The following is a 560303-nucleotide window of genomic DNA, read 5'->3' on the forward strand; positions in this document are numbered from 1 at the left end:
ATGGGACATGGTTTTCTGCACCCAAAGCCACCACGTTGACAGAAGTGGGGTCCCTTCTCACCCCTACCACTACTGGCCGGCCTCCTCTCCCAGGGCCTGTAGTGGCCAGGCCCCACTGGGGGCTGGAGATACTGCTGTACTGCAGACCTGTTGGTGTTGAGTGCTGGGGTCTGAGTTCTCTCAGCCAAGCTCACAAGCCTGGGGCTCTCCTTTCACCAGCATCCTCCCTCCCTTCCCTGAACCCCTGCTGGTGCGGGTGCCAGTGGGGGCGCCTGCTCAGCATTGGCCCAGCCTTGCTCTGGTGGGAGGAACAGACACTATTTCACACACTCTCAGGGAAGGGCAAGGCTGTCCTGAAGGTCGGCACTCAGAACCCCAAGCTTCCCCCACGCCAGCAAAGCCACAGCCCATGCCTCCACACTTCCACCCAGACACCACCTTGCCAGCGGCCTGAGCGGATGTGGGGCAGCCTGGGGCAGCTGGCTGTCATCCTTATTAAAATTCTTCTTCAAACACTCCCGTGAGTGGCCTGCTGAAGATAAACTACCAGGAGAAAAGCCTTCAAAGAAAATGCTTTAAAGATGCAATTATCTTCAATCAACTCAGAACATCTTTATTACATTAGAAAGGGGCAATCCATCTTGGAATACAGAAAGAGCTGATCCAGCCAGACACCAAGCCTGGCCCTGGGGCGGGTCTCAGGGCCCCTTCAGCGATGCTTCTAAATTTGCATGGAGAGAAAACTTTCTAATTGAATTTCTCTGGCTGAGCTGGACAGTAAACTGTCCCCCAAAGCTGGATTTTATTAAAACAACTTTGGTATTTCAAAAAATAAATATAAACCGATTGAGGTTGCTGTTTCTGTGTTCTGGGATATTAGTAGAACATTGAGTCTTACCGGCAAACCAATCTCATGATTTATTCTAAAACACAGGGAGAGACTGCAGAGCGGCCCCTTGTCTGCAGGACCCAAAAAGGTTTTAAACCAAAGACTGGTCCAGTTTTGGAAAAAGGACCCGAGTGAGCGCAGCTCTCTGTCGGCCTCAGCTCCTCCTCCGAGTTCTGGGAGCGCAGGGCGCCTCCGGGAGCAGCCCCGTCTGCCCCGTTCTGTCGGAAGCCCTGCGCTGCCCAGGCCCTCCCGGCAGTGCTTTTCCCAGGTCCCCGGTCCCACGACGATTTGCGGAACAAGTGCGGAGCGGGAGAGACACGGTGAACCCAACACCTAGCGACAGACTCCGCACTCCTGACCAGGAGCCATCCAAGGCGCCCCGCCTGTGTCCCAAGCCCTGCGTCGAAGGCGGGTAGGAGGTCCGTTCCGGTCGCCATCCCCGTGGCCCCGCCGCTAGCCAGGCACCAGGCCGTAGGATGTCCGGGTAGCGCGAGGGGCAGCCCCTGCCCTGGATGACACTCGGCAGCTACAAGTGCCTGAAAAGCCACCCGGGGCCAAGGGCACTGGGGACCCACTTCAAGGCGATAGAAGCCGAGTAGCCAGTCCAGGTACGGGGTCCGCCAAATGCGGCCCCCAGGGTTCGGAGAGAGTAGAGTCTGCGCCAAAGCAGGCACGCGCAGAGGGTTCCAGCTCAGGGCTGGGGCGCAGCGAAAGAGCAGCGGGCGAGCGACAGAGGGGCGACAGACACTGCTAGAAGCGCCGGCGCCACGCATTTGATCGCGCCAAGCTCTGCGCAGCGAAGGATCCGCGCACGGTCGAGGGCGGGCGGTCTGACCACGACTCTACCAGACCATGCCCGCCGTTGGCTTCTCCAGGTGGTGAGGCTGGGGGCAGCTCCGCGTGCTTCCGGGGTACCCCAGCAGCCTCCCGGACCAGAGGAGAGCGGGCCAGGCTCGAAGCGGTCTGGAGAGGCAGGCGGGCGGGCGCACTCTGGGAGCCGGACAGGGGCGCGCCAGAGGGCCCGGGCCAGGGGTGCAGGGTGCCTGGCAGCGGCCCCGCCCCTCCCTATCCGTTTCGCCCCCGCACCCTCCACCCCAGCAGCAAAGCCAATGGATGCCTAGGTCCCTAATGCAGCGAACGCGGCGATTGGACAGCGGCTCATGAAAGGGGCGACGCCTTTTTATAGGGCACAAAGGGCGGGGTCGCCGCCAAAGTCCCCAGCAGTCACACGACTCGCTGCGACACTTTGCATCTGCCGGGCCCCGCCAGCCCCGTGCCCGCCGGCCCGCGCATGGCTCCGGCGTCGCTCGTCATGAACCTCTCTGGGCTCAGGACGTGTGACCGGGACCACGCGGGGCCCGGCCGGCTGCCATTCAGTGTAGAGTCGCTGCTGGAGGCGCAGCGCGAGCTGGCCGCGGAGCCCGCGGAACCCTGGGAGGAGAGGCCGCGGGACCCTGCGGAGCCCCGGGCCAGGTTCCTTCCTGCCGCCCGCTCGTCCTCCCCACGTAAGTGTCCTGTCGCACGGGCCTGGGCCGCGAGAGAGCCCGCCTGGCTCAGGCTCGAAGGACCAGGGCGGGAGGGGCGCTATCGCTCGTAAGTTCGGAAAGTAGCTACTAACCGCCCGGCCTGAGAGCGAAGAAAGAAGACCCACCTGAGGTCACCCGAAACCTTGGGTGAGCGCAAGCCCTGCAGCTGCTTCGCGAGCAACCATGCTTCCACCCTATTCTGGGGGCAGTCGGCACCCTACGGCCTCGCGGCTTCTTGGGGCCCCTCTCCCGGGGTTCGTCTCTGCGATGGTGAACTTCCGCTCCGCGGAGCCCTAGCCGCCGCGCTCACCGCTCAGTTCTGGCGGCGGCCTCCAGCCCAAGCTTCCCGCTTCTCCAAGTGGGCCGAGTTCCCTCCTCCCTGGAATTCTCCTCCCCCATACCCGCGCCGTCTTCCCGGTGCCTTGCTTCTCTTACTCCTGGGGCGTCTGGGGTCTCCTCTCCTCGGAGGGCCGCGGTCACAGAGCCGCGAGGGGGATCCGGGAGTGTCGGAAAGGGGAGCGCGCTGCCATCATCTGAGCGCAAGCTTTGTGCTTCCCTTTCCTTCCAGGCGCCCCCAGCCCTCCACCCTGCACCCTCCGAAAACACAAGAACAACCGCAAGCCCCGGACGCCCTTCACCACCGCGCAGCTCCTGGCATTGGAGCGCAAGTTCCGCCAGAAGCAGTACCTGTCCATCGCCGAGCGCGCCGAGTTCTCCAGCAGCCTGAGCCTCACTGAGACGCAGGTCAAGATCTGGTTTCAAAACCGCCGGGCCAAGGCCAAGCGGCTGCAGGAGGCCGAGCTGGAGAAGCTGAAGCTGGCGGCCAAGCCGCTGCTGCCCGCGTTCGCCCTGCCCTTCCCCGTGGGCACCCACCTGCACTGCTCCCCGGACGCTTACGGCGGCGCTGCGGGCACCCTGCCGCAGGTGCCAGGACTCCTCGCCCGGCCGGTCACCGCCTATGGTGTGTATTACCTCTCCTAGGGCGGCCTGGACACACGCCAGCGACCCGGCGGTGGCCTGGGGTCCGCCGGGAGGGCGGGCGCAGGGCGGGGAGATGGGCCCCGCTGGGGAGCTACGTCCTGGCCGCGCCTCGGTCCTCGCGGAATCTGCCGCGTCTCCTCGGTTTTTTTGTTTTGTTTTGTTTTCCAGAGTTTTTTGTTTTTGTTTTTGTTGATACAATGTTGTCATTGATGCCTAGATCCTATTTGTGGGTGTCTTACAAATATTTAAAAACTTTTAAAATCATGTTCGTACTAGACAAACTTTCCTTAAAGACTGAGAACGTAGTTTCATACAGTACCTGTGGAACGGGCCGAGGTAGAGCTTCGTGTTTTGTGCAAAGCTGCCGATAAAGCGTTTTGGAGCATACTGTGCGGATCGCCTGGAACTCCCTTCCCGCCTGTAACTACCGGCTCTGAGAACTCCCGGAATTGTTTGGGACAAAGCAGTGAGAAAGACCGTTTGGTGCCAGGACGCCTAAGTGAAACGCGCGGAATGCTTTCACTAAGCTTGTCACCGTCGTGGCAGAAAGGGAACTTATACGTTTATTTTAGGGAATCTTTTCCGTGTTTATTTATTTTTTATTTACTAGAGAACATGGGGGAGCCTGAGGCGAGATGCTGTCTGTGGGAGCACGTGTCAAGTGCAGTGTGTGTGAGTGTGTATGGAGCGTCTCTGAGTGTGTGTGGGGTTTGTAAGTGTGAGTGTGGGGGGTGTCCACGCAGGGAGGCCGGCGGCAGAGGCGCGGACTGGGGGTGGAGCGCGACCGCTTAGCTCCGCGGGCCGCAGACCCCGAGAGACGCCGCGGGCTGGCGGGCTGGGGAGCAGTTGCCGGCTTGGTCCTGAGGGCCTCGCGCTGCCTTGGCTGTTTCCTGGGCGCCGAATGAGGAAAACGGCGGTCTACCTTTCCGGAGGTTCCGCCGGCCGACCCCAGCCCTCCTACTCAGGACTGGGACAGTCAAGGTCCCAAAGGAAGGATGGGACCTGCACGCGTTTCCCCTCCCAGCCGGGATGGATCCGATGGATCGCAAGGCTTCAGACCCTGCTCCCGCCCGCACCCGCGTCGGAGCTGCAGCGAGGAAGGGGACTCGCAGCTTTTCTCTCCCTGCAGGGGCCGCAGGTCCCTGGCGCTGGGCTGAGTCCGGCAGCCCCGAGGGGAAGGCTGAGGGGCTGCCCCACAGGAAACCGCTCAGAGAAGTCCCTAAGTCAAGGTCTTGTTGTACTAACTGGCCTGTTAGTAGCCATCCTTCTCCCTGTGTTTCCTGGAAAAATGAACATTCAGTGGTGTTTACAGGGACACTGATCCAGTTCTTGAAGTGCGAGCTGCGGAAAGTGAAGGCTGGTGATGAGCAGGGCCCAGGGGGCAGCAGCTGCCCGTCCTCCCCAGGTGTGCAGGCATATCCCAAAGCACTGCTGTTTAAACTCAGAGCCCAACTCCAGTCACAATCATCACCGGGACAGAGCCACCCTGAACACATGGCCAGAGAGGGCGGGCAGGGCCGAGGGGATCGCAGAGCCACAAACCACCACCAGCCGGCCATCATCTGCACCTGGCAGACCTTGTCTGTTGCTTTTTAAAGCCACACAATACTTTGATCTAGTTCTCACACCTGAGGTTCCTGAGAGATGCCCACTGGGAAAGTCAGGATCAACTTGTACAGCCAGGACAATGCTCCCTTTGCAAATAGTCTGAGGACTGCTGATCTCCATTTCTGACCAAGACACCTGTCTGGGGAGGCTCCCCCCCACGTCCCCCACTGGCTGAGCTGGTCGGCCACCCGAGGGTGAGTGAGGCCTGTGGGGGCCCCTGACGTGTGACAGCCCCCCAGCTGAGCACTCTTGTGGTTGGGCTGGGCTGAAGTAAACTTGTCTAGACGAGGCCTCTCCCGCACTTCCAGCCCCCTTCTTCCTGCACGGTTGCTGCCTGTCCTCCTCTGATTGGGTGCCTGAACGCCTTGGGCCAGACTCCACACTCTGCCCACCTGCCAGCCATCTCCTTCAGCCAGTGTGCTTCCGAATGGAAGGTCTCCAAAGCCCCGAGGCTGCCGGGAGCCACCAGAGCCATTCACACACCACGACCCTCGTTGGAGGACAGACACCCCGAACTCCAGAGTCCTGCCCCCCTCCAGGCCCTTTCATCTGCTCCTAGTGGACTTGGAGACCCCAGCCCTGTCCCTGGGAAACCACCTGGACCAGGGGGACAGGAGAGCAGTTCAGGGCAGACCACAGCTCTTTGGGGGTGCAGGGGCCAGTTGGTCTGGAAAGGATTAGGACGGCGTTGTGCAATGGGGTCCCTGGGTGACCCCTGGTAGGACCAAAGTGGGGAGAGTGGGACGGTGGAGGACCCCAGACAGACGACACGTGCCAATTGGGTTTCTCATCAGTCTCATTAAATGAGTCACATAACAAGTAGGCCTTGCTGGTGTGGGTGACCAGAACCCTACCTGAGCCCTGGAACACAACCCTGGGCTCCTATGTCAGTGTCATGTTGGAAAAGGGAGCAGGGCTAGGCTTGGTCAGGCTCATTCACTTGGTTCCTGGGCCCCTAGGGTCCCTTCCTGGCACATCGTCAGCCCTCACTAGCCGTGGTACCTCCCGTACCAGCCTTGCCTCCGGTCCGGGGTGTTATCTTAGCCCACCCCAGGTGTGGACCTCAGGCCATAGGTCCTGGGCCTGTGGACCACTCAGAGTGGGGGGGCCAGCTCAGTCTCGGTCAGTATTTCTGGAGGAAGGACAGACTCCCAAGATCTGACTAGAGTTCAGTTGGTCATAAAGAAGCAGTTGTCTGGAGGCAGGGGAATTCCTTGTGTGACTTCTAAAAATGTGACACTGGGGGCTTCTTAAGCTGGGTGTTGGGGCTGCGGTGCCTACTGTCCCCACCAGGAGATGTGGTTTTGCAGACGCTTTTGTATGCATGAAGTATTTCATGACAAGCATGCACTACGGGGCAGAGCTTCATCCCCATTGACTAAAGGCCATTTCTGCGTCACTAGCTCTCAGCTGGGCTCTTCGGCCCCAGTGCCTCCCTGTCCTAAATCTGAGTGTCCTCAGGAAGTGCTTCTGTACAACGGGGCCACACTGTGCCTTCCTGCTGTGATGATACATAACGCTATCCAGATGGTCTACAGTTGTGGTACTTTCATCTTAACTTTTAAAGCATTGTCCCTTTTACCTCAACATACACTGTTTTTGCTATTTCTGATATTCTGTACTGTAGGCTGTATTTCCAATTAGACCATTAAGAAAAATAACCATGGGGCTGGTCCAGTGGCTCAGGTGGTTGGAGCGCTGTGCTCCTAACACCGAGGTCACCGGTTCGATTCCCACATGGGCCAGTGAGCTGCGCCCTCTACAGCTAGGATTGTGAACAACAGCTCTCCCTGGAGCTGGGCTGCCTGAGAAACTGGAGGTTGGCGTGTGCTGCTGTGTGCTGCCATGGGCTACCATGAGTGGCCGGTGGCCAGCGTGAGTGGCCAGCAGCCGGGGAGAGCTGCCGTGAGCCGCTGTGAGCGGCCAACTGACGACTGGCAACCGACTGCCTCAGCCAGGGGAGCGCAAGGCTCATAATACCAGCATGGGCCAGGGAGCTGGTTCTAAAGAAAAAGAACTATGTGGCATAAGCTGACATGGCCAGTGGTGCCAACATTCAGAGGCTGTTTTTTTCCAGGTTGTACTTGAAATTTTGTGCAATGAGGAACCACATATTCACCCCTGCCCCAGTGAGCCTATTTTCATGTGGGTTGGTGAAAGCTGCAGGGGTGTGTGGGGGTGCCAGAGCCCTAGGACCTGCAGGAGGCAGGGGAGGCCTCACCTTTTTCTTACCTCGGTGAGCAGTCCTTTGGGTTTTCTGTTAAATGGAGCCAAAACTGAACAGTGACACACACTTATCTCTCGTTCTCGTCTTCACTGCCTGCAAACCTGGAAGTGGGAGGGAGGACGCCCCATGGGGCAACAGTCCGTGAGCCTTGTCCTCTCCGTCTTGGGTGGACACTTGAGGCACGTCCTACAAGGCTCCTCACCGGTTTCCAGGACGGACGGAGCCGCACCTGCCCACAGAGGGGCCACTCGAACTATGTACCCCTGGGTACACCGCCTTCCTTCTTTCACTCTCCCCAACTCCTCACGCCTATTACTTAGGATCAGTTCTCAGAACAAACCACCTTCGTGAAGCCCTAAGCTCGGGCTCAGCTTTTGCAGGGAGTCTGCTGAGTCAATCAGACCAGCCTCAGTACCTGGCTGTGGGCACACTTCCGTCAGGAAATGCCCAGCGCCTGGGTCACTCTTTTGCCATCAGCACTTGCTTTGACACCACCACTCAGTTACCACTCCAACAGTTCTTGCAGGAAAAGTAGGAGAAATTCTTTATTTTTTTTGATCTCCCAGTTTTAATATGATATCTGTTCCTGATATCCTCCCAAAGGTAGACAATGAGGTTTTAGCTTTTTTTTTTTTTTAAGGGGAACAGGACTTTATTGGGGAACAGTGTGTGCTTCCAGGATTTTTTTCCAAGTCAAGTTGTTGTCCTTTCAGTCTTAGTTGTGGAGGGCACAGCTCAGCTCCAGGTCCAGTTGCTGTTGTTAGTTGCAGGGGGCGCATCCCACCATCCCTTGGAAGGCGTCGAAAAGGCAACCTTGTGGTTGAGAGCCCACTGGCCCATGTGGGAATCGAACTGGCAGCCTTCGGCATTAGGAGCACGGAGCTCCAACCACTTGAGCCACCAGGCCTGCCCCTGAGGTTTTAGTTTTAAAAGAATCATTACGAGCTCATGGATTTAAACATATTTGACATTTCGTTCGAGTGTAGTTATTATTCTTAATGCTCCAGCTGTGTGGCCGTTGGCCAGGAACCTCCTGACAATGGCTCCCAAGTTCGCCTGGAGCATTCTTCACTAACATCCTGATTTCTGAAGTCTAACCCAGGCTTTCAGTAGAGCGATTGATTTAGCAAATGTGGAATACGCATTATGACTTCATAGCAACACTTCTAATTCAAATTTAGGACTACAGGGTTTTTTTATTCGCTTCATGGATCTTAAATCTACATCTTTTTACCATGCCAAAGAATGCCAGTCTCAACAGTACTCGGCTGTCCTGGGATTTGGGTCATCTGAGTGGTTTTCAGTCTTTAGCTATTAAACATGTTACTGAATAAACTACCTTTTGAGTAGGTCTTTTGAATTTTCACCACAGCATGTTCAGGACACATCCCTAGAAGCAAGGCTGCTGGGTCAGGGTGAGTGCAGAAATGACTTTGTTGGCTTTGTGACACTCCCCTCGGGCTGCAGCATTCAGCCTCCCGACTGACAGTGGATGGCATGCAGTCTCCCCACAGCCGAGACGACAGAGTGCCATCAAACCTAGGATTTTTGTCAACTGGATGTATAAGAAAGGGTGTCTCGGTGCATTTTCTATTTCTCTTGCTGTGAGTGAAAGAAGGGGTCTGTTTCTATCACTCAGATGTTCTGCTTTGGCTAAATGTTGTGTTAAGGCAACACATTATGGATCAAATGGGTTGGTAGTGAAAACTTACAACTAGTAATTTATTTTAAAGTGGTTGTAGGTTGGGAGCACCTCCAGTGACAAGTCAGAAGCCAATACTAGTATTTTTGGGAAGAACCCAGAAGTGACAGGAAATTCCAGAGGTAAAGTTCCAAGACATATAAACTCATAGCCAAAAATCATAAATTCACTAGGAAACAAGGCACCATGAGTGAGTCAGCAGAAAAAACAGACAGAAGAATCCAACCCACTGTCTTCAGATACTGATATTATTAATCAGACACTATAAGTTTAATATGCTTAAAAAATAAAATGGATTGAAAATGTAATGAAAGTAAGCTATAAAAATCCAGCAAATTAGGGGCGGCCGGTTAGCTCAGTTGGTTAGAGCACAGTACTCTTAACAACAAGGTTGCTGATTCAATCCCCACATGGGCCACTGTGAATTGCGCCCTCCACAACTAGGTTGAAACAATTACTTGACTTGGAGCTGATGGGTCCTGGGAAAACACGCTTAAAAAAAAAAATCCAGCAAATTAAAAAAAGCAACATAGAACTTATGTAATTGAAAATCATAATTATAGTAATTAAATGTTATAATTATAGTAATTAAACTTCGACAGCGCATTTGATACAGCTGATAAGAAAATCAGTTAACTGAAAAGTAGATCTGAAGAAATTATCCAAAATGTAGCAAAGACACATAAGGAATGGAAAATACAAAAGAGCTAATAAGAAACACAGAAGACAGAGTGAGAATGGCTAACGTAGAGTTAGTTGTTCTGGAAGGAGAAGGAACAGAGGATGGGTACAGGCAACATCTGAAGAGATAAAAACCTAGATAAAAAGCCGGTGAAGAGCGACCAGGGTGGCCAGGTGCCCCACCACGGCAGAAAGACAAACCGTCTGCTCAAGAACGAGACTGACGGCTGAGTTCTCGCAGCTGCGATGGAAGCCGGAGGCAGTGGGATGACACCAGTCCATGCTTGGGGACAACACTGCGGCCAATCCTGCATCTTTCAAGAACAAGACCGTAAAACACTTTCAGGCAAACAGAATTGAGAACATTTGTTACTCCTGATTGTCACTATAGGAAATTCTAAAGATACCTGGTAGGCAGAGGAAAGTGTTCCCACATGGAGGGTCCCAGAGGCCAGAAGACATGACCGGCAAAGGACGTGCTGACACGGGTAGAGCTACATAACACTGACCGCAGGGAAACACAGCACTGATGTCTTGTGGGGTCAAGGACAGAGTCTAGGGGACAATGCACGACTCTCAGAGTGCATGTGCCACGCGAGGTGGGGGCTGAGAGTCCATGGTCGTTGTCCCATTTGGGGGAGGAAAGGTGTTGATGGATCTTAGACCCCAACACGTTAAGTATTCCCATTACAATTTCGCGATGACTACTGAAATAGTAACTAGAGGAAGCCTAAATTCCCAAATAACGGAATGAGAAGAGCAGCGCAGCCATCTGAGATCAGGCACAAGGGGACAGAGGGAGAAGGCCTGACAGGGCACGGAGCGTTTGCAGCCCGGACTTCAGAGGACACACAGGGACGCGGACTCCAGGTCCAAGGGAGACTGAGGAACTCAGCACGTGCTGGTGGGACCCGCGGTCACTGTGTGAAAGGTGACACCGACATCCTGCCGTTCCCACTCCCGGTCCCGCGGGGACCGGGCACTGCTCACACCAGCTGGAGAACCTGGGTCACCCCGACAGGTCCTGGTCTCCACATAAGAAGTGGGGAGTTTCACATAACCCTAAGGGTGGTGAGCATGCATCCCAAGGTGAGCAGACCAGCGCCAACTTAGTAACCTCAAGTGCTGCGAGCACGTGCCGGCCAGCCCTGCAGTGTGACCCATGCCCTGCAGACCAGCTCTTGTCTCCGTCCTCAGAGTCCCCAACACTGTGACACGTAAACCAGGCCCAGGTTTTGCAGCAGAAACATAGGCACCTCCTCAGAACTGGTGTTTCATCGCTAACATTCTTCACACTGAAGTTTTCCATTCCTTGCTTTTCAGAATAACGGAAACATTAAACAAGTAGCTTCCTAGGTAGGGGTGACGCTACCATTGAGCCCAGGACTAACAGTGGAACAGCCTGCGAGGTGGTGAGCACGCGTGTGGACAGCGGAACTCGAGCGGCATGTGCTGCCATAAAAGGAGCCTGCAGTGTGCAGGAGGGGGTGCCGGGGACACGAGCGAGGTCTCCGAGGGGACATGCACAGAGGAGCAGTGTTCCAAACATCAGCGTTCTTCTCAAGCACCAGAGACGGGACCCAGGCAGCCGAGGCTGGTCCTTGCGCACCCTAGAAAGTCCTCCAGGTTGTCCCCCTCAGTACCAGGACCTCGACTGAAGATCTGGGCTGTTTCCTCGAGCACCTGGTAACCCCGAGAGTCGAGTGCGTAAAGCTGCTGGTGTGATGAGCACCGCCCTCCACACTTGCTCCCTCCGCATCTGCATCTCGGTGGGCTCTGGATGTGGCTCAGCACTGGGGCAGCAGCCTTTGTGCCCGGACACACCAATGAGCCACACCCAGAGCCCAGAACAGCAGTGGGTGGTGACATGGGAGGGGGGCCATACTCCTGCTGGCTGAGCCGGAGCCCTCAGGCTGGCACAGCTGGCAGGGAAGCACCCCAGGCGCACGCCTGCTAGGGACGAGGCCTTTGGAGGGAGAACCTGCCGGGGGTCCCCACTCCATCAGGCCTGGCCCCGAGCGCTCTTACTTTAGCAAAACAGCCGGTCCCGCCATTTCTGCCTTCCCCGCCATGGCTCTGTGTGTCTCTGGCGGTATGCTCTCTCTAGCTACCCTGTGATCATCGATGAGGGGACCGCACAACTCAGAATGCTGCTGTTCCTGCCAGCCAGGCACCCTAGCTCTGGTGCGGGCCCCCTTCCTGGGGCAGGGGCACGGGGACACCCCAGCTGGCATTCCTCTTTCCAGCACTGAGTGTCCTGGCTGAGGCTCTGGGAGGCAGCCTTCTCAGGCTCTCACTGCCCCCAGTTGGGGTTCTGTGTGGGGAAGGGTGACCTGGAATCTCTCCAAAAGCCATGAGCTCTCAATGCGGTATCCGGCATCCTGCCCAGCCACCCCACCAGAGGCACCACAACTTCATCAATCGTGCTGAAAATGTGCAGCCACTGCTCATTTCCCTGTCTAGTCCAACGACACAGAAATGACGAGAAAGAGACCATGAATGAAAAACCTTTGCTTTACATGCTTAGAAATGACACTCGTAGGGTGGTTTCTGCAAAGGGAGCTGGGCCGGTCTGCACATCTCAGCCACCAGAGCATGAGTCAGCGTCGTCAGGAACCCGTGTCTCTCACTGCTGACAGTGGCTATCGGCATCATCGGCCATCCCCAGGGGACTGAGACACAGACAACTGCAGAGGCCTCGTCTTCACGTGGCCACAGCAGACGGTGAGAAGCAGAGCTCGCCACTGACACCATGTCCACAAAAGGGCTGCTCTCAGGCCTGCGGGTTTGTGTCTCGGTCGTCACTGCTGTTTATTTCTTTTCTTGGTGCTTTTAAATCCTCGTGCTGCACCTTGCCCAAAACAGACGGTCGAAGGGATCCTGAAATGGAGAAAACCGTCGTACTAAAGTGGATCATGCCTGTGTGATAAGCAGCCAATTCGTCAGCAGCCTGCGCGTTCCCTTCTTGCTCCCTCTCTCTGTGGAACATTCCGGGCAGTAGCCCTTCCTCTGTGCAGACTCTGCTCCCTTCTGCAGCTGGCGGGCTGCCTCTGACCTGCGTCCTGTGGGAGACTGGCTGGGACGGCATCACTCAGAGAACGTGGTGTGGAGGCTGGCTCTAGCCAAGCTCCCAGCACTGACGTCCTGTCGCCATCTATGTGGTGACACCCTATCAGATCACGAGCATCTGTACTCACTCGCTGGCCAAAGTCCAGGCAGCTGAGGACATAAGTCCATCTTCCTGTCGGTTTGGATGCATTAGCAATTTTTTTCGTTTGACCAATATTTTTCCCCAAATTAGATTTGAAATCAAGTTTATCCCAATAAGAGCAGAGTTAAGACCAGAAAGACAGACTCGCAGGTTGTAACTGGAGCTGTTACAACTGAGATTCTCTCTATCCCAATTTAGGCGAAAGGGGGCCGTGCTTTGCATGCCTGAGCTGTGGGTGTCAGAAAGCAGTCTGCAGGTGCAACTGCCACAGACAACAGGGAAAGTCAGGCTGCTCACACCCTGGGCAGGGTCGTGTCTCCTGGGAGCACACCGGCCGCTCACATCCAGAATTCTCCCCGTAAAGCAAACGTGCAGACCTGGCTTCAGAGACACCAGCTACTGACCTGTGGCCGTGGGTCCGCCTCTCACCCCTGGGTTCTGCGGGGGGCGCCGTGTGTTCAGAGCAGACTTCCATGTCTTCCCCTTCCAAAGGCAAGCCGCCCTCCCCCAAGGCTCCTGCCGGCTCCTGCAGGGCAGCGGGTGGGCCTGGGCTACGGGAGGTAGAGGGTGAGCGGTGGCCACGCCTGTCCCCAGAAATGAACTTACCAGGAAGAAACTATTTTTTCTTGCAAAGGTATTTCAAAACTATTTTGGCATAGTGTAATTTTTAGGCTATCAGGACGAGAACAAAGGTTATAGCAACATCGTAAGTGAATGTTTATATGACAAATGCCACACTTTGTCAGTTTAAGTAGAACAATTACACTTTGCTTTTTAGAAATAGTATTTTTACGGTGCCATGTGGCAAATACCAACAAAAGGCGCCAAGTATCTTTTCATAACAATCAGTGAGAAATTTTCTAAAATTAACTACAATAGTGCGAGTCCCCTCCCTACTATGAGTGTCTCGACCCAGCATTACTCGGTGTTTCTTCTTAAAATGACCCCTCAGAAAGGAGTGCATTCCCTTGTACTCAAGACCTTATAACAATCTCTCACATTGCAGAGGGTTCTCGCAATTACTTTACTTTAAACAACAAAGTCCAGTTTGTGGAAAACAAGTTAGTCTGAAAAGACTTCAATTAATGTAATTTTAGATAGTTATGAAAGTTGACCTGAAAAAAATCAGTTTAAAACAGAGGCAAAGAAATGTAACACAAATTTAAGAATTATTCCTGGAGGCATTTCCACACAGTGCTGAACAGTAAAGAGTAACAAATAGCTTTGTTGTCACGTTAGTCAACATACCAACAGGACAAATGAAACACCAGAGGGCCTCACAATGGTGGGGGGCGGGGGAGAGGGGTGCTGGGACAAATTGCCACAGGCCCACATCAGCATGTGATGTGGGAGCAGAGCTGATGTGTGGGTGCAACTGAGGTACCACCTCATGCAGTGAGTGCAGACAAACAGCAATGCCTCTAACCGTCCCAGGGAAGACACTGTGATGCGCCCATCACGCCCAGTACAGAGCCCAGTGAACCAGGCTCTCCCCTTTCTGTCCTCCCTCGAGCAGGGGTGGCCATCCAAAACCTGCCTCTATTTGTTTAACCCATATTGATTAACAACTTGTCAGGGTTTTCGTTACCTGTAGCCAAACATGATATTAAAATGACCCTGATGCTGAACTAAGGCATCTCTTCCTTGAAGTCTATACACTCAGAAAGCTCTTCTGAACTCAGTGGTGGCCACACGTACCCCCTGCTTTTCTTTGGTTTATCAAAGCGGAAGTCTGCAGGGTAGAGGTGACGTCTCACCAGGTGATCCTTCCTGTCTTTGCTGGTCTTGAACTTCTCTGTGCAGCCTTCCACCAAGCACTGATACTAAAACAGAAATGGTGTCACCTCCATCCTGTCCCCCGGCACCCTCCCCCCACACCTGGAAGGGCACAGGGCTGGGGGCCACGGGAGGGGAAGGTGCCCCCGGCCTTGCCCCCGACACGGTGAGCTGGGAGCTCTGACCCAGCCAGGCAGACAGCTTCAGTCCAAGCCCCTGGGATGACCGCCTCACCCACCATGTCCTGCCTCTCGGCCAGGATCTGGAACAAGGAGTCATGCCACTCCAGGATGTGGATGTCCAGCAGGTGTCCCGAGGGGAAGGCCCGCTTGCAAAAGGAGCACACATTTCTGTGCAGAGCATGGTAGTGGTGCTCGTAGGCCTCCAGGACGTCGAACACCTGGCAGCAGCCCGCCACCTGACAGGTGAACTCGGGCACCCTGGCAAAGGAGACTGCTGCTGACAAAGAACGTTAGGCTTCCTGTCCACAACTTCCCTTTAAGTGGCCTTATAAAGGCTGGATGTTTCTCATGCAACCTCATATCTTACTTTTTTAAGAATTAAAATTTCACAGGCCAGCTAGGAGGTGGGGAGACCAACCAAGCGGGGCTTGGACGGTGGTCCAGGCGGAGGGCGCGGTGGCAAGTCACCAGGGAAGGGCAGGCTTGAGGGACGGGTGGCCCGGCCCAGAAAGGGGTGAGGTGGGGGGCGAAGTGGGGCGGCGCTGCCCAGAGCCGCTCACCTGGGCCTCTCAGGGGGCCCCGCCACCTGCGTGAGCACGTCCTGGAGGTAGAGGTGTCGCTGCACGTCCCCGTCCTGTAGAACAGACGTGTCAGGGACCCACAACTACAGGCCCCGCGCACCCAGACCCCGCCTCCCTCCACCTTAGCCCCGCCCCCACAGCCATAGGCCTCCGCCTGAAGCCTTAGCCCCGCCCAGTACCCGCCCCCACGGCTGTATGCCCCGCCCCTCGACCACTGCCCTCTGCTTCCTCGGCCTACGCACCTCGAAGAACTCGTGCTCCCGCGGGAAGCGCACCTGACGCGCCGCAAAGCGGAAGGGGGCGGCCCCGGCCGAGGGGTCCCGCTCCACGGGAAGCGGCTCAGTTGCCCCGGGTCCCGCCAAGAGGCGGGCGTGCAGCGCGGGCGGCAGCTGCATCTCTACGCGCCGGCGAAGCCACGGTCGGCCTGCCCCGGTCCGCGAGGCGGTCGGGGCGGAACCGGACATGACGCAGCCCCACTTCCGCTGCCGCCCGGGCTGCGCTGCGGCTTTCGGCGGGCTCGGCTGAGGCGGTTGTGGTGAGTCGGGGCTGGGGGTCCGCGGGCCTGGGGGGTGCGGCCTTTCCTCCGACCCCGACGCCCGGCCTGCGCGGGGCAGAACCCGCGCTCCGGGGCAGCGCTGGGCTGTGCGTTGTGCCGCCGCGGCTCAGGTCCCAAAGCGGGACCTCGGGGTTCTTCCCAAATCCTGACAGTGCGGCTTCCTCCTGGGGAAGGCTCGCGCGCTCCCTGCCGTCCGCGCTGCTGTCACCCTGAGCTGCGCGGCCTTTGTTTCCCGGACGGCGGCCTCTGGATCGTTCTTGTCTCCAGACCAGTCACCAGCTGGAGCCAGGTGGCCTTCGGAAAACTCGCGTTTTGGTTAACCCTTGGCTTAAAGCCGTTTGGTGGCCTCCCCTGGCCTTAGTCCAGCGGCCCTCGCCCTGCGTGTTCCGCCTGTCCACGGTGCACGGCGACGAAACCGGGAGGTCGCTGCCAGCCGGAGCCTGCAGCCTGGCGGGAGAGAGCGGTCGCCTGGCGAAACAGTTACCTAACTCCAGTGGTGACGTGGGCACAGAGGGAGCCCAGGGTGCCTGAGACTCGCTGTGGAGGGTGAGCCCCGAGCTCGGAGCCCCGCCCTGCACCCTGCCCCAGGGCGCCCTGCACTGAGCGGGGCTGGCTCCCATACATGCGATGGCAAGGACAAGGGGGCGCTGTTTCTTTAAGAAATTAAAATACAGTCAAAAATAAAAGAAGTAAAAACTTTTGATCGCTTCATTCTGGAAGTGGAGGATGTTTGTGGCTGCATCTCCACCCAGTTACTTTCGTGCTCAGGAGGAGGTCTGCACAGATCCACACACTGTGTTCATCTCTTTACTTTTCTGTCTCTGAAAAAGCCTTCGAGCTCTTGACATTTTTCACAAGTTTTAAAATGTTTTTCAAGCCAATTAGTGCAATTAGCTTTGAGCTCTCAATGAAGACTCTTTGTCACTTCCCTCTGTGTGCTCCACTCAGGCACAGGGAAATGTGACGTAGGTGTGATTGCCCCCCGCCCCCCACCCCCAGCTCACGCTCGGTGTGGGGAGAGGTGAGTTCTGCTCAGGCAGAGTCTGTATTGGTCCATTTGTGGTGACTGATAGGATCGAGGAAACGGTCTTCCAAGTTGTTTTGAGTGGGAATGCTGTTGGCATTTTGGGCAGCACACTTTGTTGGTGTTTGACTTCCCTGGCCTTCTGCCCACTGACTTCCAGGGCCCCACTTCCAGGCAGGCGTGACAACCAGAAGAAGTTCCTGGTGCTCGTTTCCTGAGGCCCCCGAGCGGGGCACGGCCTGCCGGTGAGAGCCACAGCTCTTGCAGGCAGCGGTCCCGAATCCACAGGGGACAGCAGGCCCTTGTGGTGTTACTTGTGATGTGGGTGTCTCTGCTTTTCTACGACAAATGTAAAGTTTCATGAAGATAGTTTTTAAATAAACATTCACTACGTGATCTGTCTTCAGAAGGGCTCTCTCCACCCACTCGTATCTGGGGGAGGGGTGTTTTCTTTTGGAGGTAAATGCAGTGTCTTTGCCACTTGTGTGACTGAGTGGTCCTCTGTTCAGTCGTTGCAGGACAACCTGCAGTCCTTGGGAAACCTCCTAGGATGTGGGAAAAACTGGTTGGTTGCCCTTGGATTCAAAGGGGCTGTCAGTGGGGAAGTCCTGTGTTGTCTTTGTGTTTTGCTGGCAGTTTACACAGCCTCGTTCAGGGCCCTCTTGTGACTGTGGCTTAGGATGCTGTCGTGAGTCAGATCATTTTCCTTCTGTAAGGGCAGCATTTCTCAGGTAACAACGGACCAGGTGGTTGGTCTTTTGTAGCAACAGCAGCAACTCCTGACCTGCTTTTCTAGTAACAGTAGCGCAGCAACGTTCTGTGTGCAGGCTTTGTAAGAATGGTGGTGTTTACTCTCCGCAGCAGCTCTGTGGTAGGACTTACTACTACTCACCCCTCTTCGGGGAGCGTAGGGAGGACCAGCCCCCTGGACCCTGCTGCACCTCACCCCGTAACTGCAGTTGCCGTCAGCACCTCCTGTGAAAACTAACGTGTGCTCGAGACGCACACGGGCTCGTGCCTACCGCTCTGCCTTCTGTGTGAAGACGCCCTGCGTCTGGCCAGTATGTGGCGGTTCTGTGCCATGCACTGTGATGCTTATGTTCAGAGAATTTGTTTTCCACTCACAGGATTGTGGGGTGTGTGCTGCGTCTTCTCCACGTGACGTGGCTCGTCTTCACTGGAGCTGTTAGCATAGCGGTTCATTGCCTTTTTTGGGTCCCAGAGCCTTTGAGAATCGGTTGAAAGACCCTCAGGAAATTCACAAATTATTTTGCTTATGGTTCCACGGGTTCTTTTGTTATTCGTGGATCCCACATTAATAACCGTGTGTAGATACGTTGAAACGTGTGTGTGAAGCATGTGCAGTTTGCTTATGTTTATTTTTTGACTGGCTAATTGCCCGTGTGTGTCTGGCTACTCCCCTTTTATCGGAGCTGTTGATGATAATGGCTAACTGGCCCAGTCACCAGTGGGAGAGCAGAAGCCTGTGCAGGCCACTGTCCCCTTGGGGACATCGGTGTGGAAGTCCCCATGCAGTCTGCTGCTGTCCGCTTGCTGGGATCTCAGTGGTGGCTTTGACTCCACAGGGTTATGTATGTAATGGTGAGACCTAGGGCGTCTGTCTGGTCAGCAGGGCAGACTGAGCTGAAGTGGAACCCCACCCAACTCAAATGCACAGGAAACGTATAGCGATTTTACCAAAAGCATCTGCATATAGAGCCAACCTTAGGCAAGAAAAGGAAATGTGCTAGGTACCAGTGTGCAGAGAGGACGCAAAACCAGAGGTGCAGGGACCTGCAGCGGAATAGCAGGCTCTGAGAACCAGGTGTGGGCCTGATGGGCTGGAGCTGGGGTCTTAATATCCATGCTCGGATGGGGACAGTGGCTTAGGCTGTGCAGAGCTCCCTGCATAGATCAGGACCCTGAAGGGCCAGGACCACTGTGTCTGCATAGCTGGGACTAGAAAGCTCTGTCTCCCAGCCAAGGGGAGCGCCTCCCCGCTGGCCCGTCGCCCAGGATGAGGTGGGCCCAGGCCTGCGAGTCCACACTCTCTGCCTCCGCAGGCTCCCCGAGCTGAGGCGTGGGCCTGGAAACTGGCCGGAGCGAGGGAAACCAAGGGTCCCAAAGGGAGCATGCCACTGAAGACTGTTCCCAGTAAGAAATGTCAGACCACACCAGTGTGCGCCACCTGGAGGGAACAAGCCCTCCCAGGAGACTGTCGGCCAGAGGCCCTGACCGCGGCATGGTGTCCAGGAGGCGGGGTCCTGCGGCCCGCGGGATGACCTGGTTTCTCAAAGACCTGACATGGGCCAACTTGGATTCCTTTAAACATTTTTTATTTATAGGGTTTAGTTTTTATAAACGGCTTTCCTCTGACCTTTAGGAGAACACAGTGTGATGCTGTCTCACAGCCACGAAGATGAGTGAGTTTCGCATTCACCACGATGTCAACGAGCTGCTCAGCCTCCTCCGTGTCCATGGAGGGGATGGGGCCGAGGTTTACATCGACCTGCTGCAGAAGAACAGGACCCCGTACGTCACCACCACCGTGTCAGCACACAGTGCCAAGGTGAGGGCCCCTGCCCGGTGGTGCGCTCCACCCACAGCTCCCCTGCCTGAGCGGTGGCCACGGCGGCGCCCGTGATGGTGTCGACCGGACAGCATTTGCCGGATGCTCCCAGAGGGCTGTGTGTTCCGCTCAACACAGTGGTTTTGGCTCCTCTTCGTCCCTGTCGTCCGTCAGCCTCATACCCCGAGTGGACGGGGCTCGGGAGCCCTGCTGTCTGGCCTACCTCATTGCCCAGACTCGGCACCTCATTTCTCTGACAGCTGTTCACATCGTGACACAGACGTCCCTTTGGATGAGAAAGGAAACTCCTGGATTAACCGCACTAATCCCTTTAAAGTGGATTTTTTCTTTATTTAAAACATATGTAATTCAAAATTACAAATATACAATAAAAGCTAGTTTTAGAACCTATTTTAAAACACATTGTGAAGTTTCATTTATTTGAACAGCCTCGCAATGGCACGAGCATGATTAGAAAAATTCACTGAGCGGAATAGAGTTTAGGACACAAAGTTGTATTTAATTTATTGTAATGGGGGGTATTATAAATCGGCAAGACAACACAGCCCTTGAACCTGTACATACTAATAAATGCCAGAGGGAGCAGGGTGAAATAAATGTGTAAATTACTAGGAAAAATAAAAGTGATTATCACGTGACCTACAGCTTAGGAAGTGCGGACTGAGAGAAAGCATGTGGTTTACGTGTATTGGGAGGAAAAACGTGTCTGATGAGTCTTCTCTGTCTCGTCTCAGAGATAGATGCTTGTTTACCCTCCCGGATTTCACTCTTGGTTTTTGTGTTTAATTTTCTGGGATATGTTTTTAAAGTTCTATGCTATTGTCACTAAATCACTTGTGTTTGTGCTTTTGAGGTTAAAATAGCAGAATTTTCTCGTACTCCAGAAGACTTCCTAAAGAAATACGATGAACTGAAATCTAAAAACACACGGAACCTTGACCCGCTAGTGTACCTGTTGTCGAAGCTGACGGAAGACAAAGAGGTGGGTTCTCGCGCTTGATGTCGGGGGCTTCCTTGCAGTTGTTCTGACAGGTGTGGCACAGGTGAGGGGCACCTCCAGGTTGGCTGTCACTGGTGCCACTTCCTGGCCCTGCCACGTCCACTCTTGGGGATGCGTTCCCTGCCTCGCACCAGCATGTAGGCTGGCACCTAGGGATGTATTTACGGTGCGTCAGCGTGAGACTAACTCATGGTGACAAATACGAGAAGTACTGACGGTATTCACGAGGGCGCTGCACTTTTTGTTGGCTCATGTTGTGCTTTTTGTCTGTCTTAAGCTGTGTACGTGGTACGTGTGACACTGAGGAAAGCAGGTGTGGGTCTGGAGGAGCCGGGGCCCCTGGGAGCGTCCAGGAACGTGTCAGGTCCTCCCGCTTCCCGAGCCCAGAGTCTGTTCAGGATGAAGGCGCGAGTAGGCACATGTTGGCTGCCAGCACCGGGGACAGACAAAAGGGACCAATCACGTGTAGAGAAAAGGCAGTGCCCTTGGGAACAGAGTTTGGGAATTGATGTTAGGACAGCCATAGGGTTTCCCACCTTGCAAGTGGGGGCCATGGCCTCTCGTGGCAGGAAGTGCTGGGGGACCAGACTGCCGCTCGAGGACTGACTCACCCTGGGGGTGGGGGAAAGGAGTGGGTGGCCGTGGCTGGCCCAGTGCACCAGCACACAGCCTAGGGTGACGCAGCGTTTTGTGTGTTCAGACTCTGCAGTATTTACAGCAGAATGCCAAAGAAAGAGCCGACCTCGCCGCCGCCGCTGCAGCCAGCAGCACCCCCAGCTTCAGCGCCCCGGCCACGGCCTCCAAGATCTCCATGCAGGAGCTTGAGGAGCTGAGGAAGCAGCTTGGCAGTGTGGCCACGGGCCCCACGGTGCAGCAGGTATCACGCCCCGCTGTCCACGGGCCCCACAGGGCAGTGGGTGCCAGTGGAAGGTGCGTGTCTCGTGGTTGTGTGTTAAAGATGAGTGTGAACGTGGAGACGCTGATCAGGATTAGCTGCATGTGGTAAGGACCCTAGACATGGGGTGGACAAACAGGGAGGTTCTGAGCCGCTCAGGGCAGTCTAGTGAGTTCAGCCAACGCAACCGTGACTCCCCATTTTCCTCCATTAGTTTTTGACCGTTTTGTCTTTTTACGACTATGCGTTAGAGATAATTTTCCCTAGGTCATTTTCTTTTTCCTGTTTGTACTGCTTTTTCTTGGTTTTGATTTCTCGTCCTGTCCTCTTCTCTGGATGCACGTCTGCCTTCTCACGGCACGGTCTCTGTGGCCTTCCAGCCCCCACACAGCTGTGTCCTCGTGAGGGTCTGAGCTTAGCTTGTGCTTTTCGAGCGCAGCAGCTCTGACAAGGACCACAGCCAGCGCTAGTTGGGCGTGTCCTGTGTCCCGCACCTCACGCAGTCCTCACACCGCTCCCCTCCCTCCCCATGTGATGGACGAAAGCACGTTTGCATCTGCCTCTCTCACCACTCCTGAGCTGGTGCTTCTGAAGGCCAGGCTGCCCTGATGGCCCCAGGCGGCCTCTGACGGCCAGTCCCTCGGGGACCCCTGCTCCATGCATGTGCCCAGGGCCGGCCTTTCTCGCTGCCGTTCTCTCCATCTGTCCCTTGTCCCCCTAGGGGCACCCCCTTCTCCAATGTCTGTCACTGGGGCCGTGTCTTCACCCAGCAGGTCATGCCTAGATTTCAAGCCACCAGGAAAAAGCAGTTGAGACTCCAGGTGTCCCCAAGGAGCGGCCTATTCTGGCCAGGTGCAGCCTGTTGCTGTTCCTGATGTACTGTGGACCCCACACACAGAGAACCTGTCGAGGGACAGTCCCCATCTCTGTTGTCCCGTCCTTTGCATATGCTGGGCATGGAGATGTTCGTTTCGACACGTCTTTATTGAACCTCACTGTGTGCTCAGGGACAGACCTTTCCAATGCCATTATTGTTAGTCTCACGTACTTATACTAAAAGTGTATCTTTCTTTCTTTATTTTTTAAATATTCTCACCAGTCTCTGGAACTTACAAGAAAGATGCTTCGAGACAAGCAGAACAAAAAAAACTCAGGCCAGCTCCTCCCCATCTTCCCGACATGGGTGTACGAGCGGCCCACGCTGGTCGGGGATTTCCTGACTGGCTCAGGCGTGAGCACGGACACAGCTGTGCCCATAGGTATGCAGAGCGTTTAGTTCTGACTGCCTGCGTGGTGACGCCAGGGACAGATGGCCCTGTGCTCAGAGCCCGTCCTGCGTCAGCAGGCAGATGTGTGAATGTGGGGGGGGTGCTACCAGCAGCGTTTTGCAAATGCAAAGTGTGTGGTGCAGAGTCAGCCCGCAATGCCAGGCCTCGATGTCGGGGTGCCCTGGGCTGAGCCAGGGGCCCCGCAAGGCGGGGCTGGGGGGCCGTTTCTCGGAGACACCTTTCTCTTGTGCTGCATCCCCACGGCTCCCCATGCACCGCCATCTGTCCCAGTGGGTGTTGGGAGGACAGCGAGTGTCAGTCTAGGACTGGTTGCTGCCTGGGCCAGGAAGCCTTTGGTGGCAGCCCTGCTCAGTGGCCCGTGACTGTCCTCAGGTCCATTGGGTGGTCATAAGGGAACCACTTCACACTGTGTTTATGATAGAAATTGTCTGCATTTTAAAGTTGTGAAAGGAAACCATTGTATCCCAGAGCCACCCAGCCTCACAAGTTGTAGCAAACGCTCCCAAACTACGACTCCCATTGGAAGTGTCTTTGGATCCTGACTGTATCCTGTCGGTGTCAGGCATCCCCTTGCGTGCAGTGGGCGTCTTGTGCTCTATGGCTCTGATGAGCTGGTCCAGGCCCCGCCTGGCCTGCCGGCGTCAGCACCTTTCCTCCTGGTAGCTTTAGAATCCGAGCCTTTGGTGCCCCGATGGGGTCGATCAAGGCCACATGAATGATTTAGTTTTATGTCCACACGTGTTTGCATAAGTTCCATGGAGCCAGTGAGTGAGTGGGAGTTTCAGCGGGTAGTAGATTACGTCAGGAGAAAGGCCGCGGGAATGCGCAGCTCCGGCCAGGCGAGTGCCCCCCCCAGCTGGTGTCTGCATCCCACAGGCTCGCTGCCCCTGACCTCCCAGGAGTCGGCCGTCGTGGAGGACCTGCTGTACGTGCTGGTGGGTGTGGACGGCAGGTACATCACCGCCCAGCCCCTCGCCGGGAGGCAGAGTCGAACCTTCTTCGTGGACCCCAGCCTGGACCTGTCCATCAGGGAGCTGGTGAACAGGGTCCTCCCAGTGGCTGCCAGCTATTCCACCGTGACCAGGTGGGCACTGCTCACAGGCACCACAGATGCACTTGGCCCCTGGAGCCTGTTGTGACCCAGCTTCAGTGGATGCTGTTAAAGGCCTGGGCTAGAGCATGAGTGGGCATTTGCTCTCCTTGGAGGACCGGCTCGCAGTGTCTCCCATTCTCAGGCCCAGCCCCTCCCTCCCTCCCTTGCAGGTTCATTGAAGAGAAGTCTTCCTTCGAGTATGGACAGGTGAACCACGCGCTGGCGGCCGCCATGCGGACCCTGGTGAAGGAGCACCTGGTGCTGGTGACGCAGCTGGAGCAGCTGCAGAGGCAGGGCCTGCTGTCGCTGCAGAAGCTCTGGTTCTACATCCAGCCAGCCACACGCACCATGGACGTCCTGGCCTCCCTCGGTACGTGCCCGGCCACGAAGTCCGTGTGGCCCAGCCCTGGGCTGTGAGCGTGAGACTCGGTGGGTCTTGTAGGTGGGAGGGACCTCCCAGGCCAGGGTGCCAGTTGTTCGTGTCTTACTTTTGTCACCAGGGTGGTGAGGCCAAGGCCTGTGCTGCTTCACATTTTACTGATTTGGGGAGGAAATGTCGAGGCTCTGGTGGCAGACCTGAGCAAGGTCCTTGGCGTGACAGTTGGAGGTGGGACACGGCTCTGCCAGGGCTCCCCTTGTCGGCACTGAGCGGCTCCTCCTTACAGCCAGCTCGGTGGACAAAGGAGAGTGTGTCGGGGGGTCCACCCTGAGCCTTCTCCATGACCGGAGTGTCAACTACACGGGGGACAGCCAGGCGCAGGAGCTGTGCCTATACCTCACCAAGGCCGCCAGTGTGCCCTACTTTGAGATCCTGGAGAAGTGGATCTACAGAGGGACAATCAACGACCCGTACAGGTAGGGCTGGGGGCCCACCGGGGCAGGCGTGGGATATGGGAGCAGGGCCGGCGGCTCCATCAGCTTTTTCCATTTTGTGGGGGTAAGATGTCCTGAGTGGGGCTCTCAGCCCCTGAGCGTGGGCTCTCGTGTCGTGTGTGAGCACCCAAAGTGCCCTGTCACATTCAGGTTCATCTGTCGGTGTTTCAGAATGAATCTGGGGGCCAACAGAGTGCTTCCCAGTGACCGGGCACCAGGGTGCAGTGTGGTGGGTGTGGGGGGCACATTTAGTCACGGGGCTTGGAGGTGAGAGTGGAGACACGACGTGAAGATGGGCACACGTTCCCACATGCGTTGTTCCGTTGCCCGCTCCCATAAGGGGATGAAAATAGAGACCCAGTTTCCCTCCAGCTCTGTGGCCCGAGTTCTCTCTGAGACTCGGGTACACCCCTGCCCTGAGGGAGGGGGCAGGGACGTGGCAGCAGCTCAGCCGGCAGAAGGTGCTGGCTGCTGGCGGCCTGAGCAGCACCCATGCTTCTCAGTGAGTTCATGGTCGAGGAGCATGAGCTGCGCAAGGAGAAGATCCAGGAGGACTACAACGACAAGTACTGGGACCAGCGTTACACCGTAGTCCAGCGGCACATCCCGTCCTTCCTGCAGAAGATGGCGGGCAAGGTCCTCAGCACAGGTGACGCGCGGCCGACCCCGCCCGCCAGCTGTGCGTGCACGTCGTCCTCCTCTTCCTGGCGCCGGGCAGGTGCCAGTGTTGTGCCGTCTGCTTCCTGGATGCTCTGCTTTCCTGGCCCTTGTCTCACAGGGGCCTTTCCTTCCTCTTTAATGTTTAATTTCTAGAACTCTTGCTACTTAAAGGAAAACTGTTCTCTGCTCCCAGTACGTGTGGCGCCAGATGTGTGGGTTTTCCACACCAGCACCCCGCTGTCCGGCTGTCTGTGACACCAGCTGGTGGCCCACAGCCCCCCTCAGCCCTGACACCGGCTGCCCGAGGTAGCACAGGCCCCACGGGGAGGGAAGGGGCTCGGCTCCCCCAGACGGCCACCACCGCACACTCCACTCACGAGTCCTGGCCAGCCAGCTATAAATCGGGGGTTCCCACACCCCGCTCAGGTTCGATCATGTGCTGTAACGGCTCACAGAACTCAGGAAACTCACCTACTAGATGATTGGTTTATTGCAAAGGACACAGGTGAGCGGCCAGATGACGAGGCCTGCGGGACGAGGTCTGGGAGGGTCCCAAATGTAGGGGCTTCTGTCCCGGTGGAGCGGGGGGCGCCCCCTCCCGCTGTGGGGTGTCCACCAAGCCAGAAGCCCCAAACCCTTCCTGTGGGGCGCGTGTGGAGGCCCCATCAGGTAGGTGTGGCTGAAGGAGTCCTTGGCCGCTGGTGATGAGTCCACCCCCAGCGCCTCCCCTCCCCTGGCCTTGTCGGGGGTCAGCTGGAAGTTCCACCCCTCTGGTCTCCTGGCTGGTTCCTCTGACCTCCAGCCCCCCCCCCCATGCAAGAGTCACCTCATTAGCATAAACTCAGGTGTGCTTGGCAGGGACTTAGGAAAAACAAAATTACCAGGGTGTTAGGGGCTGGGTGCCAGGAACGGGACGAAGATCAAATTCATGTTTCTCGTTACGTCACAGGATCACACACACCACGAGGGCAAAACTATCAAGGACACAGGCCCCACTGGGCTGACACTGTGATTGCAGCCACTGTGGGAAGTTATTCGAAGACAGGCTGCCAGCCAGGGTGTGGCAGTTTGGCTCTGAGAGACCAGCTTTGTGGGACAGGGTCTCAGGATGGCTTAGAATCTGGTGCTCACAAGGCCTCTTGAAATTGTTTGTGCGCCCTTGACTAGGAAAGTCCTGTGCAGAGTTGCACTGCTTCCGTCGTCTGTAGGTGGTGGTTGTGTTCCTGTGTGTGGGGAGAGCGGTTTCCAGAACTGGCTGCAGTCTTCTGCCTGCAGTCCTCCAGCCGTGTTGGGGCCACGACGTCTGAGCCTCAGGCCTGTGATTTGCTCTGTTTGTAACACATTTTAATCTGCCCTCCATCCCTCTTCAGGAAAATACCTAAATGTGGTCAGAGAGTGTGGTCACGATGTCACCTGCCCCGTGGCCAAAGAGGTCATCTACACGTTGAAGGAGCGGGCGTACGTGGAGCAGATCGAGAAGGCCTTCAGCTATGCCAGCAAGGTGCTGCTGGACTTCCTGATGGAGGGGCAGGAGCTCCTGGCCCACCTGAGGTGAGGTGCGGTGCGCACACGCGAGACCCACGCTCCCTGTGGCCCCGGCTCCTGCCTCACCGCCCCGCCCCCGCCCCACCCCGCCGCTGCACTGGCTCCTCTTGGCAGCGCGTCGCGCCTCAGCATGGCACGGAGGACCTGTGCCCCTGCCAAACAGAGCTGCTCGTCTGGGCTCAGGTTCAGCTGGCCACTGGTCGCCTCTTTGAAAGGCAGCTCTTGGCACCGGGCCCCATCCACAGCGCCGCTGGCCGAGCCTTTGCGAGCCCGGCGCTTTTGTCCTCCAGCGTCCGGCAGCCTCGCCCATGCGTGCCCTTCTCCCGCAGGTCCATCAAGCGCTACTTCCTGATGGACCAGGGAGACTTCTTCGTGCACTTCATGGACCTCACGGAGGAGGAGCTGAAGAAGCCGGTGGACGACATCGCGCCGCCCCGCCTGGAGGCACTGCTGGAGCTGGCCCTGCGCATGAGCACTGCCAACACCGACCCCTTCAAGGACGACCTCAAGGTGGGCGGCCGGGCGGCGCCCTGCACGCTGGCGGGCGGGCGGGCGGCGTGCGCTGGGCATGCCGGGGGTCTCGGCGAGATACCGCGGTGCTTTCCTTCGTGGGGCGTTAGGTATTGAGCAGCCTGGGGCCGTGCTGTGTGACCGTTTTCACGAGCTGCTGGAGGCCGTGTGCTGCCTTCTGAGGGCTTCCCTGTCGCTGTTCCTCGGGAATGCTGGCCTGCCCTTCTCTGGGGTGTCTGGCTTCCGTTCTGGCTATTACTGGCCTTGTCAGGATTGGTGTTAATTCTTTAAAGGTTTGGTGCAATCCATAGTGAAGTCTGGTCACGGGATTTTCTTTCTTGGGAGGTTTTCGATGATTTCTTCAGTGTCCGTACTAGTGACAGGTCTGCTGATTTCCTGTGTCGTCTGAGTCAGTTTGGTGGTTTGTGTGCATGGAGGCATGCGTTGGAACCGGTCGTCCTAATCCTTGTCACTCTGTAAGGCCGGCAGGAATGCCCCTGCTTTCACTCCTAAGTTTAGTATTTGAGTTTTCGCTCTCCTTTTTGTAGTCAATGTAGCTAAAATTTGTCAATTTTGTTGATCTTTCAAAGAACCGACTTTTGGTTTCACTGATTTTCTCTGTTTTTTGTTCTCTATTTATCTCTGCTCTTACGTTTACTGTTTCCTTCTTTCTGCTACCTTGGGTTTAGTTTCTTCTGTTTCCGGTTCCTTAAGTTGTAGAGTTAGGGTGTAGATTTGGCAGTCTCATCGTTTTAACGCAGGCGCTTACAGCTGTAATTGCCCTCTGCACACTGCGTTCACTGTGTCCCATCGTTTGTTGTGTTTCCGTCTCCACTTGTCTCAAGGTGTTCCCTAATCTCCTTTGTGATTTCTTCTTTGACCCGTTTGTTTTAAGTTGAATTTTCACGTGTGTGAGTTTCTGATTTTCCTTCTATGCTGATTTCTGCCCTCACCCCACTGTGGTCAGAGAACAAACACTCTGTGTGATCTCGGTTTTGTGAACTTGACCAAGGCTCATTGTTTGGTGGCCTCACGTGTGGTCCAGCCTGGAGGGTCCTGGTGCTGTTTGGGGACATGCTCTGTGGATGTCTCATGGGTCTCATCTTCTGTCCGCTTGTTCACCATTATTGAAAGGAGAGTGTGAAGTCTCCCACTATTACTATAGGACTGTCTCCTTTTACGTCTGTCAGTTTTTGCTTCCTATGTGTTGGGGTCTGTTGTTAGGTGCGAGAGTACTTTGGTAGGATAAATTCCTGGAAGTGCAATTTCTAGAAAATATCTGGTCCTTGTGCAACTAGACTGCCCTCAGGAGCATCTGTCTGAGGGCCTGGGCCACACAAGGAGAGGCTGTCGTCTCACATTTGCCACCTGATGGCAGGAAACAGCTGCTACATCCAATCTGTGGGCGTTCTCATCTCTTTATTAACTGCGGTGTCCTTTATTCTTTGTCCTTCATGGAGGTCGTTGTCCTTTACATTCCATCACATTCCTTTTACCAGTTTATAGGAACTCTGTCACACTGTCCCCGGCATGTAGTTGGCACTTAATAAATATTTGAATAAATGTGTGTTGTGAACTGTATTACTTGCCTGTAACGATTATTGTATCTTTCACCAAGTGTGCTTTCCCTCTTGGCCTGGGCCTGGTGCTCATTGTGGTAAAAGGCTTAAATCATAAGGAATTCAGGTTTATCTGACTTGCCCTCAAGGTTTCTCATTTATGCCATCAGGATATTTTTAAAATAATTCCTCTGTGATTTTCTTTTTCTGTTTTCATGGGAAGTGGTTTAATTTTAGAATTAGGATTTATCAGATGGTTGGGTTTTCCCAAGCCAGCCCCCGAGATTTAGCATCTGCATTTAGAGGAACTTACCTCAGCCCTGTGTTTGTTTCTCTAGCTCATGACACAGGGTGTGGTGGGGGTCAGGGCTTGATGCCTTTTTTCTTTAATGATACATTTTAAATTTAAAAAAATGAGAAACGTTCAGTGACAGTTGACATACAGCATTGTGTTAGTTCCAGGAGTACGATGCAGTGTATCCATTCATCCACCTCACCAGGTGGCCATACTTGGTGCTTTTTGTTTCTCTTTCCCCCAGATCGAGCTCATGCCTCATGACCTGATCACGCAGCTCCTGCGGGTCCTGGCCATTGAGACCAAGCAGGAGAAGGCGATGGTCCACGCCGACCCCACCGAGCTGGCCCTTAGTGGCCTGGAAGCCTTCTCCTTTGACTACGTCGTCAAGTGGCCCCTGTCGCTGATTATCAACAGGTGAGTGCGGGTCCCTCTGGCACCACCTCAGTCAGTCGTTAACTCAGGTTTGTCGGGGAGGGAGGTGACTCCTCTGGCAGCTGCCTTCTCCGCATCTCCTCGTGCCCGGCGGGCTCCCCGACTGCCTGGAGTGCCATGGCTACCGGGCTGGGCCACTGCCCGTGCCCTGAGCCTCCCTGACAATGGCTGGTGTTGTGCTTCCCCTGCAGGAAAGCCCTGACCCGCTACCAGATGCTCTTCCGGCACCTCTTCTACTGTAAGCACGTGGAGCGGCGGCTGTGCGGCGTGTGGCTCAGCAACAAGGCCGCCAAGCAGCACTCCCCGCACAGTGCCCAGGGGTACGTCTGCGCTCGTCCCTTAGTGCGGCTCGGGCACACACATGGCCGTGCAGGGCCGTCACCGGCCACAGGGGACGCTGGCTCAGGCCCGCAGGCGGCCAGGTCTGAGCGAGAGCCCTTGGAGGACCTCAGGTGGCTCCTGGGCTTGTGTGCATGGAGCTGCGGCCGTGGCCGACCCCCGTGTGCGCCGCAGCACTCTGCATGGTGGGCCTGTGTCTGAGCCGCTGGGGCCGCTCGGGCTCCCGGGGCAGCTCTGCCGCCTTCGCCCCGCCCAGGTTCGCCGGCGCCTTCACGCTGCGGCAGCGGATGCTGAACTTTGTGCAGAACATCCAGTGCTACATGATGTTCGAGGTGCTGGAGCCCACCTGGCACGTGCTCGAGAAGAACCTGAAATCCGTGAGTTTTAACCGGATGTGCCATCCAGGACGTGTTTCGGAGGGGACGTGGGGGCCAGGTGACAGGGCGTGACTGCCAGGACGAATCCTCTTGCAGAGGTGGCTTACAGCCTCCTTAGGAGGAAGCCACACCTTCTGCAGAGGCTTGATGAGGGGGTGTGGGTGTCAGCGTGGGTGAGCGTGGGTGGGAGTGTGAGCGTGTGATGGAGGGTATGGGGGCTGCTCCTACCCACCGCCCGAGCACCCGGCTGTGGGAACAGCGCAGTGCCTGGCCTTCTGATGGAGCTCCAAGCCCCTCAGAGCTGGGGGGTGGCTGGCGCCCCCTCCTCCCCAGCACATTTTGGGTCTCTGGGGCCTTTCAGCCAGAAATCCCAACCGGACCAAGTTTCGGAAGCAGGAAGTACCCAGTAGCAGTGTTTGTTTCCTTCCTGCTTCCTGTTTGTCAGACTCAAAACCTTGGACTTTGGGGGCCTGCTCAGTATTACTGTCACTGGCACTGTGCAGTTTCCCCCCAAAGGCCACAGGGCATGGAAGCAGGAAACGCCAGACTGTGTGAGGCGGGTAGGGCTGCCTCCGCTGGCAGCATGAGGAAGGTGGTGCCCTGTCCCCAGGCCTCCAACATTGACGACGTGCTGGGGCACCACACCAGCTTCCTGGACACCTGCCTAAAGGACTGCATGCTGACCAACCCTGAGCTGCTCAAGGTCTTCTCCAAGCTCATGTCCGTATGCGTCATGTTCACCAACTGCATGCAGGTGCGTGTCCACCAAGCCCGCCAGCCGCGGGCTGGTCAGGGACCACCGGCTGCACGGTCTGTCCCGGCCATTCTCTGAACACCTTGCATCCTTTTTGTCAACTTGAGTTACTTGATTCAATTTTTATTGGTCACCTGTCACAAGCAGTTGCCCAAAAGCTATGGTACAGGAAATCAGTGTCAGGCAGCAGGAAGGGTGACGTGGGGGCTCGCCAGGGCTCAGGGCACTGTGCGCTTGTGGCCTGGTGGCTGGTGACGGGAGGAGTATGTGAACCCGATTCCTTAGACATTTCGGAGCCATACTGCATTGCAGATGGGAACACCAGGAAAAGAATCTTGAGAAAAGTCAGTCCGTAAGCCCTGGATGGCAGACTGGAAATGGTGTCGGCCCATCCATAGCCCTCTGCCCGGGAGTCGCACACGTGCTATGGGAAGCGTTTAGCTGGGGGCGACTTGGTTTTAATGAAAACGTTTCTTCCTGCCCCAAGAGGTTTACACAAAGCATGAAATTGGACAGTGAGCTGAGCCGTCTGGCGCTGGAGCATGGCACAATGCTGGGGCCGCCCACCGAGGTCGAGCGGGCTGAGGAACGTGTCCGGAAGGAGCGGGCCAGGAAGGTGCGTGGCCCGGCGGCTGGGGCACAGACCCTCTGTTTTCCTGGGAGAGCTGACAGTGCCAGGATTCCAACACTTAAAACCAAACCTGCTAACCTGCATTTCCACCTTCCCTTTGATTAAAAAACAACCATCTTAAAATTAGGTTCCAACAACAAGCCACAGAAATCTCCTTCCCATCTCACCCGAACCTCAGCCCGACTGTGCTCCAGGGCGAGGCCACTCTTACATGCAGAACAGGTGTTGTGTTCAGGGGTGCGCGAGGGGACATGCGCCATGGGCCCTGGTTACAGTCCATCCTTAACTGGACAGTCACGCTCGGTGGGTGCCGGCGTGTGAGGGGTCAAGGAAGGGCGGGCACCAGCTGAAAAGCGCAAGCGCGTCTGTTCTGTGATCTCGGGGGTTTTTATGCTCTAACTTTATACCTTGTGTCACTTGAAGACTTCCTAAAACCCATTCACCTATTTAAAAAAGAAAAAGGAAGGGAAAGTCAAGTTAGGCTGCTAGAGGGGAGGGCCGGGCCCAGCGTCCTGGCCGGGCTCATGGTGCCCGACTGTGCCTTCCAGCACCTGGCCGAGCACGTGGACACACCTCAGCTGGCCTCCAGCTTCGAGGCCACCATCAGTAAGTTCGATAAGAACTTCTCAGCCCATCTGCTTGACCTTCTGGCCCGCCTGAGCATCTACAGCACCAGTGACTGTGAGCACGGCATGGCCAGCGTCATCTCCAGGTGGGTGTGGCAGCTGTCCCGTCACGTGTCCCTGTCCCCTCGTGCCTGTGAGGCCCAGGCTGTCCCCCGCCGGCTCCCTTCCCTGCTGCCTTCTCTCAGCTTCAGCCCCGTGAGGCTGGGTCTGCTGAGGTGCCAGGGCACCTGCTGAAGCCTCCTTATGCCAGTCACTCATCTCTTCCTGAAGAGACAGCGCACGTGTGTCCCCTGGTGTGTGTTCACTGGCGTGTACCTTCACCAGTGCATGGTAGGCCTCCCTGCAGCGGCCCCCACCGTTGGTCCCTGTCCGTGGGCCAGGCCTGGGTCAGCCCTCACTCACGCTGTGCTCCGAGCCAGGACCCTGGTAGAGCACCCTCCGGCTCCCCCGCTCTGGGCGTGCATAGCAGCAGCGTCACCCCCATTTTCAAATGAGCAGTCAGGAGCCAGCTGGGGGAGGATGGGGCCCAGGGTGCTGCCGCGCCTCCTGCTGCTGCCTGGGCGAGGGCGGCGGGCCAGGAAGGCCTGGGAGCAGTGCCGTGGAGGCAGCGCTTACTAAACCTGCAGGGTGTGGACTCTTGGGTCTGGCAGCACCACCTGTCACCACACTCGTGGGTATGACAGTGCACTCCTGGGGTGCCTGCCCCCTGACTAGTGGCCAGTGTGTGGGTCCCATGGGCAAGTGGGAGTTGACAGAGTCCAGGGGCTTGTGGGGAGCTACTGCACAGAAGCGGGGAGGACAGACCTGCATGGTGGCCACCAGGCAGTTGGGCCAGTGGGTGGGGTGGTGGTTCTGGGGCTGGCAGGTTCCCGTAGTGTCCTGGACACCTGGCTCCTCCGAGGGGAAGCAGTGGGTCTGCCAGGCCCAGCTTTTCACAAGGAAGGGCTGTCCTCACCCCCTGGGAAGGTGCCACCACAGGCGTCTGGATGTCCTGGGCACTGGGGTTCAGAGGTACCCCCAGCCTGTGCCACCCTTGGGCCCCTGCTGCTGAGCATGGCTGGGTGACCGGAGAGCCCAGCATCTGGGGCTGGGAGAGGGGAGACCAGTGCTCTGGGCATGGTTCCCCTTAACCATCTAGTTAAAGGTCTCAGTTGTCTTGTTTTCAGTTTCGTGGGTGTTTTTATTCCAATGGCAGTATTGCTTGAACCAGTGAAGGCTGTAGGACCAGAGGCTTGTTTGTGCTGTGCGCACTTATGTGTGCACATGTGTGTGCATGTGCTGGTGGCTCAAGTGCCCATTGCACCAAGTGCAGAGCTCCCGACGGGTTGGGAGTGGGGTCCCAGCATGACCTCCCCCAGAGACAGCACCCCTGCAGGAGGAACCACAGCCCCGCCCCCACCCTGCAGGCTGGACTTCAACGGCTTCTACGCAGAGCGCCTGGAACGCCTGTCTGCAGAGAGGAGCCAGAAGGCGGCCCCCCAACTACCGGCCCCGCGCGGAATCCCTGCACCAGCACCCAGGGTCGCTGTCACGGCCCAGTGAGGCCCTCGGGCCTGGTACCTGCCACAAAGGAGGAAAGGAAGTGCTGGGTGCTGCAGACAGCTGAGTTCCAGGTTCTCAGACGTCCCTGAAATGCGTGTGCTGTGTGAGCGTTCGTCAAGTCTGAACAGTGCTTGCTCGGCTCCCCTTTGTCGGCTGGTTTCTCCTTGTAGTGGCCATCTGGACCACACCACATCTCCACAGGGAGCTGACCTGTGAGCTCTCTTAAATGGAGCAGGAGTGCTTTTTTGGCTTTTGTTTTTTGGCTTCAAATAAAGACAAAGTGAAAACAGCATTCGCACAACAGGAAGGTAACTGCCAAGATGCCGAGGGGGCATCAGACCCCGCCTGTTCTGCACGTCCACACCTAGTCCTGGCTGCGGGCTGGGCGTTGCTCCTGGCACTAGGGGGCAGCAGTTCCCCATCCTGCACAGGCGGAGGGTAGAGGTCCTGAGACACGCCCAGGAAGGGCCTCAGGCTGGCTGAGGCTGCTGGCCCAGATAGGATAGGGCGCCCTGCTCCACAGGTGTGGCTTCCCCCTCAGGCAGCAAGTGGCACGCCAGCCCTAGGTGGGACGCTGTCACGAGCACCTCCATGCCAGTTTGCTGGTGTTCCCAGCCAAGCTGCCCCTTCCTGCTGGATTTCATGTGTGTCATTTTCAAAATGTAGTTCCCATCACCTGCTCCAAGTGGCCTTGGCAGATGAGAACCAGAAGAAGCCGGGTGCACAAATAGGGTCCCCTGGGGCCTGGGTGTCAGCCTGGCTGCTGCCTTGCGGCACTGGGCAAATCACAGACGGAGTGCTCCCCCTTCTGATCTGCAGTGTGTGCAGCTTGGATCTGTGCACTTACCTGCCAACCCAAGTTGCCAGTCACGGTGTTTGTTCTGCAGGTGGGGCCTGAGCAGAGGAAGCCACTGACTGTCAGTGGGGGGGGGCCTCCTGCACGGCCCCGAGGCCAGAAACCCTGTCCCTGTTCTGGGCTCAGGGCAGCAGACTTTCGCCCACACCTCCAGTCTTCGGGTGGTGATAGGTGGGGGTGGTGTCCAGCAGCGCCTGTGGGAGGGGGGTTGCTCGGGATGAGTTGGGTGTGTTCTGTGTGCTACCTGGGGGTTCCTGCATTATAGCAGGGGCTCTGGGTCCATGTTGGTCCTGGCTGCTAATGGGGTCCTGGTCGATGAGCTGCAAATGGGTCTGGTCAGCTCTCTGGAGCCGCCTGTTCACAGCAGCTTGTTTTTGCCTGTACAGGACACACTGCCTTTGAACTTTTGCTGTCAAGCGACTTGGTCACAGGACTAAGGAACAGAAGTAAAACTGCCAGGGGTGTTTTGGGTTCGCATGGCACTTTTTTGATACCAAGCCATGCACTGGCTCGGACAGGAGCCCTCACGGGGCAGGATCAGCCCTCCCCAGGACCCCCACCGTGGACCCAGGCCCAGCTGCTGCACCCACACTACTGGGTGCAGCCAGGGTTTGGGGTGCTGCCTGTCACCGCAGAATCCCTGCCTTTTGTTTCTTTTTATGCCATTTACTTTGGGGGAAATCATGTTCACTGAACTTTGACCTCTGGTCTGGAACCACCTGTGGTGTCCACCACACCCTCTCACCTTCGGCCATCCCTGGGGCGGGGGATGTCAGGAACGTGACTCAGGCCCCACAGGCCGCGCAGGGCAAGCCCACTTGGTTCCACCATAGGACGCCTGGCTCCCCAGGTGGAGAAGGCTGATGTCAGGCCATGGAGGGCAGAAAGCAGGGAGAGGTACCGGAGGGGAATTGCAGACCGTGGGCCCTGGGAGGTGCCCCTCTGCACACGGTAGGGTCTGTGGCCAGTTCCCTGCCACACAACCCCCAGGCCTAAGGAGCCTGGTGGAGCGCCCCCCACAGGGCTGGTCCTGTGCTGCAGGAGCTTTCTGTTCCCCAGGAAATCGCACCCCACCCTCCACAGCATTTCACAAGTCACTTCCCCTCCAAGGCACGCCTGGCCAGCCACCTCCCCACTGCGGGCCCAGCCTCGTCTTCTCACCTGCGCAGAGGGGAGGGCTGAAATATAGGGAGGGGTTCAAGTTAGGCCGTTCGCTTCCCTCTCTGTTCATTCGGCCCACATGTATGAAGCTTTGCCATGTGTTGGACAGCGCACACGATCCAGGAGATCCCTGGGCACCAGAAGTAGCCACAGGAACACGGAGGAGCGACCCGACGGGGGGGAAGGGGGGGAAGGGGGGAGGGATGCAAGGGAAGGGCGGGGCGCGCACCCCCAGGTGTCCCAGGCCCCGCCCCTCCCCGCGTCCCGGGCCAATTGGCGGTGTGCATATGGGGGGTGGCTGGTGGCCTGGGCGGGGCGCCAGGACTAGACGGAGCGCACAGAGCCGTGTTCCCACACTGCGCCTTGGGACCCAGACTCCCGTATCCTCCACCGAATCCCCAGACTGCGAATCCCCGACCCACATCCGCGCCCCCGGACTCCAGGTTCTCGGATCGCTGTCCGTGCCCCCAAACTCCGAACCCCAGATTCTCATCGCGCTCCCGGACCCCAGACGACCGGATCCCCGACCGCGCCCCCAGACTCGGAACTGTGGCCCCCATCCGCTCCTGGCAATGCGCCGTCTCAGGCTCTGGCTGCTGGGCGCGCTGTGGCTGCAGGGTGAGTGCTGGGCGTGGGGCTCTGGCCGAGACCAGCCCGGGGACAGCTGGTCAGCTGGCCTGCATCCGCGCTGTGCTCTGGGCTGGTCCCTGGAGGTCACTCAGCGTGGAGGCCCCCCGCTTTGGACAGACTGACCTTCAAAAGGGAGCTGAGTGAAAACCGTGCCTGGGGCGTTCCCTTGACTCCTACTTGAAATGGGCTGGGACAGCAGGGCTCCCCACCCCTCCCCAGGCAGGCAGGGAAGGGAGGGCTGACGAGCTGGGGCCTGGAGTTGAGGGCTAGTAGTCTAGCCACAGGGGGGTCCCACCTCCCTCCTGAGGAGGACCGAACTCCACTCTGCCCTCCCCCACCTCTGGTGGGTCCCTGTTGTCTTGGAACCAAGGGTGCTTTGAGATCCCAGATGAGTGCACCACCGGCCGCCCAGGCAGTTCCCCAGTTAGATGCAGTTCTGTGATTAGTTGAGATGGAAAGTGCTGGCCAGTCAACCCCTTCCCCAGCGCCCCGCCTCAGGGCATGTGTGGTCCGGGGTCCCAGGAGGGGAAGGGACCATCTGGGAGCAGGTTGTGGGCTCCTGGAAGGGCTGGCTTGGGGCAGAGTCTGCTGGCCCCACACGGGGCGAGTGTCCTGTGGTCCTAATGCCAGATCTCAGAATCTGGTCCCCACACCGTCCTACCAGGGCCCCCCCAGGGCATGAGGGGGGGTGCCCTGCATACTTGCTGATCCCCTCCCTCCTGCAGTGGTCACCTCCAGTGCCCCCCTGCCCCACGTGGAGCAGTACGAGGTGGTGTGGCCCCAGCGCCTGCCAGGACCCCGTACCCGCCGAGCCCTGCCCTCTCACTTGGTAAGTCTGGTCTGGAAGCTGGCTTTGGGGGCCCCAATCTGGCCCCTCAGAGCTGGTTTGTTAAAGGATTGTACCTCCTCTGTGTCCAGCCAGTTGTGAAGAGCCATCGTTGGGGCTGAGGCCCAGGTGGGCTTCTGGGCTTCCGAGTAGATCAGGGGGTTTCTCTGCTCCTGGAGGGCTTCCTCCTTTCCTCCTCTCTTCCCACCTCCTCCCTCCCTCCTCTGCCCCCTCACCTTCCTGCCTCCTGCCCCGCCCTGTGGGCAGGGCCACCGGCTATCCTGCCCTCTGAGGGCCTGGCCTCCGCTGAGGGTGGGCTCCTCCCTGTCTCCGTTCCTGGAGCCCTGCGGGTACCGGCCACTCCCTAGTCTCACTCAAATTCCTCCCTTGACTAGAGAGCGAGATGGCTCACCGGGAGCCTGTTGCGTTTCGTGTTTGCTGTGACACACCTTTCTTGGGATTTAGGGCCTGGGCTGGGATTCCCCACAGCTGCCTGGGGGCAGTTCTGGAACCCACGTGGGTGCATGTGTGCCTATGTGTTGGGGAAGAGCCCTGCTGGGCCCTCACCTCACCCTGCTGTTAAGGTGCTTACTATCCCCGGGGTCAGCAGGGCAGGGAGGGGCAGGGCCTCAGGGGGGAGGGCACCTGGCACTGGAGTGGCTGCCCCACACCCACTCCTTTGCTGCCTGTTGGGTTATGTGCCCTCTCCTTGCTTTCTGGGGAAGGAATGTCATCATCGTCCCTGTGTGGACAGATGGGGAAACTGAGGCCTGCCCAGGACCCTTTAGTACATCCCGGCATCCTTCACTAGCCTGATGCTGAGCAAACCCCAGGTCCTCTGAGAGCCTTTCAGGCTGGGGTTCCCTGGCCTTGGGCTGCACCCCTGCCCAGCCGAGCTCCCCTTCACCTCCAGGTTTGAGGTGGGTGTGGCCTGGGCCAGAGCCCCTCACCCTGGACCCCTCCGTTTTCCTGGCTCAGGGCCTGTACCCAGAGAGTGTGAGTTATGTCCTGGAGGCCCAAGGGCACACCTTCACCCTGCACCTGCGAAAGAACAGGTAAGCAGGGGCCTGGGCCCGCCCCCAGCACACTGTGTCCTGGGCATCCAGCTCTCTGGCCCAACCTCTTCTCCATGCCAGACACGGCCTCTGGGGGTGGGGGAGGCAGGCGGGGCCCAGGGTGCAACAGTGGTTCAAAATTTTCCAGGGACCTGGTGGGCTCGGGCTACACAGAGACCTACACGGCCGCTAATGGCTCTCAGGTGACAGAGCAGCTGCAGAGTCAGGTAGGGACCTGGATGGCCCTCCCCAGGGTGGCTGGGCACCAGGAGTGGGCCTGCAGAGCTGTCATGCCATCTCCCACAGGACCACTGCTTCTACCAGGGCCATGTGGCAGGCCACCCGCAGTCTACCGCCAGCCTCAGCACCTGTGACGGCCTCAGGTGGGTGCTACAGATCCGGGAAGGGCACCCCTCACCTTCCAGAGAAGTGAACGGAGGCTGAGAAGAAAGGGCCACACCTGGGGACCCCTTTCTGCACCTGGGTGTCTGGGCTCCTCTTAGAAGTGACAGGTTCCTGGACCTGCGAGGCGCCCACTGGGCAGGGGGCACTGTCCCCCGCACATCCCACTGCAGAGCGAGCCGCATACCTTCCCGTGCTTCCTCCCCACGGGGAAGGGCGGGGAGGGTGCACTGATTCCGAGCCACCTGCTCCCGTCTACCCTCAGGGGCTTCTTCCGGGCGGGCGCGGCCATCCGCCTGATTGAGCCCCTGGACGGAGGCAGTGAGCGGGGGCAGCACGCGCTCTACGAGGCACAGCACCTGCGGCAGAAGGCGTGGACCTGCGGGGTCAGCAACACCAGCCTGGAGAGCATCCTGGGCCCCCGGACCTCAGCAGCCTTCAGGCCCCGGGTGAGGGGTCCCCACCCAGCTTCATCCCTGCCCCCCAGACTCCCCATGTATTCAGGGCCAGTGGGTCTGGCTCTGCCCAGCAGCTGCTGAGACAGCTTCTTATTCTGTACTGGTGCCTCCTGGACAGGCCCCCCCAACACTGAGCTGCCGGGCCGGGCGCCAGCTCTTGGGCCCTGAAAGAGGGTCAGTGTGTGGAGACTGGGCCGAGGCTAGGAGGTCTGTGGCTGGGGGCACCAACTAGCTTCTTATCGCTGCGTTACAGAACTTGCCGCTGTCCCAGGAGACCCGCTACGTGGAGCTGTATGTGGTCACCGACAGCAGATTGGTGCGGAGATCGGCGGAGGCGTGGCCGAGGGGCTGGGGCGGGGCCGAGGGGTGGGGCGGGGCCGCGGGCGGGGCCAAGGCCCGGGCCTCCCAGAGGCTGCAGGCTGAGCGTCCGCTGTCCTCCAGTTCCAGCAGCTGCGGAGCAGAGAGGCAGTGCGCAAGCGGGTGCTGGAGGTGGTGAACCACGTGGACAAGGTGGGGGCCGCTCCCACCCTGGGGGGCCCCTACGGGCTGCCAGGACCCTTGGCTCACAGGTCCCTTCCAGACCAGGCATCACCCAGTTGGATATAGAAACCCTGATTGAGGAGGTGGGGTGGGGGCACATGGAGAGGGGGTGTCAGCAGGTGAGGAGGGAGCTGGGACTCCCCCAAGGGTGTGTCCGCTCTGGGATGGGCTCCTGCCCTCACTGTCCGGAGCCAGACCAGCGAGATCTCTGTCTTCTCGCAGCTTTATCAGGAACTCAAGTTCCGCGTGGTCCTAGTGGGCCTGGACATCTGGAACCGGGAGGACAAGATCCACATCAGCTCCGAGGCCAGTGTCACACTGCACAACTTACTGGCCTGGCGGGCGCAGCACCTGGTGGGACGACACCCTCACGATAACGTGCAGCTCATCACGTGAGTGGCGGCCGGCACACAGCATGGCCATCACTAGGGAGGGCTGCGTGGGGTCGAGGCGGCTTCCGGGGTGCCACCTGCAGACACTGCTCTTGTTTCCAGCGGGGTTGACTTCACCGGGAATACCGTGGGACTCGCCGGGATATCCACCATGTGCTCCGGAGACTCGGGGGCTGTGAACCAGGTACGGGGGCATCGGCCTGCTTTGCCGCACTGGCTGGAGGTGCGGCCAGGGGAGAGCCAGACTTGGAGCTGAGCTGGACGCGTGAGGGGGTGACCACGGGACTCCAGTCCACCTGCTGGTCCCCAGGCTGTCCCCATGAACACCCGAATGGCTGCTTCCTTGGGAGGATGCTTTGATGCTTTTGTGTTTTAAGAAATGGTGCTGCAGGAAGGCCTTGCCTGGGGAGGTGAGGGCCGAGGGCAGCAGGAGGGCGGCACTGGCCACACAGCCTCTCCCTGCAGGACCACAGCCCCAACCCCGTTGGCGTGGCATGTACCATGGCCCACGAGATGGGCCACAACCTGGGCATGGACCATGACGACAAAGACGTCCAGGGCTGCTACTGCCCCATGTCTCGTGATAGCGGTGGCTGCATCATGGCGGCCACATTTGGGTGAGGCTTATCCCAGTTCAGCCTGACTGAGGGCCACCAGCAGAGCAGGGTGTCCTGCGGGACAAGGGGCCTGCACACCCGCCCTCCTCCTTATAGGCACACCCCCCCGCCCCAGCTCTGTATTCCCCAGGAGGTTCAGTCATTGCAGCCGGGCCAACCTTGAGACGTTTGTGGAAAAGCCCTATATAACCTGCCTGGCGAATGCCCCAGACCTCGACCGCCTGGTGGGCGGCCCCGTGTGTGGAAATGGCTTTGTGGAGCGCGGGGAGCAGTGTGACTGCGGCCAGCCCCAGGTACAGGGCCCGGCACCTGCCGCCACCCTCGGTCTTTTAACAACATAGGGGTGCCGCGGGTCTCTGTCCTGCAGGTTAGGACGTCCATTCCTGACCCTGCATACCCTGCATACCCACCTGTCCTCTGACACCTGCAACGAGCCATAGGGGACCTGAGGGAGGGAGCAACAAAGGCCTGCTCGTGGGAAGGCCCCAGCCCAAGCGAGGGCTGGTCGTGGAGGGTGTGGGGCCCCGGGGTCGGCTCTGGAGCCTGGTGCTGGCCCAGCATGCAGCCCCCTGGGACCCTCCCCATTGCCCCCTGCTCCCAGGACTGTCAGAACCACTGCTGCAACGCTACCACCTGCCGGCTGGTGGAGGGGGCCGAGTGTGCCCATGGCACCTGTTGTCATGAATGCAGGGTGAGCACGGGGCCCCCAGGCACCCCTCAGGCCTCCAACCCTCCTGTGCCCCACAGTCGGTGGGAAGGGGCCCCGGGAGGACCGGTGACAAAGCAGCAGCTGTGGGTCTGCCTGGGCGCCTGCTGTTCCCTTGGTGAGCTTCACTGTGCTGGGCCAGGTGAAGCCGGCTGGCACGCTGTGCCGTGCCGCCAAGAGTGTGTGTGACCTGGAGGACTACTGTGATGGCCGGCAGCCCGCGTGCCCAGAGGACGCCTTCCAGGAGAATGGCACACCTTGCCTGGGGGGCTACTGCTACAACGGCGCCTGCCCTACGCTGGCCCAGAGATGTCAGGATTTGTGGGGACCAGGTAAGGTGGGCATGAGCCTGGCAGGAGACCCACAGGCCTGCAGGGTGGTTTCGGGTCCCAAGCCAGACGACTGACTGCTCCTGGCCCACAGGCACACGGGCTGCTGTGGAGACATGCTATAGCTACAGCCTCTCATCAGACTGCAAGGGCCAGGTGCCCCTTGGCTCCCGCAGGTGAGCATCCGTCCATGGCCCGACTGCCCTGGCTCCAGGGCACAAGGTGTCCCTATAGGCAGGGCTGCCCAAGAGAGTCCTCTGCGCAGAGGAGTTGGGGGCTCAGGCATCTCTCCGGGGGCCCATCCTGCTTTCCAGGACTCCCAGGCCTGAATGTGTTGCCCACTGCGGCTGGGGTTGTGGACGTCCCGTTGTAGACCCCACAGCCTGTCCAAGTGTCCTGGGACTTGTCTCCTGGCCACTCCCTGGGTCCCCCCTGAGCACGGTCAGTGTGCAAGGAACAGGAAACCTGGTTGAGCTGGCACCACAGCAAGTCCCTCTGTCCACAGAGTCAACAGGTGTGGTGTCCTGTTCTGCGAGGGCGGGCAGAAGCCCCCAGAGCAACGCTCCTGCACCCTGACCTCCTTCTCAGCTACTTGCCAGGCTCTTGTCCTGAGTGGCGGTCCTGGGTACGAGCCAGTGCCCGAAGGCACCAGGTGCGGCGAGAAGAGGGTGAGTGACCACAGCATCTGCCGTGCATGCATGTCGGCCAGTTGCAGCTCTTGGGCTCCTGAGGGCCGTGGTCAGACACGAGCCTGGACCTGCCCCTGAGGCAGTCAGTCTGCTGGACCCCCAGGTCCCGGATGAGCGTCCCACATGGTGAGCAGGGCAGTGCGGGTGGACCCCTGTGTTCTCAGCAGAAACTCAGAGGTGCAGGGGCAGGCGCCAGGAAAGCCCGCTCTCAGCGCACGTGATCCAGGGACCTCTCCATTCTGCAAGTCCCCACAGGGGACAGCTGAGGCCGGTTCTTTGTGGCCCTGGTGGCAGTGGTGGGCTGGGTGGCCACCGCCTGCCCCCTTGAAGCTCACCCTGCACGTTTTGGGTCGGCTTCGGCTGATACACAAGAGGGGGCAGCGGTGCAGGCAGCTGCCTAAAGAGACCCCCCTGCCCGCCAGGTTTGCTGGAAAGGACTCTGCGAGGACTTCCAAGTTTACAGAGACGTGAACTGCTCCTCCAGGTGCAACGGGCATGGGGTACGTGGCCTTGGGATGATGGAGACTTGTGGGACAAGCTCCAGGGGACAGGGCAGCGGCCTGTGCCCCGGGGACGCACCCCGCATGTGACCTGCGACCCAGGTGTGCTGCGGCTGCCCTGAGCTGGGCTGCGCTCAGCTCTTAGTGGCGTGTCAGTGACTAGGGACCATTAGGTCACTGAGAGCTTGAAACAAAGGGGCTGGAGCAGCCCTCCTGAGCCCTGTTTCGGGGACAAGGTGTGTGCTCCCAGGACAGACCACCACGGAGCTTAGAAAGCCCTTGTGTTCGGTCAGCACCCTCCTTTGGGCCCCAGGTGAGGGTCTGCTGCTGTCTGTGTGACGGAGCCCTGCACACCTGGCTTGGGGATGAGTCCAACCTGTCCCGGTCAGGGGGTCACAGCAGAACCCCTCACAGGCCTGAGGCTGGGCCTGGTAACTGCTGTGCAGGTGACACCTGGTTGTTACCCAGGTGTGCAACCACAAGAGGCAGTGCCACTGCCAACCGGGCTGGGCCCCACCCTACTGCACAGAGCTGGTGGCTGACATACGTACAGGTAGGGCCCGCGAGCCCCCAAACCATCGGGGTGTTGTTAAAGATTCAGGCTTGGAGTCCCTGGGCATCCTGACCCTACAGGTCTAGGGCAGGGCCCACGATTCCATGTCCCCACCTCAGCCCCACATGAGAAGGGAGGTCCTGTCCTGGGGGGAGGGGCATGGGAGGTGTCGGGTCCCCAGCCCCTCCTGGGCCACCCACCCCCAAATGTGTGTGGCTGTGCACAGCACTACAGCCTCTGGGGCCTGGCCAGGCCACGCCTCAGTCACTGTGGGCCTGAGGCCATCATCACCGAAAGCCTGGACCACTGGTGTGACGTCCTGGGTCTCTGTGCCAAGCGTCCTCAGGCAGGCCCTTGGCTGCAAGGAAGGGCGCAGGGGTCGCAGGAAGGCACCAGTGCCAGGTGCCAGGTCCCAGGCAGTGTCTGTCGCCCGCGGGCCCTCCCAACCCCTGCTGCCCGTTGACGCCTGGCCTCGTGTGCCCCACAGCATCCGAGAGCCTCCCGATGGGCGTGCTGGTGCCTGTGTTGCTCTTGGGGGTGCTGGTGCTCGCCGTGGCAGGCGTGGTCATCTACCGCAAGGCCAGGAGGCCCCCCTGGTGGAGGTGAGGGTGCACTAGGTGCAAGACGTGTGCAGCAGGCACGGCCGCCCTCGCACTGCTGGGAAACGGCCGCTGTCACTCCAGGAGAAAGGGAGCCCCCAGTTCATGTAGCATGTCCGGGGGCCTTTGCTGCAGGCACTCAGCCTCTCACTGAGGTGGGATAGGTGACAATTTGGTGACAGGTTGGTGACGTGGTGGCCCAGAGAGAGGTCAGCACTGGGATGACATGGGCTCGGGGAAGCTGCCCCACCTGGCCTGATCACCAGCCACCTGCCCTCAGTGGTGACCTTGACCCCTGTGCCAGCTGCAGCACGACACACTTGCCCTGCGGCCTCAGACCTCCCGCCTGGACAGCTGGATCCCAGAGCCGATGGGGCCTGGGACACATGAGGCCATCTCTCCTGTTTTGCCTGTTTATGATTGATGAGCCATGTGGGGGGTGGCGAGGCATTGCAGCTGAGGGGTCCCCTGGCATGCCCAGCAGCCCCCAAGTCCCTGGGTCAGACCCTGAGGCCAGGATGCCCGGAACTGCCTTACTTTCTCCGCAGGAACGTGGTCCCCAAGGCCGCCATGGGACGCTCCAACCCCCTGTTCCATGAGGGGAACAGTGTGCCAGCTACGGGCAGGACTCCAGCATACACCGTGGGCCCCCCAGAGCCGGTCCCTACCATGCATGCCATCCACCCCAGCCAGCCCCCCAGGTCCACAGCTGCCGCAGTGACCCCTAAACGGCCACCCCCTGCTGTAAGCACCAGCCGGTTCCCCAGGTCTCGGGGCCGCCACTGTGATCACGCTGCATAGAGGCGGGAACGGGTCAGGCTGCAGGTCTGAGCACCTGTGGGAACAGGTGATAGAATTGGAGTTTCCACTTGAATCTGAGTCTTGGGGCCTCACAGGGTCTTTCTGAGGATGGTTTGAGGCCCAGACACCCACCACTGCAGCCCCACACGCTTAGGGAAGGGAAGGTGGGGGTCACATTTGGGCTTAGGGCCCTGCCAGGTGGTGGGACAGAGTCCCCATGCACACACGTGGGAGGGCAGGAACCTCGGGTCCTGAGTTGGGGGGCAGCTCCTGGAGGTAGCCACCAGGTGAGGTCCAGGCTCACGGCCCCGTTTCCTGCAGCCTCCGGTCGCCATGTCCAGCCCACCCTTCCCGGTTCCTATGTACACCCAGCAGGCACCAGCCCAGGTGAGCAGCAGTGGGGGCTGTAGCCAGGTGGTGTCGGTGGTGAAAACCGGGTCCCGGGAGGCGGAGCCCAGGGGCTGGATTTGGAGGGCTAGGGAGCCCAGGGTGCACTTTCCAAAGGCTGATCACCCAGGCCAGTGAGGACATTAGCTGATCCCAGGGCCCAGGGTCCTGACTGCACTTTCTCCTTCCAGCTCCGACCTGCTCCTCCCACCAAGCCCCTCCCAGAGCTGAAGCCCAGGCAGGTGAGAGCACATGGCCACTCGGCCACTCAGAACACTCCCCTGGCTGTGTCTGTGCCCTTCCTCCCCCTCCGTCCAGACCACCAGCCTCCCCCACAACCCAAACCCCACAGAAGGGTGGGGGGCTCACCTGCAGGCCTGCCCCCTTTGGGCTTACCCTGGAGTTCCTTTGCGGGTCACAAGGTCTGGCCCTGGCAGCACTGCTGCAGGGCCTGCCGACTGGCCACCTCGGCCCTTGACAAACACTGGCCCCCGCAGGCAGTTGCCTCAGCTGCTTCTGGCAAACGGGGGACAGCAGGAAGGGCCAGGCTTTCTCAACAAGCTGGGGTCCCTCCTGCGACAGGCTCCACCCACCTGATGTCAACCTGTGTGTCACCAGTGTTGTTGACTCGTGCCAACCCCTCCCTGTAGAGTCCTGGTTTCCCTTTGTACTCGTGTCTGAGAGATGGGACCCCTGCCACTCCTTAAACAGTCACCCACATGGGTTTTCCTGCAACAAACATTTACTGCGGTGCTCTTTTAACAGACGTTCTCTATTTCTTTTTAACTTTTTATTTCGAACTAATTTTAGACCTACAGAAAAGCTGTAAAACTGGTCATAGGGGGGTCTGACCAGCCAGATGGGGGAGGGTGGGCGGGCAGAGAGCTTTCTGCCCCAGGAAGTGGTGGCAGGCTGGCCAAGGCTGCAGGGGAATCATGCTGGAGGCCCGCGGCTGCTCACAAGGGTCCTTCTGGGGTGTCGAAAACGACACCTACCAGGCCCCAGCCAGGCATCCTGGGCCAGGGCCGAGCATGGCTGGTCGAGGCCGGGACAGCCTCCACCTCTATCCTGGCTTCTCCCTGAGAAAGCGGAAATGAAAACAATGGCAAATTCCCATAGTGACTTCTTGGCTTTTGAACTTCCAAGACCCACATTCTGGCAATTGAAGAGCTTTCCATGGGCTAGGTTGGGATGGTGTGGGGGCATTGGGTTGAGGGTGACGGGTGCCTAGGGTAGCACTTCTCATTAGAGATCTCAGCAGAAAATCCTGCAGGCTGGTCAGAGCACAGCAGAGCACTTATGAAGATGGTTGGGGACGATTAGGTGGTACCCCTGTCACTGTGTCTGCCTCCTCCCAGGTGGTCAAGCCAAGCTCTGCGCCTCCAATACCACCGGTTAAGCCCAAGGCTGGAATGGCCAACCCTGGACCCACTCAGGTGAGCCCCTTACCCAGGGCTGTGTCCACCTGCAAGGGTGGTGGAGTGATCTCTTTCCCCAGCAGGCCGGCTGGGCCACTGCCCTGAGAGGGCTGCGTTCTCGCAGGAAGGAGAAATGTCAGCTGCAGGTTAGTTTTATCATCTGGTTGATACTCTGGCAGAGGGCTTTTCAATGACTGCCCCTTCCACTGGCTGTTAGGTTGTCTTCACCTACTCATGTAAGTACGAAAGTCTGCGTTTGCGTTTATATGGGTGTTAGCTGTGGGTATTGTGGCCGTCACAACTGCCATTCACTGTGTGCACAGGGCCATCGTATTGTGGGACAAAGGAAAAATCTACATTTTACAAAATGTAGAAGGAACACTCAGCTGTGTTCCTCTTTGCAGCTGCTGCCAACATCAGTTTGTTTTTCCTCCTCCAAGGGAGCTGCTGGCCCAAAGGTTGCGCTGAAACCCCCCATGCAGAGGACGTGATGGGCCACTCACAGCGCCCTGGGGCACTGGCACACCTGCCTGGAAGTTGCCTGTCGTTCAGGTTGAAAGAGCCACGTGAGCCTCGCGCCAGCCAACACACACCTCTGCCCAGGCCCTTGGTGCCCCCTGACGGGCTGGGTCCACTGTGAGACGTCCTAGCTGAAGAGCCAGCTTCTCGCAGCCAAGGTCGCACTCAGCATGGCAGGGTCACAGCCCGGCCTCCGGGCTCAGGGCTCCTGGGCTGGACCCTCTGTCGCTGTGCTGAGCCCTCACCCACATTGACCACACTTAGCTCAGTGTGTCTGCAGTCGCCAGGCTGCGGGTGCGTGCTCAGCTCCTTGTGGCATGTGTGTGCGTGTGTCCCGACGGCCGCTGGCCGCCCTCACCATGTTGAGGCCAGGATCTCACTCCACCAGCTCGCAGGCCTGCCGCACTCCTGGCTGCTGCACGCCCCGTCCAGGCAGGACGGCCCTGTGTGTGCCCCGCCCCCAGCGTCAGCTTGGCACAGGGCTGCAGCCGGTGGATTGCATCTATATCCAGACGGCAAGCCCCTCAATTTTCGGAGCCTGTTTCCCTGCGATTTAAGAAAGCAAGCTTGTTTTTACTATTAAATTATTGATCAAGTTCTGACTGACTGGATGAATTGAAAATGGCGCATGCTAAGTGATGTGGAATTCACCTTAATGATTTAAGGGTCCAAAGCTTCTTAAAATCTATACTGTACATGGACGTCAACTTTTAACCTTATTTTCTGCCTAGATTTTATCATAGACCCTCCCCGCCGCCCCAATTAAGCCGTCCCAGTCCACCGGCTGGAGACGCGCGGGTCGAGCCCCACACCCCAGCTCGCACCTGGAAAACGCCCGCGGCTCTCGGGGCAACGGCCCCAGCAAGCCGCCCCGCCCCTTCCGGTCCCCCTCACCCTCCCCGTCGGCCCCCGAAGCCTTTCCGGCTCTGTCTCCGTCTCCCGGCAACGGCCCAACAGCCAGCCCCGCCGCCATGCAGGGTGCAGCCAGACCGAGCCCCCCGGCCCCGCCGCTGCTTCCCGGCGTGCTCCGCGGCCTCTACGCCTGGCTGGACCGGCTCCCGCTCAGCCGCCCCAAGCGCCGCCTGGCCCGGGACTTCAGCGACGGCGGTGAGGGCGGGCGAGGGCCCCGAGGCGGAGATGGATATGGCCGGCCAGGCGGATGGCCAGGGAAGGGCCAGTGTCTCGGGAAGGGACCCAGGTCCCCGGGCTCCCTGCGAAGTGCTGAAGATCCCGGAGCAGGCGTGAGGGGCGCTCTGGAAGGGATGGCAGGACGGGAGAAAGGAGACCAGACAAAGATGGGGGCACTGACGGCCCCGGAAGGAGGAATGTGGCCGGGAAGGGGGGCCGCGCGCCGCATTCAGTCCCGTTCCTGGGGAATTCCCCACCCCAGCATTCCCTGGGGAGGACGAGGCAGACTCGGGGTTCCTTCCAGCACCGCCTCTGACCCCAGCCGGGCTCCTACAGCCTTCTCCCCTGGGGCAACCACACCCTGGGCCCAGCGGTCGCTCCCCCAGGACTCCTCTGGCCTCATCCACCTCCGGGGCCATGGGAGACTGAGGATGTCAGGGAAACGGGTACTCAGCTTCCCGAGCAGCTCACCTTGCTCCCCTGCACGCCCCCCCCCCCAGTGATGCTGGCGGAGATCGTGAAGCACTTCCACCCCCAGCTCGTGGACCTGCACAACTATGTGCCCACCTGCAACACTGACCAGAAGCTCAGCAACTGGAGCGTGCTCAACAGGCAGGCGCCGGGCAGGCTGCTCAGACCAGCGCCACCCTGCAGGCTCCCCTCCCTGCCCTTATTGGAGCCCCCCCCCCCAACCTCCATCTCTGAGGGCCCTCCCTCCACAGTGGGTCTGGGTGGGCCGCCTCTTCCCAGCCCCTCCTGGTCTCTGGGACATGTTCTCAGGCTGTTTCCTTGCTCTGGGTTTCCCCACCCCCTCCTCAGTGTCTCTGTTCCTGTCCCCTGGGATCTGGGTTTCCCCCACCCCCTCCTCAGTGTCTGTTCCTGTCCCCTGGGATCTCACCATCAATCTGGGGGTTCCCTGTCAAGAGGACAACACTGGTCACCCTGCAACCCACTCGCTGTGTGTCTAGCCCACGCCAACCACACCTCTCACTCGCTCACTCAACAGTAATTCTGGTGCCAGGCTGTGCTCCAGGTGCAGCAGACAGCAGCCCCTGCCTTTGTGGGACTGAGAGTCTCCAGGGATGATGTAAATAGGAGAGGTGTCGAGTGTGATGAGTTCCATGAAGGACAAGGCAGGGTCCCTGAATGAAGTGGGGTGACCTGTGGGTGCAAAAGGAGGCATGGGGGGAGGGGGAGCAGAATGCAGAGTCCCCGAGTCCCTCTGGGGGAGCTGGGGGGAGGGGCCTTTAGAGCCACCAAGGGTCCCTGGAGGCCATGCTGAGAACCAGGCTCCTTGCCTGGGCAGGTTCTGACAGCACTTGTTTCAGAGGGCCGTGAGGGGAGGCGAAGGCCAGGGGACGGGGAGGCCAGGGGAGGGGGCTGCCCTAACCCCCAGGGGCGACAGGGTGGCGGTGGCAGGCCGATGTGGGGTGTAGGGACAATAAGACGTCAGATTCTGGGTGCTGGAGCAAAGCGTGGCTCAGGCAGGACGATGGGTTCTATCACAGAGAGCCCTGCCACACTTACTGAGGAGATGGTGGCCCCGGCTGGGACATGCTGGGCCTGAGCGCACAGGGCAGTGCCTGTCACCGTGATGAGGTGGCTGGGAACAAGATGGCCGCTAGGCCTCCACCAGTGCAGGGACAAGAAGGGGCCCCCGTGCCAGCCTCCCCCTCTGAGGAAAGCTTGGCTCACCGCCTGGCCCCACCAGACTAACTGCTGAAGGCTGCACACCCCCACCCCCTGCTTCCTTCACAGGAAAGTCTTTCACAAGCTGCATTTCTGTGTCTCAGAGGCGGATATCCGAAAGGTGGTGGCCAACGTGCCTGGGGCCATCGAGCCCATCTTGTGTGCGCTTCGGGAAAAGGTGGTGGATTGCAGCACTGGCCCAGAGGACCCACCCAGCACAGCCGTAAGTGCTGGTGCGATCACGTGGGCCAGGTCCCCTTCCCTGCCAATGAGAGGGAAACCGGGACATCGGTGGTGATGAGGCCCTGGTCCCCGGTCCTGGGCCGTGCAAATTCCACAATGGCTCCTTCCCAGGCTGCACCCTCTCCCCTGACCCCTGCAGTCTGTGACTGGGAAAGGCAGGGGGGCCGGTGCCTGACGAGGTGGGGAGGAAGGCCCTGCTGGCCACATCTCACGGTACAACCTCCGAAATCTGCAGGACCCAGGAGTCTCCAGGGCCGATGTTGACGGACCGTGCGTGGGGCTCACCACCCCTCCACACGCTGGTAGTATCTGAACGTCCGAGGGGGGAAACGTAAGGGGCAGCACCAGAGCACAGGCATGTGGGGCTCTCAAGTTCACAAGTGCAAGGGAGGGCAGGTGTGCCCACGGGACAAAGGTCCCCAGTGGGGCTGGTGGGCCACCGAGGGGACTGAGAGGGGAGCCCACGCCGCTGTTAGGGGCCACGCAAGGTGGCTGTTGTTCAGTGGACATCTCCAAATGGGGGACCGTTTGGCGGCATCTAGGGCTGCACCCACGCGTCAATGTCAGCCAGGCTGTGCCCACATGGTACTTACTGCCTGTGTGGGCTGTGCCCCCACCCCCACGTGCTGTTGCCAGGCCAGGCTCCTCTCAAGGCAGGTACCTTGAGCTGACATGCCCACTTGTCTTGCAGGCCTGCTGAGCCCCCCAGTACCCTCCAGCGTGAAGACCCTCCTGAGTCAGAGGGCTCCGGAGAAGATGGGCCCCTGTGTTTGCAGAGGGTGGGCCCGTCTCCCAGCCCTCTGCTGTCCCCCTGGCCACCCTCCCCCACCAGCCTGCAGGGTTTAAGGCCAGGTGTTTGCCTTTCAGTCGGGGCCCAGCTGGTGGGCCCTGGGAGCACCTGGAGCCTGGAGTGCAGCAGAGGCTGGAGGAAAAGGAGCAGGCACTGGCCATTCTGCAGGAGACGGTCCAGGTACCGTTCCCGGGGCACCCTCAATTCCTGCTCACCCCGGGAAGCAAGCGGAGGGGCTGGCTATAGGTGTCAGGGGAGGCTCAGACCTAGTGTGGGGTGTGGCAGTGGGTGGGGCAGGCAGGGTCCTTGACCAGGGAGAACCACATCTAGTTTGGTTATTTAAAAAACAATTTAACTATGGAATATTCCAAACACACCCAGAAACAGAACTCACCAGCTAGCCTCACCAGTTACCAAACCCCGGGGCCCATGTCCCAGAGGCTACAGTCACAGGCGTCACCACCCAGATGTGCTGGACAACAGGCCCAGGGTTGTGGGAGCCAAGTCACGGAGCGGAGACACCCCCAAGGTGCCTGCCCCTCAACTCCTTCACCAAGGGTCTGCAGCGGTCCAGAGTTCAGGAAGAGCTCAGGCCCCTCACTGCCATAGCAAATGACCATCCTGTGCCCCCCACACCCTGTGGGCGCACTGGCTGCAGCTTCAGACCCCAGATGGGGGTTGCGGGCTGCGGCTGCACAGTGGGACTCAGGGTCAAAGGCGTTGGCGGGAACGTGATGACGGTGGTTCCCGGGTGGGTGCCCTGGTCCTGGTGAGCTGTTTTCTTGAGGAAGCAGCAAAGTGATATCATCGTGTGGTTTGCGTTTGCTGGAGGAGAGCAGACGGAAGCGATGAGGCGGCTCAAAGCTGCTGTCTCAGCGAGGGCTCTGGTAGCCCCTTGCACCCACACCTATGCTCTCCGTGCGCTAACCAAGTGAACCTTAACTGTTGTGTTTTATGAAACCCGGAGGGGAAAGCAGCTCCACCTGGTGTCCGGTGATTGTCACTGATGTGGGTGGGGACTGGGCAGGGGTGACCAGCCGCCCAGGGACCGTGGGGAAATTCCTCGGTTTTGTCGAGGAACCCAGAGTGCAGGGACAGGCGCCTTCTGTGTTGGCCGAAATAGGAAGTGCAGCACTCAGTGTACCCTTCGCAGCTTGTTACTGAGGAGTGGGCATGGGGAGGGGCGTGGCCAGGACGGCCCCCTGTGGCGAGCTGACTCATGCCACCCAGGGTTCAGGAGAGGATCTGTGTGCTGACGCCTGCCTGCCTCGGCCAGCTGGTTTGGAGGGGTCTGTCGTCAGCTGGCGTCGGCTGTCACACTGTGGCTTCACTGTGGACATAGTGTTTGGGGCATGTGAGACTTCAAATCCCACTCCTACACTTTTCTTGCCTGCTGGAGTGTGGCGGGGTCTCTGCCTCCAGTAAGGGACAGTCTGTGACACGGCCGGCTGTCCTCGACGCAGAAGGTGAGGGTGAGGAGCTGGGCGGCCCCTGCTGCACCATCATTTTTCAGGACAGCGTTTTCTTGGCAATTAACTTTTAGAAGTGAACTTGGCACATACTGTCCAGCCACAGTGATTGCATTCCATCACCATTAACACGCAGGTGCTGAGCAGGCTGCAGAGGGGCCCAGGGGAGCCGGCCCTCCAATGACCTTCCCTCTCTGACCATCATGCTGGTCCCCAGGACCTTTCCTGAGGGCCCCGAGTCCACCTCTCCCCACGGTGTCCCAGTCGAGGGCCTGGGGTCTGACCGCCGGCCATCCGGCCTTGCTGTGGGCTGGCTGTAATTGGCCAGTGCTGGCAGATGGACAGGGCGTCAGGGTGCCTGCTGTCGGTCAGAGATGTGTGTTTTCCTGAAGATTTTGCAGATGAAGGTGGTGAGGCTGGAGCACCTGGTCAGGCTGAAGGACCAGCGGATTGCGGAGCTGACGAGACGCTGGGATGAGCTGATGAATGAGGCCGCAGAGAAAGGCTCCTCCGAGAGGGTGGCCACCCTGCCCGAGTCAGCCAGACCCTGAACTAACTACTTGAACGCATGTGGGACTCCCCCGGACTAGGGCTTCCAGATGTGGCCACACACTGTCCAGCAGTCTCGGAGGGGACACTGCAAAGGGCTGGGGGTCGGGGCTCAGTGTGTGGCGTTCACGGGCGTCCTGGCAGCTCCCAGCCGGTGTCTCCTGAGCTTTATCCCCACTGACCAGTCTGGACGTGAAGACCTGGGTCTGGTTCCCTTGCGCCTGGAGTCTTGTCGTCCTTTTCTGTGTGTTGCTTATAGGACCCACCCTTGCTGACCAGCCGGCAGTGTCCTGTGTCAATCCTGTGGGAAAAATGGCTCCCTGGGATGTCGATCCCGAGATGGACAGGTCACTCCACTTTGTGCAGCTGGGACCAAGGGAAGGGTCCCTCCCAGTCCACAGGGGTCCCTGGCCCTGGGGAGGAGCCTTGCCTCGGGCCCTGCCCGGAGGGTGGGCAGGAAGGCCCCAGGCAGGCAACCTCTGGCCCTGGGTTGGGGGCTTCAGGGGTGGTGTGCTGGTGTGGCCGGGACGCCCCCAGACACTGGGTGGCTGTAGGGACAGGCAGGGGCTGTGGCCTGCTGGCTCCTGTGTCCTGGCACCCAGCCTCCCCTGCTCCCAAGTCCATGGGGGCTGGAGGACTCCCCGAGCCCTGGTTCTATTCCCACTCCCGTTGCCTCCTGGGCTGAGGGGGTGGGGGGAGCGTCTCAGGAAGCAGTGTCACAGCCACAAACTCAGTCAGGGTTTCAGCCTGAGTCAGACAGCCCATGTGCTCCCTGAGTCAGACAGCATGTCCGGTGGCCCCCCAGCAGCACAGGATGGTCTGAGGCCCATGTTGAGAGAACTGGGGTTCCAGCCCCAATAGGCACCATGGAGCCAGGTGACCTGCTGGTCAGCTTGGGCTCTGGGGCAGGAAGGCTCCTGTGGGCCTGGGGGGGGGGGCGGTCCAGACCCGCTGGTGTGGGAACTGGGGCCATAAGCAGCACACACCTGGCCCTGTGTGGGGAGCGGGAAGATCTGCCCAGAGATGGGGGCTCCTGGCAGCTGGGGGAGGGGCAGGAAATAGCTGGGAAGGGCCTGGCTCAGAAGCTGAGTCAGGACAGGCCTGGGCAGCTTCAGACAGCCTGGGTGGGGCTGCAGGAACCAGGATTCGGTGGGGGTGGTCTTCATGGTACAGCAAGGGGGCTGCCGCTCTGCTCTGGGGCCCAAACACACACAGACACACATGCACACGTGTGTGGAAGCAGGAGGGCTCACCCCTGGCCACACTGGGCCCGATGCTGAGCAGAGGCTGCTTCGTGCATGCGTGTGCGTGCTTTCACTTTGGGGTGGAGACAGGATGGAGTTTGGGAATTGGCCAGGGTGACAGTGCCACCCGGCAGGGACAGGGAGCAGGTGCTGATTATCAGGTGCCTGGAGGCCGGGACTGCCCCAGGTGAGGAGCGCCACACCTGGCGGGCTGTGTGTGTGTGTGTGTGTGAGGTCCCCAGCCACAGCCCCGCCTACCCCGCCAGCCAGCTCGAGGGCCCAGGCCTGGCCTTGCTCCAGACAGGATCCTGTCTGAGCAGCAGGACTCAGCCCTGACGCAGATGCCCTGTTTAACGTCATGCTGTGAGTCACACCAGCCAGCTGTTCCCCTTGTCACTGTCACCATTGGAAGAACTTGGACTTAAGGTTAAATTTAGGACAAAACCTGAAGCCAGGCCAGTCCCCTCCTGTGATGGGAAGCGAAGGCGCTCCCAGCTCAGCTAGCTCGGTGCAGCTCAGCGTTGACTTTCTGTTGAGGCAGAGAAGTGGCCGGCTCGGTGCTCAGGGGCCCACGCCACCCCCGCTATTCGTGCTCCGTGATGTCGGTAGCACAGAAAATGCTAGAACCAAGTGACTGTCACAAAAGTGACCCATGGTGACAAGTACCTTTGTCCCTGTGTCCAAAGGTGAAGGCAGAGCGAAGGGGGCAAAGACGGGTCTGAGTAGGGTGTCGAGGGTCCTTCCTCGGTTAGAGTCACGTGGATGGGCCCTGGGAGAACGGGAGGCAGACCCCGTCACTCTGCTCAGACCCACTCTTCTGGCCATGGGCTCCACTATCATCTGCTTGTAGATTCAGGTCACCCCGCACTCTGCTGCTGTACCTGCACCGAGCAGACAGACAGCCTCCCCACCCTCCCAACACAGACCAGAACCTTAGGGCGTTCGTGAAGCTGGGAGGTGGGTGCTAAATATTTCATAATAATATAAAAAAACTTTTTAGGGGGAACATTAGGATGCATAGGGGTGTAAATGTGAAGGGCAATTAGAAACCCACTTTTTGGGCAGACGATGTCACCATACCTCAGGCCCGCCCACCCTGGTCAGTGAAATCCGGAGCAAGGCTGGGTTTCTGGAACCCACTTCCTCATTTGTGAAATGGGGAAGCGAAGGTGCCCGCCCACCCGCAGGGCGGCAAGTACTATGCTGCTGCGCTGGGCCTGGAAAGCACCACACCATCTGGGAGCCCCGGTGGGCTGCCCAAGGGTGACCCCGCGTGGCCAGTGTGGAAATCACACCTTCCCATCCCTTCCTTAAAAATTGGCAGCACGCTGTGACAGAGGTTTGCAAATCCCTGGACCAGCAGACCTACTGTCATGCAGGGTGTCATGTGGGGTCTCAGCTTCCGCTCCCCACATAAGAACACAGGATATGATGAGGCCAAAAAGGAACATCCACGGAGCCATGGATAGGGGAGTCATACCACTATAGTCTCTCTGGTGGCTGGGTTGGAGACACAGGAAGCAGGAGCCACACGATCCACAATCTGCCGTCTGCTTCTCTGCCTACCAACCAACCTCATTTGCTAATTGCAATCCGCGCTTCCTAGCTCAGCCACCATCAGTCCTTTTGGGCACAGCCAGACTTCCTGGGCTTCAATCTGCCATGCTAACTGCCATGGCAGTTATATTAGTGGCCAATGGCTCACAGGTTGCAGCTGACGGCCGACTAGCCACAGCTGATGGCCATTTACTACCTGAGCCAGCACCTTTCCACGTGAGGCCGAGAACCTAGAAACTGCACTCCTGGCTCTGTCCCCATACTCCACACCTCCAGGGTCTCGCCTCACAATCTACGCGACAAGCGTCTTCCGCGAGGGGCCCTGTGCGAGGATCCTGGAGGTGAATGCAATATCCTGGACACAGCCAGTCTCTCTGGGCACAGCCAGGGTTTCTCAGGGCACCACCAGTCCTTCTGTCTCCCTGGGCACAGCCGGGGCCTCTCAGGGTACCACCACTGTTTCTAGGCACAGCCAGACTTCCTGGGCAAGACCCAGACTTCCTGGTCACAGCCAGGGTTTCTCAGGGCACAGCCAGGGTTCTCAGGGTACCACTAGTCTTTCTGGGCACAGCCAGACTTCTTAGGGTACCACCAGTCTCCCCGGGCACAGCCAGAGTTTCTCAGGGCACCGTGCTGAAATAATAATGGCTCACAGCCAAGGTGCTTACATATTCTCGATGGCGGCCGGTCAAGACACAGGAAGCAAACATCCACCGGTTCCACTACATGGTGGTACGTTCCCAAGTAAACAGTCAAGCGGTCCATCAAATCAGGGATGGAAGGCAATTCCCCATAGTCCACAGTCATTTGCCAGGGCTGTGCACCGACCCCATAACGTGTGCCCTCTCTGCAGGGCGAGGGCTCCAAGTCCTCCACAACCCCGGGTGTGAGGGATGACCTTGCCCTCACCCTCAGCTCCCATGGAGGACTCAGCAAGCCATTCCTCCTGGGACTACAAGTCCCGCATCTGGACGGCCCCAGCAAGCACTTCCCAGCCCACAGGGCCGTAACAACCTTTGCTTTCTCCGGCCTATGTTGGTTGGGGAACCGTCCACGTCTTCCCACCTCTCCACAGGGGTCCAGCTCTCCAGCAGCTGCTCCTCCTGGTCTTCCTGAGACTGAGTGTTCATATGCACAAACTGCTCCACTGTCCTCCAGAGAGCTTGGGCCGGCGCCGTACCCTGCTCGCTGAGCCATGTGTCATGCAGGGTGTCATGCGGGGACTCAGCTCCTGCTCCCCGCATAAGAACACAGGACATGGTGAGGCCAAACAGGAACACCCACGGAGCCTTAGATGGGGAGTCATACCACTATATTCTCACTGGTGGCTGGGTTGGAGACACAGGAAGCAGGAGCCACACTATCCTCAACCCGCTGTCCGCTTTTCTGCAGTTTGCAACTCCACCGTGCTAACTGCAATCCATGCTTGCCAGCCACCATCTGTTTGCTAGCCCCATTTTCTGCTAGCGTAGTCACGGCAGTTATATTAGTGGCCAATGGCTCACTGGTTACAGCTGATGGCCAACTAGCCACAGCTGATGGCCATCCAATCACAGTTGATGGCCATTTACTACTTGAGCCAGCACCTTTCCGCGTGAGGCCGAGAGCCTGGAAACTGCACTCCTGGCTCTGTCCCCACACCTGGCCTCCTTGCCTCTGCAGGAAACGACCTGGAACCCACTCAGCCAGAAACCTGTGAGGCCGCAGCAGCCTGAATGAGGGTGATGGGATGGCCCCGTGTGGGCAGATGAACACGGGAAACCCTGACCCCCACGGTCCCCATGCGCCCAATGCCCCCCATCCCTCCCAGCTCCTGGGTTTGCACGTTTCCGTGAATTTGGGAAGACTGGATTTGACTTTTTAGTAATCTGGCATCCAACTAGTCGTCGCCAGACGTGTACTTGAGCGAGCAGGGGCTGGGAAGTGCTGGCCAGGCCGGGCAGACAGCGCTGCTACGGACACACCTCCAGGGACCCCAGGCTGAGGCTGGTCCCAGGGCTCCCAAAGGCTTCAGTGCAAATGGGACCCAGCAAAGAGATGGGCCTGTCCCTGCCACCTCTGCTCCAGCAGCACCCGCCGAAACGGGCATGGCCGCTGTGTGCTCAAGTGCAGGCCCTCCAGTGGCCGAGAGTGGGAAGAGCAAGATGGCGGAGTGAAAAGTGAAGCATGATGGGGAATAGTGAGTGGGGAGTGGAGGGAAATGAGTGGAGCCTGACATTCTAGAACGGGTGGCCAGGTGTGCGCAGAGCCCCAGAGAGCAGTTTCCAGGCTCTCGGCCTCACATGGAAAGGTGCTGGCTCGGGTAGTAGACGGCCATCAGCTGTGACTAGTTAGCCATTGGCCACTGATATAACTGCCATGGCTGAGCTAGCAGGTGCACATTGCAGTCAGCAAGTGAGGCTGGTTGTTGGTAGGTTGGCAGAGAAGTGGACGGCAGGTTGCAGATCGTGTGGCTCCTGCTTCCTGTGTCTCCAACCCAGCCGCCAGTGAGACTATAGTGGTATAAACCCCTATCTATGACTCCGTGGGTGTTCCTTTTCGGCCTCACCATATCCTGCATTCTTGTGTGGGGAGTGGGAGCTGAGACCCCGCATGACACCAGGGAAAGCCACCAAGACTGGCTTTTGAGGAAATATGTGAAGAAAATGAGGGGCTGGTTGTTCAGACTGAGGAGCAGTGGGGGCAGAAGGCCTGGGACGGAGAGCCAGGGGTGAGGATCACAAGGGAGAAGGCTTGCCCCGAGGAAGGTGGGGGCGCGGGGGGGCGCCGGGCAGGCAGAGGCTCCTCATTCCAGCAGGGAGGTCCTTGCCACAGTGTAGAGGGGCCTGGGTGCAGGGAGACAACCGGAAGCGCATGTGCACGGGCAGGACACGCGCTGCGGGCAGTTGGCAAAATGATGCCGGGAACAGGCTCTCAGAACCTAAGGGGCTCACAGGACGGCCGTGAGCGGCTAAATGGCCACTTCTTTTCTGGACTCTTCCAGTGCCCATCACAGCCGCACACTGTTCTGTGATGGGAGAAACGAGCGTCTGTGGTTCCTGGGGGCCGGCTGTTCCCCATGGGTCTGATCCATTTTCAGCTGTCCTGCCGCAGAGACTCTGAAAAGGACACACGTTCTAAAAAGAGAAAAATGCTCAGATGTCCATCGAACCTGGTGGCCAAGTGTGGACTGAGCACCTCAGGGCATCCTGCTGCATTGGCCTCGACCCCCAGGAGAAATGAAACCCCTGGCCCAGCAGCCCTGGCAGGGTGGCTTGACTCCAGGGGAGTGGGGACCCCAGGCTCAGACCCCTCTGCTAGCCCCCCCATGTCCTCAGGGGTCTTTGTCCCCTTCCCCTCGCCCTCCACAGTGTAACGGGCCGAACGGTGTGATAGAGTAGTACCTGCTCTCTGTGATCTCACTCTATCCCTCAAGCCAGTCAATAGCTGCCCAGGCAGAGGGCAGGCCCGGATGTCAAGGAGGGGGGCTGCAAGCTGGGATGGGGGTGAGGGGAGGACTGAGTGTGGGCAGGATGTGCACCCTGGACACCCCACGGAGGCAGTCACCTGGATAAGCAGGCCACACCTACACCCCTGCCCTGGGTGGCACTATGCATGCAGACCATGCCAGGCAGGTGGCCGGTGGATGTCAAGCTCTGTCTGGGGTCCCAGAGGAAAGCCCAGCCTCTCAGGGATGGTTTGACTCTCCCCACACCTGCCCCAAGCTGCGTTCCTCCCTGGCCCCTCGTGGGGGGGCCCCCCAGTGGCCCCAGCCCCGCCTGGGCGGGCCCTCCTCACCCCTCACCAATTCCTCATGCCCCCTGCCCCTCCATTCTGCCCCTGAGCCCCCTCTCCTGCCTTGACGTGTGTCAACACCGCCCAGCATGACCCAGCCCCACCTCCTGTGGGGGACGGAGGAGGAAGCTCTGCTCGCCCACATTTCCAGGCCCAGCGGCCTCTGAGCCCATCCTCAGGTCCCCCACGCCCTGCATCACTGCACCCCACTCAGACCCAGGTCCAAGTCCACCTCCCAAACCCACGGGTTCTCACACACATCACCATAAGTGCACACACATGCACGTGCACACACACAGCCCCCAGATCCCTTCCTCACCTGCCCCCCCCCATGTCCCTGCTCTGACCCTCCATGCTGGGCCGGCAGTGGCCCTGCCTGACATATTTTCTGTGACCCGGAACTGCCTAAGGCAGAGGGTCCTGGGTCCATTTGGACTTCCCAGCCCCCACCATGGTCGGGGCAGCAAGTCTGCCCAAGCCACTGGCCGGGACTCCCTGGAGAGATGCACCCCATGGCTCCCACCGGTCCTACCAGACAAGGGAAGTGGGAAGGAGACACCTTGAGCTGGCTGTTGGTTCTGACCCTGGCTGGCCCTTGTCCCCGGAAGACAGGCTCACCCTGCTGATCTGGGCCTCGGATCCTCTTCAGCAAAGGGGGGTGGTCTCAGGCTATGACCCCTGTGTTCCTGATCCCGAACTGACCCCCCCCCAGGCCACTGCCAAGGGGCCTGCCACACCTGTGGAGACTCTGGGGTCCTGAGGACCTGCAGGGATGGTGGGCAGTGCTGTGAAGGCAGTGGCTGCTCCTGGGAGTAGCCTGACGGTGACAGATCCCTCCTCAAATCTGGGAGAGAGACCCTCCGGGTCCCTGGGACATGGACAGTAGTGACCGGCTGGGGCTAAGGCTGGTGCCTGGACCCAGGGGGAGCAGGCAGGAGAGGGGTGAGCTGAGCATTGTGTGCACGCCCGTGTGACCCTGCAGCGGCCCAGGCTCTGGGCCAGGTGCTCAGAGGGGCTCCCTGCGGGCCGGGCTCGGTACCGGGGCTGCCAGGTCAGCAGTTTGGACGAAGAGGCCACAGTTCTTGCTCAGGATGGGGGCTCCTGGACAGGGTCATCTGCACTGTGGCCTTGGAGGGCAGGGAAAGTTCCCATGGCTGGGTGAGTGTTCCTGATATGCGGGGAGAGAGAAAGAAAATATCAAGAAGCCACAATTATCTCCCCAGGAGGGAGTCACACAGACCAGCCTTGAAACCCTGACACAGAGGCAGGGGCCTCCCAGGGCCCAGGCTTAACCCTTCGCCTCCCTCCCACCGCTCCCTGGGGCCCATCTCAGGCCCCTGCCCGACCAACACCCTGCACAGCCCGGCCTGGAGCACAGGTTGTGGGGACCCAGGCACCCAGGAGCCTGAGACAGCCCAGCCCAGGCTGCTGCTCGGGAAACCCCATGCCCATGCCTCAGAACCGTGGGCATCTCCGCCTGCCACCTCTCCTTTCCCCCAGCACACAGGTGCCCTTTCGAGGCCCAGACCTGGTGTCCCATCACCCCAGCTCTCTGAGCCCACACCGTTTCCATAAACGGGGTGTAGGGGTGACAGAGTTAGCAAATAAATGTTCAGGACCCAATTAGATTCCAATTTCAGAGCAACGATCATTTTTGAGGTGAACATGTCCTCTGTTGCTGGGTGGTGCTCAGTGCAGGGACCCACCAGCCAGGTGGGTTGCTGCCTGTCCCGCTGAGAGTGGGCCTTCGGGAGCTGTCTGCTCTGAGGACACCCTTGTAGGTCTGTTCAGAGCCCGTGCTTCTGTTCCTCTGGGGGACACCTGAGAGTGAGATTACCAAGTCACGGGGCAGACACACACTTAACCTTATGGCTCCAAAAGCATTGGCCATTGTCAGCTCTGCCTGACAGGTGGGGAAACTGAGGCCAGGAGAGGCCTGCACAACACAGCTGTGGCGAGCTGTGATCTGGGCCTCAGCCACTGACCCTGCCTGGCCTGCCACTTGGGGCAGGGAGAACAGCAGGGGACAGTTACTCGGGGAATTGCAATGACACCAAGGGGATGCAGGGCAGGCTGGGAGCCAGTGCAGACACCGAGGTCCCTGTGTCCCATAGTCCAGCGGGCCACACTGGGAACTGGTCTGGAGAGTCCACCAAGGGTTAATGACAGGCTACCTTTGGGGGCTGGCAGCTGAGGCCTGAGCTCAGAAGACAGCTGTGGGAGCCCCACCCCCACCGGAATGGAGCAGCGGGAGGGAGAACCGAGCTCTGAAGGCCACCCCTTATCGTCCGTCCGTCCACTCCAACTCACTGCCAAACACGTCCTCCCAGGGCCCACAAAGATACTCTGTCTTGTAGCAAAGGGAGGGCTGGGCCTGGCATGTTTGGTGTTGCAGGGGCCACTCTGGGGGTCCACAGTGCCCAGGTTTTGGCTGGCCCCAGCAGGGAGCCCTGTGCCAGGTGACAGGGACCAGGACACAGTGCCCAGGACCTGCATGCCCTCTGAGGAAGGCTTTCTGGGGGTGAAGTGCTGGCCGGAGGCCCCAGGAGTGGTGGGCAAGACCCCACGTGAGCTGGAGCCCTGCCGCTCGCTTGTCTGGCCTCCTAGAATCCAGCCCAGCAGGACCGTCCTCCCCTCCACTTTGCTCCTGCAAAACTCTGGCCTGGGTCCCCTGCCAGGTAGAGCAGGGCTGTGTGGCCCAGTGTTGGGTCTCAGTGGAAGCACTGAGTTTGGAGCCTGGCGGGCGTGTGGGTGCTCCTGTCAGGCAGCCAGTGGCCCCAGCGTCTGTCTACCTGCTGGGTGGGGCCTCCTGGCCTCAGCTCTCTTGCTGAGTCCCTTCCATCACCTCCTGCATCTGCAAAACAGGCATGGGGTGGGGGCTGAGACCCTGGGGGTCAGGGCTCTCCAGGGGCCACAGCCAGGTCTGCGCCTGTCCCACATCTGCCTCCTCCCTCTGACCAGCTCCACACGGCAGCCAGAGGGAGGCTTTTGGACCCAGAATCTACTGTATCACCCACTGTCATCACCTGGCTCCCCATGGCCTTCTGGACACACAGGGAGTGCGTCCAGCCTTCTCCTCCACTGACCTCCCATCCAAGCCCTGCAGGCTCCAGCTGTGGGAGACCAGGATGCAGGACAAGCCCTTTGGCCCCTCAACTTCAAAGGGAAAGGCAGGGGCAGGGGTCCCTAGAGGGTGGGTTGGAGGCCATATGTTGAGACTGGGGTTGGGAAGGGCCAGAAACACTTGGATTGCATCCCTCAGTGGCGTGGGGTCCCTACCTGCCACTGCCGCCATCACTTTTTACACCCCTGTGGATTTTAAAAGTGATTTATAACAGTGCACATCGATTTCATAATCAGGAAAAGAAGTTTAAGAAAACGAAAAGCTCGGCGGAGCCCTAGGACAGCCCAGGGCCTCTCCCCACCCCTGCTGCCCTCTCTGTCTCCATCTGTTTCTTGCCTCCTTCCTGCCATAGGCTCCTGGACCCAGGAGCCCAAGGTCAAGGGCAACAGAGCTCTGCCAGGAGCCCTGGGAAGCAACTGAGGGGACAATTTCTTGGGGGAGGGGAGGGTCAGGACAGGGTGGGAAGGGGGAGGCCCTGCGCAGGGGCGGGGGTGGTGGTGTGAGCCTCAGTGTCAGCCCAAAGGTTAGTAGGCAGCTCTCCTCTAGGGCCTCAGTGAGCATGGGTGAGTGAGCCTGTCTGAGCTTTAGAACAGGCCCCTCCATCAAGGCCTGCCCTGCCCCTCTCCAGCGGAGGACAGGATCCAACGCCCCTTTAGCCCCCTGCAGCCCCAGGAGGCTCCTGCCCTGCTGACCCCCTGGTCTCTCTACTCCTCTGCCCCCTCGCACAGAGTGGTGGTCGAAGTCCTGGTCAGCGTCTGGTGGGGCTGCATACAAGCCCCTGGTACAGGCAGCTTAGTGGTCCATTGTCCCGCCCCGCCCAGGCTCTGCAGCTTCTCAGTCATACCCCTGGGCCCAAACAGGGGTCCTGGCCATTGTGTGGGGGGGAGGGGTATCAGGAGGGTCTGAGCCAGGCCGGCAGGGGCCCAGGCATGTCCAAGACACATGGATGGTCACACTCTCTCACCTGGTTTCCCTCACCTGTCCACCTGTCTTTGCCCACCTAGGAGCCACCACTTGGTTAGAGATATAGATGCAACCGCCTGACAAGCCCTCACCACACGGGGGGTGGGTAAGAGCCAAGGGGCTGCTGCAGATGTTACACACACGGACACACATGGACACACACAGACATATGGACACATGGACACACATACATGGACGCAAGGACACACACGGATTCAGACCTCAGGGCAGTAGGGCAGGGAAGGTGCTGGCAGAGCAGCCTCTGGAGGAAGGACAGGAAAGGCAGAGCTGACCACCACAGGCCACGGGGAGGGCAGCGGGCTGTGGGTGCCAGTGGCAGGACTACCCCAGGACCCCGGAGACAAGTGTGGTAGCTGAAGGCCACTCACTTTCAGACTCAGGCCACCACTTCTGCCACTCCCCACAAGCCAGGAATTCCTGTGAACAGTGGCGGACAGTCACCCACGTGGACCCAGCCACCCCCTAACTCCAGTGTGCACACAGGGCACCTACTTCTACACACACAGGAGCTGAGCTGCCCTGCCTGGGCCCCTCAGCCTGGGGGCACCTGCCTGGGAGACGGTGGTGTGTGTGTGGTCTCTGTGTGGGCAGCTGTGGGCCTTGCTGTCCCCTAGGTGCTGTCTCCCTCTCTTTTCTCTGCATTTTTACCACCAAGACTGCAGGGCCCCTGCCCTTCTCCTGACACACTCAGGGGCTCTGGGAGCAGAGCTGATGCATGTCAGGTGTGTGGCCCGAGAGCTCTCCCCCTGATCATCTGGGCAGACTGGTGGGGGTGGTGGGGTTTCTGGGGCTCTGTGTCCCAGGCAGTGGGGCGGGAGGCTGGAGATGCTGCTGCCCACAGCTGGGAGCTGGGACGGAGGGGAGGGACGCCCCGTGTGCATTTTCGGGCCCTGACGCAAGCAGTTGCACGTGGGGTGATAAGTGCTGGCCAGGGCTGGCCCTGTCCCAGGGCCCTGCCAGCAGCCCCCAGCCCCGTGGGCCTTGCCGCCCGCCCGCCGGTGGGGTGCAAATCAGCGCTCAGCTCAGAGCAGGTCTTTGTGCCCCGATCTCGCAGGCGCGGGGGTGGACAGGGCCTTGGCCGGCGCAGCCTGCAACCACACGTGACAGCTGCTGCCCTGTGTGCTGGGCGCCAAGGTCTCTGCCGCGCATAAAGGGGGCGTGTGGGCCGGAAGCGGCAGAGCCCGGCACTCAGCAGACGGCTCTCCTCCGTGCTCTCAGGCTCCGCTCGCCTCACCGGCCGCCCAGGACCTGAACGGGAGGCAGGACCAGGTAAGGGAGAGGCTCACGGCCACGGGACCCCCACCTCTCTTTTGCAGACTCTCCTGCTGGCCTCGCAGGAGCCTCGCAGGAGCCTCGCAGGACGGCCGCCCGGGCCCAGCCGCCGCCTCCACCGCGTCTCGTGGTTCCTTTTTCCTATGCATATACTTCTTTGAGGGTCTGGCCTAAAGAGGTGTAGCGCATGGGAAAATGGGGTGACGAGGTCCTCCTCCAACCGCACCTGCATCCTGACCTGCCTCCACTTTCCTGAGACCTACAGGCTTCCTTGCCCGCCTTCGGGCGGGGTGGGTCGCATATTGGAGGACGCGATTGGGAACCTTTGCTGTTGAGGGTGTGCCCAGGAGGTGTCAAGACGATGTGGTCCAGGTCCCACCCCCATCTTCGCCCCCCAGGAGCCCCTGTGACAAATCTCTCCGGGGATGCCCTGAAGAGAACCCGGGTCAGCAGTCTGAGGCCATTGTCCCGGGCTGGGTCTGGGGCCACATGGGTGACCAGGCCATGCTGTGGAGACTGGAGTGTGTGGCACAAATGCCAGCAGAGGTCGTCGCGGGTTATTTCTGCTTCTTCATGCTTTTGTAATAATGCCCAATTGACGTCCTGAACATAAAAATGTCAATAAAGCCAACTTCCTGTGAACTTGAGTGTGAGGTTTGACATGAGTTTAAAACCAAGCTGCTGCCTTGGGCCCTCGTTTCCTTTCGTTGGAGCTGGTGGGTCACATTAGTAAGTGGTCTTGGGAGAAAAGAAACCAAAAACACTCAAGAGGGGAATGAAATGACTCCCGGGCCCATGGCTCGGGGGAGTGTTCCTCATGACCTTCTGATAACACAGGTCACCAGAGACAGGACACCCCCAGGGTGCCTGGTGACTGATGGTGGTGACGGGCGGGCCAGGAATGCCAGGGCCTGACCACTAGGGCACAGTGTGCCCCCAGCACAGACGTCTCGGCTCGCTGGGAGTCTGGTCTTAACTTCCAGGTGAGGAAAAATGGACACGGGCTCCTATGAATTGTCGACCATCATTGCTAACCAGTCCAGCAAATAGGGCAATTAGCTGGTTACAGGCACCCCTTTATCAGCGGCCCCACCCAGAATGGCCTCTCCCCTCATCTGTGCTGGGAGTCAGCTCCTCCCTCAGAGGCCAGCCTCCAGTGGGAGGGGGGAGTGGGCACAGCAGGGGCTGCAGCACCAGCAGACCCTCCCACTGACAGCCCCGCCCCTCCCATCCGTCCTTCCTCACCAAGACTGGGGGTGGGTTGTGCTGAACCCCGTGAAGCTGCCCGCGGGACCTGGCAGTAGGGCAGGGAAGCACGTATTGCACCACCTCCAGTGCATAAGCCCCAGCTGCAGAGGCCGAAGCCCATGTCCCTGAAGGGCGAGCCCTGGTTGCTGGCATGGCGGAGCAGGAGCCAGGGAGCCAAAGGCTCTGCCTCACTCTCCATTCTTATCCTGACAGCAGCTGCATGGCACGGCCCTCGGAGTCACTGCAGTGGGGGCAGCATGCACCCCCCCACACCCCATCCCTAACTGGCCTTGTAGGTCACACGCTTCCCCCCAGCCCGGGGGGGAGTTACTGGTTGACAGCTCCCTGTACAGGGAGAAAAGCACGGGGTCCCCCCGCCAGGCAGTCAGTGTCCTGGAGAGCTCTAGTTTAAAAATCACTGTAGCAGGGGGTGTAGTCACCCCAAACGCCCGAGGGACCGGCAGGGGCTGAATCTGTTCAGCAAGCTCACCATGTCCACTCTGATTGTGGGGTTTGTGGGGGTGTCCGGGAGGGGCTGCTATGACACCCCTTCTGGGCCCCCCACCCCTTGGATCACAGCCTGGGCACCAAAAACTGGGGGACTCAGGGTGGGGGTGTGTGCCTTGGGAGAATGGTCTACCTTGGTTTTTTCTAACTAGAAAACTAGTTTTTCCGACACCTTCTATTGAATAAATTATCCTTTTATCACATGCTAAAAGCCCAGCACAGAACAAGTCCACTTCTGGCTTTCGACTTCCTGAATGAAGCCTCTGGTAGCTTTCAGTGAAGGAGCGGCTTTAAAACATCTTCAGCTGTAAACCTTCAGAATCTTAATGCAGGTCAGGGTCCCGGGTCCCACCTGTGGATGGGCACAAGGCCCCCACAAGGATGTCAGTGTGACATCAGTATAAATGGGGAATGTCTGTCTGGCCAGGTAGAGGCCAGGCATGTGTGCGACGGCCTAGCACGTGACACTAGTTGCAGGCTTCTGGGCTGCCATGCTTCCTCAAAAGGCACTCCCGGTCTCTGGCAGGACACACAGGCCCCAAGGCCCCCTGGACAAGGCCGGGCCCAGTGTGTGCACCTGGCTCCCAGGGTCTGGGAGGCAGCAGAGCAGAGGCTGCCTGCCGCTTGGGGCCCACGCTGAGGCCACGGAGGCATGCTCCACTTGGCAGGGGCCCCAGAGAGAGCCAGGAGGCTGTGCCAGCACTGAGGGCCCAGGCAGGGGTGCCCAAGGGTACAGCAGCTGCAGGCCGCTGCCCAGAACAGGGGATGGTGGGCAGAAAGCCAGGGGAGTGTAGAGAGCTCCAGGGAGAGGGGCGTTCGGCTGCGAGTCCTGAAGTTGGCGTTTGTGTTTCATCCGGCGATTCTGAAACCAGGTTTTTATCTGTGGGGTAAACAAGATCAGCGTGAGGGGGACAACAGACCATTGCCCTACCCCAGCGTGGCCCGTATGGCCCAGGGGCCTCACCTGCGCCTCGGACAGCTGCATCTTCTGGGCCAGCCTCCGGCGCTCCAGGGGGCCCAGGTAGCGCTGGTGCTGGAAGGAGCTCTCCAAGGTGCTGACCTGCTGGGCCGTGAAGGCTGTCCGGACACGCGGGGGCCGCGTGCTGTCCGCCTCCTTGCTCAACCCTGGGAGAGGACAGAAGGGCGCTGAATCCATTTGGCTACCGGTGCGGCCCACATGACCCGTGGCCCTCACTTGGCAGGTGCCAGAGCTCTGTGACTGCAGATGGCAGGCACAGAGATAAGAAATATGACTGGGGTGTCAGGAAGAGCAGACCGCCTTCCCTTGCCTCATTTTTAGAAACAGCCTCCACTGCTCTACAGTCCCACTAGGTGTTGGCACAACTGTCAGTCAAGGTGATAGCCCCACCTCCCAGACAAGTGTGGAATCTGGTCCGGAGACGTGGTTCAGGACACTGGCAGGGACGTCGCTATTGCAGAAGGATGACAGGGATGGAACAGCAGTTCTGGCACAGACCCTTCACCCGCTGCCCCAGAGCACCTGGTCCCTTCCTGAAGGGTGACCTCCACCAGCCCCACATCCACCCAGAAAGCAGTTTCTTTTGCCTGCAGACAAGGAACTCCCTTCACTCACCAGGTGAGGGCTGGGTGGCAGTGAGGTGGAACCCATTCGATGCAAAGGCCTGAGGGGCTGGGAAAGCAGCCTTGGTCACCATGAACCAGGCTGTCACGATCTACTGTGTGTCTGGTAAGTCTGCTTTTGAAATAGGAAGGCAGCTTCCTAGTGTTGAGTTAGTCAGAAAGGTCAGCTGCTGGAGCCGGGTGTTTCACAAATGTCGGCCCTCAGGTACCACCTGGGGGCCACCGATGGGCACGGAGCCTTGGCAGGCAAGCCATAAAGATCCGCATTAGCAGCAACAAGGGACTGTCCCTTTCACGGCACATGCGCAGTAAGGTCAACCATATCCCTAAAGTGACCTTTCCCTAATTTAAATATTAAAAATCACGCCCAGGTGTGGAAATTTACGATGCTAAAGAGAGGCACGCAGGCAGCGTGTAGCCGCACTGCGCAGGCGCCAAGAAACCCCGCCTCCACAGGCCTGTACACAGCCTTACCCCGCCCAGCTCCCTTCAGCCCGGCCCCAACTTCTCTCCGAGAGCCGCCGGAACCTTCCCTTTCTCGGTATTGGTTCCCTTGTGCACAAACTTAATAAACCTTTGCCTCTTGCCTGAAATTTCTTGTGGTAATCTCTCTGATTTCCATCCTGGGAAATCGCAAGAACCCCGGGCGCCGGTAACACTTTCTAATTTCTAAATGAGGAGATGAGGGATGGCACTAAGCACCCCCACGTGGTAAGGTCAGCCGGCGTGATGTCTTCACTTAACACAAGTCTGACCAAGATGCCTTCGGTTGTTTTAGGGGCAGCAGGTTTTACAATATTAGTTTTAACACTTACCTGGAAGTGTTCACCAGACAAGAGGCGCACACACTGCCTAAGGACGAGGGGCCGGGGTGCTGGAGCCTAAGCGGTCAGCATCAAGGGCTCTGATGCAGGGTGATTGGGTTTTGGAGGGGGCTACTGGTTGCAGAGAATAAATTTAAAAATTCACCTCATCAAAGTACAAAATTACTCCATAAAGATTATTTAAACTTTTTTAAAAATGAAAACTTAGATAACATCAACCCCCACTTCAACCATGCCTGTCTTTAAACCTAAACCAATGATTAAGTCACAAAGAGTAAAAAACAAACCGAGAAAGTGCCATCAGCAAACGACAAAGGGTCAGATAAGGCTTAGGAGCCACAGAGACTCCCAGAGATGAACGGGCCGAAGCCGGAGAAATTCACAAATTCACACATGCAGAAACGCAGAGGCTGTGGCTTCAGGCAGAGTCCTGGCTGCCCCTGAACCAAACCTGCAGGACTGCAGGCGGACTGTGGACTGGCCAAAGTCTAGATGCCAAACTGAGGTGCCAGCTTTGTGGGGGGGACCACAACCACCCCCATGACCTGGGCAGATGTCACAAGCTTTAAGGCATACTTATCTGCGACCTTGTGACACTTGTAGAAATGGGTCCAGGACTATTATGGACGCAAAAACCAAGCAAACAAAGGTGCTAACGTCAGTGTCCCCGTGGGGACCCAGGCGGCAGGCCTGGGTGGGGGCAGGGGGCCAGCCCCTCTAGGAGGAGGCTGGAGGAGCCCCAAGAGTGAGGAGGGAAACCCATTGTGGCTTGTGCTTCCGAGGGGAAGCTCACTTGCCAGAGGGTAAGGCGGGACCCCAACCCCGGCCCTTGGGTCCCTTGTCCCGCCCAAGCACACGGGATGTGGCAGGGGCATGTTCCCTTCTCTCCAACTTCCATCCCAATCTGGGAAGGAAGGGACCCCCCCACACTCCCAGACCTACCAGCTGTGGACATCCCTGGCACAGACGCTTCTGAGGACTTCAGCTCCTCCACGCCCACGGTCTGAGGGGCCTCCCAACTGCTGGACACCCTGGCTGGGACAGAGAGGTCCCCCCAGGAAACGTCACCAGGTCTGGAAGTGTGCAAGCGGCCCACATGGCTACTCTGGGAGAGCCAGTCCACACAGCCAAAGCTCGAGGTCTGCTTTCGGCTACCGGGCAGTGTGGAGGAAGGATGCATGACTGGATGGTGGGGGCCAGGCGTGGGGTCTGCTGTGGGTTGGGTGGCAGGCGGGGCGGGCTGAGCACTGGATCCGCCTCAGGTTTAGCAGGGCAGGGCTGCATTTATAAGCTCCAGAGAAGCGGGTGGGAGGTGGGTTTGCGTAGATGGCTCAAATCCCCCCAGATAAGTAGCATCTAATTGCCTTCAATTCAGAGGCACAAAGGAGGCCATTCACACCTCCCCCGGCTCCAAGATGTCTGGGGGAGGGGCGGGGCTGCGGTCAATGGTTAAGGGAGCTGTGGTGGCTGGGGACTTGTTACATCCTTTCATCTCTCCCCACCCCCACCAGGACTGGCCTAGGCAGCAGGAAGGTGAGGATGGCCCCCTCCCACCTCTGCTCCCAAGCTGGGGCCTTGTCCTGTGGGGTGCCAGACCATCTTCTCTCCCCTAGTTGGTTCTCCCACCTGCCCTGTGGGTCTGCAGTGCTGAGGTGACAACTGTGCAACTGAGAGAGAGGTCGCTTCAACTTGGGGGAGTCGGCATCCTGCTCTCAGGATGGGGTGGGTTCGACCAGTGTCTGCTGTGTCCAGGCTGCCTGGCTGGGCCGGAATGTAAGGCAGACATTCCTGGTAGGTGACTGCTACAAGCCAGGCATGGCAGGGAGGGTCTGCTCCAGGCTCCCACAGGCCCTTCTGTCTCGTCACTCCCAGCCCCTCTTCTGGGTTTCGTCCCGGTGCCACAAGTTGCCTCCAGATTTGGGTGACACAAAGGAGGAGGGAGGAGGAGGTCTGCTGGCTCAGGGCTGGGCCACCTCCCTGCGCTGTTCCCAGGAGGAATCCAGCAGGAAGGCCAACAGACTCACCACCTCTGGGACAGACTGTAACTCAGTTGCCACTTTTGTGACAGGGCACTATGGAGCCTGAGCTTCAGGGGAGTGCCTGGAGGTCACCCTGTCCCTGTGGCTGCTTCTCTCCTGAACTGGCCAGGTCCCGTCCAGGGCCCGGTACTCTGGGGGAGGCAGCAGGCTCAGCCGGGTGGACACCGTGCGGTGGTTGCCCCTCTAACCAGGCTGGTCCAGCCTCCTCTGGACCTCTATGCCAACCTTGGCCGACCACATCTGTCTCCTGGACAAGACCAGCACAAGCATACCGGGTGCAGTCGAGGCAAAAACCCACCGCCCGGATCTGAGCACCCCTAGAATGCCAGCTAGGAGTTCGCGTGCGTCCCCGGGGCCGGAGTCAGGTGCAGGCGCTGGTCCAGCCCCTGAGCCTATGCCGAGGCTTTGGTGCAGACGGTTGGGTCAGCAGCTTGGGCTCCTGGGGCGCCAGCGCCAGTCTGGGCCCAGCACCGACGACCACCCCCGCGCCCCCAGCCTGTGGAATCAAAGGGCCCGCGGGCCTCGCCCTGGGATTAACACCCCAGCCCCGCCTCCCCAGCCTCTCGGAAGGGACGGGCCAGGGATGTGGGAGCCGGACTACCACCGGCACAGCGGGAACCGGCCCGTGTTGGCCCGTGGTCTAGGTGAAAGGTCGGGGACTGACCGCAACGCCTCTGACTCTGACTGGGGTGTTCCTCCGGCCTCTGCACCGACCGCATTCGGTCACTGGACTCCGCGGGATGAAGCTAGGGATTTGAATCACTCGCCACGTGTCTCGCGGAGTGTGTGGTAAGAGCTGCAGCTTGCGATTAGCGGGGCGCCCCCCCTCACTGCGCGGGGCCCCGGACGCGGGTGTGGCAGGCTTCTGGCGCCAACACGACATGGACGTTCTGCTACCTGGGGACAGAGGCCCGTCCGGTGGGGGCCTGCGCAGAGCTCCTCCGGGGACAGACAGGTTGGGGGTGCCTCACAAACCTGGCAGAAGGAAGTATCCCCCAGGACAGCTCCACGTGCTCAGAACAGGCCTCTAGATAAAGAGCCACATTTCCTGGGATTGCCCAGCTATGCGCCCAAAGCTGTCATTTAGGAAATGTCGGCGTTCATGCGCACCGCTTCTGCACTTGGCATCTTTCCATTTCTAGTCTTTAGGGCCGGGCCTTTGGCCTCTCGACCACATACCCACACCTCCCGCAGCAACCCAATTGTGCTGCGCGACTTCCTGTCTAATCCCGGACTCTCTAGCGGCCCTCCGCCTTCACTTTCCCAGATTCCCGGCCCCCCCCACACACCTGAACACCTCTCCTGAGTCCAAAGGTGACGGCGCCTCTGCAGGTCAGATAGCCCCCCTCCTTCCGGAGTCCTCCCCTCCAGCTCCAGGCTGCTGGCCCCCTTCCTGCCCAGTGGTCCCTCCCTCATTCCCTTCAGCCCTGCCACGGGCTCCGGCACGCTGTCCTCTCACCTGACTGGCTCCCGTCCAGTGGGGTCTCCCGTCCCCTTCTGTAGTCTGGGTCCCTCCCTCTAACCCGGCTGTTCGAGACAGTGACAGCTGTCACCCATGCCCGGCCTCAGCTTCCTCAATGGGCTTAGGATCAGCTTTTGGGGCTGCCGGGACCTTGCCCTTCCCCTGGCTCTGGGACCCGCACTCCGGGTTTACTACTCCGCAGCAGCCCCTAGGCCGTCTTCCTGGGAGACCCCGTGATAGCATGCGGGCGTGGCCTGTGCTCTCGGCCGCGGGCCTCTATGTCGGGGCGACATACTCCCAAACCCTGCGCCTGCAGGCGACGGAGTCCCCTCCCACCTGTACCTGCGGGTGGCGGGGCCTAGAGTTGAACGGTGGACGCGCTCCCCACGCTCTCAGTGCCGTCTGTCACTCGGAGGCCCAGCAGTCCCGCCCCAACACGCTTCCAAGCTCACTCCTCCCACCACGGGATTTCCGGCGTCCCGCACCTGGCCCTGGGCGCCTGCAGTCTCCGGCCGTCCCATTCTCGCCGGCGCTCACTCCGTCCGCCAACCCCACCTCCACCGCGGATCACTCACGGGATCGGCTCCTCCCCCTCCGCTACGGCCACGCCCCTCCCTGCCGCCTTGCCCTTCACAGTCCCCTTGGACCCCTCCTCCTTGGGTCTCCCAACTGTTTGTTTGTGGAAAGATCCTAGGTGTGAGTGTGGGGGCAAGGTGGGCATGACCCCACCCTAGCTGGGTGAGTCTCAGGAGAGAGCACCTAGTGGGTGGAGGTGCGGGTGTCGAATTACTAAGGCTGCAGGTGTGATTAGGTAGATCCCCTCCCCCCAATCTGTAAAGGGTTGCCCCTGGGGACGGGCTCACTTCCGTCTACCTGTCGGCGTCTCCCTGTCCGTTGCGTGGGCGCCTCTCCCACGTCCCTCCTTTCTTATGGCGCCCAGGTCCCTCTCCCCAGGGTAGAGCCTCTTTGCCTGCTGCCGCCACAGGACACGTGGAGAGTGGGCCCTGCCCCCCTCTGCCCACCTCCATCCCGCCCTTGGAAGGATGGACTGGCAGCGGCAGGTGGGCGATGGGAAGGGCCTCACCACTCCCACAGGCGAGGCAAGGCGCCGGAGGCCAAACATGCTGTGGGAAGTGGGGGTTCCAGAGCTCTAGCAGAGGGACAAACGAGACGAGGAAGAAGTGCTGTTGGGGGGCGACCCATGGCAGGTCCCCCTAAGCCAGCTGCCAGCTTCCGGCTTAGGCCGGTGCTGCCAGCATAGTGCGTTGGAGCCACCCACTCAGGCCAGTGCTGGCTCTGCCCCGGAAAACACGCTCCTCTGAAGGAAAGGAGTGCGGAAGCGGAAGCGAACACACGTCTTTAAGGACCAGCTATGCTGGACGCCGTTTAAAGGCACAGTAATGGAATGTGTTCTTTTTAAAAAGGATGAACAGATAGACATGAGACCTGCCTGTACAACTGTGACGACAGCGACATCAGGCCTGAATCGCCTCAGGTCACTACTGGAAGGTCTCAGACTTTGGTGAAAGGAATGGGATTTGGCCATCGAATTAAATGTAAATTTAAAGGCAATATTCTGAAGATAGGACCTTAAACCAATGACAACACTAGAATAGAATAGAATTTTACGTAAGGACTAAATGTGGAATCAGGTCCATTGTATCTCTAACTGTCTTACAGACTGCTGACTGGTCCTAAATGATGTGTGTTCATAAGCTGATTTAAATTAATCTAGGTTTAAAAACCAGTTTCTCAGTCGCACTGGCCACGTTTCGAGCTCAATGACCACACGTGGCTGTGGCAATGGACAGTGCTGCTCCCGAATGGGTCTGTCCCAGGGTCTGCTGCAGTGTGCTGCTCCAGACACAAAGCATGCGTGTGCCCGGTGTTATCAGAATCAGCAGTGAACCAGACACCTCAGAAGACAGGAGACACTCGTGAAAACACATCTGCTCTGGTACCAGCCCTGAAGGGAACGGATGTGGGTGGGAGGCCCAAAGCCCCGGGTGCTTTGGGAGGGGGAAGGGAGAGGGGAGCTGGGCTCCAGCCCACTGGCTGCCCACACAGAAGCAAAGTGACCCCAGAGCGTGCTACTGCCACAGCCCCTCTCGATGGGACAAATGGTGACAAGAACCCAGGTGCGGTCTTGGTGTGGGCCTGACTGTCCTGAACACACAGTGGTGTGGCACAGAAAGGACACGGGATAAAGGGGAAAAACCAAGCCAGCCCATGTCTCTGAAGCTGCACCATGGTCACTGCTGGTCATCGAGCTGGTGAGGGACATCAGTGATGTGCACACTTCATGGGCCTCCACGCAGCACAGAAGAGAGTAAGGTTGTTGGTCACCAGGAATTAACACCAGGAAGTGAGAACCTGCTATAAAGATGAGCTAGATGGATCCACCAAACAACTGGATGGTGGGTGTCCAGTCATCAAGGGGGCAGCGAGCACTGTAACTGTACATGCCGTAAGACAGCCACCGAAGGGTGCCAGCGTCACCCACTAGGACAGCCACTGTCAAAAAGACAGAAAATACAGGCTGGGGAAACGTGGAGAGGTGGGCACCCTGTGCACTGTGGGCGGGATGTGAAACGGGGCAGCCGCGGGAAGGCAGTGTGGGGGCCTCAGAAAACCCAACACAGAGCTGCCAGGTGACCAGCACCCCCCTTCGGGGTGTTTGTCCAAGGCAACTGAGAGCAGGGCCTGGACAGGTACTTGCACCCACATTCACAGCAGCACGAGTTACATGGCCAAGAGGTGGGAGCTCTCCCTCCCCCTTACCTCCTCTCCGAAGCGCCAGGGGCCTTGGGCCTCCCACCGACATCCATTCCCTTCAGGGCTGGTACCAGAGCAGATGTGTTTTCATGTGTGTCTCCTGTCTTCTGAGTTGTCTGCTAATGGAAACATTACACAGCCTTCAAGAGGAATGACGTTCCGACAGGCCACCACAGAGGGACCCGGGGACATTGTGCACAGTGCAATAAGCCAGTCACCAAACGACAAGCACAGTGTGATTCCACTTAGGAGGATCTTAGGAGTCACATTCAGACAGGAAGTGGCGTGCGGATTCCCAGGGGGAGGGGCAGTGAGTGTCTAATGGAGACAGTTTCAGTGTGGGAAGATGGAGGTCTGGGATGATGGTGGTGACAGCTGCACATCACTGTGTGCTTGATGCACTTGAAAATGGGTAAGGCAGTGAACTGTATGTTGTGTATTTTACCACAATAAGAGAGAAAGGTATGAACCTGACCAGTGTCCCTTAGTGAGACGGAAGAGGCTTCTAATCTGAACACTGAAGAGTGGTCCCAGGAGGCCCTCCTGGAAACATTGCCCAGCACTCCTGGTCAGGCACAGGGAGATGTGTCAGAGCCAGGGACAACAGTGCCACCACGGTGTGTTCACCTCACGTGCTGAGACACGCCTATGGTGTCCAGTATGACAGAGCAGGACTGGGACACACCTTGCCCCACAGATGAGAGCTGCAGGCACAGGGAGTCTCTGGTAGGGCCAGTGAGAAGCAATTGGGGCTTCGCACAGCATCAGGAAGGGAAGTGGTAAAAATGGTAGAGAAACTTGCCGCGGCGCTGGGGCTGGGGCTGGGGCTGGGGCTGCGGCGGGCGTAGGGCACTGCACAGCCCCCATCTCTCCCCTGCAGACCTGTAGCTGTCCAGGAAGGAGTGTGCGGATTCATTACCCCAATGGGGCGCCCCAGGAAGAAGCCGGGGACACAGCCCCTAGTCGACGTGGCAGGAAGGCAGATGGATTTTCTTTGGTGTCCTCAGATACCTCACACTTGATGCCTTAGGTGGTTTCTTTCCGTCCTCAAAACAGCCCTTTTGAGGGCCAAGGGTTCCCGGTGACGTGATGGGCACACCAATGCCAGTCCCCACCCCTGGGGATTGCGGGTTTGCTGGGATGAGGTCTGCTGTCTCAGACCCCCGACCTGCGGCTCTGACATTCCAGGTTGTGTGGGGGGTGGGGAGATGTTTGTAAACTGGCTTTGGGCAGCTCTGAGATACACGGGACTTCAGCAGACAGCCTCAGTGTGTCGTAAGAGGTGACACTTGGAGTCAGTTTTTTGGGTTTGGTCTCTCCCAGAGCCCTCAGGTCCTGCCATCAACACACAGCTGAAGGGCAGGCTCAGCTAGGTCTGGAGAGAGCGCCCTGGCCCCCATGGGGGACTTTGCAGGCAGAGGGTCCAACTGGGGTCGCTTCACCCACAGATCCCGAAAAGGGCCTGGGGGAGGGGCTGCAACCCACTGGCTGCTGAGGCCTCAGGAAGGTTGGAACCAGAGGGCCAGGGAGGGAGGGCCCATCCCTTACTGAGCCCATGGCCCAGGGCAATCACTTAAGTCCCTCTGAATGAGCCCCTAGTTGGTGAAATGGGCCCCTCCCACTCGACCCCGGCTTGTATTGTTATGCTGGTGAGGCGCCTCAGGCTACTTCCTCCCTCCACCTGGGGAGGGGTCCCACAAGCCCCACCCAGTTCCCTCTCAGCCAGACCCACAGGTCGGGGTGGGGCCCTCAATTACGATTTGAAAAATGCTACCCGAGTGATTTTGGTAGTCTTAAAATTACAGGGGCCCTGGCCTCAGCCAAAGTCTAAAGTCTCAGACGCCCAAGCCCCTAACACCCTGGCCCATCCAGGTCAGTCACCTCCCTGGGGACAGAACCAGCCCCTTCCCTACGTGCGCCTTAGCTCTCCTGCCTGTGTGTTCCAGACCTCTGAGTCCCGTTGCCCAGACTCAGCTCAGGACAGCGGCCGGGAGTTGGTCTGGCCAAGGTGAGACTTTGGGAACACCCTACCTGCGCAGCGCTGGGCGCCTATGGTGGGGGCCAGAGACAGCTCACACCTCCCCCATAGAATTAGGCAGACCTGGGCCACCCATTCCCAGCCCCCCATTCTGCTGGTGGAGCCCAGCGCTCCCTTGTACCACTCAGCAGGGCTGCGTGAAAGGGTGGAGTTAGTGCTTGCCTGCCCCGCCCCCGTGGCTGGTCTGTGTTGGCCGGCGAGTTTGGTAAGATCTGGAAGACCCCAATATCTCAGGTTCCAGGGGCCAAGAGGCTCCTCCCCCTGGAGACTGGTCTCCTTGGGAAAGCCCTGGTTACCATCCCACCCGGACAACAGGCCACCCGGTACTCTCAGCCCCACCTTAGGAACCCAGGCCATTTTAACCGGCTCCGACCTCTGCGGGCCTTACCTGCAGGGGGATGTTCTTACCTAAGGGGCCCTGCACACATTCACCGGATTAAATCGCGAAAAACAACCTTTTTATTGAACGTACCTAGGTGTGGGGGAGGGCAGCGGGACGGGGTCAGGGCCGAGGGGGGCGTGGCGCTACGGAAGGGACAGGCCTCACTCACGCCGGTCCGCCAGGACGCCCCGCTCAGCGGCGGCGCTGCCCAGGATGAAGCCCACCGCCAGGGACACGGTCTGGTCGAAGGAGCCGCGCAGCTGCTCCACGTGCTGGTTCAGGGTCAGCAACTGGTCGCGCAGCGGGCCCAGGATGGCCACGATGTCGCCCAGGTGCCCCAGGGTTTGCAGGAGGGCGGCGTTCAGCGACGGGGGCGCGGACTGTGGAGGCGCTTGATTCTCTGGGCGGCCAGGCGGCGAGTCGGAGTCTTCCCAGGCGGCGTCGGAGAGCGGCGGCGGCGGCGGGGAGTCGGGGCCGTGGGAAGGCGCGTGATCCTCTGGGCGACCGGGAGCGGGGGTAAAGGTGGGGAGCGTCGTCGGGGAGCTGGGGGCGCGGGAGGCATCCGCAGACTTGGCCGGAGACGAGCTGAACCTGAGCGTCCAGGCTGGGTCTGCGTCGGGGTCGCGCTCAGCTAGTAGCGGCGGGGCGTCTGGAACGCGGAGCGGGTGGTGGGGTCCGGCACCCGGGGCACGCCAGCTGCTCCCCCACCCCCATCCCCCACCCCTCCTACCTGGCTCCGCGGGCATGCTGGGGGCTGGTCGGCGGCCGCGCTGAAGGCGCCCGGGCCCGGGGGAGCGGCGGCGGCCGCGTCTGCGCCCGGTGTCGCCGAGCAGTCCCATGAGCTCGCGGATCTGCGCGTCGAAGGGCCCCGGCGGCTGGTCGTGCGCGTCGCGGAGCTTGTCCTTGAGGAACTTGTAGCGGCGGCGGCACTGCGCGGGCGTGCGCCGCACTTGCTGGCGAGCCAGCGCGGCCGACACGCGCCGGTAGATGGGCAGCGCCCGGCGGCGGTCCAGTAGCAGCGCGCGCCACACGGCCGGCTGCAACAGCGTGCCCAGCAGAAGCTCCGTCTCGTGCGCGCTCCAGGGCGTGCGCTGCGCCGAGCCCGGGGACACGGGCGAGCCAGGGGACGCGGGCGCCGCCGGCGCGCCCGGCGAGGCGGGCCGTCCGGGCGTCGTCCCCGGGGCGTCCCCCGCCAGCCGTGGCTCTGGATCCGGACTGGCCGGCGCCAGCGGCTCGGGGAGCGCCGGCGGAGGTGGGCGCCGGGGCCGCAGCAGCATGTCGGGGCGGGGAGTCGCGCTGGGGTCCGGGCCTTGGCCCGTGAGGCCGCCCACACGCGCTCTGAGGACCCCGAGGGCGTCCGCCTTCCGTCCAAGCCGGAGCCGGGCCGGGTCTACACGACCCTCCCACCGCCCCGCCCCGCCCCGCCCCCTCCGCGCGCCAAGTTCAACGCGGGCTGTGGTGGCGCCTAGGTTTCCCCGCTAGCCTTCCGGCCCCTAGGCCGTGAGTACACAGCAAAGCTCCGCCCCTTGCCCGACGGGCAGACCCTGCCGAACAACGGGGTTGTACTTTTTAAATTGTTTAATTGAGGTGCAAGATAACGGAGACGTGATTAAGCGCAAAGTTCAACTCGTGTTTACGCATGTGCCATGCCCTCTCACCACTGCGCCGAAAGTTCTAGCTTTGGAAGGCTACCTCGCGCCCCCTCCGTGTTGCCGTTGGTGCGCCCTAGGATGTTGTTTGCCAGTACGTTTCTGCGCTGGCTCTGCCCCCCTCCCCTTCTTGTGCGGTTTTAGTCTGTGAACAGAAGGCGGCGTTCATTACTGCCTGCGGGCAGCTTAGGGCTGTGTCTGATAAGGAGCTGGGACCAGTGAACAAGATTAAGGTCAATTCACACACACACACACTTCACAGAAAGAAACCTGCGGCAGACATTATGGTTAATATAGAGTATTGAGCACTACGTCCTGAGATTAGGAATAAAAAGGATGTCCAACGTGACCGCTTCTGTTCAACGTTCTTCTAGAAGTCCTAGCCAGAGCAATAAGACAAGAAAAACCAGTGAGATGTATACAGATTGAAAGAAAGAAGTAAAACCGTCATTATTTGCCGATGATATGATTGTATACATGTAAAGTACAAAACCCACAAGCACATTATTAGAATTAATAAACTAATTTAGCAAGGTCATTGAATGAACAATAAACAAAAATCAATTTTATTCCTGTATTCTGGCTACAATAGTGTTTACAGCTTTGTAGTTTGGGGTAACTGGATCTACAGTCGTGCTGCAAACACAGCAAGAGTCCCTTTGCTTCCCTGCCATGCACCCCTTACATGGCCGTGGTAGGCTCATCAGAGCTAAGAAATTAGTGTCACTATGACACTGTTCCCTGAGCCACAGACTTTATTTGGGTTGTACTGAGTGTCCCTTTTCTGTCCCAGGGGTCCCATCCAGGGACCTGCCTTTAGTCTTACGTGTCCTTGGTGTCCTGTGGGGCTTGGCAGTCTCTCCGTCTTGTTTTCTTGTCACTGACACTTCCAGGACACTGGTCAGTATGTTGTGGACTCTTGGTGTGGGCTTGTCTGGTGTCTTCTCGTGACTCGACTGGGGTTATGGGTGTTGGAGAAGACTACAGAGGTTCTGTGCCCGTCGTATCCCGTCACGTCAGGGTGTGACAGCGGCAGGACTGATGCTTACCCCAATCTCCCTGAAGGTGGTGCCTGAGTGCGTCCCCTGTCAGGCCACCCTCCTCCCGTCCCTGCCCTGCTGTGGGGGTCAGTCACCAGGTCCCCCCCCACTCGGGGTGACCAAGCTGCACCGCCAGGGGCATCTGAGTGTTAGAGATTCTTCGGTAACTCTCCCCACTTATTTATTCACTACATTGTCCATCTCTGTCAGTGTGGACTCTGGACGTTCATGTCACTCGTGGGCTACAGTCCGACCCTGTGTAGTGCTGTGCTCCCCGGCTCAGGTCCTGGGAGTCCCTCAGAGCTCTTCTCTTTCCCGCCTGTCCTCTGTCCTTTGACATGCTCTGTCCCCCACTTCCTTATTTTAACCCTTTGTTGCTCCTGACACTCCGAGATGCTCCTGACCACCTGGTGCCTGCCCCACTCCAGCCCTAGAATCAGCTGATCAGTGATTCTTCCAAAACTCTCTGGTGCCCTTTTGGAGAGTGGCATCTGGAAACTGAGATCTGGGTACAGCATTGCTGGCTGCTACTGCGGTGTCAGTAGCCAGTGGTTCTGGGGGGATTCCCCCCAGGGGACACTTGGCGATGGCTGGAGACACTGTTGGTTGTCACAACTTGGGGGGTGCTGCTGGCCTGTGGTGGGTAGAGACCAGAGATACTGTGGAAGCTACAGTGCACGGGTGGCCCTACAGCAGGGTGGTCCACCTGAACATCGGCAGTCAGTGACGGAGGAGCCCTGTGGCAACCCGGAGCCCACATGTAACGCGTCCCTGTAGTACTTCTGTACCCGACCCCCTTGCCCTGCACTGCAGGGTTGGTCCTGGCTCCCATAGCTACGGCTTGTCATTGTCCTGCCCCTGTGGGCATGGAGCACAGCCTCAGAATTGCTAACCTCAACGCTGAGAGTAGGTCTGGACACGTGCGGTCTTCATGCGTGTCTCTTTCATCTCAGGCTTGACCGGTTCCCTCAAAACGCCTTTTCCCACGGTTCCTTAGGTCAGCGCCTGTAGGGGCGAGAGGCAGATGAAGATGGGGGCTGGAGGAGTGGCATCTCCTGGCCCAGCGCCCCAGGAGGACTCCCACTTCTTTGCAATAGGCTTCAAACAGGACACAGCAGGACATGCCCCTGGTCTGCAGAGTGACCAGTGGGCTAGCTGCCAGAGTCCTCTGTCGCCAAATGGAACCACGGGTCTGGGGGCTGGTCGGCGGCCTTGCAGTGTACAACCACACTTTAGTTACTGACTGCAGTGTGACAGGCCACTCCAAGCAGTGGTGAGGGCTGTGCCAGTTCATTATGTTGGTGATTCTGTGGTCAGAGCTGGGGTGCGGACCAGGTGGCTGGGCAGGCTGGGTTGGCCTCTGCCCGGCCAGCTCGGGCACTATTTTCCGGGCTATGGCCTAGCTGTGTGGGGCCCCACAGGCCTTCTCCACGTGGCATGTGCTGGTGCCTTGGCTCCTGGGCTGGGCTGGATGGTTGGGCGTCTCTCCACCTCCATGCAGTGCCCCCAGGGCTATGTCGGGCTGCTTACAGCCTGCTGGCCTCTCTCGGGTAGTCAGACCTCATACAGGTGGGGGCTTTCTCGTGAGCTTCGGTGCACTGGGCTGGAGGGACCTATGAGGCGGGAGCCTGGGGAGCGTGGCTTTCACTTCTCGTTGATTTGATTAGACTGGTGCTGTGAAGGGAGGACTGTGTCCTGACACTGTCCTTGTGTCTCGGGAAGGAAGAGGTGCCAGGTTCACTGGTTTCCAAGTGGTGAGGACCCAAGCCAACCACCCCACATCTCGGACCCCGGCACCACCTAACCACGGCAGCAGCTGTCCTCAGTCACATGGGTTCACTGCTTCGTTGTCTTGGTTATAAAACTTGACTCTTCCAGACTCTCCTGCTGGACTGAGAGCTTTGTTGTTCATGTGGGAACATCCCCACACGTCTGTCATCTCTTCACGGAGCACACTGGTCCTAAACGCTCCAGCAGGAGCCTGCCCGGTGGTGACCAGCCCCTCGTCCTGGCCCGGTCGTGCCAGCCATTGTCCTGCCCACAGGCTCAGCTGTGGCCTGGGTATGTGTGTGCACAGGGGCTGTGCCCAGCGGGAGCTGGGCAGGGTGACGCAGCAGCCTTGGGCCGTGGCCCCAGGAGGCTTTGGGTCAGCCATTCTGGGTGGTTTGCAGCACTGTCCTCCAGAGGCAAGTGTTTCCTGCAGAGCGACTTTGCTGTTCACAGGTCTGCGAGTTATGGGGTCTCAGTGCTGGGACCTGGATGAGGGATGAATCGGCGGACCGGGCCTTCTCTGCGACCGGCCCAGCACTTCTTGTCCCCTCGCCTTCCAAGAGCAGCACCCTGACTGTCCTCTGGCCACAGAGGAGGCCACCCTGACCCACGAAGCAGCAAGACGAACCACAGGGAAGCTGTCTTGGTAGAAATGATTTTATTTAGAAATTTGTACCATGGGACACGAGGGTGCCATGCAAACAGTCGTGCTTAAGCCCAGAGCCCAGTCACTTCCCCGAAGAAACTGTCGCAAGTGGAATGTGTATTTGTGCTGGACACTAAGTCTGCTTCAGCTTTGTGACACTATCTTTGTTAAATTCAAAATCTGAAGACGGGAGTTCATTGGCAGAATGTAACTTTCATATAAAAGCCTAAAAAAACATGAAGCACATTTGCACGGCCAGGACTGCCGAGCTCCCTGTATGGCCCTTTGGAGCAGGACCTGGTTGTCTCAGACAGGTTTGTGGGAAACACATTGACATTGGAACTGCAGCCTTTTATCACAAGTAGCAGTTTTTCTAGAAGTACCGCTAGCCGGTTGCTCTAAATCAGTAATTCTAAAGCTCAAAAGAGTGATCATGGCTCTTGCAGCGATTTGCAACTGACCACATAGGTGCTGGGATGGTCCCGGGGGCCTGGCCTCCTGCTGTGGGGAGAGGGCCCTGTCCGAGGGCGTCCCCCACCCACTGGGCCATGCTCAGCACTAGCCATGTGGAGACAGGCCTGGGGTAGAGTTGGGCACCATCGAGGCAGCAAACTTCATTTCCTCGTAGGTGCCAAAGCGCTAGTAAGGACGGGGAGTGGGAGCCCAGGCACGGCCTGTACACATCATGCATGGCTGCTGAGGGCGGGTCCACAGCCCTGGGGCCCCTAGGCCACCAGACAGGCAGAGGGACACTCTCAGGGCCCGAGGCCGCCTCTCTGCCGTGGAGCTGCTATGTCCTGTGTGCTTTGCTGGGAAGCAGAACCCTGGCCAGGCCGCAGGGGCCCCACCAGGGGCTATTGTGGGGGGGTGGGGTGGGGGAGCCGGCGCCTTGGGTGCTGCCAGTGCGGAGCTGTGAGGCTCAGGCAAAGGCAGGCGGGCTGGGAGGGATGGGGGAAGGTGGGAAGGCTCTGTCATCCCCGTGGGACTGGGACTCCCGGGAGCTAGATCATCAGGACTGGCGGGGGTCGTGAGGGACGGAATATAAGCCAGGTTGGGGCTTGGCTGGCAGGAAGCCCTAGTGGAAGGGGTTAGAACCCCCGGGAATCTGCAGCTGGCATGGAGGTGGTCAGGTCAGCCTTGGTCCTCTGTGTCTGGGAAGACAGGCCAGAACCATGAAAAGTGCTCAGAAAGCAACTAAACATCTGTGGGGTGGCCTGGGGAGTGGGCTGGGCTGGGTCACTGGGGCAGTGGCAGCGCCCTGTCTCCCAGATGTGTGATCTGTGTGTGGGTACGGCTGAGCTGACTTCCTCTTATTTTCACTCAACTTAAGATGTAGGTTGTAAATATTCTCGCAGAAACACCCCCCCCTCCACTGACACCCATCCTCTCTCCGGGGCTCCTGGCGCGCTGTAGAGGCAGCGGGCTGTGTGGGCAGCAGGCAGGCGGCTTTGTGTCGGGCGGGCCTCGTGTGGACCCCACGCCCACACCACATCCTCCGTCACTGGAAGGTGGACTTCATTCTGCGTAGCTTGTCCTGAATCCTCCGAGAGTGCTTCTCGCTGGCCGTCTGGTGGAAGCTGGTCCTGGTATCTGCCGCTAAGACGGAGACGTCGGCCCCGCTGAAGCGGACGATCCTTTGCTTGAGGCACGACTGCAGCTTGGGGTCGGCGGTGAAGGTGTAGGGGTTCTCCTGGAACGCATGCACCTGGCTTGCCACCCTGGCTATGTTTCTGGTCAGGGGAGGAAGGACACGTCAGTCTGCAGGATGCCACACTTCCTGTCATTGCTCAGGCCCACCTGCTCGTCGCCCGCTCACTGCTGGCACCAGTGTCAGCTGCTGGGCGCACAGGAGCGCTGGGGACGTAGACAGCTAAGGGGTGTTGTCAGCGTGTGCTGGGCACAGCTCTCCCCAGCACCGTGCTCAGCGACGTCAGCACAGCGGTGGGAGAGCCACCACTGTGCGAGTGTCTGCACCCGTGAACCGGCCAACGCTGCAAAACACGGCTTTCCCCGAGAGCCAGAGGTTAAGCTGTGAGCAGCAACCCCCGGGTGTCATCCAAGAAAACGGGTGACTCAGAGGAGAAGTCCTCACCTGCGCCCAGAGGTGTGGACCCTCAGGATATTCCTGTCCCCAGTCTGGGTGAACAGTGTGTCCAGTGTGAATCACAGGACAGCCAGGTGTGCCCGTGTCTGTACACTGGTCTCAGCCCACCCAGTCTGCATCCGGGCATCCAGGTCAATTTTCAATCCCTATTCTGCTGATGTGGGTTTTCTGACGTCATACAGCGTGTGCCCTGTGGTGTCTCTTAAATGCTGTTTACAGTTGGGTGACTGAGAGGGGCCTTGCACAGAGAGGCTGGAACCAGTGGGTTCCAGGTCCCCAGGCCGTGTCCTGACCAGCTCCCACCTGCCTCCTGTGTGGACGACGAGAGGAGAAACAGGGAGAGCAGGACAGGGTGGAAAGTGAGGTGAGGACCCCCTGGAATGGTCTGGCCCAGGGTGGCATCAGACATAGACCTGGGGCTCCAGGGGGGGAGGGGGCTTCTGAGGGCACGGCTGTGCCAGGCGAGGCAGAAAGGAGCAATGTCCTCTTCAGCTGGGGTCATGGCGGTGGTTTTTACAAACAGACCCCCAATCTGCGCCTCCCAGGTGGGCCCCCAGGTGTGCTGGGCTCCCAGGTTTGCGGGCACGGCAGGAACAGGATGAGGGCTAACCATGTGTCCTACACAGACAGCTCTAGGGATTGGCCTGAGGGGGACAGTGGAGGCAGAGAGGGGAGATGTGACAGCTGGGGGTCATGAAGAGCAGTCACATGCCACTTGAGATGGGGCCTGGATCTCCCAACAGGAAGGTCACAGCAACCTTGGGGCAATGTTTTGGAAGCACATGCGCCCAAACTGTGGGAAATGCTGGCATCAAGTCTGCAGAGAAGGAGGTGGCTGCAGTCACTGGGGCAGAGGGTGGGAGGCCTGGGCCGTGGGGAGGGCTGAGTGGGGGGCCCAGGCCTCAGGAGCGGAGGGGTGAGGGAGGCCCCACCTGAGCTTGCTCCACCTGTGCGCCCCGTTGGTCATGGTGAAGCCCCCGGTCTCCAGCTGCTGGATGTGCATGGCCAAGAGCCGGGCTGCCGGCAGGGTGGGCTGGGCCCTGAAGCGCCGTCCTTCCATCAGACACAGGCTGTCACTCTTCAGGAAGACCTGGTGTCCAGCCAGGGGTGAGGGGGGGGAGGGACAGGCCAGAGGTCAGGCTTGGGACTCAGCTGGGACCCACTCAGCGCAGCCGACCCCAGGTGGCGCCCCATTCCCAGAGTGGCAATAGCCAACAGCCCACCCGAGACGCACCCTGGATTGTGGATTGGGGACTGAAAGTTGAGGTGTCTTATGCTTGCGGACACCCAGGAGCACTGACACTAATCAGAGAGCTGCACACCTGCCATTACTGAAATGGCAAATTCCCTTCCTGGCTTATTTTCCCATGGGCTCTAGAAAGGAGCCGGGTGACCAAGTCCCAAACGAGACAGAGACCCAGGCTGGCCAGCTGCAGGGACGCCAGTGTCTGGTGTCCACCAAGGACACACAGTCCTCCCGCCTGCAGGAGCTGTGTCCAGTGTGGGGCTGCCTGGGTGCCTGCTGCCTGTTTGAGGGACATGCCCGTCATTACAAGTGGTGTTTCCTCACTCAGGATCTCACGAAATGGACTTTGCATGTTGCCAGTCAGCCAAGCTCGGATGCCCTGGGCACCTGTGCCCTGTGCCACTGGCCCGGCAGGTGGGCTCCTGGAGCTCCGAGCTCCCAGCTGCCTTTGCCAGCTGAGCAGCAGAGGCCCCGGGCGGGGGGGGAGGGGGGACGGGCAAGGCAGGCTGCTCCCTGCATGACCCCGAGAGGACCGTGTGGACTGGGGGCCGTGATGCAGGTTTGGCTGGGCCGGACCCTCAGGTGTGCAGAGTGTGTCACTGAGGAGGGACCCAGTTGGACACAGCTGCCAGAAGCTCACACAACGCAGCCGTACCTCCACGGCTTTCAGCTCCTCCATGATCTCTGCTACCTTTGCGGGTAAAATTCTCCATGCCTAGAATGAAAGCACAGGTGAGGCGGGCAGCGTGCGGGTGCCCCCACCTCGCCTCTTCCCCCCTCACCCCCCTCCCCCCACCGCGCCCTGCAAGGCCTTCAGGCGGACTCACGGGGGACTGCCTCACGGCGACATGCTCCAGGCCACCCAGGATCTGCATGGCTGTCGCAAAGTTCCTGTGCTCATAGCACGATTTCGCAATCAGCAAAAATTTGGACAGCAGAGTCACCTGCAGCTGAAACAGGAAAATGGAGCGTTCAGTGTCTTGCAGCTACGACGGATGGATGGAGGACATTTTAGGGCGTGTGGGAAGAACCCAGTGCCAGGGCCCAAGGAAGCGTGTGCCCCACCGAGTGTGCAAGGACAGACCGGTGGGCTCAGGTCTGGGCAGGAGGGTGGGCATTAAACACAAACAAAAAGCAAATGCCCAGTTAAGTGTACAGATGTGCAGCGAACTCAACGTCACGTCTCAGGTGCAGCCACTCCCGGGACAAACCACTGTGCTGAGTGGGACAGATGGGGGCAGCACAGCTGCAGGACCGGGAGGGTGGCCCCCCCAGGAAGATGCAGCCGACGCGTCCAGAAGCCAACAGCACAGACGGCAGCTCCTCACTGCCCGCTGGGCCGGCGTCCGCGGCGGGACGTGGCTCAGTGTCTGACTGGGAGGTGGTCGCATGCGGTCTCACCGCTACCTCGGTGGGTAGCTCGCGGGATTTGACGGGAAGCCCCTGGTGAACAGCTCCTGCTCAAAGGGCTCTCATTCTTAATGGCCGCACCACTCCACACCAGACCGAGGGCCCACGGGTAGCACTCAGCATGCACACAATTCCAGACTTCCGGAAAGTTCTGAATTCAGCGGAACCCCCCTTTCAGAGCTGCCTGAGCCTGCAGACGGTCGCTGGGGCAGGGCCATCCTTCATGTGGGCACAGTGCCTGTGAGTCCCAACCCTGACGCCTGTCCACTGGGCCTGACCCCAGTCTGTGGTCACACAGACGACCCTGGAGGTTGTTCGCCATGCACGCTCCCAGCCAGCTGACTTGTGCTGAGGGGTCTTGAAAACCATTTTCCCACTCATACTCTTTAAGTTGACATCTCATGTGTTTCTTCATGTTTAAGTAGAAAAATGTGCAATTTCAGATACATTCAGATAACTGTTCCATCGCCTTTTGGTTTTCTTAAAAAAATTTTGTGGTAATAAAAATATAAAATTTGAGCACTTAGCCATTTTTCACAGTCTAATAGTGTTAACCATGTCCACCGGCTCATGTCACATCGCCAGCATACCTGGTCTTGTCAGACTGAAACAGTCCCCACTGCACGGCACCCACCCCCCAGCCCCGCCCCCACCTACTTCCTGTCCCTGAGTGTCACTACTGCAGGTCCCTCCTATGGTGGCATCAACTGTACTTGTCTTTTTGTGACGGGCTCATTTCACTCAGAGCAATGTCCCCACGGTCCATCCACGTGGAGTCGGTGCCGCAATCTTCCTCCTTTTTCAGGCTGAGCAGCAGTGCACCACGTGGCCAGACGACATCTGTCCACCCACTGATGGTCACCTGGGTTGCTTCTTCCTCTTGGCTACTGTGTTACATCACTTTTAAACTTATCTGAGGAAATAAAAATCCTGTTTTGCCTTCAAACTCACCATTTTTCATCCAAGAAAAGACAAGCTTTTCTTTAAGGTGAGAAACTTTGCACTGTTTCTTTTTCTTCTTGAACTTGGATTTCCACCCCATTGCTCCGGGATGTCAAGTGAACAGAATGTACTGTTATGTAGTATTGACCACCCGGCCCAAAGTTTGAATTCTAACAATTTTCTGTGATCAGTTTATGCCCGTCAGAGTTAGCCTTCTGGCCTGTCCTGAAGGACGTCACAGTAACACACAATGCGTGAGACGGCAGGTGCTGCAGACGTGGTGAGCACACGGGCTGAAGGCCCATGTGCACTTTCTCAGAAACGTGTCCCCTGGCGGCATGCACTGGGCTCTTGTTGCCACCGGCTCCTGCTTTGTGGGTGAGTACTGCTCGTGGGTCTGTGCTGTTTTGCTTACAGGCACGTGGGAGCCCGTTCACATCCATGGATTACTGTCACAGTGACACCCGCAGTCTCTCTGCCCTTCCAGGCCAGGCGCTGACACCCTGGCTGTGTCTGATGGCTCCGTCATGCTGACGGCACAGCATGGGACCACGGCAGACAGTGGCACTCAGGACGGGAGCCTACCTCTCAGGCTGCGAGGGTACTGTCTCTCGGGGCTCAGGTTCAGCAAAGCTTCCAGAAGGCCGAGGCCTGTGCAGTGACTGTCCCCTGGAAGGTCCTCGTGAAGCCCAGCTACACAGGCTCCTGTGTGACACCCTGATACAGGCAAGCTACATTCGATGTCACTCACGACATTTGAAATACTATGGATTAGAACCACCAGTCCCTGTTCCCACACCCTGGCAGAGGGAGGATGGGTCAATCTGTCGGCTAATAAACCCCTAAGCTCGAAAGTTCACCCCAAAGCGGGAAAGGAGTAGAAAACTCTACAGTCATTAACGGGACTTGGGGTTGCCTGGCGGGGCTTGGAGAAGGGGACATGAAGGACTACTGCCAAAGGGAAAACAAGTTGCAGAGGCTGTCAGTACCAGGAAGGCACATATCTTGGCTTCACTGTCTGATGGGGAGGAGGTGGTCCTGGTGTTTCCTGCGGCAGCTCCTGGGGCCCTGAGGCAGGTGACTGCCCTCCACGGCCTGCCCAGTGCCCTGCTTGAAGCAGCTGGCTCAGTTCAGACTGACATACCTGCAGTCCAGCCCAAGCCCCATGGGCCCTAGACGAGGCTGGGCCTGGTCCCCGGTGGGTGGGGGATCGGCCTTACTGGATCGCAGACCTGTGTCACTTGTTCTACAAATTGGCTCAGGACACACAATGTGCTGCCTACAGGGGATGTGACAGTGACCAAGCTGATCCCCACGGCCAAGGAGTGCAGGATGGTGGGACAGTCTGGAGTCACCGTTCCTAGCCCAGGGACACCGCTCAGGCAGGAGTGTGGCAGGGGCCCCAGGGGTGTACCCTGGACCTCGAGTGTGGGACGTGTGAGTGTGTGGCTGTGTGAGGGCCTGTGTGACGAGTGTGTGACAGTTACTGCAAGTGAGACTGTACGTACAGAGTGTATGTATGTGTGAAACACATACGTGTGTCTGAGTGGCATATGTGTGGGGACTCCAGGGAGGACCGAGGCTTGTACAGAGTGTATGCATGTGTGAAACACATACGTGTGTCTGAGTGGCATATGTGTGAGGACTCCAGGGAGGACCGAGGCGTGTCATGGTGGCCCAGAGCCAACGTGCGTCCCCACGACAGTGATGAACCTTATAGGCTGGGGTGTGACAGGTGGTATGTGTTGGATGGCTTTACCCTTGGCCGGGCGGCTCTGTGAACCCCCTGCCCTTGGAGCTGTAATGACCAGGGTACCACAGGAGGTGTGGTCGGACCCCACACCCGGCTCTGAGATCATAGCTCGGTAGGTGCCAACCTTGGAGGTGTGGCTGGTCACAATCTCGGCGGCCACCCAGGTGCTGACGTCATCTGCACTTCTCAAAAGGTGTAACAGGTACTTGTCCTGGACGTAATTGGGCAGAAATAAGCTGCTGGTTTTGGCCAACAGAGACTCGGAGCTGGCTCTGGAAAAGACAGAGAGGCCGGCTGTGCGGAAGGCCCGGCTCGGACCGTCTGCGACACCAGCATCTCCTTTTGGCCAAGAGTGTCCATGAGACTCTTAGGTGAAGCCCCCCCACCGCCAGCCCCTCCTGCCAGCCATCTGTCCCAGGACACTGGGGCCGACACCACAGATGGACACTCACTTGGGAATGGCCACACTTTTGTCCGTGACACCCAGGGCCCGTGAGTTTAGGAAGTGGACGGGATGGCACTTTTGAAACAACTCCTGCCAGAAACAAGGACACAGAGGGTCAGGGCACCTTCCCTCAGGACCTCGTGGTCAAGCCTGGGGGTGACGGGGGCATCTCTGCAGTCACAGGCTCAGTACCCGCCCAGTGTGCTGCAAGGCCCAGCCCTGGCGGCTCTGGTGTCTGCCCAGCTGTGATCGTGCTGGGTCTCGGTCACCGCTGTCATCTGTGAGGATGGTGGGGCCCAGGATGGTGGAGGGCCATGCAGGGGATGCCTGGGGGCGGGGCTCCAGAAAAGGGGTGAAGGAGCCTGGAGATGCCTGAGCCCTGCAGAGGAGGGGCCCAAAGGGCCACCATCCGTCCGCCCAGCTACAGGACGTGAGACCGTTGTCCCACTGCAGCCTGCAGGGCGCCCTCTCGTGCTCTGGAGATGGGAGTGTGGGGGACGTAGGCGCTGGTAGGCGGTGGGCCCCATGTGCCCTTTGTGGGCCCAGAGCCAATGCCCCTCCTGAGCCCCCCTTAGGTGGCGGCTGCCAGTGGCCCGTGCATCTGGCAGTTGCCCCCATCACATATGTGTGTAGCCCTCCAGCAAACATCTGTGGGGCCCGCGCCCTCCACCCAGCCTGGCTGGACCTCACCTGCTGTAGCAGCGTCAGCTGGGTGAAGAGCTGCTGGGTGCTGTACTCTGTCAGGAAGTAGGGCCCCTTGGCGCTGGCCTTGGTGTAGGGGCCGCAGAAGTCCTCGAAGAAGCAGGGCTTGGGCAGGGCGGACGCAATGGTGTACTGGTGCTCCTTGTGGTGGGGCAGCGCCAGCCCGTTGCCCCGAGACAGCCTCCAGGGGAAACTCTGCGGGACCAGCAGGGTCAGAGGGCGGGCAGGGCACCAGGCCGGCTCTAGGCCCAGGACCCTTCAGACGGGCTCAGCTACAGCCAGTCCATGGGTCTCCTGCCCACGGACACCTGCCCTGGTCATTTCAGCAGGTCCCCCATGGACGGAGCCGCTGAGGTTCGGGGCTGTCCCTATATGTTATGGAAAGGTTCCCTCAGACCCTGCCCCAACCCAGGCCATTTCCTGACAGTGGTTTCTCCACCTGGATCTCTGGCCCCAGGGTCAGAAAGGGGACGTCATCTGAGTGCCTGACCCTGCCCAGGGTGAGCGGACAGGACGTGTAACCCCACAGGGCTGGTCCCAGGCCTGGCAGCATGGGAGCGTGTGTGCACGTACAGGGCGTGTGTATGCTCAGTGCACGTGGATGCACTGTGTGTATGTGCTGCACACGCATGTGAGGTGCCGCGGGCTGCGGAAGGCCCCACCTTGCGGGAGGTGCCGTCTTCGGAGAACCTCTTACAGATGGCATTGAGAGGTCTGCTGTCCTCCTCGGCGTCCTTGGGGTCCTCCAGGCCTGTGCCGCGGGGGCCGCCCTCGGCCCACCGGTCTGCACCCACCTCCAGGAGGCCGAGCAGGTGCTCCGCGGAGCCATCCAGGGGCAGGACCTGGACAGAAGCCCAGGGGTCACTGCTGCTTCCCAGACAGGCAGGGGTTCCTACTTGCAGAGCGCTGCCTACAGGCCATTCTGGCCATTGGCCTGCCTAGCGGTCACCTTGGAGGAGATGAAGTCCTCGAGCCTCCCCAGCAGCCCGGCGTTGCCCATGAAGTCCACGGCGTAGCAATCCTCCACCCAGGCCTGCAGGAGGCAGAAGCTCCTCTTGTAGATCCTGGTGAAGGTCGATGTGGGGTCTTGCTGGGCTCTGGAGGCAGATGGAGGAGGCCTGAGCCGCCCAGGGTCCCCTGCCAACACCGTGGGACCTGTCCTGCCTGGGTCACCCCGCCAAACAAGGGGGTGAATATGGGGTCTGAATGCAGGTCTGCCTTCAAGGGGGCATTTCAGCCCTGACCCTGCCTGCCCAGGCGCGGCAGACAGCAGGCAGCCCACAACGGGGGCCCAGGGCTCAGCGTCTGGGGCAGGTCCAGTGCCTCTCCTGTACCTGCCACCCCCACAGCCAGTGCACAGGACACCAGAGGGCAGGAAGCCACGGGAGGGTGCTCCCAAAAGGCTGGGGGGAGCCTGGCTGCACACGTGGAGAGTCGGGGTAGGGGGCCTCCCGTGAGCCCCTCCTCCATAAGGAGAAAGCAAATGCCGATGGCCCCAGGCTCCCAGCCTGCTAAGAGGGTACACAGTGGTGTGGGGTGGGGGCTGACAAGCCAGCTCAGAGCGGCCGGAACGGTCTACCTACCACCCTCCACCCCAGCTGGTCGGCTGTGGGGATGCTGCAGGTGGCGGCTGGTAGCTTGTAGGGTCTCCTCCCCCTCAGTGTCCTGGTACTGCCCACCCTTCCCCTTCCCCATGGGGGTCAGCAGCCTCTTCTGGCTGGGACACCTTCATCCCCTCCTGCCACTGCCTGCTCCCTTGCCTCCTCCTTTTCCTGCCGCCGGGCTCTGCCCTCATCCCTCGTCAGGGTCACCAGGGACCACGTCTGTCACCTGCCCTTCACAGCCAGCAAACGAGGTGCTGGGTGCCGTGCGGCTCGCGTACCTGGCCAGGGAGCTGCTGATGCGGTCGAGTAGGAAGTGCAGGAAGTCGTGCGGCGTGCAGAAGTAGCGGAAGGTGTAGAGGAACTGCTGCACGTAGCCCTCCAGGAAGGCGCCACTGCGGGTGGGGGTGGGCGTCAGACCGGAGGACCTACCTGTGCGGTGCGGGGGCTGCCGCAGCCTTCACTGGGGTGCTGGGATCTGTGCATGGGAGCGTCAGCGAGTGTGTGAGTGCTGTGTGAGCATGAACGAGTTCTGTGTGAGTGTGGAGCTGAAAGGCCCACCCAGGACGCAGGGCTGTCTGTGGCCATGGTGGGCAGAGCAGTGGAGGGGTGGGGTGGGGGTGCTGGGGTGGCCCAGGGTTCCCGTGTCACTGGGTGTCAGTGGACGGCACACCTGCACTCATCAGGGAGCCTCATGAATCCAGTCAGTGCTCACGCCCAGAGGCGGCAGCTGCAGAAATGCCAGCATCCCTGGGAGCCAGACAATTGTGGGGTGTTTTGACTCAGGGAAATGGATGGGATCCAGGCGTGTCCCTGAGGTGCCTGTGTGTGTGTGAGAAGCCCACTGGGTAAGTTAATCATGCTGAGACCCCTGGGCCCAGGCCCACAGATTTGTGTGTGGTGGGGCCTGTGGCTCTGAGTTCACTCAGGCCAGGAGTCTGGCAAAGGGGGCACGTGGCAGCTAACACATCAGCTTAAACCTCTGGTGAAAATCTTTGCTACATAAAAACGTGCGGCCGTCTCAGAGACGCAGGCCGAGGCTTTCCCCATCTCTCCCGCCTCCTGTGGGCCCATCTCTCTGTTCCCCTTCCCTTCTGCTCGCAGGAGCCGAGGCCCATGCCCGCTGGGGCACCAGGGGCTGCACCTGGAGTAGAGGTACGCCATGAGCCCCAGCGGGGTGCCGGCCTGCAGGACGCGGGCCTTCCCGTGGTGGCTGCTGCGCGGGTGCTTGCTGACGTTGTAGAAAATGAGGGACGAACACTCGTCCAGGGGGCTGAAGTCCAGTGTGTCACAGGGGGCGGACGCGACGTTCACCACCACCGGCAAGGTGCAGGGCTCCAGGCCCCACCACTCCGCATACGTGACCTGGGAGGGGAGGGTGGGTCACCAATGTCGGCTGACCCGCTGCCACCAGGTGTGTGCGGGACAAGGGTGCCCAGTCACCCCACCACAGACCCCAGGGGCTGGCGCAACTTATGGTCCCTCAAAAATCAGGTTGGTTTTTTTTTAACGACTGATTTTCAAGGTTTTAACAGTAGGAAACCCACACGAGGGAGGGAACAGAGATGGAGAACTCGCCTGTAGGTACTTCTTCACCAGCCCGAGGAACTGCACCTTGGACTTCATTTCCTCCAGCTGGCCCTTCAGCTTGGACAGCATGGTCTTGACCTCGGAGCCTGGGGGCAGCGCAGAGTCAGCCACCATGGCTGTGGCCCCTGGCCACCTGTGCAGGCCGGGTGCACACGTTCCTACCTTTACTCCGCTTCTCCTTCTGTAAGAGCTTCTGGTAGAACTTCAGAGTCTTCCGGTAGTTCCTTTTCTCCATCATGAGCTGCTGCTCCAGCTCCTGCGGGGGAAAGCTGGTGAGTCCCCGGCAGCCACCCTCCCTCTAGGTCTCTGTGGCCTTGGGCAGCACTCAGAAGTACTTGCCTCTGCTGGCCCGGAGTCACTTTTCCGCAGGGCCCACGCAGGACGAAAACATGTTAGCATGTGGGGACACACGGGGACACAGGGCTCATGAGGATGTCTTCAGGGGAGTGCCAGCTTGCAGTGAGGGAACGTGTCCGTGTGCAAGTGGGGGTCAGAGCCCTGCTATGGGTGGCCCAGGGTAGACACAGGAGGCGAGGCACACAGGCGAGTCTCTCAGTCAACTCATGCTTGCAAAGTGGATTTGACTGACCCACTTAAAAAAGTGTGGCCAAAAAAAGTGAGGCAACTGGCATTCTATCACCCTTTACTAACTGTCCCCGAGAACTCCAGGTCCTCACAGGCCCCCAGGACGAAAATGCGGGCAGAGGAGGGTAGAGGTCTGCGTCCAATGCTGGGACCTCCTGGGATGTGGCTCTGCTTCTCCGGGCCTACGCTTCTGGAGAGTTCTCCAGACATCACATTAGTCAGGAGACTGGGCACCTGGGACCACGCCTCCTTCAGGCCTCCCGGTCTGGGGGTCAGTCACGGGGTGGCAGCTGTCACCACCAGGCACGTGTGGTCCCAGCCTCTGTCGGCCGCTCCTCGGCCACAGGCGCGCCCACCAAGGCCCCACCCCACATTCTGGGGCCCCTTGTCTCAGCAAATCTGCCCTTGTGGAACAACCCCAACCCTTCGCCTTCTGCCGGCTGCCTCTCCTTGGACCATGGAGGCTGCAGCTGCCAGAGGCCTGGGCCAACCTCCCCAGGACACATCCTGCGCTGCTCTGGCAGCACTTGTAACAGGATGCCCCAGGACACATGAGGGGTCAGACCCCAGCGATGAGCCCCTGCTGCCAGCCTATGTGGGACTTCTGCCCAGAGAGCTGAGGACAGCGGAGGCTTCAGCCAGGTCACATCCCCATGAGGGAAGCAGCCCCAAGACCCCCAGGCTGCAGAGGAGCCGGGCCCCCAGCTCTGCTTCATGTCCCAGCAGCACTGGGCCCCGCTCCTTCCTGGAGAACTTCTGTCTCCAGGAAGAAGCTGCCACGTCCTCCCAGGAAGAGCCACAGGCTTGCCTGGCCGTGGCTGCCCCACCCCTGCTGTTGCCCACAGTCCTGTGGACACAGCCTGGTCCCCACCACACAAAGGATGGGCAGGGAAGCCCGAGGACAGGCTGGCTCAGGTCAACAAATGGTAGCAATGACCAGGGTCCAGACAGGACCCATCCTTTTGTGGGGAGGACAGCCTGTGTGCCCACCTGCCTCCGGGCTCCCAGCTCAGGGCTGAGGGGTAGGTGGTCCTGGGCTCCCACTGAGTGGGGCCTCAAGTTCCAGGGGGGCTTTGGCTGGGCTGTGAGGTCAGTTTTTCCTGCAGGAACAGCATGGGTGTGGAGGGGCCACGGTGAGGGCCGGGGCAGGGGGCAGAGGCCCAGGGACCCTGAGGCCCTGGAGAAACTGCGCCCTGGTAGCTGGGCAGGGGGCCCAGGCCCCAAGCACCACATGGACAGGGGTGTTCACCTGAAAGCAGATGCACCCATGTGCTCATTTGGGGAAACTGAATCAGCTCAAATGCAAACAAGATTCCCCGATCTCATCATCCTGCGACAGTGGCCTCTGCTTTGTTGACGCATTTGTTGCTGAACAATTCTGCAAAATGAAAAGCGCAGGACGTGTTTCTATTTAAACACTTGAATGCCCTCTATCTGCTGGTTCTACAGAGAACGTGGTCCCGCGGCTGAGTCCTTCCAGGAGCTGGTATGTTGACTGCAGGGCAGTAGATGGTTGGCACCACCTGGCCAGGGCTGCAGGCAGGTGGTGCAGACTGAGCACAGCACAGCCCTCTGCCTGGTCTCCAGGTCCCCAGGGACCTCCGGGCTTGGCCGTGTGCAAACTGCAGGGGAGGCCGGCACCTGGGAAGGGCTGCAGTGATCTCCACAGAAACACGTGAGGCACCACTCTCGACGAGGCTGCTGAGTGTCGCTACAAGCTGCCCCAAACTGGTGGAGCCTTCGTTTCCCTGGGACAGTGTTTCAGAGAGCCCGGGCTCTGACGTCACACTGCTTGGCTCCCCCATTTGATACCTGGCCGCCCCTCGGCACTGTCGCCGGGGTGGGGAGAGAGCACCAAGGGCCGCGTGCAGAACCTGTGCCTCCAACGTGGGGCCACCAGCCACAGGTGGCGTCTCTAGTACTGAATGAAAGGAAAATGCCAATGCCTCCATCATGGGACCACACTTCAAGTGCTCAGAAGTCACACACCGCCCGTGGCCACCCTGCAGACCATGCAAATCTGGAACATTCATGGAGGGAAGTCCTGTTGATGGCACCAGTTGACACATGGCAGCAAGTGCTGGTGGTCCCGAGGAGCTGTGTTCACAGTAGGACTCGCCTCTCCTGTCTGGACGTCCGGTCTGAGTGAGGCCTGAGGGCCCCGCAGCGCCTTGCATGCAAGCTTCTCTGTGATCCTTTCTGAGGACAGTGGCGGTGAAACTGGCTGACATTCCCACAGCCTAAGAGGGCAGGATGGCTGGAGCCCTGCATCCTAGAGCTCTCCTCCTTCCAGGGCGGCTCAGGGGGTCCCCTGCATAAGGCTGCGTGAAGCCCCACGACCTCTTTGTCCTCTTATCCAGATGCTGATGTGGACCAATCCCCCAGAGCGGGTCTGAGGGCAGAGGCCACAGGACGCGCTGCGGTCTGCTCCTGTATCCGGGAGTGTCTCGGGAACCTCAGTTTATGAAGTTAGGTGTGAAGCTCGTCAACTTCACACGCTACTGAACGGCAGCCCAATTCTTCAAAAAGGGCTGTTTTAACTGATTTTAAAGATAAACCTACATGGATTAAAATTCAAAACAGCACCAAGGATGACGGAGAAGGAAACATTCGAGCGGGGTGTCACCTAACAGTGACACTCTGGCAGAAGCACAAGAAACTTGACCGCAGGCTGACTTGGACCAGCTGGGTCCAAATAAAACATTTAGGTGCTTTGTGAATTTACGTGTCTTCCTGGCCTGACCCAACTGAAGGCTTTTTCATACAGTTAAGAGCATTAGTTCATTGGAGACAGAACTGTGAATGCGTGAGGCAGAACCCAGGCACATTGGCTACTGGGTTTTAACGAACCTGAAGGCGACCGAACATCGGGGCGCAGACAAACCACAGAGGGAGCTGGAAAAGCCAGGAATTGTAGACAGAGAAAAAGAGATGAACTGAAACCAGAGCCAATACTGAAAACAACGGCTGCTAGCAGCAGGAAGGAAGTCAGAGCCCCAGAAGTGTTGCAGTGCTGGGCACACGAGAACACGGGCATACACACGCAACACGGCCCACAGCCACACACATGTACACGGGCCCGTGGCCCATGCTGGCAGGTACACAGGTGCACGTCAGCCCGTGCTGGTGGACGGCTGCTGCCATGTGGGTCCGTGCCCTCAGCTGCCTGGGCCTGTTGCACACACGCTCTTTCTTTGGGTAGCAAACGTGAAATGTGTCCGTGCCTGTCGTTTTTGTTTTAAAACAGACACAGTGGGTTCTCAAAGAGAAATGGGAAACTACAGCCATGGGCTGGTCTCCTCCAACCCAGCCATGATGCAGAGAAGGGCCCAGGAAACTCACCTGCCTGCATTCAGGTTCCAGGACAGCCGTCTTCCCAGGTGAGCAGGAAAAAAGGGAAACAAAGTCATTCCTCGTTGCCTGCCCCACGGCGTCTCCCCAAACCACCTCGCCTCCTCCAGACTGTCCCCCACAGGAGCCACCTGCATAGTGACAGCGGAGCCAAGCAGGGTTCCCAGGAGTGGCTGCTCCTGGATTGGTGTTTCAGAGACGGGAGGCCCAGGGAAACCTGCTTGTCCCAACCACACGCCACGACCACACAGGAACGGATGCCGGCACCCAGCAGAGTCTTTGACCCAAGCTGGTCTGAGAGCCCACTTTCAAGAACAATCTAAGTGAGATGCAGGGGTGACCCAGGCTCGCCAGGGGGGTGTCTCCCTGCAAGGGGCCGCCACTCTGAGAACATGGCTTGAGGAAAGGTCCCCGTCAGCCTAGACCAGGCACCCCCACAGGGAACCCTTGGGGCACCAGACAAGCTTGCTTGTGGAACTGCCACCCCCTACCTCCTGCCCACAGCTGTCACAAGGACGTGACTGCTGTCAGCAAGTGTGACCTGTGCATCAGAAGGTGGCCTATGACGTCAGAGGGTGACCTGTGACATCAAAGGACATGATCTATGGCATTACAGGACAAGTTGGACTCTTGGGGTGAAGCTGTTGGGAGAGTCCACATGGATCCAGGGAGCTGCCTCTGAAAGGGTCACGTGTGCCTTCAGGCTGGGGGTCGCAGGCACCCCCGCCTCCCACACTCACTGGCCCCAGCAGCAGTGACAGGACCGTGCAGATGATGGACGCTGTGGACGCCGGGGCTCCGAGATGAGGGGAGGGCAGAGGAAGCCACCAGGGACGCGGCTGGCCCCGCCCCCATCTCGGCTAAGATTCAATGGAAATGCGCCTGCAAGCCTCCTTTCAATCCTCAAGTCCCCAAGGCCAAAGCTGATCTCTCCCCCACTTTTTCTGTTCTTTGACTCATTTCAAAAACTTTTATTGTGAAAACTTCCACTGTGACAAGATATACATAAAATTTACCATTTTAACCCTTTTTCATCATGCAGTTCAGGGGTATTAAGCACATTTACACAGTTGTGCAGCCGTCGCCACCCTCACCCCCAAACCTCTCCATCTTCCCGACAGACTGACCCCCTCAGACACTAAGCCCTGGCCCCGGCCCCACCATTCTGCGTCTGTGTCTATGATTGTGACGACTCTAGGGACGTGCTGTGCTCTAAGTGGGATCACACAGTGCTGCCCCCGTGTGACGGCTTGTTCCACTCAGCGTGACGTCCTCCAGGTCCGTCCAGGAGCAGGTGCCAGGTGTCCTCCTGCTTGTCTGAAGACTAAACAACACCCGTCTGACGGAACACGTGCGCTTATCCTCCATCTGTCCATGGACACTTGGCCGCGTCCACCTCCCAGCCACCTGAGTCACGCCGCTGTGAAGGAGGCGTGCACACACCTGCTTCCCATCATTGGGTGCACAGCACAGCCGTGGAGTTGCCAGGGCACAGGGTAGTCCCACCATTAATTTTGTGTTTTATTGTTTATTTATTTTGTCAGTTTCAAGTGATTAGGCAGTTATACACCTCACAAAGAGATCACCCTAAAAAGTCTGTTTCACATCTGACACTGCACATACTCATCACAGTATTATTGCCGATGTTCCCCAATCTGTGCTTTATATCCCCGGGACTGTTTGTTTAAATTACAGTTGATGTTCTACTGTTAATTTCTGAGCCGTCGTACTGTCTTCCGCAGCGAGTTTTCCATTTTCCTCTCCTGCACTATTTTCCATTTTCACCAACAGTGCTCAGGTTTTCGTTTCTCCACATCATGCCAACACGTGTAGTTTTCTTTTTTAAATTAAAAAGTATTATAATAGCCACCTAGTGGGTGTGAGGTGGTGTCTCACTGTGGTTTTAACTTGCTTTTTCCTGATGACTAAGGACGTTGAGTATCCTTTCATGGGCTTTTCGGCCATTTGTGTATTTCCTTTGGAGAAATGCCTACCTAAGTCCTTTGCTCACTTTTTCACTGGGTTGTCTGTTTTTTGTTGAGTTTTGGAGTGCTTAGTATATTCTGTATTAAACTCTTATCAAATACATGACTTGCAAACATTTTCTTCCCTTCTGTGGGTGTCTTTTGTTGATAGTTTCTTTTGATGCACAAAAGCTTTTAATTTTAATGAAGTGCAATTCAGTTATTTTTACTTTTGTTGCCTTTGCTTTTGGTGTTATATCCAAGAAATCATTGACCAACCCAAAGTCGTGAACTGTTCCCTGTTTTCTTCTAAAGGTTTTTATATTTTTAGCTCTTATATTTAGGTCTTTGATTTTTTAGTTAATTTTTGCATCTGGTCTAAGGTACAGCTCCAGCTTCATTCTTTTACATGTGGATGTTCCAGCACCGTTGGTTGCAAGGACTGTCTTTTCCCCTTTGAATGGTCTTGGCACCCTTGTCAAAACGCATGTGAGCATGTCAGTGATGGCTCCTTTCTGGGCGCTCTGCTCTGTCCCACGGTAGGTCTGTCCTTACGCCAGGACACACTGGTTTGGTCACAGCAGCTTTGTGGTGTTGAAATCAGGATGCAGGCGCCCCCACCTTCATTCTTCTTGTTCATAGTTGTTTAGGTGACCTGGGTCCCTTGAGAGTCCGTATGAATTTTAGGATGGGTTTTCCTCGTCTGTCAAAAACGTCCCTTTTAAATTCAGCCATCTGTATCATTTGCGTGTGGGGATATTTCATACTTTGTTAGAATGCAGTCCTGCTGGTCAGACTGCCCCAGCATGGACCACGGGAGCTTTTCAGCTGGTTTCTGTGACCTGACACGCCCGTCACTGTGGTTTTGACCATTTCTTCACTTTCTGGCTCAGCTTGCATTTTTGTGCCCTGGTCCCAGGGACAGCCCTCCTCCAGGGAGCCCTGGTCCCTGTGACTGGAGGACGGTGTCAGAGACAGACCCAGGTCTGGGCACTGGCTGCTGGGCTGCTGTGCTTCTTGGCCCTGTCAGCGGACAGGTGGGGACACGTGTGCGTGTGCAGTTAGGGAAACTGTTTTGTCCTCCACCCCCGTCATCACCTCCCAGCAAACTTCACTGTCCACAGGCTGCTCATGGTCCTCCAACATCGGGACGGCCGTCTTAGGAGGACCCGTTCCACACTCGGTCACCAGGCCGGGGTTGTCATGAGTGGAGGCCCCGTCACTGGTGCCCCCTGACCTCGCCCCGGCTGTGCAAACCCAGTACCCTCCGCTCCCCTGACGTAGGAAGATGAAGTATCACGCTGCTGCTCAGAGTTGGTTTGTTTTATGTTCCTAGGAAAGGCCACCGCAGGTAGGGACCGAGTGCTGCTGGAGACGAGGACAATTCTGAGCGGGCTTCCCTGTGCACAGTGCGTACCAGTCAGGAGTGGGAGAAGGCCCTGTGTCTGGGCCGAGCGCCAGGCTCTAACCTGTGGCATCCAGCTTCCACGTGGTCTCAGGTACTCTGTACCCTGGGTCCTGTACACGTGGGCCAGGACCCCCTCCTCACCAGGGCTCGATGGGAGGCCCCAGTCGCCCCCATGCACGGCCTGAGGTCTGGGCTCCCGTGATCACACACGCAGGGCCCCCGGCCTTCAATGCAATCCGGAGGAAACGGCGTGATTCCCTAGAGCATGGCCCCGTCCCTACGTGTGCCAGCACCGCTGCAGGTGCCGGACTCTTTCTGGCTTGGGACGGAGTCATAAAGCGAAGCTCAGACGGTGGCGGGCAGTGAACAAGAGAAGCACCAAGAAAGGCCTAGATAGTGCCAGAAGGGCTGGGGAGACACGGCTTTCCTGAGTCCCGTGGCTTGGAGGCCAGAGGCGAAACGGGGCCGGTGGGGGGGTGGGGGAGTGCCTGCTGCCTGGGCCGCCCGCCACCGACGCCCCCACCGAGTTGCCTGCCATGGGCAGGTGCTTGTGGGGTCTCCTCTCATCTCACATGATGCTGCCCCAGGGCAGGGACAGGAGCCTGGAGCGCTGACTGGGCAGAGGGTGCGGCACCTGTTGCCACCGCCACCTGACCGAGCCTGCGGGGCAGGCGACCTCCCCACCAAATGCTCCGCCAGTAAGGAGACAAGCCACTTCCTGCCCCAGCATGGGGAGGACAGGTGCAGACAAGCACCCCTCCCATCCATGGATGTGTGCGGTGGGTGCCCAGACCCGCGGGCAGGTCACTGGGGTGGGGGTGGGGGACAGAGGGAGAGACTGTCACCTGAGTGACCTGGAATGCCTGTGTGAACGTGGGCCTTGCTCCCCCGACCCCACAGCAGTGGGCGGAGGCCCAGCACTCACCGGACTCGAGGTGTCGGGGGCCCCGCCGGCCCTGCACAGCCCCAGCTCCTGCACGTAGCTATGGACGTCGGCACCGAAGCAGTTGGCCTCGTAGAAGGCGCTGCTCCAGCCCGGGCTGCAGGTCTGGATCTCGGCTGGGCCGCCCTCCTCGGGCCTGGGCAGCTGGGCCACTTCTTCCGAGCCGGAGGCCCTTCTGGCTGGTTCCCGGCCCCCCACCTGCTGCCCGTCCTCTCCTGCTTCCGGCCGCGGTTCACTCTCGGCTTTTTCTGACTTCTGAGGCCGAAACCCCACTTCCAAGTTTCCCCGGGAGAGCTCATCGGGGTCCACGCTGGCCAGCACGGGGGCGGGGCAGGGCACTCTGCTGTGAGCGGCAGGCTTCTCCTTCCCTGGACAGGAGGGCAGGTGGTTAGGGCGCATGGAGCCGTCACCAACCGTGACCGAGAGGCTGCCTGCACCCCGGCAGGGATGCTAGGCCCTCGGGATGCCAGGGTGGGTCCCCTCCCAAACCCGGCTGTCAAGTGGGGTGGATGTGAGAGTGGAGATTCGAGGGAACTCTGAGCTGTTTGCAGACAGATGGACACAAAAAGCAGCGAGTCCGTCTGTGGAGGAAGGGCCAGCACAGGTGACGTACGTATCGTCCTCAGGAGTTTCCACTTGGCGGTGAGTGGGGATGAGGGCCCTGACCTCGCCCCAACAGGCCCACATGTGTGACCGTGGTCATGCAGACTGGTCCCGAAAGCCACGTGCCCCCACCCCGTCACTGAGCTGCTGGCCAGCGAGTCCAGGAAGCAGAAGGTGCCCCCCCAACAACCCATCAGCTTCCTCAACCCTCCCCCCAAGATCATCTGCTTGTCACCCACCTGCTGGCCTGGGGAGAACGCCCCCCTCACAGCACAGACCCCCGCCCTGTCCTGGGGACCCTGGGGCACCCCAGGATAAAGGGACGCTTTTCCAGCTACACCAGGAAGGTCAAGATGAACCCGCATGGAGCCCCATCTCTCACCTGCTCTGAGCGGCGAGGGCCGTTTGCTGGACGGTGAGCAACCAGTCGGTGCGCAGGGCTCCTGCTGGGACGCAGCCTCCTCAGAAGCGCTGGCATCAGAATGGAGGACACTGCAGCCCATCCCCGCCTGCCCCTCCCCACAGCCCCACAGCCCCACAGCCCCAGCTCCCTTGGCACTGCCTCCCCCAGCGCCTACCTGTAAGCACTGGGTCTGAACTGGGAGCCCCTCAGCACCGGCCCCCAGCCCTGCCCGCCACCTGCCCGCTCAGTACAGGCCCCTGGTGGGCAGCTCCCCCCGCGCCCACACTTCCCCGTGACCTGTCAGTCCTGGAGCACCCTCCTCCCAGGCAATGAGGAGCCTTGGCACAGGCTCCCTGTGTGTTCATTTCTTGGGGTCCCCAGACGCCCGCCCATCCCAGTGCTATGGAAACGCGTGGCCTGGCGGGACGCAGAGCAGAATGCGTTCTCCTCACTGAGTGTGCGGGACCAGGAGGGCCGGGCAGAGACAGGTGCTGGGGTGTGTGCTGACTGTCCACACAGGCCGCGGGTGCCCCACGGCTCCCACGCAGAAGCCCAGCTGCCACCTGTCTTACCACCCGGTATGGTAAGGGCAGGGAGGCTGCATGTCAGGGCATCGGGGTGCTCCAGGCACAGGCTGCCCAGGGGTCCCCCCACTGCCCTCTGCAGCCCTGGGGGGTGGGCCAAGCCCTGGTATCAAGCAGTACCAGGTGCTGCCTGTGAGGGGGGCGCAGGGGCTGGGGGAAGGGGAGGCAGAGGGAAGCTGCCTGTCCTGCAGCTGCCACCCCACCTTCCAACATTAGGAGGGGAGCTGGCACCCAGCCCTGGCCTGGACAGAGGGGGAGGGCGGACGCTGTTTCCTGTGGGGGGACCGTCCGGCTGGTCCCTTGGCAGGGGCCTCCTGGCGCCGTGACCTCACAGGTCCCCCTTTCCTCCCTAAGGGGCCCAGAGCCAGAAGGGAAAGCGGCGGGAGCAGAGTGGGCTCTGGGCCATAAGAGGGTCCCAGTGGGCGGCCGCTCTGGGGAGCTGTTGAGCTGGACTCCAGGAGCCAGAGGGCTGTGAACACAGGGGGGTCTGCAGAGGCGCTGTCCTGCAGAGGGCTCTCCCTGGGGACGCGGGTGGGACACTCACTTCTTGGAGGGCGAGGTCCTCTCGTTCACCACTTTGAAAAGGTTCTGCAGCAGCTTCTCCCCCCAGTAGAGGTCACAAAACTTCTCCGATATGGCCCCACAGAAAGTGGCGTAGGTCAGGTCTTTCAGAGCGTAAATATATTCCCCTGGTTTTGCAAAAACGATCATAGAAAGTTAAAATGTGGGTACTTTTCTCGGTTCCCACACTCTATAAACCAGCGAGGTTAGTCTCAGGAGCTGGGGGCAGGGAGGGCAGCTGGGCTGAGGCCAGATGAGCCTTGGGGACCCAGCTCTGCGCACCGGCTCCTTGTGCAGATATAAGTGGGGCCCCTTTGTGGTGGCCTGAGTCCCCGTTCACACTGAGCACCCCCCCCCGTCCTGGGGTGTCTCCAGGGCCTGTGGCCCCCTGGTACCCATGATCAGAGCCTCCAGCCTGTTCTCCAGGTAGCCATCGAAGGCAAACTCCTCCTGGATGAGGCGTGTGGCCTCCTGCAGCGATGGGCAGGCCGTCCTTTCCGGGAGGGGTGAGGCGTCCACACTGGATGGACACAGCTTGCGGTCTGCTGGCCGGGGCCGCTCAGAGTGACTGTCTGGGGCCCGGTCATCCTGCTCCCTGACGGGCGGGCTCCTGGGGCTGCTGGCACTCGCACCGACCAGGGAGTGGGTGTGTGGGGCCGAGGGGGGGCCCTCGGTAGCCTTGCTCCTGGGCGGCTTGGCCGGGCGCCAAGGGCCATCGCGGGCTGTGGTGGGGCCTGGGGGATGGGGCCCGAGGCCTCCAGAAGAGGCTCCAGGTGGGACCTGCTCCTCTGGCCCTTGCTCCTGCGGTGACTCTTGTGCCTGCAGGGACGGGGCTGGGGCAGAAGACTGGGGCGTCGCCGATGAGGTGGGAGCTGGGGGGCAGAATCTCTCAGCACCCTGGGCTGAATCTCTCAGCACCAACTCTCTGGGGGGTTCTGGGGCTGTGTGCTGTGGTCCGGGCCCAGGTGCAGGCTGGTCAGGCATCTCCAGGCTGGTGGCCACTGTGTGGGCCTCAGGGGCCTTCTTTCCATCGACGTCCCCGGCCAGCCAGCCTCTCCTCTCCTGTGGCATCTCGGCCGTTTCCGAAGGCAGGGCAAGCATGTCCCTGCGAGCAGGGGGAAGGACAGGCACTCAGGAGGTTTCTCACAGCCCTGCCCCCAGCCTCACCCCGGCTCTGGCCACACCTACCACTCACCTGGCTGCACCAGGTGCGGGGGTGAGGACCACGGGCTTGAAGTGCGTGGCCGTGGAGGTGAACGCCACTGGCAGCTTCAAGGCGCCCTCGCAGCAGGAGGGTTGGCTAGGCACAGGCCCCTCCATGGCTACAAGCCTGGTGTCCCCGCTGACCTGCACAAAGCCTGGGGACCAACGTGGGGTGAGTGTGGGCGGGGGGCCACTCCCCACCATGTGGAGGCTGACGTTGCTCCTCCAGCCCAGAGCGGGAGCTGTGTTCCCTCCCACAGGTCCCCAAGGGCCCGGAAGCCCTGGAGACACTGGGACCTCCGAACAAAAGGTGAGAGGCCTGAGCCCAGGGCAGCTGGAGCTGGGAGGGAGGCCGGCCGGGGTGATGGGAAACCCAGGACAGAGGTGGGTGCCCGAGATGGGACACCGTGGGCTCTGTGGAGGGGACAGGGAGCAGGACGAGAACAAGGGATGTGGAAGGTACGGCAGCGCAGGGGTGGGAGCCGTCCACTCTGGCGGCTGAGATGGGAGGGAATTCGGGAGGCAGAGAGGGAGGAGCAAGGCTGGCAAGGGGTAGGTCCAGCAATGTCCAGATGTGTGTCCACTCTGACAGCACTCCTGGGGGCACACTCTGCTGGGACAGCAGCAGAGGCCTGTGGGGCAGGGAGGCTGGTCCCGGGGGACCCACCTGAGCGGGGCACAGGAGCAGGCACTGCGCTGGGGTCCAGTTCACCCACCGAGAAAGCATTTTGGAGACTGATGGTCTCTTCTTCTTGGTAAACCTGGGTAGCAGGACATGATGGTCCCCAGTCAGGATGACATGGGGCCAGAGTGGCCATTTGCAGCTCCCGCCCATGCCCACTCAGAGCTGGGTCTGTTGCTCTTTGGAACCGGAGCCTTTGGGATAGTTTGTTTCCCAAGTCAACAAGGATTTGGTAGGTTTTTGGGTGTGGGAAGATTACGTCCTGTCTGAGACTCTGGGGGGCGGTGTGTGCCCGTCTGCTGTCAGAGGGACCTGTCACTGGCCTGATGTGGTCCCCCTGGGCAGCCGCTCAGGAAGCCGACAAGCACGTTTGTAAATGATGTGGCTACTTGAAGGTCAATGTGCAGGCCACCGTGACGTCCCCCTGCCCCCCGCACTGGGTGAAAAACACTCACACATGCCCGGCAGTCAGCAGAGGCCAGGGCGTGGGGCTGCCGTTCAGGACAGTGGGGAAAGCAGAGAACGCTATGTCAGTCACCTGTCTTTCCTAAACTCCACACACCTGTACAATCAGCAGTGAAAACAAGGGTGCTCCTGTTCCCGGGGCCCCGGGCAGACACAGGCCTGCAGCTGTGCCCTGGGATCCTGACGTACCTTACAGGTGGACGCCCTCAGGTGCGCTAAGATCTTTCTGCTGTCCATGCCGCGCTGAAGGAGGTAAGTACTGCACACCTGAAATCAAGGACACAGGCCACACGTCTTAACATGCGGAGATGCAGGCAGCTGGACGCCGGCCCCACTTCACGCCAGGCTGGACAGGAACCGTCGGAGCCACGAACGACCCCGCAGGCGGCCCATGAGGATATGCAGGGTCCACGCACCGCGTAGCTGTCCTCCTGGGCTGTCTTCTGCTGGGAATAAAAACTGGACAGAAATGGCCACGGCCTCCCCACCCTGCCTTGCTGCCAGCCACTTGCTGGAGGGGTGGGCTGCAGGCTGCCGGGCCCCGGAGCTGGAGACAGACACAAGGACACATGGCCTTCCTGGCTCGTCCCTCTGAGGACTACAGGAAAGGGTGACGTTACAGAACCATGGCAGAATTAGGGCAGAATCAATCAGCGTGTGCTCTCTCTCACTCACACACCTCCCAGACTGCAACCTAAAACATGAGAAAAATCCCGTGACCATCACAACGAATGGGATGTGTGACCTTGACACTGAGGCAGTGGTCACCTGCAGGATAAATGCAGATGTGGCCTCGAGCCCCCGCCAGGGGCTTAAGCCAGCGTTTGTCACTTGATCCTGCCTTTGCCGGAAGAGATTCTGGCTGCCCTCAGGCGGTGCGGGACACTGAAAATGCAGCCAGCCCCTAGGCGCTGGCTGTCACAGGCTCAAGTACCTCATACTGGGGACAAAACATCACCTAAGAGATGTTCTGCTTTTCACTGGGCTGCAGACAGCACTGAATGCGAGGACAAAGATTCCTTTTCTTAAGCCACCGTTTGAGGGACACACAAATACTGTCATTTGTGACAGTATAACGGAGCCCAATGCCAACGAGAACCACGAAAGAACTGGCGAGAACGACCCATCCGGCTTTGGGCTCCTGTCTGGAAAAGCTCGGGGCTGCGAGAATTCACCCTTTATTCCTTCCAGTAGCCGGCACAGGCCTGGCCCTCCCTTTCTTGGAGCATCTGCTAACAGGCTGACTGCCACGTACCCTCCCTCGTCATCTTGGTGACGTGTATGCGTGTCCTACAACCCAGGGATTGTGCCTTTGAAACCGTCGTCAGGACGGGGCTCCGCGGGCGATGGGTGTGCTCCCGTGGCTGCCAGCCGCAGACACAGCTGGCTCACACTCCCTGCATTTCCACCTGAGCCCTGAAGCTCTCCCCCATGTCAGTAGTTACCGAACAAGATCCATTTCCACCTCTGACCCCAGATCTCATCCTCACCTGACGGAGCACCCAGGCCTCCCACCCAAAGCTTCTCCTTCACCCGCCTACACACGGCCTCTCCTTTTAGAAGGACCCACAGCCGCCCGATCACTGAACCAACAGTGGGCCCTGCCCTTGTCCAGCCCTAGTCAGCACACACGGTCACAGGCCACCTGGGAGGAGAGTTAGGACCCAGTCCCGCTGGCCCCAGCCCAGAGAGACCAGATGGGGAGGGGAGGCGGTCTGGGGGGGTGCTCTGCTCCTCTCTGGCAGGGCCCAAGGGCAGGGGGCGGGGCTGACCCCAGGACAACCTGTGCCCACTCTCTGGCCAGAGAGGGAATGCTGGGGTGGTGGCCAGCAAAGGCCCCATGCCACTGTCCACAACTGAACCACTCAATGCTGGCTTTCCCTGGAAACAAGAAGCCCCATGTGGCTGCCCTCCCCTGTGGGCACGGCCCAGGCCCTGGATGCAGCCTGGTTACCTTGATGGCCTCAGCTGCGGACGGCCGCTCCTGGGCACTGCGTCTGGCCATGTGCAGGAGGAGGGTTTTGAGCCGGCGTGGCAGGGCCAGCTTGTGGTCTCGGGGGATGCTGAACTTGGCTGCCATCCACAGGACCGCGGCCACACAGTACACCGAGGCCTGGAGGGGAGAGAAGCCGGTTGTGCTCAGCAGACCTGCCGGGACCCCAGATGGTGTTGAACACGTGCCTGCAGGTCTCAAACACTTAAGGGCCAATCGCCACGACCAAGGACTCGGCCGGACTTGCCACCTTTCCTCTCCTCACGAAGGTGAAGGCAGTAACTCGGGCGGCTGAGGAGTTTCCTGAACCAGGGCTGTGCTGCTAAATGGTTAACAAACAGGCTCTCTGAACAAAAGTGCCTGTTGGACACACGTAAGTTTGTTCTAAGTCTTACTGATGTCAGGAGTGCATAGCACACAGTTTAAAAGAAAGGTAAAAAAAAATACATAAAAAATAAATAAGAGAGAGGGATGATTCTTTTTTGTAAGCTCCATAGAGCCAACTGATTCTCACTGAACGCTTTGATTTCCACCGAACTCTGTACACAGCAGGCGATTCCAACCTGCGTGTTGGCCTGTTTTCGTTCATCTCAATAAGGAACATGAAATGGAAACAAGAAACGCAGCTGGAGCCTCGCTGGTTCTGAGCAGCGTCTTCCTGTATCGGAGCAGGTGTTGAATAAAGAAGATGCTCCTCAGGCTTTAGAGCAGCTACAGCCAGCACACCTGTGAGTCCAACTGCGTCATTAATGCTTCCTCTGTCACCTCCGTTAAGTCCAGACATCTGACAAAACGCCAGTGGAGCCCTGAGTGTAGTATTTGCTGAAGTCCACGGTGTAAGTCCCCACGCGGCCAGGTGGTGCTGTGAGTGCGGCCAGGTGGTGCTGTGAGTGCGGCCAGGGGACGCTGTGAGTGCGGCCAGGTGGTGCTGTCAGTGTGGCCAGGGGACGCTGTGAGTGCGGCCAGGTGGTGCTGTCAGTGCGGCCAGGGGACGCTGTGAGTGTAGCGTGGCCATGACCTGCAGAGATGCCTCCTGTGCAGTGCTGCTGCCACCGCAGCAGCAGAAAACAGTAAAACGAGCAGGAAATTATTCGTTTTGAGTATTTATCAACCTTTAAAAAAAATAAAGCTTTTATTTTGAGATAACTGTAGATCCACATACAGTTGTAGAAACAACACAGACGCCCCTGTGCCCTCACCACAATGGTGGCATCTTGGGAAACCTGCACACTGCAATCAGGACGTGGTCGCTGGACATAGGACACGTCCATCTTCAGGATCAGGTGTGCCCCTGCCCCAAGCCACATGTCCTTGCCTTCCCCTTTAGTCCCTGGCAGCTACTCATCTGTTTCCATTTCAGTGGTTTTGTCACTTCATATATGGAATTACACAGCACGTAGCCTTTGGGGATCAGCATAACTGCCTAGAGAACCATCCAGGTTGTCGCAAGTTCTCCATTCTTTCTGCTGCTGTGTAGCATCTGCGATGTGGCTGTACCACTGTGTTTAACCACTTACCTACCGACAGACAGACCTCCGGTTGTTTCCAGTGCGGGGCTATTACAAATAAAGCTGCTATAAGTATCCACGGAGAGGATGTTGTGTGAACATTTCTCTAGGATAAATGTCTGGAAGTGCCACCTCTGGCTTGTATGGTAGTTGCATGTTTAGTTTTGTAAGAAACTGCCTTTGAAGTGGCTGTGCCCTTTGCGTGAGCCCAGCCGTGATGAGGGTGTGACGCTCAGTGCTTGGGGTTTCAGTCATTCTAACAGGTGTGGAGTGGCACCTTGTTGTTTTGACTTGCATTTCCTAAATGCCACGTAAGTTCAGCATCTCTTCACATGTTTGTTTGCCATGATGGCTTCTGTGGTGAGGTGCCTGTTCAGATCTTTCGCCCCCTTTTTAATCGCGTTGTTTGTTTTCTTATTGCTGACTTTTAAGGGTTCTTTGTGTATTTGGGATACAAGCACTTTATCTGAAGTGTTTTGCAAATATTTCCCCCTAGCCTGTGGCTTGTCGTCTCATTCTCTTAACAGTATCTTTTGCAGAGCAGAAGTTTTTAATGAAGTCTAACATCATTTTTTTCTTTCATGGATGATGCTTTGCCTAGATTTTCTATGTCATTTTCTGGAAGTTTTATGGCTTTGCCTTTTACACTTAGGTCTCTGATCAATTTTGAGTTAATTTTTGTGAAAGGCATAAGGTCTGTGTCAAGATTTTTTTTTTTGCATGGGGATGTCCAGTTGTTCCAGCTCCATTTGTGGAAAAGACTGTCCTTTCTCCATTGAATTGTCTCTGCTCCTTTGTCTAAGACCAGTTGACTATATTTGAGTGGGTTTATTTCTGGGCTGTTTTGTGCCATCTAATTATTTGTTTATTCTTTTGCCAATAATACACTGTCTTGATTACTGTTGCTTTACAGTAAGTTTTAAAATCGGGTGGTGTTAGGCCTCTGACTTGGTTCTCCTTCAATACTGTGTTGGCTACTTGGGTCTTTTGCCTCCAAAGAAACTTCAGAACCAGTTTGTCGATATCCACAAAAAAGTAAGTTGCTGGGATTTTGAATGGAATTACAATGAACCTATACATCAAATTGGGAAGAACTGACACGTTGACAATATTGCATCTTCCTATTCATGAATATGGGATCTCTCGCCATTTATTTATTTATTTTTGTTTCTTTCCTCAGAGTTTTGTCCTGTTCCTCACATTGATTTTATATACAATTTGTTACATTTGACCACAGCACCGTTTCTGGGTGCTAATGTAAATGGTATTGCGTTTTTAATTTCAAATTCCAATTGTTCATTGCTGGTAAACAGAAAAGCAACTGACTTTTGTACGTTAACCTTCTATCCTGTGACCTTGGTATAACTGCTTATTAGTTCCAGGAGATTTCTGTTGATTCTTTAAGATTTTCTACAGAGGCAATCATGTCATCTGCAAACAAAGACAGTTTCATTTCTTCCTTTCAATCTGTAAGCCTTTTATTCCTTTTTCTTGTTTTATTCCATTAGCTGGACTTCTAGTAGGCCGCTGAATAGTTGTGGTGAGAGAAGTCATCCTTGTCTTTTCCCCAATTTTAGGGAAAACATTTATTTTCTCATCATTAATTCTGTTACCAGTAGGTTTTTGGTAGATGTTATCAAGTTGAGAAAGTTCTCCCCATTCCCATTTTGCTGAGAGTTTTTGTTGTGAACAGGTATTGGATTTTGTCAAAAACTTAGGCATCTATTGATATGATCATATAATTTTTGTTCTTTGGTCTATTGATGTGATGGAGTACATTAATAGATTTTCAATTAATGTATGAAAGCTGAGTCTACCTTTCATACATGGAATATATCCCACTTGGTCAGTTTTTAATTTTGATGAAGTTCAATTTAACCATTTTTTCCTTTTCTGGAAAAATTTGTTTAGTGATTTTGGTGTGAAGTTTAAGGCCTCTTTGCCTAGCCCGCCGCCACAAAGATTTTATTTGATTTCTTTCGTCAGCATTTTGCAGTTTTCATATATGTCCTGTACATGCTTTGTTAGATTTACATCTAAGTATTTCATTTTTTTGAGTGATATTAAATGTAACCATTTTAAATTTTGGTGTTCCCACGTTCATTGCAGTTATATAGAAATAAAATTTAATTTTGAATGTTTTTATCTTATATCTTGTGACCTTTCAGAACTCACTTAAAAATTCTAGGAGTCTTTTGATAGAGTCCTTGGAATTTTCTATGTAGAAAATTGTGATCTGCAAATAGCATTATTTCTTCCTTCTTGGCCTTTATGCTTTCTACTTGCTTTTCTTGCATTATCATTGTGGCTAGAACTTCCAGCACTATGGTGAGCAGGAGAGGTGACAGTGGACGTCGTCGCCTTGTTCCCAGTCTTGGGGGAAACATCTAGTCTCCTACCATTAAGTATGATGTTAGCTATAGGGTTTTTTTTTTTTTTTTTAAGATGCTCTTTTATTAAGTTGAGGAAGTTTCTTCTTTCTACTTTTCTGAGTTTCTGAAAATCAGGAACGAGCATTGAATTTTATCAAGTGCTTTTCCTGCACCAATTAATGAGAACATAGGACTTTCTCTTTAGTTGGTTAATATGTTAGACTACAAGGACTGGTGTTCAAATATTGAACCAGGCTTGGAATAACACCCACTCTGTCATGGTGCATAACTGTTTTTACATATTGCTGAATTCTATTTGCATATATTTTGTCAAGGATTTTTGCCTTTATATTCGTGGAGGGATATTGGCCTATATATACATGTTTTGTACTGTTCTTGTTTGGTTTTGTCATCAGGGTAATATTAGTTTCATAAAATAGATTGGGATGTGTTCTCTCCTCTTCTGTTTTGTGGAAAAGATTGTGTAGAATTGGTGTAAATTCTTTAAACACTGAGTATAACTCTCCAGTGAAACCATTTGGGCCTACATTTTTTTCTGAGTTTTAAAGTTACAATTTCCTTAATAGTTACAGGGCTGTTTCATACTGGATGAGTTGCGGTAGTTTATGTTTCTGAAGAGTGGGTCCGTTTCATCTACGTGTTCGAGTCTGTGTGTGCTACTCATCGTTATTCTTTTGATGTCTGCAGTGTCTGCAGGGGTGCTCGTGCCATTCCTGATGTTGCTAAGTATGTCTCCTTTTGCTGTCAGTTTTGCTAAAAGTTTGTTCACTTTGTTGGTCTTTCCCAAGAACCAGCTCTCCTGTCACTGGTTTCCTTTATTGTCTCTGTGTTCATTTCATGGATTTCCACTCTCATCTATTATTTCCTTCCATCTGCTCTGGAGCTATCTTGCTCTCTTTTTCTAGGTTTGAGGTGGAGCTTAGGTAACTGACTTGAGACTTTACTTCTTTTCTTATACATGCATTTAGTGCTAGGAATTTCCCTCTTGGTGCTGCATTAGCTGTGAACCACAAGTGTCAGGGTTGGCACCTACTAACTGCCTTTTTTCACTCAGTATGAGACCTTCCTGGTTCTGGGGACGGCAGATGATTTTTGATAGAAACCTGGGCCTTTTCATGTTACAACTCTGGCCCTTATCTGGTCTGTTTTAGCTGGTGTTCTCTGGCACCACTCTGGCAGGAAGAGGGGGCACCACCTCAGTACTGCCAAGAGGGGAGAGAAGTCCAGGTTCCCCATTTGGCCCCCAGTGATACGCAAGAAGGGGGCCTGCAGGATGGGGTGGGACTTCCAGCTCCCCAGCTGCTTCCATTCACACAATGGGGTGAGGGTGGATTCATGAGTGCTGAGCAATGGACCTCCAGGTCTCCTCCAACCGCACCCCAGCTGGGGGGGGTGCTCCTCATTACTGATGGGTAGGGGTGGGTCCAGCCCCCCACTGGCATTTTCTGGCCTGCTCCCTCCTCTGGTTGAGAGCTCGGGCTCCTGCTGGTGTTTTTGCTGGTGCTTTCCAGGTGAGGCTTCTTTCGTGCCATGTCCCCATCTCCACCTTCGAGGCAGGATAAAAATGCAGGGCACCCCTGCTGTGCCATCCTGGGGAGGCCCCTGGTCAGGCTGCCTTGGGTTCTCCACCCCTCAGTCTTATCGTGGGGGTTTCCAGGTATGCTTTGAGGGGAAATTACATCTCTTCCACCTTCCTGGTGCGGATGCTTGACCTTGGTTCTGAACATAATTTATTTAATTATAAGTTGTGCAACTTAACCAGTGCCTTGCAAATATTCATGAAAGTTCAGCTGTGGGTGCTGGAAAGCCAGCACTCCCTGCCTGGAGCTGTGCACACAGAAGTCCCATCTCAGGGTGACACTGCCAGAGCCACTGCGTGCCAGTGAGGCACATGTGGGGATGCTGCCCAGGCCAGGCAAAGCCAGGGGTCTGGTCGTAGCTGCTGCATTTGGGGTCCACCCTGACTCCCCCTGAGCCCCTGTCCCTCCTGCCATTCCCCCGCAGGATCTCTGGACAGGAGGGGGTGGCACCACTGAGGGTGGGGGATCGTCAGGGGGCCACAGGAAAGGATGGGGCGGCAGATACCTTTTCAGTCACCAGCTTTTGCTCTGCAACCTCGGGAGCCAGGAAGAAGGAGCTGTAAGTGCCTAAGAGAGAAAAGCGCAAAGCCCAGCTGAGCTCTCCTCTCTGCCGACCATCTGGCAGTGCTGGAACGCAGCCCCAAGGGTAAGCCCAAGCCGCATACCCACCGTTGACAGGGGGCAGTCCGAAGAGCACAGTCCCGTCTTCAGCCACCAGCACAGAGTCCGGACACAAGTAGGCTGCAACAGGAGGTGAGGTCAGGGAGGCCAGGCTCACTGCCGGGACCCTGCTCTCCCAGTGGCCTGCAGCATGTGGTCAGGTGGGGCAGACCACCCATGGCCCCCGGGTCACCCAGGGGATGCCAGGACACAGTACAGGGGCCAGGGCACTGGCTCAGCCTCCTCGCTTTCCCAGAGGCCCCAGGCCGACAGCCCAGGGGGACAAGGCACGGGAGACCCCCTGAGATGCCCCCATCAACCCAGAGCTGCCTTGCAGCTGCTGGGGACACACTAAGCAGGAGACAAAAAGGAGCTGAAAGAAGAGGAGGGGCAGGGAGGACATGGTCCCCATGCTGTGGCCCTGGGGAGGGGCCTGCAGGGGGCTGGGGCCGGCACGACTACCCCAAGGCCTGCAGGTCACGGGGCCTGAGGGCAGGCAGACGGCACCGTTTCTCCTCACCCCTCCCCATGACGTGCTAATACCACAGAGGGACCACGGATTTGTCACACCGCCAGGTAGGGATGAGCTTTGGGGGGCCACAAAGCCGTGTGCTGTCTAAGGTCCCCTCAGCCAATTTTCACTTCCTTGGGGACAATGTCGCCCCCAATGAGGGGTCAGGAGGGTCACCTGCTTACGCCCACATTTTAAGCCTCTGGCCCCCCTGCTGCCCCATCACCCCTTGTCCTGAGTCCAAAGCAGACGCTCCCCCAGGGTGACCCCGGTTCACAGTGTAGACACTACCTCCCACACGGGCAGAACAAGGAAGCACAGAACAAAGCGTCACCTGGGTGCTGGCGGTGCATGCGCAGGGTGCTGAGGCAGGCGTGCGACAGAGCCCAGAGCTCATACTCCTTGAAGGGCCGGCGCAGCTTCAACAAGAGGTCCTGCAGGGAGACGCCCTGCGGAGGGGCCACCAAGCAGTGAGGAGGGGAGGGTTCCCAGGGGTAGGTGACAGGCAGGGGGCTGTGCGTCCCCCGCTACACACTCCTGACAGAACGGCTGGGACATGGGCCCACGTCGAGCAGCGCGTGCTGGGGGCACGTGCAGAGGCGGGCACCCTGTGCACTGTGGCGGGATGTGAAACGGGGCAGCCGCGGGAAGGCAGTGTGGGGGCCTCAGAAAACCCAACACAGAGCTGCCAGGTGACCAGCACCCCCCTTCGGGGTGTTTGTCCAAGGCAACTGAGAGCAGGGCCTGGACAGGTACTTGCACCCACATTCACAGCAGCACGAGTCACATGGCCAAGAGGTGGGAGCAAGGGTCCTTGGAGTGGTTGTTCACCCCATAACAGAAACGTGGAGCATTACGCAGCCTTCAAAAGGAAGGACGTTCTGACAGGCCACCACACGAGGGACCCTGGGGACATGGCGCTCAGAGAGACGATCCAAACACAAAGGCTGTGATGGGAAGGAGAGTGAGCCCAGGGCTCGGTGTACGATGTCTTCCTGCCTTGGTACCTGGGCCTCCCTGGACACCGGCCGGTGGGGACAGTGCAGGCTGACACGCGTGTCTATGCACCCAGTACATCAGCACGCCATGGTCTGCGGGATGGACTTTGGTTTTACAGTTACCACATTTTCACGTAAATTACCCTGAGGTGCTTGTCAGGATGTGAATTAAAGGTGAATCACAGAGTGTACCCCAGTCCTTGGGTTAACAAAGCTTCCTGGGAAATGAGGGGCCTGCTGCCACACCGTCGGCCGTGGTGCTGGGCCTGACACTGCCCCTAGACACACCGTGTGACTCACGGGGTCACAGCGCCGCCGGCAGTGACTTGCTGGGAGCAAACAAGAGGACGTGCTCAGCCAGCTGGGTCCAGGGCTCTCAGCCCACGCAAGGGCCTCTTACAGCCCACGGGGACACTAAGTACACCCCAAAGTCCCAGAACATGGTTCCAACAGTCTTCTGTCCCTCACTGCCAGCCCTAGAAGAGCCCGTCCTGGCCGGGGGAGACCCCACCCTGGCCCCAGGTAGACTCCTTTCTGGCCACACGGCCATGCAGAACACGCGGTCACTGACCTGCTCCGTGGCTGCACTTCCCGGTTCCCTAGCTCCTTCTGGAATCTGCTCTTCAGCCCCGAAGCTCCCAGGGTCTTGGCCTGCATCTTGAGGGTCTTCAGAACGGAGCTGGGGGCTTCCCTCCACAGGGCCCTGGCTGGGCACCCCAGTGGCCTCGTCCCCACTGAGGCCCACATTTCGAGCCCCTTCCTGCTGGAGCTCAGGCTCTGGCTCCCGCCACAGCCTGGACTTGGGCTGGGCCTTGAAGCTGGAAATGCCATTTTTCCCCTCAGGAAAGGCCTTCCTGGGCTCTGGCGGGAAGAATTTGGATGTAGGCAACTGGTTTTTCACGGTAGTCAGTGACAGGCAGAGGGTGCCGGTCTCAGGGCCCTCAGGCAGGAGCCTGGGGACCGTCTGCACTTTCCTCAGGCGGCCCCTCTCTATGGGGCGTGGGGCATCCAGGATGAGGCTGGCCAGCCCCTCCAGGCTGGGGCTCTCGCCGTTTTTCACAGGGGCTGACAGCAGAGACTTGGAGGGTGGGATCCTGGGGTACTCTGGGCTCTTGGGGGTGGGAGGGGCCTCTGCGTTGTGGTCCTCAGGCTGCCTCTTCGGCTCCACACTTCTTGCAGCAAGTCTCCCCCTCCAGGTGCTCTCACTGACATCTGGGCAAAAGCAGGAGGCCATCACTGCTACTGGCCGCTGGGAACCCAGCCCAGGATGGCCACTTTTGCAACAGCCCACCGCCCCCAACCCCGCCAGGCCACGCTGAACCCGGTTCCTGCAGGCCTCCTGGCCCCATGGCCCCCACCCTCAGGTCCTGGGAAGACCTGAGCACAGCGCCTCCCAGGATGGGGGCCCCTCTTCTGGGCTCCCAGGCTTCCTCTTCCCTCAGTATCAGCCCAGAAACATCCTCTCTCGCCTCGTTAATCACATAATCCCGGCTAATTAACAGAGGCTGCCAGGTCCCTTGGGGCCAAGCCTTGCTTCCCACAGGGGCCCTCAGGCCCGTCTAATTATCTCATCCAAAAAGCACATCGTTTTGTGTTATGAGGACACAAGTGAGGCTCCCCACAGGACGAAATTAAATCTGACAGCAGCTTCCACACGGTCTCATGGGACCTGCTCCTGACACCTCCCGCAGGGCCTCTGTCCGGCTGTTCTCAGAGCCACTCCCACGGTCTGCCGCCTGCTGCTGCAGTGTCACACACACTGCCGCCACCTGCAGGATCCCACATGCCCCCTCCTGAGGCTCCTCCAGACACAGTGCAAGCAGACCTGGCATTTGTTCAAAATGCCATCTGAGACTATGCCAGAGTCTCCTGTGAGCTGTGGAAACCGACGCGACAGCAACAGCTTGCACGGTGGGGAAGCGCCCGCCAGGCGTGGCATGGGCTTGGCGGAAATGGCCCGCAAGGTGTTACGCTGTGTGTGTGCCGAAATGCTCACCAAGACAGACGCCTAGCCCCAATCTCAGTTGTTTCTCAACATGACCTTGGATCTCACCTCTAACTGCACGGGGGTCTGCAAAGCACGACAGCCTATGTGTGTGCTATGTGTGTGCTATGTGTGTGCTAGTGTGTGCACGGGCGCAATGGAAATTCGTGTTTGCATGTGTATGCATGTTTGGTGTGTGTGAGTGGGTGTGCGCTTGCTGTGAGTTGTAGTATAAATAGGTGCATATGAGTCTATACACGTGTATGTGTGTGATTGTGGGGGCACACGTGTGATCTGTTTGAATATACATGTGAGTGGGTTTTTACACGGTATGTGAGTGCACTGGTGAGTATATGTATGTAATCAGTGTTAATATTTGTGCACATTCATGTGTGCACGTGAGTGGGTGCGAGTGCGTGAACGTGTGTGCTAGCTCACCTTGGAAGGTTCCGAAGGACTCGATGGACAGCACCCTCCTCCCGACGGCCGAGAGGCTGCGGCACAGGCGGCAGGAGGACGTGACGGGCAGCTTCTCCTCGCACAGTGCGATGACGCTCTGCACGCACGTGCAGGCCCTCAGACGTGAGCGCGCCCCACCCCAGAGCCCGCCCGCCGGCCCTCCCTCCCGCCATGCCCATTTCAAGTTCTTATTTAAACAAAATGCAATGCCACCAAGCCGCAGGCAAGGAGCCTGTGTGCGGGGGACAGGAGGGTCTGCATGCGTGCGTGTGCGCGGCTCCAGGGAGGGTCTCGGGTGTCAGCCTCCCCGGGGACGCCCGCCATTACCTCGAGGTCTGGCCGGTTCCGCGGATCTTCCGCCTGCATCTGGCGCAGCAGCAGCTCCAGGTCTTGGCTCAGCCTGGGTTCTGGCTCAGCCACGTACTCAAGCGCTGCCTTCAGCGTGGCCCCCAGAGAGTAGATGTGAGCCTGTGGCACCAAAGAGCCCGTTAGTGCCCTGGGGCACGCATGTTCCCGTCCCCCCACGACCAGCACTCGTCGTTCGGAACATGCGCTTTTGGGGACCATACCTGGTCTTTACGAAAGCTGGTGCCAGCACAGCCAAGGCAGCACCTCCCCCGCTGCGCTGTCCTGGCACCGAGCCCGCCGCCCAGTCTCTCTGGTCGGGGGTCCGCACTGGCCCAGGCGCATCAACCAGCGCGCCCGGAGCCCCTCCGCGGTTCCCGCTCGTCCCAGCCCCACCCGAGCACCGAGCCTCTGTGCTGCGCAGACGCCTGGACGTCCTCCCACGGACGCTGCGCCTCTGAGGGCGGGGCCTTTTCAAAAACTGGATATGGACGGGAGAAAAGACGCGGTTTTCTTCCAGTGTGAAAGTCAGTTTTCCTATCTGCATACGGGAGGGTGTGGGCTGTTCAGACCGCGCACGTTGGGCCAGGCCACATGGGAGGCTTGGGCCCGCGGGTCCCGGAGGGTCTGACAGTCGCCGCTGTGGCTTCCCGTGGCTGGGCGTGGCCTGACACCATTCTGTGTTTCTGCTTCGTCCCACAACGATGCATGTGGGGGCTTTATCGTGCCCATTTTATCGACAGGAAACAGAGTCCAGAGAGGTTCAGAAACTTGCCTGGGGCCACACAGCCAGGCCCTGGAGGAGCTGGCAAGGGCCCTGGGCCTCGTGGCTCCAAAGAAGCAGGTGACACAGCACACAGGGGAGGCCCAAGCCCTGACCTAAGGCCAGCTCCCTGCCTTCCTGTCCTGGGGTTCCCTTCCGCAGGCCAGTCCCCCACTCCAGACCCGTGGTGCCCACTCTGGTCAACACCCCATCCAGGACCAGATCCCCGCATGACTGAGTGGCGAGGTCCTGGCGGGTGTGGCTCTTGCTCTGCGTGGTCTCAGACCCCTCCTTTCCAATCTGTTCTCAGATCTAGGATGACCAGTCCTCTCAGGTATCGCACAACTGTCTGGTTTTCGCTGGTCACTTGGCTGAGACCCCCCCTCACTTCGGACCCATCTCTCCATCTCAGCTGCAGGGCACGTGGGGGACCACCCGCTCCACGCGCCCTCCCCACTCAGAGTGTTCCCATGTTTTGCTGGGTGTCCTCATGAAGAGGTCCTTATGCACCCATGTCATGTTCCAACAGCAGGATCACCAGATCCCGGGTTCCATCCGTTGACAATCGTGACAGCTGCTGACAAATTTCTTCTGAAATGACCAGTGGATTTAAACCTGCGTTTCTATGATTATGATTGAGACTGACTATCTGTTCATCTTGACTCGTTTTAAGTTTTTCCTCTTTGTGGACTTTGCTAATTTCTCCACTGGGTTATGCCTTTTTGGGGTTCACTCTTGGCACATCCGGGGACTGGCCCCTGTACTGTGTCACACATGTTCTCTCCGTCACTTGTCTTTTAATTTTGTTCATGTGTCTTTTGGCATTCAGAAATTCTAATGTTTAATTTGGGAAATTGGATTTGTTTTTCCTTTAGCAGCTTCTTAGGAGGACCTTCCCTACCCTGAGATGATAAAAAACAGCTTTCTTATAATATTTTCATAATGCAAACACCTGGCTCTAATCCATTTGAAAACTGTCTGCATGCTGGGACACTCCAGGCACCTGGGTTTGTTTTCCTCCTACTGGAGAGCAACCTCCCAGGACTAACGAAGACGCCCCCTGCTGCCCCCCTAAACCGCCTGCACTGCTCTCAGATCCCAGGGACCGGGCATAGGTCAGCCTCTCCTGCTACACTGGTCTATGTGTCTGTCCCTCTGTCCAGACTGTGCTATTTTAATTGTAGCTTCAGAGTATATCTTCACATCTGGAGGATAAGTCAACCTTCATTTTTCTTTTCAAAAAGTTTTTTACATTTGCCAGGTTGTTGTTTTTTTTTTTAAGGAGGGTGCAGCTCACAGTGGCCCATACGGGGATCGAAGCGGCAACCTTGGTGCTACCAGCACCACACTCTAACCAACTGAGCTAACTGGCCACCCCAACATTTTCAGGTTTAAAATAACAAATATATATTCCCCAATTTTCATTAAAAAACAAAAACAAAAATGGTTGGGATTTTAGTGTATCTGCACTGATGTTGCAGAATTTACGAAGGACCAATGCCTTACAAAATAAAATACTTTAGATGTCAGCAAGATGGCTGAATCGGACTTCCCAGACAGCACCCCCTTTCACAACAATTTGGCAACTGTCCACGGACAAAAGTACCCTTGTGGTTGCTGTGGCATCTAGCACCATACACCAAGGGACCTGGCAGGAGTCTTACCCACCTGTGCGTCAGGTAATAGGCAGACATACCTCAGTCCTGGCTGTGGGCCCTTTAGCCCGACTAGGGAGAAAAGAGGACACAAATAAAATCAGAAATGAAAGAGGAGACATTACAACCAACACCACAGAAATACAAAGGCTCATGAGAGACTATTATGAACAGTTATACGGCTGCAAACTTGACAATCTAGAAAAAATAGATAAATTCCTAGAAACATACAAGATTGAATCACAAAGAAACAGAAAATCTGAATAGACCATTACTAGTAAGCAAATTAAATCAGTAATCAAAAACCTCCCAACAACAACAACAAAAGTGGCTAGGACCAGATGGCTTCACTGGTGAATTTTACCAAACACTTAAAGAAGAATTAATACCAATCCTTCTTAAATTCTTCCTAAAAATTGAAGAGAAGGAAATACTTCCAAACTCATTTTATGAGGTCAGCATCATGCCAGATTAGGACATCACAACGAAGGAAACTACAGACCAATATCCCCAATGACTATAAATGTAAAAATTCTCAACAAAATATTAGCAAACTGAGTTCAAGAGTACATTAAAAGGGATGCAAGGATGATTCAACATCCACAAATCAATCAACTTGATATATCACATTAACAGAACAAAGGATAAAAATCATATGATCATCTCAGTTGATGCAGAAAAGCACCTGACAACATTCGACATCCTTTCACAATAAAAACTCTCACAAATTGAGTACAGATGGAATGTACCTCAACATAACAAAGGTCACAGATGAGAAACCCACAGCACACATTGTCCTCAATGGGGAAAGGTTGACAGCTTTTCCTTTACGATCAGGAACAAGACAGGGAGGTCCACCCTCCCCACTCCTAAACAGTACTGGAAGTCCTGGTCACAGCAGTCTTTTTCTTATTCAAGAAAAAGAAATAAAAGGCACCCAAATTATAAGGGAAGAAGTAAAATTGTCTCTATTTGCAGACAATATGGCCTTATATATAGAAAAACATAGACTCTACCAAAAACCTGTTAGAACTAATTGATGGACTTAGTAAAACTTCAGGATACAAAATCAGCATACAGAAGAAATCCATTGCATTTCTATACACTAATAACAAATATCAGAAAGAGAAATTAAGAAAACAATCTTATTTACTTATTTATAATTGCATCAGAACAATAAAATCCCTAGGAATCAATTTAACCAAGGGGGTGAAAGACCTGTACACTGAAAAGTATAAGACTTTGAGGAAAGAAATTGAAGATGACACAAACAAATAGAAAGATATTGTGTTCATGGATCAGAAGAATATTGGTAAAATGTCCATTCTACCCAAGACACCTATAGATTGAATGCAATTGCTATCAAAATTCCTGTGGCATTTTTCATAGAAACAGAAAAAAAACTAAAATTCATATGGAACCAGAAAAGACCCCAAATAGTCAAAGCAATCCTGAGTGAGCTGGAGGCACTACACCTCCTTATTTCCAACGACATGGCAAAGCTATAGCAATCAAAACAGTGTGGTACTGGCATAGAAACAAACACAGATGAGTGGAACAGAATTGAGAGCCAAGAAATAAGGTCATATTTCATATGACCTTACATATAAGGTCAACTAATTTTTGACACTCGAGTGAATAACACTCAATGGGAAAAGGATGGTCTCTTCAATAAATGGTGCTGGGGACACTGGACAATCACATGTAGAAGAATGAAATTAGACCCTAATCTTACACCACTCACAAAAATGAACTCAAAATGGATTAAAGACTTAAATATAAGACCTGAAACTGTAAAACTTCTAGAAGAAGACAAAGGGAAAAGCTCCTTGTCATGGGTCTTTGGCAGCGATTCTTTGGATAAGACACCAAAAGCACAAGCAAAAAAGAAAAAACAAGTGAGACTACACCAAACTAAAAAGCCTCTGCACAGCAAAAGAAACAACAAAATGTAAAGACAACCTACAGAATGGGAGGAAATAGCTGCAAACCATCTATCTCATAGGGGGTTAATATTCCCAAAATACAAGGGATTTACACAACTCAATAGCAAAAAAAAAAAAAGATCTGATTAAAATGGGCAGAGGAGTGGAACAGACATTTTTCCAAAGAAGACATACCAATAGTCGACAGTTACACAAAAAGATGCTCAACGTCACTAATCATCAAGGAGATGCAAGTTAAAACCACAATGAGCTACCACACCTGTAAGAATGGCCATCATCACGAAGACAAACAATAACGAGTCTGGGTGAGGATGTGGAGGAAAGGGAACCCTTGTGCACTGCTGGTGGGATGTTAATTGGTGCAGCCAGTGTGGAAACCAGTATGGAGGGTCCTCAAAAAATTAAGACTAGAGCTACCTTAGGACCGAGCCGTCCCACTTCTGGGCATTTATCCAGAGGAAATGAAATCATCATCTCCAAGAGATGTCTGCACTCCCGTGTTCACTGCATTAGTCATAGTAGCCAAGACATGGAAACAACCCAAGTGTCTGTCTTCGGATGAATGGATAAAGAAATATGGTGTAGAGACACAGTGGAATATTATTTAGCCTCAAGGAAGAAGGAGGGCCCTGGAGGGCATTATGTCAGTGAGATAAGTCAGACACAGAAAGACAAATACCGTAGGATTTCACTTACATGTGGAATCTGAAAAAGCCAAACTCACAGAAACAAAGAGTAGGACGGGGAGGAGGAAATGGAGAGACATGGGTCAAAGGGTCCTCACTCCCAGCTGTCAGATGAGTAAGTCCCTGGCATGTCATACACAGGATGGTGACAGCCATGAATGATACTGTACTATCAACTTTGAAGTCAGCGGGAGGCAGATCTGAAATGTTCTCACAGTCGAGAATGGTGAGTAGGTGATGGAGCCACCAACCCTCCTACTAGGGGAAATCATTTCACAGTAAACGTTGTCAGACCATCGGGCTGTAGACCTTAAACTTACACAATGTTACGTGTCAGTTATGTCTCAATAAAGCTGGAAAAACACTGCAGTGTGGGGACAGGGTCTGTCGCCTCATTTTGTCATCTTGAGCAAGCAGCTCACTCCACATTTCCAACCTTTCTGCTGCACTGTCTCCCGGGCTTTCCACGTTGTTGCGATTACACATGGAACAGTCTCCATTTCATCTCTCGCTGGGAATTACTAACCCAAAGAAGAGCTGTTTCTTTTCTGAGGTGCATCTTGTTTGCAGCCGGGCCCTGAAGTCTTTTCTTCTGTCATTTCTCATGGAAACCTCTTCGATTCCAGGTCCACAAACCCATCACCTGCAGACGATGCGATCGTGCCCCCACTGCACACTGCTCAGTGTTGGTGTCCTGCTCGGGCCCCATGACAGGGTGAGCCGCACCGACGGTCCCTGAGGTGCTGCCCTACCTCTCACAGAAGACACGGGAACCCCCAACCTCGTCCCCACACGGAGGGCAACCTGCTCTCCACACGTCTCATCCACTGACCATGTCTGTCACACCCAGAGTTCCCTGCTTGGGTCCCCACACAGCCAGCGTCCAGGGCTTCCTGAAGGGGCCAAATTTAAGTCAAGCTGCTGCAGATGCCTAGTTCTGGGGGCCCTACTGGGGGTGGGAGAGAAGGCAGACCCCAAGAGCCCCCACCTACAGGACCTGACAGGCCCAGGCCCCCGCCATGAGTACCAAGGTGAGGACCCCAGCATTTCACGGCCCTGAATAAAATCTGTCTCTGTACCACCGCCAGCAGGCCAGGGTCTGCCCATGTCCCCACCCCTCCCTCTTATGTCCCTCCAGGCACACTGGCACCCATCCACCCATCCATCCATCCATCCATCCATCCATCCATCCACACTTCCTTCCTTCCACACGTGTCCGTCGCTCTCTATGCACATTCTTCCCCCCTCCCTTCTTCTCCTTCTAGTTTTGTATGTATCTGTATTTCTGTGTATCTATCTCTGTCCGTCTCCACCCATCCATCCACTCATCCATGCACCCATCTCTTAGTCTGAAAATAACTCAGCGAAATACTTCTTACTGTGTGTTGGATGGATGCCAGTATCCGCGTCTGTGCCACTCAGGCCATCACACATTCCATCCCATCTGTCTCGGAAGCCACCGGCCTCGATTCAGTCAACCCTACTCCACTTTGGGTCTCAAGACAAACCTCACTTTCTAGAACTGGCTCCAGGGCCTTTCGATCCCAACGAGGACCCTGCAGTTTCCTTACAAGGTGCCACCCCCTAGGCCCAGCCCACTGCCAACATCAAGGCGGTTCCCCCATGTGGACCGTGACCCCCCGAGGCAGGACGCCACCTGCTCTGGCACTGTGAGCCCGGCACTGAGCTCACGGGTGTTTGGGGATAAGTGATGAGCCAGCAGTACAGTGGGTGATGGGCGCCAAGGTCGTCCTGGCTGGGCCCCACGGAAGCCCACACATGGTCAGGGTGACAGGTCAGAGAGAAGCCCTGTGGGGTGGGCTGTGGCTGGGGCCAGCCTGGAATGTTGGTGATGGGCCACATTTTTAGCTCTAGGAAAGTAGGCCACTGCTGGCATTTCCTGAGCAAGGAGTAAGGTGTGCAGGGGACAGTCCCAGGAGGACCATCTGCTGTGTGCCTGGGGATGTGGGAGCCCAAGGCATCATCTCCGCGGGGGAGGGGAGGTAGGAAGGACTGGGCCCAGGAGGGCGGCTCCATGGTGCCTGAGCACACGGAGCGTTCAGCGTGGGACATGGAGGGCTTGGGAGACCCTGTTGTCCTCTCCATGGGAGGATGTAGACACCAGGTCAGGTTGGCAGGGAGGTGGCTGGGGTGTGGCTGCATGAGTGCCAGTCACTAGTGGTTAGGAGGACGCGCAGGTGGGCAGAGGGGTGAGCTCAGCCTGGCCCAACAACCACAGCCTAACCGCCTGGAGCAGCAGTCGCCCCGAGAAGCACATTTGCCGCTGGGTTCCTGAGTCACAGGCAGGAAAGGGCCCTGAGCAGGTGTGATAGGCCCACGGGAGACGTGGGGTCTCCGCAATGTAGCCGTCACTGGTCAGCACACGAGGCCCAGCGATGCTTCGCCACTGTCCTGTCAGTGAGCGTGCAGCGGGGTCTGCACTGAGATGGGTCTGCCCCACCATGTGGCCGTGTCGGCCCTGGGTGCAGCCCAGCGGGAGCTTTTGTCCAGACCCGCCAGGGGCCTGCAGGGCGGCTCTGAGCCCGTCAGGACCCTGGGCGCCTCGGCTCCCCCAGGGGGCAGGTTAACTATTGTTTTGCCCAGGGCCATGCAGGTGAATCCAGCAAAACGTATGAAAGGAAGTTCCAGAACATCCCGCGCAGCATGACACTCTTCAGAAAGTTAAAAACAGCACAAAGGAAATCATGTTGCTTTTAGGGATCCGTAAGCGTGAGATGGGGACAAAAGAACACAGAGGGGTGCCGGTCACCAGGGACAGGGAGCAGCAGTGGTGGGAGGGGCTGGTTCTCAAGGCCGTGCCAAGCGAGCGGGCAGAGGTCAGAAGGGCCCGCCCAGGCAGGAGAATGGCCGCGCTAGGACCATGAGGACGGTTGTGGACCCTGCAGTCCAGGACCATGAGGACGGTTGTGGACCCTGCAGTCCAGGACCATGAGGACGGTTGTGGACCCTGCAGTCCAGGACCATGAGGACGGTTCTGGACCCTGCAGTCCAGGACCATGAGGACGGTTGTGGACCCTGCAGTCCAGGACCATGAGGACGGTTGTGGACCCTGCAGTCCAGGACCATGAGGACGGTTCTGGACCCTGCAGTCCAGGACCATGAGGACGGTTGTGGACCCTGCAGTCCAGGACCATGAGGACGGTTCTGGACCCTGCAGTCCAGGACCATGAGGACGGTTGTGGACTCTGCAGTCCAGGACCATGAGGACGGTTGTGGACCCCTGCAGTCCAGGACCATGAGGACGGTTCTGGACCTCTGCAGTCCAGGACCATGAGGACGGTTGTGGACCCTGCAGTCCAGGACCATGAGGACGGTTGTGGACCCTGCAGTCCAGGACCATGAGGACGGTTGTGGACCCTGCAGTCCAGGACCATGAGGACGGTTGTGGACCCCTGCAGTCCAGGACCATGAGGACGGTTCTGGACCTCTGCAGTCCAGGACCATGAGGACGGTTCTGGACCCTGCAGTCCAGGACCATGAGGACGGTTGTGGACCCTGCAGTCCAGGACCATGAGGACGGTTGTGGACCCTGCAGTCCAGGACCATGAGGACGGTTGTGGACTCTGCAGTCCAGGACCATGAGGACGGTTGTGGACCCCTGCAGTCCAGGACCATGAGGACGGTTCTGGACCTCTGCAGTCCAGGACCATGAGGACGGTTCTGGACCCTGCAGTCCAGGACCATGAGGACGGTTGTGGACCCTGCAGTCCAGGAACATGAGGACGGTTGTGGACCCTGCAGTCCAGGACCATGAGGACGGTTCTGGACCCTGCAGTCCAGGACCATGAGGACGGTTCTGGACCCTGCAGTCCAGGACCATGAGGACGGTTGTGGACCCTGCAGTCCAGGACCATGAGGACGGTTGTGGACCCTGCAGTCCAGAACCACATAAAACCCAGTGGAGGCCCAGTGGCATCGCAAGGCCCACCCTGCGCTCCACAGCTGACCCAGACTCACAGGGCAGTGAGCCCGAGCCCAGCTGATTTTAAAGTAAGATGAAGCCTAGGAGGGGCCCATCCTCTACTCATTCTGAGGTAAAAATTTAACCTCGTGTTGCTAAGCTAATGAATGGGCCTTTACTGGGAAGAGTTTTGAGTTGGTAATTACTTGTTTATTTACTAACGATGGGTTTACTTTTCTCCATCTTAGGGGACTGTGGGTGCCACAAAGATAGAAACCATGAATGGACCATGGCCCACTGTGTGCCAGAGCCCAGCTGGCCCGCAGTGGACGGACAAATGGGCCTGTGCAGGGACACCCATCCCTGCTCACGTCCTTGGCCATGCTGGCACTGTCGCTCTGGCACCTCGTCAGCCTGTGTGTGGCTGTCGCTCACATGCCCGAACCACTGTCCAGAGGTCACGTGTCACCTCACAGGTGTGGCCCATCTGCCAATCCTCAGAGAGGGACAATTCCCACCAGCCACCAGTGGTAGGTCACGTGAGGCAGTTTTAATGTTAAATGTACTAGATTCACACTCTAGAGACGCATTTACTACTGTGATGACAACCATGCGTTCAAAAGCGAGCTGTCACCGGGGCCCCAGCTGCCCATGAGGGACCTCGCGTCTGACAGGTGGGTGTGCAGCCACGGCAGCCGGCTCGGCCGCCAACAATCTGGGATGCCCACGTAGTGCCCGTGTTAATGGCACACCACCTGCTACCACTCACCTCAAAGGTGTTCCCGGTCACATCAAACTCCGGGGGGACGAAGGCTCCCTCAGGGTCATCTGGGGAAGGACAGAGAAGCCACTCTGATCACAGGCCTTGAACTCTCCAGGGGCCAGCGTCTGCCTCCCGCCCTCCCCGTCCCTGCGTCCCTGAGGTTAGAAAGGGAAGACGGCAGCTCCAATGGGAAGGAGGAGAGCATGCCGCCTGGCTTCCAGGGGAGGAGAGCTTCAGGCACCCAGCCTGGGCGACAGGCCAGGCCAGAGCTCGGCCCTCCCTGGTCCTAAAGGGCTGCTCCCACCTCATCCTCCCTCAGTGATGCCTGGGGCTGGAGATCCCATCAGGTGACCAAGGAAGCCAGGCTCCGTGTCACCCGCCTGCCACCCCACAGGCATTGTCCCGGCCCCAGCCATGCCCTGGTCCTTACCGCTGAGCTGCTCCATGAAGCACACGTTCCCGCTGGTGTTGAAAGCCAGGGTGTCTGGCGTGATGCAGAGCGTGTGGAAGATGGCCGAGTGGGCGACACTGCGCATGGACAGGCTGCACTCCAGGCACACCGCCCAGGCCTCCTGCTCGCTGAGGCCGCTGTCCCGCAGGGAAAGGATGTCGGCCAGGGACACGTTCTCCTGCCAGCACAGGCCTCGCTGATGGACCGGTCTGCGGACAGGCCCTGTTGCCCACAGGCCCCTCCCCGGAAGGCCCAGCCCCAAATGGCTGGACCAATTCTCAGCCGCAGACATGTGACAGCGTTTTACTTTCTGTCAGGAACGAGGCTCTGGGCAAGGCCTTCTTAAAAAAGCACCAGCGAGCCATCCCGCTGTTTCCCGGGTATCAGAGCCATACGGCATCTAGGGAGGTGTGCACGCCTGCAGCCGCGACCTGGGCCCATCCCGTGGCCCCTGCAAGCTGGGACACCCCCACCGCAGGCTCACACATGGCTCGCACATGGGGAGCTGCTTGGTGTGGGCTGTGCGGACGGAGTCCACCCCAGGACAGTGCAGGTGTGTGCAGGGAGCTGCGGATGCAGCTGACGGCGTGAGCAGGCACACGGTAATACACACATGGACACTCGCCGCACACACTTCATACAGAGACCATCACGTGGCTGCTGCACAGCCACCCCTCACGGTGCCCCGTGCAGGCCACCCTCCAGATCTGCCTCTGTGAGAGCGTGGCTGTGCTTGTGTCACCAACACTCACATGTCACACAACACACCTCACACGCACACCGACATATACCAACATGCACTCACACACACGTTTACTCACACAGATTGCACGCACACACATGCTCACACACACACTCCTGGCCCACAGCATGGCTCCCCCGCGCTCCCCTAGGCCACCACACCTATTCCTGGTGGGAGCACCTAAACAGGGACATTTTCTCTGTGTGATTTTATGGGGTGACTTCCATGGGTCCTGAGTCACAGCTTCTGTGTGATGAGGCCTCCACTTACAGCCAGACGGTCTCAGTCTCCCCAAACCCTGCTGTTGCAACGAGGAGGCGGGATTCAGCCGAAAAGTGGACAGAGCAGAAGGACGCTGCTGCTCCCGACGGGAAGTCTCGCTGCACGCTGAGGGTCGCAAACCCTGGGCCCATGGTCACCGGCCCTCTGGGACCTGCTTTGCTCCTGCCTGCTCCAGCCCAGGTGGGAGGAATCACCCTCCCTTGCCCAAGTCCACAGCCCGAGCAGGGCAGGCGGGAGGATGGCCGTCCTTGACTAATGGGCTAGAGACAAGGACAGAGACAGGCCGGGCTGCAGGGGTGAGCCGCCCACGGCCCCCACCAGAATCCCAGTGGATGCCCCTCACGACCCCCTGACAGACAGGCCGTGAGGGTCCTGCACCACAAAGCTCAGTCCCTGCCGATGTTTACTGAGCATCCCCAGGCCTGTGAGAGGTCTCTCCAGCCGCCAAACCGCAGGCCTGGGAGGCTTTGCACTGCGCCCTGTTGGGGGTCTGTGTGCTTGCCCAAAACAGTCCCCAATTCGTAACTATCACCCCCTGAAACTCTTCTTGGGTCTGCAGTTGCCTGCTGCTCTGAGCTCGTTTTGGTACAGACGTCACATGAACCCTATAGGGCACAGTGGGAACTTCCCTCCTTCATAGGCTGCCCCCGGCCATGGGCTCCTGTAGGCAGGGACAAGGTCCCCATCCATGTTTGAGTCCCCAAGCCCAGCCCAGCACTCGTCCTACAGCTGCTGGATGACTCCGGAGGGACAGACTGCTCCTTACCCCTTAGCGGGGTCAGGGACCGGGAGAAGCCCTGCCCGGTGCCCAAACCTGGCACCTGGCATCTTCCTGTCCAAGCCTGCCCTGTCCTCGCCCCCGCAGGCCCTTGCCTCCCGATGGCCTGGCATCTTCCTCTTGTGCGGCCATGGTCCTGTCTTGAAACCGTGCCCTTTGCTGGCACGGTGCAGCAGTGCCATCTGCAGGTGACCAGGGCCGGCTGGCCACAACCACCTGGCCTTGCTGGGTGGGGTCGGCCCACTCACCACGTGCACCAGGGTTCCAGCAGAGTCCTCACGTATTGGCGCCCAAGGGCCAGGTGTCCCTGGGGCACATGCCAGAGTGAAGCTGCCAGGACACAGATTGTGGCATCATCCACGTCACACTGGCCACCAAGTTGTTTTCCAAAGGCTGTTCCCCAGCAGCGTGGGGCACCTCCTGGCCATCCCAGCCCACTCCAGCTGCCGTGTAGCTTTTTGGTTCTTGCCAAACTGGGTTCCTGGAAAGATGTTCACAGCGGGTGTGTTTTGCATTATAATGAAGTCAAAGATCTTCTCATGTGCTCACGGCCTATTTGGATTTTCTCGGGTGACACCGTGGAGGGACATTCCAGGGGCTCCTTGGGGACCTGTAGTTCTATTTCTTGATCTCACTGTACAGTCAGTTGTTGCAACTGGCGAGCTCCTATGTGTCCTGCAGTTTGTACGTGTCCTGGGTCTGGCGCCCGCCATGCCTCCCTGGGCCCTGTCCTGGCTCTGGCGGGGGCTCCTTCTCACGGCCTACGCAGGTGACACAGCAGCTTCGCTCCTCCCTTACCTTACACAGGTGGCTTTCAGGGTGCGACTTGACCCCAGACTGCTGGAGCAGGTAGAGTCACGTAGATTTAAAACCTTCTACCCCGACCTGGTGCCGTGTGTGCGGGAAGCAGAAAGCCGCACCTGGTATGTTCTCAGGGGCAGGACATGGCCTGCTCCGGGGCTCTGGCCTCGGGCACCGGCCTCCTGCGTTATGAGAGCACACCCACAGGCAGTGCCTGTCTCTCCAGAGAGGACGTGAGAAGTTGGAAGAGCCCCTGAATGGTCCTGCTGGATGCTGTGACAACGGTGGTCCCACTTCACCTGGATGCCCTGGTCACAGGACAGAGCCCCGACCCCCTGCATTGTGCACAGCTTGGGGGGAGGTGGCACCACGGGCAGCTCCCAAGACAGGGGTCAGGGTGGCAGCTTTGCGTCCAATCCTGGCTCTTGCTGACTATTTGGCACCAGTCCCTGCTTGGTGCCGGCACAGCGGAAGGCACAGCGGAAACGGGCTGAGTGTGGGGCAGCTCCATGCGCTGGGGGGAAGGGGGGAAGGGGAGCGAGGAGGTGAGTCTTCTCACAGATTGCCTGGAATGTGTCCCCTGGAGAGTTTTGAAGGCTGCGTGGTCCATCTTTCTTCTTCCATCAAAGCCGCGGAGAAATCCAAAGGTCGATTTATTCCCTCGCCTCTCTTCTCTGCAGATTTTTTCTTGCCGAGTCCAGGCCACCATAGGGGAAGGGGGCAGTGCCGACCCTGGGCACTGTCTCAGCGGCCCTTCCTGCCTGGCCGTGGCTTCCTGAGACAGACCTGCTGCTCAGAAGGAAGGGCTGAGCTCCTCAGGCAGGAGCTCCTGGGGAAGTGGGCTGGGGCGGGAGAAGGCGGGAGGCCCTGGGGACTGCTGCTGCGGTTGCAAGGAAGCCCCTTCTCTACTCAAGGAGGCGTGGCTAGGTCTGACTCGCTGTTAGTGGGCTTGCCCAGATAGGCATGTGAAGGGTCTTCAGTGCCAGCCGTTCAGAGTGAAGCCGTCTGGCAACGGCTGCATGACACCTCGGCAGTGAGCACCGGGAGCCCAGAGATCCAGGCACTTGCCTGCTGGTAAGCGTGGAAGGCCCTGTGCCCAGGCCCCACAGCCTGGGAGAGGAGAGGGTTTTCCTGGGAGCGGCTGCATCCTCTGGCGGGTCACCTCTCACACAGAAGGGCCTGGCTTGTTCACCATCACGGAGTTTATTCACTTGCCCCAAACCCACAGCCAGTGGGGCACGATGGCGAAGCCAGAGCTACAGGGTCAAACCCTGGCCAGGTGGGGATTGGCCTCTCTGCCAGTCACACACAACCTGGCTCTGTGGGCACAAACCCCACGTGACAGAGACTCCTGGCCCCTGTTCACTTTGGGTGGGGGACAACCTGAGTGAGGGTGGGGTTCTCTGTGAGCAGGAAGTAGCCCTTCGTCCCGTGCCTCCCCCTTCCCACCCCTCAATGGTCTGACCTGATTGGGCTCAGCTGGCGGCACCTCCCGCTGACCTCCAGGGGCCGATGACTGGAGGAAAACAGCTCTGCCCCCCAGCCTCTACCCAAGCCCATAATGAGGAGCCAACCCCTGCTGAGCGCCAACTTCAGTGACAGCCCACCCACGACTGTCCCAATTTAAGGCCGGTGGGGGGCGGTGAGAGCAGCTGCGGGATCCCTGCTGCCACGACCTGGCCCACAGGGAGTGGGGGCGGGAGGCACCCTGCCCGGAAACTCTTGCGGACCCCTCCGCCAGGGAAGGTTAGTGGGGGGTCCCACCTTGGGGTGGGGGCTCACCTCGTCCTCGGGCAGAGTGGGGAGACGCTCAAAGTCGTAGAAATCTAGATCCTTGCCGTCCTCCTCGTAAAAATCCGCGGCGGCAGGGTCCATGGCCTGCATCCTGCGAGCGTGGCAACGGCGCCGCGCACTCGGTCCCCGCCGGCCTCCGCGTTCCGCGCCGAGCAGGAGTCTCCTGGCGGCCTCGCCTCGGCCCTTCCGCGGCCTCTGCGCCAGGGCCGGCCAGGCTGGCTCCGCGGGCCGGGTCTGGCTACGCGCGCCCGAGCGCCATGGCAACGCGCCCCGTGCCGTCCGGCGCGGCCCCCGCCTGCCTCGCCCTCGGCGCGCCCCGCCCGCGCGCCTGCCGCAGTGTCACCCGAGCCGGGGAAGGGGGGACACTTGGGGCGGAACTGGGGGATGCGGGCGCTCGCAAGGCTGCGCTTACTTTGGCTGGCGCTTGGGTCCCTCGGGGACGTGGGCCGCTTTCTGGGCGGGGGGCGGGGAATGGCTAGCTCGGGAGGGGCTGGCGCCGTTTGGGGGCGGGGCCAAGCCTGTGTCCCGTGTTCTAAGAGGTGCCGCAGGTTGCTGCCCGAGGCTGCGCCCACTTGGGCACACGCAGGGTCCAGGGCCGGGGCCTACCTCCCAGGAGAGCGGTGGGCGGGTCATCGACCCTCCACCGTGTCCCTGCTCCTTCCCTCGCTGGCCTTGGGACGGGGCTGCCGCAGTCCCCGCAGGGGGTGGTGGCTGCGGAGGCGCCCAGGCCGCTGCGCTGGGCTGGCAGGCGCGGGGCTGGCAGAGGCCAACGCAGGGACCGGTCTGAGACGCTGGAGCTTGGCCTGTCCCCTTGCTGGAGTTAGAGTCCCATGGACGATATGTGGAGACCAACAATTACAGCTTTACCCGCACCTTGCCAGCCAGCCTTCTGCGTATGAAACAGAAACCGGAAGACCAGACAACCTCTCCTATTTTGGCAGCTGGCTAGCCATTCAGCCCTTCACTTCCCCATTGGGGTCCGTTAGCTGGGCTTCTGTCAGCACCAGTGTGAGCCTTGCCCCAAGCTGGCGCCTGTGGTTGGGCAAAGAGCCAGGATCCAACCCCCAGGGTAATTTACCAATGGGTGGATAGTAATCTCACCACACTGGGTGCGCATGGGTGCCCTCCACTCCAACCCCTCAGAGAGCAGGTGTGGCAGCCCTGTCCCCACAGCCTAGCCTGGCCAGGCACACAGCAGGCATTCCATCACTGCTGCTGTGTGGTGAGGCAGAGCTTGGGGCAGGCGCTTTAAAGTCCCAGGTGCAGGGGGCAGGTGCACTAGTTCTTAACGTTCTGTCCTTGGGTCAAGTCTCTGTGGCCTCTGGTCTGGGGATGTGACACCCAAGGATGTGAGGGCCTCCCATGTCAATGGAGAAACAGACGGGCAGTGAGGCCCTCAGGATGGCGGCCGGGTGGGTGCTGGGCAGCCTTCCCTTGGGCCCACCCAACTCAACTGAAGAAGAAATCCGGGGAGCCTCCCCCACCCTGGGGCATTTGGAAGCTGGGAGCAGCAGACGGGGTGGGTAGGCTGGCGTGGGTGGGTGGGGGCAGCAGGAGCTGCAGAAAAGGCATCTCGCAGCAGTGTGACTTGGGCCCTGAGCGCTCTCTGTGCACACCACACAGGGACTCAGAAGGAGAGGTTCCAGCACTCGGTGCAGACCCTGTGTCTGCATGGCCACTTCTGCCTGCTCTGTAGCTCCTGGCCTGAGCTGCCTCCCTGACCTACCCCCATTCAGTGCCCAGGACAGGGGGCCCCCAATGGCCACATTCTCCCGCAAAGTCTGCACCCTGCTGGTCTCTGGCCCTTGTCACACTCAGACACTGTCAGGACTTGGTCTTGTGCTTCTGAGCCCCGACTCTCCGCCAGATGGGGCTCCCTCCAGTCCCAGGGCACGCAGGGCGCTGAGCTGGGCCAGGCGCGTGCGTGGCGGCTGGAGAGGGTCTCCAAGCCTTGGCTGGCATGTTCCCTGGAAGAATTTTGAAAAGCTGTCAAACCACTTGCACATTGTGAAGTCGACATCTACATTACAAAATAAACATAAAAATGTAAATAATTGCAATGAGTGTCCTATCTGGTGTGGTGTAAATATTGACATTTTGAAATAAAGTTGTCAATCACTCTTGTAAATGCTCCCCATGAGCCGTTACAGAAAAATCAACATGTTTTTCTGTAACAGTCAGAAACCTTCACTGTGACATTTGTTCACTAAACTCATTATAGTCGTCAAATTTTGCCCAGAACTTTACTGGGACATATTTTTGTGCTTTAAAGTTTCTATAGGTTCCCCACCACACTTTTTGGCAACAAGTACACATGTAAGTTTTAATAAATTGAATATTTAATAAATACATTTTTTGACCATTAGACTCATTTGATGTTATCAAAGCCTTTGGGCAAAGTAAGTGACCATGTTTCTCTGAGAGATGGGGACAAATGCACACGGACAGCAGACCCCTGACCTGCTGCTGGGAGCGGAGCTACCTTGTCACTCTGTGGCTGTCACTTTGTTCTACATACCCTGACTTGTCCCTGTCCTGCCTGGCTCTCTGTGGGGGGTGCTGGAGAGTAGGGGGAGTCCCCTCGCCCCTGTTCTTCTCTGGGTGGGGGCCGGCAGTTGGGTCTGTTTCCAGCCTCTCTCTGAGAACCAGCCTCAGGACCCCAGCCCCAGTGCGGCCACCCCCACTCCTCAGAGGTCTGGGCCTTGGGTTCTCACAGCCCCATACCTTTGCCTTCCCGCCCCTCGGGGTGGGGGGAGCTGCCTTTGCAGTCACTGTGATCAGGGAGCCTCATGCTGTCTGCCTTCCAGCCTTCCGGGTCTGAGCACACAGCTCCCAGCACGGCCGTCCTCTCCATGCAAGTAACTGGTGTGGCTTCCGTGTTCCCACTGGGTCCAGGCCTGCATAGCCCATCAGGAGGTCGTGTTGATCTGCCACCTGCTTCTTGTTGCAGTCACACAAATGTGCACCCGAGTGACAGAATTGGGGTGTGAGCAAGCAAGCGTGTGGTTCCCAGAGGTGACATGCAGGGGCCAGGGACTTGCATCTCAGCTCACAGTGCCCCAGGCCTCCTGCTCACTTTGCCTTCTTGGGGACTCACTCTGGACATGTGCTTCTGCACAGGGCTTGGGACGCACGGGGTCACTGTGGACATGGGTTCCCGTCCCACTGCCCTGCTCGTCACATGCCTGGATTGGGGACGCTCAAATACTCAAATGTGACTTCTCACACTGGAGAGCTGGAGAGAGACGGGGGTTTGCCACTTCATGAGAGAGTGTTGATGAGGGACCTGGGCCGGGCCTGTGGGAGGAGGCAGAGCCGGGAAGGGCCAGCCCCGCATGAGCTGGGGTCTGATCAGGAAGCTGCATCTCTAACACCCCAGTGTGAGGACTGTCCCTCGGGCGGGCGGCATGTCTGTCCTCACACATGTCTGTGTGTCCACGGCCTCCAGGAGACCCCTCCCTCCTGGCCCACAGGAGCCAGCTCGGTGGAGTTACCCTGTCCCCGACCCCCATGCCTGCAGGCTGACTGTCTCACTGTGAGATGGACGCTCCTCTCCCAGGAGTGGTGACTGCAGGTCACGTCTGGACAAACTCTCTCTAATGCCCCTTCCTGTTCCTCCCGCCCTCCCAAATGGCCATCACTAAGATTTGACCCTTGACCCCGGCCTTCCCAGGGCCCCATCCTCCACCCTGGCCCCTGTGTCCTCACGGGGTTCTTACTCTGTCCCTCTGTCCCCAGCCTCTGGGCACACGGACCCCCGCAGAGGCAGGACTGGCCTCCATTAGGGCCGCTAGTCACCCTTCCTGACTTTTGGGCTGGGGAACATGCTTTGATCTTGGATCCAACAGACAGCACTATGTGTGAAGATGACACCTAGGCCAAAGGCCCGAGAGCACCTGCTTCTCCACCCCAAGAAACGCCGAGGCCATGGGGCAGGTGGCGGGACGCAGGCGCAATGTGGGCACCGAGTAGGGACACATGGTGCCCCCTGCAGCCACCATCTCTGTGTGGCCTGTTCGCCACGTGGCTGGCACTCACCTGCCCAAACCTTGAGTGCCCAGCGCGTGGAGCTCTTCTCAGCGTCTCTGGCCTAGGGGGACAGGCTTCTGGCAGCTGCGTCATTGCAGCCACCAATGCAGTGTGGCACAGAGCCTGGCATGGAGCGGGAGCCCCCAGGACAGCTGCCTTGTAGGCAGGATCCCGGGCCCTCGCCCCCGACAGCCTGGGGCTCATGTCCTCTGAGCTGACCTCTGTCCCGAGGTGGGGCTCCAGGGACCAGGGCTCCCTTGACTGCATCTCCTCGAGTCCTGGCCAGGCAGGCAGGATGTGGTGCGACACAGCGAGGGGCAGGCCCACGCCCTCATAGACAAGGCAGATGGGAGGGGCTTTTCGCTGTAGGAAGCCCAAGGGGGGATGGGCCAGAGATGGGTCAATGGGCTTCTGGGAGGAATAGTGTCTGGCAGACAAGCCCTTCATCTGACTAACGAGCAGCAGGGTTGCCTGACCGTGCTGCGGACGACGCTGAGCCCTGGGTCACAGGCTCTCTGAGGCCCTGCTGGCCAGACGCCATAATGGCCCTCAGGAATGACTGTGAAGTTCCCTGGGCTAGAAGTTTCCCTGAGCCCTTTAGGCTGATTAAAGCGGTCACTGCGTCCTGGTATGACCACAGCGTCCCTGTGTGACCAGCAGGTCTCCACCCAGTGAGTTAGACAGGAGCACACAGGAGGCTGTGGCAGAGTGGACGTTCTCTATGAAGAGCACGCATGCACACACATTCTCACATACACACACTCGTGCATACACACAAACTTACTGCACACACACAATACAACCCACACTGAGCCTCTACACTCACACTCACTCTAATGCACACTCACGCATGCACACAGCCACACAACCCACATACAATGTACGGACATGCAGCACACATGAGCACATTCATGCACGAATACACCTGTCACAAACACACATGCACGCTCATCTTTATACACTTACTCTTATGCATGCTCACATAAATACTGTGTACACTCACACTCACACAGCTCACACAGTACTTATGCAAACATGTGTTCACACACATGCACACTCATGCATGCCCTCACACACTTACACACCCAAAGCACTCTAACAGCACACCACCCACACAGAGCCTCACATGCACAAAGGAAGCGACATAAAATGTCAGGCCACAGACAACCTTGGCTCTGACCCCCCATGGTGCACCCTTCCGAAAGCTCGCTCCTGCACTGCAGTCATGCTGTGGGTTTTGTACTCTGGAAACATTACATGCCAATGGACATGTCACCACACTATTCCCAGGTGGACTCAGGAGGCGGAATTGACATTGAAACACGCGGTTTAATATTTAGTGTGAACTTTCTTTGGTTTGAATAATGAGGTGAGCTCTGTGTTCTGCCAGGGTCACCGACGGTAAGAAGGACCGTGGGGCCACATGCGGAGGTGGGCTGCCCTCCTGCAGGGCGAGAGACACACACGGACGCCATTAACCAGCCTCACAAAGGGCAAACAATGCAAAACACTGTATTTCGCCTGACGGTTCTGCATCTACAGTGCACACAGCATGGTGTCAGCTCTCTGGTCCGTGTCAGCTACAGAAGCAGGTGAAGAGGCAGGTGACGGAGACAGGAACCACTGGCGGTCATTGGGTGCCCGTCTGGTTGACCTGTGAGGACACACGGGGTTTGCAGCAGGTACAGAAACTGCGTAAGTTACAACGTCACCATCAGGTTTACACGACTCCCGGGAGGTCTGAGCATGGGCCCCTGAGAGCCCGACACCCGCCCCTCTCCTCCCCTCCCGGTGTATAAGGAAGCGTCTGCTCCTGGTGGCGTCCCCCACCCAGACGGCATGGCACACAGGCACGTCCCAGGGAGGACAGCTGTGCGGAGCACTGGGCACCTGGCCCTCAGGTGCTGGGAAACACGCTGCTTGGCTCGGCATATGCGTAATGTGCCGTGTGCACGTGACGTGGTGACGTCACCACGTGTGTGTGTGCATGTGTGCATGTGCGTGCACACACACAGGTATGCACATGTGGAGGTGATGTGTCACTGCATGTGTGCACACGTGGGCACGTGTGCTGTTGCATTGTGCACGTGCGGGTGAGAATGTGTGATGCACATGTGTGCACGTGCATGTCTGCACAAGTCTCAGCTGCAGGAGGAGGACGGGAGGGTGGGAGGGAGGGAGGGCCACGCACGGTCTCACACGCACGTCACATCCCTCTGGGTGTCCGGGGTTCTGCCGCCATGGGGACCAGTGACCCCCACCCGTGGGAGGGGTCACCTCTGTCCTCTGAGTCAGGGCTTTGTGCCCAGATGTTCGTGGAAATGCAAGCCCTTCCTCTTTTCCCCCGAATGCCCCCGATCTCGTTGGGGCGAGATCCAGTCCTGACAGCGGCTGGCTTTGGAAGTCAAATCTCCATTAAAGGACATCTGGGCATCTGCAAAGCACCCCCTGCAAGACCCCAGCCAGCTCTCTGAAGGCGACAGTCAGGCTGTGGCCCCAGCGTCTGTGAGGCTCTGAGGCCTGGGGATCAGGGACTGAAGGTGGAGACGGTGCCAGGCCGAGGGCTGAGCGGTCCCTTCCCGTGAGGCGCACACAGGAAATCACAGTGGCCAGAGGTGACTGCCCTGGTCCACAGCACACTGGACTGACGGGCAGGCTGCCCCCCTTGAAACAGAACTGAACGCACACAGTGAACACAAAATATTGGGGGTGCCTCCAGCGTGGCCAGGCCCACCGCGGGCGGGCGCTGAGGGTGGCTCCTCCGGTCGTGCCCTGCCCGGGGCTGGGTGCTGACGGTGGAGAGTGGCGCCCGCGGACGTGGACGGCTCGTCTGACCTGGAGATTAACGGTGGTGATACGGCCCAAACTGTCGTCCCAGCCGAGTTCTTCACAGCAAGGGGGTCAGCGGGGGTGCCAGCCGCTTCTGAGAGGTTCTGTCACTTGGTGACTCCCGAACTCACGTGGCAGAGGGGCTCCACTCTGCTCCAAAGCTCGTCCAGGGGCAGGTGGTGGGTGGCCGGCTACACGGTCGTCTCGTTCTTCCAGGGCCCGGTCCGGATGTTGCGTGCGCCGTCGGCACCGTAAGGCGTGGCTTCGCGCACGTCGCCCTTGAGCAGCCCGTTCTGGCCGCCGAAGGGCAGGGACTGTGTCCTCCGCACCATCTCGAAGTGGGCAGGGCCGCGGGCCGCCTCCCTGCCGGGCCGCAGAGGGCAGCCGTAGAGCGTGGGGCTGGCGCTGCCGCGCTCGGGCTGGCTGACCAAGGGGAAGGGCTCGTCCTGGGCGCAGCAGGCCAGCGCGTGCACCCCTGCCGGGCCCTCAAGCGAGCTGGTGGGGCTGTCCGTGCGCGAGCTGTGGGGGCTGCCGTCCAGGCTGGACGGGATGTGGTAGGCGTACCCCTGCTCGGCCGTGGCTGCCCGGAGCAGGCCGAAGTGGTGAGGCTTAGTTCTGCTCTGCAGGCAGCTGTGCAGGGCTGGGCCGTGCCCAAAGGGGTCCTCCTCGTGCATGTGGACGTGGGCCGCGTCCTCTGCCAGCTGCTCACAGTGCATTTGGGCGCAGCAGGGCGTGGCCGGTGACAGGCAGCTGACGTGGCTCTGGGTGGCCTGCAGGTTGGTCATCTTGCAGTGGCCGGCCGGTGGTTGGCCAAAGCCCCTCTGCTTGCTAGGACACGGTGAGTCCTGCAGGTAGGTCGCAGGCCCCAGTGCGTCCCCATTGGCATCGAGTGCGGGGTGGGCGTCCCCGCGGGAAGGGCAGCAGGACCACCAGCAGTGCCACACGTCGTCACGCTTGGCACAGTGATGGATGAGCACAAAGAGCCCCAGCGTCACGCAGAAGGCGCCGTACAGGCAGCTGAAGACCATGTCCAGGAAGTGGCCCTGGGACACGGCCAGGGCCCCGAAGGTCCACGTGGCTGTGAACAGGAAGAGTGTGAAGGCAGCAGCCCGCAGCTGGGCCTGGAATGGGTGCTCGTTCTGCAGCAGACAGGTGGCCAGGGCGTCACAGCTGGGCAGCATGCCCGGAGGGGCCCTGGGGCCGGCCTCCGGCCCTGCCAGCCGCTGCTGCTCCTCCGTCCGCTCCCTGAGCTCATACCTGCGCTCTGGGTGACGCCTCAGCTGGACGTGGGTGCCCAGGAAGTACACGCAGGTGACCAGGGCGATGAAAGCTGCCGGCCCGTAGAACGCTCCCAGGCTGGGCTCCCAGGCCATCCAGCAGCTGCAGGAGGAGAGTGGGTCAGCGCTTGTCACCCTGGCACAGCACCCAGCCGAACGAGGGTCACTGTCTCCAGAGCTCATCGGGAGGAACACATTTTCCAGTGACGGAGTTCACTTGTATGACAAGGACAGACGAAACTCGAGTGGGGGGGAGTTTGGGGAGCACCGGTGGGACCAGGCCCATGGTCCCTGTCTGCCTGCCTCTCTGTGCTGCTTTTCTCAGGCCCCTGGTGCCTTTCACCTTCCTCAGTGGGACTAGGTGCCCTGGACAGGACAGGGCCAGTGTATCCTGTGGGCTTGGGCTTTTGGAGGGACAGAGGGAGGAAAGGGAGCTGGTGAGGGCTGGGATGTGACCTGAGCCCAGCACGGCACTGGTGTGAGCGTGGGGGCCGGACTGGTCTCTGCTGCAAAGGGCAGGTGGGGTCGAATGTGGCGGGAGAACCCAGTGGGGACTGTGCCTGCCCTGGCCCCGGGTGTAGCCAGCAGGTGGCCTTATGGTCAGGTGTGGCCTGGGAAGACCATCGAGGCAGACTCAGTCCATGGCCAGCCTGCCAGCCTGCCAGGGGAAGGCCTGAGGTACTCAGGCTGCTCTGGACCAGCGCTCATAGGGGGCTCGGGGGGTTTGTCCCGGGGCACTGGGAGTGGGCATCCTGTGGGGGCAGTGAGAGTGAAAAGGGCAGTGAGGTCCCCGGGCATGGACAGGGTGGGGAGGGTCTGCTGGGTCTGACGCGGCTCCTCGTGTGGCTGGGTCCACACTCTGCTGGCCTCAGCAGTGCTGCCCAGGGGTTACTGGTCCCCCAGGCAGCTCTCATCTTCCGAAAACCAGCCCATGGTGCTCAGGGAAAGAGGTTGGGGGAAACTGAGTCTGTCAGGGAGGACCGCAGTGACTGCATGGTCTCAGCTGGGCGTTGCCTCATTTCAGGGCATTTCAGCCTGTCATCCACCAGCAGCTGTGACGAGTGAAGGTGGTACCACTGGTCCCGGGAGGACCCTGGCAGGAGCCTTGCCGACGGCTGTCCCCACCCCCTCAACGCGTATACTCACTATGCGGAGTCCTCGTCTTCTGTCCCATAGTTCCTGATGTTCGTGGCGGCTGTGACTCCACAGATAATGAAAGGAACCCCTCCACTGATGAGGTAGAACCTGCCGGCAAAAGGGAGGCCGCTCGCTGCACTTTAAGCCCAACTGGGTCCCCCAAGGACAGTGCGGCATTTAGGGCAAAGGTGGGAGTGATGGCCCGGGGGTCCTGGCCAAGTAGTCATCAGTCAGAGACAGCACCAGCCTCTGACCAGAGAGCCACTGCCAGGGCCTGGCCTCTCCTCTCCTCCTCTCCTCCCCCCTTCTCTTGGCCTTGCGTCCCCTGCTCTCCCTGCACGTCCTCCTCTTGCCCTCCCCTCACTCCCAGTTCGCTGGCTGTTGTACTCCTGCAGAGACGGCCCAGGCCAGGCCCCAGTGCCACGTCCCCAGTGAGAGGAATGACATGGGTCTCAGGTCTTTGGGTGGGAGCAGGGTGATTCTGCCTACTGTCACTTTCCATGACCCCTGGGGACTCTGCCTCCCAGAATTCTACACCCAGAGAACACATCCTTCCTTCAGAATAAAGAGAAATAAAGACATGTTCTAACAAAAATAAAACTCAGAGAATTGCCATCAGCTGACCTGAACTTCAAGAAATGCTAAGTGGGGTCCTTCATGCTAACAGACAGTTGGAGGAAGGGAAGGAAGGACACTGGAAAGCTGAACATTAGGGTAAATATAAAGGTGTTTCCTCTTCTTTAAAATACATATGACTGTTTAAAGAAAGAGTATTAACTCTGCCTTGTGAAGTTTATCGTACATGCAGGGGTTCATATATATGGCATGTGTCACATACGGGTGGCGGGAGGGGAGATGGTCCCATACAGTGGCAAGGTTTCTAATATATTTTACATGAAACAGTAGAATGTTCCCACTAAACAGACTATGAAAATGCTCTGGATTTTAATCTAAAGCAACCACAAAAAAATAATAGGCAAAAGCTAATAAATTAAAATGAAATTTAAAAAATATATTAAAATAACCCAAAGAAGGAAATAAAAGAGAACAGGAGGAAGAGAAGAAAAAAAGAAGTAAAAACAGAAAACAAATAGTGAAATGGAGACCTAAATCCAATGAAATCAAAATTCCATTAAATTTTAATGAACTAAACACTCCAAAGTCAGAGACCACCCATTGATTAACAACAAAGAACAAGTCACAGACTACCTACAATAGAAGCATTTAAAATATAGAGAGGGCCGGCCCGGAGGCTCACGCGGTTGGAGCTCTGTGCTACTAACACTGAAGGCTGCCGGTTCGATTCCCACATGGGCCAGTGGGCTCTCAACCACAAGGTTGCCTGTTCGACTCCTCGACTCCCGCAAGGGATGGTGGGCTCCGCCCCCTGCAACTAAGATTGAACACGGTACCTTGAGATGAGCTGCCGCTGAGCTCCCAGATGGCTCAGTTGGTTGGAGCGCGTCCTCTCAACCACAAGGTTGCCGTTCGACTCCCATAAGGGATGGTGGGCTGTGCCCCATACAACTAACAACGGCAACTGGACCTGGAGCTGAGCTGCGCCCTCCACAACTATGATTGAAAGGACAACAACTTGACTTAAAAATCCTGGAAGTACACACTGTTCCCCAATAAAGTCCTGTTCCCCTTCCCCAATAAAATCTTATATATATATATATATATGATGAAAGTTAATGGATAGAAAAAGCAACCCATACAAACAGGGGGCCCAAGCAGGAGTATCTACATTAACAGCAGATAAAATAGGCCTTAAGAGAAAAAGACAAAGAGGGACATTTCATAATGATGTCAGTGTTAATTCACAGAAAGACACTGCGAGCGAGAATGTGTGTGTGCCCAAGAAAAGATTCAAAAATGGGAAGCAAAATGGACAAAGTTAAACAGATAAATAGAGAATCCCAAAATCGTAGTTGGTGGTTTTAACTATCCTCCTATAGCAACTGATAGAACAAGTAGTCAAAAAAGTCAGTAAATAAATAGAACAACATTAATTATTTGGCCCTAATTGTTCTTCCTAGAACATCACAACCAACAGTTGCATAGCAGTCATTCTTTTCAAGCACATGTGGTCTGTTCACCATGACAGATGATGTGGTGCTCCATAAAACAAGTCTCAATAAATTTAAAAGCACGAAAATCACACAGAGTGTATTCTCTGACCACAATTAAATTAAATCAGAAATTAATAACAATACAGCTGGGAAAACCACAAATATCTGGAAATAAAATAACACACTTCTAAATAATTCATGGATCAAAGAAGAAATCACAAGGGAATTAAGAAAACATTTAAAATAGAATAGGGAGGAAAATAGAACATAAGATTTCTGGGATGCAGCTAAAGCAGGGCTCAGAGGGACATTCATAGCTGTGAATGTGTCTGTGGGGAAAAAGGAAGGTCTAAAGTTCAGTGAGGTAAGATTCTACTTCAACAGAGCAGAAAAATAAAAGATCGGAAAGGAGCCAGGAAGGAGATAATAAAGATAGGAGCAGAAATAAAGAAAAAAGAAAAAACAAGTCCTGAGGATGTAATCTACAGCATGGTGATTACAGTGAATGACACTGTGTTGCATATTTGAAAGTTGCTAAGAGAGTAGACCTTCAAAGTCCTCATCACAAGTAAAAAGTGGTAACTATGTGGGTGACGGACGTTAACTAGATTTATTGTGGTGATCATTTCATAATATATACAAATATGGAATCATTATGTTTTCCACCTGAAACAAATAGAGGTTTATGTCAGTTATACCTCAGTTAAAAAAAAAAGATAAAAAATAGTGAAAATTACCAAGGCAGAAGTTGATTTCCTGAAAAAAAACAACAAAACCACATACCCCTAGTAGGCTGATCAAGAAAGGACAGAGGGCTGGCCCGGTGGCTCAGGCGGTTAGGGCTCCGTGCTCCTAACTCTGAAGGCTGCCGGTTCGAATCCCACATGGGCCAGTGGGCTCTCAACCAAAAGGTTGCTATTCAATTCCTCCACTCCCGCAAGGGATGGTGGGCAGCGCCCCCTGCAACTAGCAACGGCAACCGGACCTGGAACTGAGCTGCGCCCTCCACAACTAAGACTGAAAGGACAACAACTTGAAGCTGAACTAAGATTGAAAGGACAACAAATTGACTTGGGAAAAAAAAAAAATCCTGGAAGTACACACTGTTCCCCAATAAAGTCCTGTTCTCCTTCCCCAATAAAATCTTTAAAAAAAAAAAAAAAAAAAAAAAAAAAAAAAAAAAAAAAAGAAAGGACAGAGAATACAAATTGCCAGGATCAAAGATGCTTATCATCGCCCATCCCACAGATGGAAGGAGTAAGAGTACAGACGACGGTCCCAACTTAGCATAGTTTGACTTGTGATTTTTCAACTTTGCGATGGTGTGAAAGCGATTTGCATCCATTAGAAACCGTGCTCTGAATTCCGAGTTTTGATCTTTCCCAGGCGAGCAACACTTAATTCGATGCTCGGGCGGTGCTGGGCGGTGGGGTGATCCTGGGGGCACAGCCGTACGTCGCAGTGCAGTGTGTGCCGGTGTTTTCAGATATTGTGTTCTGAGCACGTTTAAGGGGGGCTCAGCTAAGCTATGATGTTCGGTAGGTTAGGTGTAGTAAATGCGTTTTTAACCTACAAGTTTTTCAACTTACGATGGGTTTATCAGGATGAAACCCCATCATAAGCCGAAGAGTATCTGTATATTATGTACAAGCATACGAGGTCTGACAATGAAGTTCGTGAACTCATCCTAAAAAAAGTGCTACACACCTCATTGCTGAATATCACTATGGTTCCCTTCGAAGTGCTCCCCTTGGGAAGCTCTGCACCGACGCCAGTGCCTAGTCCACCCTTTAAAGCAGTTTTGGAACTCTTTTTCTGGAATGGCCATCAGAGTTGTGATTGTATTACCCTTGATGTCCTGAATGTCATCTAAATGTCTTCCTTTCAATGTTTCCTTTGTCTTCAAGTAAAGAAAGAAGTCATTGGGGGCCAGATCAGATGAGTAGGGAGGGTGTTCCAGTACAGTTGTTTGTTTACTGGCTAAAAACTCCCTGACAGACAGTGCCGTGTGAGCTGGTGCATTGTCGTGATGCAAGGGCCATGAATTGTTGGCGAAAAATTCAGGTCGTCTCACTTCTTCATGCAGCCTTTTCAGCACTTCCAAATAGTAAACCTGATTAACTGTTCAGTTGGTACAAATTCATAATGAATAATCCCTCTGATATCAAAAAAGGTTAGCAACATTGTTGTAACAAGTTCCTGACCTCCTATGTTAACAATTCAGCAACTCACATGAAATGGGTATGTTTTTGGGAAAAAACCCAACAAATTACCAATATTAAAACATGAATAATTAGGAAGTCTGGATACTCTGTATCTAGTAAGAACATTGATTCAATGTCCACAAACATCTAACTGAGAGACTCCAGATCCCGGGAGCGTCACCAGTGAATCTGATCACACGTCTAAGGAAGAGACGATACTGTTATGATTTAGGTTCTTCCAGAAGCAGAGGAGGGGGTGCCCTCTGATGCAGTTTGAGGACAGCATAAGCTGGTACCAAAACCAGAGGAGGACACAGAAAGAAGTGAATTGCCTGGCAACCTCCCTTGGGGACACAGGCACAACATCTGTGACAGTGTATTATCAAATGAAATCTAGGACTTCATGAAGAGGATGAAACATCAAACCCGTAAGATCGTCATAGAAACGAGCAGTGTGTTGTTCTTAAGTCAGTCACTTCATCATAGAAACGCAATAAGGAGAAGCCACGTGATTGTCTCACAGATGCAGGGAAAGCCTCTGAACACACGGCCATCCATGCCGAGAGCTCAGCAAACCAGGACACGGGTCTCCTCCATCGGCTGAGGCCTCTGTGAGACCCGTCAGCCAGGTCCTACCTGACGAGGAGGTACTGAATGTTCCCCGAACGTCAGGAACAATATAAGGCTGTCCCCGTCCCACTCCTATGAAACACTGTCCAGGAGATCCCAGCACTGTGATAAGGCAGCCAAGGAAAAAGGCTCCCTGAGTGAGGAGGAAGTACTTAGTTTGTGTTGCAGGGGACTAATCACCTGAGAAATGCAGTGGGATGCACGGAGGGGGAGGGCAAAGGAGGGGAGGGGAGGAAATTAATTAGGAAGGTTGTAAAGCGAATACACAAAAATCAGTGCTACTTTGTATAGAAGCAGGAAACACCTGGAAAACAAAACAGCTGTTTACAATGACATAAAACCATAATCTCAGCAGACTCTTTAAGTTGACAAATTTGTTCTAAATTTTATACAGATATGTAAAGGACCTAGGCTGTCTAAAGCCATCATGAAAAAGACACAAAAAGATGGAGGATTCACATGATCTGACTTCAAGATTGAGCATGAAGCCACAGGAATCAGAGAAAAGACTGACAAGCCGATGAAAGACTCTTCGCTCCAGCCCTGCCCAGGTGGGCGCTGGGCCCTGGTGGGGAGAACTGCTGAGCGCTGCCTGCTCTGCCGGGGCCCACTTGACCAGGAAGCACCCAAACCGAAATCTGTTTGGGCGGCACTTCCAGCCTAATGACAAGCAGTGACTGGTGACGAAGCCCTTCCAAGTGCCTGCTTGGTCCAGACTTTAGTCCCTTCACCCGAAGCCTGTCCAGGTCCAGCCCCCAGCCCCTGTGCTGGCTCTGCCTGGGCGCCCTCTGCCTGGACCCCCGCCCAGTGCTTCTCAGGGCTCTGTCCATCGGCTGCTCCAGGCTCCGCTCTCACTTCCCGAGACAGTGCTGCATGCCTGTGTCACCACGTTTTGTTCCCTACATACCTGAGGTCACCCCGCTGTGACTCGGGCCAGACCATGCCTTGTGAGCCTTATTGGGCCACACGTCCTTCAGCCAGGCCCTCTGGTGCCTCTTCTGTCATGAGGAGCTGCTGCTGCTTTTCCCTGAACTGTTCCAGCTACAAGTCACCAGAGCCCTTGGGCACGGTGGCTCCTGGACGTGGTGGAGACTTGGTCAGCAGAGGGCACTGGAGGCCGCTGCAGGTGCCCCGGGCAGCTGTTCTGGTGGTGGCCCCTGGGTGGTCAGCGGCGCGGAGCCCGGGCCAGACCCACCTTCTCCTGCCCCGAGTCTGGCCCTCTGCACCCACCTCAGCTGCACAGCATCTGGGGGCCCCTCGGCCGCTACTCCAGTCGCCCCTCTCCAGTGTGGCCTGAACCAGCCTCGAGGGCTCCAGGGGTGTCCATCCCGGGACCCTTCCAGGTCTCAGCCACTCCTGTCACCGTACACAACATTGGATCCCGTTTGGATCACGGTGACGGTTCCGTCTTGGGGCTGTTCCCCCTGACACAGCCCCTAGTAGACCCCGGACCCGTTTAGGACCATGTGCTCCCTGCACTATCGTCCACCCACAGCCTGCCCAGATGGTCCACTGGACGGGTGGGCACTCACCCAACTCTGGGGTCAGACCAGCCTCTTCCTTTAGGTGAAACTTTCTAGCAAGAACGGGCAAACCCGAATCTTGCTGAACCCAAACTGCTGCCCCATGACACTGGGAACCAGACACACACACGGGAGAGGACATGCAGGCACTTTGGAGAAGACTGGGGACCTGCCCGCTTGGCTGTGGGGCTTCCCGAGGGGCAGGGCAAGAGGCACGGCTGGCTGAGGGGCGGCCTGGGCACAAGGACACTTGATGTAGGGGAAGGGATCTGACCAGTAAGTGAAGGGGGATAAATGACATTCATGTGCCAGAATGGGAAATTGGTCCCTGTACAGGCTGAGTGACGGCCCCAAGGACGTCCACATCCCCAGAACCTGTGAATATGCTGCCCTACGTGGCAAAAGGGATGTGCAATGGCACATGGCAACAATTTCATAAGCCTACACAGATGCTTTAGGCTTTTCTGGGGAGATGTTCCATTTCTCAAAAAACAAACAAACCACAAATAAATAAATAAATAAATAAAAGCCAAATAAAAAAATAAAAAAAGGGACCAAACCTTTCCCGGGGCCTGTGGTGTAGGTAGACCTTGGCTTGGGGGGGCTCCAGCACCCTGACCTCTGCCACCCCCCCCCCGCCCTCCTCTGTCCTCTGTCCTCTGTGAGGGGCCTGGGGCTGTCCCCAGACTCACACACTCGCCTTGCTGCTGATGGGAACTCATGGTCCAGGTGGAACAAACCAACCTCGGGACCCAGAGAAGCTGGATGGGGGCGTAGGGCCCAGGTCAAGGGTGGTATCCTAGCTGGGGCTCGCGACTTCCAGGAGATGACACTTGTGCTTCTACGCAGCGCTCTGTGGTCACAGCCTGACCAGAGAGCCAAGGCAAAGGGCAGGGCTGGAGCCGGCTCCCAGGTGAGGGCCTTTGCCAGGAGCTGTGGGCCTGTGCCCGGCACACGCAGGGGGTCCCTGTATATGTCACCTTGTCTCAGCATCTGCTCCTCTGGGGACAAGAGGCCGTGGACAGCAGGTGGATCAGGGCCTCTCTGTGGCCCACCATTTCCATTAGAAAGAGGGACGGGACCCAGGATGAAATGGTAGGAGGAGAAGTGGTTGGTTTGGCCAGCAGACAGAAGTGCCAGCGTCTCAGCATCTCATCTCCAGCACTGCACTGCTGGCCACCACCAAGATTTGGTGTCCGTGATTATCTAGCTGACAATGAACTCAGGCCAGTTAGGGTTTCTGAGTTTCAGTGCCACAGGTCTTTTCTAAGCCGGTTTAATGTCTTAAATAGAGCATTTGTTTGAGTCCCTCTGTATGTGTTTACAGCTAGTAATTAGCAAGCCCTCTAGAGCGATCTGGAAAATTTAACTTTGAAACCCAAGCGCCTGCCTCCCACAGCACTAGGCTGCCCACATCCTGCCTTTTCTGATGCATTAACTGTGCTCTGGGATGCAGCTTTCCAGGTCAGGCTCGGCCAGGCGTCTGAGGCACCAAAAGAGAGAGTGGGGACAGCAGAGTGGGTCAGTTTCTCCCTCTTCTGCAGGGTTTGCACTGTGGCCTGAGAAGGCTTCCTGCAGAAAGAGCCCAGGAGCCGTCCTGCCGCTGAGCAGGGTCCCCAGAGTTGGCACGCGCTGCAGGCTGGACGGAGGGACGGGCAAGTGCCCTCCACCCCTCCTGTCATCCAGGTGTAAGTGCATCGGTGCTGATGCATTTTTCAAGAAGAGAAACCAGCAGCAGACCTCAAATAATAGGAAAGTACTTAGTGCGCTTATCCGAAAGGGCAGGACAGATTGCAGTTAGGGTGTGATTACATGCAGCTGAATGGGAAATTGGCCTCTGAGCTTGAACAAAGCCACAGCAAGAAGGTCCGTTTGACTCTGAAGTAGCTTCCCTTTGGCTGACTGCTATGGCCTAAATGTGTGTCTCTCAATTCCTATAGTGGAGCTCTAACCCCAAGGCGATGATGGGAGGTGAGCAGGTCTGAGGGAGAGCCCCAGGCTGGGGTCAGTGCCCCTGGGAGCCCCCCTTCTGCCAGGTGAGGACAGGGAGTGTCCTTCCCTGGCCACGCAGGTGTCTGATCTCAGACCTCCAGCCTCTGGAACTGGAGAAAGAAATGTCTGTTGTTTACAAGGCCCCAGTCTGTGGTGTCTGTTTTTTTTTTTTTAATTTTATTGGGAAATACTGGGGAATAGCGTGCTTCTCCAGGGCCCATCAGCTCCAAGTCGTTGTCCTTCAATCTAGTTGTGGAGAGTGCAGCTCAGCTCCAAGTCCAGTTGCTGTTTTCAATCTTTAGTTGCAGGGGGCACAGCCCACAATCCCATGTGGGAATCAAACCAGAAACCTTGTTGTTGAGAGCTCCTTATCTAACCGACTGAGCCATCTAGCTGCCCTGTGGGGTCTGTTTTAACAGTCCAAACTAAGACTTTAACGGAGGGAGGGGAAGATGTGGAAAGGTCTGTCTACTCAGACACCCTCCCCGAAGGGGGCTGACTGGTGGGGTTCGGAGGGGACGCCCCACAGTGTGCAGCCCGGCCCACCCGAAACGGCGGCTGTGCACGTGCAATACTACCCCAGCCACGTCGGCAAGTGCCCACAGAGCGGCTGTGCTGGGGGACCCGGCTCACTCAGTTATACGGTGGTATCTCCCACGGTGATAAGATGGCAGGCAAACTGGAGCCGTGGGGAGAGCGGTTTGAGTGGAAGCTAAAGAGAATTCAGGGCACAAAGTCCTGAGCATGTTCACCATCTTTCGGGAGTTGTGCTCCTGTCTTGTGGAGAGGGGTCAGCTCAGAGTACGTGACATTCGGCCCTCTTCCTTCTCCTTCAGTATTTCTCAACCAATCTCTTTCTCCCACTATCTTCTCTCTTCTGTCACCCACAGCTGGAGTGAGCAGAGCCTGCAGACTCGCTGGGAAAAGGCTGCTTGGCCGTGCAGGAGACAGGGAGCCTGGGGCCTGTCTACTCTCTGGTGGCCTGTGACTGGCGTCCGGGAACCTGGCTCTGGAGCGTCCTCACGTGGCTGACGGATAGGCTGTTGTGTGTGCTGGGCCCACAGCAGGATGTGGGACACCTGCTTTCCTTTGGGGATCTGAGGGTCAGCAGCTGTGGTGGCTGAGCTGGCAGGGCTGCTTGTGTGGCCAGTCCCACTAAAGCCCTGTCCAAGCAATCAGCCACGTCCCTGGGCGGAAGCCCTGTGTGTGTCTTCCTTCTGGAGGGAGGGGCCAGCTGTGCATGGGTCCTCCATGTGGGGGCGTTGACACTCGTGTGGCTGTTCCAGTGGTGCCCCAGGCCCCGCCCCACAAAGACCCTGCCGGCAAACCCAGCACCTGGCCTCCACTTGCTCCAGCCGGCTTGGTCTGCTTTCAAACTCAGTGAAGTGACCCTCGCCTTTACCCTGGTCGTGCCCTGTATGGCCCTTCGTGGCACGTGATGACACCCTCCCACCAGTATAATAAACCTCTTCCTTTGAAACCTCGGTTTCATTTCCTCCGTGGCCTGCCCCGGTGTGACTGCCGCAGGACCTTCCCGGCTAGGGGACAGCATTGGGGAGTCTTGCTGGAATCTTCCAGACCCAGTCCTGTGAGTGAGTCGGGCGGCATGAGGCCCTCGGACGGCCCACAGTGGTGGTCAAGCCTGCTGGCCACTCACACTCAATCAGGTGCTGTCCTCCCACATCCAGCTTAAGTTCCGCTCTGACGCTGTTCATTCGAGGACAGTTTAGAAAATATTTACCAAATTTCTGTCATTTCTCCATTCACAGTTTCAACACTTAATGCGTAGGAGCTGTGTGTCCAGCTCTGAGATACAGAGAGAGAAACAGCTTTTCCCTTCCACCCATGGGGACAGAGCAAAGATCTGCAGTGACACATTCTTGGACAGGTGCCAACCACAAGCCATGGGGTCAGGAGGACGGCTGGTGGTGCTTGAGAGTCTGGTGGGCTGTCCAGCAGAGTAGGCTGGCCCAGGGACTCAGGCTGGCATTCTGGACAGAGGAAGTCACTTTGAGGCTGGGGAGCAGGTGTCCGTCCCCACAGCAGAGTGCCAGGGACGAGGGCTGTGGCCAGACCTCAGGGGCCAATGGGGGGCCCTGCATGCATTCGGAGGTGGAGACACAGTCAGGCTTCCACGTTAGGTGGAAATTCTGGAGGAGGAGTGGCGGCCAGACGGAAGGGTGCCGAGCATGGAGCTGGAAGCCAGCGGGGGAGGGTAAGTCCTCGCCAGGGCAATTAGGCAAGAAAAAGAAATATAAGCCATCCAGATTGGAAAGGAAGAAGTAAAGCTATCCGTATGTGCACATGACACGATCTTAAAGAGGCTGCAAGAAAGCCCCTACAGCTGATACATTCAGCAAAGCTGCAGGACCGATCAACCCGCGAAAACCACTCGTATGACTAGGCATAAACAACAAACAATCTGAAAAGGAAACTAAGGAGGCAGTCCATTCACAATCGCACCAAAAGTACTTAGGAAACAACTGAACCGAGGAAGTGGGGCTTGTGCCCTGAAAACCATAAAAGTTTGCTGAAATAACTGAAGACCTAAACTAACCCCTGTCACAGGTTGGATTCTGTTAGTGCTACAATGTAAGTGCTTCTGAAAGTGCTCAGTCAATGCAGCTCATCAAAGTCCCAGCGGCCGTGAGTGGCTGTTTGCAGAAGTGGAAAAGCTGACCCTAATATTCACATGGACCCTGATTTGCCAAAACCACTGTGAAAGAGAAGACCCATCTGCCTCGCTGCTCCTTGACCCGAGGGAACTATGCCGGATGCCCCAGGTCGGGGGGCTCAGTGGGGCGGCCTCTGCGCCAAGACAGGACTCACCCAACGCTGGCCCGGCCACATCAACCCCGTGCTCATACAGAAAGGAGCCACACCTGAAATGTTCAGCCACCCCGGGCCATGCGGACTTTCGTGGCCACAGTTCCCTTGAACTCTCTGGAATGGGCTTCGTTTTCCCCAAAGCTGAGAAGAGGGGCCTCTTGAGAGACCCCAGCACGGCACTTCCAGGAAAGGGAGGGCTCTCAAAGTCCCACAGGCTGACTCCTCCAGGAGCAGCCCCCTCAGTGGCTGCAAAGGTGGCAAGTGTCATCTGTGTGGCCAACTGGTCGCCAGGGTCAATGTGAGAAATTAGATAATCGGCCACTGGTTTCTCGAAGCATTGAGTGCTCCGAGTTCACAGCTGCTTGCTTCTCATTTCTCATCAGAAAACTAAGTGCAGAGCTGGGCCAGGAGGACACGGCTCCTTCCAGCACAGACACGAGCTCCGGTCGAGGCCCCACCGGCTTGAGGCCTGTTGGTGCTGGTGAAGCACCAGGCAGCTTCCCAGTCTTGGGGTCAGTGTCACGGACGCAGACAAAAGGGTGCCTGTTGTGGGGCCAGAGGGAAGAGCCATCTCTGAATAGGGATGCCTCTGGGTCAAGCTGGAGGAGGAGCTGCTGGGCCCGCGATGTGGATAGCCGACCCTGAGCCCCAGGGGTCTGGGAGAAAAGGCTTGGGCCCCTGACCCGCTCGCCCAGCCTTTGGGGTGGTCACTGCAGCTTCTGGTCTCCTTGGGGAAGGCCCAGCATGTGGGCCGCCAAACCCAGGCCAGACCGGGTACACAGAGGCAGAGGGGAGGCCCATGGCTGAGACCTGAGTGGACACCCCCCATGTCTGCACCCACGGAGAGTGTGTACACAGAGCTGGGCCCCCCAACTCTGCACCCACAGAGGGTGCGTACACGGAGCTGGACGTGCTGGTGGTCGCGGAAGCTACTGGAGTCACAGCACCATGTGTCCCCACATCCAGGGTTTTTAGTATAAAAGGAGGGGGACTCAGAGGGAGGGGGTGGTAGAGGGATCTCTAGGCAGCCCAAGAGGAACCGCAAGTTCCAGAGCGACCTGTGGGTGTGGCCCAGGCCTGCGCCCCCAGAGCCAGCAGCACCTGGGCGTGTGGTTTGGTCGCCCACATTTTGAAGCCACCAGAGAGAGAAGAGCCACCGCCTCCATTTCCTTCTTCAAAAAACCCGGCAACTCGCTGCTCGATGAATCGGTCACAGAGCAGGAGGTGCATTTTGAGAGCGACTTTTAAACCGGTGACGGGGGCTCCCTGGTAGGAGACATGAGATAACGAGACCCTGCCCCCGGCCGTGTGGGTGGCATAAGCACCACAGCCTGGTTCCACATAGCAACATCTGCTCAGATCTGAAAACCCAACAGTGCTGGGAAAGCTCGGGTAGAGGGCACCTTGGTCACCCAAACAACGCAGGGCATTGTTTCATCTGCCTCCAAAATACTTCTCACAACTTCTAGGCACCGGACGTGTTGCCAGATGGCCCTTTCTATTAGGAGCTAGACGGAGCTCAGTCTGAGTGCTGGACATCCACGGTCCCCTTTGCATGGGCCACAACCTCATAGGGACCCCCAACCACCCTTCACAGGACCACCTGCCCCCCTGAAGCCTCTCGTCCTGAGGAAGTCACAGGACGACTGGCTGGAACGGGGGTGTCACGCGGGGTCTCTCCTCCTGCTCCCCACACAAGAACGCAGGACATGGTGAGGCCAAAAAGGAACACCCACGGAGCCATAGAAAGGGGAATCACACCACTATTCTCGCTGGCAGCTGGGTTGGAGACACAGGAAGCAGGAGCCACACAATCTGCAGCCTGCCGTCCGCTTCCCTGCCAACCCACCTCACTTGCTAACTGCAATCCGCGCCTCTCTGCAGCCTGCACTCCACAATCCGCCCTTGCTGGCTCAGCCACAGCAGTTATATCAGTGGCCAATGGCTAACCCGTAACAGCTGATGGCCAACTAGTCACAGCTGATGGCCCTCTACTGCCCAAGCCAGCACCTTTCCACGTGAGGCCGAGAGCCTGGAAACTGCACTCCTGGCTCTGTCCCCACAGGGGGCCGTTTTCCAAACCCACAGGCAACCCCAGACCGAAGGCCCACCCACAGTCACCTTGAATCAGCAACAGAACTACCTTGGTTTCCCAGCTAAGCAGCAGGTGCCTTAGATCAGAGACCAGTGAACAACAACCCACACCTGGGTCTTGCTGACCCCCACGGGAGCCATCTCCACCATAGCCCACCATCGCCTGGAGCTCAGCAGCACTGGAGGGATACTCTGGCTCCCTCAGACTGCAGGCCAGCTGCAGCCCCCAGCACCCTCCCTCAGCACCCTTCCCCCTGCACCCTCCTTCTGCACCCCCCTTTACCCCTCCCCCTGCACCCTCCCCCTGCACCCCTTTCCCCAGCATCCTGCCCCACGCCTGGCCACCCGTGTGGATTGCATCATCCTTGGGCCCCAAGTTTCCCTGTGAGCCACTTTGCGGAGCCGGCTGCAGGTGAAAGGCTGGGGCTTTCACAGCTGGGGGGGGGGGGAGCTTGGGTACCTGAGCAGGGGCTGCTGGGCGTAGGGCTGCTGGTCAGCGCCAGGGCAGGGCGGGGTCTTCTTGGTCACCTGCTTGTAGATGTTCCGGGCAGTGACTGCGATCCACAGCATGGTGGACAGCGTGGAGTAGTGCAGCACGATTCCCACCTGGGGGGAGAGGCCCGTCAGCCCCCGCCCTCCCAACCACTCACCCCCAGAGCCAGTCTACGCCCTCCCACACCTGCTCATCCTCAGGGGACAGCTCAGCAGTGACAGGAAACGAGGCTCCAGGAGGCACTGGGCTTCTTGGGTCAGGCAGACGCCACACGCACAGGGGCCTCGGAGCTCAAGGGAGTCGCCTGGGCTGCAAAGAGCCTGGAAGCTTTGCTCTCCTGCAGAGGGGTGGGGGCGGGGAGCCCGACGCCTATTCCAGAGGCGTCCCTGGGCGTGGCCTCTGGGGCTGGCTACATACGTGGCCCTGAGTGGCTTGCACACTGTCCCACACGTGGGCCCATGTGCACACGTGCCTGTGGTTGGACCCTAGAGCTCCAGGGAGCTCGTCTACTGGACCCTCCCCACACAGGTGCCACCAAGTGCACGGAGGGCAGCAGGGGCCTGCCAGGTGCCAGTATTTGCCTGTGAGATAAAGCACCTTCTGGATCACATAGTCAAGTCCGCTCCCTGAGAGTCAGGGCTGCTCCCAGCTACGGAGAGAGCGTGAGTCTGTCCCATTGCACGTACTTCCTACATCGCTAGTCAGCGTTCCAGTTCCACCCGCTCTGTAAACGAGGTTACCTTTGAAGTAATAACCTGACATTTTGTAAGGACAAGGAAAACATGGCTGTAATTGGAAAGGATATAAATGTTGAAAGAACACAGCTTCTCTGAATAAAGCTAGCATTACAGTGACTTATCAAATCCACAGCTCAGTTCCTACTGCTGAGAAAGCTCCACAGTAACTGAGGAGAACTTGGCAGGGTGGGGGGAAGGCCCGGCGCTGCGTGTAGGGCTCCCCGCGTGGACATGGCCAGTCCAGCCTTTGCCTCACTTGGCCTGGGCTTCCCTTGTGTCACCAAGCACACGGCCTCACCCACCTGGCCGACAGGAGGCAGCACTGGGAACTGAGGGGACGAACTCTGTCAGAAGAGGAGGCGGCAGGGGGATCGTGTTGCTGGCCCTCAATGGAAGGATGGTCTTTCTTTTCAGGGGACAGCAGGGTGGCTGTCGTCAGGTATTAATAGAAATAGTCAGAGACGCATCCTCATAAGGAGCCTGACCCGAGGCCTCGTCTTGGGAGCTGACCAGAAGAGGGGAGCGCCATGCAGGGGCAGGTCTGAGCCTCTCCCAGACAGCACGTTTGGGGGTTTTGAGAAGGTGAAAGCAGTAGAACTCTGTCTTCCAAACACTGCCTTACGCTGCACATGTGGAGAGGTCACAGGGACAGTGCCCTGGCTTTCAGACAGGCCTCTGCCGCCATCCCAGGCTTCCAGGCCCGGGCTGCACTGCTGCCTGTTATTCCGTGAGGACAACGTAGCCGTGTGTATGTCCGTGACCACTTAGTCGTTAATGAGGCACGCGGTCAGTTTTGTTGCCATAACAACATCTGTTCTCTCCAGCATCAGGACTTTGGACCACGTCTCGTACATTGTTTCACCGTAAGGTGGAGTGGTACTTGGACAGGGGAGGTTGGCCCGAGTCCTGTGTCCAGCACCAGGGCGGTGCTGGGTGTCACTCGTCAAGGCGGGTGAGTTGGCACAGGCAGTTATGGAGACCGAGGAGCCCAGACCTGCAGTCGGCAAAGTGAAGACCCAGGCGACCGGTAGCGTAGTTCTCGCTGTGTCCAAGTCCAACGGCAGGAGACTGATGTCAGAGCCGAGACAGGCAGGCACAGAGTTCATCCTCACTCAGCCTTTTGTTCTATTTGGATGCCCAGAGGATTGGGCGAGGCCACCATTGCCAGGGAGAGCCGTCTGCTTCCCTCGTCATCCCAAACAACCTCACAGAACACTCAGAATCACGTTTGACCCGTCACATGGACACACAAAGTAGCCACCACCCTTCCTGCGCCTCCTGGCCTCTCGTGCACCAAGGGGAGGAAAGACCAGAGCTGGGCAGCCTGGCTGACACTCGGCCACAGCGACCAACGCCTCTACTGACGCCTGCAGAGCACAGGCCGGCTTTAGATAACCGTCACGGGAGAATGTCACATTGAGGGAGGCTCGCTGAGGTCGCCAGTGCTGCACTCCCACCCCCTGTACCCAGCTTCACCTGCACTCTGTGGGCTCATTCCCCTGGGTGCACTGCCCGTGCCTCCCCACTGGCAGGTGGCTCTGCACAGCGGAGGAAGGCAGTGTGAGCTTGTTCTCAGCTGCGCCACAGCACCCACAGGCCCTGATGCATTTTGGGGAATGAACGAGTGGACAAATGAATGATGCCCCGGCTACCTTCTGGAAACACCGTTGGAAGATCAGGACGACATGCCCTCCAGAGCTCAGGGCTGGCTGCCTCCAACAGTGTTCTGAGGTTGTCACCACGAGACCTGATCTCTGCAGATTTTGCCTCTCCAGACAATTCCAGGCCTTCACCAGCTCATACCCACCTCAGATCCTGGCTGCCCACCCCAGCTGAACTGGCCAGGGCTTGGGCGCCATGAAGACACCTGGCAGACACAGGACGTCTTCCAGGTTTTCGGAAGGGTGTGGGCCCCCCAGTGCTACGACCTCTGTGTGGAGGGGGGAAGCTGGCTGCACTGCCTGCGACACCCACAGGCTCTTTCCTCCCTGCTGGGCCCCGGCTCATGGGTGCTCGGGCGGAGAAGTATGGACAGAGACAGCAATCCGTCAGACACCCTGCTTCACAGCAGTGCTTACGGGCAGAGTGTACCTGGAGGTCCTGGGTGCTGGTGTCGGTTGTTCCCACACCTAGTGAAAGGTGAAAGGACGTGGGTCTGCGTCTCAGCGTGGTTTTCAGGGATGTGCTGGGCCCAGGATGGGCTTCCCGAGGGGGTGGGTGGCCCTGAACATGCACTTTCAGTAAAGTGACGTCTCCTCTATGTACAGGAGTCTGGGGAGGGTGGGCCCAGGGCACCAGGGTTCTGGAGTAGGGCGCTGTCTCACGGGGGTGGTACCTCACTTGTGGGCGGGCAGGTGTGGGGACAGGAGCTCCCAGCTGATTGACCCCCAAGGCACCCCTGCAGGAACAACCTCATGCCCCCCGGTCCCCAGGGTGAGTCACCATCCACTGCCATCTGTGCAGGTGGACAGGTTGTCTCGTGTGGGCAGATGGCCGCTGAGGTCAGAGCCAGTACACACGGGGCTTAGGGGATTGGGATGCAATAGCCCCACGGCCTTCAGTTAAAGCCTGTTGAATTCACAGCAAGCAAGGATGCAAGGAGAGCAATATGACCTCCTGGGGGTCGGCTGCCAGTGTCCCCGCCACATGGCCTAGGGAGACGTGCCCACAAAATGACAGAAACCAAACGCAAGAGTCCTTGGTGAGATGCTCCATGGTCTGTGGGGCAGCCCTCACCTGGCCCCTACCTGTGTGTTGGAGGACACTGTCCACCTGGAGGTGACTGCCCACCTGGGTGACTGTCCACCTGGGCTGACTGTCCACCTGGAGGTGACTGCCCACCTGGGGTGACTGTCCACCTGGGGTGACTGCCCACCTGGGGTGACTGTCCACCTGGAGGTAACTGCCCACCTGGGTGACTGTCCACCTGGGCTGACTGTCCACCTGGAGGTGACTGCCCACCTGGGTGACTGTCCACCTGGGGTGACTGTCCACCTGGAGGTGACTGCCCACCTGGGGTGACTGTCCACCTGGGGTGACTGCCCACCTGGGGTGACTGTCCACCTGGAGGTAACTGCCCACCTGGGTGACTGTCCACCTGGGGTGACTGTCCACCTGGAGGTGACTGCCCACGTGGCTGATTGTCCACCTGGGGTGACTATCCACCTTGGGTGACTGCCCACCTGGGGTGACTGTCCACCTTGGGTGACTGCCCACCTGGGGTGACTGTCCACCTGGAGGTGACTGCCCACGTGGCTGATTGTCCACCTGGGGTGACTATCCACCTTGGGTGACTGCCCACCTGGGGTGACTGTCCACCTGGAGGTGACTGCCCACGTGGGAGACTGTCCACCTGGGGTGACTGTCCACCTTGGGTGACTGCCCACCTGGGGTGACTGTCTACCTGGAGGTGACTGCCCACCTGGGTGACTGTCCACCTGGGGTGACTGCCCACCTGGGGTGACTGTCTACCTGGAGATGAGCCAGGGACATGAGCAGATGGGCTGGGCAAGAGGCTGGACAGAGGGGAGTAGGGAGGGGCCTCGGGAGTGGCTGCAATGGCCGAGCTCCTCTCCTCACTCCAGTTTGTGGAAGGGCGTCTTCTGAGTTCTGAGTGGCTGCCTGGCAGTGCTCCGGTGATAGCATCTGCTGCCTGATCAGGAGTCTCAGCCTCAGTGTCCATGGACGGTTACCTGGACAGGGGTAGCAGGTGGCCCCATCCTCCCCCTGCCTTGGAGCCAGCTGGTGCAATTGAAAAGTAACTTGTTTACATGATGGAGTGCTGGGCAAAGCCACAGACTCACCGGGTCTGCAGCAGACGTGCTGGCCTTTTAACCACCGCCCTCGAGACACAGCTGAGCTCACACTCGAGTGTGATTTCATGGCAGTTACCACACGTGTTCCCTTAGGGAGGAGCGTGGAGGGCCCTTCACTTGTGTACAAAGTGATGCCGTGTGCAGCACTCACCGCCTGGCACAGTGTCCGGTACTTGGTGCGGTTGATGCCGCCGGCGAACGCCGTGAAGGTCAGGGCCGCGTGCAGGCAGAGGTTCAGGAGCGTGTGCCGGCCCTTCCTGCTGATGCGGATGGCGCTGCGGGAAACATGGTTTCCGTCAGGACAGGCACCTCAGCCAGGGGACACCCAAGGACAGGGTCACGGGAAGGCGGACAGACCGCCGAGTACACACTCTCGCGGGGCTGTGGGTGGTTTGGCGTGAAGTCGCCCTGGGACACTCGGCTGTAAGGGGTTTGGGGAGAGCTCAAACACGCTGGTCACTGACAGTGGGGACACGTGAGGCCTGTCCAGTCACAGAGACAGAGGGGCGGAAACTCCGGCTCATGCCTCCGGCTCCCCAGGACAGGCTCTCTCTGCCTTCTCTGAGCAGGAGTCTAACACCTTGAGAGGAGGTGTGACTGTGACCCATAAGATGACCCCTAGCGCCACACCTGTCCCTGGACTCAGACGTGGCCAATGGCTGTGACCACACCGTGACCCTGCCTAGCTCCTGGCTGCAGCCACAGTGCCCCAGCTGTGACGGTGGCCGTGCGTGCACAAGCCTCTTCCTCTGACTGTGGTCTAGGCGTTGCCCAGGACTTATACTGGGGGTTTGTCCCTGAGTGTGGCCAGGACCCCTCCCCACATTTCCCAGAGCATCTTCAAGTGAGGGGGACACTCCCAGGTCATCTCCCCTCTCCAAGGCAGAGGTGGCCAGGAACCAGCTCAGTAGAAAACCAACTAGACTTCCTTTTCTAGGAAAAAAGGCGCAATGCACAGGTGAGTTAGGGTCTGCTTGCTGCTTTAACTTCCTTGGACGTGGGCTCCCAGGCACCCGAACTCACTCTACGTCGTTGGGGGAAGAACTCTCACCCACTTGGTAGGAACATAGAGGCCGGAATGAGGGCCACGGCTGTCCCTGACACTCAGGCCGCCTCCAGGGCCACCCGGGTGCTGGGCGGGCTCAAGCTGGCTTGTGTGAAGGACCTTCCAGGTACTTCCTGCTACATGGTAGGAGACCCCACTTCAGGGCTTGCCTGTGCCGGTGAGAGCAGGAAGCCTCAGGGCAGAGCGGGGCCTCACCTCCGGTGCACGAGGTAGGTGATGACGGAGGCGAGCACGCACAGCAGCATGACCGCCGTGCAGGCGTACACCACCGGGTGCAGGAACTCCCCTGGGTGCTGGGGCAGAGATAGCACGGTCTTCAAATCCTGGAGGGAACACAGAGCGGGGCATGTGAGAAACGTGGCCGAAAGTCTGTGCGTGGCAGAGCTGGGGCGTCTCCCGGAGGCCCCGCCACGCCCGTGCGAGTCGTTCAGGACATTTTCTGAATCGAGGGGTTTGCTAGGTCTCAGCGAAGCAGACAACCTGCCATGGTGAGTGCTCAGGCAGGGGGAGCGCCGGCCTCGTGGGCTCCCCACCTGGGACTCTACGTTCAGTGGGTGCCCCGTGAGGTGTCTTTACGGGGCTCTGACAGCCCTTGGCCATTTCCCTCATGACTGGGTCCCATCAGTTGCTGCCGTGACAGCAGAGAGACCTCCGCATGAAAGTCCCTGGATGCCAAGGGGACCCCTCATAGTCTGATCCCCAAGGGACCTGGCCGACCATGAGGCCAGAAATAGCAGCCGGGGCTGGAACAAGCAGATGACGGGATGCGACCAAGGGAGGCCGCTGTGGTGCTGGCAGACAGCAGGGGACACCACGGCACTTCAGTCCTGACTGTCCACGGTTCGGGGTCTGCAGGGCTGGCGCGGAGGTGCGCAGAGCAGCCAACTCCTACCTGGACCACAAGCTTCGGCAGGATGCACACGCACGTGCACCCAATTCCCACTAAGCTGTGAGCTCAGGGGAAAGACGGCCATCAGATGGCACTGCCAGGTGACAGGGACCCCGGGGCTGCAGTGCCCACACAGGAGACCTAGTGGCCCTGCCTGTACCAGCCGACCAGGACGGCCATGCCTGCTGGTCCCTGAGGGAGTGTCTGTGGCCCAGGCTTGTGCAGGAAGCCGTCCTGGCCTTACAGCCGCACACAACAGCGGGCAGGGCAGCACCAGCTGTGCCCTCCATCCTGCAACAAAGACCCTTCACCTGTGAGGGATGCATTTCTGTGACAAAGGACGGAACTGCCTATTGGTGAAGAGCAGTGAAGTCACTGAATGCCATCGTTTGGGGGACATTAGCCGCTGACGTCGTAGGCTGCTAGAAGCACTCACACACCCTAACTCTGGGGCATCTGCCATCAAGCGAGGGCGGAAAGGGGATCCTGGTGGCCCCAGAGAGTTCTAAGGTTCTCCTACATTTGTCACGCTTCCTGCCAAACGCGAAACTGCGAAAGTCACTTTTCTTGGTCAAATCCTGACATTCAAATTATCTTTTCACTTGCCGTTTCTTCCACAAGTGTGTTGTGGGCAGGAGGAGAACTCCTGGGCACCAGACATGTCGCCAGGCGATTCCTGCTGGGGGTGGGGTGTTTCCCTCCCACGGCATCCACCCAGGGTCTATAACAGCCTCACTGTTCACGTACAGCCCCGCTGGCCAGAGCATGGGGGTCACGTCTGGACATGCGGTCCCCTGTGTCCAGCCCCTCCCTACTTGTCAGGGCCAGTGCTCTGGTCCTCTGCCGAAGGGTGGGGTGGGTTCCACACCTCTGGGGCCTTGCCTCCCTTCATGGACTTTCACGGTGGTGCTGTCACTGTGGTGTGAATGCCCGGGGACCTGCACTGCCCCCCAAACACCCCTGATTCTTGGTGGGGAGGGGCGTGGGGGCAGGGATGATGGCAGAGAGCAGAGCTGACGTCCTGACGGCCTGTCCGTGCGATGTGTCACAGCACATCTGTCCCCAGGATTGCGGAAGCGTCTGGCACCCAGGATCCACATCCGAGTTTACGTTGAAAAGCATCTTATCTGTCGGTTCTTATTCACGTACGCAAACCCCCTTTCTGTTAGATGAGTCACGCAGAAGCCAGATGGGTTTTCCTGCAAACACCTTGGAGCGTCCTTTCACAACACAGGCTTTCCCTGCCGCCCGCCGGTCAGCGTTCTCGTGCTGGGACGTCACCGGCCTTCAACTCTCCCTTCTCCTCCGAGGGCCCAGTTTCGAGCCTTCCGTGGAGGGCAGGCAGCCGAGGGGCCCCCGAACCCTGAGTCCTGAGAAGCTGCACCCACAGTGTATGTTTTATAAGAAACATTCGACTCCCTTTGGCCTCCTATTTTTTTCTTTCTCCAAATCAGTTATCAGCAGTGCCTTTCTACATTTTTAGAGGTGACATTTAAAATTCAAAGTAGGTAATGCAGAATGGAGATATATTTTCTATTTTAAAGTTCACACATGTACAAGCTCCTGTTGGGAGAAGGTACTTTGCAAGCTTTCCATGAGAAAATCCTCACGGTGGTGGGGTGTGTGGCCCTCAAAGCTGACTGACTGCTCCAGACATGTCCCCAGAGGCCACGGACCCAGCAGCACCCTGTGAACCAGGGCCAGTGGTCGGAGCTGGGGCCTCACGGAAGAAAGACTGGGGGGCAGGAGGGGAGGACGTGGGACGCCAGCCTTCTCGCCTCCACAGGGTCTTGGCCAGGCCTGCGGGTGGCTAGGGCACACCGGATGTCCTTCCTCCCGGCTCTGAACCAACCAAGACTGATTTCATTACAGGCTGATGTCCCTTGTCGCCTTTTCAATGATAATTGCATCTTATTGACCTGTCAACCTTCCATCAAAGTGTTCCCCCAGGAAAGGCAGAGGCAAAAGATAAGTAATTTATTCATTCGCAGCACAAATTACCCTAATTGGATGTTACATTTACATAGTTTGTTACAGTTGCCTTTGGACAGGCGTGTGGGCTGGTCGGATTCTGAAGAGCTTTGTACAGAAACACGGTGAGAAGGATCAGAGGGACGTTCCTTGTAGACCGGGGGTTACTTGCTCAAAATTGTTCATGGTAAGGGGACTGGTTAGATGGGTGACACTCCATTTGTGGGATGAAGGTAGGTTTTATAAGTGTTTAGAAATTTAAATCTCGGACTGAGTTAAAAGCAACAAACAAAAGTCACTGAAGTTCTGAAGCGTTGGCAGGATCGAGGGCCATCCTCCAGGTGCCAGCAGGGGCCCCGGCAGGTGGCTTTGGGCCCGGTTCCGACTCGGCTCAGACCACCCGCAGTCCCACCCTCTCGGCCCCTCTGCCCCCCACCTGGCACTGCCCTGAGCCAGCTCTCCCGGCTCGCCTACAGCACCAGCTTCCTTGGTCTTCATGACGCTTCCCCCCTGCACTTTGGGGGTTTCAATTCCCTTGTTCCTTTTTTCGAATGTGGGGTGCTTCTGTGCAGAAAAGGGCTGTCCTGGGCACGTGTGTCTCGGCTCCAGGCACGGCTGGGACAGGCCTGGCCTCTCACCCTGTCCTGGCTTTGTGCCCCTGGAGGACGTGGCCAAGGATACCGTGACACCATGCTCAGCCCTGCCCTTGGCATGTGGGGCTCTGCCAGGGTCGCCATGAGAGCCCCAGCCTGCTGTCTCTGGCACCTCTAGGGCCTAGGGCACCCCCGATGCGAAGCCACCGAGTGGCCTTTGTGTCACTAGAGATTGGAGCACCCCTCATCGCGACCTGGTGCTGCGACTGTGAGCGACTGTGAGCAGCAGAGGCCGCCACCCCAGGGGCCACTCACTGAAGTCACCTCAGGCCGTAAGACTGGCTGGGAGAGCAGCGCCCCCCCGTGAGGCCAGGGCTGCCTCCCTCCCACCGGCCTCAGTCAGACCTCAGTCAGACCTCGGACTATCTGAAAGGAAACAGGAAGTGCGACGGTTTGGACAGTGCCTGCTTCCAGAGCCTGGAGACAGCTCGTTGCCCCTGGGGAGTGTGAAGGACCCAGGAGATCACAGGCCACACTCCAAGGGGCACCCTGGACCTGCCGCATTTGGGCCCCAGCCGCACAGCACAGAGACACAGCGAGACAAGCCAGCCACGTCTGCTGGGTTTCCTGACAGCTGTGATGACGAGAAGGGGATCTGCTGGCCTGGGCTTCAGATGCTGGAGTCTGGGCTGCCGCGTGGCCACAGGCCTCCGAGACCCTGCCCAGCGCCGGAGGCAGACAGAAGCACAGGCCTGCCTGGGACTCAGCACAATTCAGCTTCCGCATGTGGCCGCAGATGCCACTTTCCCCAAAGGATCTAAAAGGTGGCTTGCTGACCTCAGGTGGCAGGCACCCCATGGCTGGGGCTCCAGGCTTCCCTCCCACACCCCCCGCGACCCTGCGGTGAACTTGCCTGCACGTCAACACCACACGTCTTGTCTACACAGGAGACTCAGACACACATAGCAAAGTGCTCGCACCAGAGTTGCCACCCAGCACATGAGGCTGGCACTCCACTCCTTCCAGAAACGCGGCCCAGTGCACCGTCATTTAGGAAGGACAAAACCCCAACACACTGCTGAAACCAGGCTCTCCGGGCAGTGCTCGCCTGGCTGGTTTTCGGTCTTGGGCCGGCCAGCACAGCGTGCAGACCTGTTGGCCTCAAACAGAGCGGGGCGTGTACAGAACGAGCACAGCGCAGACAGAAGGCATGTTCTCAGCTTCAGGGAGACCGTGCAGTTGGCGTGGAAGGGCTGACGAGTCAGGGTGGGGCGGCACAGAAGGGGCAGCTGGCCGCCTGCGAGGCCTGAGGGGCGGGCCCGGCCCCACCTTCTGTGGCACCTCTCAGCTCGCCCTTCCTCTGCCAGTGGGACCTGTCATGTTCCACTGCAAATGGGGATCTAGATTTGAGGATGAGAAGCTTTGAGTGCTGCCACCCTGGAGGTTGTGGCCATGCTGGGTGTGGCATCTGTGGGCAACAAGTGCTCTGTTGAGCTGGGGGGCCGGGCCAGCTGCCGTCCTCTCTGAGGAATGGCCTGTGCCCAGGACACGCAGCCTCTCGGACGTCTTAGAGGCAGGTTGCTGCCATCCTTCCAGCCTCCAAGACCCTAGTGGAGCAGCTTTGCGAATGATGCTGGTTTTTGGCAAAAAGCATCTCTCCTGTTTGGACATTTCCAACCAAGAAGAAAATGAACCAGGGACTCAGATGGACTAGTCCTTACGAAGCAGACAACCGGGTCTGCATGAGGACACATTGTCGGCATCTGTGCCATGGCCACTGCCGGCCACACTGTCCTATGGCCATCAGCAGTCCCTGCACGCGCCCTGCCACTGTCCCTTACAAACACACACAATGCATTATTCACTCAGCCGTCAACCCTCCGGAGTCCCAATCGGCAGCAGCCACCATGAGGAGCCCGCACAGCCCCCTTTTCCAGTGAGACACACTCCCCGTTTGCTGCACGTGCTGCCGAAGCCCACCATGGCGCCCTCCTGTTCTGCCAACTTTCTGAGGGGAAGGGCTTCCAGGGAACAGCCGTCTGCCAGGCGCAGGACAGAGTGGAAGGGACCCCAGCCCAAGGCCATGGATCCGCCTGAGATGGGGGCACAGGGCAGACTCTGCTCTGCTGATGAAGTGATTCAACATTGCGGCAGCTGTCAGCTAATTAGTGTGAGCCACATGAGCAAGCAGGAGACGGCGGCCGGCAGTCGGAGACCCGCCTCCCTCCAGCCCCGCCGCCGCCCCACAGGACCCCTGCCCCCAAAGGCGAGCATGTGCCCACTGCCTGCTAACTGCCCAGGAGACAACTCGCTTTTCCTGCCTGGAACCTCGGTGACTGGGTGGCCGCCCTTGGCGTGGCCCCTGCTGGGCCCCAAGCTGTGTGTCAGGTGTGGACTCACCATGAGCGCTGCGAAGTTGTGGGAGGGTCAGTGCTGGGTGGGTGACGGGGGGTCGCTGGCCACCGCCTACGTGGCGCCTTTCTCCCTGCCAGCCTCCATGGAGGTCCAGAGGTCAAGGTCCCAAACAGCAGCCAGAGTCCAGCCCCAGACCACGGGCCTCGAGGCTGCACCCACCTGTGAAGACAGGGCTGGTCAGGGCAGGGGTCCGCCCGCTGCCTGCAGCCCCCTGCAACTCTGAGAACTCTGTTCTCAGCCCAGCTGCCTGTGGGACTGTCTGGCTCGGGCCTGTGCTCTGCCGGGGACGACCGGGACTTGGGGAGCCTCCATGGCCCTGGTGGAGGCAGAGACAGCCAGACTGCCCTCCGGGGAGCTCTTCCTTCTCCATATTTAAAAACCAACCTCTGCGTGTCATCCAGGCACAGGAAACTGAAGTCGACCGTTTCGGCTGCCTGTCATTTTAAGTCAAGAGAATCAAATAAACCTTGAATTAACCTCCCAGAGAACAGCCAGCCCTGGGCAGGCGGAACCTTCCGCTGTCTGGATGCGGCCGACCTCGGGCAGCCGTTTTCCCCACAGACAAGGATTTCGGCGGGGGCTCCGTGCCCTCGGCTTGACCCAAAGTTGATCAGAACCTGCATTTCCAAGAGCGGGATTCACCTCAGCCTGTTGGCACTGACGTCCGCCAAATGGCAGTGAATGGACGCTGCGGCCAGACGTTGCAACCTGGCCTCCCCCGTCCTCCTGCTTCCCCACCTGGGCCACCCCCGCCCCAGACCCCACTGAAACGCTGCCCAACTTCTCACCTATTTTGGCAGAAACAGCTGGAGTGGCAACAGTGCTGTGCTTCCCCTTGCCGGCGGGATGTGGCGAGCTCTCTGTGCCGGGCAGAAGTCCCCCATCCCGGGAGCCGTGGCTGGGGCTTGCAAGTGGAGTTGTCAACAGATTGCAAGCCTGCAGCCGGGTGAGTCACAGCCAGCGCCTGCAGACATGCAATGCAATTCTCAGCAGGCAGCTTTCAGAACTCGGCGACGGCTGCCAGCCGCCTCTGCGCCTGCTTCCGAGGGCGAGGGCGACAGCCAGGACCACGGCCGGCGGGAAGCAGGAGCCGTAACCATGGGGATGGGGGAGGCCGCCGGTGCGGGGCCGCTCCCTGCGGCAGGCTGGGAATGGTTCTTCCCGCGCCCATCACACTGCAGAGCGATTTAAAGAGACAACCGGCCAGGTTTTGCCTTCGCTTCCAGCCGAGTAGGACAACTCACGTTAACACATCTCTGTGAGAGGAGGCAGGGGGAGGACTGGTGATTTTATTTTTAAAGGAAACCCCTGTCGGTTGAGGGCTCTAAGCACAGAAATGTGAACACGGAAATTGATTTTGGAGGAATTTTCATAGTGCTGGCGTGAAAAGAAAACATCACGGACCCAAATGTGTCCACGGAACTGAACCCACAATGCGTCCCTTCCAGCATGAGTCAGCAGGCTGGTCCTGCAGGTGTGGACTGAGGGGCCAGGCAGGAGGACACCCATCCAGGTCTCAGCCCCCAGCCCCGCACAGAGGAGGGGAGGGCGTGGGGAGGCGGGGGGCGGAGCCCCGTCTGTGCGTCCAGCTCAGTTCTCCAGGGCATGTGCAGGTGGGGGTCTGGGCTCAGCTCCCCTGAACCTGGGGGGACCCCACTGCTCTTCCCTTTAGTCTCGAAGGCTGTGACGCTGGCACCTAGGGTCCCCAGGTCCCTGCTGTCCCCAGATTTTGAGGGGCCTGAGCCTGTACTACGGGGGGGGGGTGCCATTAAGAAGAAAGGAACTAGATAGAGGGCTCTGCAGCTCTGGCTTCGTTGGTTTCATGGCACCTTGTCTCTGAGTGGCGTGTTCCCGGTGCTCCTCTGTGGGACACTGCGATGAGCTTAGATCTCAGATGAGAGCACCAACCCCGAAGGGTGAAGTGACTTTCCAGGAGCAGAGGGAGTAGTTCTCAGAGCTGGTCCAGACCCACCTGGTCCCCCAGGATTGCTCCCCAGGCCTGGAGGGAGGCTTCGGAGCTCCCTGGCAGCCTGGGCCAGTGGTCCTGGGCTGGAGGGACAAGGACAGAGGTGGAAAGACCGAGGGGGGGTCCTGCCCAGACTCCCCCAGGCTGGGGTGGTCTCCACAGCACTTGTGCCCTGATGTCCTGCCCACCCGCAGCTCTTCCCACCAAGACTGTCCAGCTACGGGTGCAGAGTGTACTCTGGTCAACCCCTGGCTGTCCTCATGGGCTCCCAGCCCAGACAGACAGAAAGACAGGTGTGAACAGTACGTCCAGGCCCCGGATCCCCAGGGCAGTGGGAGGGGCTTGGAGGAGGAGGTCTCTGGCGGCCTCTGCAGTCTGCGTGCAGCCTAGTGTGCTGTCCCCGTGCCCTCTCCCAGAAAGCCGGCGATACGTCCTGGCCTCAGAGCAGGGGCCGGGACCAGAACCCAGCTTTCCAAACCCTGCAGAGGCGGCTCTGGGACAACAGAAGATGCTGCTGAGAGGGGGGCCAGCCTGGCCCGGGCAGCCCTGGAGAAGCCCCTCCCAGCCCGGCTCTGTCCCACCTGTGTGCACTGGGCTGGGCCCATAGTCTCAAAAGGAAAAGGCTGATCAAGTCTCAGGCTCACCTGGGGTTCGGTGGGGTGCATGGAGGGTCCTGAGTGTTTGAGGGGACCCTAGAGTCCAGATGGGTCACATGCAGGGTTCTTTGAGCAATGCAGGGCCCTCTGGAGTCTGAGTGGGGTACAGGGAGAGTTCTTGGATCTTTGGGGGACTCTGGTGGGCCCTTTGGGCAGACGGCCTGGCTGGCTGCTAACATCCCGACTGTGCACTCCATGGGCTGGACCCGGCGGCGAGCTGGGTGAAGGTGGGGTGTCCCTCGGGAAGAGCTGGCTGTGTTGCTGTATGTTGGTGGCCACCCCAGGAACCACACCTGTGGGCCTCTGGCTCTGGGAGGGGTTGAGGTGCTGGCAGGGCGGCCCATGCCCACTTACAGCTGTGAGACCCTCCTGGGTCTTGGCTCCCGGGCACCCAGCACTTGGAGCTGCCACGGAGGCGTCTGCTCCAGACCTGGTCTTAGGCGGGCAGTAGGGACCAGGCTGTAGCAATCCCTTCGCACAACCCCACGTGGCTGGTGGCGCTGTGCACTCAACACAGAGCAGCACACCTGTGAGATGGGGAAACCGAGGCAGAGAGCTCAGATGTTGTGCTAGTCGCCTGGTCAGAGTGGCACGGACCACTCTGGGGCCCACTCTGCCCTTTGTTGCTGCCGGTGCGGCCGCTGCCCTCAGAACGACCGCCATGGCAGCAAGCCCCCAGTCTCTTTCCTCACAAGACAACAGGCTCAGCTCAGAGAACTCAGAGGGACCACGTTCGACGTGACTGCATTTTGGAAGTCGCTGTGCTTTGTGATGGGGACGTGCCCTGTCTGGGCCAGCCTCAGGCGCCTTCTGCCCGTGCCCTGCCGTGGAAACACTCTCAGCATCCTCCTTGCCCGCCCTGAGCTCCGATGCACAGACTCGTCTTCTGAGGAAGCATCCGTCAGACACTGGCCTCCCCGTGGCGCCGAGAACCCCTCCTGAAACTTACCGTGTCTGCAGTTTAAGCCGAATGAAGGAGTTACATTATCCCAGGAAAACTGTCTCCTGTGGGCTCTCGGTCCTGCTCACTGCACTGGGTCTCCATTTCCCTCCGGAAAGGTCAGCTTTCTGGCACGTTCTATGAGCTCAAGACTGCCCCTGAAATTTGCGTCCATAGGATGAGCAACCCCGGTCTCTGGTGGGACGTCAGAGCCCTGACTCCATCCACTCAGTAGCCTCCAACTCTTCCCTTCAAGCCAAGTCCTTTCCTCCTGTCAGGGGAGCCACAGCAACGTGGGCGGGCGGTGGCCGACTGCTTTGTGGCACAGGCTGGCTGGCGCCTGCTCGGGCTCAGCACGGGGCTGGCAGCTGTGGGCCCCACCTCATCAGGGAGGGGAGCCCACGGGGTGAGCCCACCCCTACTGGGACAAAGCAGGCCGGCTGCCCCTGCACGGCCAGAGGGCCGGGGTCCTAGGGTCCCACGCCTGGCATACGCTGGGAACCCGGTTTCTCTCTGCACCCCTGGCTGCTGGCACCTGGAGGTTGTTTGTGGGAGAGCAGGAGATGTTGGAGTGGGTGCTGTGGCTGCCTCAAGACAGGCGTCTGGGTGGACGGAAGCAAAGGTCGGGCGGAGGGTGTGGGGCGGTCAACACAGTCACTGGGCTGTCCCAGCACCGCTCCCCTCTCTACCAGGTAAGTGTCCGGCCCCACCCCTCGCACAAAGGCGGTTGCTAAAAACGCAACACTGCTGGAAGAGCGTGGCTGCTGACATCTCAGCCGGACTTGCTTCTTTTCAAACATTTTAGAGAGCTGTGGAGTCGCCCCACTTTCAGCCACGTGTGGGTTTCTGAGGACGTGAAGTGGGGAGAAGGCCTGAGATGTTGGAGGTGGTGTGTCCTGCGTGTGCAGCCTGGCTCATGGAGTGGAATTAAAGCCGGCTCTCGCGTTGCCGTGGAAACCAGCCGTCTCCCCCCGCAGCGTCAGCTTGAATTTGTGCAGTCCTTTTCTACAAAGACTTATGCCAACGAATTCAACCAGCCCTGAGGTGAAGCCTAGTTTGAGAACCAGATAATAACATCAACCAACTTAGAACGGTCCCAGTGACGCCCTTCCTTTCGTACAGCGCCCATCCAAGAACCCAGGAGACCCCAGGACACAGTCCTCATCTAGGCGCATGGGTCGGGGGCACAGGCCCCGTTGGCCTGGCTGAGCAAGCCCACCCCAGGCTGGCCATGGGGTGCACTGAGTCCAGTGGACCCATCTTTGTCTCTGAGTGCCCAATGCCCGCCCAGCCTGCTGCCCTGCTGGGACTCTCAGGCCTGGCCCATCCCCTGCACCCTTTTGGGCCCATCAGAAGGGTGACTCCGAGAAGATACTGGAATGTTTAGAATGTACCCATTTCTCCTTTGTCCTTTCTGGCCATTCCTAAGTGGTTATCCCATTTTTATTTCCTCCGTCTGGCAAGTCACATTTTCTCTTCTCCTTCTTACTCCTTAGACTTTCACGGACCCCAGGCCCTGGGCCCCTCTGTCCTGGGGCTACAGGCATGGAGAACCGAGGTTCCACTCAGTGGGGCTCAGGCAGAGAGTGGGGGGAGGGCCCTGGCCTCCTTGGGGGCACCTGGAGGGCAAACAGCTGCAGTGCTATTTGGGACCAGGTGGGGGGCCTGGCACCTGAGGGACCCTTGCTGGCTCTGGAGGTACTGAGGTCCTGTCATGTCCAGAGCTCCGTGGATGGACTCTGGGCCTGACCTCATAGAGTCTGGTCAGGGAAGGCGGTGAGTGAAATGTTTATAGTTGTGACATTAGGCTTTTTTGATTAGTTGTGGTCAGTTGGTTTGCTCTGCTGCTTGCCTACATTACAAAGTGGGGAAGGAAAAATCACTAAAATAAATTATAAACCCAAAATCAAGAAACAAGAAAAAAGCAAATATTTTGATAAACAGAAACAAAAGAAGGAAAAAACCTTAAATTCTGAAAAAGGATCACAACCTGTGACTGTAAGTAGACATTTTCAAAGTCCCCGGACTCAAACTCGGTCCTATACAGACCAGCGGGTGGATGACCCTGGGTCACACGCGTGTCTGGGGGCCAGCCTGGGGGCGGCGCATGTCCCCCGTGGGGATGTGGTGACGACAAGCCTGGGCTTCAGAATCACTCCTGTGGCGGGCGCAGGAACAGGTGTGTCTGCGGGGAACACAGACCGTGGGGCTGTGGGCAGGGCTGCGGCACCGTCCCCGGAGGCTTCTCGGGGCCATGGTGTCAGGGAGGTTGCCAGGGAGAGTGAAGGGCAGAGGACAGAGTGAACGCCCAGACCCCAGGACACTCCGGTCAGAACCAGGCGCCCCAGCTCTACCCACTCCAGGCGACGAGCAGGGAAGCCGACTTCACACAAAATTTAAGTCCCTCTGTCCCCGGTCGGCATGTTTATCCAGGAGTTGACGGAATCTCAGATCCCCATTAATTTCACAATACGGTTCAGACTCCAAATATTTGACCAGTGCACCCATATGTCCCGAGCTTCCTCAGTGAGGCAGAGGGGAGCTTTGGGGAAGCACAGGAAGGGGGTGGACAGATGCAGGAAGCCAGGGGACACGTGGCCTCCCCTGTGCTGCTAGGGCACCTGTGGGTGGGGCGAGGTGTGCAGGGAGCCCCAGGGGCAGAGAGCCCAGCCCATGTCTACTGCAGGAGGGCCCTGCTCCACCCCGGGAGCCCTTAGTGCCCTGGCCAACACCCCAGCACGGCCACCATCCTGGTCCAGCTTGTCCCCCGGTGGTGCGTGGGCGGCTGGGAGCGGGAGACGAAGCCCCCCACCTCCTTCCAGGGCCTTGGCAGCCTGTGTTCCTTCTTCCCTCCTGGGGACACTGAGGTCTGACCCAGCGCCCAGTGTCCTCCCCTCACTCTAAAATCCCTCTCCCAAGCCAGGGCCCACACATCTGACTGCATCTCTTCCCCTCACCTGTCACACTCTTCCCACGCTTACTGGGGCTTCCCCACCTCTGACAATCAGCCTCAACCTGCTCCAGCCCCAGACCCATCGCCTGTCACCATGAGCCCTGGGCTCCCCACCCGCAGTGCCCCGAGGGGCTCAAACTTCCTCTGCCAGCCCAGCCTCCTCAGTGCTGCCCTGAGACCTGGAGGGGGGACCCGGTGGGTATCACTGATGACCAGGCTGCCATCAGCTCTGCTCAGTCCATTTTTTTTCAGGCTGGTGGGTCGTCCACATCACAGGGCCCAGCCAGACCCACGGTTCACTCTGCTTAGACGTAGAGAGCCGGGCGTCCCAGGCCTGCACACCCAGACTGGCCTGGAGTTGGGACACCTGAGGTTGTGGGGACAGAGTGCAAGAGAGGGGGCCTTGGCTTGGGGATAGGTGGCAGTAATGGAACCCAGGAACCAAGATGGGGGACGGGCCCCGGGTCCCAGCAGTCGGGAATGGTGTGACCCTGCCTCCTGTCCTCCAGTTACTAACACAGCATAATGATGGTCAAGTACAGGCTCGGACTGAGGGTGGGGATGTCCTCACGGGTGCCGAGCCACACCTGACCCGGAAGGGAATCACGACCTGGGGCCCCGGTGCCCCTGCAGGACTCGAGGGACCAGTTTCACAAAGAGTCTCTTTCCTACTTCAAATGCCTGCAGCAAATGTGCTGTTTAATCCTGAGTCACTTGTCACCTAGATAAGACGAGCCTCCCTAATCGTTGGTTTAATACGAGACTCCTGATTGAGCAGTTCTCTCCAAGAGCAGCTGGGACACAGCAGGATCTGTCAGGTCCGGCCTTCAACTCCACGTTCAGACGTTCCTCAAATGTCCACTCACCCTTCCATTCCTGAACATCAGTGGGTCCCAGGGCCGATGTGAGCTCACAGGTGCTTCCCACCCTCGAGGGGCTCAGGACCCGGAATCGGGGTGCCTCCCAGACCTTGCCCGTGGGAGCCACCGCGGCTCCTGCTCCAGACCCTGCGGGCACCTCCCAGGTTGTGGCTCCAGGATTGGACTTCGTGCTGCTGTGGGCCTGAGGCCAGTCCTGTGACAGAACCCGGACTCGCCCGCGTGGCCTGCAGGGGGCACCTCTGGGCCGCACGCCAGGTACCTGCGCTGATGGAGGCTGCAGGCTCCCTGGCACTCAGACTGAGCCGATCGTTTTACACCTGGAGTGCTGGCTTCCAGGGACCACAGACAGGTGACAGTGTCGTGGGGTCGGGGGGCGGGGCGTGCGTGGGCCCATATAAGACAGGTGACACTGACTGTTCCCAGAACTACGTCCCCAGGCACGTGGGCGGCCCCTGGTGACCTGTGCCCAGGGAAGTCAGGAAAATGAAGGCACCCTGCTTTCTGATCAGTCGCTCGGCAGGTGGCCTCACCTGGGGTTAGTAAGCCCTGGTCCCAAGGCCCCAGGTGCTCCATGCGCGCCCTGCTGGGGGTCCCGGAACTCTCCAGAACTTCCCAGACTGTGTTCCAGGGAAGCACTTTACACAGACAACATTAAATTGGAAATGAAATGTGCAAATGTGCAAATTCTGTAAATGAGACACTTGTGGTTCTTAAATTTCCAACGAGGTGTAATAAGCACATGTAAATTTGACATTTTGCATCGAAACCAGTGATGAGGCTCCTGTGACGACAGCAAACGGTGGCCCCATGTCCTTGGCCTGTCAGCGTCGGTGGGGACAGAGCCAGGGGTGCAGGTTCCAGGCTCTCGGCCTCATGTGCTGGCTCAGGTAGTAAATGGCCGTCAGCTGTGATTGGATGGCCGTCAGCTGTAACCAGTGAGCCATTGGCCACGAATATAACTGCCGTGGCTACGCTAGCAGCAAATGGGGGCTGGCAAGGGCGGGTTGTGGATTGGGGATTGCAGAGAGGTGGGTGCTGCCAGTGAGAATATAGTGGTGTGACTCCCCCATTTATGGCTCCGTGGGTGTTCCTGTTTGGCCTCACCATGTCCTGCGTTCTCATGTGGGGAGCGGGAGCGGAGACCCCGCATGAGTCCCCGTAGGATGTGACAATGTCCACCAGCAAGCAAACTCTGTGACCCCTCTTTCGACCTCTGTGCGCTGAGAATTTGTCCCCAGCCTCCCCTGGAAGGGCCTCACAGTCGGGTCCCACACTCGTCCCATCTGAGGCCTAACCCACCTCACTTGCTGCCCCTCCTGACGCCTGACCTGCCTCGACCGGACAACCTTGCTTCAGGCAGCTGTTCTCCCAGGAGGGGGCGGCCCAGACACCTCTGGGGCAGGAACCAACCCAGGCTTGGGGATTGGGAGTATGTCACTTGTCAAGACGAGGGCTGCGTGTCTGCTCGGCCCTCTCCCACCGTCCTCCACCAGCTGCTCTGGCCCGGTGTCAGCACACACAGCCTCGTCAGCCCGGTGAGCTCCGGGTCTAACCTGGCAGACACTGGGTTTGGCGGCTGGTTTTGATTCTCACACAAACCATGTTAGCACTGACCCTCCCTCCTGGCCCCTGACCTTGGGGTCCACTCTCCCAGGTTCCTGTTTTGCTGGCCGCTTGTCCCTTCTGACAGCTGACCCCTCTCCTCTTGCAGGGGCCGTGGCGGTCAGCCCCCAGGACGCTACCCTCTCTCCATTTCTACTGTGGCTGGAATAGCACTCCTGTCCTGTGACTCCCAGTGTCACGCCCAGGCTGGACCCAGGGGACACACACAAGGGACCTATGTCACAACAGGTGGAGAGATGGATAGAGGGAGGGAGCGAGGACTCACCCCTGGCTGGGCTGGTGAGGCCTCCTGGGGAGGGGAAGGCTCTTGCTGAGAAGCCGGCGGCCTGCTCACAGGGTCTCAGAAAGTGCTCTGGGAGAACTGAGGTTGCTGCCCTTGGGGGGCCCTCACGAGGGGACTCCATTTGCTCTGTCCCCAGTACCCCCAGCTTTCCAGATGACCATCGGGTGACAAGCCCTCGGTGAGAGGAACTCAGGTATGATTGGTCAGCTTAGAGGTAATGGATGCCCCCAAACAAACATCTGGATGCCACAAACATCTGGAATCCATGGTGATGCATTCAGGTGGGCAGGTGCCCCCCTGGTGGGGACAGAGCCCCAGAGAGCAGTTTCCAGGCTCTCGGCCTCACGTGGAGAGGTATTGGCTCGGGTAGTAGACGGCCGTCAGCTGTGGCTGGGTGGCCATCACTGTTCCCAGTTAGCCATTGGCCACTGATATAACTGCCGTGCCTAAGCTAGTAGGGTTGGTTGGTTGGCAGAGAAGCAGACGGCGGATTGCAGATCGTGTGGCTCCTGCTTCTTGTGTCTCCAACCCAGTCGCCAGTGAGACTATAGTGGTGTGAACCCCCTATCTCTGGCTCCGTTGGTTTTCCTTTTTGCCTCGCCATATCCTGCGTTCTTATGAGCAGAGCAGGAGTTGAGACTGCATGAAACCCTCTTTGTGCAGACTGGGGGTGGGGCAGTCTCTGCTTGGGTCCAGAGAGCACAGAGCAAACGGAGAAACCGAATTGCTCCACAGTCGCTGCGAGGGCTGGCACGGTGGTCACGATGGAGCTAGGCTCCTCCAGCACCTTCCAGAACATGCGAATCCCACGGGGGACGTCCCTGCCGGAGGGTAGTGTGCTGCCTCTGGGAAAGAGGTTGGTGTAAGGGCTGCATTGAAGGCGTGGTGGGACAGGAGCGAGACGGGGGCAAAGGGCCGTCCACTCTTAAGGGGAGGAGCAGGCAGGCAGGTTTCCTGGAGGAGGCAGGAAGCACCTAAGAGAAATAGGAGCCCACAGAATGGGGACGGACCGTGAGGTGGCCGGGCAGGGATCAGGTGGGGCTGGTGTGTTTGCAGAACGAGCCGGCCATGACCGATGACATGGCAGAGAGGTTCAGGCCTGCTCGCCAGACACCTCCAAAGTCAGTGAGGAGGGAATCCCTCGAGTGCACCAGGAAGCTGCTGTGGCCTCAGGCAGAGGAGTGTTAGTCAGGTGAGCTGGTGGGGGCAGCGAGGCTTGCGAGGCCAGGGGTGGTCAGATGGGCTGCGTGAGGACGGCGTGGCTTTAGGTCGCTGAGTGTGGGACAAGGAGGGGGCCCCCAGATTCCAGCAGCCCTTGCCTCTCCCCAGAATAATACAGGCTCCAGACCTCTCCTCAGGGGCCAGACTGTCCCCCACCCTCAGCTCCCTCCTCAGATGCGCCCCAACTAGCAGCAGCACACCAGTGAGGCAGCTGCTGCCAGGGCCATGCCGGCCCTTTGGCACATGGGGTCCAATTGGAGCCCACGCAGCCATCCTGCCAGGCTGGGAGCATTGACTGTTGGCCTTTCTAGAAGGTGTTCCTGGGCGGGGCCTGTGCGCAGGCCTCCTCAGTCACCCCTGCCTGCTCCTGGTGCTGCACTCCGAAGGCCAGGACACAGGTGCCGGGACCACGAACGCCCACCTGCCCCGGCTGCACAGTGGGCAGGGCGGGGGAGGGGTAGAGCTCGAGTTCTCTGCCTCTGCATCCCCAGCTGCTCGTCCTCAACACCTAAACCGCTGGGGGCAGATTCTCTCACTGCGCGGCTGGTTTAAATGCCCTTTGGCACAAGCAACTGAAATCGTTAAGTGCCTTTCTCACTGTTCTAAGGAAGACGGCAGACGCTTGTCCAGCCTTCCTTCCTGGTTCAGCAAACGTCTGCTCAGGGTGCACGTGGTAGGCGGTGGGCTAGTTGCGGCTTGGTGTGGGCACGTCAGAGTCCCTGCTCAGACCCCCTGGACAGCCCCCCGGCCGGCCTCACCGCCCCACATCCCAGCTGCGGGTCCCAGGCCCGAGCGCTGTCATGTCTTCTCTGCCAGGTGGGGCCGGTGGGGCCGGTTGGAATCCCAGAAGATCGCCTGGGTCAGGACTGTGCTGGAATCACTTCGACATAAATGAACGTGTTTATTGGTTTTGGTTGGAAACAGATGAGTAGGCACTGAAGGGTTTTGCAATAATTAAAAACCAGCCATGCTGGCTGCAGGTGCCGTTTGGGATGCAGCTCCAGTGGTGAGACATTCTCTCCTGTCTCCCAACGGGGCCCAAACTGGGTTTTGGAAAAGTGACAGGGAGGTTATAGTCACCGGGCGTTAATGAAAAGAATAACGAGCCTCGAAACCTGGGGCCTCAGAAAACCCAGGGAAATGGCTCCGGGCTCAGGTCTGCACTGACCTCATGGATGGGTCTGTATAGATGAACCTGTGTGGGAGCAGCACTGATGGACCTGAGTGGACGGGACTCACGCACAGGGCACACACCAAGAGGAAGAGGTTCTCTGAGCATCTGACCTTGCTGGGCACTGCCCATTGGGGTTGGTCTGAAGCACCAGGTCACCAAGGTCAGGATGGCAGGGCCCAGGACCCAGCCCCAGATAGTGTCCTGTTCCTGAGGCCACCTGCACCTTCTGAGGTGGGGGTTGGCGAGGGCCTGCGGGGACCAAACTGCAACCTCTGTGGCCTCAGTCCATGCTTGGTGGCCACCCTCACATGAACTGGGACAAAAATCTCCGCCAGGTCATTCCCAGAGGACAGTGAAAGCTGACAGCCTCAGACTGGGGTGGAAGTCGGGCTATTCTTCCCTTTTGGGCCAGGGAGGTCTGCTGCCTCGTACCCCAGCGCCGGCTGGTGTCTTAGCCAAATTCCAAGGAGGCCTTGGCTGCAGCAGCAGGAGACCCTGGGGCTTTGGGTACAGCCCCCCCCAAACAGAAGGCAGCCTTGCCTGGGTTTGGGGTCAGGAATGCACATCTCCAAAGAGACCATGAGGTTCGGCTCACACAGCTGGGCATTCAGACCTGCCTCCTGCTGGTGCCCCACCTCCTGCTCCCCACACCAGCTCAGGGGAGAAGGATTTCCTGCAGCCTGTCCAGCCTGTGGAGTTCAGACTTGCCTGACCAGTTCTGCCCCCACCCCCACCCCCCCATCACGCCTGCTGGGTCTCCCTCCGCTGTGTCTGAGGGTGGGGCCATTCGGAGATGAGCTGGAGCAGGAGCTCTTTCTGCCATGACCCATGGTCCCGTGTGCAGCCCCCCGCACCAGAGGCCCCGCCCGAGGGATCTGCTTGGCGTGCGGACTGCATGGAGGGCTGGCCTCGAGGGGTGTCAGTCGGAGGTGCCCCTTTATCTTGGCCTCAGTCTCCAGGTGATGCGTGCAGGGAAGGAAAGTTATTTTGGACAAGGTTTGGACAAGGTCGGTATCATTCATTTTATTCCTGTAAACGAGCTCTCTCAGTTGAAAGCCTTTGCAAGGTCACCCGGGACTCTGACGGGATTGATGTGCTCATACATCACCCCCACTGCCGCTGCCACCCCTGCAGCCGCCCTCATCTGCCTGGTGGCCTGTGCTTGGCATGACGGGCCCACCTGCGCCTGCACCACACACCCGCTCCCACTTGTCCACCGTGAATCCCAAGCACCCCCACGACGGGGCGGCAGCGCAATGCTACATTCAGGGCCCACAGCAGCCACCCTGGTGACTCTCCCGGGACCGATGGCACAAACCGTGGGCCACACGCCTGCCAGCGGCCTCGCAGCCAAAACACACAGGGCTCCTGGGAGGAGCTGCTCATGGTTTCCTTCGGGGTTGGCGGGGGGGTGGTATTTCCACAGCCAGCCCGGGAGAGGAAGGCAGCTGCTCAGGAGGCCTGTCCTGCCTCACTCACGTGTGACAGAACCACAACACACACAGGCTGAGCAGGCACCCATCCACTTGCGCCGGGAACTGTGGTGCAGACAGTGGTTTCTGAAGGACGTGGAATAGTCTTGCTGTAATTTAGCGCGTGCTCTTATGCTGGCAACTTTTTAAGAGGAAATGACTTGGTTCCCATCCAAAATCTGCATTTTAGTGACAGTGTAACTCAGTTTACCTTCAGTCAGCGCATCCCGGCGTCGCCGAGGTCGATTTGGCAGGAGGCAAGTCAGCCGGCCCAGCCCCCAGGACGCACATGAGAATGGATGTTGGGCTTGTCTTTCCCACAAGGTGTAAAAGGACAGGTGTTCCGGCACCCAGAATGGGCACGGATGCCCCCACCACGCCCACAGAGCCACGGAGCTCAGGCCAGAGGCAGTGGAGTCTGTGGGGCCGCCCTGCCCTCCCACTACCTTCCAGGAGCACATCTGCTGGAGGCTCCAGCTTTCACGGTGGGACAGCCCTTCTGCCACCCGCCCCGCCAGTCCGACACTCTGGCCCCGCCCCACGGGCGGCCATCTCTCAAAATTTCAGTTAATCAAATCTTTATTCTTCGGGGACTAAGGCTAAATTTAGATGGAACGCCAGTCACCCTTCCTGGTCCATCCATAAGTCACAGCTGCCAGCTGGAGGAGTTTTTGTCAATTTGTAAAGACAGTGCTTTCTGATGTAACCTGGTGGGGCCGACGGGCAGTGAGCTGGAACCAGTCACCCTCGTGACTGACCCACCCCAGGGCCGTGGCGCCTGGAGTCCAGCGTTAGAATGAGGCGCACTCGCGGCCGCTCAGCGGGTCTCAGCTCCGCCTGCCCTTCCTCCTCCTCTTCCTCCCTCAGGCGGCACCTGTTCTCCATGGCTCACGGGCGGCTCGCCACAGGATTTTGTGGCTGAGGACACCAGCGAGACGTGGGGACGGTTCCTGTCTGTTGTTGGGGCCTGTGCAGCTGAGCCCCCACAGGGAGGTTTTGAGGGGCAGTCTGTGGTGGGTTCTGACAGGGTCCTGGCGGCGCGAGTGGAGCAGGAGTGAGGCTGCGGAAAGCCGGGGTCAGGCCCAGCAGGGCCCGTGTCGCAGGCCTGCCCTTCCCAGCAGAGTTGTCCCCGTTTCTGTGGGAGCCTGGCTTCTGCACAGCAGCTCCGCCGCCCCAGGGCTCCTGGGAGCAGGTTCTGCAGGACCCCAGACCCCGGCCTTAGCCTCGGACGCCCAGGGAGGGGCTGGCTCTGGTCTCGTGGCTCAGGAAGAGTCCTGGCTCTCGGCATTCTGAACGGAGACCACGTTAGAGAATGATGAAAGGACAAATACTTTCCAGGGTAGCTGGTGTGGAGAAGGGGACACTGACAGCAGAGCCATTTGCATGATTAGACACATCCACACGTAACCAGAGACGAGGTCGGGGACAAAGCAACACTGGCTGCAGTGGAGCCCTGTGTGTTTGTGGGCCCAGCACCCCCTCGCAGGCCCACCTGTTCCCCCCACTTCCTGCAGCGGTCATGCTCTGAGAGGCAGAGCTGGGCCTGGGACTGCACTTCAACCTGGAGGCCAGGAACCCTGGAGGCTGCCCTCCCATAACTGGCCCTATAACAGGGGTGCAGGGTGCTGGGGGTAGTGGGGCTCTGAGAAGCTGCCCAGAGCACCTTTTAACTGAGAGGCGTCTGTGCTCCGAGCCTGAGTCACAGAGTAGGGAGACGTGTCACTGCTGTGCGGAAGCGGGAACACAAGTTGCCGGTGTGGGATCCATTTACAGAATTTACAAAGGAAAGGCCCAGCTCCGACCTGAGTGACATTCCTTTCTCTCTCCTGTCCATATTCACCCAGTGGCTTCCAGATCGTTCACCTGAAATTAGAAAAACGTGGATGGAGCAGGGGCTTTTGGGTGGTCTTGCCAGCAGATGGAGCCCCAGGGACCGGCGGAGGCTGTCCCGCCCGCTGGGAGCAGCCGACTGCCTGCAAACTGCAATGAAGTTGCTGATAAACGGCTCTGCCAATAAATACCAATAGAATTATCACAATATCTCTAAAATGCTTTTTCACATTCACACAGACAAGCGATAAATCAAGATATATTAGAGAGAGATGCTTGCACCGGGGAGCCTCTGAAATACAAACAGTCAAAAAGGTGCCAAAAGGACCAAGAAAGCGCGATGATGATGTGACTGAGGATGACTGGGGATCGTCTCACTGAGGGTTGGAGGGAGAGCCCGTGGAAGCGGCCACAGACGAGCAGGTTTGCCTGTGAAGAAGTGATTTTGGACACTTCGAGGCAATGTGTAGGCTGTGCATAAAGTAAGTAATTAAATGAACGCATCACACAGAAGTGCTGTGGGTCCCTGCTGTCCTCTGCATGGGGTGCAACCCCACCCCCACTGGGGAGCCGTGTTTCCACAGGGTGGGCTCTCCCGTGTGGCCCCTGCAGCGCCCAGGGGGCGGTCAGCCAGAGGGCATATGGCCACAGCTCTCAGACTGCAGCGATGTGTCATGGAGGAGATTCCTGAGAGGCTGAGTGCTCCAAGCCAGAGGGAACCCGTGGGGGAGCTGTGCTCCTGGGTTGGGGGGACCTGCTGCTCCCCAAGAACTGCCCGGTTGTGCCAGCGGGCTCCGGCCAAAGGAGAAGCCACCTGTGTGCTTTTGACACGGAGCTGTTGGGTCTCTGTCAAAACTGTCTCCTTGATCCAAGCCAGCCCCACTGCCCGTCCCCCCGCTGGGTCTCCGAGCACGCTGGCCCCGGGACCAGCCTGTCTGTGGCTCAACCCGTGGTCTTGGCCACGTGGCTGCAAATCCCATTAGTCTGGGTATTCAATGATAATACACAGCAGATTTAAAAAAAATTAATTTCAAGTTTTCTTCCTCGATTTGGACTTAATTTGCTAAAACCATTTTCATTGGAAGATGCTCTCTTATCATCAAAAAAAAAAACAAAAGAGAAAACAGGCAAAATTTGTGTATGTGACATGAATACATTTGTGAAGAGGCCAGTGCGTCCCAGCAGTGGGAAGGGGGGTGGTGGGGGTCCCTAGCTGGCGGTTGCGTCACACCGAGCGAGGTCTCAGAGCATCTTGTTTGCGTCCATGACACGTGTAACTAGCATTTCACGGCTCCTCACAGGGTGGTCAGCATCCCATGAAGGGGTGTTTCCTTCTGCCAAGGTCCAGGGCCACCGGACGGAAGGCTGGGCTGGGGTGTCCGCTGTGCCGGTGGAAGGGTCCTCGTAGGCTTACCCAGGCGCTCTGGGCGATCCATGCACGCCCTCCAGCAGCAGAGCGAGAACGCGCGGGCGGGGGCCGTGGGGTGCACCGACAGGCCCAGCCTGGCAGCAGCCAGGGCTCACACACTTCCCCACGACTATACCAGCCTTCGGGCTCCCTAGGTGCTGACGGCACCCGCCCCCAGCGGCTTTTGTAGGCCCAGTGTTCCACAGGAGGCACTTCATCTAAATGTTAATGTCAAAACTTGGGGTGAAAGTTCAACGGAAATGGCTGATTCCCAGCCGAGAGAGGTGCCACCTGGAGCCTCAGGCACAGGGTTGCCCAGACAGGGCCTAGCTGATTATTACTGACACCGTGATGTGCCATTCCACGAGGGGACCAGTCATACTCCCTCCTGGGCATCCTGCGGCCACCGCTGAGCCTGCTTGTGGAGACCTGGGGTGGCCCCACACTCCTGGACCACTGTGACAGTCGGGGAGCACAGATAGGCTCCCCAGCTCAGGAAACACGCCAACGTGCCTGAGACCCCAGTGCCCTGTCCCACCCTAGCATGGCTGGGTTCAACATTTCTGGCACGATTCACTTGGTCACACCTTCATTTATTTGGAATTCAGTTTGAACCTGAGGATTTGAGATGTTTCTTGGGAAAAGAAAATGCTGCTTCTTATTTTGAGTCACTTCAAGTTTTTCTACTGACTTTGCCAGTTCTGGAGTGGGGTGTACAGATTAAATTCCATAAAGTGAAATCTTTTTATACTAAATATAACTTTAAATGTCACATATTGGCAGAAATGGAAGTTTTATTACAAAAGGTTTTCCTAAAATACTCAGAAACTGCATTTACTTGAGGCTAAATTGATTAAAAATGTATTAGCTTTTCTTTGAAATGCTTATATTTAAATCTCTCTTAGATGGGGCAAAAGATCGTCCTTCCTCCTCTACAGGTATTTTAAACATTAATGTGTTTCTTAAAACAATAACTTTTGTCTACAAAACAAAACTACGTTTAGTCTTTTAAAAATGTACGTCCTAAAAAACTTAAAACCTCTTTCCTGGATGTCCCTTCTTCCCCACCAACTTCTAGGTTTGTTGAATTAACGTATTCATTTCATGCTCGTTGAGTGGTTGCCACTGAGAGGCCATGAATATCTGGTCTGTGAATCTTTTACAAATATCATCTCATTTAAGCTAAAAAATAAATAAAATTAAAGGGGAGGGCAAGGCAGGAGTCACGAAGCATCCCCTGTAGGAGGAGGAAAGGGGCCCAGGGTGGTAAAGTGAGGCCTCACCCCGTCTCCCCCACCCAGGGGCTCCAGATCCCGGGCTCGCCACCCAGGTTTAACTGTAGTCCACTCTCTCTGCTTTTACTTGATCAGGCCATTCCATGGTATTTTTGATAGTAAAGGCTGAATGGGTTTTGTAAAATATGACACATGCTCCTTATGAAGAAAAGTTCAAGCTACACTGAAAACCACCAAAAAAGGAAAAAACCCAAAATCCAACCACTCAATGCAGATACCTTTTTGCACATATTTATAGCTAGAAAGAAGGCAATCATTTTTGAAAACTGGGACAACATATACATGATATTTTATTAAAACACACCCAATTTTATTTGAAATTAACTAAAAGTCAGTTGAAATGAAGCTGATGGAACAGAACATCAAATAAACCTTCCTTTCCTGTGAGAGGTATTTGCATGATCCCTGACTGCTGGCACCTCCAGCTATACGCAGAACCTGGAGAACCATGAGGCCAGAGCCGAGCCCGAGACCCCTTCAGTGGTCGGAGGTGTAGTTGCCATCAGAGGCTTTAAAAGTTCCCCAAGAGCCTTAAGGACCAGCAAGGCTGAGGCCAACTGCCCTGAAGACAAAAATACAATAGTACCTTGGTTTTTGAACATCTCTGTTGACGAACATTTTGGTTTATGAACACCATAAACCGGAAGTAAATGCTTCGGTTTTCGAACACGACTCAGAAGTCGAATATGTCACTCAGCTTCCCTGAGTGCAAGATCCTGAGGCCGAGCTGTCGGCTGTTTTCCAATGTTTCAGAGCTCGTGGATTACGTTCGAGAACTGAGGTACCACTGTACTATGAATTGCTGTGTGGTTAGAAGGACCAAGGTTTTAAGGCCTCTGCATCTCATTTACTACTGTCTTGCTCAGCCTGCAGTTCACACATTGTTGTTTTTACACACACGCTGTCCAGTCTCAGTCTTACAGTGGGCGTCTCCCCATGTTCAGCCTCACTCAACACGGGAGGAGCTGAAGCACCCACTGTACTTGTTTTGTGATGCTCCCCCACCCCCCAACTGGGGGCTTCATTCTGGTCTGGCTTGGTTCAATTCTGTCACTAGAGGGTTTTTGAGAGAAGTTCATGGTGCCACTTCCCTCAGGTTCTCCCTGAGAGGCTCATCAGCTGTCTTTCTGCTGCCCACAGATTCATCCTGGGTCACACTTTCCTAACCTAGAATTTAGCTTTGGGTCCACAGCCTTGGGTCCTGAGTGCTCCTAAGGGAAGGCCATGGATGACCAGAATTTTCTCTACATTTATGTGACTTGAGTTTTCTGCTGGAATATTCGAATGATTCTTTATTCTTGGAATCTGATAATGGCACTTGGTGGTTTGGTTGATCATTCTGTATCATTTTTCCTGGACATTTAAGGGCAGTTTTCACCATTTACTGCCTGTCCCGTTTGCTCTCTTCCTCGGCAAGGACTCCATGTGTGGACTGCCTTGTGAAATTGTTTTTACGTGGTGGTTCATTTCCATTGTCCTGTGTGGTTGCTTCAGGCCAGTGGTCGCACCCCTGACTTTGGTTTTGATCACATAGCAGCTTCCACTGTGACTTTCTTCTGTGGAACAGATTTATGTTTCTCTTGCGTTGCTTCCCCTAGCTTGGTCCCTACCAGCCACCTCCCCGTGTTTCTGCGTTGGTCCTGTCTTTGGATCCTGTCTCTTTCTAGACAGCTTTGTAATGGGAGGTTTGCCTGCAGTATGTTTGACTCCCTGCAGGGCTCCCAAGTGTCCTCACATTCTTCCGTTGATTGCTCTTGGGACGAGTGTCCTCCCCCGGCCCTCTGCCGCCTCTTCTCCCCACCCAGTCTTCTCCCCGGAGCAGCAGTTGTTTCATAGGTGGCTCTGGGTCACTCCCCTCGGAGCCCTGCTGGCTTCCAGGTGTGGGGAGGCCATTCTCAGAGGAGCTGGGAGGAGTCCTGTGGCCGCCTCACCTTCTGGGTGATGTCCCTCAGCACATTGTCCACTCCTTTCCTCCCCTGAGGCTGGAGGGGCCCCGCTTGCTCTGGATGGCTCTCTTGGCTGACAGGTTTGCGTCCAGCACCCGCGGCTCCTTCCAGCCTCTACTGTGTGCGGTCCTGAGGAGATGTGGGTTCTCAGGGGGATTCTTCTCCACCAGGGCCTGTCTAGACCCTTGGGCCAAAATTCTGATCTATGGAGGGGTGTCCTTGGCATTCGGACATGCAGCCTGGTGTGGACATACCAGTGTCTGGCCTGGATCTGGGGCAGCCAAGGTTCTGAGCTCACAAGCTCCCCTCTGCTGTGCTGACCCTGAACCGCAGGGCCCAGCTGGCCGCCGTGTGTCCTGGAGACGCATCCCACAGAGCAGAGCCTCCCGCGTCCTGCAGCCCGCCAGGCCCTCCCAGTAGGTGTATGCCAGAAGGAAACGCACCCTCATCCCTGCCTTCACCAACCTGACACCCTGGAGAGCAGCATGCAGGCTCCAAGTGATGAGAGCTAATGGTCACTTATACAAGCGGGCCCGTGGGGCACTGCCACTGTGTCTCAGTTGGGGACACCGTGCTCACCTTCTCACACCCCTCCCCCTCAGCAGATGCCAGGGACAGCCACTCAGCCAGTGCTCAGGGGCACAGCTGGGAAGGCAGGTCAGAGAAAGGAGCGTGTGGGGACGCAGACCTGGTAATGTCCCCCACTGTCCCTAACAGGCTCCACCTGGGCCGGTTTCCCACCTGCCTCGCACACCCAGCGGCCTTGTGGCTGCTCGTCTGCCCCCTGTCATGAGAGTGGACCTCCCAGTCCCCACGGCTGGACCGGCCACAGAGCGCCCTCAAAGGCCCGTCCCAGAGCTGGCTTCCGGGGAGGACCCAGCGTGGTCTGAGGACGGCTCTGATTCTGAACACAGAGCCTTCAAATGCCGGAAGATTAGCGGGCTTTTGATACGTGGCCAAAAATAAAATGGCATGATCAGCAGAGAGCCGCGTCCCCCTTTCCTCTGGGTCGCCACACAATGAGAGGACGCCCTTGGCTTTCGTTAGAAAGTGCAGGAGTTTTTAACAAGCCTTTGTGTTAGGGAAGGAGCAGTGGGACTGCACCTGCTCCCAGAGCTCCTGGGGCTTCTGGGCGAGAGGGGCGTTACGTGCTCCCACGCCAGCTCAGATGATGTGCTTTTTAAGTTTATTTTTAACGGGAACATTGGCCTGTGATTGGGGCCTCGACAGGGAGGCAGGGTCTGACCCGGGAGACACTTGCTGTTGAAATGACAGGTCTCAGCGCCTGGCTGTCAGCTGCCTTCGCCCAAACCAGCCAGGGCTCAGACTCCTACAGATACCCAGTGGCTGGGCTGCAACAGGGGCTCTGGTCACTGGGACGGCCACGTGCCAGGCTGGCCGGCAGCATCAAAGGTTCTGCAACAAGACAGGTGTCAAAGGCCACAGGTGTGACACGCACAGCCCTGGACGAGGGACTGTGGTGTCATGTGTGAGCACCCAGCCACAGTGACCCGGCCCGGCCGCACTGTGGGCAGGGGCACCGGTGCATGTCCAGGAGAAAGATGGCAAGTCCCTCATCCCACCTCCCTGCACGTGGTCAGGGCACAACCGTCTCTCCTGGGACATGGAGCAACTCAGGTTCAGAAGTGGCTGGTATGTGGCCTCTGGGTCACAGGCCAGGTGAGGCTGGTGGCTTAATTTCCATGTGTTGTGTGGCCCCGGGAACTGGCCATGCGGTGCTCGGGTTACAGACAGCTCGCTGCTCTCATGCAGCTTCCACTGCAGGAAGGAGGCCAGCCTGGTTGGCTGGCTCATCTGTACTTTGTCATGTGTCACTTAGGCAACTCAGTTACTTACTGGGGCCCTGGACAGCCAGTACTGGGAGCTGTGCAGCCCAGCCCACTGGGGACAAGGGCTCCAGCAGGCACTTCCGCACCCCCTACCCCCTCACTCAGATGCCCCACCACAGCAGGAAAGGCAGCAGCTTCATCTGCTGGTTACTTGTTCAGAAACACAGGTGTTTTCTCTCCTGAGCGGAGGCTCAGGATTCCAGCCTAAGAGAAGACTTGGGGCGGTGGGCAGGCTGCCAAGGCCCCTGCTGGTGTTTGAGGAGGTGGGCGGCCTCCGGATTCCTGCGAGGATGTGGGGCCTTGCCCGGGGGCTCCCCCGAGGGGGGTGGAGGGTGGCCATGCAGCCCAGCCCTGTGGACACGGGCACTGGTACTCCCCACACCCTGGGCCCCCACACCTCTGCTGGCCTGTCCTATACACCGTGGGGACCAAGTGTGGGACCTGCCCCTGGGTCCTCACTCCTGGAGGCCAAGGGCTTCTCCCCAGCAGAGGGAGAGACAGACCCGGAGCCATCGCGTCCCTGGGGGACACAGGAGCCGGGGTTCCTTGGAGAAATCCAGCCTTCGTCCCTCACACGAGCACATACCTGCTGTCTGTCCCGTGCAGAACTCACCCAGCCCTGCAGCTGTGACCTGGGACCCTGGGTAATGACCAGCTGAGTGGACACCTAGGGCGGAGAGACTGGGGTGACCACAGTGGTTCTCACTTGCGTGTCGCTCTTCCCCAGGTTAAGCACTGCTGAGAGCTCCCTGGTGCCAGGGCGCCCACCATTGTGCCAACCAGACAGCACTGGGATGCACAGCTCTGAAGCAATCAGACGGCCAGCCTAGAATCAGGTACCTTCACATCTTGCCTATTTCCACACTTGGTTCTACAGAAACGAGGAGCCGAATGTGTGAGTCCCTGGGGTCCTCAGAGATGGGTCAGTCCTGTCACACCCACAGCCTGTCCCCAGCAGCTCTGTCACGGCGCCAGTGGCTGAGTTGTGGGCAGAGCTGAGCCCCCTCCCCTCCGAAGTGTTGCTCTGGAACTTCTCAGGGTCTCAGCAAACGAGTTCTGGAAACAATACTGCAGACACAGACTGATGTCGTACACCCGTTAGGGCAGTGAGCCCGGCTGTGGGTTGGCTCCTCTTCCGGGGCCTCTCAGCCTGATTTCATCGTCAGATACAGCGTGTGTGACCTGCACCCCCCACGCGGCAAGGGCCCTGTGCTGTCTGCAGGAGAGGAGGGAGCCGAGGCTGAGCCTCCGGCACGTACACTGGGACTCAGAGCAGCTGTGACGCTGGGCGACGACTTCAAGGACGAACGCACTCCTGAGAAGCAAAGGAGCTGCCGCGGGTTATCAGAGACATGAAGTGTTTAATTCACCGAGGAAAACATCAACAGCTTAACAGGATGAGGCCAACACCACGCTGCCCGCCCGAACCCCGGGAAAGTGACCTCCTCTCAGGAATGTTTGCAGAAGGTGCTGCCCCGGCACCAGCTGGCCCTGGACACAGGGACCCCCAGACGCGGAGCAAAAGTGACTCCTGTTGCACCCCTCCCCCTGCAAAGCCCAGAATCCAGAGACCACCAAACAGCCCCCAGAAAGCCTTGGCCTGGGAGAGATCTCATTTTTTTCAAGGGGACTATGTTCCCGGCTTTATGTCGCCCACGTAAGAGACCCGGCTAGTCGGAGGCCTTGTGTTGGCTGTGGTCACTGTTGCTGTGGTCACGTCAGTCTTAACGTGGTTTCTTGTCTGGTAAGGAGATGCCTCGGACGGCCCTGCTGGTCCACAGGGCTTTTGCGCAGTCGCGTTCAGGCCCTGATAGACTCAGTGGTGGACGCGAGCCTGACGCCGGACCAAGGCGGGGCCAGCTGCCAGGGTGGCTGTTTTCGGAGGCGCTCCTGGCCCCTGCCTTTGAGGTCCACGAGGTCACACATCCTTTAGGAAGTGCCTGATTGAGGGGGAGAGAAGTTACAGGCAGACAGGCCCGTATGGACGGCGAAGGAGGATTTCCAGACATGTTCTGAAATCTCCATGTGGCCCCGGAGGTGACAGGCGCAAAAGTTCATCTTCTTCCCAAATAAAGGGATGCCCCGAGGGCTGCGGGAGGCTAATCTTCTGAGGTCTGGTTATCGGGGCGTTGGAAGCAGAGGCACCCCCACCCCGTGCCCAGAGCTAACGCAGCTAATGGATTGTTCAGCCAAAATCATCTGTCAAGTTTATACTCGTAGTTCAGATATTTTTAGCGGCCAGAGAGCAAGGTCACCCGAGTGACAACTGAATATCTGGGTTTACTACTAATGCTCCGAGCCTTCATTCTGTAGGAACTGGAGAGTCGGCTTTTGTCCTGAGCTCTGGCACCATGGCTGTAGGTTAGAGCCGAGCCCTGAGGAGGCGCTGACACCCGGGCCGCAGCTTGCTCAGCACTCAGGCTCCAGAACCTTCAGAACCACTGAACCCACCTTCTGAGAGCCCCAGAGTGACATGTGTGGGCAAAGCGGCCAAGTGTCACCCCTGCAGTTCTGAAGCCAGAGCGGGCAGCATCCCTGCGTCCTGCTGCCAGGCACAGAGCAGGCCCAGGATCCAAGCCTGCCCCAGGGTCCTGCTCGTCACCCAGGCTGCTGAGGCGGGGGCTTCATAGGACCAGAGACTGCGCTCTGCACAGTGGGGCTTGGAGAAGAAAGGCGCTTCCTGGGGGGCTCAGGCCAGCGCCAGCCACGCCGAGGGCCTCTGGCCAGTCTAGAGCCGACACACCCCACAGGTTGCCTGGTCACTCAGTAGAGAGGACGCCTGTCCCCATTCTAGGACAGCCGTGCAGAGCTGACACCCAGAAGCACTGTAGCCTGAGACCAAGCTCGGTCACCCCACCCGGGCATTTGGTCAGAGACCTTGGATGCTTCTGAGCACGATGAGGTGCCAGTGTGGACATGTCAGAAGGTAACTGTGACCCTCAGGCCACACGGTGCTCTGAAGCATGGGGGAGGAGGACAGGCGCTGGCAGTGAACCCCGCCTGTGGTCGGGGCGAAGCAGCGTCGTATGTGGGGAATCCAGTTCTGGCTTCCTCACCTGCTGTGTGTGTCGGACACCGCTCTGCTCATGGCGGCCGTGTCCTGTGCCAGACCAGCTCACTTCGTGTTTCTGGCCTGAGCAGGCACCCACAGGTGCTGGCCGCCATCCCCTCACCTACTGTGTGGCAGGGGGCACAGAGCCGGTGGCCAGCGCCATCGGGGCCTCCATCAGCTACATGAACACCAGGGTGGACATCACGGGCAAACACACCCTGGCCGGGGCCTGGCAACCCGTCTCCAGAGATTCTGATCCCGGGATGTGGGAGCAGCGCACATGGGGCTGCCGGGGGGGTGGGGGGCTCCCTCTCGAGTCCATCCCTCCAGGCTGTGCAGTGTGAGCTGGGTGTATGGGCAGCCGGAAGCCCTGGGCCTTGGCTGTCCAGTTCCTGCAACGGTGCTGACGCTGGATTCCTGAGCCCAGGACACAGAAGGACAGCACAGGGGCTACAAACCAGCCTTCCTTGCGGGGGACCTCACTCAGCATGGAAGATGCTGGAAGGGACCCCTGTGTGTGGCACTTTTATGCCACACCAAAAAGAAAGCACTGCAAACTCAAACCACCTTCACTTCCTACCTAAATCTGTAAAACTTGTTTCCTGTGTTCAGAAAGAGCGTCTCGTCTCGCTGGGGCAGCCTTGATTGTCATTAGACACTAAACTGTTAGGGTGAGGCTCCAGCCTCAGCTCAATAAACCACAGTGGACAGAAAGGGACTCATAGGGGCTCTTTTATAAAAGAAAAACATTTTTCAGGGTGGAAAACTCCCTTTTTTTGGTTAAAAACCACTCGGCATGAAATCATAGCGTTAGAAATCAGATCAACAGTCTGGGTTTAGTGTGGGGAAGTGTCCAGCAGGCCAAAGAAGTGTGTTCTCCCCGAACAGCCCAGCAGTGAGAGTCCTGGGGGCACTCCTGGCGGCCCCACGCAGGGCCACCTCCTTCTGCTCTGGTTCTGCCCAGTGCGTGGTGGACAGACGCCAGGATGACTGCCCCGGATCAGCAGAAACTTCCATTTGCAGGGCTGGTGCTGGCAGCACGGGGCTTCGGTCGACCCCTAGGGATGGTGTGCATGTGTGTGCACGAGTGTGCACGTGTGCTTGTGTGCAGACATGTGCACTATTGTGTCTGCTTGTGCACATGTGCATGTGTGTGGATGAATGTGTGTGCTGTGTGCATGTGCACGTGTGCCACGCCCTGAATGTGTGGGAGTCCCTGGGACATCTGTCTGCAACATTTGGGGCAGGTTCCCCTGTGGACTCTGGGCCTCCCCTGGTTGAGTTCATCAACACCTGCAGCTGAGCCCCAGGTGACAGGGCCGAGAGCCACACCAGGCTGCAGAGGCACCCAGCCCTGTGCCCAGCCCTGCCCTTCTGCCCAAGGGCCCTGTGCGCATTTGATCCGGTGCTTGCAGAGGGGTAGCCGCGCGGCCACCCAGCACCCAGCTCAGAGCGGCAGCCCCTCGGCCTCACCTGGGCTTGGCTGGCGGTGGCTTGTCATGGCCACGCGGTGGTCCGTGGCCTGCCCTGGCTTCACTGGCTTTGGGGACCTCTCACACGTGGCTGGGCCTCTGAGGCCTGGCAACTCCAGCTAAAATTGTGCAAAATGGGTTCCAAAGAAAGTCAGCTGCTTCATCAGTGTCCTGTGAAAGTGTGGACGACTCCAGTGCTGCTTCAGACACACCTGCTTCTATTTTGTAGTCTCTGGAAGAAAAGGACCATGACGTTCACCCTCAGCTGGTCCTGGGGACACACGTGACCAAGGGAGGTGCCGTGTGGGGGACAGTGACCCACCCACCTGTGACCAGAGTCAGGGTGTCAGGCCTCTCGGAGCCTCCCTCACACCAGGAGCGGCTTGAAGGAGCGGGCACAGCTACAGAGCAGCAGCCTCTTTGGCTATTTTCAGCTCTTTCCTATTATCTCCGTCCAACGCCTTGATTGCAGAGAATCCGTAAGATCGGCAGCCGGGCCTCTCAGCCTCACTGATCACAGCCTCACAGAAGCCACCACGCGGGCACTGTCAGCAGGAAGTTGCCAGGACACAGGGCTCAACCTGCCCCGGGCTCCTCCTGGAACACAGCTTCTGCGTGCCGCCAGTGGGTAGCCTTTCCTTCAGGGACTGTGCAAGGTGCCCCCAGGTCAGTGGCAGCCCTCCTGGAGGGCGGGCCCAGCAGCTCAGCACAGCTGTCACTGGCTGTGTGTGAGGACGGCGGGGTCACGGCTGACAAGCCGGCTTAGGGACCAGATGGGTGTAGATTGTAAAGTTTCCTGTTTGCATCCAATCACTGCATCCTGACTGACCTTGTTGGGAAGCAGCTGCCTGCTGTGAGACGGTGCTGGGAGAAGAATAGGAAATGCCTGTTAAATGGGAAATGCAGGAGAAGGTTAGCGGGGAAGAAGGGTGTGGCCTCCTGAGCGGGACGGCTAAAAATACCCACCAGCGCCCAGTGCAGAGCTGTGGGGCCAGTAGGTGGAGGCGCTTTTTTCCCCAAACACAAGCTCTGCAGACACCGTGTTGAATTCTGATGCTTAAAGCGATGACGAGCCACACAGGCGCCCTCTGACGCCGGGAGCCCTGTTGTCAGGGCCCAGGAGGCATCTCAGAGGTCTGGGCACCACTCCCTGAGCACCGCCACACCCAGGCCCTGGGCCCCCTGCCGCAGACACTGTCTCTAAGCCTCCGCTCCCAGACACCACTCCCAGATACCAGCAGGGTCCCTGAGGTGGATGGAGAATCTCTGGGTTTGGTTCCAGAGCCTAGGCCCCCGCCACCACCGTGCAGTGACCCTTAGGCCTGCCACATGAATGCTGCCTGTAGAATGAATGGAGGCAAACTCGTCTCCTGGGATGGCAGGAGGTGACCAGGCCGTCGGGCTGGGGAGATGGCACAGGAGTCCTGGCAGCACCAGAGCCCTGGGCCTGCCCGTTCCCTCCCCTCAGCCCACGAGCACTGGCCTGCTCACGTGGCAGGTGGGCTCTCTGACCGGCATGGTTCCCTGGGACCTGCCCCAGCTGCGGGCCCCAGCCACCTGGCTCTGAGGTCAGCTGTGGGCAGCCTTCCTTTGCCCGCCATCCTGCTCCTCGGGCAGCTCCTCTTCAGAGGTGTGGGGACAGAGCCCCAGAGAGCAGTTTCTAGGCTCTCGGCCTCACGTAGAAAGGTGTTGGCTCGGGTAGTAGATGGCCATCAGCTGTGGCGAGTTGGCCGTCAGCTGTAGCCTGTTAGCCATTGGCCACTGATATAACTGCCGCGGCTGTGGTGGAGAGAGAGAGAGTCGGTCAGTTTGCAGAAAAGCGGACGGCAGGTCGCACGCTGTGTGAGTCCAGCCTCCAGTGAGACTATAGTGGTGTGACTCCCTTACCTATGGCTCCGTGGGTGTTCCTTTTTGGACTCACCATATCCTGTGTTCTTGTGTGGGGAGTGGGAGCTGAGACCCCACAGGCCGCCATGCACGACAAGAGGCCTCTGCACGTAACGCCTGACGCCCTCTCACTCCACAGTTGTGTTCACTGCCCACCTGCTGCTCGCCGGGGGGGGGGGGGGCCGTGTGCACTGAGCAGTGGTGCTGTCACTGGGCAGGTGGGCGGGGTGCAGGGAGAACAGGGCCCGTCTTACCTGGGGGGGCTGGTCCCCCGCTTGCCCCACACCCACCCCAGCCTTTGGCTTTCGCTGCTGCCTGTGTGTTCCCTCTGGGCAGACTCCCTGTGGCAGGCGGACCGTGGGCCCTCCAGCCTGTAGGCCTGGCCTGGGCCAGCCCCGCCTCATGGCCTCCACGCCTTCCCTTTGCTCTTTCCCACCTGTCACACCCACACACTTCTGAACCACCACGGGTGGGGGCAGTCAGTGCTGGCCACAGTCGCTTAATAGACAGCACGGCGGTTCTGGAGTAGTGTGGAGCCAGGGTCCCTGTGAAAGGTGAGCCTCCCTCCTCTTGCCGCCCTTGGCAGTGCCTCCTCCCTGGGGAATCTTCTGGATTCCTGTGATGACTCGACTTCCTCACTGGACCAGGGTGGGAGGCAGACGGGGGAGCTGCTGCTTGGGGCCTTCAATGGGTGTGTGTGTGTGTTTCCCCCGGGGCAGGGGAGTCGGGTAGAGGTTGTGGAGTGGGGCTCTGGGGCTCGGCGAGGGGTGCATTTGCGATTTCCACGGGGACTCCCAAACTGCCCTCTGTGGACGGCGTCGGACCTGGTTTCCCTCCCACCAAAAGCATGTGATTTTCCCTTTTTCACATTGTTCCCAACCAACGTCTTGTCAAACTTTTGTATCTTTTCTGAAACCGATAGGTGAGAATTCTGTCCTGTTCCTCACATTGTCGTCTCTCTTCACTATAAGCTGATTACGCTCAAACACACGTCTCTTGTTTGAGCAGCGTTGGACTCTTGCCCACGCTTTTATTGAGTGGGGTGTCGATTCCTTACAGGTTTGTAAGGGTCGGCCTGGAAGTCGGCCCTCTCTCTGGACTCCGTGTTGCAAACGTATTCCCTCAGCCCTTGTGTGCCTTGGACTTGCTTACGGTGAGATTTCTATCCTTTAGAAGTTTTCATGTGTATTTATCAGTCTTTATTGTCTAGTCTTGGGTTCTGTGTCATGCTTTGCCATTCCCAGACCGAGGATTTTTATAAGCCTCTTGCTTTCTTTGGGAATTTGTTGGTTTCATTTTACACCCTTTTAGTGCTGATTCCTTGAGAGCTTGTTTCAGTGTGGGAGTGAGGTAGGGTTGCAGGTTAATCTTGGTTGTTTGTGGGGCATTCATCACAGCTGCTGTATGACCTCTCTGGTCAGCAGGGGGGCCTCTGGGGGTTCCTCCCTTGGCTGTGCCAGGATCTGTTCACGCCCAGGAGCCACCCTAATCACTGGCCTTGATGACATGGTCTCCTACCCAATAGGACTGCTCTAACCTCCCTTTTGCTGCAGAATTCTTTGAGTTTGTGGCATTTGTTCCTCAAACGTACACAGACTTCCCTCCGTGTTGTATTGTTATTATTACTGGAATCACCTGTACTTCACAGTGCACTTTATAGGTTGACTTAGGGGGAATTCACACCTTGTACATGGCAGTTCTCGCTGTTTTTCCTGTCTTTTTTTCTGATCTCCAGCCACATTTCCAGTTTTCTTTGGGAATACCTTGCCTGTTTCTTGCCAGGTTTATTCTTGGGCATTTTACCTCCCCTATGGTTGTGACTGGTTACAGTAACAGGGGTGCTTTCTCACCTTTCTTCTAACTGCCATTGCTTTGCAGGAAGTCTGTGGGTTGCTGCAGCCACTTTGGCAGCTGGTCTATGGGGTCTCCCTGTTTGTAATCGTGCCCCTGGGTGCCTGGGTCCAGGTATGCATCCAGAAATGAGGGTAATATACCTCTTTCCTTATGGTTGTCCTCTGATCTTAAGTTGTGTTAAGATCAAACAGCTTTGTCTTGTTTCTGACTTAATGGGAATGACTGTTAAGCAGGATCTTGGAAAATGCTCATTTCTTCCTAATTTATTTAGGGCTTTTAATCGAGAATGGATGCTGGATTTTGTGAAATGCCCTTTGGGCACTTATGGAAATAGTCATATGTTTCTTCTGGTTAAGCTTGTAACATGCTGACTGAGAAGAATCGATTTGCTGGTGTTAAACTGTCATTGAGTCCCAAAGGGTGATGCCACCTGGGCACGACACAGCGTTCTCGTCTATGTTCTGCTATATTCCACAGACTAATATTTATCTAAGGTTTTTACAATGATTTTCATAGCGAGATTGGTTTGTAGAGTTCACTTGTGTGCTACCTTTGTCAAAATTGATTGTCAGTGTCATTCTGCCTTCATAAATATAATTTGGCTGTTGTCTTCCTTTTTCTATGCATTAAATAGCGTTCATTATTAATCTGTTTAAAGGAGTTAATACTGTAATGTTGAGCTTTTCTATCCAAGAATATGTCAGTTCCTTCTTTCTTTCCCAGTCTTCTGGAAAGCGCAATGGAGTCATCTTTTCCTTAAAGATTTTGTGCCTTGTCCCTGTGCAAAGGTCTGGCCTCTTTTCGGGGCAGGTAGTTCTTCAACAGCTTTTCTGATTTCTTCTGTGGCACTTGGGTCATTCGGAGGTTTTCTCTCTTCTGGAGGAGAGTTCATATTTTACATTTTCCTAGAAAAGCATTAATGAAAGCAAAGTACCCTCTTAGGATTTTTAATTTTAAATCTGTGCGATTTCTCCTTATTCTTTTGGGTATTTGTGCTTTCCCATTTTTCTTTATTAGCAAGAGGCTAACCAGGTGTTGGGTTTATTTATTAGTGCTTTAGTTCTGCTTTCTAATTATCTTCTGTTACTATCTTTTTAATTCCTTCCTTGTGCTTTTCTTAGGTTAATGCCATTCTTTTCTGAAACTCGAGTTGGATGGTGATATTATGTTTGGTTTATAATCACAGGTATTTCTTTTTCCTCCGAGCGCTGCCCTTGACAGTGATGTGTGTGACTTTCCTCCCTTGATTATTTTTAAAATACACTATTTAATAAATTTAAGTCTTCATTTCTTCTTGAACCTAAGAGTTAAGATAGGTATTTTTTTGTTGTCAGCAGGGCTGTTTCATTTCTAGTTGTGTTTTAATGTCTAATTTTGCTGTCTTATGATTGGACACTTTTGTCTGTACTGTTCCTAGTTTGGGGACTCTATTGAAGGATTTTTGGTAACCTAAAAAGGGAAAACAATAAAATAGAAAAGCCATTAGCTAACCTAAACAAGAGAAACAGGGGCACACAAGAAGGAAATAGCAATAATAGCCACAGATACAGATGAAATGAAAACCAACCGCAAGACTACTTTGTCAAGTCTGGATGGTCAATGCTTTTCTAGAAAAATGTATAAACTACCAGACTGACTTAGGGCTACCGCACTCAACACATGTGAACACACACACAAATGTAGATGCATGCACAGGGACATAGACACACGTATGTAGACACACGTGTATCCTCGAACACACACATACACACCCACACAAATACAGGTGCACACAAATACATGCACACGAAAATACACATGTGCATACACACCCGCCCTGTGTGGAAAGATGGTGACCTGAGACGCCACTTTGAGGAACAGGCAGCGGGCACTGGGGACCTCCTGCCACAGGGGCGCAGGTGCCAGCGGGAAGCCAAGCAGGAGCAGTTGGGGTGAAGGCTGCCCCCTCTGAGGGCCTCAGGCTGCCGCATTCCTGTGACATCAGCGTGTCCTTTCGGGCACATGCCTGACCACGTGGTGATGTTGGATCTGTTTCTCACAGAGCGCAAACAAGGTGGGGGGTGACACATGGCATCCCACAACTTCCACACTCGATTGTCTGGTGAAAACAGCACCAGAGCAGCTGGGGCTGACCTGAACTGTCTTCACCAGTTGAAGCACCACCCAGTAAAAAATAACTGTTCCACTCTTCATATTTAAGGCTGCTGTGTAACTAGAAAAATGGGTGTTAATATTTAATGCTCTAGGATTCGGAAAATCTCTTAGCACATAATGTTTGGAGATACTTCCTTGGCGGGATTAAATATTTTATAACTGCTGTGCACCTGGTGCCCAGTGTCTGAATAAACAGAAACACGGAGAGCGTCTGTGAGAACCGACAGCTGGCGAATATCGCACAGTCTTCTCCCTTCGCGATGGTACACGGCCCTAGACCCCTCAGGGAATATGGAGTTGGGGTTTCAAAATGATAGGGGGATGTCCTGTGCCTACAGGCCCCGTTCAGTGCTGGCCAGGGCACGGGGCAAATAACTTTGTAGAACGAATGAATGAAGGAGCTAAGGAATACGGGAATATGGTCCCTGAGAGTGGAGGGGGATCTGCCCAGGGCCAGGGCCGCACCAGCTTGCAGCGTGGCCGCGGGTGGGTGGGTGGGCGGAGCCTGTCCGCTGACAACACGGAGACCCGACAGTGGCCTCGGAGCTGTGGTGGGGGGAGGGGTGGAGAGCACGACCCCAACTCAGCCGCGCCTCCCATCCGCTCCACCCCCCCTCCCCTCTCCCTGTCCCCCCTCCCCCCGCCCCACGGAGGTGACTGGGGGGCGGGCACAGGAGCGGGCCTCTGGAAAGCTTTGCCTCCGGACAAACAAAAAGTGATCCTGCTGCCGACTCGTAGGACCTGGTCTGCGTTCCTCTGTCGCTGGGCAACCGCCGGCCGGTCCACAGGAGCGAGGCAACCGACTGGCCAGGGGCGCCATGGACCTGGTCATCACTCAGGAGTTGGCCCGCGCTGAGAATCAGCAGGGTGGGCAGGGACCGGCACCCATCGAGACCCCCGTCCTGGGGAAACCCCAGAGCTGCCAGGAGACCCCTCCTCGACCCTCTTGACCCCTCCCTGCCTGATTCAGTGACCCGCCCTTCCCCCCAGCCAGCACTTCTCGGCTTTGACCTGGACACACAGACGCACACGGAGGGCCTTCTTAGAGACAAGGCTTTGTCACTCTAACCTGCTTCTGAGGCTGGATCTGCCTGCGCCCTGCCTGGTGGGGAGGGGGCCCTGCATGTAGCATCTTGCCCCTGGCACTCTTCTCCCTGGAGGTGACCAGGTCCTACGGCCCCAGAAAGGGGCACAGCCGTGAGGCTGCCAGCCTGACCCCAGGCCTCTCTTGGACCCTCCTGACTGTTCCCACCGCTGCTTGTGCTGAGATGGGTGCCTTTGCCTGATCATATCTTCCCCGACTGTTGTCCTGACAGACGCTGCCTCCCTGAAGAGGGCTTACGAGTTGATTAAGTCCGCCAGCCTGGGGAGATCGGAGTTTGACCCCACTGAGAGCTTCAGCCCTGACCTGTTTGTTCTGTGTGCGGAGCAGGCCCTGAAGGTCATTATCCCAGGGGTCCCAGGGCCGAGCCTTAGGACACCTCTGTTTCAGGGCTTATGCTGGAAGCAGAAGGGGACTGACTGAGGAGAGCACAGGCCTCAGGGAGGGGACTGCTGGGCCCTCCTCAGGCATCTTCCGGGCTTCTCCATCCCACATGCACGGGAAGTGGGGCAGTGCCCTCCACTGCCATCTGCGGAGACCTTTCCTGGCTGGGCGTTCTCTTGCAGATGGGGCAGCCAGAGGTGAGCGAGGACTGCATCCAGATGTACTTCAAGGTGAAGGGGCCCGTCACCCAGTTTCTGGGCCGAGCGCACCTGTGCAGGGCCCAGCTGTGTGCCCCCAAGTCCACAGAAAACCTGGTGAGACATGGTCTGTGGGGCCCCCCTAAGGGGTCCTCCCCTCCCCGATTTAGTCCATGTGGAGCCCTCACATGTCCAGTCCTAACAGTTCCCGTGAGATGATGGGTTCACCATTCTAAAGTGAACCGATAGGGTCTGTCTTACTAGAACTTTTTCCCTGAGGCCACCCTGATTCTCCTCAGAATTCTGTGTCTTGTATCACAACTGTTACTATTTCACCCCCCTTCCAAAGTTGTGTCAGGCTAGACAAATCTAAAAGTATTTTTCATTTTTTTTCTAGTTAATTTTCCTTTTGCAATTTTTTTGTTAGTTTCAGGTGTAAAAAACAATGTAATAGACATTTACACCCCTCACAAAGTGATAACCTTCCCATCTGACATCATATAGCTATTACGATTCCATTGACTCTACTCCCTATGCTGTACTCCATAAAAGTATTTTTCATCGAGAGTTATGTGACCAGATTCATTTTCAGTGATGTGGAACTTCCGGTGTCTCCCTCAGCACTGGTGTCATTGGACTTACGTCCTGTTAGAAGTTTGGCCTTTGCAACCTAGTGCCAAGTCACACACAGAGCAGCCGCCCTTGAGCTGGCAGCGAGGCGAAGGTTGCCTGAGAGCCCACGCAGCTGTGGCCTGCCCGGTGCCCCCCTCCCACCGTGCACACAGGGCTGCCAGGCCCGACCCCACTGAGGCTGAAATGGTCATGGAAGGGGCTGTGAGCAGTGCCTGGGGTTTCAGCGGCAAATTCGGTTTGATCGTGCGTCCTTTGTGTGGTTTTAGGAGGAATTTGAAAATTGTGTGACTCAGTACATGAAGGTGATCAACTTTGCGAAAGGGGAACCGAGGTAGGCCCAGCCCCGCCTTCCCCCGTGGGCAGACCAGATCAGGACCTGCTGGGAGGGTCTCTGTGCACACTCAGGGTCTGTCCTCCATGGCTGTGCACGCAGGTCTCTGCCATAGAGCGGGGCCTTGCACAGTCCCCTTAGCTACTTCCTTTCCTCCGTTCAGAGATTGTTGGGATCTGTAGTGACCTTGGACAGCTTCCCCTATGGGCGTCTCCTTTCCCCATCCCCGGGCCCCTCAGGGCTCAGCGTCTTGGTTCCCTCCCTGTGCTACCCCCACAGGCCTGTGCTCCCCATGGCCACAGTCTGGGCCACGGCCTCAGGTGTGTAGAGGTGATTTGGCTGGAAGTCCAGCACTGTTTCCACTTCACTAATGCTTGCTTCATTAGCAGTGAGTATTACGGACGCTTAAGCTTGCACACAAACTGCTATCAGCACAACCTGTTTAAACAGGACACAACATTTAAAGGGCCGTGAGCATAAGTCCCTCACTCGCTCCCCACTACCTGCAGTTGGCGGCCTCCTCTGGCTGGCCCTGTCATAGGTGCTGGATGCAGGGCCCAGCCCCCAGCCCCTCCTTCTGTGAGATCCTGCAGATGTGGAAGCTGGTGGCCTCGCACGAAAGGTTCTGAAGACAGTGGGTGTTTCAAGGGGACCGTACCCTGCAGCCATGAAGCCAGAGTGGTGGGCATCCTTGGGGAGCGGCCTAGAGGCTGCTGCATGCCAGGGGTTTTGGGGTAGCTGCAGACTGTCCGATGGGGGCCCAGGAGCCTTGTCTCACGGTCAGCGGCCTGTGTGATGTGGTGATTAGCAGTGCGCAACATCTAATGGCCGGCCAGCGCAGAGCCCGCCAGACACCTGGGGTGGGTCCTACAAGGCAGAGCCCCTCCAGAGAGGCCTGGAGACGGAGGAGAGCCAGCCCCTGTGTTCCCATCCACACCTCCTCAGGTGGCTGCCTGCAGCAGTCAGGAAAAAGGCCAGCTTCTGAGGAGTGGCCCCACTCCCTCCCTCGACACTGGGCACTTCCTCTCCACCTACCTAGCCCTCTTTCCCTGCACTACTTTTCTGGCTGACTCCTGGTGGCTTTCTGGGTCACCTCCTCCAGAAAGCCCTCCTTGATTCCTCCTGCACCTTCCTGTTCTTGTCTGTCCCTTGGGAGCCAAAGGGGGCCTTGCTCAGTGGTGTGTTTTCATAGGGAGGTGATCCCTTTGTGCAGTGACTGAATAAGTGAGAGGTCTCCGATCTGGGATCAGGATTCTGTGGCCCAGCTAGAGCCAGGGCGCCATCTGTGCAGGCGCCCCTGGTGATCCCTGGAGGGCCCTGTGTGTTCTCATGCAGTGTGGACCATATGTACCCGAGGAGGCTGCTGCCATCTTCTGGCCTAGGGGACTCCAGAAGAGGGCAGGGTGGCTGCGTGCCTACCGGCTCTCAGACGTCCTGTCCGGCCTATGCCACAGGTATCACTTCTTGGTGTTTAACGCCTCGGTCCTCTACTGGCGCATGGCGAGGCCCTTCCTCAAGCCTGGCTGCTCTCACCGCCTGATCGCCAGCCTCTCCCAGATGGTGAATGTGTTAAATCAGTTGGAGGAGGAGGACACGGAGTGGCGGGCGGAGCTGATGCTGTGAGTGGAGTCGGGGCTACGTCCTCCCGGGGCTGGCCTTCCCCGTGCAGGCCGGCCGCTGCGCCCGGCTCTAACTAGAGTCGTGCTTTTGGGGTCTTGTCGGAAGAGGTTTCTGGACTCTATAGGATGATGTCACAATGTCCCAATCGTGTGAGTGTCCAACAGGACGCTTGTTTCCACTCAAAGCACAGGAAATGTGAGCCTGTGTCAGAGTCCCAGCTCCGGTTTAAAGCTCAGTTCAGTGCGCTGTTAACTTAGGAGATGTTTCAGCAGAAATCTCGGCAGCGCGGGTGCCCCGCACATCGCTCCAGGGATGGCCTGAGATGCCACCGTGACAGACTCAGCAGGTGGTCCCTACCCCAAGGGCACCGAAGGTGCCTGTCAGACTGTTTTTCTATTTGCGGAGTGCGGTGTGCAGGCCAGCAGCTGGAGTCCATCTGCACAGAGGACCCAGAGGGTCTGTCCAGAAGCTGGAATCTGTAGGCGTTTCTCTCCTGCTGTGCCCACGTGGGGCACCTTTAACAGAAAAGACATGTAAACGCGCTTGTTTTCAAATGTCCCATGTAGTTACGTCCCTGGGGAGCAGACTGCAGGTGTGGGGTAAGGAGCTGGCCCAGCCTGTATGTTCCTGAAGTTTGAGAAACAGGAAAATAAGGAAAGCATCAATACCGGCTCATTAGATGTTGGCAGCAGACAAGGATTTCCTCAGGGCTCAGCATCCACTGTTTCTGTCCCCCAGGGAGCTGCTGGACTGCTACCTCCACGCGGGCAGGAGAGACGAGGCCGCCACGCTGTGTGCCACGGCCGCGCCCTTCATAAAGGCCTACGTGCCACACAGGTACCGCCAGGTGTTTGCCATCATGGTGAGTTGGCACGGATAGAAGGAGGCGTTCTCGTGTCATTGTTTCGACAACGACGTGTAAGGGCAGCCACCGGGTCCACCCGTGGAGGGACAAAACACACGCATGAAGAAATCAAGACAGAAACTAGTTCTTCATTGTGACTGAATATTTCCTTTGGGACAACACTGAATTAAAAAAAAGCAGAAAATTTGTAAAGTTAGTTACCATAACAACTGTGAGAAGGGCATTCCTAATCTATTCATTTTTGTGTAAAGGAAATCAAGTTATATATGAAAAGCTAAATAATGAACATAATTAATGAACAGAGACTTGTTAATTACGAATATTAAAGTTAAAGGAGGAGTGTTTGCAAATGAACGGTCAAACACAGTATCTGCATCTCTACCTAATTATTTGCTTAAATCTGAACTGATATTTTGTTCCATTTTATAACAGGTACAACATGAATTAATGGACGAGCTTCAGTTAAAAGAAGAAAAGAAAACTTCCACTAGCCTGTCCGTCACTTTCCACATGAATGTGCTGAAAGCGTAAGTGGTTTGGGTGGGTGACAAGGGCTGCATTTTACAAGTGTCCCGTGCAGGGGGTGTGGCTGTGCCCCAGCGGGCTTCCACCCGTGAAGGGAGTGGTTCTAGGCGAGGCCCCAGACTTGTGCAGTGCTTCTGACAGGCTGTGCCAGCTTGAGACTTGGCTCGTAGGTTAGAGCGAATGGGGAAAAGGGATTGTCCCCAGGCAGAGACGTGCTGTTGTGGGAGAGGGGACAGAGAGCGAGGAGGCCAGTGAGGGAGAGGGGGTGGCGGGCTGTGCAGAGGGAGGCTGGTGGCCCCAGGTCCTGCAGCGGGGAGTGGGCAGGGCCCAGGGTCCCCAAGAGGTGGGCCCTGGTGTGGAGCTGGTCTGGCAGAGGGTCTCGTGCAGTGTCCTGGGTTGTTCTCACTCTTAGCGATGGAGGGAGAAAGCTGTTCCTGGAATGAGGGAGAGAGAGGCATGTGACAAGTCGTCTGAGAGAGTGCAGGAGAGAAAGGAGGTGGATTTATTTTAGGCCTCTGTCGGGGAAACACAGGCTCGTAGACTGAGAGTTTGTTTTAGGATAATTTGAATAAACCTGACAGGAGTTTTTGGTTATTTGATGTTTGAATTAATTCTAGAAAATTGGATAAAAATGATTTACCTGAAGACGTCAACAAAATTCTGAAGAAGACCTATACAGAGTTAGGTCATTGCGATCACCAGAGCACCCCTTCCATCAGAGAGGAAAAGTAAGTGTTTATGTTTTCCACTTCACAGCTGCATAATCACTGCATAAAATTGCTAAGTACAGGAAAATGTGAGAAATGTAAAAAGCACCCATCACACCCCTGCCAAGCGCCAGCTGTGGGAGGTTCCCATGCGTTTCCTCCAGCCCTCTGCGTCCTGAGTTTTGTACTGTTTGGGGAGCACTTGTGATATGTGACTTCATATTGTACTTTTAAAGTCAGATTTAACTTCTGGCAGAAGTCCTTTTCAGGTTCTTGCAAGATCTTACCCCCTTCTGAATAACAGTACAATTTCCGCAGGTGGAAGACAAGCTTTTTTTTCTCCCCAAGCATTTTAATTTTTTAAATTCTGTGCGTCTGGACCCTCTGAGAGCTACTGGGAGTTTATGATAATCCTGGATTGAATTCCTGCAAGTGGGAAGCTAAGCCAGAGGCCGACAGAAGAGCCTGGAATGTCCTCCTAGTTTATTCCCACAGAGGTGACAGGTGTCTTCCAACGCAGCAGCTGTCACATCCTCGTGTGTGTTTATTTAAAAGAACAGGGAAGGGCAAAATACCTGTTGATCGGTGGGTGACATGACCGCATTGCTTTGGTTCTGTGCATATCTGTGGCCATTCACTGGTGGGTGCAGTGCTCAGCTGTGCCTGGACCTTGAACTTGCACTTCCGACAACTTATCTTTTCAGTTCTTGGTGATTTTCTCAACTTCTCTGCACTCCAGACACAAGGAACATTGGGCCTTTTGCCTATTGTTTTGGATGTTTCTTCCGTTTGTCATTTAAAAGTTGATTTGGGGTGTGGTGGGTTGAATTATTTCTCCTAAAGATATAGTGAAGCCTGGACCTCGCTCCCTGCAGATGTGACCTTGTTTGGAGCTAGGTCTTTGCAGGGATTGTCAAGTTCAGGTCAGAGTGGAGTAGGCTGGGCCCTTGTAAGGAGGGAGAATCTGAGACACAGAGACTCAGCTCAGTGGAGAAGGCCATCCAAGAGGGAGACAGCTGTGAGACGGGCATGGGGTGCCGGCCACAGCCGAAGTGGGGCGCCGTGTGTGTTCCCTTCCCGGGACCTCCGCAGGGAGCGCGGCCCTGAGACTCCTGGAGGTGGAAACTCTCTCCACACTGTGAGAGATCAAGCTTCTGTCACTTTAAGCCACCGAGTTTGTGGTAAGCAGCCCTAGAAACTCACATGGGGAGCGTTGATTACCTAGTGTAACTGGGGAGCACAGACAGACGCTGACACAGTCACGTCAGTTGTCTTGTGGTGTCTGGGACAGGCCTCCCGGCACAGCTGCCATCCTCACGGTGTCGGTGGGGCTGGACTCCCTTCCAAGGCTCACCTGGGTGGCCAGGCAAGCTCTCCAGGGGGCAGCTTGCTGTGGCAAAGCCAGTGAAGGACAGTTGGGTAGCTCTGGAAACCAAGAGTGTTTGTGATCTAAGGAGGGAGGTGGCGTCTGCCAAACGTGGAGGTTTCCTGCTGCTTAGAAGCAGGTACTCAAAGGAAGAGTGTCACACAGGCACGGACGCGGGACCCAGGGTCACGGGTCTTGAGTCGTCTGCAGCTGGGTTGGAGGGGAGGGCGCACGAGGGCACCTCCTGTACATGTTGTCACTTCACATGTGAGTTCTCCATCGCTCTTCAATGTTTACAGACTTCATGGGCCAGGCGTTGCATATGTACGTATGTTTAATGGCTCTACATCATTGTTTTATTCATTTCTAATTTAACATGCAGTTATTATAGACAGTTTGAAAATAGCATCAATGTACATTTTCAGAATTATCATCACATGACTTTCAACTGCTTTCCCCACATAAATTGAGAACATGTTTCTGCGTCATGAAGTATTTTTCCACGACGAGGGTCCTCTGGGAGGTCAGGAACGTCCTTTGCGTGTGTGAACGCACGCATACACGTGCATTTCTCTGCGAGCAAGCCACGCTCGGCCTGGCCTCCAGTGTCCTCTGTCATGGCTGGGAGCTCCCCTGGCGGTCTCACTGTCAGGTGAGCACAGAAAACGCACATGGGATGCTCCCCCACCCGCTCGGAGAACCAGCCCGTGCCCAGATGCCCGCCAAGGCCCTGCCCTCCAGTGTCTGCAGCCCCTCGTCTGTCAGAACTTGTAGCTTTGTGTGTCGTGGCCAAATGATGCAGAATAGCTTGTGATTTGCACACTTAAGTTTCCTCATGGCTTCATGTGCAGTCAGCAGGTGGTGGCTGCTCCTTGGGCCTGGAAGAGAGGGTGTGTCCTCTGCTTGCTGGGGACACAGGCTCAGCCACTCAGAGCTGCCCTATGTGGGCTTCAGGTCCCGCCTCAGCCCGACCGTCTGGGAGGGGCCCAGCTTCTGACACCTCTGGGGTGGGAAAAATTTTCTGTTAGTGTAAACCAAAAATGATGGGAAGCCGGGGGTTTGCACCTTCACGGCTCTCCCTTCTCATCTATGTAGGAGGCTGAGTGGTCGGAGCTCAGGGAGGGCGGGGGGAGATGGGGGCCCAACCTGCCAGGGCCCTTGTTGGTCCCTGGGGCTGTGTGGGTGGGGGATGAGGGAGGCAGGGACTGTGGGGAGTCCAGGGTCCATATGCTTCCCAACGCAGAGAGAGGGGAGGGTGGTGACACGACACACAGGCCATTTGCAGTCCAGTTAAGGCTGACACTTAGGAAAAGGCAGAAAGGGCTGGACTTTCCTCCAGGGACATGTGCTGTGTCTGGAGACAATGCTTGGTGGCACCAGTGGGACATCTAGTGGCTGGCCACCAGGGCTGCAGCTGAACGCCCCTTGGTGCCCAGGACAACTCTTCCCCACCCAGAGAGTTAGCTGGTCCAGGTGTCAGTGGTCGCAGCTGAGCCCCTGGCTCGTCCCACCCAGGGCACTGCCCTGTCCCTGCGCTCTGTGACGTCTGACACTTCCTTCGGAACTCCTCTTGGCTCTCTTTCAGAGTTGCTTACTTAGGCCATTGTCGGTGCTTTGCGTTTCCATATACATTTTAGCATCGGCCCATCGATTTCTACCAAGACCCTGATCGGTGACTGTGAATGCTCTTGGTGATGTCCCCAGATGCTCGTCACCTGGCGTTGAGTCAGGAAATGTAGTCTGTCCCCATGTTCCCACCCACTCTGAGCTGCTGTGCAGGGGCTGTGCTCTGCTCCCCCAGACCGCCCTTGGCGGGCCCTGAGGGCAGAGGAGAGGAGCGGTTGCCCAGTGGCCGCAGCTGTGAGTCCCTCCACATCCCGTGTCAGGCCTGGAGGAGGCTGGGCTTGGGGCCATCACCGCAGGATCGTGGCTGTGTCTTATTTGGGTTTCCTACCTCTTGTGAACGCTGACTGAACGCTTAGTCTACCAGACAGGTGTATCTTCTCGTCACCCCTATTGATCCATTATTGCTTTGCTTTTTTGTTTCCAGAATCCTTTTGCTTTTTGAATTAGCTCATCTTTCTTTAACCTTGAAATGTGAGGAGGTCTCCTCTGGCTGCCTCTCAGACTTGAAGAAAATTGACAGTGAGGTAAGTGGTCAGTGACTGTGGGTGTCCGGTCCCTGCTCGTGGTCACCTGTACATAAAGGGAAAGGAAAAGGAGACGAACTGGAACCGCCACCTCCCCCAGCAGGGCCCAAATCTGTGTCATTGCCTCGCTTCCTTCCCATCTTTTCTATGCGCGTTTCCCACAGTGAGATGTGGGTTTTGCACACCGCTCTTTCCCATTTCCTGTTGTCACAGGCACTGGCCCGTGTTGCCACCAGCTGTTTATACAACTCACTTGAAGGGCTGCACAATAGTTCATAATATTCATGATCCATAACTTACTCTCCAGCCCTGTTATGGGACATTCAAATCCTATTATTCTTTTGCTTATTACAAAGAGCTGCAATTAACATCTTGTGCCTAACGCTTTTATGTGCATTTAGAATTTTTCCCTCAGATAAATTCATTGACATGAAATTACTGGGGAATTATCACTTTTAAGATTTTAAAATGCACATTAGAGTATTGCCCTCCGAAGAAAATTTCACATGCCCCCAAAAGTTGATAAGAATGCATGCTTCAGGTTTATTTGTGTTTTACTTAAAAAACTGTGCAAGGTCCCTTCCGCAGAGCAAAGGCTTATCTTAGAGCTGGCACTGCCAGTTGTGAGTGTAGCACAGGGTACCTAGCAGATGCTGTTACGGGAGCTGCTGTTCACAAGCGTGAGTGAGTCAGAGGAAGGGTTTGCTCGGATAGTCTCACCATTGGCTGGAGGGTCACTTCACTCTGTCTTCATTGAGTGTCTGCTGTGTTTAGTCCCAAGTTACCTGTGAGTGTCAGATGCCAGCTGACCTGCAGGCATTTCCCACCAAATAACGCTCTAAGATGACTGCCCATTATGTGGTGTGGTCCGTAAGAAACACAGGTTAGCAAAAGGGGAATCAGTTCCTCATATTCGTAGTTATGTTGGCCTGGAAATGACTCTAAGAAAGGAAACAAACTGAACTTGGACCTTGACAGTCAGGTGCTACTTGGACAGGACTGGGATCGTCAGTGGGGAGGGGATTGGGGTGCAGGTGCGGGTGGCCAGAGAGCACAGGTGATGAAAACAGCAGGTGGGCCTCTATTTGAAGCACTTGACAGAGTTCTTTATGGGCCCCATTCCCCTGTCTGAGGAAACAGACAGTAAGTGAAAAACTTTAACAAGACAAAGGAGGTCATTATATAATGACAAATGGACAGATTCATCAAGAGAAGATAACAGTTGTACGTATATATGCACCCAACGTTGGAGCACCGGAGTGTATTAAGCAACTATTAACAGATCTGAAAGCAGAAGTAGGCAGCAGCACAGTCATAGCAGGGGCCTTCAGTACCCCACTTTCAACAAGGTGAGATCATCCAGACAGAAACTCGTGAGAATATACTGGGCTTGAACTACATGTTAGACTGAATGGGCCTAGTGGACATTTACAGAACATATTATTCAACGCAGCAAAATACAGAAAACCCTAAATACTCCACTGGAAACTGTTAGAACTAATGAGCGAATTCAATAAAAGTTACAGGATTCAAAATCAACATCCAAAAATTGGTTGTGTGTTTGTCCACTAACAACAAGCTATCCGAAAGAGAAATGAAGAAAGTGCTATTTACAATAGCATCAAAAACAACAAAATACTTGGGAATAAGTTGAATCCAGGAAGTGAATGACCTGTGCTCTGAAAAACGTAAGACATTAATTAAAGAAACTGAAGAAGACACTAAGAAATGGAAAGATAGTCCATGTTTTTGGATTGGAGGAATCAAAATTTTTAAATGTCCACACTGCCCCAAACCATCTACTGATTCAGTGTAATGCCTATCAAAATTCCAGTGGCATTTCTCACAGAAATAGAAAAAAATCCTAAAATATGTATGGAACCAGAAAAGAGCCAAAGCATTCTTGAGAAAGAACAAAGCTGGAGACATCACATGTTCTTTTCCCCAACTATACTACAAAGCTATAGTGATGAAAACAGCATAGTACTGGCATAAGAGCAGACACAGAGACCAATGGAGCAGAACTGAGAGCCTGGATATAAACTCCCACATATGTTAGCTAATGGGGAAAGATCATCTCTTCAATAAACGGTGTTGGGGAAACTGGATATCTAACTGCAGATGAATGAAATTGGACCCCCCCATTTTCCACCAGTTGGGAAAATGCACTCATGATGGTTTAGAGACTTAAGACCGGCAACCATAAAACTCCTATAAGAGAAGAACACTTGGGGGAAAAGCTTCTTGACACTGGTCTTGGCAATGATTTTTTGAATATGACAACAAAGCTAAAGCAAACAAGTAGAGCTACATCAAACTAAAAAGTCTGCACAGCAAAGGAAACAGTGCAATGGAAAGGCGACCTATGGCAGAGGAGAAAATATTTGCAGGCCAGCTAGTTACCTGATAAGGGATTATTATCTAAAAAAAATAAGGAACTCATATAATTGAATAGCAAAACACCCAAATAATCCAGTGAACAAAGCAGGCTAAAGACCTGAATGGACATTTTCTGAGGAAGATACTCCAATGGCCGCCAGGTACACGAAGAGGTGCTCAGCATCACTGCCCATCGGGGGCCTGCGAATCGACACCGCTGTGACATGTCACCTCGCACTTTCAGAGGGCGAAAAGAAGCGATAACTGGCGTTGGCTCACCCCACTCAGGTGCCAGGGCTATGGGGAGGGGCCCTCCCTCGTGCACTGCTGGTGGGACTGAGAATGGGTGCGGCCATATGGAAAACAGTGGGGAAGCTCCTCAAAAAACTGAACAGAACCACCATAGGATCCAACAGTTCCACTTCTGGGAACACGTTCTACAGCTGTGAAGTCAGGTCTCAGATGTCTGCACCCCGTGTTCACTGCGGCGTGATTCCCAGTAGCCTAAGTGTCCGCTGATGAGTGATGCCTAAAGAAGACGTGTCCATATGCTGAGTGAGAGAAGTCAGACAGAGAAGCAGTGGGATTGTGGTGGCCAGACCAGGGTGCAGGAAGAGGGGAGGTGTTGGGAAAAGGGGACAAACTTTCCTTGTGAGATGGGTTTCTGAGGACCTAACGCATGGCGTGGTGACTGTGGTTGACACCGCTGTGTCGTGGCCTTGAAAGTTGCTGAGACAGTAGATCCTCACCATTCTTACCAAAAGGAAAAAAATAAGTGTGTGAGGTGGAGGATGTGTTAGTTGTTTGATTATGGCAATCATTTCACCACGTAGACATATATCAACTCATCACATTTACATATATACAATTACTTGTGAGTTATACCTCTATAAAAATTTGAATACAAAATAAGGCAGAGTAGACATTTCAGAAGAACATATTAGCCAACTTTTGAAGATACAGTAACTCAGTTATCCAAAGTGAAGCAGGAGAAACACTGGAAAGAAACTACAGTGCAGCATGAGCCGTGCAACAGCTTCAGGCAGACGGGTGGGTGTGTCATTGGAGTCCTTGAGGGAGAATAGAGAATAGAGGGAACTGAAAAAAGTAGTTTTAGAAATAATGGCTCAATCTGATGGTCGTGAAGAGGAGCAAAAGTAGGCATGACAGCAGACTTTTTCTTGGAAACAATACGAGCCCAAAGACCTAAGACCAACAGCTCTGAAGTACCAAACTGAAAGCTGTCAACCTAAAAATCTATACTCAGGAAAATGTCTTTCAAAATCAGAGGCAAAGTAAAAATTAATTAAAACATACAAAATCCAAAGGAGTCTGACTAACACCGTAAGAAATTTTAAAGGAAGTTCTTGAGCCAGAAAGAAGATGGTACCAGATGTGGGAATCCGGACCTACACGAAACCAGGAAGGGAACTGCATGACTAAATAGAAAAGACGTAACGAATATTTCAATCTTTTCAAAAGGTAACTGGCTGCAATCCCACCCCAGATCCAGCAAAAGTGTTTTAGAAATTGGCTGATCACAAAATTATACAGAAACACAAAGGGCCCAGAGCAGCTAAAATCAGCTTTGAGAAGGCAGAGCAGTGTCAGGGGACGCCCCTGCCTGACTTGTGACTCTTTACAAAGGCTCGTGGTTAGTGCAGAGCTGCGTTGGCACAAGGCAAGTCACGCAGACTGACTGAGGGGACGCACAAACACGTGGTCAGGGGCTTTTTGACAAAGGTGCAGAGGCATTCAGTGGGTAAAAGATAGTCTCTAGAAAAAAGGTGCTGCAACAATCAAATAACCACGTGAAAACATGAACGTTGACTGTACCTCACACCATACACAGACATTAACTCAAAATGCATTCCAGACCTAAATGGAAGTGTTAAAACCACAAAGCTTCTAGAAAACGGCATAAGAAAATCTTTGTGACCCAGGGTCAGACAAAAAATTCTTAGGATTTCAGAAGCACAACCTGTGTAAGAAGAAATTGGGAAATTAAATTTTATTAAGTGAAGAACTGCCTTTAAATGATGCTGTTAAGAAAATGAAAATACAAGCCAGATACTGAGAGAAAAGTTTTTAAATCTCGTATCTGATAAAGGCCTGTATCCAGATTATATAAGAACTCTAAATACTCAAGAAAACAAAACAAGCTGAAAAATGCAAAAGATCTGAACGGACTCTTCCCCACTGGAGATACATGGACGTCAAAAAGAAAAGATGCTGAACCTCACGTGTTACGATGTTCAGTGCTGTGTTTGGGGAAACCTCGTTTCTACCCCCTGTGTGTTTTTCTCCCTTATTTTCACACAGGACACTTCACTTCTTGACCTTTCTGGTCACCAAAAATGTGGAGATTCTTCCCGCACCAAGCTATTCTGTGACACCAGCTGTGTCCTGCAGTTTAACTCAGTTCCGACACTAAGTGCCTGGAGAGAGTGGCAGACCCACAAGAGAAGGGCTCGGCCCGAGACTGCCCCCTCTTAGATGCCGATTGCAAGTAGTAGGTCCCCAGGTTACACACAGCTTCTCTGACTTGGCTGCAAATTGGGGGTTCCCAGGACAACCTCGTCAGGTTTGATTAATTTGCTAGAGCGGCTCCGAGAACTCAGGAAACATGTACATTTACTGGTTTTTTATGTCATAAAGCACGTGCTAAAGGACACAGGTGAGCAGCCAGATGGAGGGTCCAGAGCCAGGTCTGGGAGGGTCCTGAGTGCAGGGGCTTCTGTCCCTGTGGAGCTGGGGGCGCCCCGCCTGCTGTGGGGTGTCCACCAGCCTGGAAGCTCCCTGAACCCTGTGCTGTTGGGATTTCATGGAGACTCCATCATGTAGGCGTGGTCGATCGTTGACTCCATTTCCAGCCCCTCTCCCTTCTCCAGAGAACCGTCCCAGCTGAAAAGTGTCAGCTTCTGATCATGGCCCATTATTCCCGGGGACCAGCCCCTCAGAACCCACGCAGGACGCCTCAATAGACCCAAAGCACTGCTGTCCCTTGGGATTTACAAGGGTTAGGAGCCCTGGGCTGGGAACCGGGCAGAGACCTATATGTACATAATCTCACAACTACACACTTGCTAGAGGGGTTAAGTGAAGGGCCGACCATCTCAGATGGAGAAAAGGGCTCTCGTGCACAGCTGGGGGTGGAGAAAGGGCGCCACCCTTTGGAAGACAGTCGAGCAGTTTTATAAAAAGGGAAGCTCCCTGGCTGCTGCCTGCAGCTCTGCCTCCTCCCTGCAGGCGCCCGGCCTGACCATAGGGAGCAAATCAGAGAAGTTGGTGTAATTACTTAAGAACTCAGTGTCCACTGACACGAACTACTTTCCTCCTCTATTAAAAACGTAGAGTGATTTTTTTTTTAGCTTTCTCAAAACTTTGCGTCTGTTGGAAACATTTTAAGTTTTTAAGTACATTTTTGTGTTTCCTTAAGATTTTTATTTGTGGAATTTCTGCCTAATTAACTACAATTAAATGGTCTTCAGAGTTAACGAAAGGGTAGTATTGTTTCTGTCTATACACATGCTTGTGTCTGCAGGATCCTGGGACGCTGATTGAAATTGAATGCCTGGAGTATGAATTAGAAGCCCTGAGACTTGAAAAGAAAATGAGAACCTACACTCGAGCGGCGGTGGAGGTAAGGCCTGGGCGTCCCCGGGGCAGGCTGGGGGCAGATCGCCTGGGAGAGCCGAGTCTGTGCCACATGTCAGGGTGCTGGGGTGTGCGGGGACCCCACTGCTGGCCTCACTCTGGCTCTGGCTCTGGCTCTGCTGCTGTTTCCCATGTGACAGGCATACGGCCAGCTGGCTGTGCCTCAATTTCCCACCTGTGAGCATGGCCTCTTGGCAGGAACTGCAGCGGCCAGGGGAGCACGTGAGCCGGCAGCCCCTCTGCAGCCCTGAGGGTGGTCCCCCATGGCTCCCAGGACCATGTGGCCTGGTGGGCGTGTTAGGGGCCAGCAGCCAGGGCTGGGCTGGATGAGCCCTGTGGCCTGTGCAGAGCTGCCTGCCCCGCCCCCACGCACACTGACACTTGTCCTTGGTCAGGGCCACCATGCCGTTGTGAGGCTCCTTGACATCACGACTCACGTCCGGGAAGGCAAGTCACCCACCATAGTGAGGGCCGGCGGCCTCCTCGGGCCTGGGAGCCTGAGGGTCTCTGGAGCAGTGGTGAGGTCACTGCAAGGGATGGGGGCAGCGGGGACCCAGGTGCGTGGGGCGGGCAGGCCCTGAGGGCTCCCACCGGGAGGGGGCCGTGTGTGCTCGCAGCAGCTGCTCTCACTTCCTCACTCACCCCGTTTGGAAGCCTCGCGCTTGTGAGGAATCGTCCCTCTGTAGTTACAGAGGCGGCGGCTGTCTTAGCCTCTTGGTGCTGCTGCAGTGTGGGAGGCCACGTGTATCATTGTAGATGGTTCTTTAATAAGAATTTTGCAGTTTAAAAAGAGGAACAAAGTGTATTGAAGCAACAATGATTTTGGGCCACTAGCGTTGATTTTGGGCCGAGGGGGGCCCTCCCTGGGATTGGCTCATGGAACCCTCACAGCAGCCCCCATGTGCCAGGCTGCCCGTGTCCCACGTCACCCACCTGGCCTGGGAGGATCCAGCCAGCGTCTGTGCTGAGAACACTCTGCCAGGAGGTGGGGCGACGCCCTCAGCGGGCACATTCAACGCTGCCTGTGGGACTTGCTTGCGTGACTGTCCCCAGTGGCGTGAACCTTCTCAAATGAGGTCCTTACCGCGTGAGGCCTGCCACGTGCTGGTGCCTGGTGCCCGGTAGGCACTAGATAAATGTTGTTTGAAGGTGATTTACAGAAAACTCTGGGCCACCGCGTTTGATCGTGAAACCGCGACAGAGGCGGTTGTGTGTGTGGTGATGGTGGTGGCACGAGGAGGGGTTGACGGGTCCCTCTGCCTGTGCCCTCCGCGGAAGTCAGAGGCCGCAGGGTCAGCTCGAGAGGCCTTGCCCACTTGTCTGAACAGCCAGGCGGCACGGGGTTGGGAATCCCAGGCTTGGGCTGGACCCTGGACCCAGGAGCAGCATGAGGGGAGCCCCGAGGGTCCTGGGCTGGCGTAGGAGCGGTGAGGCCGCATCCACAAGCCGCCAAGTGCCCGGGACAGAGCCAGTCTGCTGGGAGGGCGCATGGTCTTGGGGTAACGCACGGAACGGGCATAGGCTCCCAGAAACACACAAAACCAAGAAGTAAGCAGACTTGACCGAGTCAGTTCAGGGGACAGAGGCTCAGCTCGGAGTGCACAGCCCCTGCAGAGCCTTTTAAGGAAGTGCCTTTAAGGGAACCTGTCCCTTCCAGAAAAGATCACCCAGGCCACGTCCACAGACCGTCTGAGACGGGCCCTGGCCCACTTGCGGCCTCCTGACCCTCCGGCCTCCCCAGATCGGGAGCCACCCGGGGGCCACCATTGCCTCAGGTCAGGCCGGGCCGTCTGTCTGTCCGTCTGTCCGTCTGTCCGTCCGTCAGCCGCCGTTCACTGTCTGTTGTGCAGGCACAGCTGAGCATGATGCAGAGACTGGACGTCGCACTCCAGCGAGCCTCCCGCCTGGGCGACCCCCGGGTCATCCAGGTGGTGTGTGCGACCCAGTGGAACCTGTGTCTCCCTTTGCTGCAGCACAACCTGCGGCATCACCTGCGGAAGTCGCTGACCAACATCGCGGACATCCTGGAGAAGGTGGACAGGTAGCCCGTGCATCAGTGTCCTGGGCTGTGCCCTCAGAGACGGGCGGCACGTGGGCAGGATGCGGCCACACCAGGGACAGGGGTGAAATCCAACACATTTGCCCCAAAAGTGATGCAAGCAGGCGAATCCACCTGCTTATAAAGAGGGCTTGAGTGGCTGGGGGGACGACAGTGCCATCAGTTTGTCCTGAGAGGGTCAGGCTGCCCTCACCACCTGCTCACCTCAGCTGAGGGCAGCCTGGGCCTATCACTCAGGGGCAGACAGACACCCGGCTTCAGGGTCGCCCTCTGAAAGCCAGTGCCAGCACAGCGTCACCGTGCTCCACAAACTCCTGTGGGGGGACCTGCCATGGCCCAGGGGTGGCCCAGAGCTGGCCGTGAGCCAGTGTCCACGCACCTGGTGTCCGGGTGCCCCCAGGCAGTGCCATCAGGGCTGGTGCCTCTGCCCACGTCACACACTGGTCATGTGCCAGCCTCAGGCTAGGCACCTCTGGGCCCCAGAGACAGTGAAGCGGGGCAGCCCAAGCACTTCCGTGCACACCTACGTCTGCACCTACCCCTGTGGCTGTCCCTACACCTACGTGCGTGCTTGCACTTGGATCTACACCTTCACCTACACCAACACGACACCCGCTCTGTGCTTACCCACACCTGCACCCACACCTGCCCTTCCCCACACCCACACTTACCTGCCCTCACTGCAGCCAGCGGTTGCCTGTGCACACAGCTCTCCACACGTTGACGGGCGCCATCCACAGTGCTAAGAAGGCCCTCAACAGGCGGGAGGGAGGATGGCTGGGTGGTCCCAGCTGGCCAGAGAGGGAGAAGCTGACCTCATCACAGACCAGACGGGGACGGGGGGGGACTGGGCACTGGGGACAGTGAGGGCCCCAGAGTGGAGCCCAGAGCGGAGCCCTGTGGACGGCGGGGTCCAGAGCTGGTCAGAGCGTTACCCTAAGTAGTGGTGGGCGTCAGAGGGCCTGGGACACAGGCGGCTCTTCAGTTGTCAAGTGACTGCTCTGCTGCTGTTGGGAACAGCCTGTGGATGGGCTCGTGGCAGGAGTCCAGGTGAGAGGTGATGGAGTAGATGCAAGCAGGTGGCAGGTGAGAGCCGGTGACCAAGCGGAGGAAGCCGGGCAGAGCGGGGGGTGGGCACAGGGTGCAGGAGACACGTGGCCCCTCCTGAGATCCTGGCCTGAGAGGCCTGCAGGCCCTGGAGTTGAGGGGCCCAGAAAGGAAGGGCCTGGGAGGTCACCTGGGACCCCAGAAAGGGAGGAGGCCCAAGGCAATGCCCCCGTGGGGTGGGTGGGCCCAGGGAGCCTCGAAGGGCCGAGAAGGGAAGGGCAGGGCCGCGGGAGGGGGACGTAGAACCTTCTGGCTGAGAAAGGGCTTCGTCGGGGGAGGGTCGTGGGCTGCTGTGGGCTGTGGGGGTGCCAGGTGGGCAGGGCCTGGTGGAGCAGGCGCAGGAGAGAAGGGACAGGCGGGTTTGGCCTGGAAAGCGCTGCCTTGGTGGGGCCATGCGGTGACGCCTGCATTCCTGGGTTGGTTTTTGTTCCTGTCGGGGTGTCAGGACATTGGGTGCTGCAGAGTGACCCACAGATGGGCCAGTCCTGCAAGGGGAGCAGGCGTGTGGGAGTGGCCTCTTAACACTCCATTTTCTGAGATACATCAGTGACAGGGAGGCTGGGGTGTGGGCAGGGAGGGTCACCCAAGAGAGCAGGTGCCAGCAGCAGTCCAGACCATGGGATTTGGGCGCAGAATGCGAGGAGGGGCCAGGGGCTGCCATGGCCACTGGGCCCTGTGATAATCTTGGGGCTGGTTTTGTCACCCACGTGAGGCCTGGCACACACGGCAGGGGAGGTGCAGGGCCTGGTGTCAGTGTGTGTGGGGGGTGGGGGCAACCGGAGAGCTCGGAGCCCCGGTTCTGCTCACTTCCTGCTTGTCCTGGGGCTCTCCTGGAATCCCACTGGAATGTGTGACGGGGCTGCAAAGCCTTCATGTCCCCGTCCCTTTATCTTCATATTCTGTCCCCTCCCAGGTGCCGTCCATGCCATCAATTCTCTTTTATTTACAGGTTCTCTAATTCTTTTTAGCCTACGTTTTGTATTTTAATGACTTTATTTCTCATTCACAAAAATATCCTTGTATTTTATTTTCATATTTGCCTGATTTTAAGAAATAACTTCTAGTTGCCCTCTTTTTCTCGATGGTTCTTTTCCTACTCGATTTTATGGAGATATAATTGCATTCAAGAGAAAGCACACATTTAAACGTCCGGTTGGCTGAGCTGTGTTTTAGTCACGGGTGGGTGTTGGATGTTTCGAATGTTTCTTCTGCTCCTTCAGAAGTGACCGTGTGCTTTTCTCTCGTTTAACGCAAGAGCGGCTCTGAGTGTGCTTCACGTGCCGCCCCGGCGACTTCTGCACGCCCTGAAACTCACCTTCTGTGTGGCGGCCTCCTCCCCTGGGCTGGCAGAGCTCCTTGTGCCTCTTCCTGGGGACGAGGGCCTGTACTGTCCTTGCTTTGTGACGCCTGTAGGTTTGACGTCGCTGTCACGCTGACATTATAAAACCAGTCAGGAACTCGGGAAGTGTTTTGTTTGTTGCTTTCTGAAGGACTTTTTGTGAATTGGTGTTTTCTTCCTTAACGATTTTGTAGGATCCAGTGAGAGCCTTGGGTCCCTGGGGCTGTGCTGTGTGGTCGCTTCTGTGGGAAGGTTTTCGAGCTGACGCCATCCTCGTCCCTGTAGGGGCTGAAAGCTCAGGAAGCCATTGTCTCTCTCGGCGGCTCGTGTCCGCGCTCGGGTCTCCTGACTCCGAGTTCTCGTCTTCTGCGTCCAGCCATTCCTGAGAGAGGGGTGTGAGCGCCTGCTCGGCGGTCAGCATCTCCTGACTCCCTGTGGCTCTCAGCTCTGCTCCTGTGCTTCCAGATACCCAGTCGCACACGCTGGGACGGCCCTCGTGGGGGGGCCTGACTCCCTTGTCCTGAAGGCGCCTGCGTTTGATGCTCTCGGCTTCTCCAGCGCCCTCCTCACCCTGCTTACCTCCTCTACGCATCTTCCAGGTGTAACAGCTTGGAAAGGGCGTGGATTTCTTGTGTATCTAGTGCGGCAATCTGTCTTTTAATCGTGGTGTTTGGTCTCTGCGTTTAGTGTGGTCTTGAACTGTGCTAGGATGTCATTATGTGTTTCCATAATGTCTTCTGTTCTGCCTGCGCCTTCCGTGTCCTGGTCCCAGAACCAGAACCAGCTGTACCTCTTGGGTCAGGACGCTGCCGTGAGGCTGGTAACGCGACTCTCACCGGGCACCTGTAAGGCCCAGGGTGCCACTTCCACTTCCAAGGTGACAGCCTTGTAACGTGACACTGCGTTCACCCGCCCACTTTCTCTGTGCTATTGTCATATCTTTGGCTTCGAAATATGTTATAAACCTCATCTAACAGTGTTGTTATTTTGCTTTCAACAGCCGGTGGTTTTCAAAGAAAATTCTAGAGAAAAACAGTGGCTCTGTATGCCCCTTGTTTGACGGTCCCACTGGCTCTTCTCCACAAATCCAAATCTCTGTCTGGTATTAGTTCAGCCTGAAGAACTCCCTTGATTTTTTCTTGTAATGCACAGTTGTCAGCAATGAATTCTTTCTGCTTCTGTTGATCTGAGAGTGACTTCACCTCACCCTCAGCTTTAAACCCTCTGAATAGCTGGTTTTCTTTTCTCTGGCCTCGTAGTTTTTGACAGAGTCAAGAGTTACTCGAAGCTTCTCCTGGACACCGCATGTCTTTTGCCGCCTCTCCGTTCCCGAGTTGGTGTCTAACTCTGTTTCCACATTTTTTTTTCCTCTTCTTCTGCCTCCCCCCGTTCAAGCTGGTATTAGGAGCCTTGCACTACCCCCAGTCGCTGGCCACCGGCCATTCACACTGGCTACCAGCTGCTCTTGGTAGCACACTCTGACCTCTGGCTGTTCACAGCAGCCCAGCTCCAGGGAGAGCCATTGTTCACGATCTTAGCTGTAGAGGGCGCAGCTCACTGGCCCATGTGGGAATGAACCGGTGACCTCGGCGTTAGGAGCACAGTGCTCCAACCACCTGAGCCATCAGGCTGGCCCTGTTTCCAGCATTTTGATTATGGTTTTCCTCAGAGCCTTTAAGACGGCCCTGCCTGTGGTTAGCTGAGACACCCAGATGTGTGAGATGGTTTTTTCATCAGATTTGGGAAGTGATTTGGGAAATTATTTCTTCCAATACATATTCTCACTCTTTCCTTCCCAGCATCCCGTGTGCTGGAACACTGAAGACTGTCCCATGGGCCCAAAGCTCTGCTCATTTTTAAAAATCTTTTTCAATCTGTTCTTCTGATTAGATTGTTTGTATTGATCTGTTTTCAGGTTTACTGACTTTTTCCTGCCTTCTCCAATCTGCTGTCAAACTCAACGAGGAATTTTTCATATCAGTTATTGTAGTTATTTTAGTTCCAGTATTTCCATTTTTTGCTGCTTGTACTTGTCCAATATGATTTTCTATCTGTTCTCTCAGGGTTGTTTTCCTTCAGTTATTTAATGTATTTGTATTGTAATATCTACATTAAAGGATTTATCTGCTAAACGCGACAGCTGCCCCCTCCCCCCCGTCCCCACCTGGGATGGCAGCTCGTTGGCACCGTGGGCCTGTGTTCTGGCCCCTGTGCCATGGCAAGCTGTCCCTAGGCCGAGCTGGCAGACAGGCTCGGTCCTGCGTTCCCTTCTCCAGGGGCGGTGCCCGATCGGCAGCCTCGAGTCCGCGGTCCAGCTTTATGGTCGGCAGGCAGAGCAGCGTGCTTCGTCACACACCGCTGGAAGCACAGTCACTCGGAGGCCACTCTCTCCTGACCTGTTTCAGTGGGCCCCGTTCACCCTGCTTTGGTGGGCCTAGGTTCTCCTATAGTATTTGCGTCTGCTCAGCTTGCTCCCATCATTGCGTCCTCTCCTCCAGCCAGTGATTGCCAGGTTGTTCCTGAGACGGGCTGTTCTGCTGTGTAGACCTCTGTCGTGTGTAGGGTGAGCTTGCCCGGCTGGCTCCTGGTGTCGAGGACACCCATGTTACGGACTCCGGGCTCACGCCCAGAGGGGCACGATTTGGGGCTGGCCTGCTCGTGTCCCGCTGGCTCTTCTGCCCTGTCCCAGGCCAGGAGAAGAGACCCGTGCCTGACTGCAGCCTGGACTTATAGGCAGAGTCCTGGAACCTGGTTCCTGTCGGGCAGCATGGAATTCACCTTTGGCATATCCATGATGCTGGGCGGTGGTGCCCCCTCCTGCCCACAATGCCCGGCTCCTGGGCCTGGGACCCCTTGGCTCCTGTCCTAGGTGACACACATGTGCAGTGATGTGGACGCTGTGTCTTGCTGAGTCACTTCAGGGTTCTGGTAGAACGTTTCTTTGTTTTCCTTCTATTATAGTTGATGTTCAATATTATATCTGTTTCAGGCGTGCAGTGCAGTGGTCAGACATGACATGCCTTTGAAGTGACCCCCCCACCCCCGTCAGTCCCGTCCCCACCTGGCACCATCCTTAGGACTTGTATTCACCCAAATTGTGGGATTACTAATGCTGTGTCCAGGGTGGGGCCGTGACACTGGGTCTCGTGTGCTGTTGATGGAGAGGGTCTGAGGACACTGTTTTCCTGCTCAGACATGGTGTATCCACCCTGCCCAGCTGCCTGTGGTCCCAGCTCAGGCGGCAGCAGGAGATGACACCAGGCTTGGCTGCTGGGCCTCAGCCACGGGACCGGGGGGCAGAGCTGGGGCTCCAGGTTTCAGCAGGGGAGACTCCGTGCATTGTCTAAACTCACGCCTTGGCGATGGCGAGACCTCGCAGGGGTGATGTGGTGAGATGGCACCGACGGACGGGATGGCGGCCCCAGCGTCGTGTGCTGCCCTCTCGCAGCAGCTCACGCTGCCTGGGACCCTGGTGCTGACCAGCTGCTTCTCAGCCCTGCAGCCCCGGTCCCAACAGCTCTTGCCAGCTGGGCTTCTCCTCCTGCAGCCTGCGGGACCCTCCTCTCTGTCCCCCTGTGGGGGTCCTCACAGGGCCAGAGGGGACCCCAAGGGTGCGAGGAGACCAGGGGCAGCCGCCAGCCCTAACGCTGCACGTGGCCCCCAGCCTCCTGGTCCTGCTGCGCTGCCAAGTGCACATGGAGCTGGCCCAGATTGCCGAGGACGAGGACCGGCTGGAGCCCGCCATGCAGCACCTGCACAAGGCCATGCGACTGGACAGCTGCGGCCTCTACCGGGAGGAGCTCAGCTCGGCCCTGAACCGGCTGCGTCTCTGCACTTTGCTGTACCAGTGCCCCGGGCGCGCCGAGGATAAGGCCACCTTGGCCGTCGAGCAGGTGCTAGCACGGTGTCTCCGAGGACGCCAAGACACACGGGCGCCGAGACGCTTTAGGAGAAGTGACCTCCTGCTCACCACCCATCTCCTTCTTCACAGGCCAAGAAAGCTGGCCCCAAGGACAGCGTCCGGAAGAAGCGGGCACTGCTGGTGGACGCAGGCCTGGCCCTGGCCCCCGACACCTTCCAGATCGTGCTCGACAGCGAGAACGAGGCCAAAGGTGGGCACCGTTCTCACTCCCACAGCCCTGAGCTGTGTGGGGAGCAGACAGCTGTGGGGCGTGACCCTCGGAGCGGCTGGGCGGCCGCGGGCCCCCTGTCACCTCACCTGTCATTCAGTCTGGGCACTGCTGGGCCTCCTGTGCCTGAGCAGGGGGGGCGCACAGGCTGTCAGCAGTCCCACGAAACATGCCTGGTGCTTCCCCACGCGTTGCACACACGCCGCATGCGGTCTTGCCTGCTGGTAACCCAACAGGAGGCGGCTGGGGGACCTGCTGGGCCAGGGGTTTGCAGCCGGGTTTCCTGAAAGTAGATGGCGTGCTGTGCTGAGAGGGCAGGGGCCGGCCTGGTGGCAGCACGTGCCAAGCCCACCGCCGCCAGGGACAGGACGCCCCTGCAGGCCCAGGCCTGCTGCGTCCCCAGAGCGGCTGTGCCAGGAGGAGGCGCCTCCAGCACTGCGCAGAGCAAACTCCCGGCCTGGGAGTGGACAGCGGGGGTTGGGCAGGGCCTGGTGGGTGCAGGACGGGAGGGCAGGGTGACCCGGTGACCCTGAAGCATGCTGCTCCCAGAGCCCTGGCGGATTCCCACACACAAAAGCACAGTCAGCTTGACTTCACTCCCATCAAAAGGCCAGAATGCCCCAGTGAGGGGCCACTTGACACTCCTCTGGAGTTCAGAGCCCAGGGGGTGCTGTGATTCTGTGGCCGCACCCCAAGGACACACGAGCAGTTCCTTCGTGTTGCGTGGCCCCTTAAGCATTTCCTTTTGCGTCCTCAGTTTTCACCGGGAAAAACAGGGGCCGCTTCAGCTTCCTGTTCGCGAAGGCTCGTCACCACAGCATCAGCGTGGACAAAGCCGCCGGGCACTTGCGGCGCTTGGGGAATGAGAATGACAAGGAGAGGTGGGTGAGGACCCAAGGGGGCCAGCCTCACGCAGCAAAGGCCCAGCCAGCGGGAGCGCCCATCTGCTCGGGTCCCACGTGTGGGCTGCAGGCTGGCGGGAGGAGGCGCACGCCTCTGTGGGGGCCTGGTGCACACACGTCCCCATCGCCCGTGAGGCAGCAAGTCCCGGCCCACGGGGTCCACACTCTGGAGACTGTCCAGACTCCAGCAGGACGCCCAGTGCCAGGTCCTTTGTGTGGCCAGGACACAGTCACGGGAACTGGCTGATTTGGGGACAGACTCAGGGAGGCCTGCCCCGGGCGCACCTCTCAGTCGTGACAGTGACAGGAATGGCTGCCTGACGGACACTTGGCCCAGGGACCAGGCCTTCCTGCCCCTGGCCATCCTGCCGCCTACAGTCCCTGGCTGTGAGCATGATTTGTCTCAAGGTCGCTCTTTGTGACCTGGAAACGATAGAACCACCAGTGGCCTTGTCTCGCAAGCAGTAGTCCCGGGTGATTTCTGACTTCACCTGCTCCATCCGTGTTCAGTTTCCTTCCTTTGGGTCTTTGGTGACCAGGATACAGATTTGGGCGGAGCTCGCCAAAGTTGCCTGGAAGCAGGGCGTGTGGGATGTGTGCCGCGCAGCAAGCCGTTTCTGTCTGCTGTATGACAGTGTCAAGACGAAGAAGCCATCACGGATGAAGAGAGGTACGTGCAAGGCCCCCACCCATGAGCACCCAGCTCGGGGCTGCACAGATTCTGGAACCCAGGGCCAGCGCCTCTGCAGTGGGTGGTCACCGAGCACGGGCAAGCCAGACTGGGTTCTGAAGTGAGGGAAAGGGTCAGCACGCGTGGATGTGAGTCCAGCGGGCCGTTGGCTGGAACAGTGTTTTGCAAATGTTTTCAGCTGACTGCTGAGACCCCATGATGAAGTGACGGTGACCCCGGGTCACCACGGGTCACCACGGGTCACCACGGGTCATATGGCCGATCAGGGGCTTCCTCTGTGCTTCTGGCTCTGTGCCAGGCTGGCTGCCTGTGCCATCGTGTCGTTTGACCTTCAAGGTCACTTTGGGGTCGTCAGGGGACTCAGAAAGGGGAAAGGACATGCTGTGGGTGAGAGAATTGAGGCCGCTGTGCTGGGAGCCTGTGGGCAGAGGGCAAGGGCTGAGCCTGATGGAGGTTGAGTGTGGAGCAGCCCCTGTGCGGGCAGGGGACCGGCTCCCACCACCAGCACTGGGTCTGGAGACAAACCCAGCATGCAGGTCCTTGGGGAACGTGTGAGAGGTCCGGGGAGGCCTGGATGTGGGTGTGGCAGGCTTGGCGAGCAGAACCAAGAATGAGCCAAAACAAGAATATGCTGTCGGGAACGTTGGCTGGAGTAGGGGACAGCTTTGCCACCCCACGGGGTCCCCACACCCTTGGGGAGGTTTCCTCCATACCCTCCTGGGCACCGTGCCCACCACCCAGAGACCCCCGCCATCCCCGGAGCTGGACAGGGGCTGTAGCAGGCAGGTGGGCCAGGAGTCCTCGGGGGTTTTCTGAGGCCTCGTCTGAAGCTGCTGTTTCCCCAGGAAGGAAGAAGCGGGGCAGGGACAGCTTGGGGCAGGACACCAGTGGCCAGTCGGCGTGCCTGCTGCAGAGGCCGACACACTCCAGCCTGCTGCGGAAGCTCGCGGAGGTGGCCTTCATTGCCGCCGAGGTGCGTCCTACACACAGCACCAGCCTGTGGGCGTCCCCTCAGCCTCGGCGGTGGCTGTGTCCACATGGGGTGGGGGGAGAAAAGGGGACTGTGTGACCACTGCGGACTGTTCCCCTAGTGCCCCACCCCTGCTCCTGAAATAGGGTTGTAGGTTAGGGAGCGTTTCCTGGGTTCTTGTGAGATTTTCTAGGACAAAAATCTAAACCTCTAAACCAAAATGCCGTGTGATGCGTGACGTACATGTTATTTAGAAATAGCTTCTCAGGGGTGACATTGTCCGAAATAACATAGGAGCCGTGGTGACGGTCACTGCACTTGTTCACATGCTGCTTGACATTGAAACGTCTGTGAACGAGGTGCCAGAGAGAAGCAGCACCTGTGACTGACGTGGTCACAGGCGGGCTGAGTGCTTCTGGGGACCAGTCCACCAGGCCTTTCCCTGAGCTCACTGCTGCCACAGCGTGCTTGCCGGGACCCAGGGTCAGCCAGGGGCAAAGTGGACCCAGGCTGGCACTGCGCCCCCAGGCTGAGCCTGATGTGGGTGGTGACATTTTGTAACTCAGAATCCTTGCAGCCACTTCCGTTGTTTCTTTTGGGAGTCGGCAGGGTAAGCTGGCCTGAGCACTCACCGATTTATTCAGTAAGAGTCTCCTGAGCACCTCCCAAGTGTCAGTGCTGTGAGCTGGGGACATGGTGATGACCCGAGCAGAGCCCTGTCCTCAGGGAGCCAGCAGCCAATGATGGAACCGGTGTCACCCTAGGGAGACAGGTGGCAAGGCCACCCACTCACCTCTCATCGGTCCCCGAAGCCTGTGCCCAGTGGTCCCACAGCCTGTCGTGTTTCCCTGTGCACTTAAGTGACGGGGCCACTGGAGGCTGGGGGTCACGTGCTGGTGCTCGGGGTACGTCTGTGCTGAGCTGTGGTCACGGCCTGGGCTGCTCTCGGAAGGAGCCTCCTCTTTCTGAAAAGATGGAGTATTTATTTACTGGGGAAGTGACACTGCGTGGGGGAGGGGAGCGGGTGTCAGGAGGGGAGGGACCTGAGGCTGCAGAGGCCCTGGGTTCCTCACAGGGTCTTCCCGCCGCGTGACTGCTGCTGGGTCCATGCGCCGTGACCTGTCCGGCTGCACACGTCCTTTGCAGGCCACTGTCCACTTGCTGCAGTCAGAAGGTGTACAGCTAAATGAGCGTCCCAACCCCCCCGAGGACTTGAGCCAGCACTCGGCCGGCTACATGCCCGAGTCCCCAGAGGAGAACGCGGAGTGGGTCGTGTATAGGTAGGTAGCTGCTATGGGCACTGACGGGTCTGGGTGTCCTGTGCCTGGAGGCACCGCTGGGCTGTGGAGAGCATAGGCTCTGTGGCCTGGCTGGGGGAGCATGGCGAACAGGCCGGGGGCGTGTCCACACCAGGAGCTGCTTTGGGGTCCCTGTGAGAAGTGGCAAGACTGGCCTGTCCATGTCCAGGAGCTCAGACAGTGGGTCATGCCAGTCTTTCTCGTCATTGGTGTGAGTGGGGTACTAGGGAGATCATGTTAGCGGTGGAAATACAGAGAGGGCAGCCTTTCTCTGCTCAGAGGAAAAGCTGTGACGGCTCTGATTGTGGGAAACCTGTGAGGGTGTGTCGGGGACACGCCTCGATGGCTCCCGGTCGACGCCCAGGAGACTGGCCCCGTGAGATGCCAGGTGCAGAAACAGCCATGAAATGAAGGTGCTGTGTTGGCCGTGATGGGCTTGGTTATTTTAAAGTCTGATACTGAATCCTGCAGAAGTGAATGTGGTCGTGAGTGAGTGTGCAGATTCTCACGGCACAGGAGCTGAGCCTACTTAGCTGCTCTCGCTCACTAAACGGGGAGAGAAAACCTGCTTTCCTGCTCATTTGCCCAGTAAACAAATGGGCATCCCTCACCCACCGGTCCTGGGAAGACTGGGGGTTGCCCAGCCACGAGGGGTCGAGGAGGGCAGCAGCACTCTCATTCTGCATGGATAATTCCACTTGGTGACGTCAGGTCCTCTCCCCCGGCGCCGTCAGCTGCCACCCAAGTCCAGGCCCAGGCCGGAGCAGAGCTTAGAGCTGGGCGGGAGTCAGTGAACCCGGGCCCAGGACACATGTGGCCCATAGCCCATGAGCTGAGTGCTCTTGACATTTTAAATTTATACAATAAAATTGAGAAAAAGCAAACAGAGAACAAGGACCTTTGCAGAAAACGTTTTCCAGGCCCCAGTCCGAGGGCCGACCGTCGTGGCTCGCACAGAGTGCTGAGTGAGACCGATGGCCTGTGTGTGGCCGATGGCCTGTGTGTGGCCGGGTAGTGCTGGACACGGGGTGCGAGGGGCGGCTGCACAGGTGGACAGGTAGCCCGGCCGGCCTGGGGCCTCAGATAGGGGGGGCTGGGAGCTTTGCGGGCACAGACGGAGCCAGAGGGTCTGATTGTTGTGTGTGAGAGAGGTATGTCCCCATGGGAGACAGGAGGGGCCGGGGCCCAGGGTCCTTCCGGAGGGAGTGCGGTGGGCGGCGGGCGGCCCCAGCGGGGCACCTTCTGCCCCATCTCCACAGCCAGGAGGGGCTGCTGGCAGACCTCGTGCTGGCGCCGTTAACGCCTGTTTGGGGAAGTTCTGTTTCAAAGGAAGAGTTTGGTGTGTGCGCCCGCAGGACATGGATCGAGGGCCTGTCGCAGTACGCCATGAGCAGCTGGCTGCGGGCTGCAGAGATCGGGCAGGAGCTGCAGGAGGCCTGGATCGTGCAGAACGCGGTGGTGTCCATCCTCAACCACAACCGCCACCTGCTCGCCGCCGGGCGGCAGAGGGAGCTCGTGGATACCTTGCAGCAGCTCCTGAGCATCGTGAAGGCCACCGGCCACAGCGGGTGAGTTCTGGCGCCGGCGCTGTGGGCTCCGACCTGCGTCCACTTGGCGGTGATGCCGCGGGGCCCCTCCTGTTTCTTTAGTGCTGTTCTTCCAGTGAGAGGTGGGCCACCATCCCCTGGCATGGTGATGGAGGTGATGGCCCAAGGAGATGCCTGTGGGGGCCACGGGGAAGGCTGCTCGAGCAACCCCAGGGTCTCCATTTACTGGCTGTGCACCCTTGAGCCAGACACTCACCCTCTCTGAGCCGCAGCATGGCTGGTGGGGATTGATGAGGCACTCGGAACTCTCACACCCGCCCACGGCCCCACGGCGTTCCCCGTGTGGAAGCCAGTCTGTGTCTGTTCAAACAGATCAGTTGTGAGAAAGGTTTGCTGAGCCCCGAGGCACAGGAAAGTGGAAGAAGAGAGTGACTCTTCTTGGCGGGGGGTGGGGGGGGGGGGAAGGTGGGAGGTGGGAGGTGTGAAAATCTGCCTCTGAGTGTTTTGTTATCTAGATGTGAGCTTGTGAGACACCAATGTTTTCATGAGCCAAAAGTGGACATTTCAAGTTAGGTTGAAGTTTTACCTAATAGGGTGAAATTTTAAAACGCTCCGTGTATGTTTTCTGTTGGTTTGGCGTTTAGCCTGAACAATAAGATTTAAATCATTTTATCAGGTAATAAAGTAGAAATTCAAGAATGAGTCAGAATGCAGAACATGTGATTTTTTTTCATGTTATGAACAGTAAAGAAAAGGGGCCATGAGCTGAGGCTTGGCTCGGCGGTGCCCCCCTCCGCTGGGCATGAGCCTCCGCAGGCCCCGTCCTGGCGGCCCCAGGGAGCCAGCCTGGCAGCCGAGCCTGCTGCTCACGCCGCCGCCCTGCCTTCTGCTGTTGGGGACAAAGATCAGAGTCCATGATGAAAGCACGCAGAGACCATTTGCGGCTGTTTGGAATGTGTTGGTACCATGCGTTTCCGGTGAGAAATGCAGGTTCTGGTCTCAGCCCTTCGTGTGGTAACTGATGGAAATTCCCAGCGCCCGCCAGGGTCTGCGGGACGCCCCGGCCACAGGCACAGTGGCCACGAGGGTCTTTCTGTCCGGTCCCCACAGGACTGCCCGAGATGTCCAGGTGTCGTCCTTCACAGTGTGAAGGCACCTGTGGCAGGGGACAGAGCTGTCACAAAGCAGGCTTGTCACAGCCAGCTTCCTCCCTTGAGGGCTGAGAACAGCTCCTTCACCTGGTGCCGGGACAGCGGGCAGTCACCTTCTGTCTGATTCGGGCAGACGCACCCGCCATGGGTGACGACCCCCTGAGTCTGCTTGTGGTCGTGCTGTTGCCGGGCGCTGAGTGTCACCTGCTGACGCCTTGTTTTCCAGCGACTCCCTCATGTTGGTGATGCTCTGCAATGCTTTGGCTCGTGGCTTGATCCTCGGCTGGATTCCAGCCCAGACACCGGAAAAATCCAGAAGAGTCATGCGACCAAACCTTTCTCATGCACCGCTGGACTCAGGGGCCACCTCTGAAGTCAAGGCCGCAGTGGAGGTACTGCCTGTGCCGTGGTTCAGGGCCGGGCAATGGTGACCATGCAGGAGCCGCTGGCCAGGGGAACCGGCAAGACGTCCCACTGCGGGAAGTGGGCGTGGCGCGGGAGGGCTGGGAAACGTGTGTCCGTCTGAAAAGGCGGCAACACGGCCGGCAGCCTTGGGTGGCAGTGCCAGGAGGGGACGGCCCTGCAAGGCCCAGGCCGGTCCTGTGCAGTTATTGCAGATCACAGAGCAGCAGGGATATAAAATGAAAAACCCAGACCAGTGCCAGTGAAGAGCAGAAATGCTGTGATCCAAATAAAATAGTCACAGGCCAAGTGCTGTGACCGAGTGGCAGCGTTCATCCCCTGAAACTTATTTCCATAAATGTGGCCTTGACCATCGTAAACCCTAAAGAGGAGGAAAGTCACGTCTTGATGTTGCAAAGTGTTTGCTAATCCATTACCCATTTCTAGTGGAAGAAGCTTAGACGCACAGAAGAAAGCAACTTCCTCACTGAGTTTGAGGGAAGCTGCCAGACCTTGCCGAGGCCTGAGTGAGGGAGGAGGATGAGTGTGAGGGGCCCAGCTGCCCCCGGTGGGCTGGGGGCGCGAGAGGACGGCCCTGTGCTGGCGGTGAGGCTGCCGGGAGAGAGCCAGGTCCGCTTGTTCTAGTGACGTGGGGGCTGTTGGCCCAGGTTGCCGTCTGGGATGCGGCTTCCGAGCAGGGACGCCTCCGTTTCAGGTCTGCGAGTTCGCCCTGAGCCTGACCAGCGGGGTGCAGCCCGACGAGGCCGTGCCCACAGAAGCGCGGCAGCAGCTCATCGCCACCTGGGTGAAAGCCAAGCAGTTGCTGCAGCAGCAAATCGGTCCGCGGCTGGGCACAGACGAGCAGGTGCCAGCCCATGGCCAGGCCGCTTTGTGCCATCTCCCCACCCCGGGTGCCGCCAGCCTGCATGGCAGCACAGTGGGGAGACCCCTCCTGCTGGGAAAGGACTCTCCCCGCTAGGGAAGGGCTGTGCCCACTGAGGTCAATGCCCCTGGCGGGTGCCTCCCCTTCCTCCTGCCGCCTGGCCACTCTTCTAAATGCCCACCAAGATGTGGGGCCTCTGGGGGTACTGTCCACCCTGGGTGACACTCACTGTGGCCTTAGCTAGAGGTGCACCCAAGCCAGAGGGGGGTCCTCCTTGGCAGGATACCAGGGGACCCTGAGCTGTGGACACAAGGCTGTTGGAGTGGGGGGTGGGGGTCAAGCAGGGACACAGAGAGGACAGGAGAGGGCAGGGCTCTGCTCCTGCACACACAGGCTGCATGGCCACAGACAGAGACGCCCATGGGCACCGGCCTGAGCCAGGACGCACTGGGACAGGCGGGAAGGGAGACCAGCAGGGCAGTCAGGGAGGGCATCTGAGGGGGTCTGGAGTGAGGGCTGGCTGGAGCAGGACAAGGGGAGGGACCGTGCAGGCAGAGGCCCACTCCTCCTCTGGCCGGGTCAGCTCAGTCGCCTAACCGCTAAGGGTTGTACTGCTTCCTACCTCTTTCTGGAGTGAGAAGGTCACTTGGAGGTAAACGTTCGCAGAGCGCCCCAATGACTGCCGTGGAGCTGGCATTTCACAGGATGAGGTCCCTAGTGTCCCACACTCTCTCCGACACCCTGGACTGATGGGCACCCTCTGCTTCCTTCCCACCAGAGCACCAACGAGGACGTCAGCTCGGTGACCAGAGTCCTTGTTGCTCTGGAGATGTACTCCTGCAACGGGCTGGGCCTCATGGACTTCACCGTGCCCCCTGTGGCCCAGGTCGGTCCCCCCTAGGTGTCACTTTCTCCCCAGGTAGTACCCCCTTCCCCCCAGATGTGATCTCCCCTCCATGTCACCTCCCTTGGGTACCACCCACCAAGTGTCACAGTGCCCTCAGGTGAGACCTCCCCCAGGTGTCACCTTCCCCTCTTAGGTGTCACCTTCCCTCCCAGACATCACTTCCCCAGGTGTCCTCTTCCCCCAGGTGTCGCCTTCTCCCAAGGTGTCATCTCCCTCAGGTATCAGCATCCTTCCCCTTGGTTCAAGTTTGTCTCACCAGGTGTCCTGGTGGACATGCCAGGGCTATGCATGGGTAGAGCCCCCACCTGAGGCCACTTGTTCAAACCCTGCTGCTCAGAGGCAGCACTGTGGTCAGAGGGCCTGCCCAAGGCGGCCGTCACAAAGCCTGGCCTGCCGAGTGACCCGCGTCCTCCCCACACCTGCCCTCCCCTCAGGGCACCTGACTTTATTTCGTTTTTCATGGAGCTTCCCTCTAAGCTTTCTCTTAGGGTGGCTCTGTGCAGGGCAGGGCACCCCTGTGGGGCGCCGAGGCAGTGTGGGCCGTGTGGACAGTCTGCCCCCCAACAGCCAACCCTGTGCCCGAGCCTGGGCCCTGGTTTATGACTGGGGACGCAGTGACTCAGCCTTCATGGGGTTTGCTGTGCGGCTGGTCCATTACCCATCGAGGGTCCATCTGGAATAACATAACTAAATGTTCAAGGCTTTACCAAATGGCACATTCCCCCAGGCTGACAGCACGCAGCACTGGGGCTGCGAGGTCAGAACCTCCCCTGCTAACATGCCCTCCTCTCCCGCCGGGAAGCTGGTGAAGATGGCCTCCGAGTGCAGCTGGGCAGACCCCCTGGTGGAATTGCAGACTCTGATGCGCCTGGCCCACTTTGCCCACGCGGCCCACGACCACGCGCTCACCATGGCATGCTCGGAGAAAGCCACCCAGATGGGCATCAGGTCCCTGAGGACGTTCAGTCGGTAAGTCACCTCCCTGACGCCTGCATTCTGGTGACCTGAGGACGTGGTAACCCCGTCAAGAGCAGGAGGGACACGGGGTGTTCGTAGTCACATATCAGTGTGGTCAGTGCACGCAGGACAGACCCTTGTTTTCTTTGGGGTCAAATTGCTGTGGACCAAGGCTGACAGGAGAGCCTGGGGACAAACACGCATTTCAGACAGGGAGACAAGGACAGGCCTGCTGACTTCTCAACAGAAACAACACAGACCAGTTTAAGTGTTAAAAAAGAAGAAAATCTGTTATCCATCAGAAATAACCTTCAAAAACTGAAGGCAAAATCGAGACATTTTAAGATGATCTAAAGCTAAGAGAATGCCTTCCTAGAAGGACTGCAGAACAGGAAAGGCTGAAGGAGATGGTTCCAGGGGGACACTCGGCTCACGATGTGCCAGGGAGTACCGGGCATGGCAGATGTGTGGATAAGGAACAAAGGTTTCCCTTCAGTTCTCAGGTTCTTTAGAAGACATTTGCCTGTTTAAAGCAAATCCCACATTGTGCTGTGGGATTATTCACAAACGTAGAAGGGAAATGTGTGACAGTGGTAACACAGGATGGAAAGGGGGTAGAAGAATTCTGTTCTGACATCACCTGTGAAATGAAATAAGTCAAGGAAACCTGTGGTTAGCTAAGGGTGTATGTTGTAATCTGTAGGACAACAGTAAAAAATAATAAAATGAAAAGATAACTGAAAACCCAGCAGAGGAGATCAAATGGAATACTAAAAAAGCACTCAATTAATCCAAAAGAGGGGAGGAAAGAAACAACATATGGGACAAAAGGAAGGCAAGTAGCAAAGTGGTAGGTTTTCCCCCGACCATGTACATTAAATATAAATGAACCAACATTTCAGTTAAAATCAGTTTGTCCTACTGGATACAGAAACCAAGACTCAAGTAGAAGCTATTTTCATGAGACACTCTTCAAATATAAAGATACAGGTAAAAAGGGAAAGGGTGGGGAAAGATGTTCTCTGCAAACACTAGTCATAAGAACACTGGTCTGGCTATATTAAAACACCCAAGATGTATGATGACAGAGAGAGGCGTAGTGGCACAAGGGTTAAATCAGCACAAAAATGTAAACATCCTAAATGTGTGTACACTTCATAACAGAGCTTCAAAAGTCAAGAAGCAAAAGCTAAGTACGTTCCCAGTATCAGCTATAGATTTCACACTCCTTTCAGTAACTGATGGGATAGAGTAAGCAGAAAATTCACCAGTTTACACAGCTGTGAGTGATGCTGCCAGCGTCCCACCCACTGACGCTGACGCATGCTGTCCCCAAACTGCATTATAAACAGGTTTCTGGGATGCCAGTGCCCAGGCAGCCAGACTCTCCACCAGCCTTGTTGTGCCCTGCACAGCCTGCAGGCTGAGGGTCAGCCGCTCTCCCCCTTGTGTGCCGTCTGCTCCTGCAGGCAGGTCCCTGGCTTCAGGGCTTGTGCAGGGGGGCGACCCAGGAGCCAGTGTATTTCTTTTAGAATAAAGTCGGTGCCCCTGAGTGGAGTGGCAGGGACGAGCTGGTCCCTCCCGGCCAGCGCTGGTCGGGATGGTGTCTTAGTGTGTGTGGTGTCCTCTGTGCTCTGCCACAGCTTAATGACACCTAGGGAGCAGGGTAGCTCGGCATCCTCGAGGTGGCTGAGTGGAACCTGCCCGGACCGAGCCCTGGAGCAGAGTGGGGCTGAGGCAGCGCGTGTGCTCCCGGGGGCTCGGCCATGCTGAGGGCTGCTCAGCGCAGGCCTGCTCTGCTCAGCGGTGTCTGCACAACCGGACAGATCAGCCCTGCAGAGCAGCCATTTAAGACGGCGGGGGTGCTTCTGGTCACGGCTCCGCGGGTTGACTGCACGCAGCCCGGAGCCCTGGCTCGGGCGCTTTGGCGAGGCTGCTCTGCACATCCCGGGCTTGCTCCCCAAGGCCCGCGTGCCAGGGTGCATCTCTCTCTGCAGGGTGCAGGCCCAGCTGGTGGCAGAGGTGCTGAGCAGCACAGCCTGCATCCAGGGCATGAGCCTCATGGAGAACCTGAAGGGCAGGAAGTGGCTGCGCCTGGCGGCCGCCAAGGCCTTCACAGAGGGCGTGAGGTACGCCATGCGTCGCGGTTCGGGGGGGCCCTCTGTGCACAGGACATAAACGGCCCTGCGGTGCCGTGAAATGAAGAGTGTGATGTCAGAGGGACTGTCACTGAGGCCGGTCCCTCGGTGACCCCATGACAAGGGTCATCTGCACTGGTGGGCAGGTGGGTGGCTGGGCCGCTTCCCGGGCTGTCCTGTGAGGAGCTGCGCTGGGTGGGGGTGGGGGTGGCAAGGAACGAGGGTGCCGTCCTGCACAGCCGGCACCGGGCCCAGCCTCACCCTGCCCTTCGTGAGCCCAGAAGCTGCAGGCGTAGCTGTGGCAGCTGGGCGTCACCGGCCCTCTAGGTCAGGAACTGCCTTTCAGGTTTGGGGGCATGGCGGGGAACAGTGGCCTGGTCATGCTGGCCACACGGCACTACTGGAACGCCTGCCTGCCGCTCCTGTCCTCCGCCGTGAGCAGGAGGCAGTCCAAGGGCACCATCCAGAGGGTCGTCAGTATCATCAACAAGACGGAAGCGAAAAAGCAGGTGCGCCAAAGGGCGGGCATGCCAGGTCCCATGGTGCCTCTAAAGTGCTTCCTCCAGAAAGGTGGGCGAGGGTCCCAAGGAGAGAGCAGCCCTGGGACTGCTCACACAGGGATGATGGCTCACACAGGGGGACAACGGCACGTGGCTGAGCTCCGCCTTAGCTCTGAGCCCCGTGTCCCCTCCAGGAGAATCCTACCCCATACGGGAAAGCTCCAGGGGAAGGGGAGACAAGGGCGGGTGGGGGACAGATCCAGAATCAGGCAGCTGAGGAAAACCACGGAAGCCACTGGGTGAGACCCACAGCAGGGCCAGGCTGGCATCTGCCCACCCCATCACCCAGGTGGTCTTGGTAGACGGAACTTCCCTGGCTGGCAACCCCAGGGCGCCCGGCGCCTCCCTCCCTCCGCCTGCCAGCTGACCACGTGTCCTGCATGTGTCCTGCAGCTTCCCAGCCAGGACTTGGCCTCCCACGGGCCTCCAGCACCTTTCCTGTCAGCCTGGGAGGGCCCTTCTGAAGGGAAGGTCTGTAGGTCAGAGACTGTGGCAGGCAGATGGTTGTGGTCAGAGAGCTGAGGACAGAGCCCCTGGACCAGGCTTCTTGGGATGGGCACAGGGCCCAGTGAAACCCTCAGATGAGCCGTGGGAGGCCTGGCCAGGACAGGGCGAGACCGGGAACCGGGAGGGCCCGTGGCCATGTGTGACCTTCCCTGCTGTCCCTGTCTGGGGAGCTGCTGTTAAAGAGACAGCAAAGAAAACTGAAAATCATGGTCTCATATAAGAATTGGTGATGCTTCCAATTTTCTTAAGATATTTGTAACCTCTTGTCGTCTAGGCCAGGGGTGGGCAAACCCCAACCAGCCCGCTTCCTATTTTTGTAAATAAAGTTTTATTGGAACACAGCCATGCAATTCATTTACATATTGTATGTGGCTTAGCTACACAGCAGAATCTTTGTGACAGAGAGCTTGTGGCCCGCAAAGCCAGAGGTATTTACTATTTGGCACTTTACAGAAAAAATTTGCCGAGCCCTGGTCTAGCATTTATAAAACTTACCAAAAGTTCAGTTCTTTCTAATGTGTTTTTTTAAATTGTGGTACAATATACATAATATAATATCATTTTACTATCTGTTAAGTATAATTCAGTGACATTAATGATATTCACAGTGTCGTGTGGCCGTCACCACGACGTACACCTAAAACTTTCCATCATCCCCAACAAAAGCTCTGTCCTCACTAAACAGTAACGAGCCCCTGGTGCAATCTGTCTTCCTCTTTCTCTCTCTGAATGTGACTCCTCTAGGGACCCCACATAATTGGGATCTTACGGGATCTGTGCCTCTGTGTTCGCCTTATCTCACTCAGCACGATGTTTTAAGGTCTGTCCACGTTGTAGCATGTGTCAGAGTGTCCTTCCTTTATGGCTGGACTGTTCTCCATGGTACGTGTGGAGCACACGTGTGTCTGATCATCTGCTGCTGGACAAGTGTTTCCCCCTTTGACTGTTGGGACTGATGCCGTGTGAACACAGGCCTGCAGGCCTTTGTGTCCCTGTGGCCAGTTCTTTGGGGTGAATGCCTAGGAATGGAACTGGTGGGTTACGGGGTAGTTCTGTGTGCCCCAGGTTCTACACATCCTTGTCAACACTTGTTATTTTCCATTTCTTGCTTGTAGCCATCCTAGTCGGTGTGCCGTGGTATCACTGCGGTTTTCATTTGTATTTCTATAGTGACCAGTGATGTGGAGCATCTTTTCCTGTGCTTGTTAGCCATCTGCATATTTTCTCTGGAGAAATGTCTATTAAAGTCCTTCGTCTGTTTTTGAACTGGTTTATTTGGTTGTTTAATTATAAGAGTTCTCTGTATATTTTGGATATTAATTCCTTATCAGATGCACGATTTGTACATTTTTCTCCCATTCGCCTTTTCACCCCCATCATAGTGTCCTTTGATGCACAAAGTTCTTAATTTTGATGAAATTCCACGATCTTTTCTTTTGTTGCCTGTATTTTTGGTGTCATAGCTATGAAGTCATGGCCAAATCCAGTGTCACTAAGAATTTTTCCAATGTTTTCTTCTAAGAATTTTATAGTTTTAATGTTTAGGCCTTTTTTTCCATTTTGAGTTAACCTTAGTATGTGGTGTAAGCTCAGAGTCCAGTTTCATTCATCTGCATGGGGACATCCAGTTGTCCCAGCACCACTGGTTGAAGAGACGGTCCTTTCCCCACTGGATGGTCTTGGCTCCCTTGTCAGAATCCATCTCACCATGGATGGAAGAGTTTCTTCTGGGCTCTCTCGTCTACATCTGTCCTTATGCCTGCACCACACTATTTTGGTTACTGCCACTCTGCAGTAAATTTCAGAGTCAGGAATTGTGAATCCTCCAGCTTTATTCTTCATTTTAAAAATTGTTTTGACTAGTTGGGTCCCCTTGCAATGTCATATAAATCTGAGGATTGGCTTTTTAATTTCTTTGAAAAAGGCTGCTGTAACTTTGAGAGGGATTGTTAAGGGTTCCTCTCCACAGACATAGGATGTCCTCCCATTTTTTTAGGTCTTCTTTGATTTCTTTCAGCAGCATTTTATAGTTTCCAACACATGCCTTTCACCTCTTTGGAAGTAGTTAATGCTTTTAGGTGCTATTGTAAATGGAATTGCCTTTTGTCTTAGTCACCTCAGGTACCATAACAAAATAGCATGAACTGGGGGCTTAAATAGCAGAAATTTATTTCTCACAGTTCTGGAGGCTAGAGTCCAAGGTCAGGGAGCCAGCATGGTCAGGGTCTGATAAAGGACCTTGTCCTGGCTTCCAGATATCTGCCTTCTTGCCTTCTTGCTCTGTCCTCATGTGATGGGCTGTGTGGAGAGAGGGAGCGAGCTCTCTGGTGTCTCTTCTTAAAGGACAAGAATCCCATCATGAGGACCCCACCCTGATGGCCTCATCTAACCCTAATCACGTCCCAAAAGCCTCATCCCCAAGGACCATCACATTGGACATTAGCGCTTCTATACAGGAAGTGGAGGCGAGGACAGAGGTCCACAGCACTGTCCTAATTTCCTCTGGGATTGTTCATTGCTGCCATGCGGAAACACAACTGATTGTTGTATGTTGGTCTTGTGTTCTGCACTTTGCCGAATTCATTTATTAGCTCAAGTTTCTTGTGGAGTCTGGGATTTTCGATATATAGGATCATGTCATCTGTGAATAGAAATAGTTTTACCTCTTCCTTTCCAATTTGGATGCCTTTTATTTCTTTTTCTTGTCTAGTAGCTCTGGCGAGGACTTACGGATTTTGTCAAATACCTTTTTTTTTTTTTTTTTTTTTTTAATATTCCACAGCTCCTTCTGTGAACTATTCCTATAGTTTTGTTTTGTTTTGTTTTTTTTTATTGGAGAAAGGGAACAGGACTTTATTATTGGGGAACAGTATGTACTTCCAGGACGTTTTTCCAAGTCAAGTTGTTTTCCTTTCAATCTTAGTTGTGGACGGTGCCGTTCAGCTTCAAGTTGTTGTCCTTTCAGTCTTAGTTGTGGAGGGCGCAGCTCAGCTCCAGGTCCAGTTGCCGTTGCTAGTTGCAGGGGGCACAGCCCACCATCCCTTGCGGGAGTCGAACCGGGAACCTTGTGGTTGAGAGGACGTGCTCCAACCAACTGAGCCATCCGGGAGCTCAGCGGCAGCTCAGCTCAAGGTGCCATGTTCAATTTTAATTGCAGGGGGCGCTGCCCACCATCCCTTGCAGGAGCACGAGGAATCGAACTGGCAACCGTGTGGTTGAGGGGACGCTCTCCAACTACCTGAGCCATGCGGGAGCTCAGCTGCAGCTCAGTTCAAGGTGCCGTGTTCAATCTTAGTTGCAGGGGGCGCTGCCTTCCATCTCTTGCAGGACTCGAGGAATTGAACTGGCAACCTTGTGGTTGAGAGGACGCGCTCCAACCAACTGAGCCATCTGGGAGCTCAGCTGCAGCTCAGTTCAAGGTCTCGTGTTCAATCTTAGGTGAAGGGGGCAGAGCCCACCATCCGTTGTGGGACTCGAGGAATTTAACTGGCAACCTTGTGGTTGAGAGCCCACTGGCCCATGTGGGAATCGAACCGGCAGCCTTCGGAGTTAGGAGCATGGAGCTCTAACCGCCTGAGCCACCAGGCCGGCCGTCAAATACCTTTTCTTGATCAACTGAGAGTTTAAAGGATTTTTCCTTCATTCTGTTACTGTGATGTATCACACTGATGGATTTTCTTATGTTGAACCACCCTTGTATTCTTAGGACAAATCCCACTTGGTCGTGGTGAATAATATTTTTATTATGCTGTTGGATTTGATTTGCTAATATTTGTTGAGGATTTTTGCGTCTATGTTCATAAAGGATATTGGCCTGTAATTTTATTTCCTTATGTTGTCTTTGTGTGAATTTGCTATCAAAGTGATGCTGGTGTCATAGAATGAGTTAGGAAGTGTTTCTTCCTCTTCAGTTTTTTTCAAGAGCTAAAGAGGATTCATGTCAAGTCTTTAAATGTTCGGTGGAACTCCCTAGTGAAGCCATTTGGTCCCGGACTTTCCTTTTTGGGGAGATTTCTGACCACTGATTTGCTCCATACTTGTTAGAAGTTTGTTGTGACTTTCTGTTTCTTCTTGAGTCGGCTTAGGCAATTTATGTGTTTTGGAATATTTTCATTTCTTCTACGTTATCTAATTTGTTAGCACACGGCCTCCTCTCATAGGATTCTCTTCAATCCTTTTTGTCTCTCTAAGCTTGGTCAGAATGTTCCCATTTTTGTTTCTGAGTTTAGTTATCTCTCTCTCTCTCTCTCTCTCTCTCTCTCTCTCTCTCTCTCTCTCTCCCTTCTCCCTCTCTCTCTCTCTCTCCTCTTTTGTCAGTTTAGCTAAAAGTTTGTCAGTTTTGCTGATCTTTTCAAAGAGCCAGTTTTTTGTTCTGTTGATTTTTGTTATATTGTTTTTCTGTTCTATATTTTATTTATCTCTGCTCTAATTTTTATTATTTCCTTTTTTCTGCTGCCTTGGGTTTAGTTTGTTCTTTTTCTAGTTCCTTAAGGTGTAAAGTTTGGTTGTTGATCTGAGATCTTTCTTCTTCTTCAGTGTAGGTGTGTACAGCTATACACTTCCCTCTGAGCACGGCTTTTGCTGCATCCCATGCGTTTTTCCTAAGGTGCTTTTGACTCCGCTGATGGAAAGCTACCAAACTGACTTGGATGCTTTGCCATTGAAGAAGCTGTAGTCGTGTTTGGTCTGTGGGCTCTCAGGTGTCTGACCTTGCACTGGAGAACTGTTTCTTATGGGTAAAATGTGGCGTCACTTTTTGTGACTTAGTATTTTGGGAATTTAGCTGCAATTTCTATAATTAGATACTGAGCCAAATGCAAAACAAAATAGTGAAAGAATAAATTGCAGCTTTCAGATATCCACACTGCTCATTTCTACTTTAGGAAAAAGGAAACGTGCAGCTTCTGCACCATTGGCCGACAGCGCACTTCCAGAATGGAGGGACCACTGATGGGTCTTTCCTCCCAGGTTTGTAGACGCGACGACAAGGTCACAGGCACATGGCAAGGCAGGACTCGGGGCTTTAGATCCCTGCTCCCGGTGCAAAGCCCATGTGGCCGTGACAGGAGCCGCAGGTGATGTCTCGGCGTGCAGGGTGTCATGGGCACTATGAGTGCGTCTCATGAGCACCGCCATGCGATCCCTACTGTTGCCCAAGGAAACCCGGGCCCAGACGTCCCCTTGTCCAGGAATCACCGGGTGCTCCCAGGCTGCCTGGGCTCAGAGCCTGCACACTCAGCCCTGTAGTAACTGCCTGGAAATCTAGCCTCTGGGTTACTCTGACAGACAAATCCATGTTTATGTCCACAAAGATGTGGAGGTTTACTCCTGAGAAGTACTGATCTTAGAACAGTTAAAACCACATTTTAGAATCCACATTTAAGGGGAAAAAATGACCATTATTGGCTAAAATTCACCGCCCCAGTGTGTGCTAGGGATTGTTCATGTTGCGTGGCCGTGTCCCACCCTCCAGGAGGCACAGTTTTATTTGGAGAGAGAAAGTTGATTTTGCATAAGCAGAAAGACAACCATGTGTAAATATTGGGTACTAAACCCCAACTGTTGAAATGGTTTACTGCTGCAGCAAAGAGATAGATGTTGGTGGCAGCTGTGTGGGACCTGGAGCGTCCCGGACACGACAGGAACGGACCCTGGAGAAGAGCCAGGTTGCCTGGTCCAGGATGGGAGCAAGGGGAGGCGCAGGACTCCAGTCCACGCGCTGAAATGAACATCATGTGGGCTAAACAGTGTCACTGTTTTAAAATTTAAATTCTAGGAACAAATCAGAAAGTAGAATTGAACATAGCAGAGATTCTTGTGGAAAGGTTTCTAAACGTTAAAGTGAAGCAAATTTGCAAATACTTGGAATTCAATGCAGATAATGAAAAATGCATAACATTAAAAAGTGAACACTGGGGGAACATGTGCCTCAAACTTGGCAGCTAAGTGATTAACTTCGGTAATGCACGTACAGTCACATGGGTCAGGAGGGGGTCTGCGTGCCGCGGGGGCAGCGCACCCCAGAGTGGAGCGTGGCTCCCTGCGGCACCGGCACCGCTCTCCCTGGGCCTGAGGCCTCCGGGGTGGGGAGGAGGCGGAACACGTCCTGGGACCCTGACCCCTTGTCCCCACAGAGGCCGAGGATGACCTGACACTGCGGGCTGCGCTCTACGGGGTGCTCTTCCACTGCCACGCCGACTGCAGCGACTGGGAGGGCGCCCTCAAGGTGCTCGGCGAGGCGGTGCAGGTGCTGCCGCGGACTGCACACCGTCTGTAGGTGCCGCCCGGCCCCGCCCACCCGCCGCGGCCCCGCCCACCCGACCCCGCCCACTCACACCGCTGCACCCCCACTCCACCCAACACCGGGAACTCAGCCCGGGAGGGTAGGCTTAAAGGGCACACACACCATTAATAAGTGAAGAGGTAAAATTTAAAAGTAGGACACAACACAGAGAGCCGGAGTAACTCAGGTTCCTTTTGGTTTTATCTTGATAAGTAGGAAAATGGACAAATACCATAGTTTGGATGCATTATATGTTATATTTCAATTTCTTTTATTTGACTCTAATGAATTCCTCTTTTGCTTTTCTGTAGCTTGATTTTCAAACATATGGTTATCGTGAAGGCCAAACTAGGCCAGAATTTCATGATGGAGATACAGAAATTCAAAGACGAGAGTGAGGACTATTTGGCACACATGTGGCAGCGCCTGGCCTGGAACTCCAAGGACCTCTCTGGGGAGCTGAGCTGCTATCACAACGCGATTCAGGCCTTACAGGTGGGTCTCTGGCCACGTGCAGAGGTGACGCCGTGGGGAGCTGCGTGGGATGCATCCCGTGGGGGTCGTGAGGTGGCAGGGGCAGCACATGGAGCCCTGCCTTGCCGTACCCTTTTCCAGCAGGGAGGGTGAGGTCCTGTGTGTGGGAGTCGGCACTCATGTCACAGCATGGGGCAGGGGGACGGGCCGAGGCCTGCAGCCTCCTGGGAGTCGGGGTCTTGGGACATTGTTCACCCCAGAAAGCCAAGGCAGACACTCAACTGGATGTCAACTTGAGGTTCAGGGCGGGTGGCACCGAATATTTGAGGCAGCAGAATGTGGAACTTGCCTCAGGTCCAAGGAGGCCCTGAATTGTGGGGACTAAAGGCGTCCCAAAACAGGCACTGTGCTGGAGCCTGGAAGGTGCTCTGAGTCCAAACAGAGGCTCTGCCATGTGCTGTGTGGTCAATGCCAAGCGGTCACCACAGAGATCTGGGTCCCCAACAAGGGGCTGTGGGCGCCCCTGTGCCTTGCTCCTGGAACCCAAGGCCAAGTCCTCCCTTGGCAAAGGCCTGGCCAGGTGGGCCCCGCCTCCACCCGGGAAAGCGACCAGGTCTGCTCTGGAGAATGGCGGGGCCTGCAGTTTGCAGCAGGCTCCTTGGGACGACCGCCCTGCTGATCCCAAGTCCCTTCTGTTGTTTCCTTTTTCTGAGGGTAACGGTGTGGTTTAGTAAATTCAGAGGTCTGTACCACCAATTTTAGAACCTTTCATCACCCCACAAATACCCATGACCTTTAGTGCTTATACCCCCCGCACCCCGGCTGCAGGGAGCCACCAACTCATGGTCTGTCTCTGTGGGTTGGTCTGTTCTGGACATTTCACACAAATGGAATCAGATAAGATGTGTCCTTTGCATCTGGCTTCTTTCATTAGCTTAGAGCTTTCCAGGCTCGTCGTGCTGTAGCCGTGTCTGCTTCACTCCTTTTTCTGGCGAGCAGACCCCATTGTGTGCACAGACATTCTGTTGGGCACTTTTGTTGTTTCCATTTCTTAGCTATTGTGAATAGTGCTGCTCTAAACATTTGTGTGCAGTCGCGTGCTGCTTACCGACGGAGACACGTTCTGAGAAATGCGTCGTGGGCAGATTTTGTTGTCGTGTGAGCATCACAGAGGCGCGGACACAAACGTAGACGGCACAGCCCACACCACACACCTGGGCCGTATGGCACAGCCCGCTGTTCCTGGGCTACGGCCTGCATAGCACGTCACTGTACAAAATGGCATGACATTAAATCTGCACAAGAGAAAGTGATTCCATCAAGGCACGAAGTAGACACAACGTGTGTATGAGAGGCGTGTTGCTTTTCTAATAAAAAGAGAGAGCACGTTGTAAGATAACGAAGAAAGTACAGAAAAACATAAACCAGTGACATGCTCATTTATCATCAAGTGTCATGCACTGCGCCTGGTGGTAGGTGGTGCACGTCACACGACGGGCAGTGCAGTAGGTGTGTTCACACCAGCACCGCACACGCACGAGTCATGCGTTGATGTCACTAGACGGCAGGTCTTGTCCAGCTCCTCTGTGATCTGACGGGACCACCCAAGGCAGCCATCGGAGTGGGGGCTGCCTTGGCCACAGTGTTGTGACGTGGCTGTCACCGCATAAGGTATTGCAGGAACATGTGTTTACACTTCTCTTGGACATAGACCTTGGGTGGGGAACTGCTGGGTCACATGGTGACTCTGTGTTAACTCTGAGGGACCGCCAGGTTGTTCCCTGCAGCCACTGCCTCATTTCGCACCCCCACAGCCCACTTGCCCTTTGTTCTCTGACGTCCCAGCTGCTGAGTGCTGTCTCCTGGTGGTGTCACCAGCTTTCCCGTGTGCCTGATGACGAGCCTATTTTCACGTGTTCACCGGCCACTTGTATAAGCTCTTTCAAAAAATGTCTACTCAGATTTTGCTCATTTTTAAATTTGGTTATTTGTCCTTTATCACAGAGTTCATTATGTGTCTGGACACAAGTTTGGTATCAGATGCATGATTTGTTAACAGTTTCTCTCATTCTCTGGGCTGTCTTTTCAGCCACTTTGTCACCTTCTTGTTGATGTAATTCATAGCACAAACATTTAGTTTTGACCAATTTATCTTTTCTTGATGCTTGTGCTTATGGTGCTCTGTCTGCATAGTCCAAGGTCACCAAGATTCACCGCTGTGTTTTCTCCTGGGAGTTGCAGTTTGAGCTCTTACATTTAAGTCTTCGATCCATTTTGAGTTCATTTCTGTACTTGGCGTGAGGTAGGGCCCTCCTGCGTTCCCAGCACCACCTGTGGAAGACCGTCCTTTTCTCCTAGACCCTCCGCTGAGCTCTCACCCCATCTCCCTCTTGCAATCTGTGGTCAAGGCCACCGAGCACCACGGTCGTTCTGAGGCCCCCTCTGCCCCTCCCTGCCCTCCCGCCCCCCAACAGGGCATCTGACCCTTCCCTCCATGCTGATGTACTTCCTTCACTTGACTAAGGTCCCCCCACCTGTTGGGGTCGCTCCTGCGTCTTCCCCCCACCCCTGCTGATCTGTCAGTGTCCTGAGCTAAATGCCACCTCCAGCTGATTTTCCTCACCACTGAGTATCCAGCCCAGATGTCCCTCCAGCCTGATCTCGTGGGTCCTGCACCTGCAGCCTGTCCATCCCGCCAGCACCTTGTCCTCGTGCTTCCAGAATCAGACTTGCGGTCCTTCACATGCTCCTCCTTCCTGCCGTCCCCACCCCGTGGACGGTGGCTCTGCCCCCCACCGGCCGGGGTGTGAGGTGCAGGACGAGTGTGTGGGGTGCTGGGCTGGCTCTGCTCTGTGAGGTGGGGAGCAGCAGCCTCATCCCGTTGTGCGGCGATCACTGACCAGCGGTGGCCGCACTGGACGGTGAGGGCGGGGGTGTGTGACGCTGCACGCTGGACAGAGCAGCTTGTTCCCTGCCCTGCAGAACTCGGGTAACCGCACACCATCCAGGTGAAGCCTGAGGTGCCCCTTTCAGTGCACGCGGGAGGAAACAGGGCAGAGGGTGGAGCGAGGGCAGAGAGCCACGTGAGGCTGGTGAGGCGGGAGGGCCCTGCTCCAGGACACAGGCAGGACACGTGCAGTCATGAGGACGAGGCAGGCCGGCGGGGGTCCACAGGGGCAGAAGGCCTGCAAAGACTTCGCGAAGCTGCGGTCTCGCGACACGCTGCCGGTGAAGACAGGCCCTTTACGTCCACCTGGCAGGTCCTGGCGAGCCTAGACAGCAGCGGAAGTCCCCTGGGAGGGGTCTGATTAGGAGGAATACAGGGCGAGGACAGACCCGTTTGCTTCTAGAAAGCGAACGAATCAAACTGCTGCGTGCTATAGATCGTGTCTTCAGCACTAGGTCTGGTCAGTGCAGCGTGCTTACCACCTTTCCTGGGACCCACAGAAGCCAGAGAGCGAGTGGCAGAAAGTTGACTACATCGTGGAGTTCAGCAAGTGGCTGTACTACAGACAGTTCCCCATCGAGGACGTGGCTTTCCACCTGAACTGGGCGATCGACATCCTGCTGGGGATGAAAGCCGCCAGGGCCACACCTCAGCCAGGAGGTGAGGTGACGCAGCCGGGGGCCACCACTGTTGGCTCCTGGGCACAGGTGGCCCCAGCAGTCGTATCTGCTCTGGTTCAGAGAGTGGGCATTTCGTTGATGAAAGGAAGGCACGTTCCAACAGACGTGACCTGGAGCCAGCCCCAGGCCCCCCTCCAAGGCCACAGGACTTCTGAGGTGTGGTAGTCTCGGCCCTCCCCCAAAGCTCACCTGTCTGGCCTTGGCCAGCAGTGTGTGCAGGCCTGAGAAGTGGGGTTCAGGCTGAGCTGGGTGCTGGTGAGGCGGGGAGCATGGCCAGCTGCACTGTTGCCAGAACCTGGGGGTTAGAAGCCATGGGCGCTCCATGTGGAAGGCTGGGCAGGTCAGGGACTCAGGACCCGTCCTGCTGGGAGCAGCATTTCAGAGTAACCAGTCACCCTTCTTGGGGGTGAAGGGACCTCTGCTGGGCTGGGGTTGGGGACCCAGAGATGACTCCAGGCACATGAGCCTGCTCTGTGGGGAGCATAGACTAAGGAGACAGGAGAAGGGCTCTCAGAAGCTCAGCCAAGCCTCCTGCAGACCCGACGTCTCCACGGATTGCACGGTACTGGCCGCTTCTAGGTGCGGCCTCCAGCGAGAGAGTTCCTACCCCAGAAAGGGAACAGCCCCCAGGACCGTGCTGGGCCCCAGGGAGGCCGTGTGGTGGCTGCCTGATCTAGTGGGGCCTCTCTTCTTCATGGGACCATGGCATGCACAGGTCTCTGCGGAGCAGGGCCACGGAAGGGGCAGCCCCTTCCTGTCCTCATGTACTGGAGGCCGACCCCCACCTGTGCAAGTCCAGACAGCAGCTCAGACCAACTAAGGTGACGCGGGGGGTGGGGGGGTTCCATTGCTCCCAACCCACAAGGAGACCCCAGAGCCACAGGATGCCTGTGAGCTTCCTGGTCACACCGCTGGGCCTGGGACGGGCAGCGGGCAGTGAATGGACCACTGCCCTCTGAACCTGAGGGCCTGGGACGAGGGCAGAGAGGAAGTGGCCGAGGCCCCTGGACTCCTGAGTCTGCGGGCACCCTGTGTTGCAGGCGGGCACTCGCCCACACTCGCCCCAGAGAGTCCCGTGTCCGAGGACACAGGGACAGTCTCTTTGGAGAAGCTTCGAAATGTGAGGCAGTTGGAAGCGCTGGCCCATGCCTACATCCTGCTGGCCCTGATGACGTCCCCAGGCGCGGCCGGCTACCAGGACCACTGTCTCATGGCCTACGCGTTCCTCAGGCGCATCTGGCAGGTGAGGCCCCACGGCCTCTCCCAGACCCTCAGCTCTTCCTGGGACCAGACTCTGGGCTCAGTGTCACTGCGTCCAAAGATTGAAGACTTCCCAGATGTGATCAGTGCCTCTCATGGCAGCCCTGTCCTCTCACTTTCTTCCCATCAGCAAGGGCCCTGCCCCTGCTACCTCCCTGTGCCGCTCCCTCCAGCACCCCTGCTCTCTGAAACCCACCCCCAGAATCACCCGCCAAGGTTGCTGGCACTGCTGTGTGTGGAGTGGACCACTGGCCGAAACCCGTGTCTTCCTGACCATCGGCAGCCCTGCTGCCAGGTTTCCAGAATCTTCTCCCCCCACCCTTGCCCCCTGCATGGCTTCCTCGCTGCCCCCTTCCCACCACCTCTACACAGGGGGGCCCCCCTGGAAAGCTGTTGGTGGCCTCTTATTCTTGGGGACCTCCTGCGGGCAGTGCCCCCAGTAGGACAGTGTCTGCCAGGACCGGCCTTTCTTCTGAGGACAAGCTTGCCCCAGCCCCCAGGACAACAGGGCTGTCACCTTTGACAGCAGGGAGAAGGGATTCTTTTAGGAGGAATGCTGGAGGTTACTCAAGTGCGTTCTTGATTAGAGACCATAAACTCACTCTGCAAGCCCTCTTTGAGGGTCAGCCCCACCGTGTGCCTCTGCCAGCCCATGTCTGGATGGGGCAGCCCCGTGTTCATAGGATGGGATGGCCACCAGGTGTCCTACTGCCCAGGGACGCTGCAGCCACCTCTGCTCGCCTGGCTCACTGGCTTGGCCACGGCAGACGGATGAACTCGAAGTTGCCACTCTGAGTCTTGGGGTCACTGACCTCAAGACTCAAATCCAAGTGTGAAGAAGGTGGGGATGTGCGTCTGTTTACTTAATGTTGCAAATCTGTATTTCGTTTTTCTCAGGTTTCTTTATTAACTGCAGGAAAATCCATTTCAGAAAGTAGAATTACAGTAGCAGCTAGTTCAAATTTATTGTTGCCTACAAAAGAGAAGGAGAGAGGCAAGAACAAGGACAGAGAGAAGAGCAAAGAAGCGAAGCAGGTGGCTCACCTCTCCCGGCGGTGCCGGCGGGACAGCGGGGGGCGCGGGCCATGGGCGGGCTGGGCGGGGGCCCGACGGCGCTCAGGCCCCTCTGTGAGGTGGAGGCAGGGGTTCCTCTGTCCCCCCGTCACACACACATGCACACATACACACGCACACACATGCTCACACACACACGCACACACACACAGGGTTGGTGGCAGGGTACCGGGGTGTTTGGCTTCTCCCTGGTGGTCATCTCGTGCCGTAACAAGTCACCAGACAAATGCCTGCCCGCCATCCCCAGGCACATCCGGGCCCTGGGTATGTGGGGGCTGGAGGGGCTGCTTTCCCTCCGGAGCAGCAGGGCTCTGCGTCAGATGGTCCTGTCCTGCACACCCGCCCTCCCACCCTGAAGCATTTGCATGTCCGCATGCCTGTGTCCCTGCAGCCTGTCCTCCAGCTGTCCCATGTGCGTAGCCCTCCAGAGCTCACACTGGCGCCCAGCTCGGCGCTGTTTACTGAGGGTGGACGTGTACCGGGGCTGGGGCTGGGGCCGGGCTGTGGACCTGGGGTGCCCCCGGGGGGATTCTAGCTGTGCAGGGGCTGAAGCATCAGTTTGTGCTCTCTCAGAAGTGAGGTCAGAAGTCGGATGTGGCTCCAGGTCTGGGTCACAGGGAGGGCGCCATGTGCCGCGGGCCCTGGGGGAGCACAGAGGCGTTGCCACCCACGCTCCCCACCTGTCAGCTCCAGCTGGCTGCCTCTGCCCTTGCAACTGTACTTTCTAAAGCAAAGCAACGACCCTGCTTTTCAGTGTCCAACCCCGGTTCCCGGCACAGAACTGGGGGCTTTACCAGCGAGCGTGGAAGAATGGGCCTCCTATTGTTGCCCGGAAGAGGTGATGGCTGTATTCAGACAAGACAAGAGTGAGTTCACCATTAACCCATCCAGCATCCAGAGGCCGGTGAGTCACCTGGAGAGATGGTCCCTGGCCGCAGTCCCTGGGTCCTGTCTCCTCCATTGTAGCTACAGCCACTGTTTCCGTGTGAAAAAACCCAGAAAGAGAAGCACATAAAGGGGTTCAGCTTGTTGAGTGTTACAGAGGGAACACTTGTGAATCACCGCCCAGGTGGAAGCAGGGCACTGTCAGCCTCAGGACCCCAAGCCCCTTCCCAGCCCCCAGCCATACTCTCTCCCCAGCAACTGCCGGCCTCTGTGGGAAGCACACCCCTCTCTTCCCCAGGTACGCACCACCCAAGTGACAGCCCTAAACAGGAAAATTTACTTGTGTGCTAGGGTCCTTCCTGTGGCTGCTGTAACAAGTCACCACAGACTGCGTTGTTAAAATAGCAGAAATGTATTCTCACAGCCAGAAATCCAAAGTCAGTGTCATGGTGCCACAATCCAGGTATTGCTGGGCCACACCCCCTCTGAGGTGCCAGTGGAGGCTCCTTCCCGCCTCTTCCAGCTCCTGGGGCTCCAGGTGCTCCTGGGCTTGTGGCTGTGTAACTCCAAGGTCTGCCTGTCATCACATGGCCTCCTCTTCCTCTTCTGTGTCCTTCTGCTTCCCTCCTCTAAGGACCCGTGGGTTACATTTAGGGCGGCTTGGGCCATCCAGGATGCTGCCCCCGCTCAGCGTCCAGGTCACACTTGCCGAGTCCCTCTTGCCACGTAAGGGCACAAACCCAGTCCTGGAGTCGCACCAGCCGGCTGTGGAGCCATCACTCAGCCATCCACACTCTGCCATTGCTCTAAGAAATGGGGCCCTTCAGCCGTCGGCCTTTGTGTCTGGCTCCCTTCACTCCCGGCCGCATTGGTGGCCGTCCTCTGTGCTCATTTGTGGCTCTGTCGCTTGTGCGCAGTCACTGCTGTGGAGCCGCCTGCTGTCTGACGAGACCATCATTGGTTTCTCCGTCTACTGTTGAGGGACAGTGGCTTGTCCCCAGTTGTGGCTGTCACAGGTGAGGCCGCTGGGGAAACCCGTGTGCACATACATGTGTGGAGGACACAGCCGTGTGTGGAATTCGTGGCTCTCCAACTGTGATGTGTGTTGGGGCCGAGCTGTCTTGGAAAGTGGCTGTCAGGTTCCCCCCACTTCAGTGGGCAAAGTTCCCACGGCCACGTCCTTGCCAGACCATGCGGTTTGCCGTGACTTTGGCCATCTGGTGGATGTGTGGTGACGTCTCACTGCGGCTCAGCTGGACTCGAGGTCAGACGCCTCTCAGTGCCTGTTGTCACGTGGACGTCGTCTTGTGACTGTCTGCTCAACCCAGTGCCCACATGCGACGAAGCTCTGTCTTCTCCTTGTTGGCGGAGGGAATTCTTGATTCTGGAAACAACAGCTTGACAGTTGATGATAGCAGATCACCACCCACCCTGTGCCCTGACTTTCTGAGGTCTTCTCACAAACAGAGACGCTTAGCTTTAATGTCACAAAAATTATTAATCTTTTTCCTTTGTGACTAACGCTTTTTAGTGTTCTGTGTGAAGAAAAAGCTTCTCTCCCCAAAGGTCGTGACGATATTCTCTCAGTGTTTCCTCAAAAGCCTTCTGCTCTTTCACATTGGACTCAGATGTAGTCCCTGCAGCTGGTGTGTGTGAGGTGGGGGTCGGCACTGCCCCGGGACCTGGGGGTCTGAGTGTCCTGACGCTGTCTGCCGAAAACCGCCTGCCCACCTTCCTGGCGCTGCCACGTGTGCAGCCACGTCTTCCTGTTGGTCACTGAGCTTCAGACCTGGACTGCCGGGTGGAGACGTCCCCCCGACTCCTCAGGGCCTTGCAGCCCTTCTGCGCTCCGCCGTGTGGCCACACTGCTTTAGAACCACTGGTCAGAGTCCTTTAAGCCCGAGGGGTTTGGGATATGGTCATACAGTCCCCAGACTGAGGGGACAGCTTGAATTTCCCGTGACCAGGTTCCCACGGACTTAGCTCTTCTCTGGCCTCTTGAGAATGGATGTGAGTTTTCTGCGTGCAGCTTAGGCACCTCTGAGATTTATTTCTATGTATTTGATATTTTTGATGCTTTTGGGTTCCATTTTTAAACTCCAGATGAAATAGAGAAATGGAATTGTTTTCATCTTAGCCTCGCATCTATCAATTTTGTTAACCTCTTAATAATTTTGGTAGTTTATCTGTAGATTCTTTCGGATTTTGTGTGTAGAAAACCATTTCATCTGCCGACAGTTTTTTATTTTATGATTTCCAATTGTCACGTGTTTCGTTTCTTCACCTGGCCTTGGGCTCCTGGCTAGGATCCCCAGCGCCATGAACAAACACGGCGCTCACACGGGTCCTTGCGTAGCTCCCGTCTTGGCGGGAGACTTCCCACACCTCACTGGTAAGTGTAAGTGATGTTCGTCGTAGCTTCTTATGGGTACTGCTTACTGATTAAGGACATTCCTTTATTTCTACCTGCTACTTTTAATCATGAATGGCTATAGGTTTTTTATCAAGTACTTTTCTCTATCTATTCAAATGATAGTGGTTTTTGTCTTTCATTCTTTTATTCACATTGATGTTTTCTAAGTCCTCTCTGGTTGAGAGTATCAATCACTGTATGTGGCTGATGTCTTGTTTTGGAGTTTGCTTCTGTGTTCACGAGAAACACCAGTGTTTCATCTTCTCTTCACACTACGTGCTTGTCAGGATTTGGTAAAAAGTCGCCTCGATTCTGAACTGTTCTCTGCTCCCAGCACGTGTGGCGCCAGATGTGTGGGTTTTCCACACCAGCACCCCGCTGTCCGGCTGTCTGTGACACCAGCTGGTGGCCCACAGCCCCCCTCAGCCCTGACACCGGCTGCCCGAGGTAGCACAGGCCCCATGGGGAGGGAAGGGGCTCGGCTCCCCCAGACGGCCACCACCGCACACTCCACTCACGAGTCCTGGCCAGCCAGCTATAAATCGGGGGTTCCCACACCCCGCTCAGGTTCGATCATGTGCTGTAACGGCTCACAGAACTCAGGAAACTCACCTACTAGATGATTGGTTTATTGCAAAGGACACAGGTGAGTGGCCAGATGACGAGGCCTGCGGGACGAGGTCTGGGAGGGTCCCGAGTGTAGGGGCTTCTGTCCCGGTGGAGCGGGGGGCGCCCCCTCCCGCTGTGGGGTGTCCACCAAGCCAGAAGCCCCAAACCCTTCCTGTGGGGCGCGTGTGGAGGCCCCATCAGGTAGGTGTGGCTGAAGGAGTCCTTGGCCGCTGGTGATGAGTCCACCCCCAGCGCCTCCCCTCCCCTGGCCTTGTCGGGGGTCAGCTGGAAGTTCCACCCTCTGGTCTCCTGGCTGGTTCCTCTGACCTCCAGCCCCCCCCCATGCAAGAGTCACCTCATTAGCATAAACTCAGGTGTGCTTGGCAGGGACTTAGGAAAAACAAAATTACCAGGGTGTTAGGGGCTGGGTGCCAGGAACGGGACGAAGATCAAATTCATGTTTCTCGTTACGTCACAGGGTCACACTGACCTTTTAGTCAATCAGGGACTGTTTCCCCCTCCCCACCTGCCTTTTTTTTACTGTTCTTATGAAGAGTTTGCATAACATTTGTTGTTATTTCTAACTTAGTGTTTGAATGAATTCCCTTCTGGGCCTGGATCTTCTACTTAGGAAGATTCAAAATTATGGATCCAGTTAATTTAATAGTTACAGAATTCTTCAGTTTCTGTTCTTGTGATGATTTTGGTGGATTGTGTTTTTTCTAGGATGATTCCATTTAATGTAAAATGCAGTATTTTTGGCATAATGTCGTCCTTAGCGTCCTCTCACGATCTTTCAGTGTTTGTAGGGTCTGGAGACGTTTCTGTGTCTCTTCCACCCCTCTTTGTTCATTAGCCTCACCAGTAGTCATCATTTATTGGTCCTCAAAGAACCAAACCCCACACTTCCCTGGCCACCCAGATGCCCCCAGCTCGGGTCCCTGAGCGGCTGCCTCTTACACCGAAGGTGCAGCCCTCTTCAGGGCTGTCGACGTAAGAAACGTCCAAACCGAGAAGTTCCATGAGTTTATTTGAGCCAAACTGATGACAATTGCCGGGAAGCAAGTTCTCAACAGATTGAGAAAATGCTCCAGAGAACGGCAGTTTTGCAGCTAATTTTATACATTAGCATCAAAGGAGAAGACGTTGCGGGGGTTACGTGAAACCCATGGGTGGGAGGTTAAGGGGGTGGGAGAAAACAAAGTGGAGGAATCCCTGGGGTTGGATAAAAAGTAAAACGGAGAAACACGTACATTTTACGTAGGTGGGTGCAGGACAGTTAGTAATGAACATTTAAGCACATTGTGGTAGTTTCGGGGAACAAGACAACAGTGAGGGGTTCTGTGGTCTCAGTGGCTGTGCCCTGAGGGGTCTGGAAAAGGACATTACTCTGACATTCCAAGGGTCTGTTACCTTAGATGCATAAAGACAGCAGGCAGTTTCAAAGGTAAAGGCTGACCTCTGTCAAGGAAGCCACAGGCCCAGGACGCCACTACCGGCCACGACTCACTTTTAGTTAGGAATTTTTACATTTAGACCATCCTCTGTGGTTCTTTTCAGTGTCTGATTTGTAGGGTTCACCATGCAGGCCTCCCTTGAGCTTGTCAGGTGTAGTATATATGGCCCCTTTTTCGTCCACAGTGCTTTTAAGCAGATTTTTAAAATAGTTCATCCCACTTTCTAATTTTTCACTGAAGAATAATTATTTTATCAAATGTAGCCTGACATTATAAGAAGTATTAGTTCTACTCTCTATTAAATTTTAAAGAAGCTGTGTGTATACATAAAAAAAATTCTGTTTTTAATGGATCAGTAGTTTTTAGGTGGAAAATGGAAAAAAAAACATAACCTTGACTACGTAAATGGACTGTTTCTTGTAGAATCTTTATACAGGAGTGCTGGCACTTACAGGTGATTGCACAGGACAAAATGAAAGGCATTCATGAAGGAGAAGGAAGAGGCACTTCATTCATTCATTCATTCATTCATTCATTCACAAACTCCGGTTGAACACCCTGTGCCAGGCTCTGGGCTTGGCCCTGAAGGCGAGGCCTCTGGAGAGCCTGGCCTGCCTCCCGTGACCACCCATGTCTGCTGTGTTTGTGCAGACGTACAGCCTGTATTACCTGGACCAGCTGGTCAGGTGCCTGCAGAAGCTGTCCCTTCATGAGCTTGCGGTCCCCGTCCTGCAGCTGGCTGTGCTGATCTCGGCCTCCGTGGTGGGCAGCAAGAGCCTGGAAGACCTCTACCACCTCCGGTCAGTGGGCCTGTTTCACCCCAGGGAGTGTCAAGTCTTGGTATTGTGTGTGCGACTTTGCTGTGAGCTTCCAGTTCTTTCCCAGTGAGCAGCGCAGGGCAGCCGGTCATTCATATTGTGCACCATTCACGGTGGCAGATGGGCCGAGACGTGGCGAGGTGGTCACTTCGGGAGGTACAGAGACGTCCATGGCGGTGCTGTGCACTAACCCTGATGTCGTGCTGTGGTCAGCTGTACTGAAGCACGTTTTGAATCGTTCCACACCAGACTCAGGCGGTCAGAGCCCCACCCGCCCTGTCGACCTCCATGGTGACCTTGAGGTTAAGAACAGGCATGAGTCAGATACCTGAGCGAATGCTCGTTTTCGTCTCTCAGAAGTTTGATAGGGTCACCTGTTATTTTTCCCTAGTAGTTTTGCCTAGCTTTAAAAATTATTGAAAATATTATCAAATTATGCATTTCTTTCTTCATTGACCAATTTTTATCCAGTGCATTGAGCCCAGTGCAGCCTGTGTGACGGCCTTGATGCCCCTTTCTGTGCCCCTCCTAGACTTGCCCTGGTTTGCTCTGAATTGAAGTTGAGAGAAGCAGCTGCTTTCCATGAAGAAGCAGTCGGACAAGCCTACATCGGTGACACAGAGCAGGCGAGGTACGTCGGCTGTGAGCGTCCCCTGACTCAGTGCATAGGTCGGGGCTCGCCTGGACAGAAGGAGCAAATGGCCACGTGGCCCGGCTCTCGGCCGTGTCCCCTCCACGCCCCAGTCCCCCATCTCTCACCGCGGCCAGACGGTCGGGTGTTGGGAGGACCCTGGCCCAGGAGGCGGTGCATGGCATCAGAGTGTGGGGGCTGTACCTGGGAAGTTAATTACTTACTGATCCTCCTGTTGTGCGGCCTCTCCGGGCTGGACCGTGCGAGTGGAGGGGAGACAGGACAGAGAATTTGTGGGGTGGGTGGAGCCGCGAGGTAAGGGAAGCGGGCACTGAAGATGGAGGGAGGCAGGGCCCAGGAGCGAAGCTGCCACAGGCACTTTGGCCTCTCAAGGGGGTGGAGTTTTGGACAGAAGCATGTGAAATATCCAGGTCAGGATGCCAAAGCCATAGCCAGATGCGTGAGTCTGGAGTTTGGTGGGGAGAGTGACCGTGGGCGTCAGGGGTGCTGCTGTTTTAATCTCGGTCAACATGTGGTGGGGGTGGGGGGGCAGTGTAGTGCCCTCTTGCAGCCGTTTGAATTGCAGTTCCCCGATCACCAATGAAATTGAACACTTTTGTGTATTTTCTTGGCCACTATATTTCTTCTTCAGTATATTGCTTTTTACTTATGTTAGCTGCAGAACAGAAATTGCCTTGAAAAAGGAGAAGAATAGGGAACCACGGTTAGAAGAAAGTCTGCCAACACTGAATGAGCCCACGACTGCCGTTCAGCCCGCAGGGATGAAGGTTCTGGTAGCAAAAGACAAGGTACCCTCGCTCTTTGCCAGAGCACCTCGGTCCCAGTGTCGGGGGGCAGGGCGGTGACAGGACTGCAGCTGGGGCCAGTGAGCCAGGGTGCATCTTCACGGCCTGCTGCGTCAAGTTTCCTGGGAAATCCAAGCACTGGTCGAGTCCCTGAGTTCAGGGCTCTGGAAGTCCCTGGGAAGACCAGACCACAGACCACCCTAGAAAGGGCCTGCCAGGGGCCTGCTCAGTGATTCAGAGAAGACAGGCCGGGGACACAGCTGGGTCCCAGGAGGCAGACCATGTGGCCGGGAAGGGGAGGCCCTCGCAACCAGAGAGCACGCTGTAGGTCTGGCCACTGTCCAGCTCTCTGCTCCACTTGGTGGGCTCCCCAGCCGCCACGCTCTGCAGGCAGAGAGCGCTGTCCCCATGGCAGAGCCCCACAGTGAGCACGATTCCAGCCAGGGCCTGGATGTGCAGGCTCCCCCTGCAGGAAGGCTCAGTGTACAACTGCACCCAGGACTGCCCAGGGGCCGTTGTGCATCTTGCTGAAGTGCAAGAGGTCTGACCTGTCCCCTGCCCACTGGTGGGGCACGGTCTGGTCCAGGAGAGGGGCCTGGAGCTGGGAGCAAGAGGTGGGGAGGAGGGCGGCCCAGAAAGCACCTGGCACAGCCGCTGGTGGGCTTGGTTGGTGAGAAGAGACAGGTATCACAGGAGGAAAGCTAGGCTGGGCCACTCGGTGTAGACATGACCCAGGGGGAGCCTCACACCACGGCACTTGGCCAGGGTGGAGCTGCCCTGGCACAGGCGTCAGGTGTGCGGCCCTGTGCTGCCCTACAGGTTTTGAAGATAAACCAAGAGACTGGGAGAGGCCTGGCCAGCACGTCCTTTCCCCAACTGTGGATGCTCAAAGCAGAAGTGCTGCTGGACATGGACCAGTACCAGCCGGCGAGGCTGCTCCTGTCGGAGGCGTGCCAGGCCTTCCAGGTAAGGGCCACACCTGCCAGGGCCGGCTGAGCCTGCCTGTGTCTGGAGCGGCTCTGTCTGTCCTGGGCAGCTTCGGGGGTTCGGTCCTAGAACCGTATTTGTTCTTTCACAGAGCCCGCTGTCCATGGAAAGCTTCCCATGTCCTTTTCATGCTTTTCCTACTGTCCTGCACTCACTGACCAGACCTGCCAGGCTCCCAGCAGACCTCCCAGTGGCTCTGTGTGGATGAGATCCTGGAGAGGCCTGGGGCTCCTTCCTCAGGGGCAGACGGTGTGCCAGCCCCTTTGACCCGTGACCGTTCTCACACTTCGGTGGGCCTTGCGGTATCTGTGGTCTCTGGGGTCTCGATGGCAGCCTGGCGTTCACCCAGCCCCCGAATAGCTAGCATTCCAGCCTGCCAGCCTCTCGAGCCTGTTCTGCCATGAAGCACAGGTCTTTGGGGTGCCCCCACCCAGTACTGGACCTTCCAGGGGGCCCAAGCTCCAGCTTCCTCTCCCTGGTTGGACTGTTGCTTTCCTCCTGGGCCATCTCCCCTACGAGGACGGATACCCTTGGGAAAAATCCAGGACAGAGTGGAGCCCCCATATGTGTGTCCTCCTCCCAAGGATGGCAGCTCCGGATCCTGCCCGCTCAGCTGCGCTCCAGGGCCCACAGATAGGTGGTTCTCTTTGTCCAGCATTCAGACCTGTTTTCCCTGGGGGTGAGGCAAAGCTTGCTGTCACTTGTTTTGAAGAACCCCAGAGAGAGAAAGTTTCCTAATAAATGGGTATAAAAACTCAGTGGCACCATCACAGCCTTGGGGGTTCCAGTCTCGTCTCAGGCAGTGGGGACAGGTGTGTACAGGTGTCTCAGCATCTTCCCCTCACCTACCCACCCATCCCACATTCTCGAGTCTCCATCTCCGCCCTCCTCTTGGTTCTTCCCTGAGGTCACAGCACTCGGCCCCCCAGGTGACCTCTTGGCTGGGGATGTCTTCCCTGGGTGTCTGCAGGGACTGTCCCTCTCTTCCTGGGGAAGTGGCTACCTGCACCCACACACTGCTCCCCAGGCAACCCAGCCGCCAGCCTGTCCCTCCAGCTCCATCCACCAGCTTTCGTGCTGTCCCACGGTCCTGGCAGGGGCCCAGCCCTCATGCCCACCTCCGTTCTCCCTGCTCTGGCTACTGTTGCACAGCAGCTACACCCAAACCTGCACGCATTGGCCTTCCTAGGGCCCTGGCTCTTGGGCCGAGCCCACCAGGCCCCCCACTTCGGCCTCTTTGGGCTGCGTGCTGGCCACTCCCTCTGGACTCAGCCACCCTAGACCCCTCCTCTTCCTCCAAGTCCTCCTGCTGCGCTCAGTCCAGAGCTGGTGATGCCCCCACTGCCCCCTCCTACCCCCAGGCCTCCTCTCACCATGTGCAGTGAATGGGGGACAGAGGCAGCCCTGACCGGCGAGGACACACAAAGCCTCATAGATATGAACACTTGGTCTGCCCACCCAGACCGGCCCCTTTGCCCTGGACCAGCATCTGGGCAGAGGCTCCCAGCCCAGGGCTGACGTGGCCCAGGAGGGCGGGCCAGTGCTGGAGCCTACTGCTGAAGGGAAGGGGCTTCCCAGGGCCCTTCCCACTGTCCAGAGCCCTGGAGGTCAGTTCTCACACACAGGCCTCAAGCCCACCCTGTGGCCTGGGGGCAAACGTGGAGACCCCTTCATGTCAGAGAGGAGCCCGGTGGATGGTCACGGGTGTGGCAAGGCCTGTGCCTGGAGCTGCCACATTCTCTGTCTATCTCTGTCTCTCCCCGTCTCTGTCTCTTGCCATCTCTGTCTCTCCCCGTCTCTGTCTCTGCCCGTCTCTGTCTCTCCCCGTCTCTGTCTCTGCCCGTCTCTGTCTCTCCCCGTCTCTGTCTCTCCCCGTCTCTGTCTCTGCCCGTCTCTGTCTCTCCCCGTCTCTGCCTCTCTGTCTCTTGCTCAGTCTCCCCCACCCCACTGCCTCCATATATGGACATCTTTTTTAGGAACTTGACGATCCTTGTGCAGAATCCAGGTGCCTGCACCTTCTCGCACAGTTGGCCAACAAGGAGAAGAACTACGGACAAGCCAAGAAGCTGGTGGAGCGGGCCCAGCGCCTGGGGGGTGGTGAGGAGTTTTGGTACAGCTCCACGCTGACTCTCGGAGATGCCCTCTTGTCCATGGAAAGCGAGGGGAAAGAAGTGGTGAGGATGGGTGAGGCCGCGTGCCCGGCTGGGAGAGGGGCCTGCGGGCTGGGCCCGCTCACATCAGTGCGGCCATTCTCAGGTCTGCCAGCTCTTTGAAAAGCTCATCGAGGCCTTCACGGTTCTCAAGAAAGAAAGACCGAACCGAGCACCTGTATTGGAATTCATGGCCACAGATCTAGAAGCCAGGTGATTTTTGTAAGAAAAACTGTAATTACCATGAGAGCCGTGGTGTTTTTTGTCTGTCAGAAACTCACGTAATGAGGGCCGGATGGCCACACCCTTCTCCCAGCTACAGAAAACGCCAATATCCTGGGCGTCCTTCAGACTGTCTTTGAGAAGCAGAGTCTGTCACGGCCACTTGTGAAGGTGGCTTCAGGGAGGTCACAAGAGCTTCGTGTTGGGCTGGGGGCTCCTGCAGGCAGTGTCTCCTCCTTTCCAATGTTCCTTTGCTTGGGACTGGGATGCAGGTGGCCTTGTCATGCCCCTAAGTTCTCAGGGAACGGCCCTCATTTCCCACCGAGCAGGGCAGGGCGTGGGTTTCTTCTGGGCCACTCTCTGGTTGAGGGGACAGGTATCGCCAGGCAGGTGAGCAGGCTGTTGGGGGGGTGCCCCTCCTCTCATCCTCTCACCCTATGCCAGGGCAGAGTTGGGTCAAGTGCTTGGATGTCTCCTGCCCCTCTGCCTGCCTGCTTTCCCACAGGTCCATCCCCGGGGCAGCACCAGGCTGTCCCCCCACACAGGTCCATCCCCGGGGCGGCACCAGGCTGTCCCCCCACACAGGTCCATCCCCGGGGCGGCACCAGGCTGTCCCCCCACACAGGTCCATCCCCGGGGCGGCACCAGGCTGTCCCCCCACACAGGTCCATCCCCGGGGCGGCACCAGGCTGTCCCCCCACACAGGTCCATCCCCGGGGCGGCACCAGGCTGTCCCCCCACACAGGTCCATCCCCGGGGCGGCACCAGGCTGTCCCCCCACACAGGTCCATCCCTGGGGCGGCACCAGGCTGTCCCCCCACACAGGTCCATCCCCGGGGCGGCACCAGGCTGTCCCCCCACACAGGTCCATCCCCGGGGCGGCACCAGGCTGTCCCCCCACACAGGTCCATCCCTGGCGTGGCACCAGGCTCTCCCCCCCAACCCTGTCTGGGCAGGACTTCAAGGAGCAGCAATAGTTCTTCCATGGTTGTTAGTCTTTCAGATTTTCGGCTTTTTTTTTAGTGATTTGTCTGGCAATTTGTGTTCTCTAGAAAACTTTCCTCAGGGCTTTTGGCTGTGTCAGTACAAACGCTCACCGCCTGGTTCTTGTAGCTTTTACAGAGGCTGTGTCTGAGGTCTTTCCCCTCATTGTCACGTCTCTGTGCCATCTCTCCTCCTCGAAACCAGATTCCCATTCCATTGACCTTTTCCAAGACACAGCTTGTGCTTTATTGGCCGAAGCAACGGGATTTGTCTCATTTTGGATTTGTTTCTGCTGCTTCCTTGTCATGAGCTCCTTTTTGTGCTGGTGAGGGGCTGTTGGTGCCATTCTGTTCCCACCTCCACGTTCGTCACTTCGTCCACACCTTCCCACTGCCTCTGCTGCCAGCAGCACCTCTGAGCACCAGGGCAGCTCCCTGTCTGACACGGGGCGCACGGCCGTTCCCACGGGGTTCTTTCCTGCCCCCAGGTTTGGGAGAGTGGTTTAGAACTTACAAATGGATGAACACCTAGGGTGGGGGCTGCTTTCTGAGTGTCCTGTTGTGATTGGAGAAGGTGGCTGCTGGGGGTGTTGGTTTTCGAGAAACACTCCTATAGGAGTTCCTTCGGGCATGGAAGCGAGAGGCACTGTTGGAACCGCTTGGACGGTTGATGTCGTCCTCGAGTTTCTGGCCTTGTCACATCGTGTCGTGTGTTTGGTGGAATCTAAAGTGGAGCCCCCGCCCGGCAGGTGTGTGAGCCTCCGGATCCAGGTGGCCCGGGCGTCCGCTGCCGGGGAAGCTTCCCGGTGCCAGGTCCTGCTGGACGACATGGATGACAGCTTGGTGGGGATTGAGAGAAAGTTTATCAGCTGTGGCTACAAAGAAAATTGTGCGGCTATAAAACTGGAACGTGCAAATATCAAGAGGTGAGTGGGCCTCGCTGCAGACGCACATGTGACTGTCTGGCTGTCTCTGCTGGGGACCGGCACTCCGTGCTCTGTGACAGCACGGTCCCCGTGCCAGGTCAGCCAGGCCCTTCCCCCCTGAGCCCCCACCCCCACCACTTCCCCACAGGCCACCTTTCCTCCCCATCGGCCCCTACTGGGCCCCAAACACCTCCTCCTGGCCCCGGTCCTGTGGCCACCTGCACTTCCCTTGGGGACAGCACACTGGGGGTATGAAGCCCCTGTGGTGTCCCGCAAGTGCAGCCTGTCATGAGTGTCCTCTCTTCCGTCCTGCCGCCTCAGTTTCCCACCTGCTCAGCTCTATGACCCCACCCCAGACACAGCACTGGCCACCATCCCCACAGAGAGACAGGCAAAGCCTCACCCCTGCCACACCCCACCTTGGGCCACACGTGCCTGGTGACACACAGCATTTCAAAGCACAACAAGCCAATCACATGTAAGGTGTTAAAACCAGCCGTCATGATGGAAAGCGATGTGGGTACTTAAGAAATGTAACCTCGGTCATGTGGTGGAGGTGGAATGGTGTGTGGCCGGTGAGGGCTTGGAGACGCAGAGAAGCACCCCCACAGGAAGGTGGGGACGTGTGGCGTAGCTGCTCGCACGCCCGTGAGGCCAGGCTCAGTGTTTATGAAGACAGTGTAGTGTGTGTGCTTGCTGAGGCGCTCTGTGCGTGTGCTGGGGACACACAGTGTAGTCACACAGAGACTGCACGTCTTGTTAGCACTGACGACTGATGCGTCAACCTTTTGTGGTGACTCCGCCCTTGGTCTCATGAAGGTTTTGTGCCCGAAGTGAGCCAGACGAGGAGCAGAGGACGGCGTGTTACCTGGCGGCCTGCAGGCTGGCCCAGAGAGCCACGGCCGAGGTGGAAGAGCTGTTCCGCAGTGTCCAGGGCTTCCTGTCCTCTCAAGATGTAAGTACGTGGCCTGGACCCTGGGGCACACTCTGCTCATTCCCGCCTCCCATCTGAAAGAGCAAAAAGCGCCCCAAGCCATGTGTTCAGCAACGGTGGGCAGCCACCTGTGAGCAGAGGTGGCCCACTCTGTCCACACTACCTGCGGCCACATGGGGGGGGACCCAGGTGAGGCTGGCGACGCCTGAGTCGAGGGGATGTGGCTGGGGACCCGGGGAGAGCGAGGCGGCTGCACTTTGCAGGACAGAGGCCCAGCGGGTGTGCTGGGGGAAGGAAAGCTGCAGAGGTGCTCGGGGGACCCGCAGTGCCCGCCTGGGGACTGGGCAGCGTGTTCCTGGTAGGACACTGCCTGAGGCTGGGAGGCATCAGGGGAAGGATGACAAGAAGCAGGGCCAGGACCGCGCCTGTCCCCAGCTCGTGGCCTGGGCACTGGCACAGACAGAGCGGGAGTAGTTAGCCCTGGATGGGCACTGCTCACGCTCCTGCAAAGTCCCACTGTTTCCAAATAACTTTCTCAGAACAAAGCTCGGAAACTTAATAGGAACGTAAAGAGCCCCAGCACCCAACAAGATGACATGCACCACATCTCGCAGCCAATCAGAAATCATCAGTGTGTAAAAAGCCAGGACCAGGTAACTCGTAATAAGGAGAGTAATCAGCCAATCAGAACCAAGCCAGAGCTGAATTGGAAGTCAGGACATTAAAGCCATTATTACAACTGCATTCCACATGTTCAGATAGCGAAGTACACAGAGATACAAAGAGCAGACCAAAACTGAACTTTTAAGGGTAGAAACCGGTGCGTGAGATGAATACACGGATGGGATAAATGGCAGAGATTGTAGAAAATTGGAGAACGTGAAGACATAGCTATTGGAACTATTAAAAACGAAAGAAAGAACAAAGAGAACAGAAGTTGAAATTAACAGAGTGTCGCTGAGACGAGCAATTTCAAGTGCATGGACGTAGGTGTGATCGGGGATCCAGAAAGCAAGGGCAAACAGCGGTTCACAGAAAAATATTTGAAGGAATAATGGCTGAAATTTTTCCAGATTTAATAACAGTAGCCATTCACTGACAGATCCAAGACGCTCAGTGAGCCCCAAGCACACGAATATGACTGGGAAGAAAACTAGACCAGGACACGTCATAACTGAACTGTTTAAAAGCAGTGACGTGGCTAAAGGTTCTTACAATCAGACAACGTGTACAGAGCAACAAGGACGAAAAAGCCAAAAAGCCACTGAGAGACCTGTCCATCTAGAACTCTACACCCAGCAAAAATCTCTCCCCAGAATGAAGATGGGGTGAAGATTCCCCCCAAATGCTCAAGCGCTGAAAGAAGGTGTCTGGAGCAGACTCAGTGCAGGAGGCTTACAGCCACTGCCAAGACATGGGGTGAGCAGTACCGGACGGGGACGTCACTCAAATGATCCCAGAGCATCGAAAAGTAAACCACCTGGGAAGACTTAGAAGAGCTCTCAATATTTAAGTCTCTTTGAAAGAAAATTGGTGGTTTAAACAAAAATAAGTGTCTCATAGGGCTAACATGTAAAAACGAAGTGTATGACAAAGTGTATGACGACAGTAGCACAAAAGATTTTCATGCTCCGTGTGAAGTGGTGTGACGTATCATAAACCCTGAAGTGACCACAAAATGACAGAACAAAGGGGTGTACCTAACAATTCAAGAACGGAGATAAAAGAAAATCATAAAAATTGTTCATTTGTTCCACAAGAAAGCAGAAAAAGGGGAAAGAGAATAAAGAACAGATGGGGCAAATAGATAGCAGACAGCAGGACGGAACCTGAAACCTACTCCTATTAATAATTACACAAAATGGAAATGGTCTGACTGCCCAATTAAAAGAAATTGTCAGACCCAGCTACACGCTGCGTACAAGAAAGCCACTTGAAGTAGAAAGACAGAAATAAGCTAGAACTGAAAGGTTGGAAGGATGCGCCAGGTGGATGCTCATCAAGGGAAAGCTGCCGTGGTCACGTTAAAATCAGGCAAAGCAGATTTCAGAAAATAAGAAAGATGTGAACATACCCACCAGTTTGACCTAATAGGTGATGAAACGTTTCTCACAGCAGCATGTGGAACATTTTCCATGATATACCACGTCTGGACCACACACGTAAAATGAGTCTCAATAAATGTGAAGGGACTTAAGTCACATAAGGTGTGTCCTGAGACCACAGTGGAACTGAAGTCGAAATCAAAAAGCGGAGGCTAGAAAGCGCCATCCACAGAGACAGAAAGCAATCTGTGGTCGTGCGGGTGGGATTGGGGAGGGGCATGGCGCCGTCGAGTGGGTGTGGGTCCCTTTGGGAAGTAGACAGGGATGATGTGCATGCACCAAGTACCGGTGAATTATACACTTTAAAATGGCAAATTTCATGTTATATCAATTTTACCTCCATTAAAAAAAAGAAAAAAAGAAAACAAAAAGAAAGCTATGGGAGAAATGCCCAAATAATTGGGAAGTAAATAGCATGTATCTCAAAATAACTATGGTCCAGAGAAGAAATCAAAAGGGAAAGTATTTTTGAATGGGAGGAAAAAAAGCACATCAGCGATTCTGAGATGTCTCTGAGGCAGCACTCAGGGGGACAGTTGTAGCGCTAGTACCTGTGTAAGAAAAGAAAAGGATCCCAAATCATTAACTTCAGCCTCCTCCTTAAGAAAGTAGAAAAAAGAGCAAATTAAACTCAAGTAGAAGAAAAGAAATTGAAGATCAGAGTTGAAGCAGTGAAATAGAAAACAGAAAAATGAAAGAGAAAATCAACAAAGCCAAAAGATGGCTCTTTGAAAAACTAAATAAATTGATAAACTTCTATGCAGATGACCAGGAAAAAAAGAGGGTGGGGGAGGACATAAATAACCAATATCAGAAATGAGATGTGACATCACCAAAGAAGCTACACATATGAAAGGAATAATAAAGGAATGTCAGGAACAATTTTATCCTGATGTATTTGACAACTTAGGTGAAATGGAACAAATGCCTTGAAGACCTAAACTACCAAAGATCACGGAAAAAGAAATAGAGAACCTGAATAGCCCTCTGTTGAAAAAAATGAATTTGTAGTGAAAAGTCTTTTCTGAAAGAAAATGTCAGATCCCGTGGCTTTATTAGTGAATCCTACCATCATTTAAGGAAAAAAGAAAAAAAACATTCTGCACAAACTCTGCCAGAAAATTTAAAAGGTGGGATTACATTACAACTGTATGGGGCTAGTATTACTCTGATACCAAAACAAAAACTACAGACCATTGTTCTTCATGAACATTAATGCAAAAATTCCAAATAAAATTTTAACAAATTAAACCCAATCATATATAAAAAGGATAATGCATCAACATCAAGGTGGGGTCATCCCAAGAATAGTTCAACATTCAAAAATCAATCAATTTGGTTCACCATATTAAAAAAAAATCCGTATGATCATCTTTGTGGAGGCAGGAAAAACAATTGATAGAATCCAGTACCCATCCCTGATTTTTAAAAAAAGACTTAGCAAACTATTACTAGAAGATAACTTTTTCAACCTGATGAAGGGCATCTATGAAAAAAAACTAGCGGTAACATCATACTTAATGGTGAAAGACTGAACGGTTCCCTGAGATAAAGACTAGACAGGGGTGTGTCCTCTCACCACCTTTATACAATTATTCAGAATTGTATTCGTGTTCTAGCCAATTCAATAAGGCAAGAGAAAGACATAAAGAAATACATATGTCTTTCTATTAAAAGCATCCAGATTGGAAAAGAAGTAAAACTGTCTTTGTTCACAGAGACATCATCATTGGTGTAGAAAACCCTATGCAAACTACAAAAAGTAATAAACTTGTTACCAGTAGTAACACGTGACTTTATAAGGTGGTGGGATATAAGAACAATGTGCAAATATTCATTTCATATTTCTATATATTGAGTGATCAGATATTAAAAAAATTTTAAACTACCCTTTATGACAGCGTAAAAATGATATTTGACAAAAAGTGAAAACTTGTACCCTGAGCAGTTACTACGAAACATTGCTGAGAAAAATCAAAGAAGACGTAAATAAATGGAAAGATATATCAAGTTCATGGATTGAAAGGCTTGATATTATTAAGGTGTCACTTCTCCCTAAATTATCTGCAATCCTTATCCAGATAACTGCAGGCTTTTTGATAGAAACTGACAAAATCATTTTGAAATCCGAGTGGAATTGCAGAGCACCTAATACAGCCGACACCACTTGGAAAAAGAAAAACTAAGTTGGAGGGCCAACATTACCTGATTTTAAGACTCATTATTAGGTTGGTGCAAAAGTCATTGCAAATTAAAAGGTTCATAATGACAAAAACTGCAGTTCCTTTTGCACCAACCTAATATAAAGCCACAGGAATCAAGAGGGTGCAATTTTAATGTAAAATTATATGCGTAGTTCAATGGAACATAATAGAGAATCCAGAAGCAGACACACACACACACACACACACACACACACACACACACACAAACCTGATTTTCAGCAAAGGTGCAAAGGCCATTCAGTGAAGAAAAGCTAGTGTTTAACACAATGGTGCTGGAACAGCTGGATAGCCAAACACTAGACTCAGTTCACGGCCACCCCTTTACCGTCCCCCCCCAAAAAAAACTAACTTAAAGTTGGCCACAGACCTGAATGTGAGAGCTGAAACTATAAAACTTCTAGAAGAAAATACCTTTGCAACATGAGGCTGGGCAAAGATTTCTTACTCAGGACTCCACAGGCACGATCCATAAAAATTAAACTGGACATCTGCTCTTCAAAAGACACTATTACGAGGATGAAAGGCAAGTCACAGACTGGGAGAAAATATCTGCAAATCATCTATCTGACAAAGCTCTTACATACAGAATATACAAACAACTCCCAAAACTTAATAAGAAAGCAACCCAATAAAAATTGGGCAAAACCTTTGAACAGACATTTCTCTAAAGAAAATGGATGGATGGTAAATATTTTTGTGAAAAGATGGCAGATTTCAATAGTGAATCATGGAATTGCAAATTATAACCATAATGACTCCCCCGGAGTCCCCCCACCACCCCCATTTCTGGACATGGTGACTCTAAAAGACTGGCCCCACCGAACGCTGGCAGGGACGTGGGGGGCTGGGATTCACACTGTGGGTGGCGTGTGAAGTGCAGCCTTTGGAGAACAGTGGCAGTTTCTTAGTCACACACAGGCCTGCCCCACGACGCAGCCATGCCAGTCCTGTCCACACACAGATCTGTGGGGGGTGTTGGCAGAGTTGTCCCTGCAACGGCCCAAGTGGAGCAGATAAAACAGCTGCGGTTCGTCTGTGCGACGGACAGTACTCAGCTGCAAGGGGAACGAACCCACGCAACCGTGAGGGCAAACCTTGATTATGTGAGCGAAATGAGCTGGACAGCACACCCTGTGACCACCTGTACCACCTAGAAAACGCAAACCACAGTTCCAGAAGGTCCCTAAGCCCTCAACCAGGAAGGACGAAGTTGGGGAGGTGGGACGCAGGCGAAGCGGGGCATGAGGCACACGCTTTGTGGGTGTACTCAGACATTGTGGTGACAGCTTTGTGGGTGTACTCAGACATCAGAATAGCCAAGCGGATTCCAAACATGTCAGTTGCAGACCGTCAACTCGCCTCTGATGAGGAAGCTGGCACACGTCAAACTCAGCCTGGTGGAGGTGTGTCTGGACACGCTCCAACTCACCTGGCAGGAGAGCCTGAAGCAGCAGTTAGAGCAGAGCTCCGCGGACAAACTGCTGGCCGCCTACCTGCAGAGCACGAGCGACTACACCCCCCTCGGCTTGGTAATATCTGGGACGAGAACTGGGCCCGATCCCCACGGTCCAGCCGGGGAGCTCACCCATCCACACGCTTATCATGCTGTGTGGGGCTCCCTCACTGTGTGCCTGACGTGAAGGCTGGCCAGTGGGCATGCGAGGGCTGGAGTTCCCGGCAGCCCCGAGAGGTGTCCGGGCAGCTGGGGGCCTCCAGGCCCTGCTGAGGAAAGGCCTCATCTCAGGGGACCTACCTGGCTCGTGAAACCTGGGTGGCTTTGGGGGTATTGCCAAGCACATGACAGCCCTCCTCTCCAAGTCCTGAGTTTGCTCTGACTGATGTCAGCACGTGAGAAAGCCCAGAAGGTGAATTACATTCTGTTAAAAAAATAAGTTCAACTTGCAAAATAATTTGTTCTGAAGGAGACATGTTTGGCCATTTTAGATATTTTCTTAGATTTCATACATTTTGAATCAAATTGGACGTAACTATAAACGGATCAAAGATAATCCTACAGTTGAACTTCATATGGACTCACGTGTGTCATGAGCCCCTTAAGGTTATATAAGCAAACTTTAGTGACCTCTCAACACCTAAGCTCTGGAGACCCTCCCCAACACCCACTGGGTGTTTCTCAGACTGCCCAGATGTCAGCATTCCCAGGGCTCTGGAGCTGGGACCCGGGGGGTACTAGAGGGTGGGCCTCTCATTTTTTGAGGTGGAAGCGGGTAACTGAAGCAGTTTGTGTTCCTGAAGGAATGGTTCATGCTGAAGCGGACCCTGGCTCACATGGCGCTGGCACAGCTGGGGAGCCTGCAGCCGCTGTGCAACGGCTGCGTGGAGAACCGTGCCCGGCTCCTCGGCCTGGCGGGGAAGGCCCTCCACCTACTGGCCACACACACAGACCCTGTGTACCCATCCTTCTACTGGGAGGAGAACCTCTTGGTACACTCCTGTTCTGGTCTGTGGGGCAGGGCATCACGGAAACGTGCACAAAGTCCCAAGGGGCTGGGCACTGGGCTTTCCAGAAATGTGCCCGTCCAGCCCCCGCTCCCTCTCAGCCCAGCTTCCTCCTGCCCCTCCCTGCTGTGATCCCACAAACCCAGTTCTTCTGGGCCCTCTGCCCCCAGGCAGGTTCCCCGTGGTACCCCCAAGGACCCTGTCAGGGTGGCTCGTCCTGCAGACAGGCCCCACAGGACCCTGGGGTTGGTTTGTGCATTTGTCCCCCAGCCCCTCCCCCCCCCGGGGCGGGCATCTGACTCGGTGCCAGTGCCCAGGGACTGAAGGAAAGTGAGCACAGCACAGCTTGTGTCCCCAGAGCTGCTCCCCACCCGGCTGCCCCTGTCAGCCTCCGCTCTCGGCCCAGGGCCCCACGGCCAACAGAATCTGACAGGCACTCCGGGTGGGCGGGCGTTGTCCACCCCACGAATGCCCTGACTGGTGATACATGGTCCCTAGGCGGGTGCTGACCTGAGCAGCCTCAAGGGTCTGGAGATCATCCAGGATGAGGGCGACAGGGAGGAGCACTACGGCAGCCTACTGGCCTTCAGGGCAGCCCTGGAGGAGCACCGCGAGAAAGCCTCGGACCTAAAGGTGAGCCGCGCCCACGTGCCCCGCGCTGCGCCCACCTGCCCTGCCCTTCGCCCCTCCCACCTGCCCCTCCCACCAGTCCTGCGCCCCTCCCACCTGCCCGGCATGCGCCCCTCCCGCGGAGCCTGCCTGAGCCCCTTGCCCCTCCCCCCGCAGAGGAGGCTGGCCCTCGCCCAGCAGTGCCTGGCCCAGGCATCCGAGGTGCTGTTGCAGTGCCTGCAGGTGGCCCTTGGTAATGGCCTCCTGGACATCGCGGCAGCTGCCAGCCTGGAGATGGTGGAGTGCGTTGGCACCCTGGACCCGGCCGCCACGTGCCAGTTCCTGGCACTGTCGCAGGTATGGCTCGGCTCTCTGCACCTTCCTGAGGCCCTCTGGGCCACCTTGGGGAGAGTGCTCCCTCCTGCTGGAGGCCCCACCAGCTGGGCTGCGACTGGGGCCTCTGCATGAAGGCCGGTGCTGGCTTAGAGGAGAGGCCGCGGGGTCACCGGATGATGGTAGGGACGGTGTCTGCGTGAGGTCCCCTGAGCCTCCGCTCCTCTTACTTGTGTTCTGTGGGTTCAAGAGCCTTGGGGTCGGGAGCTCAGAGCGAAGCAGCATTTGCCGCGGTGGGCGTGTCCTGGGGGAACAGCCAGACGGGCAACTGGAAGAAGTAGGGCATCCGCGGGGCTCCTCCCACGGCGGCCTGAGCAGCCCCGCGCCCTCCGCGATCTGTTGCAGAGCTGCTCGGCCTCAGACATGATGCGGGGCGTTCTGCTCACGGCCACTGCGGACACCAGCAGCTCACAGCTGGCGGCCCTGCTGCAGCTCCAGCGCAGGCTGAGGTGCCAGGAGGGGACTTCCACCAGCCTGTCTGCCCGCGTGGAGCAGAGGCTGGCCGCCATGTCCAAGGTGACTAAGCTGGGCACACCCTGTAAACCTGCAGCCCGGCCTGGGAGCCTGACTTCAGCAGAGGCTGTGGCCTGGGCCCACATCCTGCCTCTGCCTCTTGCTGGCTGTGTGGCTCCAGGAGGGCCACTTCCTGGGTGACTGTGGGGGTCTGGGCGGCCGTGTCCGGGGTGGTCGTGAGGCTGGCATTCTGGTCCCATTCAGCTACAGAGCTGAATCCTGAGAACCATGTGCAGGTCACCATGGCCACTTGCGCCTCTTCCTCCCCGGGGACTGACGGGTGGGAGTTGGGGTATTTAAAGAAACAGGACTCCGGTGAGGCTGTGTCATGAAGAGCAGACTAAAGCACTCCAGGCGGTCCAGCCACATCCCTCCTTTCCCTCACAGTTGCTTCTGGGGTCCTTTCACCCAGGGTGGGGCCGCCCTGTGTACTGTGGGGTGTTTATCAGCATCCCTGGCCCCCACCCACCAAAGGCCAGTAGCCCCTCCCCAGAAGTGACAGCCAAGTCTGCAGACCAATGGGAACAGGGCTGCCCTGCCAAGAGCCGATGCCTTAAGCCCCTTGAGGGAAAGTCCTTCCTTGAGCCGCAGGGCAAGATGCTACCAGCCTGGGGGTGGGGCTGCAGCTGGAGGAAGACATCCACATGTGTCTATGCCCACTGGGGGCCGCGTGCCAAGCTGGAATAAAGGGCCGCTCCAGTCAGCGTCACTGAAGAAGGGAGTGAGCGAAGAGCAAGGTGGTGACCTCTGTAAGCCGACGTGCGGTCCCAACTCTTTCACAAATGAGTGGACACCTGGGCCAGCCACTGCCCTCCCTCTCCTCCCCTGTACTGGGGTAACACAGTGCCCAACTCAGGAATTTGGAGGGACCAAATGCATCCAGTTCAGAGAACAGGACCCAGGTGCTGGGGGCTTGGTCAGTGGTGCCATCGCTGTCACGGTGTTAGTGTTACTGCTCCCGCCGCTGCTGTTCTGTCCTCATGGAAACCTGCACTGTGTCACAGACTCAGGGTCAGCTACACTGGGGGTGGGGGCTGCAGGCCACAGAAAAGCTGGAGAGCTGCAGGACCTCACGGGACGGCATCAGCGTGGGGAATCGAGAAGCAGCCAAGCTAAAATTCCTGAGTGGAAAGCCTTGGGCAGCCGACTGACTGTCCGTTGTCTGCCCCAGGTCACTGGCTGGTTCAGGGAGCAGCTGGGCCTGGACCTGACAGAGACCTCGGGAAAGGGAGGTAGCGCGGCACACCAGGCTGATCCCTGGGCCATGTGGGCTTTGCGTGGAAGCTCCTAGAAGGCAGTGAGCTCTGCTGTGGTCTCATGATGCCTGGGAAACAAAGACCTGCCTAGGAGGAGGCGACCAGAGAGCCTGGCCTCGCAAGACGGTCCCGTCAGGGTCTCAGAATGAAGAGCTCACAGTGAACTGAACTAGAGAGCAGGGAGCAGAAACCCTGCAGCTGGAGAGGATGGCAGGGACGACTGGCCAGGGGCAAGTGCCACATGAGAAACGCGCACTTTCAGCCTGCGTCTTCAGAGGAGGCTAAGATGAAGCAGGTGGACATGCCCTGTGGGGCTGAGAAGGTGGGAGCTGGGGCTCTGGCCACGGGCCGTGCACTGCGGTCACCGTCCCCTTGGACAGTTGGGTACAAGCCACTGCAGCTGAGCACGGGCGTGTTCAACCCAGTCACTGCACCCCTGTGTCTGCAGGACCTTCCTGTGGTCCCAGGAGCAGGCACTCAGGGTCCGTCACGGCCCCTAGCCAGATGCCCACTGCCCACAGGGGACAAAGTGGTCGTGGGACACTGTGCAGTGAGGAGGGGTCAGCCCCTGAGCACGCCAGCGTGGATGGACCTGGGGACAGAGTCTGCCGTGGTCTCCGTGGGAGGCGGGCCCGGGGACAGTGCCCTGAGTCCCTGTCTGGTCGTGTGGCCATGGCCCATTATGGAGACGCTGCCAGCTGCCTGGCTGTGACTGGCACTGCCTTGTCTCTGTCTACCCTCCTTGGACAAGTGTCATCGGATCGCCCTGCTGGACGTGAGTGTGGACACTGGCCAGCTTTGGCAAACCAGAAGCTCAGCGAAAGTGGGAGTCATGCTTTTGAGCAGTCAGCTCACTGCGGGGCTGCGTGCAGAGAGAGCAGGCGCTGGAACCCTCTGGCGGTGTGACCCCCACGGGTCCCGCAGGGCAGGACGGCACACAGGGCTGACCGTACTGCCCAGAGGGCAGGGTGGGTGTGTGCACATGAGGCTGGTGCCCGTGTGGCTCTACATGTGTGGTGTGGAGGCACAGCGAAGAGTCTGTGCTTGGGGTCGTGCAAATCAGGTTTCTGACATTAGCTGGGAGCCGGTGAATCCCACGTGTGCCTGCTGCCCCCTTGTGGTAGCCATGAGTCTTGCTGGGGTCCCACCAACTGGCTCAAAAGCCCCCTCTGGGGTGACCTGTCTCCACAACCTACATGTGTCCTTTGATTCCCTGTTTGTCACACAGGCTTGGCAGAATCTCCAGGTCACTAAACAACACTTTAACCTCTTGAATGAGATTCCTCCCACTTTCCGGATCATCTTTCTGCATCACTCACCGGACAGGTGAGGCCTCCTTTCTATTCCTGTGCCTGTCCCCCCAAAGCACGGGGGTGGCCACGCCACAGATAGGGGATGGGGGGGAGGCTCCCTCTCAGCTTAGCGGTGGAGGGGGGAGCACGTCGTTCTCAGAAGAGGCCCAGGGATCATTGCGATTATGCCCAGGCTGCAATGATACGGGGGTGGGCACGGTGCTACCTCCCATCCCCAGAGTGGCCCCATGTGTCTGGTCTAAAGGTCACCATTCATGTGGGGCCGAACCGTCTGGCTCGTCTGGAGAGCAAGTGGCCTGCCCAGCCCCCGGCAGCGGCTGCAGACGGTTCACCCAGTGACTGTGCCCAGATGGGCCTGTTTTAATTCTGTCGCGACTCTGTGGACATGCCCGTGGGAAGGGGCTCCTACCAGACATGTATGTGGCTCTCAGGATCATGTCTTTGGGGACACTCTGGGCCCCAGAGCTGGACTTCGAGTCCATTCTGCATCCTTCCCACAGGACCCATCTCTACGGCGCTGCCTACGAGAGTCCCAGGCTCGTCCGTTCAGCCAAAGGGAAGGAGCTGCAGGTGGGGGGTAAGCTCTGCGAGGCAGTACTGCCGGGGGCCATCCCGGGCTGGCACGCCCCGGCCAACACACACACAGGTCCCTCCACTGGGTGTGGCGACCCTAGCCCCCACCCACATGCCATCTCCCCCAACAGCAGCTCTCAGGATGGAGAGCCGACACATAAATGACGCCCAGAGGCGTGTGTTTCCCTGGGGTTGGACAGGCTCAGCAAAGTCTGGCCATGTATCTCGCTGAGGGGAGCCCCAGCTGTCAGCCAGCCGGTGACACTGTACCAGTCCCCGTGTAGTCCCACGGGCTGCTCGGGAAACCATACACTGTACACAGCACCCCTCTCGCCCTCTCCGGCATTTCCTCTCCAGCGGAACACCCTCTTTCTTCCTTGTGCTTCAGGCGCCTAATTCTACTTGGTTTCTTTTGAAACTAAGGAAGGTTCTAGAACGGTAGAGTCCATCTGCTGCTTCTTCGGGACCCCTCAGGCTACCTCCATGAGCCCCAAGCACCAGCGCCATTTATGAAAGTTGTCCTGCGTGAACAGGAGCTCTGTCCATGGCAGAGGACCGGACCCTGGGGGCTGGCCCTCCCGGGGTCGCCGAGGCCTGGCCCAGCCATGCGGAGCTGACTCCCCTCGCAGTGTCCACACTGCAGCACTGGCGCATTTTAAACGTGTAGTTGCTGTCTCCCTTTCTTTCCCTGATCTTTGGGGAGTCTTGCTCTCCTGGCCCATCCTGTTGCCTGGTGTGGCAGATACCCGCCGCTCCCCGGCGGCACAGGTCAGACTCCAGGAGCTGCCTGCGGGGTCCTGGTAGTGGTTACACCACTGACTCAGAGGAAGGGCATGCAGCCTGGGGGTGGTGGGGGGGCTCGTGCAGAGTACGCCCACCATTTGCTTTCTCTCATAAGTCCCAAGGGCCACGCACGAAGGGCAGGTCTGCTAAGCCGTGTGCAGGACAGCGGCGCTCTCTGTCTCCACAGGCTTCTGCAAGGTGTCTCGGGTGGCGGTGAGCCCGGCTGCCTTCTCCTGCCTGTTGGCCAGCGCCCAGGAGTTCCGGGAACAGACCCAGGCTGAGGTGTACAGAGAGGACATGGCCTTGGCCCCAGGCCTGGTGAGGCGCAGGCCCCAAGCCCAGCTGTCTGGGCTGCCACCAGCCTGTCGGGGGCCTGGGACCCCAGCCCAGCTGCAGTGGGGTGGGGGTGGGGGTGGGGGTGGGGGCCTGGGCAAGGTCTTTCCCCACCGGATGGGGGGCTCTGGCCATCAGGACCCCAGGAGCTGTCGGCCTCCCTGCTGAGTGGGGGCCAATTTGTCTTTGGATCCCTGAGCCTGGTCTGATGCAGACGCTCCCGTGATGTGAGCAGAGGAGTCGGGTGGGGCTGGGGATCCCAGGGGGCTCTCAGCGGAGTGGGCGGTGAGACCAGCAGGGAGCACTGTCTGCGGGGGTCTGGGGGACCCTGGCACGCAGGCAGGGGCCTCCTGTGCTCGTGAGCTGGGCCCCGGCCACCAGGCGGCTTCCAGGACCGGCCTTTCCATGCGGGCCCGTGCCCCACCGGCCCCAGCTAACCAGTGTGTTTTGTGGGCTCTCCTTAGACACCTTCCGATCACGGGCTCTTTGGGCTGAGACAGGAGCAGGAAGGCAGGTGCCTTGAAAGGGAAAAGCTCTCTGTGCAGAGCTTCAGAAACACCCTGAAGGCCCTGGAGGACTACCTGCGGCCGCTATTCCCCCTGCTCAGCTGCCGGGAGCCCAGGTGCCTGTCCTGCCTATTTCTGAAGAGCTTCGGCTGGAACTCTGAGTCCCAGAGCAGCGCAGTGACTGGCTGGGGAAGGTGGAGAGGCAGGGCTGTTTTCCTCAGATACTGTTCACGTGGAAGCGAGTCTCGTCATGACACCATATGCTAACGAGCTTCTCCCCACGCTAAATGGGGATGCGTGAAGGCCCCTTCACCCCCAGAGCACCCGACTCTGTCCTGTCTGTTCTGGGAAGAAGTCCTGGTTCCCCGACCGTTCCAAGACCCCACCTCTCGTCCCCGCTTGTCGAGTGTGTGGTAGAGGGGAGAGCAGCTAGAGGGGCCCAGCTCCCCTGACTTGTTTCTGGTAGGAAAGCGGGACCGGACACATGGTACTTTCCAGATGTGCCAAGAGGTCAGAGGTCAGAGGTACTCCCGACCCCGTTTGCCCAGTGAGGCCATCCCCAGAGTGAGCCATGGAGACTCCCGGTGGCCCAAGGCGATGCTCTTTAGTTCTTCCTACGTGTGATTTCCATGGATCTTTAAAACCTGAATGTGTGCCTTTGGCTTTCAGAATGCAGAGTCCCACGATTGTTGCGGATTTGGGGAAACCAAAGAGCAAGGACAAGGAACGGAACCTGTCGCTGCCCCTGGGTGAGTGACAGCCACACGGAGGCCAGCAAGGCCCCGAGTGACCTCAGGAGCCTCCTGTGGCTGATGATGGACAGTTGGGTTGGGACGCACCCACCCGTCGGTGAGAGCGGAGATGGGCTAGAAATGCTCCCAGCAGCTGCAGGCGGGCCTCTCTCCAAGGGTCTCCCAGGGTGCCGAGCACCCGGGGGCGGGGGGCGCCCAGAAGGTTCTGTGCACGGCCCCTGACCAGTGCCCACCCTCTGAGGTACACTGACACCCATGTGTGCCCATGGCTGCAGCACGCCGTGCCATGTTTTACGACGTCGCGTGGGCTGTCACCGTTGGAGTGTGTGCGTCCCAGATGGTATGAGGGCCGGAGGGAGGCTCCATGGCCTTCCAGGTCCATGGGCTGCTGCTGTCCTCAGTAGAAAACGAACGTGCTTGTGTTGCCTGAGCCGGGGAGGGCAGCTGCAGGGCCGCCCAGCCTGGGTATCTGCGGCTTCACGGCCGTCTGCACTTCCAGGACAGACCCTTTTTCTCACTCACTGAGCTTAAACCCATTTGAAATGTGCTGGCCACACCATCCAACCCCACTATGGGGGAGGAGCACTCAGTGTCCGCGAAGGTTCCGTCTCACCGGGCACCTGATTTTATAAATTGCTCTTTTAAAAAGGCATTGCATTCGTCTACTTTTCTTCCTCCCACAAAGAATTGTGGAGCAGAGGGGGACGGGTCGGGGTTTTGTCAAGGCTCTGACTTCCTCCGGTACTGAGCTGCCCACGGCACCTGAGCACCTGCCAGCTGCCCACCAGTGGAGCTGAAGTGAGGGTTTCGGAAGTGTGTGCACCTGCTGGGTCACGCTTGCAGTCCAGGGAGAGGCCAGGCTGGACTACCCAAGGCCACTGCTGTGCCCTGAGACCTCAGAGCTCCCTGGGTCAGGATAAGGAGGCCACTCGAGGGCAGGCACACGGGCTTCCACTTCGCAGGTCAAGGATCCTAGGGGGCAGGTTGGCCCTGACCACCGTGCCTATCAGAAACAGCAGGTCTCCCCGACAGGCAGGACACGGCTCCTTCGAGGGGCCTCTTGGGCAGCCCGGACCCCTCTGTGCTCTCCTCTGGGAGAGGCTCAGTGCAGCTGCTCGCCCTTTGAAAGGCGGCTCCTTACTTAGAGGAGCCCTTGCACCCCAGGACCTGTCTCAGGAACTGGATGCCTGAGCTGGATAAGTCCTCAGAGCCCTGGGGGATCCGACATTCTTGTGACCTGGGCTCAGGACCATCAGTGTCTCTCCCGGGAGAGCCCCGCCAATCCTGGGTCCACACCCCCCCCCGATCTGCAAGGGGGCGCTGCAGTCCAGCAGATGGCTTCAGCAATGGCAGGCGCGGGGGCTGGTCCTCTGCGGGCTTAGCTGGTGTCCTTCTGCCCCCAGCTGAGCCCGAGGCTGCAGATGCCGTCATCCTCGTGGTGGACAGATATCTCCTAGAGTTGCCGCTGGAAGGCCTGTCTGTGCTCGGGGCGGCGGCGGTCTCCTCTGTGTCCCGGGAGTTCTCCCTCCAGATGCTGTGGACCCGCCTCCACAAGGAGGAGACAGGTGAGCACTGCCTCGGCGTTCAGGTGTGGGACGGGATTGTGTGAATTACTTTTGCTAGAGGGTGATTATGAAAGGTGTTTACAGAGCACCTACTATGTGCCTGGCCTTCTGTCAGGGTCATTCTTAGCCTCACAAGCTTGTGTTTCAAAGGAGGGGACATGCAGTGAGCAGCTGCACTGTCACTCAGGTGGTGAGCGGCAGCGAGGGAGGGACGCGGGCGGCCGGCGTGCGGGCGTTCTCCCTGCTGTCCCCTGCACAGACCTCTGCGTGGCTGCTGCTCTCCAAATAAATATCAAATTAAATAAAAATAGATAGGTCAGACTTCCATCCAGGATGAAATAACAAGGACCAAATTTGCCCTTCCAACTGAAACAAGGAAAAAAACAGACAAAATGTATGAAACAATGGTTTTCAGACATCGGTGATCAGGTGGGGACGGTGACCCCAAAGGAGGGGACCAATAGGTGATGCAGCACCGAGGGGGCTGGGTGGAGTGTCTCAGTCTCCCCGGGCTGAGGAGGTGGCGCTGGGTGCCTGGGGACCCAGATGATGAGAGTTCTGGGGGCAGGTCCTGGGAGGAGAGATCAGCAGAGAGTCCCACATGCCTTCAGCTGAGAACTGGTCTGCAGGGATGCGATCAAACTCCCCAAGGTCAGGGACAGGAACAGAGACCCGTCACCGAGCTCATTCCGGCCTGCGCGTGGCTCAGCTGTCCGCCCGCCAGAGTGGGCACTCATCTCCTACAGGCCTCCGGTACAGTGACCAGAGAGGACGACCTGCCTCTGCACTAATGAAGACGGCTGCCTAGCCCCACCCAGTGGAACTTAAAATGAGCCGCAAAGCATCAAAGTATTTCCAGGTAACTTAACTGCATCCCCCAACCAAGCTCGAGAAAGTGTACAGACTAAAAGTATCCAGCACCCAATAAGGTAAAAGGTGAAAGGGCTGGACATTCAGTGAAAAATTACGAGGCACGCAGACCAGCGGGAAATGACGGCCCAGTGGAGAGAAAACCAAGTGATCGACACGGACCCAGAAATGACACAGCTGATAGAATCAGGAGACAGGCCATTAAAACAGTTCTCATGGAACAGTCCTGGGCGGGGGTATCTGAAGTAATGGTCCCCCAGATCTGATAGAAACTGTGATCCCACAGACCCAAGAGGCTCAGCAAGCCCCAAACACAAGAGACAAAAAGGAAACGGTACCAGGAACGTCACAGTCGATGATTTATTGTTGATCCACGCGTGACTTTTAAAAGCAGGAGAAGGAAAAAGACCCGATCCAGGAGCAACGGCAGACCGAGTGCAGGCAAACAGTGAGCGCCTTTAAATTCTTAAAGAAGAGCCTGTCAGATCGCTTCCAAAAGCACTGGTGAAAGAAAGGCTTTCTCAGACACAGAAAAGGGGAAGGGATTCACCAGGAGGCCTGCCTACATGACAAAAAAGTGCTAAAGAATGTGCTTCAGGCTGGAAAAAAATAGACAGAAACACGCACAAGGAAACACAGAGCAGGAAGCGGGTGGTAATATTTAAAACTTTTTTCTTGTTTTTAAAATCTCCTTAAAAGATTTTGACAGTTTAGAGCAAAAACTAACAATATAGTGTGGGGTTTCTAACGTGTGACTGGCGCGTACGACAGTGGTGTGGTGGTGCTTGAAGGCAGACAGTGAGGAATCAGAGACGTAAGCAACTGCTCCCACTAGGAACAAACAGATTTACAGCTAATACGCAGACGGATGGAGTCATGAAAAACAGCCCAACAGAGACCGGAAAAGAGGGGAAATGGAACAAAGACCAGACGGGACAAATAGAAAACAAACTGCAAGATAGTAGATTTCAACCCAATCACATTCTCTGTAAATGGTGTAAAAACCCCAATTAAAAGGTAACTGGGGCCAGCCCGCGGCTCAGGCCTTTGGAGCTCCGTGCTCCTAACTCCAAAGGCTACCGGATCGATTCCCACATGGGCCAGTGGGCTCTCAACCACAAGGTTGTCGGTTCGACTTCCACAAGGGATGGTGGGCTGTGCCCCCTGCAACTAGAAACGGCAACTGGACCTGGAGCTGAGCTGCACCCTCCACAACTAAGATTGAAAGGACAACAACTTGACATGGGAAAAAAAAAAAGGCCTGGAAGTACACACTGCTCCCCAATAAAGTCCTGTTCCCCTTCCCCGATAAAATCTTTTTTAAAAAATAAAAAGGTAACGGTCATCTGCATGAATGAAAATGCAAGACGGAAAATACAGTTCTTTAAAGGAATCCATTCAAAGGATAATAATGGGTTGACAATAAAGGCTGGAAAACAGACCTTGCATCTTCTAGAAGCCTCTCCGTGGGAGGCCAGCGTCTGTGGTGGTGCCTCCAAGCTCAAGGCCTCAGGGAAGGGAGACCTTTTTCACTCCTCAGCGGCCGTTTGTTTGGAAGGCCTCCTCCTCCGAAGAACGTGTTCTAGTCCTTTGTCAGCTTTCCCACTGGGTTATCTGCTTTTCTCAGTAGCTGGTGTTTGGGGTCTTTTTGTAAGTCATTCCTTACTTCAGGATCATGAAGCTACTACCCTCTAATGTCTTCCAGGTACACCTTTTTTTGCCTTTCACGTTTGTATCTACCCTCCCTCTGAAACTGGTATTCATGTGTAGTGTGAGGCAACCACTGTGCGCGCACTGTCTGTGCAGGGGGCCTCCCACCCCCGCCCCCGCCCCCGCATGTGGTCATGGCAACAGTGGGAGGAGACTGTAGCACATCCGTTGCGGTGGGCAGAAGAACGGCCCCCAAAGGCGTCCACACGCTGATCCCCAGGAGCTGTGAGTGACCTGACATGACCAAAGGGACTGTGCAGATGTGACCCAGTGAAGGGCCCTGAAATGGGCAGACAGTCCTCGGGCATCACAAGGTTCCTCCGGGAGGGAGAGAGGAGGGGCCGAGAGATTGGGAGGTGCCGTGCTGCGCTGTCTGCAGATGGAGCAGTGGCCCTGGGCCCAGGGCCTCCACAGGGGGCCAGCCTGCCCACACCTCGATTTTAATCCAGTGGGACCCCTTTCGATCTCTGATGTCCGGATGGGGAGATAATAAATTTGTGTTGTTTTCAGCCCCGACATTTATGGTGATTTGTTACAGTAACAACAAGAGCTGCTACAAAGTCTCACCACAGAGTCACAAAAAATCTGCCTAATGCTAGTTGAATCTTTTTAAATACATTACTGAGTGGTCCCAAAAGAAGGTTTTACAGGCGTCAAAGTGGAGCATCCCGGAGCCCGCATGTTCACGCGGGAGGAAGGCTGTTTGGGCATGATCACCGTAAACCACCCAAAAGAGCTGAGCTGGTGTATGGATTCCAAACCAATAAAGAGGGCGAACGAGTAAGAAAACAAAGGGACCAGGTACTCAGTCACATTAGACGGGCCCGTCGTGGAGAAGCCCACCGACAGGGCGAGGTGGTGAAGCCATTTTGATCCTCAGTTGAAAAGGGCATGGGCCACACCCGCCAGCTGACTGGCAGGGACAGGCAAAGGCTGCCTGAGCATCAGATGCTGTTTACGGGAGACACCTAAAGAAAAGGGTCACGGGTGTCAGAAAGCCGAGGGGGACACACATTCGGCGGATGACCAGAAGGGACCGCTGTCTCTCGGTCAGATGCCACAGACTGCACAGCCATCATCATGGTTAGGGACAGGGCGTCACCGGATGCTCGTGCTTTGATCCATCAGGGAGGTCAAATAGCCTCAGAATATGTGCGGCACAGGTAGAAAGTGGAGGCAGGGCTATAATACATCCAGAGCAGACAGCAACAAAGGCAGATGAAGGCAAAAATCGGTTGTTTGAAAAGCAGTCGGGACACGGCCGGCAGCCCCACTCAGTTCTTCCAGCGTAGGCAAACAGCAGGGGATGTGGGAGCGGGAAGGAAGAAGCTGCCATCGTCCGAGTGCCTGCAGGAGGGCCCGGGAGCCACTGCAGCAGAAGTGCAGCCAGGAGACAGACAGCAAACGCTTGGGCAGGAGGCAGAGCAGCCAGCAGGGCCCGGCCCCACAGCAGGCACCCTGGTGGGTGCCCAGCATGGTGTGTGAGTGGTCGGCGGCTGGGCCTGGGAGCCTCGGGTGACCGTTCGTTCTTGCGTCTCCTGGCCCGGGCCTTCCCCACACTGTCAGCCTGTGCAGTTGAGAAATGACTGCCATTTCAACTTTACAAAACTTAAAATCAACGGTGCCCACTATCTCTTGCCTTTTTATTGAGGTGAAATTCACGTAACCTGAAACGAACCATTTCAGAGTGAACAGCTGAGTGGCAGTCAGTGCTGTGCCCACCTGTCTAGTTCCACGGCGTCACTACTGCTTTTTGTTTCCAACAGAAGGGAGCGTGAAAAAGGACACCAAAGGCAAAGAATTCAGGAGGAGAGGTCCAGCAAAGAGGGGCCCGAAGGTAGGCGGGCGGGGCCCCGCTGACCCTCCAGCTGGACACAGGACGTCCCCACCAACAGTCGTCTGTCGTCGTAGGGCAGCGTGCCCCGGGCCACCTTCCCCGACTGCGTCACAGTCAACTCGGACACCTTCAAGTGTATCCTTTGCTGGACCCCCGCCCCTGATGCGAGCCTGTGGTCCTGGTTCTCCTTAACCAAGACCCAGTCGTCGTGGACCCGTACAACGAGGCCCAGGGCACAGGTGAGCGCTTCCCACGGCCCCCACTCCACACACACATGTGCCACACGCCCCCCCCCCCGTGCCAGGCGTGGCCCGGCCCCCCGGGGCAGCATGCGTGGCCTCAGGCCTCTGCCTCTTCCCACTGTCCCCTCAGGGAGCCTGGCCCTCCCTCACTGCCTGCAGCCACAGCACACAGCAGTGGTGTGAAAAATGACCCCTGCAGCGGCATCTGGCCCCCTTCTGGGCGGCGGGGAGGCAAGGGGCCTCCAGGTGGTGTGGGTGCCACCCCTGCAGCTCTCAGCACTTAAGTCCATGGGTTTCTCTTTTGCAAAATTGGTCCCAAAGGAAGGAATGAGACTAACATTTCCACAAGCAGTGAATGCTGACGCCACCTCAGCCTGTGGGGCTCAGCCCGGGGCGCCCACTGCTCCAAGGGCACAGGGACCTGCCTGGCCCCACAGCGCCACACGTGTGTGGAGAGCTCCTGTGTTTGTCATCAGTTACTTGTCATTGCAGATGAGCTGACTCCTGTCTCCGTGACCCAGGAAATCCTGGACAAATTCAGAGACACGTTCACTGCGCGATGGACGGGACACCTGGGAAATAAGCACTTGCCCAGGTCGGCCCTGGGTCCCTGCGCCGTCTGCAGCAGGGCACCAGGGAGCCAGCGGGCGGGGCTGCACACGTGGGGCTCTGTCCTCCCTCTACACCTGGGCCTTGCTCTCTCCCTCAGGCTCCTTCCCGCCCTGACCCTGCCTGTCCTGTGGACGCCCAGTGGCTCCTGGTGTCTGACTGTCCCCCTCACACACGGGGCTCCTTGGCCTTCGAGGGGCCGACTCAGGAGTCCTTGTCTGCACCCCGTTTTCTAGGGAGGACCTGGGCACCCAGGGCTGTGCCCCCGCACAAGGTCCCGCAGCCAGTCAGCTGGGCCTCCTGCAGGAGCTGGGCCTGTGGGACATGTCCTGTGGATGCCCTTGGGGACGTGGGTATGCTTGGCAGTCAGGGAAGTGTCCTTCTAGCACTTTCCAGAGCCATGGCCCTGGTTCACCCCAGGGACACGAGGTCCATTCTCAGGAGAGCTGGCTAGACCAGCCGCCGAGGGAGCCTGAGTGTCAGACACAGAGAGAGGCCACGTCAGCGTGAGCACTGGTGCTGTCCTAGTGAGGAGTGGGGCGTAGCGGGAAGACAGCCGAGGACAGTTGCTTTAACAGCACGTCCCGAAGTGTGTCACCTGCCGCCCGCGGCCCTCAGGGCTTCAGGACAGAGTTGTCCTGGCTGCACTGCTCTCGGACCTCTGCCTGTGCCTGGCCGCCCGCCTGCCCACCAGTCACTCTCCTCCCTGTGCAGCCAGGCCGAGTGGGAGCAGATCCTGGGCAGCTGTGAAGGCTTCTTCTTCTACGGGATGGAGAGCTTCCTGTCCCACGTGCTGGTGGAAAGGTTGGCGGCCATGAACTTAGAGGGTGAGCCAGGTCCTCTCGGGACCCCCAGCCCGACTCTCCACCAGGACCTGTGGGTACAAAACGAATAGCCACGGACCCACTGGGACAGGGCCGGGCCAGCCGTGTGTCGTCGGACAAAAAGGGCTGGGGGTTCCGGGGCCAGCTTCTCCTGCCCTCAGGCCCCACCTGCATTTCTCAGACACCCCACTTCAAATTCCCAAACCTGGCAGGCCCAGCCAGGGGCAGGAGTTGGGGGTCACCCTCCAGGCCTGGGCCTGCAGAGTCCCGGAGGCTGGGGGGTGGGTGGGGGGGGCATTTCCAGAACACGCAGGTCACAGCCCTCCCCACCAGTCCTTCTAGCCTAAGTGTGGGTGCTCGGGGCCTTGTTTTCCCTCTTGCTGTCTGTCAGTAGTCCAGGAGGCTGCCAGGTAGACCCCCACACCCCTAGGATGCCCGTGTTTGGTTGGCCTTTTCAGGGATCTCTAAAAGATGCCCCCCCTTGAGGTGGGTGTTCCCATTAATGGCAGTACAAGCAGGTAGGCACCTGTCCCATGGTCAGGGCACCTCAACCTGTCCCTGTCAACTGGTGCCCGGTCTCCTCTCCGCCTGCCACCCCACCCCGTAAGCACGTCACCTGGGCGGATTCCTTACCACAAGGGGAGGTAGAAACAGCCTTTCTGAAACTGCAGTTCTGAGCCTTCTCAAATAGGGGGCCAGTGAAATCCAAGAAATGTGCGAGCTCACAGGTGCCTGCAGGAGTGGCAGTATCCTCGGAGCCCCGTGGTTCCCTGCCAAGTCCTGCCGCATCTGCCTGCCCCTGGGCTGCCCGAAGCCCAGCCCAGCCAGGGGGGTGACCTCTGCATCCATGGGGCTTGCATGCACACCGTGTGTCCTGTTTCAGTGGCCCCGGGGCTCAGGTGACCCAACTAGTCACCGTGTGCCCGAGACTACCCTTAAAGCAGACACCTTGTCGGTGTGGCATGCTGGCCACTGAGATGCCTTGCCAGGCAGGCAATACTGGGCCCTGTTGCACAAGGAGGCAGTGAAGAGTGTGGGGACTCCTGGAGCAAATAACGTCCTGTGTGCCATGTGGCCAGTGGGTCCCGGAAAGGGCCTTGGCCAGACGCCGGCCTGCACGGCCCCTCCTGTGTCCGCAGCGTGCCACGTGATGGTCCTGCTGGACCGCGCCCGGTCCTATGAGAGCTTGCGGCGGCAGATGGAGTCCTCAGAGAGCAAGAGGTGCCTGTGTGCCCTGCCCAGGCTCTGCTGGGGCCTGGCCTGTGGATGACTGATGGGGGAGCTTGGGGCGTGTGAGCAATGGATGTGCCCCCTGGGGAGTGTGGGGGACAGAGTGTCTGCACGCCGTGGGCAGAGTCCTACGAGGGAGCCGGGCCTCCATCATCTGCCCCCAAGACCCTTCCCTGGCTAAGTCTCTGGGGGGCAGACGCTGACCACAGGCCTGGCTGGAGCCTCGAGACCACCGGGATTGGGCCAGGAGATGGGGCCGGGAGGGTGCCCCACACACACGCACCCCCAGGCCTCTGTGGACTGACCAGGTGGCCCAGCAGGACAGCTCCCTCTCACAGGGATGTGTCCCCTCCTGGCTTCAGCCCATGCTTGGGAGCAGTGCAGAGGGGTCTGGCAGCTCTGAAACGCCTTTTCTTGTTAAGTGCCATTTAAGTTTGGGGGGCGGGGACGGACATTCTCGATTGTTTCAAGAAGTTTAAGAGCTGTCAGTCCAAATACACGCTCAAGCCCTTGGTGGTGGTTGGGTCGTGGGAGGGGCAGGCTCTGGTTCATGGGAGCTGGGTCCCCACAGTGCCGTGCAGCTCTCCTTAGAGGAGCCGGTCGAGACTGCTGTCCTTCTGAGCCTGGCAGGGGCCAAGAGCATCCTGGCGAACCAGTGGCCAACACGCCTGCAGGACAATGCGCTGCGGGCCCACGTCCTGTGGGAAAGTAAGTGGGTGCAGCCCCACAGCCGTCCCGCAGAAGCCCACGGGGGCCCACGCTGTCTGAGGGGAGCTTTCTCCCTCAGATCTGCTGACAGTTGGTAAGCCAACTGGGAGAACGGTCCGTCTCCTTCAGAAGATGGAAGCTGGCGGACTGGACGAGCTCGGTAAGAGAGACCTCCCACCTCCCTGCTGCCCCTTCCGGCTGTGTGGCCTCCACCCTGCAGGGTCAGTGTTCCCACGGCTGCTTCTGCACAGCGTCTGCAGGTCGTGTGTGACGCAGACCCTAAGCCATGGCGAGGCCTGGCATCTAAACTCCTCAGGGAAAAACACGGTCATTAGGTCTGCAAATTTGTCTTTAAAACCATTTAAGTCACACAGATTCTAAATGCCCAGGTGTGCGGTCTGGGAGCAGATGGCCACACCTGGTGACAGCCTCACACGTGGAAACTGGTGTAAAATTTCACTACAACACTTGTTAATGGCTTCAGCGGTCTGTTAGAGGGATAATCCACCTAAGAGAGGTTTATCCCAGGATGAGTAAAATCGTGAAACCTTCAAAATACGCAACACGTAAGGAGCTTAAAGTGTAAAAATCACATTGCTGCCTGGGATGTAGTTCCCAAACAGTAAATGCTTTTTGAATGAGTGAGCGAGTGAATGAGTGAGCATGTGAATGTGAATGGATGTATGAGTGTGTGAATGAGTGAGAGTGAACGGTGTCACAGGTGGATGGAGGTGGATGACGCTTCAGGTCACAGGACAGTCAGGTGACGGGGACAGAGGGTGCAGCTCTGTGGAGTGAGCAGCAGCCGCAGGTGACGTTTCCGTCAGCAGAGGGCGGGAGCCTGCCCGGTGGCCCTGTGCCAGCGCTGCTGCTGGGTGCTGTCCATGCCCCATGCAGGCTGCCCACCCCCTGCAGTCAGGGTGGCAGCTGACTGGTGGCAGGAGGAGGCCCCGAGCTGGTAGAATCTTCCGGATTCTTGCGCTCAGGGCCGAGGTGTGGTGTGGAGGGGAGAGCTGGCCCTGGTGTCAGGCAGTCCTGTCCTCATTGTCCTCGTCTGTAAGGACGCATCCGAGGCAGAGCCAGGAGCACCCCGCCCCCCACCCCACCACGCATGTGGCCCTGGGCACTTCACGTGCTGCTGTTCCTGTCCCCTCAGATGAGTCTCCAGGGACCTTGAAGGACAGGCTGATGTCCCTCCTGCCACAGCTACCAGGCCCTGAGCAGCTCCCCATCAGCCTCAACCTGGTCCTGTACGGGCTGCCAAACCAGGCTGTTGTGTAACATCCTCCCTGAGCCCACCGCAGGCCCAGCCCTGCCACCCCGCGGGCGTTCCCAGCCCTGATGCAGCCCGTCCCCTGGCCTTCTAGTGACCTGCTGGGCTGTGGCCCCTTCTGCCCAGGGAGCCACCTGCCACCACCTCAGTCACCCAGGACCATCCCCTGCCCTGTCGTGGGGGCAAGTCTGTACCCAGGGGCCTGGATGGGGTGGGGGTCACCACCTCCCGAGAGCCCTGAACCCCAGATGGGCCCTCAGAAGACGGTCTCTGGCTGACCAAACACCTTTCCCTGAGATGGGCTCATGGCTCCTGGACAGGGACCCTTGGGCAGTGGGTTTGTTTTCTGTTCAGCTGCTTCAGTAAATGATTAGACCAAACCACTGCCGTGTGGTCTTGGGGGCCCCAGCGCTGGGGGTGGGAGCCTGGCCCAGCCTCAGGGGTCAGGAAGCAGGGACCCACTGGACCCACACCCCTCCTGCCCACCTGCCTGCCAAGATACCAGAACCTTCTACCACCTCAAACTCCAGGGAGGATGCTGGCCACGTGGAATGACTCCACTCAGCGGGCTCACATCCCAGCCGAGGAAGCCACAGGCCTCCCACGTGACCTTCCAGCCGCCCAGGGAGGCCTGCCTGGCTCTGTCCCCAAGCCGGGACCCTCCCCAGCCGGAGCTTTCCTGCCACCACGGCATCAAAGTGGGGCCGTGTCTTCAGCCAGGGACCTGAGATGCGAAGACAAGTGGACGAGAGCCACTGGGCAGAAGCAGCCTGTGTGTGCTGCAGGTGAGGGGACCCTCCCAGTGCTGGCTCTGTCCTGTGTTTTCTCAGTGTCGGGCATCAAGCAGCATAAAGGAAGGGGGGGCGTGCTCCCTCCGCACGGAAGGCCCAGGTCGAGGAGCACCTTCTGACCCTCTTGCTGGCCCCTCTGACCCTTGGCACGTATCTGTCCCACTCTGGGGACCACACATCAGTAGGGCTCAGCAGGGTTTGATGGGGACCCCCACACTCCAAACGCCCCTTGGCCATTTGGTCGGCACTGAACTTGCCAGCCCTGTGTCCCCGTCCCGTGGCAGGTCCTGGGATTCTGAGGGGACCTGTGCAGGGGGTGGAGCTGCTGGCTCCAGTCAGCGCTGCTTCTGGGCTGAGTGGCTGGCGGGGGAGCCATCGAGCGGGAGGAGTCAGGATCCTGATGCCCCTGAGTCACGGCACCGGAGACGACAAAGTGAACATGCAGTGTTGTCAGCTCCGGGATGGTGCTGTAGGAGTGGCTGTAGGAGGACCCAGAGTCCTGCGTTTGTCCAGCCTGCTGACCACCTCACGGTGTGGTCATCTCCGATGGCTGAACTGGGAGCCCTTCGCATGGGGTGCCCGGTCCTGTCCAGCACTCCCCTGCTGAACTCTGAGCACAGGTCAGGCGTCTGAACAGGAGTCACGACCCCAAGCAAAGCCTTGCCCCCTGCCTGCCTCATCTGGAGACTTGTTTGGCCTCTGAGCACCAGCTGTGGTGCCACCTGGTACCTGGCAGCCCCCCCAAGGGCCAGAGGATGCCAGACCCCAGGCCAAGTGACTCCTGGTAGCCATGTGGGCTGTGGGGCCAGGAGTGGAGCAGATGGGAGATGGCATGAGCATGGGGGGTTCTCCTGGTGCACATGAGGGGCTGGGGCCCGAGTCACCCTGACCTCAGGCCCTGACGAGGCTGCATCACGGCAAGGTGGCCTTGTCCCTGCTCTTAGATGCAGAGGGCCCAGTCCAAACAGGCAAACAAACAGGAGCACAAGTTAAGACAATGACGAGCTGTCCCTACCATAGCTACTGAAACAGCTAAAATAAAAACAGGGCCAACACCAAGCGCTGGTGAAAATGCACAGAAATGGTCTCCCACGCATTGCTGGTGGGGCATGAAATGTGCTGCTATTCTGGAAACATCCACTCAGAACGTGCATAAAAACAAGCACAGGGCCCACCGTCGCACCCCCAGGTGTCACCCTGGAGACGTGCACACACACGTCCACGCAAACACATGCAAATACACGTGCACGGACATCGACAGCGGCTTCACTGTCTCACAGCAAGGAACGGGAGAGCCCGCGTGAATAACAGCTGGCCAGCGCATGTGCTCAGCGGAGCGTGCTCGGCTAGGGGACCGCAAGTGCAGACGCCGACGTCAGCCAGTCGCATTCTATGTGGCCTCATTCCTAGGAGACAGAAGAGATTAGTGCTGCGGGAGCCAGGGACCGGGGGCATGACAGAGCCTTGGGGGGACAGACCATGTCCGGATCTTGATTGTGGCAGCAACACAAATCTGTGCGTGAGAGAGTATTTCACAGCTGCACACACACGTGCACACACGCACGCCTGTGAAGAGTGGTAAAGTGGAGCTCCGTCTGCAGTCAGTCGACAGCACATGTCGGATTCCGTTTGTCACCTCGGGGGTCACCGCTGGGGGGCCGTGTGAGGGTTACACTGCACTGTCCGCACTAGTTTTGCAACTTCCTGTGATTCTATGGTCAATTCAACATAAAATGTGTTTCAAAAAGCTCATCTTTGATAATGTTGGAGGTGATGATTCCCCCCCACCTTTTTTTCCCGTTTTCCAAATATATACACATAGTTCCAGTTAAAAAAAAGATAACTAATGACCAGGGGATAAATTTAAACCGGGGCAGTGCTGGAAATAGGGCTTCCTTCTAGAAAGACGTTGGCGTCCACCCAAATAACAGGAATAAAAAGCTTCTGGAAATCCTTCACCGATGCAGCACCGTGTTTCTCACCGCACACCGTGTCTGCTCGTGTGAGAAATATGAAAGAGTGCTGTGCCGTGTCTCTGAGGCCCTAAAACAACTTTCTGAATTATGTCCCAGCAACATAACAAATCACATTATCAATTAACTTCTACAACAGAAGTGGCGTGCTGTAACAGAGCCAAGCGTGAACAAATTACGTGGCTGAAATTTATGTAACCCTAAAAAGTACGCAGAGAAGAAAGATCACTTGGAATTTATTGGCCATAATAGGAGACAGAAGGTAATTCGGATGGTGGGGAGCCCTGACACGGTGGCCAGACCTGCACGTTCTGAGCGTGTTCCACGAAGGACACAGTGGGGCGACCAGCCCAAGCTCCAGAAAAGGACCACAAGGCCAGGTGACCCTGTGTGAGGGGCGAAGGAGGGAGCCGGGCAGCCGGCTCTGGTCCAGACTGAGCTCTTAACAGCCATTGACCTTGAGCTGGTCACTGGGAACTTCATCGCTCCCTGAAAATGCAGCAGCTGACCCAGAGCCGGGCCTGGCCCCACGGCCCGCCCCTGTGTGCAGGAGGCAGCAGCCCACAGCCACAGTCCCATGTACACGCCCTGCCCTTTCCACATGGGTCCCGGCCCCTCTGTGACCCTTTCCCTCCGTCTCAGGCTGTCAGTGAGTGTCTTGCTTATCAATCATCTTTCTAAAAGTTTGACTTGTTTTCTTAATCTATGTCTCAAAAGCACTGACTTCTACATTTTTACAATGAGTGCTTTTAACAATGCTTATTGTGGGAAATTTGGAAAGTAAAGTGCTCACAGATGACACCAAAGGTCAACATTTTGATGAATTTCCTTTTTTCTCTGCCTTTGGTATCCTCAAGTCCCTTGTGTTTTTACTTGATGTGGTAAAGGACTGCCCGTTTCAAGGTTTTAAAATCGGAATCCCCATCTAAAGCATCTCTACCCGCCCACAGGCTGCTTGCAGCAGGGCTGATGCCCACAGCACTGAGGTAGGCCTGCCCCAGCGGTCGGTCACCGGGGAGGAGTGTACAGGGGCCCTGCCGCCCCAGCCCAGGAACGTGGGCTCTGGTGCCCACTCGGGGTCACAGTTGTGTGACCGGTAAGGTGGGTCGCCCCAGGTCCAGGCATGGCGTTCATTTCTCATTTAATCCTCATGGAATAGCGTCACCCAGGCCCAGACCGCGGTCCATCACACGCCCTGCCTCTTGCCAGCCCCTGGCCGCCTCCGTCTGCCCCGGCCCCAGTACTCCTCGCACGGGCTCTCCAGGCTCTGGGGACCCTCCCTGGGACTCCCCACCAAGACCCCCCCCCCTCTCCTGGGAGGCCAGGCCATGCCTCACCGGGGCCTCTCTCCTCTGCAAGTAGTTAACTCTTCACACTAAAAAGGCTCCCAGAGTGATTTGGATTAAGAAATTAGGCAGGTTAATAAAACGAAAATGTTCCCAGAGCTTTGTATATAAATTTCTATTAAGTTCCCTCATCCAGCACTGGTCCTAATAGTTTAATTTCTGTATTAAATAATTAAAACTCTATTTTCAATTGCTGTGAACAATTGTTTTCCTTAATGATCTTTCTAGAGGAGCCAGTAATTTTACACCTTGTAAAAATGATTAACTGCGTCATTATCCCATACCCCTGAAATATGGCCCGGCAACTTCCCCAAAGGCCATCTGTATTCAATTAACGCCCCCTTGCGCTGGACGCCCAGGAGTACTTGGGCCGTGAGTGCCCGTCCTCTCATTTTATTATGACGATGATGAAGATAGAAGCAACCAGTTTAATTATCCCATTTCCAACAGTGAAATCAATTTGCAACACGGCTTCACCCTTTAAAAGGAGATGACAAAGGCGGCAGAGTGGTCCCTGGGAAGGGCGGAGCGGGCTGGAACCACGGCTGCCGGCTCCCTCCGCTGGGCCCAGGGGCCTGCGCTCAGGGAGTGGCCCCAGGAGCTGGCCCCTCCCTCTAACCACACGGTGGCACCCCAGGCAGCTTCTGCGTGGAGCGTTTCCCTGTGGGAGGGACCCACAGGGATCAGCAGAGTCCTGGAGGGGCCTGCGACCCCCGCCTCTCGGGGTCTTGTCCCCCAAGCGGCTGCCGGCTGCCCCCACCACCCAGGCCCCCAGCAGCAGATCTGCGAGGTCTGACAGCCCCCTGGAGCCACGCGGACACCAGCCTTCAGGGGAAGCCAGGGGTCCTGTGGGGATTGATGGCAGCCCGCTCCTTTGTCAGGGTGACTCAGGGGACGCGCCCTGCCTCGCCACTCAATCACGCGGCGCTGTCGGCTGATATAATCTAACTGTTTGACGTTTTTATCACAATTCATGGTGACCACAGGGAGATGACTAGATTAATACTCCATGTGGTTGGCTAATGGCCGGGATGGAGCTGACGGGCCAAATTACAGGGGAGCTCTTAAATTTTCTTATTATAGATTTCAATTCTTTGTGACAAGAGGCAAGAGACGGTGTTAAGATAATAAGATGCTGGCAGCATCCTCCACTCTGTGGCCCCGCCCTCCTCCCTTTCTGGGCACCTGCTCCCAGCAGGCTCTGGGCTAGGCTGGGCTGGGGGGGACACGGGGCCACCCTTCCTGAGCCCTGGGATCTCTTCCCCTCCCCTGCCCCCAGGACCATCTTCTTCCAAAAGAGGCCTTTGAGATCAGAACTGCCCCCAAAGAAGGTGCAGCTGGAGCCCGGAATGAAGCCGCTGTGGGGCGCCCCCTGCTGTGGAGACGCATTTTCTCAGCTGGTAACGGGTCTGTTCACCAGCCTGGTGGTCAGCCGGATCTACTGCCTGTGGGCTTATTTGTGATTCATTCTTTTCCTCCCTTTCTGTTATTAATGCTAGTTCTTAGTGTAATCAGAGCTCTGTTTTTTTCCCTGTCATAGACATTGAAAAGCTGCTTCCCAGTTTCTTTAGTTTTTCTTTTTATTTATTTATTTTTCATTGGGGAATATTGGAGAACAAGTGTGTTTCTCCAGGGCCCGTCAGCTCCAAGTCGTTGTCCTTCAATCTAGTTGTGGAGGGCGCAGCTCAGCTCCAGGTCCAGTTGCCGTTGTTAGTTGCAGGGGGCACAGCCCACCATCCTATGAGGGAATCGAACCAACAACCTTGTTGAGAACTCTCGTTCTAACCAACTGAGCTATCTGGCCTCCTCTCCGGAAGCTCAGCAGCAGCTCATTGTCTTCAATCTAGTTGTGGCGGGTGCAGCTCACTGGCCCATGTGGGAATCGAACCGGCAACCCCGTTGCTCAGAGCTCGCTCTCTAACCGAGTCATCCGGCTGCCCCTCCCCCCCCCCCAGTTTCTTTATGATGGGCTCCACTCTAAAAAATATTTCACACATTTTTTTCTGGCATCGATGTGATTTTTTTCATGATGGTTCTGACTGGCAGGGAGCCAGGCCCAGCTGTGCCTCCAAATAGCCGGCCTTCAGGGTAAGCCCGCCCCCATCCCAGGCCAACGCTGTACCTGCCCCACAGGGCCCTCCCCACGCAGCTCCTGGGACCCCCACCTGCTGGAGAGCCTGTCCTCGTCCTTGGGGCTACCCAGGTATTCTGCCATGGACTACTCTCACTTATTGTCCGTTTAAGACTCGGAACTATGTGGAAAGCCTTCTGTGCACAAAATCAGGTGCAGGAGGCTGGGTGTGAGGACTTGCTGGACAGGCCCCCAGCCACCCAGGGGTCGGCTGGCCTGGGGAAGCCCCTCCCCATGGGGCAGCCCCTGTCCTCTCCAGGAAGGGCAGCTGTGGCTGGACCAGCCCAGGCTCTGCAGAGAAGCTCCAGGTGGAGGCTGGGATATCCAGCAGGGGCTTGGCATTGAGGACAGAGTGCGAGGCAGCTGACAGAGGGCGTGGCATGGAGGCAGGAAAGGCCCCTGAGCTCAGGTCTCAGTGTGCGGTGCAGACCACACTGAGCCCCACAGGCAGGGTGTCGTGTCCGTATTTCCCAGGGACCTGTCACCCCCACAAGGTGAGGTGTCCGGGCACAGATGAACTAGGTACCGTGTGACCCTGAGGGCTCTCAGAAACGCTCCAGAACTGCCTCCTTTCCTGTGTCTGAGCCGCTCCCACAGGCCTGGCCCTCTCCCATGCTGCCATTCAGCTGCTATGTGACCTGTCCATGGGTGACTCACTCACGGGACACGTCCTGTCTCTAGATCTCTGCCCAGATGGATGGAGCTTGCTGCACACACAGCAGGAGTTCACCAGCTGGCCCACTGCTTCCTGAGCAGCTAACGCCCTTCCTCCAAAGTAGCGGCTGGCCCCCACCTCTCCTTTCCAGTCCCCCACCACCATCTGCTCTTCACAGGCCTTCAGACCCCCTGGGAGCAAACCCCAGAACTCCAGGGATGGCCTCACCGGGCCTCCATGCCCAGTGTCTACGCTGAATCCCCACCCACACTGATCCACGCTGCCCATTCACATATACTTGTGAACCACTGGGACGCCAGGCCTTTTTTTCCTAGACATGGCAGCCTGGAAACCCACGAATAACGGTATCTGTGGTCTTCATCACCAGAAGAATATTATTTGAAAACAAAATTGTTTTCTATCCAAATCTTTGAGAACGGTCATTCTACCAAAGATGTTGAGAATGGTGCTCTGGCCTGGGACCAGCAGGGACGCCCGGCAGGCAGAGCCATGCCCCAGACTCTGTGGTCAGCCAGCCTCAACCACTGGAGCCCACGGAGCCACCTGCCTGCATCTCTGCATGCCCAGGACGCCCCTGAGTGCCCAGGACATACCTGTGTGGCCATGACCCACCTGTGTGCCTAAGACATACCTGTCTGCCTAGGATGCCCCCTAACTGCCCAAACCTAGCAGGGTGGGGGCTCCCCTTGGCCTGTGGGTGGTAGGAAGGGGGCTGCGATCTCCCACGACAGGATCCAGAGGTGGGGCTGCTTTCTGCCACCTTGGGGAGGGAACAGGACCTGGCACCAAGTCCTCTTCTCATGGGCGTTCCCGAGCTGCCCAAGTTCTCTGCATGGGGCCTCCTTTGGGGAGACTTGAAATCTAGTTCCAGGCACAAGGAGCCCGTTGTACTGGGGAGTGTGGTTGGGGGCACTCGGGTCATCCAGAGGTCCCCACCCAGGATGGGTCCAGTGTGCCTACCCTGTGGCTTAAGGGGCCACCTTCCCCATGAGCTGTGGCCTTTCCTTGGGTTCTGTCTTACTTTGGGGCCTTTAATATTTTCAAGAACCCTCATTGGGAAGGCAGTGCCCATTCTAGAATACATGGGGCTCAACTGTAGAGGGCAGCCTGGGGGCACCCCATGCGGAATGAGTCAGGGACCTGTGACCCAGTGGGCCCCTGGCATTATCCCTGAACTGGAGAAGATGAGGCGGTTGGCCTTGTGGCCTGGTCCAAATGTGCTCCAGTGATGTCCCCCACCTGGTGCTCTCTCTGCCTGGGCCTGACTCCTGGTCAGCTGGAGATGCTTCCAGCCACCCCCCGCCCCCGCCGTTCCCATGGGGCTTCCTGGGTCCTGTGGGGTGATGGACATGCCTAGGGTCCCAGGCCTGGAAGGCACTGGCTGGAGGGTGGGCTCCTGGTGGGGGCGGTGGGGGCCGGCCTCCCTGGGCAGCTCCTCTCCTGGGTTTGCTATCTTCACTTGGGAGCAGGAAGGACCAGCCCCAGACAAACTGGACCCTCCCGGAGGCTCCATGTCATCTCCTGGACAGCCCCCAGTGCCCCCCTGCACCCCTACCTGTCCACAGCACCTAAGTAAGCTGCCTGGTGTCCTTCCCCTCACTGGCCTCCCCACTACATAGGGCCCCTCGAGTCTCTATGGCCACCAAAGGGCTGCAGCAGGACAGACTTCCTGTCTGCTCAATAAATCAGGCAGTGACAGGAGGAAGTCATGAGGATGTCACCCAAATGCTTGTCCCTACCCAGCAGAACTGTCCAAGCACAAATAGTCTCCTCCCGCGAGCTTTGGAAAGAGCCCTTCATGACTCTGGTCATGTGTCCAGCCAGCTTTTGCTCGGACGCTCGGTAACAAGTGTCCCTCCACCAGCTCGTGGGGGCTGGTTTCCCAGCCGCCCTCCTCCATCCTCGCAGCAGAACACTGGTGACACGTAGGGGCTCCTGGAGACTGTTCCTCCTTCCATGGGCACAGCATCACCTGGCCAAGCTGGACAATCGGAGGCAAGTGTCGTCCTCCCAAGAGAAGCAAAGTGAGTCACGTGGCTCGGCAGGGTGACCTCTGGCTGAGAAGGGGTTAACCTTAGATTCATCTCATTAGATACAGTCATTCCTGGGTGCTTTGTGGGAATAGTAGCCATAAAACACAGGTGGCTCTGGGTCCTGCAGACCAAGCCACATCCTGATGCCACAGGCCACCAGACCTGGCGGAGGGGGTGCCCATACCCCACCCCTGTGGCAGGACGGGCTCTGTGGGCCTGGAAGCTGCATACAGACCCTGAGCCCAGACCAGACTGCTGGGCCCAGCTCACTTCCCTCCCCAGCCCTGTTGAACCCTTTGCCTAGACAGTGGATGGCTTCAGTGGGGGCCAAAAGCCCCTTGGACATTGCAAGGAATGCGGGGTACACCTTGCTTCACACAGTAGGCAGGTCCCCTGTGGGACAGAGCCCCAGAGAGCAGTTTCCAGGCTCTCGGCCTCCTGTGGAAAGGTGCTGCTCGGGTAGTAGACGGCCATCAGCTGTGGCTATTTGGTCATCTGCTGTTACCGGTTAGCCATTGGCCACTGATATAACTGCCGGGGCTGAGCTAGCAGGCGCACATTGCAGTTAGCAAGTGAGGCTGGTTGGCAGGCAGAGAAGTGGATGGTAGATTGCTCATCGTGTGGCTCCTACTTCGTGTGTGCGTCTCACCCGGCTGCCAGAGAGACTGGGGTGCAGGAAGACCCCTTGCTGGGGTACTGGCAGATGTTTACTCCCTCTGTCTCCAACCCAGCTGCCAGCGAGGATATAGTGGTATGATTCCCCTATCTGAGGCTCCGTGGATGTGCCTTTTTGACACCCTGTCATGCAGGGTGTCATTTGGGGTCTCTAGTCCCGCTCCTCACATAAGAACACAGGATATGATGAGGCCAAAAAGGAACACCCACGGAGCCATAGATAGGGGAGTCACACCACTATATTCTCACTGACGTCTGGGTTGGAGACACAAGAAGCAAGAGCCACACGATCCGCAACCTGCCGTCCACTTCTCTCTGCCAACCCACCTCACTTGCTAGCTGCAATCTGCTGTGCTAACCATAATCTGCTCTTGCCAGCTCAGCCCCCATCTTCTTGCTAGCCCCCGTTTTTTGCTAGCGTAGCCACAGCAGTTATCTTAGTGGCCAATGGCTCACTGGTTACAGCTGACGGCCAACTAGCCACAGCTGATGGCCATCCAATCACAGTTGATGGCCGTTTACTACCTGAGCCAGCACCTTTCTATGTGAGGCTGAGAGCCTGGAAACTGCACTCCTGGCTCTGTCCTCACACGCCCCGTGTGACATCCCCCAAAGTCAGAGGGACTGCTCCCACTTATAGGACCCAGTAACCTAGGGCACCCACTCCGGTGCAAACCTGCCGTATGGGTGGCAGCAGCTGTGATGGCTTTCCTTAGATCGAGGGCTCCCTGCCTGGCTGCCTGGGATAGGTTGGGGGAGGGGGCCCTCGACTCTTGTCTGAAACCTCACTGGGGTCCAGCCCTCCACACCGCAGTCCAGTGACCCTTTAAAATGCAAACCGGCTCTCATCACAGACAGCTTCTCCCATGGAGGCTGAACCCCAACACCCAGGCTGGCCTCTGGGCCCCACCTCACGTTGCTGCTCCAGCTCTCTCCCAGCCCTGCTGTTCTGGGAAGCGGCACCCCCACCCCCAGTCACCCCTCACTGTGCCCTTGTCAGACTCAGTTATCAGTTGCTGTGCGGTCGGCCTCTCAACCCGTGACCAGCATTTCACAAAGACCTGGGGACAGCTGGATAAAGCTCAAGCCACAGGGCTCAGGCCAGGCCCACGGTGGGGCAGCCCCAGCCACAAGGCCACAGACAGACATCATCAGGAAGGGGCACCCAGGGGCCTGGGCAGGCGCTGGCCATGGCACAGCTCAAGGCTCACCTGCCAGAAGCCTCCATACAGGGGACAGACCTGGCCTGGACTGTAGCTAGGAGCTCTTCCGGAAGTCTCCACCTGGCCAGTGCTGCTCGGATCCCATTCTGGGAGCACAGCTAAAGGCGCCCTGACACAAATCTTTTACTGGGCGCTCAATTAGCGCGTTTGGCATACGGTCAGACCCCCGGGAGAGTATTCATTACACGACCGCACATCTGGTACCCGCAAGGCCCTGGGGAATTAGCTGAGCGGTGATTTACGGCACCTCTCTTTGTCCTTTCCTCAAGGAGATGAGATTCTTGGGACCCAGGAGAGTGCTTCTGAGGCACCGTCTGGCTGTCTCCCTGAAGGCTCTGGTCTCTGCAGTCCCAGCAGTGGGCCGCCACCTCCTGGGAGTCCTTCCTGATTTAGGTAACTGCTGTGATTCCCCCCTCCCCTGGCTCCCATGTCCACAAGGCACAGTGGGGGTGGGGAACGATTTCTAGCAGGGTCCTTCTCAGATCGGGGGGAGTGATGGCCTCACTTTCTAGGTGTGCAGAAGGTTCGAGAACTCTCGCCCTGCCCAGTGTGGGTGTGGCTGCAGGGGACTGGTTACCACAGGCCTTCTCCTAGAAGCAGGAAAGCCCAACAAAATGGCACCTGCTAAGAAAAGCTCCCAAAGCAGGAAGGGCAGGCAGGCCTGGGGCAGTGTGGGGGTGCAGGCTGGGCACAGCCTTTGCCCTAACCAGATCCACAGAGGATGGTCTCTCCTTGAGCTCCAAGCTGCCTCTGCTGGGAAGTCATTCACTCAGCCTTTCATTCATTCCAACTCTGCCCAGTCCGGGGCCCCTGGGGGGTGGGTGCCTGTCCTGGACGGGAACCCTGCAGGATGCTGGGAGAGGAAGTAGGCGCCTGTGGGATATCCACATGGAGAGCTCGAGGTCCAGGCAGCAGAGCTGCGGGGTGGGGTTGGAGGGGCCTGAGGGAGGAAGACTAGATGTGGGTGCTGCCCCAGGGGTAGGGAGTCTGCTCAATGCCGTCCCAAGGGCCGCCATCAGGCAACGGAAAGCTGAGGCTGCTCTGAAGGGCGGCCAGGTGAGCCAAGAAGAGCGCAAGAGGACCCCTCTCAAGGAGCTGGCCTGTGGCGTGAATGAAGAAAACCAATGTGCTGTGCGTGGGCAGAGGGGGACACACGCCTGTGGGGCACCTCGCAGCAGCCACGTGTATCTGTCCCCAAAGCAGAGAATGACTCGGAGTCCTGGAGGTCAGCTGGAAAGGGGCAGCCGCACAGGACGCGTGCACCCTGCACCCCGCGTGTCCCAGCAGCCAGGGTGGCGCTTGGCATGGGCACAAAGGCCTCCTTTCTCGAACCAGATCTCAGCGCCGACCGCTGCGATCCCCTTAGGAGAAGAGAGGTGGCGCCAGCAAAGTGATGGAAAGAACTCAGGTTGGGGAGGCAAGCTGTGCGGTGTAATTCTGTATACTCTCTTGTGGATGTTACATTTATCAAAATAAATAACCTTTAAAGAAATAAAGGAACTGGAGTAGGGTGGCAGCTGGAGTGCGGGAGGGGGTCTGCAAGGTGGGCGATGCCTGGCCGGTTCAGAGATGCCAGAACGTTCACAGAGGATGGGCTGTGGAGAGGGCTCCACCCTCCCTGCCATCTAAGTCCCACCTCCCTGGGCCCTGACTGCCCAGGCTGCTTCCTGCCCCGGCGGGGCGGGCAGCTGCGGCTCCGCGGCATCCCTGCCCACTCCACCGCTCGGGCCACCCCCCACCTGCCGGGGGCCCAGTCTCCTAAGGCCTTTCGAAGTCTTCCTGGGGAAGATGCTCGGCTCACAGAGTCCCTTTGGGGGGCCCGCACACCCTTGATGACCTTTGGCTCAGGGTTCCTGGAGGCCCTGATCCCCTACCCCAACCCTGACACCGGGCTCTGGAAAACCCTCTGAAGCGTGGGATGGGGCTACATGTTCATTTCTTTATTCAGCAGCATTTATTCAGTCCCTGAGGCACCCCGAGACCTTGAGGTGCCTGCACCCGGATGCTGGCATGCCCGGTCAGAAAATGCATTTAGGAAGTGCCCTGAGCGGAAGAGAGGGCAGGGGGAGGCTGAGTGTGAGGGTCCAGCCGTGACCCCAGGGGAGGAGGAAGCGAGCCAGGCAGATGCCAGGAGAGTGGTCAGGGGCCGAAGGCCGGCGCCGCGATTGGGCCAGTGGGAGGGTCAGGGGGTGGTGAGGGATGCGCCGTGACCGCCTCTGCAAAGAGAGGCGCCCAGAGCGACAGCCATGGGCAGGGGTCCGGGCAGCACTTGCCCCAGGCGCCTTTGCTGGGGATGGGGTGGTACTTGCTCCAGCCCCGCCTCCTTCCGTAATTCCAGTGCCAGCTCATCCTTCGCCTCCTCCGCGGCCCCCTAGCGGCAGGCGCACCCACCCCGCCCCCCACCGGTTAGGGCTCCCGCCCTGGGGGCCCCTCCAGCTTTTGGTCCTGGTGACCTCGCCTCTTCCCTTTCATCTCTGAGCACCTCGGCCGCGAGCGCGAAGATGACAACTGGGTTACGTCAGCGGCCCACCGACGCCCGTATCTAACATGAATGTGGTTACCTCCTCCAGCTCCCAGAGGCGAACTGCTCACAGGCGCGTGGTGACAGGCAGGGCCCCGCGCAGGGGGCCGCCCCAAGACCCCAGCACAGAGTGGGCGTGGTCGGGGCCTCACAGGCACATATCTTCACTTCGGTGATAAGGTCTTTTGCGAACTCGGTGCGGTTGCGCTTAGAACCCCAACTCCTTTGCCAGGAACAAGCCCCTGCGACCCGGCCTGTCCCTCTCCCCCCACTCCCCCTTCCTCCGCTAGGCCGGGCTCTGACCTGCCCAGGGTTTGGACGCCTGCCGTCCTGGCCGGCCCTCCCAAGAGACACCGTCCCTGACCCCCCACCCCCGCCCCACGCCCTAAGGATCGATCGTCGCGTCCCCCTCCTGTAGGCACTCTTTCCATTTGTTCACTGTTTATTACCCAGCCCCTCCTGCACGTTCGTGTGGCTCTCCCAGGGCACGCCTGACACCTAGCTGGCCCCTCGCCGGTGCCCAGTAAACAAATGTGGAATGAACAAAGGTCTCCGCCAACTAGGGAACTCTCCTTTTCTCGACGACGCTGTTTGCTACGAAATGCAGCGCCTTCCTTGTTTGCGGGACGTTTTCTCCGAGACCAGGAGGTGGCATTCGCGAACCTCTCCACTGCGCCGAGGTCCATCTGGTGGAGCAGCCCAGGGCGCTCCTTCTCCTCTGGTGGCCACTGGACCTTCCCTGGAGGAGGGGTGTTCCTTTGATCCTACCAAAAGGGCGGTGCTTGGGGCCCTCAAGAAGAGGGGGTGCGGTGAGAGCCCGGGTAGCAGGCAGAGAGCGCTCAGGCTGGGGAGCGCACAGAGGTGGTGGGCAGTGAAGACGAGGAAGTTAACATGACTTTATACCGGGACCGGGAGGCTGGGTGGGGCTGGGGCCCCAGTGACGCGGCGTCCAGAAGGGTGGGTGAGCTCTCAGGGCGCGGGCTGGAGAACCCTCGCGCGCAGGGCAGACAGGGGGCCTGGGGAGCGCACCGAGACACCTATGGCCAGAAGAGCGTGGAAAAGAGGCTGCCCTTAACCTGCACTCCTGGCGTCCCCAACTCAGCCGGGGTCCTCCAGAACCGCACCCCGGTCTCCCATCGCGCACCCCTGGCCTAGGTTCCCTGGAGAGCTGTGCACACTGCGGCCAGTGGAGACGGCAGTCCCACTCGCGACCCCAAGCGTTCCGGAGGCAGCCAGGGAAGGCCCAGCGACGCAGACAGGCCTGGGGTTCCTGGGGCGCAGGGAAGCTAGTTGGGGTCTCTTTTCTCAGCGCCAGGGTGTGCGAAGAGCCCAAAGCTAGGTTCCGGGAGCTGGGCGTCTCTCTTGCCTAGAGCCAAGGTGGCGGGGACCCTTCGGAAGGGAGCGCAACCTGTGTCGTCCCTCCCGGGCACATCCCTCCAGGCCGGCCCCCAGAAAACCATCCGGCCACCTCAGCCCAGGGTGGGCTCGGAAACGCAGAGGAGGGATAGGGAACGGGAGCCGCCCTCGACCCGCTTCGGCCCCGCCTCTCCCTCCTCTGGCCCCGCCCCTATGCCCTCAGCAACCGACCTCACCAAGCCGGAGCCTTGGCCACCCATGCGGCCGCCTCCGGCGAGCCCAGGGGACCCCAAAAACTGCGGGGGAGGGTCCTCCCTGCGGCTGGGCTCTGGGGCATACACACGCTGTTGTGTCCTCCGAGAAAGTAGGGAGCAAGCGAGGCCCGGGCGGGTCTCGGGGGTCGGCGGGCCCGGGGCGCGGGGAACCCCGCGAGCGGCGCTCTGGGGCCGATTGCCCGCGGGCCAACAACGCCCGAATCCCACGAGTGCAGCTCGTGAGGAGGAAGCAGAGGGAGAGAAAACCCCATGCGCGGGCTGCACCGCACACGAAGCCGGGCCCAGCCTGGTGCAGGCACTCGAGGGAGGGGCTACCACCCCACGCCCGCCCAGGACGCGACCAGTGGCTTTCCGAGCCGCCACCTGGCCACCAAGCCCTGCCGCTGACTGCACAAAACGAAAATGAACCCCCGAGGGTCGCGGTGCAAGCGGACACTGGGTCCCTGCACAGAACCGCGAGGGCAGCCTTCGTGCATGCCACCTAAACCCCGGAGGCCGGGGTGAAACCGGAAAGTCGTTGCGGACGGATAGTACGAGGCCCGAGAGAGGCTGGCCTGGCACACACCACCCCCTACCCTCTCCACGAAACGACTGTCCTTTCGTGCGCGCGTTGGGGTCACAGCTACAAACGGGCAGCGAATAGTAGTAATATCGGCCACTGATTAATTAATACGTGACACCGCCCAGCATTTACTCAGCGCCGGCTCTCCGCCGCTGTTCAAAGCCCACGGCGATCTTGAACCCTACAGCAATTCTGCGGGGTGGGGGCTTTTTGTACCCAAAGAGGACACGATGGGCCCCATCTGCCCGTCTAAAGGCCAAACTTCTTTAAGCCCACTGCGCTTAACACGCGCACCCACGTAGAGGCCTTGGACACGGTGGGCTTCGGGGTTCTGAGCCTACGGGGATCCGCGTTCTCCCCGATCGGGCTGCGCTCACAAGAAAGTCCTGGGCTCGGTGGCGGGGCCCAAGTCAAAGCTCGGGGCTCAGGTTGCCTCCCGGGAACCGAGCTGCGACTTCGTGACCGGGAAACACCCTCCCGGGAGGCCCCGACCGTCCTAGCGGTCGGACCCAGCAAAGGACAGTCCCGCAAGCTGAGAAGGAACGGGGAACCGGCCGGCAGCGCGCGCGAGTCCGTGGCCTAGCGTGTGGCCCCAGGAAAGGCCTCACCACCGCGCCAGCTGTAAAGACCAGAGCAGATTCGCGAGGGCCAACTCTGGCCATTCGGCCCCTGGACTCTGAGGTCCGACTTCCTCCGTCCATTTGCGTCCCTGAGAGTGCGCCCCGAAAATGTTTGCGGTCTACCCAACCTGAGTGCGGGGCGGCTGGAGAGCCGCGGGGTGGGGCGTTGGCCGTTCTCCACGAGGGCGCCGGCGGGGTCCCCGCGCCCGCCCGGGGCGGGGCGCTTCACCTAATGGGGCACGGAGCGTGCCGAGTGTATCCTCAAATCTGCATTCTTTCAGGGGATAATATATGCTCTCGTATTTTTTCCTGATTTCCCATTAAAACCTTTGCCTAACTAAACTCCCATCCAACGGGATTTATTTCGTCCCAGGGGAGATAAATCGGGCAAATTTACAGCCCGGAAGGCACCTGCCGCGCTAATGGGCCCTTCATGGAGTGCACGGCCGGCGGGGGCGCGCGGCGGGCGGGGCGCTGGCCAATGGCCGGGCCGCGGGCGCCGGCAGCCAATCAGCGCGCGCGCCGCGCCGGGGCCCCGCGGTTATCAGCGCGTCCGGCCCGCGCGACACCGCTCCGACCGACCCCGGAGCCGCCGCCCGCGTTCGCCGTCCCGCGCCGCCGCCGGCCCGGCCCGAGCCGCCCCGCGCGCGCCCGCCCTCCGGGGCCGTCGGCGCCCACCCGCGCCCCGCTGCAGCGGCGCCCGCCCGGGCCGCGCACGAACTTCCCGGGCCGGATGGGCGCCCGGGCCGGCGGCGGCGGCGCCCATGGACGCTAACCGCCCGGGCGCGTTCGTGCTGAGCAGCGCGCCGCTGGCCGCGCTGCACAACATGGCCGAGATGAAGACGTCGCTGTTCCCGTACGCGCTGCAAGGTCCGGCCGGCTTCAAGGCGCCCGCGCTGGGCGGCCTGGGCGCGCAGCTGCCTCTCGGCACCCCGCACGGCATCAGCGACATCCTGGGGCGGCCCGTGGGCGCGGCGGGAGGCGGCCTCCTGGGCGGCCTGCCACGTCTCAACGGGCTCGCCTCGTCGGCCGGCGTCTACTTCGGGCCCGCAGCCGCCGTGGCGCGCGGCTACCCCAAGCCGCTGGCCGAGCTGCCGGGGCGCCCGCCCATCTTCTGGCCTGGCGTGGTGCAGGGCTCACCCTGGAGGGACCCGCGCCTGGCCGGCCCGGGTGAGTAGCGCGCGCGGGAGGCGTCACGGGGCGGGGGCGCGGGGCCGTCGGCCGCACTCACCCGCCCTCTTCTGCAGCCCAGGCCGGCGGAGTCCTGGACAAGGACGGCAAGAAGAAGCACTCAAGGCCGACCTTCTCGGGCCAGCAGATCTTCGCGCTGGAGAAGACCTTCGAACAGACCAAATACCTGGCGGGCCCGGAGCGCGCGCGCCTCGCCTACTCCCTGGGCATGACCGAAAGCCAAGTCAAGGTGAGGCGGCGGGCCCGGGCGGCCTTTCGCGGGTCCCGCTGCGCCAGGCAGCCCTGCCCGCCCGCGTCCTGCGAACGGTCCGCGAGCGGCCGCGTCCCCACCCCGGGAGGCACGGCTGCCCTGCGGCCGGGGGTGCGGGGGGTGGGGTGAGAACCGAGGAGCTGGTCCAGGGGACGCGCCGCCTGATGTCGGCCTCCACCCCCAGGTGTGGTTCCAGAACCGCCGGACCAAGTGGCGCAAGCGGCACGCGGCGGAGATGGCGTCGGCAAAGAAGAAGCAGGACTCGGACGCCGAGAAGCTGAAGGCGGGCGGCTCCGACGCGGAGGACGACGACGAGTACAACCGGCCCCTGGACCCCAACTCGGACGACGAGAAGATCACGCGGCTGCTCAAGAAGCACAAACCCTCGAACTTGGCGCTAGTCAGCCCGTGCGGCGGCGGCGCGGCGGACGCCTTGTGAGGCCGCGCGCAACGCCGGAGCGACCCGGGTTGGGGCGCGACCGGCGCCCCCCAGCCGGATGTGTATATATATTTTTACAGAATAAGTTATAAAGCGGCCCGGCGTGGGCTCGTCCTGGGCGAATCACTTTGTATCATCAATAAATTATTTAACACGTCCCGTCGGAGCTGCGGCTCCCGGCTGCACCGCGTATTTCTTCCTCTTGGAAAACCGGGGGCGCGGCGCCCTCCCTGTCCCCTTTCCGGGCCCACTTCGTCGCCCGCGGGGCCCGCGCCTACGGCCCGAGGGGCGCCTGGGTCCTGCGCGGGTCGGGCTCGGCGGCAGGCGAGTTGGAGCCCAGCCCCGGCTGCCAGCGCCTCGGTGAGGACGCTGCCAGGGGACAGCGATGGCCCGGCGCGCGGAAGGGCAGCCTCGGCGCAGGGAGAGCCGCGAGGAGCTGGGACGGAGCGGGGCGCCGGCAGGTGAGACGCGCGTTCGCAGGTCCGTCCTCCCCTCCCCGGGTCTGCGGGGCTCGAGTTGTGCTGGCTCCGAGGGCGGAGGTTTGGGGCGGATTTAAACACAGTTTAAACACAGTTGGGGGCCTGGAAGGGCAGGTGACCCGCACACCCCGCTCCCTCCAAGCCTGCGGAGTGTTTTGCTCGGATACTCACGCATTAGCCGTAGCAGCTGAGTATCTGGAAGTAACGTGCTGAACTCACATCAGGTGAAACAAGTTGGGTTTTAAATTCGTCTGCGCCATCGTCCTTTAGCTACCATTTTATAGATTTTTCAGCAGTAGAAAGCTCTGTTAAATTCAAACTGGGACTACGAAGAGAAATCCAAGAGACTCTGCCCGCGGGGACAGCGCAGTCCCCTCAGCGCGGCCCTGGCGCCCTTTGTGAAGTCAGCAGGACTGGGCCCCGGCCCGACACAACCCCGGGAAGCCCTCCTGGCTGCCGGCTCGCGGGTTCCAAGGGTTGGTCGTTACCACCACCCTGACTTCGGTCCGGTTAACAAAAGACCATCCTCTGAGCCAGACGCTCTGTGGCCCAGGCTCCGCGCGCATTGCATCTTAATGGGCATAAGTGTTGTTTTAATTTAAAATTAAATACAAATGATTATATTATTACAAGATTTCTCTTGGCACGTGGTTCTGAAAATGTTAAAGAGAAACATAAAAGGCTGTTTTTTGTGTTTTTTTGCCACATGGCTGCCCCATCAATTTATTAAAAAACAGACATTCCTTCTGAACCACTGGCTGGTTTTCAAAGGAGCACTATTAAAATTTTTTATCTCTGTGAGGGGCTCTTCTCAGCCCGAGCTGAGAGCAGAAGGATGTGCAGCTTTAAAGTTTTGAGGGAAGCAGCACATTTACATAATCTCATTTCAAAATGCTGAGGGGTAAATCCCATCACTGCCATCACAGTAAAACAGTCAAAAGATTATTTTTCTGCTCTCAGCTAAATGGCTTAGGCTCGTCATAGAATGAAATTCTGGGATTTGGAATGAACTTGATCTGAAAGGGGCTACGAAGGGGCAGAGTCCTGCTCCTCAGCCTCTCAAAGGGGACGGGACACAGGAAGCAAGAGAAACAAAGCGAAGCCGACTGTTTTCACCATGATCAATTTTATTGCTTAGGAACTGGAGCGGTCATTTCTAAAGGCCTCCACAGTGACCAACAGCTGGAACCCCGTTAACCAGAATCACCGTGTGGCCGGTGGGCAGAGCAGAGTGACGGCAGCACTGACCCAGAGCCCGATCGGCTTGTCAAGCGGACACCAAATGACTCGCACTGGTAGTGATCTGTGTAAGAACGAGCATGGACCTGCAGCCTCACCCCGCCCAGGGATTCTGTAGTGTTCTGAAGCAAATCAATAAAACAGACGCTTGTGTTTCATCCACAGGCTTTGCCGTCACCTCGTAGTGCTGTGCTCAGTGCTGGAAAACGCTTGCAGCCAGGTTATTACACGGGGCGTTTACAGCTGAGCAACCCAGGAAATTTACAGTTGTTCGTCTGAATGTTTTATATACAGCCCATGTTAACAGCGGTTTCTACTGGAAGCAGACTAGGCTACTTGTACTTCTCCCATAGTATTATTGTTTTATGTAGAATACTTGGCACCGTAGAACAGTAACAAAAGACAGACAAAACAGTTTACAAAATTGGTAAAAGGTACACCCAAGCTAGCTATAACTTCACATTGAATTCTTAATATTACACCGGAGGCAGGGGTGTGGCAAGCTGCTAGTGCAGTGGGCGTGCTCCAGTCGGCGTGCCCATGATGCCCGGGGGCAGGCCATGTCACCTGTGTCGTGGATCTGCGTGCGACGTCCTGACTCCAATTTTACCTACTGATATGACACTCTTGAGCACTCATACTGGAAAGTAGATTTAGCATAAGTTTTGGTAAGATTTATAAATTATTTTAAAAAGTATATATTTATATATATTTATATATAAAAATGGAAAGCAGCTGCAGTGTGATTCAAAAGCCATGTAACATGGCAGTAGAGTAAATAACACGGAAGGGGGGACCATCGGGAGTGAGTCGAGGGGCCCCCTCGGCGTCCTACCAGTGACCACACTGCCTGAGTCAGCCCAGAGCCCCCGCCGTCTCCCTGCCCTGGGCACACCTCCAGCTGGCAGAGGGGACGTTTGACACCTGTGGGGAAGCTCTTCCACGCTGACGATGATTAAAATTGAAAACTGTGAATGTAAAATACAGAGTCTCTTTGCTGTCTATTAGAGTTTTGGCAACAGGACTGTGACTTATTAAAAAAAAACCAATATTTCTACTTAATGTCACATGAACAGACAAGACGGTGAGGTATGTGACGCTCCTCCGGAAGGTCCGGAGGCTGAAGCGAAGTGTGGGGCCGGCCGTCTAGCGGGTGGCGCTCGGCGGGTTTCTCGATGCAGCTGTTGAGTGTGGACTTCAAGAGACGGCGACTTCCATCTGCTGCGCGGCTACAGGCAGGGCTCGCGCGGGGTCCTCTCGTGTCGCTGGCACCTCTTCCCTGCCGTGGAATCAGTGGTTTGTTAAAGGGACAAACACACCGGGAAAAGCTCAGGAAAGGTCAACTCAAGGGAAGGAGTCATATTTACCACCACGTCACTGCACGACACAACACTTGGGCACATGTGTGTGACCTTTACCTGCCCCGGGCGTCATACGGAAGGCCAGGAACACGGGCTGCAGCGGGAGAAGAAGGGGCGTCAGAACCAGGCAGGGAGCCACCGACCGCGTCAGCAAAGGGCGCGTCCCTTGGGCACTGAGCCCACGTCATGTGGAATGGCCGGGCTGTGCCACCAGTGGCCCTGGCAAAGTGCCTTTGTGTTTTTAAAGAGATAGTATTTCCAGGCAAAAACTCACGTAAAAACAGACTTAAAGACTGAATACACCCCCGATAATGGGGGGACAGAGTGCCCATCCTCTGGCTTGTTCCCGCCGGCCAGCAGTGTGGGAGCTGCGTCTTAGGATGACACACCCAGTGGTCGGGCCCACCGGACTTTAAAGTGGGAAAACATCCGTCCTGATTTGGTGGGGGGGTCGCCACCTGTCGCCCAGCACAGCCCCTCAGGAAGGATGGCTGGGGACAGCGACTTGCACAGAGTCAGCCCCATCCCAAGGTGCGGTGCTTCTCCCTGAAGCGCTGGCCGGGAACAGCCCTTCACCACTGCGCTGCTGACAAGCGTGCTCGGCATAAGGACAATGAAGTATTTCAAACGCACGCTCGAGAAACGGCCTACAGAGAGAATCAGCTGTAGACAGTATTTTTTACAAATAGTAAAATTGTACTTTATTCCATTGTGACCAGTCATTTCTGCTCTACCTACCCATCTACCTCCCGGTATTTTACGAAAATCCAATGAAAACAGACAAGTTGGCCTCTTCTGTGAAGCCAGAACGCGCAGACAGAGAGCAGCCAGCCCCGCCCCCGCCTGCCCCCGGGCCCCGCCCCCGCCTGCCCCCGGGCCCCGCCCCGGGCCCCGCCCCTGGACCCCCGCCCCGGCCACCGCCAGGTCCATCACCTTGTGGTCTCCCATGCAGACATTAGGGCCGATGTGGTCGTAGGTGACAACCTTGTCCTCGCTCTCCGACTGGGAAAAGCAAACAGAGAGAAAGTGTGGGAGGCAGGAATGGTTTCCTCAGGGAGCAGAGAGGTGACAGTGCCTGCGAGTGAGCCAAACGCCACCCACCCTAGGACAGAGCGCGCTGGCCGGTGGGCAGAGGTCCTGGCAGCACGTCCGGGCCTGGGCCGCAGGCTCTCCTGGTCCAGAGGGCTCCTGCCTCTGGAAGGGTGGCGATGTGGGCGAGTCAGGGTGACAACCCCCAAGCTCTCCTCTGGCACGCGCCCTGGACTTCTGGGGAGACACAGCGCCCCACGCTCATTACGGTGAGTGGAACCGTGAAGTTTCTTTTCACGTTTGCCCCTGGAGCAGCAGGTGCGTCCAGCCCAGTCCCCCATTTACACTCGTGTGTGACGCGGGCTCTATGCACCCAGAGCTCTGTCCAAATGAGGACAGACACCACTGAATCCGCAGCGCCAGCGGACTGTGCGCATGCCGCCTGCGCCTGGCTGACGCCTTTGTTGGGGGTGCGATGGTCCCGGCCTGTTCCTGGCAGTCAGTCGGCTCCGACGGGGCCGGAATTTTACATCCGCAGCTGAAGCGTCTGAGACCATAAAGTTAAAACTGAATTATCTTTAATGCAGTAGGAAGCTTAAGGTCAGATTTACTTTCCAGCGTGGTCGCCTGCCAGGAGGTGTAAAAACATAACCTCTGCACCCCGTGTGTGAGCGCAACGCCGCCCGGAAGTGGGGACATTCATCAAATGCGGCGTGGTAATTTACAAAGGCAGCATAAAATCGTGCATTTGCAACTGCATAATCTCGAGACAAACAAATGGCTGCGGGCGCACACCTGGCTGAGCGTTCATCACCGCGCCTCCAGGCAGCACCGCGGGCAGCCACCTCCGTCGCCGTCCTCGGGCGGGGAAGCAGACGGGACATGATGACAAGGAAACCGAGCGTGGCATGATGGATGATGCCGCCGAAGCTGCTTGGCGAATCTGTGGCCTGTAACGCCCGCCTGGCACTTCCCAGGGGAGGGTCTGCGGGCACTTCTGCCCAGGAAGGGACACACGGCTCGGCTCTGTCCTCATCATGTCTGCACCATCAAATCTCAGTTCCCCAAACCGGAGAAAATGTGAATGAATGTAGACGTCTAAAGCGCTCTCTCCTACTGAGCTGCCTAGAGCCCTGGATGCAGCGTGGAGACAGCGGGGGCTGGCCAGCCTTCTCACCAGGGGGTGAGGCCCAGGTTCTGGACAGGACCCCTCAGTGCAGCCCAGAGGGCTGCGAGGAGAGCAACTGGAGCCTAAAGCAGACTCAGCTGAGATCTGAGGATGGCCTGGGGTTGGGGGGTCACCAGGGCCTCCTGCCTCCTCTGTCCTGCTGCCCACGTCTCACGCAGAGGCCATCTGCTGCTTCATTTGAACCAGTGCGTTTCATTACTATGTTTCTTCATTATTATATTGGGTTGATAAAACCAATTCAGATATTGGTTCTTTTGAAAACACTTTTCCTGTGTTAAAATGTGGGACTTGAAAAACCCTGGAAATTCAAGAGGCTACAGGAAACCTGAAAATTTCCCGACACTGGAACGCTCGGCCCATTCCTTTGTGACTCACAGAGCCCAGATGTGAACCTGGCTGTCTGCAGCTTAAGCAAGTAGCCAGACACCACACCGTGCAGCTCAAGGACAGAATGACCCACCGCTGAGTGAAGCCCCGTGACCATTCAGGCACGTTCTAAGTTCACACAGACACTGGCTCGTCCGCAGCCCCTTTAAGCCTGAGCCCCAAAGTGAGGGCTCATCCTGGGGTCAACAGAGACATGGATGCCAGCCCAGTGGCCTCCCCAACTGGCCCTGGCACTCTGGGTCTCCCCTGCTCAGCCGGTGCCAGGCGGACTGCCACTTACCCTCAGAATCAGCTCCTTGGCGGACGGGGACATGAGGACGCGGTCGCACCAGGCCGGGCAGCGGGTGTTCATGTACTGCTTCCCCTGGCTCGAGTCCTCGCTGTATGGGTAGCTGGGGAGACAGGACCCAGGCCGGTCAGCGCTGCCCAGTGCCCACCTCCATCCGACCCCTCCTCCACATCCCAAGGGGAGGGCTGTGTGGGTTCCTTTCCTGCCCATTAGGACGGCCAGTGCTGGCCTGGGAAAGAAAACTCATACGGAAGTTTCTAGAATGTAAAGGCAAACTCATAATTCTTTTAAAAGAATAGGATCATCTATTAAACTTTGCTTTTATTTTTGGACACAGACTAAAATACAATGAAAACCTGCACAGGAAAAAAACGGCGTCCGGTCCTCACCTGCCCCGGTGACGCAGCCGTGCCCCGTGACGCAGCCGTGCCCGGCTCAGTGGGGTCTCCTTCCCCACCTGCACCCCAGGGAGTCAGCCTGGGACTTTGTTGAGGGGCTGCACCCCAGAAGTCTCATGTGCCTCCGAGAGGGAGCCCGGGGACAGCTGGGGCCCAACCTGGCCACACATCCTCGTCCCCACAACCTGCTCCCACCTCAGTTCTCATCTCAGGACGTGTCCAGAAGGCCAAGCCATGGCCTGAGGTCATCGTCGTGGCAGAGTGTGAAACCATCCCTGCTCTGGCCACAGGCCCTGTTCTTCCAGCCCGCTGACCTTCTAGGCCACAGGGAGAGGCCTGGGGGCTTCCTGAGGAATGGAGCCACCAGCCAAGCGCTGATCGGCAAGTGACTCAAACGTGGGTGAGAGCACGTGGGGGTGCCACCAGCCCCAGGCCTGCTCTGTGACCACCAGTGGAGCATATCCGCATGGTCCCACGGACCTGCTGGTTATCCCTCAGTACTGGCCACTTGTCCACAGTGTCCTGTGGCCACCCACCTGTCCGAGGACCCTCATGCTTGTCCCCCTGCAGGCAGCTTCCTCCTATTTCTGAAACTCACCAGACAGTCCTGCCTCTGGGCTCTGCATTGCCCAGTGGGCCTGCCCGTCATCCATTTAAAACTGCTAACCCCTCCCAGTGGTTACTCTGATAGGGCTTGTACTGAAGTCACAGTAAATGGACTTACCCTAGAATGACCCGGCTTTGGGGAGAATCTAAGCTGTGCTCAGTGTGTCCCTAGTATGGTGTGTCCCCACGTCACAGTGTGGTAGTGTGGTGTGTCCCCAGTGTGGTGTGTCCCCACGTCACAGTGTGGTAGTGTGGTGTGTCCCCAGTGTGGTGTGTCCCCACGTCACAGTGTGGTAGTGTGGTGTGTCCCCAGTGTGGTGTGTCCCCTGTGTGGTGTGTCCCCGGTGTGGTGTGTTCCCAGTGTGGTGAGTCCCCACATGTCATAGTGTGGTATGTCCCCAGGGTGGTGCGTCTCCTTACTTGTGGTACATCTTGTACAACCTTTGATTGTCTAAAATTTCTTCTTGCAAAAGTCTAATGTGTTTTGTAGGTTAATTCCATATGGTCTTGCTGTGAATGGCACCTGACTCTCTATGAAGTTTTCCTGCTTTAGCTGCAAGACAAGAATGTCATTGGCTCTTGGGGCTGTTGCTGTCGTGGGTGCCTGGTCACCTTGTCGCTCTTTGTGGCCTGAGACCCATGGTGTCCTTGTGCCCCGACCACCTAACACGCGGTCGGGATTCGTACTTCTCGTTTTTGCGGAATCAGCAGGCCCAGCCTTTCCAGTTCGGCAGCAGGTCCCACACACGTTCACCAGAACCCTGAGGTGACCCCCAGCTCCACGCAGGGAGCTGCTGTTTTACTTGATTAAAGACCCAAAGCAGCAAACGTGGTTAAAATCCAGAGCTACATGTTCCCACTTCTAGCACCACTTACTTTTAAAGGACAGAATACCAGCTGCCCCACAAGCTTCTTCTCAGGGAAAGTGGCGGCCAGCGCCCGGCCCGTCTCCAGACATTTAAATGACAGACGTCTCAGTGGAGCCCACCTGGGACGGTGAAGGACACTTGCCTGGCGGGAATCGGCCCTGCCTGCCACACATCGTCCAATCTGGGGCCTGGGGGAGGCGCTGCGTCGGGGTAGTGGGCTCCCTGCAGCGGGACCCACACCGTCTGACTGTTTCCAAAGGACAACGTGCTGAGTCACTCTGGAGCAACACCCCCCAGCTGAGGTCAAAGTTCAGGAGTGAAGCTGCCAGCAAGGCTGAGGCCACAGCTCAGAACATCCTGAGGCTGAGCCCACTGCTAGCTGGTCTCTGAAGGTTGTGTGGGAGTGGGAGGGTCTTTGCTGGGAAGCGGCCGAGGGTCAAGTTTACTCAGGAGGAAGTCTGCGGCCAACCCTGGACGCCCTGGTGACAAGCGAGTCTGCTGCCCGCAGCCCGGCAGGCCAGCGCTGACTAGCGGCCTCTGTGAGTCAGCTGCTTCCTGCCCACTCCAGAACATTCTATCACGACCCTGTGAGGTGGCAAGTCACCAAGTGGCTCCCTGGCCCCAGCTGTGCCGTCTCAGCGGCTTCAGATGAGGGACAGGTATGCAGCCACACAGGAGGCCTAGCTGGAAAGCACAGCTCGGAGATGCAGCCTGGACAGACAGGGTTGAATCCACCTGCCTCAGAAACCATTTCTACTCAGTTGTACCTATGACATTGCTTCTGCTACAGAAACTTCTCCTCCCAGAAAGTGCCTGCTGTCTGGGGTCCTGTCTGGGGTGGCACCATGACGTCCACCCATCGCCAAGGGGGTGTGCCCAAGGGCAGAGGCTCAGTGTAAATCCTGGGTCTCGGTCTGAACAGCACACAAAAGGTGACGTTTAAATAAGTCTGTAGGTGATGTCCCCACACGTACCGTGGAGCCACCAGAGCACCGGGCCTGCCTCTGCTCTGTCCACAGCCAGGGCCTGACCAGTCCTCACGGCTGGGACAGTGGCTCTGGTGATAAGGAACAGAAGAGCCTGGAGCGGTGGCCACGCCCTCACCCGCACAGCCCAAGGGTCCCCGGCCACTCCCAGGGTCCCAGGGCCAAGTCTGGATGGGCCAGCAAGGCCCAGGTGAGTCTGGGGCCGGGTCGCTCAGGGGCTGACACTGATTAATATGGTGCTTGCTGTGCATGCAGACTTATCTGAAAGCAAACCCTGCACAGGGTGGGGATGCAGGACAAGCCGCCCTCCAGTGCCCGCGTGGTTGGGGAGTAACCACCTTAAGGGGGGCATGTGATAAAGCTAACAATCGCCCCCCTGTCCTGGAGGCCACGCCCCTTTCCTCCCTGTCCCCCCTCCGGGCTCCTACCTCAGGATGTGGGCAGGAGACTGGCCCTACTGACAAACTCAGGTCTCCATCTGAGCAGCCTGGGCCGGCGGGTGGTGTCACCAAGGCACACTGACAACACAAAGCCCTGCTGTGCTCCGGGCTGGCCAGTCTCAGGAGGAAACTCAGAGGGGCGGGGCGGGGGCCTTCCTGAACCAGCCGCACCAGGAACAGCTCCACATCTGCTGAAAGTGCCGACGGAGAAGTGGGGGTGTTGCCTGCACCTCTCAGGGCAGGTGTGAGGACAGGACCCTCAGTTCTCTCCTGGTAAGGGAGCTACTGTCTCCAGATACCAGCCCTGTGTAGTGACGGCAGACACGGTGACCCCCGCATCGAGCCCGACTTACTGAGCTACAGAGAAAAATGGTGTGGGCACGTGCACATGGTGGTGTGTGTCACCTGAGATTGTCTCCCGGTTCACATGAGCCCTGAGGACTCCGTATACAATGGGGGCCTCAGAGTCTTGGTTTCAAAAACACTGGCTGTAAATGAAATTCCTAGGAAAGAAACAACTAAAATCAAAGAAATAACTGAACAGGAAACGAGGTCATAGTGGAACTATGAAGTGCAACAATGTAGCAGCAGAAAGCAGGTGCTGTAGAGGCGGGTGCCGGCGGGTGCCGGGCGGAGGGCCTGCAGGTTTTCTGGTGCCTGAGCATCCCGGAAGCCGGGTCCAACCAGGGCTCAGGCACAGCCGGACAGCGGCCATCCCCACTCCCTCCCTAAGCACCTGGCCTGGCAAACAGTGGACAGCTCATCCTTCCTGCATGAACTCTACAGTTTTGCAAATGTTATGACAGATACGGAACTTCAAATCATGATCCACAGAGACATTTGAGAAGAGCCTCCTAATCTTAATTTAAAAATACTCATATCCGGTGAAGACACAGCATCCTCCGGCCAGACTGCTGTGAGTCGTCCCTGTGTTGGATACGTTCGTCTTTTTCAAAAGCTGGAACTTGATCTTCCCTGTAACACATCTGTTCAGTAAACACAGCTCTCCCATGGCAGCGACTCTTCCCTGGACCGTGTGGCGGTGACCCTCCCCATAGGATTTACTCGGAAAGAATTAAACACTTCGAGAAGTTCTCACGGGTGCATCCAGGTCTTAACATGTTTCTGTCCTTCTGGTCAACTTCAAGTTAAAGTATGATCCACACCAGGGAGAGACCACAGCACCATGGACGTGTGCCCACCGTCCCCTTGCCTGACGCCACACCAAGGAAACCCCGGCCCACAGCCAGCAACCCAGGTCCTTCCACCGCCGCCAGGATGGTCAAGGGTCGTGACTCCACCCACCAGTCTCGCCCTCACAGTGACCGACCAGCACACCAACACAACCAAGCAGCTTCCTTCGTGCACACAGACGTATGTTTGTTCATGGACCGTGTGAAGCAGCTGTTCACTGCCACTCACTGTGCTGTGACAGAAGCAAAAACCCGCCCTGCCGTGAGGGCCTTTTGGTCGTTTCCAGCTTAGGGCTAGTTTTTGGTGTGGTGTGGTCTTGCCTAAGTCCCTGACACCCGTTCAGGGGTCCAGAAGGTAAACACTCTGCTCATAATCACACTCAGATGCTCTTGGAGAGCGTCCCAGTGTTGAGGTGGCACTGATGGGTGTGGCCTCAGCAGGAACCAGCGGCTTTGGTGGTCGTCCTGTTCTTCCAAGTCGCCCGCGCTCAGACAGAGGTGTTCTCCTTCAGAGCGCTTGGGCGCAGCAGCACAAACCACCATTGACTTCCGAGCCTGGCAGACATGGTACTTGGGACGCAGTGGGGAACATTCTGCCAGACAGCGAGCAGTGTGGCCGTGCCGCGTGCGGTGGAGCCCCTGCCCTTTCAGCTTGTTTTCACAGAACACTGTTTTCACTAGAAAGGCAGGCAGACATGGCCGCTCAGACTCAGATGTGTAACAGGCGTTTCCTCAAGAAGGGACGAGGAACCTGCCTCTCCAGGGAAACAACCAACAGTATTTGTTGCCAATGACCAAGTTCAAGCTTTCAGGAAAAACGAGAATTTTGGTGAACTTGTATCCTCCATGAGTCTGATGACTTCCCACCACAGCCAGTCCTCTGCAGAGCTCAGGTCCTGAGGGGGAGCCACTGACACTGCGAGAAACAGGTGCCTCCGGGACATCTGCACAACTTGGCAATTCAGGGTTTCTGACGATCGGCGTGACAGCACCCGTCATGCACATGAGCAAAAGACCCTCCCAAGGGAAAGAACGCCCAGGCACTGGCATGGTCTCAGATCCTTATAGCAGCTGAATTCTCAGGAGACGTCGTTCCCCAAGGCGCACCCATGTGGTCTGACAAGGCTGCTGGAGCCCCCTTTCCAGGCCAGATGTGAAGCAGATACGAGATTCCGCCCGCCGTCCAGTAAGCTGAACTTTAAGAAAGTTCTTTTAAAAGTGAAACCATGCCACTCTTCTCGTTTTTGATTGGGCAACAGTTTTTTTTTCATAAAAGTGTTATTTATGTTAACATGTAATGGTTTCTTACTGCCATTTAAAAGTGAGTGAATAAATATTTTAAAATCATGGTAACTATCAATAGATATAACCCACAGAGAAAAGCCCTTTGGGTTCCCCCGTTTTTCCAAGAGTATATGTGGTCCTGGGACCAAATGGCTAGAGTTGCTGCTCCCTGGGATTCGTCTCCAAAGTGACGGTCAGTGCCAGCCACTTCAGTGGTGGGACATGGTTTTTCTTTTCGTAAGCAGAAAGATTCAGTCATTTCCACAAATACTTTGCTATATTTTGAAGTGAGCCCAATTGCAGTGACATGATAGACAGCTGTCATCTTCATCACAAATAAATATGGAAAAAAAAGCCCTGGTCAGCAGTGGCCAGAGCACTGGAGGTTGTGGGAATGAGGTGGTGACCAGCCCAGGGAACGTCGGCCTCCATGGCTGACAGTCCAGTGTGATGGTAGGAAGGGGGGCCCGTCTCTGATGTAGGGTGACTTCTTGGGGATCATGAGTTCTCTGGCTTCAGGGAAGGAGGTTTCGGAGGGGCTGTCCTGGGGGAGTGGGAGGGGTGTGCTGTGGGCAGGGTCTAGGCCGGAATGCTCGGCGCCTGGGGAGGAAATCATGCCCTCACGGGACTGCGTTCCGGAACCCACCACGCTCCCCACCCCTGTGTTGCGTGGGCTTGTGGGAATATCTAGGGCTGCCGCCACGTTAGTGGAAAAGCAGCTGAACCACCACCTTAGCTTTATACCTCAGTCTCTTTATCTGAAAATGAATGACAACAACTCTCAAAATTAAACTATAAATTAGAAATTCCCGCCTGGCTAGGATGCATAAGACAGAGGCATGGCTGTTCCAGTTCCAAATCATTGCACCCACAGCTGGGCGGCAGGGCTCCGTCATCGGCTTTGAATGGCCCAAATCTGGGTCCAGAGGCAGAAGCTGTGAGTGGACGCTGGGCCAGAGGGGGTAGGGAGGGTGGGCAGGGCCACCTGTCCCTCTGTGGGTCCTGGGCACCAGGGGGCTAAGAGCCCGACAACACAGTGTGATGAAAGCTTATTGTTACCGATGTTCACTTCAGACAACCAACATTATGGCAAATCCTGGGCCAGCTCAAAGCCGGCGGTTTCACAGAGAACCCAGAGTGGGCGGAGCTGTGCCAACACCACGCTGCCCACCAGTCACTGAGCACACGTAGAGCTCTTTACGTGGGGAGCACATGGGAATACCCTGTGGCCTCAGAGGCACTCCGGGTGGGGCTGGCAGGCGCCACCTCGGAGTGGGGTGGGGCCTGGAAAGGCCCCTGTGGCAGTGGCAGGTGCAGCCTGGGTCTGTCCAGTGACCTTTCTGCTCTCCCACTCGAGCCTGGCTAGGTGGCACGCTCTGCTTCCCGACTGCCACCCGGCCAGCTTCACAGCTGTCCCTAGTGAAGGTGCTACACTCACTTGGCTGTGGCTGCAGGTGAGGACAAGAGTCGAAGGCTCTATAAACGTCTGAGATATTAGCACCTTTTCTAGCAAAATGACAGACAGCAAGAAGTTAAAACCCATTAGGAGTGACGTTCTATTAGTCCATGGAGAACGGTAACAAATGACTTTGCTGGAGAAAAACGCTCCGGTCACTGTCATTACGGGACCCTTCTGCTAATGAAACGTCTCTGGGGAGGGGACTGTCACGGCGTGCCACTGGCCGAGGCTTGCAGCCAAGGGGACCACAGTGGGGGTCGCTCCCACCCTCTGCACTGAGAACCCCCCCACGACTGCCCTGCACTCGGGGACAACGTCTCACTGTGCGATCATGAAGGGGGGCCCTCGGCGAGCACCTGAAAGCTCCCCTCCCCCAGGACAGGGACCGGGATGGCTCAGCCAGTGTGCGACATGTTCACCACTTGAATGACAAAGACAAAAAGCACAGAAGGCAGGAGCCAGGGCAGACTTTCGCTGACTCCGCCCTCATGGCCACACCCACAAGTCCCCATTTAACTGCAAGGGAAGCCACCACGGTGTGGTCCTGTGTGACAGCCGACAGCTGAGGTGGCCCACACTTCTCAAGCGCTTCCTCAGAGCCTTTCAGGAAGTGCTGGCAGCCTGGCAGTGTGGGGAGCACAGACGCAACCTCACAGACGCTGAGGGTGGCACTGGGTGACAAGACGCAGCCCCTGACACAGGGAATGCTTCTTCCCAGGGGCCGGCCTCTGCCCGAGCCCCCAGCAGGAGTGGCCCTGGGGCTGGCAGGGAGCAGCTCCAGGGCACCGCAGGTGGCCCCCCCATGCACGGGGTATCCTGGCGCTGGAGGGTGACAGGCCCAGTGGGACGGGGTCTCTGTGGTGCCGCTGGGCAGGCTGCATGCCCAGTCTGGTCTCAGGCCCCAGTGGTGGGGCCCAGCCCCCCAGGTGGGTGGTGAGTGCCCTAAAGTCGTTCTGGGGTTTCCTGCACTGGGCCCTGGTGTGGGGGGTGGACTCGCCGCCTCCTTTCCCACGGGGTGACCTGGTGCCCCTGGCGAGGGGATGCTGGGAATTCGGGTCAGGTAGGAGTCTGTGAAGAGGACGGGGTGCCAATGTTCTGGAAGGTTCCTCCCTGGACCAAGAGCTTCTTTACTCCCATGACTTAGCCCAAGGAGCCACCTGGAGGGTGGTCGGCCGGGCAGTGGGGGGTGGACGGCCGGGCAGTGGGGGGTGGATGACACAGCACTTGGTGGGTTTTGCACAGCAGGCTTATGCTGTGACTGGGCTCAGAGGTCGACTGTCGTTCTTACTATGAGCTGGCCCCTGAACTTGAAAGCTGATGGCTCAGTTTGGAACACCTGTGCCTTTCTTCTCCTCACACGTCCATCACTGAAAACTTCAGTGTGATATCCAAATTAAAGGGCAGACATCTGGAAACTAAATCAATTGCCCAACCCTTGCCTGCAGGCAGCGGTCAGCCGTTCCACACAGCTCCTCCCTCCAGCCCCAAAGCTCCGCCACGAAGGGCCACGGGTCACACAGGTCCCGGGAGCCAGGACACTCCCTGCTGTAAGGGCTCTCTCGCATGGCAAAGTCCCTTTTGCCACATCACGTGAGACACACACAGGTTCTGGGACGAGGGTGGGGACATCGCTGGGGGCCGTTCTCCTACCACATGAACCAATGAAATCCCATGGAGATTTAGACTCGGCTGGTCTGTCCCAAGTGCCCTGGGCAGCCGGGGGCTGGGCAGGAGGCACTTCCATGGTCAACACCCAGGCGGCTCTCTGAAGCTCCTCCCCCATCTGGGTGGGATTGTAGGGGACAGCTGGTCACAGCCACCTGCCCAAGGAGGCCTGCACTTCCTCTACCTGCCGCCTAGGGACCACCAGCCTGGGACCACAGCTGGCTTGTCCTTCTGCACGACAGGCCAGGTGTGGATGAGGAGGGTTCTGTGCTGCCCAGTGTTAGTGGCGGGCTTATCCCGTGTCCACCCTGCCCACGAGGCCCTGTGGGCTCCTGGTGTGGCCAGGTCCTGCCTGCATCTTCTGTGCCCTGCGCCCACGTGACTTTCAAGGCTACAAGGTTTGGAAAAAACTTGAGAGGCAGATGCCAGCACATGTCCGCACATGTCCACAGGGCCATGTGCTGGTCGCCGTGGCTCCTGGGCCCACTTCCTCCTCAGCCAGCTCAGCAAAGCAGAGGAAGAGATCTGTGAGTCTGTTCAAATCAGGAAGACCCTTCAGGATCCCTGGTCAACCACCCACAGGAAGCGGAAGCCTGAACAAATCCCTGGGGACGTCTTCAGCTTCCAAATGGTTTGGGACGTACACTTCTCGCATGTTTAAAGCAGCATCAGAGCCGTGAGGGAACGCGCTCGGCTAGGACACTGGACAGCGGCGACTGCCCGGCCGCCCCTCCTGCCGACTCGCTCCTCACGGCACCCAGACGTTAGCCTGTGCACCAACCCTATGCTTCTCTGGCCCCTGACACTCACACCATCCGGCTGGGCACCAACCCTGAGCTCTGAGTACCCGGCCCTTTGGCCCAGAGCCTGGACCCTGAGGTCAGAGGGGCCCAGGTCCAGGCCCACGAGCTGCAGGATGTTCCCCGTCCAGGGGATGGTGGAGGCCCCTTCCAGCCTTCACACGTCCGACCACTGAAATGTGGCACAGGAACCGAGGGGTCACCCTCGCAGAGCGTGAAAGGCCGTGAGGTTCTCCATACAGGGCTGTCCCTTCTGACCTCTGTGCAGGCCCGGCACACAAGCCCCATTCTCAGGCTCTCCGCCTCAGCCCCACACCTACTCTAGACGTCTCCAACATGCCCCAGGTTCATCTCCACCCGAGTGATAAGAATCTCTACGTGGGACCTGGAAAAGGAGAAGGGTGGGGAGGGGTCCCGGGATGGACAGCCGTGTCCCCAGCGCGCCCTCCCCAGAATGCCCAGCAAGGCCTCCAAGGTGGCCCGCCCCACAGGCCACTCCTGTCCACGGCCTGTCTCTGTTGACTCCAGAGCCCTTGGAGGCCCTGGGCCTCCGTTGGGGGCCGCCCCTCCCCCAGGCAGGTCAGAGGGGAGAGACGGTTATTGCCGCAGATTTCCAGATTCTATAAACGTCAGAGAAAAACACAGCAAAAGCTGGTGTGCCTGAGAAAGACACGAACAGAATGAAAAACGCACCCAGACCCTGTACTGTGGCAGGTCTGAGAGTCCCAGGAAGACCCAGACACACAGCCGCCTGCGTGGGCCCCAGTAGACAAATCTGAGAAGGCGCCACTCTGCACGTTGGACAAAGTGTCTTTTTTCATAACAAGAAGACAGAACCACCCGCTGCTCTCCGAAGGGCAGGAGTGGTTTGCACGGGGGCACCGGCCCCACCGACAGAACAGTCGCCGCCGTCCCGCAAGCAGCGCTTCTTACCTGGGAGGGAACGAGATGTCCAGTTCATACAGCCTGTCCTTAAAGACACACAGCTCTTTGTCAAATTCCAGGAGCTGAAGAAAAGAAACAGAAGAAAATACAGTCACTGGTTTGCCTCTCCGGAGGCACCGAGAGGTCTCTGGGGGGCGTGGTGGCCCTTCTATGTCCCAGGAACACGTCCGTCGTGACCCGAGGGAGCTGTGGGCGCCCTGCAGCCCTGCGCCTGTGAGGCTGCGGGTATCCCACTGCCCATTGCCGACCAGCCGCACAGCTGCCTCGCTCTGCTCAAACACACAGGCATGGGTGTCATCTCAGCAGTGCCCTGATGCTAAGGCAGTGTCCCGCAGAGGGGACACGGCTCCTGTTTTGCCCAGACTAAGTCAGAGTAAGCAGTGTCGGCCTTGTCTAGGAAGCTGACAGAGAATGCCCCGTGTTTGCATGCCCCACAGGGCACGGTGCCCCCGGGGAAGGGGTGCCACCGCAGCGTCTGGCCACACTCACCCTCAGGACGCATTCATTAATTATGTCCCCCTCATAGCTGGATGGAAGTAGGGCATCATGCAGGGGCTCCCCTCAAAGCCACACGTGGCCTCTCCCCTTGCTGCCACCTCATCCGTCATCCCCGAAGCATGCAGTGGGCAGTGCCGTGACACAGTAGGTGCCTGTGTGCCAGGCTGCTGTCTCAGCACCTGCCTGCAGCCCTGTCCACTGAGCCCGCCTGTACCAGGCCAGCGACCCCGGGGCTGGTCCCCTGCAGGTCAGTCACAGGGACAGGAGCTGCTCATGACATTCATGCTTCAGGACACGTAAGCCACAGCTGCTTTTGCAAACACGGGACTGTTTCAGACACAGCTGCCTGAACTCGACCTCACACACACCCTCATAGACACCTGACACGGAGAGCCTCACGCCCTGCCTGGCCTGGGGGAGGGTGTGGGGCGAAGAGGGCGCAGGGAGGGGAGGACGGGATACAGGGCAGCTGGGCTTTCACAGCACCAAATGGTTTGCTGCCTCCATGTGGGGGGGAACTCTAGCTCCCTTCGGGCTGAGCCTGTCAGTGGGGCTGGGCAAGGGGAGAGGTGCACGTGGGGTCTGCACGGGTCCGAGACTTACACATGCAGTTACATGTGTTTACAAACGTACCCGTGCAGACACACACGTGCACACACACTCCTGCAAACACGTATCTTACTGAGATCATACGAGCTTGAATTCCCAGCCGTCCCGGACCAGAGAGAACAGCAGGCCCTGGGTCCTGAGTGGGCTGCCTGCGGCCTCAGCAGGTCGATGAGCAGAGGAGCCGCCAGCCCTGAGGTCAGCAGCTGGGCTTCCCGGAAGGGACCAGAACAGGCATCTAAGGGACGACCCCGGGAGGCAGGGGCCACCCAGCCCAGGTGCTGGGGGCAGCTCCCTGTCACAGCAATGTTGCGCTTCAAGCACTGGGGAGAGTGCTCCCCCGACCCAGAGTCACCAGGTCTCATTTCTCCCAAAGTTAACTCCTAAAGAAGAAACATTCCAGCGAGTAAGTCCCGTGCACGCTCGTCACCTCCTGCAGCGTTGGCTGAAGCGTGGATCCGATGGCCACGTCACCGCCACACACACACAGCCCACGAAGGATGCCTCTACACACTGTGTGTGTTTGGGACCCGATGCCTGCGTGCTCACTGCTGCCTCTCGCCGGCTCCTGAGCAGCGTCCGGGGCCCTGGGGGTCTGCTGGCAGGGCCACTCTATCCACAGAGGGTAACACGCGATTTATTTCACTTGTCGGCGGCGTTTGTGCAGGATGAGTTGGCTGTGTGTTCTCGGCTCTTCCATCAGATCCCTCCATTGTCATCTGGCCTCTGTCACCGCCTGGGGAGCCTGTGGCCAGTGTCATTCTCATAGGGTCATCTGACGCTTTCCTCAGGTACCTTTGTCTTCTCTCTACATTCATGTCCCACTGTTTCCCACGGACGCATCCTGCTCCAGCCTCATGTTGTCAACCTTCCAGACATGGCACTGCGTGGCCGTTAACTATGGTGCCACCCGGGGTCACCCCTCAGCGCTGCCACCGGTCCCACGTCCTTCAGCCGCGTCTGCCCCATACCCGCCCCAGAGCTGCTCACTGGAGGTGCTGCTTCTACTCTGCCTGTTTTTTCTTGGGCTGTGGTATTCATTTATGTTTCTGATCCTTTCACTTTAAACATTTTATAATTTATATCAATCATGCAATTATTTGGTGAACTGGAGGGTCCATCCTACTTGCGTTGTGCCCCTATGCGTTTTGCACCTGGGACAGTAGGCCGTCCTCTGTGGGCCTTCATCTGCAGGAGCCTTTGCAGGTGACCGTGAACGTGGGGCCCGCCCTCCAGGAGATAAGAAAGCTGACAAGGACACCGGCTCTCACAACACAAATACTCAGGATGCGGCTTCACAAGTTACAAGGACTCTTCCTCACACTGTGAAGGAAACGCTCGGAACACAATGGCTGCTCCCAGCACCAAGCCCCAGAGAAGGCTGCGGACAGCAGGTCTGCCCCGACGCCCCAGCTGCAGCCACGCACGCAGCCGCAGGAGCCCCAGTCAGATCTCCACCCTCGACAGCTTCCTCAGCCTGCTGCTGCCTCAGCGCCTCCCCAGGTGTGACTCTGGTGGGCACCCCACCATCTCTCCGTCCTCTGCACGATGGTGCTGATGGCACCTGAGCTGATGGCGGCCCCCCCGCCGTCCAGTTGGTTGCCGCCGCGTTCTCACACACCAGCCCCACCACCATAGGACGGCAGGTCCGAGCTGAGCAGACGATTCCTTAAGCGCCTGTGGGTCGGGAGACCTCCCCATCTGTTAGCATGGAGCTCATTCCGATGCCACACGCACTTGTTCCAGTCCAGGGTGGTCGGGGAGGGGCTATGCTGGACACGCTGGCAAAGGCCGTGGATGACACCAGACGGCTCTTTGCCTTCCGGGACCTTCCAGCCGGGGGAAGGCAGAGGTTAAGCCCATGTCTACACAAACAGATGCAAACCTGCATGCTGCAGTTTATTTATAAACCCCAAACCGGCCCATCAGACCCCAAGCCTAGCTGCCGGGGGCCGACTTGTCCCTGCTGCCTGGCTCTGACAGGTAGCTGGGACCCTCCGGCTGTGGGACCAGCATGGAGACAGTGTCCGGGGCTCCAGGGCCTGCGCAAACCATGGGGGTGGGAGCACTGCTGCCGGCAGTGAACCATGTGAGATGTTTCTCATTAGAAATTATGTTGCATTTCTGTTGAAACGATAATTTGTATCTCTTTGAGATTTTTCACAAACATGATAACCAATTTCGCATGTATCTTAAACATTCTTCTTGATTACAAAGTGAAAAACAGCGCAGGGCGTGTGTGGACAATGATAAAGCGGCCGGCGGATCGTATGTATCTGTCAGGACTGTCCCAGCTGCACACACTCCACTGTGACTGCAGAGACACCACGCTGATAAAGAAAAAGGGCCGGAAAATCAATGTGCCCTGAGCTCGAGCAGCTGCTAAACACACAGAAAACATCTCCATCCACAGGCCAAGCTCCGTGGAAATCCCAGGCCGGCCGGGACAGCCAAGGAAAATTTAATCTCTGCAAATCCTCGCCAGGGCACTCCATCCTGCAGCCTGACAGCCACACTTATAATTAATTATACAATTTCGATGGGAATATCGACTAAACAAAGCTATAAATCATAGAAAAAGTCAATAGGCATGGACACGTTCAATCATGTCCTGGCCAGTGATTACTACTCTTAAAATACAATAATTATTTTCCGGAGCCAGCCTGAATTAAACTTCTGTCAGACGGGTACAAGACCGGTGGGTGATGAAGGATGCGATGGATTTTGGGGGCTGCGTCTGGCGTGGGCACATCCATCCTGTAGACGGTTGTTTGTTCCAGTGGCCGTGGTGCCACGTGTCTCACCATGGAGGCGAGATGATCTCCGATGGCTCAGAAGACCATTTATCCTGTCCCCCGGGGTGGACTGGACTGGGCCACGCCGCTTCCTGCATGAGACTGACAGGGAGGCTGAGCCTTTGACGTGCTAAGGGCCCCGCACGGCGCACGCACACCAGTGTGAGCCTTCAGGGTCCTGGAGCCACCGTTTCCGCAGGCGCCGCTGGGGGACTGGCTCTCGGAGACCCACAGGAGACGGGCTGTGACGGGCAGGCGCCCCGGCACACCGGCTTCCGCACGTGAGATTCTGACGTGACACGGTGGGGCCTGTGGGCCGTTCTACAACAACCACATGGGAATCTACTCCCTGCTTCAGCTCCACTGCATTTTCTCTGACTTTGGAATCAAAGTCAGAAGTTTCTCTGAATATTCAAACTAATTTTCCTCAATCTTAACAAAACAAAACAAAACAAAAAACACCCAATTTCATAAGCTAACTAAATACAGAAATAGGCTTATTACTTCTAATGTAACAATATTTGTTATTTCCAAAGGTCATCACACATCTTCTAAGTGCTAAAAGAGGAAAAGGGTGACTTTGGACCCACACGTGACCTCACTGCCCGTTTCTAGAGCACGGCCTCCTGTGCCCTTGCTGTGCCCCCAGCCTCGGGCCTGGCTTCTCCCTCAACTGACGGCGCCTCCTCCTCACCAGTCTCCTTGCTCCTTCCAGAACATTCTGGCCCTTTGGCTGCCCCATTACCACCCCTCGTGTCCACTGTTCGCCTCCCAGGGAGCCTCCCCTTCTTCTCGTCCTGGTGGCCTCATGGCGCCCAGCTGTGAGGGATGGTCTCTGTGCTGGGGGCCCTCCAAACCCACCCCTACCTGGCCTTCTCCAAGCTCAGACGGCCACACAGCTGCCCAGGGACAGGGCGGCAGCACGAATCTCTGGGCGCTTCTCCCCCAGGTGACACATCCAACCACGGCCTGTGCTGGCCTGCCCTCGGGCTCTTTCCTCTGCCCCAAGTGCTCCAGGCCCTGCCGGGTGGGCGCTGTGGGGACACGGGACAGTCAACCTCACCAGGCTCCTTAAGGAGGTGAGATGAACTGGCCAGTGCAGAGGGGAGGATCCCCAGGGACAGGGTGATCGGAGTGTTTGCCCACGCAAAGGTCACCCGGTGCCCTGACTGGCGGGTGCTGCGCAGGAAGCCAGGCCTGGGCAGGAGGTCAGGATGCCGGCTTCATCCTCGGCCAGTGGGCGAGTGACAAGCCCTTGGCCGGGCTCCACGCTGAGGGTGGACTCAGGGCCAGGAGGGGGTGAGGGGGCCCCTGCAACAGGTGAGGGTGGGGGACAGGGAGGGGGTGCAGACTCAGGTGAGTCGAGGAGTCTTGGCCCAGAAGCTGCCTGGCTTGACAACTGAGGGAGGCCTCACAGCAAAACAGGGGCCAGATGCTGTGTGACTCCCAGGAGTGACAGGAGGCTTCAGAAGCGGCCCCCTGGCTGTGACAGCACCCAGGCAATGAGGCCACGGGGGCATCGGGGCCACGGCTGAAGCAGGACTCACCGCAGTGCCATTGTCGTCTCGGAAAACCTCCTGGTTGAAGTACTCGAAGAGCTTCTTTTCCAGCTGCAGCATGACCTGCCGATGACAGGGGCCGTCAGAGCAGGTGGGAGCAGACACCAGTGGCTGAGTGCACGGTCCCCTCTCCCCCAGCTCGGGGACGGCGCACAGCCTGCCGCGGGTTACCTTCCGGTCATTGTCTGACTCGCGGAATATCAGCTTCACAACCTCGTTGGTGTCGGCGGCCCGGACCGTCTGCATCGTGGCCTTGGTGCAGAGAGTCTGCAGGAGACACGAAGGAATTAGTCCCAGGAGAGGGTCCCTCTGACTGGCTGCCCCGGGGCCACACCACCCGAAAGCAGTCACCTCGGCCTGGATGTGAGCCCCGCAGACCCCACCCAGGGCCTCTGAGGATGAGGGACTCGCACTGCCTGGCACAGGGCGGGAAGGTAGGCATGGCCCCAAGCTCAGTGCTCCGACACTCAGAGCACAGATCAGCCAGCGGGTGAAACCCCCAAAGTGGCTTTTGGACTTCGGTGTCACAAATCAGTCTGGCGGGCTTCAATCGGGTGAGAATTAGGACGGGGCACAATCCGAGCAGAGGGGCCACCTTGCCCGCAGGGGCGGGAGGGCCAGCTCCACCCAGATGCTGATGTGTCTAAGTGGCTTAGGCCCTCCCTGAATGGGGCGGGGCTGGCGGCGGGCGGCCACTGAGGCCGCCCGACACTGACTCAGGAAATTCAGGGTCCGTCTCCCACAGGCATCTGCTGAAAACTTGATAAAATCGCGTCATCTGGCCTCTTCAGGCGGCTCCCAAAGGATCAACATCTGATTGGCCGCGGGGGGCAGCGCACACGGGGGCCACCGACCGTCAGGCCGGCTCCGGGCCCTCCCCCCACACCCCCCCGCCCACACACTCCCCCGGCCTCCGCGGTCACAGGGTTTTAAAGAAGTGATGCGGCCGCGGGCAGGCCACTCTCCTCTCGGACAGACGTGCACGGCTGGCCTTTCCCCTCGCCTACTGACCCGGGGGGGGGGGGTTTTCTCCTTTGAAAGGAGAGAAAAGTACCCCGAAGGCTGCTTTTAATGAGCCCCGAGATGTATTTCATGACCGGCAGCCACACGTGGCCCAGCACTTAATCTGACACTCCTCACGCTGCGTTTTTCTCTAAAAGGACTGCCATCACCAAGGCGGTCCACCTGTGGCATGGGTGACTAAGTTCCTGGGTTTCTTGTCATCTGGGTAACTGGTGAGGAGGGAGGGCCCCAGGGCCCGTGCCCTTTGCAGCGTTTGATTCACACAAAGCCACCCGCGGTTGGAGGTGCACATGTGCAGTTGGTCCCATGTGTCCCAGGAGCTAAATCTGTCCCATCTCCCTCCCACTCAATTGTCACCAATGCTCCCATGAAGTGCAATCCTGTTAACGGCAGAGCCCTTCCATGGTGCCCTGTGCCCACTGGGCAGACAGGAGCCTGTGCCCTCAGGGAGGAGGGGGAGGAGCAACAGACCCCAGGGACCCACTGGGCCTGGGGCCGGGAGCCTGCAGGAAAGTCCCATCTCCTGAGCCTTTCTAACAGCCTGGCTGGGGGACATGGAGGGTTTCAGCGCACAGGACGAGCTGCCTCCAGTAGGAAGTTTGCCCACAGGTTCTGTGCCACAAGGTTTGGTCCGTGTTTGCAAGAATCAGCAGAAACACAAGCAGAGATCTAAACGTGTCTACCAGGAACCCAACTTCAACACAGCAGGCGGCACAGGCGGGGCCGCATCTTCTCATCTTACTGCTGTTTCTAGATGCAGAGGCTGCAATGCTCATCCCTTGTGCAGCCACCGCAGGCAGATGGGCGCTCGGCAGCAGCTCGGTCGGCAGCCACCCACAGACAGTACAACTCCCGACCTGGTGGGGATGGCGATCTCAGACACAGGCGTCCCTGCGTGTCACTGCACAGCCGCCGAGTGCCCCCCAACCTCCGACAGCCACCACACATCTCCTAAGGACAAAGGACACAGGTGGCGGTGGCACTGTCGAGGTCCCCACACGCCAGGATCGGGCAGGCACCAAGTGTGTCCCTGTGCACCTGGGGTGAGGGTGTGTAGACACTGAGGCAGGTGGCGGTAGCGTACGAGGCTTCTCGGAGGTGGAACCAGTGCTGCAGGCCCAGCCTCTGAGAGCTGCGGAGGGGCCAGGGCAGTCGGGGGAGCAGTGGACACATAGGCTCCCTGTCTTCAGCCTGGGGGACTGTGGCTGGGAGAAGGGGGCAGGGGAGGGGCAGTGGTCAGGTGGGAGGTGACGGGCTCGCAGGGGACACAGCCGGCCTCCTGCAGCTCCGTGGACAGTGCAGCATGGGGCCCACTGGCACAGGCCCCACCCCGGGGCCCAGGGGTTCTTTCCCTCCTCAGAGGCAGACAGACAATCAGTGCCTTTCCATTTCACCTTTTCTCCTCCCCCGAAGAAAACACCGGGAACGATGTATGTATTGTGCATACTTTCGTGGCTAGCTCTGCCCGTCTGCAAAGCCCTGCGTGGACCAGAGCAGCGTTTGGGTTTTCCTCTGCACCGGGGTCAGAAGGAGCCCCCCGTGGAGACTGCAGGGGATTCTGGGTCCTCAGCCCAGCTCAGGCCACAATGCAGATTCTAGACGCCACTGAGGGCCAGTGCAAGGAGGACCCGGGACACAGAGGGGCCGTGTCAGGGGGCCTGACACCCCGACTCGGAGCCTCGCCTCCCGCTGTGGGAGGCCCACTGAGGCCAGTGTGACTGCAGACAGGGAAGCTGGGCTCACGGCCACTCAGGGAATGTCCTCTGACCATCCTGGCAGCTGACAGTCCATTCCTGTTTTGTTGACGCAGACAAGCCCAACTGTTAGTTCACAGAGCCATGAAGTGCCTTCCTGCAAGGAGACCCCCTCTAGTGGGGATGGGCCGGGGCCGACCAAGAACCACAGGGTCCCAGGCCCCTCTCAGCAGACGGTCATTGCCCCGGATGCATTCTGAGGAGCATGCCTGTGAGGGGACGCAGGCCTCCTGGTCCAGTGTGACCCGTGGGCAAAGCCACCTGACTGGGATCAAAAGGCTGGGAAGAGGCTGCTGTCCCTCCGGGAGCACCCGGAGCCCCCAGGCGCAGCGGGGACGCACCCACAATCCATCAGTGTGGCCTGCCCCGGACCACTGGTTGCCGCACACCCCCTCCCAAACCCGCACGGAGGGATGGGGGCCCTGACACATGGCTTGGAGCTCGCGGGTGCCATGCACTGCTGTGTCTAGCCGGGCGGCGTGTTCTGGAGGGCTGAGCAGGGCCACTGTGTCGGGGTCACCTGTCACTCATCATGGCTGCACAAAGAGGTGGGGACAAGGTTTCATCCTGACCTCGGTCAGCAGAGGAAACCAGTCGGGCCGGATGTCTGCAGACTGTTTAAGGCATGGGAGTGTCAGGTGGCACCTGGGCCTGGGACCACATGGCCACTGTACCTCCCGAGCCTCTGCTTGGATCCCTCCACATGGGAGGCAGGGTGCTGGAGGTTCATCCACACTCGACAGTCAGCTACTGAGGCACGTGTTCTAGCGTGTCCTAAGAAATTAGAGTTTCCTGGTTTTCCACACTGCGGCCTGAAGGAAATGACCCTGTGAGGCCCATTTCCGCCTGGACATCCCCAGGAGAGCCTCACATCATGGAACAGCCCATAAAACATAGTCCCAGGGCTCTGGCATCCCCTCCGGGGTGCTCCCGACCTCAGGATGGCGAGGATCCCCTGTCCCTGTGCAGCCGGCTGCAGGTATGTCTGCATGGTACACTGGCCTCTGCTGGGCCAGGCCGGGCTGGTGGGTGGTCCTGAAGACCATTTCACCACCTTTCACGCCCGTCCCTCCAAGTGTGACCCTGCTCCAGACCTTTCAGCCCTCTGACAACTTCACGCAGAAAAACATGCAGCCCCTCTGAGAGCATGAAATCAGAAACAAAGGCGAGCGGACAAAGGGAGGCGAGCATGGCTGGCCTGGCCGGTGCTGATTTAAGCCACAGACAGATGTTATAGGGACTGATTCCAGAAACTCTGAAAGGAAAAGCTTGTAAAAGAAATGGGCCTTAAAAACAGTGCCTTCAACGGCTTTGTAAAGGGGCCAAGGAGCCCCCGAGGGTAAGCTCCGAGGACCTTCGGCAGTGCTGACCTGGGTGACACACTTCCTTTGGCCAGGGACCTGTTGGGTCACCTTGGATTCCAGACATAGGATGAAGACGTGCGTGGGGGCTTCCACATCCTGGTCTGACCTCCCGTGAGCGTAGCCTTGCCATCTGCCCACTCCTGGGCTTCTCAGGACTCTTGTTGAAACCTGTGTCATCATCTCTGAGACTTCCCTAAAAACCAGTGACAACCAAAGGACAGAAAAAGCCACGGCATGGAGGAACGTGACTAGCCCACGTCTGGCTGTGATGGCAGACTCACAGATGGAAGGAGTGAGGCTGGAAATGCCTCCAGAAGTCAGAAGGGGCTCTGCTCCCCAGGCGGTCACCGCCTCGTCCCACTGGACACAGAGCCTGGAGATGGTCAGTGAGGGGAGCATGTGCCACTGTGGGGGCGCCGGGTGGCCATGGGGGCCTGGACAGACGGGCACGGCAGCCTTCTCCTCTGGGGCCTCCCAGAGCTCTGTCCACTCATACAGGATTTTGCTCTGGGTCCATCCACCAGAAAAAACGAAATAGGGGACAGAACGGGCGTGAGCTCAGCTGTCTGCCACGCCTGAATGCTGTTGGCGCCTTAGGGCCAGTTCAGAGCCTCGCTCCTGGCCACAGCTCCCAGGCACACAGCCGAGTGCCTGTCACCTTCTGGGAGCACGGCTTCTCCATCAAACCCTGGAGACCGGACGCTGGGCCGATCTCCGCTGCCACCAGTGTGTCCTGGCCCCTGGCTGCACTTGGGACAGAAGGCATCTGCGGGCGCAGTAACAGCATGAGCTACTGGGGCCAAGCAAGAAGCTGCTGACAACAGCCTCACGCTCCAGGGGTACAGCACCCGGTTCTTAGCATGAGGCCTCTGGCTTGCTCTGTGCTGTGTGTCCGGCAGGGACCACTGAGGACACAGCCTGCTTGGCAGGTCCCACGGGGAGCTGCTCTCCCAGCTGGGCCGGACGGCCCTGCATGGCCAGGCTGTCCCACGCTGTCAACACCAAGACGGTCTGTCTCCCCTTTCTCTGGAATTGAGTCGGGGCCGCTGTTCCCCCCGACCCCCTGGAAATCACTAAGCTGCCCCTGAGCAGTGACCACCATGCAGTGAACTGCTAACCACGTAGAAAGCTCCTCACTGGAAAACCAGCCAAGGGCGCGTCAGGAGGAAACTCACCACCACCCCATTGTTCTTGTTATCCTGTGATTTTTGGTGAAAATCTAGCCATAAAATGTCTAAAAATAAAAAACGTCTCCATATAAAAGTCCCATCTAACATCTGTCATGCAGCAGGGACCAAAGAAAGGAACAGAAGGGTTTCCAACGATGATTTGCAAAGAAAGACCCAGCACTGTACCCAGGTCTGCCGTAACAAGCGAACGGACACATCACTACCTTTTAAATTTAAATCCTCCAAGTGATGCGGAAAACAGAGCTCACTCTAGAGGACAAGCATGGTCTTTTATGCTACAAGTCAGTGTCCCAGTAACGCTGACCATTAGGCCAGACTTGTGTCTTGCTGCATCGGGTTTGCCAGTTTCCTGAACAGACATTGCACCAGGCGGCCTGGCACCCCCGGAATGAAGGGGTTGGAGGCAGCAGCTCAGAAGATTCCTGCTCCCACCACCAGCAGCAGGGAAACTCCAGGACTGCAACGTGGGTTCAGAGAATCAGAAATCAGGTTGTGATAAACAGCCCTCCTTGTCCCCTGGACTCCCTTCTCAGTTCTGGGAACACCAGGTAAGCGTGATAGCCACGGTGACTGACTGTTTCTTGGTGACTAACGTCCTCAGAGATTATTTCAAGTCCTAGACGTACTCAAGGAGAAGAAAGGGGAAGAACAATCAGGAAGTCACTTAGTCAAGACTAGGAAACAGAGTCAGGGGCTTTCAAGCTCCCCTTGGTCACCAATCACCTGCAGATCTGAGGGAACGTGCTCTGACGGGGGATCCCATGGAATTCTCTGACTGTCCCCGTTGGGGCAGACACACACTGCACCCCGAAAAGTAAGTACCCAGAGGCGTCCACAGGCGGAGCGCGGTGTGCTGGGGACAAAGGTCCACACAGCCAGAGGACAGTGCTGCCACAAAGGCCACTGGGGGCCTCGCAGGGGGAAGGCCTCCACTTAGCACAGCAAGGACAACACCGGTGCCACACGAAGCCTGTGACAGAAAGGTGTGACTAAGTGACACGTACGTACCCGTGATCCCAAGGGAAGTCTGGCCAGTGTTTCAGCCTTCTTACTGTCATGCTAGGAGCACACATGAGTACATACATGCACTCACTGCACACGCAGGCACACACACGTGCACACACAGCCTCTGAGAAGCCCCGGGGAAGCCTGGCTGCTGCCGGGGTGGTGTGCCTGCTGGCTGCCCACACCCGTCGCAGGGCAGGGCTGTGAGGACCAGCACCTTGGCTGGAGACGGGGCAATCTGCCCGCGACAGAGAAGACCGTCCTGGGTGGACCTGAGAGCTGCGCGGTGGGGCTGACACGACGGGTTGCAGGAGAGAGCACGCAGGGTGAGCTCTCTGCCCTCGGGAACGGCGCCCGCTGCTTCCGGCAGGAACGGCCCAAAACCTCACCCTCTCCTTTACTCTGACTCCTCAGAGACGGCCCACCTTTCCTAGAGATTTTCCCAGGAGCAGGGAAACCTCTTCATGGTTGCTGAGAAAGTTTCTGTGGCCAGATGCGCTGACATCACTGAGAGCAAGAGGCGGGGCGGCCAGCCGGGGGCTGCTGGGGAGCGGGCGGCAGTTCATGGGAGGCGCTGTCACGAGGCTCTGTCAGCCTTGCAGGCGGCTTCGTCCTCTTTGTTCTGCATTGTGCACTGTTTGTCATTTGTCCGGAACAACAACACGCCATAAAGACCCTTTCATGTCCTGTCCCCAGACCGCTCCCGCTAACTGCCGACAACTTGGCCACAGGGGCGGCACCCGTCCAGGCACGCTGTGAAACCTGCAGCGTTTCGGAGCTCTCATGCCAGGAGAGCTCAGCCTATCTTTCTGGAAGGCGCCGTGGGGGCTTCCTGAGTCCTGTCCAGCAGATGCCTGGGAGCACGCAGCGTGGTCCAGGGATGGCTCCCAGGACTGGCACAGCCACGTGGCAGGGGTCTGTGCCTGCAGCGAGGCCCCGGCTGGGGGAACCACTGACACCAGGGCTCAGACCCAGCAGGGAGGGGAGGACACAGACCCTCACCCCCCTCGCTTCCTTCCACTGAGCAATTGCCAGGCTCCAGAGAGAGCCAAGGCCACTGTGCAGAGCCGTGTGGTGGCAGCAACAGTGGAGCCTGGTGGAGTGTGTGTGTGCAGCACAGACACTGTACCAGGCACGATTGCGGCACTGTGCCCCATGGGGCTTTGGCAGAGAAGACCTGCTCCGATCCTTAAAGCCCCGAGGGGGGCAAGAAGGCAGCGTCCAGCCAACCCAGAAACACACGCCAAATACCAGTGAGCACCGAGCTGGGCAGGCGTCAGAAATTCTAGCTCCTCCAACAGGAGAGGAGCGGAAGTCACAAATGCTTTGGTCTCTTTTCTTCTTTTTCTACAATTATGGAAATAATTCTTTTGACATCAATCTACCAGTTGGAAATACGGGCTAATATTTGTAAAGCAAACTTTCTGGAAGAAAATCTCCTCAAGTAAAACCCAGGATAGTCACCATAATTAGGCATAAAATTGTGGTTTATTTTTTGGTTGATTGTCACAGGACCTATATCAAAACAGACCAAATAAAGGTCTCTTTTTTTAAAACAGTAATTAAAAAGTAAATTTAATGACTTAATTTAATAATTCTATTATTGTTTCAAACCAAGACTCAAAAAACCAGGCAAATAAACAGACAAGTATGGCTTGGCCAACACACCTCACACAAGGTCCCTCAGGCAGCCCTGACCTCATCCATCAGAACAAGTCCAGTCCACGAGTCCACTCTGGAAGAGCGTCCAGAGCGGGAGGGAGGCCGCCACAGCTGCCAGGACGCTTGGCGTGCCAGCTGGGCCGGAGAGATCAGCGCAGACCTGTCCACGCTGACCCCCACTCCCGCTGCCAAACATCACGACTACTGACGCTTGCCAGGGGTTATGGAGGTTGGTGGAGTTGGGTGGCCCCGTTCCTCTGTCTCGTGGACGGCAAACTGTCTGGGCCTCCTGGGATCACTGTGCAGCCCTGGTCTCGTGAGGGCTTCGGCAGGGCACACCCCAGGCCGAGGAGTGGCAAAGGCACAGAGCCAGCAGCACAGCCACTCTGCCTGCAGTGCCCCCGACGGGAGCCGAAGATGGAGCCTGGCCTGGCCTGTGTCCACTGAGTCTGTGGGCCGAGGGGTCTGGGGTGTGCAGGCCTGGCTGGGTTTGGTTCAACAAGGTGACCGGGAACCAGATGCCAGCCAGCATGGCGTGTGGAGCTCAGCGTCAGCTCATGTCGGCCTTCTGATGGCTGTGCCCTTCCTGCCGAGTGGGGCTGTGCCCTTCGGGATCCTGGTGCACCCCTGGGGGGAGAAGTCCGGGCTGCAGGAATGTCTGTGGTCTCAGACAGGAGCTCACAATGCCAGAGGCCTGGCCCACTCACAGTGCCGTGACGTCTGCCCTGCCTCCCTCCGTCCTCCTCCACGGCCGGCAGGGACAGTGCTGGGACCCCCAGCTGTTGGGATAGTGCCTGGTGCCCCTCCTGCAGACAAGCGCCTCCCGGAGGACCACTGCTTCTAAGTCTGAGCCTCTCACAGGACCTGCTTCTCAGCGGGTCCACCTGGCACCTGAACACACGTGTACTTGTCAGTAACTGGCAACCGGATTTTAAAAATGGCGGCCAGCCTCCAAAAATGCATCCATCACCATCACTGTCGGGTGGTGATGCACGGCAGGTGGGCGTGAGGCCGGGCCACACAGAGACGGGAGCGCCTGGCACTGCTGTCACTCTTTGTCACTGCGGCCAGCTGAGCGCCCCAGCTGCCAGTTGCCACCGCGCAAGGCATAAAACATACCCTCTGAGCGATCCTGCCAGCAGGGCTGAGCGGAGGCTTCATTATTAATTAGTTTCACGATGTATGGCCCCTTAGATGGTACATGGTAATTGTGTTTAATTTGTGTATGTTTTAATTATGGCTTAGGCGGTGCCACATTTGATCACAGTATCGTCTCAGTTCTGCTCTATGAGCATGTTTGTATTAATTTGCATTTGAAATGCGAAGCTGCTAGTTCCTGGGGGACGGTCTTCACTTCACACGCAGCACCTCTGTCTGAGGCTGCTGCCAGGTAGGACCGGAAGCTTCCCTCCCTGCAAATGGCAGCAGATGTCCACCTTGGGCTGCCTGTGCCCTCCTGGAGCCCGTCCTGCTGCACTGGCAGGGGACAGACGCTGCCTCTGCTCACAGGCCCCTCCTGTCTGAGGATGGACTGAATTAACCCGAGGGTCGTGCCCGCCAGGCGCAGCCAGCACCCAGGACCAGGAGGCTGAACTGGCCGCTGTAGGGGGCTCAGAAAGGAAAACCAAAACCAGGCGTGGCTTCTAGTTGAGCCAAAAACGTAACCTTGGCCTTCTTCCTCAAGAGGGAGGTCACCTGCCACCTCTAGACAAGCAAGTACACTGTGTCCCCATCCCGACACCTTAGGCCTTCTTACCACATACACGACAGCACTGGCTAGGATGCACGTGGGCACCTGTCACGCTGCCCTGGGCGGCTGGACCACTTGTGGGGTGACCTGCCCAAGCTGAGAACACAGACTTTCCCAAGAATGCAGAGGGGACGCCAGTGTGGCCCTTCTCCCATCCCCAGGACCCGGTCTGCAGGCACTAAATGTGGGTGCCCGAAAGAGGGCTCCTGAGAGGGCTCACTGCTGAGGGAGGTCTGCCTGCCCACCCAGAAGGAGGAAGAGACAGTGCCAGGTGCAGACCCAGACTGGTTGGGGCAGCAGAGGGCCTGCTGAGCCCCTGGTAGGATGGGACAGAGGAAGCGGAGTCCACACCCCAGTGCCTGCCCAGGGCTATGTCTCCCCGTACACACAGACTGTCTGCCTGTCAGTGGTGGCCCCAGACCAGCGTCTGAGCCCCAACAAGACACAGGCCCCGCGCCTAAAAGGCCCCACCCACAGCAGGCCCCACCCTATAGGAGGCCCCACCCTCAGCAGGACCCACTCCTCAACAAGCCCTACTGGCCTCTGGATGACTGACACCAAGTCCCAGAGAAACAGTCCCCTTGGGCTCCTAGCACAGCTGTCCTGTGAAAGGGAAATGCCTCTGAGAAGGGCGTGTGCCAACTCCTGGGGAACTTTGTCTTACGTTGCCTTTCAGACTCTAGGGAGTTGGAGCAGAATTGAAAGGTGGAACTGAACAGGCAGATAGGGCGCTTGTGTCCCCCAGGACACTACTGTGTCCCTCAACAATGTCTCTCAGGCTATGGGGAGCTGGGTAGTGCCACCGGCAGGCAGACCACCGCCCAGGCTCCCCTGGCACCCAGGGCCATCGCCTCGAGGCCGGCAGGGCCGTGTCCACCCCTATCCTGAGACAGCACCGGCCCCCCACCAGGCGCACAGCAAATACTTGCTGGACAATGAAGAAGGACACCAGCACTTACAGCGGCTGATGGTGACACTGTGACAAACTTAAAGTATCCCAGCCTCCCAGGCCCAGAAAGTAGAGAGTGCACCATGGGGGCCACTGAAAAGCAGCTGAGCCTGCTCTGCCCAGAGGCTTCTTTCTCAACTGCCTGCTGCAAGGAGGAGAGGCCGAAATGTGAACGTGTGGCCAACAGACGAGCCACACGCAGCCTCCCAGGCTGTCCCACAACATTGCGGCCCTCGGGAGTCGCCCTCAGGGGTCCAGCCCAGAGGTGCTGCTAGTCACTGCGTCTGTGTCACAGAGAGGCTGTGACCGGGGTGCCAGCATCCCACGTGCCTCAGGGGCGCAACTGCAGGGATCCCTCATGGGGGCGACGTGGGTGTGGCGCCTCAGGTGACCCAGGTGGAAGGTGCGTGAAGCCACGGCCACCCTGGGCCAGGGCGCAAGGCTCTGCGCCTCACCCGCTGGGAGCGGCAGCAGTGCTTGGTGCTCCCTGTCACACCTTCATCGAACACTTAATGTGGAAGAAAATGAAAAGGACAGGGAAGGGCGTCAGAGGCCACACTGCGAGTGGCCGGGGCTGCTGGTGCTTGGCTGGCCCCGAGCCGGCCGTCCCGAACACCTTCCTCGGGTCTCCCCCAGGACCTGACCTCTGCTCCCCTGCCTGACTCAGCCTCTCGGGAAGGTCTGGACAGGTTTTCTTTGGTTTCCACAAAATCTCCAGTAACTGTTGTTACAGTTAGCAACCCTTTTAACTTTTAAGAAGTGAGCCACGCCAATGAACAAACCCTGACTTTCCACAAGAGGTGCTTCCTGGTATTTTAAAACTCAGTACTTAATAGGCAGCTTAACTAACGCTACCAAAATTAATCCCTAACAAAGCGAATTTGGTCTTTCTCATTGAATTTATTTTTACATCTGCTTTGGCTGAGAAACGTGTTCATAGTGAGTATTTAGTCCATGCACTGGTGGGAAGAGACGTCATCGGTATCAGGGGGTTGGAGAGTGTCCCCAGAATTCACGCCCACAGGCCTCAGCACGTGACCTGACTTTCAAGAAGGATCTTCCCAGATGTAATCAGGTCAGGGTCTCGACAGAATCATCCTGGATTTAGGGGGGACCTCATGAGAGAAAAATGAGGACAGGGAGGTGGGGGCGGGGGGCTGAGAGCCTGGGCGGCTACGTGCCCAGTGAGGCTCAGGACACTAGGAACCAGAAGAGGTGGAAGGACTGGCCCGACAGCCTCCACAGGGAGCCCAGCCCTGGACACCTTGACTTTGGACTTCTGGATTCCAGAACTGTGAGCGGACCGATGTCTGGTGCTCAGCCGCCCAGCCTGTGGTCACTGTCACAGGAGCCCAGGACACCACACACGCGGTTCTTTCTGCACAGTCAGGTCTCCAGTGTTGAGAACACTTATGAAATTAATTATCATTTTCTTGATAGGCCACGCACGTCTGAGGCTGAGGCAGACACGTGGTGACCTGGAGGTGACACAGGGGCCTCATGGCAGAGCAGCTGTCTGCCCGTCACAGGGTGTCATCCAGGGGGGTCACATGCTGTACTGGCACCAGCTTCCTCCCCGCTGCTCACAATTCTCAGGAACTGTTGGATCCGACGTTGGAAAAGGCGAGGGTTGTGGTGCCCACCTTCCCATCAGATGCTGCTACGCGATCCGGTGCCCATCGTGGGGCCACCGCCCAGCTTCCTGCGCTCCGAACGGACTGATGGTGCCTCCAGGGGGAGACTGTTTAATTCCAGAGGCAAAGTCTTCATTTGATCAGATGGCCCTAAAACTTTCTAAGCTAAAAACTCATTCCAGGTGTTTGCAATAAAAATCATTTCCTGTAGTTTTGCTTTACTTACTAGGAAACTGCAAAAATGTAATTCAAGTTTTTATTTGTCGACTGAATAGCCATCTCTCCATAGGTTTTAAAGAACCATGTGGATGTGAACCATCCAAAAATTAATGCATTTGTTTATTTACTGAGCGAATGATTCTGCTGGAAATGACTGACTTTCCCTCCCTCTCTGAAGGTGCCAGATTAACAGGGCAAACGAGGAAGCCCTGGGTCTGTCAAGGGCGCCAGTGCTGTCAGCCAGCACCTAACTCGGCCACATCAGCAGGTACGTCTGGTGACAGAGGTGCTGCAGCTGCCTGCTCAGAGACGCTGCTGTGGGCAAACCTTCTGGGGACCTGGCTCAGCCGGGGCAGGGGGAGGGGTTCTTTCGTGGCACCAGGCCCACCCGGACATGCCGGCCACTTCTGACGCTTCCCACGGGTCTCTGGATCTGAACAGAGGCGGCACCCCCAGGTCAGGAGGCTCCGTCCAGATCCGCCCAAAGTGGCAACCCCACCTTCCAGTGTGGTCAGCCAGGGCTGGGCCCCCCACAGCAACTGCCCAGCAGTGCAGCTGATAGAGGACAAGGGTGGGGGATCCTGGGGCCAGGTCCTGCAGGGTCACCACAGGGACCACCGCTGCTTCTTCTCAAAATCAGCTCTTTGTGAGAACTATATACTAGAAAACAGCATTTCAAAATTTCCTTATCTTTGCCAGTTAACTTTGATGGAAAAGTAATCAAATGAAGATGTCCTTATTTTCCTGAAGGAAAGGAAGAGAAAGCTGGAGGAACTTATTAAAACTTAGGTACCCATCAAATACTGATACTAATTGGTCTGGAACTTTCCAGGCTTGCAGTAGAGTCGGGATTCTTGAGGCTCCTTAGTCACTGTCCGAACAACGTGCCAGTTCTCAGGAGAAGCTGCTGCCAGCTCACAGACAGCCCCTTCAGCATGAGCTGAACAGAACTCACTGCTCTGTACTTGGATTTTCAAGGTGATGTGTGCAGGCTGCTTTGGAAAAGGGTCTCGTGCTTCTGCTAACGCAGGAAGCACGCACGTGCTGGCACCTGTCACGTCTCTGGCGCTCACCTCCGCCCACCCTTGATCTCTGCTTCCCCTTCCCGGGTCAAAGGTGCTGGGCTGCAGGCCCTTTACCATCAACCCTGACATCGTGGCCAGGCAGGCTGGGCGCCAAGCTTCCCGCACAGGTCCCAAGCCCCAAACGCAGAAGGACCAAGCAGCCCAGGCGCAGGCAGCACCGCCTTCGCCATGTGCATGGCCGGGGGCAGTGGCCGAGGGAGGTCCATGTACGCCCCAGGCATCACTGCCCAACTGCTGAGATCACCTGAGTAGCAGGACCCCTTTCTTTAAAAATTGGGACAGATCCTTGAGGGCAGGCCAGGCTGCTCAAGATGACCGGTCCCGAGAAAGGGGGAAGTGGGAGCTGAGTCACGTAACAAACAAAAGTGCACAGCATAGCTCACTAACGGGCTGTGGCCCCCCCAGGAACGCATGTTCCCTGACAGTACACAAGCTCCCAGCAGGACGAACAAGAAAACCCACGACTCCCTGACAAGTCGCCCCAACTGCACCAGCGAGCCAGGCGGGAGGCCCCCAGGGTCCGCTGCCTGCGGGCCCCACGCCCTCCATGGCTGGCCACCCAGCTCAGCACACTGCACACCTGTGACAACTACGACCCGAGTCCGGAGCTCGGCCCTTTTTTGTGACATTTGTTCTATCAGGAAGAAAAGGCCACTGGAAAACGTCTCTGACCTTTTGCTGACATGCAATCTGCTCAGCGGCTCCCGACTGATCAGCCTCGGTCTTCCGAGGACCCCTCTTTACTTTTCTATAAGGAGACCCTCCAGGTGAGTGGACAGCTACTCCAGGCACAGCAGAAGCCCTGGTTCCAATACCAGCCAGAAATGACCCAAGCCCAGGGACTCAAAATATAAAAATGTGGCTTTGCTAGTCCTGGTGGCCTACAAGTGATGGAGGAGCAGCCTTCCTCCAGGGGCCAGGCTCTGCGGGTGCCAACAGTGCCGGACACCCGGCAGATCTCGACTGGACGGGCACCGTTCCCAGGGTATCCACAGGCACAGGGCCTGGCTGTGCGCTACCTGACTGACTGGCTCTCCAACCTCAAACTGAGGAGAGACCAGCAGAATCAGACAAAGGGTTGTGTGGTCCCCAGGGGAACCCACGCTCAGGGGCTGCCCCTCCATGTCAGGGGACTGTGCTCTCCCAACGGTTACTGAGCACATCCAAACGTTTACACACGCACGTGAGGCTGGCTTGGTGAGGTGCCGCCAGCTTAATTAAATTAAAAAGAGGATTTCAATACAACATTACTCATTTCTGTCAACCAAAGGGAGCTATGGGATGATCAAAAGCCTGCTCAGCCTGTCTTTAAGAAATAATTTTCCACCGAAGACGGAAGATTAATGTCTGATGGTATTTGTAACTGAGACTACTAATGGGAAGATAATCACTTGGAGGGACTATCAGTGCTTCGTGTCATTTCTACCGTGGTCGCTACACGTGCACAACCCAGTGTGTGCCAGGTGCTGGACCGAGCCCTTGGCAGGCTTGCCTGGCATACAGCTGCCCAGGAGACACCAGGTGCCTGGATGAGAACCATGCCTCCCCATGTAGGTACAGGTGGCAGGTGGTGGGGTCTCCCCTTTGCTGCTGCCTTGAGAGCTGACATCAGCGCTGCAGTCCAACAGCCCAGAGAGCTGGGGAACAGTGCCAGCCACAGCCCCACAGCACCGCCTGCCTCTGCCCCACCGGCCCAGAGCTGTGGAGCACAGGCCAGCCCAATGGACCTTATCACAGGGAAGCCAGCCCCTGTGCCTGGGCCACCGGCCAAGGAGGTGACTCTCCAAGGTCACACAGGTGGGACCGGGCAGGGCTGCACTGAGCTCTGCCTTCCAACCTCAAAGCCACATGCTAGTCACCAGGAGGCAGGTTTCTGTCTGCACATGTTCCTTAGTAGGGACATCACGCCAGGATTCCGAGGGGACACTGGCCCTGGCCTTGTGGTACACCGAGGAGACACACACCGCCTCTAAGTTCCCCAAGATTGAGTGACGTGGATGATTGATTACATGAAACAGAATAACTATCTTGTAGACATGTGCAATGAGGACCAAGAAGCTGCAACACTTGATGACAACAGAACTTCCACGGCATGACATTACGTGCTCTGGCAGCTAGCAACAGCTGCAGAGTTCTGAGGGACTCCAATTCATCTCTGAGTCCAACAGTAGCCCCCATTTTTGACAGGAAGACCTGTCTTTACTAGGAGTTTTTGCCTGAAATGTAACCAGTGGGAAGGATGACACTGAACTTGCCCAGAAAGGACAACACTGCTTCGGAGGCTTTTCCTGACACAACAGAGCGCGTGTGGGCTCCAGACGGGGCTGGGCCAGGTGCCTACCTCCACCACGGACTTGGAATCCAGTCGGAAGTTGAAGTCACCGAAGACAAAGTAGGCCACTTTCTCGAATCGCTGGTCAATAATCCTGGGAGAAGAGAAGGAGACGGGTTACTGAGCGCGTCTGAGCCGACCGACCGTCTGCCATAGCTAGGCCATTGGCAGCTGTCCTCCATGCTGCCCAACATGCGTTTCCTACCGTCTCCCGCAGAAGGCAGACTTGCACCCCGACACTTAATTAGCACAGTGACCATGGCCACACGAGTCCACCAGACAGCAAGCATGTGACTCCCTCCAACACTCGTGTGTGCTGCCCACGTGTTCTCATCACGTTGGCCAGGTCTGCATGAAGCCACATTTGGAGGGAACTGTAGCCTGCACCAGGGGGAAGGGCTGGCACAGGAGAAGCCAGGACTTGGAGAAGCAGCCAGAAGCTGAAGCTGGTGCAGTGGGGGGACAGGGAGCCATAACTGCAGAACCAGCTCAGACTGGTCTTGTTTCTGACAAGTCGCGGAGCCGATGTCTGCCTCACTGGCCAAGGACAGCTTGTGAGCGCCACCACTACTGCTCCCTCAGGGACCCACGGATTGGGGCGGGTCGCTGTCCAGGAAGACCCAGTGCTGAAACCCCTTAAAACCCGGCCCCAAACCCTGGTGGGAGACAGGTTTGAGCCCGGCCTCCTGTGTCCTCCTGACCAAACTCACACATAAGAGCTCTTTCTTCTCTCAAAAGCCAGTCACAGTGTTGTCTCCATGCTTTGGGGGGCAAAAAGGGGGGTGGCAAGCACGCTCAGTAACAGAACGGGGGAGGAGTGAATGGGCAGGTGGCCCCGTAGTCCACAGGTACGCAGGCCACCTCCGCCTTTGGATGGTTCCCGCCAGTGGGGAAGGGACGCTGGAACTTGCTCTGCAAGTGTTTACATATTATCCCCATTTGGATGTTTCCAAGTTAGAAGGTAACAGCAACTGCATCCTTTTCCAGATATCGCCTTGCTTAAAAGTTTTCCTGCATATTCTAAGTCAATGACACTGTTTCAGGAAGATTTCCCCCGAAAAGCGTGTCCATGGCAAGCATCTGACAGCAGCCATGGCAGTGGCCTCCTTCACTTGGCCCTCAGAACAAGGAAGCTGTGGCACTGCTCACACACAGCCTCCACCACCCACCACTACTGTGTTTCCCCGAAAATAAGACCTAGCCAGACCACCAGCTCTACTGTGTCTTTTGGAGCAAAAATTAATGTAAGACCTGGTCTTATATAAGACCGGGTATTATATTATATTATATTATATTATATTATATTATATTATATTATATTATATTATACCCAGTCAATAAGACCGGGTCTTATATTAATTTTTGCTCCAAAAGACGCATTAGAGCTGATGGTCCGGCTAGGTCTTAGTTTCGGGGAAACACGGTACTCCTGATGCCAACAGGTCAATCGGTGAAACAGACGTGTCATCTGTGTGGAATGAAAGTCTGTGACCAACTTTCCCAACTTCACTGCCAAGCAGTGGCTTCAGCGACACACTTGCTGTGAAGAGCTGCAGGTGGGACCCCAGGGAACCCCGCTCAGACCACACCCCAAGATGGACTTCAAAGCCCAGTGTACTGGGCAGGCGAAAGCCCGGAAGCATCCTTACCCGACCCTCACAGCTTCCGGTACCGAGACCCGGCATGCCCCCAGCACACCGTCATGCCCGAGGGTGCGAACGCCAGGGGCGCTCGGGGCATTTATCACCACTCAGCCTCCCTCACTGCGTTCATCAGCTTGAGAAATAAAAGATGAAAGACAGGTGGGATCGTCTCACGCTTTACGCTTCACAAGGTGGGTGCTGTATCTTCTGCGGGGCTCGGCCGCCCAGGCCTGAGGACCCGCCTCCTGCTCCTGGACTCGGGTGGTTAGTCCGGCTCCCATGAGCGGAGCCATCAGGCAGCCCAGAGCTGCCGCTCACACGCGCAGGGGCTGCGACGGTGACTCTGCCACATGCTGTTTCACATGTGCGATCCGAGGGGAAAACGCTGTTTTTGTTTTGTGATCACCAGCGACTTCGACCATCTTCTCCCATACTTGTTGGAATCTGCACTTTCCCTGTTTCTACTTGTTCAGAGCCTGTTTTTCTGTTTAGTATATTGCCTTTTTCTTTTTGAATTCTAGGAGTTTCCCTGTCAATCATGACATTAATCCTCTTTCTTCTCAGTCTGTGGCTACCCTTTTCATTTTGTTTATGGCATCTTTTGTCATGTGTGTGTTTTAATTTTCATGCAGTCAAATACATCACCTCCCCTTCTGGCAGTTTCTGTCTTCTCCAGACCATTCCCCGCAGGGTCCCATCCTTTGTCTCTGAGGTGGAGGTGTTAGGCCAGCCTTTAATCCATCTGGAATCCGTGTGAAGTGGGGACCCAGCCTGTCGATTTCCCCAGTGGGACACTGGTGGGCATCACTTAGTAAACACACAATCCTCTTCCCTCTGAGCGCCTATGGCACAAAAGCCCCCAAATTACACACGGCTTTTTCAGACTCTTTCTCTTCTTTTCTGCCTATCCTTTGTCCTGTATACTGAATTAATCTGACTTCTTGTAAGGAAGCCTCTCTTACAAACAATTCTTTTAAAAACCACATCGGCTGCCTTCATCTTTCTCTTGTATATCAACTGCTCTGTCATCTAGCTAAAGTCCAGTTTTCCTTTTTAATTGGAAAAAGGAAAATTCTTGTTTTCCTTTTTAATTGGAATATCTTTTAATTTATATATTAATTTGAAGAGACAGGACATATTTTTACAAACTTATTAATTGTGCAGATGACCAGTCATTTCACTGCCTTGTTTTAAAATGACATCTTTCTGTAGAGGAAATACAGCTCAGGAATGGGGACAGCAGAGACACTGGCAGTCACGTGTGCCTGACAGCCCACGACGGCCACCATGCCCAGGACCAGCCACGCTCCCCTCTTCCCATCCACCCCCACGAGGAGCCTGCCCTCACAGGACTCTGTCAGCAGAAGGCTAGCTATCAATATCTCAGCCATCCTGAACAAAAATAAATACACCTTTTTCTGCTGTTAAACATCATTAGAAGAAAAACATGGTTCAGAGAACCAGTGTGGGCTCCTGGAGAGATGGACGGGTGTGTCCTCCCCTTGGGGACACGGGCGTCCTGGTCCCGCATGTTGTGACGGGTGGGCTCTGGAACCTGTGCACAGAGGAAGCCCCAGCTGGAAACGAGAAGATCGTGACATGCTCTGCTGTCACGAGGGGCCACCAGCTAAGGGCCCGTCCTTCTCACAGTCCCCACTGCAAGGGTGCTGCCAGGAGGCCCCTCACCAGCTAGAGGTGACAGGACAGTCACTGGGTTCAGTCACAGTGTTCTCCAAAAAACCCAGACAGGCATTTACAGCTCTTTCCGCTGATGACTCCTGACTGCTGAGACCACACAGAGAAGCCTGCACCCCCACCCCCCACCTGTCCACAGGAGCCCCGAGGAGCCGGGCGCCCCCGGGAGACACAGGGACCCCTCAGCAGAACGAATCTGCGTGTTGAAGCTGGGAGGCAGCTGCGGGCTCCCTCACCATCCCAGCCTTTCTCCCCCTGGCTCAGGACCCCTGTCAGTTCTCTGCACCTCTCACAGACGCAGCCCAGCCCTGACCCCCGGCCAGGCAGCTGCCCGCCTCTGCCCTGGGGCACGAGTACCGCCAGCCCACAGCCCTGGGTTCGAGGAGTGGGCAAATCCACACAGCTCAGCTCCACGATGGCCCTGAGGTGGCTGAGGGTCCAAGGCCACATGGGCCCCACGGCCCAGGGCAGGAGACCCTTAATGGAAGCGCTCCTTCTCTCCCTTCCTCCCCAGCTCCTGCCGCCCCACCCCAGCCCGCTGTTGTCAGCTGCCTCCTTGACTCTGAGTCGACCTCCACGGGAAAGGCTCCCAGACCACCTGGCCAAGCAAGTGAGCATGTCCTCTGTCCTCAGGGCCTCACCCTGCAAAGGCCTGATGAGGGAAGGACAGGCAGCACCGTGAGCATCCCTGGTCACAGGCTGTTTCCTGACACCCGCCCATTCTTAGCCATTTCCCAGCCAAACACCTGCACTGAATCTGAGCTCCAAGGAAAGGGGTTTGCTCTGGTCGGATGCTGAAAAGTGCGGGGCCACCGGTGTCCTCTCTTGGTGCGAAACGTCAAGCTTAAGCGACTCTCCTCACTTCTGATGGAAAGGAAATCAAAGGCTACAAAGAGAGGTGGACAGCTGACGCCCTGACTCTGAATCAAGGAAGCAAATGACTGGCTGATTAAATGATGGAACCCACTCTGAGGTAAATTCCTGTTTTAAAAATAAACCAATTTCAGATTTAATAACGGACTGAATCAACTTAAAAACCCTCCAGCGTGTGTACAGAGAGAGAACCGGCCCTCCCAAGGTTTTCCTTGAAGGCCTGGGACTCTCCCCACCACCCTCAGGCTGCTGCCCATCCTCTGAGGAAAGTGCCCGGTGACGGTGATGGACGGACGGACGGGCCGGCGATGATGGCGAAGCATTTCATCGGCACGTCTAGAACCTTGTAAGACTATCATTAAAAACCTAAACTTTATCATATTTCCGTGCCCTGCTCTTTCTGATATAATGGCCTGAGCACATCAATAACAAGCCCGTCTGGAAGGTCGGCAGCGTGAGGCACTGTCACAGCCTGAGGCAATTGCCTGAGTGCCAGGCCTGCGGCCTCCGGCTCTCACTTTTAATTTCAATAGAGTGCCATTTGGATCAGGAGAAAAAAAGAGTTGTTTTAAAATTAATTACCTTGTCAGGAGCTATTATGATTAAAAAGTAGGCCCACATCAATATCGTGTGCCTAATTCAAAAAGGGAATTACAAGAACAGCCATAAAAATCAATTTTTTGGGCCTTGAAAACAGAGTGTCTTTCTGTTTTGACAGGTGATTTCATTATGTGACAAACTGCGGTGACACTTGCTGCATCACAGAGGCCTGCCTGGCGAGGAAGGGCCCGGGGACACCGTGCCCCAAGCTGCAGGTTACAGACCTCCAGTGACCGAGACTGTCCCGAGAGGGGTCATCGCACGTTCAGAAACTGCTGCATTTCCAGGTGGTTGCCCACGGGACTTCTTACCCCCCAAAAACTGCTGTGGCTGGGACAGCGACGTGGCCAGGAGACGTCAGTCATCCCCTCTGTGACTCCAACACATCAGAATTGTTCCTTTCTCATTTTTAACCACCAAACGCCGTGGAGTTCATATAGAATTAGAAATCGACTAACATCAGTGTTTGGTTTTCAGATCTGGTAGAGACCACATTCTCTTCCAACAATTTTAAATAGCGAGAGCATCCACGGTCAGAATTAGAAAAACTAGAATATTTTAAATTCCTTAAAAGTTTCCTTTAAAACTTTAAGTTTTAAACTTAAAACATCCAACTGAATGGTGTATGAAACACACAGTTAAGCTGCTTTAAGTAAACTGACCAATTTGCTTTCCCCTTCCTACAAATGGACGGGCTGCTTTCGTGCTGGGCGCAGCTGCGCGGGCTCTGGCCTGGAGGGCCGGCAGCCACCACACAGGTGGTCAGGCGTCTGAGCCCGACGCCAGCCAGCACAAGGGAGCCTGTTCTGAGATGGCTTGTCCCAGACACACCTGAGGCAGAGACGGTGGGGGAGGACTACGGGCCAAGGCAAAAGGGAAAATCTGTTGACAGAACCTGAGCCAGTGTCAGGGTTAGCACAAAGCATCCAAATGTCCCTTTGGGGACCCCCTGGGCGTCAGGTAAAGTCCCCACAACCAATGAGCCCCAGGGGCCTCAGTGACCAGCCTGCTGACCTGCAGGCAGTGTGCCCTTGGCAAATGATACCTAAGGCCCCAGCACACAGCACCCGCTGTGCCCACAGCCACACCCAGTCCCCAGTCACGGGTGCCACGCAAACCTTCCACCTCTCTCTCGAGAGTGGCTTGGAGAGGTGGCAGTGCCTGCGGCCACAGCCTCAGTGGGCAGAGCACGGAGAACAGGCGGGAAGTTCTCGTCGGGGGCATGTAGTACAAAATCCACTCTCCTGCAGGCATCTCTGAGAGGCCACTTCCTGTCCTGGTCACTGGAGGCCTGAGGCCCCAATGCAGATGTTGGAGCCCTAACCCCTCGTGACCATGCTGGAGCTGGGCCTCCAAGGAGGACGTCACAGTGAGATGGCTCACAGGGTGGGGCCCTGATCTGACAGAACCAGTGCCTTGTTACAAGGCAGCAGAGCTCTCTCCGCCATGTGGGGACACATGGGAACACAGCACGAGGCCCTGTCTGCAAGCAGGAGGCAGGCCCTCAGCGCCCGACCTGCTGCCCCCTGGCTCCAGGGTCTTGGACCTCCAGCCCCAGAGCCCTGAGCAGTGACTGCACTGTTTCAGCCACCAGGTTGTGCTCGTTTGTATGGCAGCCTGAGGGGACTGGGACAGACTCACGCCTGTCAGGGCTGCTTCCTGGCTCTGGCCTGGGCCTCAGTTTCCCCATCTGTGCACTGCAATGGGCTCCAGCTCACATGGCTGCTTCTTGAGGTGGAGGAGGCAGGGGCTGGGGGGTGGGTGTCAGGCCCAGGCAGCACGTTGGTACTTCTCAGTAGATCAACCTTCTAACACGCACGGCCCATCAGGCACGGTTCGGGCACCCAGCCTGCTGGGTTTCGTCAGTAGTTGTCAATCTCCATTCTCTAGAGAGCATCATAATAAAAAATATGCTTTGTCCACACTGAGAACCACACCTGAACTCGCTGGTGCCACCACAAGCCCCACAGCCAGCACAGAAGACCTCAGCGTCCTCAGCTGCTTCGCTCCTCACGTGTGTGGCGCAAAATCAGGAGGTGGACCCTCAGATACAAAACTGCGCTCAAGCCCACTGGTTCTGGGGAAACGCTCCCCAGGCTGGTGTGTGCATGAGTAACAGCCGGCTTGAGGACACACTGTGCCCAGTCACGGCAGGGCAGCCGAAGCACCGTCCCCATGTCGCCCCGGATGCCAGCAAAACCCCCAGAACAAGACGTTGGGTGAGCACGGAGGGACGCAGCGAGGGGCGCTGAGCAAGCGCAGGCCACGCCGGGAACGCCTGCTGAGCAGCTGCTCAGCCCTAATGACACTCGAGACGCTGCAGGATGCCGGTCAAGCTGCTTGTGCTGCGTACGACGTGGAAATGTGGACCGTGCAAACGTGCAACAGGCCCGCGCACGGCAGCAGTACAGAAATGCGTGTGACGAAAGGGCACGCGTGCACAGAATGACAGGCACTGAGCACCAGGAGTGTGGGGAAGGGGCAGGGCCGGGCTCAGGACGCAGGACCTGTGCGGGTGACGTCCACGTTTGTTTTCTTAACAAGAGGACACACGAGCAAACACAGGGAAACGTAAGGTAACAGCTGAGGGGGCCACGACTATAGCCACCTACACTTTTCTGGACGTGAATCTGTTTTCAATGAAATACAATAAAGGATATTACACATGTCATCAATCACCTGACAGTAAGGGACAATAAGCTCAGTTTGTTGGGACTGCAATAGGCTTCACGCGTCCTAACGGGAACAATCTTGCCTGGTGCCCTGAAAATGCGGCAGGGAGGCCACGAGCCCTCAGGCTGAGGGGGCAGAGGTGGCCGGGCTCTGGCCCGTTGGCCTGGACTCCGTGCCCTTCTAGCTGGGCTCCAATCAGACATGACAGCGGCCACCCAGGCTTCCAGGCCAAAGGACACGAGGACGTGTCCACAGCCAGCAAAGACATGGCATGCTGCCCCCTCCGTGGCAGCCGGAGCCGGGAGTCAGGATATGGGGACAGTGGGTGGCTGGCCAGTCAAGCACCCCAGATCTGCAGTGGTGAGTGTCCTTTGCCTGGAGACCGGCGGCCTTTCTTTGGCTCACAGAACAGCGAGGCAAGTTCTGGGAACGGCTGAAAGAGACACATTCAGCCTGGAGGGCTTTTGAGCAGCTGACAGCTGACTGATGACCGCCCTGCGGTGACAAAGGGAGCCGTGGGCGGCCGCGTCACATCGCCTCTCCCTGGGAAACTGACCGCCCCGAATTGTCCCCAGCAACATTATTTTTCTGGCCATCATCCCCTTTGAACGCCCCAAATGAGCATGAAACAACTCTTTTGACCGGACATAAAAGTTAAATGTCCCAATGCTGATCAGATTAACTTCAGCCGTGGTGACAATGGACTGTATTTGTGAGAAAATAATGGGGGGACAAAGGGGCGCTTTATGCCAAGATTTCACAGTGGTAATGTAAAAATGTTTCTGTTGAACTAGGCCAGGCCACCTCTCAAAGGGGGGACAGAGAGCCCTGTCACTTGTGGAAAAAAAATCTCATTTCACGGCCGAGAGCTCCAGGATTTCAGGAAGTTGCAGCGGTTGGAGCCTCAGGAAGGACAGTGCGAACTAAGGTCTCTGCTTCGGGTTTAATCCCCAAAATGCTCCCCAAAGAGCTTAACTGTGTGTCTGGGAGACAGACGGGCCTGTCCCCACGACAGGCGTTCAGCCCCAGGGGCCCTCTGCACGCGAGCCCCTCCCGAGCCCAGCGGCTCTGCTCGCTTCCAAGTGTCTTCACTCACTGGGGGTTTGTCTTCTTTTTGAAACATTCATAACAAGACTAAAAGCAAAAGTCCACAAATTGCAGGAAAAACATAAAAGTTACTCTGCGATAACCCCTGAGGGGCCCCTGGCTGCACCTGCTGACACTGAGAACCATGTGCTCTGGGGTCTCACAGCGGAATCCGTGCCAGTGGCCGGGGGCTGTGGCCTCGGGCTCCCAGGATGGCTCGGCCCAGGGGCTCGGGGCTGTCACAGCTGTCGCTTCCGGGAGGTTAAACTCTCCTGAAGTTCCCACACGTGAGACAGTGTTTGTCTCTCCATCCTCCAGACACGCCTTTTACTTTGCAGTATCCTTAGGTTTACAGAAAACTTGCGGACATTGTACCAGGCACCTCTCAGTTTGAACGTGGGGCTCCCACAGCAGCTCTTAGGGATGGGCCTGAGGCTGACGTGCCACCTGTCCCAGGTCTGATGCCACACGCTGGTGGAACCGAGGGCCCTGGGAGCTTTCTGCAGAGATTAGGCCAGAAAAGGCGGGCTCTCTTCCCAGGAGCCTCCTGGCTGTCTCGCTGCGTCCACGGCCTGCAGACAATGCACCCAGCGGTTCCCAAAGCGTGAATGGGGCACTGTTGGTGGCAGCGTCCATTCAAAGGGCCAGCGTGGCATTGTCTTCCCAAGCGGCAGAGCAGAATGCAGTCTGCTGGTGGCTGCCAAAAGGTTAGCAGCCCCATGAAAGGGCGGCCGGTGTTCACGCTCCTACAGAAACGCCCTTTGTGCAGTGCAGAGGCCGGGCTCCCCACAGGAGGGGCTCCTGGGAACGCATAGCTGCAGGATGGTGCCACACCCCACTGACAACCTGACCACCATCACCGAGACAGATGTTCACAAACCTGTGTCAGGCCCGGGCTCCGTGGGAGGTCCCAGGGAGACCCTGCAGCCCACACAGAACCCGGCAGGTCCCAAGTAAGGTCCTTGTTCCCTGGCCCCAAGCTCACTGTGCCAGGGGTGGTGGCTCTGCCCGAAATCACCCAGCCTGGCGGCTCTCGGGGAGGACAGCCACGGCTGCGGCGAGGCAGCCCCTCCCAGAAGGGCTGCCCTGGGCATTAACTGGGTGTCATCACTGTATCATCCTTCTCCTATTGGCATTATTATTAGATGTAACCACACACACCACCCTCTCTACCACCCCTAAATTGAGACACTGTCCCACGCCAGACGCCGTGAGGGCAGTGTCCCCGAGTGAACCTGCCGAGGCCAGCACTGGCATTTCTGGTTCCCTTGGGCCTCAGAACAGACAGGTGACATGACCCTGTGTGCTGGAGTCACTCCAGAGCCAGCTGGGTGAGAACAGGCAACAAAGGACTCAAGCACAAGCAGGCCAAAGGATGAGGCTCCCAGGACAGGGTGGTAGAAGCCCCCGTCACGGGCCGTCATGGGCCACATGCTGGGACCCAGCACACACGGGTCCCTGGGTGCTGAGGGCCCCAGCTCAGCAGGCAGGCGGAGAGCTCAGGCTGGGCTCAGGTCTGCTCTGCCCTTCGCCACCTCAGGGGTCGTGAGGCTCCCGCACAGCCCCGGGCTGAGTACGTCCGGGGTTGAGGCCGGCCCTCGGGGTGCGGGAGCAATGGCAGTGGCAATGGCAGTGGCAGCCACACCCTGTGCCCTACACTCGGTTCCTCTGTGTGGGCCTGGCAGGCGGCGGCAGGAATGCAGGTGCTGGGTCAGGGCACGGGCCTCGATCTCAGGGCCTCCGGAGGTGAACTGGTGTCACTGTCTCACGCCAAGCCCGCTGGCTGGGGGGAGGCCCAGGGGCGGCTGGCGGCAGGAGGGAGGGGTAGAGAGGTGAGGGGCACCCTAAAGAGGCTGGCTGGTGACGCGGGGCCAGGGAGTAGGGCATTTACTTGGACACACAACCTGGTGTCCTTGCGCAGGAGCAGGGGACACGCTGGGGTCCTGGGAAAATCTGAAATTGCTGGGCAGAAATGGGAAGATGGCTGTCCCAAGCCCACGTGGATGGCTACCGTCACCCAGGCCACGGGACGCTGAGAGAGGACCTGCTTGAGACCTGAGCAGATGACAGACTTGGGCTCTGGGCTCAGCTCCAGCAAGAGGCCCATCTTCAAAACAAGAAGGACCCTGGTCCCCAGACCAAAGCTGCCCTATCAATCAGGTGCCGGCTCACCTTTCTTTCCATGGGGTCACCTCTCTGACCCCATGAAAGGTCACAGGAGACTGCCACCGACAGATGGAGGTTCCCATGGGGTCCAGGATGAGAAGGTCCTGGAAACCAGCAGTGTGAGGGGAGCAAGGAGTGGACGGTGACAAGGGGACGAGCAGACGGCCGAGAGCCCTGCGTTGAAGACACCTGGGCTGCTCCCTGCCCTCGCCAAAGGCCCAGACCACCCCACAGCCATGCCAGGTGCTGCCCACGGTTGGTGGGGCCCCAGGGACACATGGATCCGAGCCCATGGCCGAGATGTAAATGCCAGATTCTGAGACGCTACAGCTGACACCTGTGTGCTGCCGTCGCTCCAGACATGTTTTCTTATCAAGCCCCCAATTGGAGCTGCAGCCACTCACCTCGGTCCACCCAGGGGGACGGCTGGAGCCTTGGGATGGGATCGCGATTTGTGCCATAGCGAGTTTCATAGTTTGGGAAAATAGAAAAAGACACAGAGGAGGAGCGTCTGAAAGACAAGCCCCACCTCCTGGGCGGGGCGGGGCCACCAGCACCTACCGGTCAAGCACGTAGGCGAGGGCCTTGTGCCGGATGCCCGCGTACACCGAGGGGCTGGTCTCCCAGGCGACCAAATTGGAGGCGTCATGGAAAAGGTGGATGTTCACCAAGTCAAAGGCGCTGCGGACACAGAGAAAGGAGACTAGGTGACAAAGGGCAGAGCCGAGGGATGTGGGGCCGGCCTGGCCAGGGGCGCCAAGCTCCCGCCCCCCTCAGCAGCTCCAGGCTGACCCAGGGCACGTCCACCCGCTCAGAGGGGGACACACGAGACCTGGGGTGTTATCTTTAAACATGTTTGTAAGTGTACTTAGCTTCTCTGGCTGAAAAGGAAAAAGACTTAGACACAATCACAGAAACTTTCCTCAAGCTGCCAGCCAAGCCAGGAGGGGCCAGAGGGGGAAGGGGGTACGGGGATGGGGAAGAGGAGGGGGGAGGGGGAGGGAAAGAGAGGGAACGAGCCAGCAGAGGTGGCTCAGGGCTGGTGCCCCTACCCCCAAATCCCCCAGGCTGGAGTCCCCGGCTGATGCTGGCAACCCAAGGGGGGCACTCCAAGTTTAGGTGGGGTGCAGGCTCCATAGCCGGCCGCCGGCCCCTGGTGGTGTCCCAAGGCCAGCGCCCAGCAGTGCTTGTTCCACGGTGCTGCCGGGCTCCAGTGGGGTCCCCACCCTGTGCCTGGGCAAGTGCGTCAACAGCACAAGGACAGGCCTTTCCCCAGGCCCAGTTAAAGCGACACACACCCCACCCCTCGAACAGCACACACCTCAGCGTGCAGGGGACGCAGGTCACCTTTGAAGGTTCCCATCACACACAGAGGTGGGGCAGGCACCATGAGAGCTACGGGCCTGCAGGAAGGCTGCCCGAGGCTGGCCCGGTGCAAGTGGGGCTCTGCTCCACGCGTGCCCAAAGGCCCCGCAGGACAGGCGACCAGAACACTTTCATGCACCTGAACGTGGCTGCGGTAGGACCCCGAGCGAGGGGCTGCCCGGAGAGCCGCGGTGCTGGGACTCTCGCGCCCACCGGGGAGGCGGTGGGCCCTGGGCCTGTGAGCGCCTGGACGCTGTACTCACAGGGACGGGGAGACAATACTCTGTGTCACATGGTGTCACCGAGAACAAAAAGGGTCACAGAGCAGGGAAGGGGGTTTCAGGTCAGCACAGCCTTTGATGGGACGTTGGACACACATCACTTGTGCAAAACACAAAAGGGAAAGGTGTGAGTGAATACGTCTGAAGCGCAGACAGCACAATAAACATACCAGTCTGCGACGCTCCATCTCGTCCGAACGAAGCCTTTTCTTGACCATTTGCACTGAAAAGCAAACAAGTACACAGGTAAGTGGCTTGAAAGAGGAAGGACAGACACACACTGCCTCCCTCACAGTGACCTCAGGCCTGCAGTCAGGAGGCAATGGTCATCCCTCAGCTGCAGGCCTCTGCCCAGAGCTTGGTGCCACTCGTGGTGCAGGCCAAGCTGGTGGGCACAGGCTGGCACGCGCCACGCTCAGCATACGGAGAAAAGGTCCAAACATGCACGGCCACCACTGTCTCTTCAGCCCCTTCCCCAGACTCCAGAGAAGCTTCCAGGAAGCCACTATGGGCTGGACACAAGCGAGGGGCCCTCCGGGCAGAAGTGAGGACACCCTGGCCAGGCACAGGGGACAGCTGGCAGAAGAACATCCTGCACAGCTGGCGAGCGACAGAAGCCCATGACCAAAAGGACGGGTGTGTGGCTGCAGGAAGGCCCCTTCCGAGAACCCATCCACTGGTGGCACCAGAGGAGGGCATCCAACCTGAGACACCCAGAATTTATTTCTGCTACATTTCTCCTATCTCCCCGAATGACCTTTGTTCCAGAAGCTTGGAGAAAGGTGACTTGTTCCCCATACTCCTCTTATTGGTTTGTGACGTGAGAGGACCAGAGCAGGGGGTGTCGGGCGGGACCCACACTGAGACCCTCCACAGCTGCTGGCAACCGCGGCTCAGACACCCACTGGGCTGGCGCCTGCCTCACACAGTGCAGGGACCATCTCGTCCATTCGTGCCCAGGCCGAGATGATGGAAACGCCGGTGTCACAATGGCCAGTACAGGAGCCACTGGCCCCTGGGACCACCGAGCACTGGAAGTGTATGACAGAAGAGCCCAATGTTGCCGTTTTACCTTTATTAATTTTAATTTAAATAGCCACACTGAGCAGGGTAGTGTCAGAGCCCAAGCAGTTTGGGGAGGAGGGTAACCGCCCAGCACCCCTGGCAACCCCCAGGAGACCGTGAGGGACCTCGCTGGATCCCCAGGTCACGTTTCGGCAAACCTGAGGGAGCTGGATGAAAAGGTCTGGTTCCCCTGGGCAGGGTGTCGTGTGTTTTGTTCCCTCTGGTGCTGCATGTGGGGACGGGACACGGGGTGACATGGGCCCTGGGTCAGGCAGGGGTGGGAGGCGAGGCCAGGTGTCACGTGGGCCGGCACACAGGGACGGCGGTCACCACACGAGAACCCACCTAAGCGCTGACGACGTGTGCTCCCTACAGGCAAGAAGCGCCCATAGGAGCGGACGGGACGACTCGAGGAGGGGCTGCCCTGGACCCCACACCCCCTCAGCTCCCAGCCCATTTGGTGTTTTACTTCCCTAACAACAAACTCCACAGGCGGTGTCTGCACATGGGGTCCTGTTTCTCCCATCAGCCCTCGCAGCCGTTTGTCCCAGAGCACCCTCGTCAAGGTCACCTTGAAGGTCAGCACCAACCCCAATGGTGGTCTTTCTTGGCTGTATTCCAGGCGAATGTCTTACGTTGCCGCTGCGTCACCAAGTGACCCTGGTTTGGACCTGTATCTGCAGTGACGGCGCCAGGTGCGGAGCGCAGTGTCACATGCCTGGTGGGGAGCAGCCTGGGCTGCGGGGTCTGGCGGGCCCCGCGCTGACGCACACAAACGCATCCCCACTCATCAGCACACGGGGGGTGTCAGCACCAGGAAACTGAGGCGCGGAGGTTAGGAACTGGGCTCAAGGGCACAGAGCAGGCAAGTGGGGCGGCCAGACTCCAGATGCAAGGTCGCTGGTGCTCTCAGGCACCCACCCGGGCGTAGGCTGCAGCGGGAGCCAGACTGGTTGCGGGGTGGGACGGATCCACGCTACCCTGCAAAGGCCCACCGCCCCTATCGCCAGAGCAGAACGCAGGGACATCGTCCCGGGACAGAAGGACAGCCACCTCGCTCGGTAGGGAGAGCGGTCTGACATGCACCTACTGTCTGCCAGGCCTGCCCCTGGTCCCTCCTACAGAGCCAGCAATTTATCTTCCGTCAGGCCCCTGCTTCCTGTGTGAATCCCTGCACAGCCGAGGGACTCCCCTCCCCTCCAAGTGACCCTGACAGGCTGTTCCCAAGCACTGCCAACCTCTGTCCCCTCCCGCCCCCCGGGGGAGCCCTGTACCCCAGCTTGGGCAGCTGCTCCCTCCCGCCCCCCGACTCTGGACCTAACTCTGGAATGCGGGGACACCTCAAGGCCGCCATCCAGGCTCCTTCACCTGGCACCGCCTGAGGCACTCCTACATTTGAGAGGGGCCCTGAAGCCCCCTCCCCTCCACAGTGCCCACCAATATGACCCCTTCCTTTGGCCACTGGAGGAGGGGTCTGTACTACCCCTGTGTCAAAAAGTAGGGCTTGCAGGACTCAGCTGTGGCCCCTTCCAGCCTGACAGGCTCCTGGGCGGGCAGGCTGTGAAGGACGCACAGACGTTTCTGGGTCACGGTCTCTGCAGTGGGAGCAGAGTGAGCAGGTGCAGGTGGGCAGGGCCCTGGCTGATCTGCTCCCACCCAATGTCTACATGCTACGCTTTCAGGTCACCAGCTACCTCCTGAGACTGTTGAGGACGCCGGGCGATGGTGGACGGGGCTGGCAGGGGCTGGGGTGGCCGCTCTGGCTCTCCGAGAGGTTATCACCATGAAATGAAAGCCACGTCACGCTTGGGGGTGGGGGGCTGCCACATCGCTCACCCACAATATGAAGTCTCTGCTCAGACCCCTGTTAATAGGATTCCTTTAGGCAGCAGATGGATTGGGAATCCAGGCGGTTTCATCTACTAAAAGACGGCATAAATCAGCTCGGAGAAAGGGGCTGCGCAGAGCCTACCGGCGCACAGCCGCCCACGAAGGCCACCCTGCAGCATTACTGAGATGAATTCATCTTTCACACGAGGCGGGGGTGCCCGTGATGCATGGGAACGGCCAGCTCCTCCGCACGGGCGAGAGGAAGGGACGGCACGGCCTGATCGACTGCACCACTCACTCTGCGTTTTAAAAATGGTCTCCCATTACCTGGAGTGCTGCTCCCAGAGGCGGCATCTGAAATTCATGCCAGCCAAGAGCAGCCGTAAATCAGCAGAGAAAGTTTTGTTAGTTTTCTGCGCACTGGGCTGTAATTATCTAGAATAGCTTCCACGATGGTAATTACACTTACGTTATCCTTAAGTGATGGCAATAAAAGAAGAAGATCCGTCTGAAACTAATTCCCACCCCAATGTGCATTCAAATAAAGCTCAAGGACTGGCCCCAGGCACCGGCCTCGCGGACGTGGCGCCCAGTGCCCCTGCCGACCCCGAAGGTGAAGATGCTTTGCAGAGTTCAGCAACCTGGAAAATGCCCTGCGGTACACAGGACATAGAGGTGTTGCTGAGTTCACACGAGATCCCCTTCAGTCCCTCACCAGGACAGAGGGACGCCTCGGTCCCCTCCCAGGATGGAGGGACAGCTTGGCTCACATCTAGAAGCACTGTGACTTCACTTGCAGAGCCTCGCATCATAAGACCACATGGACCGACACTGAGACTATTCCTAATGTGGCAGCATCTCGTCGATGGGAGTGAAGAGGGCCACCCAACAAGGCCACTGCCCGGGTATGATGGTCACCTCATCCCAGCAACATGCTGCTCTCTGGTCCACAGATGGGTCCACCTAGCGACACCCCAAGGTCCATTCCTTCCAGAGATGAGCTTTCCCTATGGCCTGTGGATGTGGCAGTGCGGTCACGCTGGGGCCAGGTCTGCTAAGTGTGGCGACCCAGGGAAAGGAGGTGGGCCCTCGCTGTCTGTCACCAAGGCCGAGGGCCGTGCCCCAGCCCCAGCAGGGTGTCTGCCCTCCCAGGGGGGTGGCCATGGAGGTGGGACTCCAAGCTGAGGCCCTCAGCCCGAGCCCCGGGCCTCCTTGCCCTACGCCACCTGGCACTGGAGGGAAAAGAGCGGCCACCCCGACATGCGGGACCTGGGGACCGAGTCCCAGCAGAACCTGAGCGCCTGGGGCGGGCCAGGAGCCTATCCAGACAGGGAGCCCACGTAGGGAAAGGTGCTGGGAGCTGTGAGGTGCTGGCAGGGTCAGGAGCGCCGGAGGCTGGCGGCCCAAGGGGCCCGCTGTGGTGCCTCCTCCACGGGGACCGGCCCACACGGCACGCAGTCCCTCTGTCGGCTGAAGGACACACGGCCTTCACAGAAGCCTGTTCTCCAGGGAGCATCACCGCTCACAGCCCACAGACGCTGGCAGCCTCCAGTGACCTCATCTCTGAGGACAAACGTGCAGTGAGAGGACTGAAATTCTGGGGTCACCAACATGCGACAAGAGGACAGGGGGCCCCAAGGGGGGCCATGCGCATTCCTGGGGCGACGAGGCCACATGCTGGGATCCATCACAAGTGGGGGCCTCAGGGTGCACCTCACCCTCGGGGAGGCTGTGTCAGCAAGGGCCACAGGCCGGAGAAGGGCGTGCCTGGGGGTTAAGCCTGTGGGCGTCCCAGGCACACAGGAGGGAGGGGGGCTAGGGAGAGCGGAGAGCTCACCTCCAAGGGCCAGGACACCTCTTCAGTCTGGGGCCAGCACACCTGGCAGGTCCTCACTCCCTTGGCTCAGCATTGGCAACAGTTCAAAAGTTTAAAGTGGCAATTAAAGGAGAAATTCCAAACAAGATACTGAACTGCTGGGGGGGGGTGGTGTGGTCTCAGATCCCCCCCACCAGCCTGAATCGTCACCATGCAGGCCCTGTGTCCAGCACTACCCACCTGCCATCCAGGGGTCACAGCCAGCCCTGGCCACCCCCACGGCCACCCCCAGTCGCCCTCGCCTTCCTTCCCAGGTGCAGGGCCCCTCCTGGTGCCTGTGGCCCTTGCTGACACCTCTGGTGGCCCTCAGCCAGCCGCAGGTGGGGGTCAGTGCCCCTCCTGGGCTGGGACTGGACCCTAGGATGAGAAGGGAAGAGCTAGGACGAGCCCAGGTTGCCAGCGCAGCCAAACATGGCCAGTGGTGCCAGTGACGGAAACAGAGAGGGGCCTGGGGGCTTCTCACCTAGTGAGTGTTGGGCCAGGAGCCGAGGAGAGCCAGGACCCTGGATACTGCCGAGGGCAGCTGGGCCCCTCAGAGCCTCTTCTTGGCCAGCTCATGGCTGTCCCCCAACCACCCCAGGGGACCTGTTTAAGCTTGTTCTCCTTTGGCTGTGAAGGTGGCGGGTCCGGGAAGTGGCCGAGACCCCTCCCTTTGCTGCTGTGGCCCCCGGTCACTCTCAGGCGAGGATCCAGCCAGTGTGAGCCGGGGTGGGGACAGGGCCCGGGAGCTCAGCCATAACTAGACTCGGAAACCGACTTCTCGACGCTCATGCCTGCAAGGGAACTGGCCCCATTCTCCGACAGGAGCCACCGTGGCCAACGTTCAGGGAGGAGCACCAGGCCTTAGATGAGCTGTACTCCTGGGAGGTTGAGGGTGGAAGCTTCCAGAGCTTTCCGGTGTGTCTTCCTCCAACCTCATGAGCAGCTGGGCAGCGGAGAGCCACAGGCGGTTAGGATGGGAGGCCAACCCGACCCCGAGTCTTTGGCTCGGGACAATGGCTGAGGAAGCGGTGCTCAGCGTGACGAGAGTGCCCGTCCTTCACGGAGGCGCCACTGTCCCTTCCCCCGGGCTTGGCGGTAACGCAAGTCAGTCAAGTGTGACCTTGCTAAAGCCAGCTCCGAGCCTGGCGGTCATCTGCTGAGTGTGCCCATCACGGGAGGCAGGTACCCCAGTCTTCTATTTCACCACCTAAGTGCTTCAGTGTCACTGTCACATCTGCCCATGCTTTATAGGATGATAGAGGACAGGGTGACCAACTCTGGGTGGCTGTGTTTACTAAATAATACCAGAATGAAAAATTGTGTGTGCAGTGTAATGGCTGCCTAAAAACAATAAAACTATACAAAAACACATTACAACCCAAAGGAAACACATGATCTTTGCTGATGGTGTCCGAGTGCTGGGTGGTAAACAGCCCCACCCTTTCCCTAATTCCTGAACTCTGTGAGGAGCAGCCACCACCATGGGGACACAGGGGCAGCACCCAAGCTCCGGCTCTCAGTTGGGCCTCTCGCTGGCCGCACCTCCCCCCCCCACAGGCTTCATCTGTGAACCAGCCAGAGGGCCCATCGCACACTCAGGGGACAGGAAGACGCCCCCTGGGGCGCGCCCCCGCACGCGGTAGCTGTGTGGGCCACGTGGCATCACTGGCCAGATCTACCCGCTCACACCGAGGTTTGCCTGGATGCCCCAGAGCACCCCAGGCCCAAAGGGAACTGATGATTACGTTCCGACACCTTTGGGGACGGTTCCTTTGCCTGAAAATAATAGAAAATTTACCGATTGATGTAACGATAAACATGGCACATTCAGCCCTGACCTAAGACGACCCAGACCCAGACGAACGCACGCAGGTTTTAGAACCTCTTGGAAAGAGAACACGAGCATGACAGCCCGAAGTGGCCCCTACATGAATGTAAGATTTCACGTCCTGAACCTCACTTCTGCCGTGAGCACCCTGAAAAGGAACCGCACGGTGAGGAACGGGCCGGCGGCCGTGACCCACCTCGGGGAAGTAGTCCTGCGGGAACTTCTCCTTCTCCAGCATGGGCGTGCTCTCCAGCGTGTCCGAGTAGATCTCTTTGCCAGTGACCTTTTTATACTTCTTAGCTGGAAAAGAGCAGGGAATCACGTGAATCACATCATCACGATGCCCCACCCAACAGCCGAGCGCCACACGCAGCCCTGTGGGGCCCAGGCAGGCCAGCTGCTCCTGGGGACCCCCGGGGCTGGCACACTGCCGCCCGCCTGGAATGTGACACTCCACTTCATTATCCCCTAAGAGCTCCCGGCAGGTGGATTTACGGGGGCTAATTGGCATCCTCCGTTAAAACGTGAGTACATGTAAGACGGCTGTGGAATTACCATGTGCTCACACCTTAATACGAATTTATTTAATAACATTGATTTCCTCCGTGCATCCAGCCAGCATCACTCATGTCCAAGGACAAGGACCTTTTATGCGAGACGGAGACAGAGGGGCACTCCCCAGGTACCTGCCTGTCATCTCACCGGATGTGGCTCGTGTGCTCCAGAACCGGCTGGGCTGCCTCCCTGTCACCGGGCTGCCCCCCTGCACACAGGGTTGCTCTGGTTCTCTAACACCTGGGCCCGGGACTGATCCTTCCCTCACACGGAATCCCCACGCCATGGTGGGGTCTGGTGAACAAAGGTACAAGTCTATTTCTCAAACCTGTGGGGGGCCCAGGTCAGTGGGGGGCTGCCAGCCTCCCCACAAGATGCCACATAGGGAGCTCGGGCAACATGTGGGCCTGCCTAAACGAACACAGGGAGACCCCAGCCAAGACGGCCACTGGACCTGTTCCCACCAGCTGCCAGCCTCATATCTCATGTCCCTCTGTTCCTGGGCCACCAATGCCTGAGCCAGGGTGATGTTAGGAAATACTTGGGGACCAATAAATGACTAACTGTGCTGTCAGAGGGGGTCATGCTCTGTGTTCCACAAGCAGGTCGAATCTGTAGTTTCTGGAGGGCCATCCACCCCAGGGACCCACAGGCATGAGGCGGGGATGCACTTGTCTTGGGACAGGATGCGGGGCCCCTCCACTGTGAGTTGGGTAAGGAGCAAACCCCAGGCACAAGCAAAGCACTAGGGGTGGGGACTTGGAGAGGCTGAGTGTGGAGCCCCAGGCGGTGATCTGGACGAGAATTTTAGCGACTTAGGGAACGCGGAACAGAGCACGTGAAATGGAGCTCTTCCTGGGATAGAGCTGTGGGCACGCTGTACCCACTGTTTTCTGCTCTTGTTCCCAAACACGGAGATGATGCACTGAGATGACCTCACTGCGTCTGGTTCTGAAGCTGGTCCCCTGAGGTCCCCTTACCAACCACCGTCACCTCTGAAGGCCCATCAAAGGAAGATGGACCAATCGGCTGGGAGGCGGGAGCCTCAGGGTCGGGGCCACAGGTTTCTGTAAGTAAACGAGTGACCCCCCATGTGGCTGATTCCATTTGTAACACCATTTGTGACTGGAAACAGCACAGAAGCGTGTCTGATCACAAGAAGCTTCTACCGCGACCACCCACCACCTCTGCAGGACAGAACCTATCAAATGTCACCCACACGGCCAGCGTCACACTGGGGGAAGGTGGACGAGGGCCTGCACAGGCACGGCACGCTGTCTCCATGAGGCAGGCCGATGACATCACACAGCAGCGGGGACAAAGGCCCTGAGGAGGACAGGTGTCCCACGGGCACCGCGGCGCTTCTCGCGGGCTTCAGCTTGCAGTGTCGGCTCACCATCCACCTCACCCCAGTCCCTTCCATGGCTCCGACCTCTTGGAGCACGGAGACGATGGGCACGGGACACAGACATGGAACATGAGATGGGACACGGGACACAGATAAGGACACAGGACATGGTTTGGACCTCTGGGTGCACAAGGCTGGGGACAGTGTCATCCTGGGAGAAGGCACAGAGCCCCACAGCACGAGGCAAACACCATTACTGAGCATGGCCACAGGGAGAGGCCTGAGTGACATTGACAGAGGAGCCAGGCCAGCCGGGAAGGAGCAGGGGGACGCTTCACACACAGGGGAGCCCCTGCCAGAGCGAGGGGGCAGGGCCTGTCTAGAGGGCTGAGCACGGGGAGCAGGAGGAGGAAGGGGAGCCCCGGGCCCACGAGGTGACCTCCGCTCCTCCCAGGTGGTCACCTCGTCCTGTACTGGAAGGTGCTCGATCACACTGAGCTGCTGCCATCACCACTGGGAGGGGTGGCCTGAGGGGCTCTCAGACCTGCTGACCCCTGGGTGGGGAGCCGGTGGCACCACTCACACTGTCCCTCACCGATGAGGGCGGTGTGCCCATCTCCACGCTGCCCCCCCAAGGGCCCTCAGCCAACAGCCAGGGCTCAGCGTCAGCCTCACCCAGGCCTGAGGATGAAGAACATTCTTCCTAAGAGTCTGTTCAGGTGCCGGGTTCCTCATGGCCAAGGCTGACACACCACAGTAGGTACAGGAGCCCGTTCGTGAGCTGCAGTGTGGTGGGCGACCCCAGACAGACACCCTGGGCAGACGCCCAGGACAGACACCCCCCAGGCGGACGTCCCCAGGACGGACACCCACAGGATGGACACCACAGGACAGACGTCCCCAGCACAGATGCCCCAGGACAGACGCCCCCAGGATGAATGCCCACTGGACAGACACCCACAGGACAGGCACCCCTGGGACAGGTGGCCCCAGCCCTCAACGGACTGGGTGTGTGACAGACCAGCAGTGCATTCACCTGGGACAGCCATGCTGCACTGCTGCACAGCAGTATTTTGTGTAAATGCAGAATGGAGTGGGGACTGCAGGAAGGCAATTTTGCTCAAGATAAAAACCTGTGTCACCTTTGAGGAAAGAGAAAGATCGGGGGAGGTGTGGGGGTGGGAGAAGCCTTCGTCCTCTGTTAAAAAAAAATAGACTTTATTTTTAGAGCAGTTTTTTTTAAAAAACAGTATTCTTTTTTTTTTTTTTTTAAAGATTTTTTTATTGGGGAAGGGGAATAGGACTTTATTGGGGAACAGTGTGTACTTCCAGGCCTTTTTTCCAAGTCAAGTTGTTGTCCTTTCAGTCTTAGTTGTGGAGGGCGCAGCTCAGCTCCAGGTCCAGTTGCCGTTTCTAGTTGCAGAGGGCACAGCCCACCATCCCTTGCAGGAGTCGAGGAATCGAACTGGCAACCTTGTGGTTGAGAGGATGTGCTCCAACCAACTGAGCCATCTGGGAGCTCAGCTCAAGGTGCCGAGTTCAATCTTACTTAGTTGCAGGGGGCGGAGCCCACCATCCCCTGCGGGACTTGAGGAATTAAACTGGCAACCTTGTGGTTGAGAGACCACTGGACCATGTGGGAATCGAACTGGCAGCCTTGGGAGTTAGGAGCAGGGAGCTCTAACCGCCTGAGCAACTGGACCGGCCCTTAGAGCAGTTTTATGATTACAAAAAATAAGCCTTTTATTTCATTTTCTTGTCTTACTGCATTTGCCAAGATTTCCACTACGATGTTAGACACATGAGAGTGGACAGCTTCTCCTTATCACTGATCTGGGGGAAAAGCATCTGCTTTCTCACTGCTAAGTCTTACGTATTTGTAGCTTTTTGCATCAAGTTGAGGATGTTCTCTATTACTTGTTTGCTGAGAGTTTCTATCATGAGCGGGTGTTGGATTTTGTCAGACGCTTTTTCTACCTATTGATGTGATCACGTGATTCTTCTTCTTTAGCCTGATAGAAAGATCCAGGAAGTTTCCCTCTGCTTCTGTCTTCTGGAAGAGATTGGAGAGAATTGGTATCATTTCCTCCTTAAATGTTTGGTACAATTTACCATTGAAACCATCTGGGCTTGATGTTTTCTTTTTTAGAAGGTTTCTAATTATTGATTCAATTTCCTTAATAGGTAAATGACTATTCAGACAATTTAGTTCTCCTTGGATGAGTTTTGGTAGACTGTATCTTTGAAGGAATTGGTCCAAGTTATCAAATTTATAGGCACAGATTTGTTCATAATACACCTTTAATATCCCTTTAAGGTCCAAAGGATCAGTGGTGATGGCTCCTCTTTCATTTCTAATATTATTAGTAATTTGTCTTCTTTTTTTCTTGGTTAGCTTGGCTAAAGCTTTATCAATTTTATCGATCTTTTCAAGAACCAACTTCTGGTTTTGTTAATTTTCTCCATTGAGCTTCTCTTTTCAATTTCATTGATTTATACTTCAGTTTTTGTTTCTTTTCTCATGCTTACTTTGGATTTAAATGGTTCTTCTTCTAGTTTCTTAAGGCAGAAGCTTAGATTATTGAGTTTATGTCTTACTTTTTTCTAATATATGAATTTGCTGCTACAAATACACTGCTTTCACTACATCCTAAAATTTTTGGTAAGCTGTACTTACTTTCATTTTCATTTAGTTCAAAATATTTTTAAAATTCTGCTTGAGACTTCTTCTTTGACTCATGTATTATTTAGAAGTGTGTTGTTTAATATCCCAAGTATTTTGGGATTTTTCCAGTTACATTTCTGTTACTGATTTCTAGTTTAATTCCATTGTGGTCTGAAAATATACTTCGTATGATTTCTGTTGTTTTAAATGTGTGGAGGTGTGTTTTATGGCCCAGAATGTGGTCTGTCTTGGTGAATGTTCCATGTAGCCTGAGAAGAATGAACTCTGCTGTTGTTGAATGGATTATTCTATAAATGTCAATTATGTCCAGGCGATTGATGGTTCTGTCACGTCCTTGAGTTCAGCTGATTCTCTGCCTGCTGGGTCTGCCCATCTCTGAGGGAGAGTGTTAAAGTCCACTATCACAGTGGATTCACCTGCTCCTCCGTGCAGCTCTAGCAGTTCTTGCCTCATGCATTTAGATGCTGTTGTTGGGCTCTGTTACGTCTTCTTGGAGAACCGACCTCTCTGCCAGTACGTACGTAATGCCCTGTTTATTCCTGATGACTTCCCCGGATCTGAATTCTGCTGTGTCTCAAATTAATATAGCTACTCCTGCTTTCTTTTCATCAGTGTTGCAGGGGATATCTTTCCCCATCCCTTTGCGTTCTATCTTTATGTGTCTATATTTTAAGTGGGTTTCCAGTAGACAACTCACAGTTGGGTCTTGTTTTTTTAAACCACTGACAGCTGTCTTTTAATTGGTATATTATATTTAGACCATTCACATTTAAAGTAATTATTGATGTAGTTACAGTGATATTTGTAACTTCCATATTTGTAACTTTTCTATTTATTGCCTTTTTTCTTCATTTCTTTTTTGGTATTCCACTCCTTTTCTGCTTTCTCTGGTTTAATTGAGCATTTCATATGATTCTAATTTCTCTCTTCTTTTAGCATATCAATTATACTCCATTTAAAAAACATAAGTGGTTGCCAAAGAGTCTGCAATATACATTTACAACGAATCCAAGTTTATTTTCGAATAACACCATATATCTTCATAAATGGTGCAGGTTCCTTTTAACAGAGAAATCCCAATTCCTCCTCCAAATCCATCATTTGTTCTACTCATCCATAAGTTATAGTCACCCAATATATTGTTGCTATTAATACTTTGAATGAAACTTATCCGTTAGATCAATCAAGAATAAGAAAAATAAAATATTTCATTTAATTCTTTCTCTAACACTCTTTATGTATATCCAAGTTTCTGACCTGTATCATTTTCCTTCTGCCAAAGAGCTCCTTTTAACATTTCTTGCAAGGCAGGACTACTGGAAACAAACTCCCTCAACTTTGGTTTGTCTGAGAAAGTCTTTATTTCTCCTTTACTTTTGAAGAACAATTTTGCTGGATACAGAATTCTAGGTTGGAGGGATTTTTCAACAACTTAAACATTTCACACCACCCTCCTTGCTTGCATGGTTTCTGAAGAGAAGTCGAATGTAATTCTCATCCTTGTTCCTTTATAGGTCCAGTGTTCCCGCCCACCCCTTCCCCAACTTCTTTCAAGACGTTCCCTTCATCTTTGGTTTTCTGCATTTTGGATATGATATGGTTAGGTGTAGATTTTTTGGGTATTAATCTTGTTTGATGCTCTCTAAGTTTTCAGGATCTGTGGCTTTGTGTCCATCATAAATTTTGGAAAATTGTTGGACATTATTGCTTCAAGTATTTCTTCTGTCCCTTTCTCTCTTACTTTTCCCATTACACACGTGCTACACCTATTGTAGTTGTCTCACAGTCGTTAGACATTGTTCTGGTTTTTGTTTGTTTTGATTTTTTTTGTCTTTGCTTTTTCAGTTTGGAGAGTTTTTAATAACATATCTTCCAGTTCATTGATTCTTCCCTCAGCAATGTCCAGTGTGATGAGCCCATCCAGGCATCCTTCATTTCTGTGTTTTTGATCTCTAGCTTTTCCTTTTAATTCTGTTTTAGATTTCCATCTTTCCTCTTATGTTGCCCATCTTTTCTTGCATGTTGTCCACTTTTCCCATAACAGTCCTTAGCATATTCATCATAGTGATTTTTAACTCCCAGTCTGATCATTCTAAATCTATGCCATATCCAAGTCTGGTTTTTATGCATACTTTTTCTCTTTAGAGTGCATTTTTACCTGTTAGCATGCCTTGTAGTTTACAGTTGAATGTAGCACATGAATAATTGGGTTTAAAGAATTGCGGTAGACAAGCCTTTCATATGAGACTTTATGTCTATCTGGCGAGGAGCTGGGCTCTGTTCCTGTCTGCCGGGCTCTGTTCCTGTCTGCCGGGCTGAGTTTCCTGTCTGCCAGGCTGTCTTCCTGTCTGCCGGGCTGTGTTTCCTGTAAGGTAAGAGGCTAAAATACTCTCCAGTGTCCTTGTTCCTGTCCCCTCTGCTGTAGTGGGCTTCCTGTGACTCCTTCTCAGACAGAGTGTGAGCTTTGCAGAACTTTCCATCGTGAGGCCTTGCTGTGATGACGGGGAGGGAAACGTTCTATTGTCCAATGTCAGCTCTCAGTATTTCTGTCAGCATGTGCGCCCACGTGCTTCTCAGCACCACCACTACGTGGGGGCAAAGGCAGAGGGGTTGGCGCTGGTCAGGCCCTGCTGAGACCCCAGGGGGGTGGGCCCTGATGAAATGGGTTCCGGTGAAGAACAGGTACTCTGGGCATACTTCAGAATAGCTACTTCCCCGTCCCTGCCAGAAGCACAAGGGGGTTTCCTCTGACCATCACCATGAGAACGTGGTGGGCACCCCCCAAGGGTGGGTCCCCAGGCATTTCTCTGTCTCAAGCCAGCCCATGCTCAGCCCCCAGCATTGGGTCAAGCACCTTTTGATGTTCTGACCAGTGTGGCTGCAGCAACGGTCTTTGCCTGGTAAGCTCTGGGGTCCCAGGGCCACCTGCCCATCTCTGCAGCTTTGGGGGCAATGGTTTGTCCTGTGACCCTGCTGCACCAAGGGGTCTAAGAAGAGCCATCTAATTCCAGTTTGTTTGGCTTGTTTCTTGTTGTGAGGATGGGAGTGATGACTTCCAAGCTCTTCCCATGTTGAATCGGAAACTGGAAATCACTTTCATCCCTTTGCAGCTGTACCTTTTGGGTGTCCTGAAATTTCTAGCTAGGTAGTTATTTGTTAAAATTCAGGCTAGTTCGTTCTAAACGTTTATTCAAACTTTTCACAAATTCTGGGTTGCTTTTGCTGTAATTTAATTCAAGGCAGAAGAGTGAGCTCAGAGAGCAGGGGCTGCACAGCAGGCAGCAGGCAGCCCACCCCGCCTGAGACGCCAGTCGGCCCCCCACTCTGCTCCCCCCACCCTACACCCCACCCTCCGCCGTGGGGCAGCAGTGACCTGCTGTGCTGGGCCACAGTGAGCGTCCTGCCTGACATGTGTTCCTCACGCACACGAGTGCTCAGTGCACCCACTGCCTGTCACCGTCACAGCTCTTGTCACTGACAATGGCCCTGGGTGAGGTCACAGTCCCTCTAACACATGGTTTTAAGTGAACCTAAGGCCAGCAGGTACTTTATGTTGGATCTGATTCAGTAATAAAATATGTCTGCAAATGGTCCTTAAAGAAAGGACAAGTTCAATGGAGCGGCCGGAACATGTGTAAGTTGTGGCACAGCCCCACCTGCCATGTGCTGTGGAACGTCCCCTCCATCACTCACTCACAGCTTGGTTGCTGGAGGACATGACACACCGATGCCTGGTGTCTAGTAAGATCGTGGGAAGAGTGGCCTCTGGCACCCATCTCTCGCCAAGTTCCTTGGTGGAAAGTCAGGTGCTTGTGTTTAAAAGCGTGTAAAGAATCCTCATAAAACAGGGCCAGTGAAAAATCACCCTGCTGGCTTGCGTCCTGTTCTCAGTGCTGATGAAATCACTACTCAAGCAATTTAGACAAGACTCTGCTTCTCAATTTCGTAAGAGGCGCTCGGCCTCCCAAGTGAGCAACGGTAATGAATCTGAACACACTGACATAATTAGTTGCTCTCCACAGTTATTACAAGTTTAACGACATTTCAAATTAATGTGATCTGGCTCAACAGCCTAAATGGAGTCCAGAAGAATTTACCCAGAGCGTGGAAAGATAACAGCCTGGGAAGGTAACTGCACAGACGCCCGACTGGAAACTCATCAGCCTTGAGATCCCCGAGACGCTGACGAGGGCTGTGCCTGCAGGAGCATTTTAGGGTGAATCTTCTTAACACGGACACACGGGACTCGCACGTTAGACACAAGACAACATTTTCCACAAACATGCTCTTGTCCATTCTTTTCTTTTTTTTGAATATGCCATCTTCTCATTCTGCTTTCATTTTTTCACATTTATAGGGACACAGATACAATACCTTTTCATTCTCCTCTTAACTCTAAGACAGCCAGAATCCCCTGCCTGCCTGATCCCTGGGGGCAGAAGGGTGGCAGGGGTGGGGAGCCGGGAGCGATGGCTGGGGGCCGTTCCGGGGGTGCCGGCTGTCTCAATTTCAGGGAAGCCCAAAAGCCAGGTTTTCATACGAGGCCCCTGGTTAGGGGCTATGGCAAGTGACTCAAACCCAGACCTGCCAGTCCTCTCACAGAGACACTGGCGGAAGGGACCAGAAGCGCCAGCCCACTGGGCAGTGGGTAGGGAGTCCACCAGGATAGGAAACCCCAGGAGGATTCCTGGGCAGCTGACAGCATGGAGTCTTACCTTTGAAGTCAAACTGGTAGATGTTTTTTAAGGATTCGTGCAGGAAATAAAAGCTTCCTAGTGCCTGCAGAGCAAAAGAAGAAACCAGGTGAGAGACCGGCCCAGGGAGGTTCCTAAGGCAGCCATGAGTGGAGAGTAAAAAGCTGTGCGTTGTACTTTAGTCACAATCACTGCGAGACGACATGTGAACCATGATGACCTATCCACAGCCAACATGAGGGAGCACTGCCAGCGGCTTCTCCTCCGACAGGTACCATCAAGCACCGTCTCACTTCCACCAGGAGACCCGCTGTGAGCAGGGCCCAGTGGGCGAGGGCTCAGTGGAGCAGGACTGCCCCCAAGCACAGGGACACGGCGCCGTCATGGCCACGTGCTGGCCCTGGCCCTGCCCACCCAAGGCTCCCATAGGCGGCACAGACTCTGGCTGCTCTCTGTCTGGCCTCCCCTTACCTCATCCTCAGCAGGGAGCTGCAGCCACTTCTCCAGGGTCAGCTGCCAGGTGCCAGGAGCTATTCTGGATGCCGGGGGGGCGATCCTGCTGTCCCCACCCAGGAAAAGGCAGAACTGCAATACGCGTGCAGTACGCTGCTGTTCGCGTGCGTGTGTGTACGTGTGCATATACGTATGCACGTGTACGTGGGCATGTGTATGTGTGTGTATAACTGTGTGTACACACACATGTGCATGTCTGTGTGTGTGCGCGTTGCATGGATGTGTGCATGTACACACACGGGCATAATGGATATGTGTGTAGGTGGGCGTGGACGTGCGCCCATTGCCCTGGACTCGGGGCTCCCCCCAGGTGTGACTTCAGCTCCACCATCTGTGCTGTGCTCGGCATCCCTGCCCAGGCCCCGCACACTTTGCACCAGCACACGCACCCACACACAGGCACACACACTGGCGTGCCTGATGAAGGCGGCAGAGCGCCACAGCCATAGGCCGCATCGCCGGCCTGCACATCCCGACTACCACCCAAATGCAAGCCGCTCGGGCCCGCTGACACGTGACAGACGCCTCTGGGGAGAGAAGGAGCCCTCCAGAGATACAATGTAGCCTGCCGGTGAGAGTGGACTTCACGGTCCACAAGTGCCTCTGCCTCTCGCAGGTTGTGCAGACAGGGAACCTGCACCTGACCCTGGGCCCAGGTCCCGCCCACCCTCAGCCCTTTGGGTCTCTTTTTCTTTTTCCAAAATGAAAATATTGTTACTCTTTTACCAGCATTAATGAGATGTTGTTGACATATAACATTGTATAAGTTTAAGATGTACAATGTAAGAACTGGGCATTTGTTATATGGTGAAGTGATCCCCACAATGAGTTAACATATCCATCACCCACATAGTTCAAGTTTGTTTTCCCGGGATGAGAATTTTTAAGACCTACTCCCTTCGCAACTTTCAAATACACAGCACAGCACTGTGAGCCAGTCAGCACGCTGCACAACAGTCCCCCGGATGGAGTGTGTGATGCCACCGGGTGCTAAGAGCTGCGTGACAGCAGAGCATAAACGGGAAGGCAGCCGGCAGGGTCGCGGCACACCCACCTCCCACGGCCGGTGCCCGGCTTCTCTTTGCCATTGCACAGTTGGGGGATTCGGGCCACGGACAGTGCATGGTCCCGAGGAAGAAGGCTGCAGGCTGCACCCAGGGAACTCGGACACACCGCCATTAGCCCTTTGAAAGGATATTTTCTCATTTGCCTCAGGTAAAGCACTCGGCAACAGTGTAAGTAAATAAATGGCACTGCAAACATTTAAACGACTCCCTCATTGAATGGGATAAAGCTAATATAATATTATGAAGTTTACAATAAATAAATGGAAAATAACTTGCCAATGCAGATATGGAAACTGTAATTCATAGAGTCAGAAAATCCATAATTAGCTCTAATGAATATTTAAAGTCAAAGTTTAACTAACTTTTTCAATGTTTAACCTACTCTATCAGTACGGTCTGGGCCCCATTTGTCACAGGACACGACGACGACATCTGAACGGAAACGCTCCCAGGCCTGCTGACGAGGACGCCGTGCTCCAGAGCCCTCTGACCGCAGCTCCTGTCAACAGTGTGTTGGACACATCTGAGAATACTGACCCCTGGCCAGTTTTGCTAAAAACAATTAAAATACGTTTTACCTATTGATAAACTTGACTGTCAAGAGTGCCCATGAGTCTCCGTTAGCGCGACGCGGCCCGGCAGGCACAGCAGGCAGGGGCCCTCGACACGCCTGTGCAGGGCGGCCTCCGTGTGGGCACAGCGGGAAAGGCCAGCGTTCATGCACAGAGCTGAGCCCCTCGGGGCTCTGAGGTGGCTGCCGAAGACCAGGGACAGCCGGGCAGCCACCCAGGAAGCTCAAGCTCCCGTGGAACGTGGCACGTGGAATGTGGAACGTGGCAGGGATGGGCTCAGGGATGGGCTGTGGAGGCCCCAGTCCCCAACCCCTGGGCATCCACGGGAACGAAAGCTACTCCGGAGGCAACTCAGCTGAAGCAGCTGCTGCTGAAGAGCCAGTGTCTGTAAAGCTGTTCAAACCAGCCCCAGCCCCATCACACCTCAGGGGACGAGCTGTGGGGAGCAGTCGCACCCCACCCTCAGTTTGCCTCCAAGTTGAGCTCTGAGAGCAGCCAGCCGCTCTGCAAACACAGCCAACCTGGGACGCTCACGGGCGCTGAACACACTCGGACAGAAAGTGACGAGTGGCACAGAGAGGGCATACAGGGCAAAGCAACTGGTGGGCGTGGCCACCAGGGACGGGCGCCCCCTGAAGGTGTGACTCGGGGTGTGGGGTGACTCAGTGGGCGCAGCAGGAGGAAAGGACACACCTTCGCAGAAACGCCCCCATCACCTTTTATTTGCAAACAAGTCAAATGCCCAGTGAACTATCGTTTCCGCACCTGGTCAGCCGCCAAAGTACACATCATTAACCTGCTGGCCTTTTGCATCCGGCTTCCCCTGGAGACAGAAAATTCCTGACGCTCAAACCAAACCGACAGAGCAGGACGGGCCCACGGGAACACACTTTTCTTGCCCAGACACTATGAAGGCGGAGCATACACGTGCTTCTCATGTATGAGCCCACGGTGGGAACGGACCCCTTGCCTGTGTCACCAACCTCCCTGTGAACCTGTCGGCAGCTGCCCATTTCCGACAGCACCGTGGGGATGGCCGGGTCTGAGCTCCACGCAGGCTGCGGGCGATGAAGGAGCTTTCCTCCTAGAAGTCACAAGGGGACACAGACCACCTTCTGGGTCCCCAGGGCCAGGGTGGGGGCTTCCCTGTGAAGCCAGTGGCGTGTCCTGCTGCCAGGGGCAGGGGACAGCACAGCAGGCGGCCTGGAAGGCCACCACCTCTGTCCAGTGCCATGTGGATTTGGCGATTCTTCATGACTCCTAGATGGCGCTACATCACATTGTTTCTATGGATAACGCGTTTTCAACTCATTATTTAACAAAAATAAAATTTGTGGATCTGTGCACAGGACAAAGCACTTCCTAAGATACTGTTGGTAACCAACCCTCAAGTCTGCAACAAAATAGAGAAGGTTAGCGGACCTGAGTTGGAATCGATAGTTAGAATGAATCACGGCTGGAAACGCCTCTGAATCTGGACTGATGGTCCCTCATTTGGCCCACTATGTGCCCGCCAGGGGCACACAGGCTCCGAGGACGCAAGTACAGGGAGATGGGTGCATCCCATGAGCTCAGCACCCATGTTTCACACCCAAGGGCACATCTGTGCGTGCACATGCAGAGCTCGCTCCCAGGACGTATGCACAAAGGTGCACTGCCAGCACTTCCGGAAACTCCACCGATGAAAACAACCCTGGTCCTCACCAGGGAAGACGAGGAAATGGCTCACAGAGGAGTGAGTACAGCCAGGAAAACAAACCCAAGCGCCAAACTGCACAGGGGCCTCAGAACTGAGAAAAAGGGGCGCTCCTACAACTCCAGAGCATGGCGCCAAGACAAACACATCAGCAAAAGGAGCTGACCCAGAGAAGTGTGCTGTGAGGGTTACGTGTGTATCAGAAGAGGAACAAAATGACAAATGCAAAGAAACAGGTGAGGTTATCTGGGCGGTAAGTGGGGGGAGGGGCTAAGGCAGGGACACCACAGAGCTCAGTTACTGTTCTGGAAATACCTTAGCTTGCAGGGGACTTCAGAGGCGCTCCCTGCACTCTGCACTCCCAAGGCCATACCTTAGCTTGCACGGGACTTCAGAGGCGCTCCCTGCACTCTGCACTCCCAAGGCCATACCTTAGCTTGCACGGGACTTCAGAGGCGCTCCCTGCACTCTGCACTCCCAAGGCCATACCTTAGCTTGCACGGGACTTCAGAGGCGCTCCCTGCACTCTGCACTCCCAAGGCCATACCTTAGCTTGCACGGGACTTCAGAGGCGCTCCCTGCACTCTGCACTCCCAAGGCCATACCTTAGCTTGCACGGGACTTCAGAGGCGCTCCCTGCACTCTGCACTCCCAAGGCCATACCTTAGCTTGCACGGGACTTCAGAGGCGCTCCCTGCACTCTGCACTCCCAAGGCCATACCTTAGCTTGCACGGGACTTCAGAGGCGCTCCCTGCACTCTGCACTCCCAAGGCCATACCTTAGCTTGCACGGGACTTCAGAGGCGCTCCCTGCACTCTGCACTCCCAAGGCCATACCTTAGCTTGCACGGGACTTCAGAGGCGCTCCCTGCACTCTGCACTCCCAAGGCCATACCTTAGCTTGCACGGGACTTCAGAGGCGCTCCCTGCACTCTGCACTCCCAAGGCCATACCTTAGCTTGCACGGGACTTCAGAGGCGCTCCCTGCACTCTGCACTCCCAAGGCCATACCTTAGCTTGCACGGGACTTCAGAGGCGCTCCCTGCACACTGCACTCCCAAGGCCACTGCCCCTTCTCCTGGAGATGGCCACCATCTGACCAGCGGGGACCAAGGTGAAAGGCAGCATGTGGCAGGTCTCGGAGCCCTCAGGCCATCGTCTCTGTTTTCCTCTCAGAAACTTGCTTTGTTTTCTATTCAGAGTTACGTTTTAGGGATGCTCAGTGTTGAGACATGTGACCTCAGTTCTGATGCTTCATAATAATCCAACATACAAAAATACTGCAGCTTATTTATCCTTATTTACCCACGCTTCTGCTGGACATGAACACTGCTTCCAGTGTTTTTGCTACTACGCCTGGTGCTACAATGACCATCCTTGAGCACACACATGCGCGTGGGTGTCGCACGTGCGCATAGGTGTCACATATGCGTGTAGGTGTCACACATGCGTGCATGGCTACGACATGCGGGCAAAGTTTCTGGTCACAGTGACGGGCTCGTCCACAGGTGTCAACGGGTGGTCGTGACACCCACACCTCCACCAGCGGTGGGGGAGGGCAGTGCCTGGTGCCCCACATCCTGCGGACCTGGTGCCAGCAGACCTTGATCTGTGCCCACTGGAGGCATGTGAAATTATACATCATTGTTGTTTAATCTGATTTCCATTATATTAGCATCGTTGAGCATCTCTTTTTAAGATTATTGGAAAATTAAGTTTCTCCTGTGAACTTCTTGGTCATATCTTTTGTCCATTTTTCCTACTGATCTTTTTCTCATTTTGTAGGTTTTAAAATTTTTACATATCATCTGGAATTATTTCTTTGTCTATTACTTGCATTACAAAGAGTTTCTACCACTTTATGCTGATCTCATCAATCTTTTCACGGCACCTTTCATTAAACACAAGTTTTTAAAGTAGTCAAGTTAATCAACATATTCCTTTACAGTGTATGCCTTTATGTCTTATTTGGAAGCAGTTTCTTAATGTGACTCCACAATGAGAGTCTGTATTCCCAGGTAGCAGTCATAGGATTGTGTTTTCCCGTTTAGGTTTCCACAACAACAGGGACATACTTCTTTGTGTGTGTGTGGAGGGGGCACAAGGTAAAATCGAGTTTGTTTTTGTTCCAGACGGAATGGCACGCTGTCAGGTCCCCTGCTGTGTATGTCACCACGCTCATGTGCCACATTTCCACCTGGCTGGGGGTCTCGATTCCGTCCCACTGCTCTATTTTCCTATTTTAGAATAAGCGTTGATACTTAGTAGTGTGAGCCCCACTCTGCTTTCCTTCACAACTGCTGTGGTTACTTTTGGCCCTGGTGTTTCCTTGTGACACTTCAGAATAGCTTCCAGTCACACCCAGAACACCCTGCTGGGCTGTGATCATCAGGGCAGACACTGCAGGTTGGTTTGGGGAGAGCTGACATCTTGGTGACATTGCGTCTTCCTCCCCAAAAACACATACTGAGATTTAAAAATGTCTTATAATATTTCATAATTTTCTTCATAAAGGTCTTGAAGATCCCTTGTTAGATTCATTCTTAGGTATCTTCTGGTTTCTGTTGCTATCAGAAAACATATAATTTTAAACCACCATTGGTTTAGAACCATTTGTTCCCAGCCAATAAAAATGCTATGGATTTTTGTATATTAATCTTATATTCAGCAACCGTGCTCAGCTTACTTTTAGTTCTAATAATTACAGATTATCTGTGATAAAGTTTGGTTTGTTTCTTCTTCACAATCCTTACACCGTTTCTTCCCTTTCCTTTTCGGTCTTGTTGTACTGCCAGACGTTCTGGGTCCACACTGAACTGAAGAGCCCGTCTCTGTGCTGAGAACAGACTCGTGTGTACTGGGGCGGGACAGGGCCGCAGAGGACAGACGTGAACATGGGATTTACTGGTAAACTGAACATGGGCACGTAAGAAAAGGAAGGTCAGAGATGAGCGTGGAGCTGAGGGGCTGCCATTTCCGAGGCAGAGGAGACCAATGCAGCTGCGGGATTTGGGGGGAAATGAGGACACTGGGACAGACCTGTCGGCTGAGATGTCTGTGGGACATCCAAGTGCACACGCCACATAGGGACTTGGATTCATGTCTGAAATGGGAAGGGTCTTTTTTGACTTGTCTGTGAAGGCTGGTGTTTGAAGCTGTGCCAGTGCTGATGGGAGAGAAGAGCCCTGGGGCTCCACGGGGCCCGTCCACACAGGGCGGGGCTGCGCGGGGGGGGGGGGGGCACAGGTGGTCACAGGGTGTTTCTGGTTGGGTTGGTTGAGGGAGGGACTTGCTCTAGAGATTTTCAAGTGTGGAGCCAGCCTTGCACTCCTGGCTCCAACCCACTCGGTCACGATGTATGTTTTGGGTCCTGCAGGGTCTGCTCCTAACACTCCTGTCAGTTTTGTTTCTGTTCTCAGCACCCAGTGAAATTATTCTAGGCCGAGTCTCCAAAAACATCCCACTGGCAAATGCAAAGGCTACGCTTCACGACACTCGGCTGCTTAGCAGCGTGGGACACCTGTCCTCCCCTCCCCCTTCAAGCACCTTTATTTCCGGTTTCTGGACACCACTCTCCACCTCTCTGGAATCTCCTCCTCCAGGTGACAGTGACACACTGGATCTGCTCAGGGTCCCCCCCCCGAAGCTTCCCCTTCCCTCTGTGGTGGCCTCACCCCATCCTCCTCTGTCTCTCACACGCATAGCGCTGGGCCCCCTGCAAGGCCACCCCACGGGCCAGGGGCAGCCGTCCCCACATGGACTTCTCTTGCACAAGGAGGCTAGTCCCTCTCGCCCAGGACCTTCCTGCATCGCTCACACTCTGCTCCCACTGCAAACTGCAGGTCCCTCTAGATGCCTCCAGCAGTGTCCCCAGCACATAATCCCCCCAAACATCCATTGCTCTGTGACTTCCACGATTCCAGAACCACTGTCTATCTCCGACCTTCCACTTCTCTGCGCTCCCACTGCCCACGCCAGCCAGGCCTCCATCATGGACCCCTGCTCCCTCCACTGCTACCACCCCTTCCACCTCTTCACCAGATGCTAAGACGACCATTGAAAACAGGAATCTGGTCCTGTCACTGCTCTGCTGTCCAGTGACTCTGGTGCGGGCCTGCTCTCCCATGTCCCTTACACGCCACACCCAGCTCACAGAGCTCCAGCCACACTGGCCCCTTGAGTCTGGAGAAAGCCCAGTTTTGCCGTCATTAGGTTGTTTCCCTGCTTTGCCTTCCCCCTTTCAGTTTCTTCTCACACGACTCCCGGCAGATGTAGGTCTCTATGGAAACGCTGCCTCCTCCAAGCAGCCCTCCTGGACTGCTCTGCACAGAGCCACGGCAGCACGAGCACAGGGCCCGTCCTCTTGCAGCGCTGCCCCCTCTGGCTGCTTGTTTCCTTCCTGCCATGGGTCTTCTTTACCGGGAGGGGAGGGAAGGTCCTCGAGGGTGGACTGGCCACCTGGGTCACAGGAGCAATGCTTGGTGCATGGCAGGAGTTTAAGGCATCCTGGTCAAATGAGCAAGGAGGCGGCACAGCCACAGAGCAGCTGGCCACGCATTCAGGGGCCAGCGAGCAGGCCTAGGCTGGGTTTTGAAGGGCGACCAGTACGTCGCTCCCTTTCAAGAAGCTAAACATGGTCGCAGAAAATAACACGCTCTCCACCAAGGGGGCAACTGTTTCAAAGAGGAAACCCAAGACTCCTGGGTCTAATACAATTTAATAGATTGAGTAATAAATCAAAGCAAAGTTACCATAACATTCATTAGATTATAAACAATAATAAATGAAACAAAGCTTTTGTTTAAATCAATGTAACGCTTCATTGATCTTTTCCTGGATAATAAACTCGTGGACGGCCAACATAATTGGATGAGGCGGCATTACTGCTCATTCCATCCCATATTATCCAGAAGGGGAGCATGTGGGAAAGGCTGCATTTAGCATGTCACTGTCACAAGGGCCACCCACTCTCTCCAAGCGGTGCTGGGACCCTCTAAAATGAGAGCTGACTTATTTACAAAGCACTGACTTTTCAATTTCAGCTTCTGGGCTAAACATGAAATGACGGCACAAAGGTGTCCCCCCGTCTGACCTTCACCACCAAGCCCCTCTCCAGGCCGGCTGCCCACTTGAGAGCTGCGCGTATAATTTCATTTTGTCTCCTGTCCAACAGCCGACATTAGAACTTAATTAAATTGGTTGTCCATTGTGTTCATCTACTTACAAAGTAAATGCTATTCTGCTCCTGAATTAAAGAGCATTTTATAAAGCGTGTACCTTGGGAGCTGGCATGCTGTGCACTGGGGCGCTGAACCCTGTCACAGCCCCTGGTTGCACTGTCCCCAATTAGGCAGCCCGGCACAAGGCCAGGCAAGACACAAGTCACCCTGACAGGGAGGGTAAACACTGCAAGCAACAGCCACTTACTGTCTCGTGTGGCCTGCCATAAATCCAGCAGATTGATGTGCCTGTTAACATGCCGCGCCAATCGCCACAGTGAAGCGCAGATCAACGTAGCGAGATGGCCTCGCCCATGGGCACACGCTCCGTGGGGGTGCTGATGGCGAGCGAGGGCTGACCAGGTCTGCAAACTGCAGGGGACATGCACCTGCACCTTGTCTGGGGGCACGGTCACCACGCGGCTTCGGCACCGCCGTTCTGAGAGAACTCACTCACTCGTTCACAATCTCGGCACGTCCTCCGTGCCACGCTGGCAGGTGTCTGAGAAGCATCGCTCAGTAGTGGCCCAAGAGCTAGACGGGTGACGGGGACAGTGACAGGTGCTCCACACGAAGGCTCAGCTTCTGAACACGGGCATGTCCCCAGGACGCCCTGATAGACGGGCACGTGCATGCGGGCGGCACTCGGGGACGACGCCCAGCTTTCTGCCAGACCGGCCCGAAGTGGCTGCTGCCATCACCTGGGGTGGGGGTCGCGGGGGGGCTGTGGAAGGAAGGCGTCCAGCTCTGGACAAGCTGAGGCTGGAATGGCCGTAAGACACAGCAGGGTGACTTCGAAAGTCAGCTGCACATACAGGTCTGGTGTCCAGGACAAGTCTGGGTGCACATGTACATGGGGGGGGGGCCAGTGGGGACAGTGTCCGTGCCAATGATGCTGAGCTCACTGAGGACAGTGGAGCCAGAGGCAGGGCCAAGGGCTGGACCAGGGACCACGACCAGGAGGGGCTGCGAGCAGGTGACAGAGCCAGGGGAGAGACTGGCAAGGGTGGTCAGTGTGGACGAGGGGTGGTCAGTGTGGACGAGGGGTGGTCAGTAGAGACAGAGCAGTCACTGAGAAGGACAGAAGCAGGGGCAGGTGGTGTCTTAGAGGTGAATTGGGAGGAGGGAGTGGCCACTGGGGCCTGCTCTGCTGACCCATCGAGGGCCTGCGGACAGGGTCTGACCCAGGATTCCACAACTCAGAGGCCAGTCGTGATGGGGGCAGCCACATCCAAATGCCTGAAAGAAATCCTGGCTTGGGAATTCCTAATGCTTTCCATGGGTAGTTGTGGAGACAAGGCAGCCACTGCTGAATCTTGGAGAACTTCCCGTGTGGGGGAGGGTAAAGGTGGGGAGGGCTGGGTGCAGTCAGCACAGGAAGAGACTGAGAAGCCAGGGAGGGAGACTGAAAGCCACCACACCACCTTCTGCCGGACACGGGACACGGTGGTGCCGGCTGCTGAGGACACCGCCCTGCCACCTTCTCAGGGGAACAGCAGGAAAAGGTGACCGAGGCATCAGCGTCCACGACCCCACCGCTCTCCTTCCATACACACCCCCTAGCTTTTGCTCAACACATGATCTGGGACCTCCCTTCCCAACAGGGAAACCTACTGACTTCTGCCTGATTGCACATATTTCATGAGCCAATGCTCGAAAACAGGTGGGAAAAGGAACTCAGCCCCCCCGGGATGGTTTCATTTGGGGAGGGCAGCTGGGTGGGCAGAGCAGCCCACGTTACAGAACTCAGTGTGCCCATCACCCACCGGGCGACAAGAGAAATGCCGCGGATCTCAAGGCCCTTTGCAAGCACCCTGAATCATCCTCCAGCTTGCGTCACCCAGATGTTTTCCTCTCACAGTGAGATTCACGCGCAGTCTGGGTGCTCTTTTTGATAACACACACTTTGCCAATTGAAAGTTTCAATAATGGGCAAAGAAAAATGTCAGTCTTAAAATAAGAACTAGTTTGAATTATGAAATTTATTAAGTCATACTTTCCATGTCTAAATGATTACAAAAGTAAATCAATAAACTTTTATGCCAATTAAATTATGTGGAGAGTTTGCATCATAATTAAAACAGCTCTGACTTTTACCTTTTGTCTTCCAAAAATCATTAGCTTTTCAATTACAATTTCATTCTTACGAATGTTCTGGGGAAGCAGGTTATATGCATTACAGACGGAGGATAATTAAAGTAAAATGCACTTTAAAGATGGCAATACATAGCACAAGCTGTTTACAAAGCGTCCTCTACCATTAGGAAAGCTCGGGGCACATAAAATGCTTCCAAAAAGGTTTAATTGATTTTTAAATTTCAATTATATTGGGAAACTGCCATCTACTTCTGTTTCACATAATTGAGCTCAGTCCCTTTTCCACAGAAATGCTAGCACAGCAGCACCTGTCCAGGCCGTGCTGACGGGACCCCAGTTCTCCAGGTCACACAGTTCTCAGTATTTCCGTTCAACATGGCAAAGCCTGGGACATGGAGCCCACTGACCCCCATGGCCTGAAAGCTGTGGTTCCTGGTGAACGCAATGCCCTCACTTAAAACGCCAGAGGTATCCTATTCCCCACACCGACACTCCCTCTCGCTTGCCACACTCACCATCTCACAGCCCCTCGTCCTTCCTGCACCCCGACTCTCCTTCTGGTCCTGTTCTACCTGCCTGGCGTGGGGTCTGCAGGTGACAGATTCTCCTTGGTTTCATGGAATGAAAATATTGATTTCACCTTCCTTCTTGAAAGTATTTTGCTGGATAGAGTTCTATGGTGGCAGTTTCGTTTGGGGACACAGGACCCCACGCTCCTCTGGCTGTCACTGTTTCTGGGCAGGGAGCTGTCTGCTTAGCTGCTGCCCCGTCAAAGATGTCCTGTCTTTTCCCCACGGCGGCTTTTAGTGTCGTCGTGTCTCTGGTCCTGTTTGGTTTTACTGTGATCTCTCTGGGATTGCTGTTCTTTCTCCTGTTTGTGGCTCACTGGGATTCTTGAGTTGGTGTACTGAGGTCTCCCACGCACTGGAAAACTGCCACTTATCATCTCTCCAAGAATAACTTCCGATCTCCCCCTCCGCTTTCTTCTCAGGCTCCAATTACACGTTTGTTAGACCACACAGCTTCTGTCTCACTTCCCACCCCATCCTATTGTCTCTCCATGGTTCATTTTAATATTTCCTTCTGGCCCAGATGAAGCTCTTTAAGTCTGTCTTTGGCTCTGTGATTTCTGCTACGTGATTTGGGCAAATACATCCACCAGTAAAGCCTCAGTCCCCCGTTTGTAAACTGGGCATGTATCCCCCAATTCTTTCTATGTGAAGGCCTGTGGAGAGGGCACACACACGGTGCAGTGTCTGCCACAGCAGCCACTCAAAACATAGCTCTCGCCCTATGGCCTTGCCTTGAAATAGGATACCCTCAAGTCTCCTCCTCCCAAACACTGTCCTCCAGCTTTAAAACCCAGCGTCTCCTCGATCAGCCGCCAAATCGACGCACCCACCGCTGACCATCACCCCACTGCAGCCCCGCTCCAGCCCAGCCCCTCCCAAGTCCCTCTTCCAAGAGCAAGCCCTGCACAGCGGTCGGGACCCAAGCCCCAACCCTGCTCTGCCTCTTCATGTCGCCGAGCCTCTCTGTGCCTCAGTTTCTCCATCTGTAACACTGGAAGATGATCCAGTACCTGCCTCAGAGGCCTGCTCTGAGCCTCCACTGGGCGCTGGGTGGACAGCACACAGGACCGTGTTAACGATTACTCACTGGGCGATGCTCTGGTTTCCCTCCACCCCCGTGCCCTTCTCACACAAGAACAAGGACAGCAGGGAGGGGCAGCGGCCAGCAAGGCTTCCTCCTTCCAACGCAGAGAGGCGGGGCCTCCGTGTCCACCCGTCTCTGAATCACCTGCACAGTGACCACCAGCCACCACCTGTCGTGTGGCCCCAACCAGGAAGAAGGGGATAGGAGTCTCAGTGCACCCACAGTCCACGTCACGGGCCAGCTTTCCCTCGTCTGAAGAGAAGACCTCTGCGTCCTCACCTGTCCTCTGAGGCCACGCCACGGCTGGCCCTTCCGGGAACAGCCACCTCCCTCTAATGGCCTTGACATAAATCAGACCCACTGACAAGACCATGGGGGAGTGACACCCGTCAACGACCCCTCTGTGCTCACTCTCTCCACTTTGGCGCTGCTACCCTGACACACGGAAATCTGTCATGTTCCTTAAAATGGAAGAGAGGAGAGAGCGGTGCTTCCACAGGCCGGGAACTGAGTGGCGACATGGGGTCGAGAGGTTTTCCCCACAGAGAGGGGGAAGTGCTGGCATGTGTTTTTGCTGGTGGGACAGCCCGGCAAAAGGGAAGCGCCAGTGATGAGGGCGGGGGACTCGTGATGGAACCTCCTAGTAGGCCAGTGGGGACTCGGAGTCACACAGGTCGGTGAGCTGCCCAGCACCAGTCAGCAGGTGACCCTCTGACTGTGCCCTCCCTCAGGAATCAAGTCACACAGTGGGACTGGTGGGAATGACAACAAGCCAGGATACAGTGGGGGAGGCTGTCACACAGGTGGACGGTGGCGGGAAAAGGACAGGACTGGGAGTGACGAGGGGACAGGGATAGGGTGGGCCGGGGGTGGGGGGCAGGCTGCAGCAAGGGCAGAGACCTTTGGGGGAGGAGGTGTGGGAGGGGCCAGAGGCCCAGGGGACAGGGCCGTGAGGGGAAGGAGGTGGGGCTGAGAGGGGCTGGAAAGGGACAGGCAGAGCCACGTGGGGAGACTGGAGGGACGGCAGGGACCCCTCCGACAGGGACAGAAGACGCTACGAGAGCTGGCGGCTGTGGGCGCGGTGCCGTGGGTGCAGACCCCAGCTGCACACTCACGAAATCAAATGTAACTGCAGCCACCAAGTCAGTCTAGAATGTGCAACGCACACCTTGGCACCGAGACCTGATGAGGAGCAGTGCAGGGAGGAGAGGGCTGGGCCCCCAGAGACCACACGTAGCAGACGCGTAATTAGAGCGAGGAAGACGGAGAACACAGGACAACAAAGCTATTCGAGAACTCAAGGTCAAAGACGCCAGCATGGAATTCCAAGATTGCCAGCAAATTGCACCACACGTGCCTGTCCTCAAAGCGCCTGGTGGAACGCGCTCAGGCTGTCTCGTCTTGAGGGAGGCCCCTGATGTCAGCCACGCAGGCTGTGCATTCACTCGCACGGTGGTGACACTAAGGAAGGCTGTGTCGCAAGCACAGGACAGGAGGTTGCCCCCTGCTTTCCAGGAAGAGGCTGGGCCAGACTGAGCGCCTGTCTGTCCCCGGGAGCGTCCCCCTCGGGTGGTGGCTTCCAGTTATACAATGGGTCACTGAAGCTCCACTTCCCCTCACTCCCTGTAAAGATGTAGCAGCAAGTCTCAGAGCACCTGCGTGAGCAGCAGAGGCCGCAGGGCGTGGGGCCCCGCCAGGCACAACGCTACCTGCTTCTCCGCCTTTCTGTGTCTCTGGTTCCCCAGCTGTAAGATGGGGGACATTGTGGTCAGGTTTTCAGGACGATCCCGGCAAACAGTAGGTGCCCAATAAGACCAAGTTGTGGCAGTGACATGTCAGAGCACGGCGGTCTCTAAAGGGGCACAAGTCAAGCCAGTGGTGTCATTAAGGGCTGAAGGTCACTGAGCTGTTCCGAGGAAGTGACATGGACAACAGGCTTTAAGTGACACAAGAGAAACGACAAGACGTCTACCACCCCTGTGCAAACTACGTCTCTCTTGAAAAGAAATAGCAGCGTTTCTTCATTTCCCTGATCACGCTTTCATTAAATCTCCAACCCGCCTTTTAAAATAAAGCCATTATGGACAGTGAGCAAGAATTTCATCATTCCCCACTGAGCCATGAAATCAATCACGCAAGTTTTTATTACGTAACCTCTGAAGACTGAACTGGCCTGCGGTTAACGGATCTGATGGCAGCCAAAAGAAGTCCACAAACGTGCTTCTGAGAAAGAAATTGACGCTCACGTCCTGTTCTCCACCGAGCAGCAGCTACACAGCTCCAGGATGTAGCTTTGCAAAACAATCCCAAGAAAACTTAAAACTGAACTGAAAAGACAGGCAATGAGCCATTACTTCCAGGACAAAAATGTGACTCTCATGTCATCTTGTTGAAAAAAGGGATCAGTGACACTTAAACCTGGGATTTGCCTTTGGAATTTTTCAAAAATGAAGTGTGAGGAATGGCTGCAGGAGCTGGCGGGGGTGGCCCTGGCGGGTGGCGGGTGCCCGGGGCTCCGTGCCAGCCGAGCACGAGCGCACCCCTTAGCTCGCCACCTCCAGCTCAGCACACGACTGAGCCCCAGGGACCAACGGACACAAGCACGTCAGGAAAAACAATAATTTTGTTTGATGTTACCTAAAAATAAAAAAATAACAAATACTTGTGAAAGTTATACCTGAAAAATCTCCACTCAAACTTCTGTTCAATGTACTTTGCAAAAGGTCAAAGCTCGGAATTTGCTGGATAAATAAATGTTGGTGAGGCGAGCAGTCACTGGAGGACTGGGGCATGGCAGTGAATGAGTGACCTGCAAATGCTGCCCAAACCCCATTATTTCCCCTTTTCCAGGAGCCCGAGATGCATGTCCCCGCATGCCACCAGTTCATTACCGAGAAACCTCCTCCCCCCGCTGGCCCTCGCCGGGCAGCACGAGGCCCTGGGGGACCCTGTGATGTTTAATTCCCCATCATCCGCTCTGCTGAGCAGCTTCATCTCTGCTTGTATGATCAATACTATATCAGTGTAAATTAAAATGACAATTTTAAAGTAATTAAGCCTGTTAATGCTCGATTCAAATGTCATTATTTGCACAAGGGATCGAGGAGAAATTACATCGCGTCCGGGTGACAGGAAGACGGTGGCGTCCCGCGATCCTGGTTAGAGGTGCCACCAGAGGCTTCCGCAAAGCGGATTACCTTCCGCCTCCCCGCCGGTCCGTTGCCAATCTCCAAAGAGGATAACGCAATTTGATAAATTTAATTCCAGCTACAAACTCAATTATCGTGATAATAGATGAAAAGTGGGAGGAGACTCCAAACAAGACCCACAATGAAAAAAATACACTCAGCTCCGGAATGAGGCGCACAGTTAGGGTTTGATTTGATCTGTTCTCTCTCTTTTGAAAACCCTTTAAATAATTACGATGGTTGGAAGAACAGCCGGCATTTGTTAAATAGCTTAGCTCTAGCTCAGAAGGGCTGCAGCTAAGCCGATTTGGGTCACGGTGGAAATGTCTGCTGTCCTGAGCTGGCACAGCCACATTTAGGAGACAAGCACAAGCGGCCCGTTACATTACTGGGCCTCGTAAATAGACCCAGAACTGGGCCAGCCTCAGGCGGAACCTCAGCCTTGCCCAGAGCTGGCCCAGCTCACAAAGCTGCAGCGGCCTTTTTCTCCTGAGGGGTGGGGTGGGGGTGGGGTGAATAAAAAGAAAATTGAACCCCCAAACCACCTTTCCCCCCTCTGACCCCAGCACTGACTGCCCGGGTCAGGCTGTCAGACAAGTCCTCTGTGCACAGGTGTTTCTCCACCTCAGTCACTCCCATGGGGCAGGTGCGCACGCACTGGACACTGTTGGCACAGCGCTCGCGGGGACTGTCCCAGGGGACAGCTGCCATCGCTGGACCTCACCCATCAGATCAGCAATAAAAATTGACAGCCCAACATTAATTTCAAGGCGAAGAGCAAAGTGTAACAATTTCCATTTGAAAGATGTTTCAGGGTTTTCTCTGACAATCACAGACATTGTTCCAGAAGGCGGCCAGCGGACGGGGAGCCACCACAAAGGGCTGGGCCCCCGGCTGACGCACTTCCCAGTGGGGTGGTTTCGGGTGATCTGACGGGGTTTGGGAATGCACAATTGCCCAAATCTCAGGTTTTCCCCCGAGGACAAGGCTTGCGGCCGGCCCCGCACCCCCACGTCCCCCGTGTGTTGAAGGGTTACCCGTTTATTGCACAGCAACATCCCCCTCCACAGGGCTGCTCCTTTTTGGCATTCTAGACATAAACACCCCTGAGTACAAACCATTCCTCACGATCACAGAGAAGAAATGAGGAAGGAAGAAATTTTTAAATGATGCATCAAAGATGGATCACAACGTGGAAGAAAATGGTGCAGAAAAGCCAGGTGCACGAGGACCTCACTTCTAGGCACACGTGGCTGTGGCACCCTCCCCTTCCACCCAGGAGAACAAGCACGCGGGGAAAACCCCGAATGTCAACGCTCCTTTTCTTTGTAACAACACATCAGGTCTTCTCCTGAGAGAACAGATACAAAATTGAGGGGCCTGCGGAATGAGCTGAGTCCAGGGAGGGCGCCTCTAAGGCCGGGCGCTGCCTCGCGTCAGGTACCCGGATGGACGGAGTCCAGGTGACAGTGAGCCTGTCCTGCAAACACCGACACCCACAGGGAAAGCTCCGCCCTCCCTGCCTCCTGTCTGGGGGCCTGCAGTGGCACGGCCTGGAGGCACTGGCCCCAGCCAGCAACTCAGACAGTTTCGGGTGTGTGGGGGGGCGGCCTGAGACCACCTGGCGCCTGGGCTGTGAAGGGGGAGCAGAGAGCCCCCAGAGACAGGGGTAGGTGGGGGGCCTCGACCAGCTCAGCCAGGGAACAGTGCTGCAGCCACCAGGAGGGTGGGCACCGTCGGCCCCGACAGCAGCAGGGTCAGGACAGTGGCACCTCCATCCTCAGTCACTGTTCCCTCTGCTTCATGATAACATGACTGTTCAACACGGCAAAGTAGGAAGCAGCAGAATCTGATGGGAGCAAGTCTCACGGATATAAATCCAAAACAATGTCCCCCACACAAAGCCTGTCGACCACACCCCTCTGAGTCAGGACCCACGGCCACCAGGAGGCCTGGACAGGCGGCAGAACCTCTGGCTGGACACACACAGCGGACTCCATGAGCACCGGCACGTCTGTCTGCACACGTGGGCAGTGGAGACTAATCAATGGGACAACCAGAGACTGGTCGACTACCTGCCACCACTTGGAAGGTCCCAGTGCGAGGGACCAACACCCAGGGGCAGGACGCAGCTCTGCAGGCAGCGGGGCAACAGGGAAGGTGGCCCAGACTGCAGTCCTCTCTTCGGAAAGCACGCATCTCGCTCTCCTTAGATGGGGCCACGGGGGTCTTAAAGGAGGAGCCCAGCCACCCTGCAAGCCGGGCTCCGCCCCCGTCCTGACCTGTCACAGCAAACGCAGGAATCATCCACAAGCAGGGCTTGCAAGAACATCCATCTGCCTGAGAAGAAATAATCAGCGCCATCCCCTGGGCAGACCATCCGTGACGCAGCACAGGCCTCCAGGACAACACACAGCCCTGAGTGGCGGTCACTCAAGCCTGTCCTCGCTGGGCCTCGAGGTATCCCAGTGGCCACCTCCTACAGACCGTGGTGCCTTGTGATTGGCTTCTGGGAACGTGGCAGGCCAGCTCAACTCCCAGGGCCACACCCACCCAGATCTACACCTGCCCAGGCCCACACCGGCTCTCAGCATCTGAAGCCAGCCCCGGCTGGGCTTCTGAGAAAGCACCTGCCCCCGAGGTCCCCTGGGCTCCGTCAGGAGCATGAGGACGGGTCTCCAGGGCGGCCACGGCTCAGGTGAAAGCCCAGGACACAAGGGGACACTGGTGGGGAAATGTCACATAAAGAGACCCTGGTGAGCCGGGGCAGCTCAGAGAGGAACTGTGGGAGTGAAATGTCACTCGAGGCCAAACAAATAGGACAACAAGCTGAGCTGTGAGTCAACCGTGACTATTTTTTTATGTTCACTGCTTCAGCGATTTTCTGTCAAAAAATGCTAACAAGCACGAAAGTGCTTAAGAGCTTTACAATTTTTCAGTTTGTGCGCCAATGCATTCCGGGCGGCGTGTGTGTTTCCCGGGCTGCGTGTGACACGGCACTCGATCACACCTGTCCCCGCCTGATGGATCAGCCGGTGCCACAGGGCCCGTTATGGACTCTCCAACAGGACAATGATGGGACTGCAGCAGAGCAGGGTGACGGCCACGCCCGGCCACCCCATCCCACACTGAACAGGGACCCCCAGCTCACGGCCAACTGCCACAACACCTGGGGCCCAGCAGCGAGGGCCTGTGGGAGCAGGAGAGAAGCCCCGCAGAGATGATGGGACCCCGCAGAGCAGGGCTGTTCTGATTCCTCACGTCTCTTCCTCAAGGAAGCACACACAGCATGACTGTGAGCCCAGCACAGAACTGTTAGGAAAGTGGGAGAGGCTCGGGGGGCGGTGGGGGATGGGCAAGACCACGGGCAGCTGTGTGACTGGCCTGCAGTGGGTGGAGGGAGCCCCCGCCTACATGGTACCAGTCCTGCCACGTGGCCACTCACGGGGTCCCTGTCGCTTCCCATATACCCCCGCCCACGGAGACCCCCATGCCTGCGCCTCACAGAGATAAGGCCACTGCAGGTGGTACTGCCCGTGACAGGTCTGGGGAGGGCACAGGACTTGCTTCTGTGGTGGGGTGGGGCCACCTGGATAGCCGAGCGCCCAGGCAGGCAGGAGTCCAGACCCCAGATGTGGGGATGTGCTTGCTGACACCCCAGCCACGTGTGATGCCGGACCCACTGCTGACGGCTGTCTGGGTGCAGCTCCTTCTCGAGGCAAGGCTGCTGGCTGGCGGAGTGGGGTCGGGGGCTCCCAGACACGGGCGCAGCATGGCCACCAGCGAGGCCACATACCCAGCCCAGGGCACGGGTCTCTGCCCCGCTGGGCCCGGGGAGACGGACACAGAACAAGACGAGCACGTGTGAGGTGCAACGGGGCCTCCAGAAAGCATTGGGAGCCTGCTCGTCCAGACTCCTCAGATGGAGAGAGCGGTGAGTCGTACTCGTGGAGAAACGGCCCATTGTAGGCACATAACTTATCTGCGACCAGCTGCCAAGGGTAACCCGACGTCAGCGCCGGCCCGCCTGCGGCAGAGCGGCTGGTGTTAACCAAATCACTTTTATCGAGTTGGAATAATGTTACACTCAAAAATCAATAAAGCCTTATTTAACCTAAAGAATGCCTTTTCAATTTTATATTGATAATGTCTGTATAGTGTGTATATGAAACTGAAAATTACTCATACTCGGCTATTATTTCTGGTGGAATGTTAAGTTTCCTTAATCACGAGACTCACAGAGCAACTTGAATAGTTTTTACACACAGTCAGACTGTGATGGGAATACTTCCCTTTGCAATGAAATCATTTAAAGTCTGACTGCTTCTCGGCCATTAAGCACAACTAGATGTTTTCACAGTGTTACTGACACATAAACCACACTGACAAACTAGATTGAAAGGATGCCATTAGGTGAAGTCTGGCATATCTGCAGCCCCACGAAGCCGTCTCCACATCAAGATAACAAGCATATCCACTGCTCTCAGGAGCTGCCCTGCCTCCTTCTGTCCCCTTATAACCCCACCTCCAGCCCCCATCCTGGGAAACCACAAACCCGGTTTCTGTCATCACAGATCGCTTTGCGTTTCCGAGATGATTACACAGATGGAACCGTGTAGAACGTGCTCTTTCTTTCTGGCTTCTTTCGTTCATTGCACGCTCCCTACATGCTTGCAGACTGCTATGTGCACACATGGCTCTTTCTCACCGCTGAGCGTGCGGCAGTTCGTGTCCTGTCCTCCTGCTGGTGGGCCCACGGGTGTTTGCAGTTTGGGGCGTTATCAGTGAGGTGCCACGAACATTTGTGCACCAGCCTGTGTGGACGTGTGCCTTCCATTGGCCAACGCCTGGGCCAATGGGGATGTGCGTGTTAACATTTTAAGAAACACGTGGTCAGGTGACCTCACATCTGGGAGTCCCTGCCCTTCCACATGCTGCCGACACTGGATCTGGTGGGTCTTTCTAACTTTGGCCAATGGTGGGAAACGTATGATCTGTCGCGGACAATGTGCTTCCTGTGCCGCGTTCTAAGGACCAAAGTTGCCGAGTGTTGTTCCACGTGTATACTTGCCATTCTCCATCTTGTTTGGTGAAGAGTCTGTTCAGATCGTTCAAAAATTCAGGAAGATTTGTGTGTCTGGCTAGTACCGGGTTCTAGTTCTCTGAATGTAGCACCTTAGATAAGTCCCCTGTCCATATATCTGCTAATGTTTTCTCTTTGTCTGTGAACGGCCTATTTTTGTATCTTTTGAAAAACAAATGTTTTTCATTTTGATGAAGTGCAATAGATTCATTTTTTCTTTTATAATAGTTGGTACTTTTTGTGTCATATTTAAGGGGGCTTTGCCAAAGCCATAGTCACTAAGATTTCCCCTGTTCTTGTACACATTTCATAGCTTTAGCGCTCACGCTAGCTAGATCTATGACCTGTTTTGAGTGAAAGTTTTCCAAGTTTCGACAGAAGGGTTGAGGTTCTCTTTTTACATGTGGTCATCAAATGGTTATAGCACCATTTGTGAAAACAGCCTCCTCTCCCCACTGAGTTGCCTGACACCTTGTCAAAACCCAAAGGTGGGCTATTTCTAGACTCTCCATTCTGGTGCGTGATCTGCTCACCGGGCTTTACAGCCACACGGCACTGTCCTAATTGTGGTGGACTTAAAATATATCTCAACTACGTAGTGCAATCCTCCATCCTCAATGTTGGTTTGTCTAATCTAGGGTCCTACATTTCCACATGAATTGTGGAACCAGCTTGTCAGTTTCAACAAACAAGGAGTCTGCTCAGATTTGGACAGGTCTGCACCGCGTCTCTGCGTCAATCGGGGAGGACGACTCCTGACACTGCCGAGCCTGCCAACCCGTGGACGTGGTGCATCTTCCACTTACTGAGATCTGTGGTCTTCCTCTCCCTGCAACACACGGTGGCGCCCAGCACAGGCCTCACACCTCCGGCCTAATGCTGATGTGTCACATTGTGATGCAATTATGAAGGGAACTGTTACCTCAATTTCAATTTCTGACCGAATCATTTACAAGTTCACAGCCATAACTACATGATTAAAGATTTAAACAAAATGCCTTTATATTAACAAATCCATTCTGACTATCCATGAGAATACTTTATTCTGTTTGTTTGTTTTCCCTAAAGGATACATTGTTCTCATTACTTTCAATGCAGGCAATTCAGTCAAGTTGATCTCAAGCCTCAGTTTTCACTTGGCTCTGGCACAAAGAGGTGGAAATGCAACTGGGGCACCGTGTGAGTTGGAGGGAATGAAAGGGTGTGTGTGGAGAAGTGGGGGGAGTGCAAGCTTTACTCTGGGATCCACCACACTCGGCCTGGTTTCCTCGCCGTAGCTGAGAGCCGCAGTGTTTCCCACACTCCTGGGTGTGACCCCACTTCTCATTAGTGCTCATTGGGGGACACCTCCTGGATGGTTCAGGCTTAGGGAGAAGAAGGAACCAGAGTCAAGAAAGTACAACCAAAGCGGGTCACTACTCCTTGTCCACTCTGCGTGTTCACTCCAACAAGAACGCAGAGCTCCACCCGACAGGCGTCAAATGCCCCACAAGCCCCCAGCCCTTCTCGGTCCTTCCAGAGCTCTGCCTCCTTCGCCCCTTTCCACACAAAGCTCTGTGCTGGTCCTCACGGACCTCTGCTCACATCTAAATTCCTTTGCCTGGTGCCCAAAGGATGGTCAGGGTTCTGGCCCATCTCCTTCCGAGGGCGGCCTCAGGGCACCAGTGCCCAGACTCCCGGCCACCACGTCACACTGTCTCACTCGCAAGTCTTCCCTGAGGCCACCGGTAAGAGCAGGAATTCCTTTCCTGAGTCTTTTTTAAAGTTGGTAGAACAAAATCACAGTTCTGCAAGGCTTCCTATGAAAAATAGCAATTTCCTGATCACTTCACTTTTCTACTCCCCAGAGGCAATTACTTTCCTTTAATTGTTTTCTTTTAATATTTACCTCATATCTCTAGAGCTCGTAGTGCTGGCCCTTCATTTTCTAGTTTTCAACTTGAACTATTGATTTTTCAGTTGTGGAAGATGAGGATTTAATTCCCTTTCACTATCTTTCCCCTTCGTTCCATGTCATACTCACACACACACACACACTCACACACACACACACACTCTCTCTATCCCTGATCCACAGCCTCTGGATACAAACATATTTTACTTAAATACTGATCAGTATTTATATCGTTATCACTCTGGAAACACTCTCCGCAGTAGGACCCTTCTTATACTATGATTGCTCTTCCACTCTTGAACAACTTTTGTTTTCCTTGGAGTTCATCACAGCCTTCTTTTTTTGTTAACTAAGTTCTTTATATACAGTGGAGCCCTGAACAACGTGGGGGTTAGGGATGCCAACCCCTGTGCAGTCAAAAATCCAAATATAACTTTTTCTTTTAATTTTTTTTCCAAATATAACTTCTGACTCCCCCAAAACTTAGCTGCAGTTGCCCTCAGTATCTATGGGGGATGGGCTCCAGGACCCCCACCAGTACCCAGGTCTGCAGATGCTGAAGTCCCGTACAAAAACGCCTAGGACCAACCACGCAGCCAACCCTCCCCATCCGGGGGCTCGCAGCCCTTGGACCAAAACAGCACAGGTGTTTACCGAGAAAACCCACGTGTAAATGGACCCATGTTATGGAAGGGTCAGTGGTACATTTGTCACGATTCATTCACACATCCTGTCGGTCTCATCTCAGGGTCCCGAGCACATCCAACAACCTATGGATTTCACCTTCTTGGATACTGAGAAGCGTAACCAGCTGCATGATGGCATTGTCACCTGTCACACATACCCTCCGGGGCCTCCTTGGCCGTTGGGAGCACCGAGGAGCGCCAGCCAAGGGCACCCGCCCTTCATGCCCAGGGCGCCAGCCGATGCCATCGCTCAGAGCCCAGCAGGCCTCTGTGCTGAACTCGGAGCTGCCTGCCCTCAAGGGAGCTGCGATGTCCCCGCTTGCTGTGCGTCCTGGATCCCGGCACCCACGCCTTCGGCAGAGTATCTCCTCACACAAGCTCCCTGAAAGGGTGTGGCACGTAACTGTCCCAAGAGCTCACCTGTCTGGATACTGCTCATTTCCCTGCCCAAACGTGCAGACGGGCCAGTGGAAATTCCCGGGTGCACTGCTCGTTCCTCACGCCTGTGGCGGAATATGCCCTTCCCTTTCCTCCTTCAGAGTTGCCACGTGGGACCTCGCTGGCGGGGTGTCTGCGCTCACCTCGCTCAGTCGGCAGGTGGGAGCTGGGCAGGGTGTGGCCTTGGGGCCGGTAGGTGGGGGCTGTCCAGGACACACGCCCCGCAGCCGGCAGCAGGCATCTCCATGTCTGCTGCGGCCCAGGGCTCTTCCCCTCCTTCCTTCCTCCTGTCACCTATCGGAGCAGCTGGCTGTCAACTCCTGTCTCTCTCGGGCCCCAGGGCCCCTGGACGGCCCACACGTTCATACGTGCCAACCGCACACTCATGTACTGCAACCTCCATGAGGCCCGGAGTGCAAGTGTGTGTTGTGTTGCACGTTGTGTTGTGTGTGGAACCTGTGCCCGCCTTCCCAGTTCTAGATTCTTCTAAGCCAACTCTTTACTTAACTGTGTACTTAGCTGCACAACCTGATGGTTGGAGCAGCTTTCTCAGCACCTCTCGTCCTGTACCTTCGGCCCCAGGACTCAGTGCGGCCCCTGTGCCCACTAGCCCTGGAAGGAGGTGACCGTCCCACTGGTCCCACAGGCAGGGCACACCACCGGGGTTCCTGCAGCCAACAGAATGCGCTCTTCCCTCTCTTCACACTGGAAGCCGGGCCAAGCCCCTGCTGAGAACGGCAGACCGATTCCTGTCTCTCAGGAAGGAAGGCAGCACCCGTGGTCTGAACTCTGGGTCGCGAGGCCCAGTCCCAGAGAGGCCACCAGCAAGCACAAGGCAGGCTGTCCCGACAACAAGGGACGCGGGGGGCCCTGCCGACACCACGGGCACGGGGGGGGGGGGGCCCTGCCGACACCACGGGTATGGGGGGGGCCCTGCCGACACCACGGGCACGGGGGGGGGGCCCTGCCGACACCACGGGTATGGGGGGGGCCCTGCCGACACCACGGGCACGGGGGGTGGCCTGTGGACACACGGGCATGGGGGGGGCACACAACAATGAGGGCACAGTGGGGGGCCTCCAGACGTTGAAAACACCAAGTACAGAACAGGCAGTGAGCGCCAGCGTCCCCTCAGAGCTGCGGGCACAGTCTCCACCTCTCCTTGCTCCCCTGGGGTCCATCCAACTCAGGGGGCTGTGTGCTGGCAGCTTCCCACTTCGGGCGTCAGTGACCAGGCAATGGTCACAAGGACCCCTGACCGTCAGGGGCAGTGGGACATGCATGTTTTTAGTCGTAAGTCCTCCCAAGTTGTCACCACCCACAAGCCACCACACAGAAATGGCTACCGCACCATGTCCTCTGTCACTCACGAGCTGTCCCTGGCCCCTGCTGTGTGGCAATTGGGGACTTGCCCAAGCTCTTGTGGCTCCTGAAGGAAAAGTTCTCCAGAGCACACGGTTCAGTGCCTCCTCGCGCCATGAGGAACCATGGCACCGGGGACCCGAGCCACCTGCCCCCCTGGGCCCGGCCGTGGGCAGCTCGCGGACCCCAGGTCTCGGCCCTGGTGGGTGGAGGGGTTCACAGCGGTCCAGGAGGGCTGTGGCCAGGAAGCACGGAGCGGGAAGATTAACCTTGAGGCTCCCGTCCTGCCCATTTGAGAGCCCAACGTCACTCAGCTGTTGGAGGGAAATAAAACAGTCAGGCTTAAATGTATAAAAAATTACGATGGAGGCGCTGAACGAGGCGGGGACTGCGAGCTCATTGAGTCAAAAGTCAATCAATCCATGAGCGAGTGGATTAGGAGCCCCTCGCGAGCCCCACAGAAACCATCTGCCCAAACACTGGGACATAACAGCGCAGGACCGCATTCCAGCACTTTTAGGAAGTAAATAATGAAAAATCAATCCAAAGAAAAAACAGATCAAGAACCCTGGGCCTGACGTGCCGACACATTTATTGCTGAATACCGTTCCTCGGCGACCCGAAAACTTCGGGAGGTGTTTATTTACTTTCAGCACCTTCCCGAGATCAATATTTTTAATTTGGATCCGAGTTATTATTTTTCACATCACAGCAGCGGGGAGCGGAGTAAAGTGGCTCATATTTTAGTGCTAAAAAGATCGATATGACAGTTTCACCTTCACGGCAGCCCCCGCCGCTGCTGGCCGCACATCACCGGGTCCCGGGGGGCGCAGGTGCCGCTGAGGGGAGCAGGTCGTTACCTGCAGCACAGCAGACAGCCGTGATTTAGCTGCGCACAGAGGGCCCGGCGCCCTCGGAAAACCAATCTTGCTGCTCTCACTCATCAGGCCTGTCTGGACCCACAGGCAGGACGTGGAGGCGGGAGACGGGCCTGGGGCCCCGGAGCAGGTCAGTGCCCTGATCAGAAGTGCACTGGCCTTCCTCCCCTTGCTTGGATCAGAGAACATCGGGAAACTCCGTTACTTTTCCATATATTTCCCCTAAAATCTCATTCAGGAGAGCAGCCACACAGAAGGGTCAGTCATGGAAGGGGAGGACGGGGGAGGGCTCCTCCTCAGGAGCACAGTGTCAGGCTGCACCCCGGAACAAATGCAGGTGGGGGGAGGGGGCAAACCACAACGGCCCCCCACCTCACCGTCTGGCAGATGCCCCAGGTCGGGTGGAAGGCTGGTCCCGCCCTCCTGGAAAAGCGGGCCACCCAGGACATGGCAGGGACCCTCCTCATGGCAGCGCACAGACAACCCAGGGGGTGGGTGGGGGAGGAGCCAGTTTACTGCTGACCACAGTCACAGTATCCTGGGCCCAGGGCCACAGCTCAGAGAAGGAGAGGGAGGTGGACAGGCACGGCCCCTCCCGGTGAGCCCACCCCTCCCAGGGGCCGGGGCCTGCACCCTGGGCCCCCCCAGTCTGATACAGAACCACCAGTGCAGGCCATTCCATGTTTCTGGGAACGGGACCCTGCTGGACAGGGTGGCTTTGGATGAGGGAGGAGGAGCTGCTTCATGGGGGCAGGCAGCAGGGGGCACGACCGTCTTCTCTGAAAGTCAGCAAGGGCTCCTTGTCCTGCCTGGCTTCCACTTTATCGTGGACGAGTGTGGCCGTGCTCCCGGGACACCTTGAGTCTGTGGGTTTCCAGTTTGGCTGCTCTTTTCACCTTACAGGAAACGAAACGCACCTGTGCACCTCTGCAGGGACCAAACTACCCAAGAGGCAACGGTGTGGGCTGGGGTGCTGGTGGCACGGGTGAGGCAGCTGGATCTTGGGGCCATGGCCCCAGCCTGCCAGGCGTTCCCATGGCCCTGGGGTCGCCGACGCGTCCCCAGCTTCAGGCCCCTCTGCCCGCACTCACTGACCCAAAGCACTGCCGCACTTGCCCAACAAACCAAGGCGCATGGCTCCAGCTGCTACACACACACTTCTGAGGTGACAGCTAAGTGAGCAAGGACAGCAGAGGCCACAGCAAACAGGCCCGTCACATACCAGGCCGCAGGAGCACGAGGCCACAGCAACAGGTGGCCATGACCGGGCACCGCGCCTACACTCTGAGATGCGTGGCTGCCCCTCCCCCACCCTGCCCAGCCATGTGAGCGTTGGGGGCGGGGGTGTTCAGGAGGCTCTGAGGGGCCCTGTCCCCTGCAGCCTGCAGACAGTGCGGGTTTTCCAGGCCGATCCCATCACCTCTGGCTTCTCCATGGAGGAGGGCCTGGCCTGTGTCTACCGCTGAGCTGGTGCGACACAGAGGAAAGCCACCACATAGCGTGGCACCGCGGTCCTACTGTCCCCAAACAGAAGGGCTCCCCTAGGGTACTTGCACTGGCCCACACCTCTGCAGGGGCCCCCAATACTGCCTGTGGGGTCCCCGTGCCAGCCTGCACGTGCTGCCTTGGGAGCCTGGAGATCCCTGCTCCCCTTCCTTCTCGTCATGGGACACCAGGTGGGCGCCCCTGGCCATGCTTCCTTGGGGCCCGGGGTTTACACTATTTACACCAACAGGACAGCCCATTCCCCTCCCTTCTCTGGCCGCCCACGTCAGACAAATGACCAGTGGGAACAGAGGGGGCCACCTCATTCTGTGATGCTTTGCTCCTGCACTGAAGTAAGACAATGAGGAAATTACACGAAAACAAATTTACAATTTCTTCCCCATTCAGCCATCTTTGAAACCCGAGTATAGGAAAGCCGTCTGCTATCGATGTGCAGGCTTTTCGGGCCGTAAGTGATGTGTTTTCCATGCTCCCGCATGCCTGTGAAATCGGACACGTGATTCCCGTGCTAGCGGGCCTCTGATCAATACACACTTGGAAACCCTGGAAAACCACGTGGGCACATCCTCAGTGTCAAGGCCCGGGGCTGAGGGACACCCAGAAGCTGAGTAATGGGTCACCCGCAGCCACAACATCCCCGGGAGGCACACCCGGGGTGGCCCTGTGAGGGAAGCACTTTCCAAGCAGCCAGACGACGGGCTGACGCTGGGAGCAGGGAATTCTGGGAGAGCATCTGGGGATCGGGCAGCTGCAGATGCCGGTGTCACTCAGGGTCCCCTGTGAGGCACAGAGAGCTGTGTCTCCTCCGGGAGCCCTCCTCCCTGAGGCCTGCCCAACTCTCCTGGTGGGGCCACATGGCAGTCCTCCAAACACCCTTGGGCAGGGCCCCCCAACACCCCCCTGTGCTCCACGGCCTGGCACCCCCGAGGGGTGGGGAACATGAGCATCTGGGTCCTGGGAAGCCGGCACCAGCTGAGCAAAAGTCCAACCCGCCTTGGAGCCTGTCCTTGTAACATAGAAGGTTTCTCTCAAGTTATTTTTCCAACTGTCAAGTTCATGCTGCGGGCCAGATTATCACCACTATTCCACAGGGAGGGAATCACTAAATCCGTGATTGACCGGTGCCGACCGTCCTCATGGAGCATATACGACCTGCGAAAGGCAGGGTGTGTACATAAATAGGCACAGTCCCCCAGAGAAAGGGGGCCTCCGGGAGGGAGTGAGAGTCCCAGCAGGAGGCCAGGGTGGGTGGCCCTGCCGGGCTCTCCTGGGGAGGGGGAAGGGCTGGTGCAGGGCCCTGAGATGGGCCTGCCCCCCAGAGATGGAAAGGGGGCACGGGCGCCTGGAGGGGAATGGGGCTAAGGACAGAGGGTGTGGCGGGGGTGGCAGCACCTTCCTGAGACAAGGGTGTGGGCAGTTAGGAGGAGGGAGAACTGAATGACAGACACCTTGGCGTGACCGTGGCTCACGGCTTCTCCACATGACTTGGCAGCGTCCCCAACAACAAGAATGTCGTCCCCAGTGTGAGCTCCGTGTCACTTGGTGCCCTCCCACATGGTGCCCAGGAAGGACATGGGGAGCAGGAGGTGGGGCTCAGGGCAGGAAGGGGCTCCGAGACGCCTCTTCCCTCATTCCTGCTCGTGGGGAATGCAGCCTGTAAATATCTGCCACCCCCAGTAGGAGGGCCTAACGTTTATTTATTACCACGTCGTGGGAATAGACCCAGGGTCTCAAAACTTGCTGGTGATTAAAACAGGGACATCTCGGTTCTTTCGGGCAAATACACACACATTAGTGGGATGTTAGAACACACAGGTCTGCGAGGACACGGCCGGAGCCTAACACTGGGCTGGAGAATGCGAGTCCTCGCCTCCCTCCGGGAAAGGCCGCCCAGCGAGCCAGCACGTGATCACCGGGGCGGGCCCCACAGCACAGCTCCCACGAGTCTCCAGCGCTCTGCGGGGCGCCAGCTCTGCCATCCCTGGGCCCCGGGAAATCCGGGTCCTTCCCATGGGACCTTTCTTCACTGCCACGTGGCTTCTGGCACATCCCTGCCCATGTCTTCTCCCTCCCTCGCCACACCCACCTCGTCTTCCCAGCCTCCAAATGCGGGGGCCTCAGCTGGGGCCCCCTGCACCAGTGCCCAAGCCCGAGGGTACCGCCCATTCGTGGTCTAAAACCACCTATACACAGCTGGCCACAAATTCCATCCCCAGGCTGCCATTCCCCACTGAGCTTGTGCCGGGGCGCCCATGGCCTCTGCATCCCTGCAGGGAGGGCCAGGGCACCCATATGCAGTCCACTCTGAGTCCTGGTTCTTCTTGCCCCCAGGACCCCCACTCCCTCACTGGCTTAGAGCACCCTGGGACCAGAGCAGGGAACAAAGCGGCTGCTCCTGCGACTGAGTTTAGGAAGGAAGAGAGTGATCAGAACAGCAGCAGCAGCACACCCGCCCGCTGCCAGGAGGACAGGGCCTGGGGCACTCAGGGGCCCTGGATGCAGCATGTAAGATCCCGGCCGGCTGGCTGCCCAGCTCACACGGCCCAGGGTCCTCAGCCACCCCCGCCACTTCGTGAAGGGCATTTAAACACGTTCCATGAACAGGACAGGGTCCTGGCCTTTCAGGGTCAATGTCAACACGCCAACGGGCAGCTCCTCTGAAGAAACAGACTCCTTCCAAGTGTCAACTTTCCAGTGGAAAATGCAGACGGGCCAGCTGGAGAGGGGCACTGCCCAGGAGACAGCCAGTGGGGGCCGGTCTGTCTCCTCAGCCGCGAGCAGACCAGACTAGCCTCCTGCTTCAATAGATGGCCACTCAGGGTGGTTCTTAGGAGCAAACAAAACTGAACTCGATCATTTAAGTCTAAAAATTGCCCTCTGAGCGCCTCCTGTACCAAAAGCTGGACACGAAACGCCGCTTTGGCGCCATCTGCTGGTGACGATGGGCATCTGCCGCCTCCTGCCTCTGTCCAGCACCTCCAGGCCTGCAGACCTCCCCCAGGCCCAGAGTCCCTCCAGGCATAAAGCTCCTCCAGGCCCAACGCACCCCATGTCAAAGCTCCCCCAGGCCTGATCCCCTCCAAGTCACAGCCTCGCCACCCGCGACTTCACGCACAACCCCTTCTCTGCACACAGCCCCCCACGTCTCCCCACACAGCACCCCCTCTCTGCACGACGCCCCCCCGAGCCCCCACCCACCCAGCATCATGCTCACGCACCACCCGCAGCGTCAGGTTCAGCGTCTTTCTGGGAACAGGCCACTATTTTCTGATCCCTATTAATACCTGTGACAGCATTTATGTACAAGATAAATTCATTTCAATTTCCTTTTTCAATTAATGGCCTATTATTTGAACCACACTCAGCTAAAAATATCGCTCCAATACCATTAATCTTGTAAAAATTAAATTTTCCTCCCTCTGACAGCCCAAGGCCAGCAGGCTGGGGCAGGAGGGTGACCCTGAGGCTGGCCAGCCCTGCCCAGCACCCCAGGGCTGCAGGATTCCCTCCAGCAGGACGTCCAGACGTCTCCCTCATGTACGACACACTGAGGGGGTAACACACACTCACAAAGGGACAGCACTCGGGGGCCCCAGGGTTGGGCAGAATTTTACCGCAAACTACATACTACCATCCTGGTCACAAGACGGGATGACAAACGCACATCTCTCCCTGTGCCAACTTTGGGACAAGCTCCAGACAGAGTCACCGGTCATTTCTCACCCTCCAATCAGGGCTGTCCCAGCGAGGCAACTGGCCAGTGACACACCTCGCACTAGACCGTGGCTGTGGGACCGCCAGGAGGACCGTGACCCTGGGAAGAAACACCAGGCGGCAGACACCCCACATCCTCGATGGGCAGGGCTGGCCTTTCTCCCACCTCCTAGATGCTGTCCGGCCCTGCGGACACCTGCGCACACAGCCTCAGGGGCCTCAGACGGGGGCTTGTCCCGCGTCCAATGTGGCACATTGCGTAGCTCCCTCTGCCGCCCTGCGCCGGGTCAGTCCTGCCCAATGAGGCCCTGAACGGGCTTGCTCCACACAGGACGGCCATGTCACCAGCTAAGGTGCCATTACTGTACTCATGACAAAGAGAGGGAAACACTCCAGCTCTAAGATGCCTGGGTATCGCTCCAACACTCAGCCTTTTCTCTTCTCAGCCAACCAGACAGTTATCATGTTAGCATGTAATAATATGTGACACAAAACAGACCATGGAGAACTAGAAAAGTGAGAATTTAAAAAAAAAAAAAAAAGGAAACTTCTGTAGGTGTGAAGGGGGAGGGGAGCAGCTCCAGGCACCAGGCCTTCCGAACGGCTCCAGTTTCTGGGCACAAGTGTCTGGACCCTTCACCAGGTGCTGACAAGTCACCTTCACTATTTATGAGGCGCTCCGAGGCACACACAGAGCCTGTGGGCGTGCTTCTGACCCCGGACGGAGGCGGCCGCAGCCCAGGACGAATGCCCACCGTGCCTCAGTCTCACCCCTGCACAGCCTGTCCTGGGTCCAGATCCGCTGGGGGAAGTGCCTCAGATTTGTCAACCTTCTTAAGGAACCAGTTTGAGTGCGTCAATGTTTCCATTTCACTGATTTCTCTCCTATTTTATTATTTCCTTCCTTCTACTTGCTCTGGGCCAATTTGCTCTGCATTTAAAAGTGACTCCATGCCAGCATTTCATGCTAGAAATCTTCTACAGCTAGTGAGGTGCATCTCACAAATTTTGAAGGTTTTGAGTTCGTTTTCCATGTAATTGTTAATATTTTCTAATTTCCTTTGTGACATTCTTTTTGACTCATGGGTTATTTACAAGGTATTTCCAAACATTTAGGAATTTCCAGCTGTCACTTTTGTTTGCCTCTAATTTAATTCCTTTGTGGTCAGAGAACACATTTTGTATGATTTCAGTCTCTCAGACATGTTCAGGTTTGTTTATGGCCCAGATCTCAACGTGTCCTGGTGAATGTCCCACGTGGACACGGATTCTAAGACCCGCCGGCCTGGGGACACTCGGCAGCCAGCGTGGAAAGTCCTGGACGCAGGCCTCAGGCGGGCTCCTCAGCAGGCAGGCCTGGAGCCGGTCCACGTACCGACCACAGGCTGTCGCTCACCCACGCAGAGAGCCCAGCAGCGAGCCTCCGATCCGAGGAAGTCTACTCCAAACTCTCTCAGCTTCATTTTGGGAGAGATTTCTGAGGAAATGGGCAGACGACGGTCATCGTTCCCCGTACGTGTGCTGCCATCCCTTGGCACCCGCCCGCCGAGGGGCCCGTTCTGCTCATGTCCTCACCCTCAGCAAGTCACACGCCATTCCTGGGCTGCACGCGCTGCTCTTGTAGCCAGAGTGTCCTGCAGTGACCTCCTGCCGAGACCTCCCTGGGAGCTGTCTCCCCCCTGCGCTCTCGACTTGCACGGACACGCACGTTCCCAGCCAGGCGCCTGCGCGAGCCTGGCAAGCCCTCCTGAGGCACTGACCTCCTCGCCCACGGAGCACCCCTGTGCCCCAGGAACAACCTCCCCTTGAAGTCCACGCTAGCGTTAACGCAGCCACTCCTGCTTTCTTTGGACTTGTGTTTGCACGGTGTATTGTTCTTCATCCGTGTACTTTTAAAACACCCGTGTCTTCTATTGAAAGGAGACTGTGAAGACCCAAGGACAGTTTCCAGGAGCAGGAGGGGACTGATGACTGCCATGGAACTTGGCAGCTTTAATGGCAGAGCTGAGAGAGCGGGCAGAGACCCACGCCTCTGAGTGTGATGGTGGTAAGGGGAGCCCTTACAGAACTTGTTTTCAGCAATCTGACCAAGACGTGCCACGGCATGTAGTGTTTATTCTGCTTGAAGTTATAAATGGAGCTATGGGTTCATATATTTTATCAAATTTTGAAAATTTTCATGCATTGTTTCTTCAAGTATTTGTCCATTTCCTTGTTCCTCTCCTTCTGGGATGTTAGATAGTATATCAGAGGACAGCTGCATCCTATTATCTTTTTCAGTCATTGTTTCCGTGTTTTATTTTGCATAGTTTCTATTACTACGTCTTCAAGTTCAATTATCTTCTCTCCTGCAGTGTCTAATCTGCTGTTAACCCCAACCAGTGTGCTTTTTCCATCCAGTGTATTTTTCACCTGAATAAGTCCCACTTGGAGGAAGCAGGAAGTTTGGTCAGAGCAGAGGGAAGTGTGTCAAGGGGAAAAGGATTTACCTAAAGGATGATCTGAGAGGAAGGAGCCAGGAGAGAGGAGGTAAAAGGGCAGAGGAGAGAGGCAGGAGGCTGTGTCCTGACCTTGGGGAATGAGGGCCTTGCCGGGCACGAGTGCGGGTGGAGAACAAGCATGATGGGCCCATGTCCTCGGTGTACCCGAGAAGACTGGCAGAGAGGCCACCTGTGAATATGGTGGAGGCTGCTTGGAGGAGGGTCTGGCGGTGCCACCAAGGGGACACCAGAGACGCGGGTCCTGCAGACGCAGCGAAAGATGGACACGTGACTCTGCAGACAGTGACTACTTCAGCGATGGACAGAGACCCAGCTGGCATTGGATGCCCCAAATTTGAAGACTGAAAACTGACAGATGCCCCTGACTCAATGTCTCAGTCCCGGGGATGTGGAGACATCTCTGCTCCCGCATGGGATGCCCCTCGGCCCCACCCCACCTGGCACGCAGGCGCCCACGGCTCCAAGTGGCCGGCACATGGTGGCAGAGCATGTCCCCCCAGTGGGGATGAGCTGATGAACATGAGCCACACCGCCGAGCCCTGAAAAGCAAACAGGCACCTGCACCTGCGGCGACATCAGAGGTGGGGTGAAGGACTCCAGGGGACAGGAAGCAAGGAACCAAGCAGACGCCGCAGCTTCAGGACCTCCCTCCAGGTGCTGGAGACGTCCATCCTCCAAAGCAGCAAGCAGCATCTCAAACCTGTCTGGCATCTGTCCCCACACCTCTGTTCCCGAGGCTGCTGCACCTCATGGGGGCTGCCTTCCCAGGTGTCCGCTGCCCCCGAGAGACCACGGACTCCGCAGAGGATGGACCGATCTCCCAGCTCCACAGAAGGCCCTGTCCCACGGCCCATGTGGCTGGACCCCCGGAGGCCGTCTCGGGGCACAGGCAGGTGTGTAGAGCGGACCAGGCTAGGCTTACTTCCTCGTGCATCAGCCCCGGACGGAGCCACCGACTCTCCCCATTATTTCCTGCACACCTGGCTGCGGGCCACCTGCCTCGACTGTCCACCTCCCAGGTGCCACGCGGGCCTCACCTGTGCCAGCTGACTAGGAACCCGCCCAGGGCACCTCATGGGAGCGGCTGAGGCCCCTCGTCTGTGCCGTGCCACCACCCCACCAGCCGCCGTGGATGTGGATCACCGGCAGGCTGCAGGCAGGACAACAGGTGAGAGCAGACGCCCCTGCCTGGGGAGGAAGCGTGCTTACCGTGAAGTGCTCCTGGGACCTGTAGTTCTCGTCCAGGTATACACGAGCCCGGTTGTACTCCTTCATGGCGTCACTCGACAGCAGTTCTCTGGAAGGGAAATAGCTTTTTAATCAAGTTGCACAGACGTAGCACCGTTTACAGCTCATGAGGCACAAGACCTCAACCTGGACGCCACGTGTGACATCACCCCGAGAACACCCCCAACCAAGATGGAGGGGAGGGGGACGAGGAGGGGGGTGCAGGAACTTAGACCCTGTGGCCCAGCGCACAGGCCGGCCACCGGCAGCTCTGGTCTCCATGTGGCCCTGAGATGAGCAGGACCAGACACTGGTGCAGTGACACTGATAAGTCGCCCAGGGCCACACGTCAGGACAGTGGGACACCACGGTCTGTGGGGTCCCCTGGTGGTTCATGTTTGGTCATCACAGACAAATCACAAACGTGTCCCTGGGCCCAGGCATGTCCACCATGTCTGCCCAGGAGGGAGAAAGCTGAGGACGGTGACGGAGTGGCCGAGGCTTTACCATACGAAGAAGAAAGGGTCTCTGCGCATCCCTCATCACAGGGGTTCCTTGCTTAGTGGTCGCCCACTGCCACTCTTCATCCCCAGGCAAGCGTCACATAGATGGCCTGTCCATCATCTCTGCAAACACGGCTGGAACGGGAGCCACCGAGCACCCAGAGCTCCGCGAGAGCACGGAAGGGATAGAAAGCGCGGTGCCTGCACTGCATGTGGGTGTGGCCCCTGCTCCTGACAGTGTGGGGAGGACACAGGCACCATGTGACAGCCAGCACGTGGGTCAGGAAGAGGGGGCGCCAGGTTCTAAGGAAGGACAGAGGATGGAAAGGGCAGGGTCAGCTGACGCTCGGACCTTGGACACAGGCGAGAACAATCCTCAGGGTCGGAAGGAAGGAAGCTGGGCCCAGACAGCAAACAGCACAGAACTTTCTTAATGTCTGCCGTCCGCTCAGAAACCCTCTGCACGTGAGGGCATAGGAAAACATGGCCAGCACGCTATAAAAAAGCAGTTGACAGAAAAAAGACCTAGAAAGAAATTGACAGGATTCACTGCAAAGAGTGAGGTGAAGAAACCTGAACAGGAGGAAAGACAGGAGACATGAAAACCACAGAAGAAACTTCTAGAGCTAAAGAACACAGTATCAGAAATAATTTCACTGGATGGACCTAGGAGCAGATTAAAACCTGAAAAGAAAAGACCAGGGACCAAAAGTCACTGCACAGAAACTACCCAGACTGAAGAGGCGCGATGACCTGCACAGGGTGAGGTGGTGGGGGGCACCTGTGCGAGCCCACGGGGCCGACGTCCGGGCCTCTGAGGACGAGGACAAAGGAAGGACAGGGAAGACGACATTTCCAGAAACAACAGACACACTCTCCTCAGATCCAGTTAAAACTGGAAGCCCACAGATGGAGAAAGATAAATGCAGAGAAAGGCCAACTAGAGCTACCTAGTCAAGGACCGCAAACCAGCTGAATGGCCAACGCCGACAGTCAAGCACAGGGACCCCGTGTGTCCACAGTGGAGACGGGGCCATGGCTTAGCCCTCAGACAGTGCAAGGCGGGGACAAAGGACGGAAGCCTAACGGGCCCAGAGAAACAGTGAGGAGCTGGGATTCTGTTTGCAACAAACGTCCTTCAAACATGAGGACAAAGACTTTCTCAGGAAGCAAAACCTGAGAGAATTCATCAGAGGGACTCATGCTAAAGGTGGCAGAGAAGTCCTGGCTGAAGAGAATGACACTGGACAGAAACGGGGGCCTCCATACAACAGGGACCCTGCAAAGTGTGGTGGGCTCCCCAAAATAAGTGACCTTTTCTCTCACCTTTTAAAAGGAAACTATTTAAAGCTATGCCAGCAAGTGCCCTGCAGAGCAGGTGGGGACTGAGCACCACTGGGCAGTGGGGGGCGGAGCCCAGGGAGGGTCCCTGGGGCACCATGTCCCTTCCCCCACCCCCCACGTTTTCTCTTCTCTGAAATGCCCAGTTTTCCCAGTGGGCGGTGTTTTCTTACTGACTTACAGAAGATCTTTATATATTTAAGTACTGATTTTTGTCAGTAAAGAGTGTTGCAGATCTTTTCCCAAATATGGCTAGATTTTTACTTCATTTATGGTGTCTTCCAACAAAGGTCTTCCGACACCGTCAGACTGATCAGTCTTTTCTGCTGTCGGCCGCACTTAGGGAAGGTCTGTCCCTACACCAGTGAAGCGCTGTGAAGACGTCTGCACTTTGGGCTCAGGACTGCAGGGGTGCATCTCATGGTTCCCGAGACTCATCCCACGTGGGGAGCGACAACTGTGATGTGTTTCCGGGCACAGGACATAGCACGCGGCTCCCCACGCAGCTGCCACCTGTCCCACACGGGATGGGCGGAGCCCGTCACTCAGGCGGAGGGAGTTCTCCAGGGTCACAGCTCCACAGCTACTCCTGGCCTGTCCTCGTGCATGTTAACTTTAGTATGAGTTTGTCAAGTGTTAAAAAAATATTTTGATTGAAACTGCCTTAAAACTATAAATTACTTTGGGAAAATGTATCACTTTTTTTTTTTTTTTAAATTGGGCCTTTAACTAATTACCCCACAATTCAACAACTGAAAACATAGATGGCTTGTGTCAATCCATAATGCCGGGACTTCGACAGCAGGTCTGAGCCCGGGTGACAGTGGCTGGAGCCACCCTCAGGCTGGGCACCAGGCTGAGAGGGTGCGGTCACTCAGTCCTCCAACCGGGCACTTCCCACGGGCCCCACCCCACGCGTCCACTGCCCAGGGGCACGCAGAGCCTTGCTGCCCCCCTTCTCGAGGTGTACCAGGCGGCCGGTCCCCTTAGAGCCCACAGGGCATGCGTGCAGGCAGCTGGCACAATGCCTCTGGCTCCTTCCCCCCAAACGACGGAGATCACCTCCCACAGACAACCAGAGCTCTGTCCCCATCTGGCTGTGAGCTGCTGGACGGAACCTGTCCTGTCAGTCCATCTGTCCATCCGTCCTCAGCAGCAGCAGGCTGGCAGGCATCAGACCACATGGGGTGTGACCACCAGTAGACATGGTCAGGACTCTGCCTGGAGCCCAGGCTGAAATCTCTGCGCCCAAGGCATCACTGTCACCCTGCACCCCTGCTCCCAGGGGGCACGCTGTCACCCTGCACCCCCGCTCCCAGGTGGCACGCTGTCACCCTGCACCCCCGCTCCCAGGTGGCACGCTGTCACCCTGCACCTCTGCTCCCGGGGGGCACGCTGTCACCCTGCACCTCTGCTCCCGGGGGGCACGCTGTCACACACTGGGCCATACCTCTTTTCTTTGGAAAACTGTGCTCACCCACAAGGCTCCAGCATGGCGAGGCTGCGCCCACACTTGCTCAGAAAGCACCCCAACCCCGCCCTGCCCGGAGGAGGCAGGGAGCTCACTGGACTTACTTGACGAACTTGTCCACGTGTGACATGGAGGCTTCGTAGTTCTTCCCCCCAAACTCCTGGCAGTGCAGGGCCATGAAATGCGGCTTGTGCGTGTGGACGACCTGGGGAAAGAAGCAGAGGGCACGTCACATCCCTGAGGAAGGGGCCGGGGTGACACGCGTGCACACGGTGAGCGTCTCAGTGACATCCTTGATGCCTTGCTCAGCAGCTGGGTGACCCACAGGTCAGTTGACAGGCACGTGCTCACCGAGGGAGCAGGCAGTCACCAGCCCCACCCTCCGGGAGCGCAGGGAAGCGTTGCTGGGGTGACGAGGCAGCTGTGACATGACAGCCACCCAGGGGCTTGGCCCAGTCTGGGCACAGTGGGAGGAAGGACTACCTGGGATGGGGGAGGGGCCAGTAAGTGCGGGCCACGGGGACCAGGAGGCTGAGGCACTGGTGGAGACGCGTGGGGGCCGGGTGCGGGGGCTCTTAGAGGCCGAAGGGTGCTTGTCTCCAGCCCCCAGCCCACCATCCTATTAACTGCACCTGGCCGTGCCCACCGGCTGGCTTTTCCTGGGCTCTGCGCTTCTCCTCCCCTCTCCCGGGCACCTCCTGACACAGGGCAGCACTGGTTGGCTCTGAAGCATTTATCAAAGTCCCACAAAATCACTTTCCCCTCCCCCACACACCATCCCAGAGGCAGGTGCCCTGAACAAGGTGGTCACACCTAACGCCCAATGGCAGCAGCAGGAACGGTCAGGGCACCTTGACAAGTGTAGGCTACATGTGACTGGCCTGGGGGAGATGGGCCGCCTGCAAACAGGGGCAATGCGGTGTCTGACAGAAGGCGACGGTGCCCAGGACCCAGCCAGGCTGTCTGTGGGCACAGCCAGAGATGCGTGTGGTGCTTCTGCGAGGAGCAGCGCCGGGCGGGGCGTCAGCTGGTACAAGTGACCCGCAGTATGGCCGGGAAGCACCCGGGCAGGGCTGGCCCGCCCGCCGGCAGACAGCCTGCGGCACGACCAGCACGGGAGACTGACCGGACATTCCCAGGCTCGGCTATGACACAGAAACACAACCCACAGCACAGGGTATGCTCTTAAAAGGGGGCAGCTTCTGACCAGAAAACGTATTTAAGCCGCGTGGGGAAAGCACCGCTGGGTGACGCCAGATGCTACGTAAGTTATCCGGCCTTGCTCTTCACTCTTCATTTAAAACTGGGTTTTGATGGAAATTCACTAAGGTGTCCATTTCCCACTGAATACAAACACTGACACCTCCCGGTCCTGGAGACACTCCCAGCACCCCACTGATGGGACAGCCAAGAACAGAGGTGGCAGAGGTTGAGGGGCGCTGCCTGAGGACGAAGGACAGAGGAGGCACCCAGGAAACGGGACAGGGATGCCCAGGGGTAGGCGCTGCAGGTGTGAGTGGCCTGGGCCCACGGCTGGCGGCCTGGGGGTGCTCGGGGTCCCCAGGGCCAGGAGCCCAGCTGCTGAGCATCAGGAGAGGACCCAGAGCTGGCCCCAGCCAAGTGCCACCAGGCCCCACCTTCCTCCTCTGGCTGGAGAGTGCAGTTCCCCAGGACCTCACAGCAAGAACTGGACTTTGGCACCAGGTAGGGAGACAGAGGGCAAACAGCACTCGGGGGGAGGGGGGCGGGCACGGCCACACCCAGCAGGGGTCCCACTCTCTCCGAGCTGCCCCAGCTGGCCTGCCACCCTCAGCCGCCGGGTGGACAGCAGCAAATAAACCCACAAAAAGCAGAAGACGGACACGAGAGGCCAGAGGCCGTCTGTGAGGGGCTCATGAAACTGGTACCCTAGGCTAGACAGACCAACAAGAGAGGGGACCAGGACCCTGCAGGTGTGTTGATGGCAGTGGGGCCCATCGCAGGGAATGCCGTGCAGTCTCTTTGGAAATTTACAAATTTATAATTAGGGGCCAGCCCGGTGGCTCAGGCGGTTCGAGCTCCATGCACCTAACGCTGCAGGCTGCCACTTCGATTCCCACATGGGCCAGGGGGCTCCACAAGGTTGCGGGTTTGACTCCTCGACTCCTGCAAGGGATGGTGGGCAGCGCCCCCTGCAACTAAGATTGAACACGGCACCTTGAGCTGAGCTGCCTCCCGGATGGCTCAGTTGGTTGGAGCGCATCCTCTAAACCACAAGGTTGCCAGCTCGACTTCTGTAAGGGATGGTGGGCTGCGGCCCCTGCAACTAACAACTGGACCTGGAGCTGAGCTGCGCCCTCCATAAATAAGACTGAAAGGGCAACACCTTGACTTGGAAATAGTCCTGGAAGTACACACTGTTCCCCAATAAAATCCTGTTCCCCTTCCCCAGTAAAATCTTTAAAAAAAATTACAAATAAACAGATAAACAGACAAGTAAACAGATAAAGTATCTCATTTCATTTGAAAAGTCAGTTATTAAAATGACAAGATGTTTGCATGACAAGTCTCAGAAAAAAAGCCATGACTGATCACGGAGAGGACCACGATGCCGAGCGAGCCCACACCCACAGCCAGGCTCTCCCAGCACTCGCCTCACTCACAACACAAGGGGGCATTTTGGCTCCAAGCCTCTCCATGTGCCGGGCGGGTTCATGAGCCGACACGGAGCGTCTGCTGACCGCAGGCACAGGACACCCTGCTCTGTGCTCTTTTCCACGTGGTCACCAAAGGCACGTGGGAGTGACGGCAGGGCTCTCCGAAGGTGCCCAGAGGTCTGACCACGTCCGGCTGGGCAGCTGGGCTGATTACTGTGTGTTAAGAACTGTAACTTCCCCTGACATTACAAACTCCGCGTAGCAGGACTATTACCGCTACCACGGGTTCCAACAGAATCTATTCACGCCCATGAGTCAATGACACCAATGCTGCTGATACACACAGGCCACCTTGCAATCAGGACAAACTTTTGAAAGCTGCTAAATAAGGAGAATGAAGCAGGAACGTATCCTGCCATCCTTGTGCTATCGAATCTCTGGAGAAACAAACAGGAGAGGGCAAGCCTGTCTCTATGGAAATATCCCAGCTGCTAAGAGAAGGCGAAAGGGCAGAATGAGGATATACACACACAGCCGTTTGTGACAACATGGGTGGACCTCGCGGGCGTCGTGCTGGCTGAGAGGTCACACAGGAAGGGCAGACATCGCGTGGCCTCACTCACATGCGGAATCTAAACCCCGAACTCACAGAAGCAGCGTGAGGGTCGCCACCCAGGGGGAGCGCTGGGGGACGGGACATGTTGGTCAAAAGGACAAACATCCAGTGGTCAGATGAATAAATTCTGGGTGACTGCAGCTGACAGCATGGCGTCACACTCTGTGACACTAGCAGACGGGGACCGACGGGGGAGGCCCTGAGGCAGATTCTGTTGTGTGGCCAGAACGTGTTGCATCTGAAAACACTGGGGGAGCACTGGGCCCATCAGCACGGCCAAGACCAGGCCACAAGGAAGGGACGGCAGGGCAGGGCAGGCACCCTGCGTGTGACACACCATGGAGAAGGAAACGGTGCGGGAAGAGCGAGACACAGCCTTGGGCGCCTGGGGGAAAGCACCGGAAGGGGAGAAAGAACAGGGGCTTGCAAGACGGGACCACGAGTCACCCATCACGGTCAGAACAGACACTTGCAGGCACCTGACTCCCTGGACTTTGCTGGACGGACAGAAGAGGGTGCTGTGAGACTAGGAATCCTGCAAAACACTCTCATACCAGTAGGATGGACAAAGGGAGGCTGGACAGGTCACTAGAAGGCTGCTGCAACAAGAGAGCAGAAGTTACACAAACCCAGGAGAAGGCCCCCACCCAGGAAGGATCCCGAAGCAGAGAAGGAGTGAAAACATTCAGACAAGCATCTGAGAATATTGAGAAAGCAAAACCAGAAACGCTAGACTAAAACAGAGAGGGACCCAGAGACAGAAACAGAGAGAGGGAGAGAGGGAGAGAGAGAGAGAGAGAGAAAGGGAGAAATGACGAGTGCTGAATAACCTGGGGGAAGAAAGAGAAGAAAAAGACAGAAGCATCTGAAAAGAGGAATAAATTACAAAGTCCAAAGGGAGACTCGACTGATAGGAAAATTCATAAGGGCACTGAAGCCAGAAAATCCAACCAAAAACGTGAAAATGACATAACGAGAAAAGAATAGGAGAGAGAGACGTGAAAACGGAGGTGGACGAAGGAGGCAGAACATACATATCGCCAGTCCCTGGAGAGAAAACCAAAGGGGGACCAGAACTGATACTGAAAATATAATACAGGAAAACTGTCCAAACAGAAAAAGACCTGAACTTACACACTGAAGGGTTCAGTGAGCACCTGAGGGAATTACCCCAAAACAATCAACTGCAAGACACAGCCTGGTGACATGTTAGATTTTAGAGACACAGATACAGTCCCCCAGGCCTCCAGGGACCCAGAGCGGTTAACACTAAAATCGAAGCCATCAGACAGCATAGACTTGTCGAAACCAACACATAACGGAAATCAGCGATGAAAAACCTTGAAAATCGCAGTGAAATAAAGTGCAAACCAAGGATTAATTATCCAGCCAAGTGTCCTTCAAATGTCGAAGCCACAGGAAAACGGCTTTCAACACACAGAACCCTGGGAAAGCCTGTCTCCACCAGCCCATCAGGAGGAGTCTACTAGGGTGGGGCTGGCGGTGTCTCCATGGCAACAGCCCCACCGTGCCAGTGTGGAGGCGGGCACCCACAGCAAAGCTAAGGAGTGGGCATGGCCGACCCATTCCAAACCGGGCGGCCAGCCGGGCTGGCTTGGGGTGGGGGTGCTATGCTGACCCTCATTTAAATCCGCAGTTGGTGCTGTTTACTGGGGCTGTCCGTGCCCAGACACTCCACACGCCACACGGAAACCTATATGATTCCAAGAGTTCCGCCTGGTCCGCGAAGCAGCGCTATGTCAGCTCGAGGTAGATGATAAAACATTGAGGCCCAGAGGTCACAAACCCAGGGTAACCACTTAGAAATATTTTTAAGACAAAAGGCCCATAAAAAATTAAAATGGAACGCAAAAAAACCTGAAATAACCCAAAAGAAAACAGGAATGGGGAGACAGAGGATCAAACCGGGAACAGACACTGAACGGCAGAGCCAAAGTCAGCTGTCAGCGGTGACAGGTCACGGGTCCAGACCTGCAGCCACAGTCAGAGGCGGCTACACAAAGTCAGCAGCACTTCCTCGTTTATTCTTCTTTCCTGCGGTGCCTTTGTCTTTCTCCTCCATTTCTTCCCTGAGATTAATGTTTAAAATTCAACACCGGTCACATCTGGAGCAGTCAGCGGCCACACGTGGACGGTGGCTACAGACTGGTCAGCACAGAAAGTGACTGCTTTCACCATCACAGGAAGTGCTGTGCAGACATTCTAGTTCAGGGCAGGGGCTGGTGGGCAGATAAGAATGCAAGACTGAAGCACACGCTGCTTGGAAGAGACAGGCTTCCGACAGAAGATGCGGACAGGCTGCCCGTGACAGACAGAAGACGCGCCACGCACACACTGGACCTGGGAAGGCTGGCGCGACCACATTGGAGGGGCACAAGGACCATTTTGTAATGACCACTGGATGTTCCATCCAGAAGACAGCACGACAGTACGTGGTGTGACTGATAACAGAAACATGTGCACACGTGCACACATGCGTCCACACATGCGTGCACACACACATGCACACACAAACCCACAGTCAGTCGAGACAGAATGACAGACGACACCCTGATCTAACAGCTCGATGACAGCTGAGGGACACACCCTCTTTCCAGCCCTCACACCCAGAACGGCCCTGTGCTGCACCCTGAAACAGGCCCCGAGGGCCTCTGAGGGCTGGACGCCACATGGACTCTGCTTTCTGACCACACGGAACCGAAATCAAGCCGAGCGAAGGCAACCAGACAAGGCAGAGCTGTCAAACTGTCACACCGTTTCCGTGTAACTCCGTTTACATGGAATTGTAGATGATGCAAACCGATGGACCACTGTGAGCCACGGAAAGCAAACCGGGGCTGCCAGGAATGAGGGCTGCAGGGAGCGGCGATGGCACCGGGGCCTGAGGGTGACGGAAGCTCCTTCAGAGGTTCATGGTGGCGTCCCAGCTGCAGACGCACCACAGAACTCGCCCAACTCACTCTTTAAATATGTGAAGTCTACTGTCTGCAAAGTTATGAAACATTTAATTTCTACCCATTTAATTTCTACCTGTCCATTTCACTATACAAGCTACAAACAAATGATGAGACAGCTGGGAAGACCTGAACGCTGGCGACGTTCAGGATACGATGGGACTGCTCGTCTTGGTGGCCATAATGACACCGAGGGGCGTCCTTTCAAATTCTCTTAGACACACAGACTGGAGTCTTCACCAGCGAAGTGATGCTGACTGGTTGTGGCTTCGAATGGTCAGGGGGTGGGAGGGGTGGTGGGGGCATGACTGAAAAAACTGGCCGAGCTGGGGAGTGTGGGATGGGGTCACGGGGTGTGGGCGGGCTTCACGGCTCTCTCTCTCTCTCTCTCTCTCTCTCTCTCTCTCTCTCTCTCTCTCTCTCTCTCTCGGTGTGAAATTCGTCATAATAAAAACACTCACCGTTTAACTCAGTGGGAGCAAAACCAGAAACCAAAGGACACCTCCCTGTGTCACCACCCAGGGCAGTGCTGGAGCTACGCGAACGCCCCTGGACGCCACTGGATGACGGGAAAGTTCCTTTTCTTTCCATCTTTGATCTCCCAGACCCCTGAATGACAAGGCGGGGGAGAGCTCCTGTCTCTTCTCACTGCACCACAGGGGAACGCCGCTGGAATCCTCCTCTGCCGGCTGCAGGGGAGGGCAGGGCCTGAGCTCAGATGGACAGCCGCCCCATGCTTGGGCATCTGTGATCACCCAGAGTCCGACGGCAACACACAAATAAGACTTCATTTTAAAGGATTTACTGCACGAGATGAGAAAATCAACTGCTCATGGGAAGATGATGATTTCAGTGACATACCACAGGAAATCACTGCAAACGGAAAAAAGTATTCCCGCTGCAAGTGAACAAAGCTGGGGTACGTCACGGGGCCAATGCACACCTCCTCGACGGCACCGTTAAGTGGGGGGGGTAAGGTACCCCCCTATGCAGCAGGACAGGAGAGGGCCTGGGCCCCCGGCCGACCGTTCTGACACCCCCCATAACTCCCCCAGCACTCTCACCAGACCTCTACCCAGTGACAGGTGCTACCTGTGCTGCACTGTACTGCTTGACAAAGGAACCCCATGCTCCAGTCGGAAACAGCCCAGGAATCTCAGGACACAGCCCAGGACACAGATGTGTCCTCAGTGCTCAGTGAGATGGCACCTGCCCCACTGGTCTGCAGGCCAGTGCGCTGGGAGGGGGCTGACAACGAGCTCTGGGGCAAAACCTCCGTGTGTAAACGCCCCACGAGGCCGATTCGAGCTACAGACGTGACGTCATGGTACACGGAGTTTCGGAGAGGCTCGGCAACACACCGTGTATTTCCCTCTGAAGACACCGCAGGTATAAATGACCAGGTCCCCACAGAGAAATGTACTAGGGTAATTAGGATGATGAGTGTGGGGCATTCGTGACCTTCCGTTTCACCACAACGTACCCAATTGTAGGCTTATAGACTTAGATTTCTAACCCTGCTGCATGTAACACCGGTTCCCAACTCCTGACACCCGCCAGCCCCGGCGACCAGGCTCAGGTCACTCTGCAGGGCCTTCCCGGGAGCACACAGCTTGGATTCCTGCTGTCCCTTCCTGGCGGGGTCCCCATGCCCAGTCCCAGGGACCTCTGAGAGTCCACTTCCTGACAAGCCTGCCCTGGATGGTCACTGGGCACCGGCTGGACACAGAGGAAGCCCCTGAGCGGCAGTGAGTCAGACACCACCGGGCTCGCCAGAGAGATGGGCTGTGGTGGCTGCTGGGAGCCCCCGGGCCTGGCTGCCATCCCACGCCCTCCAGCCGCACACAAATAGCTGAGGACAGAGCTGTTGGCCTTCCCCAGCTGGGAAGGAGCTCTGGGACCTGGGAGGTGCTGGACAAAGACCTCTGCGGGGCCGATGGCACGTCCAGGACGGGCAGGAAAAGCCTTTCCCGGTGTGGCTCAGGGAGCCTGTCTCAGCCGGCGGCTGGGAAACACATCACGGCAAAGCAAGAACTCGGCACAGGCCCAGGCAGGTGGCCTCGCCCCCCAAGGTGCTCACACCCCGCCTGGCAGTGACGCTGGCCACCCTCCCCAGAGACCAGAGGCGAGTCGCTGCCCAAAGCTGCACATGTGCTTGATCAAAAATCCACACGAAAAGGAGCTGCTTCTAACTTTAGTGTGAAAAACAGGCAACTGATAAGAATACGTGGTTCTTTCGTAGGAAGGAGGCTAAAGACAAACATTTTAGAAAAGAGTAAATTACAGGTTTTGGCAAGAAAGAACACAGGGAATTCACAAAGAAAATACAGAGCAACCAGCCAAACAAAAAGCAGCTCCCTTCCTGACACCGGGCAGGTGGCGTGGCTGGGCAAAAAGGCAACTCGGGGTTCCCAGGAAACCAGCACACAGCCCTGCCCGGCCACGGTCCCCTCCCCGCTCCTCCCTGGCCAGGAGTCAGCGCTAAAAATAGAACAGCCAGGCCTTGTTAGGCCTTCTGCAAAGAGGCGTATCTGAGTGACCTAAAAAGGAATTACATCCTACAAACAACTGAGTGGAAGCCTGATACCCAAGATAAGGGGCAGAAAAGGGACAAAAGAATTTCTTGAGAGGAAAAGATTGCTGCTATTTACCAATTGTGCTTTGAAGACACCCTGCTCTGGAGATGCCCGCCCACCCTTGGCCTGGGTGGGCGGGGGCTGTGGAGGCCCAGGCTGCCCCCTCCCTCCAGGGCTGCGTGCGCCCCAGCCCCTGGCAGGAAGCCCTGACCAGACGCCCTCCCCAGCAGACGGCGTGGCCACCTGAGCACCAGGCAGCTCCCAGCCCACGTGCTGGGCAAGTGTGGCTATCGTCCACTGCCATCCACCCGAGCACGGGGCTGCGGTTTTCTTAGTGGTCCTGGCCACACCCGTGGGCTGTTCCCTGGGGAGGGGACTGTAGTTCACCCCGGCCCTGGCTGTTCCTCTTACCGTGGAGCTTGGTTCACTCCTCACAAAACCTCGTGCTTTGGGACCTCAGAGCTCTCTGTGAACTGACAGAGTTTAACTTGAAAGCATGACCCCTCCTGAGGTGGGAGCAGGATCTCACGGGGTCTCCCCACCACTTCACATGTGATCTCCCGGCTCGTTAATGGCTGCAGGGACCAGCAGTGGCTACAGCCTTGGGTCACAGTGCAAGACGCTGCAGAAGCCTGTCTGGAAAGCTCCTCCCCGAAGCCACTCCCCGTGCAGACTTCCACCAGCCCTGCTTCCCCTGCGTGGAGCCTGTGACCACGCAGCATAGAGGGTCCATCCAGGGAAACCCGCCGCCCTCTGCCTCCATCGCAGTGGCTCCCCCACAGCCGCTGTCCTGCCCCTCCCAGGCCCTGGTGAGCATCTCTTCTCCATCACGGCCCCTCCCACCCTTCCTAGCCCCCCGCAAGGGCCCACCCTGAAACCCCGCGTCAGCAGGTTCCAGAGCCCTGGCCCCAGCGATGGCCACCTATAGCCGCAGGCGCTGGTACACGCTGTCCCCTCGTCCTGCCTGGGCCTCCAAGAGCCCCTAGGAGTATCACTGTGCAGCCAAACCGGCCACTAGAGCCCACGGCACCTGCACCCGTCCCCTCTTCTCTAGGGCCTGGGGTGCCACGCCGCCTGCTGGCCCAGAGAAAGTCCTTCCTCCTCAAGTGTCCAGATCTGCGCCTTCCAGTCCCCGCAGCAGGTGCCTGCCCTCAGTCACTGGCGGGGCCCACGGCCCATGCAGGACGCCTGCGTCTGCCCAGCCCAGGGAGGCAAACCTGCCCTGCCGACACTGCCGACCGGACTCCCTGTCGCCGGTCCCTCTTGTGCCACCTGACGCCTCCCTCCACCGACCAACTTGCCATCCAGTGTGATCAGCAGCTCCCGCCGGACAGCCCGGCGGGTCCCTGCCCACAGCTGTGTCCCCCTGCTCGGCCACCAGCACAGTCTTTGCCATCAGGGACTCCCATCCTGTGACTGGCACTACTTGGCAGTCTAGCTGGGCAGCTCTCGGAAATGTTTCAAACCTCTACTTTCTCATCTGTGAAATGGATCCCAGAGTCGCAGCGTCACAGGGCTGCTCCTGTGGTTACAAGGGATGAGGGGCCAAGTCTCCAGCAGCAAACCTGTCCCCCCTCCCCCGGAACAGCAGCTGCCATTGACTCTGGCAAACACTGTGACCGTGACTGAAGGAAACAGGACAGAAGGCATAGAGCCCTGCAGCCCAGTGTTTTTTATGTGAATCAGAAGTAACTATCTGTGGTGTTTACAATGAATTTTACATTGTAAGCTATTTCTCCAACGCATGGGAAGTCCAGACCCTGGGGTGCGGGGCAGTGAGCTCACACAGGACCTGGAAGGCCCCGTGCAGGCTGCAGGGTGGGGAGGAGGCAGGAAGGAAGCCACTGCCGCCAGCCAGGGACAGAGGACAGAGTCCTGGACAGGGTGGCAGTAGAGACAGCACCTGCTGACACGACGGATGGGCAACGGGAGAGACAGGGAAGGTCCAGCACGACCCGTGACTGCAGCTGAGCTCGGAGCTGCTCGCTGGGCGGTGACGCTGGGGGGGCAGAGGACACAGCAGCTCAGTCTGAAGGGCCCAAGAGCCACCAGAGCAGGCTGGCAGCTGGGACCATGGGTCTGGGAGGGAAGGAGAGGCCCAGGCTTGAAACGAAAACCTGGGGAGTCAGGCGCACCTGGACCCAGGACCGCGGGGGGCACGGCAGGGCCAGAGTGAAGAAAGACAAGGGGCCTGGGTGGCCTGAACGTGAAGCCAGCTGGCATTCCTTGGTGGTGACGTGTTAACTTGTGATACATTGTGCATTATAAACTGTGTGTGTATCACATTTAGTTATGTACCAGGGATGCCAAAAAAATGTATGTACATTTTAAGAGACGTTATCTATGTATTACTTTTCAAAGGAGGAATTGAATTATGGTAGCAATGTGTAGTGTGACATTCGCTCAAAAGACGGCATTAATCAAATGAATGCTGGCGTCACCAAGCGACGGGCAGGACAGTCAAAGGAAATGGCAGAAGCACGGTTGTCATTTGAGGAGCGTGAGACCATTTTGAAGTGATATTTGAATTGCGAGAACGTTGTGGAAGTACGACAACAATGGAGGCCTGAGTGTGCAACAGAACCTCCAACACGCCTAACAACTGCACCCAGTCGTGCGAAGTCTGAGACACATGGTACTTCGGGAAAAAATTGGAATGGCATGAGCAGCGATACAAGTGGACACTTTGGCCAACGTTGCCCGAGCAGGCGTTCGCCGTCATCAGAAGTGTCTGAACACTGATGGCAACCACTTTGAGCACCTCTTGTAATTGCAGAAGTCAAACGTGACTTGTATTCATCTTTTGTTACCGGTATATATTATTACAATTTTAATACAGTTTTCCTTTCTTAAAATGTGTATACTTTTGTTTTGGCATCCTCTGTACTATGTCTATAGTTTTATATACTTGATTCGCTAAAGTCTAATGAAATCGTGCGTTTGTTCCCCGAGGGAGACCAGCCCATGCTTTCACCAGGTGGCTCTGTCTGCCTGCGAGGCTCACTGCTCCACAGGACAAGGTGGGGGCACCACTCAGGCTTCGAGCTTCTTGAAAAGTTTCTGTAGAACTGTTAGTTTCTTGCTTAAACATTTGCCAGAATTCACCAGGAAAAACATCCAGTCCTGTAGAGTTTTCTGTAGGAAACTGTTCAGCAAAATTTTAACTCGATAGATGGCTATTGAGCCCATTTATTTCTTCATGACTAAGCTCTGATTCTTTGTCTTTCCAAAAAATATGTTCCTTTCAAATTTAAATTTTCAAATTTGTTGACATCCAATACTTCATGCTATCACCCTTATTATGTTTTTAATGTTGCAGGATTTTCAGTGATAATGCCCCATGTCAAATTTCTGAAATTGGTCATTTTTGTCTCCTACCTTCAGAAATCAGATATAGAAGAGAAAATTGAACCAAAGTAATCAAAGGAAAGGAGAAAATAAAGAGCAGAAATCAGTGAAAGAAAAAGAAAAACAACCACCACAATCAATGAAACCAAAAGCAGGCTCTCTCAGGTTGTACAAACAGATAAACCTCGGGGCAACCACAGTCGGTTTCTGTCCTCATTACGGGTCCTATTTCCCTGCTTCTTTGCCACCTGGTAATTGTTGTTGACTGGATACAAACAATAAAATCGTTGAGTTTTTCCTTCCGGCCACTTGCTACAACCAGCCGACCTGCCGCCTGGACGGTGCTGCCTAGTGTCTGGTGTTGGAAAACCAGTTTCGTATGTTTTCTGGTTTTAATGTCTTTAAGGCAGGAAAGAAAGTTGGCTACCTGTTGCTTCAAGTTAGTCAAAGCACATTTGCTCATCAGTATTTTTAAAACTCTCAGGAAAAATTGTGAGAGACTTTGAAATGGGAAAAAGGGGGTCAAGCGTCCTGTTCGGTCGGCTCACCTGTTGGGCTGTCTCTCCCTTTAGTTATCTCTGAGCTACTCTACGATTCTGTGAGTCCTAAAAACCGATGGCAACAGAAATGATTCTCGACCTCAGGAGCGTCTGGGGCGGGCATGGACTGGGGCCCAGTCTGCTTCTGTTAAGCAAATTCATTTCAGCACCACTGACGGGCGTATGTGTCTATTTGAGCCACTTCGAACATCTTACTGGTCCTCTTGTTGATAAATAATAAATATTTATTACCGCAATAAAAAAACTTCAATACTTTTTCACTTTATATTTGTATGTGAGCTAAAACTGTATGTTTCTAAATTTATATGTAGTGTTGTTATAAACTTAAACAACCTAAGGCCCAGCAACAGAAACATGACTTAAACTAATTTAAAAGATGACCTATCTACGTAATGAAATACTCCGAAGCCATTAAAATGGACAATGTGTATTAATTTATATAGGAAGATTTCCCAGTTCACCTCAAAAAAGAGCAGGCTGTAAAAACACACTTATCTGTGCCCGGCTAAGGAAGGTTACCCAACTGCCGTCACACAGCGTTTGGACATCGGGTGTGGACACCACACGAGAGGCAGGGGCTTACCTACACTTCCCTGCTTTGGGCAACTTCCTGCGTACAGTTCAGCAAGGAGTTGCCCAGCACAGACGATACGCCAGACACATTCCGAGGTGGTCAGGACACCGCGCCAGGCAGCACAGGTCCCTGTGCCCCACAGCTCACTGCAGGCTGAGCTGTGTACACGGGAAACGCTAAACCCAGCCCTTTGCCCCCAGGTTGAACTAGGGTCGGACCCGACCGACGGAGGCACAACGGCTGCTCCTGCCTGAGCTCTGGGTCCCTGTGCTGTCTCCGCGAGAGCCTCCTGAGCACCCCAGCCCCCAGGTGGTTCATTTCCTTCCCTGGGCCACCCTGGGGTGTCCCGGCTCTCTCTCCACAATGCAGTGGAGGCCCCCAAGGGTAGGGGTGTCTGGCGCATTCACCACTGGCCCCCCAACACCTGGCACCTCCCAAGCTGAGGTGTCCTCCTCTTCTCACAAAGGCACTAACCCCATTCAGGGACCCCACCCACATGACTTCATCTAACCCTAATGACCTCCAAAAGGGCCCCCTGAAATACCATCACACTGGGGGTCAGTCTTCGACATAGGAATTTAGGGGACACCCACAGCCAGTCAGTGGCAGAGTGGAGCTTGCATTTTGTGTGAGATACATAAATAAATACATAAGCAGCACGTGCAGGATGCACAGTCAGATTGTGACGACTCCACAGAGCACAGTGGCAGTGTGGCATGGCCACGACTCCCCACGGCTGCTCTCAGGCCCCTCCCTGAGGGTGGCCCCCACACCTCCTCGGGCCCTCAGCGCCAGAAACCCCCCCAGCCTGGAGCCAGGCCCGCTGCCGCTCACCCTTCCTGGGGGCACCCCAACAATCTCAGATTGCTACACACGTACCTCTCAGGCCCACCTGTGAAAATCATACAGACAAAGGAACGAACGCTGCACGTAACAAGGCAGCTGTTCTCACCCAAACTACTCCAGGCCCAGGGAGCCCCGGGCACAGGGAGTCCTGGGAGCCATGCAGTCCCGAGGTGAGCACCTGGCCACCAAGGGGACCTTGCTCTTCCCCCAGCAGGTTGGCTTCCCGAGGAGCTGACACTGGCAGCAGCTCTGCCAGGCCCGGGCTTCAGCCAGGGACCCCCGATGTCCCACTTCTACTTGGGCAGGGAAGGAAGGGTTCAGAAACATGCCAGCTGACGGGTACACAAGACCTACTCCCTACCAGAGACCCTCCCTCAGGCAGCCTCTTACCAGCCCTTCCAGAACTTTTCCTGAGGCCCCTTCCTCCTGGGCCTCGGCGGCTTTCCAGGACTGCCTTCCGTCCTCACCAAGAACCAAGCATGATGCCTGGCAGACAACACAGGTCAGACAGGAAACACCACAGAGGGACACACCTCACTGGACAGTGAGGCACGAGAGGGCCTCTCCCGAGTCTCTTCCCTCTGAGTCCCCGCTGTCACCTCCAGAAAGGGAGTAAGACCTGCCACCACCCTGTCACTGGGCCCTGAGCATCTCGTGGGACGTGGACGGCTCTGCCCTGGCCGCCCCTCAACGCCCAGTGGTGACCGCAGAACCCAACCAGCCCTGGTCCCTGTCAGCCGCCTGTGCGTCGGCGCTCTGGGCTGCGGCCACACTCACCTCCTGGCCGCCCAGTCCCAGCTGGACGTTCAGAGTGTGAGTGACCTCTCTTCAGAGTGGCCTCTCCAACATCCTGCCAGGGCCCAGCACGCACAGCTGTGCCCACGTTCCACCGAGGACCCACGAGGCTGCCCTGCTCGTCTGTCCTGTCACGGAAATACCGTGTTTCCCCAAAAATAAGACCTAGCTGGACCATCAACTCTAATGCGTCTTTTGGAACAAAACTTAATATAAGACCCAGTCTTATATTAAAATAAGACTGGATCTTGGATAATATAGTATAATATAATAACAGATATAATATAATACCTGATATAGTATAATACAATATAATATAACATAATACCAGATATAATATAATACCAGGTATAATATAATACCGAGTCTTTTATATTAATTTTTGCTCCAAAAGACTCATTAGAGCTGATGGTCCGGCTGGGTCTCATTTTCGGGGAAACAGGGCACCTGAGCCGTCCTTGGCTGTGCCACTCACCCGTTTCCCCGCAGAGCTGAGCTCCGGGAGCAGAGCCCTCTGTCCGCCTTTTCACAGCTGTTCCCCAGCCTCCATCCAGAGCAGCCACAGACAAGGCCTCAGTCAGCATCCGTGCAGCAGACGGGCCAACACCTGGCCCCTCATCCTGCCACGTCACCCACACTGTCTGCCCAGACGCCACGGTGGCCCCTCTGTGTGGCCTCGCCACCTTCAAGCTACAGCTTAATGTCCCCACAAGCTTTCAGTGGCCTCCCCCCTCCGATAATGCGGAGACCGCTGCCTAGTCCCCTGAATCCTGGCCAGAAGCAGGGGGTGTGAAAGGGGCCCTGAGGAGGAACTGTGACGCCTGTGACCGTGGGCGCTGGGCCAGCAGAAGCCGGCAGGCTACGCAGACAAGTGTGATTTCCACGAAAGTAAGATGCTTCTCGCATAAGCAGTTCCTTGGAAGGAACATGCTGTCACAAGTATTTCTTACCTGATAAAATTCCCGAAGCCAGTTCTTCTGTAGGTTTTCTGGCTGTAAATTAAAAAGAAAAGACAGTCAGACCATTGACACAGCCACAAGCAGAAGCTACTGTATGAAGACCTGTTTGCTGGCCTCTCTGGGGACCGGGGTGTGCATGGGGCAGGGGACACCCCATCTGCAGGTTTTCCCAGAGACAAACCTCGCCTGACAGAGGGCAGGCCCCGCAGAGCCCGGCGTCTACACGGGACCCGCAGCCCTGACCCCGTCCCCTGGTGGGCACAGAGGGGCTGCCCACAGCTGGCAGGCTTCCAGAAGCCGAGGAGATAAGCGGCACCAAGTGCCAGGCTCCAGCCTCTGCACGTTCCAGGGACCAGCCGGCACAGAATGCTCGAGTCTCTGAGAAACGGGACACCCCCTTTCCCTATGCGTCCCTGCTGGGGGATCCTGGACCACTGGGCTTGCCAGCAAGGGAAGCACGTGGCCCAACAGAACCTGACGTGGAACCCCACAGCCTGGGGGTGGACAAGAGGACAGTCAGGCAGAGGCCCCTTCCTGGCAAGTCTGAGAGGTTCGTGGCTGCAGTTTCAGATGTGCGATGGGTAAGTTCCAGAAACCTGTTGCACAGCAGAGCAAATGTGCTCAATACTGCTGAGCCGTACACTCTACACACTGAAGGTGACGACTCCATTAGGTGTATTTTGCCACAATTCAAAACAACACCCAGCCCCCCACCCGGAGTAAGGCCCCACCTGGCCCTCAAGCCCCTGGCCCAGCAGAGTCCCCGAGGCTGTGGGCGTGGAGCAATCCCAAACTGTCACCCACAACCTAGATGCGACCGTGTCACAAGCCCAGTCACACAGGCAGCACCTTCTGCCAACCTTTCTAAGTGTCCTGAAAAGCAGGAAGATTGACCTTTAGAAAATGGACCGTAAATTAATAACAGAAGAAAACAAACAGCTGTGGAACAAGAGCTTCCAGACCGTAGAAGGGAGGGCCAAGGGAGACCCACCCACCCGGCAAAGATGGTGGCGGGGTCCAGGTGGGGTGGAGGGGGCTCAGTAGTCCCTGAGCAGCCCCCACTCAGCAGTCCCTGAGCCCTCTTGCCACACATGAGGAGGACACTGCATTCCCACCTCCCAGTGTCTCTGTCACAGGTGAGCAGAGAACAGCAGGCCACAGAAAGATGACGACCAGTTAGAAGTAGACAGAGGGCTGAGCAGAATGACCAACAAGCACGTGGCAAGATGCTGAGCACATCGGCCATGAGGGAAAGGCAGGTCCACACCACAGAGGCACCAGTGCAGCCGCCGCCACAGCTGACATCACAGAGGGACCCGGAATGCCAGCGCTGGCCGACACGCTGGCGGTATGGCTGCTGCAGACAGTCTGGCAGGTCCTTAAATGTCAAACACGAGGTTTGACCCAGCAGTGCCACTCGTAGGTGTATGCCCCAGAGAATGAACACCTGTGTTCACACAGGAACACGATACAATGTTCACAGCAGTTCACAACGTGCCCAACGGCAGAACAGCCCCAACGCCGGGTCCAGATGGGTGGCCACAAAATGTGGCCTGTCCACAGCACAGATGTCACTCAGCCATCCACAGGAGCGACGTGCTGGCACTCGCTGCAACAGACAAGCCTGAGACTTGCGGAGAGAAAGACACAGAAGGGCATGAAATGCATGGCTCGGTTTCAGGGGTGTTCAGAACAGGCGAGTCCGTCAGGGCAGGAACAGGCTTTGCCAGGGGAGGGTTGAGGGTGGGAGTGTCCGCTTACGAGCACACGGCCCCCTGTGAGGTGATGAAAATGTTCTAGAATTGACTGTGGTGACGTTGCACAAGCCGGTGAAGACACTATAAACCCCTGAGCTGTGCACGTCCCGCCCCCGCCTTCCGCCACCCCGCTGATCTCAGCCCCTGAGCCAGGGACACTGGGAACCCCAGGGATAGCACCCGGGCCACAGACTTGTTCCATGGACATCACTGTCCTGTACTCTCGTTCTATCAAAACATGAAAACAATGAAAGTTCCAGTGATAAGAAGGGGCAGTCCCACAGGCCAACCCGATGGGAGAAAACCCTGCACAGCGCGGCCCAGCAGCACTGCACGAGCCACGACCCCACACACATGGCAAAGGGACAAAACCCTGGCAAGAAGAATGTGGTCGACACTGCCAGCATAACTGCACATGTGGATATAAGCTTTTAAAACTCTGCATATAAAATATAACTCTCTTGTTTAACTTACCTAATGCTTTCCAGAAGGTGTATGGAAAAACAATTTCTTGAAAATCACCATTGATTTTCCAGCTTGATAGTCTAACATTTGCCTCAACTCTTATCCCACCATATATAAGGAGTTTAGCAACAAAGCACTGTCCTCCGTGAGGGGATCAGGGCTCCCAAAGCCCCGCTCTGCAGAGGAGCAGGTGTGACCCCAGGCCCTGTTCTGCACGAGCCCATACCCCAGAACCACACACGAACACGCTGGGAGAAAAGGGAAGGCAACAATGGAAACAGTGAGAAGCACTCCAGAGCTTTGTCACCTATATAGCTGCAAAGTTCTAGAAGACAGACCCTTACACATGAGACACAAGCATGTGTACACGCACACGCACACACATGTGCACACACACGTACACACACAGACATGCACACACACATGTGCACACACACGCTCACACACATGTGCGTACACACACACTCAGTCAGACACACCCATATTCAGTCACATACACGCACACCACACTCTTAGGCCTGCTCTTCTGCCAAGGCCAAAACCCAAAATGATGTTTAGAAATGCACAATTCCCAGAAGGTTTTATAAAATGAGACCTGCCGTCCACAACAGCCTTTCGCGGAGGCCCCGCCCAGGCTGGTCCACTTCGGGTGACTGACATGACATGACACTGTGGTGGCCGTGCCCCCAGGAGGGCTCTGGGCCAGGCCCGAGGCCACGTGGAGGCCACCTCCCCGGGGCGACAGCCATGTTTGGTTAACACAGAGTTATGTGTAAAGCCACTGAAGTGAGAGTAAAAGAAAAACACAAGCTGCATCTCAGAGAAAAGCTCAGCTCAGCCCCAAGCTGGGGCCGTGCTGGGCTTTGCACGTGGGGCCACCGGCATCACGGAGAGCGCGTCCCTCTCCTGCCTCTCACGCCCCCTAAATCTGCTCTCGCTATCTTGCAGGATATACAGAAACTGTCAAAACACGAGTGTGGCATTAAAAATGCCCCTTTGAAATGTGCAGTTCTTTTTCTGGAAGTCAATCCTAAAAACAGTAATTCTAAACAGCAAAACTGCTCCACACAGAGGTTTGTAATAACACCATTTACAAGAGAATGACAGCTAGAACGCTCCAGAAGATCACAGAAGGCTTACCCATAAAGGAGGTTACACAGCGTGTCCACAGAGGAAACAACAGGGAGGCAGCAAAAATGAATTCACGACACAGTAAGAAAGCTCTGGGTGCAGATGGCGGTGACGGCCACACGACACTGAGCCTACGTGCAGTGCCACTGAATTGTGCATTTGCAAATGGTTAAAAGGTAACGACTTCGCCATTAAAATGATGCGTGCGAAGCGCATACTAGCGTGGAAGCAGTTCATTCCTTACGAGAGAGGGATGGGACACAAACGTCACGCCCACACACAAGCCCCTAACGGCAAGGGCCAGACCAGCACAAGGTCTGCAGAGGGGACCAGAGGGGACCGTGCGGAAATGGCCGCCCCAGCCCTCCGCTTCCTCACCGGGGCCCACAGCGCCGGCCCGCGAGGGCCGTAAGGCCGCCCGGCATGGAGACCCGGCCCGGCACAGACGCGGGAGCCGTGCGCTGCTTTGAGCCCTCTCGGCAGCTCACAGGGCAGGACAAGGAGAGCGAGAAAAACACCAGGCCTTCTTCTTTTCTTTTCTTCATTTTTAATGAAGAAATTGTAATTCCCATCATGACTTTCGCATTGTGAACTCTTGATCTAGGCTTGAGGAACAGAAAAACCACGAAAGCTCTCAGAACAACGAAAGCTCTCAGAACACCTGAGCAGCATTTTAGGGAACCCCTCGTCACTATAAGCCACAATAAAAGGCAGTGACAGACGGAAAACTACCTGCAGCTCACAGGAAAGCTGTTGGGCTCATTTGCATAAAAAGCTGCTGTGAATGAGCCAGGAAAAGGCCGACAATTCAGACACACACATACACACCACACAACACAGCGGCTCAGAGGCCTCCTGTGGCCTCTTGACTGGACAGTGTGGACGACAGAACACGGCCAGCAACGCAGGACGCTTCTCTGACTCTAGCTCAGCAGTGTCCAATAGAACTTTCAGTGATGACAGAAATTTTCTACATGTGCAATAGCCGAATTTGTGCTTGAAATGTGGCCAGTGTGACTAAATAATTGAATTTTCTGTTTTATTTAATTTGAGTTTAAGTTTACACAACCACATATAGTGTGTGGCTACATTACTACACAGCACAGCTCCAGATTATAGAAAAAAGGAAAACTTCAAAGTCCCATTTAGGTAACAAATGCAATGTTGATCGACTAACATGGTCGAGACAACATACATGGAAACGGAGAGACTTCAGACCAATGCCGCTGTGCTTGTCTTGCAAATACCCAAATGACAGGAGGCAGACGCACACTGCAGACGCACACATCATAACCGGACGGGCGGCTCCACGGCCGGAAAGCCACTGGTCACTGACCACACTAACAAGAACCACACGACTCTCCTTCCAGTTCACTAGACTTCCAGCTGCAGCTCATGCGTAGAAGGAGCCAGCCAGTCCTCACTCCCATCCTTACAATGACTCTTCTCGGACCCATCAGAGAGCTGACGTGGCTGGCAAACCACCAGCAGAACCTGGAGACACAAATGAGTGGAGTCCTAGCCAAGGCCTGCTTGCCCAGCCAAGAAGCTGCCGGGCCCACAGCCTAGTGAGATGATATAAACGGTCACTTTGATGAGCTGCTGAAAGCTGGGTGCAGAGTGTGAGAGCAAGAAACTCCATGGGACCACGATTTTAAGGAAGGCCCCACATCTTTGTAGGTTTTAGCTTCCAGGTACCCACCACGAAGCTCAGAGAAAGATCCCCAGCTGGCTGTGGCAGGTGGAGGGGTGGGAGGGTGGCCACTGCGACATCACCCAGAGCCTTCTCCATAACAAACACCTACTATGCAGGGGAGGAGACTCCCCTGGGGCCTTAGACCCCCTGTGGAAAGGGCATCCCCCCAACTGACCTTCCTTTCTCACCTGAGGAATGGGGGAGGAGTGGTCACAGCCCCGGACACAGGCCCACCCCCACGCTGAGATGTGCTCATAAGATCACAAAAACTCCCTCTCCCCACACCTCACACCACACCACACCAACAGGACTGCAGTGTCTGACAGTGGATTCCAGCCAAAAGAGGGGCAAGACACGGATTACCACTATGGAGTTCTTGGGGAACCCCCAAAGACAAAAATGAGGAAGGTGGAAGTCCCTGACACCACACCAGCAACAAACAGGGAACAGCCCCTCACAGGTGAACACACAACCTCACACACAGGCCTGGCCACACCAGTCCCTGTCGCCCAACACACGTCCAGCTTTCTACAAAAGGATAACAAGGCAACTCAAAGGTCAGGGGGGAAAACGGTCCAATGATGTAACAGCTGCATCAGGCCCAGTTACGACACAGGAAGGGAATTTAAAATAACTGTGGTTAACACGCAGCTCTAATGGGAAAAGTGGACAGCGTGCAAGAATGGGTGAGTAACATAAGCAGAGAGACGGAAACGCTAAAATGGAATCAAGGGGAAATAACAGAAATAAAAAGCTACAACAAAAACAACGAATGCCTCTCACAGGCTCATTAGTGGCCTGGGCACAGCCAAAGAGAACAATTAGTGAACTTGAAGGGATGTCGATAGAAACCTACAAAACTGAAAAGCAAGGAGAAAAACACTGAAAAATTACAGAACATACAAGAACTGTGAGACAATTTGAAAAGATGAAACACACATGTGATGAGAATTCCAAAAGAAGAACGACAAGAGCAGAAGAAACAACCGGAGTTCTAACAGAGGAGCAATTTTCGGCATTAATGACAAACACAAAACAACAAGCACAGAAAACTCAGAGAACACCAACAGGGTAAATATCAAACGTCTACACGTAGGCGTATAATATTCCAATTGCAGAAAAACCAAAGACAAAGAGAACATCTTGACAGAAGGAAAAAGAATACCTAATCTAGGAGGAACAAGCACAGGAATCAGAGAAAACCTCTCAACAGAAACTATGCCACAGGAAGAGAGCAGAGTCAAACGTTTCAAGTGGTGAAAGAAAAAAGAAAAAACCCTCCAACCGAGAATTATGTAGCCGGCAAAATTATCTTTCAAAAGTGAAGGAGAAATAAAGACTGTCAGACAAACAAAACCAAGGAATTCATCACTGGTTGACCTGCCCTAAAAGTAACATTTTTAATAGTTCTTCTGGGAGAAGGAAAATTATATAGGTCAAAATTTTGGATTTACAGGGCCGGCCCATGTGGCTCAGGTGGTTGGGGCTCCGTGCTCCTAACGCTGAAGGCTGCCGGTTTGGTTCCCACATGGGCCAGTGGGCTCTCAACCACAACATTGCTGGTTCGACTCCCGCAAGGGATGGTGGGCTGCACCCCCTGCAACTAACAACAGCAACTGGACCTGGAGCTGAACGGCACCCTCCACAATTAAGACTGAAAGGACAACAACTTGGCTTGGGGGAAATCCTGGAAGTGCACACTGTTCCCCAATGGGGTCCTGTTCCCCTTCCCCAATAAAATCTTAAAAAAAAAAAAAAGTTTTTTGGATCCACATAAAGAAGGAAGAGCAATAGAGAAGTAAAAAAAAGTTTAAAAAATTCCCTGAAAAGTTCTACAATAAAAGTCATCAGTCATTTGTGATAAAAGTCTGATGAACCAGGAAGTGAAGGGACTTCCCGCCGAAGGCCTAACTCTAAGTACCCGCAGAGCCCCGCCAGGGTGTGCCTGCCGCAGGAGCCCCTCCCCCGTGTGGGTGGGACCCGTGGCCTTGACAAGCTGTCACTCTCAGGATCAGGTGACATTATATGGCAGAGGTGAAGGACTGTGCGCATGTCATCAATTTCCCAAGTTAGTTCCACTCACACTTATCTACAGGGGCACATCCTGGGGGGTCTGAGCTCACTGCACAGCAGGTGGGCCTTTTAACAGAGGGCCTACAGGTCAGAGACTGGAAGCAGAGGACTCCCCCCGCCGCCACCTCAGCTCTGAAGGAACAAGCTGCGGGGAATTTCACGGCCCCCAGATGACTTCTGCCAGCAACCTGGGGGCGCTCGGGAGGAAATCCTTCCCCATCGGTCCCCAGATGAGACCGCAGCCCAGAGCGCCCCCCCGCCCCCCCGAGCAGAGGGCTCGGCTAGGGTATGCCCAAGTTCTAGCTACAAAAGCAGGAGACAAAAAGTGAGTGCTTGTTTTAAACCAGTAAGGTTGTAGTGATTTGCTACACAACACAGAAAATTAACACACCTCCTAATACCATGAATATGCATGGTGTGTATAATAAAATAAGGATTACTTTAAACATTCTTGGTTTTATTGTGGTGTGAGGTCTGTGGTAAGGATCTAACTCCGTTTGCCTGAATAGTAAGCCCACTGTCCTACAACAGTGTGTGACACGGAGAGTCCTTATTCCTAAAAGCTGCCGTGGGGTCCATACCTGGCCCTCCCACCCCCCAATAACTAGCCTTATCAGATATTTATTCCTGTATTCAAACAGACAACTCTTAACGTTTCCTTAATTTACTGCTTCTATGGTCTTTTTTTATTCAAATATATTTGGGTTTATATTTATCCTTCAATGTTCCTTCCGTTTATGCCATAATTCTGTAATTTAGCTTTTTGAGTGAAGTTATATTTCTTGTTTAATAGCAGCAACGTTGAATACCAGAACTATTAACACCACACACACATTCACTCCTCACCCCAGAGCTAGACCCACTAAGGACAGGACACCACAACTTCTATGGAGGGTATTAGGGAACTCAATCCAAAAGAGGAAACAATTAGAGGTGTAACAGCTGGAAAGGATGCAGTGAAAGACCCGTATCCGACAATGACATGACAGGACATCTGAAAACCCAGGGACTGAGCCATCAAACTGAAACAAACAATAAAAGAATTTATGAAAAGTAGCAGAATGAAAAATCAAGATACAAAAACCATCAGCCACTATTAATACAAACAACCAGTCAGATGTGTTGGGAGAGAAAATGCCACTTACAACAGCAGCAGAAAAAAATAAATAAAAGTTAGGGATAAACTTTAAAACGTGGAAATTTTGTAAGAGAAAGACATTGAGCCATTGCTGGCAGAGACCAAAAATAGACTGGAATCAATGGAAAGGCTCTTGTTCTCAGGGAAGATGACTCAGCACCATAAAACCATCGTTTATACACCAGGTGGGTGTATAAATGGCACTGTCCCACTACCGCCACCAATAAGTGACACACCCTACCCAGATAGTTGATGCTAAAGTTCATGTGAGAAAAATAAACTCTGACTCAAAATCCAAACACCATTTCTAAAAAGAATAATACGTTCAACTACTATTTTAAAAAACAACAACACACAAACAAAAAAACAACAACTTATGCATGGCAAAAAACCATAAGCAAAATCAAAAGACAAATGTCAAACTGATAGGAAATATTTGTAACATAAATCACACATAAAGAGTTAATCTTCCTAATATTTGATGAACTCTTCAAAGTCAAGGTAAAACAACAAAATATGTGATAGAAAAATGGGCAAAAGGCCTACAGAGGCATCAGGAAAGATGTGCGAATGACCTTCCAGGTGTGAGACGCCATCTGCCTCCTCTCCAGGTGAGAGCGGGCAGTGGGCCCCCCAGGGGAGGCCAGGGACATCCACGCTCACATGGGTGTTTTGCCCAAAATGAACAGGAAGAAAGACGCAGAGTAGGGCCAGTGGTCTAGACTCCTACAGTGTCAAGGTCAGGCAGAAGGGCGGCTAAACTGACAGAATGAAGACATCCCCCCCAGACGGACATGTGGGCCCATCAGCACATGCTAGAAAAAGAGGAGAAGGAAGCACCATCAAGGCCGTGGGAGGCGATTGGGTCAACGTGACTATAAACTCTACGCGGGTATCTGTGCATCAGGGACAAATGGCCCGAGTGAGGACCCCACGTGTGCAGGTGGAAAATGTCCCCTCTGTGGGGTGCCTGACTCTGTGAGCCCCACAATGTCTGCAATTTGCTTTCTAAGGGCCTCCCCACCCCACTCTGCTCCGCAGCCCCCGGGAGGTGGCCTGTGCCGTGGACATTGGCCAGCCCCACCTGCAGGGCGGGGCGGCCAGGGTGTGGCCACAGCCCTGGGCAGAGAACTCCGCTCTCCAAGCTCCAGAAACTGCCCCCACCGAACCCAAGTGGTCACCCAGGTGTGACAGCCTGGCCAGCCTGGCACTGGTCCTGGTGGCGCATCCTGCCCACACTGGTCAACAATCTGAGTGACCGTCCCTCCTAGAGCCCCTCAGGGCGGGCCCCGCACGCTTCCCAGGCATCCCAGTTCTCCACCGCTGTGTCCCCACGCCAGCTCCAGCAGCACCGTCTCCCCACCCCGCAGGCCCCGCGTGCCCACGCTGCTGCCCACTTTACCCCACACCACCCTGCTCTGGGCCGTGGACAGGACCCTTTCCAGAAGGAATCTGGCTCCGAGAGCAGCAGGGTGGGACTCAGACACCAGCTGCTCCTACCGGGTCCCAGGACATACCGCCCCTCCAGCCCAGCTCCCAGCAGGGACAGGGTCACCCTCTTCCCAGGAGAGATCCAGACCACACGAGAACACAACTCGCCTGGGAGGTTCTCTCGACAACAGCACAGCTTCTCAGCCATGACAATCACGTTTCACTATTCCAAACGCCACTTATGTCAGCCACCCCATGAGTTTTGGAACATTGAGGGCTCTTCTCAATTCAGAGATACTAAAAATGTGAAGAATGCACTCCGTAGAATCCATGAAATAAGAAAAAAATGTTCATCTCAGACTCCATGACATATGATAGAAATGCACGTCTCAGAATCCATGAGATGTGCTATCAGGACTCTGAGTCTCCGTGAAAACTGCTTCGACGGCAACGTGCCCGCATCCCCCACGGCGCACCCATCCCCACGTGGTCTTCCAGTGGGTGGAGGCTGCGGGCAGCCAGACGTGGGGTGGGGGCTGAGTGTCACCCTGGACCTCCCAAACACCACACACGCACACACACACACACATGCACGCACGCACACGCACACGCATGCACACGCCTGGAGGGCCAGAAACTACACCCATCTCTGGTCTGTCCTCCCCCAGCCGGGAGACAACAGTTTGTGCAGAACCTCCCAGGCCCCCCTGTCTCAGCCTTGCAGGCAGGGAGCACAGCAGGTGCTCAGACACATCCCGACTGACTGCAGGTGTGTAGTTAAAACCTGAAGTTTCTGAAGGAACTTCCTAAGGAAGCCCCCACTTACTGCGAGAGCACTGCAGGGGAAGAAGGTGCTGGAAGCCCGGGCAGTGCAGAAGGGAGCGCCCCCCTCCCAGGGGCCGGTGGGCTCAGGTGGCAGGGCTGGGCAGGGGCAGGGCCACTCCGGCAGGATCACCTTCTGCAGCTGACAGGCCCAAGGACACACTTCCCCGGGGGCTCAGGATTGGGGGACCAGGAACCCCATTGTATGGTCCCTTGGCCTCTGGGACCTGCCGGAGGGGAAAGAAGCCGCTGCTGACTGGCCACACGGAGCTGAGGTGTCGTGGGAGCACATGACCACTGTCAGGAGGTCTCCTTGGGTCTGGAGGGGGGACATGCAGGCAGCGCCCGAGCTGAGAGGCTACCTGGTGCTGGGAGCACCTGCATTCAAAGACCAGTGACCTTGGGACCTGCACAAGCGCACAAACTCATTTTCCTCAGGCACTTGCTTAACAGGTCCAACATAAGTCATTTAAAGCAAACGCCCTGGGGTCCTTAGCCCTGCAGGGGCCTCTGGGGTCCGTGAGGAACGCTGCACAATTCCACAGGAAACCCTGCCCAAGTGGCCTGATTGTCCCTGCAGGAAACCGGTCCCGCTCCCCAGGAGGGAAGCCTCATCTGTGTGATCAGAAGTCCACTGAGGCTAGAAATCATCCTTAGAAGGAAGTGACAGTCGGCCTTCTGCCCAATGACAAGTGGCATGGCGGCCGGAGGTCCACGTGTCCACCTCCGACACCATTCCTTTAGCTACACCTGGCACAACAAGAGAGAGAAAGAGGAAATGAACTAAAAAGCCAGAGAGGTCTTCCCCAAAAGGTGGCTCAGAAATGGCGTCCTTTCCATTAAAGAAAAAGCAAAAGCCCACTTAAGTCCCTACAGATTAGGCCAAGGCTCCTCCAAAGACGTGTACTCAGAACCTGAACCCACTGGGAAGAAGGGTTTGGTGAGTTTGTAACAAAATAAACGTTTTCCCCTAACAGCTGCCCCAGAATATAATATATTTAAAATAACAACACGTCATCAGACAGGATCAAATTCCAAGAAGCAAAGCAAGTTTAACTGTGAACTAACTGCTATGAAAATTGACATCATCCACTTCCGGGCACTTTGTGGACAGCGGCCATTGGGCTGAGACCAAACCGTGAGCCCCAATTCTCAACAGAAACCAGTCCCGCTGGGCTCTGAGCGGCAGGTGTGGAGCCGAGCAGGAGGCAGAAGAGCAGGCTGGGACCTGGGACACTCGCACGCCTTGATCTCAGCATGTGGCCCGGGCTCGCTCCCCCAGCACCAGGCCCTCCACCACCACCGCCGGCCTCCTCCATGGTACCTTTGGGCTGGAAGAGCAAACAAGCTGTGCAGGACCCACAGCCGAGGGCCAGGCAGCGCTGGCAGGCGGGGCTCCTCACGTGGCCCCTGCCACCCATCTGACCCCCGTGCGTCCCCACAGGCCCACCTCGTCCCGCTGCCTCTGTGCCACGAGGGAACCCACACCTCAGTTGCCCCCCTTCCATCCTCCATCCTTTGTCATCTCAGGCTGTAGTCTTCACACTGGTCCTCTCTGTTTTCTTTCTCAGATGGGTCTATAAACAAAGAAGACTGAGAGGAAGTAAAGCCAGAGCGCTCGGGGGGCCACCTGCGATGACGTGCTCATTGACGAGGCCGCCCAGGGCCCCGAGCAAGCGAGCGGGAGGAGGACAGTGCAGATGGTCCCCACAAGCTCACAGGTGCTAAAATGAAACTCCACGTCCAGGACACAAGCTGCCCTCAGAAACCAGCAGCACGTCAGCAGCAACGTGCGGAGTACGGGGTGAGCGTCGGGGAGACGAGGCCGAGGGGCGCCGCTGCCCAACTTACAACCAGGTTTCTTTTCAAAAGTGGGTCATATGCATGTCACACATCTGGGGACATTCAGCAAGGGGGGAGCACAAAACCAAACTGCCGTTGCCCACAGTGCCATCCCCCACGGCCCTCGGCCCTCATCACGGCCCCAGAAACGAATGCGTGGTCACTGTCACCTGCCTGACCCTCCTGCAGGCCATCCCTGTGACAGCCAGTCGGCCGGCCTCCAAGGCCCCACGTGACAAGTTATAGATCAGGGCACACAGCTGGGTGTGCCTCAGCGGGATTTCTGGGGGAAGGTGTGCAGCTCGCCACAGAGCTGCCGCCACCACAGCCCACGTCCCCCACGAGGAGGTGGCCACCCGCAGCCTGGCAGGGGTCCTGAGAGCCCCAGGGCCGCCTCCCGTCATGGAGGGCACCCACTTCTGCTGGAGATGGAACCCGAAGGGCTAAGGAGCAGTGGGAGAATGTGGAGGCCTGGAAGAGAGACAGGGACTTCCGATGGTGGCCACCCTACAGCACGGGCGCAGCCACCAGCACGGTGAGGCCAGGCTCAGCATGTTCCTTCCTTAAATGACATGCTCGACCCCATAAGTGACAGGTTTCCACACTACTCACCATCACCAGTCCACGGATGGCAGCAGAAGTTGGGTTTCAGGGACATGTGGCTAGTTCCCAACTTTGATTCCAGTGGAATGAAGTGTCACCTGGGGCTCTGCCGGGACCCACAGGGCCACGTCTTTCTGCCACAGGCTGGAAAAGGTGTCCACAGAGAAAAGTGGGTCTTGGTGGGTGAAAACCAGCTATGGAAGGAGAGAGTTTCCAGGAGGGAAAGCATAACATCAGTGCACGGACTTTAGGGGAAGCAGTGTGGGTGTCTGGAGAAGGGGAACAGGATGCCACCGAGGTGGTGAAAAAGCAACGGCGAGAACTCACCCCGGGCAGGTCAGAGCCGGGTGCCCACGCGCGTCCACCCACCTCGCCACACTGACGGGCCAGCCGAGGCAGACACTCCAGGAAACGTGCAGGTGGCAGAGGACAGAGACTAGAGAAAACTGAAGCTGGCTCTTACACGGATCAGTAAAATGGATCAACCCCTGAGTAGGATGGTCAAGAGAAAAGGGATTCACCTGGCTGACCCAGGAATCAAGGGTCTCCACGCAGACATTAAAAAGCCACAGGAGAATCTACGAACAGAGCCGACAAATGTGTCCACTCAGGTAAAATGAACAAATTCCTTAAAACATAAAATGACACACAATGAAACAAAAAGCTTTTATCTATTAAAGAAATTGGGCTTGTATCTAAAACCTTCCACAAGACACTGATGGTTTCACTAGGGAATTCCATGAATCATTTAAGGAATGATTAATCCACCACCAATCTTCTGTGGCTCTTTCAAAACACAGAGGACAGACTACTTTCTGGTTTGTTTTAAGAAGCCAGCATAACCCTAATACCAAAAACCCTGACAAAGACACGGCAAAGAAAAAACGTTACAGACCAATGTCTCTTATGAGCATGTACACGTACCAAATGCAGAAATATGTACAAAAAAAAACATAACATGACCAAGTAGGGTTTAGCCCAGAAATGCTAAATTTGGTTTAACATTAGAAAAATCCATCTAATTCACCAAATTTATAGACTAAAGGAGAAAACCTATAGGATCATTTCAACAGATGCAGAAAACATGTTTGTTAGCATTCAGCATTTTTCATGGTTAAAAAAAAACTTACAGCAAATTAAGAAATAAAAGGAAACTTCCTCAATTTAATAAAAGGACATCTAAAAAACAAACAAAACAACATCCAGCTATCATCATCCTTACTGGTGGACGGAACAGTTTCCCCTAAAACAGCAGGACAGAGGCCCACACTCCACCGGGACGCAGGAGGAGTGGGAGGCCCTGACCAGCACAGAGAGGCTGAGAAAGAAAGGCGGCACCAAGTTTGCAGAGACAGGTGGCCTGCTGGCTGTTTGCAGATACCGCTGTTGACATAATAGCCCTACCGACTCCCCAAAAAACTACAATTTTGCAAGCTCACAGAAACTCATTTGTGTTTCTAAGTAACAACAGCAAACAACTGGAAAGTGAAATGTTTCAAAATACCATTTACAATAGCATCCCAAGCCCATAAATTACTCAGGAATACATTTAAGAAAAGCTATAGGAGACCTCTGTGCTGAAAACTACAAAACACTGCTGAGAGAAGTTAACGACTTAAATAAACAAAGTGACTGTCGTCTCAGTAAGAAGAAAACTCAGAATTGTTAGGGCAATTCTCTCCACACTGCTCTGTGGATTCAGTGGGACAATAGCGGTAATCTCAGCAGGCATTTGTAGAAAATGACAAATTGGTCTAAAATACACGTGGAAATGAAACGTGTATTTCCATTTTGGATTATTTTGGATTCCTAAAATATCCAAACAATCTTTAAAAGAACAATAGAGTTAGAGGACTTACAGTGATGTCATTTCCACAGCGCTGCAGTAACCAAGACAAGTGTTCCTGGAATAAAATTCTACGAGACCAACAGAACGGAATGGAGTCCGGAAAGAGGCACACGCTTACACTTTGATTTTCAACAAAGGTGCGAAGCAATCCACTGGGGGAACAAAAATCTTAAATGCTGGTGGCCTAGCTGATGTCCACATGGAAAAAAATAAACCTCACCCACGATCTTGTGTCATACACAACAATTAACTGGAGGTGAACGAAAAACCTGAATGTCACAGGAAAACTGTAAAGCTTCTAAGAGAAACAGAGAGGGAGAATGTCTTCATGAGGTGGTCAGCAGTAGGCCAAAATTTCTCAGGGCACCGAAAGCAATAATCATAAAAGAATCATAATTGAAAACTTCCGGTCACTGTAACCAGCACTAAGAAAATGAAGAGGCAGAAAACGGGTGAAAAACCTCTGTCTGAAAAGACTGCTGTGCAGGACACAGAAAGAAACCCCACAACTCGCAAACAGGTAATGAGATAAAAACAGGCAAAAGCTAGGGCTACATATCAAAAACTAAAAAAAAAATTGCACAAATGGCCCAGGATCACCTAAAAAGACCCTGCACGTCAGCAGCCATTAGGGAGACACATGGTGACCCCAGTGACACCACTTCCACCCGTCAGCAGCAGAAGGCGGGGACGAAGGAGGAGCACCCCATGCCCGCTGGCTGCGAGGCGAGGCACAGTGGCGTGGGCACCTCGGGAAAGTTCCAGCAGCTGCTGATGGAGCGACACACACGCCTACCTGTGACACACCGACCCCACTCCCGGGTGGAACCGCCCAAGGCAAACAGGAAAGGTTTGTGCGGCAGCGTTCAGTGTCTGCTCGCAGCAGCCACACGTGACAGTAGCCCCTTTGTGCATGCCCAGGAGACGAGCCATGACCGCGGAACCGTCAGAAACGCTGCACGCGGAGCTCAGCAACAGAAGGGAACGGACTGGTGCAGGCGGCAGCACGGACCAGCTTCACAGTGTCTGCCAAGACTGAAGCCGGCAGAGCAGACTGCCCACGTGGGAGCCACTGACCCAACGCCCCAGGACAAATGGGGGGCTGGTGGGGCTAGGGCCGGGGCTCCCTCTGGGGTGACGCTCAGTGTCTGTATTCTGATGACGGTTTGGGTTAAACATAAGCATTTGTCAAAACTCAGCAAATATACACTTAAATGTCTACATTTCACAGTATGCAAGTTTTCCGTTGAAGAAAAGACGAGAGCCATACTGAACTAGCTCCGCTGGCCCTGCCGAAGAGTTCCGAGGGACGTGAGCGACATCTGCGAGTCACTGGGAAACACAGAGCCAGGATGATGCTGGGTGGGCAGACGGGGAAGTGAGGGACAGGATGCGTGTGACAGAATCTAGGCAGTTGATACACAAGTGTTAACGGCAAAATTCTTTCAACTTTAATCTTCTAATAAAATGTTGGAAGAGTTTAAAAATAAAAGCAGGAAGGGCTGACGTCGACGGTCTCTGGGTCCTGCCTGTGGCCGCACATAGCACGTAATCCGGAGACGGCAGGCAGTGCCGTCCCTCTTCTCGCAGAACCCGCTGAAGTCGCCACGGGATTCTCCTCGGGTTCTCCAGTGACAGTCAAACCGGCAAGACCCTAGCAGCAGGAAAGCGTCGCCACGCTATGGGGTCTTTCCAGGAGGGGGTCTCTCCGCAGCTGTGGGGCCCACAAGGGTGGCCAACAGTCAGGAGCCACAAAAAGACAGGTCGTGAAGCAAGAAAGCCCAACTGTCCCTTCTTCACAATCAGACATGCTAAATAATTCAGAGTCTCAGGAGATTTTTAAAGGTCTTAAAACTCAGGTCCAGAGTAACTTCAGGTTATAAGTAGGGCCTCTGTCAAATAAGCACGTGAGAGGGCCTCTCAGCCGCCCCTTCCTTCTCACACGCAATCGGAGCCGGGCGGCATCCTGAGCAGGATTCAGTGTCCCTTCCCCCTCCAAGCCTGGTGGTCCCCAGGCTGCAGGAGAGGACAGGCCCTGAGAGCTGGGGATGCGTGCGAGGCCCCCTGCTACAGGTAAGGCTGATTCTCCAGGGCAGCTGTGATCAGGCGGGGGCGGGGCCATTGTCTCCCCAGGGTCTGGCTGGGAGCAGTGGGGGACAGGGCATCCCCTGGGGAGCAAACTCGCCCTTCCCGGCCGTCCGGGCACACCGCAAGCACTGGCCACTGGACCCTCACCTTGGGGAGTGCAGGTGCCCAGGGCCCCTCTCCCTAGGGTTCCCCACGCAGGTACCCACCTTCCCACCCCCATCCCTCTGGCCCCCTCCCACCCATGGCTGGAGCCAAGGACCACCCGGTCACCTGACCCAACAGCTTTCCACGGTGCCTGCTGTCAGCGGTCAGCTGCAAACCCCAGGGCTGGTGTGAGCTCAGAGGATGGGAGCCAAGTGTTGTCTGCACATGAAGCTAAGGCACATCCACCTGTGCGATGAGGACACCGAGTCTCCCCCAACACAGCGCCCGCTGCGCCCAGGAAGAAGGCAGGCAAGGCCGGAGCCTGCAGGGCCGGGAGCAGGAGGTGGTGTGGGCAGGGAGGGGCAGAGCCGGCACCCCTCTGACCATCCTCGTCACTGGCTCAGGCTCCCCCAGGAGGCTCGGTGCTGAGCGCTCCACAGGCCCTGCCCATGGTCCCCAAATCTTCCTGTGGCCGTGACACACACACGCGGGAAAACGCATGAGGGCTACACACACTTGGTCTGCCCTTGGGTCAGACAGGAGCCCCTGCCTCCACGTGGCCCCCCATGCATACCCCCAAGCAGGAGCGCTGGGGCCAGTGTGGCGCTCACACAGTCCAGTCAGGAGCTGGGACGGGGTGGAGCTGGGCCCCTTGGTCAGACGCGCTCTCTTCCTACTGAAACGTGTGCCTGCACAGAGCACGGGCCCAGCACGCTTCCCACGGCCAGGTGTGTCAGACACAGGTAAGTCTGCCACACGCAGCACACAGGCGGGATGCGGGGCCTCCTGGCGCCTCCCTGACCCCAGGTCTCTCCAGAAATTTAATCTCAGATGCAGACTGCAATAAGCTTCACGGTGATGGGAGTTCACCAACCGAGCTCCACAAAGCGGTCTGGGCCTGTGAGCGCGGCACCTGGAGACCGGCCACAGTCGGCGGTGGCCTGTGGTGCTGCTTTTGTCCTCAGTGTCTGCAAGGGCAACGGCCCGCCTGGTATCGCCTGCTATGCCCCTCGCCCCCACTCTCCCTCCTGGGCCACAGCCCCCCCATTCTCCCGCCGCCCTTCCCAAGCATCCCGAGCCCCCAGGGTCCACGCAGCTGGAACCAGCTCTCCCAGCTGCAGCTCTCAGCCCTTCAGTGGGCTCACGTCAGTTTGGCCAGTTGTGACCAGTTTGGAGGCAACAGGCAGAAGACAGCAGACGCCAGCAGCGCCCATCCAGGCAGCACACGGAGGTCTCCGTTCTGAAACGGAAGTCCCGCTGTGGGAGGGCGGCCAGCCCACCTCCTCTCGGCACAGGAGGTGTGAGCTCCAGCAGGACCAGGCGACACACCTGTCCATCCAGACGTCTACTTAATTTAGAAGGTAAATAACGCTCAAACGTAATGCAGACAGGCTCATGTTCTAAGATAGTCTAGAATATTCTAACACGCATACCACTAACCAGCTGAGTGAGAGGATAAGTGTCTGCACTGTGTACCATTTAGGCCCCCAAAGCAGGTGGAGTGCCGGGAGGGAGATGGATGGAGGGGCAGGGGGGACAGCCCAGCCTGGACCCTCTCCAGCCACCGAGGCCCTGGGCAGCTGCCCACAGCAGGGGGCCGAGGCAAGGGTTCCTGCCGTCTTTCCATCCAGGACTGGGTCCCAGCACCCAGGGCACTGACCAGCACTGACCCATCACCTCGTTCTCACCCACGCTTTACCTTGCAGAGACAGCCAAACCCCACAGACTTGGAAGTGTCCACTGTGACCCCGGGAAGGCACATTCAACTAGCAGAGGAGAGGCGCAGCCTCAGGGGGCGGGCACTGGACAGGGGCCCGCCTCTGCCCTGCAGCCGACCCTGACGTGGTCTTCATGGCTGTGCACACAGCCCGGCATCTGCCAACGTGGCCGCAGAGATGGGCAGAAGCCAGGCTACCGGGCATGGGCACAGGAAGTAGCTTGGGAGACAGCGAGAGCAAGACGGCATCTGGGGTGCAGGGAGAGCGGTAAGTAGTGGGCAGCCCAGAGAAATCGTCCCCCAACGTACCGTGGAACCGGGCAGAGGGCAGCCACATTAATCATGGCAGATGGGCCCCTGGCAGCAAGTGTGAGAAAGAAAGACAGGCAACATTTCGGGATCCCCTACACCCCAGGACCCTGGCTGCTCGACCGCAGGGAACTCAAGGTCAGTGGGCATGAGCGGGGCTGGCCGGGCGGGCGGCGCCCGTGAGCCAGCTGCTTGAGTTCATTCCTGGCTGCTCCTCGTCAGTGTAAACACAGAATTCCAAATAAACAGATTTCTGCGGAGAGAAGCCTAGAAGCAAAGGCACACGGTGCTTGCGGCGCTTTGGGAAGTAGGCCTTGCTGGCCTCTCCCCGTCTCACTGGTTCCCAGATGACTGTGGTTGTGGTTAGATGGCTTTGCTTACTAATTTTACGGTTTCGAGCCAGATCGATACGCTGCTGGCAACCTCCATTCAGGGCCCTTCCTGCTGGTTCCATAGGTGCCTCTGCCACCACTCCCTCCCCCCAGTGAGATAATGGGGCGAATGCCAGTCGCGCCCTCAAGGCCACCTGGGACAGGCCCGTCCCCTGTCAGCTCCTGGGGTTTCAGATTGACCAGGCTGGCAGGGCCCGGGCCAGCGCCAGGCTCCACGGAAGAACGGACACGTGTCCGCACCGTTCAGAGGAGCCCAGACAGCGGCCCTGGGCCTGGACCCAGCTCTGCCAGGTCTCACTCCGCAACGTGGTGGCCCTTGGGTAACGTTAAAACTGACCAAGGGGCTTTTACAACTGCGGAACACAGCTGTCACCAGGCATGTGCTGGACAGGAACTTCACCTGTTGCACCGACACTTGCCGCCATTTCACCCGTGGGCCTGCAGACACAGTCCCATGCCACACCTGTGACTGTGGGGTCCTCTGTGAGGTTCCCAGACTGGAGCCCCCCCGGACAGCAGCCCACCTGCCAGTCACCCCCATGCCCGTCGACCAGGGCTCCCCTCTGCCCAGATCTGAGGGCACATTTCAGACGCCTTTAAATTAAAGGGAGAACCAACCGCCCAAGCCCCCGTTCACCTTCCTGTGCAGCCCCAGGTCCATCAATAAACAGAAATGACGGCCCATCCTCAAGGGCTCACATGACTTGTCTCCTGAGCCCAGGCGCTCCCACTGCCACCAGGTCCAAGTGGGGGGTGGGGGTCGGGGTGCTTCCAGGCAAAGGTGCTGGACTCAGTGAGGACGGTTTACAGGACTTCCTGAGTCAGCCGCATACAATAAAGCATTTTAAACAAAACCGAAATTGTTTGTAACCAGACAGGACTGATGACAATCCAAAAGAAAAAGGTGCAGAAAGTACCGTGTTTCCCCCAAAATGAGACCCAGCCGGACCCTCAGCTCTAATGCGTCTTTTGGAGCAAAAATTAATACAAGACTCAGTATATTATATTATATTATATTATATTATATTATATTATATTATATTATATTTTAGACCCGGTCTCATATTAAAATAAGACTGGGTCTTAATTTTTTTCTCCAAAAGACTTATTAGAGCTGATGGTCCGGCTAGGTCTCATTTTCGGGGAAACACGGTATCAGAATTTAGCACCATCTACTGTGATTAAAACTAACCAGATATTTTCAGACGTCCAACATTTACAAGAATTTCAAAAAAGAGTACGAATTAGAATGTACCACTGCAGTCTTTATCGCCTCACTTTTTGCAAATACATGCAGAAAAGTTACACATTTAGGGCAATAAAATTTCAGTCCTCATTATTTTGCACAAAAATTCTTAGCAATTTGCTTGAAATGAAAAACTCAGGCTTTAATTACAGATACCTTAATAATTTTGGTGATTTCATGGAGCTGCTAGGAATGACTTAGGAAATAATACAACTCTACTACAGTATTGTGAAAGGGTTTCGGGAGAAACACGCACGTGGATCCATGACTGGCCCTGACACAGCCGGGACCATGTGAGCACCAGGACAGGTGTGTCCTGCAGAACCCGCGTTTCCAGACGCTGTAACTGAACACTAAGCTAGCACAAGGGCACGCCCAAAGCGGGGCACAGCTCACAGCATCTTTTCTCGGTAAGCTCTGCATTTGGGGAAAATTACGCAATACCTGTGAAATAACCACGTACTGATACAAAGAAGCTGGAAAGTCAGCTGGACCACACGCCTTACGCCTTCACCACAACAGAGCGTCGGAGGGAAGTGAGCTTCACCTAGACCCTGACTGGACACATGCAAAGACTGTCTGTCGTCTCCCCAGAGCCTGGCATGGTGCTGGGACATGACAGACACGTCAGCACCTGTGCAATGAATTTACTGAGCTTTGCTATCATGACTGTGGTCTGTGTGTGTGCAAGTGTGTGTACGCATGCGCGCGAGTATGTGTGTGAACATGAGTGCGTGTGTGTGTGTGTGTGTGTGTGTGCATGTATTACTAAGAAAGGTCTCCTCTATGCCAAGACTTTTAATTCTTTTGGCACTTTTTCTGTTTCTTTTCTTTTTGACATTTAATATATTTTATCCACTTCCACACGCAAATTTTCCACATCTCTGAAATCAGCAGCTGCCTCACCTAGAAGCATCTTGGTTACATTCAGGCATTGGTTTTCCTTTTCCTTCCTGAGAAGTACAGAAAATAATAGCATGTCCCACAAACGACACTTCTGGGTCTGATGAAATCTGGTAAATCTCTAACCCAGTTGTAACAGAATCTGCTGGTGAGGGAACTGCAGAGGGGCTGCTGCTTTGCTTCGAGCAGGGCTACGCACTGCGTCAAACACACACTGAATACGCCGTCTTCTCCAACTGATGAGCCACGCGCATCACACGCCAAGCTCACGTGCTTCTGTGTCTCTTTCTATATTCTAATGTGTCTCACTGACCTCTCTCTTCTTCCCGCTTTACTGAGATTAAATGGACACGGAACACTGTCTGAGTTTACAATGCGCGATGACACATATTACAGTCATGGCTGCATAATGATGTTTTGGCCAAGGCAGCCCCCACTCCGATGGCTGCCTTGGGTGGTCCCGTCACATCAGAGCTGGACAAGTCCTGCCGTCTAGTGACATCAACGCATGACTCGTGCGTGTGCGGTGCTGGTGTGAACACACCTACTGCACTGCCCGTCGTGACGTGCACCACCTACCACCAGGCGCAGTGCATGACACTTGATGATAAAGGAGCATGTCACTGGTTTATGTTTTTCTGTACTTTCTTCGTTATCTTACAACGTGCTCTCTCTTCTTATTAGAAAAGCAACACGCCACTCATACACACGTTGTGTCTACTTCGTGCCTTGATGGAATCACTTTCTCTTGTGCAGATTTAATGTCATGCCATTTTGTACAGTGACGTGCTATGCAGGCCGTAGCCCAGGAACAGCGGGCTGTGCCATACGGCCCAGGTGTGTGGTGTGGGCTGTGCCGTCTACGTTTGTGTCCGCGCCTCTGTGATGCTCACACGACAACAAAATCTGCCCACGACGCATTTCTCAGAACGTGTCTCCGTCGGTAAGTGGCACATGGGTGTGCCATGAAACGATCAAAGTTAGTTAATATCCATCACCTCATAGTTAGAAATGCTTTCCTGGTGATAAGAACTTTTAAAATCCACTCTCATAGCCACTGTGAGGTGGACGGCACGTGTGGTGACTCCAGCCATCCGCCCACACCCCTGGGCACTACTTCCACATGCTTCGAGTCCCACAGCTTTGTGATGCATTTTCTGTACCTGCTAACGCAGTCCCCTCCCGTTACTCTTCATTCTCAGAATTTCCCTGGCCTCCACTTGCGTGTCCATTTGCCTGTGCTGTAGAGATCTGAGACAGGGGCCAAGAGCCCAGCTGCTTGCAGATGTGGACGTGCCTACCCAGGGGTGACTCGGGCTCGGTCCACCGGCCGCAGCAATCATGCCTCCCTTTGCCTCCCTGGCCCGGGGCGTCCAGCAGCCGCCTAGAAGAGACCTGGGAAAGCTGGTGTGGCTTCTGGGAAGATTTCCTCCGACAGGAAGCTGCCCGGAAGCAGGAGCCAGATCCTGTCTCCAAACACCACCCTCCAGCAAAAGCAGCAGACTCCTTGGAGGCCTAGCCGGGAGAATATGTAATGAGCTGCCGACGCGGCTCGTAGTAGAGCCAGAAAGGCAGGACGTCAGAGAGCAGCCAGGTGGGCATGTCCGGGAGCTGAGACTCCCAGGGCCTGAGCTGGGGAGCAGAGCAATATACAGGGTCAGACGTTAGCCCACGAGTGACATGAACGTGCAGAGTCCACACTGACAGAGATGGACAATGCAGTGAATAAATAAACGGGAGAATTACCGAAGAATCCCTAACACTCAGATGCCCCCGGCGGTGCAGCTTGGTCACCCCGAGTGGGGCGGACCTGGTGACTCCTCTAGAAAAGTGTCCTCAGGCATGTTCTCCAGAGTCTGGCCTCAACCCCCATCCCACTCACCCCACATGACAATGACAGCACACATCGTGCCCACAACTAGCGGTCCCTGGTCTGCCACTGCTCAGCTTAAGAAAAGACTGCAGCCTGTCTCTGACCCAGGTTTTCTCTTCAAGGATGGAAAACAAGACAGAGGGCGACAGGATCAATGTTTAAGGCCTTTGCACATCCTGAGCGAATTCCAAACCATGTTCCCAAGCCCTTGGAAGCCTTCTGGGGCCAGTGACGTGTGAGGCGGGCGTGCACAGAGCTGCCATTGTGCAAGAGACAGGCAGGGCCACATGCGACAGACACCCAGTCACACACCGCCCATGGGAGGAGCGCTGCAGAGAGGCAGCACCAGAGGAAGGGGACACAGCTGACCAGCCCGGACAGCCACTGCGGGCCCAGCTGGCCCTGGCAGCCCAGGATCCCAGGTGGGCAAACCAGCCTGTGGATGACAGCCCACAGACACTGGCCCCACATGCTTGCTTTGAAGCGCTCTGGTAGTGGACTGGATTTGGGGTGACGGAGAGTGACAGCTGTCTGGTAAGTGCAGGAGTCGCAAGTGAAGCATGGCAGGTGCTGTTGGGACCAAGAACTCAAGTGTGGACTGGCAGGCCAGGCTGGCAGGAGCTTGAGAAGGAGCAAGTGGCCTCGGCACTGCCCCGCTGGCCTGTCCTCCCACCGCCCCGGAACCTGCCTGGGGCTGAAGCCCCTTCAGAAGGAACGAAGGCGCACAAGCCAGGGGCAGGGTGGGAGGGGCTCTACGAGGAGAGGAAGGGCAGACTGGCTGCCCGGCTGAGGCCACACTCAGGGGACAGAGGGGGTGGGAGCACCAGTGAGTAGGGGACTGCCCACTGGGGCAGGTCGGCAGGGCTCCCACAGGGAACGACAGTGTGCTTGGAAACCGAGTCACAAGACATTCAAGTCTGTAATTTGTTCTCAAAACAAAAATAAACAAAAATGGGTACGACCAGACAAGCAGGGCCAGGAGTAGCTCTCATGCTCCTACAGCTGGAAAACTGGCTGCCTGAGCCTGCAGCCTCGGTGGTCCCGACGGGAAGAGGCGTTGAGCCCCCAGACCAGCCCGGCCATCCTTCCCAGCTGCGAACTGCCACAAATCTCGGGGCACCCCAGAACTCTGCACATCTGGGCACCAGGAGCGTGAGAGCTGGTCCACACACGAGCACAGGCTCATCCATCCCTGCCACTTCCTGCCAGCACAGTTCACATCCGGCTCAAACGGCAACACTCCAGACCCGTCAGTACAGGCCCCGCTACCCCTCAGCCTGTGGGAGGCTCTCTGGCAAACCTCCAGGCTCTCAGCTGGCAAGCAGCATGCAGGTACCAGGGCACCAGCCCCAGCCCCAGGAGGGCACCCCCACGGCCAAGCGAAGGGCAGGAAGGCCCTGTGACAGCTGACAGCAGGAGGGGCTTCCTGGTGCTTGGAGATGGTGCATCAGCTGCTGGGACGGCTGCTCAGAGAACCCTCTTTCCTCGGGAACACCCTCCCTTGTCCCCTCCTGGCAGTGGGTGTCACTGCCCTTTTCTTGAAGGCTGGAGAGTAGAATGGCCAGGCCAGCCTCCTCTGTACCCCGTCCAGTTCTAGGTGGGCACAGGCTCCCCCACAGGCGAAGCGAGGCCCCCGTGGCTTCCAAACCAGCTGCGGTCGCCCCAGCTGGGGAGGCGCTGGAGAGTCAGGAGGGGCCGTGTGGTTGGAAGGTCTCCCAGGGCGCAAACAGGAGGACACAGAAGGCAGGCTCTGGGGTGCAGGGGAGGCAGCGTGGGCGCCGTGGGCAGCCTCTGGGAGGGGCCCAGAAAGAGAAGGAGAGGAGCCTGTGGGGCTGGGGGTGGGGGACTCCCGGCTCCTACAGATGCTGGGAGCCGCCCTGCCGGCTTTGCACTACGGCCGGAGCTCCTCCCACGTCAGCAGCTGGGGCCAAAAGTCCACGATCTCACCCTGGGCCACAGCACCACCGCATCTAACCCAGAAGCAAGGACCCCGCCACGCCTGGCACCCCGCTCCCATCTGTGACGCAGACTCGGGAGGGACCCAGGGACAGGCGAGCACTTGCAGTCCTTGCCAGCCCATGGGACCCCTCTCTACAATCCGTGCTCGGCTCCGTCCCTCACTCCCTGGAAATGAAAGTCACAGCCTCACAGAGGCTGTCACTTTACCGCTCACGTATTTTTAAAACCAATGTACACTAACGAGCGATACACGGAAAGTAGTTTATATTATAACAGCGCCTATTTACATGTGAACTGTTAAATTCACACACGCGCACGCGCAGTCTCCATCTTGGCCCTGTAAAAATCCCAGCAAACACCATCTTCACACATGTCAAGAACGTGAAAAACACTGCGTGCCACCCATCGCAGGGCCGTCGGTCTCTGCGGAGAACATCCAATCAGACAGAAGTCATGAAAATGAGCATTTCCATGCTCTGATCCTTTTTTCTTACATTTCAGCCTCAAACACCTGGTTTCAGACTGCTAATGACAAGCTGTTGGAAAAGAATACTTTGAGCAAAAGTATTATTGTCGTGTAGGGGTGACCTTAATTAAAAACTGGGGCACTTCAAACACCTACAACTCCGTGCTGGTGGGGCGGCGGGCGGGGGTGGGGGAGGTACAGACACACCCGATGACATAACATGGGCTTGGTGGCAGCCAGGTGGCGGGTGGCTCGGCTCCTCCCAGCTCTGCGCCTGGCGGCAGCAGGACCCATGCCACCATCCTTCTGTCACTGCAAGTTCCCTGGGCTCCAGCCCCGACTCTGGATGCCAGGAGGCCGTGCCTGGCACCCATCTCAGCAAGGGCAGGGCGTGGGTGTGGGGACAGCAGCTGTCAACGGCCTCCAGGCGGGTCCTCTGCCCAGCAGCAGGCCCCCGGAGGCAGGGTCAGAGACGGCCACTCCTTCCCTGGGCCCCTGAAGCCTGACCCTGGACGCTTCCTAGGAGCCGCCTGTCTTTAAAACTTCCTTTTCTGATTAAACTAGCAAGAGTCATTCTGCCTAGAGCCCTGCACTGACAAACAGCTAATCCCGCCACATCTTCCAGGCCCCACCGTAACAGGGCTGCCCCACTGCTCGCTCTGGCACACAGCCTGGTTAGGTGGGGATGGTGCCACTCCCTGGGGCACACTCCACCCCCGGTGCAGCAGGGCACAGGGCAGAGCTCTCAGTCTTTGGGGGCGGGGAGTCCCCGTAGAACCAGTGAGCACCCCAGATCCTGGACGTGGGTGCCACGCTCACCCTGGGAGCCAAGATTCCGCTCTGCTGAAAGTCCCCCGAGGTGAGGGCCAGGGCACCGCATGTCACCCGGCAGGGTCCAGGGCTGCTGTTGGCAGAAGCCACGCCCACCATGCCAGCCGAGCCCCGAGAATGGCCTGGCGACTGTCAGCTTTCAGCTCAGGCTGCCTTGGATCACCCCCAAGGGCATTCCATGACCTTGACCTTCAGGGGCTCCTGGCAACTCAGCAGCAGCAGGGGGGCCACCAACAGCCTCATAGGGAAAGAAAAAAGTGGGGGACACTGACATGTCAGTGATTCCACAAAACGCTCCATTTCCCCCCAGTTTGTCCTGCTCACACTGGTCCAGACAAAGCCTTGGAGAAGCAGCTTCCTCCTCGGCAGCCACGGAGGCGGCAAGTCAAGGCACCGGGGGCCACACACACGCATGGGGAAGGACCCCAGGGCTGGCGGCCACCGTTGGCCCTCACGGGTTGAGGCAAACTGCCCCGAAGTCAGCAGTGTCCACACGCCCTGGGGGCCAGGACCGGCCGCAGATCACCCTCTGGGATCAGACAGGTAAACTGAGCTTGCGCCGTACAGGTTAATCCAGGGCCAACCAGAGCATCTGGGCTGCGCTGGGGGTGGCTCCACGAGAGCTGAAAAGTGGGAAGTTTCTAAAGAACATCCTTCCCAACTCTGCTCCTGAAGATGGTCCCATGGACTTGCTGGTCTTCCTACTGTTGGTCGCAGGTCAGGAGGAGGCAGCTCGCCCGAGCAAGGGTAGTGTGCTGGCCGGGACACGCTGACCACGTCCCCGCACGCCCAGGGCTCAGTGACGGCATCGGCTCAGAGGAGCGGCCGCTGGAGGCTGCCTCACGCCTGCTGCACATGTATTCAAGCAGCAAAGTCGAGGAACCTGGAGGGGACCCCCACCCGGTGCCTGGTGCCCAGAGGAGACAGCCCAGAAGCGTGGTCGTACAGGAGAGGACACCCAAAATCAGGGCCACACGCCACTGTGCCCACACAGGTGATTGAGGAGAAGTGCAGCTACATCGGCCTGTCGCCAAAATGCAGTCTCTGCTCAGGAACAAGTGGGAGGAAAGTTCGGGGTTGATCAAAAACAAGGAGAAATAAGGCGAAAGACAGAGAATGAAATTCCTTCACCAAAGGTTACAGCAGTGACGTGATTTTCAGGAAAACCTTCTGTCCAATTTTATTCTCAATGCAGCCAATACAAAAAGTAGGAAAAACAGCAGAGAAAAATAAATGAAACCCAAAGTTGGTCCTTTAAAAACAAAACTGACAAACCTGTCGCTAGACTGACAAAAAACAGCAGCCTCCAATTACTGAAACTGGGAATAAAAGAGCGAGCATCACCACCAACCTCACACACAGAACGCGCTGGACCACAGTGGCCAACTGGGTAACCTGGACGAGACACACACTTCCAAAACTAACTCAGAGGAAATGGGACATCTGAATAGACCTGCAGCAAATAAAAACAGTAGGAATAACTTAAACAAAAGAAGCGCAAGACTTTTTTTTTGCCTTGCAAGATGTTTTTGAGCCTACAAACATCATTGAAAGAAATTAAAGTGGATCAAAATAAATGAGACGTCCTGGACTAGAAGGCGTAATGTGCAATCCCTGTGGGAGTCCCAGCGGTACCCCCTGGGGGTTGACAAGCTAATCCTAGAAACCACGTGGAGATGGAAGGGACAACAGCCCCAACAATCTTGAACAAGAACAAAGCTGGAGGACTCCCACGTCCTGATGTCAAAACTTACTACAAAGCTACAGTCATTGAGAGAGAGGTGCTGTCACAGCACAGACGTACAGATCACGGGGACGGGACTGAGAGTCCAGGGCAAACCTGGGTGTTTCTAACCAGGGCCCAACAGTTCCGTGTGGGAACAACAATCTTTTCCACAAGCACGCTGGGACAACCAGAGCCTCATCCCAGGAGACAGCATCCTACCTCACACCATACATAAAAGTTAGAACAGAGCGAAGACCGAAATGTAAGAGCTAAAACCATGTCTCAGGAGAAAAGACACGGCTAAATCTTTGTGACCTTGGATGAGGCCCTGGGTTCTCAGATACGCTCTCTGAAGCAGACCCAAAAAAAGTAGATGAAGTGGACTTTATCAAAATTTAAAATGTCTGTGCTTCAAAGGATACTATCGAGAGTGTGAACACACAGAATGGGAGAAAATATTTGAAAATCATCATCTGACAAAAACCTAGTACCCAGAACATATAAAGAAAACTTCAACAATGTTTCTTAAATTCAAATGGGCAAAGAATCTGAATACACCTTTTCCAAAGGAGATGTATGGATGCTCCAAGCAAATGGAAGACGCTCACAGCATCAGCGTCTACTGTCCGGGCCGTGGGGAGACTGGCACCCCCGCCACGGCTGGTGGGAACGCCAAACAGTGCGGCCACTTTGGAACACAGTCTGGCAGGTCCTCAAAAGAGAAACAGTGACCATGTGACCCAGCAATTCCGCTCCCAGGGACGTGCCCAAGGGAAGGCTCACACAGAACTGTCCCCAGGTGCCCACAGCAGCACTGGTCCTAATAGCCAGATGTCCATCCCTGAGAGCGGACAAGCACAGCGTGGCCCACCCACCGAGACCACGTTCAGGCAGAGGAAGGAATGGAGTCTGAGAGCCAACACGGACGAGCCGCAAGCCGCTGGGTGAAGGCGTCAGACACACAGGACGCATGCTGGTTCCATCTTTTACGAGACATCAGGACAGGCAAATCCATCAAGGCAGGAGGCAGGCTGGTGACTGCCAGGGTTTGTGGGGCAGGAGGAATGGAGAGTGAGTGCTAAGGGTACTGGTGTCTTTTAGGGGAGGTGAGAATATGCTGGAATTGGACGGGTTCGACTGCAAAACCTTGTGAATATACGTACGAAACACTGAACTGTACAAACTAAAAGAGTGAATCGCACGGTATCTGAATTTCGTCTCAAGTTTTAAATCAGTGCAGCCAGTGCAGACTTCCAAATGGAATGCCTTGCTGTCCAGGGCGGGCCCTCGTTCGGGGCCCTAGGGGAAGGTGCCGGACGGAGGGCCGAGTCAGCCCCGTGACAGCCGTGCCAACGCCAGACGCGCCGTCCCACACGTGGTGACAGGTACTTCCTCCCAGCCCAGAAGGTACTTCTCCCCCTACTTATACCACTGCAGCAGTTCGGAATCAGAAGACCACGCAACAGCGAGAGGAAGGGGACTCGTGAAGGCACCAGGGTGTGGCCAGCACAGGGGCCCACAGAAATGCACACCTGCCGGCCAGGCTGCTTCTTCTACCAGCTGAAGTCTCAGTGGCCACGTGCGCGTTGAGTCACCACTGAACTTTTCATGCATGGCAGGCGAGGACCCGCTAACTTTCCAGTGACAGCAAGTGTGTGGGAAGAGTATGGGCTGCCTGTAAGCAGGGAGGAATCCTGGGGCCCTGGGGGGTTCTGCCCAGCCTGGCCGGGCCCCCAGGATGGCGGCTGGGCAGTGGCTACAACGTTCTTAACAGAGACCTGGAGTGAAAGGCCCCTTTTAGGCTGTGACCCTGCGCACACCCATCTGTGTCAGACAACTGACATGGCACCAGAGCCCCGGGCGGCCCTCCCCTCCTGGCAGCCACTCTCGCTCTCACTCACATCTTAACTGAAGCGTGGTCTGACCCACAACGATGATCCCACGAGCCGTCACGGCCTGCGCCATGGTCACCTCAACTAAGGAGCTGACAGTAACCTGGAACCCTCACTCCACACCCGGACTCCGAGGAGAGGCTCTTCCCGGGGAGCCGGGGGGGGGTGTGCTTGCTCGCAGCAGGGCCGCCGTCCCAGGGTACCTGGCCCGAGCACTGGCCACCGACCAGGCGACCAGGGACAGAAGTTTGCGGCGTTACACCACAGCTCTGCACTGGCTAAGGCTGCCCAGGGCTCAGCTGAGGATGTCTGCACATAAGAAACAGAACCGCCCACAGACCAAGTGAGGACCACCGGCCATCTCAGGAGGGAAGGCTGGCCGGACCTCTGGTATCAGGGCACATGGAAGAAAAGACGCATGGGGTGTGCACACGCTGAGCCACAGAACAGACGGCTCGGTCGGGAGCCCTGGCACACAGCTCCCTGCGCAGACACGTGAACGCAGCCCTGAGAAGGTCCAGGACCCTGCAACAGTGTCAGAGGACCCAAATGGAGCCCTTCTGCAAACCCTGTGATTAGTCATGTCCTTACCAAAATAGATCTAGTGATAACTTAGATACAAGATCTGTAAGGACTGCACAAGTCTAAAATAAAAGTCCTAGAAACGCCAAGAAAAAAGTCTCAAAAATGATACTACAAGTAACCAGGTAAATGCAAATTACATGACAACAGGTGTCATGCTACATCCACCTGAGTGGCCACACTCAAAGTCTGAACTCTCCAAAGTAGTAGAGACGCAGAATAGCCAATGGGTGTCTACGTGTGTGCTGTACACGTAAAGACGTCAGATGAGGTGCACACAGATGTGGGACCCCACGTACGTGACTCTGCTCGGTCACACTGGACAGCAGCTTGCACCAGCCCGAGGGAGCCTGTTCTCCAACAGGCACCCAGGGATTCCGTCTACGTGCCCGGGAGGTGAGTGGAGGGCTTGGGGCTCAGCACTTGTGACAGCAAGAAGCGCTTGTCACTGCCATCGGTGTTCCGTGAAGACGTTTCAGCATGATCACTCAGGGGCGGAATGGCCACAGCAGAGGGGCGGAATGGCCACAGCAGAGAAAATGCCAAGTAAATCTCACAGTGTGAGGGGGAGACAGAAAACACAGGACAGGAGAGGGTGACTGGCGCATGAGCGCGCTGCTGGTGGGATCTATGGATTTAGTGACCTCAGCACAGGGGACGCAGCAGCCTGCATGGGACAAGGACGGGCTGCTCCGGGGCTCCCTGTGCTCCAGGATGCCCGGACGCTGAGACAGACGTGTGCATGCAGGGCACTGCTTCCCATTCGGGGCAGAGCAGACCCAGCACATGCATGCGGGCCTGGCAGCCACACAGGGGCCCAGCCAACGTCACCCGACTTAGGAACCGGACTTTCTTCAGGAAAAGCAACAAGCTGTTGGAGTCAAGTTCCAGGAGGTAAGTGCGTGTTTGTTCTCTTACAAAATGTGAGAACTTGGCGCCTCACCGTCGCCCAGATCCCGAAAGCAGCCACTCTCGAACGCTGACGGCACCTGCTGTGCCTGTGCTGGCTGCGTTCAAGTTCAAATGCCACGCAGAACACGGCCGAGGCCCCCACAGGCTTTGTGGGTCCCTCACGTGATTTTCTCATTATAGGAAACTGTAATTATCAAGGTTATCAAGGTTCACAAACCTCAGTATTCTCCCAGAAACGAGGATAAATGTTGAACTTTCTCCCCAAGTGGGATTTTATTGTATTAAAGAACAGAGATGGCAGGTACACATGCTGGTGCTTCTGAGGTTGTCGTCCGCGGCTCCTGGGAGGTGCTCCACAGCGGACCCCTCTCAAGTGCCATGCCGGGCACCTCGGGGTACACCCCCAGCACCCATCCTCTCTGACTGCGTTTCCCTGAGGGGCTCTGGGTTCCTCCCCCGATGCCTGGCCCCAGCCCCCTCTTCCCCTTCCGGTCTGACTCACTGATCAGCATAGCAGGTCCGGAGGCCCGAGCGAGCGTGCAGGAGGGAGCTGGCCATCTGGGCCCACACCCGAGGGGGACAAGGGCAGGACCCCAAAGCTCAATGCATCTTTCCCAAGGCTGCAGAAGTGGGGTCCTCAGTGGCACCCCCAGTGTGCCACAGGACAGGGGTTCGAGCACAGTCGGCTTCCACCCCGCCCACGCTGGCCACACAGCTTCCCAAGCAGGCCCGGCTCCACTTCCTGCCTCTGCTCCTGCCCGGAACTGACCCCAGTGGCCACCCCTTCCTTACGTCTCTGGTAGCCCCCATGCGCTAAAACCTTTGGGCTCCGGCCCTGGCCGCTTGCTCTAAGAGGCCATCTGTGGTCTCCATACCCAGGGCACCTCTCAGTGTCCTAAGGCACCCTCAGGTCCGTCTCCTGCTGTGCCAGGCTGCCCAGGTGCAAGGGCCCCTCTGTCCTGAAGGTGGGCTGTGCCTCATCTCGGGGAGACCAGGAGAGCAGGAGCCCCTACCTCGGAGGGGTACAGTCCTGAGGACGTGCAAGGCACCTGGGACCACAGCTCTGGTCTGCCAGCTCCTGGGGCTGTCCAGGGCCCCACTCCTTGTACCCCCAGCATGGCCTTCATGAAAGTGCCCTCCCCAGACTCCCAGGATGCCCCTCCCAGACCCCTGGCCTCAGCCCAGGCCCCTCCCTGCTGTCTGCTTTTGCCCGTGACATCGCCTCCTCTCCAGGCTTATCCTGCAGACCCTCTGTCTTAGACCAAGACTGACGAGGGAGGCATGGGAGCAGGGAAGGCAGCACATACAGAGTCTCGAGGCCTCCCCCAGGGGCCTGCTCCCAGCGCGAGGCCGCTGTGCCAGCCAATTTAGAGAGTGGTACTGGGAGTACGGTATCGGGAGGCTCCAGAGTGCTGCCTGCTGTGCCTCCAGCTCCTGAAAGGAGCCCTGCTCCAAGAAGGCACTCACTAAATATGAGTGGATGGGAAGCCCAAGGCCACCGGGACGAGATAGCAACAGTCCCTAAAAATGAGCTTTCCTGGCCCCTCGTCACACACACACCTGCAGACACTGCCAAGGCTGAACCTGGCCAGCACAGCAGAACCCCCTGAAGCCTGGAGGCTGGGAAAGGGGGGCCCACCAGGCTGGTCTGCATGGAGCTCCAACCCCCTGCCTCAAGAACTCCCCTCTAACAGCCCCAAGTGTCCCCCAGGGTGACATGTGTAAGGACAGAGCTCTGCAGGGGTTCAGAAACATAGATGGTCCCCACCTGGTCCTGGTGACCATCTCAGACAGTCATCAAATTGGCCACCGGGAACTGCTTTTGTTTCTAGCTTGGTCAGTCTCCACTGCTCACCCCGTCTGCTCGCAGCATTAATAGCTCATACACACGCACACACACACAATGCACACATGCACACACACGCACACCAGATGCACGTGCACATGAGCACACACGCACATACAATGCACACACCGCAGGCACACGTGTGCACATGCACACACACACGCAGCCCAGCCTCCCCTCTCCCACCTGGACTATGCACAGTGTCTGCCGCCTGAGTGCAGCACCAAGAGTAAAGACAGCGTTACAGCAAAAACAGGAAGTTGCAACAGATCTGAAAAACCGTAACAGTGATGAAGGAGAAAATAAAAGCACCACGTGTGTCCCCACAAATTTGTTTGTTACTTGAGCAGATGTCATACTTAACATAATGACTCTATCTGAAAGTAAGCCCCAGGTGACCCCAAATCGCCCCAAATCACAACACGGCAAACAGATGGTGCTCTGTGCTCAGGTGTTATACGTTTGCTAAACTGGACAGAGCAAGTACCCACTGGTGCTCCCCAGTTCAGCCTGGGACCCAGAACAGGTGCAGGGCACCAGGAGGCATCTTTGGGCAAACCAGGGTCAGTGGGTCTGTGTGCACCTTCCCCTCCCAGCTGCTGTCAGGCTCCGAGGACGCTGCAGAAGGAGGCCTCCTGAGAGTTGGAGAAACCAGTTCTCGGTCCACACACACAGGTTCACCCACGGGGTCAGAGCTCCCGACCCGACTCCCCACTCTCGCCACTTACAGAGCCAGCAGGTACCCACCAACGGCCACCCAAAGGCCTAAGGAGGCAGGGCAGGGTGCTCGGAGCTGGGGTCCGTGCTGGGGTCGGGGCGCTGCCCCCACACACATCCTCAGGACCCCATCGTCCTTCATCTGCTCTGTGGACCCTGAGACGAATGAGCACTGTGGCTGATGAAGCTACGGCCCAACGGGACCCGGCACAGCCCCTTCCAAACAGGCAGCCCCACCCCCAAGGATGGCCAGGCCCAACAGGGGAGGGCCACGTGCCCAAAAGTCTCCCTGAAGGCCACCTGCCATGGGGACCAGCAGTGGGGGTGAAGAAATGACCATCGGCTGTGGAAGAAACAGTCCCTGAGATGCCAAATCCGATGGCGACAGCTGGAGGCCAGGCCTGGCCAGCGAGCACGGCCTCTTGAGCCTGAACGCCTGTCACCTCCATGGTCACGAGAGGTAAAACGTTTTCCCTAAATGAAGAAACAGGACCCAAGTAGTGCCTGCTCTTGTTCTTCTACTATGAAGTCGCTGGGAGCAGCGGGTCTGACACCTGCCCTCCCTCATCCTGTGATGGCATCGTCCTCACCAGATGACAGCCCAGACCAGGACAGCCACATGCCTCTCTGGAAGGTGACAGACCTGCTGGCCCTGCAAGGCTGAACTTCCCATCCTGTGCAACTTCAGGAACACAGCTGCGAATTCACAGATACTCTGCACGCACTGGCCAGGTGAGTGCACTATGGGACAACCACCCCACGGCAGCAGGACTCCCGGAGGTGCCTGTGAGCCCCGGACCAAGCTCACAGCCACAAGACACCCAGGAGGAAAGGCAAGTGGGAGGGCGTGGGGACAGCCCAGTGAGGAGGCCGTCATACCCAGTGGCTGGGAGGAGAGAGCTCCCCTGCGAGGAACTCTGTGCCCCAATCACGGTTGGTGTCCAGCCGTCCAGGGCCATGGATACCCAAGTCCCTTCCAGGGAGCCCTGCCTGCCACTGCCCTCTGGTAAGGACCGATACCGCCAGAGGGATCCACACCTCTCCCCACTGTGTGGAGGACTGAACGCCCCTTCCCCACGCTCTGACAGGTGGTCTGTGGACCTGGACACAATAGGGCTCAAAGTTCTTTCGATTCCCTATAGCTGTGTCCACTCTGCGCCCACACCCACCCAGACCCACAGATCCCACCCCGCTGCTGTGGGCCAGAGGCCAGCACACCTGAATGGGACATCATGTGATGAGAGCCACATCAGCAGTGAAGACTAATGTGACAAAGGCACAAAGCTTGTCATCAGTTCAGGATGGGGAAGCAGAAACCGCTACACAGAGCTGGTGACAGTGAGCTATCCCCGGAAAAGAGGGTAAAACCCTGGCTGTCTGAGGAAGGGGTTCCCAGACAAGAGCGGCTTGGGCACAAGTATAGAGATGGGACCGCGCCTCCTGTCCAGCCACAGAGGGCCTGGCATCACTATAGATGCCGGGTGGGACTCGACAAGACCATGCCATCGGCCACAGACAAGGAAAGCCCGCGCTCAGGGGCAGCTGATGGACCACCCCGGCAGCCTGAGCACAAGTGAGCACGAGGCTCCCACTTCAAGGAGGCCCTCGGCCGGGAAGCGGGGCACAGAGACCCTGCAAGGGAGGGGACCAGGCTACCTGACATCACCAACGCCACACACCTGCCTGGGCATCCATTCCTTCCAGTACCTACTACAGCCATCGTGCCAGGTGTCATTCCTGCCCTCCTGTTACGCAGACTGCAAGAGGGATCATACGTGATAAAAGGCAGAGCTGAGCCCAGCATGCACACTTTCCTGTGTCACTAAAGGTCCCCACAGACCCTGAAGTGTGGCCTCGCACTGGGCGTTCAAGGCGGAGCTCCCCTCCACCGAGCTGTGGGCCCGAGCCGTGCCTCTTGCTTTTACATCTCCCTCCGCTTCTAGAATAACTGCTGAGAGGTGGGGCAGAAAGGCGGGCTGTCCTAGCCCAGGCCAGAAAGCCTTGAAACCAGAGCCAGGCCTGGCCCCCGCCAAGGGGAAAACAGCGCCCCCAACCTCCAGGTACAGTCCCAGACACCAGCTCCCAAGCTCGCGTCCAGGCCAGATGAGCCAGGAAGGCCTGCTGGACAGGAAGTGACCAGGGCCCGCGTGCAGACAGAGGAGGGGGCAGATTTAGTGTGGGCTTCACGGTGCCAGGGTGGTGCCGACGGGCAGTGCAGACAGCAGTGCAGATGGCAGGGCAGATGGGTGGTGCCAATGGCAATACAGATGGGCAGAGCAGATGCGGTGCAGACAGAGGCAGGAGCTCGGGGAAAGCTAACGCAACCAACAGGGCATTCTGCTCAGACTGGGAGGGAATGCAGCCTGCAGTCCCCTCCCCACGCCCAAGAGGGTTCCTAGGCCTTGTCAGGACCTTGACGACCTGAAAAGACAAGCCCAAGGTCACGATGACCCACAAGTAACAGGCTGGCCCCAAGCCCGTGCTCCCACAGATGAAGTGGATGTCTCATCTGATCCTGACCTCCTTCGGGGACCCGGGCCAGCTCCACATAACCTCAGGTCACGTGCACACACTGCACGGCCACACAGGTGGCGCCACTCCAGCCTGGCATGTTCTGCTCGCCTCCTCCCTGTGTGGAGCCCTTAGGCCCCTTCCACATGTGCCATTTCCATCTCCCAAAACAAACCTTGTAAATTCAAATTTTACAGTTTAGAAAACAGTGCCGGCAGCCTCGGAGCGCCCGTCACCGGAGGCAGGGGCAGCAGTGAGTAAAGCACCTGGAAGATCGCGGAAGTCCCGACCGAGAGGCTTTCCCCAAACGGAGGTCCGTGTGTGACACCACCCGTGTGAGTGTGGCCCAGCCCTCCGCAGACTGACGAGGCACAGGGAACCCCAAGGCCTATGGAAACACGGGCTACCCGAAATCTTCGAACTTCGGGTTCACGTGAAGCACCCATCACATGGTGACATTCCTGGACTGATCTTCTCACCTCCTGCAGAAAGCCAGGGGCCTCGGTGCTGCTTCCACGTTTTAGATACAACTGGGGAGCTGGTGCTTTATCCTCACTCCTCGTTAAACTCTCCTCAGCAGCTCTGCCAGGATGCGTGTGACTCGGAGCTCTCCCACGAGCTCCAGACCACTCTGGGAGCAGACTTGCCCTCCTGAGGAGAGGAGTTCAGTGTCTAGACACTCCCCCAGTTCAAAAACACTGACATCGCATCTGCTTCCCCCCAAACAAGGAGGTCCCTGGAGGGGTCTGAGCCTCCCGAGTTCTCTGAAATCACTCTGCAGAGAGTAGGGGACCCTGTAGGCCAGGCCGGGAGCTGCCCTCACAGCAGAGGCTGACACCCCAAACAAGGAAGCATACTGCGGAGCCCCCTCCTGGAGGCCTGGCCAGCCAGGAACTGGACCTGGAATCCCTGACCCAGCTCCTCATGCCACAGTCTCTGGAGATTGTCACAACAGGAAGTCCCAAGTGCCCCAATTCACTGCAGCGGCCACAGAAGTACGATGCAAAAGTCACCTTCAGTTCACCTCTCAGGACCCACTATCCTTCTCCCTGAGCTCACTCACGTCGGAAGGGCTCGCACATCAGCACAGGGAGGGCAGGGCTGTGTCCCGAGAAGTGATGGCCAATGGGTGGCTGAGACACTGCTCTGACCGGCCTCCCACCCAGCCCTGTGTGGACCCCCCACCGACTGGACCCCATTCCTGGAACAGGCCACCTCGAACAGGAGACCCCCTGCCACCCGCCGGTCCTCCAGCCCCGGCAGAGGCTGAGGCGGTCAGTCAACCTTTAAGAAGCCATCACCATATAGTCCCTTAGTGAGCCCTGCCGCGCCCCCAGGCAGCCACCCCCTCCATCATGCCCTCTCCCACTCCCGGGTCAGTGGGCTCCATCAGGGCAACCCGCCGCAGGCAGGCCTGGTCCGATTTCTGTCACTTCCGAATCCCCCAGGCAAAGGCGTCTTCCCCGAAACCTGGCCAAGGCTACCGCAGGTGGACGCCAGGGGCAGTGCGGGCCCTCCCTCTCCCCTGTCCCCTCCCCCAGGAAAGGCTGGACGTCCACTGCAGGCCATGTGCTCATGGGGTGCACTGGGAGGGCATGCAGGCCCCAAACTCAAGTGGAGGGACTTTCTTGGGGCGTGCCACCATGGCATGACTTCTCGGAGTCACCCAGGCTGAGAAACGGTAGATGTGTCACTGTTCTCCAGGGATGTCCAGCAGAATGACCCGCAGGGCTCACTTCACTGCAGTCAAACAAGCAAAATATTTAATACTTTAAATCGAAGAAGGACCTCCCCCACTAGTAATGTAAACCCTCCCACAGCGGCTGGAGAACCGATAAAAACAGGAAACCCCGCAGATGAAAATGTGAGCTCTCGGAGGCCAGCTGACAGTGACAGACAGCATGGCGGTGACATACAGGACATGGGGCAGTAGGACCAGGGGGCAAGTATGGCTGCAAACAGGTCACCACCATGTTGCTTTCTAATTCCAGCCACATGAAAGGCGGGCATGGCGTGATGCTTGTGGAGGGCGGGAGGAGGTGTGCAGGGTGTACCCGTGGTTTCCTGAGGTGGAGGAAACAGCACCCAACCGTGCCCGGCTCAGGACCCCCGGCTTATTTGATCCTACCACCGTGGGGAGGGGCGGGTCCCCATCTACAAACAGCCCCAAACTCGGGCAAACAGACTACATTCCCCAGAGAAAACATACTGAGATCTCAGGCCCGAGGCGGCAACGCTGAATAGAAGACTGCTGGGACCGCTCCAGTGACGGCCAACCCCATGGGACAAGTGGCCAGGAGAGCACGGTGGGGAGGGCGCCTGTGAAGAGCACAACTGGCCAGCCGCCCCCCTCCCCCCCCACACACACACACACCCCAGAGTCGCTTAGGGCCTGTGTAGACAGCGGAGACCACTGCTTCCCCATCTCTGAAGAGAGCTCTGCCCCGCTTCAGGGAAGGGGCCTGTGCCCTGGGCTTTCCCAGGTGACAGCACTGCACGCTGGGCTCGGGCCTGGCCTGGGGGTCCTCCCTGCCTCCTGGGTGTCCACATAGAGAAGGTACTGGAATTCCCGAGTCTCGGTGAGCTCCCCAGGAGGTAAGTGTGTCTGGAGAAGGGAGGTGAGGTGAGGATGAGCGCCCACTGCAAGGCGTCCAGGCAGCCAAGGGAAGAGTTGTTGAAAAAAGACAGATAAGAAGAGCTGGGAGGAGGTGGAGACACGGGAGCCTGGGACAGGCCAGGGGCCCTGCAAAGAGGCAGCCACTGCGGGGAACAGGCAGCTCTCCTCAGAAGCTCAACATGGCGTCCCCAACCCCTGCAGTCACCCTCCCAGGTATGTGCCCAGGTGTCCACAGGACGCACACAGCAGCAGGGTCCCGAACAGAAGGCGCCACCACGGAGGGCGGGTGACAAACACCGGGTGTCCAGGCAGGGGACTCGTTCAGTCCTAAACAGGAATGCAGTGCTGACACATGCTACAGCACGGTGAGCTCAGAAAACAGGCCACATATATGATGCCATTTGTGTGAAACATCCAGGATAGGCAAATCCTTAGGGACACACAGGGGACTGGCGATTATCAGGGCTGGGGGCTTCGGGGGAGATGGAGAGAATGGGGAGGGAGGCTGCCAAGACACACAGAGTTTCTTGGTCAGGTACAAAAAACACCCTAAGACTGGCTGGGGGTAGTTGCACGACCCCGAATGCACTAACACTGGGCCGGATGCTTTACCTACATGGTGAAGTGTATGGCGTGTGACTGCTGGCTCGGTAAAGCCATCACTAAACAAAACTCCCTGAAGAAGCAGAGGACCCAGCCATTAGAGGCCGTGCAGAGCAAGTGAGGAGGACGGGAACGGGTCGCTGCCCTCCAGCCCAAGGCCCCGGTGGACCCGCCGGGTCCGGACACAGAGGGCTGGGGGGAGAGGGCTGACGGTGGCCAGCAGAGAGCACCCTGCAGACAGCGTGCACTGCAAAAGTGAGGGAGCCCCGCAGCAGCCGGAGGGCCACATGGGGTTCAGGGAGCTCTTGAAGTGGGACTCAACGAGGGCAAACTGATGGTGCAGGACGGAGGGGGACAAGTGCCTGAGGCGCTGGCCACCAGTGGACACCTGTGAGGATCGTTAGCAGAGCCCACCGGCCTGCCACCCCCGGGTAGAGGGCTGCTCAGGGGCTGACCAAGCAAAAAGGGAAGCCAGCTCAAAAGTGACATTTAGTTCCGAGTACAGCACAGGACAAAGGCAGAGTGAGCTGTGCTCTCAGAAGCCTGAGGCCGGGCTAGGTCTCCTTCCCAAGAAACAGCCTTACCACGTAAGGGTGGGACTGGCTCCAAAACGTGGCCTGGGAGAAGTCACCTCTCAGCTCATTCTTAGCGAAAATGTCGAGAGCCTAAAGCTGGAAAGCTTACTTGTCAAAAACCCAGCCATCTCAAGCAAAACAATTAGGTATGTAGCCCTGCCACCCCCTTCCAGGCAAAGGGTAGTGACAGCAGGAGTCTGATGAGAGTTACAGAACAGCCACAGGGCTCTCTGGGGGGACTACGACCCTGGATGTCACAGGCACCCCCAGCCTGGGAGATGGTCGTGTGGGTCCGGGAAGGGCACAGCTCGGACAGAGATCCTAGAGTGAGAGCCCAGGAGACCCAGTCAGAGGCTCACTCATCACAGTTATGTTCGTCATAGCACAACACAGTGAGCTCCCTTTGCTGGCCTCACTGTCTCCTGAGTAAACGGGGGCACCTTCCAGAGGGTGTATGAGGCGGGATGACGTCACTGTTCTGACAGCTAGTGCAACTTTCTCAGGTCCTACCTACCAGTGGGATAAGTACTGGTAGTCATAACCCTCAAAACCAGTAACTCTTTGGGGTTCTCCATAATTTTTAGAACGTAAGAGGGAAAACTTTGAGAACCAGTGTGTTGCACGTATTTACCACACCCTCGTCGCTGACGTCACAGAGTGGGGAGCAACCTGAGGGGCCCTCCTTGGGGACTCTTGTGGCCCGAGCACTCTGTGGACACCACAGAGCCAGGAGTGCTGACGAGGTGAGAGCAGCCTGCAACACAACGTGCTCTGTGGATCGCAGGACGTTGGGGCCAAGCCAAGGTGAAAGTCTGCACCAGGGGCCACCTGCGGTTGGCGACCAGGTAACAAGGGAGCACCACAAGGCTACAAAAGCAGAAACACATCACCCAGCACCCTGCACAAGAGCAAAACGGTGTCTTCACAGCACGGCGCGTCGGTTTCTAACTCAGACACCCCTTCTCCTCAGATCCGTACCCCTCCAGGGACAGGCCGATGCCCTTGTTTTCTGACACGGAAACCGGGCAGAAAGAATCCCTCCCCAGGCCTCAGCACCGTCTGAAGAGTGTTGGTCAGCATGGCACGTGTCATGCAAAGACAGAGCCACCGAGCAGATCTGAAGCCTCCTATAAACCGAGGAATTACCACTCCTTTCACTCAAGAATTCGCTGTTGTCATTGGCCCGGCTTCTCTCCCACAAGCACACCACCAAATCTCAACCAAGGAAGGCGCCCGGGACACAGGTGCCACCGGTTAACGCCCACGCCTGCTGCTTCCACGCCAATGAAGGATGCTCCTGCCCTCGAGACCAGTCCACACAGTGAGAAACCAATGGGTCACCGGCCGACACCCGCCTAGCCCTTCGATCCAAAGACGGCTTGCAGAATTAACATGTGCCAGATGTGAACATAATGCAAAGTTCCATACAGCCGTTAGGAAAAATGGAAATTCAGAGAGCGTGTTGCTAAACAAAAGTAAATTAGCTTACCCACTTACTTCAGTGTCAACAGAGAGGACTGTGTGTGTGTAGCTGAAACAACAAAAAATGCTAAAACTCAGAATCAAAGATTACTGGAAAGATGCTTGCACAGCACAATTCTTTTCCCTTTGAGACTAAAACGCCCCAGCATGCTTACTTTTCCTGACATTTCTGAGGCTCTGAAGCCACAGCTAACGGATCTGAATCATCCGAGCAAAACCATGGGAGAGTGGCATGTTACTGGAAAGCCGAGAATAGAATGCTAAATATACAGGCACACACCCATACCGGGCACTTTTGAAGAAAAAGATCAAACATGAAACTAGATAAAGTTATCTGTAACAGAGTCAGGGGGAGGTGTCCATCAGGAAAGTGTAACCCATGGCGCTGGAAGTGAAAATAAGAAATGCACAAAAATAGCGCCTACCTTTTATTACTAAAGTCAAACCTAGGCAGTACATGACTGAGCTTACTGAAAACCTCACCCATGGTTGCTGCCGGCAAAGGAAGGATGGGAAGGAGGAAGGACCTCCGTGAATCTAAGTCATGCAGGTATCAGTGGTCCTGGCCAGGAACGGGCCGCACCCACTGCTCACCTGGGAGGGAAGGGGAGGACAGTGCCAGGCTGCCACAGGCTCCATCTGTGTCATCACCCTTTTTCTTAAACAAGCACACCACTTGGAGCTGCATTCTGCTTTATTTAGGTTGGAGTTTAAGTACCAACAGCGGGTGGCACCGCGGCTGAAACGCTGAACTAGGTCAGCCTGGGCCTGCGCCGGGAGCTCCCCGTGCCTGGCCTGGGCTCATCCCCCAAGGGCGGCCTTGGGGGCCTGGGTGGAAGGCCCCTAGAAGGCGAAAGCCTTGGGCAGTCAGCATCCCTTTTCTGACCATAGAGAACCCTCAGCATCTTTTTCCTTAAAGAAGAAGGAAAGTCGTCCAGGGTTTTCAACAAGAAGCCCCTTGTTTGGGAACTAGAGACACTAAGTTACAGGGTAAAGTGAGGTGCCCACAGCTCTGGGCTTAGTCAGCTACAGACAGGGAGGCCGGCAGAGGGGCCAGGGGCCAGGGCCGAGGGTCAGCAGTCAGAGGGCAGAAGTCGGGAGCTGGGTGTGGGGACCAGGGTTCGGAGTGGAGGTTTAGGGGTCAAGAATCCGGGACCAGGTTTGGGGCTCTTGGACTAGGGCGCTGGAGTCTGGCTTTGGGGACCTTGGACAAGGAGCAGGACTGGGGTTCAGAGACCTGAGTTCAGGCGAGGGGTTCAGCCTACGGAGTTCACAGGCTGCAGCTGGGGGACTAGGATTCCAGGGTCCGAGTCCCAGGGTCCTAGGGAGACGGGCTCGGGGCCAGGGTTCAGGGTCGATATCCCAGGGCTCAGAATCGGGTCGGGGTCCGGGGTTCCAGGGCTCGGGCCGGGGTTCAGTGTCCGGGGCCGGGTCCCGCGCCGCCGAGGCACTTACGTCGTCGAAGAGTGAGCCCACGTTGGCCGTGACCAGCAGCACCGCGGTGCTTGGGGCGGCCGCCTTCCCCGCCATCGTGGCCTGGCCGGCCGGCAGGGGTGTCCACGGGCCGCGCGTCAGCTGCGCCGCGGGGCGGCCCCGGGGCGCATCGCGGGCTCGGCGGTTCGGGCCGGGCCTGGCCGGGGTCCGGCCGCGCGCTCGCTCGCTCTGGCTGCTCCGCGGCCCGCGCCCGTCGCTCTCCACCCGCGCCTCACCGCGGCCCGCGCGCAGCCATTAGGAGCGCGGCCGCCAGAGTCCCGCAGCGCCGCCGCCGCCGAGAGCTGAGCGGAGGCCCGCCCCGGGCCCGGGACAGGGCGTGCAGGGGCGGGGCGTGCGCGGGGGCGGGGCCCTGGGAGGCGGGGTCTGAGGGGGCGGGGCTGTCAGGAAGACCTGCGCGGGGCGGGGCGGGGCCCTGAGAGGGCGGGGCTGCTCGGGGCGCTCCTGTGTCAACCTGGGCCGCTTCTTGGCGGCGCTCCTGTCAGTCAGCGGCCGCCCCACCCCACCCTGGCCCGCCCCGCGCCGCGGCTACGCGCTGACTCCGCCCCCCGCGTTGCTATGACGTCACGGCCCGGTTCGGACGGCACCTCTTAAAGGGGCCGCGTGCAGCTCCTAGTCTCCGACCGGGCCACGGCCTCCCTTCCGCGGCTAGTGGTGTGCATTTCCTGCCGAGCTTGGCGGCACCCCCGGAATCGGCGTATGTGTCCCCGCGCCTGCGGGTCTGGACCCTCAGAAGTGGAAGAAAGAAGAGGCCAGGCCGGGGTGGGGAAGGGAAGGCCGGGACTGGGTGGGGCTCAGCGCGGACCGTGCAGCCGGGACGAGGGCACAGGTGGCCGGGGGTGGGGCACAATATGCGCGGCAGGTGGGCAAGGCCCTCCGCTAGGGCGCAGGGGCAGGAGCTGAGGACCCTCTGGCCCATGCACCCAGCGGCCCCTGGAAAGGCCCCAGTTTGTAATGCTGAATGTCCCAACAGCTACATTTGCAAAAGGTAACACTTGCCAAAAGTAACATTAACGATACACTTTATTCAACCCGAGAGATACAAGTATCATTCAACATGTAACCAGCATTTAAACATTATTAGTGCGCTTTTCCACAGCGAGACAATGAACAGTACGGGACACTCGCAGCCCATCTCAGTTGGCATAGCGCCTTTCCAGTGCTCATAGCCACACGTGGCGCGGCTACCCAGCTGGATAGGATCGCTATTTTTGGGTGGAGAGTGGCACAGAAAAGAACAAAGCCCCTGGCACTGGACTCCAGCAAGGCCGGCCTTCAGCTTTTAAGTAAACGGCAGTGCCCAATGGCATCAGGCAATGTGAATGCTGTTCTATTAAAGCAGAGGTTCAGACACCACCTGCTGGGGGGGGGGGCGGGCACTGCTGAGCAGGCTGTGTGGGCCACCTGCCCTCACTAAGGAAGGCACCACCTCTACTTGTCAACCCACCTGAGGGCCCCGCTTACAGCAGCATTTACCCTCAACACCAAAACCCAAAGTCCAATTCAGTCAGCGGATGTGGGCAATGGATTGAGCAGTGTCCCCCTAAAATGCATAGGTTGGGTTGAATCCCCAGCCACCAGTGTGGCTGTACTTGGAGATGGGACGTATAAGGAGGCAATTAAGGTTAAAGGAGGTTATAAAGGTGGGGTCCTTTTCTAATCGCATTAGTGTCCTCATAAGGAGAGATTCCACAGCACTTGTGCGCCCCCCACACTCTCCCACCCCTGGACAGTAGACAAAGGAAAGGTCATGTGAGTACACAGCCAGAGGCACCCCAGGAAGGGACAGCCCTCTCCAGAATCCCAGCCCTGCAGGAACTTCATCTTGGACAACAGAGAAACAAGTTTCTGTTACTTAGACTGCCCTGTGTGTGTGTTCTGTTATGGCAGCCGGAGCAGACTACCACAGCATCTCTTATTTTTCTGTTTTACTAAATCAGCACATGCCAAGGATGTCATTGGTAGAAACCAAATGTAGGGGCATCATGGACGCCTGGGACCTGTTTCCTGAGAAGTGGCATTGTTGCCTCCCCACCCACAAGCAGGCTGTTTTCTACCTTGCACCCCAGCATTCCCTGGCAGAGAAACAGGCATGCACACCTGCTCATACATGCACACACACGCACAAATTCGCTTACTCTGAGACTGTGCCTAAATTAGAGAAACTAGAGAACCCCTGGCCAGACCCCAGGCACCCCTCAGATCTTGGGGCGGCTTGACTAGGCACCACCCCAAGACCTCATTTCATCCCTTCCCCTCTCTCCAAGCCATCACCAGGCCTTCCCCACCTGGCGGATGCGCCTTGCCCTTCACCAAGGAAGAGCTTGTAGTCAGAGAGCTCCCTGCTGAACCAGCAGGCCCAGTCTGCTGGCTACTCTTTGCTTCCTCCACTCTGGCACCCTTCCGGGGTCATGCCATCAGCTCACATGCACGCTCCAGTCTCAGATCCTACAAAATCCTCCTTTGCCCTACACCCCTCCATTTTTCTCCCCTCTCTCCACTCCCTTCGCTGCAAACCTTCTCCTAAAAGTCACTAGTCTTTGCCCCCCAGGGCCAATGGGCCTCTCTCTACCAGCCCCTCGAGCCCACACCTCACTGGGGCCGTCATCAGTTACCATTGGCCCTTGTTTCAGCCACCCACCCTCACCCATGACCTCCCCAACTTTCCGATATGATTGACACACCTGTTTCCTTGTAAGAAACGGGGTCTGCCTAGAGACCACAACATGTGCAGGCTTGGTCCCCCCCTCGCAGCCTACCCCCTTAGCCTCCTCCTTTCTTGGCCCCTTCTGATGCCTCAGCCCAATCCTGGGTCCCGGGGTGGTCCTGGCCCCTCCTTCCTCTCTCTGTGCTCCCTGGTGGCCAGCCTCTGCGTACCCACACCTGCGCCTATCCAAGCGCCTGCCTGCGTGCTCCAATGCACCCTCTGGCTGTTGGTGGGCCCCGGGCCCCGCTCAGAGGCATGGCAGCTGTGCCAGAGGTGATTGGACTGGCTGCTTCTGGCTCTCAGGCCTCTCGAATGCCCTTCCTCCAACAGACTCCCTGCCCATACACTGCACCCCACCTGCCCCCTCACGTCGCCCGCTTCACCGTGGAAATCAGGCTCTGCTTTCCCTCCGCCTCACAGGCACAGCCTGCCTGCTGGCCTCTGCGGTCTGACGGAGCTCGCCCCGGAGAACACCCAGAAAGTGTGCATCACGTGAATCGATGACACGCCAGACCACCACCGTGCCTGGGGCCAGTGCTCCCTGACTGTCAGAGACACACTGAAGGCCAGTCTCACCCACGTTAGACAATCGGAGTGAAAAGGAGGCTTGCTTTTGCTGTATGCCCTTTTCACCTTTGGAATGTTGTCCCATGTCTGGATGTTACCTTTGCCAAAATAATAACAACAAGAAAGCCCCACTCACACAACTGTAGGAGAGGCCTGGCCCCTCTCGCATCTGGACCCCACTCTCAGTGCTGAGGGCAGATGAGGGGAGGCAGAGGCAGCCAGAGCTGTGACAGGGATTCCTCAGAAGGAGCCAGCCTGCTTAGCCAGACACTCTCCAGGTTCCCAGGAGGGACCAAGTCTTTTGTTAAACAACAATATGTATGCGGTAAGTTTTTAAAGGGACAGCACATTAACCACTAAATATCACATCATTGCTCAGAGTGGAATAGTAACCAACTTATTTATGGTTCAGATTATAGACGGTTGAGAGCTGGGATTCCACAAGCACACTTAGAAGTCACCCTTCAATGGATGGGTGGATAGTGGGTGGGTGGGTGGGTGGCTGCGTGATGGATGGATGCCTGGATGGCACATTGTAGTTGCAACGTGTGTTTCAATTATTTAACAATCAATTTTCAGTACGCCTGCCAGGTGAGTCAACCTTATTCCATTGTATATAAAAACACTGGTTAAGTGACTCAATTATTTTTCTGTAGGCAGAGAGCCCGGCTAGACACACAGTGAAAGGAACCCAGGGCTGTGTCATCTTTGTGAGGGGCTGGATGTGGTGGCTTTAGCAGGACGTATTTTTGCCGTTACTCAGTTAATGGGCAGCTTATAACTTGACCTCAGACTCAACTGGGGGAAGGGAAGTTTCTTTCCCTCTGAATTATTTGGGCACTTTCCTCATTAACCCACTTAGTAACAGCCACCACTCTGCAGGCACCGTAGTGGGAGGGGCTTACAGTTCTTCTCCGTAGCCTTCACAGCAGTCTTATGAGGCATGTGTGTTTCATAGTTAAGAAAACTAAGGCTTCAGGGTTACAAAGTGTGCCAAATTTACACAGCCAGTGGGTACACAGCCGGGAACATGACCAAGCCACAACTCCAAGCCCCACTGGTCACCAGCAGCACCATACAGCCTAAACCTCTGTCCAGCTAGTCATTCATTTACTCATTCATTTCTTCAGTCAGCAAATATTTATTGAGCACCTTCTCTGTGCTGTGCACTGTTCTCAACAGCGGGGGAGATGGTCAGTGTCCTCAGGAAGCTGACATTCCGGCAGCAGAACAGACAAGAAACACATGAGGGTCAGTGTGACTCGGGGGCATTGTGCCAGCCTCCTGGACATTTCCTTATACAAGTCCCATGTTCTTCACAGAACACAGCACGATGGAGACGTCCGAGCGTAGGACGAGAGGGACAGTCACTCGTAATCTCACTGCACGGGGACGGAGCGCTGCTGTGGAGTGCTGTTTACACTCAGCCCCATACTTGGCACCCTGGTCATGCTCCATGCACAGTGTTGACTGTTTTTTAAAACACGACATTATTATGTAAGCGCTTTCTGGTACAACTGAAAACTCTCCCTGAATGTTGTAATGCCTGTGTCATCGTCACTGCATAGACCCGTTGTGGTTTACCTAACTGGTGACACCCAGTGTGGTGAGGTTAGCTGGTTTCCAGCTCTGCGTGATCGGGTCAATACATTCAGAAAGACATCTGACAAAAACTGAACATCCTTTTTACGATAAAAACTCGCTGCAAACTAAAAATAAAGGGAACTTCCTACATCTGATAAAGGGCACGTGAAAAGTTTCCAGCATTTTGTGCTGACAGGCTGAGCGCTCACTTCCAGGGTCTAGAGCAACATGGCAGTGACCCCTCTCATGTCTTCCACAGCCTTGAGCTGAAGAGCTGTCTGTGTAACAAAATAAGAAAAATAAATAAAAGACACCGACTGCGGAAAGAAAGAAGTAAAACTGCCTTTGGTTTCCGGCAACATGATCATCTGCATAGAAAATCCTAAGGAATCCACAAAAAAATACTACTAACTAAGTGAATTAACAAAGTCAGGGAATACAAGTCGATATTGAAAATTTTATTGTATTGTTGTATATCAGAAAGGAACATTGGACAACAACTTGAAATCGTTTTCATTTACTGTAATGCAAAAGTTAAAATGTGTGGGGACAAATGTAACAAAAGATGTACAAGACTTCTGCCGCGGAAACCACAAAACAAGGCGGATTGAAGTGGAAAAGACCTGCGCAAATGCAGAGGCCACACTGTGTGTCCTCAGACCTCAGGTCCTGCTGTCACAGGGCCCTCAGTGGTCTTTTTGGTTTGTTCTTTGTCATTTCTATCAGATTAGCGCGCCAGTAATTGTTCCCCATGGGCCTGAGGTCCCCATTCAGCCAGTGCCTTGCAATCTGGACCCCTGCCTCGGCCATTTGCTCTGACAGCACTGGCCGGCCCAACCATCCCCTTGCAGCCCGCACGGCTCTCACTACACTTGACTGTGGAGGAAATTAAAGTGATTTGGAGGTTCTGGGCGGTGAAGGCCTCTCCTTTGGCAGAAACAGGTTGTTGGCCAAATATTCACATAAAATTATGCAGGCAGAAACTGTTGCCACGTACTGCTGTTCAAGAGGGGAGGGGCTGTTCACAGCAGACGTGCTGGTGACGCCGCCCCTGCTCAGGCACATGTCCCAGCCGCAGCTGACACTTTGTGTCCAAAAGGACCCATAGGTTCCAGAATCCCTGAGCCCCAAATGATAACTAAAACAAGGTCAGGAAAGTCACACCAGGAAAATCTGTGTCTGACTTGGCAACTCTCCTCTAACAGTGTCAGAGCTTCCAGGTCGCTCAGCTCGTTCTGAGAGTAAAGCGACAAAGCTGGGATTTTTCTCCCGATGACAAAGTTGGAAGAAGGGCCAACTCTTGCTCTAATTATCAGCGTTGCTGTGTTTGTCAAGGATTCTCAGCTCAGCTGCAATTTCTGTTTTGCAACTTTGTATTAATGAAATCAGCTTTATGAAGATTCCTCTCCATTGTCCATTGTTTGAATCTGCAAGACTTCACACCTATCCTAACATTGTTTTAAAAGAAACCAACAAACAAACCCCACAGCAACCTAGGCCCTTAATCAACAGTATCTTGTGAGCTCACGGCACCTTTTGCCTGAGGCCGGTGCGCAGTGGCTCCACTTACTGGATGCAGGGAACACAAAGCGTGCTTGATACACGTGGGCACCAAGTGGCATGGAATGGAGGGGCGGATAAGCAAGTGTACCCATGAATAAATGATCTCACTAAGCTGAAATGTTTCAATGAGAAGATGCCATTCTATTAAATTTTTATATTATGTTGAGTAATAACCCTGTTCAGTTTAAGTGTCTCAACTTACACACACCACATGTTTCTCTCTATTAAAGTCAGGTCTCCAGTGGTTTCTTTTGCACAACCAGCTACAGTTTTGCTTTGGTGGAGCTGATAACGCACTGTCAGTGCGTCATTTCCTTTGTTCTAAGGAAAGTGGCAGAAACGGTGGTATGTTGTGGTCAGCAGCACCAGTGGTCAGTAGGTTTGAGTGCTGGAAAAAAGTCCGGTGACACAAGACTGTTTCAGACTTAGCTTTGGCAATCGAGGGTCATTTTCTCTTTCCGCTGAGAGCAGTTTTAGCAACAGCTTGGGGATGCTTCCCTGAGACTTTCCACTCAGAACTGATCCTGGAGGGAAGGGTGATGGGAAAACCACAGGACAGGAACGGGAAGGCATGTGTTGCAGGGTGGGAGAGGCATCGCCTGGCTGGCCCCAGCGGAGCAAGTGGGAAAGTGGCCATCAGCTGAAAGTCAGCAGCAGGGGGTAGGGGAGGGGTGAGAGCAGCAGGGAGGTGGTGGCCCAAGTCCTTGGAGGGACTCACAAAGTGGCAGCAGTATTTGGTGCACTGATGAATGAGCAAGAGTCCCCCAGGCCACGAGAATTCAACTTGGCAGGCAGACGTGTCAGACATGGAGTCAGCCTGAGGCCTGCAGGACCCAGAGGGACCTCAGCCTGAGGCCTGCAGGACCCAGAGGGACCCCACCTTAAGACACAAGCCAGTGGGACATGCATGTGGGCACGGCAGGGAGTCTGGCCTACAGGACATGTGGCCCTCCTCGCTGTGTTTATTTCACTCACCACGTTCACCGGTGCACAGTGTCCTGTGTGCTGCTGGGTGTAGGCTAACGCCAGCCACTCTGACTGTACTTCAGATAGATTTTCTGAGTTTAGAGGCAGGAAAGAAGGTAGGAAGGAAGGGAAGAAAAGAGGGAGGGAGGAAGGAGGGAAGGAAGAGAGAAAAGGAAAACAAACTGGTGGTCTCTATGACCTCTGAGATGATTTTTCATATTTGAGGACAATGATGTAATTATTGCTCGAGCCCCAGCTACTTATGGCCAAATGCATGCCAGCTTCGTCCCGTGTGGCTTGTCCTCTTAGGGTGAACCAACACACCGGGCCTCACCTTTACTACAAAAGCATTGTGTCTTCAAATCTCTTTCTATCTAAAATATTTATGTGTTGGCAATACTTTATTTAAACAGGTTCACTCCTAAAAACGGAACGTCGTGAGCATAATTCTAAGAAGGAAACCCCACCTCCCTCCCTGACACGAGCTACTTCAATCCACCACTGGTTCGTAGCGAAGGATGTCAAGTCTAATAAGAAAAATTAGTAAAAGCCAAATATTTCATTTTCTTCTTATATGTATTTATGGTTTTTCTTATCTCTTCAATGAAACAAAAACATATTGTTAGTTCTATTAAGGGTATTCTGATATTATTTATTCTGATATTATTCTGATATTAATACATGCATTCTTTTATTTGGTAGGAAGTTTTTATTATCCTTTTAATTATAAAGTTAAAATATGTTAATATTTTAAAAAACAAGCCTTTCTATTAATGCAGGAATTCTCATATATCCTTCAGTACAATTTCCTTTTTTAAAAAAAAAAAAAATGTCATGCATCCTTCTTACATTTATTCCTGGGTATTCTAATCTTTTGTATTGTCATTAGAAATATGATTGTCTTCTATCACATATTCAAACTAGTGTAGTTTGTAAATAGAAATGCTACTAATCTAAATATATATTTAGCATTTGAAAACTATTGCTTCTCGTTTTCTCTCTTTGATGACATATTAGACATTCTCTTGGATTATTCAGGCAGGCAATTGCATTAACACATTTGAAATGAAGGTTTTGATGCTATTTAAAGCTAAATTAAGATAAACCCGAGAATGGAAAAATACATGACAGATGTTTTCAAATCACAAATAGATTTAATTAAACCATTTATTTTTTTCAAAGTATGAGTCAAGCAAAATATTTACTTTAAAACATGACCTATCATAACTTTTTAAATTGTGCACCTTCAGGAATAAACCATTTCAAGAAATCTTTAGGAAAATAAAGCCCTCCTGCCAGGTCCTGGCAGCGTTGGGGGGCAGGTCAGGGGTGAGGGGTGAGGGGGTGAGGGGCTCAACCTTCGGGGCTCAGCGTCTCACCTGCACCATTTCTTATGCTTTTCGTGTTTTGTTTTTCGTGGACACAGTTTCCTTCTGCTAACACTAACTTAGGCTGGCAGGAGCAAATTGCCCAAAATTTAGCAGCAGAATTGCAGATGGAACAATTACCCACTCAGCAGCTGGTGATCTCACCTTTCAACTTTAAAACGAGTCTAGGACCAATGAGTGGAACGGCTGTGTTAATAAAAGATTCGTTCAACTCCAAGCCTGCCTGGAAACTGCAGTCTGCCTTTTCCAGCCAAAGCCCAGAAAACAAACCAGATAGTAGCCCTGAAACTTCAGGGCAGATAAAGACCCAGCACCCCCAAGCCTGTCAGAGCACACGCTTGCTGCCCGCCTCGCTTGGGGCCAGCTTCTGTCTGTGGTCCCTTGGCAGCTTGGTGCTTGCCCTGCACCCGGGAAGAGGCCTTTCTCCCTCCTCCCTCCGTCCTGGTGTTGGGGTGAGGTCTGGGGCTCCCAGGACCCCTTCTTCCTCCGTCCAGACATCTAAGGTCAGGAGGACAAGGGACCACACCAGGATGACACTAGACAGATTGAGGGAGCAAAGAGCAGGGCCGGAATTGGGCAGACTGGGGTCATCCTAGAGCACAGAGACAGAACCTTCTGGAATAGGCAATCGACTCCACTTCTACACACACACACACACACACACACACACACACACACTCCCAGTCTTTCACACACACGACACACAACTACACACTCCCAATCACACACACACACATACACGGCGACACGATTTAGAGTCTGGAGCAAACGCCCGAGCCCGTCAGCAGGACTCTCTGGACCCAGCTCCTCATCCAAGCCATGGGGCAGACAATGGTCCCTGTGCCTCTGCCCTGCTCGCCAAGGGCGCTGTGAGTCCCACTCCTCCGGGGCGGAGGGCAGAGGGCAGAGGGCGGAGGTAATCCTGAGGCCATGCACAAGGGTTCTGTTCTCCCACTGACCCTGGGGAGAGAGGGACATGGGCCTGGCCTCGACCCGCCTGTCTCTCTCAGTTCACTGGCCTCCTCCCAGGGACACGGCTGTGGGTGCCCAGCCAGGCCGGAGAGGGAGGGGGGTGACCTTACACTTCCCTTCAAGCTCCGGGCTCAGGCTCTGCTGGGTCCTTTTCCTAGGGGACCTCCACCCCTACTCTGCTGGTTCTGTGGGGGTGCTGAGCAGGGCTGGGCAATATGCAGGGGACTTTGCTGCCTGGGCAGGGGCCAGAGGTAAGGACGTGGGGTGGCAAGCCGTCTGCAGAAGGAAAGAAGATGCCATCTGCAAAGACAGCAAAGCAGGAGTCAGACACATAGATGGACAGAGGCAGGCCGACAGAGCCTGAGAAAGCTGAAGTCTCAGACCCCGGTGGCCTGGTGACATAGCCGAGCCCTGCCTGGAACCCGGCCTGGGCTTCCTGATTTGGATTCTCCCACAACCCGTTCACTCAGGGTTCCTGACAGTTGGCGGCCGGGTGCCGGTGCCGGCCGCCTCATCCCAGCAGTGTTCTTGATGGGTGGCAACAACTCACTGGGCACCTTGTACAGGTCGGGAGCTGGGGTCGAAGAGCTTGACCACTCATCTGAGCGATCACATGACTTTCTTGGGGTGACAAGATCAGCGATAGAAAGGGGTAGGGGAGGCAGCCGCTGTCAGAGGAGAAACCATGCAGTTCTCGGTGTCCAGAAGCAAAGGACCAGTGCTCATTAAGCAGGATATGAGACAGTCATGAGGCAGAAGCAAAACCTTCCTAAGAATGGGACTGAGTGGATGGAGGGACGCTACTCACTGGGTAAGTCACACCTGTGCCAACACAGAGGGGCTGTGGGGGCTGTCAGCTTGGATCTTTCAAGATGTCCCCCAGATGCAGGCAGGCGATGGCACTGGGGGTCAGGGAGTGTGACCAGTCCTGCAGGAAGAGAGGAGGGAATGGCCAGACCGGAGCCCAGGGACCACTGATGAGGGCCAGCGTCACACAGCCCAGGGCAGGAAGGGTGGGAAGGACTGGTCGTGCCCTTCTCTCTCTCGATGTGCCGTGGGCTGGACCCCAGTGGAGGTCAGCAGGCATGTCTGGGTTCAGCCTCAGGGGCAGAGCAAAGGGCCGAGAGGGAGCGGGCGGCACAGGGGGAGAAGGAGCGTCGGCCACCCCGAAGGCCCCTGCACAAGACAGCAGATGGATAAGTGGGAGGCCTGGTTTCTCGGTTTCTGTCCGTGCGTTTTCCTGCAGACCATGCCCAGGACACAGGGTGTGGGGTGGCCTGGCCTATGGGACTCAGCTCCCATCAGCCGCACAGCACAAAGCCCTGCTTGCCTGTCAGAAACCTGCTCCAAGACTCGGCCGCCTCTGCAGGGACCGCAGGCCCAGCCAGTGGGGCCACGCCCCCTTTTCCAGGATCGGGGTTTGCATGGCACTGCCCTCCCCATGAGACTCTCTGGCGATGTCCCTATGTCCTGGTTCTTAGGGCAGCTCTCCGCAACCCCCAGCCCCAACAATGTGCCCTCAGCTAAGTCCTGGGAGAGACCTGACACCCCTTCCCCCAGGCTGAGGCTCACTGCCCACCAGGTGGGTCAGTGAGGGCCAGGGTACGGCCCCAGCAGCAGGGCACAGGGAAGACCTATGGGGTCAGCAGCACCCAGCCCAGCTGGCCGTGGGTGGGGAGAGAAGAGGAGGCAGATGGAGAAGGAAGGGTCCCAGGAACCTCCCCACACAGACCGCAGACCAAGGGCCATGGCTCCTGCCTCCAGCAATGGGGGATGAGGACACGAGGGCGGCCAGGCCCAGGACGGGGAACTTAGGAGCCACCGGCCTGCAGACACTTGGCCACCCTGGCAACACTGTCAGCCCCATGTGGGGGTGGCATGAGGGCCCCTCGTCAGGCCTGCACAGACCCTCACAAGTGCCCCAGACCCCAGCTGGTCAATGTCCAACCCACTCTACCTGCTCTACACTGGACTCTGAGTGGCACCTGCTTCTGGGCAGCCTGGGAGGTCTCCTTGGCGTCCAGGGGCTACTTGTGACCAGCATAGTTAGGGGCTGGTGCCTCACCCTTGCCCTGAAGGGCCAGCTCACCCGTCACCTGCACCTCAGGGCCCAGGCCCTCCTCCAGCTGGCAGATCGGGGTGGAGCCTGAGGGGCAGCGGGAAGCTCTGCGGGGCTCCTTTTTGAACCCCAGAGACAGTCCTGTCCACATGCTGGGGACAGGAAGGAGAGCTGGCCTGGGACCCTTCCCTCAGGAAATTGAACTCTGGAGGGTGGAGGGGTCTTCGGGGCTGCCTGCGGTTCAGCTTGACTCTCTGTGGAGGAGGACCTGCCACCCTCCCCTTGGGGTGTCTGGAGGGGTGGCAGCCCTTCTGGGAGGCTGGGTGGCTTCCAGACCTTTCCACAAGGGATGCAGTCCTGGCGTGGGGCTGGGCGTGGGGGCTCCAATGCAACTCTGCCCCAACACCTGTACCCCCAGCCTCGACTTCCCCATCGGACAAAGGCGCGGCAGCAGGGGGGGCCCGCGGACTGTCCTGAGAACAGAGGTGTGAAGATAAGGACGCTGCCAGGTCCTGTGGGGCACCCGGTGGTGCTGAGTGCCACCCCCACTTAGGCTGCGCCTGCCGCTGAGGCGGGAAGGGTGACAGAGGAGCGGTCCCTGTACCCCCAAGACCTCAGCGCCTTCCTGCTGCATTCTCCCCGACACGAGCCCTCCGGCCCAGTATGTACTTCGCTATCAGAATATAAGCATTAAGACACATGTTATGTAAAAAGGAGAAGTGCTTTCTGGCTGAGCCCCAGCTGACGGTGCAGAGCCAACCACTTCTAACCTCGGAAAAGGCAAACCAGAGGGCCCCGCTCCAGGCTATTTTAAGCGTGGGCTTAAAAAGTAAAAGCAGCTGTAAAGTGAAAAGTTTTAGGAACATGCCATTTCCTGGAGTGATGGAACGGAGAGTTGGCCGTGGGGCCTGCGCAGCTGGAAGCCTCCCCTGGCAGAGCCAAGGCACCAGGCCCCAGGCAGGCAGGCTGTTCTGCCCACCATGTAAGTGCTGGGTTTCAGTGATTCATGCGGGTGGGGTGCTGGGCAAAAGCCATGGCGGGCGTGTCTGGCAGGGCCCCACCACAGGCGGACTCAGGAGGAGAGGACAGCCCTGCCCACGTGGCCCCATCTCCCCCACGACCGTCTCTAGGGCCCAGGCCAGAGTGCTTGTCAGGGCCTGGGAGACCCTCCGGCATTTTCCTGGCCCCCGAAGTGCCTACCCAAAGGACTCTGGCTGGACTTCAGGGACAGACAGTGCTGGGGGGGACAGAGTGAAACTGTCCCACTGTGGGCAGAGTGCACCCCGCCAGGCAGCTGAGCCAACAGGCCCAGAATCAACAGCTACTGCCCTGGGGGCTTTACACCCAAAGACTGAGCTGGGACCCCCAGGGTGCCACCCCTGATGACAGCCCTTCAGTAAAGACAGAGGCTTATTTCAGCTCTCGTGATGAGAAGCAGGGGAGGCTCTGTGCCCCGTTCATGAGCACCGTGAACACTGCCTCGGTCTCCCCGCTCCAGGCTCCAGCACGAGGAAGGAGGGACTGCAAGGTGCAGGCAGCCGCAGAGGGTCCCACACCTGTGTGCCCACCCACCAGGCTGGTGGCTCAGGACCTGCTGCTGCTGCTGCTGGGCTGGGCCCACTCCTGTCCCCTCAGCCCCAGGCTGGGGAGAGGACAGCAGAGCGCCAGGAGGCGGCCTCCCTCTCCCTCTCTGTGCCCCCTCCCCTGCCTGTGCATGGTCCCAGGCTGGACACCTAGACTCAGAGCTCAGGGCTCAGCGTGGGGCCTGCCCAATGGAGAGCTCAGTGAGTGCCCTTTGAACCCTGTGTCCAGATGGTGGTGCTCAGGGTCCCGTCCCAGGTTTCCCAAGGGCTCCTGCAGGTGTGAACCCAAATGTTACCACTTGGCTGCCTCACACAGGGGACACTGAGCAGGTGGGACCCACCGAGGGGCAGCTTGGGGTACTCGGTGGTCCCCCACCACCAATCTCTTTCTTAAAATATGTGGGGGCCAATTTCTGTGCTCCCAGGCCAGGGATTTTCCCACCTTAGGCACAGGCTTCCCCAGTTTGGGGCCTGACTATTGGCCTGTGGCCCCACTCCATGCAGAGTGGGCTCTTTGCCAGGGTCCCATCCCCACTGGTCCCCACCCAGAGCAGCCACATCCAGATGAGCCTGGAAGGTCATCTATTCCAGGCACCCAGGCCCTCCTGGGGAGGGACACACAGTGGTCACTGCTTGGTGGGCAGGCTCCTGGTCCGTCACCTCCTAGCAGGTGGAGGAAAGCGGGATGTGCACACATGGCTGCCACCAGCACCACGGCAGCTCCGAGCTCCTGGATGGACTTGGTCTCGACAATGCCCCACCAGTGTCCCGTTGGTGCTGCAGGCCCACCCTGCTGTGCCGGGTGCCACTCGTCAGTGCAAGAGAGCACTGCCGACCTTGTGCAGAGCTGCAGTGCACAGCAAGGGGACCTTCTGGGGAGGGGTCGGCTGTTTAAGGAGAGGCCTGGACACCACTCCTGCATGTCATCTGGGCAGGTCCTGCTGTGGGGCACGTGGAGCTCCGCCTCACGCTGTCCTCTGTAACCAGGAGAGGATGGCCCTGCCGTCGCTATGCTCATGGCCTAAGTAGCTTCAGGCGACTTAGGGGCACCCCTTGTTAGTGTTTGCTAAGTCATAGCAGTCCCCACCCGGCCCTGCGGATATTCCCGAGGGAGCGCTGTTTCCCTGCTGGCTTCCCAGCCAGGCTCACCATGGGGGCGGGGTGGGCCTCCCTGGACCTCTCTCTTTCTTTCCAGAAGTGGAACGGTGGCCCTGACCCAGCACAGCCGACACACTGTCCCGCCGAGTCCAGAAGTTAGCTCTGGAGCGAGCACTTCCTTGCTGTGTAGATGCAGCTCTAATACCAGAGATGAGCCTCGTGGGCGGGACGGGACAGCCCTGCTCTGGGGTGGGTCCAGCCTCCTCAGGGGGCTGGCTGAGCTCTGGGTGTGCACCGGGGCTCCCTCCATCTCCACGGCCTCCCGCTATAAAAATGAGGTGTGCTGCAGTGGGAATGACCCGGGTCCTGGGTCACCCTCCATCCCAGAAGGCCAGCACGCATTCCCTCAGGTTGGCCCCCTTTCTGGGGGCTCAGAGGTTAAGTGACACATTTTCACGGGCAGGGCCTCAGAGCACAGGCTTTTATTGGGGTCGGGCTCATGAGGAGCTGCATCTGTGGGCCATTTGCAGAATGACCATCCTGAGCTCCCTGACGTCATATGAATGGCTCAAGGTGACCGGAGAGGGGCTGGCCTGGTGGCTGTCTCCCCCATGGAGATAGACAACAGGCTTTGGCGTGTAGGGGACCCCTGCACCCTGATGTAGCTCAGGCGCCTGCAGGCTCTGCGGCTGTGATTCTCTCCTCAGGTAACAAAATGACCCCTGGGGACAGGGTGCAGAATGGCTTTCTGGGGTGTGACCTGGGCAGTCGCACCAGACACCTTGCTCAGGAGAGCCCAGCGCTTGTCTTGAAATTCTTACTCATTTCCGAACAAGGAGCTGTGTTTGCATTTGCAGCCACATCCCAGGTTCTCTGGGGTCACTGTGACCTTGTGCAGGGCCAGGAGCCCCACAGGGCACTGTGGACAACAGAGGAAGGAGCCTGCACTGGGTGGGAGGAAGTCGGGCAGAGGGACTCCAGCTCCTGCGCCCAAGGAGGGAGGCGCCAGGAGGAGGGGCTGGGTCCCAGCCCAATAATAACAGGCACTATTTTTAGAGCCTAACCCAGCCCCCACGTGACTCAGCAGGGCCCAGAGCGGGGATGGGAAACTCTCAGGATGGCCAATGCTCCAGGCAGCCAAGCTCGGGCAGCCTGGACCCAGGGACACGGCCAGGCCCGACCAGCAGAGTCCTCCCGCCTTGGGCCTCTGACCGCTGACGCTCAGACAGGACAGCCTGGGGCCCTTGGCCGCCCGGCCCACCCACTGCTCCCTCCCGGTGTTGCGGCTCCACCCCCAAGCAGAGCATGGAAAATCTGATGTCAGAATTCCAGCTTCCGCAAAGAATGTGGCCCGACCTTCACCTCCCAGAGCGCAGAGGCCCAAGGGGGTTGGCCGGGTCTCCACCCTCCCTGCAGGGGCCCCGGTCGCCCTGAAGGCCATTGCCCTTCCCCGCTCCCCAGCCCCCCAGGGCAGCGCTGGCCCCAGTGGCTCTGGCACTCTGGTCTTGGCACTATGCACCTGACAGGGTGCCACCAAGTGAGTCTCAGGCTAGTCCTGCCCCCAGCAGCCACGCGGGTCTGGGGGCCACTGGGGCACTTGTTACTGGAAGGGCTTCTAGAGCAGGTCACCAGGGAGGGGCACAGTGGGGGAAACAGATCCCCACCCCAGCTCCGTGTCACTGGCCAGTTCAGGATCCCCTGATCCTGTCCACTCCTCCAGGAAGCATCTGAGGGGTGGGGGACGGCAGTGGGATCAGCAAGCTGTGGACACACGTGTGCTCATGTGTTGCTGTGTGTGTACATGTGAACATGTGGCTGTGTGTACCTGCACGTGTGTACCTGTGCATGAACATGTGTGTTGTGTGGGCACGCATGCACATGTGGGAGCTTCAGTCCCACTTCTACAACATCTTTGGTCGCGGGGAAGCCCCCGAGTGCTGTGTGTGCTCATTGCCTCGCCCCCCCCCCCCCCCCGCTCAGCCCCGGGCCCTCAGTGCCCCAGCTGTCCCTGTGGTGGGGGCTTGGAGGGCTTGGCTGGTCTCAGACCAGCACGGTGGCTCTGTGGGGACACCGGTCTCTGCAGTGGAGAGGGACATTGGGGGTCCTCCTCCAGAACCTAAGACACCCTGCAGTGGGCGGAGACTGAAGTGACGGGTTGCCTGTAGCTGGTGGTGTGGCTGGACTTGGGGTGCCGGTCAGACCCCAGGACCCTCCCTGCTGAACAGGACAATTCTTAGCAGCCCCGGCACCTGCTTTCCTGCCATTTCCCTGTGACTGTAAGCCAGCCACGCCTGTGCAAATACGCCAGGAGACGCCAGATGCCAGGAGAGGGACGCGGTGGGAGCACCCTGCCCCAGCTTCCACCTCCACCCGTCCCCTACCTGTTCCCAAGCTCCGGCTAAGTGTGTGTGTGCCTTTTATGGTGGGTACGCACAGCAGCTCACCTCCCAGGCTGGGGTCGGAGGAGAAGCAGCTTGCAGGTGCCAACTTCGGAGTCACCGCCTTGGGAGATCAGCTGGCTGTTTTGTTGGCTTCAAGTGTTAGGGTGCTGTTATATTTAGGGAAGAAATTGCGTCCCAAAGATAGATAATCGCAGTAAATTATACCTTGTTGATCCAACATCTTTTTTTATTCCCTAGATTGTCTTTAATGAAGTAAGGGAGAATAAAAAGATTTATAAAAGCCATTTTCTAGAATGAAAGCGCTATGCTGTTTTTCATTAACTTCAAAATCACTTAGGAAAAGGTTTCCTTTAAAACACCTGGCTTGCTGCTCCCGATACATACTTCCTCTTAAACTTCCCATGAAGATGCGCTTGAAGACAGAGGGACCCAGCAACCCACCCCACCCGGGAAAGCGCTCTGCTGTGACGACCTGGCAGGGATTCCCGCTCGCTGCAGTGTGACCAGGAATGCGACAGCGGCCGGCCCGGGCTGTGCCCGCAGCCACCAGGGGCCTGCAGCCCAGGAAGGAGGGAGGCCAGTGCCAACCCACTCTAGGATTCCCCCTCAGGATGCCAGCCCGTGCCCCTTGGAAGCCTGAGTGGCCACCCCAGCATGGGGGCCACTTCCTGAGGAGCTGCTGTCCCCCAGGGCCCTGGGAGGCCCCGTCCTTTCTGCACTGGGCCAGGAACTCGGCTGAGACTCCAGGCGAGTGAGGCCCACGCCAGGTCCTCTGCAGACAGTCTGCGTGGTACCCAGAAATGGGCTTGGCCGGTGGGCCTGCAGGGCTGCCTCTTGCCCACCAGCGCCCAGGCACTCCTTGTGGGGCCTGGTCTGCAGGGGTCTCTGGCAGCTTGTGACTCACAGTCATGTCACAGGAACCTGGATGCCTCGGTCCTGCCCTGGAGGGTCTGGGGTGTGGCCTGGACATGAGGACTTTTGAATCTCCCACGTGGCTGGGACTGACACCCACGCTGGGGCACCTGCTCCTTTTGGAAGTCAGGCACTGAAGGCCCTGACCTTTCTCTCGTCGCTTCCAAGTCCATTTTGGCCAGTTCAGCCCGCCTAGGTCATGTATGCTGGGTACGCTAGGTCGGCTGGGTGATGTACAGGCGGGATTCTTTCGGAGTGAAGCTGCAGTCAGGACGCTGCCCTGGCAGGTCCAGCACCCCTGGTTCAGGGGTCCTGGGAGGGCTGACCTGGGAATGAGTACGACCTGAAGGGCCCATGGGGTCCAGCTGTGTTGCCTAGAGCTGCTATCACCCGTGCTGCGTGGGCCACGAGCTTCTGGGAGGCAAGCATTTCCCCGGGCCTGTGCCTGGGGGCGGAGACAGCAGCGTGTCCTGGGAGGGGTGCCCCACCCTTAGCGAGAGGGCCCTATGCCGGGCCAGCTGCAGCCCTTCTTGCTGTCACGGTAGGGCCTGCGATGGCTGAGCTGGTCTTCAGCAGGCCCCTGGGTGCACAAACAGGGCCCCCGCACCTCCCAGAGCCACCTGTTCTGACGAGAGGAACCTGAAGCCGGAGCACTTGGCACAGTGGCTCCATGACCGCCCTCTTTCTGACGGTTTCCAAAGGAGCCTTTGTCCCTCTGCCCAGCGTCCCAGGCCTCCTCTGGGATGCTTTTTAATATCCTCGCAAATTGAGATGTGAGCCACCTACTTACAATCAGAACAGCACCCTGCCCTGGGACGCACGCCCTCGCTCTATGGAAGGACGGTTCCATCATTCACATCTTTGCTAAGCTTGAAACCATGTCCATTTCCGCGTCAGGAAGGGGCCAGCAGGTGTAGTGGCCATCGTGACAGCATTCACGTCACGCCCCAAGCTCATGCTGTGCCTGCGGCTGCCGTGATGACTCCCACCTCAGTGTCCTGTCGGCACAGGCCAGCCCCGGGAGAGGTGCCCTTCTCCACGTTCCTCACTGTCAGACTCGGGTTCTGGGCCATGGCAATGCTGCCAGGCCAGGCTGCCTTTAGAAAGGGCCTAAGAAGACCCCGAAACTCAGCTCTGGAGTGGCGATGACATCTCAGGGGCTGCGCTCACTGGGGAGGGCAGGGATGGTCATCCCTGGTGGGCACCCAGTCTGTCACCAGCGCTCACCTCCCACCCAGGCCTCTCTTCTTGCTTCTGCCTGGGCTCCCTCCTGCAGATTTGCACTTCCCAAAGTGCTCCGGGACCTCCTGGAGGGCTTCAGGAGTAAGCAAGGGTGGGAGGAGTTGGGTGAACCCTAGGGGTTCCATGGAGGCTCTCGGGGGTCACTAGCCACCCTGCTAGGCCCTCTGTTCTGCCTCCTGTACTCACAGCTACAATGCAGCCATTAACCCCCAATGCAGCATTGGGGGACCAGGCCCTGGAAAAATTGGAACATTTGTTTTTCTAGTGGAGATTCAGACCACCTACTAGGAACAAGTTCCTGTGGCACAGACCCCACACCCTCTACCATCGTCAGCACCCGGGGGGCCCCGGAGGCCTGTGGCACAGCTCCTGGGCACCCCCACTCTGCTGAGGGGAGCAGCCCTAGGCAGAGGGGCGCTGATGTGGGCCGACAGAGCCTCAGCAGACCTGCGAGACACTCTGGCCTTCCAGGGCCTGTAGGAGTCGTTGACTCTCGGCCGGGCCCAGGCCTCTGTGTCCTGCATGATGGGTCACTTCATCCGGCCCCCAGCGCTCTGGGCAGACACCTCCCCGAAGTGTCCACTGGATGGAAGTGGCTACTCTCAGTTATAGAATGGGGCTCCTAGGTGCTCCTCCCCTCAGCGCACTGGCACCTGTGGGCCCAGTGTATGGCTAAGGCACATGGTAGGTATTCCTGCTGTCCTCCAGATCTAGGCCTGGGCTGGCCCTTCCCAGAGGGAGGGCGTGTGGCACCAGCCAGTGTGAGCCTGGGCCAGGGACAGAGGCAGAGGTATGATGAGACGGTCTCCAAGGTGATGGCAAGGACCCTCTCGGGGCTGGGGAGAAACCCTGCAGGAGCCCACTCTGTGGGGTGCCAGGGTCTTGGAGCCCCTGGCCACAGACACTCCGTGTGCCTTTCCCCTCGGAGTCCAGCTGACAGAAGACAGGCAGCTGAGTTCAGAAAGCACTGTTGTTAGCGGGGTTGCTTTCTAAAAACTTCCCTGGGACTGAGTGTGCGGTGTGCGTGACATTCCGGGCAGAAGAATTGAAGCCTCACAATTATTACTGATGCCTTTTTTTCAAACAGTGAAGGATTAACCCTCATCCCAGTCCCACCCCCGTTACCGGCTGTATATTGACACCAAGCAACGAGCTTACTCTGAAAGACTCAGAAAAACATTGTCCTTAATAACTGACCTTTTAAAGTCATCATTACAAGAGATACATCTAAAAAAAGGCTCCTTTTGCCATTGACTCATCTTGGCCTAAACATCGTGGGAAGTTTCCATGACCGCTCACGTGTGACACGCCGAGTGTGCACAGACTCCACACGGAACTGGAAACGGGACGGGAGAGGAAGGAAGGCTGGACAGCAGACCGCGCCGCCCATGCGCTCAGTGCTCAACCTGGCGCGTCGCGGGCAGTGCTGCCTTCCTCACGTGCAGGCCAGGCAGAGTGACCGGGACCCTCGCTGGCCGGAGAGGCTGGAGAGGCCGCCCAGGTGCGGCGGTCAGGCTCATGCCCTGACCCGCCTCGGCCTCGAGAAACGTCTTCTGAGAAAACGTTCTTTTTGGGGGATATTTCCTCTTTTTTTTTAAACAGCTTTCTGGAGACAGAGTTCACACAAGTACAATTCAACCACTTGAAGTGTATGGTTCAGAGCTTTTGGTCTATTCGCCATCAGCAGAGTCAATGTTTGATCATTTTCAGGCCTTTAGTCCTCAGCCTGTTACAGCCCCTCTGCTGCCTAAGGGGCCGCCAGGCTGCGTCCTGTCCCCCTGTGCATCCCCCAGGCCGTGTCACAGGACTGACTGCAAGCACCACACAGTGTGTGGCTGGACATCGGCTTTGACTTTATCACTGAACGTGGCTGTCCCTCCTGCACCCAGGGGACTTATAACTCGAGTGTCTTTCTTTGAGCTCTAGGAATCAGGTTTAAATTAAGCATGTGACAGAAGGCTCACTTCCCTTTACAAGTTCAGAGACTAGAGTGGCCCTGCACACCCACTTCACTGGTTTCCAGGTCCTGGAGAGGTTGCCACTGTGCCTACGGGGTGGGAGGCAGCCTCGGACCCCACCTGCAAGGTCGGAGTTGGCTTCTGGGTGCCATCTGTGATCCGGTTCCCAGAGCGAGGTGGACCGCGGCCTCCCCCTCTGGGACCAGACAGCGTACTTCCCTTAGGAAACAGTGCCCACTGTTGGCAGTCCTGCCCCCAAGCCTCGAGGCCTGCGCCCAAGCTGGCTTCCCACTCACTCGTCCACCCCTCCCCTGTTGGCCTCTGCGCTGTGAGCGGCCCCCAGAGCTACTGCCGAGCTACACTGCGGCCCTGGACTGCCCACCTGTTAGGAAGGGAGCACGAATGTACAAAACGTCCAATTCCGTCAGTCCAGCAAGCAGGATATCATTCAGGTAAGGTAAGCATTTTCGAGTCTCTGAAGGTTCAAGAGCCAGTAGGTTTTATGTAGAAAATGAAGTAGCAATTCCCCAGCAAAACTCACCCTTGAAATGGACCCTCTGGTCACAGCCAGTAAGAAGACTGGTCCTCAGATGAACGAAACGTCACAAAGTTAGTTTCTGGGGCTCTGGCTTAGATGTGGCCCTTCTGCTGTGGTTCAGTCTCAAAGACAAGAATGAGGAAGAAAGTGGGACCTTGGCTGGACCGGCAGCGTCCAGGAATGGGGGTGGGAGGGATTGCAGGGTACAGGCCTCTCGAGGCCGTGAGAAGGACACAGCAGGGCCAGCCTGGGCACAAGAAGCAGTGGTTTAGGCAGAGACTTGAAAGGAACTAGTCGCCCATGGTAGACCGAGGCCCCACCCAGGACGGACCCGGGATCAGCCCAGGACGGACCCAGGCTCTGCCCTGGCAGCTTTTGAAAGAGGAAACTGAGTCAAAGTAGATTCAACCCCATTTGGACTCATGACCACTGACACCTGTTTGACAGAATAAGCACAGACTTTAACACACTAGAAATATACCCGACCTGTCTTAAAACTGTTTAGAGGCATTCTCCACGTTTCCTGAGATCAGTGGAAAAGTCCCCAGCAATCAGTAAGTCTGGGCTGGGAATCAGGGGTGCTGAAAGCGGAAATGGTCCCAGGCCACAGGCGACAAGCCCACAGACACATTCCTGGGAGTGAGTGGAGGCACCCAGTGCCTGGGGAGACTTCCCTCAGCCGAGCACCTTCTCCTCGGCCCACGAGCTTGCGGACTCTGCCCCGTCCCACAGACCAGCCTCTACAGAGCCCTCTGGCCCTGCTGAGCCTTGCCCTCAGCCTCTGAGACTGTCCCCACAGCCTCTCTGGATGCTGACCACGCAGGCTTGGATGGACCAACCCCCTGTCCCATTGCAGACAGCATGGGGGTGGGGTCTGCGGGAGGCAGTCGTCTCACACCAGGCAGGCTGTGGGCAGGATGCCGGGACCTGGAAAGCCCCACTGTGTTCCGGTAGCAGATGCAGGATCTGGTCCGTGGCCTGGACAGCTGTCCCCCACCCTGCCAGACTCCCACATGCCTGTGAATGTTCTAGAACACTGCTGTGGGTGCTGCCAGTCTCCAGGCTGAAGCCACGTTGCCAAGGGACTCAAAACCTCACATAGTTTGCTGGCCTCTTAGACAAGACACTGGGGTCTGGGGGCATGTTTTGGCAGCCCATGATGGGCACAGGGAGAGGTCGCCCACCCTGTTGCAGTCAGAAGCTCTCTGGCCGCCAGCCCCACCCTCCTCTGCATACCCTCGTGAACTCTGGGGTGCAGGCACAGGGCCCTTTGTCCCATCCTGGCCCATCCTTGCCCTGTCCTCCTGTGTGTGAGGAGGGGGTGGGGTGGGCATGGCCAGGGGTGGAGCTCGTGTTCCGAACGCAGCATGCAGTGTGGTCTGCAGGGGGACTGAGCCTGTGGCTTTCTCTTACGTGAACCACAATGTTTGCAGCTGCTCCAGACGTCTGGGGACCACGACAGCCTGCGCAGTGCACTCACAGGGAGCAGGTAGAAGGAGGAGCTCACCCAGACTTGCACCGTTGCCACACTCACTAATCACACCGGGGCTGCTCGCGCCCTGCTCTGGCTACGGGACACTCAGCGTCCTAAACCCTGAGCTACCGGCCTGTGGGCAGTTGCCCTGGAGAGGCAGACCTCACACAGCATGTGGGCTCTGGGCCTGGCTGCAGCACCCGGTCCTTCCTCCCGGCCCTCTCTCTCGGACATGCCCAGCTTCCCTTCCAAGTCCACTGCAGAAACCAAACCAGCCTGGCGGACCCTGCTTCAGGACCCCCCGCACCCCCGCAGGCCCTGCCTGCAGGAGGCCTGCCCACAGTGCCACCCCATAGGGACAGACTGGAGGGGCGGCGTCCCCTTCCCCACCTGGCAGCACGTGGGGCCCACTCAAGCCCTGAGGACAGCGGGGGTCCCTGTTCTCAGGGCTTTGGCATGGTGGCTCCTCTGGCTGGTGTGGTGCCCTCCTGAGGCCGTGCCTAATTTAGGCTTGGCTGCTTCCCCTACCCCTGCTTTCTGTTTGGTTCAAGGTAGAGGATGTCACTGGATGGAACAACCTTTGATCCAGCTGGAGACGTTCGTTTCAAGTCTAAAGCTCGTCTCAATGTCCCTGTTCTCCTCTGTGAAACAGTTCTCAGAATTCCTATGAGGAAGGATTTAAAGCTGGCTGTCCGAGAGCTACCGTGAGCCATGCCCCAGTTCTGCCAGCCAGAGAGGAGGAAGGTGCCCCATTTGAGCTTGCTGGCTGCCTGCCAGGTACTCCCATCTGCCCCCCAGGGTTTCTGAACCTCTTTCCAGGACCTTCGGCCTCGAGGGCTGAGCACCGTTCTCACTGCAGGGACCTGGGCTACGCGCCTGCTCAGGGTTTGCGAGTTTGGTTCCAGGAAAATTCCCAGGGGGGTGCTCCCTAAACGACCACGTGGCATCAGCTTGCACCCCTAGGTGTCTAGGAGCCATTTGAGGTCTGAAAGGAGTCCCGGCCCCACCACCATCACCACCACCCATCCCCCCCACCCTACAGAACTCACTCGGGGCTGCTCCCCACGACCACTGGACGGATGCCTGGCTGGAACCAAGAAATGGCAAAGAACATGCCTTCCTGCCACTTCCCACTGCACAGGGCGTTGTTGGGCCACCACGAAACAGGGGACTGAGCTGGGAGCGACAGACCATGCCTGCCCCGGGGGCTTCGCGATCCCAAGGGCAGGGCCTGTGATATGGAATCACAGCCCTAATAAATGCCAAGGCACATGGGAGTGCCAGGACACTCACTAGGGTGATGTCACCTGGGTGGGGGTCCCAGTGGCTTTTGGAAGAAGACACTTTTGAGGGGTGACCTGTAGTGTGAAGAGTCCAGGCTGTATGGCTGGCCCTCCCTCCCCTGGCGTCTGATGGGCGTGGCCGGTCTCCTGGCCCACAGACCCGCACAGACCCCAGGAGTAGATTCCTGCAGCACCTCCTAAGCTGCCAGCTGGTACAAGTTGTCCTGGAAGTTGCCACGTCTACTATGTGTTGGGCCTCGGCGAGTAGTGGTGTGAAGTGACACCTCAGTTGTTCAGCTTGGCTCAGAGTGCATTTGCCTATGTGTGTGTGTCCATGTGTCCATGTGACTGTCACAGGAAGCAGGACCCAGGAGGAGCCCCTGTCAGCTCACTGCGGCTCCACCGACGGGCCCTGCAGTGTGCCAGGCCGGGAGTCCTGGGATAGGGAGTGATGCCTGAGACCCTGTGACCCAGGAGTGGGCTGGGGTGGGGACTGCCAAGGTGAGGGCAGCAGGAGGCGAAGCCGTGGGCTGCTGGAGCCCAGAGGAGCCCAAAACTGCAGGCCGTGAGTGAGGGCACTGGGACTGCATGGTCAGAGGCGTGTGCTACCAGGAGGAGGGCGGGGGGTGAGACCGGGTCAAGGTGGAAAGAGGGGACGAGGAGCAGCAGCAACGTGAGGGTTGGCTGCCTCCTGAGGATGGCAGCAGGAGGACCCCGTTCCCGGCCTGAGGATGGCAGCAGGAGGACCCCGTTCGCGGCCTGAGGATGGCAGCAGGAGGACCCCGTTCCTGGCCTCTGGGGTCCCAGGAGCTGAGGCGTGCTGGCCAGGGGCCCCAGCACTGCCAGGTCTTCAGGGGCTGTGCCCCCACCCCATGCTTGCTCTGTGGCTCTGAGTGGGACTGGCTGGTAGAGCCCATCTGCAGGTGACAGGAGGACTCGGATGGCAGCCCCCAACCCTTGCCAGCCACTGAGGACCTGAAGCCGCTCCTACGAATGTTGAATGTCACGCTGGCTTCAGGACATGCACAGCAGGCGGGTGAGCGAGCGGGAGGCTGACAGACGCAAAGGTTGCTGCTAATACTTTGCTGCTGAAATACCACAGGGCCAGGGGAGCGTTCCTCTCTGCAACTGTAAATGGCTTATCGATCTGGACGGAGGGAGCGCCAGACGCCTCCAGACTTCAGAGCAGAAGCCAGAGACTCCCTCCCTGTAGAAGGGCAGCCCACCTGCCAGCAGCCCCCTTGGGGGAAGCGTCCCAGCCAGTCCCAGCCGGCCCAGCACAACTGAGCTCCAAGGAGATCCACCTGGTCCATGCCCACTCTGGGGCTTGGGTTCCCAGGCCACAGCCTGGCTGGAGAGGGGGGGCTTCCACCCACATCCCCTGCTCTGTATGGGACACTGAGTGACAGCAAGAGCTCTCAGTCACTCTCTGCAAGGGAGAGACCAGCACAAAGTGGCCACTCGTATGCACTGAGGTGGAGAGCTGGCAGCCATCAGGGGCAGTTATGTGGGGAAGCAAACAGCACGAGGGGAGTCCAGAGGGTTTGTCTCACAAGATGTTTGCCCTCCAGGCCTGCAAGGCTGTGGCCACTGCCTCCTTCAGATTAGGTCTGAACAGGGAGGAACTGGCCGGAGGTGGGAGGTTGGAGGACAGGGCATGGCGTTCACCTCCTGACTGGCTCCTGTCAGCTCGCTCTTACGGAGGACTGGGGGTCCCTGCAGGGGTCTCTGCAAAGAGCTCTCCTGTGGGGTCCCCGCACACACTCTTGTTCCTGCAGCGAGAGTGGCCCACACATCCTGGGGAATGCCATTTCCTCTTGGCTTCCTTTAAGCCCTACCCACACCTTCCACTGCCATGACAGAGACCTCTGTCCCATAACAAATAGTCATTCAATTATCACTGGATAATTGGTTAATTACTTGGAGAAAAAATAAAGTTATATCTTCAATTCCACATGAATTAGAGTAGTGAATAAAAAATAACTATGGTATAAATTTAAAAAGTGTACGTAAGTGTGGCACCAATTTTGAATTTGGTAAGAACTTTCTAAGCGTACACCCACAGAAGAATCATCAAAGGCAAATACAGATGAATTTGAGTGTATACAATCTCGTATACGAAAATATCTTCAATAAATTAAGAGCCAAGTGACAAACAGGAAGAAATATTTGCAACAGATAAAAAGCTCCAAAACTAATTTAAGACAAAGACCCCAAGAGAAATGGGCAAAGATAGGATCAAACAATTTCAATAAAATAAAGCCAATGTCTGAAGTGAAAACACTTAACCTCTGTAGTCATCAGAGAAATTAAACGAACACTCGAGGTGGTTTATCAGGGGCCAAACCACCAAGCTCCCCCCTCTCCGATGCCCCCAAACCCCCAAAGGGGCACCTAATAACTTGACTTTCAGAACCTCTGGCCCCACGGGAGGCCTTCCTTCACCCAGGGCCACTGGACTCATGATTCCTGGTCCAAACTGTGCCCTGGGATTTTCCCTTCAGAACCAAAAGGACCCTTGACATATTTTCCTAAACAAATTGGCAGTTGCCCCTGGAGGCAGACCTGACAGCCCCACCAGGGCAGGGAGGGCTGAAAGTCAAAGCACAGCAAGCACAGTTGGCCCCCTGCCCCACCGCGTCGGCCCTTCCTCACCCACTCGCCCACCTGCCCGCCTGCCTCCCTCTGCCCTGGCCTCCGGCTCTGCAGGGACCCACACAGCCCCTGCCTGCCGCGCCTTCTCCGTTTCTGCCTGGGGCCTTTGCACCTGCTCAGCCCTCTGCCCAGGACAGCCCCCCCCCCCGCCTCCTTTGTGTGTTCAGCTCTTCTGCATGTGTTCCCTCCTCAGCTGGGCCCCCACCTGCCAAGCCAGCAGCCATCGTGCCAGGACACCTGCCCCTGGCACTCCAGACACCACCCCCATTTCATTCCTGGGGATGACTGATCTCACCTGCTCACAGGTTGGACGTGGCATGGTGACGGGGACTGTGTATCCCAAGGGCAGGCACAGACCTGGCAACAAGGAGTGTGGGGACCGCCAATCGTGCGCCGCTTGTGGGTCACCACGGTTCCTCTGGCTCTGGGCGTATGGGTGGCGTGGCACCCGTTTCACAGGTGTCCCAAGTGCTGAGAAACAGGTCGTCACTAGAGAAGGTGGCACCACCCTGTCTGAAGGGGCAGCAGGGCCAGACGAGCCCGCTGAGTTCCCATCTGGCAGACACTTAACAGAGGAAGGGCCTGAGCACAAGGACACATCCAGGGGCCTGCGTGCAGGGCAGGGGACAGGCTGGCGCCTCCCAGAACGCCTGGCATGGCTCCTCCTGGACGAGGGGCCATAAACACCTCCTGCCTGCAAGTGTCTGGTTGCCAAGGGCAGGCAGCCAGTGCCCAGCTCTGCGGGGCTCGGTGACAGCCCCACCTGCCCAGCCACACCCAGCTGCTGCCCAGGAGGCAGGAGGTACCGGCAGGGGCAGGGGCAGGGGCAGGGGCAGCAGGCCCAGCGAGCCCTCCCCGAGACCAGGACAGAGCTGGGGCCCATCGAGCCCCAGTGTACACGGCTGCAGGTACCTGCTGTCCCCCAACCCCTCTTTTCATTTCAGTGCCGGCCACAAAGAGCCTCCAGGCCCTGACTTGTCTAGATGGGTGGGAAGTGGCCATGAGTCCCCTCGCAGGGCGGCCAGAGCTCAGCCTCATCTCAGGGGAGGCTCTGACCCCTGAGGCTGCACCTGTGTCTGGGCCTTGGCCCTGCCCCCTCCCCGCTGGAGGCCCAGGCACCTCCCAGGGGTGGCCACCCTTCTTCTGATCCTGGAGACCCAACCCTGAGCACAGCTGCCCCTCTGAACCTGGAGCTGCCTCAGGCAAGGCCACTGTCCCCTAGGAAAAGCCACGGGAAGGGGGGGTCACAGGGGCTTGTCAGGTCACCTGTGCCCCTGCAAGGGGTGTTACTCCCGTAGGAAGACTTCAGGGGCCGGCCCTCCTCCCTGGCCCTCCTCCCACCTTCCAGCCAGGATGTTGATTAGGAGGGAGGCCCGATCTCCAGAGCCGTCCTCATGTGGGGGCCCCGTGTGGTTGAGCTGGGAGCACCGTAATGAGGTTGTGTAACCACCGCCTTTCCCTCCGGCAGCTCTCTGGGCCTTTGGATTTAATTGCGAGTATATTTCCAGAAGCAGAATCTGGGGCACCGTAATGACAGCGGGTCTGCGGGGAGGGCTGGGCTGCGGGAGGCACCAGGCCAGGGTCTCCCCCTCCCTACTGCCAATGTGCTTCTCCAAACCCCGGCACCCAGGCCGGCAGGTCTGGGCCGGGGCAGCGGTCAGCTCAGGCTGGATGCCCCCGGGGCTGGATGGGCGGGCAGGCGCACAGTCCCCTCATATCGAAAGCCCAAACCCAGGAGGCCACAGTGACTGCCCCTCCCCTCCTCTGGGCCTGGCATCATTCTCCTGGATCGTTCCTTCACTAGGCAGATCACTGGGCACATGGTGACTGTACCATCTGCGTAGGCCCACGACCTGTTGTTCAAGGCCTTCCCCGGGGTTGTCACCCAGGCTGTCACCTGCCATGTGCCCTATCCTGTCCCTGCCTGCAGAAGCCCCCAGCTCAGCTATTGACAGGACATGATGGCTGGCTAGGGGGTGTGCTTCCGTTTCCCAAGTGCTGGGGTCTCCTCCCGGCTGCAGTGTTCCCAAGAGGGGACAACAAGAGGGGCTGATCAGACGAAGCCCTTGGCTGTCTAGGTGTGCGTGGAGGACCAGGGGCTGGTCAGCCACACAGTGGAGCCTACGGTCCACCTCCAGGACTGACCGGTGATGGGGGAGGGGCGACCAGTGGCCTTGACCCGAATCCGATGGCTCCCTCAGTGGATCAGGTGTTAGTCCTATGCGTCTGGCAGGGGAGTGGCTCTGTTTCCTGGGGACCCACTCCACGTGGCCCCGACCCCTCGGTTCTCGTCAGCACAGGGTGTGATGAGGCCAAGCCGGATATTTGGATCTCCAGCCAGGACAGGGTGGGCCCTTCTGGGGTTGTCCCCACCACCAAGAGCAGACCCAGCCCTCCAGGGATGCTGAGCCCATGGACCACTGGGCCCAAGCGGCCATGGGCTCCCAGAGAGAGGGGCCACTTCAGCTCACGGCTGCAAGCTTTCCTCCTGGTGCATATGGACGGCAGCCTCGGGTGGGTTTCGGGGGTGCCCTCGGTGGGCCCCCACCGCCTTGGGCACCAGCAGGGCGGCCACCAGTGACCCTTTTAGAAAGGATTTGATACTAGCTACTTCAAAACAGATGCCAGCAATGCTGTGGGAAGAGAAGAACTCTGACCCCTGCTCTTAGATTTCTGCTTAGCGCTATTTTTACTTCAAGTAACTCTTGGGGGCATCCTAATCCTGCAGAGCTGGGCACAGCAGGGGGTCGGTTAGACCCTGTGTGGTGCCCAAGAGGGACTTGAGCCCAGGCCCCAGGCAGGCCGAACTGGGTGGAGTCGGGCAATCAGAATAAAGAGAGAAGCAGGTCCAAGCTGGAGCAAACTGGCCGGCCAGAAAGCCCAGTGTGAAGCACAACCTCTGACCCTGTATGGGTATGCCTGCCCACACTGCCCTGGGGTTGATCTGACCCACCATTCACAGGGAATCAAGGCTGACAGGTCAGTGCTGAGCCCCCAGCTCCTGGCCAGTGGGCAGCTGAGTCCAGGGCTTGGGCCACAGCCATCCTCCCACTGGACCACGGGGTGGGCCCTGGCTGGGTCTGCAGGGTGTCCTGGAAGCTTTGGAGTTGGGAAAAGCAGGCTCCCAAGAATCTGGCCAGAGAAGAAAACCAGAAGGGCGTGCCCAGGGCTGGGCCCACACCACATTTCCCACTTCAGCCAGCGTGGAGCACTGCCCTCAGAGAGGCAGATCCGCGATCCTGCATCCAGGAGGCCTGGGCACTGGACGGCATGGGTGAAGACCCCCAGACCCCATCCCCACCCTGTCCCTCCTGTTCTCTAGGGACAGTCCCCGGGCTCACAGGCATGGACACGGATATGGTGGAGGCTTGACTCATGCCGAGAGGCCCACAGGCCAGGGGCTAGCAGACTCGGGCCAGCTTGACCACCAGGGCAAGTGGCCCACTCCCAGGCCTCGGTTCCCCTTTTGCCGAGCCCAGCCAGCAGTGACGTCCCAGCAGAGAGCTGGCTGCACACCACGCGCGAGAAAAGGCATGGAGGATCTGCTTAGGGCTGCGGGCAGGGCCTTCCCTGGGCCACGTGTGAGGCCCAGGCTCTCCTCGGCCCCTCCCGGAAGCCTGGGCCGGGTCCAGGCTTGGACAGAACGAGCTGGTTTACACCACGCCAGAAAACATGAGGAGCTGGCTGAGCACGCCGGGCAGCCCTTCCAGGGCGTGTGGGAGGGCTGGGCGCCTCCACTGCAAGCTTCCCGTCACCCTGCCTGGGGACACACCAGTGTCAGGCGTGCTGTCCTCACATGAGTGCAAACAGCGAGGGGTCTGCTGGCCAGGCCTGACCCAACTGGGCCTGTGGGACCTCTGGTGGGAGCAGCAATGGGCGCTCCAGCTGCCAGCCTGGGAGCTGCGGGTGGGCTCGGGGTCAAGTCCCCGACGGTGGGTGCTGCTTAGGCCTGGTGACCTGGGCGAGTGATAGCCCTCTCAGTCTCACTTTGCACATCTGTGACATGGGCACAATACAAGCCTCAGAGACACAGCATGAGCCAGCCTGCCAGGAGACCCAGAGGAGACAAATCAGGCAGGGGAGGGGAGGGGATCTCTGTCCAGGGTTCAGGGGTCCCTGAGGACGGGCGCCTGCCCAGGCCTCTGTGCTGGCCACTGGGACCTGTTGGATGACTGTCTCATCAGACCTCTGGTGCACAGGGCGCTTCTCGGGGACCCTGAGATCTAAGCATGTACACCAGCTCCAGGGTGCTGTGCCTGCTCTGGCCCTGGCCCCAGCCCCGCAGTTCCTTGTCCACCCCAGCCTGGCCCAGATGCAGCTATGCCTGTCCCCACCCGCCCTCCACCCTTAAGAGGAGGAGGCTTGGGGCAGCCCAAGCTGAGAGAGGCCCCCACCCCCAGCTGGGGGTGCTGTCCTCACTCAGGTCCAGCAGGGCACTCTGGGGGCAGGCTCGGATTAGCATAATGCCCCACCGCCCCTTCCCCAGAAGGCCCTACAGGCAGGCTCGCTTCTCCTAGACATTTCCTGAAGCTGCTGCAGTCTGTGGGGAAGAGAAGGGAGGAGAATGGAGAGAGAAGGCAGAAGGCAGGGAGAGGGCCCAGGTCCCCACCAGCGTTCTAGCTTGCTCAAGGCATCGGGGAGTGACAGGCTTGACCCGGGCCTTCACGCAGGGACGAAGGACCACCCGGCAGCAGCCAGCTTCCTGGGCCACTGTTCCCGGAGGCAGCACGGAGGGCCGGCAGCACAGCAGTGCTCTGCTTCCTGTTGGACTCCTCCTGGTGAACAGCTTTTCCAGGAGCACGTCTGGCCTTTGCCCACAATTCTGACGGCCACCTGACTGGAAGGCGCTCAGCAGTGCAGCCCGCTGGGCAGTGTGTCACTGGGGCCCCAGCCCAGGGGACACGCTCTCCTGCAGCCCTGCCCCCCTGGCCGGAGGCCTCCCCCCATCAGTCTGTCCCACAACCCCCACCATCGTCTCCCAAGATACTGGCCCTGAGAAGCAGCTGCAGGCCTGTTTGGGCTGGAATGTGACTCCATGGTTCCCAGGGCCCCATGAAGGCCCCTCACCCCCCAGTCTAATTTAGAAACGGCTAATGAGTCAGTTCCCCCCAGAGAAGTGCTGCCATCTGTCCCGGTTTCAGAGGCTGCCTCCTGTCCCTCCAGGAGAAGCTGTGGTAACCTGGTTTACGCACGACCGATTGGAGAGGGAGAGCACGCAGGGCAGGCAGCAGCCAGCAGCAGAACCAGAGGACAGCCAGGCTGCCCCAGTGGGGTGCCCTCAGGGCCTGTCCCTGCCCCCTGGGCTGCTGACCTTGTTCCAGGGGAAACCAGAGACACCTCGTGGAGGCTGGCTCACAGCTCACTTCTGGTCAGAACAGACTCACATCCTCACAGCTGGCGTTTCTGGGTGTCCCCCTCTCTGCTCCCAGACTCTTCCCACCCCGCCCCAGGGAGGCGAGGACACACAGGCTCCCTTCCAGACAGACTGACTCTGAGAGGTCTCCAGTCGAAAGGTCCACCCCAGCCTGAAGATCCAGCTCATGTCACAGGACGGGCCACAGGCAGCCCCACTCCCGGACCCCGGCAGTGTGGGGAGAGAGGCCTGGGGGCCGAGCAGGAAGGGAAGGGAGAGGTTGGGAGGGCTCCAGGGAGGAGGTGAGGTCTCAGCTGGAGAGCATGGGGGGCGGGGCTGGAGGATGCAGGGGCCTAAGGGGAGCGGAGCGGTGAGGGGCAGGCAGGGCCTGGCTGGTGGGGCCTCGAGGGTTCTGGCTGTGACCGTTCCTCACACCAGGCTCCACTCCTGGGCGGGACCCCACAATCCAAGGATCTGGACAGGTGCAGGCAGGACAGGAAGGCAGGAGGGCCCCTCACTGCTCCTGGGGAAAGGGGGGCCTGTCCATACAGGTAGCCAGGGTGACGGCCGCACTGCCCCTTCAGATCAGGTAAAGGAGCCCAGGAATCACTGTGTTTGCTCCGTGTCCACCTCTGTGCTGGCCCATGAGGATGGACCACTCTCGCTTCTCGGGTCCTGCCACAGGCCCACGCAGATGGCTGTTCCTCTACCTCTCAAGCTGAGGCCACTTGGCAGAGGCAGACAGTGTCCTGGATCAGCCCTGTGGTCAGACAACCGAATAGGTAATAATGGTTTTCCTGAACCTCAAAGCAAGCAGAAGTCGTTCTTCACCGTCCCTCAGGACACATCTGTGGAAGCCTTTGAACTGGCCCCAAACCTACGCTGGGGCCAAAGCTGCTGACCAGGCTTTCTGCAACGTGGCACTCTGGCCCTCGTCCATTCTGTGCACACCTCACTCCTCAGGGAAGGCCTGGCCTGGGGGAGGGGGTGAGAGTGGGGGAGGGGATGGGGAGGCAGGAGGGGCGGGGCCTGCAGACACCCAGCCGCCCACCCGTGGGCAGCCTGTGATGGCATCGAGGGAGGAGGGGGACCCTGGCTGGGTGGTCACTGAACTACCCAGAAGGCTGTTCCCACCTGCAGGCAGGCTGGTTCCAGTGTCCGGTGCCCCTGCAGCCCAGTTTCCCTGAGGACGTACTGACGGGCCCACTGATGGCCACAGTCCTGCACAAGGAAGGCAGGGAGCCCACTCCTGAATCTCAAGTCTAGGCAGGCGGTGTACGTAGCCACGCGCAGTACACATTGGATCAGTAGGGCAGCATCCTGGGGTGAGTCAGGCCACCCTGGGAAGACACCCTTCATGGCAGGGAAATAAGGCCCCATGCTGTCCATGTCCTAGACCCCAGGACCTGTGAATGTGTCACCGTAACGTGGCAAAAGGGCCTTAAGGTTGTAGATGAAATAAGGTTGATAATCAGCTGACTGAAGATGGAGAGCTCACCCTGACGGTCTAGGGGGGTCCAAGGTCATCACAAGGGTCCTGACAGGGAAGGAGAGTTCAGAGGGCGACATGACTCCCCTGGCAGGGCCGCAGAGAGGCTGCTGCTGGCTGGGAGAGGAGGGGCCAGGAGCCAAGGGATGTAGAGCCTCTCGAAGCTGGAAAAGGCCGGAAACGGTTCCTGCCAGAGCCTCCAGGAGGACCCGCCCTGCCTGCACCTGACTCAGCCCCGGGAGACTGTGCTGGACTCCTGACCTCCAGGACTGAGAGGATAAATCTATTTTTTTAAGCCACAAAGCTGTGGAAATTTGTCACAGCAGCCACAGGAAACCCCACAACTCCTTCCTGGAGCACGGCCCGCAGCCACTGACTCTGCAGGCAGCCAGAGGTACCGTCTAGACAGTGGGTGGGTCCAGCTGCAGCGTGGGGGGACAGCGGGAACAGTCCAACCCACAGCACTTTGCCCCTCAGCCCCCTGGCCCTGGTGCCCCCGCCCTCCTGGTCTGGTGAACAGTCAGCCTGGAGGCCTCAGAGACCTTGTGGTCAGGCCTCACCTTACAGGAGGTGGCCTGTCTGTGGTCACGGTCACATGGGGTGCACCCCTCCCAGCCCTGCAGGGCTGCCCCGTGGTCAGACCGTCCTGCGTTTAGAGCTGTCACATCCAGGTCAAGGACAAGTCCCCAGTACTGTCTAGAAAGGCGGCTGCTCAGGTTCCAGACTCCGTTTGAAAGGGTGACGATGGTGACGACGATGAAGAGGATGGTGACGACAGACAATGGCAGCTCACCCGGACAGGGCCACGGGCTGAGAAGCCATCGCCTTCTTGTGGACAGTGTGGTGGTGGCCTAAGCCCTCAGTATTGGGCCCAGTGAAACCCAGGGACAATGTAAGGAACTTAAGTGATGACCGGAAAACAAACAAACACACTGCTGCCCCTTGACGAGGACGCCTGGGAGGAAGTCCCGGGGAGGGATGTCTCTGGGTGGGACGCTTGCTTCCTCTTTAAACTTCCTAGTCTTCTGCACAGCAGCCACAGCGTTGTGGCCATAGGGTATCTGGAACAATTTGGTGCAGCTTGCGGGCGACGTGAGGAAAGGGGTCTCCGCGGGTCTCCTGGTGTCGCAGGAGGAGCTGTGCAGGGGGTCTACGTGTGTGTGTGTGTGTGTGTGTGTGTGTGTGTGTGTGTGTGTGTGTGTGTCGCCCTCTGCTGGCAGAGGTGGGCATCGCAGGGGTCTCTGCGGCACAGACCCGTCCTCCGGTGAGCTCCACAGGGGCAGCGGTCCGGCAGGGCCCTGGCCCTTACCGGAGTGGCTGGAGGGTGGGGGTCCCCCTGGGCTGAGGTTAAGGTGGCCGTCACATTTTGGGTGGACTGAGTCAGTTTCTGTGTTACGTGGGGTCGAGTAGTTTTTAGCCCTTCTAATAATAGATGGGCCCACACAGCACGCCCGGGCTTCCCGCAGGGCCGGAAATGCAGACACTGTATTTTCAGTTCACACTTGACGTCTGAGCGCGGCTCACCCGGCACGGGCTCATCAGGCCCCGGGCCAGGGTCGAAAATGCCTACTCTCGGGCCGGGGCATTTCCCGCTGGACGCCGCGAAGCGCAGCGAGGCTGGGCCGGGCTGCGAGCAGGAGCCGCGCCTGCTCCTGGACTCTGGGGCCCCCTGGTGGACGGCAGGAGGAGTGCCTGACGGAGCTCCCGGGGTTGTTCCGGTGGCCTGGGGAGGAGGGGCTGTTTTCATTATGGGCAGAGGCACCCCTGCGAAGCCGGCCTGCGCCCTCTCCTTCCGCCTGCACCGCCGTCCACTCTGCTGCCTAGCTGGCAAGGGCGCTTCCTAAGGACATGGAGAGAAGCTGAGCCGAGGCCCCCACCCCCGAGCCGGGCAAGGGGCGGCACTCCCTGCCACTGGCACCCCTGGCCCACTCCACTTCCGGATTTGGGGAGACTTGTCCCGGCTGCGGGTTATACTGGGGGTGGGGTGGCTCTGGCCTCAGCAGGGAAGCATGCCCCAGAGGGAGACTGGCTGGGAACTTGGTGCCAGCTGGAGAACTCAGGTGTCACTTTGGAAGAGCTGCTGTGCCTCCGTTTCCCCTTCTGTTATAGGGAGGGACCCATCTTGCTTTTCACTGTAAGCCTCTAACACCAATGTACGGAGAGGGCTTGGCCCACCTATCCCCACTGGGAACCAGGGAGGCTCGTATGTCCCTTGACAGGTCCCATGGGACAGGCTGAATTATCAGGACTATCAGGCCAGGGCGCCCTGGGGGACGCTGAGCTGGCCCAGCCAGGCCACAGGGAAGGGGGCCTGCATGGGCCCCAGGCCACGGGCAGGGCAGGGAATGAGGACCCTGAGAGCCAGGTTGGCACTGACCCACTGGGGCACTCGCAGAGGCACTGGGCTCAGGGTAGGTGTCTGCCATCCCCTGCTGCTCCCACCCCCCTTCCGGGGAAGCCAGTCAAGAAGGCCCGAGGAGCCGGGCGTGGAGGGGGCTGGAAGGTTCTGGGCCCTGGGCAGCTTCCCCAGCACAGGCCCATGTCTGAGCAGATGTCACTTTGTGTGGAATGTCCGTGCGTGTCCCACAGCTATTGGACCATCACCATCATCTGGAGAGCCCTGTGGTTGCTATGGAAACGAGTTGTCACCTCACCAGGACAGCAGGGCTGAAGCTTGCTCCTCTCTGGGGACCCAGGCACTGAGTCCTCACTGCATCTCGGCTCCTTCCGGGCTGTCCCGCATCTCTCCCCAGCCCTGGGCTACACAGGACACTCGTGTCTAAAGGGGACTCAGAGCAGCCATGGGCCCTAGGGACACCCTGGGGGGAAGCACGCCCCGTCCTTGCTCTGGCCTAGGCCCTGCAGCCGCTGACAGGCAAGATAGGCCTGCACTGTCTGGAAGCTGGGGTGATGGCCAGTCACTGCACTGTGCCTTGCCTTGCGGTGGCCCGGGGCCGATGCGGCCGCCAGGGTGAGCCACACTCGGATCCTTGGGCCCTGTCCCCGGACTTCCCATGAAAGCTGGAGACGAGCCTCATCCGAGGCCACCCCATTTCAAAGTGGGCCCCTCAGGCTGAGCTAGAGGGACACCCTTCCACCAGGGGTAATGTCTCTACAGCAAAGGAGAGACTAGGGGCCCTCAGCAGGCGTGCCCCCAACCCCCAGCCCCACCCCGAGTTCTCAAGTCCCTCCCCAGACTCTCCAGGGGTGCAGCCTGGCCAGTGACTGGCCAGAACCAAGACCCTCTCCCATCAGCCGAGACCCTGGCTGCCCAGCAGCCCTCACCATCCACTTGCCCTCGCGGCCCTACTGTCTTCATTAGCAGGACTTTGTGTCTCCAGGAGCCTCAGCCCAGCAAATGTCCCAGTTGTTGGTGACAGGGACTTCCCAAGAGTCCGTCAACCCTGCGGTTGGCGCCCTCGGCTTCTGTGAATCTCCCCTCCAGGCCCTCTCCCTCTAGTCCTGGTCCAAGGGGCCCAGTCCTTCCCCACCTCCTGCAGAGAAAGACCCACCTTCACCCAAGCCGTGGGGCTCACAAATGCCGCCTCCCTCCCCTTGAAGCCCCAGTCCTTCTGGACGCAGGACCCAGGCTCATTCTGTCCGGTGACACTGGCGAAGATATGCTGGGGAGCAAGCTTTCGGCACAAAACTTGCTGAGGCGGGGACCTCCCCTCCCAGGCCCTGGAGGCCAGCTGTGGCCATTGTCAGGGGCCACAGGACCACAGGCCAGGGTGAGGGGACTGGAGGTGTCACCAGTGCAAACTTATGGGAAGACGAGGTTTTAAAAGCACCGAGGGCTCAGCCACCTGCCTCCTGTCCCAGTGCCCAGTCTCTGCTCCAACCCCAGTGTGCAGTGTCCAGCATTTGTCCCAGGAGGCCCACCCTGGTCCCTGCCTGGCCTTCCCCACATGGAGGGCCGCCAACGCCAACTCCGGCTGCTCAGACCCACAAAAAGTTTCTGTCGCTTGCAGCCACCCAGAAGTCGGCCTGCCGGGCACTTCCTCCCTGGCCTTGATTTAACAAATGTTTGTGCAGGTGAATGAATGCTATTCAGATTTTTAAAACCTTTACTTTGAGAAGTAATTATGTCTATGTCTCTGGGAACCTTTCCACCTGTGTATAAGCCCTGCCTGGGCCCGTTGTCCCTCCCCAAGGACCCCAACCCTGGCCCTGTGCCAGCCACACTCGATGCCGAGAACTGTGGATAGGTGTCCCTGCTGTACCGTGGCAACCCCTCAAAGGCGTGCTAGGGGGTGCAGGGGGTGCAGATCTGTCCCCAGCCAGAGGCCCTGCCCTTAGAAGTCCCTGTGAAGGGCTTGTGGCCTACTCTCACTTAATTGTCCCCAAAGGGGCACAGTGAAAGAGCAGGTACCCTGCAGTCTTTGAGATGTGTAGAGGGCTGTGCTGTTTGCAGGAGCCTTGCACATCTGGACCCTTCCACACACCCTAGGAGGGGGTAGTAAGATCTCTGGGTTCAGAAGGGCAAACTGAGGCACAGACCAGTCTGTCATTACTTGACCTGGGATGCTTGGAAGTGGCCAATGGAGCTTGACATTCCAGCTCCCCCTTCCTGGCTCCTGAGCCCCAGGTGGGTCACCCCACAGGTGGGTGACACTTGAACTCCGGGCAGCTGTGCTTTGGGGTCCCCAGTGCTGACGGTGTTAAAAACACCGATGCTCTTGGGTAGGGCCCTGCCCTCAGAGCAGAGGCCAGGACAGGAACTGAGCCAAACCCCACGGATGGGCGCGGGGGGGAGGGGGGGGGGGGATTAGGCCTCTGCCCGGGGCCATGCCTGCTGAGACCAGGGAGCTAGGACAGAGCTAGCAGGGGAATGTGAAAGGTGTGGGCCTGGGGGCAGGGAGGGTGCCTGGGGACAGGGAGGGTGCCTGGGGGCAGGGAGGGTGCCTGGGGACAGTGTGGGAGTGCAGGCCACCAGCCTGGCAGCGTCTGTCTTCTGCATCTCAGTCAGCAGAGGGCGCCCTCATCCCTCCCTGCTGTGTGGACCACACAGGCTGCAGGGCTTGGTGCCCAGTGCTCAGCCCACAGCAGCGGCCAGGTGCCCATGCAGGCCCTTCCCTCCGGGCTGCAGCCCTGCTGGCTCTTTCAGCTGGGCTCCAATGGCAGCTCATAAGTGCTTCCAGGGACCAGGGGCTCTGGTGGCCACTCTGAGGACCATCCCCCAGGTACAGCATATGGCTGCTTGGAGGGCTAGGGGCCTGGTGGCCATCCTCCCTGACGCTGACTCATTGGGCTCCCGGTTTTCTGCCTATGGCTGCAGCTCACCATGGGGTCCCAGCACCCCAGCACGCCTCAGGGCGAGACTGGCACCCTGTTCTCCCCAGGCCTCCCCTCCCTGCCCTCCTTTCCCACCCCCTCCTCAGCCAGGTTGATATCCCATTCCTCCCTCCACATCTTATGCTGCCCGCCCCGCCCCGCCTCCCACCCCTCTCTCCTTGGGCCCTGAGCGAAGCACGTGTCCAACATCTGGACAGTCTCCCTGGAGAATGTTCCTTCTGAAGGCACCATGAGCTCCTCTCCCCAACCTCGTAGGGGCTGGCAGCCAGGTGAGAGACTCAGAAGTAGGGGTGGGCAGCCCTCCCCCCAGAGTGGGCCCAGGTCCAGCCACAGTGGCCAATGGGTCCCAATACAGGGCTCAACTGGACATGTTCCTGGGACCTGGTGGCCCACTCTGCTTCACAGCCACCACCTGGGGAGGGGGCCAAGGAAGTGAAGGGAAAGGGGGCTGGGGGAGGGGAGAGGAACAGGTCTGGATTCCAGGTCCAGGGTGACGTGTCAGTGGCACCCTACCATGGCCCCCACTATCCCTTTACCAAAGACCTCGCCTGGGAATCTGCAGGAAAGTCCAAACTGCAGTTCTGCTGGTGGGGTGGGCCCCTTCCCACCCAGAGGAGAACGGGGGGGGGGGGGGGCTCCCCACGCCCTGCCCCCTGACATTCAGATCCTTCCCTGTCTAGGTTCCAGGCTAGACTGGCCAGGAACCCGAGTGGTGGTGGGGTGCCTCTGGGTGCAGGGAGGAGCCTGCGGAAGGTACATGCCATGCCCCTCCTGGCAGACCCCAGCGGGTCATTGGGAGGGGCCGGGTGTCTCCTACTCACTCCTTTAGGCTGCCAGGCACCAAGGTGGAGGTAGGTGGGAAGGGACAGCCAGGAGCTGCTCAGGAGCCCCCAGAAGAGGGCCCACCCACTCAGGAGCTCCCCAGAAGAGGGGTGGCCTCCAGCTGGGCCTCTCCTCCTGAACGCCTGAGCACACCTATCCAAGCCTCTGCATCCTCCTGGCACTTGGGAAAGGCCAGCCTGCCAGGCCCACGCACCTGCTCAGGTGTGCCGGCTGGGCCAGGACAGCTCAGACTGAATGCTTCCTGGGCAGCACCAGAAATAACACTTACTTAGAAAGACTGCGAATATTTATAGACCTAAGCACAGCTTAAAGAAGGATCGAGGTGGGGGAAACAGCCCTCCCGGTCCACGTGTCCCACAGCGGAGGTGCGGCCGCCTGGGCCTGCTGCCCCAGCACCCCCCAGCTGCAACCCTGCTGACCCCACCTGTCCCCTTTGACCTTGTGTCTGCGTCTTCATGGCATTTGGGGCCTTTTAGCAGCTGACCCACCCTGTGTGGAGACAGGTCCTCAGAGCCACCCTGGGCGGCCCCCACCCCACAGGCACCCATCCGCACCCGCCATTCCGGGAGCCTCCCTCGCGCTCTGCGGGAGCTGCCGGGGGATAAGCGGAGCATTCCTGGGCGGCCCACCCCTCCCCCCACCCCTCCCCCCACCCGTGCCCTCGGTCCCTGTGTTCTCCATTTCTCCAAGTGGAAACTTCGTTTTGTATTTTCACTTTTTCTATAATGAGCAGGTTTTATAACACTTTACTTCATTAAAGTTTATAATTCATTTAAAAAACACAAAGCTCAAGATAAAGCCATATTACGTTAGTTCCCAGAAGAGCGTGGGGCCCCGGGATGCACCGCGTCCTTTCTCCAGCCTGGGTGGAGCCAGGGGCGGGGCGGAGCCGGAGGCGGGGGTGGGCGGGGCCCAGGGTCCCTGGGGGCGGGGGGGGGGGCGCGCCCCTGGAGGAGCTGACCTGGGAGATGGGGTCTCATTCTGCTTCTCAGGAGCTTGAGGTTAAACAGCTCCCATAACCCAGCGCCTTGAACTTGACTCTGAATGTCCCTGTGCCCGGTGAACAGCCCTGTTACACTTGCCACGGAGCTGGTGTTGCAGGTTCTCCCCGTGTCTGAGCAGAGAGCCCTCGCTTATGTTGTATTTTAATTAAGGCATTTGACTGGCAGTTTGTTTCCTGCCTCAGCTGGGGGTGGGCCATTAGCCTTGTGAGAGACAGGGCACAGCTCCTGGGCTCCCGGGCTCCCTCCAGGCATTGCCCTGCCTTCCTCCAGGGGCTGGGAGTCTCTTGGTGCCAGTCCTACCAGGAGGCATGTGGTCCCAGTTCACGTGGTCACCTGTGGTCCCCAGGAGTTGCCGAGGAGGGCCCAAGGTGGGAAAGGCCTCCTCTGCCTCCCTGGGGACGGGGCACCCGCCTCTGCCATGCTCACAGCTGCCCCCCTCACTGAGCCCAGAGCACCCTGGGCCTTCCCAAGAGGCAGCCTCTCACGTCCGCATTCCTGAACCCAACATCCACCTGTTAGCACAGGCCGGGCAGGGACAGGGGCCCTACAGAACCGGCTTTTCCAGCTGCCCCACGGCACAGGCCGTGCCCAGGGGTGCTGGGTGCCATGCCAGGAGCGGGCGGGGCCAGCAAGAAGAAGAGAAGGTGGTTTTCCTGGGCTGGGCTTGGCGCTGCCCAGGACCAGGAAACATGGTTCTCTCATCTGAGGTCTGTGTAAGAACCGGAACTTTGGAACTCATGCCAGCTACCCAGAGGCCCTGGGCCAGGTGGTCAGGAAGGGAGGCGGGGAAGGAGGGGCAGTAGACCCTGGGCACCGGCACCCTCAGGCAGGGGCTGGGCAGGGGGGGCTCCAGTGTGACTCTCTCCCCAGGGACCCCACCCCATCCCCTCGACCCCTCCCCAGCTGCTACGCCACCCCCTCTGTCCTCACCCAGGGGCTTCCCTGCCTGCTGATTCTGGTAAGCGTGAGAGGCCGGCACCCAGAGCCCTCAGCTGGGAGCTGCCACATCCCCGCAGCCAGAGGTCCCGCCTCTCCTCCTCCCCTCCCCCTCCTCCCCCACCTTCCCTCCCTGTTCCTCCCCCGAACTTCCTCTGTTTCTCCCTGTGAGTCAGCAGGGAGCTGAGACACATCTCACCAGTCAGTCCAGGGTGTCCCCAGGACTTTTTGTTTTAGGAAGACTCTGCACCTGAGGCTTTCTCAGCATTTGAACAAGGATGGGGGTGGGGGTGGGGGTAGGCGGACCTCACCCCCGACCCCTCCCCCAACCAGGCCACAGAGAAGTCTGAGAGCTGACCCTGGGGGATCCACCTCCTCTTGCCCTCATGCCCACCTTCACCTGGCTCCCAGGCTGGCCAGGGCCTTGACACCCCACACCTGAAAATACCTGCCTCACTGCCTTGAGCCCATTCAGCTGGGGGCGGGGGCAGGGGGCAGGGTGGGGCAGGGGTGGGAGCATGGAGGCAGGAGGGGCTGGGGGTCACTGGGCAGTGCTGCTCTGGCTGAGGCCTCATGCCCTTGCACCAGCTGTGTGAGTCCCAGGGCCCCAGCTCATGTGGGGCGGAGGAGGCGGTGAGGCTGGCCCCGTGCTGTGGGCTCCTCGGCCATCTGTCCCCTCAAGGCCCGGCCCTGCCAGGACCAGGCACAGCAGTTCGCTAACTCGTGCCACCACCTTGGGCCTCTCTAGGAATCTGCTGGAACCTCCTCCCATACTGGGCCCTTGTCGTATGGGGTCTCTGGTCCCACTCCCCGCACAACAATGCAGGATATGTCTAGGCCAAAAAGGAACACCCACGGAGCTATGGATGGGGGATTCATACCAGTACTGTCTCACTGGCGGCTGGGCTGGAGCTACAGGAAGTAGGATCAACATGATCCATAATCCGCGGTCCGCTTCTCTGCCAACCAACCAACCCCACTTGCTAGTTGCAATCCGCCCTTGCTGGCTCAGCCACGGCAGTTATATCAGTGGCCAATGGCTAACTGATAACAGCTGATGGCCAACTAGTCACAGCTGATGGCCGTCTACTACCCGAGCCAGCACCTTTCCACGTGAGGCCGAGAACCTGGAAACTGCTCTCAGGGTCTCTGTCCCCACACTCTATCCCTCCAGGGTCTCGCCTCACAATCTACACGACAAGCGTCTTCTGTGAGGGGCCCTGTGCGAGGAACCTGGAGGTGGATGCAACATGCTGGGCACAGCCAGGGTTCTCAGGGTGCCACCAGACTTCCTGGGCACAGCCAGGGTTCTCAGGGTACCACCAGTCTTTCTGGGCACAGCCAGGCTTCCTGGGCACAGCCAGGGTTCTCAGGGTGCCACCAGACTTCCTGGGCACAGCCAGGGTTCTCAGGGTGCCACCAGTCTTTCTGGGCACAGCCAGGCTTCCTGAGCACAGCCAGGATTCTCAGGGTGCCACCAGTCTTTCGGGGCACAGCCAGGGCTCCTCAGGGCACCATGCTGGAACAATAATGGCTCACAGCCAAGGTGCCCACATATTTTCGATGGCGGCTGGCCGAGACACAGGAAGCAAACATCCACCGGTTCCACTACCTGGTGGTACGTTCCCAAGCAAACAGTCAAGCGGTCCATCAAATCAGGGATGGAAGGCAATTCCCCATAGTCCACAGTCATTCACCAGGCCTGTGCGTTGGCCTCACGTGTGCCCTCCCCACAGGGAGAGGGCTCCAAGTCCTCCCCAACCTGGGGGTGAGGGGCGACCTTGACCTCACTGGCATCTTCCACGGAGGACTCAGCAAGCGTTTCCTGCTGGGACCACAAGTCCCGCATCCGGGCTGCCTCAGCAAGCACTCCCAGCCCGTACAGCTGGCCCCAACGACCTTTGTTTTCTCCGGCCTATGCTGGGAACCGTCCACGTCTTCCCACCCCTCCACGGGAGTCCAGTTCTCCTGAGAACAGTGGCTACCGGGTACCACACAGTGTGGGGGCCACCTGTCCTCCTACCCCGAGTCAGACACTATTTCTACCTGGCTGGAATCCTGCTTGCCACGCCAGGTGTCCGATTGGGTGGAGGCCTCGGTATAAAATGTCCAGAACTCTAGGAGCCCACGGCAGCCGACCACCAAAAGGAAGATGACGCTTGCTTTGGCCAGTAGGGTGGCGTGCCATCTGGAGGCTCCAGAGGACCACCCATGCACCGAGGGAGATACGTTTCTCCCAGGCAGATTGTTTCCTGCTCCTGGCACCGCTCCTCCTGGGCTTCCTGAGACTGAATGTTCATACGCACAAACTGCTCCACTGCCCTCCGGAGAGTTTTGGCTGGCACCGTACCCTGCTCACTGCGCCATGTGTCGTGTGGGGTCTCTGGTCCTGCTCCCCACATAAGAACAGGATACGGTGAGGCCAAAAAGGAACACCCACGGAGCCATAGATAAGGGAGTCACACAGCTATAGTCTCGCTGGCGGCTGGGTTGGAGACACAGGAAGCAGGAGCCACATGATCTGCAATCCGCCGTCTGTTTCTCCGCCAACAAACCAACCAACCCACTTGCTAACTGCAATCCGCACCTGCCTGGTAACTCAGCCACACCAGTTATATTAGTAGCTAATGGCTAACTGGTTACAACTGATGGCCAACTAGCTACAGCTGATGGCCATCTACTACCCGAGCCGGCACCTTTCCACGTGAGGCCGAGAGCCTGGAAACTGCTCTCTGGGGCTCTGTCCCCACAGACCTTCTGCAGGTCAAGGGTGCCCAGGGCCCGTCCTGGAGGCCCCCACCCCTGCCACTGCAGCCTAGTCAGCGCCCGCCAAGGGGCGAGAGGGGGGGTCCAGCAGCACAGCCTGCAGCCCCCCAGGCCTGCAGACGCCAGGATACCCTCCTGGCCTCACTGTTGTGGCCACCAGGCCCTGCCACCTCACCTTGGCTGCTGGGGTGGAGACTCTGCAATGTGTAGTTGGCTCCTGTTGTCAGCCTCAGGGTGCCATCCTGCTTGAGGTCTTCATCCGACCAGCTCAAATGGAAAAACATGCTCATCTAGAATCTTCACTGTTAATTCTGCATGTTCTAAGTCCCTTATTTGCCTCTAGAGCAGACATATTCCAATCATATCCCTATACACGGGACCCACTGCCTTGAGGGAGACTAGGTCCTCACGGGCCTGCTCCTGGGTCATGGGACCGAGTGCTGGTGGGAGGGAGCACAGAGGAAACCCACCTGGCAGGGCGGGGCAGCCGGTGGGAAGAGGGGCCGTCTGGTGGACCGCACCACCAGGCACCTCTTCTAGCCTGACCTCTCCCTCCTTGTCCCTCTCCACCCGCCAGCCCCTCCTTCCAGGCGGGTGGGGACAGGGTGATGGCCACATCTACACCATGGACCCCTCAGAGCACCTGGCCTCGGGTGGCTGCTCTCTGCACTTGGGGGCTCCGCTGGCTAGGGCTGGGCCTGGCGAGGCCTGAGATGCCCCTGACCAGGCCTCCCTGCTTTGTGCCCATCCATATGCCCATGCAAGGGGACTCTTGCTGGCCTGCTGCTCCTGGGGCCTGGGCGTGGAGGGAGCAGTGCAAACCCCGGTTGCAGAGTGACCATGAAGTCCCTCTGTTCTAGACTTGCTTTAGGGACTGCCAGAGTTTCTGCTCAGCCCGCCCCTCACCACCACGTGTACCCAGGCCCACCCCAAGATGGAGCACAGCGGCAACTCTGCTCCTGGGCTGCAGGCACGCTGTCTGCACCCACCCCATTCAGCCCTGCCCCTCCCAGCAGGGTCTCCCCCAAAGAGCCCCCCAAGGTTCTTCCACAGTCCACACTGCAGACCAGCCTGGGACAGCCCCCAGCCCCCGAGGCCCTCAGGCTTCCAGGTCCCCCACCCAATAGGCCCTCACCCCCCCACCCCCAGGACCCCAGCCCCAGGCCCCTCAGCTCCCTTCAGCCCCCGGGCCCCCAGGCCCTCTGGATCTCCATGTCCCCCAGCTCCAGGCTGGCACTCCTCTAGGACCTGTACCAGGTCCCTTGGGTGCCAATGCCTCACCACGAGTCACCTCCATGGCCCTGCTGGGCTCTACACCAGCCAACAGCCCAAACTTCCTGATGCGAGACCCCATGTCAGGGGAGGACCAAGAGGAGCCCCCATCCACTCCCTGCACCAGGGAGAATCATGCCAACTCTGTCCAGAAAGCTCCTCCCTCTAGCGCCAGCCTCGCCACGCTCACTCCCAGTCTTGCCCCAGCATGAGGAGACGCCTCCTCCAGGAAGTCTCCGTGACCCCCAAGTGGGCAGTTACTCCTTCATGCAGCACTTGCCCTCACAGCGTCACTCCCACAAAGAAACAGTGTCCAGGGTGCAGTGTTACACTCCATTGAGAACTGAGACCCAGAGAGCCATGAAGACAGACTGCTCTGGGCTCACTTCATCCCCTGGAGCCAGAGCTGCACAGGGGATGACAGAAGGGAGGGAGAGGAGGGAGGAGAGAGGCGCAGGCTTGAGGGGCTGTGCTTGGAGCCTCCCAGGTTCCCAGGCAACTTGAGATGTGTCCTGTCTTGGGCTGCACAGCCCCCAGGAGAGACAACGGGCTCCCCATAGGAGATGCCAGCCCTTGGCTAGGGCCCAGAGGTGGGCAGGCAAGAGGTTGCTGAGCCGCTGTGGACATCCCAGGACTGGAAAGGGCCACACGGGGCAGTTGCTCCCCAGCTGGTAGGTACTAAGGATGATTCTGTCCTTGGTGCCTTGAGGGAGCCAGGAGTCCCGAGGCCCCACCTGGGCCTGTGGCCTCACCAGAAAGAATCTCCCTGAGGAGCCCTGTGTACCCACAGCCCACAGAGCAGGGCAGCTCCAGGTCTGAGCCTGTGGCCCCTGCGGCACAAGTCACTCTTGTCTCCTCCTCACTGGGTCCTGGGTTTCCTGGCACAGGGAGGGTGACCTTGTGCTGCCCAGCAATTTACAAGCAGATAGAGGGGAGGCAGGGGAGGGACCGAGGGGTCTCCAGTGTGTTCTGAGGGGCACCTGTGACCTGCACCCCCACCCCTCCATGGCTTAGCCGGTCACCCCGCAGGGACCCAACACACTCCCTGTCTGTCTGCAGGACAAGAGCCCTGCAAGCCCCTCCTCAGAGCCCAGGGGCATGTGTGGTCCCCCATGGGGACACCAATGGTCTTCTGACTCCTTCCTTGTGGTGGGAGGCTGACCAGAAGCCGAGGAGCAGTGGGCTTTGAGGACCCCCCCCCAGGAACTGGGGGCACTGCCCACTTCCTGCTGAGAGCCAGCTGTGGCCTCACCCACCGGCCCAGGCCCCCAGTGAGTGCCACAGGCTGGCTCACTGTTGTTTGCCATCGAGAGTTTGCCAGAAGGCCCAGAGCCTCTGCCAGGGGTGGCCATCAGTGGTGAGCCAGCCTTGCCAACTGACACTGCAAGATGGTCCTGGAAGGCCAGACTGGCCATCCTGAACCCCTAGGCAAAAAGAGACACCCACACGGCACACTGCCACATGCAGACCTCCTCAGAGACACGCGTGACCTGCACACCCCATACCCCCACACACCTCCCCTCCTGGGTGTCCCCTGCCTGTGCCAGCCACAGCCCCACCCTACCCCCCACACGGACAGGCTGCTGGCAGCTGGCTGTGGTTTCCTAGGAAACGCTGCCACCATCATGGCATTCCAGAGTCTCAGGGGCCTCCCGCATGTGCTGGATAAGCCCCAGAGCTTTCCTGGGGCTGCAGGTGGGCATGGGCAGACGATATGCCCGGTGGGCCGAAGGGGCTCTGGGGGGCTGGGCACAGGCCCTGAGAGACACAGCAGGGGCTGGCACACACCACCTCCACCAGAGTCCCCAGGAGCTCAAGGCTTTGCTGCCCAGACCCTGAAATGGGGGACACCAGGACCCCCCACCCCTGTCCTTCCCCAGCCATGCCAGCTGGCAGCCCACGTCAGCAGTGCCCACTGATGGCACCCTTTTGTGTGATACCTGCTGTGCTGGAGACAAAAGCTGAGAAGAGGAGAGGAGCCGGGAAGAAGCAAGACTGGAGTCCTGTTTGCTCGGGAGCAAGGGGGCAGGGACCATCAGTCAGGCGTCCAGCCTCACAGGGCTGACTTCCCTGGGAGAGGGGCACCTCCAGTCACTGCGGGTAGTCAAGACAGGAGCCTCACCACCCAGTCAGGCTCAGTCCTGTCCCCTCTCCATCACTTGGAGCAGAGTGCGTCTGAGGGAGTGCCTGGTCTGGTCGTAGCGCGGCCCTTGAGCTCTGCTTTGGAGGCTCTTTGTGGGACCTGGGGACAGCCATGGACATCAGGAGGGGCAGATGGACGCTCCAAATGTCTGAGTGTACCAGGCGGGGGCAGTGGCAGGAGATCCTGGCCTTCCCACGGGGGGGGCTCTGCAGTGCTGGCCCCCCGGCCAAAGGCCAGAAGCCACGCGGAGGGGTGGCGTCCACCCCAGAAGAGGCAGGGACGCTCAGTGGCCGAGCCCCTGGGGTGCAGGTGGACATTCCAATCCCAGCCTGTGACGCCGGCTCTCCCTCAGGCCCTGGGCAGGCTGCCCGCCAGCCCACTCCTGCGCGTAGCACTCAGGTACAGTGGGGACTAGGAGAGGGCCTGGGCCTCCAGGGCAGGGAGGGGCCGTGAGCCAAGGGATGGGATGCGGGAAGGGCACCTATGGCTCAAGGAAGTAAGTCAGAACGGGGGCGGGGGGCAGAAAACGAGTGTGGGCACAGGTGGGGGAGAGAGCCGCTGAGGGGGAGAGGTCCCTGGCCTAGGGGGCTGAGGCTGGGGGCTGGCCTGGGGGGCCTGGCCTGGGGGCTGAGGCTGGGGGCCTGGCCTGGGGGGGCTGAGCCTGGGGGCCTGGCCTGGGGGGCTGAGCCTGGGGGCCTGGCCGGGGGGGCTGAGCCTGGGGGCCTGGCCTGGGGGGCTGAGCCTGGGGGCCTGGCCTGGGGGGCTGAGCCTGGGGACCTGGCCTGGGGGGCTGCGCCTAGGGGCCTGGCCGGGGGGGCTGAGGCTGGGGGCCTGGCCTGGGGGGCTGAGCCTGGGGGCCTGGCCTGGGGGGCTGAGCCTGGGGGCCTGGCCTGGGGGGGCTGAGCCTGGGGGCCTGGCATGGGGGGCTGAGCCTGGGGACCTGGCCTGGGGGGGCTGAGCCTGGGGACCTGGCCTGGGGGGCTGAGCCTGGGGACCTGGCCTGGGGGGCTGAGCCTAGGGGCCTGGCCGGGGGGGCTGAGGCTGGGGGCCTGGCCTGGGGGGCTGAGCCTGGGGGCCTGGCCTGGGGGGCTGAGCCTGGGGGCCTGGCCTGGGGGGGCTGAGCCTGGGGGCCTGGCATGGGGGGGCTGAGCCTGGGGGCCTGGCCTGGGGGCTGAGCCTGGGGGCCTGGCCCGGGGGGCTGAGCCTGGGGGCCTGGCCTGGGGGGCTGAGCCTAGGGGCCTGGCCGGGGGGGCTGAGCCTGGGGGCCTGGCCTGGGGGGCCTGGCCTGGGGGCTGAGCCTGGGGACCTGGCCTGGGGGCTGAGCCTAGGGGCCTGGCCTGGGGGGCTGAGGCTGGGGGCCTGGCCTGGGGGCTGAGCCTGGGGGCTGAGGCTGGGGGCTGAGGCTGGGGGCCTGGCCTGGGGGCCTGAGTCTGGGGACCTGGCCTGGGGGGCTGAGCCTGGGGGCATGGCCTGGGGGGCTGAGCCTGGGGGCCTGGCCTGGGGGGCTGAGCCTGGGGGCCTGGCCGGGGGGGCTGAGCCTGGGGGCCTGGCCGGGGGGGCTGAGCCTAGGGGCCTGGCCGGGGGGGCTGAGGCTGGGGGCCTGGCCTGGGGGGCTGAGCCTGGGGGCCTGGCCTGGGGGGCTGAGCCTGGGGGCCTGGCCTGGGGGGGCTGAGCCTGGGGGCCTGGCATGGGGGGCTGAGCCTGGGGACCTGGCCTGGGGGGGCTGAGCCTGGGGACCTGGCCTGGGGGGCTGAGCCTGGGGACCTGGCCTGGGGGGCTGAGCCTAGGGGCCTGGCCGGGGGGGCTGAGGCTGGGGGCCTGGCCTGGGGGGCTGAGCCTGGGGGCCTGGCCTGGGGGGCTGAGCCTGGGGGCCTGGCCTGGGGGGGCTGAGCCTGGGGGCCTGGCATGGGGGGGCTGAGCCTGGGGGCCTGGCCTGGGGGCTGAGCCTGGGGACCTGGCCTGGGGGGCTGAGCCTGGGGACCTGGCCTGGGGGGCTGAGCCTAGGGGCCTGGCCGGGGGGGCTGAGGCTGGGGGCCTGGCCTGGGGGGCCTGGCCTGGGGGCTGAGCCTGGGGGCCTGGCCTGGGGGCCGAGGCCGGGGGCCTGGCCTGGGGGGCTGAGGCTGGGGGCCTGGCCTGGGGGCTGAGCCTGGGGGCTGAGGCTGGGGGCTGAGGCTGGGGGCCTGGCCTGGGGGCCTGAGCCTGGGGACCTGGCCTGGGGGGCTGAGCCTGGGGGCATGGCCTGGGGGGCTGAGCCTGGGGGCCTGGCCTGGGGGGCTGAGCCTGGGGACCTGGCCTGGGGGGCTGAGCCTGGGGGCCTGGCCTAGGGGGCTGAGGCTGGGGGTCTGGCCTGGGGGGCTGAGCCTGGGGGCCTGGCCTGGGGGCTGAGCCTGGGGGCCTGGCCTGGGGGGCTGAGCCTAGGGGCCTGGCCGGGGGGCCTGAGCCTGGGGGCCTGGCCTAGGGGGCTGAGCCTGAGGGCCTGGCCTGGGGGGCTGAGCCTGGGGGCCTGGCCTGGGGGGCTGAGCCTGGGGGCCTGGCCTGGGGGGCTGAGCCTGGGGGAGCTGAACAGGGGCGTCTGAGCGAGGCCCAGTGCAGCAGCCTAGCACCTCTCACTCCACACAGGGGCCTCAAGGAGTCAGAATAGTGCAGAGCTGGTGATGACGATGGTCACCAGGGAGATGGCAGGGCCCCAGCACTGGCTGGGTACCCGGGCCCTGCAGGCTGGGTGCCCTGGGGCCCTTCCCAGCTCTTGGGCAGCAACACCCCCAGTCAACAGAAGACACTGAAATGTACCCGCTGTGCCAGCCGTGAGGATGGGCGTTAATTACGCTCCCTCTGGCAAAGCCTAATCAACTTCTCCTAATGAACCTGTTTTCTGTCAACGTGAGATCATTGAATTTGCTCTGAGACAGCTGAGCAAACAGCAATCTGAAACCCACTGGCTACTTGTGCTGGTAGAGATTTCAAAACCAACATACTGGGTTTTGGAAACCCACTTTCTGTTCCCACTGCCATATGTTCTGATTCACCAGCTTTGAGTATGTTTTCTAGAGCAGGGGTCCTTAACTCAGGGGTCTGTGAGGCTGGACAGGAAACAATGACCCCATTCTCTTAGCTGATCTCTAAGTGGAATATGGCGTTTCCTCCCGAGTGCAGTCCCTGGGCCTCTGTCGCCGACAGAAAGCATGTGTGTACCTGCTCAGACTGCAGCATCCACTCTTGGCCCATCTCTAAACCACGGGTGGCTGGGCCCGGAGGGGCACGCGTCACCACTTCACATGTCTGCTTATGCTATTTTCATCATTACTTTAAGATAACGGCCAGATCCCACGTGTCTTTGCACTTAGAATATGAGTGAACACGATCCCAGTGCACAGGCAGTCAGGGCAGTGACACTTCGTGTGACGCTGGCGTGGTGGAGACATGTCATCACGCCTTTGTCAAAACCCATAGAACACAGGACAGCACAAGCTCTAAAGCAGACTCTGGCCGCTAATTAGTAATAACGTGTCACGGACGGTAATATAGTTCCACGCCAGAGCAGGATGTGAGTCACCCGCGACTCTATCGCCTGCTCAGTTTTTCTGTGAACTCAAAACTGTTCCCAAGTGAAGTCTATTCATTTTTTAGAAGTTTATTGATTATGAAAAAATATCCCCAGACTGCCAAAGGGGCCCCTTCGGAGCAGTGCCGGCCTGGCTCCGGCCTCCGCCTGGTGGACAGTGCCACGGCAGACCTGAGCTCCACGGCCAGTGACAGCCACAGGACAGTGAACACCTCCGGGCTGGCCTGCAAGGAAGCAGCCACTACGGTGACAGTACAGCTCAGTGAAACCACTCACACGCGCGTGCACATACAAGCACGCGTCGGCAGACAGCCCACCCTGGACATGCCCTGCAGGTCCCACGCCCAGCTCTGCTGACCTGAGATTCTCTTCGTGTTCTGCATTCTGAATGCACATGTGATGTAACTTCAGTCACTACATTCAGAGTATGAAGCCAAGAAGCTCGTTTCTGAAAGGAGACGAAGTATTTGCGTTTCTACATCAATATTTAAAGGCTGCCAAATATTCCAGCTCTGGCCCTGGCAGGTGAAACAAGCGCCATTCCCTTTAAATGTCCCCCAACCACAAATCCCTGGAGAAAGATGCATTTTCTTGGGGAAGACTGACTGTGTTGTCTGCATAGACACAGCTCTGGTCGGTTTTGTTTCCTTTTAAAATTTCAGAGCTAAAGTCAGTTTAACAATTAAGCTAAATGATTATTCTGCTTTAGAGCTTGTATGAGAGGCTCAAACTTAACACAGTAAATATTTCACGGCAAAATGCACGACATGAACCAGAAAGCACTGGCTGGACACCCCGGGGCCTGCAGCGTCCTCAGGACTCAGCCCGGAAGTGGTGGCTGCTTGGAGGCGACACTGCAACTGGCGGGCACCCCTGTTTAGATAACAACACTTACAGTCCATTTTGCTACTGTGAGAACTCAGCGCTGTGTTGCCCTTTCTGCAGGAACCAAGCCACCCTGTCAGGACTGAGCTGCACCCATGTCCCACCAAACGCCACACGCTAGGTGTGTCACACCCACCCAGTGGTGCCTATGGGGACAAGGCTGGGCTCTGAAATGCGGAGGGCTCAGCCAGGGAGGTGGGTGAGACGAAAATCCAGTCACACGAAGTCGACTCCTGTGGGAGTGTCCCCTCTGGGGCTTGGGGCTTCCGGGGCCCTATCTCCAAAGGCCAGACCGGAGGGGCTAGGAACAGGCTTCAGGAGGGGACTTACTGCCTTGTGATTCTCCCCCGCCAACCTCCATGGAACAGCTGCATTGGGCCAGCAGGCCACTACGGATCACACGGGCAGCTTAGGGACCGTCCCCAAGGGCCAGAGTGGCCACAGCGAAATGGATGATCAGAAAGGCAGTTCTGAACAGTGTGCCAGCAGCGGGACCCCCTGTGCACCTGCCATCTGGAGTCCCATCCCTGCTGACTGCCTCCTCAGCAGCTGCTCCAGTGGAGTGTGGGTGAGGCAAGCCAGAGTCTGCAGGTGGGGGCCAGGTGCAGCAGTGTCTCACTCAATACCCTCTCTTCAGACTAGAGCTGGGAGCTGGGGCCACATCAAGTCACCTGGTGCTGCAAATCTCACTTGTAGCACCTTCCTGAGGAGGACGTAAGTTGCCACGACCTGTAGGACCCAGGTGTATACCCAAGAGAAATGAATACACACGTCCTCACAGCACTATTTATAACAGCCAAAAGGGGGACACCACTCAGTGTCCACCAACTGTGAAGAACAGGTAAACAAAATGTGGCCTGTGTGTACCACAGGTGTGACTCAGCCATAAAGGGAGGGGCACTGACACCTGCTACGACGTGGAAGGACCTTGAAAACAATGCTGAGTGACAGGCCCAGGCACACAGTGCACATACTGTGCAATCCCATTTGTATGAAAAGTCCAGAGCAGGAACTTCCAGGAGACAGGAAGTGGATGAGAGGTTGCCGGGGGCTGAGGCCCACGTGAGGGGCGGTGCTAGAGGGTGGGGGTGATGGCAGCATTCTAGAACTGACTGTGGGACGGCTGCACCACCTGTGAACTGCAATCTGCAAACCTGTGAACTGATGGGATGTGAGCTAATATCTCAATATGCTGGCTTTTAAAACAACCTGCTTCCTGTCTCCTCGTGGGGAGATGAGATGGTTTGAAGGGTTTCCACAAACCTGTGCTTGTCTCTGTCCTGAATCTACCCTAAAAACACATGGCAAACACCTCAAATAAATGGGGTGCCTACAAGGGAGGAAGGGTGGGGTGGGAGGTGGGCCCTGGTGACTGCGTCACTGAGGGAACGCAGGGCCCAGCAAGGCTGCTCAAGGGGGTGCCTCTGACAGCCTCCACCCCTGGAGAGAGGCGTGGGCAGCTCACCAGGAGCTGGTGAGAGGGAAAAGGAAGTCAGTTTGCTCAGAGCAGCGGGCAGCCCACCCCATCCCCAGCCCTTGCCCTCCAGCTCCAGAAGCTTCCTCAGGTTTTTGGGTGTGCTGGAGAAGCAAAGCCGCTTACCCCTGCCAACAGACTGACAGACGATGGCCACTCACAGACCAGGGGAGCCCCTCCCCATCTCAGCTCCTCCGCGTCCATTCCTGACCTTGGCCTGGAGGGCGCTGGGGGCAGAAGTAGGCCCTTGTCACTGCCTGGAGCCCCTGCGGGGACAGGGCCCAGCAGAGGCTGCCTCCAGCCCCAGCCCCAGGCTGGCTGACAGCCCTCCCATGGTGTCTAGGAAGGTGGAGATGCTGGATGGACGTCCCCCCCGGCCCCCCCCCCCCGCCCTCCCCTCCGGCCCCAAGCAGGAAGGGGGCGGGTGCACCCCAGGACAAGGGAGACCCAGGAAGGAGAGCAGGCAGAGCTTCCTGCATGGCACGAGGCCAGGGGTGCAAAGCCAACATCTGCCAGTGCCTGGCCAGCCACCAGGGAGAGAGGTGCGGGACTCTCTCCACCAGGCGGTGAGGGACTGCCGGAGGCTAGTATTGTCTTCTCTGCTCTTCTTTATTTTACTCATTTTCTACCACCAATAGGGGTTACTTTTTAGAGAAAAAGAAACCTTGCAGAAAAGGGACGGTACCAAGCAGGCTCCTGGCATGGCAGGGGTGCCATGCCACCTCTGGCAGAACCTGGAGTGCCCAGGGCTTGGGGGAGCCTTAAACAGGGCAGATGGGGGGTCAGGTCTCAGCTGTGAGGTCCCCGGCCCTGTCTCCCGAGCTGTGACATGCAGGCTCGGACTTGCAGGTCCCAGTGAGGACTCCATAAATGTGTGTTCTCCCCCCACCACCACCCAGGGAGCCCAGCGGGAGGTATGCGGGTGGATTCCTCACTGTGTGCTTTGTGGGGGGTCAGAGACGGGGCGGCCCTGCGCTCGGCCTGAAGTGCAGCAGCTGGCTGTCCTGGGCTGAGAGCCCGCAGCGCCCCCCTGGGCTGCACTGCTGCCCCAGCCACAAAGCCCAGGCCCCGTCCAGCCTCACGCTGCCCATTCAGTCAGGTCACAGACGGAGTCCACACATCCCTGCAGAGCCGGTATTGGGCAGATGCTGGCAAGCAGTTGACTGGGGTCCGAGAGTCCTGGGACCAGGGACGTGGGTCTGCCAGGCTCAGAAAAGGCTGCCCCAGGGGTGCTCAGGTCAGCCCCACTCGGCCTGGAGGTGGCGGGTCTCCACTGCTCCCCCCACCACCGCTGCAAGCCTAGGTCACAAGCCCCGGTCTCTCCAACTTGACAGTGAGGGGACAGAGGGAGCAGGGAGGGCAGGAGAGCAGAGCCCCTGGGTGAGGCTGGGAGGGCAGTATGGTGGGGGGCCAGGTCTCTGCCTCATACCCAAGAGGGCATCCACCTGCCTCCAGGGACCCCCGCGCTTCTGGCCCCCAAGAACAGACGGTGGAAGGTCAGTGAGGGGCCTCGTGCTCCATGTGCTAAGGGCCTGGGGGTGCTGGGGAGCTCGTGCACCCACTTCCAGAGCAGCATCACCACCGCCAGGCTTTGTCCAATAAAGCCCTGCTTGGGGGGGGGGAAGACCTCCAGGGCCCCTGAGGGCCCTGGGGTCTGAGGGATGGAGAGGGGTTTGGCCTCCCTGTGGGCGGCTCTCAAAAGGGTGATCCTGGACTGCGTGGGGCCACACTCACCCCACCCCAAGGCTCCTTGAAGGCCAAGAGCTCCACGAGGGACGGGGTGGATACCTGGGGAAGGACAGGACCAGAGCAGGAAGGGCCCACACTGCGTCCTCCGGCCGGCTGACATCCCAAGCCTCACACACCCCCGTCCCCACTTTGTATCCAGGACAGCATCTGACTGAGCCCAACAGCCCCCTGCCCAGGCCACGCTTGTGGGGGTCCCTCTGTCAAAAGGACCCCCTCCCTGGCCCCTTTCCAGGCTGGCACGGCTTCCTCCTCCCAACCAGCATTTGGCAAGGGGGTCCCACCCTGAGTGCCCGCTCCCTGGGTGAAGCTCACCCACTTCGTGCACGAGTGTGCCTGGCCCTCTCTGGGGGGATGGCTGGGGGAAGGAGTAGAGTAGTGGATGTCACCATGGCACCCAGACGCTGCCGGGGGCAGGGGTCGGTCACCAGCCCAGGTGTGGGGTCCCGCCTCCCAGTTCCTGTCACATAGCCAGGCATGAAATCAAACTGACATGGAAGCATGATTAATGTGCTGCTTAAAGAAACAGTCACAAAGCCTTTGGGGAAAAAAAAAAAGCTGCCTTCCCTTTTAATTACAACTGCTGTCTGTCCCAGAAGGCCTAGGGGCCAGCGTTCCAGTCCCAGCTGGGGCTGGGGGTGGGGCTGGGGCTGGAGAGCTGGGGCCAGCTGCAGCGGGAAGAGGCAGGTTCCAGCAGGAGCAGCCAAGACTCAGCTGCGTCTGGCCCCTGGCCCTCCTGAGGGCTTCAGCGAGGGCCTCCCTGAGAGGTGTGGCCCTGTCTTGGGTGTCTGAGCTAGTGGGTGGCTGTGGACGCTGCTGAGGCCCCAAGCTCAGGGCAGGAGAACCCCAGCAGGACTAGGCAGCAGCGGACACCAGGGATAGGATGGCCGACGGCCTGGGAAGCCCACAGGCCTGGGGTCATAGTGGGGCAGGGCTCCAGTGGCCTGATCCCAGCTGGCCCTTAGGACGGACCAGGGCGCCTTCAGGACAGGGCCTGCTTGTGTCTTCTGCAGGGGCCTCACCCATCCTGGAGCTTGGTCTGAGTGTGCTGGACCCAAATCCTGCGGGGGCTGCTCCCACCACTCGGACCCTAAGGGGCTGCACTGGGAGCCCCAGCTGGGTGGTCGGGGTGAAAATGCCTGGGTCAGGGCCATCCATCTTTGGTAACCTGCGTCTCGATCATTACATTTGAGACATGTTTCTCCAGGGAGCAATGCCTAGATTCTGCCTCAGCAGTTCCCCAAATCTAGGTGACACCCCAGAGCAACCCCTTTTCCCCTCACGGTGGGCATGACAGCCCCTGGCACCCGAGGGGTCGCCCAGCCAGGCTCTGAGACGGGGAGAGCATCTGGGCAGTGTGAGTACAGCCGTCTGGGCGGCCCCTCCCACCTGTCCAAGAAGGCCAGGCCGCCTGCTGAGTGGGGACCCTGGCTCTGCCAGACCCACACGGCAGGGGCAGGAAGGGCTCCCCTGGGAGGCGGAGCAAGTCCCTGCTTCCTCTGAAGCCCCAATCTCCTGGACTCTCTCGAGGTACACCCCCCAGACCCCATGAACCCTGGGGGAGCTCTCAGAGTGGAGGGGCTGGGTCGGGAACAACTCCTGTGGTCTTATTCTGCTGAGACTGTTTCAGAAAGGGCCCTGCTGCTGACCATGTTTGAAGACTACTGTCCTCCCCACCCCGCCCCCAAAGGCCTGCCAGAGCATGGCAGCCGCGAGGGAGGAGCACTCCACCCCTTCTGTCCTGGACAGGCCCTGAAGGCACCCCCACCCCCACACTCCCAGGCGAGGAGCAGTCCCTGCTGGGGCGGTGACACCCTTACAACACAGAACCTTCTAGTAAAACCAGGAACAGGGGAAGCCACCACTGTCCAGTTGTGGGTGTCCCTGGGCTCCAGATGGGCGAACCGGGAAACAGCAGTGCAGGTTTCACTGGAAGAGGGACAGCAAAACTGCCCCCTTGAAGATGTTGCCCCACCGGGGGAAGTTGGTGTCACATGGGACCTGAGAGAGGCAGGATCCACTGCCCCAGGATGAGCAGCAGGGCTGGGAGTGCAGGCAGGCATCTCCAGGGGAAGGACGGAAGCTGTACCTGTGCCCGCTCTGCAAATCTGCCACCTCCGCACGTGGTGGGTGGAACACAGCACAGCCGAGCACACGTGTAGCTGGACATGTACCTGTTCTCGTCCGCACTGAACAAAGAGCAGGGCTCATTTTCTTTTCCTTTCTGGTCGTTAAAGTGACAAAAAGGGGAGAGGAACACACTCTTACAAAAAACAGAGCGAAGTTTTCTTCCTTTCTACATTAAGTCTGTTTTCAAAGTGATGGCCCTCATCACACCCAGGTACCTCCTGGCAGCATCTCAGGACAGGGTGGCCTGGTGGGACCCAAGCTCTGAGAAGAACAAGATGGGGCGCAGGCGGGTTCCCAGAGACGCCGTGCTGGGCTTGGGAAGGAAGGACGGCCCCAGTGCAGCCTGCAGGGCAGCCCTGAGCTGACAGCCTTCCGGTGCCCACCCCAGGGGCACAGTCCCAGACACGAGGTGGCAGCAGCAAGGGTGTGCCTGGGCTCCTGCTGCTCCACAGCTAACGTCTGAGTCACTGCACCAAATACACTCAGTCGAGAGGACCCACGTGCTCCTGGGGGTCTGTCCTCATGGCCGACACACCTGTCCTCCAGGGGCCTCCAGCCAGGCTGACCACCGCAGGCCCGGCTTGTTTCTGCATGCAGCCAGACAGAAGGCACGCAGGGTCCCTCAGATAGAATGGGGGGGCACGGAGGACAGAGGACACCCCCAAAGTCGGAAGCTCCAGGAGAACAGCCATGCCCTCATGGTCGGTGACCTTGAGGGAAGCAGAAAGGGGCAGAGGTTACCATGGGGTCGACTGCTGGAGACAGGCCCCGTGTGGTCCAAGCACCAGGCCTGAGCACCCACCAGGGGTCTTCTGAGCATCTCCCTCAAGACCCCCAAGACCCCCAGTTCCTACCGAGCCTTGCCATCTCGGAGGCCCGCCTCCCTCAGTGCCCGCAGCCAGGCCACGCGGGTCATGCTGGGCCTCTCCTAGCAGGGACCCCTGACCCCTGCACCACCCTCTGTGCCCATCCACCTGAACTGCTTCGGGAAAGGTGCGGGACCCTCAGTACCTCGAGGGCCTGGACCTCAGGCTCACCCTAAAGCCTACAGCCCAGGCCAGCATACAGGGTCCTGAGGGAACGCCTGCCATTCTGGGTCCTTCAGCCGCTCATGTCCTGGGCCCAAGGCTCAGAAGAACCCTAGTGTGACTGCAGGGGTGTGTGTGACTAACGCACCCTGAAGAGACACGCCACCCCCAAGCCCAGAAGCCCCCACCCACCAGGCTCATGCTCCAGGCTTAGGGGAGCCCAGGGTGGGGGAGGGACACACCCTCCTCAGACAGAAAATCCTTTCCCAGGCTTCAGCCCTGCTTCTTGACATGTCCCCACCTTCCATCTGACCACCAGGTCTCCAGACACCTATCTTGGAGCAGGGAGACCTGGTCAACCAGACAGATGGGCACCTGAGCCCAGTTTCTCAAGGCCAACTGTCAGCCTTTCAGGGAGGAGGGTGTACCCTAATCCAACAAACTGGGAGAAAGCATTTTCCACTGGAATTCTCCACCCACTCTTTAGTCAAGGGGGTGGAGACAGGCGAGGCAGGCCTGCAACGTCATGCATGTCCCAGGAGGCTCTGGGAGGGAGCCCAGGAAACAGGAGGGAGGAAGGCAGAGACCAGGGGACCAGCAGCCTGAGTCTGCAGGGTGGGGGGGCTCCAGGAACAGGAGGGGCCGCCTGAGTGCCACCAGCCACAGATCCTGTTCTTCCTCCCACAGGAGGAGAGTTTTCCCCCCGCCCACCTGTGACTCATCCACCAACACAGGAGGCAGAAGTGAGGTTGAGCAGGGAGCCGGCCCAGCCCCTAAGCCAGTGACTGCTTCCGATTTTGCCCTCTGGGAAGCTGTGAGCTGCTCTGACAGAATCTTGCCCACCCTGAGACTGCCATGCTGGGTGGAAACCCATCCAGCCACATGGAGGGGCTCGGGGGTGTTTGCGAGAGAGGGTGACGGTGTCTGTGTGCCTGTGGGGGAGGTGGGGAGCAGCCTTAGGCAGGTGAGAAGCCAACATCATGGGCCAGGAGCACACAGGATCCTGGGAAACAGCAAAGCAGGTTGTTTTAAGCCACTGTGTTTTGGGGAAGTTTGGTCACACAGTGATGGCAAACTGAAACAGAGCTAATGTGTCTGACGACACAGATTTCAGCTTCTCTTAGGGAGCTGGGGGTGAGCAAGGGATAAGAATGTAAAAACCAAGCAGCCAAAAAATAAGGCAAATTCAACTCTGCAGAGAATGGAGTGGAACAGAAGTGAAATACATTCAACATTATCCATATGGATAAGCTGAAATTTTTAATATCAACACTGAGTCATGATTTAGCCAAAACTTACATTTGTGCGTAGTGGTGGAGATATAGGGGACTGTAGGACTGTGAAACCTTCAACTTCCATAGAAAAAAAGCGCATAAATCACATGCCAAAGTCGAAAAAATCACGAAACACCCACTAGCAGGTAAGTGCATCACATAGGAACATGGAGATAAATTATTTCATTAGTCACTTTATAGAACACTGACATCAATAAAAATTAAATGAAAACAATTATGTTCAGGGAACAGCTTACTCTAATGTGGCGTGAGAATCAAAGCCTTCTCCCATTGACACCTAATAAAATCCAGGATTCATCTGCACAGAAGCCCAGCTCTCTTCCCACCAGCTCAGCTGCTGGCCCCGGGCTCCCAGCTGGGTGAGGTCAGACGCCCAGGCTGGTCCTGCCGGCATCACACCTGCCCTGCCGGGTGACTGGCTGGAGGCCACAAGAGCCACCAGTGGCCTAGAGGGACACAGGTAGTGCAGGGAGCGTCCTCCCGGAGCAGTCCTCTGTGGAGGACAAAACAGCCTGGCCCCGGAGGGGGCCACATGGAGCCTGGGGGGTGGACGAGGCACTGACCTCCCCAGACCTCCCACCATGGGGACCCCATCATAGCGCCCACTGGCCATGGCACAGGGCAGACATGGGTGACGGCCCCTCCCTGCATTGTCACTGAGGCCCTGAGCCCCCTGTCGACTCCAGGGACCCAGATGACCCTGGGCGGACAGTTGAGGAGCTGAGGACATTTCCTGCCACCAGCGGCTGCTCTCAGCTCAGCTTGTCTACATTCAGGGTCTGAGAGCAGTGACCTCACCAGCCAGGCAGCCTGGCCGGGAGATGGGGCAGGGGAACCGCCTGTCACCCTCCACTTTCCAGAGTGGCCAGGACTCCAACAACCAGGAAAGGCAGGCCTTCAGCGACTGCAGTGATTGGACCTCACACTCACCCGGCCACAGGCAGTGGTGGGGCTTGACCTGCGTCTTGTGGCATCACCCAGGTTTCCAGGGAAACCTCTTGGCCATGTACAGAAGCCTGACTGGGGTGGCAGGACAGACTCCTCTCCTGGCCCCGTCCCTCCCCACAGCCCCGAGCTCACTCACGACGTCCCCTACCCAAAGCAGGCATGGCCCCCAGGCCTGTCCAGCATCAGATGGAGAGGGCTGGGAATTCCAGCTCCATCTCCACAAGAACCCAAGGAGCATGTGGGGTCGGAGCAGGACCCCACGCAAACAGGAAAGGCCTTGCTCAGCCTGAGCACAGCAGCGGCACTAAGACCGGTGGAGAGACCCGTCCACCCGGGGGAGCTGGCCTCCCGTCCCAGGCAGCACACCTGGGCAGGTGAGGGTGGTGGCCACCGAGCTGCTCAGACGGGGTCACAGAGCCAACCTGGGGACCCCAACCAGGGCTCAGCGGTCTCGCCAGCCGGTGTCCAGGAGCCATGGGCTGGGCGAGCGCTGGGCTCTGGGACGCTGTGCTGTGCCTGCCAGCGGCAGGGCTCATGGACACTGACTGCCCTAGGTAAAGAAAAGGCCGAAACGGTAACACAAAAGCCGGGACCTTGCTCCCCAATTCCAAGGCCTCCTGCCCAGGCTGACTAAGCCAAACACTAGCCCCAAACACCAGCCACAGGGGATGGGCCCTGCAGACACCATGAATGGCCTTCCCTCTGCAGTCGTCCCCAGGACAGGGCGGACACCAGGCCTGTGTCCCCGCTGCCTGTCATGGCTGCCACACCTGCCAAGTCGAGGCCCGGGGAAGGATGGCCTGACAGCAGCGATGACCACGTCCCTGGTGGTCAGGGCCAAGAGGGGGACAGGGGCACCTTCCCCTGCATTATTTTCCCTTTGCCAACACCCTGTGAGGTCACCTCCTTACAGACGAGTGGACTGAGGCTGGGAGGGGCCCAGAGCCTCTCTGGGCCTTTCCACTAAGCGGTGAGGCCAGGACATGTCATGGTCCCAGGGTGGCTGGGACAAAGGACCACAAACTAGGTGGCCTCCAACAGCAGCCATGTAGCCTCTCCCAGTGCCGGATGCCGGATGTGTTGCCACGGGGTAGGCCCATCTCCAAAAGGCCTGAGGAGGGGACCCCATCATAGCGCCACTGGCACAGCAGGCTGGGTCCCAGGAGGGAGATGATAGGCGCCTCTGCTGGAAACAGGTCCCCCACCCGCCTCAGTCCTGGGGGACTGGGTGTTACTCTGCCTCTGCCCTCCTTCCCTGCCCCACAGCCAGCCACCTGCATGATGGGATGAAACAAAAGCGGCCACTCTAGCCAGGCCAGGCCTCTAGGAGGACACAGGTGTTCTCAGGAACCAGGAAGTCCCCTGCACTTTCCTCACCACTGAGACCCTCCGAATGAGACAGAACCTCTGCCCAGCTCACTTCCCTTCCCCCCCCCCCCCCCCCCGTAATTGTGGGATGTTCCAGGGGACCCTCCCTCTGGGCCATGAGGTCCCTGACCACAGAGCCCCAGCCCTTGCTGTCCCTCCCACCCCACCAGAACTGGAAGCAAGGGAATAGGCACAGGTCCCTGCACAGGCTGTGTTGGCTGCAGTTTAGAGAAAAGCTCCTTTTCCCAGGGGCTTCCCAGGCAGGAAGACACCCCACTGGCCAGGAACGCACCCATCTGCAGGGGGGCTTCCTTGCCCCTTCCTCAGCCAACTGAAGAGTTGCAGGGGCCCCTGCCTGCTCCCCTCTCCCGTCCCCAGCTGTGGCTCCCCCAGGGGCCCCCCTCCCCCAGGGTCCCCCCTTCCCCAGAGGCCCCCCTGATGCTCAGCACAGTCCTGGCTGGAGGCCCCTCCACCTCCTCAGTCTGTACCACATGCAGCCTCCCCCTGGGCCCTGGGGAGAGCTCCCAACTACCGCCCCCTCCCCCCGCCCCCCCATGATCTGGGGAGCACAGACCTCCCGGGGTCTCTGCAGGGCCCTGCCTCCCATGCCCACCACCCAAGGCTGCACTGGCCACAACGCCCTGTAGTGCTCACCGCCCCTTCACCTTGGCTGCCCCCCGAGTCTGCGGCACCCCAGTGACTGGGACCACAGGCGGGAGCTTGTCGAGAAGATGGGGTGACTGGAGGAGCTCCCCTCCCCCTGCACGGAGCCTGGGCTGTCTGGGCCTGGGGTGGGAGGCACGGAGAGCCTGGCCAGTGCCCAGGGCCCCAGGAGGACGGCCAGGCCTGCTGCTCTGAATGTTTAAGACCAGAACTAACAAGGCCTGTTTCCCCAAACCACAGCCCTCCTGAAAATGGTGACATCAGTGAGGTTTCTGAGCAAAGAAACCAAGCAGCCGTGGTCAGAAGTGAGAGCCAGCAGGCGTCACTAAACAAGCAAAGAAAGGCGCCTGGAGCCTGGCTCCCCAGCTCTACTGTCCTTAGGCAGAGAGTGCGTGCAGGGCCCCCAGGCAGCCGACAGGGCCCCCAACACACAGAACCCAGCCACCCGCAAGTGCCCACCCCGCCAGCCCTGACACGCAGCGGCCACCCCACGCTCATGTCCTGGGCTGTGACCCCATGTCCAGCCCCCAGAGCTGGCAGCACATATCCTTCCACAGCCCTGTGCAGCCCACTTGGCTCCTGAGAAATGAAAGACAAGACCACTCCCTCAGCCCTGCTGAGACCAGCGTGGCCTCCAAGCTGCCACCCTCCACAGACCAGGTCCCACGTCACCTGCTAGGTCCCTGTGGCTCCTTCAGCCACACACATCCACGCTCCTCCAGGTATGGTGCAGTCTCTGGCCCAGGTACGGGGGTCCCAAGGGCAGTGAAATGGGGGTAAAGCCCCATCTCCCACAGGAAACTCAGAAGCCACTGAGGCTTTCAGAATCACGGTCACACTCACACCACAGGAGGCGGCTTCGGAAATGCCAGCTCCTTTGGGATGGAGCACGGGGACAGGACTGTTTGAAGTCAAGTTTCCCTGGGTGTACAGAGGTTGACAGGTCCTGAGGCTCAGGTGCCCCCTTCTCACAGCCAGGGCTCCCTCTCCATCCAGGAGGGCTGGGGGCTGGGCAAATGCTCACGGCAGGACCTTGTGACACGCATGCTCTGCCGTGTAGACCGGGTGTGGGAGCCTCCAGCTCCAGGTTCTTAACCCAGAGGGCAGGTCACGGCACTGAGGCAGTCCCTCCCAGTGTCTGCATACGGCACACCTGGGGATGCATTTATGTGTCTGCTTATGTCGGATACACAGGAGCATAAGCAGATCCTGCAGAATGGGGCCTGTGGGAGGGGCCAGCACTGCCGGACAGAGCCACTGCCCACATCGGCCTGGCCTGTCCGACTTGGAAATGTAAAGACAGGGAGCTCTAAACACGGAAAGCACCAACGAAATGACCCTGGCTGTGTTTCGAGGTCACGACAACCATGGAGAGAGGGTCGGTCTCAAAGACTTGAAACAGGCATTCAAGGTGTATGCCCACGGGCAGATCCCAGGGAGCACAGACGCGCAGGGAGACCTGGGAGCTTTCCGTGGTCTCCGCAGGGACACTGGTGGTGCCGGCATTCTGAAACGCTGGCGTGTGACATACTGCATACGTTCAGCAGGTGGTGTACACAGATGAAACACTGGACATATTATTCACATGTTAACTTTCACATATAACATTACGGCAATAGCGTTAAGATTTTCACATAAAGGAATAGAGATGCAAATACAAACGTCAAAAGAGTGAAAAAACCCGAATTAGAAAAATCAGTGTGAAGTCACGCTTCCTTTTTCTACAAGAAGGTCACTGCACGGTCTGAGGAGGACTGGAAACCAGGTGCCCGGGGAGCAACACCCAGGGCCCCAAACACAGTTCCCTGAGAGGGCCCTGCCCCTTGCGAACGGCTGACCCCAGGCCTGAGCTAGAGTTCCATGGTGTGGCAGACAGACTGACCCAGCGACCGTAGAACTCAAGCCACAGGCCAGCGGGTCTGAGAGGGACAATCTGAGCACCACAGCGATGACGTCTGCACGGACTGCGTGAGTGTCCGTGATATGTACATGCTCAGGACACAGCTCACTAGTCACTCTGGATGGGCCAGTCAGGACCCGACTCTGACACTTGTCCTGCCTTTCTGTAAGATGGCACCTGAAAGGTACGGGCGACCAGTGTCGTGCGGGATTGCTAGGAATGGCTGAGGCCAGCAACTCCCGTCAAAACTGGTCACCAGCAGACAGTAGCTGCCGCCCAGTGCAGGGGTCCCTCCTGAATCTGACAGCACAGGAGCAACGGCTGGTCCCCTCCCTGAGTGCCCTTGACCTCTGACCTCTGGGCAGGTGTCTGTCTAGGGCTGCAGATGCCACTGGGCTTGCAGTGAGAATTTGGAGCAGGTGGTGGTGACCAAAGAAGCAATGAAGACCCTGGCAAAACACTTTTCCATGAGGTCCAGGCCTCGCCTGCAGGAAGGCAACTCTGGCCTGGATGGCACAGGTTGGTGAGGGAGGCCCGAGGCACCGCCTCCAGGCACAGAGGCCCCAGAAGAGCAACTGCAAACACCGGCGCGTGTCCCTGGACCTCTGGCTGCCCAGCCTGTGTGACTGGAGGAGTGGTAGGTGGGGCGGGCCTGAGCCCCACAGCAGGCTGGGAATTACAGGCCTTCATTTCCTTCTGGAACAAAATAATTACAGCCTTTGCAGAGGACCCGAGTTCCCTGAGAGCAACGTGGGACGTCAGCTGAGAGCCTGCCTTCGTCTTCAAAAGCACAAGTTAATTTTAATCAGAGTGGGGGGAGGAGGAAGGCCAGTCTGGGACACGTGTCTCAGGGGAAAATGCAGTAAAAAGCCCAGGCCTGCAGATGGGACCTGCGTGCTTTGGCCCCAGTCCGCTCATGGCCTGTCAGGCGTGATGCCACCACCAGCACCCCACAGTTCCCGGGGGCAGTTTTCCTGACTCAAACCTTCATCCCCAGGAGAAATCGACATTGTGAAGCTGGAAGCTGGCACCGGCTGGGCGCTGCCAGGACCCACAGCCCTGGTGACAGCCGCCCTGCATCTTTGCAGGACCATGGGCCCCACCACCACCATACAACCCGTCAGGCTCCGTCCACTTTGCCACCACTGACCCCTCCCTGAGCCCTGTCGCCATCTGTGCTGCCCGCCAGCGTCCGACAGGTCTGCCAAGTGGACGGCAGGACGCAGTGGGTGACGGGTGCCCCCGACATCAGGTCCTAGGCCCGGAACCCGGGAAAGGTGTTGCAGGTGTGATGACATTAAAGATTCTGTGATGAGCAGATTATGCAGGTGGCCCACAGATGCCGTCCCCGCGTCCTTAGAAGAGGGAGGCAGACAGAGACTCAATACTGAAGAGTCCATGTGCCCTTTGAGGCAGAGGTTGGAGTGACGCCGCCACAAGCCCAGGGGCGCCTGGAGCCCCAGGAGCTGGAAGAGGCGGCAAGGAGACTCGCCTCCAGCCTCAGAGGGAGTGTGGCCCTGAGACACCTGGATTCTGAATGTCGGGCTTCCAGAACTGTGAGAGAATCAGTTTCTGTTATTTCAAGCCACCCAGTGTGTGGTCATTTGTGACAGCGGCCGCAGGAAGCTCAGAGAGGATGATACTGGCCCCAAGGACGCCTATCAGTCCATGAAGGACGACATCCAGTCCTTCAAGCTGTCCACCTAAAGGCAGGCAAGGGAAGCCCTGCTACGGGAGCCCCACAGCGCTCCCCACCAGCAGCCCGCCACTCCGGCAGGAGGCTGGACAGTAGCCCTGGAGCCCGTCCAGCTCAGAGAGAGCCGGTGGATTTCCCACTGGCCCGAGGGGCTGGGATGCTGGGTGACATTCTACCTGCCACTTCTGGGAGGCACCTCAGGGGAGCAGCAGCACATGCGTGCTGTCAGGGCTCCCACGATACCTGGGCATCTGTCCTCACACCTCCGGGCCCCTTGGGGCGTGCTCCGATGACCGGCCACCTAGTGACGGCTCCATCACCACTTGCCCCCTCCCTGTGTGGTGCCTGCAGGCAGGGCGTCACCCCCATCCCATCCATGTGCACCCATAGCCTCCCCTTGGGTCCTCGGCCCACCTGCCCCTCCACAGACCTTGTAGGCGCTGCCCACTCTCCGTCCAGCCCTCTTTCCTGGGCTCCCACTCAGCTTCACACCTCTGGTCGCCTCTATTCGCCTCTGTGCTGCTCTGAAGCCTCCTCCCCCTGGAGCAGCCGTTCCTGGGCCCCTCCCCCAGCAACTCCCACCCCTGCCACGGCCATCCCATCAATCCATGACAGCCTCTCAGATATAAGAGCTCAGGTGCCAGCCAACTGTAGCCATCTTCCATGGGGAGGGGCCCGCGGCCCCCAATTCCAGGAGCTGAGGGCAGACCCCACTGCCCCCCTGGGCTCTGTCCCCTGCTCCCGTCTTCACTCCTTGCCCTCCACTCAACGCCCCACCCTCCATCCTCTCACACGTCATGCAGCCCTCCGGGCCTGTCACACTCCTGTCCCCACAAGTAGGGGGTCTCTCCAACACAAACAGCAGCATTCACCCTCTGCTAAAAATTCTCCAATGGTGGCCCTGCTTTCAGGATAAGGCCTCAGCCCACCAGGCCCAAGCCAGACCCCTTCCCCCACCCCTTGGAACTTCCGTTTGTCACAGGTCCTGGCACAAGCTGCTCCTTTTGCCTTGGATGCTCGCCCCTACCTGCTGGCTCGGATCTCAGCCATGTCACCGCCTCTAGGAGGCCTTCCCGGATTGCCAGTCCAGGTCAGCTTCCTCGCCAGATGCTCTGCTGTGAGGCCCTTGTCCCTTCACAGCACATTCCTGTGTGTGATTTTGCATAAACCCTGAGGTCTGCGGTTCACAACCCTAACCCTGACCCTGACCCTGACCCTAACCTCTGACCCTGACCCTGACCCTAACCTCTGACCCTGACCCTAACCCCTGACCCTGACCCTGACACTAACTCTATCCCCAGCCAGCCCCCTGTCCCCGGCAAGGACCGTGATTCTGTGCACCCTTCCGCCTCCATCCAGGGGAGCGCTGGCCCTTGGTGGGTGAGAGGGCAGGGCGATGGGAGAGAGGATGGCACCACAGGTCCAGAGGAAAAGGAGCCTGGCCCTGAGGCCCTGAGGCTCACACCACCCCTAGCAGGTGTCACCACCACCTGTCAGGTTGGGGGACTGGCCTCCGGGAAGAGGCCTGGCAGAGGCTCCTGCAGGACCGTGGGCAGAAGGAGGGGCCTGCCCTGTCCTGCCAGGAGCATGCGGCCTGTGGCCCTCAGAGCCACCGTAGCTTTGGGGGTCCTGCCAGCCCAAGGTGGGCCACATGGGAGCCGCCCCTGGGAAAACAGCTCCTACGGAGCTGGAAAGGGTGCCACTTCCAAAGGCGGCTGCTGACAGGTCATTACAAGCCCCCAGGGTACCCTCACTCACCACCGAACCCAAGAAGCAACTGCTGTTGTCACCTGAGATAGATGGGGAAACTGAGGCTGAGATGCCAGCCTGCTGGGGCCCGAACAGCAAGTGACCAGCAGGAGAGGGCAAGGCAGCCTGGTGTGCCTGCCGTGGAGGTCAGGGCCTCCCTTAGGAGGAGCACCCGTGTCCTCAGTGGTGCACCAGAACTCTGGGGACAGTCCCAGTTTGAGGGCCAACGTGGCCTGTCAGCAGTGCCCCAGCCACCTGGCCCCAGGCTGGCTTGGCGCTTCTGCAGAATGTTCATGTGGACACCCACTTCCCGCTGAGCCTCCAGCCACCCTGCAAGGTGGGATGGAGGGGCCTCCCAGGGACAACATGCCTGGCACGGGAGGGACCTGATCTCACTGCATCTGCTGAGATGTTCTGTGACATGTGTCCGGGGTGGTACATACACCCCCAGGCCCCAGGAGGTCCCAACACTGCGGGGCCCGCTGGGGCCGCCAACGAGCAGGGTTTGCAGGACTACCCTTCCTAGCAGGCCTCGCTGCCCTGGCTCCAGGCCCTGTGTCGGCACCCCTGATGGCCTCCAGGCCAGCCTCCTCTCCCCACGACATTCCCAGGTGCCGATGACCGATGACCGTGGCCCCTGTCGCAGCACCGCCACCGGGCCCCCCAACAGCATTACACACGGGCGTGGCCCCGGCGTCCTGCACCAGCCCCTGAAGCCCTCGCCTCGCCCGCCCACGGAAGCCCACCTTCCCCAGTAGAAACAGTTCCCAGCTTCCCCTTCTGGGAGTTGGCAGGAGCGGCTGTCCCCCAAACAGCACCGCTGACACTTCAAAGCACACTTGTCCACCAGGAGACCTCTGACCCCATCCAGAGCAGGAGACCCCGCTCACCAACGCCAGCAGATCAAACACCTGGCTGCCACGTACCTCAGCTCAAGCTTTAATCCTCAAAAAATGAAACCCAAATGTCAATCAGGCAAAAGCATCTGGGGCTTTGGTGCCAAAAGGAGCCAGATACCCACGCTTCCAGAGCTCCGCGCACCGCTGGGCACGGGCACAGCCCCTGAACGGAGATCAGAGATGTGGGCACAGGCCCCTCAGCAGGCAAGTACCTGACAGCAGCCAGCCCTGAACACACTGGGCTGCATTTTCCCAGCGCCAGGGTCCCTGCCAGCCGGACTACTGTCCCCATAACTACACACCATGACCCGGGATCTGAAGGTCATTCTGAGGACTGACCGGCTCTCCACTCCCTCGCTGACATGACAACACGTGCCCACAGCACAAAAGAGAGGGGCCAACCCCCTACGCTGGCCCCCAGACCAGGCCAAAGGCAGGATGTGACCGAGGGGCTGGGCCAGGGGTGGCAAAGAATACAGAGAGAGGCAGGACACGGCCGATGGTCCCCAGGCCAGCAGGATGTGGCTGCGGCCCGTGGTCCTGGCTGAGCCAGGCCACAGCAGACAGATACTCTGGGAAGAAGACACCAGGGCCTCTGAACTTTTTCTGAATCCCTGCCCTCGGTGAGCCAGCCACCCGTCCCCTGGGGTGCCCTCCTTTGAGACCCTCGCTGGCTCAAGGCTAGCGGTCAGTGCCACGTCCTTCCCCAGCATGAAGGTCCAGAACTGACAGGAGGTGGACCTGGTTCAGGAGAGGAGGTTTGTGCCCAGACCCCCAGAGCGATTCAGGGCGGTGAGCAGCCCTGACACAGGGAGCAGGCGGGGAGGAGGGTGGGGACAAGCCCCTCAGAGTCGCTTCAATCCTGGGACCGCCCACGTGTGGCCTGGCGGCAGGGCACGCCAGGGACCCCACACACCGCTTTCCCAGCCGCACGTTAGCCATCCCTAAGGCCTGATGGCTCGTCTCCTGGGAAACTGTGGCACCACACAAGTGGGCAAGCAAGAGGCCCGGCCAGACAAGGGCGTCTGAAGGTCAAGGAGACTGGAAAAGGCCCAGCTGGGGTGGGGAACTGCTCTCGTGCTCTGAGCAGCACTGGACCCCGTCTCTGCTCTGTGGGCAGGACAGTAGGCCATGGAGCCAGGCGGAAGGCCACGGCTGCCCCCAAGGGGACTCCACCTTAGGCAGCCTGGAGCCTCTGGGGCCCTACGGCCTGAATGAGACCAACCAGGGAGGAGGAGGAGGAGTCAGTAGCAGGGCCAGTGACCTAACGGACACACTCCACTGCCCAGGCACCAGCTGGTGGCAGCTACCAGAGGACACACCCAGCACCTCAGGGCCCACGGGAAGCCTGTGGCAGGTGGCCCCAGCCCCTCGGCCATGTCCTCATACCCCACGTGGTGACCACAGACATGCCACGTGGTGATGCCTTCAACCCCACCCCCCCGAGGTGACACCCCCAGTTCTCAAAAGTGTAAGGCCTGTGGCTGGAGGGAGAGACGGAGGGCAAGACAGCAGCCCAGGGACAGACCCCAGAGCCACCTCCAGAAGCCTGGAGCACCTGGCTACCTGCTGACGGAGGAGAGCTAACCCTGGCACCGGGGTAGGGGTGGGTGGGGGGTGCTGACATCTGAGGGCAACTCAGTGCCCGTCCTGCTTCCTGCCAAGTCAAGACCCCAGGGCAGCGCCTGACCTGAGTGCGAGCAGGAGGAGAAAGGTGGCAGCTGCAGGCTTCAGGAAGAGGAAGGTGCATCCCTGAGTGACTAACAGAAGAGGAACCTGTACCCTCCCTGTACTCTCCCATCGGTCAGAACCGTCGCCTTTAAAAACACACCCCTTTCTCCAAAAGGGTAACATATGAGGAAGGAGCCCTTGCACTGCACTTTGAAAAATGGCCACCAAACACAGACTAGCTTCGTTCCTGAACAAGCAGCTGACGATTGGTCAACTTTTAAAGCATCTCTTCTGTGGTCCACAAAGCTGGATGACAGTGCCAGCAAGCAAGACGATTCTCTGGATGGCCCCTTCGGAGCAGCGTGCCAGATGCCTGGGGACGTCCCTGAGCCCCCTGGCTACAGGACCCAGAGCAGAGGGACAGCCTTGATGCAGACGCAGGCTCGGGACGCCAGGAAGGAAGCCGCCCTCTGTGCATGCACTCACCTGGTCCGGGAGCCCCAGTCACGTTTCAAACTGGGTTAAGAGCTCCCTGACTTCCGGGGCCACATGCCGCGCAGCGCTGGCGGCCTCTGTTATGGCTTTCCTGTACAACCCCTTCTTCTTGCGGTTAAATCTCAGTTTGAAAAATTCAGAGAAAGGGGAGAGTTTTGAAGTGGACAAGAATGACGTAGTCGGAGACCCAAACCATGAGACTTTGGCTTCTTGCCAAGAGGGCTCCCCGTCCTCCTTCTGGCTAAGACTGATGTCAAGGACACGTGCTGGCCACCAAGGAAAACCATGAATCTTACCCCACACGATGTCCCCTACGGCCACGGTCCTTCCGTCCTCGGTAATGCACTTGGAGACACTCTGTGTGTGCAGCCTGACCGTCAGGGGTGGGACCGTCTGCCCCGTATCCTTGGACGAGGACGGCACAGACACGCCATCACCGGAGGAAAAGTCACACGTGTCTAGTGATGTTACTTCTGAGCTGGACGATTTGGACTCGTCCAGGCTGTCGCTGCTCCACACCGACTCACTGGCACAGTCTGTGCTGCTCCTAGGGCAGGTGGTAAGAAAAGCCAGGCCGTCACGCCTGGGTTTATCTTGGGGACACCTCTTGAAGTCATCATCCTCACCAGAACTTCCGGAAGACACATCTGCCAGCCCACGCGGGGCAGAGCCGGGGGCAGGGAGAGCGGGCGAGCCGGCCCGAGGGCCTCGCCCGTGGCCGTTGAGCTCCTCCACCAGCTCGGCTCTGTACACGGGCTCCTGCTCACCAGCACCCAAGCGGTGGGGCTTCAGGCGGATCTTCGGGGGCGGCAGATCGGCACCAGGGGGCAGGGGCCGTGTTAGCTTCAGCTTTGGGATGGAGGCAGAGGGCCCGCTGGGTGGCCTGTCCCGCAGCACCTCGGGGTCCTGGGGGGCACAGAAGGGCTCCAGGGAGCCGTGCACGCGGGACGGGATCTCCACCACCTCTCCCGTGCCCTGGGGCGTGCTGTAGGAGATTTTGATGGCGGGGCTCCGGGGCACCCGGGCCTGGTCCTCCTCCTTCCGCTTCTCCCTCTTGCTCCTCCTTGCGGGGGCTGAGGGCACGGTGTCACCCCTGCCATCGGGGTCCTCGTGCTTACGCAGCTCCCTGTCAGGGTCGGGGCCACTGCCCAGCCTCCTGCGTGGCCGGGGGGCGGCCGGTGGGCCCGGGCTGGCCTCCGGGGGGCTCACGGTGCTCTTGCACTTCTCACAGAGCACCCGGCGAGGCCGCAGGCAGATGGGGCTCAGGGCTAGCCGGCCAGGGTCGCGGTTACGTGACAGGCGTCTTCTTGTCCTCTTGATGGGCCGGGGTGGCGGCTGCGGTACCCACTGCCGGTAAGTGTTTCTCAGCCAGAGCGGGGGCGGGAAGGGGGCGTCCTCGAAATACGGCGGGAATGGGGGCAGGTTCCCAGCGGGCAGTGGTGGCACCAGGGGCGGGGGTGGCTCGGGGCAGGGAGGTGGCAGGGGGCCCGTCCCCAGCTGCATCGCCTCTGTGTCCCCCTCCGGGGGGGCTGGGCTCTGGCAGCCGTTGACAGGGGTGTCCTCAGCCTGTGGTAGCGGAGTGGACAGGGGCAGGCCGAAGAGGCCAGACCTGGCAGAGGGGAGACAGAAAGGAGAGTCAGGATGGTGATGCCCCACCGTTGCCGCTCCTCCCCTCGCTCCCAGGCCCCATGGGACTCTGTGTTGGCACTGCCCGGAGTGCCTGGGGGGTCTCTGGGCTTTAAACACTGGCAGAGGGCCCCAAGCACACACCGTGTGGGCGCCCCAGGTGCAGGTGTGAGCTCAGGAGTCGCGTGACCACTTCTCCAGTCTGATGGGCACTGAGTGTCCACATCTCAGTTGGTGGCAACAAGGGGGAATGCAGGTGGGCAGCTGGGACCCCCCAGAAGCCAGAGCTGGCGTGGGGGGCCCAGGAAGCCTGAGCCCTGGGAGGCGGCCTGACTCGGACTGTGGGGGGCCAGCTCCCTCCTCTGGCCGGTGCCCCTCGCCATGGCCTTCACCAGCTCTCTCTCCCAGAGGAAAGACCCCAAGCAGGCCCTGTGGAGGAGCCCCGTTCCAGGGCCTAGGACAGTCCATAGGACCTGAGTCCCAGGTGCCTCTGCAGCCCACAGAGGACAGGGCTCAGCCACCAGGCCAGAGCCCTGGGCCTGGGAGTGAGTCTGCTGCCTCCTGCTCAGTTGGCCCCAGCTGTTTCCACTGCCCTCAGGTGAGGGTGTCTTCCATACCACCTTGCCCACCACAACCCAAAAAGACCCCCTCCCGCCTGGCACCCGCAGGCCCTTCCCTCAGGACCTCCAGCTCCAGGACCGAAGCAGCCGGCACCAAGGCCACATGACCTATGGGAAGGCAGGAGGCCCACTCCCACGAGAACCCACAGCTGAGGCCACACGGCCAGCACCCCAGGGCTCCCAACAGGATGTGCCCCAGCTGGAGGCCTGGGCCCGGCAGTCCCCATTCAGACATTTCGGCACCTCGAATGCCTTTGGGGTTTTGTTGTTGAAAGTTGGGGAGCAGCATGCCTTTTAAAGAGGAGGGTCCCCCCAGGCCTGGCTGCTGCACCTTTCATGAGGCCCATGAGTTCTGAAGGACTCCGAGACACTGGTGGTGTGGCCGGGAGAGGCTGACACTGCCCCAGATCGCGACAAACAAGCCCCGTCTGCACCTTTCCTCAACCATGAACACACATGACTTTTAAACAAGTGTGATGTGTTTGGAAAGCTGTTGTTTTTGAAGCACAGAAGTACTTCTAGTCAAGTTATGAGCAACGAGATCTACAATGTCACACCTTTACCTTCTTCGTCTCACTCAACCCGAGCAGGAGAGAGCAAGGAGCTTTGGTGCTTTTCGATTTCTAGATGACTTCTCCACTTACTGATCTCCAGAAGAATACAGGGACGTTAAGAGGGGCCGCCCATTGGAGGCTGTGACAGCACTGTCCCCAGTACATCCCCGAGAACCCACGGCTGGATGGTTCACCCCAACCCCCAGGCGGGCACGTGGCCGGGCCGGGAGCCGGGTAGAAGCCACATGAGCAGCACCGGACGCAGAGCCTGAAGCCAGGGTGCATGACACCGGCCAGGCGTACGACCCCAGGGCTGTTACCTCTCCCTGGACCTTATCGTCATGTTGATGAAGTGAACTAACTCAAAAAGCACATCGGCCATCTGAACACTGCCCAATTTCTGTTTAATTCAAGATCACTGGTAAAAGCCTGGAAATCACATTAGACTTTATTTTCTTCTTTTTCCTATCAGTCCAGAGGTCCAGAGACTGGGGGTCCACAGACAGGGGTTCCCACAGACTGGGGGATCCACCACAGTGGGCCTGGGGGGTTGTTCCTAAGGCTGCCCCCAAAACCTACTTCCCGCCCACCTTTTGCATTCAGACCGGGAACTGGGGGTTCACTCTCACACCCTCCTCTCCACAGGCTTCCTCGCCGCCCCACCCTCCCAGGCTCCGGTATGGCCACCACACTCAGACCCAACGCACACGCCCTGCTTGGCCTCCACGTCACACCCGCCCCTGAACCCTGGCCTACACCCCCATATCGCCTGCTGTGCTGGAGCAGAGCCCCTCCTGCCATCTGGTGCTCAGGAATCCCAAGAGCTGGCCTCCGGGTGGTCCCTTTCCCGTCTACCATGTACGACTGGCTGTGCCCTCGGCCGGCGGGCCCAGAGACACAGCTTCCTGGGCCCCCTCTCTGCACACACAGGCCGGGCCATGAGGCCGTGAGGCAAGTCGCGCCCCCCACCCCCCAAAGGCCTGCAGCTCCAGTCCAGCATCTTTGCCGTTTGTGGCACATGCCCCTTGGGGGAACCCTGCGTGCTCGGGATACACCTTGACCAGAGCCCTCTGTGTGGCCTGGGTGGGTGGCCTGCCCCCACCAGACACAGGCAGGCATGGTGGCCCAGCCCTCCCGGTCGGCCCATCCAACTGTGGCCCTGCCCTCCCTGGTGTGTATGCCCCCTCAGCCCAGGAGGGGTCTGGGGTACGGGGCCCTTCAGGCAGCGCGGCCCTGTGGAATGGCCCGCTGGGCTGCCGGCAGGGAAGGCCCCATGACTCTGGCAGGCAGGCAGCCACACTTCCTTTCCCGGAGCTACTGCCCGGCCCAGGCCACACCCACAACCGCCTGGTGGGTAAACACTCACTCTCCCGCTGCAGATCCAGAGCACATGCCCAGGCAGCTGGGGCTTTGGCTCCCCGACCCTTTCAACAGCCCCATGTGGTACATGTCATCACTGCCCCATTCTGTGGATGGGGAGTGAGGCTGAGAGAGACGGAGAGCCAGGCGGGCCTGCCTCAGGCCCACAGACAGCTCAGGACAGGCACTCGCTCCCGGAAGGACCTCAGCAGCCTGTGCTCAGCATGAAGACCTTCCCTGGGCCCCGGGGCACAAGGCATGGCACCACAGTGGCCTGTGGTTCAGCCCCAGGGCCTGGCCCTTCAGTAAGGCCAGGCTGGCTCATACTGTCCCATGCCCAGGGATGCAGGCCCCAGCCCACCTGGCAGTGCCCACAGGTGCCACCAGGCCTGCTGTGGTTCAGAGGCTGCTGGGGCCACCCGTGTTCAGGGAATTGGAGGACTCATGGGCAGGGAAGTCGCATCCTGGACCCCAGATACCCCCTCATCCAGGGCTACTCAAGGGAGCCTTCCCCTCCCCCACGGGCATGGACCCAGGGTTACGGCCAGTGCCATGGGGCCAGGCTGTCCTAGCAGGCCCCGGGGTCCTGGACTCTAAGGTTTAATAACTTTCAGCATCATTTCAAAAACGACTCAGCTGACTGCATTCTTCTCTAAGCCTTCCGAGGACCACCCCAGAAACCCAAGGCCAGGCCTCCAGCCTACACCCCTTGCCACCTCCCGGAAGCAGCTCTGGAGACCAGCTACACAGGCCAGGTCCCTTTGTACCGCACCTAACCATCAGCTGCAGGTCTTGCCACCCTGTGACACACTGGGCACCTCACTCTCAGTCCCTCCAGCTTCCCCAGGGCAGGAAGGACGTGCCCAGTGGGGCGTGGACCAGGTGCCCATCTTGGTCTGTCCGATGACTGGTCCCAGGAGCAGCCACCAGTGGCCAAATCTCCATCGTGGACAGAGAGTGCTGCATGGAGCGGGCTGCTCTCCTGCCAGGGAACAGACTGTGCTTGTCTGGCTGAGTCTCCAAGCCTGGGTCCCAACCCCCAGGGTGCATGTGGGTCACAAAGCCCTGCACCCCAAGCTTCCAAGCAGAGGGCCCAAGTGGGGTACATTCTGATGGCATCCTGGGTAACTCACACTTGGTGTGTGAGAAACACCAGCTTAGAGGTCAAAGCTGGAGGCTCTGGGCTGGCCCTCATACCCACTGTCCGTGAGACCATCCCTTTGCCACTCTGAGGCTCTGCTGTCCTTGGGCCACCCCACCTGAGGTCCTCAACCAGAGGTACACCCTCAAACCACCCACAAAACGCCTACACCCACCCTGCAGAGCAGGGCAGACCCGCTCCATCTGCATCTTTACTGTGTTGGGGACACACTGGGAGGACCATTTACAGCAGCCTGCCTGGGACAGCCCACTTCCTGGCACACAGCAGGTGCTCAGTGAATGCAGGTGAGAGCCTCAGTGGGCAGGCACTCGGGGATCCTGCTTCAGAACACTCGGCAGCTGGCAGAAGGTTCAAGACCTGGACAGACAGGAGGCGGCGCTCAGCACCTGGCCCACCTCAGCACATGCACCTGCTGAGACCTGAGCTGGCCCTGAGTTACTCTCCCCTCTGCCAACATTCGGGGAAGAGAACCCACCTCCCAAAAGCCCAACAACCATCATCATAGGTGCTGGGCCTTGGTCCCTCTTGTGGGACAGCTCCCTTCCAGTAGAGACACCCGGGCTGGTTACTCACAGGGCTCCCAGGCCCCCAGGTCTGCTTGTGAGCTCCAGGAGCTGCTGATACATGATGGTCACTGGCACGTGCCCAGCTCCTGCACTGTGGCCCCAGCAGATACGGCCTACTGCCCTGGGACCCACAGGCCGCTGGAGGTGGGTGGACGCATACAGGCAGAGCTCCCAGCTGCTTCCTTGCCAGTCAGTGCCCACACCTGAGACGGACTTCCACTGATTGGCCCTGCCACTGTCACATACTGGGGAGGGGGACCAGGCACTGGGGAGAAACTGGCCAGTGGGTATGTGGACCCTGAGCCCACTGCCTGAAACATCCAGGCCAGGTTGCAAGCTGCCTGGACCTTGTCTAACATGCAGGCTGTGGACATGAGCGTTGCCCCTTGTAATATTATGGGTAGAGAGCTGGAATCGGTGAAACCAGGGGTGACAGCAAAGGAGAGACGGGGGTGGGGCGCAGGTGCAGGTTCAGGACCAAGCCTTGCAGGGGTGGAGGGGCAGGAGAGGTCAGCTTGATTCCCAGATTCTCCACAAGGATGGGGTGGGGTTGGCAACTCGAGTCAGAAAGCCACCGCTGAGCCGAGCTATGCCCACCAAGGCCAGCTCCTGGTTCCGTGGGAGGCTCCAGTTACAGCTGAACGTGGCCATGGCCACCGGAGGGTTGACGCCCACGCGTTCTCCAGCTGCCAGATCCCAGCAGGGCCTGCTTCTTCCAGGAGGCGGTGGGGAGGAGGTGGGGAGGTGTGGTCTCCAACCAGGTCAGCCACAGGCCTCAGGGAGGGGGCCTGCGCCTTGGTACACATCTCCAGCCATGAGTCGGGGCACCCTCACAGCCCGCCTTGTCCTGAGTCAGGGAGCCCAGAAAACAGGGTGCAGGGGGCCTCTGCTGCAGGAGCCCCTCTCCGAGGAGAAGGCCAGGCAGGGCTGAGCAGCGGCCGGAGCACGGACAGGCCAGGCCCACAGCCCTGCCTAAGGGAGGAAGTGGTGGCCATCGGGGGTAGCAGACACCCCAGGGCACAGGCTTGGCAGCTTGCAGGGGGCTATGCTGCAGCCCCCAAGTGTCACCTGGTCCTGCCAAGCACTCTCTGCAGTGGCCAGCACGAAGCAGGATGACAGTCACCGGGAGGCCATATGTTAAGTCACATGACTTGTGCATAAATGGCTTCTTGCACATCTAATGAAGAGATAATGCCAGCAGGGTGACTGTCTAAGAGATGGTCCTCCAGCCACATCCGCCACCGGAACCAAACCCAGGCGCCACTGAGGGACAAGTGGGGCTTCTGAGCGGCAAGCCGGTTGATGCTCCCAGTTTCAAAGGAAGGCCCAGCAGGAGTACATCAGTGCCTGCTTAACGCCGAATCATTTATCTGCCAGAGCTCACCACCACGTGACTCTGTATCCAGCAGACTCCTGCTGCCTGGGGCCCTGCAGCAGGCACAGGTGCGCCTCGTGGCCGGTGGATTTGCCCCCAGGCCTGCGGGGGACCCTCCTCCAGAGAAATCAGCAGAACTTGTTTTCACTCCTGCACCCGGGGGCTCCTCCACCCCAAAGTGTTTGTAAATCCCATCGCTGGGCACAACTACTCACTGCCAGGAGCCCGGGGCACCGTGACATTACTCAGCGCGGCCCCAGTTGTGAGTAACTGACAGGGCAAGTCGGGCGCATCTGAACGCACTCCCCCAACCCCCAACGGAGAACAATTCTGAAAACAGCCGAATTCAACAGTGCGTCTGAACAAAGAAAAGTGCGTTAATTACGGCAGAGGCGCAGAGTTCCGGCTCCAAGCCCTCACCCAGGCCCCGCCCGCCCCCAGCCCGAAAAGTCGCGACCACTTCGAGAGCCACTTTCGCCCCCGAGTGGCGGCCGCGCTCGCGCGCGCCCCGAAACCCGGGCTAGGGAAACCGAAAGCGGGCGCCGACGCTGCCCTGGAGCTGGGTCCAGGCCCTGGGGGGAGGGGGGTCCCAAGGGGATTCTGGGGGTATTCGGGGCCCGTGCCCCACGCCGCGCTCACTTTTTCGTGCAGTCCAGCAGGATCCCAGCGAAGCTGCGCTGGCCGCAGCTCACGGTGACCAGCAGCGCGCCGTTGACGACCTGCTCCACCCGCACGGGGAGCCAGCAGCCGGCGCGAGGCTCCATGCTCCCGCGTCCCGGCCGCCCCGCCCGCCCGCCGCCGGGTCAGCCCGCGCGTGACGCCGCCGGCCGCCTGACGTCACAAAGCCCCGCTCGGCCGGCCACCGCGCGCGGGCCGGGGGCGCAGAGGGCGCGCGGGGCACCCGCCGCGCCGCTGCCGGGAACCCCGCGCCCACAGACGCGCGCGGGGGCCGTGCCGCCTCCGGAGCTCGGCGTGAAGACGCACTGCGCAGCTCATGGGATGGGGCAGAGTTTGAGCCCGGCCTCGGGTTCGCTGGACGCGAGCGTCCACGGAAAGGACCCGGGAGCCGGAATCGAGGGGCAGCTGGAGACACTCCCGTCCCTGCTTCAGGGCCCCTCCCCCAACCCTGCCCTGGGCCTACCCGGGGCGCCTCCCCTCCAGGCCCCAGGTCTCCTCCTCTCTCCTCTCCTCCGCCCTGCCCTGGGCACCCCCATCGCGGTGCCCAGGACCCCTGCCTCCAGGTCTGGCGCCCGGTGGCCACCCGGGTACTGCAAGGAGGAAGTCTGGGCGGAGCAAGCAGGAAGCCGGTCAGGCCGGGCCGAGGAGACGCGGGGCGCCGAGTGGACACTAGCGTGCGCGCCGCAGCGGCCCAGTCTCTCCCTCGCCGCGTAGGGGACACTTAGCGACTCCCGTGTGCTAGGCGCCCCCCTGAGTTACGAGAGGGCGGCGTGCGCCCGGGGTGGCCCGCACCAGGGTTGGGGGCGGGGGTGTGATCCGGCCCGCAAGTCTCAGTTGTGAACCTGACCCCCGGGTCGCTAGGGAAACAGTGGATTCAGTGAGACGCCACCGCGGCCAGAGGGGCCGGAGCGCCCCCGCGACCAGTTGACAATGGGAAGGAACCTTCCCCGAGCGCGAGCGGGGCTTCCCGGCGCCCGCACCCCGCCTGCTGTGGGGAGTGGGAGGTGGAGGCACAGAGTGAACGCCGGACCCCGCTCAGGACCCTCGCCCGGACCCTCCTCCCACGCAACTTCAGCCCAGTCAAAGCTCTCGACTTTCGCGAGCACTTCCGCGCGGGGCCCAGTCAGTTGCGGTGACCTTGCCCGGAGCCGGCCCGGCCCCTTAAGCCGGGCTTGCTGCGCCTGACTGGGCACTGGAGGCTGGCTGGCAGCCGGTTGTCCTGACGACCCGGACGCCACCCGCCGCCTGGCTCCGCCTCTCCGAGCCCAGCACTCGGCCCCGCCCAGCCCGGCCCTCAGTCGTGGACGCCACCCCTGGCGCCGCCAGGGACAGTGGGGCCGCCGTGGCGCCGCTCGTCATCTCCCTTAGGCGGCTGCGGGGCACAGAGCTGCCGGAGAGGAGTCCGGGGGGAGCCAGGGAGGCCGCGGGGACCTCACAGAGCCTCACTGCCCCCACTTGTACCGGACTAGGTATTGAGGCCCAAGCAGCACGATGAGTCCAGCCCTAGGAGAGGTCCTAATAGAGGTGTGGGAGGCAGAGCAAGCACCTGTCCTCTGCATTGGTGGGGTTCCAGCAGACACCACAGGGACCCCCCAGCAGGCCTCCAGCACCTCAACCTGGCCACCTCTCCAGGGTCAGCTGACACCTCCCTGTGACAGCTCAGCCCCCAGAGGGGCCTGACTGCTGTCTGCGCCCACAAGCCTCTGCAGCCTCCCCCCTTCAGAGCTTCCTGGGGCTGGCAGTGGAGCAGAAAGGCCAGGCAACAGGGACCTCTGCTGGTGCTGAAGGGCATGGGGTTGGTTAGAGGCTGCCCAGCAGCTCAGCACAGGTACCAGCAGGGCTCCCAGTGCCTGCTGGGCACCGCCTTTCCTGGGCCCTGGGGACAGGCTGCACCACATACCAGGGAGCCAGGGTTCGAGTTAGCTCTGGGCTGGTGGGGACATCTTTTTGGCTGTATCAATGTGTGCACGGGGGGCTGTGTGTAGATGGGGGTGTCCAGAAAGAGTGCCAGGAGGTATGATGCTTGAGTGAGCAGGTGTCCACCCGGAGGGAGAAGGGGCCCCACGTGGCGGTGGGAAGCAGCACGAGTCTGCTAGTTGGCTGAGCGAAAGTGGGTGCCAGGGGATGGACAGAAGGGGACCCTCTGAAAGGTATCTGGTGTTGGGAGGAAGGGGGCTTCCCCAGAAACTCCCAGGTGTCAGCGGCAGGAGGTGGGTGGGACAGATACACCTGAAGACAGGCTGGGGGAGGGGAGTCTGATGGGACCTGCGTGGGTGTGGGCGGACACAGAACTGAGAGGGGGGAGGGCAAGTGAGAAAGGTGCCCCACCGGCCCTTTCAGCCTCTGCCCCATCTGGCTGTGTGCTGTGCACTTTTTCAGGGAACTTGAAGTCATTTTACAGTCCCACCTCCACAAAGTAGGAAGTTGAAAAAGCGAACAGGTAGATCTGAAGTTTAAATGTGGCCGTTTAGGGCCCCATCTGGCAGACCCGCCCATCCACCTGCTCCCTACTGGCTCCCCCAACCTCACTTGTTTCTAGAAGACTCTGGGAGTTTCTAGAGCCCCTGATGAAAGTGCGGAAGGGCCTGGTCAGCCCAGGTGTCCTGGGTGCTGACCCCCACATGCAGCCTCCTTCCTGACCCAGTGTTTCCTCCTCTAGCGTCCACTTCATGGGCCAGCCCTGTGCATGCCGGTTAGCGACAACTGGCTGGTCCTGGCAAGAACATTCTGGGAACCTAGAGCCGTGGGTGGCTGCCCACAGGCTGCCCCAGGAATTAGGGAGGGGTTGCAGAGTGACCCTGGCTGAGGGAAAACCTGACTGAGCCTCTCCCTGGATTTCAGACTTTGCCTATAAAGCCTTCACCCTGCGACGCCACAGCCAGGCCCACCCAGCACCCAGCCCTTGACCCAGCCTGCCCTAAACACGGCAGAGTGACCAGGGCTGGGCCGCCCGGCCAGATGTGCAAGGTTGTGGTGTGGAGGGCAACAGGAGACCACCCAGTACCTTCTGTGGAGCTGAGCTGGGTGACTATGAGCAGGAGGAATGGTGGCAGGATGCTCCAGACAGCGTGACCTCTGTGTCCACCTCCCCTCAGGGCCCTGGTCTCTGTACTGATCCCCACAGCAGCCTGGCCCCACTAGCCCCACCCACCCCCTCCAGTCTTTCAGGAGACCTCCAAGTCCTAGCTCCAGTGTCCCTCCTCCTGGCCCCTTAACCCAGGAAAGCCTGCCAAGTCCTGCCCAGCACTGTGCTTCCAGGTACGTAGTTACCTTTGTCATTTCTCATTCTGTCTCTCCCATGATATTGGAGACTCACAGGGGCGTCCCCATGACTAGAATGAAAGCTGGCACGGTCACCTGGCCTGTTCTGGGTTTGCCTGGCCGGGTGGCTGGTGTCCCCCACCCTGACCTTCCCCCTCCCTCATATACCTGGGTCTGTTCCCACTTCCTCTTACTGGAGCTCCCCTGGTTTGGCCTAGTGATTGGGTCTCTTACAGCATAGCCAGGTACTTCTGAAATGGAACCGAAGCTGCCTGGTCAAAGGGCCAGAGCCACGGGTCAGAAACCAGAGATCTCCCCAGAGCCAGTGCCCAGAGCCCACAGGTGTGAGAGCCAGAATGGGCCCTAATGCTCAGGTCTAGGCCATTTCACAGCAGGTCTCAGGCCCAGCAATTGCTGTAAGGGAGAGGACAAGATGAGGCCCTTGAGAACTAGGGCCTGGTGAGCACCGATTACCATGTGCTAGCACCCATCCTAGGCCCAGGGCAGAGTGGGTCACATGAGCTGACCAGGCTTCCCTCCTAGACACCGCCACCAGCATTCCCACCACCACCACCACCACCACCACCACCACCACCATCATCCCCACCATCACTGCTATCACCACCACCGTCACCATCACCACCACCGTCACAGTTGTCCCCTGTAGCTGGGTGAGCAGTGGGATCCTCAGGCCCTCGGTCGTGGGCCGGGCTGGGCAGGAGAAGCAAACCTGTTGCACACCCCATGTACAGCGTCAACCCCCACTGCTAATTCTCCTGGGCCAGTGGACATGCTGAAGGACCCTGGTAGGGGACTGGTGCCTCCTAGAAAGCTGCTCCACATACTCCAAAACCTGTACCCTCCTGCTTCCTTGGCAGAGGAGCCCTGGCAGCCTCTATGAGCAGGGCGGCTCTCAGCAGTGGGTCTGAACCCTGTCAGGGCCAGATCCGAGAGCCCTGAAATTCCAACTATCTGAGCGAGAACACTTTTAGGGTGCGGCATCTTTCCCAAATAATTGCCTTAGCTTCAGAACAGTTGATCTGTGGCCCTTCTTTTTTTGAACCAGCTGGCTGCTGCTTAAGATAAGCCTGTTCTCCGTGACAAGGGACACAAGTGCAGAGTACCCCAAGCTGGTGGTGGGTCATTGAGAAATCTGGGGGCAGAGCACTCCCTGGGGACTCCATGCATATCTGGGACTCCCCTCCAAAGGCTCCCCAGGACCTCGGGACCCTTTCCAGGTCCTCATTTGACCTGAGTTGTCCTAGTGTTGGAGAGAAATCTCCGCCAGGTTGATTCAAACTGCTCAGCCAGAACCCAACCTCTGACCTCTCTTGTAAGAGTCAGAGACAGAGAACTGGCAGTCTGCACAGTGGGCGAGGACGGCCGCCCCCCACTTCCCTACCCTGCACCACCGCCATGGCAGCGGCTGTGTGCCCAGGCCAAGTCCTGCCCCAGGCTCCTCCTGTAGGGCAACGCAGATCCCATCGCCCAGGCCAGGAGTGCCTCCTGCGGTGAGGAAGTGGTGCAGTGCTTCCACTCCTTTGCGGCCTAAGCCTGAGGAAGGTCTGGAAGCTTCCACTCTCCCTGCCCAAGGGACCACACGGCGGGGCCAGGTGGGGAGAGAGAGGTGCCTCCCAGGCGACATTGCAGGGCACAAGGCATGTAGGGCAGCCATGGGGAACTGTCCCATCCCAAGAGCCCTGCTCGGATGACAAGGACAGAACCACCCCACTGAGCCCAGTGCCCTCAAGAGTCATGAGTGATCACAAAATGGCTGCTGTTTGAGCCACTAGGCAGTTTGTCACATAGCACAGACGAGGGGCACATTGTAAGGCTGCATCTGAGGCAGTGGACGCACAGGGAGCGGAGGGAAAGGGTGGGGCTGGAGGAGCGGGAGGAAAGCTGACACTGAAATTTCAAAAATTAAGGGGAAAATACCTATCTGATTATGAGAAAACGTAAAAGACTGCCCCTATGGATGGAATGAAAAGTACACGACGTCTCAGATAAAGGAGGACAATGGAATGACAGCAAAACAAACAGAAAGATGGAAGAAATAAATGAGCATGTGGCCCCCACACTGAATGTTGATACTGAACTTTTCTATCAGCTTGTTCTTTTTAACAACCGAACAGTCTCCGACTTTTACCACGTGCTGTTTCTTAGGTTACTCTCAGAGCAACGGGTGACATGAAGGGAGTCTGTCTCTGGACCCTATAGGGCTGGGGGTTCCTGCAGCAGCTGGGAGACACCCACCCAGAGGACACAGGGCTGCTGGAGACCCCAGGGAACCGGGAGCAGAGGGAGTGCAGCCCAAGGCAGGAGACGCCGTTGGGCCCAGGAAGCGATGAGTTCAGAGCAAGAGACCGAGTCAGACAACGGAAGTCTGCGTGAGAGATGTGACCTGTGATGGAAAGGTCAGGCAGGGGTGTGCCCTGGCTGGGATTGTCTGTCCGGTGCGCAGGGTCAGGGGTCTGCAAGCAGAAAGGGTGAAGGTCAAAGGAAAACGCCACTACTGGCGGGGCGGAGGGCAAGCTGAGCTAGAGCCCCTCGCAGGCAAAGGTGAACTGCTGGGCTCCTGACCTGCCAGGACTCGGTGAGCTGGCTTCTCCCCCCCTCCCTGCATGAAAAGGAATCGATGAAAGCGACAGTCACATTTGTGGCCAGGGCACATGGGTGGGGAGGGGGCTGGAGGTGGGGGTGGGGTGAGGCAGGGCTGACATCCACGTGGTCTGTCAATTGCACTGGAAGAAAAATGTCCCTAGAAATTAAAATAATGTGGCTCGTTCATGGTATTCTTTCTTATTTTAATGCAGCTTAAACCTTTTGCAGCCTCAGAAAAAACAACGTAGATTCAAAAACAATAGGCTGTCCGTGAAACACATCTAACGTCCCCCCAGCTGACTCCTAATATCCGCAGCACACACAAGATGACATCTGAGAAAGAAAACGGGGTGCTGAACCCACTTTCAGGCTGAAGATGTTTCCGTCAGGGCACGTGATGCTTTGTCATTAGTGTTTGTCGGCTTTTGCAGATTCTATTTCGTGTTAAAAGCTGTATCCTTAGGCTGTGGTGCAGGTGGGCGCAGTGGGGGGCTCCCCATGAGAGCTGGGAGCCGTGACCATTGTTCAGGTGGGTCCCAACTTCAATTTCATTACTTCATCCTGCAGCTTTCTGGCCTTTGGAAGGGAAGGAGGGGACAGTTAGCCAGGCTGGCAGGACTGGGCTGGCAGCCTATCTGTTCACACACTCTGGTCCTGTAGAGGTGGCCGTGCTGCCACGCTGGTGGGCCACTTCCATGGAGACCAGGAACACGCCTGACCTCCCCACTGGGGCCCAGCCAGGTGTCCTGTGCACTGTCAGTGAACGGCGGTGGCCCTAGACACTCAGCTGGCACCTCTGTCCCATGGACGCAGACATAGGACCCAGAGTCCCTAAGGTGGAGGAAATCGCTGGGCCTGGAGTCAGGTGCAGGCCACCTGCTCCCACCCTCCTGCTCCCAGGCCACCCATGGAGAATGAGGCCTGGCCCTGAGGGGTCACTGGCCAGCAGTAAGAAGCGGGCTCCTGCCTGCCTCTGCCCCAGAGACGCTGGCCAGTGGGTACTGTGTCCACAGCACCAGGACCGCCCCCTCCCCAAGGCCACCCCCAACCCCCCTGCCCCCCGGAAGTACCATCTCACTGAAGCACAACCTGGACCTGGAACCCCAGCCCAAGCACCCTCCAGTACAGACCCTTTACAACTGTGGGGTCAGTTACCATTCGGGGTTTAAGTGGCTGCTGATCCACTGGTTACATTTTCTGTTATAAAAAACACGCATTCTTTGTGGAATTAAAAACAGATGCTTTGCACCTTTGTGCTGGTGAGTCCCTCCAGACTGTAAACCCTCTCAGTGCCCTGGGCAAGTGCTCAGACTGGCCTATGTGTTCTGGAGCGACTCTCAGGACGCCATGGGCTCCACTGGCTCCTGCACAGAGCACAGCCTGCCCTGGGACACTCACTTCCTGTCTGTCCCCTCCACTGTGTGGGGAGACCACATGCTGTAGAAGCTTCCAGTAACGGGCTGCACAGGAAGTGATGTTTCGAGTCCCTTCTGTGCTGGATGGACCCTGGCTGGCAATGTGAGCACGAGCTCCATCAGACTGCTGGCGGGTGTCACTGCGCCCGGCCATCCTCCCTTTAGCCCCAGACAATGTCTGGCTCCTTGTGCTGGGCACAGCGGGCGGCAGTCTGGACACGCACCTTTGTGGGAACCTCGTATTTTTATTAGCTTCTCCCCTCCATTTGCTCTCGTGTCTTTCTGGAGCGCGTGTGGGTCAGAGGTGACGCCAGGCTCTAGTCTACCCATCTCTCCTTTCCTTTCTGTCCTGCTTCACGGGGGATCAAATTCATCTACGGATTTAATTCTTTCATTTTTAAAGGTTTTGCCATATTTTTAGCTTAATTCCAAGGCTTCTTGGTTATCTAAGTGTTCCATTCTAATAACTTGTTTCGTGATGGCTATGTTTTCTATTGTTACCCCAAGGATTTTAATTCTAGCTTTAACTTTGTTTCCCAGAGTGTCTGCATTTCCAGCTGGCCTGTCTGGCTTGTGCCTCACACTGGGGCTCCCCTCCAGACCGCTGACCTTTGGCTCTCACTCACACTCAAGAATGAGGTGCTAAAAACATCATTAAATACTGTGGACTGGGGGGTGGAGGGGTGCTTTCAGCTGGGAGGTGTCCCTGTTGGTCAGGTCAGGACTGGGGGACGCCCAAGTGTCAGGATTCTTAGGTCACTTGTCTTGGTCAGGTTCCTCAAAGAGGTCCCTCCTAGCTCTCGTCCCTCCTAGCTCTCGACTGCCTGGCCCCCCACCTGGACAGCAGCCTGATGCTCCCCACCCTGGGGCTGGGGGGATGGATGTCGCGTGGCCTCACATGGGAGTGTGAACCCCTCCAGAGACCACACCCCAAGTCTACTGCTGGGTGTGGGGGGGGTCAGTGCGCAGGGCAGTGACCAGCTCCTGTGGCCCCACGTCCTTGTCCTCAGCGTCTGAGGCGT

General features: G+C 57.3%; 14 protein-coding genes across 22 annotated transcripts in view; 6 read left to right on the plus strand and 8 right to left on the minus strand.

Moving 5' to 3' along the window:
- Positions 1 to 2072: 2072 nt before the first annotated feature.
- On the plus strand, positions 2073 to 6721 carry LOC117035744 (homeobox protein MSX-3-like). The gene is made up of 2 exons (XM_033129728.1): positions 2073 to 2394; positions 2984 to 6721. The coding sequence occupies exons 1-2, from the start codon at positions 2181 to 2183 to the stop codon at positions 3394 to 3396; spliced, it is 627 nt and encodes a 208-aa protein (XP_032985619.1). The 5' UTR covers positions 2073 to 2180; the 3' UTR covers positions 3397 to 6721.
- Positions 6722 to 12378: 5657 nt separating this feature from the next.
- ZNF511 (zinc finger protein 511) lies at positions 12379 to 15853 on the minus strand. Its single transcript, XM_033130180.1, has 6 exons — positions 15607 to 15853; positions 15344 to 15417; positions 14840 to 15041; positions 14524 to 14648; positions 13230 to 13376; positions 12379 to 12494 (listed from the first exon to the last, which is right to left on the minus strand). The coding sequence occupies exons 1-6, from the start codon at positions 15826 to 15828 to the stop codon at positions 12416 to 12418; spliced, it is 849 nt and encodes a 282-aa protein (XP_032986071.1). The 5' UTR covers positions 15829 to 15853; the 3' UTR covers positions 12379 to 12415.
- TUBGCP2 (tubulin gamma complex associated protein 2) lies at positions 15762 to 34247 on the plus strand. The gene is made up of 18 exons (XM_033130182.1): positions 15762 to 15899; positions 19328 to 19513; positions 20388 to 20516; positions 21235 to 21411; positions 22529 to 22688; positions 23595 to 23802; positions 23982 to 24181; positions 24477 to 24666; positions 25188 to 25333; positions 26715 to 26895; positions 27219 to 27399; positions 29498 to 29670; positions 29880 to 30008; positions 30284 to 30404; positions 31015 to 31158; positions 31646 to 31774; positions 32338 to 32501; positions 33822 to 34247. Exons 2-18 carry the CDS (start codon positions 19364 to 19366, stop codon positions 33955 to 33957), a joined length of 2718 nt encoding a protein of 905 aa, XP_032986073.1. The 5' UTR covers positions 15762 to 15899; positions 19328 to 19363; the 3' UTR covers positions 33958 to 34247.
- Positions 34248 to 36222: 1975 nt separating this feature from the next.
- On the plus strand, positions 36223 to 47994 carry ADAM8 (ADAM metallopeptidase domain 8). The gene is made up of 24 exons (XM_033129680.1): positions 36223 to 36592; positions 37330 to 37433; positions 38409 to 38485; positions 38634 to 38712; positions 38792 to 38868; positions 39153 to 39336; positions 39599 to 39661; positions 39787 to 39855; positions 40108 to 40277; positions 40380 to 40461; positions 40743 to 40894; positions 41010 to 41187; positions 41496 to 41585; positions 41743 to 41932; positions 42024 to 42105; positions 42435 to 42597; positions 43041 to 43118; positions 43587 to 43671; positions 44159 to 44273; positions 44819 to 45014; positions 45393 to 45458; positions 45650 to 45700; positions 46817 to 46894; positions 47317 to 47994. Exons 1-24 carry the CDS (start codon positions 36262 to 36264, stop codon positions 47365 to 47367), a joined length of 2811 nt encoding a protein of 936 aa, XP_032985571.1. The 5' UTR covers positions 36223 to 36261; the 3' UTR covers positions 47368 to 47994.
- Positions 47995 to 48299: 305 nt separating this feature from the next.
- Positions 48300 to 53489, plus strand: LOC117035759 (sperm flagellar protein 1). Of its 3 annotated transcripts, none has more exons than XM_033129749.1 (7): positions 48300 to 48502; positions 49024 to 49135; positions 50282 to 50435; positions 50691 to 50757; positions 51147 to 51234; positions 51323 to 51425; positions 53107 to 53489. In XM_033129749.1, the coding sequence occupies exons 1-7, from the start codon at positions 48367 to 48369 to the stop codon at positions 53263 to 53265; spliced, it is 819 nt and encodes a 272-aa protein (XP_032985640.1). In that variant the 5' UTR covers positions 48300 to 48366; the 3' UTR covers positions 53266 to 53489. The 3 variants fall into 3 exon arrangements, with proteins under 3 accessions (XP_032985640.1, XP_032985642.1, XP_032985641.1); XM_033129750.1 differs by having other exon boundaries at positions 48431 to 48636; XM_033129751.1 differs by lacking the exon at positions 49024 to 49135 and having other exon boundaries at positions 50317 to 50435.
- Positions 53490 to 67168: 13679 nt separating this feature from the next.
- Positions 67169 to 72107, minus strand: VENTX (VENT homeobox). Its single transcript, XM_033129823.1, has 5 exons — positions 72103 to 72107; positions 71026 to 71066; positions 70342 to 70434; positions 67938 to 68098; positions 67169 to 67853 (listed from the first exon to the last, which is right to left on the minus strand). Exons 3-5 carry the CDS (start codon positions 70352 to 70354, stop codon positions 67473 to 67475), a joined length of 555 nt encoding a protein of 184 aa, XP_032985714.1. The 5' UTR covers positions 70355 to 70434; positions 71026 to 71066; positions 72103 to 72107; the 3' UTR covers positions 67169 to 67472.
- Positions 72108 to 78256: 6149 nt separating this feature from the next.
- UTF1 (undifferentiated embryonic cell transcription factor 1) lies at positions 78257 to 79372 on the minus strand. Its single transcript, XM_033129871.1, has 2 exons — positions 78826 to 79372; positions 78257 to 78744 (listed from the first exon to the last, which is right to left on the minus strand). Exons 1-2 carry the CDS (start codon positions 79370 to 79372, stop codon positions 78257 to 78259), a joined length of 1035 nt encoding a protein of 344 aa, XP_032985762.1.
- Positions 79373 to 83199: 3827 nt separating this feature from the next.
- On the minus strand, positions 83200 to 135034 carry KNDC1 (kinase non-catalytic C-lobe domain containing 1). Its single transcript, XM_033131018.1, has 30 exons — positions 134748 to 135034; positions 130342 to 130540; positions 129918 to 129976; positions 120159 to 120299; positions 119811 to 119928; positions 117960 to 118600; positions 116725 to 116839; positions 115889 to 115960; positions 115725 to 115786; positions 109700 to 109858; positions 107935 to 108012; positions 107266 to 107359; positions 106591 to 106753; positions 105791 to 106500; positions 105379 to 105523; positions 104230 to 104318; positions 103227 to 103612; positions 95156 to 95249; positions 94982 to 95079; positions 94548 to 94768; positions 93685 to 93798; positions 92752 to 92899; positions 92465 to 92644; positions 91791 to 91997; positions 91108 to 91190; positions 90780 to 90927; positions 87378 to 87500; positions 87206 to 87265; positions 86237 to 86394; positions 83200 to 84930 (listed from the first exon to the last, which is right to left on the minus strand). Exons 1-30 carry the CDS (start codon positions 134847 to 134849, stop codon positions 84699 to 84701), a joined length of 5199 nt encoding a protein of 1732 aa, XP_032986909.1. The 5' UTR covers positions 134850 to 135034; the 3' UTR covers positions 83200 to 84698.
- Positions 135035 to 140724: 5690 nt separating this feature from the next.
- ADGRA1 (adhesion G protein-coupled receptor A1) lies at positions 140725 to 170427 on the minus strand. Of its 3 annotated transcripts, XM_033129682.1 has the most exons (7): positions 170143 to 170427; positions 169340 to 169513; positions 163682 to 163809; positions 162572 to 162695; positions 157836 to 157981; positions 144041 to 144139; positions 140725 to 142997 (listed from the first exon to the last, which is right to left on the minus strand). In XM_033129682.1, the coding sequence occupies exons 2-7, from the start codon at positions 169340 to 169342 to the stop codon at positions 141809 to 141811; spliced, it is 1689 nt and encodes a 562-aa protein (XP_032985573.1). In that variant the 5' UTR covers positions 169343 to 169513; positions 170143 to 170427; the 3' UTR covers positions 140725 to 141808. The 3 variants fall into 3 exon arrangements, with proteins under 3 accessions (XP_032985573.1, XP_032985574.1, XP_032985576.1); XM_033129683.1 differs by lacking the exons at positions 162572 to 162695; positions 163682 to 163809; positions 170143 to 170427 and having other exon boundaries at positions 169340 to 169349; XM_033129685.1 differs by lacking the exons at positions 162572 to 162695; positions 163682 to 163809; positions 169340 to 169513; positions 170143 to 170427 and adding an exon at positions 158055 to 160245.
- Positions 170428 to 202047: 31620 nt separating this feature from the next.
- CFAP46 (cilia and flagella associated protein 46) lies at positions 202048 to 292098 on the plus strand. The gene is made up of 59 exons (XM_033129774.1): positions 202048 to 202138; positions 202588 to 202712; positions 202940 to 203071; positions 203854 to 203918; positions 205373 to 205537; positions 206277 to 206400; positions 206836 to 206930; positions 207546 to 207656; positions 211052 to 211151; positions 217075 to 217173; positions 219038 to 219228; positions 225357 to 225585; positions 225684 to 225804; positions 226580 to 226703; positions 227264 to 227394; positions 228261 to 228388; positions 229532 to 229665; positions 231039 to 231251; positions 232608 to 232773; positions 233499 to 233648; positions 234445 to 234552; positions 235376 to 235542; positions 237528 to 237659; positions 238015 to 238177; positions 243619 to 243703; positions 244870 to 245008; positions 245330 to 245513; positions 248940 to 249099; positions 250160 to 250362; positions 251277 to 251414; positions 252208 to 252357; positions 257469 to 257617; positions 258168 to 258266; positions 258943 to 259075; positions 259892 to 260038; positions 262036 to 262233; positions 262316 to 262422; positions 264164 to 264340; positions 265160 to 265295; positions 270945 to 271133; positions 271861 to 272049; positions 272563 to 272697; positions 272851 to 273030; positions 273412 to 273582; positions 276064 to 276161; positions 276649 to 276725; positions 277692 to 277822; positions 278302 to 278459; positions 279013 to 279092; positions 280499 to 280660; positions 285007 to 285077; positions 285152 to 285212; positions 285281 to 285316; positions 285812 to 285914; positions 286643 to 286755; positions 287892 to 287973; positions 288554 to 288690; positions 288770 to 288850; positions 290494 to 292098. Exons 1-59 carry the CDS (start codon positions 202090 to 202092, stop codon positions 290871 to 290873), a joined length of 8061 nt encoding a protein of 2686 aa, XP_032985665.1. The 5' UTR covers positions 202048 to 202089; the 3' UTR covers positions 290874 to 292098.
- A 14782-nt stretch (positions 292099 to 306880) lies between these two features.
- Positions 306881 to 308183, plus strand: NKX6-2 (NK6 homeobox 2). Its single transcript, XM_033130871.1, has 3 exons — positions 306881 to 307315; positions 307393 to 307565; positions 307771 to 308183. The coding sequence occupies exons 1-3, from the start codon at positions 306910 to 306912 to the stop codon at positions 308023 to 308025; spliced, it is 834 nt and encodes a 277-aa protein (XP_032986762.1). The 5' UTR covers positions 306881 to 306909; the 3' UTR covers positions 308026 to 308183.
- A 1428-nt stretch (positions 308184 to 309611) lies between these two features.
- INPP5A (inositol polyphosphate-5-phosphatase A) lies at positions 309612 to 472640 on the minus strand. 2 transcript variants are annotated; one of them, XM_033130170.1, is made up of 16 exons: positions 472465 to 472640; positions 428803 to 428844; positions 413031 to 413131; positions 409594 to 409681; positions 374336 to 374399; positions 365228 to 365331; positions 358621 to 358673; positions 357366 to 357485; positions 346078 to 346162; positions 330273 to 330368; positions 330090 to 330164; positions 324632 to 324705; positions 313990 to 314101; positions 312038 to 312106; positions 311162 to 311198; positions 309612 to 311022 (listed from the first exon to the last, which is right to left on the minus strand). In XM_033130170.1, exons 1-16 carry the CDS (start codon positions 472537 to 472539, stop codon positions 310973 to 310975), a joined length of 1245 nt encoding a protein of 414 aa, XP_032986061.1. In that variant the 5' UTR covers positions 472540 to 472640; the 3' UTR covers positions 309612 to 310972. The 2 variants fall into 2 exon arrangements, with proteins under 2 accessions (XP_032986061.1, XP_032986063.1); XM_033130172.1 differs by having other exon boundaries at positions 311111 to 311198; positions 472465 to 472639.
- A 57738-nt stretch (positions 472641 to 530378) lies between these two features.
- Positions 530379 to 552139, minus strand: PWWP2B (PWWP domain containing 2B). 3 transcript variants are annotated; one of them, XR_004425297.1, is made up of 3 exons: positions 551963 to 552139; positions 543586 to 545670; positions 530379 to 531059 (listed from the first exon to the last, which is right to left on the minus strand). XR_004425297.1 is itself a non-coding variant. In XM_033130169.1 (3 exons), exons 1-3 carry the CDS (start codon positions 552085 to 552087, stop codon positions 531046 to 531048), a joined length of 1452 nt encoding a protein of 483 aa, XP_032986060.1. In that variant the 5' UTR covers positions 552088 to 552139; the 3' UTR covers positions 530379 to 531045. The 3 variants fall into 3 exon arrangements, 2 of the variants coding, with proteins under 2 accessions (XP_032986060.1, XP_032986059.1); XM_033130169.1 differs by having other exon boundaries at positions 544358 to 545670; XM_033130168.1 differs by having other exon boundaries at positions 544053 to 545670.
- A 5923-nt stretch (positions 552140 to 558062) lies between these two features.
- Positions 558063 to 560303, minus strand: part of LRRC27 (leucine rich repeat containing 27) — a 25459-nt gene continuing 23218 nt past the window's right edge. The window contains exon 12 of one of the 2 annotated variants that reach the window (XM_033130618.1): positions 558063 to 558442. In XM_033130618.1, coding sequence (XP_032986509.1) covers positions 558392 to 558442 — 51 coding nt within the window. In that variant the 3' untranslated portion in view covers positions 558063 to 558391. Of the gene's footprint in view, positions 558443 to 558961 lie in introns of those variants that run through there. The other variant, XM_033130617.1, reaches the window with a different exon arrangement.

Source organism: Rhinolophus ferrumequinum, chromosome 16 (assembly GCF_004115265.2).
Source record: "Rhinolophus ferrumequinum isolate MPI-CBG mRhiFer1 chromosome 16, mRhiFer1_v1.p, whole genome shotgun sequence".
Lineage (NCBI taxonomy): Eukaryota > Metazoa > Chordata > Mammalia > Chiroptera > Rhinolophidae > Rhinolophus > Rhinolophus ferrumequinum.

Bases quoted from the DNA above. Each gene is read 5' to 3' on its own strand.
- LOC117035744 (XM_033129728.1), top strand. From the start codon at position 2,181: ATGGCTCCGGCGTCGCTCGTCATGAACCTCTCTGGGCTCAGGACGTGT. The intron at 2,395-2,983 runs GTAAGTGTCCTG...CTTTCCTTCCAG, and splicing joins CGCCCGCTCGTCCTCCCCAC to GCGCCCCCAGCCCTCCACCC.
- ZNF511 (XM_033130180.1), bottom strand. From the start codon at position 15,828: ATGTCCGGTTCCGCCCCGACCGCCTCGCGGACCGGGGCAGGCCGACCG. The intron at 15,418-15,606 runs GTGCGTAGGCCG...TCTGTTCTACAG, and splicing joins GGGAGCACGAGTTCTTCGAG to GACGGGGACGTGCAGCGACA. The intron at 13,377-14,523 runs GTACGTGTGGCC...TACCTCCCGTAG, and splicing joins AAACCAAAGAAAAGCAGGGG to CCCAGGCCCACCCGCTGCCC.
- TUBGCP2 (XM_033130182.1), top strand. From the start codon at position 19,364: ATGAGTGAGTTTCGCATTCACCACGATGTCAACGAGCTGCTCAGCCTC. The intron at 27,400-29,497 runs GTGGGCGGCCGG...TCTTTCCCCCAG, and splicing joins CCTTCAAGGACGACCTCAAG to ATCGAGCTCATGCCTCATGA. The intron at 30,009-30,283 runs GTACGTCTGCGC...CGCCCCGCCCAG, and splicing joins TCCCCGCACAGTGCCCAGGG to GTTCGCCGGCGCCTTCACGC.
- ADAM8 (XM_033129680.1), top strand. From the start codon at position 36,262: ATGGGGGGTGGCTGGTGGCCTGGGCGGGGCGCCAGGACTAGACGGAGC. The intron at 43,672-44,158 runs GTAGGGCCCGCG...TGTGCCCCACAG, and splicing joins GGTGGCTGACATACGTACAG to CATCCGAGAGCCTCCCGATG. The intron at 45,015-45,392 runs GTAAGCACCAGC...CGTTTCCTGCAG, and splicing joins CTAAACGGCCACCCCCTGCT to CCTCCGGTCGCCATGTCCAG.
- LOC117035759 (XM_033129749.1), top strand. From the start codon at position 48,367: ATGCAGGGTGCAGCCAGACCGAGCCCCCCGGCCCCGCCGCTGCTTCCC. The intron at 49,136-50,281 runs GCAGGCGCCGGG...CTTCCTTCACAG, and splicing joins AACTGGAGCGTGCTCAACAG to GAAAGTCTTTCACAAGCTGC. The intron at 50,436-50,690 runs GTAAGTGCTGGT...CGAAATCTGCAG, and splicing joins AGGACCCACCCAGCACAGCC to GACCCAGGAGTCTCCAGGGC.
- VENTX (XM_033129823.1), bottom strand. The intron at 67,854-67,937 runs GTGAGGCCCCTG...TTTACCCCACAG, and splicing joins TGCAGCTGTCCGAGGCGCAG to ATAAAAACCTGGTTTCAGAA.
- UTF1 (XM_033129871.1), bottom strand. From the start codon at position 79,372: ATGCTGCTGCGGCCCCGGCGCCCACCTCCGCCGGCGCTCCCCGAGCCG. The intron at 78,745-78,825 runs GTAGGAGGGGTG...TCCGCGTTCCAG, and splicing joins CAGCATGCCCGCGGAGCCAG to ACGCCCCGCCGCTACTAGCT.
- KNDC1 (XM_033131018.1), bottom strand. From the start codon at position 134,849: ATGCAGGCCATGGACCCTGCCGCCGCGGATTTTTACGAGGAGGACGGC. The intron at 105,524-105,790 runs GTACCAGGGGGC...TTGCAAAACCAG, and splicing joins GCTGGAGGCTCTGATCATGG to GGGAATATATTTACGCTCTG. The intron at 93,799-94,547 runs GTGCAGCCCCTG...CCCCACCCGCAG, and splicing joins ATGGCGTACCTCTACTCCAG to TGGCGCCTTCCTGGAGGGCT.
- ADGRA1 (XM_033129682.1), bottom strand. The intron at 144,140-157,835 runs GTACCCAAGCTC...TTTTGCCGGCAG, and splicing joins GCCCAGCAGCCCCTGCTCAG to GTTCTACCTCATCAGTGGAG. The intron at 142,998-144,040 runs GTGAGTATACGC...CTCCTCCTGCAG, and splicing joins GAAGACGAGGACTCCGCATA to CTGCTGGATGGCCTGGGAGC.
- CFAP46 (XM_033129774.1), top strand. From the start codon at position 202,090: ATGGACCTGGTCATCACTCAGGAGTTGGCCCGCGCTGAGAATCAGCAG. The intron at 259,076-259,891 runs GTACCCTCGCTC...GCTGCCCTACAG, and splicing joins TTCTGGTAGCAAAAGACAAG to GTTTTGAAGATAAACCAAGA. The intron at 272,698-272,850 runs GTGAGCCGCGCC...CTCCCCCCGCAG, and splicing joins AGAAAGCCTCGGACCTAAAG to AGGAGGCTGGCCCTCGCCCA.
- NKX6-2 (XM_033130871.1), top strand. From the start codon at position 306,910: ATGGACGCTAACCGCCCGGGCGCGTTCGTGCTGAGCAGCGCGCCGCTG. The intron at 307,316-307,392 runs GTGAGTAGCGCG...CCTCTTCTGCAG, and splicing joins CCCGCGCCTGGCCGGCCCGG to CCCAGGCCGGCGGAGTCCTG. The intron at 307,566-307,770 runs GTGAGGCGGCGG...CTCCACCCCCAG, and splicing joins TGACCGAAAGCCAAGTCAAG to GTGTGGTTCCAGAACCGCCG.
- INPP5A (XM_033130170.1), bottom strand. From the start codon at position 472,539: ATGGCGGGGAAGGCGGCCGCCCCAAGCACCGCGGTGCTGCTGGTCACG. The intron at 409,682-413,030 runs GTAAGTCCAGTG...TTTCCCTTCCAG, and splicing joins CACGTGGACAAGTTCGTCAA to AGAACTGCTGTCGAGTGACG. The intron at 358,674-365,227 runs GTGGGTCACGGC...TTTGCTTTTCAG, and splicing joins CGCAGGACTACTTCCCCGAG to TGCAAATGGTCAAGAAAAGG.
- PWWP2B (XM_033130168.1), bottom strand. From the start codon at position 552,087: ATGGAGCCTCGCGCCGGCTGCTGGCTCCCCGTGCGGGTGGAGCAGGTC. The intron at 545,671-551,962 runs GTGAGCGCGGCG...CCCCTCTGCCAG, and splicing joins CTGCTGGACTGCACGAAAAA to GTCTGGCCTCTTCGGCCTGC.